Source organism: Grus americana, chromosome 1 (assembly GCF_028858705.1).
Source record: "Grus americana isolate bGruAme1 chromosome 1, bGruAme1.mat, whole genome shotgun sequence".
Lineage (NCBI taxonomy): Eukaryota > Metazoa > Chordata > Aves > Gruiformes > Gruidae > Grus > Grus americana.
Window position 1 is genome coordinate 198,067,410 of NC_072852.1, and position 417,718 is coordinate 198,485,127.

Here is a 417,718-nt window from a genome sequence, read left to right on the forward strand (position 1 = left end):
ATTAGCCAAAGATTTTTTTTGCTTTCTTTTATCTTCACCTCTTTGCCGATAAGGAAGCAGTGTGATCTGAGGGATAAAAGGAAAATGCAAAGTAACACTAAAATTAGCTAGTGGTTTTACAATGTAGGTAAAATGTGGCAAGAAATATTCCTTTGGTGATCTTTTGTGTCTCAGAGTAAGAGAAAGAAAGAATAGGTGTTCCTGCCAGAAATGTTGCCCTAAATGTGTAAATTTTGCTATAGATTTGATTGATAAGGATTTGTATATGCAAGTGAGGTGCTGCTTTCTTTAACTCCTGGTCCTGAGGTGAAGACGTCGATCGGTGTCTTGCTTGGGTGATTGATGCACAGGCCGGTGCGGGGGTTTCTATGAAAAGTGATAGGAATTGCTAGATGTCTTGCTTTGGCTTCAGATTTTGAGAAACAAGGATTCTCTCTATTTTGGTTTTCAAGACTTCATGACAGTCATCATTGGGGATAGCAGCAAAATAATAATTTCTGGAACTAAAAGCACAGAAAAGCTAGAACTATAAGATGTATGGGTGATATTTTTTGAAAAAAAATTATACTGTGGAAAACATTTTCTATGTAGCAGAAAGCTTTTGGCCTTCCCATAGCTTGAGCTGAGCCAAATGACTTCCTGACAACCTGGGTCAGTACGTCAGGGCATTGTGGGGGCCAGCGGCTCCCCAGGGTCCAGCAGCAGCGGGGACACCCCAGGGTGGCAGGGCAGGGCCTGGCAGCCAGGGCCTGTGCCACCGCTCCAGCCCAGGGCATGGCACACCTCCGTGGGGAAAGGGCTGGGCCAAGGCTGGACTGGGACATTGGCCTCTTGGTGGGCCTGGCTTGGTGGGGCCCATGGCCGGGCAGGGCAGGGCAGGGCTGTGGGGAGCCGAAGACCAGCCCTGCTGGGGTGTCACTGGGGCAGGGACTGACGGCCCCGGGGGGGCTGAAATGGGGTCCTGAGCTGTGGGCAAGTGGGGTGAGGCCCTGGGGGATACTGGCAGGGCCTATTGGTGCCCTCAGGTTCCCTGACACATTAATGTGAAGCTAAAGGAAGGAACTGTTCATAAACAGCAGCAGTTTTGGGTGGTGTTTGGCATGCTGGTTTTTTTTTAATCATGTTTTTTGTTGAAGCATAGCATCTATTGTTTAGTGTGTAGACATTAACAAAGGCGAGAAGGAGTGCTGATAATGGAGCTCTCCATTAATTAAGTCCATTAATTTAAATACTGGACAAATACCACTGCGTGTTGGTAAGGAGAAGGAGGAGGATGCCTGGCACCCTGTTGTCCCAGCACAGCTGGTGCAGGAATGGAGTCCTGAACATCGGGAGTCGGTGATGTGGTCATCTCTGCAAAACCCAGGGAACAGCAGAGCCCTTAGATAGCAGGAGGAAAACCACGATCTTTTGCTACTTCGTGCAGTGTTGTTTTTTCATTACTTTGAATGATTTTAAGTCCTGTGAAATGTGTTTCAGTAAGAACTTTCCAACAATTTAGGTGTTTAGATGTATTTTGCAATATGAAAATAGGTCAAAAAGGTGGTGTGGGTCTTTTTTGGGGGGATTAACCTACAGTAACATTTCTGTAAAATAATGAACTATAGTCCCATTGTCATTATTCTGACTTCAGTTGTTCAGGTAGAATATTTGTTGTACAAGCAGCAAATACATCACATGTGTTTGTGAGTATATCTATGTTTGGCGACTGAGATTCAAAACCTGCTTTTGATTCAAAAGAAGTTCAACACCACACTGGATACTGAACATTGTATTTTGTTTCTCTTGAAGTCGTCTGGCATGCAATATGTATATACATATATACAGCGACACATACATACAAATACATATCATTACTTAAATTCAGAACCAGTCAACTTCTGCTTTGTCCATACGGTTGAGCCTCTAAAAGGAGGACTACTCCCAGAAACCATGTAAATACCATTGATTTGTTAAGCTGAATGCTGTTCTGTTTGACTGGCTGTATGTTTTACCATCTCTTGACTATCTTTGTTCTTTTCACGCAAACACTGGGAACAGCAGGTCAAGAACTTGTGTATTTAAAATACACAGATATGTAGTCTGTATTACTAATGTGGTATTTGTGCTTCTGCCTGGATGGGATGCTTAGTTTGAGAGACAGGTGGAGAGTAAATGGGATCAAAGAGACTTAAGAGTGTTTAATACATATCTACAGCTATTTGCTTGGCAAAGATGATGACGTTCTGTTGCATGCTAATTCTTTTGCAAAGCCAATAAAAGAGCAGGTTTTTTCTTACAGAAACTGACTTAGAAGTCTAACAATGTAGACTGTTGTGGGGTTTGCTTTTCTTTTTTCTTTTTTTTTTTTTTTAACTGATATCACATAAAACCTAGGTTGCTGTGACCTTATTCTTCTCCAAGTTAAGTGCAGGGGTAGCGAATTTTAAGGACAAGAGGTGAAGGATTACTCAGGAGGGTGCCAGTACAGACGCTTCCATTTGAGAGTATGGTTTGATGAAGAACAGGGTAAAGCAGAGGAAGATGAGCAGTGGTGAGTAATATTTTCTGTACTGACAAAAAGGAGAATTTCCTTGGTGAAGTAAAAATGTCCTGAGAGAGGATATCAGCTTTTGAAATATGTGCTCTGTTTAACTAAGATTGGTTGAAACATGATTTGTCTTCCACTGTAAAGGACTTAAGGAATAAATTAATAACCACAAACTGTTCATATTTAAAACTCGCAAGGCAATTCTGACTTCTGTGAAACTGATTGTAAAACTCCTCTTGACTATGCTGGAAACAAAGATCTTTCAATTTATGTTGAAGAAAACAATGACATTTCCTTCCGGAATCTGGTAGAGAGAACAAAAGAAAGCAGGAATTAAGAGGCCAAATTTATATTTTCTGCAATGATAAACAGGACAGGACAAATTAATCTTTGACTGGGGTTAAGAAATGTGATTAGACATAATGTTGTTGAAATTCTGCTGCTTTACTGAGGACAAGTTTTAGAAAGCCTGTGAGGCAATAATAAAAATTACAATTTGCAGCTATTGCTCACAGGGATTGAGGGTATTCTTGCACAGATATGGTCCTCATAAATGATAAGCCGTACTGTCTCAGAAGTGACAGTAGGCAATGATTTTAATTTACTTATGTCGCAACTTATATTTTGACATTCTGCTTAATCAAACTGCGTTTTATTTAACTTCTTTCTACTGACAACTGACCTGCTTTTTTTTTCTGCCATTCTCCCATAAAAGCAGATGGCTTAATGCACGGATGCTCATGGACAGCAAAGCTCAATTAGCTTTGTCTGATTAAATATTTTCAGAGAAGAATACCTGACTTGTCAGTTACTGCTTAGTATATCAAAGCTGAACAAATTATATGCTTTCTAAATAAGGAATTCAGCAATAACTTTGCAGCCCTTTACTGCTAACTGTGCATATGGTCTCATATAAGCTCATACTCTGTAGCCAGCAACTGTGATGTCAATAATTTGATTCCATTAAGAAAGAGGACAGATGATCAGAGTTGGAAAAAATGAGGTAATTATGATCTAAAATGCATTGTCCAGGAAATAATCACGTTTGCCTGTAAGTTCTTCAAGACAAGGATTATCTTTTTGTTCTGTGTACAGCATCTAGCACAAGGGGAATCTGTGCCATGACTAAATGTCAAAATATTACTGCAATAGAAATAATAATAAACCGTATAGGGCAGGATTGTTTGTGTTTTGGAAAAAAACTATCAGTTAATTGTTCATCTAAATGTATGCAAATTTCCTTACTCTGTTCTCCCTCTTTTTTCTAATAATGTCAAAGTAACTGTGGAAAGACTGCTTGTGAAACTGGCTTGTTAGTGATCATTGAGAATAAGAGTATTTCTTTTAATATGCCCAAAATCAAGCAGTTATTTGATGTGGGAAGCTGGCCAGTTTGTTTGATTTAGTACAGTGATTCATTCCTACTCTCTCAGCAAATCTGGTGCTTGTACTATCCAAAACAATTCCAATGTTTAAATAACTGGCTGTATTTGTGTTGGTATTTTTTTCAGTTAATGGTGCTAAATATTTGATGTTCAGCTAGAGTTTAATAATTAGAAAATATAATGACTGCTAAATTAGCTTTTGCAGCTTTTCGGTCAGTAGACTGACATTTCACAGGCTGCCTGGCTGAAATTACTTTCAGCTAATTGAAGATTTTCTCACTCCATTTAGCTGTTAAACCCTGGCATATGGGCTTCTGATCAGTTTTCTTATTCAAACAGATCCTCAGAGGAAGCTAGCAGTGAAAATAATATTAAAAAAAAAAAAAAGCTGGCTCAAATAAAGTTAAGACACTTTAATGCTCATGTTGGCAATGCTGGAACTGTCCCCCACTCGTCAGGGTTTGATGGAAGTGAGGAATGAGCTTCCCGCACTACCTGGCAATCTGCTGGGAAGGAGCACTTCTCAGAGGCAGAGAACAGCATAGCCACATAATGATAGCTGATTAACTCTTGGATAACCGTCTGTCTGTAGTTGCCAAACTACAATTTAGTAGTATGCTGGTACTCAGTATTTGCTGAAATACTCCTCATGTAACAATTTGGCATGTGGTACTTATAATAACCTGGAGTTTATTTTGAGAGGGTTTGGGTTTGTTTATTTTGAGAGGTTAGGGAGATTAAAATAACATGGGTATCACTAGAGAGATCTCATATGTCAACTACGTTGTTTCCAATTGAGGGAAATCCTTGTACATCCAGCTTCTTAGCTACCTGGTATTAACTTAGGCTAGACTGCTTCTGAAAAGAAATACCCTTCATGTGTTAACACAGTTTTCCTATTAACTAGTGTTACCAAACGGCTCTGCTGATATGGTTGGTGTACCTTGCTCCAGTAGGATTGCAAGACCTGCAGCTGAGTTCTGCTCTGGTTGCTTCTCACAGTAACTTTTTGTGCTGCGGCAAGCTTGTGTCTCATTGTTTTTCACTGGTAACAGCAATGTTTGATTTCTCACTCGTCTGAAATGAGTTTAGTTCTGGGGTGATGTTTTCAGTTTATCAGATCTGGAAACGTATTGCTTTTTAGGTGGAGAACTGCATGAGAATTTCAGTGATTTTTGTGCTTGTTTCTGTTAATGCTGCAGTTAATTAAAAATCTTCAAAAAAAAAAAAAGGTGGAAGGAATTGTAAAAATGAATTGTAGCAGTAGAGACAACTGAAACCTGACCTGACCAGTCTAATTCTCATATTTTCTCTGTTCTCTTTATGTGCCAGGGATGGCAGAACTGTGCTTTGAGCAGACATAGATGCTGCAGGAAACAAGGATGCCTAATATTAGTGACCCTATTATTGGACCGAATTTCATTAGCTTGTATTGTGAATCCTGAATAGAACTGAATATATTTTCATGTGTTCACTATCTTATAGAGAAGATGTATGTCTTGGGGAAATACTTTTAGTTTACTTCAGAGAAAAGCTTTTAAAACAAATTTCTGTCAAGATACTGAAATACTATTGGTGACATAAATATGTCCCATCCTGCATCTTCCCACCCAAGAATAAGATTTTTTTTATGCCAGGTTTTTTGATTGAAATCACACTTTCATTTAAAAAATGTTTAATGAAATGTTTCCTTCTAGTTCAAAGTACAGAGATGCTGAGTGTACCATCTGCTACAATATCTGTATATAAAAATGCCAGTCACTAATTGCACAGTGCCAGTGGGGTGGGGGATGATGTCAGAATAAGATTTAAGAAATTCAGCAAAAGGTACACGTTTCAGATAAGAACAGCTTCAGTATAAGAAACCAGAAACTAGTATGAATAATAGTAATAACAATAATAATAATAATGGTTTTCCCGCATAAAAGGGTGGTCTTTTAGTATTGTCTTAAAGGGATATTTTCAGCAAGCTTGATAATACAAGTCTCCACAGAAGACTGACAGTGTGGGATGTCTCCTGGGCTCCGTAATGGTTTGTGGTGGACCATTCAGGAATGAATATTCATAACGTTTTGTTACCTTCTGGCATATTTTGATACACTGGCCATATAAATCCCAAAACTGGGTTAATCATGTGAAAGGGGTTTAATCATCTGAAAGTTAATTAAGATCTCTGTAGTCATGCATGTGTTGTATGTTTTCACTGGATTTAATTTACTGCTGGCAATAGGCCTATTGGGAAAATTATTAGGATTCTGTAAGGAAAACAGTTATAAGCAACATTTTCATGTTGCAAAAGACTTGTGAAATTGTCCTGCACTGGATGACTTCACAGCTTAAACTCAGGTAACTGTTTTGCTTGGAGAGAAGGAGAAGCATATGGTACATATCCAGCAGCAGATGTGTCAGTGACATGGAGATTTTACCAATAAGAATGTAGACTGCAAGGAAAACTAAGTATCTCAAAGGATAGTAGGAAACAGAGAAAATCTGGTAGGAAATCCTCAGTTGTTTTGAGGATTTGAGCGATGCTCAAAATTTGACCTAATAACCTTAAATCCATAATAGGAAGACAAAACACCCTTACAGAAAGTTTCCTGATTTCTGTGGTAAACTGCTAGAAGTCTTCAGCTTAGGGAAAGAAGATGACTGAGGAGTTGTGTCAGCAGTGTTAGTAAAGTGGAATATGTGAGAGGAGAGGACTCGATCCGGATGCTGGGCTCGGTGTTCCCTTCCGCTGTGTCAGCAATATAGTTCAGGAGCCTGTTGTGCCAAAACCAGGTTGCGTGATCAAAATTTAATCCCTCATTTCCCAACTTTAAAAATGTCTCTCTTTGCTATATGCCTGCCCTTTCAAATAGGAACTCACACATGCACTGGGAATGCATAGATTTCTGGGGTTTTTTGCTAATTTATCCTTTGGAGAGCTACTGATGTTCTGATTGAGTCATCATCGTGGTTGAAACCTCAATACTACCAACATTTACAGCACAGACATCCATCTCTAGAGCTTATAGAGTAAATTATACTGGTAATATGTTGCTACCTCTTGTTGAACGCCCTTTAAAACATGGGATACTTATTAATGTGTAAAACAGTTGTCCCACTGCTAGGAAAACCTATGATCAGCTCTAAGTCCTGTAACTTGGAGTTTTCTAGTAGTTACAGATGCGTTCATCTTGAACTTCTCTCCTTTTTTTCCTGCTTGCTTCTTTCCCTTCTGGGCATACAAGCCTTTTTCTTCTTTAGCTGTTTGGCCCCCTCTGCCACCTTCACCCACTTGCTTTTATTCCATTCCTGTAACTCTCCTTGCTTTTTTTATCACTCCATGCTGAAATCCAGCTTTTTCCAGCTCATCAATAAAGCAAGTTGTGAGAACACAGGAGAGAGTGTCTTCGCTTCTGGTACAATAACAGAAGCCTATGCCTGGGACCAGACAGTTCACTAAAACCACGTTTCAAGTTTATGTCCCAAAGAAACTGCTCCTAGAGATTCTTAACAAGAACTCTTGAGAAGACTGTAATTTTTTGTAATCTCAGTTTGAAAAAAAAACCTTAGCTGTTTTGATTAAAACTTCCCACTAAAAAATTCAGCCAGAGGCAGGTGTCCCATGCGGGAGGTCACTAACTCAGTGGCTGACATCAAGACCTGGAAACAGGCTCCTGCGGTAGGAAGTATCAGATGATATCAGTTCTAGCTGCTAGCTTCACTTCTCTTGCCTATGGTAAAAAGTATTGTTTCAGCTACTCCAGCGGGTGCAGTCAGGTGGAGAGAACTTCTCCAGGGTAAAGGATACTCATGGGAGAACTCCTCTGGCCATTGCTACTCGTACTGAAACCTCTCAGAGCAGTGTTAGTCAGAGAGTGCTTAACTCCAAGCAGTGCTGGAAAGTCTGCAGCTCTGTATGAGCAAAAATCGTTTTGCGGGTTATTATTTAATTTTGCAAAAAGCTGAGACAAAAAGAGGCATTTCTAGGCACCTGATTTAGACAGCTTTGAAATCTAATCTCTCTTAACCTGAACTCTCAGAACTATTAATTCGAGCCAAACTGCCGTGTAATTATGTTGGCTATTCCCTGTGGTGCAACATTGTCTGCAAGAGACACTGATCATGTGAGTATAGCACTTTCAAGCAATTATGACCTGCATAGAAAATTATTGAAGCTTAACTAATTATCTAGGGAAAATTCAAAAGCAGAAAGCTCCTCCTCCAACTCTACATTCCTTTCCTTCCTAGAGAAATTATGGATGCTTGAATTAATGGGAGTTTTGCTACCGATTTCTGCAAATCATGAGTATTTATTGCCTTCCTCCACTTTTCATTTGGCTGATAAATTATATTTTGCAGTGATTCTTGGGTAAGGCAATGAAAACCTTGGTTTCCTTTTCCTCTCCAAGTGCCATGGGAAGTTTTTCTGTGTAAATATTACATATCACAGCATTTGTGAGGTTGATGATGATGCCTTTTTTTGAATTTCAAAGCAGGTGACAAAACTTAATGGTGGCATTTTTGTTCTTCAGATTCCAGGTAGAGTGAAAGTCAGGGGTATTTCCACTCAATGTCTTGCATATTAGAGTCTAACATGTGCATGTTTTTCTTCTCTACACTTGTGTCCATAAAATAAATGTGATTTAGGAATGATCAGGTGGACAAAAAATTGCATTGGAGGTTTTTCTTGCAAAGAAAATTGGGATAATTTTCTTTGAATTCTCTTGGTTTATCATGGGCAGTGACTACACAGTACATTAATTATACATTGAATATTCCTCCTCTCATTTCAGAAAAAAACAAGGCTTCATGTAATCTTTAAACACTCAGCATCAGTGTTTGAGAAAAAATGGAAGATTTTTTTTTTCCATAAATACTTGAAAATAAAATTATTATTTTCATTTGCCTGGTCACAACTCCTTTGCGCTCAACTCTCTGTGCACATATGAAGATTTAAACCTTTTGAACAGACTATTGACCATAAACAATTTTCAAATTGTGTGTTCAGCTGTACTTTTTCTAATTTGAATCTGTATTGAAGAGTTAGGGAAAACAGTTTTACTCTGTAGCATTGAAGTATGAATATCAACTAGCTGAAAGAAATAGTTTATCTGTTTATTACTAATACAGAAGCAGAATTCAAAGTCATCTCAATTATGAATAACTTTTTTAAAAATTCCTTTTATGAATATTTTTAATGGAAAAAAAAAAAAAGAAAGAAAATCAGAGAAATAAAGTTTATTTTACCTGACTAAAATAGGATTTTCCTTTCCTCAAAGGTTTTAAACACCTAAGACAGAGTGGTGCGTGCTGATAGAAGCTATTATTATCTTGTGAAAGAAAACAAAGCCACATTCCCTACTGATACACGCAGGCATTAATCATCTCCAAAGCAGTCAATTCTCAACTGGTCCGAAAAGTGTTTCGATTGCTCTGGTGCTGCCCCAGAAGGATTTTCAGTGCCGTGAGCCCCAGTGAGTGATGCTGGTTCATGCACACAGTTCTCATTGCATTCATGGGCTTTTCCTCTGTTTAGTTTTTGTATAATCCACCGGTGTTGCCCTGGGTGGAGGCCTTATATCTGTTATACCTATACCTGCCGTATTGCATACCACAGAGATATGCTGCAGCACTAGAGATTTCTAATCCAGTCCCTAGCATCTTGACTAATTTGGAATAGAAAATTGGCATGCAATAATAGACTTTAGCTATAATAGAATTTACAATTAGTTTAACAAAATTAATTTAGATTAGAAGACACCCATTCAGAGCTTTTAATGTTTAAAAAACTCTATACGAACTACTCTGCCACAGTGGATTCTGCTAAGTTTCAGGTTTCCCACAGGTGCAGGGATGAGCAGTGGGGTGTCGAGCTCATCTCCAGAGCCAGCACCCCGCCAGTGCACAGGCAGGGGTGATGGGACGATGGCTGCGGAGGCAGAAGCCTGGCTGCCCACTGACCTGGCTCCTGCGAAGCCGAGAACCCACGGCCTTCTCACCCTGGCCTCTGGAGGGGACGTGGCAGGTCTCTGCGCCTGGTCCCTCAGGGAAAGACAGCAGGTTCCTCCTCCAGGGAGGAGCTGGGAGTGTTGTGGGCATCCTGGAAAACAGCTTGTCTTTTAAAAGGTGTACCTTGCTATGTGTTAGCTTGGGAAATATGCCTAGTGGTGCAATGCACTTGGTGATTTACTGCGCCAGAAAAGTCCTGGTGTGCTTATTTAACACATTTCTCAGTCGGGGACTGCCTGCTCAGCTTGTTACATAAATGTTCTCTTGCATGCAGAGAGCATCAAGGTTGATTGAGGTCATATAAGCAGTTTGATGTGAGTAAATGTGACCAGAACTCATATGACATTTGTTGCTGGGCCCCTGCCTCTTCTCTGCCCACTTCAACACGTAGCAGAACAGATACTGCTTTCAAAAGGAAGATCCATGGCAGCAATGGGAACATGCAGTGTCTCTGTCGTATTACCTAGATATGCCACACCTGATGTCGATAAAGAAACCTATAGGATATAATGCTGGTAGTCAGAATTTCTTGCCTCTAGAAATTTTGATTTTATAAAAAAGAACACACAAAGGGGGATGGTGGTGATCTTTCTGCAGCACATGTGCCTCGTACACCACAGACAAATGTAAGTTGGTAAAGGCTGGAGCGAAAGATACGGCGATTCACAGACCTAATCCTCTTAGCATTTTAAATCAACCTGCTTATTTTGTATAGAGAGTGTGCTTTTAAATAGCATTCTTTAAACTTGTTAGCATTTTTCTATCTATCTCCTTTCTTGTGACTAAAGTACTTTTCGTATCAGAAAAGCTCGCAAGAGTGTTACGTTCAACTTCTTTAAAGGCTAACAAGGCAAATGCTTGGATCTGGCGCCTGTCAGGTCAGCTTCTGCACTACGAGCGGAATAGCTTAGCATTGCTACAGTGACCGTAACTAAGTCTTCCAGCTCATTGGTAGCTGATTAGGTATGGTGTGTATAAAAAAAAATTACCTCCTCCTTACTCCAGTAAGAAATCTGAATCTGGGATCATTAGAAAATACTATGTACAGACTTACTGTAGCTTAAAATTTCTCTCCTCCCACATTTTATTGACTGCATCTACACTGGCATCCCATCTTACTGTAAGCCAACACTCTGTCTTGGAAGAAGATCATAGCCCTGCAATAGAACTTCCCACCACCTCTCTTCCCAGCCTTGGATGTATGGATCTTATGTCCAAGCATGTGATGATGTACTTTATCCAGAGTGCCAAATGAAGATTGTAGGAATGAAATGAAACAAGCACTAAGCAGCAGAATTAATTCACACAGATAATTGTTTAAAAAAACAAAACCAAAAAAAACCCCAAACCTAACAGAAATCCCCAGCAAAAAGTAAGAAAATGTATTTCACAAAAGCCACAGTCTGATCTTTCAGTCTTGATCCTTAAGGGAGGGATGAAAAATGCCTCCGGAAATTAGCCTGGGAACTAAAATCCACAACTTTAGTGCATACTAAAAATCATGGAGTCAATAGAAAAACTGGTTGGCAGTGTTTCCTCCACTCAGATCCTCTATTAAGAGCTCACTGTTCTGTAGGCAGTAATTACTGATTTCTGGTCCCACAGTGCCTAAAATATTATCACCTCTGTTTCTGCTAACATTCTCTTCTGCTCCCTTGGTACCAACTGTCCTTTTCCTTGAAAAGGACTAATTCAATTAAATTAAAATCAGAACAATGATTCATGCTCTTGCTTTAGCTTGGAGATTTAGAACTGAAAAAGGGCTTATATGCTTGATAGCTTGTATTTTTTTTCCAGCTCTATCAATCAAAGTTGCCTTTATAAACATTGTCATGTTTATATCCTTGGAGCCTTGCAAGCTGCAACAACATTGCATTACAAATACAAAACATCACTGGTGGTTTAAAAAAAAAAAGGTGTATGCAATCTGAAATTACTGAGAACCCACTTCTGCTCTGAGTCTTGTTTCAGTAGCTTTATTTTTACTTAAAAACCAGAAAGTAGCTTGTATTTGGACCTGATAATGGCAGCTGGGAGGTTGCACAGAGGATGGCAGCATGTCTGACTCGTGGTGAATTAGCCTTAATTATTCAAACTCATGAGTGGCTTAACAAAACCCAATCATTGCTTTCTCTCTTCCTCCTCCCGCCCTCCCTTGGCTTTGCTGGCTCCATTGTTTATTGGCATCTGTGGCTGTCAACGCCTGCCCGTGACTGGTACAGATAAGTTGGGCTGCTGGATCACAGGCAGGGAGCCACAGATAGGGGGTGAAGAACAGGTCTGCTATTGTCCATTTACTAGAAATTAATTATTGTGATATAAAAGAATAAAACCTGCTCAGCAGCTTCATTGGACAGTAATCTATATGATAGCTTTAATCTAGAGAAGATTCAGCAGTTACAGTGAAATAATAATTTCTGATTGACATAATCTGTATTTATAATTCTAAACCTTGAGTGAGGTCTGCCAAGTCTTTAATGGCAAAGAAATATGATGTTCATGTCAAAATTATTGAAACTGCAAAAACAAAGTGGCAGACTAGCTAAGATCCTACACTGTATTCATTGAGCTTTTCCCTGAACTGCGGAAGCTGCATTTAGATGTTGTTCTGAAACCAGGACGGATGTGTCAGATGATTTTCATGCTTTCTCCATTAAAGCTCCAAGGTGTATTCCATATTCTTAGGTTATTTTCATAATTTTTACTTTGTGGGGAGAAAAAAGAATGTTAATTTGGTTAGTGCTCAGTTAAAGCCTGGATATAAAAATCCTGTTGTGGGTCATTAAGGGATTATTTTAGTTAGTAGGTGTGTTGCAGTAAAGCTGAGAGGTGTGGTTCATAGCTCGGCCTTTATTGGTCTGATGGCAACATCTGTACTAGTGAGTGAAACGGGACAAGACTCACTGGCTGGGCAAATAGTATGGCTCAGCTTGCATTCCTGCAGCTAAGCTCTCTAGACCCCTGTCCAAAACTGGGCGCCTTCATCCACAGTGCTTATTGAGCATTATTCCTCTGCTATCTCCACCTTGGTGTGGTGTATGAAAGTAGTAGCTGGCTTAGGCCAAAATCATGCCACACAGCGTGTAAATGAACAGCACACTTACAGGGTCATCATGGGCTGACCTCAAACCTGTGCCTTGGCCTTATATAGCCCACAGATGTAGGTGTAGCCCACTGTGCTAGGTGTTACACAAATGCAGAACAAAACGATGAACCTGAAGAACTTATCGCTAAGATATAAAAGAAGCAACAGACAGAAACAGGCCAAAACAGCTATACAGGGAGCCACTGAAGCAGTTCTGGACAGTAAAATCAAGTTTTAGCAGGCAGAGGGTAGGTCCATCTAAGAAACTGAGACACCCGCAATGCGAATGATTACATCTGTATGGATAACTCTGAGCTCTTGTTGTTATGAATGAAGAGATAAAGACACTTCTTGGTCCTGTAAAGGCAACCCAAGTGACTCCTGGGCTTCATGGCCTGCAGAAACTGATAGAAGCCATTTTATTGTGTTAGACGTTAAGTCTGCAAACTCTTTTGATGGAAATTATTTTCTCTAAATACAGTTCTAATCAGGGCAATCATTGGCAGATCTTACTCTCAGAACAGTATGTACATGTAGGAGAGCAAGAGAAAGTATGATGGGATTTTTAGCTTCACACTCTAAACACATTCAGTATAAGCAATGAAAACATAGAATCATAGGAAAAATTAGGTTGGAAAAGACCTCTGGAGGTGTCCTGTCCAACCATCTGTTCAAAGCAAAGCCAGTTTCCAAGTTCGATCAGGTTTCTCACTGCCTTCTCCAGTCAAGTTTTTAAAAACTTCAAAGGTGGAGATTGCTTGACATTTCTGTCCCCCCTGTGCCAGTGTAGGACCACTCTCATAGTCTTAAGTTTTCTTCCTAACACATAATAGGGATTTGCCTTTCTGTTCTCTCGGCCTCTTGTCTCTATTCCCTGACCATCTGTGTGCCCCTGCTCTGGATACATTCCAGTTTTTCAACATCTCTCTTTTACGGAGGAGTCTAAAACTGGACGTGGTATCCCAGATGTGGCTTCAAGAGTGATGAGGAGTAAGGAGCAATCATGTCCCTTAACTTGCTGGTTATGTGCATGCTAATGCAGTGCTCTGTGTAATTACCGTAGGAATAGGTAACACAGATTTTCAAAGTCATTTTAATCAGAGAGTTAAAATGTAAGCCTCCTGCATAGAAGAGGCGGAAGAAGAAAATGATAAATGTAAATATTTTAGCTGATTTTCTGTGTGGGGAAAATGCAGTCATGTAAATGCATTTGTATATTCTAATAATAAATGCCAGCATTTTTATTTATTATCAGATACAGCAAAGTGGATGTCAGTGTAGTGAACAGCTACACAGTACCAAATGTTATTCATTCAGTCATTATTTAATTCTTGATACCTCTGTGAGTAGGTTAAATAGCATACTGGAAGTTAAACAGAGAGCAGGTAATGTCATTGTTTTGCAAAAATCCACTTAAATGCACCTTTTTTCCTTTTTCGTTTCCTTTTCTGCTTCCCATGAGCACCAAAAAAAAGCAAGTCGTCCCATGTAAATGGATAGTCTAAAACAGTTGAGTGAATGACTTGACTAAGTTCACACCTCGAAGACATCATTATTAAAAACAGCCTAGATAATTTGGCATCTTTATTTTTTAAGAACCTGACCTAACACAAATTGTATCTCAGGTCCAGGAAAACTAGGGTGCAATAGCTGGAACTTCAAGTGTGTAACATTTGTCTAATCCATAATCAAAATGTCTGAAACAGATCTCACCAATATTTTTTTACCCATTATGTGCTGACTTCAGCATTCCAATATGGTATCTGTTGAGGCATTGAGGTTTACAGACTTTATTTCATTGATTTTCAAGCCTCCTATTCTTCAGCAAAATGTTCTCAAAATGTGAAATAATCTTCCTGGGCAAGTAATAAATAATCTGATTTCTTGGGTCTTCTAAAGCAAACCATAACAAAAAGACAAATCTCTCACTGGCAGCAGATGGGACGGTATGTCTAATATATCTCTGCTTTCTCTTTTTTCTGTGATTAAGTTGTATGCAGACATCTTGAATATACAGTTTTCCATATAAAAAGCTGCTATTAAGGCCATGAAGAGATTTTCAGGGATTAGCAAGTGCTGTCTGGGACTTTCTGCATTACTTAATATACTGTCTCCCTATTTCAGTGCATTGACTAGTTTCTTTTGTCTCTTTCCAGAGTTCCTCCATTAAAGCCATCAGTGCTCCTGACTTGGTAAGAACAGTCATTTTTTCCCCATGTGATACTTATCCTATTGATTTTAACAGAAACACACTTTTACTGCACTTGCAGATATGCAGAATGTGTCTCAAGAGCAGTGAATTTGCTCAGTCTTGGCATCTTCATTTTTAAGAGCCTTTTCAAAATGTAAATTAGAGACCAAGCCTACAGAATCAGAAATTTTAGAGCACATGCTAATTGCAGAAATCTGAGATGGTTCCTCTGAATGGTAGATTGTCAGTCAGGCTTGCATTAATGTGAGCTCTGAGGATTTGTATTGCTAGCTTAGAGTAGCTCAAGAGGAATCGTGAATCTTTTCTCTCACAGGGACTGCAGAGCTAACTCCCAACTCTATCCTCTTGCCCCTGAAGCTCTTTTAATTATTGTGATCTTGTTAGCATAATTCAACAACTTTAAAAATTAATTCAATGCAGATCAGTTGGTCAGGAAGTGAAATAGTGTTTCTTACATTGCAAAATTATAATGTTACACAGTGATCTAAATTGCCAGAAAGCTGTGGGGCAATCCAAAGGCTTTTAGGCTTTTTCAGATAACAGTATTTCTGAATCATTAAATTTCCATAAAAACACCTCAAGTGCTCAGTGTTTGCTTTTCAAGCTCCAGGTTTATAAATGCATATACTTATATGGAGGTGGTTTTTTTACTGAACTAGCAATAACTCTTCAGTTAAAATTAATCATTTAGGGGAAATTAAATATGTTCAGCGGGTCACATTTGAAAAGGTAATTTTTAGAGTTCAGTAGAAATGAAAACATGATCGGAGAGAAGAGCAAATGAGTTGAGAGACATGGTGCTGTAGTCAACACTTGCAACAGCCACAGAAGTGTCATATTCCTGTCCTACAAAAGGACCGTTTGAGGGGTGGTTTGTCCATCCTGCAGGTGGAGGTGGCCAGAGTGGTGATGATCCTTCAGGCTTGGCTCTCGCTGAGGCAGTTCTGCATTCTCACAGGCCACTTCACAAGTCAAGCTCACAGCCTCGCTTACAAGTTTTCAAGGCTGACTTGTGGTCTCAACTACATTGCTTTGTTACCATGACAAGGAGGTTTCCGGAACTGTCTATTGAGATAAAGACAAACAGGCCATTCTTACCAGCTGATGGCAGAGTGAGGAGTTGTGCAACTGTTTCGGCTTTGCAAAGAAATAGAGGTGTGAAAATTTCTGGGAAAATTACAGTAGTGGGCAACAGCAGGGAAAATTCCAGGCCTGATTCAAAGCAGACGACAGACCGCCAAACTGCTCTCAGCACCCTTGCCCTGATCTTTTAGGAAATACATAACTAGGAACAAGATAAATCAGTCTGATTTAAATCATGCAGAGAAAGCATCAAGCTGAGAAGCAGGTTTGGGGGTTCTGTTCTCTGGCTCTGTAGGATTATAATAAACATTTCTACTAAATTTTCTTCTTAAGCCTGCCTCCTGTAAAGAAGACAAAGAGCACAGTGCTTGGTAGCACAACAGACATCGTGTGTTTGGAATGATGACATAAACAAGCTCTGGGAAACAACAGTACAAAACGTCTAGTGATGGAGGGAAGAAGGGGAGGTCTCTCGCATTCTGCAGATGTACAAAATAGTTTCACTGTCTTGTGCCAGAAGCAATTGTACCAGGAATGTCTTCACAGAGTTAGATCCTGCAACAGGAATTCTTTCCTTCACCAGCTCAGTAACTTTCTTCACATAAGAGGGCAGAGTAAGGTCCTTCAGAACTAATTTGGCTAAACAGTAAGCCATATAAGTTGTACCTTTATTGCGTCTAACCCTGCCTGAGACCTCTGAGTACCAGCATGTGAGCTTCCTTCATCATAGCGGTGGTACATATGAGATTATGTGCCCTGGAATGAGAGCTGGGGAAGGTACTAATGTGTGTGGAATTATGCAATACAGGAGAGAGATGTCTAGATAAGACATCTGCCATGCAGTGTAGGTGACAGCAAATGTAAACAGTAGCAGACAGTATCAGAGGATCTTAAATGTTGTGAGTGTATTTATGTTTCTGCCTTGTGAGACTGTCAGTGCCAGCTGAGCTGCACAGTGGGGATGAGAACAGCACATGTATGTACGTATGGTGCAGCTGTATTTGGGACATCATCTTTAAGTCAAACTCTATCTTCTTTCATCTCGTGAGAGTAGTTATGCAACCACTGCAGCAATGGCAAGAGGCGCAAGAGAGCAAATGCCTTCTGATGAGGATAAAAGTTGAAGTGAGCTGGCAGACAGGAGCTCTTCTGGCTCATAAGAATAGCGGAAGAGGAGATCTTTTCAGCATCAGCATGAAGAATGTGTGCAGGAAGGGGAAATGGGAAGTTGGAAGAAGCAGACAGCAGAACAGGGAGAAGGATGAGACCCAAGGCAAATTAGATGGGGATATAAATTAAGCCTGGAAAGATGGCCCAGTTTACATTAGCAAAAGAATAGCACAGGAAAGGTGAATCAGGATGGAAGAAATCTGTTTTGGACTGAGCTGAGAAACGAGTAGGAAATTAGAAATAAGATTTAACGTGGCTTGCATGTTGCTCTGTGTATGTGAGTCTCTGGGCAGTGAACTCTTCCAGGATCTTATACACAGCAATAAATGCTGTCACACCTACAGGTTTTCTATCTGTTGCTAATACAGAGGACACTGTGTGCATACGTTTGACCAAAAGCTCTTGCTTTTTTTTTTTTTTTTTTTACCACAGTTCTCCATTTCCAAGCATTGATTATCTGGTGAGGGTGGTAAAGTTGAAACTATAATGATTAGGTTTTTTATTCCCAAACTTTGTAGTTTTTTGGGGGGAGGGGGGAATGTTGGGGGTTTTTTGTGTGCAATGTGCATTGTTGTATCTTCTGAATTCTTTGTATTAGTAGTGGGTTAGGCAATGGGCCTAGCAGTTACAGCATGTCTCACAGAACCCTCTCTCCAGGGAGGGAACTGTGGCAGTGGAGGGTTTGTTATAGATTTTTGTAATAAAACATTACTGGTTTCTATAGAACAGGGCAAGACTAAAGAGAATCATTGTCCTTTTCGGGTTTGTGAGGCTCTGAATTTCCCGGGGAAGTTTATCCTTCCATTCTTGGACCAAGATCTGAAAGTTGTATTTGCTACACAAGTCTCCTTTTTGTATAAAATTCCTGTGTGTTAGAAGACTAAAAGCCTTGCTTGTTCTGTCTGATGTCTAATCACAGCTGGTACTGCAGGGATTACTGGCACTTCAGCATTTCCAGCAACCTGGTGCCACTCCAGGGATGGGCAATAACTTATTATCAGAACCATCTACTCTTGCATCCCTGTCTGAAGATCTGTAGTAGTTAAGGGACTGATGCAGCCACTCAGGTTCTTTTATTCAGCCTGTAAGTAAAATGCAACTCTCTTTTGCTGATCAAATTGCTCCCAGGGGTGTCTGGACAACCATCAGACAGATTTCTTCCCTGTGTGTGGAGTTACTCCTGTGTAAATATTTAAGCAGTTCTTCATTTACCTGATCACATATGTTTGTTGTACATTTTTAGCTGGCATTTTATTTTATCCATGTACTAACCATACACCCAAACTCTAATCACTGTCAGCACAGTGAGTTCACATTCGGATGTTTTCTGTTATCCTTATCGTACTCACACTTTAATGAATGAGATAAGCCACACTAAAGATATCTTGTGTAAACTTCTGATAGTTCTTTGATGGTCTACAGACATCTTGATCATTAGTCCATTACCTATCCGCTTATCCGTTAACAATCTCAACCCATTCCGTTGCACAGCTTTGATAATTGTAAATACAAGCTTCCTGTGCTTTGGGTTTACTTCGCAGTACTGTAACAAGCAGTTGTAAACCCCAGTCTTCATCCTTGAGCTGGGACCAAGCCACAGAGAGTCCTAAAGATGAAGACAGACATTTCATCCGTGTTTGGGAAGTGGGACAGGGTGAGTGAAAGACCGATTCTGTCTGTTCATGTCAGAAACTTGGTCAAGGAGATAAGCTGAAGGTACCAACTGGATTTCCAAAATGCATGCATGCATTAATCCTGTAATCTAGATGAACTCTGAAGAAGGCATGAGCTACAGAGGCAGTTTCATTGCTTACTGGGCTGGAAGAGAATTTTATAGCTGACTGGGATGGTAGCAAGTGTAATATGTGGTGCTGCTGTGTGAAAAGCTGCATTAGCTGTGATTAGCTGTGGTAGCAGGAGTTCTCTGATGACACACTGAAATGACCAGTTGTGGATGCAAGTGTGAATTGCAACCAAACAAACTGAAACTATTTTGCACATTTTTTAAAAATATTTTTCTTTACCTGCATCACCCCCATCCTTCCTCAATTTCAGCTTCAATATGAAGATCTTGCTGTTATGATCTGAACTGGGCAGTAGGTCATGTGAAAGGCAGGAATATAGTCATATGCCAGGGCCAGTACATCTGAAGATGCTAGTGTGATAGACTGTGTTTTTCTTTGTCAATTTAGACGCTAAGAAGTGGTGCATCTGGAGTGGCTTACTTTAGCTTATTTTGTGCATGCAGGAGGAAGACAAAATTTCCTTTTCAAACAAGGCACTGAGTCTTGGAAGCATAGAGAATGCCATTTGCTTAAATCTCTCTTCCACAAGCCAGGAAAAGCACAGATCACAATCCTAAGTCCAGTATAAAAGAAGTCCTTTAAGAACTTGTTGATGAATGATTTCTGGAAATGTAGATTGTTGATTATCCAAGAGTCCAGGTTGGTTTGGAGATTTGTTTGTTGTTTTTTGCCCACATGTATAATTTTTTCAATAAAGTTCAATAATTCTTTTTCTGGTGCCTTATGTTGCTATAGGCTTTGGGTACTTATCACTGATTTTAAGCACTCTGCAAATTTCTTAGAATATAATTCATCAGCTGTAGTAACCTTCTTGCTAGCTTGTCAAGTAGCCCAGTCTGAATCGCAAAAAAAAAATCAGCCCTTATAATGCATTTTAAATGTTATCAGGTTTTAACAACTATAGAAAAATGATTGGGTTTATTTCTTTATTAAAGGAATCTAGAACACTTAATATTTTTTGGCTGAAAAGTATGTTCCCAGAGACCCTTTCCTACCAGTGAGAGTGGAAAAGGGAAAGTTAGAGCAAGCAGGATAAAATTTTTTTTCCAGAGAAGTAATAGAAATTATTTGCTCAAATAAGAGTTAAAATTTCTGATGATTATTGTTCAGCTGATATGAAATAAATATGCTTTGACATACTAATTCTCCACAGGGTCACAGTCATCTTTCTAACACATACATTGTCATTTACTTAAACTCAGTTCAGCTGCTAGTGGCACTACTAACCTTCTAGAAACATTACACCAGATGTCTGGTATCAGACTAGAGATGTTTTGACACACGGGTTCCCTCTCGCACATACTGTGGAGGGAAGAAATAAAGCCTTGCAGGCAAGGAACTGAGCTGAGCTATGGAAGGTGTCTGGGTTCACCTCCTGTAGCTGCTACAGGCTTCCTCTATGGTCACAGGCAAGCTGTTCTGTCAAAAAGCACAAGTCTACACCTCACAATCCCTTTTTTCCCCCAGTGGGTGTCTCTGCCTTCAGTGACATGACAACATAGCTCATGGATCTTCTTTTGGATGTGCACAAGCAGGAGACTTTCTGCTCAGCCTGTAGAAGCTCATGGCCTTGGGTTAATCCTCATAGCACCTCAACGGTGAAACATCGTACAAGAAAAAATCCTCACCTTTAAAGAGGTTTCAGAAAGGAGTGGGAGGAAAGCAGAGCTGCCAAGTGACTTATTTTAGCTCATCTACCAGGTCAGCATCAGGGAGAGGAGCAAAACTCTAGTCTGCGACGTGTGCTGTTACTGATCTTGCTACAACAGCCTTTCAGTTAATGCATGCCTTGTTCCCTCCCATTTGTATTGTCATATACACATTTGGGTTTTATGTAGATGACTGGTTTTATATGTTCTCCTTAAACAGAATTTTACTTTTTGCAGCTGCTCAGTGGTATGCAATGGGTAGACACACAAATAAATGCAGTATAGGAGACGAGCCGAGGCAGCTTTATAGTAGGAAATCAAACTTCAGACACATAGCAGGGTACTGGACTCACTGAGTGTACGAAAAAGAATGATTTGGTTAGTTCAGCATACTTGATTTCCAAAAATCTTTTGATATGTTCCTGCATTACCAGAGGCTCTTTAAGGAACAAGGCAGTTAAATAACTGATTAAAAGGCAGGAATCAAAGAGCTATGAATAAATGGTCAATTTTCATGATAGAGAGGTGACAATAGTGTGGTTTTATTACCTGCTGGCTCAGGCAATGATTGTGTCAGTCACACCAATTACAAATTTCTCAAAAACAAATCAAAAGGAGCAGGGCATCCCACTGGGCACCATGAGCCCATTGATCTCAGGCTTGGTCACTGCTCCTGGGATAGTTTGGAGAGAGCAAATGATATCTCACCTTATCAAAGAAATGGCCTACTGAATGGCCCTTTAGAGCATAGTTGGCTAGAGAAATATCTCTATGAGGAAAATGAGTTCAACTCATTTTTCTCTTCAGGCTGGAAAAGAAAAAAACAGAGTGAGGGTGTTACAGAGGTCTATGGAGTTATGAATGTCACGTGGAGGTGAAATAGACAACCATGATTTAATGGCCAATGTAATTACCAGGTATCAAGACACAAAACTAAGTAAGACTGAATACTTTATTATACAGTCTCATAATTCAATTATAGAACTAGTCATCACACAGGTGCTGTAGCAGCCACAAATGTAAATGGCTTTAGAGAGTAAGTAGACAAAGTCCATCAAATATTACTAAATACAAAGACACTTAAATAACTTTGGCTTTGGAAGTCCCTAAATAAAGATTGCTGAAAGCTGGAGTGATCTGTGAAAAAACTATGGAAAATTTGCTGTGATCTTTACTTTTTCCTAAATTCCCAGCAGTGGCTACTCTAGGAGTCTAGAGGCTGGCTAGGCAGACCTTTGGTTTGAAGCTCTGTGCCTGTTTCTGCACTCTTATGGTTGGTTTTGGGTTTATGTTTGTATCCATTGAAGGCTGCTGGAGACAGAGATTTCTCTTGCTCTGTAGATGTACAGTCTCTAATGGAATGGGATGGGCCCCTGGTTGCTCCCTGGGCTTCCTATGCTACTTTCATACACATTGTAATGAATGGTTAGGTAAAAGCCAATTGAAAATGTGCGCAGTAAACACAGTATCTAGTTTGACACGCTAATCCCACAGGTGAACCCTGCTGTTATTTGCATGGGAACCTGCCACGTTTTTTCCTTTCTCTAACTCTTTCACCTTTGAGGCTCTCAGAGCCTCACGGTTCTTCATTGCCCGCAGAAGTAAGTACTGACTAGCACAAGGCACCCTGACGGCAAGCTTCTGCTTTCAAAACCTCTCTCAGAGCATGTTTCTTCCAGTGCCCCAGAGATACAAGATTCACACATGCTATTCAGGAAGGGAGAACATCCTTCCTGGCACAGAACCATTCCCTGGCTCTCCCAGAGGTGCATTCTGTTTATTTCTTGCTAGCTCCCCCAGTTCAGGAACATCCATGCTGCTTTCTTGTATAATGTGGAGAACCCTTTATAAAAAAAAAAAAAAAGAAAAAAAAAAGAAAAAAGTAATTAATAATAGCTAATAGCTGAATGCCAGAAAAAGATTGAATCACTTGGTAGCACAGCACTTGATAGCACAGCATCAGCAGTAAACCACAAACCGATTTTTCCCCAGTATTCTGAATAGGCTCCAGACCAAATACCAGCATCAAGTTAAAAAATAATCACTTTTTAATGTGTGAGATTAGGTTTCCTTTGGTACCTCAGTGACGGTACCAGGCAGGCCATATTCTAAAATTCAGACTGACATCAATGAGGGCTGTTGACAGGAAAGTTATGTAGATTACAAAAACTAAACTATTGTTTAGATTCTGATTTGGGGGTTTTTTTTGCTCTTAGTACTGTTTTTGTAAATATATATTTTTGGGGCAAAAATAGATTGATTTCACTTTAGTTTATACTCTATTGACTTTCAACAAAATCCAGATTGTAAATATTTTCAGTGAAGTTGTATTTAGAAAGATACATGGTCTGTATTTCAAAGTCTGTCTTATTCATTAGTTCCATAAAATCTTGGGTTTTGCCAAGCAAAAAGTCTGGTGATAGTGTGGGCAGACCATGACTCAGTTATAATTTTAAAAAATGTTCCTCTTTTTTATTTAATTTGAAAGTCTATTCAGTGCTTCACTTAAGCAGAATCTTAGGCAACAGAGGTCCAGCTGAGTGGAGTTATCACACATGTCGTGCCGGAGGTGGGACATGAAAGAGCCCTCTGGCGCTCTCTGACAGCAACCATGAATGCCTCACCAGATAAGTCTTAAAAGGACCATCAGATAGGAAATATGTTTGTAGGCCCCTGACAGTGAATTTTGTTTATTAAAAACAATGCATCATTTAGAAACAAGGCTAGGGACTACTGCTTATAACTCCCAAAGCACTGTTTTGTTTGGATAGCTGGGGAATGATGTAATATTACTGAGATTGGCTAGGACAGAATGCATTCCTTGTAAATGTCCTGTGGTTCTTACTCTTTAAAAGGTGAGCTTAAAAGAGGATGGTATCTGTCTTAACACTGCGCAAGCTGAGGATAAAAAGAAAAAACAGAAGCTCTTGGACATCTCAAGGCCTGTTGATCAGAGATTTTGCAATGTAACCTTCTTCCTCCTTGAAGGTGGTGTCCTTGAGCCTGACCAAAGCATATTCCTACTACTAGAGGATGTCCCTCTGTCTTCAGCAAGGTTTGGATCAAATTCCTCTCTTATAAGTTGATCATTCCTTCAAAATCAGAACCACTAGCTCTGAGATGTGCCTTGCCAAATACTTCATTAAGGACTTCTCTTAAATTTGCTGGGCCAGTAGCCCAGAATGTGTGATTTCTGCCACTTTTCATCCCATCACCTTACTTCATGTTTCCTTAGTTATCACACAGAAGAAAATTCACAGCAATATTGTGGTGGAATGAGAGGAAAGGAGGATTCTCTAGAAACCTTATCTCCTTTATGACAGTAATGTAGAATATAGTTTGCATGGCATATTTGTTGAATCATAACTTTAATGTTTGCTTTACTCATGGAATAACTTCTAGCTGTTGCTGATACATATGATTACTGAATGAATTGTGCATTAATGCTGCATTACTGTGAGCTGACCATAACGAGGCATTTTCTTTCAGACCACCAGAAGGAGCTATTGAATTCAAAAACTCTTTCCTTCAAAGCAGGAATTCCTTGTACAGCCGGGCAAGCAGTAGAATAATGGAGCAGGCACGCTGTCTTCCTTGCAAAGTCCAGCTCTGAGACGCAGAGCAAATTCTCATTTAGAGTCTTCATCTTTTTCCAATTCACTATCTTGTAGTAATCAAAACTGACTTTACAGGGTTTAAAATGCTTCAAGGAGTGATTTCAGGCATCATTCCTTAAACATATACTAACAAACAAATACTAACCAAATCCACAGAAATGGGAAATTCATTGAGGCAGTTTTAACCATATATCTCTAAAGCACAGGGAGTGTGGAAGCTGCCATTTGCCATTAGTTCAGCTGGGAGATGTTAGGCTAACAGACCTGCAAAACACTTGAGAAAGCTAATGGCAATGTCCGTAAGGATATATGAAACCTGGAATTCTACTCACCCAAGCTGACTGGCAATCAAAATGCACCAGTCACCTGTTACGTGTTTTCTGAGGTGATATGAAGACATGCAATTATTTGTTGTTAGCCCAATACAGGTGTCTCATCATCAGTTTCATAAAATGAGGTATTGGGATTTATAAATAGCCTTTCCTCTATGAGCTTTGCCCTTTATATTTGACCAAAAAACCTTACACCAGTGGAAGGCATACTATGTTGCTTCTGCCTGTCTTCCATTTACACGTTCTTTCATCTCACAGCAGCCTGAAAATTTGTGATGGTGGTTTGCAGGTGGCACATTCTCTGTGTGTGTGTGTGTCTGTAGCTTTGGATCAATGTTTGGGATGAGATCTTAATTAAGTCTGTGTGCTGCTATTCACAGCTTCCTTTGCCATTATAGCATTGGCTCTGTGGGACAGTCACACTGCTTGTCTGTAAGACCCTATCAAGATGCAATCTTACATATATTTCATAGAATAAACCCCACATCTGTCTGTGGGAGGAGCAGGTACCAGCACAAAGCATTAGTGTCTCAATTAACCTTAGTTGTATGCTAAGACTGATAGGAACTCTGGCTCTCTGGATGGATGTCAAGAACTATGCCTACAATTGGTGCTGTGTTGCAACGTTCTTCTGGATCTGCTCATTTCTTCATGAAGGAAGTAAAGTGTGAGGTGTCAGGGAAGAACAGGATGCATGCTGACACGTATGGGTTGTAGGCAAAGGAAAGGGAAGTAATGATCAATATTGGTTATTTCTGAGTATGCCATAAACCAGCATTAGTCACTAAACTCCCAGTTGTAATGTCCTATGCAATTTGCTAAGTCAGTATATTCAGCATATTAAAAGAAAAATTGGTTTAAACATATGCATTATGCATGGCTTTGGATTAACAGGAGGATAAAAGGTGCCTGAGGAATAACTTTTCTAAATACTTTTAGGTAGTAGTTCAGGCTGGCTGATCTCAGCACTGGCTTTTCTTAATGTTGAGTTTCTTAATTTATAATGCATTTGCGCTCAAGAGACTCTGCTAGTACTCAGGCATAACTTTGGGGCTGTACGTAGAATAAATCAAATGTTGCCCTGAGGAGCTTAGAGTGCAAATGGTAACAAGATATAAATCACAAAGTAGGAGAAAACAAAGAGGCAGGGAGAAGCTGAAGGATAATGCAGATAGGAGGAAAAGGTACATAGTGTTGGCTGAACATGTACTTCGGAGGTTTCATACGTTGGGCTCTTTTCTTATTTTTCTTACCAAGACAATGTCCAGTAGCTCTTGTCAGAGTTGAGGATCTTGTGCTAGGTGCTTTGCTTTGCAAAGACGGAAATTGAAGGTGATCCCTGCCTCAGATTTAATCTGTATGATTGAGACCCAGGGTACAACAGTTGGAAAATGATTACAAAGAACAGGTGCTATAGGCAAAGAGTTATCTGTCAAAGACACTTTCTAAATTGAGCAGTTCCAGAATAAAATATATTTGTTATTTTATTATGACTCAAATCCTATTTATTTATGCAGCTAGACTACTCCCAGAAGTAATTTGTGCATAAGATTATATAAATGTAAATGCTTCTATTTGTTCTTTGTAGCAGTATCTCACAGAGATAAAAACAATTTAACATGCCCTGTGCTCATTGTCTTAGGAAGTGGGAATTAGTTACAACATTACACCTGTAATGACCTTGAACCTTGATTATTGTCATTTTCTGGAGCCATGAGACTGTTGCTTTGATTAAAAATAGAAACAACCACCAATCTCTGTCCTCAGCAGCACAGGTGGCACTAAGACCATATCAGGTTAAAACTCACTTGTCACTTGTCTTCATGCTACAGATTTTCATCCCCAGAGCTTGCTCTATCAGCGTGGCACAAACTACCAGAGGACCTGTCTCCACCTGAGCCTGACTTCTTGTGACAGCTGCATCTTATAGGAACAACAGCACTGTTGGCACTTGGAAGATAGTTTACAGGGAAACCATCTTGGAAATACATCTTTTCTCACAAAGGAAACTTTCTACCTCAGATTCGCAGTAAACCTGCTTTTCAAAGAAAAGAAAAACCATAGCCTTTATAAATCTAAAGCAAGAAGATACTTTGCCTCCACTTCACCAACTGGTGCTTGAATAGTCCTAAAAGAATCTAAATAGACAAATAAATGAAAGCAGACTATAGGAAGTCAGTTGTGGAAAGGAAAGAAACACCTTTCACTGTGCACAAGTCTCTTCAGAAATATCTAAGTATGTTACTAACAATATATTATTTACAGGGAACTGAATCTTATTTTCTCTTTCTGAAAAATAACAAAGCCCACTTAAGACCTAATCCCAGCAAACAGATGATTTCGGTCTGCTCAGTCAGTCCTGGCCTACGTGACAGCACATATCATTTTGTCCTTTAAAGGTGTGCATCAGATCTGTATGGCTGTGGTCAGAGTGAGCTTCCTACAAAATTCTCTTTTTTCATCTTATTCAGATTGAAGGTAATTGGACACTGGCTGGTTGGTTTGTTGACCTTCTCAGGATGGCCCCTGCTACTGGGAGTTGAGGTCTTAGGTTGCTTTGTTAGGATGCCACATAATGGTTTTGTGATGGGTCTTTTGTGCCCTTTAAACACCGTGGGCTTCAGTTCTGCCAGTGCAGGCACTAAGGTACGGGAATCCAGCCATATGCTGTCATCAAGAGGTTTGGGGCATTCCTTCGCTTTTACATGGTGCATGGCTTCTTCTGGGCCACAAGAATTAGATTATTAGAATAAAGTAATTCTTACAGAGTCAGATTGTCAATGTACTCCCCTTGTTGAGTTGTTGCATGTCTAATCTGTCCAATGTCAGCACAACTTTTGTATGAGTAGGTATTCATTAGCAAGAATAACTCATTAGCAAGAGTTTTGGCCCCTTCCAGTCTGGCCCCTTTCAAACATTGCAAATGTGTTACTCATGGTACAGTTACTGATTAGTAGAATTAAACATACTCAGGATGTTTTGACAGCCTCCTCATTTGGTAGCAAACATCTGTCTAGAGTCACAGACCAGATCCACACAGAGTAAGCAGGAGAAAGTCATGCATATCTTTGAACTCGGTCTTAACACTCAATAGAAGTTTTCAAGGGAGGTATTAATCTCACTCAAGTCACATCAGCTTTCTGAATGTCAGTACGCAGGCTCCCTCTCTTTAGCCAGTGGTGAAAAAGAGGCAGTTTCAAAGGGCAGTTGATCCCACTTATCTTTCTCCATTGGCAGGGGAGGAAATTAGGTGACTAACAAACTAGAGACCTGTTTTTGGAAAGATAAATATAGATGAGAGACAAGTTACCCAAACTAAGTCTGTTCTTTGCATGTTGGTACTATTACATGATGGTATCGATCAGAGCTGACTGCTTCTGCTGTGTTCATGAGGGAAGTGTCTCCCACATGCAGCACCTCCCGCATCATGTGGCACAGACCATGCATCCAGTCAGGCACTGTTAATGGTGGCTATTGTACTACTTGATTTCCCATTTTTCTTTCTTCTTTTGAACTTTTTTTCCCATGAGGGTAAATCTGCCTCAGTCAGTAACAGAGATGGAAAAAGTACTCTGAAGGAGACTGAGGACCATGAAGTAGTACCTTTCCTGTCCTGCTGACCCTTTTGCCCTAATGTCCAGATTTGGCCATCTGTGAATCTTGTTATCTAGTGCTGTGCAGAGCAGATCGGGTGACTGATCTCTTGGCACAGCCAGTGTGTTGCTTTGGCGGGTAGTGTGGGATGAAAAAAGCACAATACATGCCTTTTCTGTCTGAGACTTGTTTATCCGCATGACATCCAGGCCGCTCTGGGAGAGCTCTCCTCTTGGTGATCACTGGCAACCAAAAACGAATCAAATCAAGGCAAAGTTAGAGAAATTCTCCTATACAAAGAGCTGCTCTGAAACAAAGCCGCGTTTTTGCAATGCATTGTCCTGGCTCTGTGTGAGTCCTGTAAAGAGACAAAGGCGAGCAGGAAGGAAATCTCAGCTGCTTAGTAAATGCCCTAATTTGATTTATTTACTGCTCCCTTCCCCCACCCAAACTGTTCTGCTAACCTGTTAGTCCCAACTCAGACAAGTAAAACCAGCTAATCTGATTAGTTCTGACACACAGGAGCAAGGCTGCTGGGAAAAGCTGGACCCTTACAGCTGTTTCAGGCTTCAGCTTCGATCATAACGTTATGGGTTTGCCGAATGTATAGCGCAGCGTGACAGGAGCCTAGCAGCATGTCCACAAGTGAGCAGTGTGACCGTCACTGAAGATTTCTACCCTGGGTCTGAGGCCACTGGAATACAAACCATGTTTCGTGTCACCTTCAATGTAGTGACAGAGAAAGTTACCTTCACCTTGGCAGCCTGCCCCTCCGTCACGTGGAAGGTAAGCTCAGATATGCATCATGTAAAAAGGCTGATGGCACAGGAAAATGAGTATCTAAACTGCTTTCCCAACCGTAGGCCGTGTTTACAAAATTTTAAGGGGAGTAATAATGTTTTACGGGAACTGCACTGCAAAGTGGCATGTGCACAACTCGGAGTTAGACAGACTAAATGGATCTGGTTCTAGAGAGCAGCTTATTTGTTGCCTTTTAAAGCTTTTATCATTTGACATTTAAAAATAGCCAAATGCCTAGTCACTTTCTTCATCCTGATCTGGAAATGCCACTGGATTTATATTAACAGCATATCCAGAGAGGTATATGAACACAACCTACTTATGTGTGTAAGGAAGGGACACTGTTTGGGGAAAGCTTTCAAGCTTCCTAGATCATTTAGGGATTGCAAGGATTTGTGAACTGTACCAAGGTAAGATAAATTAGAAAAATTTGCATCCCTCTGATAAAGGACTTGAAGCAAAAAAACCCCCTAGATGCATAATTTACTTGGCATGGGGTTGTGATAAAATTTGGCAGAAGCCAGAGATGCTTTGTGCATCAGCTCCTTCTCCCATTCAGAGATTGAGCTCAGATCTTCATTTCCTTGAGACAAATGTTCCCACCTCGAAGAAAGCAGCATTGTCAGAATGAGATGGGACCAGGTTCATTGCATTGCCTTTCTCTGTTAGTGAGTCTGTGCTTTCACTGTAGTGCAGTTTGTGAGGACAGCCACCATCTTCTGAAGTGTTGCTTTAAAAACTTCATTTTAGAGTCCATTACTTACAGAGCAGTTACTGGAGAAACCTCACCTCTGTCTGTTGTTCTGCCTTTTGGATGTGAGACAATTATGAATAACTAGACACAGTGGTAGAGCAGGGTAACTGCTCTTGCTTCCGCTGTGCATGATTCATTATGCTGCATAAAGTGTTGTCATATATCTTTGCTGTATCGTTTTCTCAGTCTTGGACCTGTCTTTTCTCTTGACTTCTGAAGTAGACACTGCCCAGAAGCTGTTATTAGAAGGTCTGTACAGGGCCTGGTACAGTGTGGCCCCAGCCCAGATCTCTGCTATTTGTAGCATCATATGCTAAATAAAAAACCTTCTACTGGAGCAAATTGTTTTTGGAGAAAAATTCACATGAAATGAATTTTACTGGATGCCCTCCCTCTGTGGGAGAGTTTAGGATGATATTGCTTCAGTTTCCCTATTTGTTAGGAAAACTTACCTTCCCAAACCTGCGTATGCACTAAATGGTAATGAAAAGAACATTTCAACACAACATAAAATGGCCTTACGTATGCTTGCTAATGGTGCGTTAAAGATTTTTCTGCCTTCATATCAGGGTTGTAAGGACTTACAACTCACTGCCTTCATGCTGCAAGGCACTTAGAAGAGGGGATTGAAATGGAAAACGATACTGGTTCTTACCATGCTGTGGTGTTCCTACCTGATCCTGGCTCATGAGCTCTTGACAGAGCAAACATGGATGCAAATATAACCCAGCTGGGTGCTGCATTTCAGTGCTCATTTATTATGTTTCTGAGGGCTGTTAGACATAAGTGCATTGTAGTAAATCCCTTTGGAACAAACTGGCAAGTACTGAAAAGTGCATCCTGGCACACTTTTCCAGTTCTTCAGCTCTTCTATTATTTGTATAATTTAAAATATTTGATATGTGCAAACATGAGCAAATGCTTAAAAGTAAAAGCTAAAAGAAACTATGGTACAGTAGAACTTCCTGAAATGTAGTACATTTATTGATGAACTAAGTAAAAGATACGTGAGACAGTGGGCACAATTACATGGAAAAACAAGATGGGATGCCAAGCCAGCAGAAGAAATGGCTTTGGAGTAGAGCTTGGGTAAGTAATGCTAAGTTAATGCAAGGAAAGCTTTGTGGAGGGAGGTAATATTTTTTATTGACCAACTCTTACAGTTGGAAAAATCCAACAAGGTTTCAGGCACACAAGCCTTCCATTTTGACAGTAGGGGGCTAATGAAAGGTACTGTTTCCCTACAACCTCACCTTGCTTATGTCCTTATGTCAGCTAGAACAGCACTGGTACTGCAAATTAATTTAAATCCTTTGAAGCTGAAAGAGGTCACATCGCTGCTGGAGGAGGCAGGACAGAGACATCTACTTTCAGACTGCTAAGTCTTTTTCTTCCAGGAGTGGGTGGCCCAGCCTGCAGATAATAGCGAGATGTTCTGCTTTTCCGTATACCCGTGGCATGACCAACAGATGAGTCTTGTGCAGTGTGGTGGGGCCAGGAGGATGTGGCAGCTCTGTAGCAGATGTCCTGGGGCCAGGAGGAATGGTGCAAGTTCTGTCCCAAATTGTTATCTTTCTGCCCTATCATATGCAGTTTTCATTCTCTTAGAAATTAATTTCTCATTAGAAATATTGGTGAAAAATATTCTGGCCAAAGCCTACTCTAATTATATGTAAAATATTCATTTATATGACATTTTAGTGTAACAAAAACAGGGCTCCTGTTCCAGACATTTCACACTCTGTAGGGCATAAACCGCACTGCTTTTGTCAAAACATTGTTTTATAAAAACTAATTTAATAAGAAGTGGAGGAGGGTATGGATACAGGACGACTAGAGGGAAGTGACAGCTGAGCAGGCTGTTGGCAAGTGCGAAGGTCTCAGAGTTGAACATGCCTTTTCACATAGGCACCGATGCTTGAAAACCAAAGCAAAAAGCATCTTTATTATAAACCATAAGCATCTTTACCATAAAGGCTGGAGAGGGGACTGGGCTGCCCTTTCTCCCCTCTCTGTGTCAGTTTGCCTCCACTCATTTGCCTGCTCCTTAGAGAACAGGCTGCTGCTACCTCTCATCTGTCAACAGGCATGGAGCTGGTCGGCTGGGTACCCTCAGATATGCGTGGGTTACACAAATCAGGCTGTGGCCAGTATCAGCTCAGCCAGAGTCCCTCTTCAAAGGCCTTTTCAGGTTCCCCTCACATAAATTACTGTTGCATTTTCAATCAGTTGTGGCTAACGTTCAGGGAGTCTCATGTTGTGCCTCTTTGTGTCATATACCTGGCTTTCAGAGCAGATAACAAGATCGTGCAGCTATTGATATACCAACAAACTCCTACCACTCGTTTCCTAACCTGTGAATAGATGACATGCTGCTTAGATTATTGCAATTCAAATTCGCAGGGTACAAGCAGATTTCGTTACAGAATGTACTCGCTCATTGAGGATTAGCTACGCTTGAATCCTATTGATTTTCTCTTACTGTTGATGGTTCGGTTTTGTTGAATCCTGTACAGGGGAGAAACAGCAACAACTGCTGGTTTGTGGCTTTCTATTCAAGACCAGGAAATTCACTTGATGGGGATCAACCTAACTCGGAGCTTTCTTGCCAATTGATGCTGTGCTTTATCTCCCTGACACGGATAGATAAATGAGCTGGGGGTGGCTTTGCCGGCAGTTGGAGCCCGACCCAAGCGTGCTGTTGCCAACTTTCAAAAGCTGCACAATGGCTCGCTGTCCCTGGCAGTTACAGCCGTTGGGTCAGGGACCTGTTGTCTGAAATGCTGTTAAGAAATAATGATGTAAACTCCTCCCTAAGGATGTGGGAACAATGTTTGAATCCTGCAAAGGGAGCAATATCTGTGATAAGGAAACCAGAAAAAATCGGGAGCTTAGTGTTCGTTTTCTTTCTGCAGCAGGTCGAATACAACGCTTCTGCTTGCGAAGGGCTGGTGGGGAGGCAGGACGGGAGGTGTGGGAAGCAGGCGGCAGCTCGCAGCTTTTCTGGCTCAGAATAACCTTCCCTGCTGCTGTTTTAGAAACCTCAGTTAGACTTACATAGAGCTACGGTCTGCCCTGTTCAGCAAGAGTAAGTGCACGTTACTGAACAGTTTGGTTTTACTTTGTTGTGGTAGTGCCTAAATGTCCCCCAGTATCCCAGACTGCAGTGGTAAATACGGTACAAACAGAAAGAGGCCCTGCCAGAAAAGTTCACAATCAAAACCTATGGATTTAGTGCATCCCAGCAAAGGACCAGACTGTGAGCAGAAGGACAGCGTGTTGATGACGAGTGTCATCCTCATGTGGTGGCACCTGGGAGAGGAGTGCAGAAGGAGGGCAGTGTGACTGTGGCACACGCTGCAATGAATTACTCTAGGGCTGAATCCAGGAGAGTCTTGCATTAGCTCAAGGAGCTGCTTTGTTCCCCAGATCCTGTTAAAGCTGGGGAGGTGATGGAGATGATGGTTCTCAGCACCTGTGGGGAAGAACTTCAGCTTGTTCTTTACTTGGACATTGTTTTCAGCTTACAGAACAGTGCATTTGTCCTTGAACAGCAACCACTTCATTTCTAACTGTTAAATACAGAGCTGCTAGACACTTCCCAGTGTGAATTCCCTGAAAAAAACATGCAGAAAGAGCTATTGCTCTCAGTCTTCATTTGAAATACCTTTTTTCACTTTGCTTTTAAAGAGCTCCTCAGTATATACACCAGATATTTCTACATCAGCTTCTATGAACGTTATTCAAGGCTTACAAACATGTGTGAGACATCTCTTTTTCCTCCTGTTCATGAGTGCAGATGCACCCCATCTTGTGTACTTGTTTGTTGATTTTGTCGCTTTTTGATGCACCCAAAGAGAGATTGACAAATTCCCTTCACTCTTCACAATATTCACAGTCCAGTTATAGTCTATGACCCCAAATACTTGTCTCAGCAACTCTGAATGCCACTGCACACTGCCACAACCACATTTGGGATTATGATGTTTGATTTGGGAGCTATTGTCATGGAAGCAAGTACTTTTTGAGGTGATTACACTAATTCTAGCAACAATCTTAGATCTTTTTTACTTTGAGCCATGATGATAGACCAAATTTTTCCTCCTGTCATTATGTTTCTGGGAGTTCTGTAGCTCCCGCGTGCCTCCGCAAAGGTCTTGCTATCAGAGATTTGCTCATCTGTAGAGGACTGAAATCCCTTTCTCCATGTCTCCTTGATTATTTGCTTACAGTATAACACACTCACCTTTATCTGGTTCTTGCCACACAACCGTATTTTCTTAGCCTTGCACCAAACCCTTAAATGAATGTGATTCAAAAGGGTCAACAGGTTCTTGCTGAGAGGTCAGGTGCAGAAAATCAGGTCTGTGATGCTCGTTGTGATCAGGCCTGTGATGCTGTGATCCCCGACTCCAGTTCACCAGCAGATGGTAGCAGACATCGCCTTCTCCTGTGAGCTTCAGCTGGGGTTGTCTGCATGGGAAAGGGCTGGAGTGCCTCACTGGAGTCATTTGTTTCCAGCGAGAAGAAACAAGCTGTAAACAAAGTAATTGTGCAACTCGGAACAAGGGAGAAGAACCACGGAAACCAGGGAAATATTGCTGCAATCGGGACAGAAGAATTAAGTAGAGGCCGGAACAGAATCACTGCAGTGACTTGCACTGAATGGCATGAGAAGCATTTTGGTGTCACTGTTATTGTTCTTGTGGTGACAAAAAGGGACCATTATTTGCAATGTAGCAAATGAACAACATTCAGAGCAGCACGATAAAATCGAAACTGCTCTGGGTCAGCTCTGCCCATGTCTGTTGACCTTTTGTCTTTGCACTGAAGAAGTGGAAAGTTCAGGATGGGTATACTTACTAGAGGCTGTTTCTAGTCATTTATTTGATTTTCTTCTGAGCTGTACCAGCTCCAGTTCTTTTATATTTGATATGGGCTGTCGATTACCACTTTCTCTCACTCTCTTCTGAATGCTACTCGTTTAAATGGCTTGTTGTGACAACACTTCTCAGCTTCTTTTTCCTGATAGCAGCTAAACTGAGAGACGGGAAGAGAGAGGGGGAGAGGATAAAGTGAAAGCTGTTATACTGTGGTGTAATTCCCATAAGGAAATGTCTCTTCACTTATAAGACAGTACTGGTTAGAGCTGAGCAAACTATTTGTGGCAAATCACTGGATAAATTTTGCCATTAATGTTTTCAGGTGTATCACCTCTGCTTTTAGCTACCTTACTGGAGATTTTGAAATTTTTGGACTCCTGCACACAAACACTGTTCATTTTTGTAAGCAGTTTCTGGGAAGCATGCCCTTTGTGCTCATTTCTCCATCAGTGAGAGGTTGGTGACCAAAATCCTAAGAGTTGGTTGACCGGACACTGAAACTGATACCTATGCTTATTTGCTGGAAATGAAAAAAAGGTCATTTAAATATCATTTAAAACAAGACAATGGCTTTTTATGGGTATAAAAATGTATTCCTTCTCCAGTGCATGCCATATTCTGAGTCAGAACATATTTCTTGGTTAAAGTTTCAGAATGGAAAGAGAAAGGAAGGAAATCAGTTACTGTATTGTGCTGCTCCTTTTGCAGGGTGGCTTGCTCTGGAAAGCAGTGCAGAATGCACGCAAGACTGGCTATACATCTGTCAGTGCTTATGTCACGTAGCTGAAGATTTCAGCTGAAGTTGTCAGGATTCTCCTTTGGCTTTAAACCTTTCTAATTTCTCACAATTATTAGACATACCTAAATACCTTCTGTGCCTTTGGCAGATACAGCTGGTCTGAGTCCTTTCAGCTTCATTGGAATCAGTTTGTGGTGTTAGTGTTCATGTATGTTGTGTTGAACTACATGGGCAGGGGATAAAGTCCTCCCAGTGTGACAATACTTGTCTCTACAGCTGCGCACTTGGCAGAGGTGATGATCAACCAGTTCCAGGGACAACCCAAAATTTTGCTTGGGAGTTTTTGGTCCATATCCTTTGGCAGGGAGATATGCTGGGAAAAGCCTGGACATTAGTGGATCTAATGAATCTAATGACGTAATTTGACAGCTAGAACCGGAAGAGGGCATGTGTCAGTGGCTTGAACATCATGGTTTGGCAGTATGGTAAATCTGCCTGTAGGGATCATAGAATCATAGAATAGTTTGGGTTGGGAAGGGACCTTTAAAGGTCATCTAGTCCAACCCCCCTGCAATAAGCAGGGACATCTTCAACTAGATCAGGTTGCTCAGAGCCCCATCCAACCTGGCATTGAATGTTTCCAGGGATGGGGCATCTACCACCTCTACGGGCAACCTGTTCCAGTGTTTCACCACCCTCATCATAAAAAATTTCTTCCTTGTATCTAGTCTAAATCTACCCTCTTTTATTTTAAAACCACTACCCCTTGACCTATCGCTACAGACCCAACTAAAAAGTCTGTCCCCAGTCCTCATGTTTCATCAGAAATGCCATGGCCATCGGAAGCCAAGCTTTGATTTAACATAAATTCATGGCTGATTCAAATTTGTTCAAAACCACTGACGGATCTATTTTGTACTGTTGGGCTTTATGACCAATCAGGTATAATCTATCTGCACATTTCCATTTTTATGCTAGATCAAGGAACATCTGCCCTCCCACAGCCAGCATAAAGCCTTCACAATAGCATGAAATGGTTACACAGCTTAAACTCTCTCCTGTATAGTGTGTTTAACACGTCTGAATTACAGACATGTTCTTGTGTCTGACTGGTTCCATTCTATACAAGATCCATATGTTGGTGGTGCTTAGATAAGCCATCATGGAATCTCAGCCTAAATGCATAAGTGCAGCCATACAATAAGCTGATGTCATATGCAAACTGTGAAATTAAACCTCTGGTTGATCACATTTGCTTTCCCAAGTGGACAAGTGCTAATTTTTCCTCCAAATAGTTTAGAATTTAAGTAGGTAAGTAATGTGCAGGAGATCTGTTAAGAGGGATGCAAAAAATACAGCTGCAGAGACATACAGATGGGTGCAAGCTATTTCAAATATTAAACTAAAAATCTGTACAGTTACATGTTAACATCAGCTCTACCTTTAGTCATGCCTTCCTGGCCTGATAAGATATTAGGAAAGGAGAACAGAGGTGATAGCCTTGCAAGATGAATCTAGATATGAAATAGTAGAGGAAGAGCAAATACATGGGAACAGAATGCTGTCATTTGAAAAGAATGCCTAGAAACCCAGTAAATTGCAAGTAGGAATTGCAAGGTCTTTGTTGAAAATAAAGAAGTGTTGACTTGAGTAGTACAGAGACTGGAAAAGATGATGGCACAGCAAGAAAACAAAGAGGTGTGTGTGCGGGGGAAGTTTAGGAGTTGTCTTGTGAAAGTGAAATTTTGGATTCTGACCAAAAAGAATAAACCTGCTGTATGTGAAACACTGATTTTGAGGACAATGCATTATGAAATGGTAGAGCAGCTATATATTTTGCCCATGGGATTCAGTTTCTGTTCCAGTGCAGATGTTTAGTGCTTTGTAATCATGGTAGAACTTGGGTGTTATAACTCACTTAGACACTTCATGCCTTGTTTAACAGTATCTGAAGTTCTTCCTACTATTATTTTTATATATATATATATATATATAATAAAAGGAGCAGTCACAAACTTAGGGCAGTGTGTAGAAATCTCCTTCCATGGCAGTGATAATTCATTCCTCTGTATACAATATCCATTGTCTTAGTGCAGCTAAAAGCATCCTAGGTGCTTTACAAAATATAAAAAGACATGGTCCCTGGCCTAAAGTGCTTTCTGCTTTAGTTCATACACGACACAAGACGTGAGAAATGAGAGATGGTGCAGGGATGAGTGAGACCCAGAGTTCCTCTAAAGACAGCACTCTGGTGTGATGTTTATACATCCTGAGCATTAAACTGTGTCCAGACCCCCGCTCCTTTTTGAAGTTAGCCTAATTTTTTGCAGAAGCAAGGGTTGTATGACATTAACTGGCATTGAAAGAGTTCTGATTGATGACAGTTTCATTTTTTACTTTTGATAATAGGTCTTGAGAATCACATCACAACCTGGGGCAAAAAAGAAATATGTGTCAATTTATCTTAATATGCCATACTGTAAATCACAATGATTTACCTGCTGCTTTAGAACTTCAGCAAACCCTGCAGCAGGGACAGGGACCTCCAAGTGCTGGGGGGGTGGGCAGTTGAGAAAATGTACATTACATACATCATTAACTCCAAATGCGTCCAGAAAATGTGGTAGAAATATTTCCTGAGCTATACCCTACCCAAGTTTCTTATAAGGCCAGCAACTTTTAATCAGATGGGAATCTCAGTGGGTCTTTGCAAAACTGGTCTCAGCAGCAGGGAATGTTTAGCAGTGTCTTTGAGTGTTACATTGAAGCTCATGGTTCTTTTCACAAAAAATGGTCCCAGGCAACACCTCCTTCCTGACCACCAGGCGGACAAGTATAGTTTAAAAATCTTTATTTACAACTGGAGAAAAATAATCCTTTGCCTTAGTGGGCTTCGGGGAGTTTTTGAGGCTCCACAGTGCAACAGTCACCTGTTTCCCAAGGAAACTGGCCAGTTTATCCAAATGATCACGGGCCGGAATACACTGGCTCCACTGCTGTTACTGATCCTGAGGGTCAGGAAAGACAGGATGCTGCATGGGGTTCCTCAGGTCTTAATACCTTCAGTCTGAGATGGAAATGTGTCCCTCCTACTGGCCCTGGGGTAGAGGAGGGGTAGAACAGCTTCCTTCGGTAGGCATTTTGGGTTCAGGGACAAGCGACAGACAGGCACATAACTCTCTGGAAAGACCATATCATTTACATCCTTTTGTGCTTTTAGGCATCCCTCCCTCTGTCCTCTGTAACAAGGCAACCCTATCTGTCTCTTTAGATGTGATCCTAACACCTAGCACTTTCCAAGGGAGGATTTCAGAGGACCATATTGATGATGGCAGCGGGTATTTTCTTAATGTTCATGAAGAGAGGTGTACATCCTACAGTGCTCAGCAAGTAGCTCTCCAAGGATGTTACACCCTAACACTCTGGTCACTACACCTGATTTCCAGCACCCAGGCTGAATGAAGAGCCAAGGCAGAGGGCCCAACATATCTCTCAAAATACACTCAAAGTTCCGTTGGTTGACTCCATACAGAATTTCACAAATTAGTGCCTTTAAACATTATCCAGCAACACACAGGAATCAGATGTGAACTGTACCAGCTGTTCGAACCTCAGCCTCCACTGGCCAGCCCTGGGCTTGGCTTGTGCCGGGCTTTGCAGGCTCTGTCCCTCACACCCGGATGGTGGCAGGGGGCTGCAGGCAGAGCTGAACTTGGATACAAATGAGGAGGAATTTTTAGCAAGTCTTCTCCAATATAAACTAGTTTGCCCTTGTTTTCCTTATTTCCCAGTCTTAAAGCAGGGTGTTTCACCTCTCCTTTGTTATCTGTTGGCTCATTTCCAGGCTGGACAAAGCTAAGAGGGGCTGTACACCTTCCACTAGTGCTGCCTGGGAAGTTCATAAATCACTAGATAAACCTAATCAAACAGTGAGCTGTTCAGATAGCCCAGGGTATAGAGTATGTGGTACGACAGATTTCTGGTTATATCTTCTCTAACTGTCTTGTCACCCTTCAGGTGATAATATAACCAAGCTCTGGATGAACACTATAACTCCAGGTAAGCCCAAAGATAAGTTGAGAGGCTTTCATCATTTAAAACTCTAATGCATTAACAGGAGATTTACATAGACCAAAAGTTATAAAAACAACCATTTATGAAAACATTCTCTTTCATTTGGGTGCCAAAATTTGACTTCTCTCTGAAAGCAAAGGTGTTACATTGGCATTTAACACTATGTCTGCCACTTCCTTCCCCTGGTGACAGCACGGTCAGCTCCTGCAAGCACAGAGCCCTGAAGTTGTGTTTTGGGAGAGATCGGTAACGTGCCTGTGTGTAGCCTGTAGACTTTGCTTTGTTAAAGAGTATTAAAGTATATGGGGTTTAATACTTTCTTTGGTTCAACATTATACCAGGCATTTCTTCACTTTAAAAAGCTGCCATTTTGACCTTTATCACTGTATTAGAAAGCAATGACAGGTTCAGCTGTTTGCAGGAGTTGTTTGCCTTCTACAAACTCAGATTAGCTATTCCAGTAACACACTATTATTGTACGCTATTATAACCATTAACCAGTGACTCCTCAACACAATGAATCTCTGTACTCTGAAGAAACTAGAGCACTCAGTGGGTCCAGTACCCATTACCTCAAAGGGTTTTGGACCAGAGTTTGCCCCTGAATTACAGAGAACATTAACCATCCTGAAACTCATGCATCATTCCCTTCAGTTACAGAGTCCTTGGAATATCTACTGATTTTTTGACAAGATATAAAATTTCTTTGCAATTTTCTCCTAGTATTTTTCAGGAGAACAGCTTTGAACTACACAGCTACAGGCTGGGTGGGGAATGGATTGAAAGCAGCCCTGAGGAGAAGGACTTGGGGGTATTGATTGATGAGAAGTTCAACATGACCCAGCAATGTGTGCTTGCAGCCCAAAAAGCCAACCGTGTCCTGGGCTGCATCAAAAGAAGCGTGACCAGCAGGTCGAGGGAGGTGATCCTGCCCCTCTACTCCGCTCTTGTGAGACCCCACCTGGAGTACTGGATCCACCTCTGGGGTCCACAGTACAAGAGAGACATGGAGCTGTTGGAGCGAGTCCAGAGGAGGCCACGAAGCTGATCAGAGGGCTGGAACACCTCTCCTGTGAGGACAGGCTGAGAGAGTTGGGGTTGTTCAGCCTGGAGAAGAGAAGGCTCTGGGGAGATCTAATTGCGGCTTTCCAGTATCTGAAGGGGGCCTACAGGAAAGATGGTGAGGGACTGTTTACAAGGGCATGGAGCGATAGGACAAGAGGTAAAGGATTTAAACTGAAGGAGGGTAGATTTACATAAGATGTTAGAAAGAAATTCTTTACTGTGAGGGTGGTGAGGCAGTGGAACAGGTTGCCCAGAGAGGTTGTGGATGCCTCCTCCCTGGAAGTGTTCAAGGCCAGGTTGGATGGGGCTTTGGGCAAGCTGGTCTAGTGGAGGGTGTCCCTGCCCATGGCAGGGGGGTTGGAACTAGATGATCTTTGAGGTCCCTTCCAACTCAAACCATTCGAGGATTCTATGAAGTGGTCACTGATTGCAGACTGTAATGACTGAAAGGTCTTATTAAGGGAGATCAGTAAGGACCAAGTTTCTGGGTTAGGAAGTATGAGATATTTCCACTTCTGGAGGAAGGCTAGGGAGGCCTGTGTGTGTACTTAGCCCTCTCTTAATACACATTCATTGCTCTTTCCAAACTGTGGGCTTGGCATGCTCTACGGGTGTCCCCAAAAACCTGGTTCTTCATTCATCTTTATAGGGAGGCATGTTGGACTGTGCAGTGGATCCCACCTACTCATATTGTTCTAGTGGAAGTAGCGTGATAGTTCAGGGCCTGGAGGGGCGATGGTATACATTTGAGTCTTATCTAAACAAACATTCAGTACTCAGCCAGAGGATGGACATTGATGCAAGAGGAGGGAAATATTCCCAGATCCCAGGTTAGATATTGTCAAATATCAGATTTATAAAGCAGAAGGAGAATAACATTTCTACCTGTGAGCAATGCACAGTTCATTTGTCAAGTCACTGAAGGACTGGTTGTCTAAGCTGATGGATAATCTGAGCTGCTGTGTTTCTGAGCTTAAAAATGTTACTAATGAACATTAGTCATGATGGTGACTAATGTTCTTGTTTGTGCCAGTCTGAAAAGATGTAGGTTTAGTAAATGATCTCCAGACTTTGAGATTCTGCCCATTTCTACATCCAAAGCTCACCAGCAAGAGGGAATCATTTATACCACATTGAAGTACAGAAACAACAGAGTAAAACCATTAAAGCAACAGGACAAAGGCCAAGGTACAGAAAGTACTCAGCAGCTTTTGAAAGCTGCCATTGCCGCCTCCTCTCAGTTGCACTGCATACATTGCGAGATAACTCCTGCTTTAAATGGTGGGGACCATTTATAACTTACTGAATCCATAACTTAGAAAAATTGAGACATAAAGCATTGTGTACAGCTCAAGTAACATGACCTGAATCACTTGGAATAGTGTAATTGCCTTCTTTCAGCTGTAAAACTCGGAGTCCAAGATTGCAACCTGAACTCTTCTGAGGAATTAATTTTGTCCAATTAGAGATCTCATTGCTGTCCTTGTCTTGTGAGCAGCTCAATTTGTTCCATTCACTGTTCTTTCCAGTTTTGTCAGCAGGACAATTTACTGCAGTCTGTCAGTGTGTAGTGAATCCATAATGAATTATGGAAATTTGCTGTGAAAGCCTGACCTTTTCCAGTGTTTGTATTAGGATTTCCCAGTACCTCTGTTCTCATGCATTTTAATGCTCTAAGCAGAAAGTAGTCATTTCAAATATTGCTGAAGAAATTAACTTTCAAGTCTACCCAGACACATGAAAACTCATCCTTAGAAAAAATTATTTCCTGCAGCCAAGAGTAATGCAAATGTAATTAACTGAGAGAAACTCTTGGAGGACATAACAGGCTCCTCATTAGGTTTCCACCAAAGCAAGCAGAGTTATTACAAACACAAAAACAACCTAAAGTTGTCTGTTGGTCAGGTATACACTGCACAGCATGTGATCACCATTAATGCAGGTTTCAAAAAGCTCAGAAATGTGGCTGAGTTTTCTCCCTCATCCAGAAAAGTGGATATTTATCTGAACAGTTGTATTAGCCAGATGCATTTGCAAAGTATTGTAGTATCTTGTCCCAGCCAGGGATAGTGCAAAACTCGAGCAAGAATGAAACAATTTATCCAAGTTTTCCAAATACTACCTGATGTATTAGTTGGACGCCCATGTGGTTTGTAGCTCTTCCAGTACCTTGCAGCTTTTCCATTCTCAAATCCATGTGCTTTATACAATAAAGAGCAGGTTCCAAGAAATATACTGAGCTCATTGCATTCAAACTCACACTGCTACTCTACTGTTATGTGACTTTGGAAAGCAGAGTGACAGTGACTGGGAGTCAGAATGAGTATAACCCAGCAAAAGAGAATTCCAGCTTCAGGTAATTTTCATCATTTTTAATTCCTTTAAAATGGCCAAAGCACAAAGTGAGGGAAAGTTTGATTCTGAACTGGCCAGTTAACCTGGGAAAAGCACCCTCCGACAGTCATTGACTTGTATGGCCCCAGGTGGGCACAGGGTTGAATATCTCAGCTGGTGAAAGGATACAGTGCTCTGGACACGTGGGGTCTAATCTAAAGCCTTATAAATCCAGGGAGAAGCTTTCCAGGCTTTGGATCACTCTTTTGAGATCTAATTCAATGTCAAGTCAAGCTGGATCTGTTTCCCAAACAAAAACACAGATGCAGGCAGATAACAAAGGAGCTGCTGTATTCTTTTAGGCAAGCAGAAAGGGAGATCTATTTCAGAAGCCTTGAGATAATGGCTACTCCAAAGAATCAGAATGTGTGTGCAGATATATCATCTTAAAATTATTACAACCACAGCATTCCTTGATTTACTGGCAGTACAGTCAGACAAGCAGCTCAGATCCAGCCTGTTAAGTTACTATGTAACAGCAATGCAATTTAAAATCTTTTGCACTGAAGCTGGTTTAAGCACACATACTTACAAGGCTTCATAAGGGATTAGAAATGTATCCCTTGGCCACTTTTTTCTTCCAGATAAAGGGATGGCCTTCTTCAGTTTTAGGATGCCATTCTTGGACCATTTCTGCTTCTGACCCTGAGTGTCATGGGACATTTAAAAAGCTGTGAATTCAGAACTTAAATAGAAGCAGAAGTTACAGAGCTGGTAATGGGACAGGAAGATGTAGAAACCTACAGCACCATCTGCACTGAAGACCTTTGTTGTTTTTAATGGAGCTATGTCCATGCAACCCTTTGAGGTCAATGGACCGTTCCCTGGTGCCGTTGTAGCTCCAGTAACCTACAAGAGCAGTTTGCAGCACTGCAAGTCTTGGTTTGCCCCCTGGTGAAATACATCTCTGTATGAATCTTGTGTTAATGGCAGTTTCACAAGTAGGCAGGGATGGTGCAGTTTTGGTATTTGGGCTGGGTCATCTCCTATGTCATCTCCCTGTCTGTAGAACACATTTTGTGTTTTAAATTTAGAACAATTACCTGCTGAATACGGGACAAGAAAGCAAATGGGAACTCACCTAGTCCACTTCCAGCATTACTCATTTTGCAGTCTAAACAAGATAAAACTTGAATATTACAATATTACAATGAAATATACCTATCAAATTGGGCAAGACATGTACACTTGTGTAGGTAGAGGGATGGATACCCCACTGCACCTCCCTCTCACTTCAGAGCTGCAGACTGAGTTCTGATGAACCATAGCAACACCGATAACAGGGGGAAACAATGTTTGGACCAAAATGCTGACCTTGATAGCACATCCTGCTTTCTGACATATTATGCATAAAGATCTGTTTTCATATTTAGCTACCATTTTAGTGTGTTTTACAGCCACAGAATATGTTCATAATGGAGCTGCATTCTATAAGATGTTGTCCATGCGGATGTAAAGATTTCTGCCCCAGAGGATTTGTAAATCAATAATTCTAGTTCAGTTTAAGCAGAAGTTATTTACCAAGCAAAGCCTTTAGAAGTCTGTTTCCTACTTGTTCTATAACAACTTCTATATTTTTTTACATGCTGGGAAAGGAATTGGCTGAACTAAAATGAGGCTTGATCTGAACAAGCTACCGATCTGCTTGTCTGATAGCTGTTGGATATATTTAGTTCCTGGTGACCAAGATCTGTTTCACTTGGAACTGGAAGTTCAGGGGCTTGCAAGGCTGGTGCCTGTGTTCCCATCAGCAGAGTGCTGCTAGCTCACAAAGAGAGCTCTTGTGAAAGTCAGGCTGCATCACCAAGTTCCACCCTTGCTATCCAAGCCACCATCAAATTCATTTAGTTTAAAGACAAGAAAGATCTTGCCTACGGTGAGGAGTGGGAGATTGTTCTCTGTGTAATTTTAAATGGGCTTAGTGATGGGGATTTTTCTTTTTTTTCCTTTTAAGAAACTATCCCATGGTCTTTGTTTTTAGGAAATTTCCTTTGTTATTTGATCTAATTTTTCCTTTATTGAGCTTCATCATAACACCTGTATGTGAAATGATGGTAAAGCACCTTTTCTGCAGTTTATTTTCAAATAGACTACTTGAAAAATAGATTTGGAACCTACATGCAATCGACTTAGCAGATTTTTTTATTGAAATCTTAAAACTATTAAAATCAGTAGCAACTCCTCATGGCTTTAACAGGTCCAGAATTTTATCTTCATAAGGAAGATATTAGTGGGGTTTTTCCCTCTATGATCTTTAGAACTAGCTGACACTTAAATAATGCAATTGCAGCCCAGATCATGTAGAAAAATGTGGAGAACATTAGTAAAGATCAAGGGACAGCTTACTCGACTTCTGGTAAGAAGACATTTTGCTACCAGATGTGTTCATAGTCTTTGTAAATGGACTTTGAGAGCGTACTGAATATCGCTTGCTTTAGAATGATCTAGTACTATGTTTTAGAAACTCTTGAAACACAGATTTCCTTTAACAAGACTTAGGGTCTGTTTCAGGAGAGGTGTAGTGGTCTCTATGACCTTCTATGAACTTATGACATGTGAGCTTCCCACCAAAGTGGGGATGGCTCAGCTCCTGTCACAGAAATACAGTCTGGCATATAAAGGTAAGCTGGCTCTGATTTCATCTGTCCTTAATATAGCAGGCTATACGATATTTTGGTTCAGTATTTGTGAACTGGACCGCTGAACTATCACTGTAGTGTGGGTGATTTGGATGCATCGGGGTGGGAATTGCTGCAGCCCAGTGGTGCTGCAGAATCCTTAAACATTGCGACTCTTTTGCCTCTACTGGGCAGCAAGGAATATGACTACAGAAGCACCAAACTACTAACAGCAATAATCTTAAAAAAAGTTTTGCTATGGCTAGGACTGTAGGAGCTAATGGCTTATCATAGCCTCTCTGGAATATTTCCCCTCAGGAATTGTTTTGGACACTTTTTGTGAAAAGGTGCTCTGCAGAAATTTTGTTTCCAATGTTAAGAATAAGCACACATTTTATTTTTGAGATGTTTTGATGTTTCTGTATTTAATTTTTAGTGAAAGCCAGAAAGTATGGAGGAAACTGGAGATTAAACAGACATAGTATATAAACCTTTCTCTCTCACAACACCATAAAAAAAGCTCTTTCAAATCAAGTTACAAATGATCCTTTAAGACAGATTATTAATTCGAATGTGCTCTCTCAACCCTATTAAACTGTCATCCAGAGTGGGGATAGGCACAAATCAAATGCACAGATCAGAATGACCCTGGTCATCGTGTGGGAGTCGAAAACTCATTTGATTGAGCGTTTGTGAACGACCTTTCGCTTTGTGCCAGGCTGCATCAAACTCTCCAGTCAAATACCCACTCAATTCCTCAGCGTCCTTAATCTAGTGCAGGTGAAGTAGTTGTTTACATGCAAAATGCTAAACATATGTGCAAACCTGAATTCCCAGGCTATTGCTAACCGTGCTCTGACAAAGCCTTGGGCTGCAATTAGCTGGTGCATCGCTAGAGGTCGTGGGGAGGTAGAGTGGGATATCCAGAAAATGTTCTTTTTGTTTTTCTCCTGTCTTTGGCTCCTCAGTTAGCTCTGTATGCGTTACACTGATAATGTGAAACTTGGATTTGTTTCAGAACCTCTGAAATATTTTTTTCCTGACATTAACAGTATAAATAAATTCTTCATGAAGTTCTTCTCATGTTTAGCTTTTCAAAGAACAGCCGATGAGTCACACGTTTCTGAAGCATCTTGTTCCCGGCATTATACTTCTCAGACATTAATTAGAAAACATCAGAACAATAACAACATTCCCCCTGCTGTTTTTGGAAGAAAACAAAACATGAATTCAATTAGTTTTAATAATTCTGGTATTGAATGATTATATTGGTCACAGGTTTTATTTTCTCCTTGATGCTGCATTTTGTAAAGTCAAGTCAAGTTGAAACAATAGGAAGAGGGAAGGAAGAAAGGAGCGTGATATCCTGTGAACACCAGCGGTATCATTGTCTTCTCTTTGTTTTCAGAAATAACCTAATGAAAAGGCTCCTTCAAAAGCTAAATGCCTTTGTTGAATCCTTTCTCTTCTCCCGAAGCTATTTACCAGCACAAAAGGCTTCAGCCTAAGAATCAACACAAAACCCTGAAGAAGAACAAGGATCAATGGAACAAATGTTCTGCCAATCTAGTGCTGTAACCCAGCATAACTGTTAATTTCTGCATAGCCATGGGCTGAGTTTTTTCTGTTCCTAAAGGTCAGGATTTTGGTAGTTTCTGAAGTTCTGAAGACCTTTTTCTGATCCCTTTATTTAATACATACCAGGAAGTGATAAATCTGTATAATTGGCTTTAGAAGTACTAGTACACTTTTAAAGCACTCTAAAAATATTTAGCTTCTCAGCAAATTAACTGAATGACGTTTCTACTTCTCTTTGTGAAATTGTTTTGTGCAATTAAAGGACTGTATTTATTTTAGATGACCTCTCTACAGAATTTGCACTTTTGTTGCTTTTAGACAACCTCTTAAGACAACAGTAGCCTGAACCTTACATTTTCCATCAAACTTCTGACTACACTGTGAAAATACAAATTTCTGCTAATGCTGACTGTAGGATCCATGCGCATTTTTCAGGTGGCAATATTAACAGTCCCTGTAGAGGTGACATTGCAAATTGAAAGCCAGATTTTAAAATTCTGCTGTTGTACCTATACTGTCTGCCTTATTTGTTCTTCTTTCACCCTAATCCACAGTGATGGTGAACAGATGCAATATGCTTCTTGTGATCAGTGATTTCCTGTCCTCAAACGACCTTGTGAAATTGCCTCTGTTTCCCATTTCCAGATGCTCATTCAGAAGTTCAATTGAATTAGCTTTCAAAAACATTGTCTAAACATTATCTCATTCTGTTCCTTGTGATTATGTTTTTCTTACCTTTATGAGAAGGGCTTGCAATGTCTGCTCGCAGCCCAGAAAGCCAACCATATCCTGGGCTGCATCAAAAGAAGTGTGACCAGCAGGTCAAGGGAGGTGATCCTGCCCCTCTACTCTGCTCTTGTGAGACCCCACCTGGAGTACTGCGTCCAGCTCTGGGGGCCCCAGTACAGGAGAGACATGGAGCTGTTGGAGAGAGTCCAGAGGAGGGCCACGAAGCTGATCAGAGGGCTGGAGCACCTCTCCTGTGAAGAAAGGCCAAAAGGGTTGGGGTTGTTCAGCCTGGAGAAGAGAAGGCTCTGGGGAGACCTTAGAGCAGCCTTCCAGTACCTGAAGGAGCCTACAGGAAAGCCGGAGAGGGACTGTTTCCAAGGGCATGGAGTGATGGTTTTAAACTGAAAGAGGGTATATTTAAATTAGATATTAAGAAGAAAATTTTTACTGTGAGGGTGGTGAGGCGCTGGAACAGGTTGCCCAGAGAGGTAGTAGATGCCTCCCATCCCTGGAAACATTCAATGCCAGTTGGACAGGGCTCTGAGCAACCTGATCTAGTTGAAGATGACTTTTAAAGGTCCCTTCCAACCCAAACTATTCTATGGTTCTGATTCATCTGAGCACAGGCCATTATTGCCTGGGACTGGGACAGCACCACATCCAACTTGTCCCTGAAATCTACCCAATATTTTTGCAGCCAAATTGGTCATAAGTGATCTAGAAATGTAGAATTTATGAGTGTCTTTTTGCTTCAGGCAAATTTACCTTACCATATCTCTCAGGGTCTTCAGTTCTTCCTGTCACAATCTAATGGATATCTGTGTGCTGAAGCTTTGGTGTCATCTTAGTAGCAGTAGATCTAAGACATATACATCTGGGTTTGTCAAGTGGTTTGTTTTGCACAGTGACTTGGAGAAAGTGCATCAGCAGCACCCAATGGATTGTCCACTAGTAAGAATGCCATCAGCTATCAGATTTCTAAGTTTCTTGTCCACAGAGTTTTCCAGTTTTCCAGAGAAAGTTTGAAATGTGGGTCACAAGAATTATCTTTTTTGACAGGCCTCCTCTTGATGTTCTTCAAATGTGGAGAAGCACAGAGGTGTCTGTTTCTCAAAATATTTCCATGGAGCATGTTCTGATTAAAAATGTATGCATCTTATTATATGCATGAGCTGCCTCCCCTGAGATGTGAAACTTGTGACCTACTTTGAAAACAGCACTAGTGCGAAGTTTCCCAACTTCTGCTGGACACTCTTTCTCGTTATTTGCACCAATTTCCTGCACTGTGTTAGAGTCTGCTTTGGATGTGACCTGCTGCCCACAATAACTCCTGCTGTCCTCCATCTTTATGCTGGCAAGCTTCCATTTTATGCCAGCACTCCTGCAAGAACAATTGAAGAACAACACTGAGTCATGTCAAGTCAGTGTAACTCTTTCTCAGTTAAAGAGATTTATTTTGATAACCTGGGGCTCGGGACTCTGTGGAGCATCTGGATGACTGGACCCCTGTTCCTCTGGCCTTTGGTAGCTGGCAGCAGATAATTTCACGAATTTGATACAAAGTTGACCTCGTATATCTTACTCTTCCTTGTGTTCAAGGTTTGAATTGCTCTGTGCTACTTTACAGTCCCATTAAAATCTCTCCATTTTTCTGTCATGTGCAAACTGTCAGAGTACTTCTGGAGATAGCACGATGCTGGCTCCTACTGCCCTTGTTATAACAATGTGTGTAGTAAAAGAGGTGTCTATCTCCCTTCTCTTAAAAGGAGTGGCGTCTGCCTGCCTACGTGCTTAAGTGACTGGATGGGTATTTCTGTAGGTGCAAATAAACCATATTGGGGATATAGAAGAGTGTGAATGGGGTAAGAGGAAGCCTGGGGAAAGGTTTAACAGAATACAGGGAGACTAGAGAAAGAGGGGATGTGAGGAGTTAGGAGTGGACCAAGGATGAGCAAGCAGAGAGCCCTGAGGTGTGGTGTAGGAATATAATCAAAGTGAGAGAGAAGGATGAGGAGCTACTCTGAAATGGAGAGATTTTTTTGGTGAAAAAGAGGGCTGGAAGCAGGTGCAAATCAGCAGAAGTAAGGGAAAGGATGGCTCTGTAGAGCATGATGAGGTACTGGAATCACCAAACTACATGGGCAGAAGGAAGAAGATCCCCTCTGTTTCTAACCTCTCCCTGGACAGCACTGCAGTCCCTGTCACCTCAGCCAGGTGGAGGAGGAAAAGTGCCCTTGTGTGCATGTGCTATCTGCATGTCTAGACCTAAAACTTGACTATGATATGATCTCACAGTGGGGAAGTGGGGAGCCTTCCATTTTAAAAGTTTACTGTTAAAACATGATGCGATGTGATGATTTTGCTTTCATCAGAAATTGGCAGCCGCAGTCTAGTTTACTTCACAGTTCTTGCAACTTCTTGATTAGTGTCTGCAGGAGAAAGACATTTTGCACCTATGTACCCTTTATGAGTCTACTTTAAATTAAATTCATTAGGCTCTCCATAGCTGATTAGTGAGAATCTTCCATGCTGTCACGGTTTAACCCAGCAGGCAGCTAAAACAACCACGCAGCCATTTGCTCGCTCCCCACCCCACAGTGGCTGAAAAACCCACAAAACTCAAGGGTTCAGATAAAAACAGTTTAATAGGACTGAAAAGGAAGATGATGATGATGATGATGATGATAACAACAATAATAATATACATAACAAGTGATGCACAGCACAATTGCTTACCAACCACTGACTGATGTCCAGCTAGTACCTGAGCTGTGGTGCTCCCCACCCAATTTCCCCTGGCTTATATACTGAGCATGACATCATGTGGTATGGAATATCCCTTTGGCGAGTTTGGGTCAGCTGTCCTGGCTGTGTCCCCTCCCAGCTTCTTGTGCACCTCCTGCAGAAGGCTCATGCCTCCTCACTGGCAGGGCCTGGGAAGCTGAAAAGCCTTTGACTTAATTGTAAACACTGCTTGGCCACAGCTATACATCAGTGTCTTATCAGTATCATTTTCATACTAAATTTGAAACATGGCACTATACCTGCTACTGGAAAGAAAATTAACTCTATCCCAGTCAAAACCAGGACACATGGTTAACAGGGCCCCCTGTTATTTGAAGTTTTAGCCACAGTAAAACATTGTTCAAATATCCTGCTAGAAAAGAATTAGTCTTTTTTTCTAATTTTTCTTACATATGCTTATAAATTGTATATGTAAGGAAAAATTATGGAAATCTATTGTTTCCATTAGCCATGCCATAAAATGTTTTGCATCTCATCACCTGGACTTTATGAAAGGTGTCATTTTCTGTCCAGAAAATGGGTGATTTGCAGTATAGCAATGAATAAATCCAAACTTAATGTATCTCCTAACATATATAGTTATGATGGTTGTAAATTCACCTTTTAAATTCATGGTTGATAATTTGTTTCAGGAAATAGAGTGTTAAATATTAGAGATATTGTGTCTACAGACACAGCAGGTCAAGGGAGGTGATTCTGCCCCTCTACTCTGCTCTTGTGAGACCCCACCTGCAGTACTGCATCCAGCTCTGGGGGCCCCAGTACAGGAGAGACATGGAGCTGTTGGAGTGAGTCCAGAGGAGGGCCACAAAGCTGATCAGAGGGCTGGAGCACCTCTCCTATGAGGACAGGCTGAGAGAGCTGGGGTTGTTCAGCCTGGAGAAGAGAAGGCTCCAGGGAGACCTTAGAGCAGCCTTCCCTGAAGGGGCCTACAGGAAAGATGGTGAGAGACTGTTTACAAGGGCATGGAGCGATGGGACAAGGGGTAATGGCCTTAACCTGAAAAAGGGTCGATTTAGATTAGCTATTAAGAAGAAATTCTTCCCTGTTAGAGTGGTGAGGCACTGGAACAGGTTGCCCAGAGAGGTTGTGGATGCCCCCTCCCTGGAAGTGTTCAAGGCCAGGTTGGATGGGGCTTTGGGCAACCTGGTCTAGTGGAGGGTGTCCCTGCCCATGGCAGGGGGGTTGGAACTAGATGATCTTTGAGGTCCCTTCCAACCCAAACCATTCCTTGATTCTATGATTCTATATGGGACCATAGTTTTTTGAGTTTTCTTCAATGATGAAATCCTTATGGGTAGGGAACTGACTTCTTGGCTCTCAAATCAAATGAGAAACTTGGGAAACTGTGCTTCTGCTACTTCTTCAAAGTATAATTTAATTTACAAAACAACAGTTCAGTTGACATCAAATTAAAGAAGTCATATTTGGGTTGCTTTTGCCTCTTTAAAATTTAAACATAAATAGAGTTCTAAAGAAAAATGATACTGAAAAGAGAAACATAAACAAAACTTTTGAAAGTTTCTACATCAAATGGTTCAAGCTTGTTTGCTTTCACAGGTTAAAAATCAGACAATTTTAGAAGACTTTACCAATAAAGATGCATTTGTTCATACGGGAAAATAATGTTATTCTGCTTATTAGAGAAGAATCACCTGTACAGAGTAGTTCAGGTTTGGATTTGAAATGAATAAGTGTTTGCATGTGTGTGAATCTATAGTTCTTTTAGATGCCCCAAATAAGTTTTAATGTTATCTCTAGCCCAAAATTGACGCCACTGAACTCCAGCTCATATGGCTCCTGAGTGAATGGGATGTTAAAGCACTAAACTAAGAGATTGAAGCAGTAAAATCTACTTGTGAACATCATCATTGTCACATACATTTATCCCTAAATAACAGGATTCTATGTAGTGCTGCAGCATGAACGTGCTGTTCCTTCACTGGGTAACCGATTACCGTTACTATCTCTGCCGTATGCTTTCAGTCACATTTTGCAACTATTAACGCTGCCGGTTTGCCACAGCTCCCTGTCACGGCATCCCTCCAAGCATGCTGCACAGCTTCAGAAGACTAACAGCGTACATGTGGGGACAACACAGCGAATGGGTCAGCAGAGGGAAATTTGAGGAATGTTTGGTAAATCACTGCCAGAAAGCAGACATTTCTAGGAGACAGACTTCAGATGTATAGGTATTCAAAATTTTATCACAATCTGTGCTACCTACTAGTCCTATAAATTGTTCGGGATATTATATAGATGTTCTAGGCCATAGATGAACTGGTTTTGGCATTTCCTAGAAATCAGAGGCATTTTATTGTTGCTGAAAGAGAGTCACTGAAACTGTGTGCCTTACACAGGACAAAGTTTGCTTGTAGATAGTACAGAAAATGAAATTTGCTACCAGTACTGTAGACAACGAACTCTCTGCTTCATCCCGTAGACCCATGCCACTGCCAGCATTAGTCCTTTGCTTCTTTCTTGGTTCTTACATGGAAGAGAGTGAGGGAAAGAGCTATTTGCCCACTGTCATCTGAACAAAACCCAACAAGCCAGACCCTGCTTCCCCAGGTGAGACTTAGCAAAAAGCCTGTGGCTGTGGCACAAAGTTTACTCATTAAAGGCTTCTGCCCAAGTAGCCGAGCTGACAGGCCAGGGAGCAAGGTGTTAGGAAAGAGAAGTGCTGCTGTGTTGATCCATTCAGTCTGAGTGACCTAAAGGTGCAGGACAAGTGACCCAAAGAGGTGCAGGACAAGCTTGTGAAGACACGCTACACCTGACTGCACAGCAGTAGTACTAGAGCAGTATTCAATATTGGAAAGAAAAAAGATGAGGCATTTTTCCAGCACAGCACATGGTCGGACGGGACTGTGGCCTTTCACCCTGACATTCTCAGCAAAAGTTGCACTTTGTGTAAGTGGCTCATAAGACATGCCAGCTTCAGTAGTTAGGAAACGTGGCTGTGCCCTCTGGCATCGTTAGAAACCAATAACCACAGCAGTAAACAGACTACAGATTTTTGGCATTTGGGGTAAAGTTGCTTTTAAAATGTTCTTCTGTGTTTGAAAGGAGGACATGACTCAGTTAGTGGAGTTATAAATGCTGGCTCGAACATGTCCCATAATAGCTCTTTTCATTGCAGGCTGTCCGCTCGCAGGGGCTAGGAAGAGTACACCCTGCCACTCAGACCTGTTGTCCTTTTTTCCCTTGCTGAAGCAATGCTTTGATGCTGGCATACAGACAGCTGCAAACTTAGTGTGGCTAAACACCAGTTCTCTCTGATCAGATTCTTTGCCAGGGTCTTTCCTATCAGCTCTCAAAACACCCACAGGAAAAGGTCTCTGCAAAAACACGAGTTATTAGTACAGGTTGCCTGTTATTAGTGACAGTTACACTGTTACTGTCACTTCAGAGCAGACTAATGAGTTTGCCAAGGATGGAGAGAAGTAACTTTTTTTGTTGTTGTTGTTATTCAGTAATCACATAAAAATATAACTTAAAGCTATAAAAATCCACAGGAGCAAAATGAAGCTCTTTAATGAGAACCCTTTGGTGGCCAGTTTCTGACCTAGTACAGTTTTGAGCTCCTATCTACGTACCTGTGTTGCTACCGACTGCAAACTCCTCTGGCTTTTCATGTGGAGGAGTGAAACTCATCTCCACTTTGCTTTACCAATATATTTAGAGGCTTAGATTTAGAGAAGCCGGCCCTAAATTGCAGTCAGTGGTCTTCACATTTGCATGACATTTTCCTGCTCTGAAAACCTATTCTTTTAAATTGTCTTTGAATTGTCAGATGACTTTTTCTCATGAGGAAAATGGTTCTGAAAATGACCTTCAGTGACAAGACTAGAGATTGCGGTAGAAAGCAATGGGCAAAACAACCACAAAGAAGGATCAATATTACCAGGCATTTGAGGTGAAGATTGCTAGGATCTGGAATTGAAACACATGCTATCTACTGCAAATCAATAGTTATATTAGAGATACCACAAAGAACAGAGCTGAGACAGTTTTCTGTATAAAAGGTAAATCCAATACAGTTAGCAAAGTTAAATTTGCCTATTTCAAGTATTTGCCAATACTTAATAGAAGCAACAAATTATTTCAGAAAGCGCACAAAAATATATGTGTGTAATGTAACTGGAGAACCTAATGAGATAAACAAAAAAGCACTAATCATAAATGATTAGCAATATGTCAACATTATGAATTAATTTTGAATCACTTGGGCAAAACTTCCTGAGCAAAATTTCTTACGTAAGATTTGTATTCCCAAAGCATGATCATTTCTAACCAGATGCACAATGTTATTGATGATGATATGAATAACTAGTAAGCCCTTTGAGGGAATGTGGGAATAATACAGTTAAGAAGAAAGGAATGATTTACATTCTGTACAAATATGAAATTTTGGGGGTTTTCTCTTCAACTCTGATCTTAAGGCCAGCTAGAGGTTTTGGTGAAGGTTCAGATATCACCAAACTGATGTAACTGTTCCCACTGAGATTCAATATTAAAGAGAAAGGCTGAATGTAATTTCTGATCTTTTGTTGCCTATGTTCAGAACAGCTTTACTGATAATCACACAGCATTGCTGCTTGTAATGTTGTAGCAGTAAGAAAATTAGGAAAATATTTGGGATGCAAATATTTTAAAAGCATGTCTCCCCTTGTCGGACCTACCTTGGAGATAGGCATTATGGAAATCTTTGGTTTAATGTGAGCGGCATTCAGGCAAGGGCTTGAAAAAATTTCGGTACCAGAGACCACACTTGTTTGCATGAACAACCACCTTATTTTAAAGGGAATATCATAGATATATTGATATTTTCCATTGGCTGTTTGGCTGCAGAATCAACTTCTTTCTGTGAGTCCCAATCAAAGAGAGATCAGGTCTGCAGGTCTTTGAGGCGTACTGCAGGACAGCTTGAGCAACTGTAGAGTATGGAACCTGGGTAGGAGCTGTACAAATGCAGGAGGCTTCAGAAAGTGTCTGATGAGACTACTCCAAGAGGGTTTGAGTTGCCTCAGTTCTTACAGGGTTATCTTCTGTTGGGTTCCTTTTCCCTGTGCCTGATGCAGTTCTAGAGATAAAATATTTTTAATTTTGAAGTGAATCTCTTTCTCGTATAGCATCTAAATGCGTGCTATACTGAGTTGTGTGAGGCATCTGTAGTATATTAAGAATCTGGGTAAAGGTGAAAACTCGGCTTATATAAATATATCATCTTTAGTGATTTTCTATATGAAACTGATGAAAAATCCCAAAGTGCCCAAATCTGGTTTTGGATCTTGAATAAAACCTTGAAATGAAAATACTGCAAGAAATTTCAAAGTTAGGCACAAAAATAGAATATTTCTAGAATATGTACAGAGTTTTGTTGGCTATTTGATTTACCAAATGAAATGTCTGCTTATACTGTTGTTCTTTGGCGTAGTCAATATGCACCATTACAAAATATCTACAGCTGAATGTCCTTTTTTATAAAAAAACCCCCACATTTTATATTTCACTCAACTCAATTTATATTTCACTCTCATTAAGCTGAAACAACATACACCTCTCTCTCCCAAAGATATAAATCCAAAGAGTGAATTGCAAATTTTGATAAAATATATAAAATACCGAGGGGGAAAACAGTCTATAAAGAAGGAAGTATTGAAAAGTGTATAATCAATTCATATAACGTAGTTGAAAACTCAGTTCTCTAGCATTAGATTCTTGTTTGCCCTTGGTTTTCTAGTGGTATTTTGGTTACAAAGACTGACATACAGCCTAATGGAAATCAAAATCTTAATTTACTCAAGACTCTCCAGTGAAAATCATATTGGTACAATTAAATGAAAACATGGTCTAAAATGTTGCTTGAAAACAAGTAAGACTGGATAAAACTTCTCTCCCTTCTCTGGAGAAAGATTGCTCAATTAGGATATGTGTTGAGTAATACCAAGTATGTTGTGGCTGTTCAGAAAAAGTCATTGATTCCAGCTGAGGTTCATTCTGAGCTTCTGGCTTGCTTTGAATGCTGATCTCAAAGTGAAACTCAGAGACCTCATACCATGGTGAAGCCAAAACAAGAAATCTGTTTGCTCAGACCTAGAAGAAGTGAAACTATTAGTTCTCACACAGCTGCTTCACCAGTCTTTCTGAGTTAGTGGTTTTGATAAGCAAAGATGGGAACTGATTCTCTTTGGTCACTGTCTGTTTTCTCATCCATCCCAAATAATTTCTCTCTGCTGATTTGCACATTTTCCTCATGTTTTCATTTAGCAACGTGTGCAGTAATCAGGCAGGGAAAAGGACGATGTACGGGGCAGGGTACTGGATCAGCTGGGAGCTAACCTGTTGTTGAGTGATCAGGGACAACATGCTGCCTGCTGGCACCGCTCCGCAGCCTGGGGCTGGGGCTGCTCAGGAGAGTGGTGAAAGTCATTCTAGTTTGGCCCCAGCCAAGTGGAAGATTTTGACATTTAGTGTGTCACCCGCCACAAGACTACTTGTTTTGCCAACAGCTGTTGAAAAGGAAACACAGATCCTCTAAACTAATTTCTTGGTCAGCAAAGGGTAAGATAGTTATGACCGACTTTATTTTCAAGGGTAGTTAGCTAGGCATTCACACACTGCTGTTTTGGACATTAAAAAGCTCCACAGTGTTCTGCCATTTCATTTAGCCTTGCTGGTAATACATTTTATTGTCCTTTCTGACTCGCTCCATGTTTACTGGAGGCATGAACTCTGCCTTATGAACTTGTCCTTAAAGCCCTCCAGAAGGTAGTGTGGGCAGAGAACATCGGAACTGGAGCATTCTGTATCATTGGAGACTGACCGTAGCTTCACTATATATCAGCTCTTGTCTTGCTGCCTCTTATTTTGAAAGTGGGAACGCAGTAGCTGTCTGTCAGGAAAATGCTGCAGCTTATGATAGGAATTAATAAAACAGTGAATACTGTGCTGGAGGCACTGAGTGTCATCTAGCTAACGCATCTGTCAGAGAAATCTTCTTTTGTTTCACATCTAGAGGAGTTATATATGAAGTGGCAAACTTGTTTCTCTGTAGATTAAAAAATAATTTTATGACCAGGGAACTGCATGAAAATCAAGTGAATGGTGACTTGTGCTTGTTAATGAAGTTGCAGCACTTGGAATAACAGGAAGGATTATTAGCTTTGACCTAGCAAAATGCCAGTTTACACACCTGCTTTTCTTTTTAGGGAAGTTATTAAATATCTTGCTAAAAACTGTTGCCTACTGCTACCGAAAGTATGCCCTTTTTCACTCCCCAAAATGTTGCATTTCATTGGGACAATAATATTCCAATATATGCCTTCATTCATAGTTTTCATCTAGATATTGCTGATAGCACATTATAAAGCTAAACTGATATGAAAACTGTAAGGAAGATCCATCCCCACAAGTAACATATACGCTTTAGAGGTTCAGTCCCACAAAAGCTAAGAAATTTGCACCATTTTGCAGTAGGAAACAAGGAAAAACGATTCCATATTAAGCCATTATAAAAAATGCCAAAACTCATTGTTAAAAGTGGTCTCCTGCAATTAAGGTGACAGTTTGCTAATTAGTATTCACAAGATTCACAGGTTGCCCAGAGAGGTTGTGGATGCTCCCTCCCTGGAAGTGTTCAAGGCCAGGTTGGATGGGGCTTTGGGCAACCTGGTCTAGTGGAGGGTGTCCCTGCCCATGGCAGAGGGGTTTAACTAGATGATCTTCAAAGGTCTCTTCCAACTCGAAGCATTCTATGATTAAAGGAAAGTCCTCTTCTTCCCATTTGATTCCTCTAATGGTGAAGAATATATGAAACAGAAACAACTATCACCACCAAAACTAGTCTCCCTGAGGAAGTGCTGAGCTGGCCGTGCCTTCCCGTGCCATCATGTTTCTGTAAGTAAAGGTCAGAAACAGCAAGATGTCTTTGAGATTGCATGCTGAATTGAGCTATAAAAACATTTTGTGGTTGCTTAGCCATGAACTCTGTATTGTAAACAGAGTTAAGCTGTCTCAACTCTTGGCAGCAAGGCTGCATTTGTGCTCCAATATGAGCTGGTGACAACCGTATCACTAGGGGATCTCTCAGTACTGGGTGAGCAGGGAGCGTGGTTTAGGTGTGCAGTTCTGACTGCAGAGCAGCCTTACCTGTGTCGTGGTATGGTATTGCTCTTGTATAGCCCTGTGGGTTCATGTCTGGAAGTATCCTTCACACTTCCTTGGTCACCAAGCAGATTTAAGAGTCTTCCTGGCATGCAGATCAACTGTGGGAAAAGGTAGTGAGAAACAACTCCAAACTCTCAACCACCCACCAAGCCTTAAACAAAGCCAAAAAAATCCTTTTAAATTGTCTGAGAAGGTCCTGTGGACACTGGCATTATTTGCACATGCTTTTCTTGTTAATGGCTCAGATGAAAAGCAAACACCTGGGTTTGGTGGTGGTGGGGTGTGTGTGTGTGTGTGGTGAGAATGAGAGCATTTGCTTCTGGAGCTTCTTAGTATCAGTCTGAAGCTGTCCAAGATAGCCTTGCAAAACCCCCCCCCTCCTTACTGTGATTGTGTTTGTTCAGGTATTTTTACCATGCACATGGAGATTTTGCAAACAGGATACTGCTTAAGAGTATCAGTTAATTATTTACTGGCCAGCTAGTCATCAGTCAAGTGGGAAGAGTTGGCCTGTACTGCTGCTTGGAACTGGCTGGTCCTTGCTGTTGCTGAGTTGCCGTCTGCCAGTGCTCTGCTTTCTTTCCTCAGGGTTTTATATTGGTTCACTATCTTTCCTCTCAAATACTTGAGTTGCTAACTATTACCAATTATTATTCCACAATTGCATCTCTACCTGTTCTTTCATCTTGGGTTTTGGTTTTTGGGCGGTTTTTTTATTCTTTAGCTCATGTACTTTTTAAAACCTTAACCACCATTTTGCCAATAAAATAAAACTAAACTGAGGTCATACAGCCTGGCTGCATCAAGCTATACCTGGGATAATAGATGGCTGAACCCTATGGCCTCAGGTTTCAGCTGCAGCAAGCTCTTTGCGGTCCTTGCAGAGCTGTCTGCACAGCAATATCTGATGAATAATTTTATAGTCTTCTCTATGATTTCATGTTTTACCTGAACAAGGTGCTTATCGGAACCTATCGATTTTTGATCTGGAGAGATCTACAGCATAGAGTTATCCTTTGGGTCTGGTATGCTTAGCATTGGTTATATACTTTCAGAATGAAGATGTTCTATAGCTTTTAGCTTTACAGTGATCCATATAAAAAGCATCAAAACCAAAGCAGTGTGGTGTTTATTCTGCTGAAGATAACCTTCCATCTTCAGAAGCTGTTCTTGAGTTAGAGTCAAAAAGATGAAGGAGAGTGGTATGCTCATGGCTCTGTGATAGTTACACTGATAATATTAAAAAGGACAAGGAAGTGCTCTTGGGGTGAAAGAGAACAAAGTGCCAGAGAATCAAAGAAAGTTTAATCCCTGGACACTGCAGCAGTAACTGATGAAGCTTGTCTTGCCCTTCTAGAAGAGACCAGAAAGCTACCAACCGGTGATACAAAGCATAACGGTCATAGTGGTAGCAATGCAGATGGAAGGCAGGTGATGATGGTGCTATGCAATTCTGCAAAATTGAAATTCAAATTGACATATTTGATATCTTAATATTTATAAAGCTGACACTACTGAGTCAGCAGCAGGCCATTCCAGCAATGATGGTTAAATACGTGCTGAACCTCTATTAACAGAACTGTGGCCAGTAGATTGAGAGATGTGATCATTCCCCTCTATTCAGTGCTCGTGAGGCTACTATATGGAGTATGGTGTCTGATTTTGGGGTGTCCAGTACAGAAGGGATGTCAAGAAACTGTAGAGAGTCTGCAGTAGGGCCACTCAGATGGTCAGGGAGCTGGTGCATATGGCATAGAAGGGGTTGCTGAATAAAATGAGTTTTCCTAGCATGGACATGAGAAGGGCAAGGGGGGTCTAGTTGCTGCCTCCCACTACCTAGAGGGGAGGGATGGAGAAGGCAGAGACAGGCTTCTCTTACAGGTACACAATGAAAGGACAAGATGCCATGGCAGAAAACTGTAGCAAGGTAAATTTTGCCTGATATACAGAAAAAAGAGATTTGAAGGGCTGTAATAGGTTGTGAAGAGAGACTTTGGAATTTTCCTCCTTAGAGCTTTTCAGAATTTGACTGGACAAAACCCCGAGGAAACCTATTTACTACTTGAGTTAATTCAGTTTTGAGTAAGAAGTTGGAAGAGAGATTTACACAGATCCCTCCCAACTTAAATTTTTCCTATGATTCTCTGCTTGTAGATTGCATATCTTACCTCAGTGTCATTTTTGCCCTAACTTTGATTTAAATCTTTAAACTTTAAAACATCTTCCTTGACTAGCAATGCTACCACTCCCATTGTAAAGCCGGGCACGTCTCAGAAGATTTTCAGTAGTTGCTTTGAAAAAAATGTTCCCCGTGTGCACGTTCACCAGTGTGTTTTTCTATACCTATGTAGATTAAATTTATTTTTCCCACTCTACTAAACTGACATTTTGTGGTGCAGATTTGACTGACAGGCCATTTGACTGGCAGGACTTGTCTCAATCTGGAGTGAGGCAAATGCACCGGGGTTCCAGGACAGGCTGTTAATGCGCGTGGAGGGTTACTGGATGTGCCCGAGCACCAGGCCAAGCTCTTTACTGCCTTTAGAAGAGTCTGATGCTCTTTGTTAATCCTTTTCTAATCGCTGCCTCAACTGTTTAAATTAATAGAGATTAATATTTATGTGTTGGCATCTCAAAGAGACCATAATTACGACAACTTTATTTTTTCCTATTTTATGTGAGCAAATTGAATATAAGAACTCTTACAACATTTTTAAATAATGTAATCTTGATGTTGCCAATGATATCAAGCTTATGGTTGTCACCTCTTTTCACATCATCCTGTTTTCTATTTAGGATACCTAGCCTAATTTGCAGCTGTGATTTTAGTGTATGTTGTGAGAAAGGTACTAACTAGAGCGAACCAGTCTTTGTTACATGAATATAAAGGTAACGTTACTGCAGACTATGTGTTTTGCACCAGTTATCAACAGTGAATTGTTTTGAAACTAGCGATAATTGCACATTGATTCTCTGGAAGTCCATGCTTTAAAGGTGAGAGTAAGATTTTAGCTGTTCTGATGGTTTCTATTAGATGTTCTAGAGCCCAGGGAAAATTAACACTGACTTAACTGGACTTTGTATTACACTCAGTGGGAGGGATCTCCCCCAAATGTAGAGCTCTGAAATGAGTTAGGCACATAGTATAAGCTGATCATCTAGGTCCTCTTTCTAACCAGTATGAAGAGAAATGCACCTCCAGAAGCAGATTCAGACACATGGTTTATATCTGTTTATGGGGAGAAATCATCACACTAGCTGAACACCTTCTCCTTGTGTATAAAGAACTGTACTTTTTCTTATCTGAACAAGATCTACATTATCCTTTCATTTGGGCATCTGGTTTTGTTTTCATCTTTATCAGCATCACTTCAGAGAGAGAGGGAGATAAGTTTGCACCGCTATAAACTAATGACAAATTTTGTCCAAACCCTGATCTATTCAGTAGCGGTAGCGCATGCCCAGACAGACTGCCTGCTCAGTCCCTTCACCGCACTGAATAGCAGGCCCAACCAGCCATGATACTGCCACACTTTACCTACTAGTTCTATGTTCTTCTATGAGTTTAAATCCTTATAAGCATATTTTCCATGTTTTTTTGTAGATTTTCTAGGAGGACACAGGTTGTACTCCAGTACCTACCTTCACTTCCTTCCTGAAAGTCCCTCCTGCGTTTTTATTTGATGTGGGCTGGTGTCTGTCCCCGCCAGGAAACATTTGCACTGTCTGCATTAACCTCCTCTATTTAACGTGTACAGAAGGCTCTGGATGTGCAGAGCACTGTGGAAGAGCAGCCTGTGCAGGAGTCCTCACCACAGACCCCTCTCTGGATCCAGCTCCTGGCACCACTGCAATGTTCCTATACGGTCGTGTACTAATAATATAGCAGCGTTAAAAGCTCATTCATAAGCCTTGTGGTTTGCCCCACAGTCTAAGAATGCACTGTGTGGAAAAGAGCAACCAAGCCCACGTAAGGACATAAACTAAATAGTATTGGGAGCCCTGAGGCAGTCGTGCTAAACTCAGAAAACCAAGAGGGTAATGAGTGGAAAGTAAACCCAGAGGAAGGAATTCATTATGAACAGCGGCTGATATGTTATCTTTGCTGGTCATCCAGACTCACCAGCATGCTGAGTCTGTCTAAATAACTTCGGATGTGTTCGACTTGCCTTATGCCTACAATCAGTCTCTCCAAAAGCGTTCTCAGCCAGTGTGAGAAAAGCGTGACCTGACTCACGCAGAGCACGGCTACTCCCAGGAAACTTGAGTGCTCCAAAATCCTACCCTAGCTGGGAGCACTGCTATTGTCTTGGAGCTGAGCTGGGGGGTGCCAGGAGGACCTGGAGCAATCTAGTGAGGAGTTAATTAAAAGAAAACAAGTTACAGTTTCATCTCTTTTGCTGAAGAAGATGGTTAACTCTTTGTTGTAGCAGGCTGCCAGTGATTTGCTGGGCTGGGATGACAGCCCATCCTCTTCAATCACTCCCCAGCAGAGCAAAATTACCGGTGTCAGGAAAACTCGTTTTGTGGCATTAATCAGAATGGATTAAAATGGAACGGTTTCTGAGCTGCCCTGTGAGAATAGCTGTGGGACATCAAAGAGAGCCCGTGATCCACAAAACCAAAAGACTGTGTCCTCTGCTGTAAAATATTGTAGTCAGCCAGACATTTATCGGAATTACGTGTTAACTGCATTGTGTTTAAAAGCACTTTGGTGTTTAATCACTTGTGTCCCATCTCCTCCACTGAAATATAATCAGGTTAGTAATCAACTGGTGTGTTTAGGTGCTTTTGTTGGAGTTTGAAGATCCATTTAAAATCTTGGACTGCTTCTTGATTTTAAGTGTTTGGTAATGATGGGTAATGGACTACCACGGAGTCCACTCAATCCATTAGGAACAAATCCATCGCTATATATGTTACAGCTGCATGCAGTCCTTTTAAACAAGAATGTTTCCCTGGCTGCTTTGGAAAGTATTTTTCTTCTTCTAAAGAAAGAAAAAACAGACTTTGCGTAGAATTGTCATATTTTATAACAAAAAAATTTCTTGCCTTGAAAATCTGTTTTAGATAATGTATTTGAATTTGTTACATAGCAACATGTTTGAAAAGAGGAAAAAGGCTTTCTTGTAAAACCAGAAATCCAGATTATCTGTGAAACTTGGAAAAAGTACATGAACTAGCTTTTCAAAATGTCTCATGCTATTTTTGTGTTTTAAGAAAAATAAAGTATGTACAAGCTGCCATATACAGTAGATATATGTGATATGATTTTTAAAGGCAAAGTGAGATGAATACTTGTCTGTTCAGATTCTTCTCCACTTTACATACCAACCCACATGTACTATAGTCATGTATATGTCATTGCTGAGTGGAAAGTATTCATTTGTACTTGAGAGACCCACAGAAACCCTGGAACATCCAGCACCTCACTGTGGTCACTACTATATAGTCATGACAAAAATGTATATCTTGCCAAGTTCTTGGGCCTGTAGTATGTAGCTCTGTGGAAATGTCAGTTTGATGCTCAGTACCAATAAAAATAAAATAAAATAAATGAAATAAAATGCTAAGAATTGTTAAGAATGGAATAAAAAGAACAAGACATTGTGATGCCATTGCATAAACAAAGGCATGCGTCACCCGCACCTAGAGTACTGTGCAGCAGTCTGCTCTCCCCGGCTCAAGGATATACAGTGCCATTGGAAAAGATCCAGAGGCAGGTCACAAGAATGATCAAAATTATGCAGTGGCTTCCATGCAAGGAGCAAATAAGTTAGGATTCTTCAGTTTGCAAAAACAGATAAGTGAAGGGAAAATACAACAGAAATCTATAAACTAATAAGTGCCATGAAGAGAATGGATAGGAACCTCTTGCTTATATGATAGGTTTAGAATAAAGAAGAGGAGGTGGCTCGTCACCCAACACGAATTTTAACTGTAGAGTAGTTCTGCAATAGGATGTTCTGGATGTTTCAAGTTTACCAAAATTCAAGAGCAATTGATGAAGAGCTATTACATTTGAGGACACAACTTCTGGCTCACAAAGCCCCTAAAGGCTGGAAAGCGTTCTGATGAATTACCACCATGTGCTTGCTTGGGGTTTTTTTTTATACTGTTTGCTAGACATTCACTTTTGGCCAGAGACAAGATATTGAACTAAATAAATCTTCCTCTTGCCCCAGTACAGCTATTCTTATATAACCTGCACTAAATCGCAGTTTAAAAACACGGGAGCTTCATTATGGAGAACACTTGGGAAGGGGAAATGGGACAGCACAGCTAGGTGGGTATGGCACGTGTCATTGGGAAGGCTGGAGCATCCTCAGGTCTTCTGGCAAGTTCACACTCATGTAAAAGGCATTTTTTTCACCAGAGTCAATTATTTATGCCAGTAGAACTAAGACTCTGTAAAGTCTTCCTTCATTTACATAAATGGCAGAAACTAACATAGCTATTGATTACTGAATTACTTTTTTAAATTTTGTAATAAATAATGCACACTTTAAACTCGATTGAAAAACTTGTTTACTTCTTTGTTTTGCCATGTCTTCTTTGATTGCAGCATTGCATCCAAAGATAGAATTTGACTTACATATTCTGATTTCCAAGGAAATGTCTAATCTGTGTTTGGTACTTAAGAGACACAGGAAACATGTTTTCGGACTTTCACTCCAGCGATAATGTCTCACAGAGTTCAGCATAATACCGGAAAGATGTTTTTGAACTCAACAAGATTTCATGGTTTGTTTGGTTTTATTGCCTCCATCCAAGTAGGATGTGCACATGGTATGAAGGGTTATATCACGTGGGAGGCAAGGAAAAGGATCTTAAACAACCCTACTCAGGGTGATGAAAAAGTTCTTTCCTTTGAACCAGGCCTGAACTTCTAGCTGAGATAAATTCAAGCATCAAGTTTCAGGAATGACAAACTATGTATCTCTACTACTGACTATTGCATTTAGAAATAGCCTCTACCTTGCCCTTGTCAGAGTCCCTGGAAGACTTCTGTTTACACTAGAACATTTTAGTACATCAGAAGTTAATTTACGGTCCAATTCTGTCACATTAATTCACCCTGATCTGTATCTTTCCCTGTAAGTGGGTGGTGCAAGCAAGGTGGCTGGCAGACTTTGGCCCTGAGATTTTTTTATTCAAACCAACCTAACTTCAGGGCTAGACTGTGGTATGTCCTCATGGGAAGGAAGGAGAGTGACTCCCTGGACCATTTCCTAACAACTGGGCTGTGCTGCATCTCTAAATCTAAAAAATATTTCCAAAGTGCCAAGCAGGGTGGGTGAGTCAGATCCCTTCTGGAATTGTTTCTCTGGAAAATTGTCACAGTGCTTCGAGACTCATTCAGCTGAGGTGCCCCATATGCATATGTTATGCCTTTCAAATCACTGCAGAAAAATCAGCCTTTAATATCAAGATTAACACCTGTCCTCTGTAGCTGACTCTACAAGCTGTGTCTTTATGGTGCTGTTTTGCATCAGAATACAGAATCAGTGACCCAATGTCTGCATGTAGGAATTGCATGAATAAAACAGTGGGAGAGCTCCCAGCTTCATCTGGACCAGATTATATATCTAATCAAGTCATATTTAGCTGCAAGCTATCACTTGATTACTGAAACCCCTTTCCAGTGTGATGCTAGCAGCTCAATTTATACAGAAAAGCTGATTACTTTAGTTGCCAGGACGTTCAGTGAGATCCTTCTTCTGCACATTTATCAATAGTTCAAGAAAAAAAATTCAGTCTGTTTTTGTGGGAGTGGACTCTCCATCTTATCAGGAAAAAAAAAATGCATTTTAGCAGGCACGTTTCACACTTCCCCTGCTCTGAGTCAGAATCATCCAAGGAAAGGGTGACTCAGAAAGCCAAAACGATCTTTGAAGAGATGACTGCATCTTAAGAGGGATGACTCGTTAATGTAACCCTCATGCTCCGAGGTGGCTCCCCGCAGAGGGGTATGGAAGGGATGAATACCACCCACTGCCTTTGGACAGTGTCAACCCCTCAATGTACATATACATTGCGGTGGCTGCTGTGACCGTAACTTGTGGCAATGGCCCGGACCCCAAAGCAACACAAAGAGCGAGCTCGCTTGCTGCTGCTGGGGTTGCTGTGCCAGCAAAGCGCTCAGCCAGAAGCTGCCGCCTTGCTTAGGGTGGGCTTTGTAGCCTGCACTGAACTCTGAACCAGCACAGTCCTATGGCTGCCAACATCCAAGGCAGTCTGGTTTAGGCGCGTTCCTGCCAGGCTCTGCATCCCAGTGAAGCAGCACAGCGTTTTGTACAGAGCCTGGCTGTAAGGCCGTTGCTCCAAGAACGCCGTGGCAAGTGGCACTGAGTGCTGAGTAGACAGGCGTCCTTAGGAGTTAACGCTTTTCTGACAGTGCTGCATGCTGTAGGGGACTGCCTTCCTCTTCTATGTTACGTTTTTTGAAAGAGAATCCATTTTTTGATCCTAGAGGAGCCCAGGGGATTGTCCATAAACTAAGAAATCCTCCTACTTCACAACAATATTAACTATGCCGGGCACACATGAACAAATTTATTAGTAGACGGGACCGTTCACTGAAGCCTGAAGCATAGTCCTAGGTGAGGAAGGATGTCCGAGTGACTCTGGAGCTCTCTGAGACAAGAAAAGAAAGATTTATTTCTCTGCTCTGTTGCAATATTTTGTGCACGTGCCACAGAAATAATTTGGGCTGGGATTTGTGGCTGCCCAAGGACGCAGAGTGCCGACTACCATCCATGCCGAGTACCTTGATGGCTGGTAGAAGGAAATTCGGTACAGGCAGCTGTGGCCGGTGGGAGTGGGGACAAGGGACCATCGAATACATGGGAGAACTCTGCTAGCTTCTGCCTCACTCACGTGTACACTGAAGGTCCACCATGGATTAGTTCACCTAGCCTAGCGCTCCTCTAGCCCAGAGGGGGTCACAGGGGGGAGAGGAGGAACAGAGACAGGTAGCATGGATACTTCCCAGAACAGTCTCCCAACTGGCACTGATTCATGGCTCAGAGGCTATCAGAAAGTTCAACGCTTGGTGAAATGCCAAACATCCCACCACAGCCTCAGGTTTGCAGGAATCTTACCCATGCCTTTTATTATTTCAGAGTGTTACCCACAATGTCTATGTTAAAAATTTTTCTGCACTTGTAGAAATAAGCAAAATAGACGTGCAGCATCCTGCCAGCCTGTGCCTGGGAAGCTGATTAAAACTAAAGGAGTTTTTACGTAGTCATACAGTGATCTCCCAAGTACTGCTTATGAAAAGTGAGGACTTAATTGGGATGATTTCTATGTTTTCTAGTAAAAATATATTAGGGTTTACTGGTGGTGCTGAAAGGATGAAGCGCACCTGAATAAAGGAGCTTGGTCAGTGCATTGCACTGGTAAATGAGTGACCAGCATAGCTCTGGTGCCTTTTAATAAATAAACCATTTGCCTAGAAGAAAAATGACACTGAAACACACTTAATCACGGCACTTTCAGGACTGTTGCATGCCTTCTTCAGAAATCTTTTATCCACCTCTTGTTTCTGTTATTTTTTCACAAAAAAAGAGAGCAGTAAATATTTTGGTCTCTTCAAATCTGAAAAGAGATTTCTATATTTGCCATGTGCTAGCTCAGGTTTTTGCCGCGTGTCACTCATGCCAGTTGCACAAGCTGAGAGACTGAAGAGGGTATTTCATGTTTACCTCCCTGGAAACACAAATACAGAGTTTGAAAAAGCCCTGGCACTCGAGTGTAGGGCTCCCAATTTTACCCCACAAACAAAACACTCCACAGCTGCTTGGATTGCAAATCGTGAGGAAATGCAGCGTGTGACAGCCTGGTATATCTACCTCAACAAGTGTTTTGTCAAGCCTGCTAGAAACGATGGCTCCCATGCAAGGGATGGGCGTAAGAGCTTGTCACAGCTCATGGGATACAGATAAGCAGAGCTGAGGAGCTCCATGAGTCACTTGCCTGATGAGTGGGGTGTGACATCTCCTCTGACCTCAGTCACGAGCAGGGACTTGGACCGGACTGACCTGGCACCAGGCAACCAGCTCCTTTGCACCAGAACTGCTGCCCAGGATTTTAAAATCTTCCCATTTGGGGCTTTCACTGAAGCAAATGTGAAGCCTTTCAGCTTTTTTTGCAAAATGCACTTTTCAGGAGAAAAATCTGCTTAATAATTTTTTCCCTCTGTTCACGTGCTCTCTTTTGCAGACAGGACTTCAGGCTTCAACCTGAAGAAAGCTGGAGGCAGGAGCAGCAATGGCTGCATTACGGTGGGGCCAGCACACGGCTGACGCAGAGCCTGGGCTGCTGTAGATCCCTTTTTGGACACTGTGCATGTTTGTGCATGCACAACCACACAACCATCCCTAGCTGGGAGGGAAAGTAGCCTGTTTCTCACTTTAGTGGGTATGAAGACCTACCTTAAAAGGACAAGAAAGTGTAATTTAGCGCAGAGACCTTGCTTTCTCTGTAACCTGAATTTTTCAGAGGAGAGCTCTCAAATGGGCACACTCCCTTCTCTCATTTCTATCACAAAATGAAATGTAGAAACAACGGCAAGATGTGCAAATTTTGAACTGAAATTATTCCTCTGATGGGAAGCTCTCATAGTCTAAAATGTACACTACAGAGACACTGGGCTTGCTTTAATAGTAGAAAATTAAGCTTTCTCAAATTACTTGCAGATTAAGAGAATTTGCAGAGCCAGACTTAGAAAAAGACGAAGGCTGTGTGATTGATCTTGTTGACCAAAGATAATTGGTAAATGCTATTTGCAGAAGTGCCTGTACTGAACAAAGTCAGACAAATGATTGCTGAGGAAAAACAAAAGAAATTACATTTTCCCCTTACTGTTGAATTGTCTGTGAATTTATTGTATTTCTTCTCCGTCCAAAATTTATTTGCTTAGTGATTTCTGAAGATAATCTTTCTTTTTATGCTTTGTTACTAAGAATTCATTGCATCCGTGGTTTCCAGGCTCTTCTGGGTGAGTCTCCCACCCACAGCCTGATCTTCTTCCCTGCCCCCTCCATTCCCAGCAGCACTGTAGGTCTGGGACATCAAAGAAGGGGGAGGTCTGTACCATAAACCAGCTGGCAGTCCTTCTTTCTGTTGTCTTGTGTCACTCCCTTCCCCTCTGCTATTACGTGGGATGCAGGAGGGAGGCTGGCAGCAGTGCCGGGGCCTCTGTGCCTCCCATGCTCAGGTGCACAGCACCGCGGGGGCAGGCAGTGCATGGCTCACGCTCCCGGCTTCGCCCTCCCCGCACCCAGCTCTCGCCCAGGGCTTCAGTGCTGAGGACTCAGCGTGGTTGTATATGGAGGGACAGAGGGAATACGGAGTATATTTCTGGTTTACAGTGCTACCTCTCCTGTGCCGGAGCTCGCAGCTCAGCAGGGAGGTGAGACGCTGTCTCTGCAGCAGAGGTGTGGTGCAGGGAAGCGCAGCTGATGCTGCGTGACCGGCGTTAACGCGCCAGGGCTCAACTGTGGGGAGAAGTTGTACAGCACATGCACGATTTTTGCCACTCAGGAGAATTATATTCTATTCCTTAATTCCTGATCGTAACTCTCAAAACTGGGATTCCTATGAAGCACAGTCTGAAATGTGCTTTCTGCAAAGTCCATATTACTCACTTCAACATCATTTTTTGGACTAATTCCATGGCTGCATAAGCAGCTTTTGATTTCAGCGCTGGACTAGGACCTGAACATTGGGATGGATTTTGTTTGCGACTGGCAGGGAAGTTATTTCTTGTTCTTTAAAGTTGGGTACTCATGAGCATTGTGCTTCCTCTCTGCTTCCCTTTGCCTGGCACATCTCCTTGGCTTGTAAACTTTTTATGGTTCAGGGACTCTCTTCCCTTCGCTTTGTTTACTAACACCACTGAGCCCAATCTGCATAAGAATTTCTAAGTGCAATCATACTTCAAGTATTAGAGTAATGGTCACAGCAAACTAGTTTGCTACCAGAGCTGTAGAAACAGAACATAAGAAGAAAACACAGCTTTAATCTGTTTATGTGTAAGTAAAAATGGTTGAGTAGCTTTTTGCAGGGTTTGTGCAAGTTGAACTCAGATATTACATTTCAGATAGACTATGGAGTGAATCAGATAATAGTTGGGGAGGGTATGACACTGTACTAATGAATTATGCTGTTGGGTGGTTATATAGAAAGGAATTACCAACCTCATGAATTTTATACAGTGTGATTGATTGCCTGACAATTTAATGTGGATTGAAGTCACTGAATAGTCAGCCTCCCAGATGTTTTTTCTCTCCTCTTACATCTCTATTTAGATATCCTTTATCTCTTTCATTTTATATGACTTTTTCCATTTATGTTTTCTTCAGCAAAGAATCCTTTCCTCCTCCTAACTCCTTTTAATTCATTCCCAAGTTTAAATGACAAATAAAAAATGTTAGATTTGAAAACTCTGGCAACTGCAAGAGGACTGACAAAAACCAAAGCGCACGATGTCTTCACACACTGTGAGCTGCTTATAATCTGCCATCAGTTTAAAAGATCCACATAGGCCATAATCCTAAAAATTTTTATGCCTCTACATGAGCTTATTTGCCTGGGTAATTCCAGTGAAGCAAATTAAAGTATACACAGAAGTAAAGTACCTCAGAGTAAACTTACACACTGTCTATGTCTCTATTAGACTTAGCAGGGAGAGGCCATGGCTCACGTTCAGGGTCACAGTTGTCTTTCTTGCCAGCTTGCTAGGATGGTCCCCAGTGTGGGTCAGGCGCAGACCAGCCAGCGCTTGCCCTCACCCAGGCAGTGTGGACGAAGCCGCTTGTGGGAAGCAAGGAAAGGTTAATAATGTGGATACGGTCAAACCGTGCCACTTGCCTTCATGGCAGGAGACCAAACTCTGCTGCTGTTTGCTGTACGAGAACAAATGTATCCTTAGAGGCCACTATTCTATAACGGGAAGCTCAAAGAGCACAAGTTCTGTGTCCACAGTTGGGTCAGATGTCTGTGACAGTTTTCATAGCTCTTGAGTAGTTGGAATTATGTTCTACTTCGGTACATTTTTCAAATGTGACTTTATTTTTTCTGAGATTTCTGAAGCTTCTTGAAGTTGTCCTGCTCTCTGTCATCGTCCTTTCCTGCACATGGGCTTCATGAGGTCCAGAAGTCCCAGCTAGTTCCCTGAGCGTGGCTTCCTCTGTTGATTTTCCAGCACAAATATAGAGAGCAAGCAGGCAGCTCGGTACAGCGTGGCTTTTCAGATACATTTTGTGACGCAAGGCAGCTGGGCTGAGCTGTAGGGATTAGGTTAGCAATGACAATTCCACCCCACTTCTCAGGAGAAGAATGGACAAACTGTTCTCTTTGCTGAAACTATTTATGAACTAATGTCTGTTTACAGAAAATGGACCTTTTCTTGTTCTGTTCCACCTTTCCTGGAAATGTCGTAGAGAGTCATATTCATTAATGCTCTTCAATAAATACAAAAAATTAATTCAAGCTTCTTACTACAGGAAAAAGTGTGTTATGCTTGTAGAGTCACAGGATTTATTAATTACCTTCCTGTAAGGCATTAAATCCTTACCAGTTTGGAAAATGCAGTGCTCATGTCAGATACTGCTGAAGTACCATTAAGATTAGGAGTTTTTATAAAGTAAGAAAGACATTTGCAGAAGTAGAGCCTGGAACTGCTCTTCTGAATTAATAAAGAGCAAAATTAGGTTCTTGACCTGGCTCAATATTTGTAGCATCTCAGTTGCTTAGTGATTGAAAAGTATTTGTCTGCAATACTTGTTAAACTTGTTGCCAAGCAGTCTCAAAACCCACAGTTTGCTTCTGATATATGCTTTGGAATGAGGCTGTAGCCCCAAAGGACATCAGCTCATTTCCAGGTCCTTTGGAGGATCTCTGACAGCTGCTCTGGCTGCATAAACCGAGGAAAAGTCTGAACCTTTTTGAATTATTCTCTGAAGAGAGAGAGCGTGAGCCATCAGCCTGGTTTTACTCCTTTGTTAGTGAATGGGCTTATTGTCCCGTTAAAAGGCCAACGCAGGCAGAAGTGTTATGAGGAGGTTATGTATCCTCTCACGACTATTCATGTGACGAGCTGGAAAACGAACTGTGACACTAAGAAAGATGGTCTGTGCTGCTTTGCAGAGAATTTCAATCCAAACCCATGAAGAGTCAATGCTGGGGGCTAAGGTAATTTTTACTGAGGTTGTTCGCTTTTATTAATTAGTACTTTCATACTGTTCATTGCTATTTTCTTTTCTTTATTCCTTTTCTCAGTGTCACATCAGATGACGTGGACAGAGTGATGAAGAAGATTTGCTTGTAATACAGTGCGCCCATAGTAGTCTCTCAGCTTTATTGTGGTACTTTTCAGGCAGTGTATGTAAAAACACAAACCAAAAGGTGATAGTAAACTAAAATGATACAGGGAACTTTTAAAGAAGGAGCGAGTGAAACCTGATATATTATTTTTGTTCCCTTTTTATATCAACAGGGGTAAAGGAGTCTTCCTAGTAAAAAGGTTATGGGACTATGACTGCATGAATATCTAAGAAGGAAATTAAAATAAGGGAGAAATGGATACTACAATTGGCAAGGATATTTCTGAGAAGTGGTAATATAAAGGAAGAGGTGGTAATTTATCAGAGCATGTCATAGGATAAAAAAGAACAATGATTTGAAATAAATTACTTTGGTCTAAGAAGGACGTCTTAACTACAATTTTGTTCTATTTTATATAATTTGCACTACTTCCTACAGAAAGGATAGCATTTGCATATCTTTTAGTGGTGTCTTTGACATGACTGACATATTTCATATATGGGGTCTTTTTCCTTTCATTCTCTTCCCTGATAATCAGTCAATGGTGGCAAAGACACTGTCATTGCTATTTTTTTAATGGAACTGTCACATAAAATACAATAGAGGAAATCTAACTTGGTGCAGGAAAATCCATATTCTTTGAAAGCTCAGAACTCCGTTTTTTTACAGAAGACAAGCTCTTTAATACTTGGGCTGTTAGCACGTACCCAGTTCACAAAGCATGAATTTACTGATACACAACATACATGGAAGTTTCCTTTCATAGTGCAGACAGTCCTAAACAAGCAAACACATTTCACACCAAAGATCAGTGTTAGTTTCCTCTAAATTTAATTCAGAGTGTAAAAATGCTTTTATAAAACAGTGAAAACAACATAGTGAAATGAGAGGAGCACATTCGAGAACAGAATATGTTAATGTTAGCCCCAGGAAAACACAATTCCAGATTACCAGATTTGAATGACACCCGATTTTCATTCAAAAATTATTTACTGATCTGATTTTTATGAAACCTTAAGTTAAAAGAATCCAAAAACTGTGAAGCACCATTTGCAAGAAATTCTAGGTAATTTTTATATATGTTTGAAGCCATAAGACTAGGTGATGGAGGCCATATAGCTTAAAACTCTCTTTCTGTGGGAGAAAAAAAAAAAAAAATCATCCAATTCATGCCAGAACATAAAGAGAAATATATGTCCTAGAATATGTCCTCTCCTATGAGGACAGGCTGAGAGAGTTGGGGTTGTTCAGCCTGGAGAAGAGAAGGCTCTGGGGAGATCTAATTGCGGCCTTCCAGTACCTGAAGGGGCCTACAGGAAAGATGGTGAGGAGCTGTTTATGAGGGAGTGTAGTGACAGGACAAGGGGGAATGGGTTTAGGCTGAAAGAGGGTAGATTTAGATTAGATGTTAGAAAGAAATTCTTTACTGTGAGGGTGGTGAGGCACTGGAACAGGTTGCCCAGAGAGGTTGCGGATGCCCCCTCCCTGGAAGTGTTCAAGGCCAGGCTGGATGAGGCTTTGGGCAATGTGGTCTAGTGGAGGGTGTCCCTGTCCATGGCAGGGGGGTTGGAACTAGATGATCTTTAAGGTCCCTTCCAACCCAAACCATTCTATGATTCTATGATTCTATGGGGTTTCAAGATGTTAGTCCATCAAAGGACACTAATCACTCTCCCAAAGGCAGCTCTGCCTGAGAAGCTTCCTAGGCTTTCAAAAGAAACACTCATTAGTGATGGGGTTGGATTCCTCATGAAGGCACTTCCCCCGCCCCCCTCCTAATTGCTAATGGACTGATATAAATCCCATTTGAATCCCCTGAATTTCTGAAAAAACTGAGAATAGATAGAGAATAGCTTGGAGAAGAGAGTCAATATTACAAGATGCACTCAGTGCTACTAGCCCGCAAATAAGGGTGAGGGACCTTGTAATTAGGTGAATCAATTACATTTTCTGTTATGCTCCCACCAATGCAACTTGTATCCTGGAGCTCCCATCCTGCTTAATTTGCAGAACATTCCTGCAGAGGTATTTACTGTTGGCCATGCGGGTCTCGCTGACAACAACGCGAGGGGCAAGCACGGGGGGCAGGCACAGTGCCTGCCTACAGACTAGGAAAGCGGGCACAAGAAAGGCTGTCGGGGCTTTGGGTGTAAATAGATCAGGATAGGGATAATAAAAATTCCTGGATAGAGACAATGCTGGCCATTAAAGATAAAAACATTTACAAGTATTACTTCAGGTTTAGTACTTGAGATTGTAGACAAGTGCTCTTCCTAGAACATCTCTACTGGCTAAAGAGACTTCCACCTCCACCAGCTTGTTGTTGCTTGTGTGATCACTCCCTAGCCCATTTCCAGTAACATGATTAAATAGTTTAAGTAATTCAGCTCATTCTGATGGAGACAGGTCAGGGAGTGATCATATAAAGGTGTCTGCTAACAGCTATGTTGCGGGGTAACCTCTGGCAGGAGGCCACCGGTGCCTTGGGCATGGGCTGGAAGGGGCAGCACACAGGTTAGAAGAGGGCTTATGGCCACAGCTCCACATGCCATGACAATTACTTTTCCTAATTTTTCTGGACAACAGTGATATCTCCTCAGGCATTGCTGCATTGTAACTGTCAGAAATTTGGATGTCTATAGCAGGCACGGGAGGTGAAAGAAGACCGGTTTGCAGCACATCTGTTAAAGATTGCTGAGAGTGGATGGGAATGGGTTTACACCAGATATCAAAACTTTCAAACTGAGGAAATATTTTAATTTTCCTGTTGTCTGTCTCCCAGTTCTAAGTTCTTCATTCCACTAACATCTCATGTCCACTGTGACTTCTTCTGGATATTCTGGTTGACTTTTCTTATCGAGTGAATTCACTGGGGTAAGGATATTATCAAGAACTCTGTCTTTATGTATTAGTGACTTTGATAAAGCAACTTTATAACTGGTCCTTTGTAGTTTAAAAGTGCCTAGAAAAGCACCCAGCACTTCAAACAGGATGTTTGAAATCCCACCACATGCAAAATTACCCACTATGTTCCTACGCAAAGAGAGAAAAAACACATGACCCTGAGAGAGCAAAGTATTTTGGCATGCATCTAACTCTAAACATGTGAATAACCCCATTCCATGCTATAGATTTACTTTTTCAAGGATATGCTCATATGCCTGTTATGACAGGATAGAATAATAGGCCATGCCACCATACATTGAAGAGGATACCAGTACTGCAGTAAATACATATAATCAGGATGATTCGCAGAAGACCCCACTATGAAGCAGCTCCTCAGCCTGTCTCAGAACTAAACCTAGACAGTCAAGGATCATTTATAATAGAAACATGGGATTTCTTGCCTTATCTATGAAAGGTTTGTTGGAAAACTTTGATCTTTCATGCAATTGCTTGAGGTTTTGGTGTGTTATACCTTCATTCTGCATGAGTTGGAAGAGCAGGACAGGATCTACATATGAGTTTCTCACAGGGATACCTGGATTGTAAAGAAACGCTAAGCAATGCTGCAGACAAAATAACGGTCTAGTGTTGACTAGAGATGAAAAAGTACTTCTGTGACTACAAAAGGAACTTGCAATTTGGTAAGCTATTACTCTGTCTGCCTTAGACTGTTCCCTTATTGAATATTCCAGATATTACAAGTGGTCCACTGGCAGTTTAATTACTATATGTGGTATAAAAGCAGGTTAGAAAGCACAATATTCACAGAGACATTTCCTAGAGTTGCATGGTCCACTTCACCTTTTCATCATTGCCAGTGTTGGTGAAGATATACTGGGAAACTGGTACCTTAGCAGTACATAAAAAAGTAGATAAACTTACATGTTTTGTTTCCCGGGCTGTGAAAAGAAGTGGCTAAAATTTCTATTGCCCAAGTAAGAGTGGATAAATTCTGTTCACCTTCAACTGTGCAATTGCTTTTGGCAGGAACTCTGGAAAGTTTTAATGGAAAAAGGCTAGCATAGCTGCAGGATCAAGAGGTGAACGTCTATCTGTTCTTTCTGCAGATAACTGAAAACATGTCCTCAAGATGACAGACTTGTCTTGAGTATTGTTATTATAGCTTGCTTAAGTGGAAAAGTAAAATAATGGCCATTAACATACACTGGCTATATATTGTAGGGAAACAGACCCCTGCCTCTTCAAAATTAATATTCCACAGATGTGAGACAGTGACTTTCACCAGGAAGTGAACTCAGTCATAATCTTAAGATACAGTTAACCTTGTTTTTTAAATAAGTTTCCATGGAAAAACATAGATTTTGAAAATGTTAAAAAAGAAAAGAAAACAAAATGAGATTTTGGGGACCAAACTACATGGAAGAAAATTAGTTTTAATGAAGTTAGTTAATTTAATTAGTTTTAATGACTCATAAAATCAGAGGTTGTTTTCAATTTAGAAACAGGGATGAAAGGCTATTCAAGGACTTACAGGTGATTATACCACTCTCACCTGCTATTAAACTTGTAAGCAACCTTTTCATAGTTCCAGCCGGGGCACTAAAATATGATTATAATACATTATAATGCAGATGAGAGTTTCTTTGGGCATGTTATAGCAGCAGTGCAGAGAAAACACAAATATCTCACTTCCACTCAAAAAGTGCCATAATATCTGAGCTCTAGGAGTTTTGTTTTGAGCTCTGCTTTTCATTCGGTTTTATGGTGAAGGTTTCATCCATCAGGGAGCTATAGTTCAATCGTTAATCACATGCATTTTAATCATCCTAATTCATTTGAATTTGCATATATGGATCGTAATCAACAACAGGAAAACATCAAGACTGTAAATAAAGTTTTGAAATGTGTTTTGGAAGAATATTCAGAGATTAAGCTATGGTTCTTCTTATGCAGTTGTATTTTGGAGAGGCCATCCCAACCTTTTGAGCCCCGCCTGCTGCTAATAGACACCGCGGTGGAGTATTTTGCTCTCAAGGCCCAGAACTTCTGGTTTTTTTCTCAGTGCTTTTAGGCCATTAAAGCTCTTGCCCTTGACAGTCCTTGAGTGAACATAATCCAAGACATACCAGACTTTCTGACAGCCTCTTTTAACAGGCATTCCAATGCATTTTTCATACTTCATCCTTCATGGAGCCTTAATCATGTTCCCTTAAAAGAGAAACGGTACTGCTCACCTACGGTATTTCTAAGTATACACTTCTTCATTTAAGTTCTGACTTTTTTAGATTGACAAGGAATTCCTAATGAGGTAATTGAGTTCTACTTATGTAAGTTTTTAGGAGGTTGGGTTTGGGGTTTTTTTTGGAGTTTTGCAGTTACATAATTTTTATATTTTTTAGGAGTTTTGGTTTTACTTTTGTGGGAATTTTGCAGGCTATCTGCCAGTTCTGCTTGCAATTACAGTTATATAGAGTTACAAAAAGTACCCTAACAATGTTTTTGAAAGCTACACAAAATCAATCAATTCTGTTTATAAAATGAGTCAATGCAGTGTTTCATAAGGACTCAGCATCAGAAATGATGTTATAAAAATTTGCCTGGTATTCACTAAGCTTTAGTCTCATTGTTGTATCGGATGGAACGCTACTCAGATGTGCAGCATTCACATACCCCGTTGTTCTCACAGCACTAGTACCACGCAGGAATTTAAATATACAGTTTCTTTACAGTGCCGACTCTTTGGGCTTTGCACTGTCGTTCCAAGAGCACTTTGAAGTATCAAAACCTGTCACTGCCTGATGAAAGAAGTGGTCCCTTCCTGCCTCCCCGGCTGCTCGTTTCTGCTCCGGGGTTGCCTAACCACTGAGCTAGCACAGGTCTCTCTGGCCTTACAGGCAACTGGACTGGTGAAGCGCTCCAGGTAAAATTAACCTGTCCAAAAAGCTCCGGTGAATTGGGTGAATTAAGTGAATAATCTCATTTGACTCACTAATCTCATTAAGCACAGTAGATATGGTCATTTCTAGAGGAGCTCTTTCAGCTCTGATAACTGAATCTTGACATTATGGAAGGGCTAATGCAAAAGCACAGCCCTTGGCCCCTGTTACAGCTGTGCACCAGGGCCGTAACAGGAGGGAAGGGGACCAGGGGATCCATCTCCTGAGCAAGTGCCCCTGGAAACACTGTTCATTGATGCTGACGCCCACGTGATGCTACCAGCGTGCCGAGCAGTACTGCTCAATGAACAGCACTTGCCACACTGGTTCAACAAGGGTAAGTTCTCTTTACTTTTATTCAAGTGCTGTTAAGCTGCACAGGAGCAGCTTAAGGAGGAGCCAGACTTTGGCTTTGCTCTGTTCCAGCATAATCACACGGAGTCCTGCAGCCATCCTGAGGTGTGGCGAGCCCGCTGCCTTCCATGCCACCGGCACACCGATGGCGACGTGCCACCGGAGCTGGTTCTGCCAGGGCAGGGACGGGGCTCGGTTCACACATGCTTCCTCAGACACATCTGTTATGATGGCCTAATGCATTCCTCCAGGGGTTCTGCCAACACTCGTTCCTTCCTAGCTACAGCTCGACCTGCAGTTCAGGGAATAGGCAATACATATGGTTAAATTTGCTTCTCTTTATTTCCTGAGAACTGAGCTTCTCTCCCTTCCAGCAGTGTTCCCTGCTAGAAGAGGTGCCAGCTGAAATTGCAAATGTCTTCCCTATGGCTGAAAAAGTAAAAGAAATCATTGTGTCTCGGTATTGTCTTTCTGCTCCTTAGGAACATGAGAACTTTTCAGGGCTGGCAGATCACTAAGGCTAAGCCTTATGGCATCCCAGCACATGCATCTGCATGAACTGAATCCCTCAGTCAGAGTTTTGTTTGTGCGTGTGTGTGTGTTTGTCCTGTAAACCTGCCTGCCCTCTCACCCATACTGTTTTGAGGAAAGCCTGCCCTTTTGCCTGAGTGCACTGGCTTCAGGTGAAGCAGTCCTCCTGCTTGGTCATGGGCTGGACCCACATCCCAGACAACTCTTGCAGGGCATCTTCCCGTGGACAACCATGGCTTTGTGGGGTGGGAAGGGACCGTAGCCCTTCCCATCACAACCACACGGGGAGGCATGAGCACCCAGCTCTGAGCCCACAGCGTCCCTCTCCCTTCTCCATAGCTGTGTGTTCTGGCAAAGCAGGGCTTAGACAGCCTTATCACATCCACCGAGTTCAGAGGTAGTGACCAACATCTTGCTTCATATTGAATATGATTTCTTTCCACCAGGTTTGTAACTTGGTGCTGCTGTGAATTTCAGAAACCTTACATTACTCCCCTGGAATAAATAATAAAACCAATCAGTCTCCATTAACATACAGCACTTCAACATCCTGACATTTATGAGCTCACCAGTAGGAGTTTAATTAATTAAGGATGATTCTGCATTCTTCACAAGGAGGATTGGCTTTTTTGTTTACATTATCATAAATAGTCTTGTATGTTGGAACACTTTGGAGAATACCAAGGAAATATGCTTCCCTCCCACTTTGAAAATATTCTCCTTCAGCATTTTTGTGTGTTGTTCTTATTATCTTTGCCTCCAGTAAAAACCCTAAGATAGGCAAGATTTTCAAGGAGAAGGCTTCTGTACAAACAGCCTTCAGTGCATGTTAACAGATTTAACAAAAGATTAAAGAGAAGAACAAGATTAATAAGAAGTATGAAAATAAGACGTAAGGCTAAATCAATCCTGCCAATATTCTTATGTCCAAGTTTTTGCTTCCCTCACGATAAAAGTATATGTCCCAATGTGTTGCACCCTGGCAGATAACTTTGGTTTTAAAAAGTATTCCAGTGTAAAAAAAAAAAAATATCCTGTTCAATATAAAGCATTACTGCCTTTGAGATTCTCTTTTAAAAAGAGAGAGTGACAATGAAAAGTATGTATCGCAGTCGCGATCAGCTCTGTAGGAGTGTGAGCAGGACAAAAATCTCTGGTGACGGAAGAGAAAGAACAGGGAAATGCAGCAAGAATTCAGATTCCTGTCAGCATCATATAGCACTGGAGCGGAGCAGGAGCAAGGACTGTGGGATTCTTCCCAAAGCCCGGACAGCCTTCCCAGATCCAGCCTGATGAACAAAGCCTCTTCTCTTCCCACTCAGTGTAGCAGAGAGAAACTCTCCAGGCAAACGCAGCGAAGCTGCAGAGCCCTGTTGGGTGGCATTTTCCATCTACCTGCCTTTGCTTGTAACGTGCGTAACTCTTGCAGGCAGCGCCTGATTAATCTAGCATTTTAAGGGAAAGTGCTAGGCAGTGAAGTGCAGAATGCTATTGATTTTCAAGAAATTTAGAAAAAAAAACCCTGGAAACTGCAAGCGCAGCTTCCAGTTTTTCAGCAGAATCACAACTTCATCCATATTTGTGGGTGTATAGAAATCAGAGAAATAAGAAGCACCATCTTCTAGCAGAACAAGTCTACCTCCTGCCCTATGTCTCTGTCTACTCTCCCAATAGAGATTAAGAGCTTGATCCTTGGAAAGATGCAAGGCTGGCACAGAGGGGTCTTGGAGGAGTGCATGGAACATCTTCTATGTGCAAGGAGCACAACCGAGGAGCTGAGTGTGTCTCAGCAAGATAAATGAGCATGCCCTGAGCACTGTGCTGGCAGGACGGCTGCTACCAGTACCTGCATGAGCACATTTTAAGCTGGCTTAGACGTGTCCCAGCAGCTTTATAGTCAGTGCAACTGCACTGTTACCGGTGTTAAGCTGAGGCATGCAGCATTAGTCTTACAGGCCCAAAATTTCTTTTTGATAGGAAATTCTGATAGTGCAGCACCTATGTGCCCCTGAGCCCTGGGGTCAGGAGGAGAGTGAACGAGGAGGAGCGTGACTTGGCAGCCCAGTAGCTACAGCACTTACCTCAGGAAGGGCTTTTGGGTTCAAGGTTATTTGTGGTTTTATTCCTTGAGCATCCAAAGCAAGTCATAGCCCATCCCAAGTGAGGGACCCAGGCTTCTGGCATCCCCCTGAGTGGCCAGCCTTGAGGCTGCACGAGGAGACACCCTCAGGCCTGTTCTCCTCCAGGTCTTATGGCTCCTGAGGTCCTGGCACAGCAGCCCAGCTGCTTTAGGAGGATCCTGCTACCTCCCTCCCTCTTCTGTAGCCTCATGGTTATGAGGCTTGTATAGGAGATACAAGATGTTAATGTGAATTCTGCTTGGCCAGGGGATGCAATTAGCTCTCTTGGACAATTAAGGTGCAAATGGTTTCAGGAGACGGGTTACCTGATGTAACAGATGAACACCGCTGAGAGGCAGAAGATCACCTGCTTCCACTACTGACTGTATGCCAAACCCAGCAATCATTGGGAAGCCTGTGAACCTGTAAACTCACTAATCCTTGAGAGAAGATGAGACACCCCAGATAAATCCCTGCTGGATAAATTAATTAAATTGTCTGGCAGACAAGTCTGAGAAATGCAATCGGTGGAAAGGACCACCATGCATCTGGGAAGAGGGTGAAGACCTTCTCTTTCAGCAACAGTGGGTCACTGCATTAGCCCCACAGCTAAGTCTCACATTTCTGAGGCATCCAGTAGCCACAGATGAGCCACCACTGGCATCTGGAAAACTTTCAGGCTGAGCAGGAAGCTTACTGTGGAACTGCTAAAGAAGATGCAGAAGCTTTGGGTTTTTGGCCTTACACAATTAAATTGTGCCTGCATCCCATTTTAAGACATCAAAATAGGCCTTATTTCTGCATTTGCCTAGTCTCAGCTTTGAGACATTCTGATGCTTCTGCTGCTAAATTAAAGACTCCCCCAGTTCATGTATAACTACTTTTTGATAAACTAAATATGTTGATCCCTTTAAGTCTCTTACTGTAAGGCATTTTCTCCAATTCTTTTGAGGCTCTTTTTTGTGGCTTTTCCAATTCATTATAATTTTCATCCTAAGTCTGCTCAGGACAATTGCAAATTACTTTTTTGTTCATTAAAAATTCAGCAAAAACCCAGTGCATCCCTGGAGCAACTTGTTATTCTGTGACTGACAAGGCACTAGTCTGAATCAACAATATTTGCCTATTAAACGTATGCACAGTCTTCCTGTCCCCATACCCCAGCACATATGAGTAAGCCCGAAGTAAAATAGCAGCCTGGAAACATTTTTGCTTCACAGAGAGGGTCTGATAGAAGTTCATATGCATAGTGATTTACCAAGTGTTGCCTGGAAGCTGCTTTTAAATATATTTTTGGGAGAGGCATTGCTTTGTGGCAAATTAGTATAGTTAGACAAAATGATACATATGCTGCCAGGATTAATAGCTGTGTGGAAATTAGCATTTTACCTTTTATTGCTTATTCTTGATAAGACCAAATTATTGTTCACAAAGTCTTTTCTATTTGATAATAAAAATACTGCTATTAAAGAAAATGAAAAATGACACCATCATGACAGCATATGGATATTTGTTCAAGCTAGTGACTCATATATTTACATACGAATGTCTGTATTCAGATAAAAACTGAAAGCATAGCGCAAAGCCTTGCAGCACAGACGGGATCCCGTTGCCAGAAGATGCTGACAGTGTCTTGGCATTCCAGGAGCAAAACCCATAAAGTAAAATTGATTGTTCTTATCCTTACGCGTTAAGGAGAGGGACTGGTTGCTTTTACTCCCTTCGTTGCTGCTCCTTGATATTTTCTTCCATTACAAGCACTACGCAATATGGTCTCACTATCTAAACAATGTTGAACCTTTTTGTCATGCCCTCCTGGTGCTCTGCGTTTCAAGACGATATGCTGGGGCTTACAAAAGTCTCCAGACACATTGCATTGCCATCAGTAGAGCTGGAAGCGGCTGCTCAGCTGCAACAGAATTTCCCAGCTCCCCTGGGGTGGAGATGATGATGGCAATTAGGTATAATGCAGCTTTGGGAGAGCTTAGCTTCTGCAAAAAAACTCCAGGAGATCTGAACTGCAAGCTGACTTCCTGATTGTGGCTGTATATCTGGAATGAAATGAAACTTCACTGGATCTGCTTATGTTTCCCTGCCTGCCAGCAGCGCCTCTGGTCTTGTTCCGCTTAGCTTTGACTTACTGTCAAGCATGACTTACACTGTGTACATGTAATCTATATAACCTCCATGCCAATAAAAGCCAGAGATAAGTGCCCTCTCTGCTGCCTGGCACATACCAGGCTGCAGCACTGCCTGCTGTGGCACTTTCCTAATGCAATTACGACATAGGTTTGATTGTGAATGTAGACAGATTGTTATATGTGCATTATCCCCGAGTCACCTAAAATCCACACATATGTCCAAATCCACATCAAGCCCTGCATAGTTGTCTCCACGCTAAATCTTAGCCATGTTTTTGCCAGGTGAGAGGGACACATGCTGGAATCTCTTTAACTTGGTTGGTTTTGGTATGGTGTGAGACCTGATTTAGACTTGTACCTACTAAATTGAGGCACTTTAAACTGGGAGTGTTTATGTGCTGAAAAGCCAAACCAGACACTTTTAGATGGAAGGCTTACTAACTGGCAAAAATTAAGCTAGGCTGATCCCGTCACCTGGTCCTGTGTTCATTACAGGTCTTTCCTAGACCTAGCTGCATCTCATTTGGCCACACATCTGGCTACACACAGTGTGACCCTTCTTTACATCCTTTACAGCTAGCCCCACAAATGAGAAATTCTGGCTCTATCTCAGATATTCATCAGACCAGCAAGCCTCCAAAACCAGCTCTGCAAGCCAGCCAGCCATCTGGAACAAGCAAAGTTCATTTCCAAAGTGTAGCGACAGAGCAGCCTCCGTGCATCCTCTCTGGAGCGCTGGCTCATAGCCAACAATAACTTTTCTATGTAATGTATTGCAAAATATTTGCTATTCCGTACTGACATTTCCTTTTATTCTTTTTTTCTAAAGTCCTCGTCAGCTGTCTCCTTGGTTGGTGAGGATTTAGCCCAGCTCTGTAGAACATTATTTACATGCCATAAAATGCTTATCTGGGTTGCTTATCTGATACTGCTTGTCTTTTTACAAGATGAGGCCACTAGTGATCTATATCAACTGATTTACTGTCTGAAACAAATGTGCAGAATCAAGCAATTAAAATACTGAATGATTCTACTGTTCAGCACTACCAGAAGGAGTAAAATTGCAGCCAAGATTAATTTTGTTCAGTATTTCTCTTGGTACATTTGCTGTTTTTTCTACAGAGACTTGAAATATTAGCACCAAATTGTCTGAAGCATTTATCTCTTGCCAATAACACTATCTGTTCAGACCTAGTAAAACATGTCCAAGCTTTTCCAACATAAGCACTATGTACTTTATGAAGTCTAAATTAGGTTCTTTATGAAATCAGCATTAGTTATATAACCACCGTGCAGTTTCATTAAATATGGATTATTATCAAGAACATTCTTTTTGGAGAATTTTGCAGGCTCCTTTCCAAGGATAGCAGAGAAAGTCTTTCAATCTGACACACTGGAAGGAAGGAAATAATTGTTGATTTTTTCAGATTTAAATGCAGTGCATTTCTGCTTGGGTCACATTTCTTTTGAACCTATCTGTCTTCAGAGGATGTTTAAAGAGGATACTTTGGGATAAGTTCATCCGAATATCCCATAAATGCATTTCTGGGCAGCTTTTTAAAAGATTGGAACTCTCCAATACATCTGAATATTTTATAGCTCTTTCTTAAGTTTCTGGGTAAAGTTTGTATAGCTTGGTCTCAGGCCTGTTCCCTGCAGTCCCAAAGGCTGCTGTGCTCCAGGCTCACACGTAAGCTCTGTGTGCAAAACCATTAACATTTTCTAGTAAATAATGTAGCAAGCTTTTTTTCCTCCAAATCACTCCCTAAACTTTTATAGGCTGACAATTCACACCCCGAATAGGCAGTGACTTGTCTTCCTATTCTTTTCAATCTTCTGCTTGGTGGGTTTGGATTTATTTTTTAATTATTATTTATTTATTTATGTATTTGATTTTCTATGGCTGGATCCCTTATGCCATCTTCCTGAGACAGGTGATGCTGGTTTTATGATGCATTGGAGCGGCAATGTATTTCTCCCATCCTACTCTTTACTGTCTTTCTTCCTTTTCTCACAGTGGAGCAGGGAAGTGCTCAGCTGGCTCCAGTGCTTGGGGGCTGGATGGATTCACGCATTAGAAGACTGTGTAGACTAAGGTAGCAAAGTTTGTTAGATAATGTAGGTAATGCAAAACAGGAATCCACTGGAAAAAATGAGCTTATTTTCTCCTCCCCCAGCTCAGATCAATTCAGCATGTGGTATTTTTTGTAGAAATTAAATTTTAAAAAGCTATTTATTTTAAATATATGAGATAAAAAAGGATCAGCAAATCATTTCTGGAAGTAAACAATATGATACTTTAGTGCCAAACTTCCTGCCACTGCTTTGAAATGCATTTGTAAAACAATAGTCCTTGAATATTTATGGCCCATATGGACTAACGGCCTCTATAAAAAGATGTTTACAAAGGATACAGGGAGCAGGGATATTGGGCTTTTTGGTGTATAAGCTGTGCATCACTGAGGTATTTTGCTTTTGCTTCTAAGAGAATTCCCACCTGATGGAGAAAGCCATTTTTCTTAGAAGTTTCACTTCTGCCAAGGTCCAGCCTCACAGCAATAACAAGTTTTTAATATTGACTCTCCTGCTCTTAAAAGCCATCTTCTGCACAACGATGCAATGGTAGGAGTGCTGCCATAGGCTGTTCGAAGGATTCCCAGCAGACTTGGTTTTGTAGGTCAAGACATGGCTATCATAAATCCAGGTAGGTCACAACAAGGATGGGTGAGAACAAGGGTAGCAATGGTTTACATGGTTATGACATCGTAATGTCACTGAAGAGCTCACGGAGCTCAGCTCAACATACAGAAGGGGAAAGAAAAGGGAGAAGGAAGATGACCAAGGAAAAGAGGAGCTGCAACCTGAATTATAAAAGCTCACAGATTGTCCACAGGCACAGAATAATATTATATTTACCAGTATCAGAAGTACTGGATTTAATAGTTGTTCCCTATTTAAACCTTCTTTTCATGAGTAACTGACTTGTTATGGCTACAGTAATGCTCAAGTAGAAGCACTTAGTCTGAGCACACTTCAGGTGCCATTTCATAGCAAACAGCTAAAACTACTTTTATTATGTTGCATTAATCCTATGACCCGCAAGAAATGGCAGCAGCAAGGTATCAGTTCCAGAAATATATAAGACCTACCCACATAAGTCATATCAAATTTTTAGCATATACCAGCATGTCTGGTATACGTATGCAGTTCACAGTGGTGTTTTTCAGAATGTAAGCTTTTAGTTGGGACAGGAAGAGGGCAGAGTAAATTTCTAATGATTATTTTTAAAGTATCTCAAATAAACATATAATCCAGTGTAGGACAACCACTCTGCCTGTCATAAATGTATTATCTCCACAGATATCTACTGGTGAACCTAAAGGGTCAGATTTTTTAAAAAGCAAGATGGCAAGGATGAAGAAAAAAGTAGTTACCTACATACATAAGTTTGTTATAACAAGTTATAAGAGATGAAAAACATAAGTGAAATACTATACAACTACTGGATCGTCAGTGGGACACAAATAGCTCTAAACCAAGTAAAAATTCCTACACATGCCCTGTATATACTCTCTACTATGTGACGTGGTAGTCACTCTTAGTTATATTAACCTGAAAACAGGCTATCACATAACAGCCTGTATTCTGCGACACAGGGGGAGATCTGCTGTGGGCCGAGTATAACACAGGACCGTAATTTTATACTTCTTAAGTCCAAAGAGAATATAGCCTGGTCTTCTCCAGAAAGTGAGTTTGCAAGAGATGTCATTTAGAAATGGATGGAGAGACAGCAAGAGCTCATAATTGCTTATAGAAAAGACTTTTTACGTTGCTTTAGCAATGTAGAGGGTCTTTAAGCAGTTCTAATGGCAATGAAAGGCAGTCTGGAAGCTGGCATAAGTTATGGTGCAAAAAACTCTTCCTGTAAATGACAATTACGACCTGTGTGTTTTCAACAGTGTTGAATCAGTGCTTCCAGGACTTCCATGGGGTATGACACTGCCATATTGTGTAAGAACAACATGGTTTGAAATGAAAGATCAAATGAAAATTTCAGAGATGAGGGGTACCCCTAATAGGAACATGTTAAAGGGCAAAAAAGTGAGAGGTCGGCCAGTTTGGAGAACAAAGTGAGAGGTTTGTGCTGTGTGGGAGGAAAGAGAGGCCCACTGGACTTCTCACCAGTGCCTTTGCGCTGTAACCCTGACTTTCCCATGTTTGATCCTTTCTCCCTGTGCAGATTTAAATCTGTGGCAAGGTTGGTAACAAACGCATCTCTTATTCAGCCATGCAGAACATTTCTGTCATATAGCATTACAGGGACCCAAATTCAGCATAAAACAGAGAAATCAAAGCAAAGGATGATCAACTCCATTCTAAACCTCTTTGTCTATATGAAAACCAGATGCAGCTCAACCCCCGTCAACCTTAGCCTAGCCTGGAGGTCACTTGAGTGGCAAATGAGCTTTTTAGTTTTCACCCAAACCACTGTTGTTTTCCTATGGGTACAAAAGGAGGCTCAAGAGCTTGAAATTTGCTGGAAGTGAAAAGCTCTTATTGACTGAGAAACTAAACCCCCTCCAAAGAGGGCCTATATTCCCCAAAAATCCTCTGCGCACGTGGGTGAGCATTTCCACCCATCTCTCCGATGCACGTGCACAAATGCCCAAGATTTAAGAGTTCAGAAGTGAAAGTTTGGGTCTCAAACAAATGTATATTTTCAGACTCCTATTTCAAGTATTCACAATTTGCATTGTATTAGGAGAATTAATCCTTCAGAGATTTCATTACAAAATAATAATTTGACATTTTCTCTATCCACTATGCTGCTGGATGCAGACTTCTAATACTTAAACCAAGGCCTTGCAAAGTCTTAGAACTAGTTTGTTTGCCTTTTGGTCTATATTCCCTCTTTGAATGCTTACAATAAATTTTGTGAAGGGTGGGGAGGTTACATTTGGGCCTATGACACCATCACGTGTTCTTTGCTGGGTACACAATGTGATATGTGCTGTTTGCTGATCTGGGATAAGACTTACTGGCAGAATGATTGCTCTTTCAGGCTTTCGAGTCTCTTCTGTGCTTTCGGTTTCTGCAGTGCTAGATTGCTTTGGAAAATATTGCTGCTGAGAATTGAGCATCTAATCTTGCAAAGTAAAGGTGCACCACCAAGGAAATGCTGAGACCTAGTGACTTTTGTGGCAGTCAAAGGCATATTTTGCATTTTTGAGGTTTTGTAGTAAAATTACTATAGTAATAACATATTAGTTATACTCCTTCTCTTCATTTTCTTAATTTTTTTAATACTACAGACTTCCTGAGACAAGAGAAGGCTTGGTATAAAGGGGTTTCAAGCTCTTTTGCCTTGAGGAACCTCAATGTTTTCCACTGACAGTGCAGAGCCTTCTTTAGGGAACATATACGCCTGTTGACAGTAGCATGGGTGCAATTTCACATTAATTACATCTAACCTTTAGTAACTACGGACTTTCTTAAAACAGTCTAACCTCCTCCCGTCTTTCTTTCTCTTTTGCTCCACTTCCTACTGGGTTTGGTTTTTTTTTTGAGTCGGACCTAGGAGTTGTTTCCGTCAGAAAGTGACGTGACCTGCCCTACAAGCTCCCCCGTCGCCTGTCTGCTCCTGGCACCAGAAAGGCAGTGGAGCTGGTGGCGGGGACAGTCGGGCAGCCTGTTGTGGTGATGGCCTTGGGATTGCCTTGGTTGTGTGTAATATGAGCTGCTCCCACAGCTGTCCTTTCCGAATTCTTTAGAAGTAGTCTCTTGATCCTCAGGGATCTGTAAACCACAGAGGAAACCCACTGCTTAACTAATCGGATTATCAGCTAGCTCACTTGCATGTAATACATATCTAAACACTGCTTAATTTGAGGTATTAATTACAGCCTGCACTGAAAGAACATGCATAAGTCTTTAATTACATGGGAAGATGTTAGAGCTTCAAATTTGTGGCTGGAACTCTTGTTCCGAGGGTTTAAGAAGCTGGTAATTGCTTGTGATAACCATTTTAGTCTGTAAATTGGCTTTGGCCATGTACTGGCAAAGTACTGGCTGCTCAGAGTTATGTTGCCAAATGCCACCCAGACCGAACCCAAAACAGACTAGAATTTTGTAAATTTGATATTTTCTCATAAAGCTTCAACATTGTCCCAGTTGTTTGTTGTCTTACATATCTGATTGACTGTGAGTAAGCTCAGGCTTAAGGGTTTTTTTACTCTAAATTGTCTTTATTGTAATGTCATGTTGTGCACCCTATAATGTGAATCCCTTTATGTTCTGGGCTTAATGAACAAGGGACTGTGCACAGAAAATGCTAGCATGCTTAGTGCATAGAAAATAAATATTTTATGTCTCATGACCGTCTTCTTATCAAAACCACACTGACACTGATTTATTTACTAATCCCATTTGTAACCCTATTATCTGTTTATGAATGATAATATAATTCTGGTGCATGAAAGTGCATTATTTTTGGAACAAATAGTGACAGTTTTTGGGGAATCTCTGAAATGGTTCCTTTGCTAGCTCCCAAATTCATTTGTCACATGGAGAGCTTGCACATTTAGCAAAGCTGGAAAGAAGGGTAGGGATGGAGATATCTTTTTATAATTCAGTTTTCTGTGCAGGATTGATCCCACTTTGAAGATCCTTAGATAAATCCTTAGAAGTTATTAAAAAAATATTATTTGAAGGGTGAGAAACTGTGAAAATTTCGCTTGGCACGAAATAATTCAAACAAGATTAAATCTTGCCTCTCAGCCTTCCTGAAGACTTTTTTGGCAGTTTGTTATATTAATTTGAAGAAAAAAAATTAAATATCCTTAAAACTACTTAGAACTTCCTTGGAGCAAAATTTTGATACAGAGCCAATGAGAAGCACACAAAAACACAGAGCAGAGAGACAATCGCAACCCTGAGTAAGGTTGTGCCTGGAGTCTGAAACCCTTAGCAGGATGCATATTCTAAAATGAATCCAGTGAACCTCATGGTGAAGGGAGAGTGCCTACATAATTGCATTTTTTACATAGCTTTTCACAAAAGCTTTGCAGGAGGGACTTTTGTTGCAGGTTTCTTCACAAAAGAAGGTCATTCTGAAGTATATCTGATGCATTGGTGATAGCTTCCCTATGGAGTTTATTCAATTCTGTAAGTTTGTTCATGGAAGTAGTATTGAGTATCTGTACTAAATATAATGAAATTTTGCTCTCAGTTGTTTTCTAGTTAAAAAGACCAGACTATTTTGCTTCCAAATTTGTGAATCTTCTAATTTCATTAGTATGTTGGATGAATTCGATATTAATTCATGAAACTAATTAAAAAAATCATGAATCTGATAATCAATAATAAATTTGATTAAAAATTGATGTCACACAGTCTGCAGGTGTAAGAAAAATTGCAGTGCTCACAGAATATCAATCTACTTTTTATGGCTGCCTGCAATTGTCCAACCTTCATCAATTTAGTTCATCTAGATTATTATAAACATTTCACTGTTTACTGCTGTACTTCACTGGACTGCCCCAATATGCAACAAACTTCTCTCAGTTGAGGAAAATCCTACTGTAAGTGTCATACAAGTGACATTAAGACTTCTGGTTTATATCTAATACCTAGACAATATGAAAGTCCTAGTGAAAAGAAGGAAAGAATGTCCAATTTAAATTACATACCTAAACATCTGACATAAAAAACTGCCTAAACACAAACAAAGCTATTATAGGGAAAATCTAATTAATTTATATGAACACATTTCTTGAGACATCTGCCTGCAACTGTACACTGAAGCTCTTATCTCAGTCCTGCTCCAGCCAAACCTTGCCCCATGCTGCTTTACTGGCAGAAACCTCTTCCGCCCATCAGCAGCCTGGCCACAGATGCTGGTCCTCTGCCACGTTATCTGTTCCACATCCTGCTACACTGATGTACTGTGCTGATCCTGCACCACCATCAATACGCTACCCCCCTCTTTTTAAAATTCGGTAATAAACCAACAAATGTGCTGTGTCAATCTTTGCTACAGATGGGATTTTCAAAATTGTTTAGTTTTGCCATTGAAGTTAGTAGCAACATTACATTAGAAATCAATGTAAATAAAGCAGGACAGAATGGTTTACCCTCAGAAATCTGATTGTGCTTGTTATTTGAAGGAAACACACTTAATTAGTAAGAAGAGCTAGAAAGAACCCTACACGGAATAATTCTTCATTGCTACCCTCTCCAATTTTTACTTTAATATTCGTCAGTAAAGAAACGCAAGCACTGTTAGGACTGTAAAGTGGTGATACCTGCCTGCTTAACTCCTGACAGCAGTACGCTCACAGAGATCGATCTCTGGTGGCATCTAAGAAGCAGTGAGCTCCTGAAATTATCAGGTAGCCTTCCACGAGGCCAGAAGTGGCAAGCTCAGCAGAGGAGGCAGAATAAAACAGTATTCTAGCAATGATCACAGAAAATTTTCAGCCAATTCAAAATCTACAGAGAACTGGTTTTCTCTGAGGCAAGAAAGAATTAGTTTCAGCCTTGTCATAAATACAGCACCTTTTCAAAAAGCAGGAGACCTTAAACCGACAAGTCTACAAGTTCTACATTTACCACTAAGCCTTTTATCGGTAATGTGTGGTCATTTTAAAGTAGTTGACTTCACACTGTAAACCACTCTGTATTGGTGTAGTTTGTACTTGCTGCCAGAAGGGAAACAAAGAGGCCCCAGCTGAACCACAGCTTTTAAAAAGAAGGAATGGAAATTAGTGGGTGTTACAGTACCGCAATTAAATGGTTTCCAGTATCTGGTATGGTTTCTGAGTAATGCAGATATTCCCACAGCCCCTGGAACTTCTCACTGAGAGTCTTCTGGGAAGCTTTCCTCCTGTAGGGATTATCTGAACTGGTTTATTTCTATAGAATATAGGCTGGAAGGGAGGTCTGTAGTCCAACCTTCCTGTTCAAAGCACCTCCCGTGAGAGCAGGTTGCTCAGGGTCTTGTCCTGTCAACTTTTGAATGTCTCCAAAGATGGAGATTCTGCCACCTCTCTGTGCAACCCACATCCTCAATGTAAAAAACATTTTCTCTACATTGAGTCAGAATTTCTCCTGTTACACCTTGTATCCATTGCTTCTTGTCCTTCTACTGTGCGCCTTTGAGAAGAATTTGGCTCTGTCTTCTCTACAGTCCCTCATTAGGTAGTTGAAGACAGCACTAAGTACTCTTCTTAGCTGTGCTACACAAAGAAACAGCACCTTCTCTTTTGGACCTCAAGAACCTTTAAGTCATCAAGGAAGGGATGCCCAGGTCAGCCTGAAGGTATTCAAACCCACAGCTTAGCATCCTAGGATGTGGCCTGAGATAGGAATGGGAATTACTCTTCAGAACTTCTGCCCAGTGTTGAAGCCGTTGTGCGGAAAAGACTGAAGACTTCAGAAACCCAGAGAAAGGGAAGAAACAACAGGAAGCCTGGCTTTGTGACTCTTTTCCATTCTGTTTTTTGCAGCAGGATCAGATTATGCATTTTTACATGGAAGAATCATTGTGTAAAATGCATTAGTCCTGGGAGCAGATACTTGCAAGCTATGCAGTTGTTAAGATGTTAGTCAGGCTCCTTCCTTTTGCTCTCTCTATCTGTGGCCCCAGGAATCTTTTCAACACTTCATCTCTTTGCAATGGCCCCACTAGCAAGAAAGGTAGCTAACCGCCATCAGGATTACTTGGTTAAAGTGTTTGCAAAAATGCTTTGGGGAAAAAAAAAAAAAAAGAGGAGGTCTAGTTAATGTTTTACACACTGTTGTGTAACAGAAATGTGTTATTAATTATGTTTATTGTGAGATTGATGAAACAGTAACCTTGAAGGATTGTCGTTGTGCTAGGCACTGTACAAACTGAGAATGGCAGACAGCTCTGCTCAGCCTCATGGGTTTAGAACAGGAATAGACATTAAAGATAGGACTCATCTGGCCAAAGGCAGATAGATGACTGCTAGACATCATTAAAATTAACTTCCTCCCCAAAATGTCCTTTTCTCACCAGTGACAGGGGACCTTAGATATTGGCATCTGAAATGAAGCTCACGCCATGAGAAAGAGAGGCAGTACTAAAGGGTAGAGCTCACAATGAGTTTGCAGCAAAAACCATCCATGTTGCCTGACTTAGGGGGGTGAAATAGCTAGAAAGGTAAGCGAAAGAAGGAATAACATAGAGGGGGCCAGTACAGAGGAGAGAGAAGCTCTTGGAGGTGTAAAGAGAGGGAGGCTCTGATGGTGGGATGAGAGAGGAGAACCAGAAAGAGACTAGCTGGTCAATGAAAGATGTACAGAGCTCCCTGAATGTCCAAAGATTTCTGCTTTGGGATCTTTGGAGGCTGTCCCTTGAGCTTTGAACACAAAGCTTCCCAGCAGGGTATAAGCGTGGCTGGAGGGCATCGCCCCAGCTCCCAGTGTCCCCCAGCGGGCCCCTCTCCCTGCATAGCTCTTGGCCATGTGGCAGTATCTCTGGCTGGCTCCATTCCTTTTCCCTGCTGCTTCGGTTGCTCCCGTAGCCGCCTCTGCCAGCTGCTACATTATGCTCCTGTTTAGCACCTGTGAATCCACCAGATACCAGGTATCAGGTTTTTTCCTTCCACTGTGTTTTGATAATAGCCTGCCTTCTGTGTGAAAAGGACAGGGAGATGTCTCTTCAGGTTTAGATGTTGCTCCCCACGTCTAGGTGCTGTAGTGCTGGCAGCATGTGGGATTTCTCCCCTTACATCTTTTTTATCTCCAGCCAGGTAGACACCAGACAGGGATATCTAGTTCACCCAGTACTGAGGTATCATTAAATGACTCCTTGTTCAATGCACATATGACTTGAGGCGATAGGATGTTTTGCTTCAAGACAAAATAGCAATTACTTTGAGCTGCGTGGAGGTACACACCATTTCCAAACATTTCAATCTTACCCAAGGAGGGAATTTAAAACCACATGTCAGTGCTCTATATTTTAAATGAATGCCTATGAAAGAAGCACTTGAAATACAGAGCTGAGTACCTAACCTCTGATACGTCAGACTCACAATGCCTCAGTAAACCAGAAAATTGTTCTAAGACACAAGGAAAGAAGCTGATGGTCGATCCTGAATAAATGTAGTTGGTAGGCAAGGAGTAGGGGAGTAAATGGCTGTGCCACAGGTGGAATGGGGCATCACTGCCCAGTCTTCCGTCACTGCAGATGATGGAGAACCAAGGTTCACCAGGGTTGGAATAGCTGCTGGTTAGCCCTGAAGCAGGAGAGCATCGTGGTTGCTTTAGAGCTCCTTGGCCCTCTGAGCTCTTGAAATATCCCGGGGTAAAGGTAGCACAGCTGTGTATGATACTGGGTTCATATCGTTTAGATTCCAAGAGTCCCAAAGAGAGATCTGGGCTGCCTGTTCTGCACTGTCTAATCCCTAGGGGATCTCTTCAGGGTCTCATAAAAGATTGTAAGTCCATAAAGTTAGTCTGGAGAATTCAAACTGAATACACTGAATGTATATATTGTCTTAAAAGAACAAAGTCAACTTTTCCTGTGGAAAAATGTGCACTTTGTTTGTTTGTTTTTTTAGAACAGTGGATTTGACAATGCTAGATTTCACGTTTTTCTCCAAGTCTTTGACAGTTCACTGTAAGCTTTGAAGTCTGCTTTACATAACCACAAGATGACTCAATAAATGTCAGCTAATTTCAGAATTAAAGATTCACTTAAGGGCCTCAAGGGCCAGAGTTTAACAACCAAAGCAGCAGTCCATCACAGACCTTCACAGTCGGACTTTTAACACTTTTTCCTTGACTTTTGTGCCACGGTTTATGTTTTTCACAGATGGACAGACTGTACTTGCTCTTTGCATTGGTGTACAGGGAGGTGGGTTCCTCTTCCAGATTAGTATTATCCCCCTCCTCCTCATGTGTGCACCTTTTGGAGTTGCAGTCCTGATCTCTTGGTATGTTCTGCATCAGTCAGTTTGCATAACACATTTTTTCTGTTGTGCCTTTTATTATGAAATTACAGGACTGTAAACCACCTCAGAGGATTTGCTGAATCAAATGTGCTAAATGTGAGGCTTACGTAACTGTCTCTGGTTTCCTGCTCTGCTGCATCTATGCATTTGTAGCTCCACCGCAGCCTCTCCTGTCCTGTGGTCCTGCATGCCAGATGCAGATGATCTGCGGTCCAGCAACCTGCTGCCTCTTGCCTAAGGGGCACCGAGCAGCAGAGAGGCTGCCGAGCTCCACCACGCTTTGGGATCTGCTCCTTAGCAGGGTGCCGTGGTTAAGGGACTGGAGCTCAGAGGCACAATCTGCAGGCTCTGGGCTGCTGTGTGAGCAGCCTCCCACGCTCCCACCTTCACAGCTTTAGCAGGCACCTAACACTGAGGTGTTCTGGCTCTCTTAGGCCATAATATTTTTTTCCACTCACTTGAGAAACAGAAAAAGACAAATAACATTGGTGAGGCTGAGCAACAGTAAGATACAAGTTTTAGAAGATTTATTTGCCATTTTGTTTTCTTTTGTAATTATAGTAATTATATTGTCCGTGTCACACTGCCGTCTCAGAGACAGTTCAGAAGCCCGGAACTGCAGAGCTGTCTGCATTTGAAGTACTGCTGCATGTGGAATAGACCATCTCCTGGAAGGAACTTCCAATTATATTGCTACTTATGCATGGTCCGTAAAGGGAAGATGTGTGCAGGACGCTAATCTCTCCTCCCTCCCAGCTTGTTCTGAGCAGAGCTATAGCACAGGGGTGCGAAGCGCTTGTTATTGTCGATTACCTAATGCTAAGCAGGCAAGTGGGCAATCTGTTCCTCTGTAACCAAGATCAGATGAAAAGCTCCCCGACTTGCAGATGTCTGAAAAAACAGCTTGTTCTCATTCCACACTGTACCTTGCAGGTGGTTGTAATGATTTGCCCAGAAGTCTACTGCTGCGCTGTGTATAATCAGGTAACTTCACTGAACTTGAATTAGACATTTAGAATATCATTCACCCTAAGCAGAGGCAAGAAGATCTTTATTACTTTTAATAGCTGGGTTACTATGTCTAACCAAAATATCTTTAATTGATTACTTAATTTAAGTCATCTTCAGAGTATGAAAACCAGCTCTCCATATGTTAGCTTTCTACAATCCCTGTAGGACTTTGATGTTGCATTTCTTTGTAGCCACTTTCCCTCTAGAAATGCAGGATGTAACATAAAGTGTTTTAAGAGGAAGAAAGTATATTTGTGTTTTCTCAATTCCTTCACATCTCACAGATGCAGCAGTTCTGGACTGAAGCGGTTACGGAGAGCCAAAATGGTTCTGGAGGGCCACAAATAGCCGTGGTACATTATCATTAGGTGTCAATATTATGTCATATCATGATTTGCCAGTAGATGTGAGGAATGAAAGTATTTTTGGCTCTTGGCTACTGAGAAGAGGAGATGCTTGGCTGGTATCTATCCCTGGAAGGGCCATTCCTCATGTGATTGCCTTCTGCCTGGTTTGATGTGACGCTGGTCTGTGCAGCTGGGGCTCTCAGTCCCCTCCGGCAGCTCCCGGTTCACATCTAGGGCCAGAGTGCAGCTCGCTCTGCCTGAGACATTGCAGGTGTTCCTCAAAATTTGCAGCTCCAGGGGCTGAGAATCAGACAGACTCTGTTACAGAGTCCGTGTGCCCTTTCCTCAGGATTTCCTACATCAGTGGGAGTAATAAGACCATAAAATCTAAAAGAATGCACAAAGAGCTGGATAATTAAAATAATGCAGCGTTACAGGACTGGATGTCTCAAGCCACCACTTTGGATGAAGCCAGCACTCTCAGGAACAGCCTTTTTCATACCTTTGCCTGGCTCCAGGGCAAAGGAAAAGACAAGGGAATGCCTTTCAGTCCTTCCCTTTAATTTTTTCCAGTTGCTGCTGGATTTTGCATTTGCTTGAGATGACGCACGGTGAGTGTCACATCCCTGGGATGTAGGCCTGCTGTATGCAATGAAGAACTGCACTTCAGCAGATGAGGTGCAAATGTCATTGGTCACTGCAGAAAGATGTCCACTCATCAGAGTGACAGGCCAGTGATGGTATCAGCATGTCATCCCAGCATCACTGAGCTTAGAGGTGACCTTTCCAAGCCTGGCTGCCACTCCTGGGCAGCAGGGCTCTACATGAGCTGCCACTACTGGTATCATCTTTGCTTTCTAGATAAGATAAATAGAGAATTTGACTCCCTGGCACAGTTAAGTCTGATACTTCTCACAAGTGCTAAATTCATTCATTATTTATTGTTGTTGCTTATTATTTGTGAAGAGCTGGTTTCATGCTCAGCATTTTAATGCATTCTGACTCTATCGAGTCTTTCAGAAATGTGACAAAATGGAAAGCAAGGTTTTTTGTTAGTGAGGATTAAAAGGTGTTGTGAAGCAAAGATGAAAGGACTGTTTTCACCCACCATTTCCATTTAAAACATGCAGTGTTTGGATTTAAAATGTGATGCCAAAGAAGTGTTTCCATTAGTATGAATACTCATTTGGGGGCAGTACTGACTATGCTACCTGGTAAGAAGGACCTAGTCAGGCAGTCATAAGTGATTTGGAAATTTCCGATCGCCTGACTATCTCAGGGTGACAGATGAATTTTGAGGGGAAAACACCATACAGCCCATTTCTCAAGTTGTCAGTAGGGGTCTGTTTCCCATTTATCCTACTCACTATTTTTCATTTCTTGATTCTTAGAGGTGCCCATTCTGGAAATACAGGTCAATGAGGAGTGCAGACTCCAGGGGCATGAGACCAACCTGATGGTTGCCCGTGACATTGCTTGTTCCTTTCCAATGAATCTGTGTTCATGACAAAAGGCTTTCCTGTGAATGTAGCATCAGTGTCACTTACCTTCCTCAGCAGCCGTGTTGCATCTCCTGCCTTTCTTGGCTTATTACCTCTCTCTCTGCCATTTTTGAAAGTATGACCATTTTGCCCACAAATAACACAAATATATGAAGAGAGAAGATGCTATAGTGGCACATTCGCTTCGGCTCTATTCATGTCTTGTGGAATAGAAAATAACATGGAAATTGCCAATGAGGTACTAATTAACTATCTACACTTATTTTACTAAGGCTGAGACTAGTTTCTGCCTAGCTCCAGACTGTGGAGAAGATAGCAAGGCGATTGTGGGAACCCAGGTGGTTTCCAGCCCTCTTTTGAGTCAGCCATGGTCTTTCAGCACATCACCATCTAGATGCACATTTGGCATCTTTAAATCCTGTAAGCATGATTAGGCAGGCCTAGATTCACCAGAAATGCCAAAGAGATGTTAATACCCACCCACTTGCCCCTGCCCCTTCTGACTCCCCTCCCAGACCCCCACACCAGGGGCACAAGTGACACCCAGGTGGGAACGGGTGGGATCTGAGAGTTCATGAGGAAGCCCAAAGCCTCCCCTCATGGCTAAGGCAGTCTTGAGCAGCTCTTCTATCTCCGGGACCGTAGCACAAACTAGAAACCATAGACCCAAAGACAAGTGAGGTGTTTCTCCTCCCTGTGCTGGGAATGGCTCAATGCCCTGTGGTTTGGGATTTTGCTGGATTGCAAAGGAAAACTGGGATTCAGCTAACGGAGTCCTTGTCACGTCCAAGTCTTGAACGTGCCTTGTCCCCATCATAGTATCTAGCAGATTCAGGGCTGCATCTGACACCCCTCATTGACCTGCCTGCTTTTCCTTTGTCTTCAGTAGATTTTTAGGTTCTGCCTCATTACACATTAAAAGACCTATAAACTCCTTTCACTGACCCAGGCTTGCCCTCATTTGTCCAGGGGCCCTTTCCAAGAGTTTGGGGAAGGAAACCTGTGCTTGGGAGTTGATGTCTCCTTGTGGCTGAGGGCAGCATTGGCGTATGTGTCTGTCCATGCCAAGCCTTATTTGTCTTTCATATTGTTTTCTTTCTCTTCAGCTAAGTTCATGGTGTATTCATGAAGATTTTGAGGATACTTTTTGCCTAAAGGCATACACATGTAAGGAAGGGAAAGAGAGCAAACACAGCTGTCCTCTGGACCCAACTGCTCCCTTGCTCCGTGTGCAAATGCTGCCTGCTGCGCTGATGGGGGTGGAGAAGCTGTGACTTCTGCTCCTTGCAAGTGTCCCCCTCTCTGCTTGCAGCACTACAGAAGGAATGCACTGAGGAAAGCATGGATAAGGTTAGGGTAGGTAGAAAGAACCAGATTTCGGCATGCTTTTCCTGTCACTTCCTAGGGAACAGCATGCTGCTGAAGCCCAGTCTCCAGAGAGGTAGCGGTGCTTGCAAAAGTGTCTTCCAATGTATGTCACTGCATTGCTGCCATGTGAATGACTGTACTTGTTGGCGTATCTAACCAGAACTGAAATGTAGATCTATGCACTGATGTAAAAAAGTGAGGAACAGTCTTATACTAAATTATTTGCAAAAGGAAATAGCTCCTGACTGCCCTTCCTTTGAGTCGCTGTACGTCCCCTGTTTTGACCAAATAAACTGGCCTGTGAGTAGGGGTTGGAGGGGAAGAAGCACATTTCAAGAATGGGTTACTCTGTGCCCAAGAAATGTTTTGCAGGGGTTTGAAAGGGAGGCATTGTCAGGAATCCTTCATCCCATGGAAAGACCTAGAGGTCCAGCCGAGCTCAGAGGTTTGGGTTTTGTACAGTTAGCTGGCGAACCCCACACCCTTTCCTTTTCTAGGTAGAACCAAGTGTCATGTTTTCTGAAATCAACAAATATCAGCAAGAAATTCAGGCTATTTATGTCCAAAGTAATAAAATTTTATTTTGAAATGTGCCATTTGGCCTAGTTCAAAAGAAGGAGGGGTATTTCTATTTTAAAAATGAATACATTAACTTTATTCTAGTTGTTTAATTTAGAGCCTATGGAGTCTCAGAGGGTGATAATTCAGTCCTTTTAAAGTGGCATTTTTAAAGTCTCACAGGAATGCTGAGCATATATAATGTTTGCTATATATAACAGATCTGTGTACTTTTACCGGAGTCATCATCCTCCTATTTGTATTGCTATTTGTTTACTTAAAACCAAAACACAAGTCTCTGGGGAAACCATTGCTGTAAGCAAACTATGGGTGGTTTGATCTACATCATGGTCACTTCTCCGAGGGGCCTGAGCAGTGTAAATCCTCATCCCCACTGGTAAACACCCCAGGGTGTGCCGAGAAATCCAAAGTAAATGGCACTAAGTTTAGGGTTTAAAAAAAAAAATCTTTTAAAACAAAGATGCTTTTTCTCCTTCTGTTGGTAACATGCTTCTCTACAAAAACATTGTTTTCTGTGCAGTTTCCTGTGAGTTTATATAAAGCATGTGCTGAGCTCTTTGTTCAGAAAACTGCCCTTCTACTAACGGAGAAAATGATGCTTTTAGGAGGCCGAAGTCCTGTGTCAGCTGACATTTGGCTGCTGGTTGTAGCACCAGCTTGATTATAATCCAACAGCCACTGTACTTGACTCACCGACAAGTAAACGTGCGGCCTGACGTGACCGCCTCCAGGAGCCGTGACTGCTACTCAGCAAAACAGGGTGAAAATGTCACTGGGACCCCTGCGGCTCAGAGAACGACTCAGGCAAAAATCTGGAGTGAGCTTTGCGAAGGCTGAGCTGTGCCATGGTTTTTGTGAGCTGGGATAAGCAGAGAGGCAGGCAGTGTCAGCCGCTCGCAGAGGGGCAGAAGATAAAACCCTGATGGGATACGCTCCAGAGATCACAAGTAGGAGGATGCGCTGGCTTTGCTGACCTTATGGAGCTACGGAGGGCGAGCTCCCAGAGGACCAGCAGGACAACAGTGCTGTCTTCACGTTGGTGATGTTACCAAACTCTGCAGGGGTCATCCCCTCTACTAAACTTTTATGATCTGTAAGTGGTTCTGCTTCACCTTCCTTAATAGACTAACATTTCCACAGCACTCAACAAAGTAATCAAGTACCTCCACGTAGGAGTAAATGCCTTCTAAATAACACAGTCGGTTTAATTTGATTTTGGACTTGCTGAGTGCACTCACACAGCGGGATGTCAGTACAGGTACGAATGTAAATACAACACCCACAGTGTGTCACCAGTGTCAGAGTAAACAGGTTTCTGTCCTGAACAAGAGACCACTTTGTTCCCCACACTCCCTCCTGCCCTCAAGTGCCAGCAGCCGAGTTGCGGCCCTACTCTGGGCTATCTGGCCACCAATGACGTTTCCTTGCCAGGCTCCCGGGGCAGACATCTTGGGAGGCCAGCTCCTCACCCTAAACTGACGGCTGAGGATGGAAAGGAAAATGTGACAGAGCCTGTGCAGTAAACTCCAAAATAGCCATCAGTGAGCAAGCTATGTTCAGAATAATATGGTCCTGGCAATCCAGAAAAAAACCAAAAATCTCTGCTGGTTTTCTTTGCATCCTGGTAGTGCGGTGGATGGAGCGGATGGCTGCAGTACATCACTGTTGTCCTGAAGTTGTCCTGCAGCTCTGAGGTTCAAAGACTGCTCAGGGAAGGTCTAGACCACCCTTCTCCTTTGGTCCCAATAGGCCTCCAACCATCTGGGCTGCAGATCAGCCTATGAAGTACCACGCAAAAAGCTCTGTGTTTCTTGCCCTGGCAAACAGATAAGAGCACAGGTTGACAAACTCACATTCAGCTGAAGTAAGGTAGACCGAATTCCAGCGCCGAGGGCTCTCCTCTTGGTGCCCCGGCTCCAGCTGCCAGGCATTTAAACCCACAGGCTGTGAGCAAGAGATGGCATGTAAAATATGAGAAGTGGCCAAGTTTATTTAATATGTTGGCTTTTCCACTGCTCTTAGCACTGTTATCACAACACTTAATTTAGTTACATGGAGCAACGTGGAAAAACACTGGTGAGCATAAAATAAAGAAACTGCTTCCAAGTAGCTTCCAAATTAACTCTTAGTCCCTCTGCATTGCTGGAGATCTAATAAGGCACTGATTGCATATAGGACTGATGAGTTTTAAAATATGCTCAGCTTCAGCTTTTATATACATATTGCTCAAAAAGCCTTGGGGCAGGAAAATACAAAGTCATCTTGTCAGGACCTCGGTGCTGATACCACTAGATCTTTTGAGCTGGCTGCTCCAAGGCTTTCCCTCCATTCCCACATGGCAGCAGAGAAATGGCCAACTCTGTGTGCTCAGGGGCCATTTTTCTCAGTCATTCTTTTGGGATGGGACCACTGTAGCTGGAAGATGAGCTAATCAGCCCTCCAGTATGGGATATCCCAGCTAATGGGAAATCCCAAGTAAGGCAGGTCACGTTGAAAGCCCTGGGGAGTGTGACAGCAGCCACTGGCCGGGGTCTGTAAAGCTCACCAGGGCTGCAGGCTCTGTGAGGGTTTGCTCTCCTGACTGGTGTTCCCAGGGGCCTGGGGAACTCAGCTTGTCCATGTGCCTTGCCAAAGAGCAAGGTTTGCTGTGTAGAGGAGAGGGCTTATTTAATGGGGACTTAGACAATGAGATATGCTTCCCACAGCCACACACCACCCTCTCCTCCTGTTGCCTGAACAGTCACTGCAGCATGACTGGAGAGCACTGGGCACCTGTGAGCTCATGCCAAAACAGCCTAGAACCTGAGAGTGGGCAATGGTCAACTCTTTGCTCCCATGTTGGCTTGAACTTGTATATAACCAGGATGGGAAAACAGCTGCTCACCAGGGGTGTCTCAGGCCATAGCATCCCATAGAGATGCAGACACAGCATGATTTGCTACCTTCATTCTATCTGTAGCTGTTAAACCCTTTGTGCCTTGCCCTGCATTCTTGCCCTCTATTAGGCTGAATTTTTGCATTCATGTTTGAGCATTGCCGAAAGAGTGAAATCCAGCTTCTTCACCCACTTTTCCTCTTCCCACCCACTTCTCTTCACCATGTATCCTTGCTGCTTGCCTTGTTGCCAGCTCTGGCACTGCTCCAGTTACAGAATAAGCTGATTCAACTCACTAGAATGGCAGAGAATTAAGCCAGGAAAACAAGTTAATAGCGAGAGAGAGGAACGTGCAGCTGGAAATGGGGGTGGGAGGGAAGGGGATTTGAAGAGGAGGAGAGCAAAGACCTTCTTTCTGTGGCAGCCAGATTTTTAACTTGGTTCAGCAGTCACGTGAAATCACAACTTCCCCCCTGAGCAGCAGCAACAGCAGTAATGTCAGACTTTTTTTTTAGAGGACTCTCCAGCATGGGTAAACCTAGCAGATTCTGGCACAATTTTTTCTGGAGGCTACTGGTGGAGTTGATATCAAAGCTTGGACTACATGCAGATATATCACATGTTTAAAGAACAATGTTCTGGTTCCGAGTGATTGACCGATGCTGTGTCACAAGAAGGGTAAGCTTGGCAAAGTATCCAGCTTGCAAGCCATTCCTTTCTGAATTCTTTTCATCCAGAAGATTCATGGCTGGAGGAGGAAATTCAAAACTATCAGGCAAGGCAGCATGCAAACTGGTCTTTCAACTTGCTGGGCCAGCTGAGCAAGAGAGTTGAACACTAGTATTTGAAGACCTTTGAAAGGATTTTTCTCTTTAGAAGGTGAACTACCTACCTCAAAAGATTATTCCTCCCTGTAAGAAGGACATTTAGGAAGTAATTTGAAATCACTTCCACAAGTGTTCATCCCTCTTTGAAGCATGACCAGCTACAGCAACCTGTGCAGTGCAAAAGCCAGCAAGGGAGGAGGCAGAATGTCAGCCTACAAGTATTTGCTACAAAAATGTAAGAGAAAAAGAACTGGCATTCCCAAAATGCTTCTGAAGCAAAGCCAGGGGTGACTGCACCAGCCTGCTGTGGTATGCTGGCACTGAGACTGATGTTTGACACTCCCTGAGTTTCCTTCCTCCTCTGTGCAGGAATCATCAGCGTGTGAGTGCCACTGGGGAGGAGGAAGATGATGTCAGCGTACCAGGGCTGGGGTGGGAGCTGGTGTAGGCTTGCAAGCAAAGCAGTCAAGAATCACAAGGTGACTGGGTAAATCAGAAGGCAGAATTTAATCTTCTGCTGTTTTTTCCTAATTTTTCTCCTACCAGAGTCCTCTCATAGTGTGTCTAGGTATGAGCATTGCATCATCAGAATGGACTTACTGGTGGCTCAAAGCTCCCAGGGCCCTGAAGGGCAAAGGAGCTGCACAGGAGCTTTAAACAAATTAACACTTTCATGGGAGTTGTTCCTGTCTGTGTCAAGAAAGAGCTTTTCTTTGAGAGGAGATGAAAGGTCTCCAGCATTGTGCAAACCATCCATCTGTACTCACCACGGCTTGTAAAGTATGTGCCGGGACAGATCTCAGGCTCAGCTAGGAAATAGCAATAACTGCTATTGTTAACGTGAGGCTGCAGCTGACCCATGTTAAGATGCTATTGTTCACTGAGCACTTCTTCCCCTTTTTTCCCATCAGGATTCACCCCAACCCAAGCACGGTCCTGGTTCATGACTGCATGTTGTGAATGCTCTGTCACTCCTGCGTGAGCTGATTCATCTCACAGGCTGTAGAAAATTAAACAGAAAAAAAAAAAAGTACCATTTACTGTCATTTGAGCAAGCTGAATTGTCACATCAAATTTTCAGAGGAACAGCAGAACTGGCATTAGGTGGAGGTGAAGTCCACTGCCCAGAAGGGAGAGAGGAGACTCGCTGCCCAGTTTCAGTGGTAGCAAGCCATTAACTAAGGCACGCACCTTGTGAAACCTCACCCTCTGATGCAGTGATATAATTGCTTATTTCGTCACTCTCTGGCACAGTTCTGTGAAAATGATCTGTATTAGCCTCAGTAATTTTCATAGGAGATTTTTTCCAGATTGTTCTGAGACTGAGGAGAGGGGCGACAAAACGTGCCACCCCATCGGCAAACCTAGCTGGTAATCTTCAGGGAAATGTGGGATGTATAAAGAAATAAAATAACCTCTTAACTCTGTTCATATGTGGCCTGGACAACATCTCTGGCTGTGGCCTAAGGGTAGAGCCAGGCAGTATATTTAAGCTGGGCTAAAAGATAACTACTGACAAAATGTGCCAGACAGCCCCTCTCCCCCTCCCGCTTGGGTGCCCTCCTGCCATTTCCCTTGGAGCAGCACTGATGCTTGTCTTGATTCTGTGGCGAGCAGGTCAGGGAGTTAATACAGGGAGAATTTCTCCCAACAGGGAGAAAATGAAGATTCTTCTGCTCAGTGAGTAAGATAAATCAACTAATGGTGGAGTGAGACAAACGCCAGCTCGAGCATAAAGAGACGGGCAGAGGACAGCCCTTTCAACGAGGGCTGCTGTTAGAGTGGCACAGCTTCATCGTCAAGAGCAGAGACATTGCACTTGTGCTCCCGCTTGAATACACAGCACCTGCCTCTTCAGGCATGGTGTATCTATTTGCTGTAGCTGATATATCCACCACTGTGTGTTTAGGGCCCAGATTCAATAACGTTCAATGAGGTGATGGCAAGGTACTTTCCAGAACACCGTACTGAACAGGGGTACATGTACAAAGTTTAGAAAGCTTGAGCAAGTGAAAGAGTCACAAAATGAACTCGGTTCATTGATCTGGTTTGGGTAAGGGGTATCCCTTCAAAGTGAACAGGGTGAGAGTGACCCACAAACCTTGTACTGTTTGCTGTGTGCTTTTATTCTGGGTTTTGCCTTTTAAGTTTGCCCCAGAATTTTGTGGCCTTTTGTGGAGAAGACCTTGTGGATCAGAAGGAAATGATTCTGTAAAATCTAATTTCTGGTTGGAGCGCCCAAGAGAACAGTCCTGAAATGGAGAGGACTTCTCACCCCAGCTCTGACAGTCTGCTATTCCCTCCAGACACTTGAAATTATATTTGAGAATCCCATTGCATGATGTAAGTCAGTATTACATTCTATAGGATAGTTCAAGGACGTCTATAGAAAGTTCAGGATTTGCATTACGGACTCTGTAGCTTCCTGTGTTCTCCCTGCTTTGTTTTGTTCCCTATGGCTAAGGCAGCACCCAAACTTCCCCAGCCCCTACCAAATAGGTCCTTGGGCACATAGCAATGTAAATAGATGCCGAATACGTGGCCTGAATAATTCAACTTTAAAAATCTGGCTGAAAAATCCATTGTCACGCAAAATGGACCATACAGATAAGAGGCAGGTAATCGAGAACAGTCTTTTACTGTCTGCACTTAACCATAAATGCTGGCCAGAATTCAGGAAGGATTAGGTGTTTCTACAGGAACCAGGGCATTTGCAAACATAGCACTAAGCAGCTGCTAATGCTTTGTGCTTGCAGCTCTGGGCCAGAGCCCAGTTCTTGTGTTTCTTCCCTCCTTTGCTTTCTAAAACACCATTACAAAAGGACACAAAACTTTTCTGCCATCTCATCAGTATAGTGGTTCATCTTCAATAGCAGTCCTAGTCACTGTGCTTGTGTAACTTTCTGTTATCTCATGAAATCCTGTGGATTAAGTTGCCCAATTGCTACAATTCTAAGTTATCTATGTATGATAAAACAGTCTAATTATAATATAATTTCTGAGGAAAAACTCCCGGCAGGGTATTATCTCTATTTGGTCAAAAACAGATTCAAAAAAACAAAGCTAACCAATCTTAGTACAAGCTATGTTGTGTATATTTATCAGGAAAGGTATTTCTAGAATCCTGCTAAAAATAACTTACCGGATATATACCACTGTTGTTGCTTTGGAGTTTTGTTTTGTTATTCCGGTTAATACCTTATTTAATGGAAACTGGGCTCAATTTCCAAAGAGCTGAGCGACTTTAGTCTGTATATTCTTCCTAATAGCAGAGTATTTGTTTGGTAGATACAGTGTACCGCAATAAATCTGGTTTACTTCTTGGATATTTTATCATATTTTACTAGATGATTATATGTTATTCAAAGTTGGGTTTTTGAATATCAGATGACTGATTTTATGTACCATGTGTGGAGGACCACGGGCACTTCAGTCACCTCCTGAAACAGCCTTCCTGAGCTCAGCCAACTGATATTCCTCAGGTACCTGAATGGCTGCAACGCAATAGCATTTCAGGGCTTCCAGTCTGTAGGGTAAGAGAAGAGCATTGTCCCATCTGACTGAGAGAACACAGGCACAAAAAGACTTAGAAGGAAATTGAATATTATGTACAATTCAGTGTAACTGGGGGCTGCAGTGCCACTGCACTGCCCACCCCTCTGCCTGCACTCCCTGACTCTGCATCCAGCCGTTGCACAGCTGGAGCTCGGTCAGCTTAAGGAGTTGATGAAATGGAAAATTATGGCTTTTGGGTTAGTTGGTTTTTGAGTGGATCAGCTTGCTGAAATGGCTTCCCCGGTGGCCCCGGCAGAGGTACGGTGCAAGGCAAACACAGATTGCAGCGGGGCGTACAGGGAAAAGATGAGGGTGACATCATCTTCAGCCTGGAGCTCACAGTTACCAGCTGGTCAGGTGCAGTGTCAGACTGAGCTCAATGGCAAGTCCAAAGAAGACCTGGCCACAAGTGGAGCTCCCACGCACCACCTCGGTGCCACCAGAACTACAAACACATTTCATTTGTTCCATGGGATTCACTGAATTATTCAGGGAGCCAGAGCAGGGGGCTAGCAGTCCACCCTTTTGGGGTTGCTTTAAAATATTTTAAAAACTTAACCAAACTTTGTCTAATGAAAATGCTTTGTCTTCATAAATAACCATAAATTGCACAGCAGTTTGTGCCACAGCTTTGTAAGCTTCATAATACCCACTGGTTTCTTAAAACATTTGCAACATTTAAAATAACATTTGTGTATTTGGTATTGGGTCAGGATATCAGCTGATGATAGTTTGAGAAATATGTACTGATGCTGGAACAATATTTCAGAATCAATCCTTTAAAAAGTTTAATGAAACATCACCAAAGAGATAAGACTTCCAAAATCACAAGTTTTGAATGCACATTTAGACATTGTCTTTTCCTTCTCTCTTCTCTTCCCAAGAATTTTCCCATTTAAATGACAGTTCAGGAAATGACAAATGATTCTCAGCTACACTCCAGCTGTTGGTGGCAAAGAAAAAGATATGGATAGAGAACTTTTTTTTTTGGGGGGGGGGGGCAGAGAGGGAGTATGTTGTGAGGAAGACGATGCTTGGGTGTTGGGATGAAGGTTATGGTTACTCTTAATGAATCTCAAGGTTGGAGGAAAAGAGGTTAGAGCTTCCAAAATGCTAAACTTTTTACTCTTTATGCTGCTCTGCTCTTTCCAAGCTTAAGAACATATTTAACCCTGCTCAAAGACAAGTTTTCCATAGTAAATACTACACAATGAGGCCCTTAACGAGATTAGTAAATATGGCAGTTTTTATAGGGCAAGATTGAGTTAAAACACTGAAATGTTGCTTGTAAAGCTCTTTTCAACTCCAGGTATCAAGGTTCGGGTTCTGTTACTTTACGCCTCACCTCCATCCGTTTGCAGCCGGGCTCAGCAAAGCCCTGCAAGGCAGCATGGTTTTGTACATGCTGCCACTCCGCTCCCATAGCCTACATTACCAGCAAAAGGACTCGAAATCTGAACGCAGATCTGTGTAGGGCGGCAGGGGTTTGGATGAGGGGATGCATTAAAACCCATTAAACCCCATGTGATCCCTGCAGCACAATTGTCTTTTATCTCTCTCCTCTCCACTGCCAGAGGCTAAAGAGCTCCTCTCCATAGGGCTCATCTCCATAGGATTGGGGAAGCAGAGTCTTCCACAGCCTTTACTTGTTTCTGACCCTCTGCTAATTGTCCCAGTATCTGTTGTGGCTTTATAAACTTTATTGGGAACTTTTAAGATGTTTTGAGCATCTTTCGAGGAATCTGATAAATATATGTGAATAAGAGGAAAATACAAACCATTTTGGGACCTCCTTAAAAGTTTCTAAAGTTTTAGTTCACTTGCGCATTAGAAATGAGCTGTTTATCTGAATAATGGATTTTTTCCTTTTACTTGGAAATACACTTCCTTCAAAGGGTTGTGGAAGTCCTTAATATTAACTGCTGTAATGAAACAACCCCTTGGTCTGGGTGTGAAGTCGCTAGTGTATAAACAGTCACTCTCTTTTATTTCTTCCTTAGACAAATAAAACCCACATAAACCAGCCCGCTGCAGGCTGGATAAATCTTTCTCGTAATGAATTGTTTTATGCAAATAGCTTCTGAGGGGGGCAAAAACTTAAATGTGGTTACTATGTCAACAAACGACAGGATTTAGGCATTTTTCTCAAGGACCTATGCCTGCAGAAGGCTGAGGGAAAATTTATGGAGCGTGTTGTGCTGACACTCTTCCAGCTGTTCCTCCCCCGGAGCGCAGGGGAGGCACAGGGACGGCTCCGGGGTGCAGCGGCTCCTTCCGAGACCCCCAAGCGCTCGGAGGAGCTGGGGAGGGCTGGGGCTGCTCACAGAGGGTAACCTGGGCTGCGCAGAGGGGGCTTGGGGCGTTTTGGGGGAGAACAAGAGCACCCCTGCTTTTTTTTTGTGCTGAGCTGAGATCTTTATCTGGTTTTGGGGGAAGATTTGTACATGCAAGCGTCTGCTGTGCTTTCTGAGGAGTCTGCAGAGAGGTAAGACAGATATTTTCTCTAACGAGTTTCATTTCTTGCTCTTTGCCCCTTCGCATCCTAAGTTATGAGCCTTCACCAGCATCCTGGTCCTGGTACATCCCCAGGCCTTTGAGCGTGCCTGTGATTGCCGCTGCTGTGTCCCAAGGGGGGCTGCCCGTGGGGCACCCCGGCCAGAGAGGGGCTCAGTGGGCAGGCAGGCTTGCCCTCCCAAATTTGAAGCTCACCTGCAGTGCCAGGCTTGCTCAACTCTGGAGTCCTGTGTGACTACAGCCCTCGGAAAACGGAAAGATAATCCACGGTCGAGTGATGCTATCCCCAGTTGGGGGTCATGAGCGCTTGTGGGTTTTGTTATTGCATGAGACAGGTCTTGTATCTACATGAGGTTATTCCTGGTCACGTCTGATCTGGTAAATTAGTTAGGATGAGTGAGGAATGGTAGAAGTTGCTGAGGGGAATTCAGTGCTGTCTGGGACATGAGGAGATGTGCTGGGAGCTGCCCATGTGTTGCCGGAGTTGTTCTGTGCAGATGCTCCACCGCCCTTCTCCTGTGCAGCTGCCCAGGTCTCACCCCTCCTTTTCCAGCACAGGTCTGTCGCAATTCTCCCACTCCATCCTCATGTATCACAGCTAGTCTCGTTCGGGCTAGTTTGTTCACGGGATTTTGGAATTCATCGCACAAGCACATTTTTTTACAGTGAAAGTAAAGCCAGTGTGTAGCCTTTTCTGCTTCCTTTACACCCACAAACTCCGAGTCTTAAAAAGCTGCTGCCTCCTCGACTCCTGTTACTGGCATCAACAAACCCACTTTAACAGAGACGCACGGGGCCTCATGTATCGGACCACAGAAAATCCATCTCGGTGCTCCTGCAGGAAAAGAACAGCTGTGTGGAAAGATCAATAAACACGACCAGTTGCTCCAAGAGTCATAAAATGGAAAGACTCCACAAAATAAAACGTGTGGCAGGGGACCCTGGCTCCAGACACTGCAGGAGAAGTCCTGGGAAACACAGTAATTAATAGGAAGCCTCAGACTTGTTTTCTTTCAGTGGTTCCACACATAAAAATATTTGTTCTAGGAGAGGAAATAACAGGGGTAGGAAGAAATACTTACCTATGCAAAAGAAAAGCTTGTTTACGCTTAATACATTGGAAAAATTGTTCATGAATGGTTTATCTATCTGAAAATAAAACACTCGCAGTGCTGCCAAGGCCAGAGAGACCTCAGGTGAGCTGCGTAATTGCTGGCTCGCTCTCTGGGGTTAAAGTGTCTGGGGCTGCTTTGGTTTTATTCACTCTTTATATACAGGAAAAAAAACAAACAGTGAAAAACTTTATGAAACTTGCTGTTTCAGTGAAATTTTCTTCTTTCTACCTACCTTCTCCACATTACTCTAGCTCTTTGCTCCTTTGTTTAATCTGCGTATTTCCCTAAGTTTTCCCTTAGTGCCGAGGAGAGAGGAATCCCTTGGGAACGCACAGGTCCCCTTCGCTGGCTCCCTCTCGCCTCTCCATCACTACCCAGAGGTCCCTCTGCCCTCTTGGCAGCTCTCTCCTCCCACCCCCTCGCTCTCCCCAGCCTCTTCTGGTGTGGTGGTCCATCCCCATCGCTCTCACATCTCCCCCAGCCTGGTCCACTCCTGCTCTCCTACCCATATCCCGCTGCTGCTTTCGTGCGTGCTCCCGCTCACCAGCCTGCACCACCCCACCTCCTTGCTCTGCCACCACTTGGGGACCGTTGTTTCCCCGGAACCTTCCCTGCGTGCACCCTGTCACGACAAGTTTCCCCAGGAATGCCTCAGGCTCCACAGGGATGTCATCTGAAGGGAAAAGAGCTGCCTGGGGTTGCATCTTTGCTCCAGGGCAGGATATGCAGGATTCGTGCAAAGCTCTGAGCGCATTTCCTCCACGCAGGCAGCTGTGCAAGTGGCCAGCGGTTCCCCTGCCTGTACAAAGCCTGACGTAAGGCGGGTTGCTTTTTTCTCCTTCCTTTTGACATTTCTTCGTGGAGCTTTTTGACAGCTGTGTGCCCATGAACTCAGACCTTGAGGTGTGATTGATGAACTCATTAAGCTTTCTAAATGGTTATAAAGCTAAATCCTAAAATTAGAATAATTTGTGTTGTGTAGGGGTTTGTATACATATGAAAACTTATCGGTAAAACTATGGCAGTAATTTATACTTCTTCAACTCGAGCAGGGATTTGCAAGGCAGTGGGTGGGAGCCTAGAGCCCGCCGGTGCAGCCCACGCTCTGTGCCGCGTGCCAGGGCCATCGGTCCCTCCGTCCGCTTCCACCCCCAGCTGAGTGTCTGCGTTCAGGCCTGTAACTCCTCACATGGAAACCCGCAGTCCGGCAAAGACGCCCACGTAATGTGTTGTGTCACTACAACTGTATCCGCAGTAGAATGATCCTGGGTAACTTTCCTATACAGGCAAAGGCCAGTGGTCTGCTTTGAGTCTCACTTCTGCAGCCTTTTGCTCGTATGGGATCTCCTCCAAAGCCCACTGAACTCCCTTTCATCTCGGTGGGCTTCCACTGTGCCTCATTGCAGCTAATCTCACAGATAAGAACTCCAGGATCAGGTTCTTTGATTCTGCCTCAAATGAGTATTAAATTCCCCTAAGATAAACCTTACTGCTAGGCAGTATCTTCACTGTTAGATTCATTTTGGGGCTGAGCCGACCTTGGATACGTGCCTTCACAATTAGATTCTTTCCCTTCTGCACTAAGACTGTCCCATGTCACAACAGGCGTGTTGCAGTGACACGCTGCAGGGCACCGTATCGGTGTATGGGCTTGACTGCATCAAAGCTCTTTTATGCCTGTGGGCTGCAAACTGCCTGTCTTCCTACAAGGTGGTCAAATGGGCAATGTTATCTGAGCCCTGTGTGCTTTGACCCCCAAAAGTCTCCTTCCAGCAACACTTTGCACTATACTCACACACGTGGTCTCCTAAGAGACTGGTCCAGCCCTGTCTGGCTTAGAGAGCAGCATTTCTGTTCCCCGTTTGTATTAGATTTCCTCTGCCATAGCCTAGATGCAGAGCAATCACACGAAGTCGTTGATTAAGAATTGCTGCCACTGATGTCATTCATGGATGAAGACTCTGGTTTTGTGTTTAATCAAATGCGGTTAGAAACACCGTAGGAACGGTCACTTTCAGTTGCAAATTGTTTTAAATTTTCTAAAGGGATTAGAGAGACCATGTTGCTATTCAAAAGGGATTTGCAGCCACTGCACAAGGCCTCCTACTCTGAGCATAGATGTGGCAGTTTGTGAATCTGGGGTGAAGCAGAAGCGAATTCAGTACACAAATTAGTTTCTAAGTCCTCAGACTCCAAGATTCCTGCTGCATTTGGGAATGATTTTGAAACTACTCAGGATCAGTTCTGTAAAACCCCACAGGTAGACCCAAAATGAGACTCAAGAGCCAAAATTCTCTCTCTGATTCAAAGAAACAAAGTGTTATTGAAAAAAGTCCATAACATGACCTACATGGACTGAATTTACCCTTTATTTGCTCCTTTTTTTGAAATGGGACTAGCTTCACTTGTCAGCCACAGATAGAGCCATTGCCTTCCTTCCATGGAGAACGAAATTACACTCTTCTCTTCTGATACACAGAAGGACTCTTCTGACGTCAAACCTGGGGGAGGCAGGCAAATCTGAGGCCAGGGTATCTGATGTTAAATTGAGAATTTGACAATGGTCTTCTCAGAGCCAGCTTTTAATAAGATGAAGAGATGAAGGTACTGATTTTCAGATGGGGCCACAACTGTATTTTAATTAATTGACTGATACGTAATTACAAAGCATCAGGCTGTCATTTCACAAAAACAGGGACGTGTCTGTGTAGCACGTGAACTAAAGGTGGCATTTTTTGACACTGGCCTATAGAACCCAGAACAGTGATGGAGACACCCAGACCTAACTGGAAAGATCATAGTCATAAAACAATGGTTGCACTGCGTGGTGCAGCCACTTGTCACACTCCGGTCTGATTTCCTGGTTGGAGACGCAGGAATCCTGGGGAGGTGTAGGAGAGCCATACAATCCTGCCTGTGGACAGGGATTTTGTCTCATGTACACGATGGGCTGTGGTCCCTAAAACCCGGGACTTGCTTTGTGTCCATAACGCACCACAGCCCGTGTGCAGGATGCGCACATGCATGGCAGCACCGTGCCTGAGGGTCTTGTTGGCTCGTTGCCCTGGTGGGCTCAGTTGCTTGTCATCTAGAAATTCTTGGCAAATGGTCAAAATCCTCCTTTTCCAATCAAACTACATTTCCGGATGGAAAAATACACTATTTGAGCAGGTAGGGCTAGTAAGGGAACTTAAACCCATGTTAGTGTTTCCTTGTCCTCCTCTTTCATGCCCTTAGGTGAAGCATATTGGTGGGCATAATTTCTGAAGGCAGAGTGCATCAGTTAGATGCCCAGCTGCTCAGGGTGAGCTGGATACCAAGATTTCCTTGTAGCCTTTGTAAATCTCTTCCAAAGCCTTTTGCCTTTCAGTGGATTAGTACAACCTGCAAACAAATCTCAAATGAATGAAGAGCAATCAAACATGCCAAAGTCGTGAGTGACTAACTGGTACTTGTCACCATTCTTCCGATTTGCAGTATCATTCATGATAGTAGCATTGAGTGTCATCTGTTCTCAGAGGGGCTACAAATCTTGTTGGAGAATCTCGTATTTAATGACATGATTTTGTTTCTCCTCTCATAAGAATACTATCATGTTGTCCTACGAGGTTTGAAAAGAACATCGCCAATTCACTGTATCTGTTAGCAATCCCTGTTTCTTGTGCATTTTTGTCATCTAAATATAACTGCCCTTTAGATTCCAACACACAAGAAACAGTATGATTTTCCAGCCCTTGATGCCACTCTCTCTCTCTCTCCATATTCCATTTCCAGAGCCCCAGAAGGACATGAGCAGAACTCATTTCCAAGCGTTTACAAAGCAATTCTGATAAACCAAGTCTGTTACTCAGATAAAATGTTGGTACCTGTTGTTGAGTTGGATGAATAGTTTTTGGGTGGAATACTTAAAGGGAAGGGAATAAGGCAAAATTATTTATACTTCTTAGCACCATTTCATGTGACTATATCAGAAATACATATATTTTGTGAGTCTTTTAAAATCATTACTGTAAGCAAATGAGGATGCATTATTTTTATCTGTTCCCTGTTCAATTAATGATTCCAAATCTTGGAATTTCTACTTCCCCCCCCCCCCCCAAGAAAATAATAGTGATGCAATTGTGGATCAGCAGAAAGGTAATCTAAAAGTTTTATATTTCATGAAATAGTGTCATTGTAGTCTATTCAAAGCAAAAATAAGCGTCAAAGACATAAGTATTTGTGGGAAGATGAAGCCTCTAGGAGCTTTTCCTGTCTGCTGCTATACAGAAGACTGTCACACCTATATGTGTCCCAGCTGAGGGGAAAAGGTCAAGGTTTGTGAGATGGACTTGAATAAGACCATAAAGGTTTTTAATTAGAGGATTTTAACAAGCTTCCCAACTAGATGAGAATTACAGCTGTGGGTGAGCTCCTGCGGCAGAATAGGGCAGCAGCAGTTATCTTCATATGCTCCGTGGAGCATGGACAGCTTTTGAATGGCAGTTGTGGAATGAATCGATTTAGCAGGGCCAGGCTCAAGACCCTTTTCTGCAACTTGCAAAAGGAACCCCATTTTCAAGGAAATTAGCGTCTACGTTGCACTGTTGGGGCAGCAGACACATAGTCTGCCCATAAAGAGGCATCCAGTTTTATAAGGCAGCATATTCAAAGCTTAGCCGAGACCATGTAAATCCTCAGTGTGCAAAACTAGTAGTCCAAATTGCACAACCTGAACCATTAAAATGTTATTTTAAATCTTCTCAGTCTGATTTAGATTTAAGCAAAATACCTGACACAATTGACCAATTAGTAAAGTGAAGTTAAAAGAAAAATCACATGAGTTCTAATCTGCTGATACGGCTATTTTGTTTCTAGATGTGACAGGTTTATCACTCTGTATAGAGTTTTAGTTGCTGGCACCACTTATTAAAACAATATAGATTTTTTTTTTCCTGCAGAAAATTGAAAGAGAGTTCTCCCCTAGAATATTGTTGAATTGCAAAATACTGAGACAAGCATGGAGTCAAGGAGTGAGCCTCGTTCATGTCATGCATGTTTAGGTCTTACACTAAAATAATCTAAGAATGCTGTGATGGATAGTTATATACACACAAGTGTATATATGATTTTAATTACGATCACCAGGTAGATGTACTAGGTAGGTAATGAGAATGTGAAGGGTATTATGGTATACTGGTTGTAAGTCTTCGTTACATGAATTCCCCAAGGGCAGAGTTTTAATAGCTCCTATGCGTTGAGTCCTGTGTGTGTGACTATAGATCTCAGGGCATTAAGAGCGCCCAGTTGAGCGGCTCTGTGCTGGGCAAGGCAGAGGCTGGAACAGCAGACGCTTTATTGGCTTTTGGGGTGTATTTGCAACTTTTGTCCATGAACTTTGGGGAAAAAGACTGGCCGAACTTATTCTTTGGACCATCGGAAAAAGAATCCACGAGGAAGAAAAACCTCAAAAATTTTGGCTCCCCCCCTTGCAAAGAAAAAAACTAAAAAAAAAAACCCCACAAAAAACAAACCCTAAAAAAAAAAAAGAATCAGAGGGAAATCCATTAGCTTTGGTGATCTCACCTGAGATGAAAATGCCAGGCTGAGAAGCTATAATGCAGAGGATAATTAAAAGTCTCTTCTCTGAAGAAGAGGTATCTGGTGGTGATGAACAACTAGGTATTACCTAGGGGAAAAAGTCCACAGAGGAAAAAAACAGTGAAAGATGCTGAGTTCCCCCAGCAGGGAATGGTCTGTATAAGGAAGGAGCAGGGAGATAAACTGTGTGTGACTCCAAACTCATCATCTCTACAATGCTTTTTTCTATATACAAAAAATGTTACTCTACAATAACTGTGTTTTCTGTCACTGACTCCTGGTCTGTAGCTCCTTACAGGACAGAACTCTTAAACTATGAGACAGGGAGAAGGACTGTGGTGGGTTATCCCAGGCTGGAGGCCAGGTGCCCGCAAAGCTGCTCTATCACTGTCCATCCTCAGCTGGGCAGGGGAGAGAAAATACGATGAAAGACTCTTGGGTCGAGATGAGGACAGAGAGAGATTGTTCACCAGTTACCATCACGGGTAAAACAGGCTCAACTTGGGAAAATTAATTTAATTGATTACCAATCAAATCAGAGCAGGATAATGAGAAATAAAACCAAATCTTAAAACCCCTTCCCCCCCACCCCTCCTTTCTTCCCAGGCTCAACTTCACTCCTGATTTCTCTCCCTCCTCTGCTCCAGCAGCACAGGGGGACGAGGAATGGGGGTTGTGGTCAGTTCATCACACGGTGTCTCTGCCGCTCCTTCCTCCTCAGGGGGAAGACTCCTCACACTCTGCCCCTGCTCCAGCCTGGGGTCCCTCCCACAGGAGACAGTCCTCCACCAACTTCTCCAACATGAGTCCTTCCCAAGGGCTACAGTTCTTCATGAACTGCTCCAGCGTGGGTCCCTCCCACAGGGTGCAGACCTTCAGGACCAGACTGCTCCAGCTTGGGTCCCCCACGGGGTCACAAGTCCTGCCACCAAACCTGCTCCAGCCTGGGCTCCTGTCTCCATGGGGCCACAGGTCCTGCCAGGAGCCTGCTCCAGCACGGGCTTCCCATGGGGTCACAGCCTCCTTTGGGCATCCACCTGCTCCAGCAGGGGGTCCTCCCTGGGCTGCAGGGGGACAGCCTGCCTCACCATGGTCTTCTCCATGCAGGGCGATCTCTGCTCCAGTGCCTGGAGCACCTCCTGCCCCTCCTTCTTCACTGACCTGGGTGTCTGCAGCGTTGTTTCTCTCATGTATTCTCACTGACTGCAATTGCTCTTGGTGTTTCCCCCTCCCCCCCCACCCGCCCTTCTTAACTCTGTTACCCCAGAGGCACTACCACCATCGCTGATGGGCTCGGCTTTGGCCAGCGGTGGGTACATCTTGGAGCCGGCTGGCATTGGCTCTGTCGGACATGGGGGAAGCTTCTAGCAGCTTCTCACAGAAGCCACCCCTGTAGCCCCACCGCTACCAAACCTTGCCATGCAAACCCAATACAAGGGGTCACCGGCACTCAGGACAGTAGCACAATGCCCCTCAAAGACAAAGGGCTGTGTAATTACATGTACAGCGAGTGACCTCCTCGGGCCTCAATGGTATCTGCAGTTCCTTCTACATTTATAAAGACCATCACATCATTTTTCCCTCCTCCTGGATCCCTGGTTGATACCTCAAATTGCATTACCTTCCCCTTCTCACAGTGCAGAGCTACCCCTCCTGTCTCACATCATCTATGGCACATGATTCCTCTTGACTTGGGGCAGAGCTCCCCAGCTTTCTCTCAGCCAATCTTGCCTTTGGATTTGACTGTAAAATCTTATCAAGTTCAGAATCAGACTAAAGAGTCAGCTCATTGCCCAGGCAACCCTCCCTCTCTTTTTTAAATATAATCATCTCATTTTCTATTCTTCAGTCACACGCTATCAGTCTATATTTGAAACACTCATTAATCATCCTTGCTAATGCACGTGAAATGTCTCATTTTGGTTAATACTGTGTTCTGGGAGAGAGACGGTCCTTTGTGTTATTTAATCTTTTGAGAATTTGGGTTTGCTGTTGTTCTCAAAGTGTTAACACTGTGTGTATGTATGTGGTACTGGAGGAGTTTTTCCACTCGTACTAACTGGATTATTGTAAAGAGAAGGAAAATGGTTTATGGGACTGGACCTCCAATCCATATCAGTCAAATACAACAGTGGTTCAATACGAACACAAAACATGACTTACTTTTGCTCCCCAGATTGTCATGGCACAAAGCCATGGTAACAGATAATAATACACATTTTTCTGATAAGAACAGTTACTTGTCACACCATTTTAAGCCAGCTCCAAGAGATACTGGAATGCAAATTTCAACAGCCAGTCTGTTGAACAAACAAAGTCTCCTAATTCTGTATGTACTTATACTGCTGGCACATAGTGCCAAATTAACAAGGAAAACGCCTACATCATTAGAAAGAATTATGTCTGAGATGTTACAACATTTAAAATTCCCCTGTCTCTTTCCCTTCTTTGTCTCCCTGGTGGGAAACTGGAAGGGAAGAAGAATGTTATGCCTCTTGCTAACGAAAAAAATCAAAAAGTTTCTGAAAATTCAGCTTTGTCTAAGATGTCCATTCAGGATACTTAATCTTTGAACCAGTGAAGATTCTCAGTATTGCTCTCACCACAGGTTCCTTAGCAACCTTTGATTTTGAATTGGAATAAATTTAGAATATATTTTATGAGAATATTTTGAATCTAAGTAGGGTGACCATAAATTGAGACACAACTGTACTGATGAGCTTGGTTTGATTAGTCATTGGGTCTAACAATCCTATGTTTGAAGGCAATGGAAAGTATTTCCATCAATCTACTGTCAGTGGGAATCCAGAGTATGTTTTGTTTTCTATGCGGACCACACTGCACTGTTCAGAGGATGGCAGCAAGACACAACTTTCCAGCAGAGTGGGATATGTGAAGGCCAAGTTTGGCAAGATAAATGAAAAGTTCTAGAAGACAATGAAATCCCAGGAAGGGAAAGGACACGACTATTGAGAGCTAGCTGGATAGGCTGCAAATGGAAACTGTCCAAAAATCACAAGTGATATGACAGAGAAAAGCTGAGCTTTTATACTCTCCTGGAAGGTATTTCCACATCTTCAAGTTCTCAAACCTGCTTTATCAAGACACAGTGACATAGTGTGTTTAATGCTCTCTATGATTTACAGAGAAATAATTATTAAGTCATTAGTTAAATTAGACCCAGAATGCAGAGAGTTACTAATAAAAAACAGATTAAACAAAGTATTTTTTTTTCTTCCCTTAAAGACACATTCATGTCAAACTATCATTAAACAGAAAACCATTTTTTGCACAGCGTTAAAGAATTCACCAGAGAACTGGAGACTATATTACTAGACAATCGGAGACTATACCACTCTCATAAGTATGCACAGAAATTTGCATTTGGGAAGTAGAAAGTGAATTGAACAGTGAGAACGCACAGATTTACTCACATGCTTGACAGATATTTGGTATATTATGGCATTGATCTTGCAAGAAGTTGGTCCTTATACACAGTCTCTTGCAAATCTATGTTCTAACAGTCTTTATAGAAACTGATAAGTCAATGACATTCATCACAAATACATTTGTTTCATATATTTTGCCAAACATATTTAATGTTACCTGCTTATAATATGCTTCCCAACAGATCTGCATAGCTTTTCTAGTACAGTTTGCTGAAGCAGTTGAGTCTGAGGTTCCGATGAAGAGATGAGGGGTACTCAGCACATGAGAACTGCAGGGAAAGGCTGGTATCTACAGTGCCAGCAGCTCATTGATCCTGGGTCCCACCAGGAGCAAATTCTGCTAATACGTAGAGTTCCCTCCAAGCTGCCTCTTGGCTCTGAGCAGGAGGAGGTGAGAGACATTAACACTCAGACAGTATCATTTGTGTCTGAGATGTCTGTCTCTGTGTTACACCCTTCCTCCATATCCGAGAGTCAGTTGGAAAGTGTCTGACCTGTGGTTGTAACGGAGTCTGTGGGACCGCTGCCTTCAAGGCAAGACTCTTTGATCTCATCCTGGATTTTTGATAGACAGCCAGAATGTCATATTTGGCATTTCTATATTTTTTTTCATATTTCTTTGTGTTATGCAAATGCTTCATGCTCCCTGAAAACATACTGAATTTGATTAACTATGGTAAACAAATTCAAGAGCAGTTTAACTACACTGTAGCCTGGCTTTGCTTCTACACAGGGCTCACCTTACATATATTCCTGGCAACCAGCGTTGCTTTTTGGAGACCAACTTTCCCACTGCTGTGTGCACAGGTAACATCAAGTAAGAGTTAATTTGGTGTGCAAGAATCAGCTGCCTCATATAAAGCCAACTCATTTCTTTCATTCACCCAAACCACCACCCTACTGGACTAGGCCACTGAAGTCCAGCTAAAAGTGACCTTGATTTGCCTACTAGGCATCAGCTGCATCCAGTTAGATTTAATAAGAAATTAATTCTTTATCTTGGTCAGCTTTCTTCATTTGTTTTCCTGATTAAATTAGGGAGTAGAGATTTTCATAAATTAATCATCACAGCGGTTTCTGGTTTACTTGTATTCTACAGCTCTAGATTAAATGTCCCAGCACTGCTTACATATTCTGAAGTTCTTCTCTTTCATATGTCCTCCATTTCCTAGGATGAGAAGATAAAAGGCTTTTATGTACATGGGGCTTTAGAAAATAAGAGTCTGTTGTAATGGTCAAAGTTCAGATGTTCAGCAGCTCACCCAACTACCCACTTGAGGTAGGACAGATGCACTGCAGCAGCTGCTGAGCTTAACCTACATATTTCATCAGATGTTTCCTTCTTTTTAATGAAGGAAACTTCTCTACAAAAGGTCCCAGATTAATTTTTGCCACGCTTAGCATTTCCATGATGAGGAGTGTACTTCCTTATTCTTTTGTATTTTTGACTAGCTCTTAATTATGGTAATTTCACATTCTACTTGCATATGGAAGAACTGAAGCAAAGAGCTTCAAGTAAAGCCAGGATCTGTACCTGCATTAATACTGTTGCAAAGACTGAATTACAACCAGAATGCTTTTTCTGAGAAGTAGATAACACTGTCTCTGGGGAAACCATGTGAGTAAAATGTTTCGGCTAGTTAACAGACTAAATAAACCAGATTCAAACAATAATAATAATAATGATGGTGATGATAGGTTAGGTTGCACCAACAAGAAAAATAAAATCAATGCAAAAGTTTTAAAGACAAATATTATACAGAAACCTTGTTTAAAATTAAGTTCATGTCTGATACTATCAATTTGGGAATTGGATGACTAATGGGAAGAGTTTGGCTGTTTATAATACTACAAAATTAATGTTTGAAAGTTGGCTTTTATAGATTACTGGGTTTCTGCAAAGTCTGTCATAGGACTTCAGATTCACTCAGAGCCAAAACAATTTTCTTCTTGTCTTCATCATTTGTCCTTGCTTATGACAAGGGTCAGCATTTTTAAGTACGATGACTTGGAACTGTTTGAAGTAAGCTATTGCCTTGTTCCAGTGTGTTAATCAGGACCTTGTAATTAAAAGAAGTAACCTCCCAACTATGAACCAAGGGCTCCGTGGCTCCTTGGCATGCTATGTGGGTTTTTGCTGTGTTGTTAAAACATTTCTATGTTGCTGATGGAACAGCTTAGCTATCCAGGAAGAAAATAGCTAAATTGGCTAAATACCTTGCTGTTACATACTTGCGTAATGCGCTAGAGAAAAGGTTAACGTGGAACATGATACTTCCTGGTGCACTGGCCACTGAGAGAGGAACGATGGATTTTGGGGAATTGGTGGCATTCATCAGTAGGGTTCTGGCTTTCCAGCTTCTAAAAGTTGAGTGAGTTAAATATGTTAAAACCTGAATGACAGCATAAAATATAAGTAGCATGTGGAGAAGCTAGGAAAAAAAATCAAGTACAGCATACTTTAAAGGAATGAATTATTTATTTATGATTTATGTATTACAGTCATTGAGATTGTACCATTAGGAGGAGATTCCTGGTTTTTAACAAGAAGCAAGTATGACCATTGTTTAAATATTTGGGCAATAGTCCAGAAACCTAACTTGCGTATCTGCCTATACGTCCTCTTGCCAAATGTGCTCCCCTTTCTTACTCTCTCCTGGAAACCCATCCTTCCTGTTTGTTACTTCACCTCTTTCAACACCCATGTCTGCAGGGCTGGAGGCACCCAGCTCTCCGCCCCTTCTGGCAGGACTAGGTTTTCAAACAGGCACAGCATCACCTGGGCAGGAGATTAAAATCAAACCAAAGGGAATACATTTCAAACGGGGTACCAATTAATGATGGGAATTCAGTGAAATATGAGGATACAGAAGCCAAAGTATTAGTGAAAATAGAGGCAAGAAAATTCATGGGAGAGTGGCCCAACAGGACAAGAAAACAGTGTATTCTGCGTGCAGCCTCTGATTTAGGAAGATCCTAAACTTTAGATTGCCAAAAGATGGGTGAGTAAAATAGAGGCAAATTTCTTCTATATTTGTCTTGTTTCTTGTTCCTCCTTAAGCCACTTGGAGACAAGAGAGTTGGTTAGATGGCTTTTTGGTTCAATCTAATGCAGCAGGTCCTACCTAACACTGTTTATTTCCAGTGTATCTGGTTATATTTTAAATATTGACATCTCATCTGGTATCTTTTAAAATAGATATATTTCTCGTATTTTATCAGCTGCACTTTAACCTCAGTGTTAGAAACTCCCTTACCACTGATAGTACTAAAGAGATAATAGCCTTGATGAAGGTTTTACAGTCTTCCTTATGAAATAGACTCTTATTATCGAAGACTGCACATTAACAGGTTTTGCTTTTAGAGATGTAATCTGTGCGTGTTTTCTGCATGATGGCATGAGAAAGAGGGAGAGAGAAAATTGTAGGAACTTTTTAATCTTGTTGGAAAGTAATCAGACTTTCAGGGCAAAGGACAGTGGTGTTTTCTGTGTACTGACATTAGCAGTATCATTCCCAAGTCCTACAGAGAATATTCCTGTGCTGAGGACTCAATTAGTACATCTGTTTACCTCAGCAGCAGCGAGGTACTTGGCTCTTGGGCTGCGGAATTAATCTTCTCAAAGGCTTTAAAATATCGTTAAAAATAAACCAGGATCACTTAAAACATCTTTTCAGGTGGTGGTTGTTAATCTGTTCCTCTCTGTATCTAACGTCCAGGCCTAATTGCCTTGTATGACCTGGTGATGAATTGGTCTTATGAATGGTGCTGTGCCTGGATTACTTTGCAATTGCTAGCCTAAATATTTGCAGGGAGGATTTCCCTTCTTACAGGGCCTGCTTTGTATTGTGTGGACTTGTTAAGATTGAGATGCCTTTCACAGCAACATGCAGACGTGCCTACTTTTTTCTTCTTGTTTCAATTTCTTTCCTTCTTTGTTTTCCTGTGTTCTGATTATCATAAAATATTTGGCATGAACTGATGGTAAGTGAACTGTTATTCCATTTTTCTATATTTTCAATTTAATTTTGAGCTAATGAAAAGTAGTGGATGAACATCCCTGAAAACCAACTCTTATTTACAGAAGATATACAGCATGGGAAACATGAGCAAGTGTTCCTTGCATTGTTTTATTAATATGCTTAAACTCAGATCACCAGTATGAATATATTACTCCTAGCAGTGTGTTTAGAGTCTAAACCTTCTTAAGCCTTCTTTGCTTTGGTTGAGACTGCTGACAGTGGTTGAAAGAAGTAATAGTAGTTTCCAGAGAGGGAATGGTCCTCTGAAAACTAACAGATTTCCAACTAGTAGCAATCAAGGGCAGAAATTCTGCAGCCATCATGAATTTTACCAGATGCTAAACCATCACATGACTGAAATCCTGGTTGCCATGGGGAACTTAAACCATTCCCTTACTGGCCAGAGGGACAACACAGCAGAGCACAAGCAATCCAGGAGTTTTCTGGAGTGCCTTGAGGGTAACTTCCTAACACTGTGACTGAGAAGCCAATGGGGAAAGGCACTCTGCTGGAGGTCCTTACCCTTACAAACAAGAAAGACCTGGTTGAGGACGTGAAGGCTGAGAACAGCTTTGGCTGCAGTGACCAATAGTGATGGAGTACAAGATCCTGAGAGGAGGAAATGGGACAAATACCAGGATCACAGCCCTGGGCTTCAAGAGAGCAGACTTTGGCTTCTTCAAGAATCTGCTTGGAAGAATCCCATGGAAGAACATCCTGGAGAGAAGAGAGATGGTTGACTATTAAGAATCACCTCTTCCTCCAAGCTCAAGAATGGTCCAGTCCAACAAGGCGGAAAACAAGCAAAGATGGCAGGAGGCCTGTGTGGATGAACAAGGAGCTCCTGACAGAGCACAAACATCAAATGGAAGTATACAAGAGTGTATAGGGTTTACATGGCAGGGTTTTGGCAGTGGGGAGCTGCAGGGTGGCCTCTGTGAGGAGAGGCTGGGGCTGTCCCATGCCAGACAGGGACGATTCCAGATGGCTCCACAATGGACCCACTGCAGGACACAGCTGAGCCCATCAGGGAACCTGGTGGTGTCCCTGGGAAAACATATTTATGAAAGGGGCAAAACACTTCACAGTGAGGAGCAAAGAAAAAAGTGTGAGAAACAGTCCCATGAGCACCAAGGTCAGAGAAGGAGAGGGAGGTGGTGCTGCAGGTGCCAGGGTAGATGTTCCCCTGCAGCCCATGGACAGACCATGGTGGAGCAGGTATCCACACTGCAGGCCCTGGAGATGACCACCCTGGAGCAAGTGGATATTTCCTGGAGGAACTGCAGCCCTTTGAGAGAAGGAGGCTGGTTCTCCCAACAGGAACTTGGGCCCATGAAGGAACCAAGCTGGAGCAGGTTTATCCTGAAGAAGTGAAGCCCATGGAGAGGACCCATACTGGAACAGTTCTTGAAGGACTGCAGCCCTGGAGAGGGCTCATGCTGGAGCAGAGGAAAAGTGTGAGGAGGAAGAAGAAGCAGCAGAGATGAACTGCAGTGGACTGACCAGAAGTGACCACAATCCCCCATTCACCTGTGCCACTTGGGCAGGGTGGGGGAGAAGAGTGGGGAATGAAGTTGAGGCTGGAAAAAGGGGACGGATGGGGGGGGGGAAGGTGTTATATTAATTTGTCTTTTTCTCACTATCCAAACCTATTTTAATTGGAATAAATTTAATTAATTTTCCCCAAGTGGAGTCTGTTTTGCCCATGACAGTAATTGGTAGATGATCTCCCTGTCTTTATCTTGACCTACAAGCTTTTCCACCTTATTTTCTCCCCCTGTCCTGTTAAGGAGAGGTAGGGAGAGAGTGGCTGGGTGGGCATCTGGCAGCCAGCCAAGCTCAACCCACCACCAAGAGGTAGAAGGCCAGTCATGATGATCTTTGAAAGATTGTGGTGACTGGGGGAGGCTTCTGAGGACTGGAAGAAGGTAAATGTTACCCTTGTCTTCAAGAAGGGCAGCAAGGAGGATCTAGGGAAGTACAGGCTAATCAGCCTCAGCTCAGTCCCAGGAAGGAGGTGGATCAAATCTTCCTGGAAGCTATTTCCAAACATATGAAGGACGAGAAAGTGATTGTGAGTAGTCAACATGGATGTATGAAGGGGAAATCATGCCTGATCAACTTGATAGCCTTCTACAACAAAATTACCAGCTCAGTGGACAAGGGGAGAGCAGTGGATTTTAGCAAGGCTTTTGACAGTGTCTCTGATAACATGCTTATAGACAAACTGATGAAGTATGGATGAGGTAAGTGGATAGTCAGGTGGATTTAAAACTGGCTGAACTGCTGGGTTGTAAGACTTGTGATCAATGGCATGAAGTCCATCTGGAAGCCAGTCACTAGAAGTGTACCTCAGATGTCAGTACGGGGCCCAAGACTGTCTAACATCTTCATTAATGACCTGGATGATGGGACAGAGTGCATCCTCAGCGAGTCTGTGGAGGATACAAAACTGGGAGGAGTACCTGATACACCAACTAGAGCATCTGACATATGAAGAGAGGCTGAGAGTTGGGACTGTTCATCCTGGAGAAGAGAATGCTCAAGGGGATCTTATTAGTGTGTATAAACACCTGATGGGAGTGAAGGGGGAAAAGAGAACAGAGCCAGATTCTTCTCCGTGGTATCCAGCAAAAAGACAAGAGGTAATGGGCACAAACTGAAATACAGGAATTTTCATTTAAGCTGAAGAAGAAATGTTTTTTGTGGTGAGAGTGGTGAAACACTGGAACAGGCTGCCCAGAGTCTCCATCCTTGGAGACTCCAAAAAACTCTATTTAAAACCTGATAGGACACAGCTCTGAGCAGCCTGCTCTAGCTGACCCTGCTTTGAGCAGGATAGTTGGACTAGATGATCTCCAGAGGTGCCTTCCAACCTCAACCCTTCTGTGATGCTAAGAATAGCAGATATTCACATCTAACATACAACTCTGGTAGACTCCACCCAGCTGGACATTTGTTCGGTTTCTGTGCTTAGATCTCAATAATCCAGTTATTTATATTTCTGTTGGTCATGATTTGAAACTTTTGTCACAATTTCAGACAATAATAATTGTTTTGGGATAGGGAAGTTATTTTCCATTGAGGTGTATTTGCTCTATTTCTGCTTTGGCTTGAGTAGGTAACGTATGCCCCTGAATCCCACTGATTTTGAAAAAAAAGTGCTTTCATAGTTTATAGTACAAACCTGGAAACAGTAGAATAGAGTAGACGTAGTACAGTGCAGTACTGCACTTCTACGAATGAGGTAATTAAGCCTGGACAGTTCTGATTTCCTGGTAATTTTAAACCAGGTTATTCCATCTGGTTGATTACTGGACTTCTGTAGGTTCCTCATGCTGTTTTGGTTGCTTCTATCTTAATCGACTCTTGAGATTTGCATTAAATATTTTTTTTTATGCAAGTTTGCTCTGTTGGTTGTTCTTTGTTCTCCACAATATTCTTCACCAAAAACTGAGCACTGCTTTTGTACTTTGCCTACTTAACGTTTTGGATGTCAGCATCTCAAATCACCAGCTCAAAATCTGAAATGCTCAAAATTTAAAGGAAATTTCTGAAAAACATTGTAAATGTTGTAACAGACATAACACGCTTCATACACACCAAAGGTTTAACTTACTCAAGTGTGTAAAGCACTTTCAGATTCTGAGATTGCAGCGACAGTTCAGGTACAAATATAATGACCTATTGTTCTCTAAGCAGGAACCTCATCAAGATATTTCATTCACAGAGCTGCTAAAACTGGACTGGACTTTGGTGCTGGTCTTGCCAGAAAGTTAAGTGTCATATAGCTCCCTAAACTTTGGTCTGGCTTCCACAACAGCATTTGATATCCTAAGCATAAGCAAGGTTTCATGGGCAGGAATACCAGAAACTGCAAGAAAAGACATTTATCATTTCATTCTTTTTATTTTTCCTGTGAGATCTGAATTCTGATCCTTCTCTTTGCACTTGTGCAGTGCCTGCACATCAACTTGTGCCATGTAGCATTATTGGCATTTCAGTTTCTCCTAAAACTTCAAACCACAAAGGAAGATGTGGTATTTTATTCTTTTATTCACTTCCTCCCTATCCCCAGGACCATGAACAAAATCAGTACTCATGGCAACATCCTAGATGAACACCCTAGTGAACGGTTTCAGACTAAGAAAATTACTTGGACTTAGCCTTTATGACAATCTTATACTTAAAGCTTGACAGAAGCAGAGGAAAGTCCCCTTAACTTTAGAGGACCTTGTATCAGACTCAGAAGGCTTAAAGTGGTAAAAACCTAGCCTTGCATGAGAAGAGTATGGCAGTGAGGAGCTTGCTTTCTCCTTTTCACCGAAGGCTTTGAGTGTAAAAGTCAAACATTGTGGAGTTGTATTTCTGTCTTTACACTCTCATCTAGTTAATTTTCTTGACGCTGAAATTCCAGCAGAGCTTTCAGCTAAAATGAGTGTAACTAATAATTGGGAATTCAATAATATCTGAATTTCAAATTATTGCATGAGACGTATATGGAGCCTCATACATCATTACAAATTATTAATTAGGTTTTGAAAAGTATCTTGGATATGTAAATCTATTATTAAATAAATGTGTTGGCATGTCTACTTTTAATAAATGAATGTAATAGAGCCATTAGAAATTCTCCTTGTGATTATTCACAGAGTAACTCCAAGAAATATAAGACAGAAATTAATTTCTCTTTGAATTAGTGTTCTCTTGCATTTAGGATTGCAGTTATTCTCCACGTCCTGCTAACTCTAATTCAGAAAAAATTGCAGTTGGAAATTGCTGTTTTTTTCTGGGGAGGAAAAGAGAAGATCAAATCACATTCTAGCAGATCTTCTGTTATATATTACTTTGTCTTCTGTATAGGGTTATATAGGAGGGAGCTGTACAGGTCCTTCTGCTGCAGAGCACAGAGCTGGGGACATTCTATGTTTTTGTATGTGATGCCAGGTTCTCAGGATAAATGTGGGTCTCTAGGAGAGTGTAGTTTCTCCCTCTGTACACCAGGCAGCAAAATCAGGGAAGCGCAGGTCCCATCTTCCGGCAGGGGTGGATCTGGTTTTCCGCACCGTGTTGTTCAGCCGCTGGGATAACTCAGCTCCACGCCTGCGGTGCCTTCTGCACGCCCGGTTACTTTCCCGTGGTGCTCTGCAGGTCTCAAAGACATAATTATACCTTTGATTTCTGCCTCTTTCATTTGTTACAGTCAATGACCAGGTAATGATTTTGGCGTTTGGTTCTGCTGCTGACACCTGCAAATACTAGAACCGGGTGGTAAAGTTTTGAGGTTAGTTGTTATTTTCATTTTTGCAGATGTGTATTTAGCATGTGCCATTCTGGGTCATCCATTTTGTCCACGCTGTCAGGTGCAGCTTGCTCACGGTAGAATCCAGCTGATAATATCCAACTCACAGTTTGCACATAGTTAACTTAGAAGTCTTTGGTTGCAACTTTAGGTTATTTCTTCCTTGACTTCCTTTTACTTTCACCAGAACACTCCCCAAACCTTTGCTTTCATATGGTAAATATGTAGGAATGCTGCATATGAGACTATTCAGCACAAAGATTTTAATGAAACGCTCCTGTAAATATGCTTGCTTCTCTCTTGTTACAGTTAAGTGTATATTTAACTTGCTGATTTCACACACTGCTGTGCAGCCCTGTGTTATATATTAACTTAAGACTCAATCCCGCAAGGTACTGACTGCTACTGGATCATGCCGAGTCCCGGCGGCGTTTAAGGGCTTACAGGGTGCTCAGCACCCCGCAGGACTGAGCCCTCAATCTGGGCAACAACAGGCTCTTTCGAAAGCCAAACAGGTTTTCTGGAACAAGGTTCATACTGTAACTGGGCAATATTTTGTGCAATGGATTTTCATACATTTAGATTAAATCTTATCCAGAACAACAGATCTCGTAGTTAATGGCTGCTGGAAGACATAAACATTTGGGTATGTATGGTGGTAATTAATTACATTTTACAATTACGGTTTTATTAGTTGTAGCAGTTAAGTGCAAAAACATGACTGAGACTAATATTTAATCTTTTGTGTGTTGGCTGCAGTGTGCTTTGCCCCTCTGTTAAACTGTACATGGCTTTTAGAGCAGCAGATAATCTGTGCAGTTCATCTAGCAAAGCCATAGGGCATTATTCATCGCTGCGCTCACGCACCGTGCAACGGGGCGCTTTGTGCACTGCGACTTCAAGGGGATCCCACTGGCAGCGGCATCGGGGGGGCAGATTCCCTGGCATCACCCTGGGTTTCTGGAGCCCCTCTGGGCAGAAGCCCACCCAGCCATAGAGCCGAGCCCCGGCGCTGCCCGCGTCAGTGCGCTGTCACCGATGGCGCTGGGCTGGAGCGCTGTCCTCCACTGAGAATCAGACATTTCGAAAGGTAGGCTTTGCTAAAGCTGATCTGTGCTTACATTTTGGGAAGCCAGGATTAATATTTAGTGGCCAAATGTATCTTAATGAGACCAAGACGTGGTGTAGCCTGTGCAAACCACAGTATTAATCATTACTTTTGCTCTGAAACTTGTTTCGGGAGAAGAGCGTGGCGTTGGTCGGTGTTGTAAATTCAGATATATTTGGCACAGAACAAGTGCTGTAACATACTGTTTCTAAAAGGTAACTCTTGCTGATTTATATGCAGATGAAGACCATAATCTTCCACTGTTTGCAAGGAAAAAGACAGGACCTGAAACCTTTAAGTAATGGGGTTTGATTCCATCTACGAGCAAGGAAAATGACTTCCAAAAAGGCAGCCCTTGCCTTCCCTGTTCAACACCCAGCCGTGCTAGGCAAGCAAGGAGACGCTCCTTGATTTTGGTCCTGGTAACACCTGCAAATAATGGTCATTAGGAGCTAAAAACTAAACCTGAATTTTGCTTTCAGACTTATACTTAAGGTTGCCCAAAAACCAAGGCACAGTTCTGTTCTAGGGACCGTTGGAGGAATCTCACTTTAATTCAAATACACCTGTGTGTTAATAACCGTATCTTTTCAAAATAACCAATCACACTGTTGGCCTTTACCCTCACTCCTACAAGTTAACTACCAGTTGCGCACAGATTTATGTGTGGATTATCTCTTGAGAGCGGTGTGATTTTCAGCATGCAGTAGCAAAGAATCACATACATTAAATGTTTGTGAGGTCACAGCTCCGGCGATGTACTCGAACTGAAATCAGGGTATGAAATTGGAACGTAAGTAGGCTGCGGGTTAAGCAACTTGCTGACTGCCGCTTTTCTCGGAGTAATGACCGTCAAGTTGGCTGCTGTGCTTTTCTGGGAAATAAGCAAAATACCCAAACAAAATGGAGGTTTTAGGAGTCTTTAGTAAATTAGAGAGGTTTCTGTGTAACTTTAAGCACAATTAGCTAAGCTAGCGACACTAAGAAGTTGAGAGTTGTTTACCCATTAAAAGAAAGTGGGGAAATAGGTAGAAGTTTATGGGAACAAAAGTGGACTGCTGATGCCAATGAAGTATTTTCCAAAACTTTCAGCGTAGGATGAAGGCACCACATGATCCCATGTAAGAATATTGCAGCAGAAAGTAGTCACAAGTACTCAATATCCTCCCTGGGAAACGAGCCCCTGGTTTAGGGGGAATGAGGCTGGGGTTGGTTGTATGCTAATTCCCTTTCATTACTATGTGTTAGCAAAGCTGTTTAATACTTGCTGTAAAGCCTGGATTTCACTCTCCTCTCATTTAATACCGAGTTAAATCTGGAATAATAAGCTCTCGAAAGCTTAGAGGTTCCAGTAAAATGAGATTTGGGTAAAAATTATATGTTGGTTTCTACTAGTAACAGTGTGTAGCTTTGGTGCCCTAAGCAATCAGAGAAGCAAGACTGGTGAGAGAAGAGAATATACTTTATTAGAATATTGAATGATTTGGTGGAATTGTTACCTCTTATTGCAAATCTTAGGAAGGGTTTCTTTCTCCGGAGACCGTGAACTCCCTCCATCCCCCTTTTCTTAAGACTTCAGAACAATGGAAAATGTAATAGTCAATTTTGAGTAATTTCCAGGTGTTTGTATGACGTATTTTGCTTAAGTGTTGGAAAATCAAGACGTAGAATATTGTGCATGGAGCAGGATGGCTGTTACTTCATTGTCTCTCAGGCAGCAAGAGCTGTGACTCTGAGGGCTGAACGCTGAACGGGAGCTGTTTATCAGCTGCACGATAGCAGGATTTCTGATAAATTAAGTATCTTCTCATGGCCCGGTACGGTGAAGTCTAAAGTTGATACTACGGTTGGCTGAAACTGGCTTGTTATAAAGGTGCACCTCTGACTCTTTGGTTAAAACAATTATTCTGGAATGTATTTGTCTGTGGCTGTTCAGGACTTTCAGAGTTAAAGCTTTCATGTAAATCTTGTCCCTGATAGGAAAATTACCAGATGCTGACAGGGGGTGTCACCAGCGGCTCAGCTGAACATACGCTGCGTATGGCTCGGCTGCGAGCGCCGGACAGGGAGGCCCTGTCCCCTGCTGCTGCGGAGACTGGTGAAAACAGGTTTTAAACCCACTGATTCCAGCATAATACTAAAGGCTAGCCTCTACGCAGTGTTCACCCTACCAATAAGACTGAATAACTACTCAAGCATAGGTTGCCCTACCAAAATTTTCTCTGCATCAAAACAGAGTGAGATGGCATCTCTACTGAATTCTTTTACAAATGCTATTTTTTTGAGGTACACAGCAATCCCAACGTCCTTGCACTGAGATTACTTTCGCATTATTTTTGTGGTGAGGCTGGAATTGAAACTGAATCAGAGATTGAATGTAAAGCAGACTAAAATCTGTTTACCTTAATGATTGATTTTAATCTCTGAATTTGACGCAATAGCACACCATAAAAAAAATCCATTAACCATTTTCTGGAAAAGTATTTTCCTTCTTTTCCAGACAACATACTTACAAATATTTCCTCTTTGGGATGCTGCCACAGAATTTTGCATTTCTTTGTGTCTCTCTTGCAGACCCCCACCCGCACACCCTCCTCACACCCACACAACCTGGCACCCTACGGCTTTGAAACGCAACACACGGGGAATAAACTGAGGGCACTTCCACCTTCTCCCAGCCCTTCCAATTCACAGCACTCCTGGGCAGCTCCTGAGACAAATTTCGAGCCTGGAGCCATTTCAGGAGTCCTGTTGCTTGCGGAAGGAGGAGTTTCCACTCGCCTTCCCGCACTTTCCTCCCTGCCCTTGGACGCTTACTTCCACCTCCTGCCTGCGACAGCTCGGGTGCAGCCGGGGGAGCTGCTTCAACTCACAGCCTGGCAGGAAAAAGCAGACAGCATGTCCAGCATCTCTCCCTTTAGGTGGTGGCATTCCCTCGGATTGGCTGGAGCCATCACTTCTACCTTCATCCATAGAGACCAGGTAGATGGAAGGAGATGATGTGAAGAGGAGCAGGTGGTCTATGGGGAGCGACAGCATCTCTGGGTCAGCGTGTGGTAACAGGAGAGAGCAAAGCAGCCGTTCCGTCCTGGCACAGAAACAGAAAGTTTGCTGAAATATGTCATGAAAAGCGAGAGGTGGGAAGAGATCTGACTCAGCTATTTAGTATTGCCTAGGCAAAATACAGTCCTGCCTAGGACAGAATTGATGCAAACTGCCTCTCTTTTCTTACTGCAGCTAGAAATACAGCTCACACCTCCAGCTTGGTATTTTAATTATTACTCCAACATGTTGAGAGAATGGCTGCTAAGGTTTTTCTCATTAGATTTTCTTAACTTGAAGTTTAACAAGGCCTTTTTTAAAAAGGGCAGCATGACTGACAGAAACTGAAGTGTCCATTTTGCTGTTTGCAATGTTTAGGTAAAGACAGCTCACCAACATAATTTAACTTCTGTAGTAAGAAAATGTGTAATCTTTCAGGTTCAGAGCTATCCTGTGCTCTAACAAGACATAAATTAATTATTAGCCAGAGCTGCAAACTCCAGTTTAGAAGATTAATGGGCCATCATCAAAACAGGCAATTGAGTCTTGAAACAGACACTTTAGTCTGAACTCCTTTCAAAAAACTGGACTTCAGGGTCTATCCTCTGCATGGGTAGATAATGGATTATTTTCTTTGTGTGTACACTTATAGCTCTCATCACCGTAAGCATCAATGTGCCAGAGAAGCATTGATGGATTTGTCCTTGCAGGGCCATAGGTTATAAGGTACTACTCCTATCATCGCTTTTCTTACACATATGGCACTTAAGCTGAGAAAAGTATGCTGAACTGCCAAGGTCAGAGAGAAACAAAATCCAGAATCCCTCTTCCCCAGCCTCAGTCATAAAGACATCTTTCCTGCCTTAAATGGGGTTTCATTTTTTTCACATAATTTACCATTACTTTCAGGGCTGGTAGAATCCAGAGTTGTTTAACTTCTACTCATATGAATATTGGGTATATGAACCATAAAGGTCTCTTTGGGCACTGGTTCCAGTCCCCCCCGTTTGAGACAATTATGCCATTTGGTACCTTAGATCTACATAACTAACTCTATCTCAGGCTAATTCAGCTAGGAAGACAGTTGCCTGATTCCAATGTTGTGACCTTTAAAAACCTTTTTCTGATTTCCCACCAAAATCTTTATGAAACATGCATGGAGGTATACTGGTAATATGGAGGAGTATAAACCAGAAAGCGCAAGAAATCTTTTCCTTCCTTTGCAGACAGCTTGTCAGCTTTGCCACTTTGAAATAGTTAAAAAAAAAACAAAACAAACCCAAAAAAAACCCCTAAAAAACCCCCCAAAACCCAAACCAGCCAGAAATCTAACAGAAATATAGACATATGCCAGCCAGTGGAAACCTCTGCTAGCCCAAATGAGCATACAATCACTAGTCTTTAGGGTCTCCAGTAGCATGAGTGAGCTGTCCCAACCCTCCCTAATGCCCTCGACTTACACCTTTTGTGTATCTAAATAATTTGTGCAGCTGCAATATCTTATAGAGGCAGTCAGTATGTGTTATTTGTGCTGATTCCTAGAAACAATTATAATATTACAAATAACGTCAGGCTGCAAGAGATTTCCTTGACTATCCTGCTGATAAAAGATCTAATTTAGTATGTATGGCTGTTTTTAAAGGACCAGTAAGCTAGCCCAAAATTTATAAATGTGTATGTTTCTGACTCCATGTCCAGACAAATGAGTTTTCAAGTGAGCAGCATTGTCTTTTCTGCATCTTTAAAATCAGGTAACTTCTCTTCCTGCCAAAATAAACAGTTTTCTTAAACCTGATCATCCATGCTTTAAAAAAATACGCTTGATTTTAGTGTTAATAAAGAAGAAGGTAGGTAGTTAGTACAACACCAGCGAAAGAGAGGGATGACTATTAGTTAAAGGCTTATCATTGCTTTGAAGTTTCCAGGCAGGCTGAATTCAGAGCACGTATTTTATTGAAAAGGCCCAGCACGTAAATGTTGTAGCACTTCATTGGTATGCACTCTGTTCAAATTGTTTTTTTTTCTAGCTTTTCCATTCCACAGGATTCTTGATAGAGTAAATTGAAAGGAAAAGTAGAAATTTTACTGACAAACTAGAGGTAGAATTAGCAAGAAGATTTCTTTTTTTTTTTTTTTCTGAAAAAGAAAGAGAAACATGATGGAGATGGTAATTCAATCTTCTGGCACAAGAAATGTGCCCATGAATGTTAATTTAATTCAGACTGTAACAAAGACAGCAAGTTTGTCATTGTAAAAGGAGGCTAAACAAAGAAAAGTATTGATACTAATTGAAAGAAAAACCCTGTGTGGTTCTTGAAGCACATGAATCACGTTCACGTAGAAGCCTCAACTGATTACAACAAACCCCGATGCTTTCCCCCAAATGCTACCTGTTTCTCCTTTTATAATTTAGTGAGATATTTGCTGTTCTGACCTCATACAGGTATCAAAAGCTGTAATTGTTCAGGGCTTTTTGCCCTGGCCAGCACAGAGTTAACTAAGGTGCGCGGCTGCGCTGTCACCAGTTGGGTATGTCTGTTGCATCATGCTGGGCCAATTATTCTACTGAAACCTGTTATTTTATTATAATAAGCATCAGAAGTAAGATGATCTTATATAACTTCGCATAATTTCTACTGATGTGGCATCAGTCCTAATGAAGTCCACTACCTGCCTCACTTTTCAAAGGTTTCCGTCTTTTCTAATACCCGACAGCCTCTGTACCTCTGCGGTTTTGCTGCATCCCTGCTCCCTTCAGCACAGCTGACTGATTTAAGCAAGGGTTGGGTGCTGCTTGTGCTTCCTCCTGGAGCCCAGGGACAAGCACCATCACTCAGAAATCAAAGAAACCCACGCGCAGCCCCTCGCTGCGGCTCACATGCAAAAATGATCCTCGCTGTCACTCCAGCCCCTGGCCTGAGCGGTGCAAACACCCGCTGCAGGTGGCCCTCAGCCCTCAAACTCCTTAAGGCCCTTTCTCTATGTATGAATTCTTACATCGATTTATTTTGGCCTCCTGGTTGCATAACAAGGCACCTTCATATCCTCAGGTAATTTTGGAAGGACAGTTTTGAATAGAGAGGATGGGGTGACAGGGTAATTAAGTGGGTGGGGAAGAAGGCTGATAAAGAGCTCTTAATAGTCACTTTTACATGCCATTATTTTGAGCAAGGAAAATAAATACAGAAGGGCTGTAGGGCCATCAGACGCCACAGCGAGGGGTGTAAGGTAGGAAAGGAGGGCAGGTAGAGCAGAGAAGGATGAGAAAATAAATGGCTGCAGAGCGAGACAATCCCAGCTCTCTTTCTGAGATGGCACCCTTTCCTCCCAGCTAGCCCACGTCACTTTGATGGACATCCATCTAACAGATAATCTAACTTTTTTTCAAGGAAAAAAAAAAGAAAAATACATGGTATAGGAAAAAAAAAAATTAGAGTAATCTCTCTTCCTTCCTAATTCTGTTTACTTCACGTCTCCATGGTCCTTTTCCTTCCTACATCTTACACTTTGTGAGACACAAAATAAAGGTGGAATTCTGCCTTCCTAATTGGTAACGGGAAGTCTTCTTTATGTTTAAACACAATGATCTGTTTATTGGAAACTGCTTTTCTGTAGTACCAGCCATCTCTTCGTGTCATGCTGTCTGAATAATGCCTCTTGAGGACGGGGAGAAAGAATAGCATCGCAGTTGGACCCCGTGGGGTTATAAATAACATTCTAGCAGCCTGAAAAGCTGGAGCCATCATTAAGTTGCATGCAGCTGTAGTGGTGTAGGTGGGTGAGTAAGAGCAACTCGGAGATGGGATAATGGTAACCTGGTACACAAGGGTCATTTTTCATTGATGGCGTCACTCCATCGGGCTATTGTGTTCTCTCTAAATTAGGTCTCTGTGTTTAACAGCTGAGCAAGCTCAGCCGAACAAGGCAAAACACATTTAAAAGAAGATTAGAGGGAAAACCAGTTTGTTGTGTGTTGTGATTTAGACCAAATTGTGATAAACTTTTCTCACTTTGGTCAGTAATTGCCTTTATCAGCAGCAAAGTAAATGCAATAGGAACAGGCCTTGCGGAAGTAGCATACCAGCTTCCTGCATAAAAGCAATGATGACTTTCACTGGGCAAATTAAGAAGTTAATACAGCAATTTAACCCAAGCTGTCCTTTGAGTGTTTTCCTTAGCAACACGATTCATTTTCTGGAATGGATTTTTTCAGTGCCATGACAACAAAAGTCTTGAATTTGGAAAATTCCTTTCAATTTATTATTATTAATTTGGTCGCAGAGATACACAAATGGAAAATTCCTACATTAATTTCACATAGTTTATATATAAACCAGATGAAAATAATTAGCAGCCTATGTTAGTATGGGTTTGCATACACAAACATACTACTCTTCCCTCATTTCTAAGCTGAATAAATTGAGTTCTTGATCCTGCTCCCAGTGAAGTTGGTGGGGGAGTTGCCTTTAACTTCAATACATACGTGACTCAGCTTAATTCCCCCTGTGGGACCTGTCAATGTGTACAGATTCCTTGGAGGTTAATTGCTTGCAGGAGAGTCTTTGCCTGGGATGTAAAAGGAAGGTGCAAATTTCAGAACCGGCGTGTTGGCTATGTACTGCGGCCTGGAAAAGACACTGTAATTTAAAGCAAAGGGATCTCTTATTTCAGTAATCCTGCATCTTAATAATTAAATTTTGTCACTCATTAATTTAAGGTGTGTTTTAGAGAGTCATTTCATTTGCCATCTTGCCCAATAGCTGTTGAAGTAGGACAAATGCTTTTATGTTTTCCTGAAATTATTCCTTTTGGCTCTTTTTTTGTACTCTCTTTTAAGAACACCTTTTTAAAAAAATCACTACTTTAAAATAGACTTTTAGAAAGTATTTCTGAAAGAACCATGACAGAAATAATAGAGTTGTGGGAGTGGAAGAGAGGATTTCTAAACTGACTAGAAAGAATCGTTCTCATTTAGATTTTTCAGTTTTTAGTGAGTGACTTTATTATATAAATGTGCCCTTTGCTATTCCGAGAAAGCTAAGAGACGTATTGCTACCTCTTAAAAGTTTGGGGGGTGGGTTGTTCCTTCATCATTAAAAATCGATATTCTTTCTCCCATGTCACATTTTTTGTAATCCTTTCCCACCTGTATTACACTTGGAATAATCCTTCTCATTCCTTGTCACATGCGCATTAAACCTCTTTTAAATTACAGACTTAGAGCTTCTAAAACAAGCATTTCTTTTTTGTTTCGGTAAGTGTGGTGACCATTGTCAAATCACTATTAAAAACTCATGCATATACCAATCTGGAATTTATTCTTGGAGTTCTTCTCTTCACAAATTACTGTACTTGGTCAACCATAACCGTAATGCTGGCACTGCCTCTCTGTTCACTGCAGCCTTTGTTACTCATCTGGAGACAAACTATTAGCCTGTAAATAACACAGAGTATAGCTCAGTTTTTCAGAAATACCTATGAAAGTGCTATGAATTTGTTCTTATTTACACCTTTTCAAGTATTCTCAGTAGCAAATAGTATTAATCCTCTCAAGAAACAAAAAAGCTGGAAAAACAGCCAGGAATGCCACTTCAAAAGCACTTTTTTTTAATTGGAAATTTGGATGACATTTTGCTTTTTTAGGATTGTAGAAGAACATTTATATATAAAGGACTAATTTACTGAAACTTTGGTGTGTAACTTTGACAAAACACTATGGCTTCTTTTTCTTCAAATATTGTAAGAAACAACTGGAAAGCGTTCGAGTTTATAGACAGAAGAATGATTTGCCTTCTTTCTCATGGCAGTCCTGTTGATAAATTTTGCTTTGCGTCATTTTATTAAACCTTGGTGTAAAACCACCTGAATACTATATACACTTCCCAGCTTTAAAAAAAAAAAAAAATCAGATTAAGAAAATATTTGGATGATTATTAGTCTCCAGTACAGGAAGTTAATCCTGTTCTCAGACACACTCTTTAGTGTGCTGCGTCCATGCTTCGCTAAATAGTACGTGGATGTGGAAGGACAGACTCTGACTCAAAGAAACTGCAAGAGTTTGAAGAGGGTTTTAGCATACTACCATTAGAAAATCTATGGCAAACAAGTCCCTGGAAGTGTTTAAGACCAGGTTGGATGGGGCTTTGGGCAATGTGGTCTAGTGGAGGGTGTCCCTGCCCATGGCAGGGGGGTTGGAACTAGATGGTCTTTGAGGTCCCTTCCAACCCAAACCATTCTATTTACTTTCAGAAACTTGATGAATGTCTCATTGACTAAATACTGTTATCTCTGTAATTGCAATTTTCTAGATATTGCCTTTATTAAATGTAATGACATTTAGGAAATATGACATACAATTATATTCTTACCTAATTATCCGAAGTGATCTTTTTAGTGTGGTTTTCTAAGGAAATTAAGTTCTTGTGAGCACGTTGTTAGTCTGTCAATACCTTCTTGTGTCATTTCTGTCTCCTCAAGCAGTTTTTAACCTGCTGATCAGCTTCAAATGTATTTAAAAGAAGGGTTCAGATCTCAAAGTGATCAGAATTTCTTAAGTTTCAGAAACACTATTGGCTGGATAAAGGGAAGACCCAAATTAACGGCTCAGTTCAGCTCAATAGATTTTTCTGATTTGTCTTTTTGTCCAGCTGGTAGATGGAGGACACAGAAGGAACTGGGGGTTCCCTTCTATGAGGGGGCCTGTGGATTAAAAAGGATATTCAAAATCAATGTGATGGATATAGCCGGGATATTTAAGGAAAGGAACGTGCAGGATCATAGGAAAAGAAATCCATTGAAATTCAGGTTTGAATAGTGCTGTTAAAAGTTTTTAAGTGACCAGCACAGACCCGTAGAGAGGCTCTGATACAAGTTTACAAGACCTGTTGAAAGTGGGTTTAAAGTTAACTTCTGATACACTTCTTGTCTCATATAAATGAAACAATATTTCCCTTAATGGTGCTGCTAACGTCATTCTCTTGGCCATTTCAGCGCCTTCACTGAGTCCCCCTTCAGAAATTTCCTTTTCCCACGGTCTGAAGCAGATAATTCTTGTCTGCACTGACTGGAGAACTTCCCCCAGGTAGTCCCAAGCTAACATAGATCACCAGTGATGGTCCACATGGACCCTCTCCACACTGTGTCAGCATTTCCAGTCCTAATCTCCATTTCCTCTTTGCTTCCCATGTCCAACACTGTAAAGCAAACGCTTTACCCTCTCATTTGAGTCATTCTTCAAAACTTGCTCCTTCCACGGGGTGTACCATAAAGCTGAGGTCAGCAAGACCTGGACTGGTGGCAGACTGTGCCTGCTGTGGCTGACTGCCGGAGACCTGTGGTCACTCCCAGAGTTATTTGCTACCTCATTTGACCTACATCCCTTATGCCCATTTGTTTGTCTCATCCCCTAACTACACCTTGCCTTTGAGAGCATGCCTGCTCTGCTCTCCAGAGAAGTAATTACAGCGTGTACAGTCACACCAGTCTCAGAGGAGAGCCAGTGGGCTGATGGCCTTTGCTGCTTCTTTAGGGTGTCTGTTCTGCCATGCACATTTGTTGTCCCATTTTCATTTTGCCTCCTACCTGAGGTACATTAAAATGTCTGCAGTCCAAGTGTATGTTTTTAGACAATAAACTATTTGAGCACGGATTACCAGTTGTTATGGGTCTTTGTCAGGAGTCATGACCATGGGGCTGTAAGACATTGTCTCTCAAAATTCTCCTTGCAGTACATAAACCCTGTTCAGATTGTGCGTAACATGTCGTTCTTGCTGTTAACTCTGAGGAACAGTGGCAAACCAAAAGGTTGTCGAGATTTGGGGCTGGAAGACAGCCTGGGAACCAAGCATGACTATCTGAAAGAGCTTGCTGATGGCAAGAACTTCTTTTTCAGCATTTATGTCTTCAAGCTGAATAAAGCCAACCACACTCAGGAAAATATGCTGATTTGTTCTCCAGTAAGAAATTTGCGTTTGGCACCACAAACACAATGGGACTCCGGTCCAATTTAAATACTAAATGAAAATATATTTCTATGTTGCAGATTGTTTTGTTATAAAATATACAACTAGCTCCTAAATATACTTTGCTGGCGTGACAGATGTGACAGTGACAGATGATCTGAGGCTTTTTTCAGTGACTTTGGGTTTACTAGGAGGATCATTTATATCGTGTAAAGAAGTGGACTGTTTAAGCTGCAGATGACAGCTGGGAAAATAAATTCGTGTTTGCAAAGGGGTGAGAGCTGGCACCTGTGTTGGCCGATCGGCCCTGCTACGCGGCAGGACAGCGCAAGGCCTGCGCCCACGACAAAAACCGAGGGTGAGCGGGGTGGGCAGAGCACACGTACCTAGAAAGGCAGAGTGAGTGGTGAGGCTGGGACAGCGCGCATGACGTTTTGAAGGTACTAAACATCATCATCCTTTCTTCTGGGGCATCGCCGCCGCGCACGGCAAATGGAAGGGAGGCTCCTTCAGCCCGCGGCAGCGCTGGGGACCCGGCGGGAGCCACTTCGGGGCGGGCGGAGCAGAGCAGACCCTGCCAGGGGGAGGGTACGGCCGAGGCCGAGGGCCGCCGGCAGGCTCAGCGCGGGGGCGGCCGGAGGAGTCGGGGGTTCCCGCTCCGCCCCGCTCCGCTCCGCCCCGCCGGGCCACCGCCCCCGGCCGGCGCTGCCCCTGTGCGCGGCTGTCCCCGCCCGCCCCTCTCCGCCCCGCTGCGGCGGCCGCTGCCATAGCGATGCGGGAGCGGGCGGCGGCGGGGACGGGCTGCGGCGGCGGGGTCCCCCGGCTCCCCCCAGGTAAGGGCGCTGCTCCGCGAGTCGCGGGCGGGCAGCATCGCGGGGAAGTTGCAGACTCCGCGCTGTGAGCCGATTTTTTTAATTTAATTTCACTGTATTTGTTCTCCTGCCTCTCTCCCGCTCCCTTTCTGCCTGCTCAGGTGCAGTTTCTTCCCAAAGCCGCTTTCTCTGGGAACTTCTCTTCCGAGAGCAGCGTCTTGTTCTCGTTATTGTTATATATATACTCTTTGTTTTTCTGCGTGGAAATTTGCGAGCGGTACGACAGCACAAGGGCAGGCTGAAGTTTCGGTGCCCGGCGGGCTTTTGTCCGGCCCCGGGTGCCGCGGCGGCGGGGGCAGGCTCGGCTGGGCTCGGCTCGGCTCGGCTGGGCTCGGCTCGGCTGGGCTCGGCTCTGCCTTGCAGCCCGGCGGGCTCCCGCCGCGACCCCTGTGAATGAAGGGGATTAAAGACAGCGGCGAGGGAGATTTCAGGCGTCTCGCTGAAACACAAGAAAATCCTTTTATCCCCAGAGGGACAGAGGCTCGCAAAACTCCTTTTAAAGTGCTCGCAGGAGGGAGCAGCTTTAAAAACAGTGGATACGATCACCAAAAGCTCCCGCGTTTCACGGGGTGGTTGGGTTTGCCTGTGCGGGATCTGCTGCTGCTCCCCGGGCCCGCTCGCTGCAGCCTTACTGCCATGAAGGACCCCGACGGGCTTTCGCATCTCCTGCAGGGGCTCTGCCGCCGGGCCCCCGCCTCGCCCGGCCCTCGCCGCTTGCCAGGGGCCACCCCGCCCCCATCCCCGCTGGCCCGCGGAGCCCCCGCGGCCACTTGGGCGGACAGGAGACAAAGAAGGGGCCGGGGCTACCTCTCCCTCAAGCACAGCTGTACATTTTCCCTCCTTGGTTGGTTTTTTTTTTTGGGGGGGGTGGGGGGGAATCCCCCTCCAGGCAGTGGCAAGTTTATGATGATCCCGCTGGCCCTTGCAGAGAGAACCATGCCATGACCTTTGTTTTTAAGGTGGTGCCAGCTTCGGACTGAGCATCCCAGTGGTTTCTGGGCATTGTATAGTGTGGTGGTGCAACCACCTGCCTGCCTGGCAAAGACCCCTGGCCGGGGCAGGGGAGGCATGGCCGGGGGTCCCCACGCAGCTTTCCCAGGCACTGGAGTGTGGTTTGGGCTGCTGCATCTCCCACGCTCCGCTCAGCAGGAGATCCCTTATGCAGCACGTCCCAGTCACAGAGACTCCGGTCACTTCCAAATTCAAGGTGTTCTCCTGCTGTCATGACAGCACAGGCCGGCTTCTGGCTTTATGAGATTTTTCTGAATCTTGTTTTCTTTGGCTAGGGAAACATACTTTGCTGTGCACGCACTTGATGTAACTCTTGGGTTTACCTGCTAGGGGACAGACAAGACAGTCAAGTGTCACGCAGTCTTCTGACAGCAGCAAGTGTATGGAAAAAATATCTATGTTTTCCTCTTCTTTACCTACTGTTTGAGGATTAGGTGGTACTTGATGGATGTGCTTGTTTTCTTAGATGAAAGCTTCTCATGTGTCTTGGTGCTGAGCGCTGTGAGGAGGAAGACTGTGTTGCTGTTGTTGGGGGTTTCTCTCTCTAAGTGTGTATATCTGGATTATATTTAGTGTTGTAAGGTAGGTGTGGTAGTCATACTGAATTTATTAGCTTATTAAGCATTATAGAAACAAGAACATATTGAAATTATCCTGGTCACTTTAATTGCTAATGAATGCAATTATACTTTGAGGGAGTTATTAATGTCTTCTCCTCACCACTGCAGCACACCTTTGTTCGGCGAAAAAGAACTCCTTCATTTTGTGCATGCCTTTATTTCCTACACCGGGGCTCTGTTAGTTGGGGACTTTGTAAGGAAATTTCTCTAACGGTTGCTTTTGTTTTCCTGGTGCAGGCAGTGCAGCCTGAGGAGCTCAGCTCACCTAGTGGATGTGAAAGCAAGACAAACCAAGGTGCAACAGATGCAGGAGAGACAGCGAGGTCAGCTGGTGGAGACAGCAATGTCACTTTGAGCTACCCCAGCCTCCATCTCCATGCGTACAGCATCGAGAGCATGACAACGTTTCCCAATGGCTGTGGAAATGGCACCACCGTTACCTGCATAGTTATGGATAATAAAGAGCCCCAAAACCAGACTACCTGTGTCAGTCATAACGGGGGTTACAGCACCAGCAACAGTCATGAAGAGGAAATTCAAGAGGATAAGCTCAGCCCTTCCAAAATCATGCGCTTTTTCACCACCCCTCGGAAACGGGCTAATTCCAGTTCCGACAGGCCTCGTTCTCTGGTTTTGATGGGCAACTCGACCACATGGAATGCTTTGTCTTCCATCAGAAAAATGGGATCTTTCAAGAAGTTGAAATCTTCAGTTCTCCAAGGAATTCAAACAAGGGAATGCTCGGACGTCTTAAATGAGAACGGCGTAGGCAAACATGGTTCAAACGGGGCAGTGGTGAGAGTTCAGACTAACAGATATTCCTATTCGGGGCCTCTCCATGATTTCCAGAACGCAGTGGATGGTTTAGCTTCTGACTGCTCTGATGCGGAGGAGAGCGATGAGTCTTTCCTGAGGAATACTCATCGCTCACGCAGCATCAGGCGGGCTTATGGTGCTGGCCGCATAAACTTGCTAGACGCGGATAAAGTTCAGAGTCATCACAACTGTACTAGGCCAACATCACCTGTCATTGCAGAGCCAAAGATCTGTGAAATTTTGGTGAAAGACTCTGAAAACAACAGGATCATTTATCGGAGAAGCAAAAGTTCGGATAATTTGAACTTTCTGAAAAAAAGCTCGTTCAAACGGAAGTCCACCTCAAACCTCACCGACCTCAAGGTTGCAAATGAAAAACAAATGCCAACAAGGTCTGTGAGTGTTACTTCTGCTGACTCGGACAAAACCGGTGGGAACCCCGAGAGGAGATCCAAGCGATGGAAGAGCCCTATCAGGGCAAAGGATTTTGACCGAGTTTTGAAGCTTGTCAGTAACGTTACAGATGTTGCATGGAAGAAGGATGACCCCAAGACCACCGCTCCTTCTCCCACTGAGCAGTCCCAGAGAACAAGGTCAAACAGCAGACTGCACGATGACTACTCCCGCAGGGTTTCCAGCAGCACAGACCATGACAGAAAGAGATGCACCTCCCCAGTATCTACTCCAGACTCTTCCTTGCCGGGAACACCTTGTCTGCAAAGCCCCACAGTTGCTCAGGATAAAGAGGCTGAAATGAATGTAGCTGTTGCTGAAGACAAAAGCCTCAGGATGTCATCGGGTATCCCAGACTCTGATAGCTTATCACCCACGCTGAATGACATTAGTCCATTTCCCAATGAAGTGTTTTATTCAGACTCAGATGAACCAAAAGCTACACAGCAGTTTACACATGAAGCTGAAAACCCTCACATTCCGGTCAGGCCGACTACTCCAAAGCCTCAAAGTCCCACTGCAGAGAAGGTCAAGTGCAATATGAATTTCCAGTGCCCAAACCATCACAGCACGTGTTCACTGAGCTCATCAGAGAGCGAGGAGAGAGCCGAGGTACCAGGTCTGAAGCTGGGCAGGAATCCTGTTTGCTTCCAGGACTCGGTGCAAACTGTGTACTATGATGATGGCAATGAAGACAGTGGCATAAGCAGTCACTCTCAGCTGAGCCTCAATTTAGCCTCTGGTGCTGAAGAGAAAAAGGAAGAGGTAAGAAAGCAAGCAAAATCCTTTAGAAGCTCTGTGTGTGTGTGTGTGTGTATATATATATATATATGTCAAGTTTTATATTTATTAATGCAAAACAATGCAAACTAACCTGAATACTAATGGCTACTGCAGCTTGTTATTGCTAAAATATGCTGACAGCAATTATTTCCTTTAATATATTCTCTTTGGATGTTAACATCGAATTATTTTTTCTTTGTGCATTAATATCAAAGAAAGTTTTGGCAGCAAAGCTATTCATGTACGTTTTCAAGGGCAGCTTATTGCACCCTGCAGATACACCACCTTGTCATGTGGTCTTGTCAGATTTTACCAGCCTAAGCAGGGTCTGGCTGTGTTTCCTTCCAAGCTGGAAAGGTCTCTAAAGACTCTGTATATTTTAAAGTAGCGTTGATTCAGTGTAAAACACTTTGCCTGTGGAAGCCTTGCAGAATGTGGTGGTACTTGTAGAGCAGTGTGGCGTGAAAGATACAGTACTGAGGTTTAAGCATTCAGTTGTATCCAGTGTTTTCACTGTGCAACGATGGCCATGCTGAGGGTAAATTATCTGGGTATTTATTTGCCTCCAAATTTCAAACAGCAGTACTTTACATGCTGGACTGAGTATGTTGCTACTAACATTTTGGTGAAGACACCAGTGTTTCACCACACGTAATGCATGATTTCATACCCCTACTAGATGGGTAGATGTGCTGCAGCACCTGTGAGGTAAGTTCACGTAATAACCCTGTGCTTGTACGTAAAACACTGTATGAGCTGGCACTGGACCAGTTGCAATGATTTGGCAGTGTTGGTGCAGAGCTGTCATACGTGTCCTGCACCCATTTGAGATGGTGTGGCCCCCCTCAGCCCCAGAAACGTACACTAATGTGGTTTTGAGCTACTCGGGGTGAGGCAGCAGAGAAAGGTTTGCTACTCATTGGGAAAAATACACTGGGGCAAAAATCCCTCTGGATCTGTACGAATATGGAAGCCATTTACTGAATAAAGCTGACATATTTTCTAAGCCACTTCAGTTTGACTAAAAGTATCTTATACCTCAGGTATGAGATAGACAAAGGCAATTGTTGCAGCTGCACAAGCTTCAGCCTTTCATGTTGTAAAGTCTTAGAATGTCTGTCAAGCCATCTTTTGAAAGCCTGGCATGGTTTTTGCAAACTAACTGTAAATGGTTACAGAGCTTCTCAATATTGTCCTTCTGCTGGAGAAAAGGGAGTTTGTTTACTGTAGTGCTTGCAGCTATGGTAAGATTGGAAAAATAGACCCAATGTGTATAAATGTTGAGGCGCTGAGGTTATTCCTCTTCTGGAGTCCCAGAGTTGCCACAGCCATCCATCTTTTCCAAAACTCTCACTTAAGAGCGTACGTGAGGAGATGCGTTCATGCTGCCAGAAGAGGAGAGAGCCCTAGTGTGGACATACATCCGTTGTATTTCTTGGGAATAAAATGGAAGTAGAATTAATGCTACTCATCTACCATCTAGTGGTGATCTGTGATCACAACCCAAGAGAGGTTCAGCTTCAGCTTGTCCCTCCCCTTGGCTCCGACAAACCAGTACAGTTTTTAAATGAATGTGTACATTGGGCGGATAAAAGTTACTGCAGTTTTAGTTTTAACACCACATTCTGTTATTATCTAGCATGCAATTTAAACTTTCTCTTTATACTATAACATATTTTAGGTTAATTGTGAGTGCCTTTTGGTGCTCGCTTCAGTTGTCTAAAGTACGGAGCGTGCACTGGTGGCAGCTCTGGGTTTGTGTAGCAGGCAGGCGGCCGGTGCAGGATGGAGCCCTGCAGGAGATGAAGGAAATGGTGGCCGGGGGGTGGGCTCCTTGGCTGCGAGGGCAGCAGCCAGGGATTGTAGCCCTCTCCCTCTGCTGTGGGTGCCTCTGTATGGCAGAACAACGGCGGCCACCCAAATGGTGCAGCTCCATCCAGACCCTCTCTTCTGATCCAAAAAAGCAAAGTTTTTGGAGGCAGGAGCTGTGGATTGGAAGCAGGAGCTGTGCAGGACAGGGTTTATTTTTGTCTTACTATGCAAGGGGTGTAAACTCTGTCCTCTCTTTTTTCCATGCCTGCTCCTCGTGCCATACATAACCCTAAACCTGTGGCACTCAGAGTGACTACAAAACAGGGAGAGTGGTATGGTTTCTCCCTGCCATTTCTTTGGAGGGTTTCATTGCTCATTTCTTCCTCCTTTACAGCATACGTCCCTCAGCGTGGAGGTAACTTGGTATGAAAGATACTTATGCCAGGTTATTTTTTAATTGGAGTTTATTCAGCCTGCAGGCACTTTTATGAGTGCCGCATGCTCACACAATGAGGTCATTGGGGTTTGAACTTTTGACTACAATTCATTTTTAACTCTACCTTATACCTCCGTGTTTTAGAACTGTACCCACCCAGCAAGTTCTTCCTGTGACAGTCAAGCGTTTGGTTCATTCTCAACTATCAGCTGAGATGTAATGCTGAGCCATGCAAATCCCAAATTTCATGTAAAAGCCAGTGTGTATTCCAGTACAGCCACTAAAATCTCTGTGGCTTGGAGACATATTTCAGTACGAAGCTTACAAGGTGCTAAGCAGGTCAGGTTCAAACGGCTTCTTTCAGGACTGGCTGCTGTAGCTGGAAGCAAATCTACTTTATTCCCTTACTCACTCATCTAGTAGATTAGTTGGCAAATGAAGTCTGTGGAACTTGGTCCATCTCTGTATTTTCCCAAATGTGGAAATGAAATATTTCTACCTTGCGTTTCCCCAACGCTATAAAGCTGATTTTGCAGTATTCACACAAGGGTGTCTATCCATTTACCTGAATTGATGTTTTGGGGATTTTTTTTCTATGTGATTCAGTCTTGAGAACCTGCAGCTTCTGTCACTTTGTTGGTTTCACCAAAATGCAAGATTTGGACTGGAGCAGGAGAAGTGTTTGGCCTTCTCGGCTGTTGGCCCTGCCAGAGGTTGCTTCCCAGGGAAGAGCTATTTACGTGCAGCCTGCATCCATGCCTCAGCACTTCTTAAGCTGCAGCGGCGGGAGTCACCAAAGCTTGTCGGTGACAGCCCGTGCTTTCCCAGTCTCTGCTTTATACCACTGCCACTTATATTCAATATGTTGCTTTCAAATAGCATCAGGAGATGATTAAGTACAAGGCTGCATTTGGGCTGTTTTGTATAGTCTTTACTTTCCTGAAGAGCCCCATGTCACTGTAAATAAGAAAAACTGAAACCCCTTGCTTTGGACTGGCACCTGTCAGCCACTAAGGCTGCCTAAACAAAACACTGTTCTGAATTAGTTACAAAAAAGACAAATCAAGTTATTTGACATTTTACCTAGTCTTTCACAAGCTCGTAGAGCACTTGGTGGCCTCTGCCTTTACAGCACGAGACATTTTATTACTGAAATACCTTATCTGCATGACTATAAGTGAATGATAAATTATAGTAAAGAGGTAACTCTGATGTAAGTAGGGTTGAGTCACATTTTGTTTGCAGACTGTATGTCAGGTGCTCTAAGACCCGTCTGTTGACTCATTTATGTTTGTGCCATGCAAAAGTCGGTGGCCCCAACTGATCCACATTGTGCAGTCCCCAGCGCTCAGCTCTTGGCAGAGTTGAGCTGATCTTTCCCGTCTCTGGGCTCTGAACATTGAGCACAGATGGCTTAACCTGGGGGACAGCTTATGGAGGAGAAGAGGAAGAAGAGCTCTATGGGTGGGAATACAGAGAGGATTCAGCTCTGTCCTCACTGTTCATCCTCCTGATTTCTTGCTGCTTCAAAATGTATCTTCACAGCGAAGGACCAAAGGGTGGTGGCTGGACGTGGTTGCGCTCAATACCCACAGGGAGCATGCAGCAGCCAGGAGCTGAGGATGGGCATCCTTGGTACCTACCGCAAGCTCCAAGGATGGGCATCCTTGGTACCTACCGCAAGCTCCTGAGCACTGTGGGGCTGGGTATGAGTACACCTGCTGGGAGTTAGCTGGTTTCAGCCCTCTGAACTTTTCTTTTTGGTTTTACTCACCTCTGGTTCATCCACATGCAATTTAGAGTGTGGCTTAATCAGCTTAATCTGTGTAACTGAGAATGTGTTAAACTGTGAAGGATGATTAGATAAAGTAAATAAACGTGGGAACTTTTAAAACTAGATTTACTTCTATGGGGCCTGTAATTTGGAGCGAGGACCCATAGTCTAGTGGCACTCTGGTCTTGCTGGCCACAGGGCCTGGGGACAGAGCAGCAGAGCACTGTCAGGCTCTCAGCATCTCTGACAGCAAAATGAGGTTTTGATTAGACCGAGTGACACCGTATTTACATTTAACTCTCTGAGCTGCTCTGCATGAGTCAGGATATGTTCACACAACATCTCCACCCTTCACAGTTGCTCAAAAAGCAACTTCCAAGACTGCTTGCCCAGAGCTAAACCAGAAACCACTGTGCATTGCTACAAACCCAAATTGCAGAACTGATCACTGAAATGATGCAGAGGGGAGCCCTCAAAGGACACACGTATCTTCCCATCACAGCAAAAACTTTTCCAACTCACTGCAGCAGAGCTGCCTGCCGTTCAGTACAGCCTGTAATCATTGGTTGCTGCATTCTCTACTAGGAAGAAGAAAAACAAGGCACTGCTGACAGTAGTCTGAATTCTGGTTCAGGTTAATTTTTAAACTGAGTAACTGCAGTGCTGAATAAAATTGGCCGTTCCTGAAACGTCCCCGTTCCAGGGGTTATCGTCATCCCTGAAAAAGGGTCTGTAGATGCTGAAAGGGGAGTTCAAACGGACTCCACTGCAGTTAGGCTGGGGCAAGCTGCTCCCTTTCCATATTGCATATGTGCTCCTCTGCCTTTCCACAGCGTCTGCTATTTAGTCTGCTGTAGCTCTCCTCTGACACCTCAGTAATACCCAGGCACTGCTCACCCTGGGATCAGGAGTAATGGTACCCCCGCGAGCGGACCGTCGCTTCTGGCCATGTAATTCAGTTTTTACATCAAGCATGGCGTTGAGTTGTCAGCATTGAAAATCCATCTCGATGCTAGGAGGTCGCGATGTTCAAATTGAGCACAGGCAGCTGCAGAGTTTCCTCTGAGCCACCTGCGTTTCCCCTTTCTGGCATCCGGAGGCTGCCGTGCTGCTCGTGGTACCGGCATGCTGAGCAGGATGCTGTGGCAGGGTGGGAGACCGGCCGAGCGCTGGAAGAGACCGAGCACAGCAGCCTCGACTCTTCCTACTCCGAGCTCAACCACAGCAGCCTCGCCCTTACTCCGCACTCGAGGAAGTAATAGTTTGCAGACGTAGAGTTGTCCAAGGCAGCTCCACGCCACGCAAGCTGGAGTTTGTGACTGCTGCTGGGGCTGGCTGGTGGCTGGGCTTGGGCAGGGACGATGAGGCTTTGCTCTGGAAGGGTGGAGAGAGGGCGAACCAGAGGACCTCCGCCTGGAGAGACACTGAAGAGACACGAGGGTCTATGGCTTTTTATGTTTTGCTTTGTTAGCATAAAGTTCCACTTTCAACCTGTAGTTACCATTTGGCTTTTGAGGTTCGCCAGCGGATGTTAGAAAGGCAGCCTGGAAAAAGTTTCTTGTTTTGCCAAATAAAAGGAAAATGTATTTTTTTAGTTCTGTTACTTGATCAGGGGTGTTCTGAGTCAATTTAGAAATTACTTAGAGATTTATTTAGGGATTATTAATGCCTGTGCATGTTCTAAAAAGTAGTGGAGGATGTGAATACTCCTTTACTATATGCTACATGCTTGCTGTTCCAGTTCAGATACTGAAGTAAAGAAGGAACAGCATTAGAGCATCACCCAGCCATCCCCAAATATCAGTCACTGGAAAACTAGCGGAAACAGTTTTCTGGTTTTCGCACGCTTGCATTTTTATATGACTGATGAGATTATTTCTGCAAAGCAAATACATTTCCCTGCAAACTCCCCTAAGCCAGTCAGAAATATTAGCTGATTTGGTTTTGGAAATGAGTTAGAGGAGAGGACGAAGGAAATCCTTGAGGCTGAAGAACAGATTTGAGAGTCATGAGATCCACTTGTCATTTCCAGTTCAGCCCTATGCTTCCTCTGTGACTTACATGACTTAACTGCTTTGTGTCTGCTCCTTATCTGTGAAATGTGGATATTACGAAGGTGAACTTGCTAATCTTGGTAAGGCATGTTGCTGAGAGGGAAAGCATTATGCTTGTTGATTACGATAAGCAGGCTTTCAAGGATCAGGTTAAATGAAGCAAACCTGCATTAACAATGCCTTAGAAAGACATGGCCAAATTTTGTTGTTGGTTGTATCTGTATGGCCTGACCTTTTAGTGTGGTTTTATAGGTGTATTTGTTAGTTAAAACACCACGATTGCTTTAGTGTCAGCAAATCCCAAGAGTAGAATTATACAATTTTTTTCCAATTTCTAAAATTTCCAAAATGAGTGTTTTACCACAGTAGTTTGTGTTGCTAATGGGGATTGATTTTACCGTATTACAAGGCCCAGTAATGTAATTTTACTTTATGACAATGTATGGTTTTTCCTGGACCCATTCTAAGAGCTTATACTAGTATAGTTCACTGGTGTTCCTTTAGGGGCTCCCCCTTTGAAGCATGTTCTTCCAATTTTTACACTGTGGCTCCACCCAGTTTTGGGGGGAGAGGAGGGAAGAAAAGGCAGATTATCTTGCTATAATGTTTGTAACTTCTAAGCAGCTAAAACTTATATTAATTTTTTAATACGGTTGCATGACTTTGATTTCTTCTGCTTTGCTTGTTTGTGTAGATGTAAATGCATATGTTCTTAAACAGCTTTTTTGCAGTTGTTTCACTGATAGTATCCTCCTGTCTTGCAGACCACAGGGCGAATAGCACTGTGCATTCTAGGGAGAGATAATCAATGCATTTATTTGGGGTCTTCTCAAAGGCTAATTAAAAAGAAAAGGTGCTAGTGGCAGAGGAGGCACAGGCATGTAAAGAAAAAGGATATAGTGCAATTTGCATTTAGTTAGAAAGGAATAGATGAAAATTTTCTTCCTGTAGGTGAATTGGACTGGTTTAATACTTCTGTTCATTTGCGAGATGCAAACGCGGGCTGAATGGGTGCATCTTCTACAGTAAAAGCAATCATTTCCATGGTAACTATTGCTGTGATGGTATCACTGTTGGAAACTGTCAGCCTGTTGGATCAACAGGGAATCACTGGGATCTCATAACACTTCAGGATCTTTTTATAAGATCTGGACAGAAAGCAATAAATATATTTTCTCTGGGAAGCTGTATTGTGTCCAGAGTCTCATAATCTCTGTCTTTGTCACAACAGTTTGCAAATAAAAATATTGATCATGTCCATGAACCATAAAACAAGCTTTTGACCTCAGTTAGTAGTGATGATAAATGAACTTCAACTAATGCTCCCCCACTGCTATTTAGCAACAAGAAAAAGTGCAAAGGTTGCCCTTTATCATGTACCTGGATGAAGAGACACGTTGTCTGGACTTTCACTCTGTTAAGTGAAGATGATAAAATAATTTATGACAACTGGGTCATGATCACTTGGTCCGTTATTGTTTTGCTAGCTTATATGAATTGAAAAATGAATTCTAATATTACTAGTGAGTTCCTAGCACTTGGCAGTTAATGTGTTATACAGAAATATCAGCTAATTAATACTAACCAATTATAATACTGGCATATAGCTGTCATTGCAAGCATAAGAAGTTTGTACATTTTTATACAGACTTCAAAACGCACACAGAAAAGTGTACTCGTGATCAAAACAGAGAGATATCTACGTGAAATAGTACAAATGCTGTGATTTTTCCCTATAAATATTCCAGTTTTAAGCCTTGTCATTTACAAAATACATGACTGATTATCCATCACAAGTTTTCACTCAAAATATGGAGTAATCATATTCTGACACTACTCAGGTTTTCTTTGTAATTTATTCTCAGCCAGAAATATTATCTGTTTCATTTATCACCGCTTTTTATAAATTGCATTTGAAAATGAATATGCATTTCTTGCAAAGACATGATTAGATTTTGATTATCTCCTTTCTCCTTAGAAAAAGGCACCTCTAGTTAGCAAGGTTGCATTTCAGCCAGGCAGCTCAAAAATACAGAGATACCCCAACAAGAAGCAATACAACTTACTGTGGAGCTAAATAATAGTAGTAATAATAATAATAATAATGGCAGAAGGAGGCCAGTTGCTTTAGTGAAAAACAGGTTATGAAATTCCCTTGAGCATCAGCTTCCCCGGGGTTCATGGGCAGCAGCAGCGGGTCTGTGTGGCCCTGTGGCGCAGCTGCTGCTTTGGCAGAGGGCAGGGGGGAGGGTGTTCGTTCCCCTGCAGACCAGCAAGGCTGGAGGTCCTTGTCCTTGCACCTACCTGTGACTTCCCAGCAGCTTGCCAGGTAGAGAAAAAACTTTGGGGAGATTTAAGTGTCCCCTTATGCTGCCATGCTTATCTGTTTATATACATTATGAAGCATTAATTGTGTCACTACATTTAGAACATACAAATAAAATTTAAAAAATCCAAATAGGTAATGGTAGGGGTGGAAATGCAGGTTAGCAAGCAGGGAGCCTCAGCAATGTACACAGGCATTAACATGTTTATAGAGCAGTGATTTTATTTTCTTTAGGGAGTTTATTGGCATAAACACATCAACAAAAAATCAGCCAGGGATTGTTTTTTCTTTGCCATCATGATGGCAGCTGTATGTCAGCCCTCACGAGCGTACCAACAGCAGCAGGCTGACGAGCAACAGGCCGTGTTGGGTCAGACTTGTAATTTGGGCTTCTTCTGCAGTGGAGAGTGTGGTCAGGTACAGGATGAAGGGTTATTCATGGTTGTTATACCTCTGCCAGAAAAAGTCCTGCCATGCAATGTCAGGTACCGGCAATTTTTTACCATTTCACTGATAAAAGTTGCATCCATATAAGCAACAATTTATCAATACTCTACAGATCAGATCTCATGCTCCTTGGGCAGCGCTCCCTCTGAAGACAGTTTTGGCTGCTGAATTTATCAAATATACACTGTAACCTGACTAATAGTTGCAGAACCTGGCTCTTGTCTGGCTATAAAGGCTAAGCTAAGATTTCAGTGGTTAACCACCTGATGCTGAGGTTGCTTACATTGGTATTAATGAATAACAGGGAATGCCAGCAGCACTCATGTGCCGTTAAATGCAACAGGGTTGTATCAGCGCGAGGTGGAGTTCAGTGAGATCATGATCAAGTCCCTGAAGCTGCTGTGCCTGGACTGGGAAATCAGTCTGGGCCCAGGCAAAGGAGAGATTTGGTCTGGCTGAGCTCAGGTCTACCTGGGAGCAGCCTGGGGAAGCTCCAGCCGTAGCCTGGTTGGTGCGGTCAGGGAGCCCTGGGGAGCACACCCTGAACAGCACACCTGAAAGTGGTACCTGCAGCTGACCTGAGTTACCTAAAAATAGCCATCAAGTGCAATGACGGGCAGGTATCCACCACAGCTGCGCACAGCTGGGAAGCACCTTGCAGGGAAGCTGCATCTTGCTGGAGCAGGAGGTGGGGATCAAGCAGGGTTCTCCACAGCGTTGGGGAACATGGTTGTAGTGCCATTTGCTTCTACCTGCAATCAGGTTTGGCACTTGATTCCTGCCCGTGGTCCTCTGTAGGCTTGGCTGGCACTCTTGTTTGAGGGCTCAACTCAATTGCCTGAACACGAGCACCCGGCGCTGCTGGAGGTGCCCTGACTGGTTCCTCCCGCCATCTCCAGGCGCTGCTTCTGGATGGACAATGCCTCCTGTAGGTGCTGTGTCATACCTGCATGATGCATGGTATGTGGAGATACTTTAGATCCCTTAAGACATTTGAAATGGCCCTGGGTGCTTATGTTCAGGCAGCAAAATCTCACCCTAGATTTCTACAGGCTACGATGGCAACTTTAACATCTAGATAACATACAGACACCTCCATTGCAGACATCAAAATTTAGATGTTGGAATCTGGAGCTGAAGTGACATATTACATGGGAACAATAGCAAATAAAACTGTAGCCTGGATCAAAGTAAATGTTTATTTTAAATGGTTGTATTTGTAGATATACTGCTATCAGAAAAAAAAAAAGGAAAATGATCGAAATACAGCAATTTACCTAATGCGCTGTTGTAGGAATTTAGCTGTCCAGATAAAATTAATTCATTTATATCAGTATAAATAAGTAGAGCTGTTAGTTTGCAGTCTCAGAAGAAAACTAACCTAGGATGCAGCCTAAAAACCAAGATCAATAATCTTGCTTGCTAGCATTGGTGATCCTGTGCTGTTGCTATACTAGCAGGTGTGAATTTCAGAAAATCTAATGTGGATTCAGCTTAGACCTTTACCTCAGAAATCTTGAAATTCCTTGAAATGTTTGACCAACACTTACAATGCATGAGTCATGCACTGTATGTGTGCCGTGTATATCTCTACTCATGTCTATAGATGTTACCGATAATAATTGTAGAACATAAACCTGATTTCACTTATAAAGGATTAATCAAGAGAAGGTCATTTGAGGTCAGTGGTGCTGCACCAGTATAAAGCCAATGAGAAGTGGAACAAAATTGTTTATTCAGAATTTTTTCATTGATGTCAAGAATCACACTTATGCTTAAGTGACCGCAACACTGGAGCCTATGAGTTGTGTGCTGGATATTTTATTCCTACTAGTAAGTGGTCACTTGATCAGGTCCTGCTTGAGTAGGTCACTTAGAGGAATGTGAGGTTATCCATCTGGTTTCCTCTGATTTTTGCTATGAGAGGATTACATGTTCTGTTTTATTAGTATTCTTCAATGCAGTTTATAAATGTAAGCCTAAAAATACACGTCCTTCAGCATTGTTTATTGCACAGCAGAGACTAATCTTGCTGTCATTTGGATCACTACTGTAGGTGGAGTGCTGCAGAAGGAGAGCAGTCCTTTCTTTGCAAATGTTATTGCTCAAGATAAGGGTGTAAAAAGCAGATTAGGAGATGACATGTGACGTGTCCTTCCCTCAGTCTAAAAGTACAGGATCATGGGATGAACTTCGCCTGACTAGTTATGCAGAGAGTGTGTTCGCATTTGTAGCTCTTACAGTCAAGACTGCAAAACAAAAACATAAAATGACTCTCATGAGCTCCTTTCTCAGTCACTGCATATGTGGAGACCCTTTACCTGTGTCTGATTCTGAGGTAAGAACCTTATTTAACCTGTGATTTTGCTGCTCTGACCTTGGAGGAGCCAGTTTAAGGGACAGCTTTGCTGAAACTGTGTTGGTGCTGATTCTGATTCTCTACTGAATCGCTTATACTATTAAAACTGGTCCTGAGCTAAAATCTGCAGAGAAGCTGAAGCATGCTTGAGCGACAGGTGTGACACCATAGAAATCAGAATTTATGCAAGTGCTTTATTTAGAACAAATTTCATGCTGTAAGTGAAATAATTGAATGTAGAGCAAGGTATGACATTGATCATTTTTCATACCTTAATTGCAGTAATCATGTTAAAATGTTGACTGTTTAATAACTGCCTACTAGCTGAAGTGGTTTCATACAGGGAAACTGGTCTTAAGCTGTCTTTCAAATAAAAAGCGAAATCTGCCTAATGTTTCAGGTGGCCTTCTAAAAAAGGCTCACTGGAGTTGTACTGGCCTGGTTAGAAACATTAGGTGGAGAAGAAGGTGACAGAAGATAAGTCCTCTTTCACAGGCATCATTGTAAAAGATGAACAAAACCTAGCCAGAGACAGACAACATGATGCCTCTTCTTTTTTTGGAATACTTATTAGCTTTGAACATCATCAGAAATGCACTTGGGTAGTGTAAAGATACCCTAATAAAGAAGTAGGCTGATTTTTTTACTTAAAAAAAAAAAAAGGTCAGAATTAGTTCATAATTTCTACGAGAACTTGGGGCAGGGTTCGCTTGCTCAGCAGTGCTTTGGAGTTTGCCATTCTCTCCATCAGGCATTCATGCAAACTGCCACCCAGCCCAGAAACACCAGTTTTCCTCCCTCTGTTTCTTTTCTGTTCTTTATTGAGGAGCAAGGAAAAGCTAAGGAAATGCTGAGAATTTGGAAATTTGAGAGAAAAGTGAATATAAATTTTTAAGTGCAGTGTTTTTTCTCAAAATAAAAACTGCAGGGGGGTTGCTAGAAACGTTTATGGCAGTATTACTCCAAATGCATTGAAATCCTTAGAAATGTTCCCTCTAACAAGTATTTCAGTTGAGGTTATTTTATTTCCAAACTTGCAGTACCAAGTGCAATTATGATACCTGTAGGCACTAAGCTCCGTGAGTCAGGTGTGCTGTTACATAGGAACAACACACTCATTTTCCAAGCTTCCTTTTTCCTTTATTTGTGTTATAATGTATCTCTGATCCTACTCCATACAACTATAACCTCCCTGAGTGTATAGAAAATTAGCTTCTCACTTCCAAACTGGATGAGCTCACTCACCCAGTTCTGCGCAATCTCTAGATCTGACCCAAGTGAGAGTGTGGGAGCGAGTAGTAGGAGCAGGCGCGACTGCCCCTTTTGGTATCGGCTTGCAGTTACGTGGGATCGGCAAGCAGCCACACTGCAGCCTTACAGTTTATTGCCCAAAGCCCCATCCAACCTGGCCTTGAACACTTCCAGGGAGGGGGCATCCACAGCTTCTCTGGGCAACCTGTTCCAGTGCCTCACCACATTCATTGTAAAGAATTGTATCTGATCTAAATCTACCCTCTGTCAGTTTGAAACCATTGCCCCTTGTCCTGTCAGTACAGGTTTTGGTAGAAGGTCCAGAAACAGAGTGTGCTGGTTGAATTATTTTTACTGGTGTAACCTGTAGCATCCTACTTGTGCACAGGAGCAAGCCCTGTGAGTGCCAGAGCTCTCTTTCCAAGACATCATTCAGCATGTTCAGTGTTTATGATAGGGCCTGTCTGTACTGCTGAGGTGATAGGTGAGGGTTTAGTGTTATTATTCATGTTTGCCTAAGAGGTGCTGATGGTTGGGTGTTAACCTTACTCAGTACAACCATCATAACGTCTTTCCTTTGCAAAGTTACTCTCTTCCTGAATTGTCAATTGCATTTATTGTATTTACTATGGTAATGCTTTCTTTTTAGCAATGTTAAGTTGATCTGCCGTATGAAAAATTCGTATGAAAAATTCACAAATGATTAAGTGTCAGAAAATTCTGTGGCTTATTTGACTTGTTCACATTTAAAAAGGTTGTTTCTGATGACCACTGGAAGAGATCCCCATCCCAGGATGAAGACAAGACAGACACACAAAAGGTCACACCCAGGAGATGGGGCTCTGGAAAAAGATCTCGTCCCAGACCTCTCTCAGACTATGGCCAAATGTCGATCAGAAGTTTCTCTATACCAGAAGATGCAGTTGCGGTGGAGTCTCAGAGGACAGACTGCACGGATGGAGAAAATCAGCCAGGACTGGCTTCCATCGGGTCTGTGATCCAAAGCAATACAGTAGGCTACCACAGAGGGCGAAAAAGAAGACCCATCTCCGTAATAGGTGGGGTCAATTTCTATGGAAGCGGTCCAGCGGAAGAGATAGAAGGTCTGCTGACACAAGTAAGATAAGAGATGTGCTCTCTGCAAACTGCAAAAGACCCTTTCACTTCCTTGTCTGTATCTTCAACCTAGAAAATAGAATGGATGCTTCCTTCTCTTCCTTCCCTTTTGTCAAGCTGACATCGTGTACTTACAATTCTGCTTTCCTGGTCACTAATTACTTTGTCTTGTTGTTCAAAACCAAAACAGCATGGAATAAAACTGATACTGACTTTGGGATAATCTTTTTCATATTGTAAATTAACCTTATTTCTTTCTTGGAATGGTTGTTATGTCTCTTATTGGTGTATAAGAGCTGCTTTGCGTGTAATAGAGCTGTGTGTTTAGTCACCTTATGGGGTGTAGGGCCTGAGGAACAGGGGAGTACAAATGATGTGATAGTAACACATTATTTACTGATCATTTCAAATTCTCCAAAAGCAGGCCTGTTCAAAACCTGTGGCATTAGCTGTGGTGTTCAAAATCTCGGTATTGTCATAGCAATGATACTTAAAGCTAATAAGGAAGTAGCTTTTGAAACTTGGTAATAAATTAAGGGATTAATGAAATAAAGAAAGAGTCTAAGAAAACTGTGAATATGAAAAAAACTCCTACCCTGTTTACTACTAAATTGACCTGATGGAATGTAGGAAGCCTGGAAGAAAATAGCGAGTGGTTTAGTGCTTGAGCAGCACCTGTATACTTATTTGCCATCTCTGTTGGCTTCGGTAAGAGACTGAGAAATAAAAAACTTCTGAAAGATAAAAATAGCACCTTTTTTTCCTGGAGGTAGTCCTGAGCAGGTACGACATGTAGAGGAACTTACTGTTCTGATGGTAGTGGTGGCCCCATCTTGTAGCTGGTTACACAAAGCTTCAGGCTCACAGGCTTTTGTAATACTGCACTGATCGGGTGTTTTCCACTTTCCAGAAAAGCTGGAGGACTCGTACCTAAAGCAATTGTTATGCTGATAAAGCAACAGAAAAAAGAAATAGTATTTACATTGTCAAAAAATGTGATTCCAGTGGTTATTAATGGAATTTGAATCTTCTTATTCTTTCTCATGCTACTTGATCTCCTGCTGGGAAGTTCAATGCAGTATCATTCATGGGTACGGTACTCCCCAAACTGAAATCAAATGCTGAAACAATGGCAGAATTTTCAGTCTCCTGTGAAGAGCAATTTTTAACATGAACATTGTTATTGTATATTACACATTTTTTCTTTATAATTCCCTGATGAAAAAATGTATCTTGAAGCAAAACTCCAACTGAAGCCAATGAACCTTTTACCCAGGCAAAGGCCATAATTTCAAACCCTACATAACTGGGATATTTTAAAATTAATTTTATCACTACTTAGCTTGGAGGAAAAAAGAGGAAAATTATTGTTACAAATTCTAGGCCATCTTAGTCAAGAACAGTAGATGGATTTCAAGGGATAGTAAGTATCGGCAACCCAAACAATCCTCGCTGTACCATGGAAGTGGTTTAACATTCTCCAAGCCCTTCATTTACTGCTGAAAACAAAATTGATCTCTCTTCACACCTTGCTCGCATCAGTTTATTATGGAGGGAACATGCATCAGGGCAGCTGTTTGAGTTGACTCTTTCCATGCTACGACGCTGCCATGAGGGCTGGCTGGGGTTAAACGAGCACGTGGCTGGATCACTGTGGTCGAGACCAAAACTATGGAGCATTCCAAACGGGAACACATTATTGACCCAAACAATGGCCTGTCACTGAGTGACAGAACATCCTTGTCTGCCTGGGGAAGGGATCTGGACTGGAGCCTTACAAGAAAATTTTAGTTGCCCAGAAATAAATAGCTTTGTTGCTTAATCAGCCAGTTACTTGCATATAGGAATTGCTATCACCTCTATTAGCTATTTAATGCAATGTATCAGACTTAGTCTTTGTGGTATTAGTGATAGGATCCTGATATATTGCTAAAGCACTGAAGAAAGGAGGTTTAGAGATGAGGTTGTAGTTATATTCAACACACACAGGGTTTTGGCAGTCATATTAGAAAGCAAATTTGTAGCTGGAATGTAAGAAAGGACTAATGAAGCAGGAATACATGTGCTACAAGTATTTGATGTGGGGCTTTCAAAGACTGATCTTCACCTTGCTGATTTTTTTTCTTAAAGGCTTTGAAAACCTCTGGGAATATTTGAAAAGTGTAATGGTAATTCCTTCTTTGTTGTGCTTTGTTTTGGTCTGACAGCTTAGGTGTGAGAAAATGTTTTCAAATAACACTAAATCATTGGTTTCATGATAAAGTGTCAAGAGATCATAAAAAACGCAACCTGATCTTTCAGATTACTTGAGACAAGGGCCTATGAACAGTAACAACTGAAAGCTAAGATGTAAAGACAAGTTTCTCTGAAGTTTGTGTGCTGGGATCTGGCATTTTAATGTTGAATGTTTATGGAAGGTCATTCAGCCTGGCTAATGTGGAGTTGTTCAGGGACAACATAAAATTAGACTCAGTTTGCAAATAAAACAGGGGTAGGTTCTCTAATCATAATTAAACAGATGAATGATTTAACTAAAGAAAAGGGCTTCTGGATAAAGTTACAGGTAAACTTAATATTACCTCTTTTTAATGAGACTCCTGGGAACTTCAGAGCAGAGGATCATTTAGACAATTGTTTTTGTCTTGTAAAATATGTTTATTTTACTTAAAAGCAATACATTTATTTGAAGAAAGCAAGTGTCCCAGGAAATGAACACAACTTACTGCCGTAACATTTCTGGTCATTCTTTCGCTTTGGGTTTCCCTTCAGATGCGTGTTTCCAACGCCAGCCGGCGTCGCGCAGGCTGTTCCCACAGCAGTTAGATCCCAGAGCGTTTGGGCACAGAGTGTTACAAGATGAAAATTATAGAGTATGTCTGATCTTAACAGAAGGCCAAGGAGTTTTTAATGTAACAGAGAACTGTATCATAATAAAATATTTTCTGCGATGCTGGTGGATATGGTATGCAGTGTTTAAGCAATGTCACTTCAAAGTAGGGGATTTTACTGCCCCTGTAATTAGCTGGACTATCTGAAGAAACCTTACTTCATACCTGAGTTTTGCTCAGTTGGACTTGCTGGTAGCTTTACTAATACTGGATTTTCCTGTTTTCTCTGTAGCCTGTAACACGGCCACCAATTCCAGCGCACCAGGTCCCCCCTTACAAAGCTGTTTCAGCCAGGTTCCGGCCGCTCACCTTTTCACAAAGTACTCCCATCGGCCTGGACCGGGTTGGACGAAGGCGGCAGATGAGAACATCTAATGGTAAGATGGACAAGTCTTTTTAACTTTCTAGATCTCAACTTCATAGCTCAGCTCGGTCAGGAGGTAGGTTATAGTGTGGAACACAAAAGGGTGCAAACCTACTTGGTGACAATGTATTACCCAGCTAAGCTGCTTTGTTTTGTGAGTTTCTCATTAGTAGCTGCTGTGTTCATGTAAAACTTGTTTTTCACATCTACTGTTTGCCATTACTATGGTTTATTCTTCTGTATTAATTGCACTCCTGTATTTTCCACTCTATTCGCATACTTGCCTGAAGATAGTAACAGAATATGAAGGAAGTAAGGTCTAATATGCCTGAGTTCACACCCAAACCATAGCCACACCACACATGTATTTTTAATTTTCTGTTTGCCATGCATTCAGCTTAACTACTTAGATAAGCAAGCCTTAAATAATTGAGCAGCTTGTTTCAGAGAACTGTATGCAGTTGCAGTTGCTTACTCCGTGGTGAGTGTAGCCCAGCCAGGGTTCTGGAACATGATGGGTGGATTTGTGGAAAAGATTGCCTTTTTGGAAGCAGTACCCCTTATCAGACTCTCTGATGTGCTCTGTGTATTTTTTTCTGTAATTGTTTACTATTAGCATGCAATGCTACATTGAGTTAATACGAAGTCCTGTCTAGTATTAGTGCAATGTTTCTTGGCAGGTGAGCCCAGAAGTGGGTTTATACTATTTGTGTTCTTTCAGACCACCATGAGTGTAATCTAAACAGTTATCCATGTTTTGCTGGCAAGGGTTGGACATAAAAGCAAAATTTTCACTTTATATTCTTCACTGTTAATAGCGAACAAAACTCTACTGGGAACCTTCACTCTGCTCTTCTGTGGAGAGAATAAGTAAAGGTGTCTGGATCAGGGCTTGCCGTGACTGAAGTAGGAAAGTTAACAAATAGCATTTTCAGTGTTTCTTTATTAAAATTACACATATGTTTACTAGTCAGTACTTGGCATTTATGGTTCTAAGCTAAGTGTTAGCTGCAGTGATATCCAAATTCTGCTCAAAAAATCCCTCAACTACAAAGTAATTTATATAAGAACATTTTAAAACTGCATTTTCCAGTCTTCAGTAGAGCATGACAGTTTTCTTCAGAACATGCTCTCCAAGGAACAGAGTTGAGAATTTCTAACTATAACAATGAGATACATTATATATTAGTAGTCTCCTTTTAATTTATATTGTAATAAAATATTGGGAACTACTTTAAAACCCATGTCTGGAGTGTGTCCATGCTGTACGTATCTCAGTATACTTAATGATCCAGATTAGACATCGATGTAAATTTGACATCTAATGCTACAACCCTTGTTGAGATTACGTGGTATCTCAGTCCCTGATTCCAGAAGGACCACTCCCAGAATAACAGGTTTGCCGTGAGCTAGTTTTGAAAAAAAGAGACTCTATGCATCACAGAGTAGGGATTCCTTTTTTATTTTTAAATATCCTTTCCATTTCACGTTTGGAAACCACATGAAATGATATCAGTTACCTAGACAACTGCCTGAGAGCAGTGTCTTTCCAGGTATTTAGCTTTCGAATAACTGGTCTCCTAAACATAACCAACAGGATGACAAATACACAAAGCAAGGTTTCTGCCACTTCTCAAGACAATGAAGCCAAAGCAATGTTGATTATGCCAGATGTGACTTTTGTGACTCATTTCAATAAACATAGCAGTTGGGCAGGAAAAGCTTCTGAAATCAAAGCCCTGAAGGCAAGTGGGTAATATCATGGGCTTCACAGTTCGAGAGCAGTTGCAAAGATCTGTTAAGTAGCACCAGCTGAAAATAATGAAGTGACTGGTGTCACACATTCTGATCTCTTTCCTTTTTCTCTTAAATTCACAAGGCATTTCCTTGTCTTTGAACATGTGAGAGTTTTTTGTTTGCTCATGTACAGTGAAATTCGATAGCACAAAAGCCCTTTATTATAGAAAGAAATTCTAAACCCAAGCACTGAAGACCAGTGGTATCTTATTTTAGTTACTTGCTAAAGCCTAATACATTGCATGTCTACTTCTATAACAACGGGAGATAGAATTGGAGATGTAAATTTTTAGAAAAACAGCTGTTACAAGACAGTAAATCATCATACTGTAGGAGACAAAATAACAACCAGCCAACTCGTAAGGGAAACTTCCCTTGAGACTTATATTGCTACTCTTGTGCTTAAAGGGTTACAAGTTTTAAATTATATTAAGGAGGTTACCTATTTATCACAGTAGAGCAATTTTTATAAGTATCTTAAAAACTAACGCATCTTTTTTGCATATTGTGGTGTGGGACTTGAATTTGGCTAATTAATTGGTGAACTCCTTTAGATAGGCTTAGCTCTGAGTAGGTAGGATGGGATTCAGCTGAAGTTTAATTCACCTAAATTTAATCTAAATGTAGGTACCTACATAAGAGTTAAACATTTGAACACCCATTAGAGGCAGCGGAGGTCTAGGGCTTGGTTCAGTTACCCACCCCAGGGTCCAGGTACGTGTGAGATACCTGAGCACCTGCCTGCAGCTGGCGGATACGACAGAGGACCTATGGCAGACCTATTCCTGTCTTCAGTTGGCAGCTGGAGGCCAGCAGGATATCCAAAATACTTTAAACGGCGCTAAGTACGTTTAAACAACTGATCGGAGGCCCTAGCCATTGCATTCAATGAAGGTTAGAGTAGGAACTGCCTTTGGATGAGGTGGATTGCTCTCTCAGCTGTTTTAATTGTGACCAATACCTGCTGATTTAGATGGTTCGTTCAAATGTGGATTTTTGCATTTAGATTAATAAATGTAAATGTCTTTAATTCAAGTAGTATACTGTCCTGGATGTTTGCCTGCAATGTTAAAGTACTGTCAAGCTTTTCCCAGTTCATCAAGGTTGGGTAACTGAGTAGGTTTTAGCCTGTGTGGAGCACAGCTCAGGAACTGGGGTGCAAACAAACTGGCTGTTGGGGAGAGGAGATTTTCGGATTCACCATCCCTATCACCAATCAAATAAACAAACCCCACCCCAAACAGGTTATTGGCCATGGAAGTGAACAAATAGAAGTTTTTAATCACTCTTCAAGAAAAAACAGTTCCCTGCTTGCTAGCATTTCCTTGCCACCCTGTCTTTCCTCCCCCGCCCCAAAAGAGTGAGGATGCAAGTAGGACAATATGCGGGAAACGCAAATTCCCGGTTACTACACTGAGTGCTGTATTTGTGATTACCAGGAGGTGGGCGGAATATGTCTGATGTTGCAAGCAGCTCCATGGTGGTTGCTGTATTCTGTGGCCAAAGTGGCTGAAAAGTTCAGGGAGGCAGAAAGACTCATGGACAGGACCTGAAGGGGCATCATGAAACCCACTACCGCAGGCTAAGCAGTCCCCAGTGTTGCCGGGGACAGAGAAGCATCTGGACCAGAGGACGATGGCTATGCGGTACTTTGAAGGATGGGACTCTTAACTGATGTGAAAAGATAGAAACTATGCCGGTGGGTAATGGGATTGTTAGTTGCACAGGTAGCTGGGCTTGATGATGCAAACAGGACCTAGCAGTGTGTTGGGAGCAGCTGGTGCATCGGGTGAAGCACCTAGGCAGTCCTCAGGACTCCAGAGGGGAGGTGATACCTGTGAGGCAAGTGAGTACCAGGGGGAGTGTGATGGACAGGAGGAAAGCACTGGAGGCAAAATTGAAGCTGTCAGGTAGAAGCGAAAAGACCAGGAACCCCATGGTAAAATTGTCTGAAGTGCTGCCATTGCCACGCTCAGTGTCAGAAGGACCTTTTTACCTCCAGGCACCTTCATGCAGAAAGTTGTAATAAAAAGAGGGAGATTTAGATTATTTATGAATCGAGGAACATTTGAAATAAAAAAGATCCTTTGTTTTCTAAACCAAAATAAAAGCAGCCTGCTGACATGCAAATCAAGAGATTAGGGAGTAGTTTCTAAACAAAGAATTAGGGGAAAGTTGGCAAGGTGAAATAATACACAGTATAGGACAGCACATCCTTTACAGGCGATGTCAATGATCACTGCATCCTCAAATGACGGATGGGGCAGAAGCTGACAAAACTCAAGCAAGAAATAGTCAGGAACAGTTGGACAAATGTTGTTTAAAGAGAATTTAGAAAAACAGACAACCCTGCTGGTAATAGTAAAAGTTTACAAAGATGGAGAAAGAAACGTATTTTTAAAGAAGCTAGATGGCATATGTCAGAAACTTGGTCAAAGGGAAAGAACCAGTGGAGCATAACCAGCATATCACCATTGTGCAAGCTGTATAGGAATAACAGAAAAGATTGTACCAGTGAAAGAGAGTCTTTAATGTATTAAAGAAAAACTAGGAGCCAAATCAGATAAACAAATTGACTGTATCGTCACGTGTCACAGGATCTATGGACTGGAATGCCATGCCTAAACCAGAAAAAGTATAGTGACAGGATTAAATCACGAACAGGATTAAATCATGAGATCACCAGGGTTGTGACAGTAAATGTGACAAACCGAGGAAAGCAGAGAAGTTTCAAGGGTGGCAAGCACAGTCATAGAAGGAGACTTAAATTGCTGTCCTATGGGTTAAGCGTTGTAATGGGGCACAGTGCCACGTTTTTAGGTGTACCATAAATAACTCCTCGGTGCAGCTAATCAGTAGACCTACAGGAAGGGAAACAATTCTTGAACTGTACCTGAGGTGTGTGCAGGATCACATATAAGAGCCACTCCGTAAGGGTGGGATGTGTCTCATCTGACTCTATAGACTTCTAAGCTAAGCTCGGTGACCTTGACTGGAAGAAACAGGTCATTTAGGGTGCTGTTCATTGACCAAATACAGACAGATAATGAATCTTGCCCTCTGTGTCCATAATGAGCCAATATCCTTGCAGGGATGAGAAGAGTAAAAAAATCCAATACAGTATGTGTTTTAATTTAAAAGAGGGAAAGTAAATAAAAGTGAGAAGTCATTAATGTAACAAAGGAATTTAAAGGAGCAGAAAAAGGTGCTGAATGCTTGCCAGCAGCACGGAGAGTGTTCAAGGACAGCATATTAGATGCTTAGAGCAAATTCATGTCACCTGTCAAAACCGAATTTGGAAACACCAGAAAAGGGTTCTGTCATTAAACACAGGGGAAAACAATCTATCAGAAAAAAAAAAAAAAGCATCCTTCAGATTGTTGAATTGTATCCAAACAGGAAAAAACCCAAACCTCTAGCAATTTTGATGTGAAGCTACAGGAACGTAGAAACAATTTGCTAAAGATATAAAAACTACGTCCTTTTTAGAAAATATGAGAACCTGGTAGGCTACCAGACAGTTTGCAGGCCATGTATGTGACTAAGAAATAAAACCTGAGCTCAAATTAAGTAAGGATCTGTCTCAAAATGTCAGTAAAAGTTTTAGAGTAACTAAATAAATAGTAACAAATTGCCAGAACCAAGATTTCTAAAGGGATTCAAGAACGAAATTGCTGAGCTGCTGCCTCCGCATGGAATTCATTCCTCAAAAATTGCCTCGATAGAAGGAAGAAGGCAGCAATGGGATAACCATTTATAAAGAAGTATCAGGAGGGATCCAGTGAGCAGTAGACTAGTCAGTTGGACATAATAGTACATAGACTATATAAAGAATGTATTTAGGACTTAGAAACTGTAACATGGAGTAACATGAACAGACTAGTGAACCCTTATGATGAAGAGTGCAGGTGCCCTACGTAGAGGAAAGCTGTGCCCCAGAAATGGATTAGGTTTTCTGAAGAAAATCACCAAGGCTGTGACCAAGGGGATTCAGTAGGTATAGGCTACTTGGATCTCCAAAAGGCCTCTGACAAGTTCTCTTACAAGTGTCTCTTAATAGATGCCTGGGATAAGAGGGAAGAGCCTCCCATGCTTTAACAAGTGAGTAAGCACTAAGTAATGGAGAGGAGGAAGGTGGTTGGTTTTCTTAAGGAGAGAGCTCATGAGTGGAATCAGATGTCCTGTGTCTTCACAAATAATGTGGGAAGGGATATAGAGAATGAAATTATAATTCCTGCTTGCATGCTAAATTATTGATGGTAGTAAAAGCACAAGCTGCTTGGACAGACTTGCGGAAGAATTTCACAACACTGAGACACAACATGCTGCACTGGTGGCAGGTGAACTCCGTGTTGGTAAAGGCAAGGTAGAGCACATGGAGGAACATGAGCCTGGTATGCTTGCAGAAGAATGGACTTTGAGCTGGATATTGCCATTCAGGAAGAGCTCTTGCAATCCTAACAGATAATTAAAGTGTCAGTTCAGTGCATAGTAACAGTCAAAACAGTAAATAAAATGGCAGGAATTTGTAGGAAGGGAATAGAGAACAAAACAAAAAGGCCAATTGTGCCACTGGTGTGGCATGTGGGGGCCATCTCCCTGTTCCTTTCAACCTCAAAAGGCATTTTTTACAGGGACAATACAGAGAAAGGCAAAAGGACAAGAAAACTTACTCAGTGTCTCTGTGCGAGGAATGATTAACGCGGCTAGGGCTCGGCAACTTGGAAAAAAGGACAATAGGGGAATTGAGCAACCTGGTCTAGTGGAGGGTGTCCCTGCCCATGGCAGGGGGGTTGGAATTAGATGATCTTCAAGGTCCCTTCCAACCTAAACTATTCAGTGATTCTATGATTCTATAGAAGTCTGATTGGCACAGGAAAAAAGAACAGATAATACTTATTGCTTCCAATAATGTAAGAACTAAAGGACACCAAATGAAATCATCAGATAGCAAGTTCAAAATATAACATAATTTTCACACTCTGTAAAATTAAACTATGAGACTGTTTTCTACACATGATATTTCACATCCCAAAAGTTTACAGAAATTCAGAAAGTGATTTGAAAAATTCAGTTCATTAAACACAAAGATATCACATCTGCCCCAGGAGGGATCTGACTCTGATCTGCAGATAGCTGGAATTTAGGAAAGTACATCAGAAAAATGCCATTACATGCCTCATCTATTTTTATGTTCTTCCCTGGGCATCTGCTACTGGCTGCTGTCAGAGTGGTGGGCTGGGGGGAACTTTGGTCTGCCCCAGGGTGGAGAACCGGATTTTTGTGAGGCGGATGAACTAGCTTTTCGTTTTAGTATTTTAGTATGTGTTACCCACAGCCTTTGCAGAGTGCCCTGAGCATCGGGTAAGACAGCTCGGCACGCGTTTGGAGAGGGTCACTGTGGACTGCCACTACAAAGAACAGCCTGTGCCCCCTCCTGTCCCTGGCTGATCCTGCGAGAAAACAAACCCACCGGCAGCTCACCCCAAAGGAGTACTTTTGTGGTGGTTCAGTTTGTGGCTGCACAGTTGCAGATGTGCCCATGCAGAGGAGGGAGAACAGATCCCCTCCCGCCCCCGGCAGCATCCCACGTGTGGCACTGGGTTAGTCATCAGGCAAAAGCACACAGTCTTTTCCAGTCCGCAAAAATCAAACCAAATGACTGTTTTTCAGAGATCATTTTTAATGTATCTTCTAGAAGAGCTGTGTGGGGTTTGATCTCGTTTTGCTTTGGCAGTTGAGCTGTTTTTCCCCTGTGGGTAGGGGTTTGACATGGCAGAGAGCTTGTGCTCTGGCTGATTAAAAGCACGAAGCCTTCGCTTGCAGGTCCCAGGATCATCAGCGCTTCAGTGTTGCTTCTGATTGCTGGGTTGTTGGGGTTTTTTTAATGATTTGTGCTGAGAAAAATGTGTGGGGCTGTGTATAAATCTAATATGTAGTAGCTTGTTTTTACTGTGCTATCCAACAAGTGTCCTTGCAACAAGAAATAATAGGGAAGGAAGTTTGGGGATTCATAAGAGAATTCCTGTCAGTCTCCTGTGCAGTGCAGCACAGTCTGGATTTTTGTAGAAAGATGGCATTAATATTGCAGGGCAATGTTTGGCCTTTCCTTCTCCATCTGAAGCAGTGCTAGGGGAAACCATGTGATTTCAGTGGGTGTTGAGAGGTCGCTGTGTGCAGAAATGCCTCCACACACGTCCCTGGTGGAGGCAGTCCCCAGTTAAAGGAGAGGCTCAGCTGAGCAATGCAGTTTGCAGGTAAAGAATGAGCCATAAAGATTATGGAGCTTTCCAAACCATAAATGTAGTGCTGTGTACAAGCGCACACTGCAGCAGGCTTTGCACTCTGCTGATGGGAGCAGCTCCTGCCTTTGCTTCTAGTGCGTGAACTGATCCAGCTTCGCTGCAGAACGATGCAGATGTAAAGGTGGTAAATGCTGGCCCATGGCTAATGAACGAGGTTGTGCCCTGGCTGGGTCAGCCCCAGTGAAAGCTGGACTATCTGGGTGCTTTCCTGCTTCATTCCCTATTTTCTGGAGCAGCTGAATTAAGTTTGTAGTTTGAGTGAGAAAATGTCTCCGTCCTTCCCTCTTTTCCTGGGAGCAGCCTGCTGTAGCCTTAACACTTCGGCTGCTTGTGCCCTAAATAACGATACAGCATTTGTCTGTGAAGCAAGAGAAGTTTTAATAGCCATGCAAAAAATGCCTTCATTGTTTACTTCTACTGGAATTTTAACTGGTATAATATGACAAAGATAGACCGATACTCCGAACAGTGTTGTAATACAAGGAACTCCCAGCTCCCATCCAAATAGTCTTTCCCTTTGAATCCCAGTCATTTGAATATAGATTGAAATCACATTAAGCTGCTTTAATGAAAAACAAATGTACTCTTTGGCTTGCTGCGTGCGAGACGTTCAGGCACTTTGGGAGCAGTCTGGGTGGCGCAGGCGGCTGTGGGCACAGCCCGGCCGGGGCCAGGCAGCCAGGTTTTTGTTTCTTTTCTGGAACTTCCTCCCTAAGGGCACCCCATGATGTCAGCAAGCTGTGAGCTCGCTGCGGCCAGGCTGAGCGCGCGCCGCTGGCAGTTCCCTGCTGGGCTCAGCCTCGGAGGCACAACCAGGAGCTGAAGGCAGCGAACAGGCTGTTTCTCCGTGCTGTGGGTAGCTCAGAGCCTTTTGTGATCGTCCGCCAGCCCTTCAGGACCGAGCATCACCTGTCAGAGGTCAGATCCTTGCCCTGAGGTCAGGTCTGACGGCAGCATGGTAGCCAGGGGGGGCATGGCACGATTTTGGAGTCTGGAGAGCCTTCAGATGGGTACGTGTGAGTAGAACATGCTCTGTCTCGCGCTATTTTTTATGGTGTTTTTTAGATTGAACCGATAAACTGTGGCAGTCTGGGCCTGATCCTGATTGTGCTTATACCGCGTCATCCACGGGAACCTGCAGCCTTACACCGGTGACAAAGCTGCTGGAGATCAGAATCAGTCCCAGGCTGTCTTTTAAGTTTTTGCATCCCATTGGAGCGATCGGGAAAGCCTACCCCTACCTCCGATATTTCTGTCTGTAAACAATAGAGGAATAGATGCAGAATGCAAGCGACTGATTTTCATTTGAGTCTAACTACAAAGACAATGTAAGCTTGTTGATTTGGTACAGAATAATGAACAGTTATCGGTCCCAAAATAGCAGTCATTTTTCTTCTCAAGCCAAATGAATTAGATTGTTTTGATGTGCTGTTGTTACTGGAACAACCAGCAGGCAGTACTGATAGTACAGTGGACATGTATAAAGGATCACTGGGAATAATGTTTTTGGTGGTGTTTTATAAGGTAAAAATTATTTTAATGGAATATTTATTTGCAGATTATTTTTAATAAAGCAGTTTCAGTAAGTTTCACAAGATGTATTTTAAAAGTTTATCAGTGCTCAGATTTATGAGTCTGTAGGGAAAAAATGTTGTTTTTTTAAATATGGATTCTGCATCCTCCCTGGTTATGCAGATTATACCATTAATGTGAGTGTATATTTGAAATGCTGGGGAGTAGAACGGAACAGTTGAATAGCCATGCTGTGTTACATCATGGCTATGACAGATTTTTCCACTTTTAAAGAAAATAAAAATTTTCCAAATTTTTTAGTTAAATCTGTGCAGTAATCAGCTTTGATCTCTCTTGCAAATTAACACCCAAATGACCACAGATGCTAGCAATGGTATGATCACCCATAAGGAGAGGGTTAAAGCGTTTCTCCCTGTAAAGTAAATAGCAGATAGGCGACAGTGTGCCTGCCAGTTGTGTCGGTGCATGCAGTAAAGCCGGGAGTCATCTCTTTGCGACTCGCCCGCCCGGAGCCCGGTGCTGGGCAGGCCTGTGGTACCCAGGCTGGGAGCAGGGCAGAGAAGAGGCAGGGTCCGGGCCCTGCTCGCTGGGTTAGGAGCGGCAGGTTCGGTAACTCTGCTTAAGGGTCCCTTCCCAGGCACTGGGGAGTGAGAGATGCTCTGCAGGCTGTGGGGCAACTTATCTGGGACACAGTAACCATTAAAAAAAGGCATTCAGTGCTAGCAGCCCATTCCCAATTTTATTTTTTATTGGATTCTTGAGCACTGTATGAGCTTCAGACTCTCTAGTTATTCTCAGCTCGGCCCTGCCGTAGGAATAAATCTTTAGGGATAAATTAACAAGGACCAGAGAGTGCAGTCAAGGGCCACTGGTCATGAATGCTTCTTGATTACTAGCTCATCCCCTGATCTGTTTTGGAGACTACGGTTGTTGGCGTTCAAAGGCAAACCTAGTCTAAAAGGGTCTAGCACTGAGCAGTGTGGAGGAGAGTCAGTCAGAATTACTTGGTCCTGAGATCAGTTCCCAGTCCTCTTCATCTGCCAGTACGGTGATGATCGCTGAAAGGATCTACCACCCGGTGATGTACCCCAAATGGATTTTACAGTTTTATACAGTAGCGGCAGATTTACATGTGCAATACTGACAGTCACTTACCTGATGTTTCTCTTGGTTTATGTGGCTGTGTAATAAGATGAAACCCATCTTAGCTCTGGCCTCTGTTTCTTTACAAAGCTGCCTCTTTGGTCAGAAAATGTGCAATCGTCAAAGCAAGAATTTTTTTGTGATTTGGGGCAATTAGAACAAGTTTTTCCTCAGGCAGTGACACCATGCTCAGTCCGGGCTCCCTGCCCTGGTAGGCTTCCCCATGGGTACCTTGGTGCTGCCAGAGCCTTCCCCGGCGCCTGGGAGAGGTGTCGGCAGCCGGCTCAGAGCTGGGGCTGTGGCGTGGGCTGCCCACCCCTCTCACGGGTGGGTGGGCATGGAGGTGTCTGGTCGTTACGTCCCTGCAGGGGATGTGACGATGTGATGGCAGCCAGCCTGGGACTGACAGTGGCCCCCTCTGACTGCCGGGGCCTGCTGGAGTTCTTTCGCCTGCGATGTGGGAGGTGGCACTGAGACTGCCCTTCTGGTTCAGGTCATTCAAGATTTTCTCTGAGTAAAAAATACATAAATAATGGTGCTAGGTCTGGTTTTCACACACAAAAAGGAGAATTTCTCAGTTCTGTCAGCTGCTAAGTGAGAAAATTCTGAAGAAGAGTAAGAAGTATTTCATGGCGGAAAAGCAATTTTCCTGAGAGCTCTGCTGCCCTTCACTTCTGCTGTTATCATTATATTCGTGATAACAAAGGCAACTTCTCAGCGATTCCTCTTGCATTGTTTTTTTTTGGGGGGGGAATCATAAAAGTGATGAAACAAACAGCTGTTGCACCTTTGTTTTAGTTGCTGCAGATGGTGGGACTGAATCTTCGGCCTTAGTGGACGACAATGGCAGTGAGGAAGACTACAGTTACGAGGAGCTCTGCCAAGCCACTCCCAGGTACCTGCAGCCCGGAGGGGAACAGCTAGCAATTAATGAGGTAACGTCCTGGGCTTTGCATTGCTGTAATGACGGGGGTGTGTGTTTTCCACAGCTCTGAGGTTTCATATTAATGAAAAAGTGCAGTGGCAGTAGCCAGCATAGTGAAGAATCAAGCGGCCATGGTGCACTGCAGGGCCCACAAGCAGATGCCAAGGGAAGAGCACAGGGACCAATACTTCACTCATTAGCCTACGTAACTGCTTTGGAGTAGGGCTCTTAATTGTTCGCACTAACAAATATATGCAGAGATGTCTGAAAATCTGAAACTTTAGTTTTATCCTGTAATAGGAGTAGTCATGGGTACTCTATTGCAGTATATTGATCTTTTTAGTAATGTATAAGTAGTTAATTGTTTATTCTTTGTCCTTCACAACCTCATTTTCTTCCCATCTCAGCTGATAAGCGATGGCAGCATTGTCTATGCAGAAGCTCTCTGGGACCATGTGACTATGGACGATCAAGAGCTGGGCTTCAAAGCTGGAGACGTCATTAGAGTCCTAGAAGCTTCCAACAAAGACTGGTGGTGGGGAAGAAATGAGGACAAGGAAGCCTGGTTTCCAGCTAGCTTTGTCAGGGTGAGTAACGCTTGCTTTAGCACCATTGTCACATGAGATTCCTAGCAGAGTGCAACAGAGCAATGGTCATGGCATTAGATTTAAGTGCATCTTCAGATCTGACCATCAGTGGTGTAACTCCTAATGACTTCACAAGGCAGAAAGCAATAGAGAATCACACCCCAAGATCCCTTAGCTCCTCTGAGACCTTTTAGTCTAGCTTCTTCCATTGTGTGGTCCTTTTGTAACCAAAGGAATTTCTCAAGCAGAAATGAGGGCAGCAGAAAGCTCAACCAGGAGCGGTCAGTGTAGATGGAGGGGATGCAGTAGTTTTCATGAGGGAGTGGGGAAAGCTATGCTGCAGGGATTTCTTGGTAAAATAGGGCCTAATTTATTATCACAGCATTGTGTAGGAATCTGGTTCACAGTCTGAACTCCCCAGTCAGAACTCAGCCAGATTATCATGACAGTATAACTCTCAGATGGTATAACATTGAACTACATTTTAGAAATTAATCTGAAGTATGTCATGAGAGCTTGTAATGAAGCTTGGGCCGCACTGAAGTACTACACAAAGTGCAAGAGGTGGTTCCTGCCTTTGCCCTTCCTACATCTCCTGCCAATACGGGCAATCAGACAAAAGTCAAAAAAGGAGGTGCTGTTACCCACATCATGCAGATGGGGAACTGTGGCAGAAAGAAACTATTTAAAAGTGTTTGATTTGACTAGTTTTGTAATTTTTACCCATGTGCTGGCTTGGCCAAAATAACAAACTATTAGTAAGGGTCAGAAATAAGCTTAAGTCTGAAAAATACACAGGCAACACAACATGGTATCTCTCAGATATTGTGAGCAGAAAGCCATGTATTTAAACAGACAGAAATCTTAACACTTTATTTGAATATGCAGTGGGTACAATGAGATAAATCCTATTGTGAAATCCTCTCTATAAGATAAGAATGGGAACATTTCAGTAGCAAGTCCTCTCTTAATTGTAAGAAGCTTGTAACAGTTTTACCATGTTTTGTAAAAGTTTGCTGCTTTACTGTAGATTGCTTTGTTTGTTCCGGCTGCAGCTGCGAGTTAATCAGGAAGAAGTGCCAGAAAATTGTAGTAGTATCCAGGATGAAGAACAAGATGCAGATATTAGCAAGCATCGTCAGAAAATAGCTGAAAACAAGGATCAGATGAGAACCAACGTTATACAGGAAATTATGAACACAGAACGAGTCTATATCAAGCATCTCAAGGACATCTGTGAGGTACATGCTTTAACCTGAGGGCTTTCTGCTGAGCTAATGTGAACAAAACATCCCATACAAGTTGAGAACCAGAGTGGTTTCTCATATCAAAATATTCCTGATTGCACTTCTGAGGCTGTCAGTCAAAACCTTCTCGTGTCCTCTTATGGCTTTCCTCTCTGCCACAAGGCACCACTTCCTTTTAAAAAAACCGAAAACATTCCACTTTTGACATGGAAGAAGTGCTTTGTTTATCTGACTGCTATTTCCATAATAATGAGGGAAGGAAATCCAGTTTACTTAGAACCTTTTACCACTTGTTTTAGATAGAAAACTTTCAGTAACTTTAATAAAATCAATTACACTTCAGAGAAAAAAATTTTTTTTTTAAAGTAACTTGCAAAGAGAATGTTTGCTGGGTGAGATTTTTTTTTTGTTTTCTCTAACAAAGAGATTTTTGGTGGATGCTTAGTAGCTATGAAGAAGTCTTTAAAGGTGTTTTAGAACTACCTTGCTTGTTTGAACTATAAAATGTGAGAGGGGTGGTTCTGCTTTTTGTTCAAATTTTTTTGGAGGCCCACACTTGGACAAGAAGGTTCTTAATACTTTTCACTGAAGTTTGCCTCTTCTGACATGGACTGTGACGCATTTGGCCTGTATTTGACTTGCATTTGTGGTTAGCATCTGCAAAGGTGCTAAGCGACTTACGAAAATATTCTTTGTACCCTTCATTTGCTAGGTCTCTCTGTATTTGTCATGTTGTCATCCTTTAGTCCACCATTCACCATTAGACTCTTTCATGGACAGCAAAGTAGACAAGACAGCAGTGGGATTTTTGGATTTTTTTTTTTGATCAGGCCTTTTTATGCATTTTGAAGAAAGAAAAAAGGGAAAACAAAAAGACAAAAATTGGTTGCTAATTGGCTAATTTTAAAACCTTAAATGTAAGCTTTGTCATGTAGATTCACTATTTATTTATGCTAGCAAGTTTGACTGTGTGCCTAAAAGATCAAGGAGGAATTTGTACACACAGCTGTGTTGCTGCCATGTTTAGCTGAGTTCTAGGACATGACTTTCATTTTTTACTGACCTATTAATTCTTAGACCGATATCAATAATTAATTTTCTCCAATACATATATTCTATACCTCTTTTTTAAAATCTGACATGCCTCTAAGTTAGTACAAGAGAACAAACACGCATTTTCCAAGTAGAGAAGTGATGCTCCATATTCAACATGTGGGGTAGAGATGGTCTGCTTTCCTCAAAGTGAATCCGCAGGGCGGTGCAAGCAGGACATAAGGCTGAAAATACACTCAAGTAAGACTAAGCCAGAAAAGCTACTACAGATAATAATCCAAATTTGCAAGCCCTGCACAAGAATGAATCACTAGGGCTGGTGCAGTCAGGATTGTGAAGCTGGAGTATACCCAGAAAAACATTTTACATTTAGGAAGTGTCTGCAGTCCACATTACAGGAGCTGCACAGGAATTAATTTTCCTTGTCGGAGTTATCCTCCTAACAGTAGTAAACCTGGTAGCTGGCTTGCAGCAGAGCCACTGCACAGCTCTCAGAGCAGATGGCTGTGGAGGAGACAGGAATATTCATAACAGTGCCAGCAATATTCAGAGTTGCTTCCTGGTAAACCTCACCGGAGCAACGGCAAGGCTTTTTACAGCTGTCTGTTCCCAAAGCGATTTAGGGGAAACCTGCCTGAAAGCAGCCAAATGGAGAAGCCTGGCAGATAACCCCTCTCACACCAGTTAACTTTCACACTCATCTGTACCCCGGCACCATAACTGATAGGAGAGTATGAGCACAGCAGCTATTCCTGGATATTCAGCCCCTGCACTATATCCTCCTCATAAAAAAAACCTGGAAAAGCGATCGTATGTGCAGTCTTGCCAATACTATTACCTCCTGCCATTAGTATATAGTTTTTACCAAATCGCAGCATTCTGAATGCTTCTTTGGCCTATGCCCTACTTACCTATTGGTCAAGGAGCCAGTACTTTAGCCCTGGTAGAAATTGTCTTAGGATTTGTTCTTATCTGCATAGAGAACTGTAATGGCATAGAGAAACTGCTGTGGAAAAGCGTAGCAGCTAAAGTAGTAGCATGCATGGGGCCTGACACCCAGCTTGGCGGGTAGTTGTAACAAGAAGATGCGATTGGGCTTTACTCACTGGTTCCCCGATTCATTTATGGTACTGTGAGACAGAAGTTGAGCTGCAAGAACCGATGCGTAAACATTTCTGATGCAAATCTGAAATTGCATGTCTCTGTGTGTGTGTGCATGCCTGGGAAACCACTCACCTGCCCGTAGATCACCAGGGTTTTGCCAGCTCATATGGGCTTGTTCAGGGTAGAACCTGTTTCCATGCCTTCAAACTAAAGAGGTTTTTTAATTCAATTTCCAGGGTTATATTCGGCAGTGTCGCAAACATACAGGAATGTTCACCCCAGCTCAGTTAAGCACCATTTTTGGAAATATTGAAGATATTTACAAGTTCCAAAGGAAGTTTCTGAAGGATCTTGAGAAACAGTACAACAAAGAGGAACCTCATCTAAGTGAAATAGGGTCATGTTTTCTTCAACATGTATGTGGCAAAAGCTGATTTTATGTATGAAATTAACAAAATAAGAAAATGCTAAGTTACCATGTTAGGAGGGGCTTTTAGTAACAAGTGCTTATCAAATACTAAACTATGTATAGATAGCATTTTAGAAAGAAAAAAAATTACAATTAAAGAATTATTTAAATGTTTTAGATTTCCCCTCATCTTTAGCAAGCATGTACACAATTTTAAGTTTCTTTCTTGAAACTAATGATCACAGATGAGCTGGACTATTTGCAGTGATCTCATATTGGGCATGCAAAACCTTCCTAAAGAAAATAAGAGAAGAAGGTGGTGGGGAAAGAGACTGTGAGTTCATGATAGACACTTGGTAAGCCTATACCTGTCTTCCACAAAGAAAAGTACGTCTTAAAGTGGGTTTGATTATCCTGATTCAATGGAGGCCTCTATTTCTGTGTTCTTACAAAAAAAGGTACATAGTTTTGACAGTTACAAAGCAGATTTCTGCATAGTTTCAAGGCTGATCAGCCTGGAAACAATATAGGAAATGGATTAATGAATCTAATTAGATATAATACATGTTACAAAAATATCTTTTCTCCTTTATAGATACATACTTTAGTTAAAGCTTTGACTTTTTTTTTTTTTTTTTTTTTGTAGCAAGAAGGCTTTGCTATTTATTCAGAGTATTGTAACAATCATCCCAGTGCCTGCATTGAACTTTCCAAACTAATGAAACAGGGCAAATACCGTCACTTCTTTGAGGCCTGTCGCTTGCTTCAGCAGATGATTGACATTGCCATTGATGGTTTTCTTCTCACACCCGTTCAGAAAATCTGCAAATACCCTCTGCAGCTTGCAGAACTGCTCAAATACACCACTCAGGAGCACAGGTGAGAGAAGGAAAAAGACAAATCTTATAATAGCAATAAGACCTAATTGCTCAAGCTTTCTGGGTGACACAGCACTGAGGCTTTTGAGATCAGGAACAAAACTCTCAGTGACTACTATAGACGAGAGCTGCTTACTAGATGGGCAACTTAGAAAAACAGTATCTGAATAGTAGCACAGGGGACTGACAGGATGCAAGATAGAACGAGGAAAAAGTGAAAGAGGGAGAAGGAAAGGAAAAAGGTGCTGAAATGGGATGCAGGGAGGTATGTGTAAATCAGAGTGAAAAAAAGCCAAAGTGTCAAAGAAATGAAGGAAAAGGAAATCCACAGAAGATAGGGGAAGCTGCATGAATATTGTGGACACAAGAAAAGGTAAAGAGGGCCTTAGAAAAACACCACAATCTGAGCAAGTTTGAAAGTAATTTTTTTTTTTAGAAATTTATTAGTTATAAACATTGCCTTTGTTTGCAGTGAAGTCCAGGCATTAAATTTTCAGCTGGGATAAGTAAGAATTGAAGTTGCAAGTTATTAGCCTTTCTACTGGTATACCACTGAGTTGATTAACTCCTTGACTAAATTAAGATTTTATCTTTAAATGTCTGCCTTTTTACCTTGTACAATTGCAAGAAAAATGTTCTGTTGTGACCCCTGTGCTCAAAGTCCAAACACAGCCTGAGGCAATGCTTCCTCCCAAAGTCTGTGCTTCTTTAACCTTGACGAAACTCCCCTTGGAGATGAAGGGAGTTTTGCCAGGGGATGTGAAGTACTGACATTCAGGTGCAAAACGCCTCCATTCAGTTCTGTGGTTCCCTGGGAAGACCTGCAATAACAATTCCTAACGTGAGCTAAAACTGTAGATGAAGTGACAGCAAGGTCTTGCCACCTTCTACCCGTAGTACTCATTTTTCTCTTCTGTGGCACAGCATCCAGAGATGCCTGCAAACACAGTCAGGCACCCGGTGTACAGAGAGATGTTCACAAACAGGCAGGCCCGCACCCACATAGAACCTTGGTAAAGCTCCAGCCAACTTTTTTTTTCTTTTTGGTAGCTTTTTGTTTTGTTTTCATTAAAAGTTTGAAGATCCGATGTGCACAGCCTGACATGAAGGCCACAGGTTATACAGCAAGTGAGGAATAATGTGCACACCAACAGAGAAAGAAGGAACCAAGATAAGGAAGGGCAAGAGTAGTAGCTTGGATATCATGCAGTCACCCTGTGGGACATCTCCCTGACATTAGTAGGATCCTGTTATTGTTAATCTCACTTTTTGTATACAGCGTGGCAGAAAAGAGTTTCCAAAGGTATAAATAGAGAGAGGAGAGTAATGCACAGATTTAGAAGGGAAGCACATCCATCAGCAGTAGCCGATGAAAATAGGAACTGAGACAGAAGCAGATAAAAAGGAAAGCGAGGCTGACCCCTTTCCAGGATTTATTTCTGGTTCATGCTGTTTTCTACCTCTGGCTCCCTTTTCTGCAAGAGGTGTTCTGATAAAGGAGGAAAGGCAGCTGCTCTGCTGGGACTCTAAGGCAAGAAATACATCTCTTTCCTTCCCTTTTCTCAAAGACTCAATTTGAAGAAGATGAAGGAGTGATGGATGCTATACAAAGGGGAACCAAAATCTGCTTATGGATTGGGAAGACTCATAAGCATGCGGGATGCTCAGCTAAGGAGGAGGGGAGCAGAGCAATGGAAGAAGGACAGGAGGCTTGCATTTCACCTGGAGCAAGCAGGGGAAAGTCGCACTCTTGGCTCTCACACACTTGTTCCATGAAAACAGGCCATTTTGTCAGCATAGACTTCTTTAATTCTCTTAGGTACACATGTTCTTGGGTCCTTCGCTCACCCTGTTTGAGGTTGCTTTCGGTATTTTTTCTACCCACATAGCATTCTCTGCTTGTGTTCATTGACACAGCCATTGGGAAGAAGGAGAAAATACAGTTGTTAAACACAATTAAAGGAATGCCCTTCACAATAAAATCCCACTAAAATCTTGCTTAAAAACAAATTCCTTTGGTGAAGTGTAGGTATCAGTGAGGTCAATGGGACTTCTACCATTGTTTTCAGTAGAGACAGTATTGCAATTCATTCATCTGCCTCCTCTGCGTCCTTCCACCAGTTTAATAATTTGCTCTGGAACAAAGCTTAGCAGTACAGCAGCACTGAATTGTACAGACTACTATGTGACATTCAGGAAAGCTGAGAATCAGGTTTCTCTTACTTGGGTACCCTGAGTAGAGGGATAAATGGGTTATGCAGGCTAATACTTAGAGCACTGTATCATAGTTTGTGATTGCATCATGTCCATTGCATAAGTGATCTTTGAAATGTGCCTGCATTTCACAGTGATTATAACAACATAAAAGCTGCATATGAGGCTATGAAGAATGTAGCGTGCCTGATCAATGAGCGAAAACGAAGACTAGAAAGCATAGACAAGATTGCACGTTGGCAAGTCTCTATCGTAGACTGGGAGGTGAGTGTCAGCCTGCCCATTTCCTGAGCAAAGGTACTGTGTACAGTACCTCATGTCCTCTACAGGATCTGTCTTTCTGTGTAGTAGGTAGTTTATGGTGTCTGCTTTTCAACTGGTCGTTGCTCAGTTAAAAGTCCAGTTGCTTCATTTGCAGTGAATCTGTTACTGATTACCTTGTTTATTACTCAGGAAGAGCAGCATGTATTAATGTGGACACTTGTCTTTGAGGTGACACTGGACTGAGGTGACAAAATGGATTTTTTTTAAATGCTAGACCTATAGAATCTCCTTTAGATTTTTGGTAGCCCTATCAGAACTTGAACCTGCTTCACTGACTTTCTCCTGATTTATGCAGAAATAAAGTAGAGCAGAACCATATTAATTGAGTTTGCCTGTATGAGATTAGCTACATTCTATGACATTTTCAAATCTAATAATGAAAATACAAGAAAAATGAATGAACTTAAGACTTGTAAAATGAGACTGGTTAGGCACACAAGATTTTAAAATATTATTTACTTACTACATATATATGTCTTCTTAGGGACCAGATGTGTTAGCCAGAAGCTCAGAACTGATCCACTCAGGAGAACTGACCAAAATATCAAAGCAAGGCAAAAGCCAGCAGAGGACTTTCTTCCTTTTTGACCATCAGCTTGTATTCTGTAAGAAGGACTTACTGAGAAGGGACATCTTGTATTATAAGGATCGTATTGACATGGATGAGATGGAAATTGTGGACACTGAAGATGGCAGAGACAAAGACTTTAACATTAATGTCAAGAATGCTTTTAAGATAGTAAACAGAGCAACAGAAGAGATTCACTTGTTCTGTGCAAAAAAACAGGAGGATAAAAAGAGATGGATGGAGGCATGCGAAAGTGAGAGGAGAAGAGTTCAGGAAGACAAGGAAATGGGTGAGTGGAAGGATTTCCTCTCTAAAAGGTGTTAAAAACAAAGGGGAATGTTCTTGCCTTTACACTTTACGTTTTGTGCACATGTGCACTCTGCCTTCTGGAACTGATGTCTCTTTCTTACCCAACATGACCTTTAGCTGTGTAAGTGGAGCCTATTCAGGGGTGTTTGCCCTGTCATTGTGGGCCAAAGGTCCAGGGCAGCTGGTCCATGACAGGACACACTTCACAAAGACCACTCAATGTCAAAAATCCATACAAAATTCCAGCACTTTGTATGAATCATTGGGCCAAAACATCTGTTCTTAAATGACACTTTTATTATAAAGTCAAGCAGCAATAATTCTAGATTTTTACTATCTGTGTTGTATAATGGCACCTCCTGTGTCCAGGAGACCTGTGCAGTCGCATGGTATCATTAGTTGCAGACCCAAGAATCATCATCAACATTGAAGCATAATAGAATGGTTTGGGTTGGAAGGGACCTTAAAGATCATCTAGTTCCAAACCCCCTGCCATGGGCAGGGACACCCTCCACTAGACCAGGTTGCCCAAAGCCCCATCCAGCCTGGCCTTGAACACTTCCAGGGATGGGGCATCCACCACTTCTCTGGGCAGCCTGCTCCAGTCCATCACCACCCTCACAATCGTTAAGAATTTCTTCCTAACATCTAATCTAAATCTACCTTCCTTCAGCTTAAGGCCATTACCCCTTGTCCTATCGCTCCATGCCCTTGTAAACAGTCCCTCTCCAGCTTTCCTGTGGGCCCTTTCAGGTAATGGAAGGCTGCAATTAGATCTCCCTGGAGCCTTCTCTTCTCCAGGCTGAACAACCCCAACTCTCTCAGCCTGTCTTCACAGGAGAGGTGCTCCAGCCCTCTCATCATCTTTGTGGCCCTCCCATGGACTCACTCCAACAGCTCCAAGTCTTTCTTGTACTGAGGACCCCAGAGCTGGATGCAGTACTCCAGGTGGGGTCTTACGAGAGTGGAGTAGAGGGGCAGGATCACCTCCCTCAACCTGCTGGTCACACCTCTTTTGATGCAGCCCAGAGTACGGTTGGCTTTCTGCACCACTGGGCAGTTTACAGAGAAATGACGCCTAACCTTGAGTTTCCTTGAGGGAAAAAGGTAGGACCTTGCAAATCCTAGGATCAACTTTAGACCCAGAGCCTGTGGGACAGTCTAAGGACAGTGCCTTCTGTGTGAATGTACCTTTAGGATTGTTATTTAATTTTTTTTTTTTGCATAGTTTTATGCTTCCTTTAAGATCAGTGACAAAAGCTCCAGCAAAATTTCATTGGCAAAACATACACAAAGAAGAACAGCAACACTAAGAAGTAAAATAAAACTCTCTTTAATATTTCTAAAGAAATAATAGAAGTACTAGTGCATCTGAGTGTGTGGACTGCATGAGAATTTCTCCTTTTTATAACACTCTTCAGGCATTTGATGACAGCAGATAAAAATTGGAAGTGCAGTGAAGTGGATGATATAACTCAGAAATTATTAAAATTTAAGTAAGATGCCAAATCTTATATTCCATGTTCACTTAAAACATCTGGTGAGAAGAATAGGAAGAGAGGAATAACACTTAGATTACAAATGTAAACCTTTTGGTCTTAGTCCCTTTTTCTTGTTTGATACTGTTGTAAAGATGGCAAAAACAAGGCCTCCTCCAAACGTCTTATAGATAGTCCATAAGCTAAAGAAAATACTTTGAAGTTTACCAATTCATACTAGTTTTAAAACTACTGGTTTTTCTAAAACATACTGGTTTTTCAAACCAGTTTTAACTCTTCCCCATTGCACCAACAGTTGCAATTAACACCAATCTTCTCGAGTCCAGAGTAAACAATGAAACAGCCACTGCTAAACTTCCTCAAGCTTTCCTTAAACTTTCCAAACTTTTCAAAACCAACTCTTCTGTTCTGAACATTACGATGTGACATTATGATCCTGTTGAGCACAACACTGATGGTTTTCACAAGTTCCTCTGTGTAGAGCTTGTTCAGTCACCTTGTGCTCATGGGTGTCAGTGGTGGCTGCCTTTCCTAATTCAGCTAAACAGAACTCTAAAATAAAGTGGATATTGCAAAAGGGTGAAGGTGATTGCAAGGTAATAAAACAATGCAGAGGATGTGATGATGAGGATCAAAACAATCCCTCTTGTAACAAAGTTACCGAAAGCCTCTACTCCAGCATATGATGAGAAGAGTAGTACAGTCATATGGAAGGATGACATTGAGTAAATCACAGCCTGTGCACTTTTGTGAACAGGGCTGAGGAAAAGAAGAGAAAATGTAAGCATTTTCCATTCCCATCATTTCTGAGCTCTTTGAATCTGTATCTACACCTCCTCCTGCAGTGGCTGCTTTATGGAGCACTGGGAGAGTATGTTGAGCAAGCTAAATGTTGTATGTTAAGATGTTTCTGAGGCTCACGCTAGTGCTTGCTATGAGCAGCAGTAGGTCTGTCTTGTGCAGCCAGTGGGGTGTTACCGTTCCTTGTAGGTGATGCTGCTCCAGACAGCTCCAAGCATGGGGAAACTGCCAAGCTGTAGCAGCTACAGCCCTACATGTCATTACTCTACTGGGACCTCATGAAAATCAACATCTGACACTCAAAAGGGTAACCAGTCAACAGTGGTGGCAGTGGCAGTGATAACGATGAGATTTGTCGTAATAGCACTAAGCCTTATTTAGGGCTGGGTCACAAAGTCCCATGGTGCTGAGCGCAAGGGTTGCAAGGGACGGTGCATTGTGTTTGCTGCTCTTAAAGCACTGTGCAATATAGTGAAGAAAATTCAGTATCATGAGAAGGTGTATTTTTTGATAATGGCACATAGGCACATGCAGCCTTTTCTGCCCATGTAACATCTAGCCTTCTGGAAACTTGTTCTGCAAATGTTGTGACTCATTATTCAGATTTAGTGGTACCTGTTTTGGCATAGGTATCATGAACCAGAGGAAAGACAGTTGAGTCGTAGTAGCTAATGTCCATCTGGTCTTGTGAGTCACAGTGGCTTGGATGTTTTCTCCATTACCCAGAAGACTGCTTCTTCTCTAAAATTTCATTTTTGTGCATAATTGAACATTTCCTTTAGCCAAAACCAGTGGAAAGGCGCCAGTATTCTCAACCTCAGGTTTAAATTTATCTTGTTGATTTTGTAAGCTATCTTGCTGGACTTCACACAAAGCCTCTAATCTGACCACTCAGAGAACAAATACATACTCTTCCAATTCAGAACTGCAAATGGCATTTTACTTCTATTTTCAAAGACACTTTGGTGCGAGTCGCTGTCTCCCAAACCATATCTAGCTTTTCTTAGCTTTTATGAATATATGGGAAGAAAAGGCCACAGCCAGAAAATTCTTCTCTAAACCACTAATAGTAACCCTAAGAAAGTGGTCTGATCTCTGTTGATGAAATGGCTTTCTTTTTTTTTTTATATTTGTTTCCCTGTTTCTATAAAGGAAAAAAACCCCTGCAGAACAAAATCAACTTCTGCTACCCCAAAATTGTGGCTCACTGCTGTTGTATTGTAAGTTAATAGGCTGATTTGTAACAACTTCTTCATAAGTTCAGGCTAAAAAAATAAAGGGACTTTTAAAAGTATGGTGGGAAGATGCAAAATGGAACCAAACCAGACGCTTCATTCTGACTTTCAGTCGAAACTTCTGTGCTGTTTATGCGCATATGAGTGAAATGAGTGACAGCATGTGCACTCTGTTGTCTCCTTGTGCTAACGTATGTACCGTATCCATGTATCTCAACTGCTTTGTACACATGGAGAGACAACTAGAGTGCTGGTGCGTGGGCCCCAAACGACACCAGTCACCGGTGTCACCTTTCATAGCTGATGTCTGGCATCTCTGTTCTCAGCACAGATCAGTCATACGCCTATCACATGAGAGTAAATAGCTTAGGGGTGACCACATACTATAGGATCAGGGAAGTCGTACAAGTGTGTGAGCAAGTACATGAGAAACCCGAGTGAGTGATCCAGCCCCATTCTGATGTAGCCTTAACCACATCACAGCCTGCTTTGGTGTCTGGCAGATTATGTGATGCTGTCTCCTCCGAGTGGAGGGAAAGATACCCAAATTTGTACTGGTGCAATACCAGTGACTTAAATTTGTTACCCCAAGTTAGCTCAGAGTGAGTGAAAAAAGAAACAGATTCTGCATTTGTGATCTATTACTTGGTGGCTTGTAACTTTCAGAAGTGTAATTTACATTTCTTTTTAATCTCTTGTTATTTGGACTTATCTATAAAAAGAACTTTTTGTGTGGTTAGTTCCTCAGTGATTGCCATTTGCAGGAACTGGAAAGCAGCTTTTCCCAGTAATCTACAAGCAAATTAATGTTCCTATTGTTATCCAAGTGAAAAACTATCTTTAAATTTATATGACAAAGTAAAATATACTTCTTTAAACATCAAGTGTATTACTATTAAGATTTACTAAAAATAGTTTAAAATATAGTTTACTTATTTGTTTTAATTTATTGTAATCAATTATTAGATACAGTATTTTTATACCAGTGCCCTAATTTACACTTTGACATAGGAATGGAAATCTCAGAAAACCAGAAGAAACAAGCCATGCAGAATGCCCGTAAGTCAAGGCATGGAAAAATTAAAGGTGGGTGTTCAGAATTGCTCTACATACTTACTGTGTTCCAGTGTTCTTTATGTTAGGAAGTAGCACGATCTGGCTATAGTTGAATTCTTCAATCTTTTAAAAAAAATTCATGGTTTACGTGGAGTTGAAATAATTTCCATAAACCTGTATTTTAATATCAAATTCCAATGCCTTTGTAAACTGTCTACTAAATCAGCTCCCAAGTCTCCTTCAGACAGGCAAGTCAGTATTGTCTTTACTAAATAAGAAACTCAAGAGGTAAGGCAAGCGGTTTGTGTAAGGATGTAAGAAAGCGCATGCAGAGATTAAATTAGAAATGAGGGTTACTGATTCCTTCCTTTGCTTTTACTCAAACAGCTTGCTCTTCTTTAGCAATTCTGTGCTTTGTTTAAAATATCCTCAAGTTCTTTTTGCAAGCCACGTGTTTCTGTATTTATGATAACACACTCAACATGGCTTCCTTCTGTCCTAGACTAGAAGGAAGGATGGCCTAGAAACATAATTATCTGGAAACAGCTTTTTTATTCATTTTCTCTTTCAGAAAATGTGATTTTGTCCTTTTCCATCTTGAAGTCAAATTTGGTTTAATCTCTAGTGTGTTGAGAAAATAAATTGAGGAAGTGGGACCAGATTAAGTCTGAATTTAGGAGTAAAGGAGTTGATGTTAGGTAGTCCTCTGCTCTCTGAAGTTAATATTATTAAAGCATTTTCTCTTTATCAATCTCTAGATACCTATAAAACCTGTCCGGATTTTCAGGGGAGTGGCTGAAAATCATGATCAGTGCACAAAGGTCAAAGTCTGAGAACATTAGCCAAATTGAAAAAATAACATTTTTGTTGGTAGCAATATTTTACCCAGCCTTGTTCTGAGAGTTGACTAAAATACGAGTATCTACTGTGTTAAGTCATTCCTTTGAAATACCAGAATTTACTTGTGCAAACAATATAGCCAAGCTATGTGAAAGTGTTGCTTATTTTGGGTAATTCTGTAATATTATTTTTACTGGTATTATCTTCGTAAGCCAAATCAATGCAGTAATTAAAAAATCTAACATCAGAAAAGGTAACCTTTTGTAGTGCTTCCATTTAAGATCATGGCAAAATTCATACTGGCGTTATTGATCATTGAATTTGTCCCATGATCCTGTGCTTGAATTTTCCCAGTATTGGTTGCTCTGCTAACTGACTCATATGCTTTCTTAAACTGTTCCTTTTGCAGGTGTAAGCTACAACGGGTGTCCTGTGCCGCCTCCACACCAAAGCCTGCATCCTATTCATCAGCGCCACATCACTGTGCCTACCAGCATCCCGCAGCAGCAGGTTTTTGCCCTGGCAGAACCCAAGCGGAAGCCATCCCTCTTCTGGCATACCTTCAACAAACTCACCCCCTTCAAAAAGTGAGAGGCCAAGGACTTGGGAAGGGCATCAGCATGGAGGGAGACTTACTCCATCCAGAGAAGGACCTTGGAGACACAGTTAAGCTTATTTGAGCTCGGTGATTCTCCAATTTTGGAGGGAAAACCTTGGGCTCCCTTGAGCCAGAAACACCACCTTTGTCCAGAAGAAGAATGAAGTTCCTCAACTCTGCTCTGAAGTTAATGTTGCCAGGTGTCAGCGTTGCTGATGAAGAGCAATTTCCCTTCTGACAAAGACAGCTTGCCATTACTCTGAAGCAGCAGTATTTGGTCTCTGTTTCTTAGTTTTGTTGTAGTAATGATGGAATCATGCAGGTCATTGTAACATTTCATTTTTCTTAATCTTATACTGATGGCCAAATTTAGGATAGGGAGGAGTTTTTCCTTAAGGGTAGGTGTATCAGCAAGGAATCTTAGGAGAGTTTTCTCCTTCCTTTTGGAGCACTGAGCAGAAACCGCCCAGGTTTCTCAGGTGGAGAAATCCCACGTGATTAACCTGCTGTTGCAGAATTTGGTGGACCCTAATCCTTCCTGTCTTTTTCTATTAAATTGCCAAATGGCAGGAGAATGTCCCACAAGGCCTTACCATATTCCAGATTGGAACAGGGAAATTTTATTCTGTCATATAGAAATGTGAACAGAGTGCAAAATGGACTATAAGGATATGTGCATTTGTTGCGCACAAGTGGAAACAAGAGGAGCCCAGGGCATCTCAGACTGATTACTTTCAGTCGCAGCAATATATTGCATGCATGTATGCTCTTCAGTGTAGAGCTTTTATATCACTTTTTGCGCACTACTTAGCCTGGGAGACACTTCTTTTTATTTCCAATATGCTTATTTCTCTGTGTAAAAAGTATTTTTTTATTTTTTAACAGAGATAATGTGAATGTACAAAGTCAGAGTTGAGACAGTATGTGCTGACTGCTGGCTATGTTACATAGTTCTCACACTTTGTATTCATATAGCTTGACTTAGAAAATGGATGAATGGTAATGTAAATATATCAAAGTGGTCTGAATCCATGCTTCTTATACACAGTCAATTGACAATGGGTTTTGACCAATTATTTCTTCACAAAGAAAGAGAAATCCTTACCGGAAGAGACACAGAAATTGTGTGGACCAGAGCTGGATTTTTGTCTCTGAGTCATCAGTCTGTATTGGAAGAGAAAGAACTTGACGCCAGCATATGCAATACGTGATTTGCATTGCTGCAATTTGCCTATGACATGAAGCTGATTTGGGAGAATTAACTTTTAAAAAACCACCAGGAAGAAACAGGATCTTGATATTTGCAGCACTGATCATTTCTGCTTGATAACTCTCACTAAGGATGATGAGACTTGGTAATATGGAAGGAAATAAAGACTCCATATGTTTCAGAACTGATTTATTATGAATGTCTTTACAATACTTTATCCTATGCTGCTGATTAGGGGCATTATCTGATGATAAGGATAGATCCAAGAGTATTCTTTGGCAATGGACACAATCAGCTTTGTCATGAATCTGTAATATATGAAGAACAAACAAGGGGCTAGAGGCCAGGCATCTTAACAACAATGTAAAAAAGCCTTATTTTAAACATTTGTTCCTACTACTATTGTTACCTCTATATTTTTATTTATCGTCTGTGTTGTGAAGCCCAGTAGTCACTAGATTTTGTGATTTGATAACTTTGTGGCAACTTCTGCAAAGCCCAGGTTTGTAGTTTTGATTTTAAATTACATCTTTTGAGAACTGTACATTTCAAATGCCTTGTGTATATAGCTCAGCAATAATGCAAAGTCTGGTGATGCTCAGCCGAATTGTTCACTGCACAGTGAACTTCATTGCTTGTGTTTTCCCATAGCGATAGAAGATGACCTGAAACAGTTAAGAACTGGAAATACACACTGACATTTTCAATGATCCAGCTTAAAGAAAATGCACGGGAAAGTTAGTGAAAAAAAACTGTCTGGGTTGTATTTTTCTTTTGATGTTTAAAACAAGCCATCTCTTTTCAGATTTTTTTAAAGATAATTCTAAATGCTCAATTTAAACACAAGGAGCAGACTTCCAAATGCAGGCATGGATGCATGCCCTTCCCCTTTAATGAGCAACCCTTTTGTGTTTCTTACCCATTTTCGTGGATACTTGCCATGGTCAGGCCTGCAAACCGAAGCGGTGCATGTACTGTGGAAGTGGAGATGATTTTTTCATAATCACATTTTGAAAGACTTGTTCTAGATGCAAAAAAATGTCTGAAGTTGGATTGCAGTGCTCACCCAGAAACTTTCCCAGCTGGACCTGAAGACATTATGAGATACACACTTAACTTACACATTTGTCTTTGCTAAAACCTACTTCCATCCAGGGCTCAGTTCTGTGCAGTGCTGGAGAAAAAAGGAGATTTTGGGATGTATCTTCTGACATGTCAGTGCCCATGAAGGCTCTTCCCTCATAGCAGTGCTGGTGCCTTAGCCCTAAAAATGAACAGAAATGTTTGTATATGGTTTTGGATGCAGCAGGGTTTTTTCCTCAAGTAGTGAATTTCAGAGAGGTGAAAAGCAAATGTTTCATGGTGCAGATTACTCAGGACAATTTTACATGTAGTACCCTACATATAGACATGGTTGTTTTGTAATATTCTCTGTGTCTTTCTTTGCAATCTGACCTTGCAACAGATTAAGATAAAATGTAACACGACAGGCCATAATCTTTTAAACAAATTACATTTAAATGAAAACACACAATTTCATTATCCAACAATTAAGACAAATATTTACTTGGGGTTCAGCCTGACTTGAGAATCTGTGGGCAAAAGAGTTGCAACTAAAATGTTCAAGTTTGTATTCTAGCAAGTCTGGCCCTGATCCTCCTCCTGATGACAAAACTTACAGATGACCAGAAAGGTGTGATGGCAACATCTGTTCTTTTCCTCTCACTTCCGCATGCTTTAAGTTACTAGAAAAAGTTCTAGGGCAACTACTAAGCACATCTGTGCCTCATTTAGTTAAAAGCACAGCCAGAGCCTTCCCAATGGCCTGCTGAGCAGATAACCTCAGACTTTATGCATGAGATGCAGTAAAATATAATTGTCCTCAAATGTGTTCCCACTGAGTTAGGGTAATGCCAAACCATAATTGCATCTAACTCGGAGCATTTGATGTATAAAATAATAAGATTGTTTTACAAGTGGCTTTTGCCATGCTAAATTTCACATTGAGTTTTAGTGGTCAGTGTAATAAAGGAGTTCAAAGACAGACTACTCAAATGTTCCACATTTTAGTTGTCTTTTGAAAATAATTATAACAGAGTTTTGGAACCAAAGGTCTTTAGCCATAACTAACGCAGTATCTTTCTTTGACTGCCTTTCTGCTTTTTTTCTATATGTGTGGCATTTGTATGTAGGAGATGCCTTCTGAACGATCTCTAATTTAAAACTATTTGTTGTAAATAGTAGGGATGACTTGCATATATATTTTATTTTGACAAGCGTTTTGTAACATTTTATCTTACGTACATTACTTTGTGCATCTTACCATCCGTGTGCTGTTACACATGTTGTGAATGAAGTATCCTGGCTACAGAGCAGATGAATTGGCTGTTGACGGCTGAAGTACAATGTATAGGACTGCAGTAGCTTGATGTGCATTTGTTCTGAAGTAATTGCATTGCAAGGTTTATTTACTCTTGGAACATTGTTTGTGAAATGAATCTATTTTCTGGAAATCAGTACAAACTTACATTCCCGTTATTTTTCTCTTACTGTATATGTTTGAATTAAATAATGTACGAAGCTGAAGTTCCTCAGCTGTGTCTTATAAAACTTTATTGTGCAGTTTTAAAATTGTTGTGGGTTTTTTTTAGTTGTCTACAAAATATCCTCTGTGATGCAAAAATGTATCAACTGTCATATTTATTTTATTATTTTAATGCATAAAAGGTCACACCCTCGTCTCTCGCTTTTCCAGTAACAGCTACAGTACTTCCCAGCCCAAGTTCATTTTAACAACTACTAAAACTGATTCTGGGATTGAAGTCTTCATCATTCAGGCAAAACCCATCCATGTTACTGTCCCAGCCACGTGCAGCTGCGATCGCCGTGCTTTACCTTGTCCTGGCAGACAGCTCCCCCAGTACCCCTTGGAAGTAAATGCAAATGCAGCTTTGGTATTAATAAAGCTCCTGCTAACAGAGAATGGTGACTTAAGTACTGTAGTTTAGGTAAGGAGGATGAAATTTTATTTTCTTTGGAACAAAAGCAGAACCTTTTGAAAGGGTTCACCCAAAAGGCATGTTCTGGCGATGTGTGTGAACAGGCCTCCCCGCCTGCTTGTTAGAGCAATGGGCAACGCTGCTGGAGGTTCAACTTACTGCTCTGATTCAGGGAAGTGTTTTCGTTTCTCGTTATTCAGACAGAGCGGGGGACCACATCTGAAAGGCGAGCGTGTGTCCTTCCTGCTCAAGGCCATGTCAAAAATTATCTTTCACTGAGACACATTAGCTTTAACAAAATAACATACTTTGCTGAAATCTTTTCATCAAAAATGCTTTGGCAAGTTTAAATGCTGGCAGGATAGTTGGGTTTGCCAATTCTTTCCCCCTCCTTCCAATGTCAAAGCTCTTACCTCTATTTCTTGGTTCACCTGAAAGCTGAGAGTTTCCCAGGCCTCCCCAGTGCTGCTGCTGCAGCGGGATGTGTGCCGAGCGCTCGGGTATCAAAGTGAAAGGCACAGTCTGAGCACCTAGTGAGGTAGATCGGATGACTGAAAAACATACCTTGAGCAAACACTGGAGTACGGCGTTGTGATCAACAGGCTTTCTAAGGAAATTCATCTGGCCATGGTGAGCTCATTTGTGCATTTTATTTCATGCTTTGGCACTCAGGCCCAATCCTGCAGATCATTCCATACCATCAGGTTTTAAGTTCTTTGAGAGCTTATCTATCAGGTGGAGCTTTTAGTTAGTGCAGAAACAGAAATATTGCTTGTCTTTTTTTTTTTTTTTTTTTTTTCCCCGTTTTGGTGGTTTTTTTAGAGGCTACATGATGATCTGTGCATGGTACCAAAGAGAAGGATTGAGGCTTTTTTTATGTTACAGTATCAAAGTAGAAATGAAAATGTCAGCAATGGAAAACTGCGTATTGCGTGGTCTGTAAGGAAAGTACACAAATATTTAGTGTGTTTCTGAATATTTGTCAAAATTAGGTTATTCTAACTAGCTGGAGAACATGTCATTATGAGAATGTGTTGAAACTGTATGAACTGTCAGCACAACTGTTTGGAGCTTTTTAAATCTTAGGTCTGTGTTAGGTTTAGTTCACTGCAGTCAGGACTGACTTCTGGTTGTCCAGGTGAGTACCTAGGGATGGGAACTTGCATACTGCTACTATTAGGTGTTTAGGCTCTGGTTTAAAAAAATGAGATGTGTGTGACTCTGTGTGTGTGTGTGTTTGTATACATATTTACATCCCCTCCACACCCTCCTCTTATAGACTCCATATAGCATCCCCACATAATGTTTCTGCTGGCACCTACGGCGGGTTGCATCAGACAAGTGATCCACGTCCATCACACCCTCCCTCTGTTTATTTACATCTTATATTTCTGTTGTGCATTTTGGCAAGGCGGATGGACGACACCTGGGCAAGGTTTTACCGGAATCATTTTAATATTTTAAGCATTCAGAGTGGGCCACCACAATGACAGACAAACCACTCTGCAGACAAACGAAGGTTGGAAGGTGTCCACATCACTGGAATCTGGTGTTAGCAAAGTTCAGAAGGGCAAATCTGAGGGGGCAGAGATTAGCAGAGCAATGAGTACCACTGCCCTTCAAGGGCTGAGTTTCACGCAGAAAAGAAACACAAGATTTATTGACCGTTTCTCCTAGTGATTTTTTGGAAAGCTGAAACTGCTTCAGGGGGATGGAGGAGCTCCAGGTACTCTTGAGGGACTTTGCTGGCAGAACCAGGCACATAGGAAATAAGGCAGAAGGCCCAATATATACACTGAAGTGAACTGTCAGTAGGGAAATCTGCTAGGCAGAGTTAACCTTGGTCTCTATCTATAAGCATACCGCAGACTTCGGAGATACCAACTCATGAAGGACTGAAAAAGTGTCTAGAGGGTGCTATGCTAATAAGGTTGGGCATACCTTCTTCTATTAACCATCCATCTCATGGTCGTTACCACCGTATTCATATTAGCACAGCAATCAATCTGAAAAACCCTTGGATCTCCTGCCATTCAGGTGTAATGAGCAAATGATGAACTTATGCTACTGTGTAATTATTTCCAAGGCGTTATTCTGTGACAAGACAAGGCATACTAGAAAGCAGCTGATGGTAATGTTTGTCTTCAAGGCCATTCCTACAGCAGTTTTCTTGGTTCTCTGCTAAGAAAGCATCAAACCAGAGCGACTGCAGAGTCCATCAAGGTAGATGTAACTAATGAATTACATCATTCTCAGCTCAGGATTGGGATAGACAGTGACTGTTGCCATTGCCAAATTCGCAGCCTCTTTCGGGCCAGTGTAAGGGTCCTGCCGCCCTGGGAGTCCCCACCACCAGTGCCGTGTCCCCAGGAGCCCCCGCTGCCCCCAGTGCTGTCCTCACCCCACAGCCAGGAAGGTTTGTCAATAAATCCAGGTTTTCTGCATGGCAGGACGGATCACTGAGGGCACAGCACTAAGCTGGCAGGATGGGCTATTTTTTTAATGACTCAAACTTTTGAAGTGTGAGAGGAGGCCGAGGCTAAGCAACCTTAGAAAATTTCAGATGGTGCCTAATGGGCAAAGACAACAGGATTATTTGTCATGGCTGTCATTTCTTCTTCTCAATTAGCACAGCAGTAAGGCTAATTTGGCACCAAAAGTTCGTTCAAGTAGAGCAGTTAACTGCTGCACGTTGTCCTTCCTTTTTCTCAGAGCATGGTAGATAAAATATCCCAGATGCAAACCAGGGCACCGTAACGCTTGCAATATTTTCTTATTACCACAGGGTGGTGGTGAAGACCTTAGCGAAAACCATTCATTGCTCAGCTGTGCGGAGGAGACGTTATTTGATACACAGCCCACACATGTCACATCTTTGCAGTGTGGGCCCCCCCCTCAGACACGGTGTTCTCAGTCACTTGCACCAACAGGGGTGAATTAAGGCCACTTCCGATAACACATTAACTCCTGTTACTATTGGCTTTATCCTTCACTGTTTGCAATCCGCACTCAAGGAGTTGATGATACGCTCCGTTGCTTTACTTCCACTAGTCCTTAGACAGCAGCAGCTTCAGTAGTTTCAAGAAGACACAGTTAAGTATCATTATGGCTTCTTTAAATTTAGTTACCAATAATATATAATTTAGTAGCACAACAGCTTTGACTGATGCTTGAATGGCTAGATGGGGAACCTGCTAATTACACATGAAAAGCTGTCTTTGTCATTCAATTTATTTACTTTAATTCAAACTCGTTACTTCTTTTCCATAATCACCTAACATTTGTAATGTCGCGTTCACAGCAGTTATTTTTAATTCCTATAGTCTTTTTGTCCCCCATTCCATTGTAAATTGCTTGATACAGAAACTAACTTTATTACCTGTTTTTGCAGCACAATAATGGTATGACATGCCTTCCATTCTACATACCAACCCAGCTGTCAAAGGCTAGCATTTGTGTAATGTATTTGTATAGTGGAACCGGCAAATCAAAGAATTACTAATCCATTTTAACAATTTTCTTTCATGTAACAGTGGTAAAAGCCAAAGTAGAGAGCGCTTCAGCTTAATATTGGAATAAATAGGAAGATTCCAGTTTAAACCTCTGTTTTAATAATTGAACAGCTCTCAAAATTAAATCACTGACCTTTGAGAATTTAGTGACCAAACAAGTGCTTGTCCTCAAGGCACGTATTGAAGCAAGCATTCCTTTACATGAAGCTTTTATACTCTGGTTAACGATGCCCAAGAACACTGCAAGTACAAAGTGAATGAGGTAAGACCAAAGATCCTATATATGATGATGGTGGTGATGATGATGATATTGATGTCGTCATCTTGTGGAGAGGAATGCATGTACAGGGACCAAACTGTCTATTCCTTAGGCGAGAAACACTGCCTTAGACAACTGGGAATGGGGTTTTCTATGGACAAGGACTGTCAGACTTCTCCATGGGGTGCATCATATCCTAACAGTGTCATACAAGAGCACTTCTGCTTTTTGCACTCCTCTGGAGTCCTTTAACTAAGGCAGCAAATGTTTATTTACGTAGCAAAAGTTTAATCTATTTTCAACTTTCTTTAGTGCCAACTAGCAGCAGCAGACGTGGGATTTTGCTGGTGGGTGATCAAATATCTCCCTGTAGACCATTGGCAAAGGCACCATAAATTGCATTTCCAATAATTGTTGCAAAATGGGGAACTTTTCTGAAGACAGAATGAAAAGATTAAGGAATATGTCCCAAAATTAAGTTTGTCTTCTATAAATTAAGTTAAAAGAATATTTAGATTGAATATTGCTAATAGGGTGTATTTATTCTTATCGAGAACATACTAGTCTCTACATGGTATTTGTGTGCATTGTTTCATAAGACTGAGAAATGGTGGTGAAGAGATTAAACAGAAGACATCATTTTTTTAGTCAATGCTAGTTAATATTTCAAAAGGAATACTGATCTGAGTATTAAGTTCTCATTAACGAAAGAATCAATTCAAGAGCTAATTATGTAAAATTCACTCATTCTGACTATCGCTTTTACATGTATAAGTATTTAATCTATACAGACCAAGCTTCTATGCATTAGACATTTATGAATATTAATTGCCAATAAAATGCACATTAATTTTGTTGCTATTTGATTTTCATTCCTCAGTCTAATCTCTTCCCATTAATTGTCCTTACACTCACTTAAACCAGTTGTGTACAGAATTAAGTATTAATGTATTTTGGTGGGCCTGTATTAAAAGATGTTATATAGGAAGGACACTCTACTGAAAGGAAAAATATAAGCTGGACTTTAAGTAGCATAGTTACACAAGGGGGGAGAACCAGACTAAAGATTTCATTTTGCCAAAAAACTCTCTTACTTGCTCCCTCACATCTTTGCCCTCATCTCGCTCTGCCCCAGCTCTGACCCCCTCTGAGGTCATTCAACTTATTAACCCAGTAGACAACTAAAGCCAATGAAAACAAACAAAAAAAAAAGAAATGAAAAAGACGTTTGCGTTGTGCTGAATTAGGGGATTGAATTGCCCTAGCTCACCTCCTGTGGCACCAGAGCCAGCTCCTGGGGGACAAGAGGTACTACTGCGCAATCACAAGTAGATGCAGGGAGAAGTGGGCAATAAGACCTCTGCTTCTTCTTGGTTATGAGCTGTTCGACTGGCTCAATTATATTATTTTTCTGTTAAGAAATTGTTAGATAGATACTGGGTAATTAATGGCCAACATTTCTGATAAAAGATTGGAGATCAGAGAGAAGAAGGGTTTCCTTACAGACTTCAAATGCATGAGGTGCCATTTGGTAGGAAGTCTTTGAAATAGGAAAGAGGAAGCTGGAAGACGTAGACAGGTTTCTGCATGGCTCTGAAAGGCAGCAACGGCCATGAAATAGCTGCTCTTTGGCCACTGTTCTGGCTAGAGGAGTTTACAAAGAGACTTCTGAACAAGGGGAATGCCTGTGTGTTATGTAAGCAAAACCACAGCTCAGAGAAACAGAACATTGTATGAATCTTTGTGAATAAATGCAGGATCACTGGTCCTACCTCAATCACTCCCCAAGACTTGAAATTTTGACTGTCCATTTGGGCTTAGAACAGCAACAACGTTATTATCAGCACAATGCCTTGTAGACTTGCTGGACATTGAGGTTTCAGGATTTTGGTTCGAGTAAGACAAGTCACTGGAAGTTCTTCAGCATACAGCTGCTGCAACTGTACATTCCTTGCTGCAATTGTTGGCGAGGGGGGAATAATCACTTTTGCCTGAGTTGCCTTTTTATTATGATCTTGAAATTTGGGTTAAGTTCAGCCAAATCCATGAAATCTGGGCTTTGCCAATGCACTCATGGTTTAAATAGAACAGAGTGAAATTCTGTGGGATGCACTGAGCTGTTTTCTTGTTAGTTGGCTAGATCCTGAGGACATCAAGGGTAGCTCTAAACCTCCTCAGAGCTTTGGTGATTTTCAGCTGCTTGCCATCTACCTGCATCAAAATCTCCCTTTGCAGAATCACTGATTTCCACAAGTCCTACTGCATAAGAAAACATGAAACAGAACCTGATGCTCCAAATCACAGGGAATTAAGGAATATTTTAAATTGTGTAAAGCTGAGTTAATGTTTCAAATGTATAATGATGCTATGGCTGATATTCCCATTAAATTACTATTTGAAATAGCACTCAGTAGTCTCTGGGGCTGAACTTAATGCTATATAGACACCTATAAAAAACCCAAATCAATAGACATGCTGAAACTCCATTTCCTTTTTTTCCTCCCTCCCCCACCCTGCATCCCCTTCTAAAGTAGACTTAGGCAGATGTACTTTTGCTTTCTTAAATCTTTCAGCCAAAATCATATAACCTATCTAAAGAATGAAAAGCTGGATTATACTGCTGGCTATTGTAGTCAGCAGAGCAGAAACACAAAAACAAGATGCTTGCACCCAAGGCTATCCTGGCATCCCTGGCAATCCCGGGCACAATGGCATACCTGGCCGTGATGGACGTGACGGTTCAAAAGGCGACAAGGGAGATACAGGTACTATGTTCAGAATAAATGATTTCCTGTTTCCAATGCAATGCCATTAGCTCCCAAAGTTGTCTGTAGTCACTCTGCATGAATGAGATTATTCTGCTTAGCCTTCAGAAAACCTTTCAGACATTTGTCATTTACTTGTTTGAAGAAGGAAATATAAAGAAAGACCTAATAATGAAAGCAAGATAGCTAATACTATGGAGACGTCAGGTCCATGGGATTAAAAACAAAAGAAGAATGACCTCACATTCTATTTTAGGAATATTTTCATATCTATTTGAAAATTTTAAAGCCTGTAAACCTCCTCCTCCATCTCTAAGATAGCAACTATATTTCCATACAGAGCTTCAAGCCCAGTAAAAAGAATCACAACTGATACCTTGTTTAGTGTAATAAGAAGTGTGTAGTGGTAAGAAGATTTCTCTTTCTTATCTAAATTTTACATTTGTAGCACTTGCTTCTGAGTGTGCCTACTTGCTGTAACTCAAGAGCCACTAGAGGGAAGTTCTGGAATGGAGACTATTGAAAAACAGTGTAGGATTCATGTCTGGTCTAACAGCCTAGAACAGAGATTTGTCTGCGATACTGAAGACAGAGGTAATCTTCTCAGCATCCTAAAGCTAATAATTCCCACAGCACTTTAAGCCTCAGGATAACAACGGCCTTTGCATCCATGCTGGAATGTCAAGGCCAGGCTTGTGCAAGGTGATAAATCTGTGGGTATGTGGACATATAGTACTTCATCTGAAGTGTCACGACCCCAGAATGAAAAGCACAGGACAAGTGCAAATCCACTGCTTCACATTTGTTCACAAAATTTGGTGGGGGGATGACTTTTCCCCAACCGGCTTTATGTTAGGTCAAGTACTGAGTGGCATCATGCAGGTGACATTACGGCTTAATGCACAAACCTATCACAAACACTGTTATTGTGGGCCTGGCTAACTCACCCGCGCAAATCAATCTGGATCAAACTTGTACTTATCAGATAAAGCCTTCTACCGAGTGCGGATCTCAAGGATTGTGAATCACAGCTCTTTTCAGTGGAGTATATAATCTAGTACATAAACCAAACTGAGATCAATGATCTAAAAGAAATTAACTTATAATGTGCTAAAATGTTTTTCTATGTCTTTCAAGCTAGTAGAAATGCCTGCCTTTTACAGACTGAGTTGCTAAGCTAATGAATCACCCACTCCGCCAGAAAAGCATATGCCTCCGCAGGCAGCGTATGCTGCGGAATCGGTGTGGACGGTGTAGTCTGATGTGCGTTTTTTTGACGGCTGTACTGGCACAGGCAGGATCCTCTACCAGATCCTTTTCCTACTACTTGACTCTTCTCTTATATCCACCACAACTGTTGTGTGGCCATACAGAAAACTAGATCAGCTGAAAAATAATGAGCATTTATAATTTGGGCAATGGAGAGTTATTCACTGCTTATGGCCTGCCCTGGACTACTGAAAGACAAGTCTACCCACTTACGTATTTACCTCAGTGATTGCCAGAGTTATTTTGAACCAACTTGTTTAAAAATGATTTAGAGTTCTCTGTCAAGCAACCACTTATATGCTCCTTCTGCTTTCAGTGCCCTAGCCTGGCTAAACCCAAACCCTTTTAAAATCTAGAAACAAACAAACAAAAATTTCCATTAGCTTCTTAATAGGCACTGTGGTGGGTTGACCCTGGCTGGAGGCCAGGTGCCCACCAGAGCCGCTCTCTCACTCCCCTCATTCACCAGACAGGGGAGAAAAGGCATAACGAAATGCTTGTAGGTCGAGATAAGGGCAGGGAGAGATCACTCACTAATTGTTGTCACGAGCAAAACAGACCAAACTTAGAGAGGGAATTCATCTAATTTATTACTAGGCAAAACAGAGTAGAGGAATGAGAAAATAAAATCAACTCTTAAAACACCTCCCCCCACCCCTCCCATCTTCCCGGGCTCAACTTCACTCCCGGCTTCAACCTTCCCCCCCCTCAGCGGCACAGGGGGACGGGGAATGGGGGTTACGGTCAGTTCATCTCATGGTGTTTCTGCTGCTTCTTCATCCTCAGGGGGAGGACTCCTCTCATCGTTCCCCTGCTCCAGCATGGAGTCCCTCTCACGGGGTGCAGACCTTCAGGAGCAAACTGCTCCAGCGTGGGGTCCCCCACGGGGTCACAAGTCCTGCCACCAAACCTGCCCTGGCGTGGGCTCCCCTCTTCACGGGTCCACCGGTCCAGCCAGGAACTTGCTCCAGCGTGGGCTTCCCACAGGCCACAGCCTCCTTCAGGTGCCTCCACCTGCTCCAGCGTGGGGTCCTCCATGGGCTGCAGGTGGAATCTCTACACCCCCTCATCCTTCGTCCATGGGCTGCAGGGGGACAGCCTGCTTCACCATGGTCTTCACCACGGGCTGCAGGGGGATCTCTGCTCCGGCGCCTGGAGCTCCTCCTCCCCCTCCATCTGCACTGACCTTGGTGTGTGCAGAGTTTCGTACATCTTCTCACTCCTCTCTCCGGCTGCAAAAGCTCTCCCTAGCTTGGTTTTTTCCCTTCTTAAATATGTTATCACAGAGGCGCTGATTGGCTTGGCCTTGGCTAGCGGCGGGTCTGTCTTGGAGCCGGCTGGCATTGGCTCTATCAGACACAGGGGAAGCTTCTAGCAACTTCTCACAGAAGCCACCCCTGTAGCCCCCCGCTACCAAAACCTTGCCACGCAAACCCAACACAGGCACATACAATTAACTGCCTTCTTTTTCTATATGCAGGGGTCCAGGAAAGTCTGAAAAATGGAAAATCTAGAGCCTACTTACTTTCATTTATCTTATAAAGGTCCTCACTTTCCTCCAGTGAGTCATCACATGACATCATTGGTTTCTGACAAAAAGTCCCCAACTTTTTTTCCTAAATTAAGCTATTATGATGACTGTACTAACTATTCTTTGTTTGAACAAATTGGGGTGACTGTACCTTTCTTTATATTGTATGTTTATATTGTATATACATACACCTTTGCAGTTAAATGCATGAGACTTTGTTTTGTTCCCTACCAAGTCAATGAGATTTCAGCAGATGCTGGACTGTGCCCATTGTGCAGAAAACTGTTAAAGAACTCCTCTCCAGTCCGCATGGCCAGAGAGCTGCTCTTGGAATATGGTTACATCCAAATTGCCAACTCTTTTTTCTTCTGTTGTGTTCTGGATGCAAATCCAGGTATTTGATCACATACCTCCTGGTCACCTGTGATGTTGCTACAAAAATGACTTCTATAATTGCTCTCTTTAGAGCAGTGTAAAGTCTATGTCATGCTACATACAGGGATCAAGTGTGTGAATGCCTTCTTCAGTTCTACAGGCAATATTACTCCACGCTAAAGTTTCGTTACCATTGGCCAAACCCCTGCAGATCTCTCTTCTTGAGAGGGGAATTTAACATTGTTTCACTACTAGGCTTCCTGTCCCTGCAAAACTACTTGCTGAATGTGATTCCTCACTCCTTTTCCTGCTGGTATCTTCCATGGATGGAGGCAACAACAGGACAAGAGGTTTTCACATTAGTGGTCCTGACTGAGGTGTAGCTCCTCTACATATCTCAGTAACCCACCTCTTTATGCCAAGGATTCCCTGCCTCAAAAAAAGCACTGTCTTCAAGCAGAGTTTCTGTGTTCTCTGTCAATCTCTCCGTAAGATAAAAGTACCAGCAGTGGCACCCACTACAAGTCAGAAATAAGACCACATTACTGTCTAATCAGGCTTGTTGAAGAGGAAGTATTGGAGAAGGATTCATCCCAAGTTTTCTGATAATTTAATGAAAATCTGTTTTTCTTCTTCTGTACTAGGTGAAACAGGACTTCCTGGCAGTCCAGGAAAAGATGGTGCAAATGGAGAGAAAGGCGAACAAGGTCAGAGAAGAAGTGTTTCGATTTATTATTTGTCTATCAACTGCTGCCCTTGGAAAAAAACTTTTTCCAGAAGTTGCAGAGGCTGCACACATATGCTGGCAGTACGGGAGGAATTTGCCATCTCTAATTATCCTGCTGCCTCTGCTGCCCTGCAACTTGTTCCCTCAGCCTGTTATCCTGCCTTTCCCAGCTCTGATCTTTTTGTCAGCTGCTGAGGAAGACACCACATCTGCAGCTACCTCAGGAAAGTGAGGCTCACGTAGTTATGTATGCAACTTCAGAGAAAGGAACTTTAAAAAGAAATTGTAGAAAACACAAGTTATACACCTAAAATACAGTAGATCCTGTATACCTCACCTCTTTAGCCAACCTACGCATATGCAGCATGTCCCTGTGTCAGATGGATGTACATGTGCAGAGAGACGTGTGCATAAAAGCAGGGAGTCAACCATTGTGCAAGTGGCATCACATCTTTCTGCACAAATTCAGTAACTCTTGAGATGCTGGACTTGTGCATCCACAGGGTAATTGTACACAGAGCATGTATATATCCAAAAGCACGGAAGTCTGCCAAAGACAGTGTCCAGGTTCCTCAAAATCCTGAAGTTGACCCTGAGAAATAACATATGGTATATGCATTGCATAGGAGTAATTACAAGCTGCTTTACATCCGTCAGACTTTTCTCCAGTCTATTAGAAACAATCCAGTCCCAGAAGAAGCATGAGACATAAGGCCACAAATGTTTAAAATTACCAAAGCTACCTTCTTTTCCTGCGTCCTTGTCCTGATGGACCCGCGCTGCTTTTCCCAGAGGTTCACCATACAATCTCACCTGTTTTCAGTTCATTGCTGCTGTTAAATACTTTCAACTGTAAATTGAGAACAGTAAATGCAGCATTATTGCTAACATCAGAAGCCAGAGGCTCTTATGCAGAAATTATCAGCTTCTTTTCCTGATTGATAGAGTATACGATCATTATGGTATCTTTTGCCTATCAGCTGCTAACATGCCCTTCACATCATGAGACCTTCACCTTCAAACCCTTGTGCAGCAATCAGAGGATTTTCAAAGGCTGTGAGCTTCAGTCCAAGAGTGGATGAAGGATAAATGGAGCAGGTAGTAGCAAATAACAAGGACAAAAAGCCTTTTGCTTCAACAGCAATCTAGGTAACCTAAGCAAAGTTCCATCATGTAGAAATTATAGAAACACATGGCAAGCAAGTTCTCATTGTTGTCCAAATAGAACCTTCCTCTGATGAAATTGTGAACCATTTCCCCCATTTTGTATAACAAAGGCTGAAAACAAGTGTCTGGACAGATGCTGTTTGTGCCTGAGATGATGAGCTCTCAGTGCTACCATCAACCTGGAAACAAATCACACCTTCCTTCCTTTGAACTTATTTTTGCTGTTCTCAGCCAGGGCACCTGTTTTCTAACACAATAGCAGGTACTTCAGATGTTATGCTTATCCTGCACATAAATGTATGAGAAATTGTGACTACAGTATGTACAGTGGTGACACACACCTTTACATATATGTCTGTGCTGAAACTCATGTTGTGCCCCACTAATCCAGTGGAAGATCACAAGAAAGTGTCTTTTTTTTTTTTTTTTCCTTTTCATTTAGGAGCCAATGGGACTGTTGAAGAGAAGGGGAACAAAGGAGATAAAGGAGAAAGAGGACAACCTGGGAAACTAGGACCAAAAGGAATTATAGGGGCAGTGGGTTACAAAGGTCAGAAGGGAGAGCTGGGCCTGCAAGGACGAAAGGGTTTAAAAGGAGACATTGGGCCCATAGGTCCAAAAGGGACAAAGGGTGAAATTGGCCATCCTGGAAGACTTGGTTTCCCAGGGCCAATTGGCCTGACTGGTAATCCAGGTCCTAAAGGTAATACTGGAGATCTGGGGCCACAGGGTAATCCAGGAGTTCAGGGGGAAAGGGGCTTGAAAGGAGACAGAGGAGATAAGGGGAATGTAGGTGCCCCAGCAGTCCTGCCAAGGAGTGCTTTCAGTGTCGGCCTTACAACCGCCACCAAATTTCCCCCCCCAAATCGCCCAATCAAGTTTGACAAGGTGCTGTATAATAGTTTAAATGACTACAACTCGGTTACTGGCAAATTCACCTGCAAATACCCCGGTGTTTACTATTTCACCTACCACATCACTGTCTACTCAAGGAACGTCCGAGTAGCTCTAGTTAAAAATGGCATCAAGATGCTGCACACCGTGGACAGGTACCAGAGTGGAGAGGACCAGGCCTCGGGAGCCACCATCCTCGAGCTACAAAAAGGAGATGAGGTGTGGCTGCAGGCTCACCAAGGAGAGACTTTCAACGGGCTGTTTGCAGACGATGATGATGATACCACCTTCTCTGGGTTCCTCCTGTTCAGCACCTCTGACACGCTGGAGCCGCTGCCATCGCCCACCATGTAACTCCACGTTAGCCGTGAATCCTGTATGTCTGTGTCCTTCAACCCTCCTTAATAAAGTTGTTGTCCACTGGCCAATTTCGACTGGATTCAACAGGGAAGTATGCCAAGGGCTGAAAGGGAGATGTAGGACTGCAGGGCGGGTTGGGACCAGCTAGGTATCTCCCTAAAAGTTGAGTAATTTTTTTTTTTTTTTTAACTGAAGTCATCACAGTGGGAAGGTGTAGGATCACGCTACGTGTTCCTGTAGGAAACCAGGCCTCATTATGCATATAACTGCTAATTACACAACTTACTGTGCTGAGGTTTTCATGACCAGCTGCTAAAACACAGCTCAAGGCTTCAGAGCCATGCTCAGAAGAATTTGAATTAAACGCCCTCTTGTCCCAGTCACAAGGTACCAGGTGTTTATTAAACTGTCCTAATCTACTGTTGTCAGCTTTGTTTTTTAAAACTCAAAGTAAAAATAAAATTCCCAATGTGAATAAACTGTTTTTATGGCTGCAGTTGCAGGACAGTTGGTTTCAGGAACGGCTTCTGCACAAGAGAGAACGTACAGTGCTGAGCTTGACACGTTACTGGTTTGGTGATTTACTGTAGTTATAAAGGAGTACACACACCAGTTCTGAAGGACAAATGTTTTAAAAGAAGGTGGGACAAAATAGGAGATAAAATTTCAAGTTCTGGAATTATGACATGTGGGTCCCTGCCATCTTGTAGAAACATTAAGCAGCAGTTACTTCCAAGCCAGTTTATATCTTTCTAGGTGGCATGTGTAGATGGACTTGAAACTTGGCTAGTTTGCCTCCAACCATTTCAAAATAATCTTTAAACTTGGAATTAATGTAGTTTGATACCTCCACAGGGGCTGCTTGCTCTGTGTCACAGTTTGCTACCTCCACGGGGGCTGCTTCCGCTGTGGCACAACTGAGTTTTGCTGCAGCTGGGCAGATTTTACAGCTTTTTAATATGGTTCTTTGCTCTCTGTGTAGCCAACGGTCTGAAATAGAGCAAAATAGAGTGAAAGGAGGGAGTGTCATGTGGTTCCTCTGATGTGGGCAGATATTTAATGCTGGTGCAAAAATAAAGCATAATGCTGCTGTACTTCAGAATTAGCTGGTGCAGAACAAATTCTGCCAAATGAAACATAATCTTTAGTCAATGCTGAAGCAGACATGCTGGAGAACTGATCGAGATATTTCCTGTGCCATAAAACTTTAATTTCTGTGAATTTTCTCCAAATTTTTTTTCTTTTTTCCCTTTTCCCCTAAAACTCAAAAATGTAACAGAACATGCTGGTAAGTCTCACTCCCTCCTCTTAAAAAAAGAATAAAGCAGAGACACCAGTTGACACAGGTCAGCATCATGAAATTCAACACAAATGCAACATAGGAGCATGAGGCCTGGCGTCCCACCACCCCTAACGCTGCCGGGGCGGCGAGGAAAGGTGGGCTCATCCCCACTGTTGTTGAACCCGAGTATGGATCACAGACCCAAACTGAACACAGCCAGGTGGGTTTCTCCAGGAAAAATGGCTGCACTTCTCATGTCAGCTGAATTAGTGAGGAAGATACTGCGACACCAAGACAAAGGGTTATGTGAATTTTTCAGTAAGAGGTTTTTTCCCTGTAAGCCACAGGCTCTAAGTTTGTGTCGCAGAAGCATCTAGACAAAAACAAACAAACAAACAAAAAAACCCAACCAAACCCCACCAAAAAAAAATCCCGAACCCAAAAAACCAAAACCAAAACCAAAACCAAACCCGCCTTAATGTGGACTTAGGTTTAACTGGAAAACATGTAAGAGAAAATTCAGCCGGCAGAGGCCCCTCCTCTCACCGCGGCCCCGGTCTCCCGCCAGGCCCCGCAGCCCCGCCGCAGCGCCCTGCCAGTCCGCCGGGCCCTCCCCGTCCCAGCAGCGCCGGGCCGAGCCATAGCCGCTCGCAGAGGGCGCCTCCGCCCCGCGGGAGCCCGGCAGGCGGGCTGAGAGGCGTCGGGGGACAGGGAGCTCCGCCTCCCTCCGCGCTGTGCCCGCCGGCGCTGCTGCTCCTCCTTCTCCTTCTCCTCCCCGTCTTGGCCCGGACGCGGGGAGCTGGCGGCCGAGCTTGTAGTTGGGAGCGCCTGGGCCTGCTGCCGTGGCCTGCTGCCGGGGCCCGCTCCGTTCCGCCATGCTGGCCGGCTGCCGGCGGGCGCTGCCGGCGGCGCTGGGCCGGGCGCTGCGGGTCCGGGCGGCGGGTCCGGGGTGCCGGGCCGTCAGCACCAGCTGGTGCCCGGTGGGCGCCGCCTTCGATGCGAAGCAGCAGCAGCAGCAGCAGCTGCGGGGCAGCGCGGCGGGCAGGGAGACGGTGAGCGGCGGGAGGGGAGGGGCCTGGCTGCCGGTAGCCTTGCGCTTTGCTTTTCTTGGGTGTCATTTTTTATTTTAAAACTTGTAAATCGCGGTGGCGGGGACAGCCGGGCTGTTACCAGAGGGTTAGGCGGTTACGTCTTTGTAAGGGTTTGTTTTGGTTCTCATGAAACATTCAGTCTTCTGGATACACAAGAGTTTGAAAATCAGGGCCTTGTTTATTGAAACATTTGCTTAGACCCTCAGTGGAGACCGTGTGTGTGTGTATGTGTGTGTATGTGTGTGTATGTACATTACCACTTCCACTCCCAGCTCTTACCTGGCTGTGTCTTTTTTAATCTGTCAGTGACATGCCAGTGCGCTTTGGCAGTGCTTCCAAATCAGTTAGACTGCTGACATCCTCCTGCATGGATATAGTTCTTGACATTCAGTTGCTCCTGGCAAAAAAGCATTTATTTGCTCAGTTGGTGACACTCGGGCTTTTTGATTTATTTCTTTTTAGGGTGAGTCAGGTAGGTTTGTTAAGGAGAGTCCTGGGAATCTAAACAAAGTTCCTGGACAGCATTAAGGTGTGCACTTTCAATGGCACACTGCGTGCAGATATGCAGACTACTTAACACGTGTAAAATCCAGCTGTTAGTCTGCTGACTCAGCTATTCCTGCTGCGGTGTGCAGGCTGGGGAAGCTGTTGAACTCTGGGACTAAGGGATTCAGTGAGGATAAATCTCACCTCTGTTTATAACCCTGCACTTGTTTGGGAAACTTTTCTTCTGGCTCTCCTGCCTCTCTGAGTACAATGATGTAAGTCTTGCTCCAGGAAATAATCCAGTTAAATAATCCAGTTTAATATTGTGCATTTCCTTGATCTGCATCTACTAGGATGTAGAGTTCTTTGGGAAGAGATGCATGTTTCAGGCTTGCAAAGTGGCTGTGACAGGTAGGGTGTAAATGCTGAGGCCAGACAAAGAGAAAAATGCTGCAACCATGCAGCCACCGTTAAAGAACAGAGAGACCTGCAGCAGCCTTCATTTTTTTTTTAATAATTTTCTAATTTTTCTGTCAAACTCAGTGTCATATGGAAGAGAAGCTCCATGGCTAATTTCTCTCTAAGAGAAGATACCTCCTGTTCCCAGAAGACTACATGCACGGGAGGAACTCACTTGGGAGGGTGAATGGTGATGTAAGGCAGTAGGAAGCCCAGGAGCTCTCTGGGACATTGCAGAACATGGCATCAGGTGGCTGAGGATCTGAGTGAAGGAGCAGTCCTGAGTCCCTTATACAGCAAGCATTATTGAAGGGTGGTGTGATGTATGTATATTTCTGTTTGTGTGCATGTGTTTATATAAATGTGTATATATGTATAAGAATATATTTTTCAGTGTTCATTTCAGTGTTCACAAATAATAAATTAAAACACAGGAAGTGTGAGGAAAGGGTTTCTGTCTTAGGGTGGCCAGCTTATAGTAAGCATTAGGAAAAAAAAGGCAGTTTTAGTAACAGCGGCAGAAAGAAAATAGGAAAAAGCAACTTGGAATGTCCCAAATACTTCCTTTAGGTGATGCTTTTGCTTCAGAGTATATACTTTTATATACAAGCTGTCAATTTGCAGCTTTTCATTTTATTTGGATAAATACTTGTAAGGTACATGCAAACTTGCAACTGACTGCTATAACACAAAGAGTTTGCGGAAGGTGCATTGTCAAGTGACTGGCCTGTAGCTTTTCAAATCCAGGAAGATTTGTGAAGGGATGGATGTTGAGTGAAAACACGTACCTTGTACTGTTAGATGCTGTCGTTAGGAGGTAAGGAGATGCTCATGTTGCAGTTGGGCAGTTGCAAAGGGAGTGTATTGCTTGCAGAGATGCTGTTTTACCTTAAATGATTTTTTTTTTAATTGTTGTAGGTTATATCGTGGAATTTCTCTAGCAGGTAGTGCTAGCAATTTTGTTTGATCTGTAGTAGGACTTCTTTAACTCTCTTCCACAAATGCGGAACATAACTGCTGTCTGTGTCTACCCTGCCCAAGTCAGTGTGTTTACCCTACCCCGTTGGACAGGGCCAGGCTTGGTAAGAACTTCAGGAATAAAACTGTTCGTACCATAACATTTTTGAGTTGTTCTTGATCATTCCTTTGAGATCTGGTTCCAGTACTTGGGGCTTCTTTAGTGAGCCTGAGACCGTTGTCCTATTGCCTGCAATCTGTTGATATCTAGGGCTGCTGGCCAACTCATTCACTCTTTTGACACTCCTGCTTAGTCCTCACATTCCTTGATAAGTCCCTTTTGCTTCAGAGGGATGATGTGCCCTCCTTTCAGAAGGTAAATGGATTTCCTATGATTTGTCTGGTGCCTGTACTTTGGAAATGAGATTAAAAATGCTTTGAGAAAAGGATGGTGTAGGAGGTTATGGGGTGGAAGAGAATTTGTGAGAATTTGGTGCCAACTCTTAAGGTTTGCTGAGAACAGTCCTGGCTAAAAGAACCTCAGTGAGGTTTTGCTCTGGGAAATGAAGATGTTTTCCTATGATACCAGTGCCTTTGACTGATTTTCTGACTAATCTCTCTGCAAAGACACTCAGCTGGGAACGTTTTAATGAAGTGCCACAATATGCTAGCTAGGGTCATTCTGGTAAAACTTTGTGGTGATAATTCCATCCTGAACCAAAGGGGCAGAAATCGAGGGGGCTAACAGTGATTTGTTTTCATTGTGTTCTACACTGCAGGGTCTGTTTGGTGTTCCAGAACTGAGCTGTCCAGAAGGATTTCAAGAAGCACAGGACAAAGCATTGCAAGAATCAGAACAGCTAGTCCAGAAGGCCTGTTCAACACCTCCTGGAGCAGAGACAGTGATGATCTTTGATCAGCTTTCAGATGCCTTATGCAGAGTAGCCGACTTGGTAAGATACTTTTTTCGTTATTACTTGAAGCAATTTGTTTTGAATTGACTGACTTAATAAGCTTACACCATGTTGTTCCATTTTATGGTTTTCTGCACTGCAGTAAATAGTGAAATGTGAAATTTTCTGTTAAGACAGAAAATTAAATTGTTTGAAAGTTAATTACAAAGGCTTTTACTGAATGACAGGTAACTACAAATCCTGTCAAACTGTCCATTTAATTTTAAGATGGATGTAAAAATAGTATAAAGGCCACAACAAGAAAAAAATAACAGTGAAATCAGAATTGTATTTCTGCTGTAATATTAATACATAAGCTTTCCAGCATCGCTTACATTCTGGAAAACAGAGGATTGCTCTCAAAGTTAAAGGTGGGGTTGCAGTACACATGTTTTTAAGTTATGAAAGTCTATGGATGAAGGTCCGTAGAGAACTTACAGATTACAAGAAGCAGATGAAACTAAACAGTATTGCCTTTTATTAGCCCAAGAAGAAATGCAGGTATTTCCTACATTGCAATTTCTATGGTCCACAGAATAAGAATACTTTGTCTGATATTCGGTATCACCAAATTAAAGTTTAATGGAGCACTTTGTATTGCTCTCTAGAAACTGTTTGCCCAAAGTATATCTTTTATCAAAGCATCGTTCTTCATTTGAAGGAAACAGACCCAACCTTCATACTGAAATCAGTTCCTAATAAATAGATCACTGAATTCTTTTACTTTGGTTTTCACATTGGAATTTCTCTGCATGTTTTGAATTTTCCAGTCTTGTTTCTTACTCTTTTCTAGATTCAAGACATCTTTTGTGCCAGGCACTTTCTCCTTTTGAAAGTACTTACATGCTCTGTCGAGTCACTAATTCTCCTTTTGTCTGTTATATTTTATAGATTATGCCTAATTCCTCTTAATCAATCAATATCTAACTAAAACACTAGTACCAGAATTCAGTGGTCATAGTTTTCTATCAGTTTACTGAGTTAAAATTACCTCTGTACTACTCTTCAGGTTTGCATGTTCAAAGATGCAGAGCTTGCAGAGCTCTGTCTATAAGCAATTTGGTGATTGTTATCTGTTGGCAGGAATTTTGAGATCTGCCATCCAGCAGCTATTCTGTCAATATTCGACAGGATTTTAAACAGGTTTTTCAAGAAGTAAAAATCTTAAGTGTATAAGATTTGTAAGGTTGCCTTTTCAATCAAACTGCAATCATACTGTTAAAGTCAAGCTTGTTTCACGTTCTTTCTGTAAAATCATGCTGAATGTCTTCAATGTATTCCTAATCTTTAATTAAATATATTCCTAATCTTTAATTCTCTATCATTTCAATGCCAGAACCTCCCTGAATTCATGTCAGCAGTCATGGAAGCCCCTAGCTCCTCAGCCCCTTTTTATCATCCTCCTAGCCTTATGTATTTGGAGACTTACGAAAAATTAGTAAGTCAAATAAAAACCCTGTTCTGAATCCAAAAAGACTTTGGGGTTTTCTGTTTAAACATATTTCTTCCTACTAGGTAATGGTGTCAAAGCATAACTTGATGGTCTATGTACAAGAGTAAAACCGGTTTGAAAACAAACCCTATACACACATTTGGTGCTGTGCTTTCTTCTTAACTGCGAGTTTTAGTTTTACAAATCTTTTGTAATAATATTTAAATACATTGGAGTATCTCTATGTTGTAAGTATTGTAAGATACACACCGTACTAAAAATGTTTTTAAGAAGTATATGGATTAAAGATGTTTTTGGAAAGACACATTCACTGTCTGGTTTAATAGTTGTCAGTACAGTTTTCCAATAAGCTTTATTTTTTAGAAAAACATGCACATTCTGCAAATAGATTGCACAGAACTCTAGAAATAAATGTTAATGTCAATGGAACTACTTAGGTGCAACTTTGTTTGTAATTCAAGATTTTTTTAATTTGTGCCTCACTGTTTTCTTCTTCTACTATGTCAGGCTGATTTTGTGAAAATTGCCCATCCTGACTTTGCATTCAGAGAGGCTGCTGAAGAAGCTTGCAGGAACATTGGTACCATGGTAGAGAAGTATGTTTTCTTCTTTTTTTTCTTCTTTTTTTTTCTGTTTCTATATGCAACTTTCAAAATCACTGTATGATCATCTACGAAAAGAGCAATCAAGAAAAAAATATGTAGGAAGGGTTTGCACGTGAGAATAAAGTGTCAGTCTTGCTGTTACAGATATTTAAGGATTTAGCTTTGTTGCAGTGTCTCATGAAAGGTTATTCTATTTAGCTTCAATTTATGTTCTGAACAGTTTTTAAGTTATCAACTGACTCCATGCCACTGAGCTCAGCTCAAGCTACATTTTTCTTGGACTTGTGACAGTTAACTAGCTGTTGTAAACCATATGTACAAAATGCTAATTTGTTTTTAAGATTTAAGCTGTTACATTTTACAACACTTTTTCTCCTGGTTTGCTGACCCCTTGAATTCCAGCCAGTGAGTGGGATATGTGAAAGAGGAAAGGACAGTCTCCCGTTAAAATGGATGTTTGAGGATGTGTCTGTCTAGGGCTGTGCTATATGCTTGGTCTACCCTGGCATGCTTGTGCTTTATTTAAAACCTCATTTCATAGAACATGTTCTTAAAGGCTTCTGTTTCTGAAGTTTGGGTCTTCTTTGGGTCCTTTTTTTTTTTAAAAATGCCTTAAAACCTCAGTCCTGAAGGTTACCTCTGTGGTCCTTGACTATAGTGAATTCATTTGCTTCTCTTCTGCTATTGCTGCTGAGAAGGTGGAAAGGGATGATCTTTAATCATAGAATCCTAGAGTGCTTTGGGTTGGAAGGGACCTTAAAGATCATCCAGTTCCAACCCCTCTGCTGCGGGCAGGGACACGCTCCACTAGACCACATTGCCCAAATCCCCATCCAACCTGGCCTTGAACACTTCCAGGGAGGGGGCATCCTCAACTCTGGGCAACCTGCTCCAGTGCCTCACCACCCTCATTGTGAACAACTTCTTCCTAATCTAAATCTACCCTCTTTCAGTTTAAAGCCATTCGCCCTTGTCCTATCACTCCATGCCCTTGCAAGCAGTCTCTCTCCAGCTTTCCTGCAGGCCCCCTTTAGGTACTGGAAGGCTGCTATAAGGTCTCCCTGGGGCATTCTCTTCTCCAGGCTGAGTGAATCTCCAAATACAGTGTCCTTTCAGTGTCTTCTCTTCCTGTGGCATTCAGGAGTAGCCTTGTTAAGTGAAAGCTTTACCAAGCAGTACTGTGAAGGTGACCCAGAGTCTGCTGCTTCCCTCAGGATTCCTAATAATGGTGGAGGCACTGACTGGATGACCTGGTGTCCCACAGTAAGTTGCGGAGGCAGTGAAGACTTTTGTACTCTGGGGAGGACAGCAGTGCATCAGTTTGTTTAGTAAGCCTTGTGAGCAACATGGCTGGCTAAAAAGAGAAGTGTAAGATTAAATTCAGCAGAAACTGTTTCTTTGGTCTTGCCAGTGTGTTTGGTAAATCTTTCACTTGAAACTGAATTTTTCAAGACTTAGATCGAGCACACAGTCTATAACAGTATGACTCTAATACTTGAAAAACACTTCAGATTTGAAATTTGTAGAAAGAAGAAAGTATGCACAAATTAACCTGAGAGGTTCATAAACTATTGTAAATGCTCAAAACTAGCTGTTGTTGAATGTTTGTGTTCAGGGGCAAATGGTATCCCTCAGAAACTACTAACAATATGTATCTGCTTTTAGCCACTTTTTGACAGAGTGCTGGGCTTCTTACTTAGCACCTTCTGTACAGAGCCTTTTCTGAAGTACAATCATGATGCACTGTCTTCTTCTGTCTCTGAATTGGATGTTAGTAATTATTAAGTTCATTTTACAAATGGGACTGCAGAGGCTTCCTTCACCTCAACTGATTTAAGAAGTTAGTGCTAAAAATTGCCAGACTGGGGGCTGCTGCCCACCACAGCTATGCTGATGTATACACATGTGTTTCATTCCCCACTGTGATTCCCACCCAATAATTCTGGTCAACGTACATACTTGTAGTTAACATGCCAGCAAACCTGATGGATATAGTATTGTCTAGCACAGGGACAGCAATGAGCATCTGGAAATGTTCTGGGGATATTAAGCTCTTAGTCTAATTCAGTGGCAGCCAGCAGCATGTTTATCTGATGGCAAACTTGAGCACAGATTTTCCTTTAATGGAGTCCTTTCAAAATAAGGATTAGAAAACAGTTCTCCCACCTTTATGCTCTTACCATGATTATTTTTGTCCACTGTCAGTCTGAGACTTGCTTGTATTTGCCACAAAATGCCATCCAGAAGTATTTCCTATTGGATGCGCAAGACCTGTTTCCATGCCAGTTTGTCCACACATCCTCTGCATACAAATTTTGCAATTTTTCAGCATGGTTGTGAACCAGAAAGCATTTTGAAAATGCAGTCCTTGGTTTTTAATGTTGTTTCAGTGAATATTCAGCTCTGCCTTTGAATAAGTAATACCAAGAGATTAGTGTTTGTTGCGTGATTCTTTTACTCTGTATCTTTCCAGATTAAATACAGATGTTGAACTGTGTCAGAGTTTGAGACGTCTGCTAGCTGATGAAGTTGTTATGAGTTCTCTAGATCCAGAAACCAGGTACTTATTAATGCCTATAGGTTTAGATTTTTAGATAGTATATATCATTCCTTATTTCGCTTATATTTTGTGTTCTGTTAAATTAATTAACACAACTGGAAAACATACCACATCTCTGTTAACTAATTTGTTAGTCACTACTAAATTACCTGCACAGAAGTTAGGAAGTTTGTAGTTCTGTAGTCTTCGAGGATGTCTCTGTGACTAGAGCACAAGATATATTTAAGATTAATAACTTAGATGTGCAAAAACAAAAAAAATGAGAACTTCAGATTTTTTTTCAATAACTATTTTGATTAAAATGATGTGCTGTACTGTGGTGTATATGTCAGTGCTTTTAGCAATGAAAGTAGGAAACAGACTATATAAGTTAATTTCAGTTTGTAGAAATGTGTGTCTTTCAAAATCATCAGTATATTTATTTAAAGCTTACTTTATGATTGCTGTAAAATGTTTTATTAGCTGCTTATTCAGTTATAGTTTAGGATTATTTCTTCACTGACATGGGTAGACAAGCTTAATGTTTGAGTAAAGTTACTTCGTTTTTCCTTCTTTCCCCACAATCAAGGATTGTTAGATTTGAAGAGGTCTTTTTCTGATCTGTTAGAATAAATGAAGTGTCAAATTAAAATAGTAACCTGCACAAATTGGTTAAACATCTAGATTAAGGTAGTGGAAATATTTTCAAGGACATTTTCAATGCAGATGACTAAAATAAATAAACAGGAAAAATCCTATTTCAGTGAGTAAACTGTTAAGGACCTAAAACATAGGAAGTTTGTGTCCATAATAGCAATACTAATTTAACTGTGTTGTTATTGTCTATGAAAGACATCTAACCTAAGTAACTACTATGGGCGAAATCTGTTAAGAAATTATGCTTGCTATCAAATGAGGCTGTTTTAACGGGGATTTACTGTATTTTTAGGCGAGTGGCAGAACTTTTTATGTTTGATTTTGAGATCAGTGGCATTCATTTGGATGAAGAAAAGGTAATTTTTGGCTACAATATGCGAATAGAAATTTGCCTGACTACCAAATGATAATGAAATGTGGGATATGAATCACATGATTCTGGGCCAGTTTGTTCTCCAAGATTCCCAATGTCCTCTGTGGAATTTTGTCTTTTCAGAAGTGGTTAATTTTGTCCATTTTAAATCACTTCGAAAGTGTGGGTTTTAATGTTGTTTTAGATATTAGTTGGCTGTTCTTCCCAGTTTAGCCCTCATCATTCCTTTATCTGTTCTGAAGAGTTATAAGCAAGACCTGTCATCCTGCTTCCTTTGATTAATGTCCGCATCAGATATTTAAAATAAGTGCTTAGCTGTCTGAACAACTTATTTACAGAGCAGGAAAAGCAGCACCCCCTGCACTGTGATAGCGGGTTAATCGAGTAGAGTGTTTTAGAAGGAATCAGGTGTGTGTCCAGGCTCTCCTCCTTTGCTCACATAGCCAGAAATTGTAAATTTTGTGCACAGCTGAATGTCTGGGCATGATCTGATTACATCTCTTTGAGCATTTACATGCTTTTGCAGTTTGTTATGGATTTGCTAAAACCATCAGCTTTCATCATGCTTTCTGGTATGGATGCTCTGTTGGATGTCTGTTCATAGCTCACATCCCTGTATAAAGTTAATACCTTGTTTATTTGAGTCATCCCCTCCAAAAAGATCTATATAGAGGCTCTTTTACCAGATTTATGTGGTAAAATTACTCTGAAGATCATGGTTGTGATGGTGTGTTGTGACCTGCAAAATGCTTCTAGAATATATTTTTACAATTACTTTGTACAAAGAACAACTCTGAAACTTGGACTCTGGGTTATATTTCTGATTTGACTATTGCTTCTACAGTGCTTTATCCTCTTTCAGTTACAATTTCACTTGCCCCTTATTTTTGCACATTTTCCTCTTCCTCCCCTACCTATTCCACTTCTATTACTTGCTGCTCAAATGTTTCTTTTTAATTCTCATTTCAGACTTTAGAAATCCTTCACTATTGTAAGCTGAAATTTACTTCTGCTACAAAGAATTTCTGCTTTTTAAAATAAAACTCAAAAGATGTGTTTTAAAGAGTAAAGGTGGAATGGAGGGCAGAGATCTGCAGGTTTTGTCACTGTTTCGACTTTATGAGTATGTGGTATCTGTAGCCTCAGCCTTTTCTTTTGAGCTATGAACACACAGGCAATAGAGAGCATACTCTCAAATTCACTGAAGCAAATCTTACAGTAAGGTTAAATGTGTGATGGTGATAAATCCTTACATCATAAACTCCTCAGGGAAAGGTTGAAATACCATAAATGCCTGGTGGTCTCCAGAAAATAGTGCAAAACAAACAGTAACAAGAGAACTGTAATTCTGTATCTATTTCAGGATACTAGTAGAATTATCCATCTCAGTGATGCTTCTTTTTTTCTCTCCTTTGTGTTTTACATAGTAATCACATTAGGCATAGTTTTATAAATGCTTTCCAAGAAGCTAGCTAAGCTTATGTAAATTCTGCCTAAACTCCACTGTACATTTTCTTACTGCAGAAACATAAAGATTTTGTTGATGCTGTTGGTCTAATCTTAAATGTTGTGTTTTCTGCTTAATTTCTGGAAGATTCCTTTAGGTTTTAGTGACTTTGAGTTCTGCTTGTACTATATCTGAAGATACTATGTATTTTGTACTTTATTTTTCTTACAGCGTAAAAAGGCAGTCAACCTCAACGTCAGAATATTGGATTTATGTAATGAATTTCTGACAGGAACTCACCTTCCCAACAAGATTGACAAACACATTTTGCCAGAGCATATTCGGTATAATTTTACAGCTGAAGGCAATTACTTACAAGTTGCTGGTCTGCATGCTGATTGTCCTGATGATCTGGTGTGTATTCCCTGAGTTTGCTTTGGCATATTCTAGCAAAAGTGCATATCAGTTATTTTAATTATTATTGAGGCAAATGCATGTAGTTTATTATTATGATCTAATGACTAACAAGGAAGAACTGGTTTAGAACATAATAATGTCAGCATTGGCTATAGCAGCTATGAAATAATGGAGGTGAAGATCTTGAATGGAATGAGGAAGAAGAGAGGCAGAATACAGACCTTGGATTTCAAGCAAGCAGACTTCAGTTTATTCAGTAAACTGGGAGGTGGGACCATGCGATGCAGCTCTGAAGGATAAATGAGCTCAAGGAAGCTGGCAGTTCTTTAAAGATAGTATCCTCTAGGCACATGAGGATACTAAGATACTCGGTAGTGGCGCATTCTGGTACTTAGAAAGCCAAGCAGTCGTGATCAGGAGCCAGGCTTGGCAAGCAAGGAACTCATGACAAAGCTTCATCTTCCAGAAGCTAGTGGACAGGAGGTGGAAGCAGGTACAAGGGAGGAATTTAGAAATATTGCCTGTACATGTAGGGATGATGTCAGGAAGGCCAAAGATCAACTGCAGTTGAGACTTGCAAAGGATACCAAAGGCAACAGGAAGCTGCTGCGTTAGTACTAAAAGGCTGGACAGGGAAAAGGTGGGCTCAGTGCTGAGTAAGGTGGGTGACTTAGTGGCAGCAGACACAAATAAGGCTGAGATCTTTATTGCTTTCTTTGCCTCATTGTTCACCAATGAGTTGTCCCAGCCCACTGTGCTTAGTGAAGGGGTTCAAAGAGAAGAACAACCAGCAGCAGATGAGGATCCAGTTTGGGATTACTTGAGAGAACTTAACCTGTACAAGTCCTTGGGACCAGATGGGCTGCATCCAAGGGTCCAGCGAGAACTGGGTATTGTTCTTGAAAGACTTGCTGTCTTTGGTAGGCTGTGAAGATCAGGGAAGAACCGCAATGACTGGTGGAAATAATATGTTCCACCCACCTTCAGAAAGGCCAAAAAATGCCAAATTAGGGAACTACAGGTAACTTAGTTTCACTTTGTTCCCAAGGAAGATTAATGGAACAATCCAAATTAGGGGATTACAGTCTGGACTGGCAGACAACCATATAGGTAAAACACCTCATTTCATGATCAGACTCAGAGAGTAGCGATTGAAGTGTTGTACTCTACTGGAAGGCTGGTAATGGGAGAAGTGTTGCAGGGGTCTGTCCTGGGACCTCTCCTGTTTAGCATCTTTATCAATGACCTAGAGGAGGTAACAGAGTGCTTGCCTACCAGATTTGCAGTTGATACCGAATTGGGAGGAACAGTTGATACACTGAAGGGCAGGGCTGACGTCCAGAGTGGCCTAGAAGCTGAGGGAATGGTCCAGTGGGAACCTTATATAATTCAGGGAGGACAAATGCGAAGTCCTGCACCTGGAAAGGGAGAATTCCTGGCAATAGTACAGGGCTGGGACTGCCTGGCTGGGTCTGATCTGTGGAAAAGGCCCAGAAGGTTGGTGGGCAGCAAGCTGTGCATGAGCCAGCAGTGACCCTGGCGGCAAAGGCAGCCAACAGCATCCTGAACTGCATGAACAGGGGCAGAGCCAGAGACTGAAGGAAGAGATTATAGCCTTTTACTCATAATTCTTTAGGAGTGACTTCAATGTAGGCCACCAAGATGGCCAGGAACTGGAGTGCTCACACTGTGAGGAGAGACTGATGGATCCGGGCTTGTTTACCCCGTAGCAGAGGTGGCTTTGGGGGACCCTGACAGCAGTCTGCCAGTACCTACAAGGATATCGTGGAGAAGATAGAGCCAGGCTCTTCACAGTGGTGCATGACAGGAGGACAAGTGGCAACAGGCACAAGTTGAAGTGAGAAATGCCAGTTGGAGTTTTTCCTGGTGAGGATACCCAAGCAGTGTAACAGAGAGGTCACACTGTCTCTCCATCTGTATGGGGTTTCAGGACCTGACAAAATGCTTTGTGCAACTTGGTTTTACCTCATAGCTGACGCTGCTTTGTGCAGGAGGTTGGATTAGAGACCTCCTGAGATCCCACCCAACCTGAATTATCCTGAATGATCTTATTTTAGTTATTGCTGATGATGCTTTTCTAAAAAGAATTAATTTAGAGGTTTTTTATAAATTGAAAATTAGACTCTTTGAAATGTGACAGTGGTTCCTTAGTCTTTTAGATACGACTCAAGTGTATTACAACACTCAAGTGTTCTGTTTTCACTTACTATATAGTTAAATAATTGAGGTGACTCTGAAATCTTGTTTGTCACAAAAAAGAGAAAAGCTTACCATGGTAGAACCCAAGCTGTAATGTTTATTTTTTGTAAGAAATGAAAAATTAATTAAATTATGGCAGTGATAGGATGTAAATAAAGGAATAATACTCATTGCATGTCATCTATATACTCTTGTCCTGAAAACAGCGGGATCTGTAGAATTGCTACTGAAGCTATGAGTAATATATCAATTAAAGAATGCAGTTCTCCGAGTCAGATCTTTGGAGACGTTCTCTGGAAATCATATAATTTAGTTTGGAACGGCCCTCTGGACCTTGTCAGTTTGAGTCTGATCCTGTGCAGAACAGGATCAAGTAGATCATATTTCTCAGTGACATGTCCAGTTGAGTTTTGAACACTTTGCAAGGATGGAGATTCCATTATAGGGCAGCCTGTTTGACCACCCTCACTATTATTTGTATTTCCTGATACCAAACTGCAATTTTTCATCTTCCAGCTTGTGCCCATTACATCTCCTCCTCTTGCTCTGCACCTCCCAAGAAGAGTCTGGCTGCATGTTCTCTGTGCCCTATTGCTAAGTAGATACAGATTCAGATCTCCTTTGAGCTTTTTCTTCTTTAGGCTGGACAAATCCAGCTCTTTTAGCCTCCATTCTGTGTTGTGTGCTCCAGCTCCCAAACATCTTGGTGGCCCTATGCTGAACCCACTTCAGTATGTCAGTGTCTTTCTTGTCCTGGGGAATCCAAATCCGGACATGGTGCTCCAGTACATGCGTTCTGGACAGCACCAAGTAGAGGGAAGCAATCGCATCCATAGACCTGATGGCTGTACTCTCTAACAGGGCTCAGTATGCTGTTGGCCTTTGCTGGAAAGACACACTGCTGAACTATGTTAAAGGAAGGGGAATTGTTTCACTTATTTTATTTGCTTTTTTTAAAAATGAAAGCTTGAATGAAACAGGTACGAAATGACTTGTGAATTATTATAGTTACATTTTTTATAAACTCAGGACCTGCATTCTTACTGAATATATGCTCTAAGAGGGAAGATTATTTCAAATGAAGACAAGCATAAGTTGTTGCTGGATTTCTTAAGCCTGTTCCATATGTACAAAATATTGTCTTCAATTGGTTTGTGAAACATAAAAAGCATTTTACCAAATTTTCCAAGACTTGAGGTGATTTTTTTTTCTGGAGAGTTATAAAAAAACCCAAACAAACTAGAAATAGGAGAAAGACTGATTGTCTGTGGGCAGATGGGCAGACTAATAGCTTGCTACTTCAAAAGAAATAAGAATAAGGCTTTTCTCTTCCTCTTTTTTTCTTCCCTGACCTTGTCTCTGGTTCTTATCAGATCCTTCCATAAGCCAGTTTAACTGATGTGCAGAGAACAATTTGGCTTTCTTTTGGGTTTATTTTCAGAAGTTTTAGTGAGTTAAGACAGCCCACAGAGTGGTCTGAGAAGCACAGATGTTGGCAGAAGGAAGGAGGCAATGAGCAGAGGGGATTGTCGACACAAGTAGAGAACAGGACCCCTTTTGGCAGTCTTGATCTGTTAGGTCGTCTCATCGCATTTCCTCATTCCATCTTTAATGGATAAGAAAGCAGTAATTGTCAGGCAGTCGTAATTACTATTGTTAAAAGGCTTCAGGCCTTTTCCCCAACAATATCAGTGAAATACTGCTGTAATGCCAGATCTTCAATCGCATCACTTGTTTCCCTTAAAAATTGCACTGTAGTAATGTGACTTTTTTTTTTTTTATTAGGTGCGAGAAGCTGCTTACAAGATTTTTCTTTATCCAAATGCTGAGCAGTTTAGCCGTTTAGAAGAACTGCTTGCTAGCCGAAACAGTCTGGCACAGCTGGTTGGGTATGACACCTTTGCCCACAGGGCTCTCCAGGGAACAATGGCCAAAAATCCAGGTATAAGGCATGTGTGGAAGGACATAATGAGAAATCAAATGCATTGTGTTAGATATGAGGTCAAAACTTGTTAGTTTCTTTTGTTTGCACGTATTTCTTCCAGTGAAGTATTACTGCAGTTACCTTTTACTGTATGCAATACTTGTGCTTTCTATAAATGGCAATACTCACTGAGTAGTAACCAGTGTTTTTGTTCAGAATCAACGCTCACTCCTTAGATTGTGAAGTTGCCATTATCCCAGCATGTAACAAAGTAAATGTGGTACTAAATTCTCTTGAAATGATGACACAGTGCTCAACGGAGTAGTTTGTTGTTCTAAGAAGAACTTTGTTCTAAGGGAGCCTGTTTTGTTTGGAATGTTTTCATGTAAACTTAAAATCTTTTCAGGGAAGAAACCACTTAATTTTTTTCCCCCTATTTTACTTATAGAGACGGTAACACAGTTTCTGGAGAAGCTTTCTGACCAGTTGTCTAAAAGGTATGTCTCCTTCACTAAGTTATTTTTCTAACCATACTCTTTATTTCAAGAATAGAGGGACTTTTGCACTAATAAGTCAGTCAGTGCTGCTTATTACGTGCTCTGATGAAACAAAAAGCAAGACTTTCTCAGAGTTTTGAGGGGAGCTATTGGCTTAGAATGAATTCTGTGTCTATGATCAGAGAACACCCAGGACTGAATTCAACAAGTGATGTGCCAAGAAATGCAGGCAACAGCAAACAAGAAGACCAAGTTTAAGTGTTGAAGAACACCTCTCCTGGTCTTCTCTCCATACACACAACTCCATATTTTGTACATCTATAAGCAAATACCCCTGTTTCTCCTTCTTACCTCCAAGAGCACAAACCAGTTTCATCTCCATGTATAAATGGGGTATATTGTAAGAAAGAAAATGCTTTGGAGGTGTACAACCAGAGTAAGAGGGACTTGATTGGAAGGTACCTGAATGACACAAAGCAGAATGGAAAAGTGCTTTTACCATGGTATATGGGACTGCCATTTTATACAGTACTATCAATCTCTGATGAAGGGCATTTTGTTAGGATGGAGTGTTATTGTATACTGTATTCCACTGCTCAAAAATCTTTCATTAACACTTCCATCATAAAAATATTTTTCAGAACTCAAAAAGATTTTGAAATGATGACAAAGATGAAAATGAAGCTCAACCCCCAGAATTCAGTAAGTTAGATTTTCATGAGGCATTTCCTGATTTGTTTCTTTTTTAAAATACAGTATAAGCTAACCTTGTTCTACACAAAAAAATAACTCTTTTAGTGTACAACATATAATTAAAACAGGAACTTTCTCTCTTCTGGCTTCAAATGCTTTTTGACTGCTTAGCTGCTATTTGTATTAAAACCAAGCACTGAGTGCGAGATTGCTGTTGGTTTATACAAAATGATACTGAGATAACCAAAATATAAAGTGGCAAAAGTGAATATTACTTTATTTTTAATAGTTTCATAGACTCATTTGAAAAATAAAGGCTTCATTTTAGGTTAGATCATCATCATAGAATCCTAGAATGGCTTGGGTTAGAAGGGACCTTAAAGGTCATCTAGTTCCAACCCCCCTGCCATGGGCAGGGCCACCCTCCACTAGATGAGGTTTCCCAAAGCCCCATCCAACCTGGCCTTGAACACTTCCAGGGAGGGGGCATCCACAGCTTCTCTGGGCAACCTGTTCCAGTGCCTCACCACCATCACAGTGAAAAATTTCTTAATACCTAATCTAAATCTACCCTCTTTCAGCTTAAGCCCATTACCTCTTGTCCTGTCACTACACTCCCTGATAAACAGTCCCTCTCCAGCTTTCTTGTAGGGCCCCTTTAGGTACTGGAAGGCTGCAATTAGATCTTTCTGGAGCCTCCTCTTCTCCAGGCTGAACAACCCCAACTCTCTCAGCCTGTCCTCATAGGAGAGGTGCTCCAGCCCTCTGATCAGCTTCATGGCCCTCCTCTGGACTCTCTCCAACAGCTCCATGTCTTTCTTGTACTGGGGACCCCAGAGCTGGACACAGAACTCCAGGTGGGGTCTCATGAGGATCCCCTCCCTCGACCTGCTGGTCATGCTTCTTTTGATGCAGCCCAGGACACGGTTGGCTTTTTGAGCTGCAAGCGCACATTGCCGGCTCATGTTGAGCTTGTTGTCCACCAACACCCCCAAGTCCTTCTCCTCAGGGCTGCTTTCAATCCATTCTCCACCCAGCCTGTATTTGTGCTTGGGATTGCCCCGACCCACGTGCTGGACCTTGCACTTGGCCTTGTTGAACGTGGTGCAGTTCGCACGGGCCCACCTCTCCAGCCTGTCAAGGTCCCTCTGGATGGCATCCCTTCCCTCCAGCATGTTGACTGCACCACACAGCTTGGTGTTGTGGGCAAACTTGCTGAGGGTGCACTCGATCCCACTGTCCATGTTGCCAACAAAGATGTTAAACAGCGCCGGTCCCAGTACCGACCCCTGAGGAACACCACTTGTCACTGTTCTCCACTTGGACATTGAGCCGTTGATCACAACTCTTTGAGTGCGACCATCCAGCCAATTCCTTATCCACAGAGTATTCCCTCCATCGAATCCGTGTCTCTCCAATTTAGAGACAAGGATATCTTGCTGGACAGTTTCAAATGCTTTGCACAAGTCCAGGTAGATGACATCAGTTGCTCTTCCCTTATCCACCATCGCTGTAACCTTGTTGTAGAAGGCCACCAAATTTGTCAGGCAGGATTTGCCCTTAGTGAAGCCATGCTGGCTGTCACCAATCACCTCCTTATTTTCCATGTGCCTGAGCATAGTTTCCAGGAGGATCTGCTCCATGATTTTGTTGGGCAGAGGTGAGACTGACCTGCCTGTAGTTCCCCAGGTCTTCTTTTTTTTTTTTCCTTTTTAAAAATGGGGGTTTATGTTTCCCCTTTTCCAGTCAGTGGGAACTTCACCAGACTTTCACGATTTCTCAAATGTGATGGATAGTGCCTATGTGTGTTCTTCATTCTTCCAGCTACTGACTTTACCTTCTTTGACTTGGGCGGTGTGGCTTGAGCACTTGCCAGTGAAGACTGAGGCAAAAAAAGTTAAGTACCTCAGCCTTCTCCAGATCCTGGGTAACCAGGTCTCCTGTTTCCTTCCAGAGAAGGCCCACATTTTCCCTATCTTTTATCACTGACATATCTATACAAGCTTTTCTTGTTGCCCTTAACGTCCCTGGCCAAATTTAATTCTATCAGGACTGTAGCTTTTGTAGGCCAAAATCTGCTCTCCTGAAGCCCAGGGTAGTGAGCTTGCTGTGCACCTTTCTCACTGCCCTCAGGATCTTGAATTCCACCATTTCATGGTCACGGCAGCAAAGGCTGCCACGGAGCTTCACTTTCCTCACCAGCCCCTCCTTGTTGGTGAGAACAAGGTCCAGCATGGCACCTCTCCTCATTGCCTCCTCTATCACTTGGAGATGGAAGTTATCATCAGGAACCTCCTGGATTGCTTATGCCCTGCTGTGCTGTCCCTCCAACAGATACATGGGTGATTTATGTCCCCCATGAGGACCAGAGCTTGTGAACATGAGACTGCTCCTGTATATAGATGCATGTCCAGTTTGCATACTGTATTGTATGTATCCTAAGTCTCTACATAACTAAGCTATATTTTTATTTTAATTGCATATATTTCTTGAAATCTGGTATGAAATCTCATTATATATTTGAATAAGAAGCACCATCTTCAAGCAAATGTTAAAAAAGGTTTTAAGTTATGATACATGATGCTATTTCTGATATTTTTTTTAGCACTGAATGTTTCCCACTATGTTTTAAAGTTCTGTGACTTGTCAAAACTGAAAAAATATTCAAAGGAAACAAAACTTTTACTTTCGGTTCACTTGTTCATTATTGTAATTATAAGCTGGAATTCTCTTTCAGAAGCTGATGCCGTGGGATCACCCTTACTACAGTGGCGTTCTTCGTGCTGAGAGGTAAGCTCCTTATGTTCATGATTGTAATGTAAATGAGTGTCTTTATTTCATTCCTTGCAATAAGAATAAAGAAAGTCCTCAATGTAAACAGGATTTCCTTCTTTGAAGATGTACTTCAATATAAAAAAATAAAGAGTATCTGTTGGGGCAGTTGTTTGTAGCATTTCGTAGTTACCGCTGGAATGCCTGTAGAAGTTTTTGACTCCTCTGTTATTTTATGGGGAAGTATTGGCCCTCTTTGAAGATACAAGAGGATGAAATGGTTTCAGAACAGCTAGAAAATCCTTGTTCTTGTTTTGCTTTTAACTCTTAGCTGAGCTGCAGTAATGTTTAAAAATACTGAATACAATCCAACTCCTCGTTATATTTTAACTGTATTGTACTTCTTACTGAACAGGCACCTATCATCCCCTTCTACAGACTTGAAATAGCAACTTCTTGAGCAGATTTTCACTGTCTATCGATAGAATTCATTCTCATCTGTCCTGCAAAGACTGGGAGGTAAATCCTCTGCACAGACTTAAATAATGCACAAGACCTTTGCACATAATGAGGTGCCAGCTCCGAAAGATGTGAGCCCTGCATGTTGCCTTTATTAGACCAGCAGCGGTGACCTTTTAGGTTTGTGTTGGAAAAGATAAATTTAAGTTGTACTTCTCTCATGAGAGGGAGTGGAAGAATCTTCCTTTACTGCAGATTTGTTGTTTTTTGTTTTTTAAACAAACTTAGACTGATGTATCTGATTAAAGTGGATCAGAAATCTATGGTAGTATAGATGTGCCATGGGAGGATTGCCAGCAGTTGGCCTGGCTGTTCTGCTGCTTGCTTAGGCGTTGTTACTGAGGCAGTAGTTTTATGAGCAGCAGCTCTAATGTTGGCCTTGTCTTAAGCTACTGCCTGCTCAGATGGGAACTGAGCTGTGTGTATGCAGCAACGTTCATGTCTTGGGTGTGCAGAACCTGCCGTGCAGGGGAGCGAGAGGGATGTCCAGCTGCTCTGTCTGCTCCCGGTTGCCGATGCCGGAGCACATAGCAGTGTGCAGTGTATGCATGGGTTGCTTGTTTGTGGCACGGCCTGGGAGTGGCTGCTTTTGTTTTAAACTGGATAGGTAGCAGACACGGTTCTGTAAAACTGCGAATGAACTAGTGGTTATACTGGAGGAGAGTCAAGGTCTGTCTAGCTCCAAATCCCATCTTAGCAGTGGTTGATAGTAGTCTGTGGAAGAGCCCTGTCACACTCGTTCAAGATACTGTCTTGTAGCTTATACATCTCCTTTACCTTGCCTGTATAGTGTCTTCAAGACAGCAAGAATACATTCTGATACATAGTGCTTAATGTTACTGTCAAATGTTAATGAAATTTATCATCTATGGGTCCTATTTATTTTCTACATTTCCTATAGTGTCTGCTTTCCCTGTTTTCAGAATTAATGTGCTCCATAAGGGTTAGAGTGGTAGGTGTAGAAGGTTCTGTGTTTCTTTCTCCTCCTGGAGGAGTGTCTTCTGATACTGTTTTCTTGTCCTTCTTAGATCATCTCATGAAGCTACCATATTGTAATTGAGTTGCTGATGATCACAAATAAATGATTCTGCTCATTTTGGCATTAGGAAAAAAATATTTCCTTTTCTTGTGGGGCTTTGTAAAAAAAAAAAGTTACTTTAAGAATTGCATGATAGCTTTATGAAGGGAGAGCTGCAGGTACAGACCAAGATATTGGCAGTGTATCTTTCGTATTTTTTATTTATTCAGGTATCAAGTCTGGCAGCTGGATCAGTGTGAAGCATCTTCTGAATCCGGGCCTCCCTGATTACAGTGCAGGATTGGGGCCCAACCTTTTTCTCCCTCCAGGTTGGGCAAGAGTATTTTTTTTTTCTGGCAGGTATACCAGCATCTACAAGACAGTGAAGGAAAAGTAGTTTTCCTCTCCATCATGTGCAGCAGTGTTTCACTAAAAAACAAGGCCTTAGGTCTTTCACTGCCCTGTTTTTTGTGTAGTGGTCTGTCTTTGGGAAAAGTTTTTGATCTGGCAGTGTCTTAAAAATGCTTTACATTCATTCTGCACATATTGTAGGTAATTAGCAGGGTACTGGGTAATGGGTACCTGAAAAGTAAAACTCACTTCTCCACTGCAAAGTATCAGTGGCTGTGCTTTGTGACTGAAACTAGGCAGGAGTCAGAGAGTGTTCATACACCAGCCAGAGGACAGAAAGAGACCTTGTCATGTCTGTGCCCTAAGTGTGTTCTGTTTGCTACTTAACATCTAGGTAAATAGATATTTATCTTTCAACTCTCTCCTTTATCTTGTATTTGTACTTACCTCTGACCACATCCTTTCTTGAATGCCCCTTGGATGCTATGGCATGTTCAGTTCAATGCTTCTGTAGTTGGAAGATGGGAACCGTAACTGTCACAAAGCTTCATGCTGGTGGGAGTTTGACTTTTGGCAATTTGTTATTGCTCTCTTTCTGAGACAATTATCTTGAAGTAGTAAATTATGTCTCTAAGGGAAAATAATTTATACTTTTTTTTAATTGTATTGTGGTTAATGTTATTTATAAGATAAATAATTTAATTTTTACTTACTGTATCCTATTTTATTTTGTGTTTTTGCATCATGGAATGACAAAATACGTTTTCAAACAAGATATCTTTACCTTTATTGTATTTCTCCCATTCTTAGTATTCTTTGTTTAGTAGATTAATTATTTTGTACCTCAAGGATTTCTCTTTTTTGGAAGAAATTTACTTTTAGCTTTATGTCTTTTACAGAAATACCATGGTCATATTTGAAATAGTGCTGTGTGCAGCGCATGGCTTACATTTTTGTCTGTCGTGTTTTGGGACTCAGTAGTAGTTTGTGTGGTGGATTTCTGTATTGTTAGGAATTTCTTTTTTTTCTGCTTTTTTTTTTTGTTGAAAGGGAAGCAAATGTGTGCTTTTGAGTATTTCTTTTGGACTACTGCTGTCACTGTGGCTCCAGCTGATGTACAGGACTGTAGTTGCCTAGATATTGTGAGGTACATAAGATGCAGATTATCTTTACAAACCTAGTTATAAAGCGAGAGACTGCAGGGTTTAGTTCTTGATTAAGTAACTTAGCAATGTTCTACTATGTCACACATGCACCACTAAGGGATGCAAGAAATATTAGATGGGACTGTGTCTATGTCTGTTGAAAAAGGTTTCCTGTTCCCTGGTTTGGTCTATGTGACCATATTTGCAAACAGCAATGTTGTGAGCAAACATTAGACAATGTGGCGCTGATGTGATCTTTTATTTCCTCTTTAGTTCTCCAGGTTTTGTCTGGCTACATCAGTTTGTCTCAAATGACACTGAAACTCATGACATATTTTTAATGTGTCTGTTTTATATCTGTATGTTGTATTTTTAAAATGTATTCATATACTTTATATTGTAAATATATGTTTATTCTATATTAGAACAGGATTAAGGAAATAAATCCTTTGTTAGATTCCTCATAATTAGTTTTAAGAGCTGGATATTTACTTCTGAAGAATGTAGGATATTCACATGCATTTGGACTATTGAATTTTAGTGACATTTGCTGTCATATCAGGTTGCCTTTATTTTCATTTTTTGCTTCTACAGTTACTGACCATTTCTGCTGTTTTGTAAGTTGAACAGCAGGAGGAGCTCCAGACTTAATTCACAGAGTACTTTTTTCTTTCTGTAAACCTAGCCACAATAATTTTGTTTCTGTCAGCTTTCATCAAGTCTTTTCCCTGGAAACTTGATCCTACTTCAAAAGTGTAAGTCTTCCATTGATGGTAACATGATAATTTACTTTCTTTTATTTTAAAAAAAATATTAAGTAGCCTTTCTGGCTTTAAACCCACACTTATGACAGTGTAATGTTTTTGTAGCTGTAGTTTAAATGGCAGAGAAAGTAGATGTCAGTATAAATGTACATTTAAGAAAAATTGGAGACAAAAGTCTGAAATTCATGGTAGTAGTATCTTAAAAGAAGATAGAGTAATTAGGAGAACCTCAAGAATTTTGGCAGGCTAAGGGTAATAAACCAGTGAATGCTAGAACATGCTTCAGCCTCTAACAAGTAAGAAGATGCCTATTATGTATATTGTAAAAATAATAGTGTTGGGTTAGTGCAGGCAAGTACCATAGTATTAATTAAATTCCATTACTTCTCAGTAAGTGCAGCTGCAGTTACAAATAATTCTCAAGGCCCTGATCTTGCAAAGATGTAGTAGCCTTGCTGACTTCTTCCAGGTCATAAAAAAAAAAAAAAACAAAACAAGCCAAACCAACAACCAGATGCTGGAACAGACCTTTGGAGGTCAACTATTTGCCTTGAAGGTGGGATTGACTGTGCTTAAGCCGCTCCTGACAGAGGCACAGAACTGTTCTTGAGAACTGTCAGAGGTGAGCTTAGTGTATTTGGTGTTCACTCCTGTTTCCCTAACTTTTGGTGTTTGCCAGGCTGGGCTGACTTCGCTGGCTATAATTCACTGTTGGGATTTTTGCCAAAATGTCAAAGATTTTATTCAACTTGCAACTGGGATGTGCTTGCAAGGTATTGCACTCTGTTCTGGTCCGTTGCTTTGGGACTGCAGCAATAAATAAGTCTGGCCTTGGGGATGAACAAATCAATGCCAAAATAAGCCAGTTTCCTGCTGTGTAGGAAAGAGAAGCCACCACAGTAACTGAAGGCGTTTTGGATCTTGGGGTGACCAGCTGAGCAGAAATTAGGAATAACTCATCTCGTTTCTTGTTGGGACTGTACATAGGCTGCTGGCTTCAGGGGGGAGTGGGCAGCACTTCTGTTTTTTCAGAGGGGTAGGGACAATACCAAGGTACCTAAACATGACTTTGGATGTTTCTGAAGATGCTAAAAGCTGCAGCTAATGTTGAGGTTTGCAAGTCACTTGTAAACAAACTTGTTTATGGCTGCTTTTTGTTAAATTATTTTTAGTTTTACAAAAGAGTGTTCTCTGTTGGAAACACCATGTGGAAAAATAGCCCAGACCCTTTGTGGAATATGTGAGAAAACTGTCACTCTGTTCAAATTGAAAGCTGAAGTGGAAAAATAATGAAAAAAAAAACCCCAACGAATCTTTCAATAAAAGTGCTCATAGAGAAGGAAGACTTTCTGTAACTATCTGCTTATAAGCAAGGGAAGGCATGCCTTCTATTAAGTCAATTAATGTAGGTGCAAAAAGTTTGTTTAATTTACGAGTCACTAAGCTAGTGGAATAAGCTTTTTGGAGGAACACCGGAAAGTTATTGCAAAGGCTTGCTGTGAAGCAGAATTCAAGTTTCAAGAATTATTTCTTTATTGAAAACGTTGTGGAAGGACAAAGAAATTAGATTTGACTTTGTTTCCAAATCAACAACAAAAGTTGTGTACAGTGTCGATACCAAACCGATACTCCAAATTACCCCCGACCTCCTCCAAAATATTCTAGGAAGTACAATTAACAGAAGGAAAAAAGGAACGTGAGATACAGGTGCTAGTTTATGGTTGATGAGAGTACAAAGGCTTTCTATTATTATAATTATTATTATTTTTAAGAAATCTAGAGTCTTCTATAAATCATAGTTAAGAGTCTCCCTTCAGGTAAAGAATTAAATTTCATAGTCTGGCATGTAATGAAAATTGAAAGGGGTTTTCCTTGTCTTGATCTCTTTAAGTTAACCTGAGGGGTTCATCTCACTTTTATCTTCCACTAACAAGATTTTTTCAAGTTTCTTTGAAAGTTTTGAGAGAATCTGTTTTTTTAGAGATAGTTAACTTAGTGTTCTATACTTTCATGGATGTCAACAGAATAATAATTTTCTCAAATTAAAAGAAATCAGGATATATCAGGGACTACATTTAATAGCCACTGATAAGAATTCTTGCCATGCAGCTAATTTGCAATTGTTAAAGAGTCTGAATGCTCATGTTCTGAGGAACAGTGATCCTTACTCAAATATCCCTGGTCCAAATTTATAAAAATCCAAATTTAATATAAAATAAATATAAATATAAAAATCCAAATTTATAAAAAGCATTCTTAATAGCATAGATGAAAGTCACGCTACACAAAACAGTTTCCTTCCAGATATGCAGCTTAAATTAAAGTGATTTGAGAAGTCTGCATTTTATTTAGACTCAGTGAAGTCATACAAGCTTAGAAATAATTATTTATAATGACAAACTACATCTTTGTTCTTCACAGGGACACAGCCTTTTTATTTGAAGCCTGCTGTTCTTGAAGAAAAACCAAACCTCATTGTGTCAGTTAACTTCTTTTTAAAATTGGTTTTTAAATTGGTTTGGCTACATCTTTTAAAAATATTGCTGGGCTGCAAACTGTAAAAGTAAGGTGTCTGGATTTTTTAACATAGTGTATCCTTTAATATAAAGCAGGAATTTACATCAAAGAAACTACTGTTTTCTTTGATATTTCTACTTTCTTTAGGAAGATACTGAGATTTCTCTTTGTAAAGTTTCTGAGCTCACATTCTGACATAAAGTACATAAAGAAATTTTTCATTCTTTCCTGAGCTTTGTTATAAATACAAATGCTTTGGTGTTTGTAATCAGAAATTCAGAGTGAATTAAGTTGTTGGAGTATGTTTTAAGAAAAAATTAAAGCAGCATGAACTTCTTTTGTTCATTTTTGTACTTCTCAGTTTTTCACAGTTTTCAACATTTAAGGATATGAGATATGCAGTTCTACAGGAACAACAAAATAATTTAAGGTTCATTGTTACAATAAAAGGGACTACTTTTAATTACTGATTTTTTTTTTTAAGTCAAAATACTTAACTGAAAGTTTGGCATGGAGAAAAATAGTCTCTTCCACTGTACATGAGTTCATGTATATATTTGTTGATGCTGCTTCTGATCTGTTCAGAGTGAAATTTATATACTGGTGCCCTTTATGATTTACATAAATGTAATATGGTATTTCCTACATTTAAACTAAAAGCAAATCATTTTCTTTTTTAATATCTAGTAATGTAAAAATGCCTTCTTGATTTCAGGAAGTCATCTTTTAGATTAATAATTGTGTTTTCTGGTGTGTATGTCTGTAACGGATAGAAATGTTGGGATTTCCTTTTCCTGCTCTTCCAGAAGTGCATTCAGATCCTTTAAGTTTCACATAAGGGCTTAAGAAAATTTATGTGCTGAAGTTCAAGGGTAGCTAGGAAAACTTTTTGTAGCACTGCAAGTATCAAAAATCAATACATAGCTATTTTTTTGACCTCAGATAACCTAGAAGAAAAGTTCTGGGGTAAGAACTCTTTCTGACTGGAGTAGGTAGGTCTCTGCAATGTTCTGCTGCGATTCATCAGACCACCATTCTTCCATATCCTTTGCCTGCATTTTCAAAGGCATCTTCCCATAGAAAGGCTGTGCTGTTCATCCTTTGGGGATTTGGCTATACAACATGCGGTCCAGTCAGGGAAGTCTAAGTTCAAGAGAGGAGCAAGAGCACATAACTGAGCTCAAGACTTCTGCTCGTTAGCTCTAGCTGTACCTTGCTAAGCCTGAGAGTGGTGTTATATTTGTGTCTGCCATTTACTGGTGACATAGGCATTGTAGGTACCTATTTGAAGCACTCTGAATCACCTTGCTGGGGCCCAGAACTCGCATTTTTAGGTGAAAGGGTATCCAGACAGGATGTTTGATTCTTGCCCTGGTTTGTTTAGCTGACCTGAATCCTTTTTCTTCCTTAGGAAGTGCTGTAACCATGTTTCCATGTATTTGCCAGCTTTGGAGACAGCAGTACAATGTTCAGCTAGTGACATTAGTATGCCATGTGCAGCATCCTCCCCATTGAATTCTGCCTGTCTGCTCAGATGGTGCAGCAAGCAAGCTGCACATTACAGCATACAAGAAAATCTGTCTTCAGGCACTTCTCTGCAGTTGTTGTCGCCAAATGGAGCTCCACTTGGTTTCCAATGCAGATTTTAGCTGTCTGTCTCCAGAACATTAACCTTTCTTGCTAGTAGCAGTAACCCTTAGCAGAAATTTTACTGGTAGCAGAATCCCTGTTAGTGTAGTTCAGTATGGGTCGTAGTAACTTCCTTTCTGATTTCTTTTCCCAAAAATACTTGAATGCATTTCCTATTGGAGATAAAAATTGTGACTTGGCTGAATAAATATAAAGGCAGCTTGCCAAAGAGTGACCAGAGAGAGTATGCTCATATTAAAGCAGCTGCTTCTTGCAGTTTTATTTGAAGTCTTTACTATTTGCTTTAAATAGAAGGAAAAAAGCTAGATAACTATCTAAGCCCACAGCTTGCTAACAGCTTGAAAAACATGCATAAAGTGATTCTTAGAATGGCTGCTACTTTAACATGTAATATAATAAAAATAATTATATGCACAGCAGGGTCATCAACAGTTATTAACGTGTAGATTATGAAGATTGCTTTGCTCTGACCAGTGAGTAGTTCAGGGGCAGGTTAAGCTGTAGCACTTAGGAAAGTTCCTTTTCATATAGAGTCAGTCACTATCAGTTAATTCATTAACTAAAGTTTTTGTCCTTTCATTCCATCAATAGAGAAGTAACGTGCAGTGGAGTGCTCTGGTTTGGTCGGGTTTTGTTGGGAGCTTTTGTGTGCTTTTTCAAATATACTTGGTTTCCCATTTGAAAAAAATGATCAAAGAAACACCATACACCTGGGATAGAAGATGGTGAACTTTGAGTTTCCCCTGTAGCTTCAGGAGAAATTCATTTAACAGTCTTGGATCAGCCCTCAAAAAGGCTCTGCATCCTACACAGACAAGCTCTATCTTTGTTACAGGGCAGTTTAAAGTGCTAAAGTCTTTGTTTTGGAGTTTTATGTGGTCTTTTAGATAATCCAGCCCAGGTCAGAGAGTGTTTTGAAGATACAACCTGAGACCCTTGAGCAGCATTAGAAATTTCATTCAAAGGGCTGAGGGAAGAGAAGTTTGGCTTGCTGTCACAATCACAGTCCCCATTGCTGCCAAGAATTTGTGCTACGGTGTTTTAGATTAGCGTGGATTTGAACACTGAAATACTGTGCCTGGGAAATGTTGTGTTCTTGCAGTTTCACTAAGGTGATGAAGCTGTGAATAACTGAGGTTGGGTAATCATTTGCTAGCAAACAGATGCTTTTTTCCTGTCATCTGGAAATGATGAAGTTGCTAATGGCTGCTACTGTTTTGAGTGCCTGGAATCAAGGAAGAATCTTCAATAAGGGAGCATGTATTTTGTCAGTAAACGCTTCCAAATACTTTTCCACCCACACCCTCCAGCCAGACTTCAGTTTTACGAATCTAGGAGAGATTGTAGGATTTCCTGTTCTGCTCATTGAATATTCTTTTTTTGGGAAAGATTCAAGTCATTTAAATTAATTTCTTCCCTTTTTCCCATTGTCCTCTACTGTTATCTAGTGCTACACCTTTCATTCTGCAGTGAGTAGCATTAAATCTTGAAGGTAGGGGCTCAGAAAAGAGTCAGTCATATGCTTGCTCTTGCCACTGAAAGGCAAGATCATCTGTTAATGATTCCAGGAACTGAGTTTTTTGGTTGTAGGACAAATCTTCAGATAGCTGAGGTTTTGGCTAATTTCTATTCCTAAATAAGCCCAAAGAGAAAGTTTTCCTGGAATCAGTGCAAGTTTGGGGTTAGGCTTTCTTCAATGACAGTTGGTCTTACTTGATTTGTGAAAAGAGAGTTCATGTATGAGGTAGGACCAAATTCAAAACTTGTGAATTAAATGTGTGCTTTGGTGTCTGGAATGATTACTGCTTAGTGGGTATAGACTGGTATTAGAGGAAGATTTTTCAGGATGATCCACTTTTAAAGAAGATCCACTTGCTGGAACAGTAGCTTTTTTTCAGTACCTGATATGTATTTTGAAGTATGTTAATAATTATTATCATCTGATTGTGAAAATTGCTTTGTATTATCATATTTTGACCACTTTCTTTCTAAGTTCTATGACATTGCCATGGCTAGCAAACAAACTATGGATGCCAGATAAGTTAAAGTACAATAATCACCACTGACTCCTGTCAGGATTGTCCAAAAGTAATTTAAGTATCAGTCTTGCGTCATAAGACACCAGTGCTATTTGAGGATTTTTCAGTATCTTTGTCTTTTCAATATCTTCAATATGTTTGCCTACTACACACTAGTGTAGTAGACAAGGCAGAAATAGAGAAATAAGTGAGATCAGAAGTAGAAACTTGGTTTTTTGGCATTTTGTATTAAAAAAAATTGTTTTTCAAAACTTTTTTGCAATTGTCCCTTGGCAAGATGAGTATTAACACACTTCATTCATTAAATGTGGGAGAGATTTGATCCTGACAATGTTCTACCAGAAGTAACTGACATGAACTTTGTGTAGTTATTATTAAAGCAGTTGTTTAATCAGGACCTCATTGTACTCAAAATGTCAGATTGTGACATCCTCAAACATTAGCCAGGGTAGGGGACTAGGTCCCCTGGGGAGCCTGCCTTGAGCCAGTATAGTCTGTTACTGCTCTTCTCATGCGTGGGTGGATAAGTGCCATGCTTTTCCAAAAGACAAAACTGTTACAGATTTGCCCCCACACACACTTTGAATAGTGACAGTATATTATAAAATAACTATCAGAAAGCCTTCTCCCCATCCTCTTCATCATGGGCTAAGTTCATGGGGACAATGCACGTGTTGAAGGAGTGCTGAGAATGAGGAAGAAATAGGTACTTATCTTCTCCCTGTAATATGTTAATGTCAGCTCTCCTGCCCACGAAGAAATATCACTGCTTTCTCCTGCTAGTATGTATCTGTGTTTTTGACAGAAACAAAATGACACATAAAGTAGTTTCAGAGTTCTTCCCCTCTGCCCCCCAGCAAACACGTTAATCCAGTATTTCAACTGAGCGTGGTAATCCTTTGCAGTTAGCATGAAATGTTGTCCCACTCTGATGAAGCTGGAATCTATCCCATACTGCAGCTGTGTGGTCTTAGTCCTAGGCTCCATATGACCTCTTCACAGAATGGTTGAGGTTGGAAAGGATCTTTGGAGGTCATCTGGTCAAACAGGGCCACCGACAGCTGGTTGCCCAGGACCGTGCCCAGACAGCTTTTAGATTTCTCCAAGGATGGAGACTCCACAACCTTATTCGGCAGCCTGTGCCAGTGCTCAGTCACCCTGACAGGGAAAAAGTGTTTCTGGATGTTCAGAAGGAGCCTCCTGTATTTCAGTTTGTGCCCATTGCCTCTGGTCCACTTAGAAGAGCCCGTCTCCGTCCTCCTAAGCCTTTTGATCATAGGCCTTAACATACCATCGTTCTCATCTTTGGTGTTCAGCTATTGTAGTCCGGCTGATGCGTGTTTAAATTTTAGTGACTAGTTACCATGTCATTAAGAAGCAAAAGTGCAAGAGCATGAAAGAAGAGATGGACTGTGATTCTCTAGCATTAAACAGTCTTTGCTCTGAATCCCCACAAAATGGTATAAATAACTTAACACTTGGACTTTGTATATAAAATGAGGGAACAAGAACATTTTTGCCAAAATATCTGAAAATCATAGTTGTCATCTGCTGGATTTGGTATCCAAATTCGAATATAAGAAAAATGGAGTTGCTGTGAAACACTGTGCCATAACTATTCAGTGACTTAGTTTCACTATTTGAAATATAAAGCCAAATATGCTTAATAAGGGCCTTGTGAGCCTTATCTGGTGTATGTTGTCACATCCTATGACTTGGTGATGAAGACCACAGTTTATGTAGCAAAACTAACTATTTTGTGATGCTTATATTTCTGTAGGTACAACATTGATCCTGGCTTGTACTGTCCATTTTTCTCTCTTGGGGCGTGCATGGAAGGTTTGAACTCTTTGTTCAGTCAGCTCCTAGGAATCTCCCTGTATGCTGAACAGACACAGAGAGGAGAGGTTTGGTCTGAAGATGTTCGAAAATTGGTAAGTATTCTTGTTCCCAGCATCTGAAATGACAGAGGGAAGTTAGACAAGATGGTGTGTTCCTATGAGCCATGAATCAGATTTTAAATTATTTAGGTACCTATCAGAAGCACAGACTAGTTGTCTAATTTTAGTTGAAGTTAGACCTCAAGGACATCATACTCTTTCTAAGTGCCCTTTGTGTCCTTGGTCTTTAATGGCCTTTATAATATGTCTCTGTGTGAAGGGTGCCTGAATCAGAATCAGTTTCTCTGTTTGGAGATTATTGTTGTACCTTTCAAGCCATCCTTCTCAATAAGCCCGGCTAGTTTTGTTTAGTTTCAATTTGTAGATGACCGTAGACGACTAGAATTCTGTAAGTGCATATTCTAGCAGTCAAGTGTCTTTTTCTCGTATTTTTTTTTTTATTCTGTATGTCATCTTTACTTTGAGGTTGTTTTTTATGTCTTTATTTTTCTGCCCTCTTTTTAGAGGAGGGTGGAAATAAAAACTTGGGCAATAATGTACTCACCAGGTTCCCAGGTTCCTCTGTTGTCTTCCCTCCATGTATTCACTGCCAGATGTTCTTCACTGCTCTTCCACCTCCAGCCTCCAGCAAGAGTTGCTGTTCTTTATATCCTGTGGGTCAATTTATAATTACTCCTTACTCTTCCCGCTTTTTTCCATGGTAAATCAACTTCTGTTACTGTTGACTTCTCAGAAGTCATTCAGGGGCTACAGACAGTGCTACTTTTAATAGTAATCTCTGACTAATTAGTTTTGAGTGAAATGCAGAAATAGCTGCAGTTTGAGGGACAAGCTCTGAATCTTGTATATATATGTTTTTCAACTAAAATTACCAACAGATTTTACATTAATTGTTCCCAGTTTATTTGTCATTTATTCCTTATAAATCTTTAGATTAGAATACTATGTCTTCAATTTACCCATCTTATCGGTGCTTTGACTGGGGAAATTATACTTTTTTTTCTTCAGGCTGTTGTTCATGAAACTGAAGGTTTGCTAGGATACATCTATTGTGACTTCTTTCAGCGACCTGATAAACCACACCAGGTAATATTTATGATCTGATTCCAGCATGGTTTTTATTTGAGTAGTGACTGTAGTGTTAGGGCCATTTGCGTTCAATGTAAGTTTAGTAAAAGATAGCTTGATTTAAAATAAATTAAATTTTAGCAGGGAAAGTCTGTAACTTCAAATGCGGTTTTAAGTAAAATATTTTTATCAGTAACCTTTCATTTAAAAAAGCTACCTGGTAGGCTGAACTCAGACTCTTTATTCTGCAGAATGACAGGTGCTATGAAATATAGAACTTTGATTAGAGAACTATTTATTATTTACAAATTAAAACAATCTGAAACTTTAATACCCTCTGAAGGTGAAAGCTCATAATGGCAGCTAATTTTTATTCAAAATTCTACTTAAAACTGTAGATGGTTCCAACTGTTGTGGCTCACTCACTCATGCTATCTAGTGCCAGTATAGAAACTATACGATGCAGCACAATAGACACTTCACTCTGTAGAAACATCTGCAAGTTACCACCTTTAGTGAGGTGGTAAGTGGACAAACTTTAAATCTGCATTAGTATAATATATTACTCTGTTTTGCTAATATTTCACAATATACTAGGAGTGCTGTGCAGTGTATGTTATAAAGAAGTTACTGATGAAGAATGAGGAGAGAACTTTATGTGTAAATTATGGATTTGGCACATGAGTAAATTACTTTGAGCTTGTGGTACTTTTTAGAAAAATTGAGAGTTTTTGATAATTGTAAAACAAACTATTTTCTAAAAGCAACACAATTTTCTTTATGGAATAAGGTAGTTTCCTTATGAATATGAAGCAAATAATAAAGATGGAAAATCAGCGTGCTTGTATTGACCAACACAGTTGATTGAATTCAACTTGGGTAACTGAGTATACGTTTAGGTTTGATTTAATAGTTTAAGTTTCATTTAATAATTTAATCATTGTTTTAATATCATTGATATAATGACATTGGCTGTCCATATGTTTGCTTTTATCTGGAAAAGGATTGTCACTTTACAGTTCGTGGAGGCAGGCTAAGGGAAAATGGAGAGTACCAGCTGCCTGTGGTTGTTCTTATGCTTAGCCTGCCCCGTTCAACAAGGGGTGCACCAACGCTACTAAGTCCTGGCATGATGGAGAATCTCTTCCATGAAATGGGACATGCTATGCATTCTATGCTGGGAAGAACTCGATACCAACATGTCACTGGTAAGAAATTTAGAATAGTGATTTGTTTGTTTTAGTTAAATATTTAATTTCTAGAAGAAGGGAGTAGATTAAAAAATAGAAAAAAAAAAGAAAGAAGAGGATGAACCAGAAATGGTTGAGTCATGTTGATACTTCTGCAACTTTGATGAGTTGAAAATACAATATCAGATCCCCAGATATTATCTAAAACCCAACCAAACAACACTTTAATATTCTTCTTCTCCTAAGAAGAATTAGGCATTTGTATCTGTCCTTTCTGTACTACTGATCTTTATTCTAGTGGTGGTATCCACCCTTGCAAGTTTGCCCTATGTGGAGTTTATAATAATGGAATAGTTGGAGGATTGAAAATGAATTGAGCTAAACTTATACCTAGTGTAAAAGCACAATGAATCCTGGGTTGGAAATGATTTAGGAAATTGAATTAAGGAAAATTAGTAAATTAGTTCTCGCAAAGAGCATACACTGGTAATATGGAAAATCTGTAAAGCCGGGCCTTTTCTAGTTGATTCTGATCAAAGTGAAGTTGATAAATTAGAAATGTATTGTATTTGCAAGCGTGATTAACTGGTAGGCCTTTTTATCGTACGTAAATGAACATGAATGAATATGCAATCACAGCTTAGTGAATGCACACAAGAGGAATATTGCCTTTTCTCATTTAGTCCCTCTTTTCAAGCCGTGGCAGTGAGTGCATTGGCTGGTGGCTCGTAGGCTGCCGTGGCCTTCTGCAGTTGTGGCAAATGGGTCAAAGACATGTTCTGGCTAAAGCTGGCGGGCACACTACTTTTCTTATCTGCGGACAGCTTGGTATATACTCTTCTATAATAGTGTGCTGGAAATCCTGTTTACGGTAGACATTTACTTATTAAAAAAAAACACCACAAGCAAACAGGTGAAATTGTCTGAAGGATTTTTTTAGTGTTGTACTATTTTTGTGTTATGCTAATGATACGAAAGGGAGTTCATGGTAGGGTTACGTGTTATCAACAGATACTTTGTACCCAGTAACAAAATAGCTTTCTTATGTTTTCCACTTCAAACTAAAATAGGCTGAGCTGTTTGTAAGTATGTCACTACTGGACATTGTTAAAACAAATGAACACTGTATATGCTCTTTCAGTATAAGGTCTGTATACTCCTTGGGACTGTTCACTCCTCTCCCACATTCCTTCCACTCATATGGCCTCATTCTTCTTGACCTCCAGGGGTACTTATATGTCCAAAGTAGCTGCTTTGGTGGGGTTCACCTGTTGTGGTGGTGAATCGTATTCATCTACATGTCAGAAAGTCTTGAAGGGGCAGGAAATAGCTAATTTTGAGTCTCAGACTTTCCATGAGCTGCTGTATATGGTTTCAGTGTTGCCTTAGCTCCAGGCAGTCCTGCGTCCCAGGGGATTTCACTCCAGATCTAGCGTTGCAAAAGCAGCGTTGGAGGTCAGTTGTGTTGTTTCTGCAGAGAATCTTTTTTTTTTTTTTCTTAGGGTTTGGAATGTGACAATCAAATGGCTCATCCCCAGGGACGCTGTTAGGAGCCATCTGCTCTCATGAGACACTAGGGTGGCAAAGTGTGGAAACAAGATCATTACAGGCTATTGTGAGAACAAAAAGTTTGACATTCTGCTTGAGATGCACTGACTATTTGCCTTTTCTGATTAACAATCCCAAATATTCAGGAACCCATTCTGCTGCTAATGGGCTCAAAACTTGGATAGCACTATACTTTTTTGACTTAAGTTGTACTTCTTTTTAAGTTAATCTGTTTTTACTGTATGCATTTATTGCTTGTTTAATGCATGTGTGTGTGCATAAGAATTTTTTAAACCCTAGCTTGTATTCCATTTTAGTTTATCGTGCAGTAGAGAATACCTACATTTGTTTTACAAGAGGACAGACTTATCCAGATAGCTGCGCCACCTTTTACCTTTCTGACTTTCAGATAATGTAATTTTACAAGTCTCTTTAATGGTTATTAAAAGAATTCTGTCACTTTATTAAGGAGCACTGAGAAAGCAGAACTGGCTAGGGGAACATCAGTGTAGTTCTGCAGGCATTTGTCTTTGGACCTGCCTTGTTTTAGGCTTTTTAAAAATGATTTTCAAACAACAAAAAACCCAACTCTAGTAATGAAAGGTCATAGCACAAAAGAAGGATTTGGGGTATAAGAACTGAATGACTGGATACTGCAGCGTTAGAAGTGAAATGCAATTCAGAACTACACAGTGCAGATCATGCATTTAAAGAGTACAAAGAGAATTTATGCGATCAAATGGATATTTCAACAGTGGTGGAGGAACAGAAGAACAGTTTTATGTGTTAATGCGGAACTACAAATAGCTAATGTGTCTGTGAAAGGGGCGAATGTGAAATTACATCAGAGGTGTATCTAACAGCAATAAATATTAGAATGATAAAGACAGAGACTAGTGAAACCTCATGCAATGCTTGAGCATGGTTTTGTCTGTTGTCTGAAGGTGAATTCAAACTGAAGCAGTTGTAGAGAAGAACTACAATGGATACTCTTTTAGACTGTATCTTGCCTTCAGATAATGTTGGCTGAGAAAGAATATAGTCTCAATTTAGGAGGTAAAAAACAGTGTGGGGAATGCTATTTATACTAAAGAGCAGTATTGGTCTGAAAACATTGAGTATAAATTATGAATTCAGATTAAAAATTAAAGAAAGATTTGTAAAGATCAAAGGAGTGATTTTAAAAAATAGTCTTCAAGAAAGAATAGTGGAAGCAAAAACTGTACTTATATATAAGACTAGTTTTGAATGTTGACATTTTCTCTAGCAGACAGGGATAGAGGTGATGACCCAGTGGGTCTGTTATTAAAGCAACAGCTTTGTACATCCCTAACTTTGATACAGAAATTAGAAATGCAGCTTTGACTTGGTGATGTGTTGTAATTCTTCACTTCCATTGTGTAAGGTGCTGATAAAGATTAGAGAAAATAAAGTTTTTGGGAAAATACTTTCTGAAAATACTAACTGCTAAGATATTACCTCATTGCACTTATTTAGAACATGTCTTCAATCTGCAAGAGTGTTCCTTGGATGAATGATTAGGTATTATAAAGTGAGGTTAATATAAAGCATAAGTAAGCTCAACAAACAGATGGAAGCTAAAAATTGTAACTGCAAATGGGATTAAGACAGAGTTTTATTTACATTGTAGTTTGATTTAGGTTTAGGACACTTAAATAGATTTGGTGTTTCATGTAGGGCCAGTTTGGCTGCAGTCTGGTTTAGTTTAAAAAGGGTGTGATCCAGAGCTTTATAAGGTGCCTCACCCAGCTGTTCAAATATTTTGTTTTACTTTGCGATTTATAGTAAAATGTGTAGGATTATAATGAAGCTTTTCTGGCAATATGTGCAATAATGCTATGGAAATAAAATATTGACTTAATGAATGAAAGAACATTAAAGTTCGCCAAAAGTCCAAACTGAAAGTTGCAAAACCTTTTGGGAAGAGTTAACTCTTTGTGTTAATGAAAACTGTAAATGCTAATGTGTACAATTATTCTACCTCTAGGAACCAGATGTGCTACTGATTTTGCTGAAGTTCCCTCAATTCTGATGGAGTACTTTGCAAATGACTATCGAGTGGTTAACCGGTTTGCAAAACATTATAAAACAGGACAGGTAGGGAAAATTAATATGTAAAATACTGAAAATAGGAATAAATGTATTCAGGAAAAGAATCATATTTTCACGTGTTATTTGTTAATAACATTTAAAGTAGAAACAAACAATGGATATAAATTATTTTAAAATTATAATTCTAATTTTTCAGAAAAAACATTAATATTCTCATTGCAGAACAGATAAATGTAATCTATAAAAGAACACCAGATCCTTATATCCAGGGTTCCAATTGCGTATTTAAAACTTTCAACCCTTTTTTCCTGCAAAGGTTGTGTAGTTTCTACACTACACAAACTTAGTGTAGTAGGTGAACAACTTCTGTGTGACTCAAGTTATGTGGAATGTTTTAATTTAATTACAGGTAAGCTATAACAAAAATATTAATTCATCATCAAGCTGTCTAAAGTCTGTCTTAAAGCTCAGGTAGCAAATCATAGAAATAAATGGAAATGATCTGCAGTGTTTAAAAACTCCCATTTTTAGCAAAGTGCGATTGAAATATTTTGTGATGAAAAGTGTACTGCTTTATTTAGGATTAGATTAAGATTAGGATTATTTAGATTCTGGCAGTCATGAATCTCTGCATTAAAACTCTGATCCCTTTTTTTTATAAAGCTATTTTATGCCAGTCTAATGCAATGGGAATTTTTATGGGAAATTTAGAAAACAGCGCTCTTTGGAACAAGGTGACTTTTGGTGGTTGCGTTAATGCATGGCAGCAGAACATGATTTATGTGTGTACAGCCATTTCAGAAATACAAACCAGTAAACAATAACCAAATATCTTTTTCTAGTTCTTTTGATTGCGGCAAGTTTCAGTGTACTCAGATGTGATGACTGAAGAATAGACTACCCTTCAACACAAAACCAAGAAAGCCTCAAGTTTTGTAGTGTTACACTTCATTGAAGCTTTTTATCCAATACTAAGCATTCAGTATGTCTCAGTATTATGAAAGTGGAATTATGTTTGCCTCCATTGAACAGTAAGAAAAATAAGACGTTACTTCACTTCTATTTTACTAGATACTGCCTGAGAAATTTGCTCTGTAAATCTACCTCTCCCGCCCCTCCCCACCGCAGAATTGATTGCACTAAGAAAGTCTCCTTGAAACTTGGGAGTTAAAAGTACTCAGGAGCGTACATCATTTGTATGTTTGAGTCCACATACCAAAATCTTGCTTTCTAGTGTTCTCTCTAAAGTTCATGTAGTGTTTAAACATTGTGGAGTTAGTATGATTGCATATGAGTTCAGAGAATGAGCTTGACTAAAACATCTGAAAGAGATTTGTGGAACATTATTTATGGCTTTGTATTTTCAAAATGGCTTAACAAATCTAAACCATGTTTAGTTGCATGGCAAAAGCTGAGAACCAGGCACTGTGTCCCATTTGGCATTTCTAAAACCTTCTGTTTATTGGTGGTGAAATCTTGCCCTTTCAGAGAGCAATTGAGAGAGGTTTAACGTAGAAATTCAGTCTTCAAGGGGACAAGAATGGATTGTGCTGGAAGATGAGAAAAAGAACCTGAAACTGCTGTGTGGCTTTGAGGGCTTTAGACTGTTTCCTTTTAATGTTGGTTTTTTGGTTTTGGGGGGGGGGTTTTGTTGGTGTTTTTTTTTTAAATTTAGAATGTATTTTTAAGCCATTATCCAACATATATAAATCTGCTTTTGCTTACGGTGGTTCATCTAAGCTAGTTTTAAGGATCTGATATCAGATTTCTGTATTTGTCATTTAAACACAAATAGACTGAAATCATCTTTTCTGTTCTTGAAATTCAGTGATTGTTACAGAAATTACTTTTATCTGTTGCATATATGTTAAAAGTACTTTGAGTAGAAAAGCCCAACTCTCTTACGTTTACAACTTCACAAAAATCTTTTTGGGGATTATATATTCTGTGCTTGTTCCCCAACTATTTTTTTTTTGGTGTGCAAATGGAAATTTGAATCAACATTTTCTTCTCTATTTTTTTCTCTTGAAAGAAAAATGAGTCCACCCTACCCCCTTTTCAAGAGGGAGTAAAGAAGGTGGGTGAAACAGTTAAAATGTGAAATTTGTAAAACCATTTCATCCAAATGTTGTTCCATATGAGAACTTCCATTAAATTTCTTCTTATGAATAAAGAGACCAAGCTTTTCTGCTTGGTCTCCTAAAGAGAAGGATCTTTCCTGTAATGAATGTACCAGCATAGTTCTGTTGGATGTTGACAGAGGGACGGTTTTTTACTGACCTAGCGTTTTGAGGAGGCATTGCAGAAAATTTGAAAAAGCATCCTTCTTTCAGCATTGATGCTTCTACGCCGTAGTTTTTGCATGTAAATTTTAGGTGGTGTCATTTTTAACACTCCTACCGAATATAATTGCGTCAGAAAAACTTGGTAGCGTAGTCTGAGCTTATGATTGCCTCTCATAAAAGCCACTTGTAGAAGGACTGGTCCTGAGGATCCTCTCTTAGGATCAGTGCTTATGCTTATGGAAAGAGGAGGGGAAAGAGGTATTCTTTTGATTATTAAAACATACGAACTGTTTGAAACTGGGGTTTAGTAGCAATGCAGAAAAAAGTTTTGGTGGGCAGGCTTTCAAAGACGAGAATGCGTTATGCATATAGATGTGGATCATGAGGATGTCGTCCAAAGTATCTTGAAGTTTATAGAAAGGCTGTCTCTGCTTTCTGTGCATTTTGGATGGTTTTGCTGTTGAGTACTGAGGAGTGAAAAAGCTTGCAAGCTCTTCTGGCAAAAGGAGTAAGTCTTGTGAATTTAGTTCAAAAAGCTGGCCAGCACAAAAATATTTGTTCCAGGAAAGTAGCAAGCCTAGTTTTCCTTTCATCTTAAAGATAACTCAAAACAGAAAATCCTTGAGGAAAAAAAAAAAAGAGAGGACTGTGTTAATTAGTTACTCAAGTTGAATTACTCAGGTAAGCTCACAAAGTCAAGCCATACCAAAATGAGGTCGTAACAATGCTTAAGCAGACAATCTGGTGCATGTCTACCATTCTGTATCACTGTGTGTGTTTGTTTAATTTTGTTTGTTAAGTGCACAGATATGTGGTAGGTCTGTCGAGCGAAATAATTTTAAGCTTGTGTGTCTTTGGAGGCTCCCTTAAACAAAGGCCAGTATTTCAACTGTTCAAATTTGAAATGACTTCATTTTTCACAGAGATGGAATTACAAAGGCAGTATTGTATTAGCATGATTACAAGAATAAGCCCACAGATAGTAAACAGTCGTAATATGTCACAGTTACTACACAGCAGTAAGGACTTAAGCGTGCTTCAGGACACAGAGAATTCTGTTCTTTTAGCCACCATGGCAAACATGCTGAAATGTTCATGCCAAGATCTTAAACTTACTTAATATAGAAGGATGGAAAAGTAGACCCTGAAGTAAAGCATGTAGTGTTTAAACTTAAAAACTGGAATGGTTATTCAATTAAAATAGTTTTAGCCAAAGCTCTGTGAAGTCTTTCTTTTAGAAAGAGGATGACAATTTGATTCTGTTTTTATCAGAGAGCTCATCTTTCAGGATAAGTAAAATAATCCTGTTGATGCATTTTTTCTTCACCCAGCTGCTTATTAAGGGGCTGTGTGAGATTGTAATGGAGCAAGGAAAAAGAGTTTCTATTGCCTGAAACAGTACATCTTCCTCAGTACATTCAAGGTCTCAGCATATCTGTATGCCTGACATTCACAGAAATAAACTTTGGCGAGGAGTGGTGATCTTTGAAAAAGCCTTTGAGGTCTAATTTTAGTTCCCTGAAATCTTAAATTTTAAAATCTCAGAGATGCTTTGGGAAAAATAAGTGATCTCCTTTTTATCATTCTTTCAATTTAATCTAATTTTGACAATGTTTTTCTGGTGCCAAATTCTGCTTGGCTTGTGAATTATGATCACAACACAGTCTCTGAGCCAGATCAGTAGCACTGATAGATTTCAACAAAAGAACATTCGTGTCTTTCTCCTGTGCCTTTTTGTCAATAGGTGTTGTCATAAGAATGATTTGTAATTTCCTGATTACTTGATTTTTTTAAGCTCAAACAGTAGAGCTTGATCTTCAGGGCAGAGTAGATCTACATTGTTTGTTTGATATTCATATGGCTGCAAAAAAGATAAAATTATTTTCTTGGAGGCTCATGGTATTACCTACATTTTACTTGGTCTCTAGCAGGTGGTGCTAAGCCATCTCCTATGCAAAGAGATTTCAGTATATTATTAATGAACATTCTGTGTCTCCCCTCAGGAGTTTGATTTAGAACAGGATAGGTGCTTGTAGCAGAACATAAGGAAGAAATGGGTGAATACAGAGGTTGTCTTTTCAGCAGCGCTCTGCAGCTTGAGGTCAGCTATTTGCAGTACAGTCAAAAGAAAGCAAGACTTTCTTGAGTGGAGAGTCTGTGAGAAGTGCATAGCTCTGAACTGAGAATTAGACCTGGTTTGGTAGTTTCTTGAGCAGGGCTGGATGTGACCCAAGGAGTGTACAAAGTCTGTCCACATCACTAAACCTTGCTGCTCTGTGCCCTAGTGAACTGCAAACTTGGATTTCCCAATTCAGTTGAGGATATGTGGGACTGTGGTTTACCAAAATGCCAATTAGAAAAGTCTTAATGCCTTTTGTTCTATTTATTTTGTATACCAGCTGAATGCCTGTGCACTTCCTCTTACCATCATTTAATATAGCTGAAATATAAAATTGAAAATCCATTATGTTGAAAGAGCTGGTTTGACCTTACTGGTAGGAGTGCTTTTGGCTTTAACACTCTTAAATTATAACTGTGTAAAACACACATATTTACTGTTGCCAAGCTTTTGGACGTACAGGTTTTTTAACACTGACAAATTACAATTTAAGAATTCCCATCCAGTTTTCTTATACTTTACTGTAACCAAAATACAGGTGCCCCTAGAAGAAATCACTTTTGTTTAATTGCATACTGCACTACTTCACTAGGAAGTAAAGCCTCCAAAAAGCTGCCAAAACTTGCTGATAGGTTTGGTGCTTAATAACAAAATCTGTTCAAAATTCAATAGGTTTCCTTACACAAGGGTTTCTTCCATAACAACTGAAACTGTGTTATTGCAATCCCACATGTGCTTTAGTTCCAGGATGAAAAGTCATTGAAGTGCATACCTCACTCTGTGTAAGAGGATGAGATAAGAGATGTTTGTAGAGCCAGGAGAAAAATTGTCCAACCAAAATACATTTTACCATTTGTAATTTTTTCTGCTTTGCTTCTTGCCTTAATAACTTTTCTACGTAATTAAGTAGTATTTTGAACAATGCTAAATCCAATATGGAACCTCAAGGTAGTGAGCTACTAACGTCTTTATTGCTATGGATAACTGCCCGTTTACTCTTACTCTAGTCGTCCAAAATCGTCATGTAATTTGAAACAGAATTTTTGTATTTGGGAAGGGTAGATACTGACCTAGCAAGGACAGACTGTAGGACAGGCTTCGTGTTCATTGGTTCATTTTTCTGTGTTGAAATTTAACAGCTGTGCGCATTTATGACAGGCAAAATAGTGGGTGTTGTTCTATCCTGTTCTTGACCCAGCTAACATTTGTCTTGGAGAAGAGGTTACAAGCCTTGGCAAGCTACTGCATAAACCAGCTGTGCAACCTGAGAGTTTTTCTTATCTGCTTTAACTTCCAGATTCCACAGAGTTAATTGATAACATTTTCCTCACTTATGTGTAACTTCTCTGGAGCTGGGTTTTTATTCTGTGAACATTAACATTGTTTGTCTTGAAGTCATATCGTTTGCACAGAACCTAAACATATGGCTCAGCCATCAGGATCTGTAGACTTTCATGTATTATTTCTTAAACACTTCAACACACTATAAAAGTGTAGGTATGTTTTTAGAGTTCAGTGTAATACCAAACATCTGTATTACATTGTACAACTTGTAGTAACTTTCTTAATATTTTAGCAAGAACCCAGTTATTTTAACCATATTTAATATGTTCGATTAATAAAACTGCTAGCAAAAAGGAGAATATGCTTACTAGGAAAAACATCTATTGAAAAGGTTCAGGAAGCAGTGGAAGAAGTGTAAGGTCAAGCATTCATATACAAATATTCTTAAAGATCCAGCATTAAAAAATCTTCTGGATAGAAAGTCAAAATGAATTTGCTTAATGACTTGAAAAATGTCTCTGACTTTCAGCCTATGGTGGCACGAATAATTTAATTGCCACAGATGTGGAATAAATTCCATTTTGTTATTAATTTCAAAGAGTAGGTATTTACTGTTCAGTATGACCAAATGTTTTTTTATGTGGGTTAGGGTGGAAGGTCTGATGCTGTCCCAGTTGAAGTTATGAAAACCCCGCCAGCTCAATGGGAGTTATGTGGGCAGGAGAATCTCTTACAGTATCTGCTTTTGAAGATCAGTTATGATGACCTGGGAGGACTTTAACTGCACCACCTGTTCTTTATCTCTAAAGATAGTCATAATATTTTTAACAGGCATATAAGGGAACATAGAATCAATTTATAGAAAAACAAATATTGAGACACAGTGATTTCTTGATTGCTATGTAAATTACTTCTGATATCATAATTGCCTATTTAATGTTTTGTTTAGCAAATGAGCTTTCCTTCCTTATTGTTAGTTCCTCAATGCATAGCACTTCAAATATGTTTTTATTACCATGAGTCTTTTTTTTTTTTTGCATCTGCAGCCTTTTCTAGTAGTAAGCGTACTATTTACGAATATACTGCAATTCTAAATGTGTCTGACTTGTTCTTTTTTTCTTCAAGCCACTACCAAAAAACATGGTGTCAAGACTATGTGAATCCAAAAAGGTGTGTGCTGCAGCTGATATGCAACTCCAGGTATGTTCTTTGCATTCTAGTCTCTACTTTCTGTCAAGAGCTTACAGAATTTATTTTAACTCTTGTAATTTTATCAGATTTGTATTTTAATGTAGACAAATTATATAGCTATTTGAAAATTAGTGAAAATTAATTTATTTTTATATTAATTTTCATGTTTATTTTTGTGAACATATTCTGCTGTCTGCTTAATGCTAAATGTCTAAATCTGTAGCAAAATATCTTGAAAACCAGAGCTTTGGAAAATTGTTGGATTATCAGAATTCCCAAATGTGGTTTAAGATTCAGTTCTTAAATTAATGAAATCATTTAAGGAGAACTTGCAGTACAGGAAGTATTGTGTAACTTTGGATCATTAAAGTTACTGACATAAAGCAGGACTGATACTGGCCACCGTAGTAAAATCAAACCATGGAATCATAGAATGGTTCTAGTCCAACCCCCGTGCCATGGGCAGGGACACCCTCCACTAGACCAGGTTGCCCAAAGCCCCATCCAACCTGATCTTGAACACTTCTAGGGAGGGGACATCCTCAACTTCTCTGGGCAACCTGTTCCAGTACCTCACCACCCTCACAGGGAAGAATTTCTTCTTAATACCTAATCTAAATCTACCCTCTTTCAGCTTAAGCCCATTACCCCTTGCCTTATCACCCCATGCCTCCATTGTAAACAGTCCCTCTCCAGCTTTCTTGTAGGGCCCCTTTAGGTACTGGAAGGCTGCTATAAGATATCTCCGGAGCCTCCGCTTCTCCAGGCTGAACACTCCCAACTCTCTCAGCCTGTCCTCATAGGAGAGGTACTCCAGCCCTCTGATTATCTTCGTGGCCCTCCTCTGGACTCTCTCCAACAGCTCCATGTCTCTCTTGTTCTGGGGCCCCCAGAGCTGGACGCAGTACTCCAGGTGGGGTCTCACAAGAGCAGAGTAGAGGGGCAGGATCACCTCCCTCGACCTGCTGGTCACGCCTCTTTTGATGCAGCCCAGGACATGGTTGGCTTTTTGAGCTGCAAGCGCACATTGCCGGCTCATGTTGAGCTTGTTGTCCACCAACACCCCCAAGTCCTCCTCCTCAGGGCTGCTCTCAATCCCTTCTCCACCCAGCCTGTATTTGTGCTTGGGATTGCCCTTACCCATGTGCAGGACCTTGCATTTGCCCTTGTTGAACTTGGTGCAGTTCGCACAGGCCCACCTGTCCAGCCTGTCAAGGTCCCTCCTGATGGCATCCCTTCCCTCCAGCATGTCGACCACACTACACAGCTTGGTGTTGTGGGCAAACTTGCTGAGGGTGCACTCGATCCCATTGTCCATGTTGCCAACAAAGATGTTAAACAGTGCCGGTGCCAGTACCGACCCCTGAGGAACACCACTTGTCAATGTTCTCCACTTGGACATTGAGCCATTGACCACAAGTCTTTGAGTGTGACCATCCAGCCAATTCCTTATCCACCGAGTGGTCCCTCCATCGAATCCATGTCTCTCCAATTTAGAGACAAGGATATCTTGCTGGACAGTGTCAAATGCTTTGCACAAGTCCAGGTAGATGACATCAGTTGCTCTTCCCTTATCCACCATCACTGTAACCTTGTTGTAGAAAGCCACCAAATTTGTGAGGCAGGATTTGCCCTTAGTGAAGCCATGTTGGCTGTCACCAATCACCTCCTTATTTTCCATGTGCCTGAGCATAGTTTCCAGGAGGATCTGCTCCATGATTTTGTTGGGCAGAGGTGAGACTGACCTGCCTGTAGTTCCCCAGGTCTTCTTTTTTTTTTCCTTTTTAAAAATGGGGGGTTATGTTTCCCCTTTTCCAGTCAGTGGGAACTTCACCAGACTTCCACGACTTCTCAAGTATGATGGATAGTGGCTTGGCCACTTCATCTGCCAGTTCCCTCAGGACCCGTGGACGCATCTCATGAGGTCTCATGGACTTGTGCACCTTCAGGTTCCTTAGATGGTCTTGAACCTTATCTTCTCCTAGTGGTGGTTCTTCATTCTCCCAGTCCCTGACTTTATCTTCTGCAACTTGGGCGGTGTGGCTAGAGCCCTTGCCAGTGAAGACTGAGACTTTTTCCCTAGTCTTCCTTTTATCACTGATGTACCTATAGAAGCTTTTCTTGTTGCCTTTGACATCCCTGGTCAAATTTAATTCTAGCAGGACTTTGGCTTACCTAACCTGATCCCTGACTGCTTGGACAACTTCTCTGTATTCCTCCCAGGCTTCCTGCCCTTGCTTCCACCCTCCTTGCTTCCCTCAGGATCTTGAACTCCACCACTGCATGGTCATGGCAGTAAAGGCTGCCCTTGAGCTTCACTTTCCTCACCAGCCTCTCCTTGTTGGTGAGAACAAGGTCCAGCATGGCACCTCTCCTCGTTGGCTTCTTTATCCCTTGGAGAAGGAAGTTATCATCAGCATATTCCAGGAACCTCCTGGATTGCTTATGCCCTGCTGTGTTTATTTACTAGAATATGATTTGAGCTCCTTGTCTTCTGCAGTTGCTGTAATAAAGTGGCAACTTGTTATTGCCATCAAAATTGGTGGCTGAGCTATAAAGCTGTACAACTTCTCTCTCATAGTGTTAGGAGCAGTAATTAAATTCATAAACCTTTATTTTCTGTGGGTAGATGTGATTAATCGGTCATTTCCATAAACAATCAATGTTGCTTTTCTTCAAAGGGATTCTGTTTAAAATGCATATTTAGGGGTTTTGAGTCCTGCAGCAGCAGTTCTCACATTTGAACAGTAGCATTAGCACCCAGCCAAGTTTTTTTACAGTGAGAATTTGACTGCGCTTTAGTATGCTACAAGCTTCTGCTGTGCGATTTTTGTCATTTCATTTTCTTCTTTGTTTTGCCTTAAGCCGTATAATTTTTCTTTTTACATTTGACCTAGCATTTAGGTGAGATAACTCTGCTAGTACCTTAATAACGGGTAGTCATTATCTTCGAGATGTAGACAGAAACAAATTTAAAGACCAGATCTTCGTAATTCTTCACTTTGAAAAGTGCCCAAATGATTGCAGCTCTGTCTAGAAAAATGAGTGGTGCTGGTTAACTGAAGTTGATTTTAGAAAAAACAACTTAAATATTTGCAGTTTGCTCTGTGCAGTTATTTAAAGTGATTTCAAACTAATCAGAATACTGGAGTGTGGACCTGTAAATGTCTAAGTGTCAGTTACACTAATCAAAACCAGACAACACTGTTTTCAGTGTAAGATATATTTTTTGTTGGTTATATTGCATGGATTTTTGAATTATGCTTTCAGTGCAGCACTGACTGTCAGCGTTGGCTGTGCAGGAGGTGTGAACAAGGAGGTTTCTACCTGTGGCTATACCTCTGTGACATGAAAATAACTGCACCCTTAGTGCAGGTCTGATTTTGAAACGCACGCTTCTGACTCTGAATGGTTCTCATATAGAGATAGCTGAGAAACCAGAAAAGAATGTGGGCAAGAATATAATTAATTCATATTAGAGGGTTTTTTTGGGAAAAAAACCAATTCTGGATTAAAATAAAATTTATACTGAGAATGCTCAGTGGTGGATCTCTATTCATGAAGTCTACCAACACAGAATAATTTGCCAATGTACAGACTAGGAACCACCAAAGTGATGATCAAGGGCTTTCACATGCACCTATTCTTTTCTGCTGTGTCCATACCAGCTATATATAGATCTGACAGATTTCCTTTCTACTTTGCATATGTACTTGCTATAATCCTGTCAAGGATTGAGATCAAATTGACAATGTGGGGGCTAAATGGGCTTGAATACCAAGAACACTTTAAGTCACTGGTGTATTAACAAGTGACACAGCCTCCCTGTCCTGTGTCAGGGGAGACAGTGTGCTCCAGAAGTAAGTCAAGGAGGAGTCATTGCATTGGTCCCGTGGGATGGGCTGTGCAATTTCCCCTGCTGCTGCTGGCCCTCAGCTGCTCCTGGGGTCTCTGTAGGGTCTGTCCTGGAGTGACTGCAGACCCCAAAGCTTTAAAACTGGGGAGAGAACACCCACTTCTGGTGGGCTCAAATTCCTGTGGGTGCCTAATGATTGACTGGTGCTGGCAGTGATGCAGCGATTAAGCAAGCTGCTTGCCCTCAAATTACTCTTGTGTAACTAAAGTTCAACCAGTTTCAACCCATGCCAAATGACCACAATGCCATGCTGAATAATATTATTCATTTCCTACTTTCAGCACCATGTTTTTGGAGATTCCAGTTGCAATGCCCGCAGAAGTATGCACTCAGTTCAGAGACTGGCTGGCAGAGCCATTCAGTTTATTACTTCAGAAAAAATGTCCCAGAGAAGTTGATTACATGGCAAATACAAAGTTCCTTTGTAGAAGTGTGTATTGTTGCTCATGCAGATTTAAAAGTATAATAATTCACTGAAGAAAAATATACATTTCAATCTGCAGGTGCCAAAGTATATATGTACTATTAATGTATATACCTGAAAAAAACTGTGAATGATGACTCCAATACCTTTCCTTCAGACTTTGCAAAGAGTATATTCTGTATTGGTGACTAAATGCTATGAAAGCTGTATTTGATCTTTAAAAAAGAAAGAAAAATTTTTAAAAATTTTCCAGCAGTGGGGAAGATGCCTAAGGTTCTCTTTTTGATCTGTTCAGAAAATAAGTCTATCAGCATGTGAAAATACGAAACGATGCTGTTTTTTCATCGTAACTATAATACCTCTGCATTTTCCTCCAGCTCATCTAATCAGTTACTCAGGAGGAAAGATAGGAGAATCCATACATCTTCTCATAAGGCTTTTGCCATGCAGATTAAGTCCCAGAGTCTTTCAGTCAGTAGTAACTTCATTGGAAAATGTGTAACTGTTTACTTATTAATACTATTAAGCAGACAAAGAGCTAGAAAGAACTGGAATCAAGTGAAACTAGTAAACACCAATGTCAGTGTGAAATAGAGAGACAGTATAAAGATAGATAACTTCGGCCTTTTTATATTTTTAGGTCTTTTGGGAAATGTGTTTTACTGACATTAGAAATCATCTTCTAGCTACTGCTTTAATATTAAGTGTTAGCATGCTTCTCAGCAGTATCACCTAAAATCCCGTGGTCCTGGGATGTGTCTCCTTTTCCCATTTCAAAGGTCTGTGTAAACACACAGAACTGTGGTTTGTAGATGGGAATGCTTATGGATATAAAGTTCATTCAAGTTTATTTTCAGGGATGGATTTTTTTTAACTATGCTGTCCAGGTGGCCTGGCTCATAGCTTTCTTCCCACGCTTCACATATGCCAGGATCGGGGGAAAGCTCATAGCTGGCTTCGGTGACTCATTTCTCTATCACCACATCGTTCTTTAGGCATTCCCTTTCACTGGCCTTCAGCTCCTGTTTCCTCACTGCCTGGCTGTGAGTTGAGCTTTTGCTCCAGCTCTCTGACCACAAACTGCTTGACTCCAAGTTTTACTTTAGAGAAGGTCCACTGCAGTGCGGTCTACTCCATCTTGTGAAGAACACAGAAGAGCAACTGCAAACAGCTCCTAACAAAGCTGGGAGATAGAAAATAAGAGGATCAAGGCTGAGCTGAAGCAGGATGCTGAAGTTCCTGATCTTTGGTTTGGGTGTTTTGGAAAGGAGAGGAAAGTTGGTGTGAAATGACTCCTGCAGAGTCACGAAAGCCTAGGGTGACAGAGGAAAGTGAGTTTTCTAGGACTATTACTTCAGGTAATTTCCAGATCTATTCATGGTACTTACTGTTGGTCATATTCTCAGTCACCATTGCTACCATAAATGCTGTAGCTTTTGTTAAACTTTGTTTAAAAAAAAGAACTGGGATTCTAGAGACCAGCTCTGATGATGAAAAGAACAAGCAAAGGCTTCTTTCTCTTCTAAGATAAGAGTAAAAAATATTGTAGTTTATACAATCTAGTATAGGGGCTGTTTTAGATTTTTAGTTTTTCATGTTATCAATATAATGATGGAAAAATTTAAATACCTCTGCAAAGTTTGGTTTGAAAAAATAAAGTACTCATTATTGTTTGCCATTTGGTGCAGTGTTTTCATGGAGTTATCCTCTGAACAGATACTTGCTTCCTGCTCTGAGTTTGTAGATGGGCGATGTTAAGTGCTTGCATCTCTTGTTCAATATTGCTATCTGAGACACAAAACTTGCAATGTCATTAATGGCTGATTCTGCAAGTGTAGGCCTTATTGACCTATTTTCATCTCATTGCCATGTAGGAAGCAAGCAGGAAATTCAGGAGCAGTTCCTGCAAGTCGTGGCTTCTTAACCCCTCTCCTTATAACCCTCAGGTTTTCTTGAAAAAAAATCAGTTGTCACATTTATCATTCGTGAAAACACCACCAAAGGATTTATCAAGATTCTGTATGTTAGAAGGCAGCTTATTCAAACAGAAGGAATATGGTCCTTTAGAAACAGACACATTTTTAGTGTATGTGTTGTATCCAGCCTCCTCCCCCCGCTCCCAATGTTGAATTGTAGTAAATAATTAGAGAGTTAAAAATGTTTCTGTACCCAAATTTCATAATGACTCTTTTCACACGTTGAGGGGATTGTGTTTTTCAGATTGCATAAAACATCCATTCTCCATGGGTAGAGAATGCCTCCAAATGGCCTTTTCTCCATAAAATTTCTGCATTTTGTGGTTATAATTCCTAAAACACTGTGTTTATCTCATTGGGAATGGTATTGCAGTATCCCTGGGAGTATGACTGGGCCTGAATCTCTAGCCAAATTATTTGCTTCATCTCTTGCACAAAAGTTTTTCTGAGGCTCCCCACCATTCAATTTTCCTAGGAAATGTGCCTACTGCAGGATAGCCTGACATGAACTCTTTGGCTTAAATGTCTGGATCCACCAAACTTCTCAAAAATATCTTGTGTTGCACAGCAATGGGTGTCATCTTCTATCTTCCCTGGACTTCCACAGAATAGGAAATCTTCATATTATAATACATATCTGTGTTCTGATGTAGTTCACAGCACAAAAATTGCCTCTGAACCAGCTCTTACCTCTGTGGTAAAGCACCCTCCTGGTGTAGTGTGATCTCAGGCTAAGCTTGCACTGCAGCAGTTTACTGCTCTGATTGTGAGAGCTAAACCAAAGGAAGCATCTGCCTTAGAACTACACCGTTCGAGTGCTCTAGCAGAAACTCAGGAGCATCAGCACCTCCATGTGCAGCTTCTTATGTTCATTACCTGGGCCATAGCTTGCTCTGCAGGTTGATGTGTTCTCATGGCTGCATGAACATGTCTTGGAATAGCTTATTTTTCTGTGTCCACTCAACTCTAAGTCTTTTTATTAAATCTATTTTAAAATATTCTTTTTGAAAAGGGGAATCACTGGAGGGCTTTAGGGACAGGTCTTAATTTTATTTTAAAACGCAAGCGATTTAGTACTGCATTTAGTGTTCTTGGTGATCTAAACACGGATTTATGGTGGGTCTTGATGGTAGTGATTGGTGTACTCCAAGAACCTCTTCCTCTCCTTGTATGTTATACTACAAAGACAAAATTTACAAAACTGTATGTATTTAAACTCTTCCCTCTCCCTGTTCTCTCTCTCTCCTGTTCTTTTCTATTTGTCTTTTTAGATTATCAAATGCCAACACTATGTGCCAAAGACATGCATGTATTTTTTTGTTTTTAGGTATTTTATGCTGCCTTGGACCAAATCTACCATGGGAAACATCCTCTAAAAAAGTCAACCACTGAAATTTTAAAGGAAACACAGGAGAAAGTTTACGGATTGCCATATGTACCTAATACAGTGAGTAGAACCATACTGACCATATAAGCTAGACCTTTTATTTGATAGCATATTAATACCACTACTTCAACCCACCCATACACACACAAACTGGCGCGCTTATTGTTATATTGTTATGTTGAAACAGCTTGCTTTCTTTCAGCCACTTTATCAGGAGAGGAGTGTGTTGGAAATTTTCAGCTGAAAATCAAAATTTAATTAATGTACCTGGTTTTGTATAGGTATAGTCTTGTGCTGAACTTAGTTACTTTTTCTTTTATATTCTTATCAAGAAACAATACTTTGGAAAGAGGGTTTATTTTAGCTTTGAAAAGGACTGCTTCTAAAAGGCAGCAAAGCACTGTGCTGCATGTTGGTGTTTGCATACCGTAAATGTCAGCATGTGAGAGCAAGTCAATGTGAAGTAGGACTTGGGAGTGAGTTGTTCCCACTGTACTGCTGTGACTTCTGGCACATCGCTTGTTTATCCTTTCATGTTGTATCTGTAACATGGTCTGAAAGAATAGAACTCAATACTTTAACAGAGCTGCATAATTTTGATCTTCATCATGACTAATTGTGCATTTGTTCTGTACTTCATGTTACATCCGAAGGTGCAGTTTGCTTAGATAATAGATATTTCCTGGTCTGTCTGGAGATGAATTCCCAGCCAGAGCATAGCCCGAATCACTGTTTGACACTTTGGTCAGAATACCCAGATCCTTCCTCTGCTTTCTGCTTCTCAGGAAATGTACTGTTCTCCTTGTCAACAATGTGAGACTCGTTCTCTGAGAAGCGTATTAGCAGAATCATGCTCATCAAAACTCTACTGCATCTGCTGGCCTGGCAAAGCCAGAGAAGTGGAAGCAAGATGTCTTCAGAGTACCATGTCTGACTTCTTAGCATGTTTATAAGTGATGTTTTACATCATTCTTCCACAGGTATTAGTTACCCAGTGAATGGAACGGTTCCCTGCTTTGAAAGTTAGTCTGCGTTTTTTGTTCCAGCTGAACAGTTTTTATTTAACTGTTACTTTCAAAAGAGTAACATTTTATAATGAATGTAGCCTCAATATGAAGAAAGACAGCAAGTTTTGGTCTGGAACTTTATCCCAGCAAAATGTACTGTGAACTTTTGAATTGTCAGAAAGTCTATGTTCTTTACATTTATTGAATGTAGAATTGGTGTGTCTAGTCAAGAACTGTAATGCAATTTAAATTTCAGTAAAACTTAGTGGAAAATTACATTAGAAGAACATCAGCGCTCTGTGGAGTAATTCATGTCTGTAATTTGGCTTGCTGTCCTTTGCTGCTCTTTTTCCTGAACTTAAGATACATTTTCAGTTTAATTTGTAGTCCAGATAAAAAGAAAAGTAAAAGCTTTTTTTATTTTTTTTAAATGAAGAGAATATGTTCCTTCTGTTCATTTAATTTCAGAAGTAGATGTTGAAATATTTGTAAGAGTGACGAGCTCTTATTTTCATCTGTCATTTGTCTAGGTACATATATGGCTGGCAGAGAAAATGAAGTATTTTAATTATTTGACTTTTAACTGCTTTCTATTGGTTTAGATTCAGTTATGAATTGTTGTGTTAGTCTTGTATATTTTAAGTTAGTGGTGTTGAGTAGAAGTAATTCTTCCTTAGTGAAGATTTTACGGCATTAATATGGTTTTCTGTAGTAGCATTGTCCGTCAGGGCTGCACAAGCACCCATTATTATCTCTTCCTGATAAACCTTAATTCCCTCTTACTGCTCTTGAAGGGCAAGTAAACTTAGTAAATATCCTTCGAATGCACTTGGGCTTCAATCTCATGTGCAGACTCATTTTCTGAAATAGAGCTGCAGCAGATATCTTCAGCAGATGAATTTCTGTCTTTCTGAGGCACAGCTCAGAGAACAGGACAATTTGTATGCATCTTTTTGTTATAGTAATTTCACAATGAGGAGCATAAACTGCCCCTAATAAATAAATGCGGCTATACCTATGTAGTGATACCTCTTTTAAGGTATACCAAAGCATCATCCTCAGCAAATATCCTGTCTCATGTTCCAACAGTAGGAGGGGTAATGGGAAGAAAACCCTGTCAAAGTCTGTATTTGCCATCCAGATGATAGGTTTTACGCGCATTGGGGCAGTTGGCACCACATGCAGTAGTATTTGCATTGGGTGCGTTGACACAGGTGGTCGCAGAAACCAGAGCTGTATGCAAGCCAGAAAGGAAGGATGGAGCAGAAACTGTAGACAGATGGAAGCACAGAGAAACAGCAGTCCACAAGACTTTGTTTTTCTGAAGAATGCAAATCTCAATTTCTGACTGGCCATTGCTTATCTATTCAAAAGTACACAGGGTTTGCTGCTGGCTGCTGGAGAATGAAATTCTACTGGGATTTCTTTGCTCTGTTACCAAATCCAGAAGCTGATGGCTGCCAGGCAGGGGGCAAGGAAATGTATCTGCCTGTTTTTGTAGTGTCTGGATGTTTTGTTGCCAGAGGAGATCTGTGTTACTGTGTTTGGAAAATGAATAGAATTTTTGCACAGGCTGGATTCTTGAGTCCTTGTGATGCCTTTAAAAAGCAATCAGTCTTCCTTTTGACTCTTCTAAGAAAGCAAGATAAACCAAATAATAATAACAACAACACATTTTCCTGCCATTTCTTCCGGACTGTACTTGTCAAAATCTCTGCACTGTGGGGAATTCAGTATTTTGCTTTTACTCCAAACTTTTCTTCAAATCATAGCTTATTTCTTATGTCTGGTGAAGCCAGTTTCCGTTTACTGTGACCTGTCTTGCAATTGATTACACTATCTGCTTTTAGAGTGTATCTCCTGGTCTCTTCTACCTTTGTCTCCAGGATGCCCAGAGAGACTTTTAAAAAAGTATCAGGTGACCCTTTGATCCACGTGAGATGTGATCAAAGTCCCCATGATCTGTTGCTTAGTCCCCTGCCTGTCCCCCAAGTTCAGACTTGAAAACTACTTTTCTTTGAGACAGTCATCAAAACTTAATGATATGCCATTGTTAGTCATGCGCCAAGCATAATAATTCCTATCTCCTGCTGTGGTTTTCGGTTCAGTATGGAAACAAAAAATGAGACACAGGGTAAACAGTTTCTACATTGATAGTGGAGATTGCAACCTCCTGCAGTTACAGGAAAGAACTCCCAATAATGAAGTGGTTTTACAGTAAGCACCAGCTGCCTGAATCATCATACCTGAATTTTCTTTGTGAAAAATTGAATTAGCTTGAATTACCGATTCTTATTTTCAAAAAATTATTATGGACTTACATATTAATTGTCTGTCCATCATAGTAACTTTCCTTCATTCTAATCTGGAATTTTGGTGGGAGATGCTGGTTTGACTTGTGACTGTGAGGAAAAATGGTTTTGAAGAGTGAGGCAGTGAATCTCGGTTCTCTTTTAGATCGCTGCCAAATAGTCCATTCTGCATTTTTTAAAATTACGTGGCCTTCTGGTAAGCTTTTCTTCCAGAAACAAAAGAATTTCTTGAATACAAAGTGTTGGAATTAACCCACACACATCATTATAATTACATTTGATAGGAGTGAACATGTTGCTATGTAGGGAGCCTTTTGATATTTTTTGGAACACTAAATAATTTGCTATGTCCCTTTTTGCCCTTTTTGTGTGTTAAGTACATATTAGTTCAGAAGGACCACCTCTACTGGTGACCTAAAATTTAAAACAGGTTATAGGTTAATTATGCTTATATACTTTTGTCCTGAGTGCAGGTTTCTTTGGCTGTATCAGAACTTCTTAATGGCCTATGGTTGCTAGTGATTAGAGAGACCAAATATGTTAGCCAGCCAAGTTTGCCAACAGAAAACAAGACAGGTATTGTTATAGATATCCTAGAGGGAAGATGTGTATGAAAAAAGGTGTATCACCAATGCGGTGGTTAGTCTTTCTTCTTCCTGCAGCTGGGGGAACTCTGCCCAGACAGGGATCCTGACCTTGGAAGACTCCATCTAGGTCCTTGTCTTAACTTGCTGGGATTTTGTCTGTCATGTTCCTGAGAAAGGAAATCAATGGATGAGAAGCAACCTAACATTTGGAGTGCTTGCTCAGAGAAGCTGTCAGGCACTGCAGGAAGACGTGGCTTGCCATGGGTGCTGAGAACACAAGGATTTAATTAACAGGATGCATATAAAGGCATCTGGGAGACTGGTCAGCTAAAGAGGAGTTGGTGTCACTAGAAAGAAAGAACCAGCTTCTTTGCAGAGAAGAAATAGTTTCTGCACTGCACATTGTCACCATGTACCCAAGTCCCCTTTTAATTTTGTTGAAGAACACCAGAGAGCAAAAAAGCAGCTCAGCTGTATGCCTCTTTTTCCTTCTTAGGACCCTTTTCTTAGGAGTTTGAAGGTGACCTGACCTCATGCTTAGTTTTGTTAGGTAAGCCAGAGGCCAAGGCCAAAAATGGAGACAGTGTGGTTTCTGAAGTTCTGTACTGCAGTCTTGTATTGATCATGATCACTCTCAATAGTGGTGCCGCAGCGAAGAGGAGAGTACTGTTGTTAACAGGCTCATTCCTCAGCCTGCTGAGGGCTGGCTGGCAGTTTGAGTGAAGTGTCTTGTTATTGAATCTGCCGTCCATGTCATTGTGGCATCTGTTGTCTTAGAATTTCTTGTTAGGTCTTTGGAGTGACTAATAAAGTGGAGTTATAACTGCAGTCTTGTATAACATTTCATGTGAATATCAGTAACACTGTATAAAGAGAATAAATAGTCAGACTGGAAAAGCAATGAGGCAGCTGTCTTAAAATAAGTAAGTGATAACCCTTAACCTCTGAAGGTAAAAGTGGTTTTGATTTCTGAAAACTTGACTCAAAGTGGTGAATATGAATCTTGAAATTATTGGTAAGGAAGGCTCAGTAGTGCTGCCTATTACATTTTAAACTGTGATTTCACTTCATACTTATTTTATCTAAAATCTTCCCAAATTTGTCTTAGGTTTATTAAGTTAAACTAATGTAATCATAGAGCCTAAGCAGAACTGAAAGCTTGATGAAAGGAAATTAAAAAGAACAGCTAAGTACGATGATTCAAAAGACTCTATGTAGTTATCAAAGAGACTGAACTGAAGACACTAACTATCCTCTTGCAAAGAAGATTTGGGAATAAGGAACCAAGCCATTTAAAGACCTTACTAAGATAATAAAAAATAGAGATCATTATATGACTGGATATAATTACTAAAAGAATATTAAAAGAATTCCGAAGAAAGAAGGCTAGAAATGCTGAGTTGCAAAATGCAAGTAGTAAAGACAAATACAGTTCCATAACTGCTGAAGAAATAAGAGGAGAGCATGGATTCAGTGGGGGAGAGAACAACAAATGTCAGAGAAAGCAGAAATATTCCCTGTCTCTGCCTTATTTTTAAAAAAATAAGTGAATTTTGTTTAGGTAGGTGCTACATATAATTTTTGAGAGGGATAGAAACATAACTGAGATTAAGGAATGAAAACTTAGGAAATAATGAGATTAGATGTAGTCAGGTTGTCAGAATATTTAAGTTTGTCAAAGCAGTCACTGACCTGGAGGAATTATCACTCACAAACTACGAAAAAGTGCTAGTGCTATTATGATAGCTACTTTTATGGTGGGAGGAGATCTTGGGAACTGTAAACAAATCATTCAGACTTTGTCACTCAAGAAGTAGCAGAACCAGTTATTAAGCAGTTCATAAGTACCTTGAGAACAATCAAATGAACAAAATCACCATGGTTTTGTTAAGAACCATCTGAGATGCAAAAAATCCACTTCTTAAGAAATTGTTTGACCTTGGGAATAGGAAGGAAGCGGTTGATAGCATAACTCTAGACTTAGCAAGCTTTCTGACACTTGCAAATGGTAATTCTACAGCAAACTGTGGAGTTATGGCTGAGGTGACATGTAGAAAACATGCTGAAGGAGCAGGTTAAAGCTTAGTTTCAAGCTGGGACATTTCTGGTGACTTCCAGACAGAGGTCTGTCCAGGAATTACTGCGGTTCTGTGTTTTTGTTAATGATTTGGATGCGAATTTGTCTATATTTATAGAAGATCCTTCAGTTGACAAAGATTGCAGAAATCATGGAAAGCAGAATTTAAATGATCCAGAGAATTTGGATACAAAGTAGTTTGTATTAGGAAAGCAATTAAATACAGAAGTAAAGAACATGGGATGCTGTTAAAGAAACTCATATCTGCTTTTTAAAAATATATTTTAATATTTGGCATTGGGGACTTAGCAGTGGGTAGCGTTGCGTCCTGTAGTAGGTGTCTACCTCTGAAAAGGATGTAGAAAAACTGAAAGAAATACAGAGAAGCAGTTTTGGAAAGATAATGGGTTTGGAAATGTGACCTATGAGGAAAGTTGAGGAAATGGAGTTTATTTGGCTAGCAAAGAGAAAATTATGTGGGCACACATGACTATGTATGTTCTGGTATTAAAAACCTCTTATGAAAAAAAAATAAAAATGGAATTGAGACTGTGATCATTTGTTTCTTATGAGTGAGCAGACAGTAGGAAGGAAGAACCGGTTTCATTTACAGCAAATGTGATTATGGTTAGTACCTAATATTTTAAAATCTTGTTAGTCTTTTCCCTACCCAGTAGGTTGAGGATCTCCCTTATAGGGGATTTCAAAGAAGGCACTGCTGTAGATCAGAGACACACGGATTTCAGAGCAGAGTCCGAGAGCCTTCACAGAAGATTGCTTTTCCACTTTTCCTCTCTCTTCAGTTACTTGAAGAGGCACTGATGTTGCTCATATTCCACTTTTTGGAGTGTTTTGAAGAGAGAGAAGTCGTGTCATTACTCAACCTCTTGAAGTTTGTGTAACCCCTTCAAAGTAATTTTTTACCTTGCCATGTTGGAAACCAAAGTTGTTTACACAAAGTGCAAATCCCTGGATTAGTTTTCATATAAGCCTTCTTAAAAGTATACTATAAAATCAAGTTGAAGAGTCTGGGTCTGAGGGAAAGATTAGTAAAGGAGTGCGCAGTGAACTCTGGGGAAGTGATAGTTCTATAAATAATTAATAGCTAAAAGCCATTTCAAAAAGATTGGTGCCCTTCTGAGGTCGGTATTAAAGTAGACGCTGGGACTTTCAAAAGCTCTTAAAGTCACCCTTCAAGGTTTGTTTAGGTTTCTGTCTTTCTGGAGTTGAGTTCATTTTATGATAAAGAAAATGCTGATAGCAAATAATTGTGAAGATTTGTTTTCTGGTGGTAATATGACACTATTCACTGGGCAACTATCTACAGCAGCAGAGTGTTTACAGATATCATGAGATATGAAGCACTTTTAAGGAAATTCTTTTTGCAAGTGTTAGCCCCATGAAACTCAAACATACTTTAGCGATAATATTTACATGTAGCAGAGCATTTTAAGCAACAGTGCAGGAAGTAGTTGAATACATCTCTTGGTAGCTATATGTGCTATATATATATGTATACACACACATACACACACATATATATGTAAATGGAAATTGCTTTGTTTAGTTTTACATATTTCTGTTCTCACATTTCACATTTCCTTTTTTTTTCCAGGATTGCGGTACTGGAGCTATATTTGATAGTGATAGATATAACTGAATATGTTGTTGCTGTACATACAAGCTAGAGAGCCTGAAATGAAATGCTTTTCAAATGTAGTGGGAGATTGTCCTTTCTATGAAAACCTTGCAGTCAAAACAGAAAAGAAGGAGAGAGAGGAAGTATTATCATCCTCACTTAACAGGAGGTGGCATTTAGACTGAGAGGGGGGAAAAAAGTAGTTTCTTCAAGTTCATTCTGCAGTTTGTGGCAGATTCAGGGTTAGAATCATTGTCCCCTAAATCCCTGTCTGGAATGGCTCTGGGAAAAGGTAGTGAATGAGCATTATTATAAAATAGTAGCTATTTCACCTTCCAGTGTAGGTACAGATAATTTACATGATTGAGTTGTACTGGCAAATGTATTTTACCAGTTACGGCTTTGCTTAAAATATTTCATGGTTTTCGTAAGAGCTTATCTTAAGCAGCATTCATGATGTTTGTTTTAAAATAATAGGTCAATATGTGAAATTTGGTTTAATTGGTAAAGTAGAATGAAAACATTGGGCTTCAGCGTAAGTTTGTACCCAAAGGAAACGGTGATGATATGTTTCTAGTTATCTTGGGCTTATGAATCTTTAAAGCTTAGGCAGTAATAGAAATGATTAATCGGTAATAGAATGGGGGGAGGGGTGTTGCATGTGTATGTATATGTGTGTAGAATTACGTGTTACAACATGAAGGACTTGTTTGGAAATTGTCTGATTGCGTATTTCTTATATTTCACTTTAAAGACTACTTACAAAGTTTACAAGTGACACTTGTCCGAATAAGGTCAGTCAAAGGACACTATAGAATCAATTTTCATATCTCTGTGTCTTTTAATCCAAGTTTTAAGGCTTGTGGAGCAACGCAGATCATAGATATAGCTTTTTGTTGTTGGTTTTCTTTGTTATCTCCCATGTCCCCCTTCCCCCAGTCCCTTTGTGGGGAGAAGAGGTTGAAGAGTAAATAGTTTTAAATGATTTTGCTATAAACAGATCAAATGCATTAATAGTTTATAAGTAAAAATGAAATATTTTAAGTAATTCAAAGACCATATGGTACATATCTAGAATCACCTAAGTGGTTAATTGCATGTTAAATTCCTTTCCTCTTCGCTAGTGTAAACAACTGCAAAAATATTTACATTCCCTGCCTTGCTAGATTTATTTATCATTTTATAATAAAAACACAGAAGTGTTATAAATTGAAATCTTAATCTCTTGCTTGACTCGCTTTCTAAAATGTCAGCGATGTCTCTGGGTTGGTTTACTTTGTGCGCTCTCCCACTCCTAACACAGAAATGCTCGACACTGAAAAAACTGAAGAGTATTGATGTTAAGCAAGTTAGGGGCGCAGCATAAGATGTGGTTTCTTGAAATTAGCTTTCTGTTATTCTAAACAAGATTAGAAACTGCAGCAAAGGAAGTGGCTTTAAAGCTCTTTATTGGATTTTTTTATTACTGTGAAACTCCAGAATGACGATGATGTAATTCTATAAAACTTAGAGGGGCTCAGGCCAAAAATACAGAAAGTAAGTTGACCGAGCAAGCCGCTGCATACCTACGGAGAGAGTTGTTCCTGTCAGTTGGTGAGTGCTCTAGCTTTTCCGCAGAGGTAGCTACTGGCACAAACAGTTTGCAAACTCTGCACTCCAAAACTCATTAAACTGTTTCTTCAAGTGAGAAAGTATTGAGGACTTCTTCAAAGCACGCTGGAAACTTATGTAACAAAGTAATACAATAAGGAAAAAAATTCTGTGATTTGTTTCAGAGCAAAAGAGTGAATTCTTTATGCTGCAAAGTGTATGCGAAAATCCTTTTCTCGTTTTGTAAAGTAAGTGGTAGTTTAAACAGAAAAGTGGGAGAATAAATTCTATTATGTGACAATTTGGCCTCCCTAAAATAAGTGCACCCAGTGGCAGAGCTTGAGCTTTGGAGCCTGACAGCCACAGCCTGGGCTTCTGCTAAGCAGTGCTGGGCTGCTCGCTCCTGTTATTGTGTGTGGGCAAGAAAAAAAGAGGAGCCTTACCAGGAAGCTTCTCAGCTTGTCTAACGACAGGCTCAGTTATTTTGGGAAAGGGGGCATGGAAGAGGTTCAGAGAAGGGCATTTAATTCAGGTAGATCAGCACACTAATTCTGGGACAGAATCTGGGTGTGAAGAGCATGAAAATGCAAAGTGGAGTCAAAGGAAAAAAGTAAGACCAGATCTCCTGGTTGTCAGATAATACTTTTTTTTTCTTTTGCTAAAAGCACTTTTTCCCTCTGATATTTTAAAATGATGCCTGCACAGCTAGTACATCACAATGAGACACTGTCTAAGCTAAATGTGGAGCATCCCTCCAATGTGCACCCCACAGTAAATTCACCATTTTTCTGTGCTGAAAAGTGACATCATAGTTCTTGACCTGTAACCTGCAGCTCTTTAGGTTCCACTTCCAGCTCCTGCTGTGTGACACTGTTGTACAGCTGACACAGTGCCAAGAAAACATTGCCTGTGCTAACTTTCAGCATGCTTATTTGTATGCCAGAGTGGTGTTGTCCTGGAGTTCCACTAGCCCTGATAAACCTTGGTCTCGGCAGAGGGAAATAGCCTGTACTGATTTCCATGCTAATTGCTGTTCTCTTCTGGCTCCCAAGAAGCCTGGAGCTTCATGACTCTCAGGAGTTTTCCACCAGTGCTGATAGCTACATTCAAGGGCATTAGGAGCAATAATACCAAGTTAGTGCCAGACCCAGGGGTTCTCCACCCAGTAGACCCTGAAGGAGATAACTTGGCTGCTCCTCTGTTGGGTTTCCTGCCAGAGTAAGAATTTAATTAAGAAGGGGGAGAGGGAGGGCACCAAATATCATCTCCATCAAATGTTGTTTCTCGTGGAAACTATTCAACAACTTGCTCATTGATGTAATTACTGTAGCACTCATTTTGTAATTAGAAGACTTAAATGACAGAAACACTTCTCTTAATTTAGTGTTGGATCTATTCAGGTTCTCACTTGCGTTTTTTTGTCTTAAGATGCAAAGCAAAATGGATTTAAATATACTTTGAAGTAACTGAAGTCACAGCAGAAACTGTTGGAAGAGCATTTTGAAATGTCCAAGCACTAGTCAAGAATTTCTTTAGGTTTTGTTTTTTTCGTTTTTTGTTTTTTTCTTTCCAACAGTTGTAGTAGGATTCTGTAGCACTGATTACATGTCATTAGTGTAGCTCTATGGAACAATGATTACCCACGCTCAAACAAAAGCTAGGTTAGTATATATTAAGTTACCTGTTGTTTTTTTCTTTCCTTTCTGTCTTTTTAGAATCACATCTAAATTTTTTTTATCATATTATTTTTGTGATAATCTTAACACTTCTAAATTTAGAATTCAAATAATTGAATCCTAAATTAGTTTATGTAGTCTTCAAAGCAGTTGATCCTACCATATTGTTAAAATGAATGAAGTGGCTTAACTTTTAACTAGAAGATAGAAGTTGTAGTAAATTATTCAAATTTCTCCTAGAGCAGTAGTCTATCCTCTCCAAAGATAACAGGATAAATACTTCTGTCCTCTGACTACAAAGGAAGCCTACATGACTAGTTTGGGCAAGACGCCTAGTTTGAGGTAGCTAAAGTAAAACGAACTGAATCTTACCCTAAGAATGTATCCTACAAGGACTTTTTTTAAAATATCCTGATAAGGTGTGAGAATACAAAAGTATCAGTGAGGTATTTTTGTTTGTTACAAGATGAGATGGAAAGCCATTGCACGTAGAATTTTGGAAATATTTCAGCCATGGTTATAAGAGAAGATTGCTAATGTTGGTGGGAAAAAGGCCCCTTTAATAACTGCAGTGGATCAGTCTCACACCTTTATTTCAGTCTGTTGTGTTTGATAAAAAGCAGGCATGAACATGACCTGTGGATGGCATATTATCATAACCCATGGGCTATGCTGTAAAATGCACTGTTTTATAAACTCCTGGAATGGCTTCATGGAACTTTTTGAAGTAAGTGATTATTCAGAGTCTTCATTAACTTTCTAGCTGCTTACCAGAAATATCACATTTAACAAGGAGAGTGCCCTAGTTCTACATGTCTAGCCTTTACCCTTTCCAAAAGGGAAAATGATATTTTTGGGGGGTTTTTGTTGGTTTGTTTGGGTTTTTGTTCAAATACGTAGAAATCATTCAGCATTGAAAATAGCACATCAAATCATTTTTGCATCTATAGCTAGTTTTATTAAAATGGAGTTTTATGTAAAAAGGTGAACCATTTAGTTTTAAATACCTTTACAATGAAATGTTTATTTTTTATTGATCATAGAACTTTTTAAAGGAGTATTAGCCTATATAGTCTTTGGCTTTTGAAAGTTTTACTACCTACATCATAATCTCATCTGTATAAAGTAGGAAGAGTTTTTTAATGCAGGCAGGTAGCTCCTTAGGGTAGAGGATGTGTCTTAATGTTTAAATATTTGTTTAGAGGTAGCAAAGTCCAGTTTTGGAAAGTTAATTGCTAGAACAGCATAGAATCAGAAAATGTACTTGAGTAATGTAATAGGTACTGGGTAATGGTGAAATATTGAAGACTGGGACTTCCTGATCAGAAACTTTGGGTGAGGACGGAGAAAAAAATGGTGACAGGGAATGATGACATGCTAGAGTTAGTCATACTTTAGAGTGGGGAAAATCTGTACTGGTTAAAAAAAAAAAAAAGAAATCAAATATAGGCTTCAAACTTCACTTGGGAATAGCAGTGTTTATAATCAGATTTCCTTGACTGCTGTTTGTAATTTGAAAGCAACCTTAGCTGCAGTATGCCTTTGAGGGATGGTAGTCATCTTGTATAACTTGAGCTATCTAAAAGTATGTTCCTTATGTATTCCAGTGAGGGAAAAAAAGAGTCATCTATATCTCATCTGTCTTAGGCATCTATCTTAGATGGATTGACTCATCTTCTATTTTTGTTTCCTTTTTTGGATACTGTCCTGTTGCCAATGAATTTTTGAATTCTCAACTTCATCATATTTGAGAGCCTCCCCAAATGCAGGGAGAGAAATGAGCAGTGTCTTTCCTTGGTCTTTATATATATATCCTTTCCTTTTCTCTTTTGAAAGGAAGCAATGTGAATTTTCTTACTTAAGTATATTGACAAAGACAAGGTCAAACAAAATGTCTTATATTTGAACAGAGGGTACTGAGGCCTGTTTCAGGTGCAGACTCTTACACAAGCTTTTGGGTTTGGTCAGGTTGCTGAGAAGATGTTCTTTGCTCCTTGCTCACTTGTGATAGAGAGTTTCAACAAACCTGATGAGTGGAATAGTTGATCTTCCTGGAAGTGCAGGCAAGCTGGTTTAGGTGCAGACCATTAAATGCAAGAGCATTTCATAGAATCATGGAATCATAGAATGGTTTGGGTTGGAAGGGACCTCAAAGATCATCTAGTTCCAACCCCCCTGCTGCAGGCAGGGACACCCTCCACTAGACCACTTTGCCCAAAGCCTCATCCAACCTGGAAATTTGATCATTTGATGTGAACAATGTAATCTGAGCTGTTGAGGAAGACATACTGTCCTAGTTACAGCTTATATGATGCATTAAAATAATTCCTTTCTAGTGGGAGAGGTAGAAATATTATTCCCTATGTCAAGCTCATAGAAAGTACTTTTGTTTGTAGCAGAAAAAGGAGCTTGGATTTTTCACTGAAATTATCTATTTGGAAATTATTTAAATTTCTGAGTATGTGAAACCAATTCATCAGTAAAGCTTTCCACATTCCTGAGAGTTGTACTTTCAAGTTGAAACTTTTAATTCTAACTTTGAAAACTTACTATACAATAAAGTAAAAACTGACATGTTTCCCTGCTCAGTCTTCTAAAAGTGTAGGCTCTCTGATCTGTTTAAAAATGTGCTTTTAGTTTAGTCATTATGGTTATAATTAAGGGACTAGTAAGAAAAACTGTAGCTATAAAGTATAAACACAGCAACCACAATACTTTTCAGAGCAAACTGGAGAATCTGTATCCAAGCTGATTGTTTTTGCGTTCTTGCATTACAATGAGATATGGTACAGTTGGCGTTTACTTAAAAGAAAAAAAAAAGTTAATCATTCTTAAGAATTTGCATCATGCATCCAGACTTCCAGGAAAATTGAAGTCTGGAGACATTTTTTCATCTTCTCTAACTTTGCTGCTCCTACTTTAAACTAGTTGTGTAGGCTATCAGTGGAGGCTCACCTGTGGCAAATTCCATCTGTTTTGGACACCATCTGTCTTAGGGTGGAGATAACCAGCTTGTTAAAAGTATCTTTTGAATAGCTGAGTGACAGCTAACTTTGAGAACTTTATTTATAGGTGTTGGTCAGAAAAGGGAGCTAACAACTTTGTTTCTCATCAGCTGTTCACAATGGTCTAGATTATAGACCACTGTTTGCTATCTTTTTTAAGGTAAAAAGACTGATTAAAAGCCAAATACTTTCTTCTTCTACCCTCTCGGTCTTTTTTTTTAACATACACATATATCTTTGACTTGGCTAATGGAGAATAAGATGATGATCAGCACTTTCTGGAATAAAGAAACATAGTTTATTTCAGCTGTCAGAAATCAGGAGATTGTTACTTACAGTGTGATAAAGAATTACAGTCAAAGATAAATAGTTCTGGAAAATTGCTAATGCCCCCTCACTTTTCTGTTTGGCTGCCTCAGAATTTCAGCCATTGACTGTAGGATAAGAATAAGCATCTGACAGCCCATGGATTTAAATTTAAAACATCTGTTGTGCTACTTTCTTGTTTATCTTCTAGTTCCTCTTTAAAACTCTGGTTTTTATAGTACCTACAAAAATGTTGACAACAGTCATATCACAAGAATGTTAAGAGCTTCAACTTTGGATAGGAGGACAAATAAGATATGGGACTTGTCTCCTCTTTGGTTTCCTCAGAGAGCTGAAAGGGCAGAGTAAGTTTCTCACTCCTTCAACAATACATTCATCCATCTTCAGTTCAAAAAATATGCTCAAATCTGTTGGGAAACAATGTCTTTTCAGCTTGGACCTGCTTATCTTTCCGCATTGCACCAGAGGGGTGATGAAATCTTCCTCCTTGGAGATACTGAAATAGAGCCCTGAGAAACCTCATCAAAGTTGTCTCTGCTTTGAGCAAGGGTTGGACCAGCTGACCTTTGGAATTCTCTCCCAATTTAAATTCCTCTGTTACAGTCAGGGAAAGAAAAAAAAAAAAGTATTTTTATTTCTGTGGAAGTAAGGCTGATACTTCTGATTTTCTCTGCTAAGAAAATATAAGTAAACAGTCAACAACAAACAGCATTAAAAAAGGAGTCCACCATTACTGGAATGAGTCATAAAGCCAAGTAACAATACATAAATGAATAACAATATAATTATGGATGATAATCTGTTATATACCTGCATTTAAAAATGTGCAAACAAATCTGTGAACAATGACATTGCATGTTGGATGTAATTTGTCTACCTCTGAGGTTTTTCGCATATGAGAAGCTGTAATTTTTACAGTATTAAAGGCAAGGCCTTATAATAATTTGTTTGTGGCAAAAGTTTATAGATTGAACTTTTCCAAGTGTGACACTGCACTTACCCACATAGAAAATGGTAAAATGTTGTGTTACTTTTGTTATAAGGTAATTGTGGTTTCCTTTCAAGACCAGTAGAACAACACAGCTATTACCAAATATGAATACTTTTTTTACTGCTTGGTTTTCTCTCCCTCTGACTTTATTTATGTCTAATTTCAATTGTGATGATCAGTATATTGGATATACAGTATTTAGGTTGAGAAATGCTTCTTGTAATAAAGGATGTGTTCATTCTGAGATTTCTGGTGGCTGTTGGTTTTTTTCTTTTTTCTTTTTTTTTCACTGTTTGTCATTAATAGTATCAGATTTCCTCCATCATACTTCACAAAATGCTGAACAGTATAAAGGATTTAAAAGATTACTTCTGTTCTGATTTTCGTTTGTTTTCTCCTTACAGGCCTGGCAGCTGCGATTCAGTCATCTTGTGGGCTACGGTGCCAAATATTACTCCTATCTCATGTCTAGGGCTGTTGCCTCCATGGTGTGGAAACAGTGTTTTGCTCAGGACCCGTTCGATAGGTAAAACCAGAAAATACTAAGTAGAATGAAGTGTTATGCTACTTGGTTTTGGAAAACATGAAACAAATGGGGTCACGTAGGTTGATGGGCTTTTTTAATGACACTTAGTTTTTCACCTTTTTCTTGATTTTAAGAGGATTACAAACCAGGAAATAACCACAAGTATAAAGTGTACTTTGGGACATGTTCATTGGTGCAAAGAAATTCACGTTGATGTTTTAAAATACAGGTGTGCCAGTTGGGAGGCACTGAAATCCGCATTTAGATGTAATTAGAGAGCTTGATTTTCGTAGATGCCTAATTACTTGTAATTTTCTATTGAAATCAAAGCAACTGTGGGTATTAAACAAGCTTCATGTCACCAACTTCAAAGCTAAGTGTAGCTATCCTACTCATTTTGCTTTGTGAAATTAAAAAGTAAATTGTGAGATCACAAATTGTAAGTGCTCTTATACCTTAGGTGAATGTTCAGAGCATTGTAACAGAGCAACTTTTCCCTTTTGAGCAATGAAGGCTGAAATATTGTTCTCAAATTAACTTCTGTAAACACCAACACATATTCATATGTATAAAATTTGTTTAGTTCAGTTACTCGTAGTATAATTTTAAATGTAATTTGAATTTGAGGAGTCAACATGGAATCAAGGCAGTCATTGTTTCAGGGTGGAAAATTTCATTTGATCTCTGTCTCTGAGTTCTGTAGAGATCCTAGAAGCAAATCTGACTGAAAGCTGAACAGGTTGTGTTTGCAGATGGCTCTAACATCTGTGTTTCTCCAGGGCAATGGGTGAACGTTATCGTCGAGAGATGCTGGCACACGGCGGTGGAAAAGAGCCCATACTTATGGTTCAAGGTAGAAAAAAATTAGAACCGTTTTATTCCCTTGCTCAAGGAAGAAATAATTTACTTGCATTTCCCAATTTGGTCTGTTTAATTATGATTTTCACTGGATTTATGAAAGAAAACTTATTTATTTGTTTAGTTAAGTGGACTGGTCGTCAACTTTGTGTCATGGTCAATAGAACTCCTTGTGATACACAGAATAAAAAACACACAGAGAGATGGGTTGAAGTGTTGGGAGGGGGTTGTATTACAAGGTTGTCCAAAGAGTTCAGAATAAGAGGATCACATACATGAAGGAAGATAGTTGACACCATTTTTGGACACAAAAAATGAGTAACTTTAACATACATGCAATTCATAATAGATCTGGTTATTTTGTATTTAAGAATTTGAACTTGTTTTGGCCACGCCATTTTAGCATCATCAAAATAACTTTGGTTGTATCAGTACTTTGAGTATACATTCTCATGAAATGGAAGTCTGAATAGTGTAATAAAGAAACATGGTTCATTATTCCTCTTAATACCATGTTTGCCTTTTGAATCTGGAAAATAACTTTTAAAAATCATTCACAGTGATAGCAAAAATATTATATTTCATATAATAAACAAATAATGTCAGGAGAATGAAACAAGTTTGAGAAACAGCTGACTTTATCTCAAATCTATCAGTGAGATCAGGATAAAAACTTTCCTCTGTAATGTTACAGTATTCAAACCAAACATTTTTGCATTAGTGTTGCTGTTCCTGATACGAGTGCTTGGTAAGTATGTCATCTAATGGGGCATCTTTTGATTCGCTCTGAAATTCTTAATATTAAGGATGAATATTAATTAATTGGCCTCTGTTCACTCCAGTTTGGTAGACTGGAAGTTGTGGGTTTTTTTCCTACAGATAAGGAAGACAGTGGTAACGTGTCTGTATTTCATCATGAGACTGGCACAGTTTTGTAACTAGAATGTTTAAGTTCTTTAAACCATCTGTTTATATTTGCAGCCATAACCTCTGCTCTCCTTAGACTCATCATATATTAAGCAACTATATATTCTCTAATTAGTCTATATTTCTGATCTACAGGGTTACTTTTCATTCAGCATGGCTTTGCAGACTCGCCTTTCTTTACTGTTCTTGAAGAGTCTGTGTTTGTAACCTCAAAAAACTGTAGCCCAAAATTGTGGATTAAGTAGTTGCAGGACAGGAACATACATCTTTATAAGCAAATCCAATTATTATATTGTAAGTCATATGGTAGAGAAAGAAAGAATGTTTTTAAACACCTGCTTATCATCTCTCCTATTTCTGGGATGTAGTTTTAATTTTACTGAGCATGGAACCTACCTGGAATGTCCTAGAGGCTATGTTGAAGTTGCTGGCAGTGTGCTCCCTTGAATCAAATATTACCTGAATGTAGTTTGCAAAATTCATCTGTGCGTGGACTTACATAAAATCTATGGAATTACAACTGTCTTTCCCCCTTGCATGTGAGAGAACACAGTGGAACATGGTACAATCAGTTTGGGGTTGAGAGTATGCATCAGTTATTTTGCATAAAACTTGCTACTGAAATTAATCTGAAAAAGTGACATCATAGTCCAGGAAAATCCAAGTTTATTTTAAGTTTAAAGGATATCAAAATATGATGAAGTCTGGCAAGGTATAGTGAAAGCACACAAACAAGTTTAGCTCTTGTAATGCAGTAGTTAGATGGTTTAGGCATTTCAATATTCATAGTCCTCAGGCGTATAGTCCTCAATTCATTTAGTGCAGATAGTTCATCATTGAGTCGTCAGGACTAATGGTGAATGATGAAAAGGCGATAGCTGTGCAGCCTGGGGTTTGAAGAGAGCAAGCTATGTTTAAGGAATAGTTGTGCATGCTGCAGGGCAGTGAATTTTTATGTTAATGGTAGAATAATGGGATCTTTTACGATGTGACCAAAAAATCTATGTATAAAAGATAAGCAGTTTGATTTTTTTTTTTTCTTTAAATCTGTAAATCCATAAACCACTAAACAGAACTGTGTGTCACTTTAAGGTCAGTAGCTATAATGCACCTGCTGGTGTGTTCGGTCACGTGTAATAGGAGAACCAGACAGCAGTACCTCCTCTGTGTCAGCATTAGCATGAGTGATACTGGTGATAAGAGCACAGACTATGATTTACAAAAAAGATGTTTTCACAAAACTACAGAATCATAGAATAGTTGAGGTTGGAAGGGACCTCTGGAGGTCATCTAGTCCACCAGGACCCCCAGGTGCTTTTCTGCAAGCTGCTTTCTTGCTGGGAGGCCCCCAGCATATACTGGTTCCTGCAGGACTTTGTACTTCTCTTTGTTGAACTCTGCCCCATCATCTAGATCATTAATGAAGATGTTAAACAGGACTGGACCCAGTGTTGACCCCTGGGGTACAACCACTAGTCACTGGCCTCCAGCTAGACACTGTGGCACTGATCACCTCCCTGATTTTTTTGGTGTTGTTGATGGGCCTGGAAATAGTTTCCAGGATTAGCTGCTCCACCACCTTCCTAGGGATTGAGGTGAGACTGACAAGCCATAGTTCCCTGGTTTCTCCTTCTTGCTCTTCTTGAAGATAGGAGTGATATTTGCTTTTTTCAAGTCTTTTAGCACTTCTCCCAGTGGCCATGATTGATCAAAGATTACTAAGAGTCACCTTGCAATGCCATGTGCCAGCTCCCTCACACCTCATGGGTGCATCCCATCAGGACCTGTGGGTTTACGTATGTCCAGTTGGCTTAAGTATTCCATGATCTGATCCTCTTCCATCAAGGGTGCATCTTCCTTGCTGCAGATTATCTCCCTGGCCACTTTTGTATTCTGAATTTCGCTTTTATACTACATATTTCTTTAATATTACTTTAAACAGAAATTTGAAAAGATATTAAAGATCATAAAAATATCCAGAATTCATCAGCAGATTCCTTGCCTCTGCATATTTCGATGTTCGTTTTTAGACAGTGCAAAGCTTAAACAAGCATGCTTGAATGACTCCTTGAAAAATGAAATTGATGTGACTCAGGTCTTTTGACAAATTGGTAATTTGATTTCTTGTTTGGGATTATTTGAGCTTAAATCATAAAACACACGTGATGGAAAAAGCTTATTATATGTTTATAATTAATTGCTCTGTATTTATTACAAAAATTGAGAGTTTAAGGAGAAAAGTAAGAACAGTTATTTGCTCTTTAATTTGTTTAGGTTCAATCAGCTTCTGACTCCTTTTACTGCATTTTTTCCTTGTCATTACAATGTTCCAGAATACTTGATTACCATCTTTTGTTGGTTTTCATCAGTTGTAAAACTGCCCTCCCATAGCAGTTGACCAAACAGATTACTGATTAAAGACAGATTCCACCAAACTTAAAAGCTTGTTGATTTTACTCTTCTTCAGGGAAGTAGTCCAGTTTCTGTGCTCACTAGTGCCATATTTCAAAAACCTTAAGTTCCATAGGCTGTTATTTCAGGCATTTCTTTTATTTTTTTTTTTATATATATATATATATAAAGAAATGCGCTTGTACAAGTCTGACTTCTGGATGCATGTATGTAGCCTCACCCTTGAAGTGCTTCCATATCTCATTGTGAAGTTAGCCATATTCATTGACTGCTTGATAACAGATAACTTCACAATCGCATTTCATTTATACAGTTTCTTTGTTATGATTTTCTTCTCAGAAGCTATCTATTGTCTTTCTTTTCTGTTTGGATATGACCCTAGCTTTTCATCTTTCTCCCATACGATTCCATAGATGTACTGATTAGAGAAGATAAAGAATCTGACCTGCCATCCAGTGGAGTTACTGACAAGATTCCTGTTCGGACTAGTCTTTAATTAGAAAATACAATATACTTTTTTTTATTATTATTCTCTTGGCATTTGTTTCCATTAAAAAAAAAACAAACAAAAAACAAACACCACACAAAGGCTTTATGAAACCTTTTTTAACATTTTCTGAAGTGACCCCTTTTATCTTACCCCTTTGATAATCTACAAAATACAGAAATAGTCACAAATATGGATAGCAGGAGCAATTAAAAAATGAGTGAGCAATGCTTTGTCCAGGAGGCTTGCTTTTTTTTTTTTTTTCCCTCCTTAGAGAGGAAATACAGTTCGAGAAAAATTTGATTCCTCCGTCATTGTGGGTCGGCCACATGGCTCTTGCAGACCCTCTCCTTCCCAGAACTACATGGGATTAGGGATTCCAAATTCCTTTAAAGATATGTAACCCAGGTGTCCCTTCCAGGTCCAGTTGTGTGCTGGTTGCAGGTCTGAACAAGATTCAGGTGTGCACCATCCCTCCCTCGCTCCCTTGGCACTCCCTGACGGGAAAGAAACCCAGGTGCACAGGCAGAAAGTGAATTGCGGTGTGAAAAGTGCTGGGCTGGGTGATCTGGGAACTGAGAGCATGGAAGATATCCTGGGGTGTGGGGCATGGAACATATCCTGGAGTGTGATGCTCCTGCTGTTTTGATGCAATCACATTGCCCTTTGGGTCTCTGAAGGAGTCCTCATGCAAAATACACGTGAAGTTGTGTTCTTGATTTGTTAATGCTGTATTACAGTGTGGACAGATTTACTCAGCTGTGTGCATATGTGGTAATCAAACCAACTGACTCTGTAAATAAACATGCATTTGCTCCAATGCAGTTTGAATTTTTTTTTTTCCATGCCTCAAATTGTACTTCGTGGAATAATTATGATTTGAAGAGGCTGTAAAAATCTTCAGATAATGATTGTATGCCTCTTTTGAAAGTATAAGAGATGTGCATAAATCCTAAAAGGTGATGTGAATGGCAACATGTGCTAGCTCAAACTACACGGACACAAAATAATTAGTGTTCCAAAGGGGCAGAGGCCAAATTTTGCCACAGGCTTTATTCTTCTCCCAGTTTTCAGTGATTGTAGGTTATAGCTAACCATCTCTCAAAAGGGTGTGGTTAACCGCAGTGCTGTAATGTGAAAGAAAACTTCAAAGCAGAGAAGATAAGCTATGCAGTTGCCTTAGGCTTGGGAGAGACTGAGCTGAAATAGGAGTTGGGCTGAACGTATAAAATACACTCCTAGATTTTAAAACTGCAACCATCAGACCTTGTGGACATCTTACTAAATCATTTAGACTGAAGTGCTGAGTACTTACAATATATCAAAGCTGATCTTGCTTTGATATATTTTAATGGAGTTTAAAGGGAGACATAACCATTCTTAACACATCTGTGTAGAGTACAAGGTTGAAACACGGAAATACCATCAGTGTCTGTTTCTTTTGGAGATGTCTGCTCTAAAATCTGTAGTTATTTATTTCATAAGGGCATGATCATTTTACTACAGTAGGAGTTCTTCAGCAATGACCTCAGTTACTCTTCATCCTTCCCTTGCAAAAACAAATTCTGGTAGTGTCTGCTTTTGATATCAATGATGGGAAAATAGCAATGCAGTAGACCACTAATGCAAGAAATCTGAAATCTGTTTGTATTATCAAAAGTTGGAACTACTGGGTAGGAGGTCATTTGACATCACTATTGCCAGAACGAGTTTGAATTCTCCTACATATTTAAAACAAACCAACCATGTGGAGTCTAAATGAATGCAATTTTATAACAAGTTTTGAGTGAGATTTGGTAAGACTGTATTCAGCTGCACTGAAATACATCCAAGTGTACTGTAGTTAATTATGTTTCTTTTACTCATTTTGTAATGTCCAGGATTGGAATGTTTTTGTTATGATTTGCCATTTTTATGTAAGAGGGAAATTAAATTTGCTTGAAGATAATCCCAGCATCAGTCTCTTTTCTTCCCCCTAGTTATTACACTGTTAGCTTCTCTTCTTTTGCAACATACTGATAATCACAGTTTTAAGAATTGTCCACAGCAGAATAAATTTTAGTGTGTCGAAAGAATTGGCTAAACATCATCTGAGCTGGCTGGTTTTTATAAAGTCAGTATTGAAAGGGGGGTTTTGTATTTTGGGACTTGGGGAGTAGTGGTTATGTCTATTATGGCCACCTTTATATATAGCCTATGCAGCATTACAGTCATCCCTCCATAGTGATATCTGATAGAAAAAAGGCATATTTTTCTATAGAAAAATGGTTCTTTTATAGAGCCACATCTTAAAAATTGGAAGGAAGGAATAATTTCACCAAGTTGAGATTTGTATACCTGAGCTAGTCATCCAGGTTTCCTTTCTGGAATACAGAGAAAGTTCTTCATAGGCACAACTCAGCATCATCATTAAGTAGACCTTTGAAAAAGGTCAGATGAGTGGCACCCATGAAGGTCTTCCTACTGTTCAGTCTCTAGAAATAGAGCCAGTTAGTTCAGATGTAAATGTCTGAGGCAAAATGAGGCCAAGAAAAGGCAAAACAAATTGCACTGTTGGGACTGGACTGCTCCAACTGAGTTTGAGATGAAGCTCCAGTAGTCATGCATGACAGGACATGTTCCAGTGGGCTGCCATCCCTGTCACCTTCTTAAGGCCTTCTCTCCACTGCTGAGAAAACTGCAGGAAAATAATATGAGTTTAAAATGGAATTTTTCCAAGGCCTTTAGGGAACAAATATGCATGTCCCCCAGCCAGCCCACGCAGGAGCCTGAGAGAGGGGGTCTGCAAGAGGCCATGGCTCTCCGGGGAGGTGAGATTAGTACCTGGTGTCTGGACGCATTTGTTTCTCAGCCCAGCATATAGCAAGCCATTCTTCATTGTGAACTCAAAGTAATTCCACAGCAATTTTACTAACATTTGAGTAGATGACAAGTTTACCAAGTATTTGGAAATATTAATTCTGTTCTCTTTCATTTCAAAAATAGCTTGATGCAAACTTCATTTAACAGCATTTCAGTCAACCTATATATAGTATGAGATTTGTTTTCCTTTTAGTGCTCAGTATTAATCTGCTGGGTCATGGCAGTTTGTGTTGACACTTGCAACGTGTTTAAATCAGATTGAAATGGGATTCTGTGAGTTCTTAGCAAGAAAATTCTTTTTGGTTGCTCACACAAAATTACCTCGAGCTGGTCTGTTTCCTGGTGGGTTTTGAATCATTGTGTTACAATAAAGGATTATGGTCTTTTAGCAGCATGCAATTATAATTTCCACTGAAAGCAAATATTGTTGAGGATGTGAAAGAATATAAAATTATGTTCGGTAGGTACACCGATCAGAAAGGGTAGAACAAGGTTATATTTACATTGGCAGTTGTCAGAAAGAACAGATCACTTCAAAGAAGTATGAAGATTAAGTTTTACATTATTTGGCAGCTGTACTATTTTTTTTCTGGTACAAGTAATGCAATAAATTTCCATATATAATCTTGAAAATGTTAATAACAGTGAAAAAACCAATGTTAATGTAATGTAAAGTACAAAGAAACATCTGAAAATAATTACAGGATATATTCTTATGCTTTCTAAAAACTGGGATTCTAGGAAGGAAAGTGTGAGATTTTTAGCTGGTCTGCTTATAGAATTACCTGACAAAGTACTTGAGCATGATTCTTCGTTATGCTAATTTCCCTGTTATTCTGTAGCCATATGGTACAGCTAACATATGCACTAATTAAAATTCTTAATAAAAGGTAGGTCCTGGTACTCTAAAAAAGACAAACTAAAACTGCGGTGCACTGAAAATGCATTTGTTTCAGTATTTTTCATGTCTTGTGATACATTTCAGAGACATTTGTACTTTAAATACTAAATTAAATGCTTTTAAGGTGTGTAAACACTTTGAGGAAAATATGTTGTTTTTTCTGGCTCTCTCAGACCTGAGACTCAGCAGATAACGAGTTAGATACTCGCTCAATTACTGGTTTATTCCGTTCATTTGGAAATGACTGAGCCTATGGTTATATTGCTTTAAAAATGGATATAATTCCCTGCTTAAGCAAGATTGTAATGATAAAAATCAGTTAACAATCTTGAAACTTGTCAGTTCTGTGATAACGAATAACAAGTAGCTTGAAGAAATTAAATAACCTCTATATACTATCATTGCATTTATTTCTTGACAAAGAAACATGATAGTCATTTCTGTCGTATTGTGGCATTAAAAGTTAATTAGCAATAAGCGTTATTTTTGACAAAGCTTTCAAGGTCATAATATTCTCGCTAAGAGCCTGTTGTCTTGGTTTTGTAGGTATGCTTCAGAAATCACCTTCAGTTGAAGATTTTGTGGATGCCCTTGTTTCAGACTTAGACCAGGACTTCGAAACGTTTATCATGGACTCCTAAAAATGTTCAACAGAACTGAATTCTTTTATGGAAGATTGCAGACATCTTCATAATTGTGGATAAAATATTGTTGTGATGAGTTTTGCTGCTTGGTGAATGCTTGTAAAAGTTTGAATATTCATGTTGGTGGAACAGTAATAAATAATTTCATTGGATAACCTGGTTTCATTTATGAAGATGATGGCTTTCCGTTGCATAGGAGCTGAAGCATGGAATTTGAGAGAACAAATCCTCTAGCATGTACTGTTAGAATATTTGATCGTATTGGGACAGCTGGCTAAATGGGAATTGAACTCATCTTCAGGGGGAGTGGAGTGGTATGAAAGGTCTTTTGGTGCGCACATTGGATTCAGTAATAGGATGTACCTCTTGAGTGTCATGACCCAGAACTGTTTGCATGGGTCTTTCTCACATGCTCATGGATATTCTTTAAACTTGTTTAACCCTGTTCCTTGCAGGAGTTCTGCATTGGGGAAAAGCAAATTGTGTCTGCAATGGAGAGGAGAAAGAAAGATGAAGTGGAAAACTAGGAACTGTATTTGAGATAAGGAATAAAAAGTTGGGAGAAGAAAAACTGTAGTCATACAGGTATGTGGTGGAAAATTGTAGGGTGTGGAGGAAAGAGATATCTTGCAACACAAAGAGAGACAAAAGGGTAAAATAGGGGTAAATATGAGGTTTAACAAGGCCAAGTGCCGGGTCCTGCACTTCGGTCACAACAACCCTGTGCAACGCTCCAGGCTCGGGGAAGAGTGGCTGGAAAGCTGCCTGGAGGAAAAGGACCTCGGGGTGCTGGTTGACAACCGGCTGAACATGAGCCAGCAGTGTGCCCAGGTGGCCAAGAAGGCCAACAGCATCCTGGCTTGTATCGTGAATAGTGTGGCTAGCAGAACTAGGGAAGTGATTGTGCCCCTGTACTCAGCACTGGTGAGGCCGCACCTCAAGTACTGTGTTCAGTTTTGGGCCACTCAGTACAAGAAGGACATGGAGGTGCTGGAGCATGTCCAGAGAAGGGCAACGAAGCTGGTGAAGGGTCTGGAGCACAAGTCTTATGAGGAGCGGCTGAGGGAACTGGGATTGTTTCATCTGGAGAACAGGAGGCTGAGGGGAAACCTTATCGCTCTCCACAACTACCTGAAAGGAGGTTGTAGCCAGGTGGGTGTTGGTCTCTTCTCCCAAGTAACTAGCGATAGGACGAGAGAAAATGGCTTCCAGTTGCATCAGGGGAGGTTTAGGTTGGATATTAGGAAAAATTTTTTCACCAAAAGAGTGGTCAAGCACTCGAACAGGCTGCCCAGAGAGGTGGTGGAGTCACCATCCCTGGAGGTGTTCAAAAAACGTGTAGACGTGGCACTTCAGGACATGGTTTAGTAGGCATGGTGGTGGTGGGTTGACGGTTGGACTTGATGATCTTAGAGGTCTTTTCCAACCTTAATGATTCTACAATTCTATGAATAGGTACCCCACAAATGTTTCCCAGTGGAGGATAACATGGAAGGTAGCCATGCTTTTGTAGCTGCAGAGATCCAATGGGTATATGTGTGGCCATGTTTGTAAGTAAAACCAGTATCTTTTGTTACAGGAAGCCATTGAGCAGATTTTCTTCAGGTTTGGGACAGAGCAGCAAACTTTAAAGCTTAATACAAAAGATGGACCATTCATTGTATCGGGTGCATAAAATGGTTGGGAAGAGGAATGGAATTTACAAAGTACCATGAAACTGGTCTTGCTGTTGAATTAGCAGTTTTTAAAATATCCAACAGAGTTAGAATTTTAGATCCTAGGCTTATCTTTTGCAAATCTTTCACTGAGTTTCAGCATTCATGGGTCAGCGGTTGTTTTTCTGAGTATTCTGCCATTAACTGTGTCCTTTTGTCCTTTTATCTGTTATCTGGGGGTGTTTGTTTTATTGTGTAGTGGTGGTTTAGTTTTGCCCATGTTACTTTAAGGGCTCTGGTGGGTGAAGTCCATCGTGTTTCGGTGAATACGGCTTTGAAGGCATTTGGATGAGAACTACTATGGAAATAACGTTGGCAACGTTGCTGCATAGGCACGGCCGGAATCTGGTCTCTGCGTGTTTGTTTACATGGAGTTTCCTTTTAATGGTGAGTGGACGAGTGTTGGGGCACTTTGGGAGGGGACAAAATAGTTCAAAACAAAGATGTTTTTCCAGGAGAGGCTGGAGCAGTTTAAGGCTGCACATTATATTGTGGGTGATGAACAAAGGAAATAGTATCAGTGGGGTTTTGTTTTTCTCTTGAAGTCAATTATGAAATGGTATTTGAGTGCCTATTTAAAAAAAAAAAAAAAAGATGATTTTTTCTCTAGAACTGGCCTTGTCTTTTAGAGGTCCTCTGTAGGTTGTTACAAAAAGTGTCCTGCTCAGCAGAAATGCAGTGAAAGAGGCAAAAGAGGAGGAGAACCGAGGCTGAGAGATGAGGACAAATAGCTGGGAGAGAGACAAGTGAAGAATTAAGATAAAAAAGCTTAACCAGAAAAAGTGGATGTTTGGGAAGGGATAAATAAGAGTAAGAGCTGGTTGGATGATTGGGCCCTGTTTTTTAACAAAATTTGTGCTATTGGATATTGTTTGATATATATTACCATATTTTTTTACTTTATTTTTACGTGGCGGGAATTTGTCTTGTATGACTAGCACTGCCATTCTACTAGAACTGGCTTTAGACATTTTTAGATATGAAATGTTTTATTAAACAACAGCAGGCATATTTTCAGACGTGCCGCAAGAAGGCTTCTGTGTCGTACATCTGACTGACTACATTCTGTATCTGCAGTTGGTCCCTACGAGGAAAGAATGAATGGTTTCACTTACCAAACTAGGTGGGTATTTTGCTGTAAGTTAAGTGATTTAAAAAAAAACCCACAGAAACTAAACAAATTTAAATTTAGATGTCGGTACAAACACCTTTTGAAGATGGGAAGTTCTCAAAAGGATACAATAGCTCGTGAACGTAAATTTAACAACCCTTCGTAGAGTATTTAATGGCAGTATGTTTTAAGGGAATTCACGGGTGTTGCTAAGGGAGCTTTGTGTTGGTTATTGCCTGGTTTTTGTGCTGGAGCAAGCTACCAATAATGGTTATCTGGAGTTGGCACATGTTGAAAGATTCATTGTGACAAAAAGAACTTAGCAAAAGGAAATCCTGGTGCTGGCACGGCCCTGGGAGCGCTACAGTAAAGAAAATAAAGCATTGTAATTGGCAGAATAAGCAGAGGATTTAAAATTAAGAGATTGCCCCTAGATTTGCATTTGTAAGACATTCAAGTGATGTTGGTTCTAGAGGGGAGATACTTTATCAAAATATATGTAGTAGCCACACTGTTTTATGCCCATGGCTGCTACTACTTCCTTAATTCACTGTCTCATTTGATCCTTCTGTAAACAACAGTCCTTTCAAGTTCTTATCAGAGTGGTATCAAACAACATCTTCCTAATACTGAAATCAGATATAGACAAAGAAAGGAAGAAAATCGTGTCTTTTGCCAGACCACAGTGGACTTTAGCTTATTGTCGCAGATTCACAGCTCTTGGGGCATTTGACAAAGATGGGAGCTGGTAGAAAAATAAATATAATGCGGAACGACAGCTTCTTTTTTTGTTGTTGTTGTGAAGAAACTCTGTTGACTCTGCTAATTTTTGTTTTATGAAATAACCTTTGAGGATTGAACGGTAGATGTGATTAAGCCTCTTGAGAACGTATTATATCACCACTATGATGCTTACTACAGAAAGGGAAATATTATTCTAAATTATTTTTTTCTCTTTTTTGGTAGTTTCTAAAAATGCTTCCAGCTGTTCAAATGTCTGATGCTTTTTCCTTTCTTTTTTCTTTTTTTTTTTTTTTGAGAGACTTTTATTTTCCAGCAAATATGTGTACTTTCAGTAATGTGAGACCTCTCTTGTGACCAGCAGTGTAACTCTTCTTAAATGTAAAAACCACTGTAATCCTTTTCCAGCATTCCAGATTTTCCCACTGGGGCTGCTGAACCAGCTATCCAAAAATTGGTTTTATAATAGTGTAACTCAGCGTCATGCTTTTAATCTGAAATTGTACTATGTTTTGGATTTTAGCTGCTATAGAAAATAAGTAGTGAACATCTTCAGAAGAAATTATACCCTTATGCAATCCTGAAATAATAACACATAATTAAGACACATCAGAAAAACACACGTGGATTATGTTTGATAGCCTGAGTTGTCAGCTCTGCTTTTTTTTTTCATGTTTGATGTGTTTATTTTTCTGATTCATTTAAGATAGACTGAAATATTGCTTAATAATTGCTTTCTGGTGACATAAATGCAGCTGCATGGAGTTCTCTGAATGCCTTACCAACAAAGTGAACAGGAGGAGAGAGCAGCAGTTAAGTGAAGAAGGCAGGGAAGAGAAGGGAAATACGGCAAGGAAGAACTGAATACACATTAGAAACCAGGCATGAAAAAGGGTTGATATGGAAGCAAAATGAGCTCTGAGTTAAAAACTTGGGGAGAGTAAAAAAGAGTTTTCTTTCCAAAGCAGTAAGTCTAAAATGGAAATTATGACACTGTCAGAAAAGGCAGAGGTGTTCAAAAATGTTTCTGCTTTGTCTTCAGTGGAAAGCCAGATGGAAGAATTAATATCTTATGTTGATAAAATACTTTCTACAGATGTTAAATAGCAGCTTGTACAGTGGGTCAAATCAGTGTGCAAAAATTAAAATGAATCTATAATAGTAATGGAGCTTAGTATCATAGATGATACTAAGACGGCAATTAAGAGAATAGATCGTTGTAACACAGCAGTATTGATGGCTCAGAAAATGTGCGTTTCAGTTCATCGGATTAAAATATCTTAATTGTGATATGGAAGCAGAAATTTGAAAGGTTGAACACTGGTCTGAAAACAAGTGTTTAACAAGAGCCGGCAGCTGAAAGGTGAAATGAGACAAATTTGCCCCTAACTTTTACTTTTTTTGACAGTAGGGATAACTGAGCACTGGAACACATGTGAAGGATGGTGCTGGGGTTGACTGATCAGCACTAGAAGTGTACATCAAAACCGGACAATTTTCTCAAAAATATTCCCTAGTTCAGATTATCAGAGAAGCCCCGTAGCCTTAGTTACGCTAGGGGACAGCCGTCTTTTCTGGTCCTATGAGCTATGAATGAAGGGTGTCTTTGGAAGGAGGTTTTGCCACGAGGGCAGCAAGTCCACACTCGCTGGGTCACTGTCCTGCTGATGGCTTCATGGCTAGGGAGGAATTCATGAGTGGAGAGCTGGAAAAGCGGTGTGAGAGCCAAAATGCCTCCTCTGCTTGTAGTTAAGTGGGAGGCACTGTGCAAATGCTGTTTCAGGCTGCTTCTGGGCAAAGTATCGGAGATTTTCTGTTCCCAGAGCCAGGGATTTATTTACGTGGTGTTGGGAACAAGTTCAAGTGAGTGCTTTACCCTGGCAGCTTTGCAGTATACCAAAAGGGGAAGATTACATTAAAATTGGAAGACTTAAAGAACTTGAGAATTGAAAATGCACGATTGCAGAAAGCAAGCGCGCGGATTTCCCTGGGAGAAGGACCGTGGGAGAACAGCTAGTGTGCTCGGGGAGGAGAGGGAAGGAGATAAAAGATAAGGAAGTATAAATCATCGCCAGCAGGACTGCCTGTCGGCCCTTCTGATCTTCCCCAGGCTGAGATTTGTTTACCTTTTAAGTCCTCTGCGGCTGCTCTTCAACAGATGGCTCTTTAAACGGAGCGCCGCGGCACGCCGGAGCTGCGCAGTTGTAGGAAATCGTTACGGCTTGTTGTTCAGAGGAAGTATCAAAAAAATCTGTTAAAATACTTAAACCAGAAGCAAAGTGCCGATAAAGATCTGACAGGATGACTGGTTGGTGCTCTGCTGGCGTGTAGATTTAAAAATGCGGAGGAAAGGGGGTGGGATGTCTCTTGCCAAGCAGTTGCCCGTGAGCCTGTAACCTCGAAGGCAACTTGTAGATGGCTAAAGCTTGCCATTCCGGCTGCCTTTGCACTTGATGAAAAGGAACTGGTGCCTTCAAACTGGGACATATCCTACCTGTCTTAGGGTGGGATGAACCAGCTCTTGCATGTGCCTTTCCTTGCTCCAGTAGCTACAGAGAGAGCACTGATGGCTGGAGGAGAAGCATCAAGAGCCCTGTTTTAAATTCAGAACACCTCAAAACACCAAACTTACTCTTTTTTTTGGCGTTACCATTTTTCAATAGTCAAATGCCACCATCATTGACTTTTTCTGACTGTCATATATGACTGAGTTTATACATTAATGACGGTATCATGTAGCACAATATTAAAAGAGTTGCAGAAGATGCTTTTAATTAATCTCCAGAACATCTGGGGTTTAGAAAGTGGCTTTTGGCAGTTGTCCCTCTGACTCCTTACAGCCCCCTCACTTTACTCCTTAGACACCTCCAAATGCCCCCGTCTCCCTCTGCTCTTACCACTGCAGTGGGCCATAACCCGAGGGGGCAGGAGGAGGCGAGGGGTGATGTGGGCTGTGACTCTGACCTGGCGGTTGTGGTCATGTCAGAGGAAAGGCAAAATGGCAGCACCTAAGTTCTTCCCACCCTGCCCACAGCTGCTGCTGGCGCGTGCCCATATAGCCTGAAGCATATCTCATGCCTGAACAGCATTTCTCACCCGCTTTCCCCGCGTTGCAGGAGACGAGTGTTGGGAGAGCTGGGCCATGGGGAAATGCCCCGAACGTGACCCGCTGAGAAGGCGAAGCATCGCCAAGCCAGGGCGAGTCAGGGTGGACGAGCCCCTTTAGGTTGCACGCCACGGGACAGCAGCTCTCAATACGCTGCAGGCAGCGGCGCCTCATGAATAACAGTAATTTATCAAGTAAGTGTTTGACTATTGGCTTGTCCCTTGAGCACGGACAGAAGTCTGTGTTTGGCTGATGTTGGCAGCGTCCCTTGATGTAAAGGTTGGGCAAGTTCATCGAGCTGCTCTAGAATACTCACAGTGGGTTAGCAGGGCAGTTGTTAAAGTCTGTTTATTAACGGTACCCTTCAGAAGTTGTCACAAGGGCTCGATCACAGCCTATTTTCAGTGTTCAAAATACATGTGAAAGAAAAAATGTTTATAAAGTCAGAAAATGTTGCTGGCGTCACGTAGCACACACTCCTACCAGCCCCACTCTTCTTCCTCACTAAGGTGGAATCCAGTTACCTCACTTTGCAGCCCTCTGTACGGAGCCAAATCATCATCCAGGATCAATTTCCATAGCTCAGATGAAGTTATTAAAGACCTGTTGAGCATTTCCCCCAAGGTCATTGACAGGCACCCCAGCTCCTGGTAGCTGAGCTGCAGCATCTGCACGGCGGCAGCTTATCGATGGCCTGGGAGGGAACGAGTATCTTCAGCTTTGAACGGCTGATAATGCTGGGGTCTAGAAGCGATCGCATTTCTTCAGATGGATTTTAGAAATGAAAAAGGCAGCAAAATTGCCTTGAATGTCTTGGCTTACAATGCTTCTCTTGACATACAGATGTGCTCAGTTGTCTACGCTTTAGTTCCCAGAAGAATACAGTTGTAACAAAATCATTTTATAAGAGAGCCCTGGGGGAATCCAAGTGATACAGCAACTTTTATAACATACTAAAACTTCTATAAAACTAATTATATGTGTTATCAAAATGATTCATGCTAGCCATAGTAAATCCCATTCGCTACAAATGAGAGTTGAAATTACAGCTCACTCTCTCTCAACACGCGCTGTCGTGGTGGGGCTGGAAAAGGAATTCCCTGAGAACTGGAGATGTAACCGCGTGCTGCAAGAGAGAGGCAGTGCTACTAGGATCTGTAACCCAACTCAGAGGCCAGGTAAGTTCTGCTCAGACCTGATTCCTCACCATCCTGGCAAATTTTCTTCTTCTTTTCCTGTAAGTTTAACTGCCCCGACGCCTGCCCAACAAAACGTGTCCTTCCTGCACTGAGAAGTGCCATGTGTCTGTAGGTATTGCTCTTGCTGAAACTATTTAACATCGAAGGCCTTTTGCAAAACAGTGCTGAATTTCTGGCACTGGTTTTTTCCCTAAATAGGGATTTAGATAACTTGTTCTACTTAATCAAATTAGTTATCTTTGATTCAATCTGGTGTTTAAGCCAAATTCCCAAGACAAGGTGGTTTTAGTAGTTTGTTCGGTTTGTAATCTCTCTCTTCCAAGGAAATCTACTTTTATTTTTTTCTTTCTTTGGTTTCTGATGGTCTCAAATGTGTGTGAAAAACCGCTGTAGGCTGGCTGAGTGTAGGGAAGTAGCTAATTAGACATTCAATTTCTTACTTTGTGAGTTACTCTGTTTTCCACACCTTTCTCTTGGTCTGTCAGAAGTATCTGTTTAGCTGGTCTGAAGCCTGTGCCTCACTGCCTTTACGCTGATTTTTCTTCTTCCCTGCTTCATGTTTATTCCCCATCTCATTTTGCATCTCTAGCTTTATCCGTTTCATTTGGCAAAAAGGGCGTTTCACAAACTAAAATGGTCAGTAGAAGCTAAATTCTTTTTATAACTCATTCTCTGTGTGTCAGGACCCTTTGTGCCAACTGAAAACACTTCAAACCGCCGTCACCGCACCCTACGTAACAGGTCACCTCAGCATAACCCATTCAGAAGTGCAGGGCTTGTTTAAATAAACCAAACCCTTGAGCTTTTCTCTTACTTCTTCATGATTCACCTAAGGTTTTTAAGTGGGATAGATGAGGCTGTGCACCTCATACCGATGTCAGGGGTGGGGAAGGTCACCGTCTGAGCTCACGTTATCCTCTGCCAGAGGCCCCTTTGGTCCTCCAGCTCTGGGTAGAAGATCCATCAGTGCTCTCAGTCAACCAAGGGACACACACGTGTATGTTTTATTAGCCCCGATCCTCTGAAAAAGTGTTTAAGGGCCAAAGTTAGTGCAGTGCTTCTGCCACGTCTTGAGAGGCTTTGTTAAACGTGACAGCTGCCCGGATAGCTTATTTATTTATCAAGCCCTGAAACAACAGTCGCAGTATGTACGTGGAAATGGGAGACATAACGAAGATGGAGCTGGTAGTTTGGCTGACATCCCAGAATTTTATTTTATCTCCCCCTAAATGTTGGGGCAAATGATGGGGTGAGTGAAAAGTTTTGGTTTTCTGCATATTGGAGAAAAGTCCTCGTTATGCCAAATCATCTGAGCCAGCTTTGGGCCCTCCTTGTTATACTGCTGCTGCTTCTCACCACCCTCCACTGACATGAAACCTGTATTTTCTTGATCTTTTAGTTTAGGTTCAAATGTGTTTTCTTTGTTTTCTTTGTTTTCTTTCGGAATGCATTCAGAGAAGGATTTGAGTTCTTCCTGCCTGGGAATTACCTAGTTGCAGGAAATCCCCCAGATAAATTAATCCCGTTTACACTGACTTACCCTGCAGAGGAATCCCATCGGGATTTGGGGTGCTGCTCTCCCTCAGACAAATGCTGGCTTCGAGGGCAACTCATTCTTCCACCTTTTATTTGCCTTTTTCTACCTACGCCATAAATCCTGCAGCCTTCACTGTGTTGCTATGTGTACAAACACTAATAGAAATGTAGGCAAGCATCTGGCAGGGCCAATGCGCATCTGTCTGTTATCCCTCTCTTCGTTAGTACTGCCCTAATGCTGTAAACACTATTTAAAAAATTAAACAGGCAATGTACAGAATATCAAAGAGATTTTAACCAGTAATCTGATTTCCAGAAATGCTGGGGACATTCAGTTCAGAAGTACAGCAGAAAACTAGGAGGCTGGTGTCTTAGGTGTTGTAATGGGGCTTCAGAGCGCCATGGCTTTCCACCTGAAAACGTCTGGATTTTAACAGTGAGGACTGGGATTGGTACTGGGACCAGCGCTGTTCAACATCTTTGTTGGCGACATGGACAGGGGGATCGAGTGCACCCTCAGCAAGTTTGCCAACGACACCAAGCTGCGTGGTGTGGTCGACATGCTGGAGGGAGGGGATGCCATCCAGAGGGACCTTGACAGGCTGGAGAGGTGGGCCCGTGTGAACCGCATGAAGTTCAACAAGGCCAAGTGCCAGGTCCTGCACATGGGTCGGCGCAATCCCAAGCACAACTACAGGCTGGGTGGAGAAGGGATTGAGAGCAGCCCTGAGGAGGACTTGAGGGTGTTGGTGGATGAGAAGCTCAACATGAGCCGGCAATGTGCGCTTGCAGCCCAGAAAGCCAACCATGTCCTGGGCTGCATCAAAAGAAGTGTGACCAGCAGGTCGAGGGAGGTGATCCTGCCCCTCTGCTCTCGTGAGACCCCACCTGGAGTACTGCGTCCACCTCTGGGGGCCCCAGTACAAGAAGGACATGGAGCTGTTGGAGAGAGTCCAGAGGAGGCCACGAAGCTGATCGGAGGGCTGGAGCACCTCTCCTATGAGGACAGGCTGAGAGAGCTGGGGTTGTTCAGCCTGGAGAAGAGAAGGCTCCAGGGAGACCTTAGTGCAGCCTTCCAGTACCTGAAGGGGCCTACAGGAAAGATGGGGAGGGACTGTTTACAAGGGCATGGAGTGACAGGACAAGGGGGAATGGCCTTACGCTGAAAGAAGGCAGATTTAGATTAGATGTTCGGAAGAAATTATTCACTGTGATGGCGGTGAGGCACCGGAACAGGTTGCCCAGAGAAGCTGTGGATGCCCCCTCCCTGGAAGTGTTCAAGGCCAGGTTGGATGGGGCTTTGGGCAACGTGGTCTAGTGGAGGGTGTCCCTGCCCATGGCAGGGGGGTTGGAACTAGATGATCTTTGAAGTCCATTCTAACCCAAACCATTCTGTGATTCTATGATATTGTATTGATACTTGAGCGTGAGGATATTGTTGATGCTGTTATATGACAACTATTTGATTTGTATTAAAGTCAGTGCTTGATGGATTCAAGATAAAGCCCTATTTTCATGAAAATGTGCTCATGAAGCATTTGCAGCCAAAAACTGTGAGGATGGGTGGTATTCATTGGAATTATTTCTATCTGGGTAATGAAAAAGGTACTGTAATATCAGTATTCATACTTCAGTAAAATATGAAGTTTTCTTAAAATTAAATTTTTAATAACTCTTTTTGTAAAAATGATAGATCAGCTGATTCTTTTTTCTTTTCTTTTCTTTTTTTCCCCCTAAAATGTATCCTCTTTTTTGGCATTTAACATTTTCTGCAGATTTCCTGCTGCAGCTGAATCCCACCCAAAGCTACAGAAAGCAAAACTCAGCAGCATTACGGTGACCGAGCTGCTCCATATCTGCCTGCTGCAGGGCTAGACGATAGGCTACACCTGCCGATGGCTTGCTTATGTGAGCAGACATTCCCGAGTCCCAGCAGCAAGGCGCAATGGACCAGGTGAAGGTGCGCTAGAAGCCACACTTGTCCTGCAGGCTGTGTGGCCTCTTTGGAGGTGCTACATCTCTCCTGCTGCATCGCTGTCATGGTTTAACCCCATCCGACAACGAAGCTGCCGCAGCGTTTCTGTAGCGTTCGTTACCAGCCCTGGGAGCTCACTCAAGCAGCTGCCAGAGAACGGGGATAACTGAGCCGCAGGATTTTAACTCACTCCAGGTTTCTTCCTCATGGAGAGTCATTTATTTGAGCACACACCTCGAGAGGAGTCCCTTCTTACCCTACACTCAGGAGTCCTCCAGTGACTTGGGAGCCTGAAGAGCTGCTGATGCCCAAGTCAGTTCTGCAGGTGGGACTTTGAAAAATGTTACCCGAGGTGATGAGCTCAAGTACAGCTTTAGTGGTCAAAGTATATAACCATTTCCTCCTTGGGACAGAACCATTGCAGCTACAGCTGCCATCACACCCTCATTATTTTAGCTGCTCCCGTAGCACCTCCCTGTGACTTGTTGACAGTCCCAAGGGATCCCTGAACTCAAAACTTGTCTTGATATTTGCTTGCCTTTCCCATGCTTTGCCTGGCTGTTGTGTACACGTGAATCTCCTAAATATAGAAAAGAATGCAAAGGATCAGAGTCGCAGACACACTTTGCAGATGCACCCTAGGTGAGCAGCTCGGCTGGCCGCAGCACGCTGCAAGCATGCTGTGGTTCACATGGAACCATCCCAGAACAGCTGGGGGGGTAGGATATGTCCCATCTGTTAGACAACACACACAGCAGATGAGTACGAATGTGTCTAGTAGGAGTATTTCCATAGTGGCAACATACTCAGGCAATGAAATGAGGTTGCTGATCCAAGTTTCTCCTTCCGGAATCCCCATTTTGCATCCTGCATTTTGCTGCAGACCTACATCGCTTGTCCAAGGGCTGGCTGCCAGCGCGCTGCCAACGGGCTGCTGGCGCCTGCCAGCAGGATTGAGAAGATGTGGTTACAGCTGCAGAGGCAGGAAACAAATTACTGTCCGTAGATGAATCTCTGAGCAATTGAAACGTGAATAAACCAGCTTGGAGTGGAAGGAGGCACTGGATCCTGGCAGTGACCACTGTTTGGAAAAGAGTAGGTGTTAATATGCCCAGAGGTCATTTGGGGCAATTAGTAGTCCCGTAACATCCCTTGGCAGGGCACGTGGCAGCCAAACTGGTATTTTCTTACTGTTCAGGAGCACTGGGGTGTTTGGCAGCAGCTGTGGCCTCCACATCTTGCTCCACTTTCATGGTTATCACCAGTGGGGCTGCTGAAATGCCATCCCTCCCGCAGGGGCTGGAAGGTGTTTGTAAGAAGCTGGGCATTGGCAACACGGAGGGGATGAAGCCGTCAATAGCCGTTGGCTTTTCTAGGAGAGGGTTGGCTCGGCTCCTGCGTGGCGGAGGCTGGAGCTGCTCTCACCACTCAGCAGCGCAGCCATAGCGTTAATGCCCCAGGTGCGTACACGTCTTCCATGGCTTTTCCCGTTGGCCTGAATCTGGTCTGCCTCTTCTCTGTCCCCCAAAACCCACGCATAGGTCCCACGGGAGGGATGCCTGGCGCAGGACCTCCTGACCTCCTGTGTCCTGACCCGCGGCATCGGGCAGTCCTCCAAAACAGCCCTTCCCCGATCCTGTTTTCAGGGCGTGCACAGACGCTTTCGGTGGTCGCGTTGCTTGTCAATCCAACGTGACAGAAACCCAGGGGAGGAAATGGTGAGAGTCAGGAGTGGAAAACCAGCTGCCAGGGAGGCAGAGGGAAAGCGGCTGGAGCAGCACCGTGCCGAAAGCCCTGGGCATGGCGGGGTGAGGGAAGAGAAGAACTAAAATGCACAGATGTTTTAGGACCAAATGGGCTAAATTAGGATGAGGGATTGCCTTTGCAGATGCCGGGTTCAAAAGTTTCAAGCTGGTGTGGGAGGGAGGGGGGCATGTGGGTTGGAGTACGGACAGAAAAGGGAGAAGGGTACGTGAAATGCTTCTGTCATGACATGGCCTTGAAACAAGAGCTAGAAAAGTGGGGCAAGTGTTGGAAACAAAACTAAGAACTGAGGGCAGGAGATCTGCAGGAGTTCCCAGAACCAGTAGGGACTTCTGGAAATTACCCTCGCAGGAGGAAAGGAGAATTACAGTCCTGCGCCCCCGCTCCCACTTGCTGGCAGGCCCCCATCTTTTAATGTTTTAATGTTGCGTGTGAAATCTTCTGTACAGGGCAGTGTCCAACAAAATGTATACGTTTAAAGATAGCTTCTTTTCTTCTGGATAAAGCACAGTTTAGGTGGCTCAAGGGCCAAAGAACAACTGTCCAGGGTCAGGTAAGACCCATCTAGGAAAGTCCCCATCCCAGCTTTTTCTTTGAGTGTGTCATATCACAGCTTCATTAGCTTCAAGGTAAATCTGCAAAATGTTCTGTGAAGCCCCTTGCAAAGTCCAGTGTACCTTTAAATTATATGGCTATGGCTGGCTGTTGGAAATCTGGGTTAATTCACTACGAGTAGTGTGTCTTTGGGGTTTTTTTTTCCTAGTTTCTGGATATGCTCTTGAGCTGGTCAAAGGTGTAGGGAAGGAATTCAAATATTTCTTGTAGGAGAGATAATAAATGAAATTGATTTATAAATTTATTATAGAGTCAAATAAAAATATATCTGGCTAGTGCAAAAAAGCATAGTGAAAATGGTTCAAGATTCTGAAGCAAGCATCCTTCTTCACAGTACCTATGACATGCCAAATGATAAATGTTGTTGGCTTGCTCAGCTGGAGGTTTACAGTATTTAAATTATAACTACAAGTCTGAACTGTTTGCTACAGGCTGGTAGTGGGATCAGCCAGCAAAGGAGTAGGTAATTAAAGATCCATTAAAGCAAGCTGGTCCCAGTGGAGACATAGTGGTCATCACCCAGTGAATTCAGGGATCGCGGAGTGTGCTCTTAGGAATCGGTTTGAACTAAAATGTATTTGGCACAGCTGTGTTCATTCAAAAAAAGAAAAGTATCTTAAGCTCTGAGGAGGGGATTAAACCTTGCTGAGGCCAGCCAAGAAAATGTTGAAAAACATGCAAATCACCTGCACATTTATTCAAAAACTGCTTTCAGAAGCATCTTTACAGAGAGAGCCTGCTGTCACTGTCCCCATACATTCCCAGCTGGCATGATGCACATTTTACTCTCTTCTAGGATCTGTTCACCCTCTTTAGCTGATCTCTGTGTGGTTTTGTACATTCTGCATTGCATCTTGGCTTCTCCTCCCCTTTGGCCTTGCTGATGCATCTGTTTCACCTTCCCACAGCTTCCACTCCTTGGTGCTGCGCCGAGTTGGCCGCCAGCTCCCAGGCTGCACCAGCCGAGCTTTCCCTGCTCTCTGCTCTGCTGGGAATCCCCACGCCTCGTTCAGATCTGCCTGAGACTTCCCTTTTGCTTAATTAAAGCAGAAGATTAGCATAGTTGTAACATGCTGGTGTCAAGGGACCAAACCCCCTCCCCAATATCTGCTTTTCTGCATCACTGTGGCCGCTGGTGCAGGGCAATTCTAGTAGCCTCCCAAATGCAGAGCGGCACCTCCTGCCACAAGCTGCCTGGGGTGCCCGAAGCTGCCGGGCTGAGCCATGGCACAACGCCTGGTGGGCTAATTCAGCCTGTGAGCAAATGCCGTAGAGCTGTGTGGGGAAAAGGGGATCAGGTCTGGGACAGCAGCTGCACTCTTCTGGCCTGGAGCACCTCTCCTATGGAGACAGGCTGAGAGAGTTGGGGTTGTTCAGCCTGGAGAAGAGAAGGCTCCGGGGAGACCTTAGAGCAGCCTTCCAGCACCTGAAGGGGCCTACAGGAAAGTTGGAGAGGGACTGTTCACAAGGGCATGGAGTGACAGGACAAGGGGGAATGGGTTTAAACTGAAGGAGGGTCGATTTAGATTAGATATTAGGAGGAAATTCTTCCCTGTGAGAGTGGTGAGGCACTGGAACAGGTTGCCCAGAGAAGCTGTGGATGTCCCCTCCCTGGAAGTGTTCAAGGCCAGGTTGGATGAGGCTTTGGGCAACCTGGTCTAGTGGAGGGTGTCCCTGTCCATGGCAGGGGGGTTGGAACTAGATGATCTTTGAGGTCCCTTCCAACCCAAACCATTCTGTGATCTGTGACCCTGCACCCAGCGGGGCTGTGGCACACGTGGTGGGTGGCTGCTGCCCACCCCATGCTGCCCACGTCTGTCTGCAGCCCCCATCAACTGCGGTGTGAAACGGAGAGGGGCTGCGTTTTTCCCTAGAGGATGAAATTAAAAAAAAATATCATCTTCCGTCTCCACTGGCGGATGTACCCAGTGTGCTCTACACGCTGTGACCCTCGCAAGGTCTGCCATGTACCCAGCAAGGTCATTGGTGCTGGCATTGCTGGATGGGTACAGAGCCGAGGAGTGTGATTTCTAACTGGACGTGCTGTGCTAAAGGTTGCTTCTCTCAGAGCGCTGGTTTTGCTGCTGAAGCCATGTGTGTGACGAAACAGAAGGGCGGGCAGCCTTTGGCCTTGGGTTTCACGCACAGTGATGCCCACGCAGGGCTGTGCCTGTGCGGGTGGGAGGTAAGGCTGTACTTTGCACGCAGACATTCACGTAGAAAAAAAAAATGTAGAGAGGACTGAGGCATGTGGGTCTGCAGATCGCACCCAGGATGCATGTTGCAGTCAGTGAGGCTGCAGAATACTTCTTTCTGCCAGGGGAGGTTAAGGGGTAGGTAGCACAGTTTCATTTCACAGTTCAGCGTATTTTGATTGCCCTATGTGCTCCTCCTCAGCCTTCGATGATGCCTTGGTTAGAAAAGTGCCCACTGTCCTGCCAATTAGTGCTCCCTGTGCTCACAAATATTAAAAAGGAAAAGGAAGATGACAGATCTCTAGTGAAGTCCCAGGGCTGGTTCTAGCAAAAGCCGGATCTAGGTTCTGACCTGCTGTTGTTGCAGCCCTCGCAGGCCAAGCACGCTGTGCAGCACGGGCTGCTCGCTGCAGCGAGGTGTCACCCCTTTTTGTTCTGTAGCTCTGCTGAAACCAGATGGCAAATGAGAATCACAGAATGGTTTGGGTTGGAAGGGACCTTAAAGATCATCTAGTTCCAACCCCCCTGCCACGGGCAGGAACACCCTCCACTAGACCAGCTTGCCCAAAGCCCCATCCAACCTGGCCTTGAACACTTCCAGGGATGGGGCATCCACAGCTTCTCTGGGCAACCTGTTCCAGTGCCTCACCACCCTCACAGTAAAGAATTTCTTTCTAACATCTAATCTAAATCGACCCTCCTTCAGCTTAAACCCGTTATTACCCCTTGTCCTGTCACTACACTCCCTGATAAACAGTCCCTCACCATCTTTCCTGTAGGCCCCTTCAGGTACTGGAAGGCTGCTATAAGATCTCCCCAGAGCCTTCTCTTCTCCAGGCTGAACAACCCCAGCTCTCTCAGCCAGTTAGACCCCAGGTGTTGCACCACATTCAGGGGTGAAGCTAAGCTCATGTAATTTATACATTTTCCTGGACTCCTTAAAGTAAAAATCATTCTGGTTACACCAATTTTTACACCCACACTTGCTCTATCCACAGCTTTGCCCATCCTTCACTCATCACCTCTGAATCTGGCCCTCAAGCTAAAGGAGAAAATGGGGTTTACAAGCCCAGTCCCAGCTTCATACAGAAACTTCTCCCCTTGGGTCTCTTCCCGGTGTACTCTTCTGATTTTCCTCCCAGCAGTGTACTAGCAGGACTTCTTTCACCTGGCTTGAACTTGGGGCTCCACACAGAGCTGTCTCGGCCAGCGGGAGCGTGTCAGTGCCGGCTTTGCGGACATTACAAATAGATGATGGGTCCTCAGCTGGAATCCCCCAACAAAATGCTGTTACAAAGAAATCCCCATCCAGAATGGTATTGCAAGAGCTTGTAGCATGGCAATGGTTTTTGGCTGTTTCTGAATCTGGGTTTTCACATACTGTAAAGTGATGAATTAATTGCAGCCAGGAATAATTAATCACAGCCAGGAATATATCCTACAGCTGCTATGAACAGTGCTAAGGAAAAAGCTCACTCGTTGAAACCAGTTTGTAGTCTCCCACAGACCAAGTGTGAATACTCCCTTATGGCCAAATATCGTAATACAGCAGTACGTTGTAACGTAGTCTGTTTCCTGTGTAAAATCCTTTCTCCCACTGGAAGACTTTGAGCAATCATCAACAAAATACTTAGCAAAAAAAAAAAGGTGTGTGGGGGGGGCAGATGTCAATATAATACAATATTGCTTCTGCTGCAGGAAAAGATGGAGGAGCTGCTGCGTGCTATGGCCATGGCATCGCTCTTGCCTTTGGCTGGACGCAGGTGAGGAGCGTCACACCGGTGCAGAGCTGTAGGGGCTCCTGAAAGCCCCTTGTAGGGGCAGCAATAGCTGGCAAGGTTCGGGAGGAGAGGGTTCGAGAGGGGAGCGGCGGTGCTGTCAGCAAGCCTCTGGGGAGCGGGTGGGCGTACCACCTCCCGGCATCCCTGCCTGCCGCCCACGGGGACCGTTGCCTGTTTCGGATCAAATCGTATAGGACTCTTCATTCCACCTCTTCCATCTTGCTGTTTGTAAGTTTCAAAAAAACCAGCTCTTAAATTAATTTCTGTTGAACCAAATATAAACAAATAACTTGTATGTGATGGGGCTAATTTATAATTTAGCAGTTCTAAGCCGGAGCGCAAGTCTGATTGCGTCGTCCTGTTGGCAGAAACTCCTTTGCCATGTTGATGCTGTTTTTCACCAACCACGAAGCGCACAGCAGGGAATGCCCGTGTGTGTCAACTGACAGGTCAGCCCAACCTGCTTTGACTCAGCCATTCAGGAAACTAAAAGTCGAACAGCAGGTCAGGAGTGTGCAAAATAGATCTGATATGAATGATTGTTTTGCTGTATTAATTTGTGGTAAGATTATCTCGGGGAAGAGAAAATGACTGTTCCAGACAAAAAAAGAAGGCAGGTTTTTGTTTCCAGTCAATTTAAACCATCACAATTCCCAAATGTCCTGTCTATATTCTTTTCAAATAGATAATTTTTTTGCAGCACATTATCAGCAATTTTTAAATACTGTCATGGACGGCTCTGTCTCACCTGCTGCTGTGACCAATGCCTTGTCTTTAGTTCTCCTGAGGGTTCTTGGAGAAAAATCCTAATCAGGGCATGCGCTTAAAAAGCACTGTTTTAAGCACTCAACCATTACCATCCATTTCAGAAGCAGCTGTGCACAGATAGGAATCCAACCAAATAAATTCCTGGGTAGGCCGGCTTTGAATTTGAGTTCACTGTTTTTTTGAAAGTAAGCTTTACGCGGCGTCACACAGGTCAGCATTTCCTATAGTTGGGTAGCTTTGTTTGCCTCTCTCTAATTTCCTTTGTTTTTACGTAAGAACAGAGGAAAGCCTTGCGTATGTTGTGTTCCATCTTCCAGGTTCATGAAATTAAATCCACGTTCTGCTTTCACATGGCGATGGAGGAGCCGACCAGTGGAGGCAAGAGAATGGGAAACACCGGCCTGGAGGAAAGAAGGCAAAGAAATACCCCAAAATTGCAACAGTGATAAATAAGGCAGAACGGTAGGGGAGAGCCGTGAAACAGGATGAGAGTAAGAGAGAGAGAGACGTTCCTTTCCTGATGGGAAAGAGCCTTCAGTGCCGGTCGTGTGTTGCTATTTCTGACACTGGGCAGGCGATGGGGAGGGCAAACCCTTCTGCATTGAGAACAAGGGGCAAGCGCTGCATGTCTACTTCACAAAATCCAGTTTTTATGAGGACTAAGAAGATAAAATGCATGGTATGCTCAAGGGGCAGGGCGATGGCAAAGATCAGAAGAGTTTTCCTTCCTACTTCTCTTCCTATGCGGCCCAAGGTTATTTAGCTAAGCTTTTAATACACAAATGGGAATTTTGCTGAATGACTCTCCAATATAATTCTTTATGCAGTATTTTTTTCTTCTGTCTTGTCTTTTGTTTGTTTGTTTGATCTACCCATAAGCTGTGATTCAATAGCACATTTTTAAAGAATGACTTGCTGGTGTGGGTTGGGGTTGCTCTGGTCAAAGAGGTGGTTTGATTTTTTTCTGGCCTGCTTCCTGGGCTGGGGGGTGGAGCACCAGAGACAGACACCGGTTACAGCATGAATCAGCATCTGACTCCTGGGTCGTCTTCTGGGTGGCATATCTGCATTTCTTTTCCATGAGACAATTAAATCAGAGTCGTCTTATGGGCAGCTTCTGAGTAATGCAACTTAAGCAAAATTTGATTAGAGAATCTTTTTTTTTTTTGGTCCAAAAAATGAGGTAATGAGGAAAAGAACGGAGACTGTCAGGCATTTAACCCCTCCTTCAGCTCTTGCAGCACGAAGTGTAACAAGGACAGACTGAAAAGTAATTTCTGCTCTCTAAGATCAGGTAAGAATTGCAAGAGCATCCTCAGAGCTGCAGCAGCTGTAGACCTTTAACTAGATGCAAGGTGTGCAAGCCAACCTTAGAAAGCAGATCCAAGAGGGCCTTGAGCCCAAAATCTTAAGGTGACTTTTTTGGGTTCCGTGTTCCCCCCAAAACTAACAGAAGATACTTATTTCTTTTTACTTAAAGCTTTCAGCTGCTGCAGTTACAACACTGATACTTCTGCAGAAGGTGCAGTATTGCATCTTTGGGGCTATGAAAGCCTCTGAGCACAGTTAGAGCTGATCTCTGCACAGCTGGGAGCCTTGCAGAGGGATCAGCTGTAACAAACAGGCTGCAGCGTGTGCTGGACGTATCAGCGAGGCACTCTGCTCTTCTGCAGGCATCGCTGCTTCCCTCTGCCCCCAGTCCACCCACTGCAGAAAGGCAACAAAAAGACTTCTTCTCTAGGAGAAGAAAGCATCTGGCTGTAAATGCAACAAGACCTCCTCAATGAAATTCTGTGTATTAGGAAACATCATCTGGCAGACAGATATGTTCAGGAATCCCTGTTACAGCACTTGCCAACACCTTGAGCAAACTCCAGTGCTATCTATTTGCTGTTGAAAGCCACAGGAGATGTAATTTATGACATTCTTCAGCTCTTCCCTGCAGATCCCATAGCCTCAGAGAGAGGGCTGAACCCACACGGCTTGCTTCTTTTAACCCATCAATAAAGTATTTTATCATCTAAAGGACTGAGAGTTTCTTCTCCCTGAATCCATCTGTCCTGCTAGTTAAAATCTTTGAAGCGGTTCTTGCCCACACAAATGGATTAGTCCTCCTTGAGTAAAAAAACTAATCCTCCAAAGTTTAAAATATATTTAAAGATACAACTTTAATATCGAGGGTTTCAATTTATCAGAGGTATAACATTGAGGGCAACTGCACGAACCCTCCTCGAGAAAAATACTCTTATGTGAGATTTTACAGCATTTTGTCATCGTGTGAATTTTTTTTTCAAGAAAAGGGTATTTTCCATTCATATTATCAAAATGTGTAGATGTGGCACTTAGGAACATGGTTTAGTGGTGGAGTTAGCAGTGTTAGGTTTACGGTTGGCCTCTGATCTTAAAAGTTTTTTGCAACATAAACAATTCTATGATTCTATGCAAATATCAAAAAACATGATGAATTTTGACAAAATGTACTGCAAGTCTTACTTGGTGGCACATTATGGATCTGTTTTGGTATTTCAGTAAGAAAGATATTCTTGCTCTTGAACAAATGTGGAGTCCCCTTAACTTTTATTGTTGAACATCTTTAAGAATAAGGTTTAATAAAGCTGAAGCTATGAGTTACTAATGGTAAATGAGTTACTAAAGATCTTTAAGGTCCCTTCCAACCCAAACCACTCTATGATTTTATGATTCTGTAATTCTATGGTAAAGGAACACAGCTATTTTGGGGTCTAACAACATAAAATGGCATCAGGTTGGTCAACAACTTTCTTTTTGAAAGTGTGAACCAAATGGCCAAACTGATCCTGATGGTTGAATTTCCAAAGGTTAAGCTCAGCTACCATGTGTAGGAGGAGCCAACATAAACCTACCAGAAAGGACATTTGCAATGTATGAACAAAATTGGTGCAGTTAATGCTGTTATTCTGCTGATTCCAGACCTTCCTCATTTTGCTTTGGCCAGGGGCAGAGTTTACGAGGTGAACATGAGTTTAGAGAAGTTGGGTGGCTATAGAGTAGATCTTCACTTTGGCTTTTAAAATAAGATTACTTTGCAACATAATGGCCAGTTTTGCTCCTTTTTAGTGTACTAACAGCTGGATGTCCTTTTCTCACGATTATTTTTATTTTCATAACAAATAACCTCGCCTGTTCCTCTTTTGTTCAGTATTGTTCTCTTAAATGTCCATTGTATGCAAGCGCGTGCGCACACGCACATGCACAGAGCGTCCCTGTAACACAATGTCCTGCGGCCATCCCCACCAGCTGACAAGCGTTAGAGCTGCCGCTGTGCTCTCAGCTCCGCTGGTGGGGCCAGCCAGGGCCTTCAGATGCTGCCGGCCCCGGCGGAGAAATTGCATTCACTGACTGAATATTCCAGTATGTTGCTAACAAAGAGCAAGAAATTGCAGCTCTAAAATTCCTGGAAGGGAGCCATAGAGTCCTGGCTGTAGCTCCTAAATATTTTATTTTGTTGTTTATAGTAATTTATTTTTTTTTCCTAAGGCTCCCATATTGACCTCTGAACCGTCTAGGGCACTTGGATTTCTGGACTGAAAGGCATTTAAAAAAAATTGAAATAGAGCCTTTCCTATTTTTTTTTTTTTAAAAGTTCTCAATTCATTTTGCAACCTCTGCCACATGCAGAATGCACGCTTGTGTGGTGTGAAGGTCGCATCTGAACTGGTCCATAGTGTTCTGTAATTTCCTCGTGTGTGAGGACGTAGCAATAAAAGTAACTGGCCTGGACAATGCCCTGCCTCAGATCACATGCAAGATGATTTTATTTTGTTTTTAATTATTTTATTCTACTGTAGAATATATCTTTATGTACACATATACATTCTGTATTTATATTTATATTTTTATATATATATAAAATATATAATTTTTATACTTTATCATTATATTCCAGTGAACCATCTGATACAGATCTTGGGCAAAGCAAGGTGAGTTCTTGAATTCCAGTGGTTTAATTTTTTGACGCTTTAAATCAGCACTCTCCCTTCAACTGTTGATTACAGACTAGATTTTGGTATAGTATATCTCCTATACTGAGGAGAATTTTTGCATGCTGAATAGCACATGAATTGTCCATCCACAAACTGAAGCTGGGACCTGGGCAGAAGAAATAGAAAACTTCACAAAGACTGAGGCTCAGAGAAAGCGTTTTCTAAAAGCTGCATTCTTTTTTGTGTGCTTTTCCACCAGTGCATTAGAAAAATGTCATTTATAACGTTTTGAACAAGCCAAATCTCCCTTTGTCAGGCCAATGAAGAAAAAAATCCAACTGTGGTAAGGAAGGCTTTAGAAAATCAAATGATGGGAAAAATATCTCCATCTTACTCAACTGACCCTGCTGTTGAAGCTGCGGTGCTTGCTAGAAGCCTCAGTGTGCCCTCAATCAGCCCCCCTTTCTGCCAGTATGCTATTAGAAAACATTTCCACTAATCCCACCATTCACTGCTGTTGTGGAAACCAGCAGGCTCACGAGCAAATCCACCCGCTAGTATTTTTATCCTATTGAAAGCACTACCTTATCGGACATAATTGAAACGGCTCATGTGCAATGCGAAGAGCAAGTGGGTTTTTACCAACGCTTATGCCAAAACTAAATACGGATTAAATTGCCCCCTGCCAGCACAAAGTGTGCATTGTGTGGCTTTGCTCGGCAGAACCCAACCTCAGCTTGCTCTGTGCCCAATACAATACTACACGCTCCCTTCAATACCCTTTTTTTAAAAGGGCAAAACAAAGCAGCAGTGTCTGCACTGGAATGTGCTGCAGGTAGCTATCTGAACCTCCATCACCGAAGTCAAGGAGAGGATTAATTGAATGCACGAAGGTTGTTGCTTGGCGGGACTTCACAGGAACGCAAACCAAAGGCCCTCAAAGAGCCCACAACAAAGGGAACAGCCATACGATCTCACACTCACGGGAGGATGACGAGTGTCGGATTAAGAGCTTGGCCTACCTTGGAGAAAAGGCAGGAAACGCTGTTGTACGGAAAGCAATGCAAGCAGGGAAAAGATTTTGGGGTGAGTTTTTTTGTTTTTTCTACAGACCTCTGTTAGAAAGATAGTTGACTAGAAAATTGCAGCCTTGCTAATGACATTTATATAGTATCTGATATGATCAATGTCTATGCAAGTTTTATGATCACATATGTCGTGTTTTGAGTTGTATTTGGTTTCCAGATAGAATAGAAACCTGTTCATAAATTCCTGGTTTTGCCTTGTTTGTTTTTTTAAATTTTTATTTTTGGCAGGGGCACACCATTGCGATCCTAGCAGTGCTGAACATCACCGAGCTCAACACAAAGTGGTCATGTGTTACTTTGCCAACTTGCAAGCATTTAAATGAACTACAAGGATGCTTAGGTGGGCCAGGGATGTGGGCTGCTGCCATTTTTGACTGCCTGGGCAGAAGACCAGTAGAAGACCACTCAAGAGTGCAGCACATGGGCACGATCACATCAGGACACCTTGCTATTCTGGGAAGGTGTTCCTGAGTAAGCTCTGAATCGTGCACTTAAAAGACTGGAGAAGTAACAGCAATATACAGACAAGAACCAATGTGAAATTTGCTACACTAAACTAGAGAGGGGGGCAGAGCAGCTTTCAATTTCTCAAACTTTCCCAAAAAAACCCCAGTAGTGCTACAAATTCTTCACCACAGCCAACCTGACTTTATGTTACCTACCATCCTTAACTGGAGCCAGTTTCCAGTCACTGCTTCTTACGTCTTTACTGTAAGAAGTCATGTAATTATCTGCAATTATCAAATTACTTGTTCGTCTCAGTCCTCTACTCTTGTCAGTCAAACCATGCTGCCACCCCTTCCTTAATCATTTAAATTCCCATTTGAGTAACATTTTCCTGAATCTTTTCAATATATAAATCTTCCAGACAAGGTTTGAAAAATGGCCTACGTAATCACGGGTATTTACTCTTCTCTATTGATATTCTCTAATTCCCTCTTTCTTCTTTCTTCAATCAAGGTTTGAAACCACTCTTGGCTGCTGCAGTGCAACACAAGTGCAAGCTGTGGTGGTGCTAATCAGGGGCCATCCTTAGGACATCCTCTCATTATTTACATATCTGTCTTGGCTGAAACAGTCTACTGTGTGGAGCGCTTGGTTTTCTTTTTGAAGACATTGTACAGATAGCAATCTATGGTGCTTACCAGCTTTTTTTTTTTCCTTTCTTGAGAAACAAAATTTTGAAAAGATTTTGAAGCACTATGATCTTAAGGATGGATCTTAACTTACTGCTTCTTCAAGGTCCTCCAGCTTGAGGAATGATGCTACTGTTAAACAGCAAGCATCTCAAGACAAAAATGTACCAAATTACACCATAATTTTAAGACAATTAAACCATTCCATTAAACCATGGAATTCTAACAATAATAAAAGATTTGATCACTAATTTTGTATAGAATGCTATTGTTAATTTAAGACCAACAAACAAAGACTGGTTCACGTAACATTTTATTCACAAGTAGAAAAAGTATTACAAAATGATTTGTACAAGATTTTAATTTACATTCCTTAAAGGAGTATTTAAAAGAGCACTATAAGTCCCTAGGTGTGATATGTGGGCAGTCCAAATGCAGTGGTAGCGTATGTTTTCTATTGGCATGTACAACATTGCTTGCCACAGGCAATATAAAAAAGACCAATTTGGTTAAATTAAGGAAAAAAGTATATACACAATATACACATATATTTAAAAAGCGCTCTCTTCATTTTTTTCTTCCCAATTTGCTCTCAAGCTATCTGTCACTCATTTAAAGAAATGAGTATTTTTCTCTAGAGTTGCCGGACAAAAACAATTATACAAAGTGTAAATTCCAATGGGAAAACATACTTACTGTGGCAAATGCTGGCAAAACTTTTGAACATAGCATTTTAAAGAACTGTTATTAGTGAAAAGTTAAATCTCCCTATGTTCTAAAAATATCTTGCCATATACTGAAATGCACATTGGATTTTTTCTATTTACAAAGTATATACAAAGAAGCACACATCTCTTCATGCACAGGTAGTGAAAAAATAACATTTTGTCATGTCTTAAATGGATGAAAGTATCCAAAGAAATTACTCAAAACTATTTTTATTTTAATATATGAAGTATTTAGCTGAGTACTTGTACTCCCTGTGTAACTGCATATTATTCTGTGAGTGACCAAATGGTGGTATTCACTTCTTAAAAAAAAAATAATAAAATCACTTACATAATTTCTTCACTTACTTTGGTTTCAATTTGACAACTGTTATTCATGACTTTTGCACACAGGAATAATCGTACTGCTTTTCAGCTGAAGCATCTTCCTGCCTTGGCTTCCTCTACTGGCTTTAGCTGTTCTTGTGCAGGTTCAACCTTCTATTGGGTGCTTCCAAGCAGAAATCTTTTTCCATTATGGAATATGAATACTGTCTCAACATTTCCATTGCCACACAAACCATGTGTGGAAAGATGAGTAATATTTATTGCAAATTTGCATTTGTTTTGCTGATTGCTTTGCTTTTGTCAAGGCACATTGGGTACTTTAAAGAATAATTGCTGGAGTTCATTACTGACAAGTTTGAGCCTGTTGAATATAATGAATCAGTAGAGGTTACTGGGATTACTCACAGAAGTGAAAACTATTTTAGGGATAAAAATGGCTGTAGAACAAATGGTATTATGGGATGTGGTGCGATGAACTGCAGTAAAAAAAATCTTAAAGAACAGCAATGAGGGCAGAGAGTTGATAAATTACTAGGCATGCATGCAACTTTGAGGGTTCAATTCAGAGGGTGGTTTTTTTTTTAAATTTTATGAATTTTTATATTTTGTGTGGAAAAATTGGATTTACACAACACTACAGTGAGAATGACAGAGTGACATGAATGAAAAAGCCTGCTAAATGAACGAATTAGGTCACCATGAAGCTTGACCCTTGGAAATAATGCATTGCTAAAAAAACCCAACTGGTAATAGTCTCATTGTATGAATACTTTCATGGCACACCTGCTGTAGTTTGACATTTTGATGTGACAGTCGATTACATTTATTTCAACATCCAAAAATTACATGCTATAACAATAAGTGCTGTATTCCAATACTGTGACTACCAACAACTTCCCTATCTATACGGCTGACTTTGATTAAACTAAATCTAATTTAAAGCTAATCTCCTGCTACATTTAACAAAACAATGCCCCCACCTACAAATGTAATAACTGGATGGAGGGGTCTTCAACCATACATATTGTAACATGCAAATTCTTTAACTCCCCAAACTAGCTTATTGACTATAATGTAATATATAATAAAAGCTTCAGTTTATCAATAGGTGATCCTTGCATAAATAGAAATGTTTATTTTTTTAAGTCCTTCAACAGCAGGAAACTCAGTTAAAATTAGAAACAGCCAAAAAAAAATCCTAATGCATGCATAAATCTGCAAGCAGAATAACTGGCAAAGTCTTGTCCCACGCCTTCTGACATCTGTAGCTGTATTTAAGATACCCACCTAAACACACTGAAGTATTTATATTTCTTGCTGTATTTACACATACATTTAAACTCACTCCATTAGACTTTTTGAGAATCTGAGGGAATAGAAGATTCTTTTTTTAAAAGAGATGCAAAAGGTCATAAATCTGCTCTTGGTTCTCCCAGGATGCTCCTTGAAGTTTCACTTTACAGCTGTTACGGCTCAGATGCAACTGCTCAGAAGGTGTGAAATGCCATTTTTTTCCAGCTGATTTGAAACCATGCAATACTGAAGACCAGGCTATGATGACAATCAGCAGAGGAGCATTAGGGAAGCATTCAGCTTAAGTGCTGACAGAAATAGCTTGGCTTCCTAAAAGAGACAGAATAGTGGTTATATAAACTCATAAAAACCCTGTATATACTTCTATACTTGACTAAATAATAAAAAATACAGCTATACTTAGAGCTTGCTGTAAAAATTCACCTAAACCTGAAGACTGAACCTGTATTGAAATACCCATTTAAAAATTTATATTTATGTGCACAGAAATAAAAATATGAGATCTTCTGATTTTATTATTTATTTTTAATATAATAAATAAAAGTATGGCCCTACACAAGACTAATGCATCCACATGTACTAAAAGACCATCTTTCCCTCCAAATATTTCAAAAAGACAAGAAAGATGAAGGGCAAATTGAAGAAAACGAGGTAGACTGAGATGAAATAATTTTTTTGGAGTTGTATAGTTGCTGAGAGTTAAGTCTGAAAACATATCTCAGGTAAGCCTAGTCCTGATCCTGTCCCTCAAATACTACTTAAATTTCTCCATCAAAGATGCATACATAATGATGCTGTACAGAGTATGAATATGTAGAAATTGTACAAAATGACTCAGTAAAGTCTATTAAAGGAAAAAAATGAAGAAAAACCTAATCCACCAAAACTGTCCTGCTTATTCAGAATTATACACAAATCTCAAGAGTAATACATAATAATAAAAAACTATCGAATACAGGATTTTGAAATGTCAGAAAAGATTTCTTCACACACACATGAATCAGTAAGACAATTTACAATATATATATTGTAACAAACATGGTGAAATGCAAGTTAATTTTTATAGTGATATTTTGAAATTCTGCGGTTCCTCTCATCTAGAAAAACTCTAAATAATATGAATCACATATCTTTTAAGTTGATACTGATTTTAGTGGCCAAAAACCCCCACAAATGAGTTTCTGATTTTTTAAAATCTTGTTAATATGGAAATATATTCCCTTAAAAATTTGAGAGAGCATTCAAGTTCCACTGATAACCATTGAAAAACTGGGAACTAGCAGCATCGAGATTTGCAGTCATAGTCATGTCATTGTCCCTTCCTATATATACCTAAACATTACAACTATCACCTAATGGTACTTGGCATATACCAAAATGAAACTATGCCAATTGCTATCTGGGCAGTTAGTGCCAGCCATTAATGACTATTCATATTCCAGTGTTACAGACAAACCTATATATTGTAAATAATATTGAGAAAAATCTGTGTGACCTAGGTAAGGTTGATATTTCTAGTGACAGCAGTAGATTTTCAGGCTGATATACAAGCTCCATTGAAGTCAACGGCAAAAAAATTCTTGACTTAGCAGTCTGTTTACCTCCCTTTCTCCTCTTGAAAATATCACCTAAAGAATTATGGCTTGATTTACAAAGAATTAACTATCACACTTACATGTTTTCAGAATATGCATATTTTTTTGTTAAATACTAATTACTTTCTACTTCTTATTTGAGAACAATATGAAAGTGGCATGCAAACCAAATGGAAGAGGATCAAAGGAAGGCAGTTTTATTTCTGCAGATGGCCCAACATTTTCATAATTACAGATAGCATAATTTTCTTAATTACGTTTGGTGGATTATTAATACTAGTGGCAACTGCTTCTGTTCCTGCCTCTGTATACATATACAAGAGACTATTTCAGCTTTCCAGCCACAGCCTGCATAATCCTTGAGTAACACCAAAACTACATATGCCACACTTTGGGATCCTTTCACAGATGAGCTACTTGTTGCTCGATTGGAGAAAATGCCATTTTAAAAATACAGAGCACAGCCAATATTCAAGAAGATATAATGATGAAGCAGTAGCAGAGTGACTTGTTGTGATGGTTACATTGTTATGCAGTAGGGACGATTGTTTATTACCTCTTCTTATTTTGACCTCAGACCTGTGAATTAGAACACTTGAGCTTTCATAGATTAAATTATATTTTATGGACAAACTTATGGAATGTTTCATCTGATGACATGGGAATATGAATGGCATTAAAAAGCATTTGAGATTCTCTCTTCTGTTTCTGCTACTGCTGTAATAACTTCACAGAGAAGGCTTTGTAAGTATTTTTTTGATGAACACTTGCATGTCTTTTATGCTCTGTTTACAATGAGCAAAGACAAGTCCTCAGTTCTTCCCTCATAAACAAGGACTAGCCTCACATAATAGTTTGGTCATAAGGTTATTAAACTGATTTTTTCACCCTGAAATTTAATGCGAAAAAAAAATCTGATAAAAAGCTGACTGGTGTACAGACTTAACCCTGTATTCTAGTTCACATTATCTCAACATTACAGTTTGGGTAATTGCACCTTTCAAATTCAGTCAATGATTTAAAAATGTGAAACTGTTGGATCTCTTGTAGAGTTTTAATTTATTGCAGCAATAGCTAGGTGTAACCTGTGGAGAAACACAACCCTACAACTTTTTACAATTCTATTTTATCTAGCTCTACGTGCCTTGAGTACTCATTCTCACTCCTTTGTAGTTACATTTTTTACCTCTTTATCAGTCTGTAGAGTCATTTGCTGTTCCATTACACTTTGTCTTTGGCTGGGTTTCAGCAACCACTGAGTTCTGAAGTGATGAAACTTCTACGGATGTTGTATGTTTGGAGATTTCAAAGGACTTTGCAATGTTTCCATCAAGAGACTTAGCCGAAATAAGTACTTCACTTAGATCCTGGTTATTATCCGACTCAACAGTGGCTGCATTTTCAGTCTCAGGACTGCAGGATTTTGCAGATCCTCCAGCCAGTTCTGAATATGATTCACAGAAAGAAATGCTGTCACAACAAGCTGAATTTTGCATAAGAGGCCAAGCATCTGAAATGTCTCCACAGGTAGAGTGTGAAAGAGAACCTAGGAAGGTAGGAATCATTTCTCCAACAGAATCAGAAGCCCTGCAAAAGGATAAAAGACACATGGTTGCGAAAGCACTCCAGAAAATATTACCAGTATTGTAATTATTGTTGATAATAATGATAGGTATTTCAAGGTTTAACAGGGTTATATTAAGTTAATATTCTAGAGGCATCCTGTACAAATTCTTTTTGAAAAGGAATACAGTTTGTTCCTCACCTGGAAACAAAGCAAGCTCTGGAAAACACTACTAAAGGTAAAGAGGATGCCTAGAGGATGCCTTCACACTCTGAATTCAGGGTTTTAGAAAACATGAACTACAGTTGGGGTTGTTTACAGTCTAAAAAACAGAAATACAATAAAAAAGTACTATAGTACTGTTCAGATACAAAGACTGCTTCAAAAAGGAAGGAACTTATTTGTTCTCAATGCACTGGGGGGGGTGCTTGTGTTAAGATGTAACAAGCTTGAATTGCAGCAAGAAAGATGTTTGGGAAGACTGTGGAATCTCCAACACTAGGGTTTTTTCAAAAAAAACCCCCAAACCAGGCTAGACAAATATGCAGGGGAAGTAAAAGAAGTGGTTCAGACTGAGAGAAGGGAATAGACAACAAGACTGCTTGAAACTCCTTCTATCTGTGTGATTTCATATTGAACATGCATTCACTTTAGATTTTTCAGTTTCTTCTGTCTAGTCTTCATAACATGAAAAGAAAAGTTTTTCACCTATTCTCGTTCATGTGGAAAGGACATGAATGAAGGGCAAGGATTTTTAATTCTCACAAGGATTATTTTTATTTTATGGAAAATGGAAGAAAGTGGAAGTAGAAACTCAGCAGGATGTTTCTCAAGTGTATTTAAGGTGCATGATGATACTGACAAGTCTGAGTGCACTATACGTGCTTATCTCTGTTGAAAGCCCAGTAATGTTTTTTACTATAGTATACCAAAATAAATATTAACAAAACCAAAAAGATATACCAATATGTTTTATTTCCAAAAACTGTCTACAGATTTATAAAACTGTAAAGGCTATATTAAGTCTGATATATAGCAATAATTTGTGTGACAAAACTCATCCCACATTAATGTTGCCTATAAAAAAGTTTAAGTAGTTTTACTCATTTTTAAAACACGATGCTTTAATAGCTTTGATATACACACAAAGCATTTTTATAGACGAGGCCAAAAGTCAGGACATTGCACCACAATTGAAGGAAATACATTATTTTGGCAAAGGAAATTGGAGCAAACTCCATTTCTACTGGAAGGAACCACGGGATCTTTGATGTCCGCACAGCATGGATATGAAATTTATTTTTAAAGCCTTAACCAAAAGATCCCTCACAAAGTACACAACTTTCAGTTTGTCAGCCTTGGTGGTATAAAAGGATGACTCAACCTTGCTGGTATTTAAACAAGTTGTTATAGAAAATTTAGGTATTTTGTATCTTGTACTTAGGTCACTAAGTCACCTTGAATAAACAATACATATGAAGAAGCTGCCTCTACATTTTTAGTTACATTTGGCCATAAGAACAAAACAGCTGGAGACCAATTTAAACCTTATATGGAAAACGACTGTAGCTAAAAGAAATAAATGCATCCTGTGTTAAAATCTGTAACCAGGAAACTCTGAATGACACCATAAATTTTATATATTTAGCTTATGGCACTGCTGTAGAAATAACTACTCTATTACTGTATTTATATGCAGCTGATCAGGAGAAAATAATGGCTACAATCTGGTAGAAATTCAGAAATACTAGATATTTAAAATCTCACAGTCATTAAGAGTTTCTGAAAAAAGAAAATCTTCATGACACTTCTACACTGTACCTTAATCCCCCCAGATTCACAGATTTATGCAGCATCGTGCTAACTCATAGCAGAAAAGGGGGTCGCCAAAGCCTCTAAGGTACCACAGAGTAAGAGGAAGACTATCTGCTTGTAAGAGAAGTCACTTCCTCTTCAGAGAAACTGATATATCAAGTCAACATTTATTAAGTACTACTTAAAATCGATTTTTCACGATAAACCTGTTTTTGCACAAAGCGGAAGGATACAGTTCATCAAAATCCCTCATTCCACTCCAAATGGCTGTTGTATCTGTATAAATATAAATCTGACTGAATAAAAAATATTCAATGTTTAACAGACACTTATAAAACTAAGTTACCTTTCATTAAGCGTAGTCTGTGAGTGGAAAGCACAACTGTGACTGCTATGTTCCATGCTACAGGTTTCCTCACAGCACAGTGATGGAATCAAGTGAACTGGTCCTAAGGAATGAAAATTAATTTAATAATGTTAAAAGTGTTAAAGCTCTATATAAACTTAAGACATTTTTTTATTGCAAAAAATTGGATTGAGAGCAGCCCTGAGGAGAAGGACTTGGGGGTGTTGGTGGATGAGAAGCTCAACATGAGCTGGCAGTGTGCGCTTGCAGCCCAGAAAGCCAACCGCATCCTGCATCAAAAGAAGTGTGACCAGCAGGTCAAGGGAGGTGAGTCTCCCCCTCTACTCCACTCTTGTGAGACCCCACCTGGAGTACTGCATCCAGCTCTGGGGGCCCCAGTACAAGACAGACATGGAGCTGTTGGAGAGAGTCCAGAGGAGGGCCATGAAGACGATGAGAGGGCTGGAGCACCTCTCCTATGAGGACAGGCTGAGAGAGCTGGGGTTGTTCAGCCTGGAGAAGAGAAGGCTCTGGGGAGATCTTTTAGCAGTCTTCCAGTACCTGAAGGGGCCTACAGGAAAGATGGGGAAGGACTGTTTACAAGGGCATGGAGTGACAGGACAAGGGGTAATGGTGTTAAGCTGAAGGAGGGTCGATTTAGATTAGATATTAGGAGGAAATTCTTCCCTGTGAGGGTGGTGAGGTACTGGAACAGGTTGCCCAGAGAAGCTGTGGATGCCCCCTCCCTGGAAGTGTTCAAGGCCAGGTTGGATGGGGCTTTGGGCAACGTGGTCTAGTGGAGGGTGTCCCTGCCCATGGCAGGGGTGTTGGAACTAGATGATTTCTGAGGTCCATTCCAACCCAAACCATTCTATGATAAAAAATGGGTTCTTTAATTTATTACTTCAAAATTAAATTACTTCTAAAAGTCAAGCCCTTTCTCCAGGAGTAATATAAATGCCAGTCATGAGCATCTACTTTCAAAATCAATTTGCTTTTCAATTAGATATGTATGAGAGAAAGTACCACAGTCTGAGTTAACATATTTGGATGATATTTAAGCCTGTGCTCATGTTAAATTATCCATTTGTTAATGTCATAAATGCATGTGTTTTGAAAGGACTTCACAAAATCTTAATGATTTGAATTGTTCAGGTTGTTAATGTCCTTTAGCGTTCATATCACATTCTTAGATACTGTCCAGTAAATCCTTCACACTAATTTAAGTCTCAAAGCCAGACACAGTGCTGTTTTTATCAGAAAGGAGATAGACATTAAAAGCTATTTTTTTTAAGTGAAGGATCATTGGAATGAAAACAGGAAAAAAAATCATAACCAAATAGCTACTGAAAAATTCTATCTGCTTATTGAGAAATTAGCCTAGGACAAAAGGTAAATTGACAATGTTAGCTCTATAGTTAAAGTTAAATGTCACAACTCAAGTGTCTGATAAATGTTAGATAAATGTTCATCATGCCATAAAGTCAGCTTTAAGTAGACCTAACATACCACATGTCTGTGACGTGCTTCTCTGGCACTGGCAACATGTTCTGTGGTCATATTCATTTAGCCGTGGTCTATCAAAACATGACAATTCAGAACCATTGTAGTGAATGTCTTGTGATCTCAGAGACCCTTTGGACAAAATGAATAAAAATATATATTAGTAAATGATACCCCTTTTCCTGCTCAGAGCCTCCTATCTTCATAGAATGCTTAGATATCATACTATACAGTATTTCCATACATTTTCCAACTGAAAGATCCACAATCATCATGTGGTTTCATATAACACAAACCACAGATTTTGCAACAAACCCTAGAACAGCTGGTTCAACTACAGCCTCTTCTAGGAAGACATCTGCTCTTACTTTGATGATTTGAGAGTGTATCGTATTCACTGTTACATTTTCTCAGTGTTTAATGATTCTCAGTGATTCCCATCTGAAATTTTCCACATTCAGCTTTCAGCCACTGGGATGTTGTTTATGTTATCTTAAAAAGCAGACTTCCTTTAATCTGTCCAATTGTACGCCAAGGCAAACGAGTTACTAAACTTCACTAACTGAAGTTTGAATTCACTGTGTCTGAATTTCTCAAAACTTACATTGTAAAGCATCTTCTAGGTTAGGAAAAATTCTTTCAATGCCTCTCTCAATCTTATTATTTTTGCTTGTGCTGTAAGCAATGATAACATCAATTCTTCCTAGATATTATTCTTGCTTGATATCCAGGGTTCATTAGATGCTATATTTTAATAAAAGGTTTATTAAATTATAAATGGGAACGAGAATGCTTTTCACTTTTTCTTAAATTAAGGGGCAGAAAATGTTTATTATAAACAAACTGAATTACATTGATTAGCTGTTATGTTTTGTTTTGTTTTTTTTAATTTACTAATTTAACTTAGGCATTTAATTTATCTTGAATATGCCCATAAAACCAAAATTGTTAATGACAAATCTGCTATCTACACTGGCCACGTTCATTATCTTGATGAGCTGATCTGTGTTTCACAATAGCATGTGATGCACAGATCGTGCAAAGCTGGTATTTCCTCATTGGCATTGCAACTCTATAATGATGTCCCAGCTTGGATCCCAAATGGTACAAATATATCTGTGCAGCATCTAACATAGTATGGCACAGAATTAATGCAATTGGACTATTTCTGGACACCTGCGCAACATTTTCTCAGTACAAGCTGGAACATCCACACTGAGCTGGCAAACTTGTATGGAGTCTTGGGCTTCTGCTACCTTGTTCATCTCAATGCTAAACTTGCTTGAATGCTGTAGACGTTTCATTTATTTACCTACAGAGAGATCTGCCAAACTAATACCAGTATATATATATATTACAAAGAAACAGTAATAATTGGAAACTCACAGCTTGGTTTCTTCTCCATAAACTGCCTCTTACAATAGATAACACAAAGAATAAGAAGAGCTAAGAGCACTGTTGCAAGTGCGCTGCATATAACAGCTGCTAGAGCAGTGTCTCGAGGGCTGGAAGCAGTTGAAGGGATCTTCACAAGATTTACCTTGGTGGTACCTGAAATATAATTGAATAATAATTAAGGCAAACTGTAAACATTTCAGGAATATAGTCATGTAAATGAAAGTCTTGGAAATAGAAGAGGTTTGCAACACAGGAAAAAAGGATGTTCCATCTGCTAATGTACAAACATTAGTCGCACATATAAAGAGATATCATTATCAGCAATGAGATTACGAAAAAAATCTTTAAAAAAATGTATTGCAAAATGAGTGATAATGGAGTGGAGATGCTCACAAACACATTCTGACTGTACATCACAATGGAATCAGACCTTGACCATGAAAACAAAGACCTCTCAGTTTTTAATGTCAGATGATTTAATACGGAGAACATTTCCTAGTGATTAGTTGAGAAAGGTATCCACTAGAGGGAGTCACAAATACATGAACTTCCCTTAATAAGGAAACTTTCTGAGAACTGAGACACCCACAGAAGTTCAAATGCTGTCAAAGGTATCATTTTGCTTGGTTGCCTATGTGATGACACCATGGTCATTTCTAACTGTGCTAACTTTTTTTATTCAGTGATAGTTTTTAAATATAATACCTCTAGTAGAAGTTCAACAGATTGACTTTATATCCATAAAGTCCACAGTGAAGACTTAAGCAATGTTTCTAGCTTTCACAAACATTGTTACTTTTAGGTGGAAAGTGAAAATGATTTTAAAAGTATCAAAACTTTAACTACAACTATTGAAACTATCTTAAATTACAAATGGTCTTTTAAAATTAAATTCTTTTTTGACAACTTATGAATTTTGATAGCTCATCTATTTAAAGCCACCTTTAAAGTCCACATCAATTCACTAACACTTTATGAGAAAAAGGAACAAAATATCATTTCTCTGACAGCAAATTTTTAAAAAACCACAAACCATATTTTTTAATTTATAAAAGTAAGTTAAATGTGCCTATTTACCCCAGAAAATCTTTGGTTAAAACCTGAAGACTATAATTTCCTAAGAAATGGTCCATGCAGTCATAAGTTTAAATTAGGAGATAAATGTCTGCCAGAGTATATTAAAATCACTAATCAAATTGTACATACATACAATCGTTTGCTATCTTAACTGCAATATAATAATAGGAGGAGAGAACTTACTAGCTTAGTTAGTGCAATCCATGGGATTGTATTACTAAGGAATAATTTTCTGAAATAATTATGGTGTTTTCTCTACACACATCACATGTGGGCACCAAAGCATTTACAACACCATATTGCTTTGTTATAATGGCCAGATTGCCAAAAAGCTAGGTATTTTGAAAATCAACTTCATTCCATCCAATTCTGAGTCTTCAGACCACTTAAGAAAAGAAAATATTCACTTTTAGGACATAAAGAATCCAAAATTAAAAAAAAGACACCTAATATATTAAATAAAAACAATTTATGTGGATTATAGTATCATGTAGTTGCTGTAAGTGAGGGAATATAAAAAAGTGGGGAGGTCAGATCATGGCTATTAATCAGAAGAAAGAATGTTTAGTTCTTAATTTCCTGATTTCAATGTGAAGAGAAACAAGTGTTACCGTATTTACATCTGCTCAAATATTTGTATTTACCTATGATTTGTACTATTATGTTCCACTGCCACATCAAAAGTGTGAAGAGCAAATTTATAGCAGATCTTTTTTATATCCTTTTAACTTGCCAAATTGGACAGAGTGGAGCTACTTGAGAGAGTCCAATGAAGGGCCACAAAAATGATTGAGGAACTGGAGCCTCTCATCTATGAGGAAAGGCTTGAGAGAGCTGGGACTGGTCAGCCTGGAGAAGAGAAGGCTCAGGGGAATCTCATCAATATGTATAAATCCTTGAAGGGAGGGTGCAAAGAAGACAAAGCCAGGCTCTTTTCAGTGGACCAGAGGCAACGGGCACAAACTGAAACATGGAGGTTCCCTCTGAACATCAGGAAACACGTTTTTAACTGTGACCGTGACCGAGCACTGGCACAGATTGACCTCCTTCTTTGGAGATGCTTAGAAGCCATCTGGACATGGTCCTGGGCAACCAGCTCTAGGTGACCCTGCTTGAGCAGAGGGGTTGAACCAGATGATCTCCATAGGTCCCTTCCTACCGCAATCACTCTGTGATTCTGAGTTATTAAAATACAGCAGATCTCAAAACTCAAGTCAATAAAGAGGCTGAAGTCTCTCTCCTACATGCACTAGCAATACATTTTGAAACTCTTGTCCTCGTACCAAAATGTTATCTTTTTCATTATCATAACAGATGGTCTATTATATGTGTTCCACATAACAGAATAAAACTCTAATTCAGGATCTCAGGTACTTTTCCTCTTAAATAATTATCACCTGTCCTTATGTTCTTCTGTAATTCCCATTACTCACAGAGCTAAGTTCTATGACCTCTTTTGCAAATCTTCGTTGTTATTTAGAAGAAAAAGCAACCAATGTCATAATCTTTTTGTCATAACTTGAATCCTCTTGGCAGGAACATTGCAATCTTCCACAGAGAAAACTTTTCACTCAGTTTCTAGGATTCTTACAGCTGTAGTTTTAAGTTTATAGTTTTAACAGACTGCAGAAATTTCTGCATGGTATGTAAAGTTCCAGGATATAATTTTGTAGGAAGCAGTAAAACTATATAAAAAAATAAATGTCCATACAGCAGTGTGTGCTGGCTTTGGCATGAAAATCAACGACTGTGCTTTGATATCAGGTTTTCAATTTTAGTCTGATCTAGTCTTTAGAAGATTAAAGACAGCCTCGACAAGTATTTAAAAACAAAACAATAAAAACCTGATCAGAACATCTTCAGATATTTTTCATATCAATATACCTACTTGTATCAATGTACCTACCTAAAAGCACTAAACAGTTCTTAGAAATTAGGCCTTCATAATTAGTAGAAAAAAGAATTGTTAATTTTGAAAGCAAAACCAGAACAAAAGCACTGGAGGTGGAGGTGCTATATTTTTGTCTCTCTCCATTTGCTCACAAAATATATCTATTTGCAAGTATAATTACATATTACATATTCTGGGAAATTATAAATGATATATATTTCTTTAGTGCCCATCAGCAATATCCAAACTGGAAATACAGTGATTCTATTTTAAATAGGAATGGCAAGACTTTAAATTTATTTCAGCCATCTAGTTATTTAACATTTATTTTATTTGGTTGATTTTTTTTTTTTAAACTTGAGAAAGCAATTTTCTATTACTGAGAATGCCTACCACTCATCTTCACCTTCAAAGAACTTTTTGGAATAGCTAGTGTGAGCAGTCCATTGTAGTGTAGCTCTAATTATAACGATAGTGATCTTCCCTGCAGAGACCAACATTTCAGAAGTGGATTGCTATTGTAGAAGTGGCCCGTTGGGCATTGCTGAACTCTGCTTTCAGTGTTACTCAGATATGTATGTATTTTCATAAACTCTCTCTTTCTTTTCAGGCTCACAGACTTAATGGTCCCATTTCAGTAAAGCAAGGAGGTGCATTTTAAACTTTAAACTTGTACTTACATCTATTAACTGATTACATTATTACATTTAAATATGTAATTAAATAAACACTTTGTGAATTGGACATGATACATCAAGAAAGGATGGAGGAGGTTCACAATGTTTTATGATTCTGGAAAGCATGTGCATATTATGCATCACAAAAATAAAACAAAAAATATATTTTATTTAAGAAATAGATTTCCTTTTCTGAGTTCCAACATATTCTGGAAAAGTGCTAGTGCCAAAGAAAAATTACCCAAAATACCAAGCTGTCTCCTGCATAATTTTGAGCAGTAAGCCTAAATACACATTCTTCCCTTAATTAACAAATAGTACATGGTAAGGTCAGTATATGCAAAGGTGTGGTTCTTAAAAGCAAGTCAAGTTTCTGTTAATCTAAATTGGTCAAATAGCAGTAACTCAGCTAATATGGAACATATGAATCCCAGCTGTATCACTGTAACTTCTGCCAATAAACAGAATAGTTGAATTTTCAGCCTATTATACCAAATAACCAGAGACAGGACAAAATGTAAAAAGACTTCCTCTATCACTTATTTCATGTTTATTTTCTCAGATTTTTTTTTTCAGAACCATGATTAGTTACAGTCACTACTGGAATCAGCATACCTTAAAAAAAAGCTGTCTGTGGTAGATTAACCATGTGAAAACAGAACGTGCAACATTTTACATTTTTTGCATGGAAATAATAATAATAGTAATAAATAACAACAGCAGCAGCAACAACAACAATAATAATCATCATCATCAAAATTGAGGGGGATAAAATGTGGAATATTATGTTTGGTTTTCTTTCTTACCATGTCAAGTCAATGCTAACCCAAAGAGGCTTTACTCAATGAAACAAAGCTAATCAAAACTCCACTTAGATAGAACTAACATGGTAACATTGGACTGAGTGCCATCTTTTATAATTAGGATCGAAAATAAGATACAAAAGTAAATTAAAATGTTGTTAATTCCCAGAATATGGGTATTTCTGATCAAGAGAGAGGAAAGTTGCATTTGCCTATTATAAAAAGTGTTTGCCCATTACCTTTATATTGATTGGCCCAAGTCAGTGGTATCAACCTTAATTTGACAAGAATTAAGGGCTCAGACATACTCTCAAGTTACAATAATTTAACGAGATACTGCCTGCCAGCTGAATTGCAGTGTGCTCTTCATCTATGGAAAATGCAAGGCAATGTGACTTATCTTGAAACGACTTCATTTTGAAAAAAAGATTAAAAGATGTTTATGTTCATTTAAAAGTAAAAAGGCAGCACCTCTACCTAGTCCATATATTATATATGTGTGTAAATATATATATATAAAGTACATGTGTAAATATACTAATGAGTGTTAATATCAATGGAAAGTAAGTTGTCCTGAGTATATTTCTGAGTCTTTACAAAGCAGCAGATTGCCTCCCTTCTCCTGATCTTTCAAGTAGGAGGTAAGAAACTTTATTAAACATTACTGCTGGAGACTGTGGTAAGCACTGGAGAGAGAGTCTCCCAACATCTGTAAAAGGACAGCCATTTGCGTGCATGGCCTACACCCAAAAGTTCATCACGTCAAACCACATTTTTCAAATGTACTCCAAGTGCTGACTTTAAAGCCTTTATTTTCCAAGTGCCCTACAACTTTTTTGGTTTATTTTGCTGGTTTTGTTATTTTTTTAATAGATGTACCAAAAAGCCCTAAGGGAGAAAATGACTATTCAAGTATTTACCCATTGTTTGGAAATCCTGAGAAATGTGCTTATAAATTAAAATCTTTGGAATTTGATTTATTCATTTCCAAGACCATTTCTCTTGCACTGCGTATTTTCACAAACTCCAAATGCTGACAGCCTTTTATGTTTAAAATGGTAGAACAATTACACCGTGTATATGAATTTAATATATATATGAACTCCACAGTACTGGATACACACCACCATGTCTGTAAGGCATAATCAACCTCTGCAATATGTTTTTCTTTCGGTAATTAAGAGATGTTAATTCTTGGTACAACTGTGGTCATCTAAATTGAACTGATATATGGGCACAAAACTTTCACCTTTGAGAACTGTCTAGCCATTTAAAAATACTACTACATGAGAATAAAGCCTCAAATCACTGTTATCTTCAAATAACTGGAAAAAACCCTAAGAATAAGCAAAAAATTAGAGGAAGTGGGATAAAACCCGAATCACTGCTGAACTACATATTCTCCCCTCTGCAACATAACATAACCAGTTATCAATGTGAAAAGACAGTATGTGTCTCCTCCATAAATCGGAAATACTTAGCATGATCTGGTGGTACAAAGTATATATTGTTGTTAATATGACTGTGGTGTTGTCAGCAATTACCTTTCCAACTTTTGCTTCTAGCAGCTCACTCTGCACCCCTGACAGTTGAGGGTGTCTAATATCTATTTTGCAGAAAATGCAATTTCTTTCTCAGGTGTTTTCATGTGTTAAATCAGTAGCACATAAAGTTTGTGTCACAACATATGAGAGTGCTAGGTACAGCAAAAAACTTATTTCCCTACTTCACTTCTAACTTGTACTTTTAACCAAATTCTTTTCCAGACATGTTCTGGGAAGAAGAACACAATATTTTAGGATATTCTCCTGTTCAAATCCAACTATAGAATGCATCCATCCCACCCAGGCTATGAAAGTTGCTTTGTCTTTTCAACAGAAGATGAAAGTAGAAAGTATCTCTTTTGTATTCTGTATGTGCAGTCCCATTTCATCTTTGGGACTAACTAGTTATAGAATAAAAAAAAACTGGTGCAGTATTTGAGTCAATTAAGTCAGTTTTTGACAGTTGTTGCTTGTATACACACTCTACCACTCTCAGTTCCAAAATGCTTACACAAGGCATTACCCACATAAGCAGAAGAAGAGTTTGCATTGCCTGAACGTACACCATTTTCAGGTGGGTAACTACTGCCATTAACTGTTTTCTAAAAAAGGAGAGGAAGACCATATACCCTTTAGAATCTAATTGTATATTCCCTAGTTAAATAACAATGGCATGTATCTAAATACACGAATAAGTATGTCTGAAGGTTGTTTCTTTAGCCAACAGAGAGTAACCCACTTTCATTAATCAAAAGTGTAACAGAACACTGTGAATCCAATGCATATTGGGATCTGTTCTAAAAGGTTCAAACACGATCCCACAGTCGTTGTGTGATAAGCCTGTAGATTGATGCATGATTGGTTTTCGGTATAGATTGAAACAAGAGAGTATGGAAGCTCCATCCTATAACCATGACCAGAGAGGCAGGACTGAGGGCTGGTGGGGTAGCTGTGGCACTTTATGCCCTCACCCGGGCAGGGAACATACATGTTCCTTCAGCTACACACTGCTGGCACACTGTATATATTCCCAGTGTTATTGTCATATACACCCACAATCACTGAAATTAATGCAGTACTACATATATATTTGTATAAATCCCAGTAAAGCAAGAAGTGAACTGTAAATCAGTCATAAAAGAGTTTTTGCCTCCCTCTGATTCAATGAGAAGTAATTTCTAACACTTCACTTTCTACCCTAGTTATTTCCCTCTTTGTCCTGGTTCAGTGCTATGATAAAACCCAGGAGTAGACCAAAAGTTTGCATGATGATTGCAAGCCTGTATCCTAAATTTGTTAATACAAACTTTGATGAACATCACTAATAGTCTATGCAGTAGATTTTCAAGAGCTGTTTTTTTCTTGCTTCAAAAATGTTTCGTAAGGATAGTAACAGTACTCACCTACCTCACTTGTGTCTGCAGACTGGATACTGTTTTGTCATCAGAATCACAGGGTATAATTCTCAGTCACAAAGTTTTTATAGCTTTAGACAACATGGATTGTATATTCAAATAAAAAATTATATAAATGAATGATACATTACAAAACCTACTATATTTCAATATCAAATTATGTGCAGGATCATTTGCTTAAATTGCTTAAAAAGGATGTTTTTGAATTGGCCAAATAACTTATCTCATCCAGAGAGCTAGATGTTCCAGCAGCAACAAAAAATTCAATAAAATTTTAGTACCCTTCCCTTGTTGCTTCCTGGCCTACAATTAAAATACAAAATAACTGAGTAAGGAAAATGAAATCCTGATGGTGATACACATCTCTGCTCTTCAAAATATCTGTCATGTACTAACATTTTTTGTTACTGAATGTGAAAAAACATAAATGTTAAGGAAATTCTTCCAGCTATTAGAAATTCCATGCAGAGAGCGCCTACTTCTAAGATGTGACTAATAAAATATCAGTACTGAAAGAGACCTGGATATACAAGTGTGTGTGTGCACGTGCATTCAACACTGGAAGAATTTATTACATTAAATTTTGAAAAGGTTATTTCTGAATTGAGACATAAATGAAATGAGAAATAAAACACAAAAGTCCCACAACTTTCAGATAATAATCTAATCACAACTTTCAAATAATCTAAAAATCAATGAACATGTAAAATTGATGACACTTTATTTTGGTATCCATTTTGAAGAGTGACAAAGGACTTGATTTTTTGGCACAGGTCTTAAGTATGTTACATACTTAAGCCCTAAAATACGTAATTTTTAAATCCAAGGTCTCTATCTGGGAAACTAGAGGCCTGGATTAGATTACATACTTCAGATTCTATTCCATGTTTAACTTTTTCTTTGCACTGTATAGGAAGTATCTGCCACACTGAGTAACACTGTGCCTAAAGTCACCATATAGATGTACAAATCTGGAGAAGGATACTAATCTTTGTTCTTCCTGTAAATTAGAGTGGCAGAGAGGGGCTTCCACCCTCTCTTAAAAGACTCCTGACAACAAAAACCTATGATCTTATTTTAAAACTAAGTTGAAGGAGGAGAAATCACGAGCATGGCTTATAACACCTTCCAGATGCAACTCTTGAAAGAGGAGGTAGTGATGGGGTATCTGCCCTCTGTAAAAGCTTAAGAACCGTTTGCCAAGAAGCACGAGATAGAGGTTCAATTGCCTCCTCTGACACCTCCATGGAGGTTGTTTTAGCTACTAGGTTATAAGCCGAGCTGGGTAAAAGCTTGTTTCTTTTCTTCAGATGAATGTGCCCAGTTGTAAAGATTCAGCAGAAGTAGTAAAGATCCCTCTTCCCATAGCCAATAGTCACGTGAAATGTAGAATGCAGCAAAATTAAATAAACAACACTCAGGCTTCCCCATCACTTACTTTTTTCCTGTTTATAATTATGTTAAAATATCACTAATTTTGGTTAAATTCTCCAGGCAAGGCACATACTTCTGAATGTGGGGTGGGTGTGGTGGGTTGTTGTTTTGGGGTTGGTTTTTTTTTTTTGGGGGGGGGGAAGGGGGGACTGTTGGGGGTTTTTTGGTGTTTTTTTTAAACATAACTGTTAGCCATTTCCACATATTGTGGGGGGAGAGGGGGGTGCAGAAATAAATCTGTGCTGTGGAAAACACAGAGTGTGTTTATGTAATTAAGATTGTTTCATAATACTTACACACAACTGGGCTGAATTACAATTCTGAATTAAGGTGCCAGTTAGACTTGCATAACCAACCCTACCAGTATTTTCTAACCTTTTAATGTTCAACTTTGCAACCTCAGCATCTTTTAAAAACACTTTTTTGGGTAAGTAAACTGAAATACATGGGATTAAATATAAATTTTCATAATTTTATAACATATAGCCTTAACACCTTTAGAAGCTGGACATTTATCACCAGCTTATTGTAATACTGCAAATATCAAAGTAAATGTCATTATTTACTATAAAGTTACCTACTGTGCCCTAGTAAGCATGCACATGAAAACTATACTACAGATGAAAAAGCTGTAGCTTTGAAGTCAGAAATAATAATAACTTGTAAAAAGCAGTTTTGCAGTTTTTAATTCATGACTTAAAGCTTTGGGGATAAAGTCAAGTCGTACAGAACAAAAGGCTGCTGCATACAAGATCCTTGCTTTGTTATATTACCTAATCTGAAACATAACATCTCCCCTCTTTAACAGAAGTCAATAGGAATTAGTCATGGAATACAGAAGACACTCTGCAAGGTTATCTTTGAAAAGTCAAGCTCTATTGTGAGATTCATCTGACCAAAGCAAACATCTGCTTCTGAGGGAGTCACCTGAACTTTCTCTACACAGTGGTGGTGGTGGTGGGGAGAAGAGCTCATTTAGGGTGCAATTAATCTGATTTGTTTTAAACACCTCCCTTGATCATTTCGCTCCACTGACTACAGAGCGAGCCTAAGGTGACCAGCTTATAGACGTAGCCATTCTAGATAGATATCCGCAGTCAAGAAAGAGGCACCCTACTCTGGGTTTGTCAAGTAAGGACATGGGGTTGTGGACGGCTTTGACTAGTTTGACTTTAAGTTCTCTGTTTCAGTTCATTAACTGTATAACAGACATTACACATTTTACGTCACTTCTATTGTAAAGATGAAAGTCAGTAACAACTGCAAAATTTGTAACAACTGCTTTACAGTGGCAGAACCACAGAAAAGCCCAGTGGTAATTAGTAACTCACATTCTGCATGGAATATAAAATAGTGTGTAGCAAATAAGGCCAGACATAAAATTACAGGTTTTGCCTATCCTGTGCTTTAAACAAACAAAGGCCCAGTGGGCAATAACATATGCAGCAATGTAAATAAAACCTGTATCAGAGTGACTATGTACAAAGGAATCTAATTATGGTTGCAGGCCTCAATTCTGGCACACTCTAACTTTGGCAAGTTTTCTTAGAATGGGGGCTTCAGTTTGTAAGAAACATTTTATCAAAGAATAAGAAAAGTATTTTTATTCATTTTTAACTTACATTTTTATTTCTTTATCAGGAGTGAAAAAATAAAAATAATTTATACTCTAAAACTTCAGTTTTCCTCCTTAAAATTAATTAAAAAGGTAAGAGGAAGATCAGGTTTTAGGAAGATAGATACAATCATTCAATGTTCAATTTGCAGTTTTCATCTAACCCGATACTGGCATCTAGATGAAACTCTTACTTCAGAAGTCTGAAGGTCTAAAGACAAAGTCAGAGCTACTGACCTTAGGCTCTCTTTCTAAAACAGAGCCAGAAATAGAAATCTCCAGAGAAGTAATTAATCTGAAATGGCTTGAAAGACTGCTTAGTGTTAGTCATTGACGCTTACCTTATCTGGCTTGCCTGAACTCTTGAGGTATCTAATTCTCTCCACTGATTATCAGTAGGAGTTTGGGCTGACAACTTCAGTGTTAAGCATTAACTTTTACATGCCTAAATTAGGGTGCATTAATTCCAGCCCACATTTCCACATCGAGATACAGTAACTATAAATTACATTCAGTAGTATGCACATACAATTATACCACTGGACTTAAATGAAACTATTAAAACTGGTGGATACAACCCTTTATTTAAGAAAGCTATAACAAAGAGCTAATCTTTTTAAGAAACGGTCACAGCCTATACCTCAAAGGCACATGTCACTGCCCAAAATAATACGTGAGATCACTCTATGATCTTTGTAAAAGAGGAGGTTGGCAGCGCACTCCTTTAGCACAAGTGAACCAGTAAGAGTGAGAATGTGTGAGGCCTACCACCCAAAAAATTGAAGGCGAGCAAAGTAGAGGACAGCAACTGGAAGGATACAAGCTATCAGTGGAAACATTAGGTCCTTCTTCTCTTAGGTTGTTTCCAGCTCATGAGACGTTAGTTTATAATGAATCATTACTTCTAAGGCCCTTAGTGCACAACTCCTGTTTTAAGGCTATTGCATCTTACTCTATTTCGAATACATTCCAGTCCTCTGGAGTGATATTTCAGGCTTCTTTCACTTGACAATGATTTCCTTAATAGAGAGTTGGCAGCATGGAAAATTTCAGCCTAGAAGGATTCCCTGTTTTCTACTGTATTTTTTTTAAACAAGAAATTTATCAGAAACATAGCGTTAAGTATTTTGTAGCTAACCAACATAGCCAATAGTATCTACTAGCAAAAGTAGAATAAAAAAACCCAACACACTGCTGTACGTTTGCTTAGCAGTGTTTTATACTGTCACAACTTGGACTCTCTGTCCCCAAAAGCCATAGCAGTCAGCATGTATTTATACCGTAGGCACCAAAACTCAGTGCTGTTAAAGTGGTGTTAATGCAGCTATTCCCAGAATTAGCTGGGTCATTGAATGACATAAATTTAACTAATATTTTCAGTCTGAACACAAAGTAAAAGCATGTTAATAAGTGCGTATTTTTAAAACAGTCATATGGTTTTGTAATTAGAAAATGTCTAAAAAACAGTAATAAAAAATTACTGCAAAGCTGTAACTACTACTCATTTTTTCAGATTATCCTCAAACACAATAAAGTAAAAGTTAACTGAAAAAATGTTTTGCAGCTAAAGCTGCAATGTATGCAATACTGGAATAATTTTGATCAACCTGATGTCCAAGTTAAATAAGAACTTTGCAAACCCACTCCATACAACGAACAGATAATTACTTATAGCCACTGTGAGATTGGGCTAAAGGGCTAGCCACATTAGTAAGCGCATATAAGAAAAAAAAACATAGGAAATAGTACTTATTCAGTATAGGTCAACGATTAGCCCCTTCTCTGTAACTCAGGAATTTCAAGTTCACTTTAATCTAGTGTAATTGAGCTAACCAGCTCTTACATTAAAAAGTAATGATTAAGTTAAATTTCTTGCAGACATTCTGTACCTAAAACAAACATGCAGTATGCCTCTGGCAAAGAAGGATACTAATTATAGGATTGACTCATAAGATGAAAGGTTGCACAAGTTACTACTAGAAACAAAAGTATGGTAAACTGGTTTGAAAAAACATATTGAAATTCTCATACTCTGCAGTTGAGAATTTCATTTTCTAACTGTACTTAACAGTGTCAAGAAACAAAACTAAATATGCTTGCAAACTGCTTGATCATATTTTAGATGAACAAACTAGAAGTGAATACTGCAATGACAAACTTCATCGTTGTATACACTAAGGAATTTTTTAACCTAATAATGAAGCAAGGTCTCTACAGTGAATTTTTACTACACAAAACCATGCAAAACCAGTATTTTGGTCACTCTCAACCTTCTTTTCTTATATAAAACATGCTCTTAAAATGGATATTTAAGGATTCATTGCCTGACAATGCAATGAATCCCTAACTTCACTCTTACTGCCACAATTCATTCCCTGATTTAAAAGGAATGATAAAAGAAACACATCACCAAGGCTCCAGACGTCTGTGGGGAAGCATATGCAAGTTCAAAAGTAGTTTTGTATTTCAAACTGAAGCTTTCACTAGGATTAGCAGATAGGGTTGCCAGCTGTGAGTTACAACAAAGATACGAAATCTGCCCTATACATTACCGTGTACTGATTTGATATAACCTTCTGAATGCCAGATGGGCACCATTTGTGTAAACTCCTATTAACACTTGCATAAGCCTGTGATGTGAATTCATGAAATAAATGAAATTTGATTAAATTTATTTTAAAATATCACAAGTTGACATTTTCATTTGCAGCTATACATTTTTCATTAGATTGTAGTAAGCAACGATGAATGTATTTTCAAAGAGATTTACACTGGAATATTGTGTTCTCTCTGAAAAACATGAATACATGCTTTAGTAGATAAAAGTAGATTACACACAATTAGTGCAATTCTCATGCTGAAACTAGAAAGCCAATGCCTTTCAGTGCAATTCAGCTTGGTCAAATATCACTTCAGCTTCATATCACCTACTTAAAACTCTACTGGATTATGATCATATGTATTTCATATATTAAATTTTCACAGATTATAAACACATAGTGTTGAAAAACAACATTTCCATTCCTAATTTATTCTATGATTTCTGTTTGTATGATGGAAGCCATTTACATTACCTCTGCTTGCTCTAAAAATCATTTAGTATTTATATTGCTAACAGCTTTCTAAGTAGGGACTGCTAATAGTAAACTTCTGGATTTTCTATTAAAGTAGGTGAATTTTTAAATTTCAAACTTCTAGTATTCAAATTTTCCTGTTCCTCACCCAATAATAATAAATGTGCACCTTCAAGAGGTCCAGAAATTACCATTTGTTTTACACCATTTTCCTTTCTGTTGATTTTCTGCTGTTGACAAACATGGTAGGAGCTTACGCTACAACCTTCTCAGTAAGCACACTAATGTAACTCCCGGTTCACTACTAGATCACTTTTTTTCATAGAATCAGAAAATTCCTTGTCTGAGGTATCTGTTACTCTGTCAGCATGGACGGAAATTAGTCATGAGGGTCAAAAGGATTTAAGTATAATAAATGACAACAGTATTGTATATACTGTGTTGACTTAGGAAACCAAACTGAAGAAGATGCAATTCTAATCTTGTCATGTTTCTTAAAAAGTTTGATGTTTAAAATATTATGAGGTTTGCAATAACACTTGAATTTACAATTCTGAAATTATTTTTAGCAGCCAGAGATGACAAGTCTCACACCTTTGGCCACTGACAACATACAGCATGCTTCAAATATGGAATAGTTAAAAAAAATTGAAGACAAATTCTCTGTTCTCAGAAACCTGGCCTTCAGTGGCCAGGAAGGAAAAAGGAGTTTCCCCCCAAAGAATGCTAAGCTGCCAAGAAGGAAAATTCTTTCACAGATCCAGAGACCAGTATGACGCAGGCATTAAAGAAATGATTCACGTGCTCAACGATAACCACCAAACACTCTGACAGGTGTTCAGCCAACAAGCCCAATTGAGCTCAATCCAGATAAATCTAGAACTTAAACAATATGGAAGTAGAATGATAGGAAACGTTTGCCTGTCAGTAAGAAAGCATCTTGAGAACCTCTAACAACCTCATGCACGCCTGTGAGGGTCAATCAGCACAAGGGTGGAACACACCATACTGATTCTGGAAGAGGAAACATTATAGCAGCATCCTATCTGTGTTACATCACAAGCTTCCACAAAGTAACAGCAGGAAAGAACTAGAAAGGGTTGGTTTGGTATTTTTGCTCTGTTGGAAGAGCTACAGCATTCCTTCATTTTTCAGCTAGCAATAGAAGCAGTGATCTTCATGGGTCTTTACCATCAGAGACAGTAAACTGTGAATCCTTAAAAAAGTACAAATGTCTTAATTGGCATGTTAAGGTAAAATGAGTGTTCTACCTCCTTATTTATCACTTAATAGCATCAACAGTATTTTTCATAAAATGTATAGATATATGACTGTCCCCCCGATCAAAGGAAAAAGTATTCTTTTCAGAGCCACATAAAAAGCCTAGTCTTTAGTTTTGCCAAGACAGAGTGAGGTTACAATATTGTTTATTTACTCAAAGACAGATGTTTTTCACTATGTATCAGTTTGGGCTTCCTTCTGCCATTATGTACCACCTCAATCAGACAAATTTTGCATACATAAAACTCTTCACTATGAAACTTTCTATCTACATTTTGACCCAAACTTTCACAATTCATCTGACACAGCCTTAATTATGGCAACATGCGTAAAATCAATCCAACAAACCATGTTTTGCCGAAAGAAACATCACATACTATAATTACCATATATAATAAAAGGAAAGGTTTAACAATTTTCTTGAAAAATGACACAAAAGGGGGAGTCAAAGCATATTCTTCTATAGAGCCTCCAGAAAGAAATACCTCCAAGAAGTATGCATTAAATCCAACTTCTGTTTGGCTTTGCACTGCTACTGTAAAGCTTATGTTAGTAAAGCATACCTTGATCTAGCATATGCCACAGAAATATTTATTTGTATGTCAGGGATATTTTGTGTTTATAAAGCTGCTCAGAAAATATTTTCATTAAAGAAGTACAAATACAACCAAGGAAAGACAATACTTTTCTGAATGAAAAGGTACAAAACCCACACCAGTTCATATAGCAGAAACATCTTTTCACGATTCTTTTGTGCAGATTCATTCCCTAATGTCCAAGATTACTCACTATAGTGCATTATGTAGTGCATTAAACTTTTTCGGTTCAATAAATTGTATTTTAGAATGTATTCCTGTCCTGGTTTCATCTGAGGTAGAGTTAATTCTCCTTCTAGTAGCTGGTATAGTCTTGTGGTTTGGATTTAGGATGAGAATAACATTGATAACACACTGATGTTTTCAGTTGTTGCTAGGTAGTTGTAGTGCCAACACCAAGTCAAAGACTTTTCAGCTTCCCATGTCCTGCCAGGTGCAGAAGGAGCTGGGAGAGCACAGCCAGGACAGCTGACCCAGACTGGCCAAAGGGATATTCCCTACCATACAACATCATGCTCCATATAGAAATGGGGAAGCTAGCCGCAAGGCGGGATCACTGCTCGGAAACAGACTGGGCATTGGGCTTTGTTTTTTGCCTCCCACATGTGGTGAGCAATTGCATTTGTGCATCACTTGGTTTCCATATTATTATTAGTTATTACAATCATTAGTCTCTTCCTTTGTTATTCTATTAAACTGTCTTTATCTCACCCCATGAGTTTTTTCCCATTCTCCTGCTCATCCCCTTGAGCAGCAGGGGGGTACAGGTCAGCAAGTGGCTGCGTGGTGCTTAGTTACCAGCTGGGGTTAAACCATGACAATTCCTGATGCTTGAATTTACAATTACCAAGTTTCATCCCATTACTTATAAACCAGTTTCTTGAAAACTGTCACATACTTCCCTTCCTGTTGATCACACTTTTTATTTGGGGGAGGGAAAAGGAAAAAAAAAAAAAAAAAAAAAGAGAAAAAAAGGATCAGAGGTAAAGCTTTTCCCTGTTTTTATTTTTCTTCCTTTTTTTGATATGCATTGATTTTTGCTAAACTTTGCAGAGCCATTACAGAGCCACATTCAGCTTCTTAAATTTCCACTGGATGTTATCAGCAGACCTCCTCTATAATTTGCTGGTCAATCTTAACACATCTAGTAATACAAAGGTAGCAAGAAGCAAAACAGAGGACTGCCCATTAAAGATTAAAGAGCAGAATAATCAAAATAGAAAGTCTGACCTAGTCACCTGTACTTCACACAAACACATAAAGCAGGAATTAGGGAGGAAAGTTTGGTTGATTAGTCAGATAATCATTTAAACAGAAATTCACTAATTTACAGCTTAATCTTTACTTCAAAAATACAACTCAAATTCTTAACTATTTGAAAAAAATTCCATTCAATAAAAGAATAGTCTTGCTGGTATACTTTCATCAGCATATCCAATCAGCAAAGATAGCAGATATGCTTCTACCTTCTTTTTGAAAAGCTGTATTAAATTGGAATTTATTTTTTAACCATCACCTGTGGTTGCAGTCAGAACAGGAGAATTATGAACAGTGTCATTATCTTAAGAAGGTAATGTAAAGCTGCAATGTGTCCAAGCCACCTGGACCCAGAATGAGTGAAATACTCCTGCAGACCATAGTCTATGAACGGTTGTAGGTCCCTTGGACTTTTAAGCATTTGCACAGTTCGGTAGCTGTTGAGCAGAACAGTTGGTGATGCAATTTTGGAGTCAAGATCCTAGGTCTATTTGGCTATTTAAGCCTTAAGTACTTCTAAAAACCTGAGAAGGCTAACACTGAAGTACAGACAACAGGAGTTAGTGAAAGCAAATTGGAAATGTTTATGTAAAAAAAGGGCTATTCTCCGATCTAGACAAGGAAAAATTTTGGAACATGATTAAACTATGCAATGAATCTAAATTTCCTTTCCATTAAGCAACATTTCAGAACTATCATAACTGACCTTAGTGGTATATTCAGTGATTAAAGGAAGGAAAAAATCTGCCCCCTCTTTGTTTGCAACTTTTTGTTTTAGGAGGGGAGCCCAGCATGTAAAGTGAATTCAGAACATGAAGAAAAGGAGCTGTTTGACTCTAAGTCATACATGAATCTCTCCCCAATGGGTCAGAAGCATCACAATTACCAAGGACAAGGAATTGAAAACATTTATGTTTTCTAGGTTAACTCTCTTTGCTCTATGATGAACGAAAGCAATAAAACTTTATAAGACATGAATAGCAATTCTCGTATCTCTGAAACACCTAGTCAAATTTCTTTCAAACTTCCTGAAGACAAGTTACTCTACCATCAGGTCACATATGGAAAATATCAGACTGACTTATTGCATTTTTACAAAAGTGTACATCTCAGTTATGAGACAATGGAAAGCTAATGTCTCTGTAATAAAACAGTACTGAAATTTATAAGCTAGTGATGCTATTAGCTGTACTTAAATTAGCTGTCATTCCTTATGACTTTTGAGAAAGGTTTATACAATATTCCAGCTGCTTTCTAGCACAGTGTCCAACATGTCAAAAAGGATTATGAGAGATGCTGTGAGGTAAGTCTAAATCAGAAAAAATACTGAAGCAAGATGGACATATATGTTGGAATAGAACCAAATAATTAAGACTGGTTTCACTTGTGACATACTTTCAGCTGTCAGTTGCCTCATATGCACATAGGCAGCCTACCTTCAAAGGCTGCTTTGCTTTAGTAATACAAAGTTTACTGTATAAAGCAACCAAATAAAAATTACAGAAAAACTTAATAGCTAGAAAAACTTTATCTGGAGTCTGATGGCTTTCAAATCACAAAATTCTGCAAACAGAATGAAGAAAGTTATACAAGTAAATTAAAATTCCACTATGTAAACAGAGGAGCTAATGTGGAATTGAATGTCATCCAAAAATTACTCTCAAGTTAAAATGCTGTATTTATGTTTAATGAAATAATGTAAAAAAACTCCAGCAAAGCTGAGACAGTGGGAATTTTTCTCTTTTACCACTAGTGAAAGTATCTTACAGAATATATACATAGCCAGCAAGCTTCCAGCTTCCACCCCTTTTAATCATGTGTTTTGTCACCCTACAATATTCCCTTGTTGACTGTAGTACTCAGCTTTTTATCTTCTTTGTTCTGAAGTATAGTCCTTGCATACTCCAAGGATCCATTACACTCACATGAAAGTTTACAAAATCACAGATCCTAATCTTGTGCATTTAAATAAGCAGATTTATACCAAATTTTACTGTTCCTATACTAGCTACTTTTAACACCAGGAAGAAGGAAATACCACCAGATTTTATCCCTTAAACAGCACCTTTGATTAGTGAAACAACATATCTTGTAGATTTAGAGTGAGACTCAGCTGCAGTTTAGGACACATATTTAATTCTCAGAAAAACAATTCTGTAAATATACAGAAGCAAACTAATAAAAAAGAAATATCTACAGAAGAAAACTGTAAAGGGAGCTTTGCGATTAATCTTAGTGGAGGTAGACAAAGTGTTGTAGAAGTCCCTTAAAGAAACAAAAATGAAAGGAGATAAGATATGGATGCCTCACATGAAAATGTAACGTTTTCACTATGATCTGCTATATGTATTTTGTCTCAACAAGCCATAGTCTATACTTCTATTCTTCGTCTTCATAAAAACTACTTATTTTCTAGTTCAAGATATTCTTTCTATTTGAAACCACTATCACTGAAATGAGTATTTCAAAACATGGCTCATGCCAAAAAAAGTAGCAATTTTAAACCGAAGTGCAGGTTTATTTCAAACGCACATGATGTTACAATCAAACTGTAGATATTTCCACTGCTGTGACTTATTCAACAAAACATTTCTGCTTCATTGAAGCAAAGAATGCGTTTATTTCCTGGAACATGTAAAGGCTAGTTTCCCAAGCTCCACACGGAATGGTATCCTGCCCCTGTCCTGACTCCCCCCAGCTTCCCATGCTCCTTGCTTTATGTCATGAAGACAAGCAGAAGTAATCCTGGAGAAGGAAAAATGAGTTTGGCTGGACATACTGTGCTATTATTATTATATTTTAAATATAATAGTGCAGTTAATTACAAAAAAAAAAGACAAAGCTGTTCCTTTGGTGGTGGTTTGGCTGTAAAATGCTCTTGGCGCCTATATGTTCATTTCCTCTCTTCCTTGACTCCCACAATTTATTCCAATTTAACTGTTTGTACAGCCAAATTCTAGACTGAATTTGCACATAACAGGGAAACACCACTGACTGCAGGTTGGTCCAGAAAGGAACAGCAATGTGGAAGTACTAGGAACTACTTTTTTAATACAGCTCGAAAAAGTTCAATGTCACAGGTCACAACAATACAACAGGAACCACTTGTAGGAACAGTTGACATAGCCAAGCTGATAAAAATTAAGCAATAGAATTATTTTATCTGCCATCTTATGACCAAAAGAAGATAAGGAATATGGTTTCTAATGGTTTTTTGTTTATTTGCTAAGACAGACTAGCTGAAAACATAATGCTTGCTCAAAGAAAGCAGTATTATCATTTGGAAAATCTTCTGCTCCTTACCCCAGCCTTTCCCACATCTCTCCACTTGTGCCACCACGAGCATTTTGGGGTTAACGAACTCATTAGATTTAAAAATAACCTTAAGAAGGGAGTTATTTTAATTCATTTTATATCATGGATAGATTCACAACGTTGCTTACTGAAGAGTGTCATTAACAGTTTTAGCACAACCATTGGGGCAGCACCACACTGGCCTGAGCAGACAGGAGAGTGAACTCTGCAAGCCTAAAGTGGTGCTGAGAAAAAAGAATCATTGAACTGTATTTATGTCACTCTTTCTCTGCTGAACAGATACCAGTTTGGGATAGTCTATGCTACCTTCCATTTCAGAAATTACATCTTTGATTAATTCGGTTTTCACTCTAGTTCCCAGTTCAAAGGACTCCTGTCATTCAGTTGAGGAAAAAACGTCTTTGCGTGAGAAAAAATATCTTCAGTTTAGACAGTGAACATAAATAGTAATTTTAAAAACATGCTTTCATTTCTAATTTAATATTTAGATGCCAACCCTATATATAGGATTGGTATTTACAGTTTATTTACCTGAACTAAGCAAATTAAAATGTAACTATATCATTGTGTATTTAATTTTCTGACATCCTAAAAAACACACATAAGTCATTGTGTCCCTTTTAAAGTTTACACAAAGGTGATAGCAATTCTCCCGGCCTCTAATACTCTCTTTACTTGTTCATTATAGAATCCTTTCAACTTTGCCTCTAGCAATTCACAAACTCATTTTCTCATGAGTAAATATTTAAACCAGATCTGTTTTAAAATGTCTACAGAAAGAAAGAAGATAAAAGCAAGTATTTAGATTTATAGCTAACCGGGTAATAATCAACTGCTACTAGTGCTGAAAGAACTTCATCCATGTCTCAGCTTTAGCATGAGCCTTTAGTCCAGGTAGGGGGCTGTGAGCCTTTGCGCCCTTATGGTAACGTTCTTAAGCAAACAAAAGATTGCTACACACCTCACAGGACAATTAATTCATTGAAACAGGACATTTAAACTTTTCCTTTTCATCTGTAATATAAGAGTTAGCTGCACTAATATTTGACTTTCTGTTTCACAGTGGAAAGAAAGGATAAGGCAGGCAGAGAATTAGAACTTAGTCCTCTGATCTTTGAGAACTTGCCCCATACACCTAATGGTCTGTCTCCATTTAACTTCAAGTAATGCAGTCTTAACCATCTTAACTATCAAAATATATTCATTACTAAAATAAACGGCAAACATTTTCAGCATTAGGTGGAAAAAGCTTGCTTTCACACACCAGTTATACTTCCTTGTAGCATCATGTTTGGACTTAGTCTTAAAACTGAGATATTTTCACCTATCTGATGTTAAGTAAAACTCAAACAGATTTCAGTTCATTTACCTACTATTGTAGGAATAACTTCCTAGGCTGCTCTGAGGAAGGCATATAGCTCTCCTAAACTGAGACAGCTTATGTTAGAGACCTGAAGAAGCAATATACAAATTTGAACAAAAGCCTTCTGAAAACCAGTGACATACGGTAATTGTACTTCATGGTAGGATTTCCGTTATTTAAGATTTCAATAGCTGGTTAGAATGTAAATAAAGAACATTTTAATGATGTCAAAGTTTTTATTATTGCTTCTGTAAAAGCTGGAAATAATTCCCAATTATCACAACTTGCCACCAGAAATATGAAAAATAAGCAATTGTTAACGCTTCTTCTTTTTCATATTAGAAAGTTGACATGAATAAACATAGCAAGAATAACTCACTCCTTTTATTGACTTAAAAACTTGATGGGATGTAGACCATCAGTAGTCTTGGAAGAAGTAGCAAAAAGGTTTCTGTTGCATAATAAAGAGGTTCTCTCCTTTTAAAGAGATTCTAATCCTCGCATTGGCCAAAGACAAATAGAGAAAGTGATTACTAATTTTCTTCTTAATGTATATAGTACTGTAAAGATATTTATCTATACTGTTCTCTCTCACTGTAACAGTACAATAGTTATTTTTAAAGGTATCAAAAAATTACCCCTTTTGGGTGTTGGGAGAGAATTCATACTCACTGAGGCCTACCTGACAGTAGGCAGAGGGTCTAGGAAGACTGTCTTTCTTTTGGCATTAACACAAACCAGAAATTAAAATTAATATGACAACATCAGAAGTAGCCTCAAGATTCCCTAATCATGTGGTATGACAGGAATGTTTATCCTCAAGTGACTGGTCATATGAGGGAACTTTGCAATGATAGTGCTGGACCTGCTGAAATATACTAACAAAATCACTTAGTAACAAGAAAACAAGCCTTTAAAAGAATTCTTCATACCTATGACTATCATTTTTTGCCAAGCTTTCAAGTTAAAACAGAAAACATCCTAAAGCAAAAAAGTGAATCTTTCTCCAGTAGGGGGAAAAGACCACTTACAGTGAGGTTCATAGGGAGGAGGAGGATCACCACAAGGAACGCACTCCATGTCTTGAAAGCCTCCAAGCTTAGTCTTTCTATAAAATCTAGAAGATAAAGGAATGAAAAAACAAGTCTAAATTAGTTATTTCTCCCTCACAAAATTAATCAGGTGTTTTAACAAAATCATCGAACTACAAACTTTTGTCAGTCTATGTCCCAATGCAAACTATCAGAAAATAGAAGAAAATAAAAGTAAACAAATGTACAATAGATATTAATTAATAGTACAGCGGTTGATCTAAAGTAAATTGAGGAAAAATTCTAAATCTGTTAGTCCAAATGCATAGTCACTATAATCATATATTCACATAAGAAATAAATAACTCTGGAGATTTCAAACAGAGATTAATATCCTGTTTTCCACATAGATCACGACATACGAGGAAAGTATGATGAGCTTACACTATGCAAGCTTATTTACACATTTAAAAAATAAAAGGGAACTGATTAATCTACATAACTCTCTTAAAAGAAATAAGATATTACAAGGTAATTATCACCACTAATGGTATACAATGGACCAGATGTCAATGTTTTCTGGTTAAAATCCCTAAGATATCCTCTAGTTCAGAGAAGGAAAAATCACTCATAAATTGGTTCATTTATGTACTTGTACAGAATGGCATCCACACCCCCCAAAAATTTTTTTTAACATGGTGTGTGACAAAATCTTCAGGAAACAAGATTATTCTGATTGTTTCATAGAACAGCAAAACAATAAGAATGGCTTTTCAAAACTGTATTTTAACAAACCAACAATCCCTCTCAGACTTTTCCTTCTCCTCCAGGAAGATCTTCACCTCCAACCAAAATCACAACGTGCATGGACTGTGAATGCAAATTAATGGAGTGACTACACGAGTCCCAGTGTACAAGATCCAATTCTCTACATTGTTTTCATATTCACACTTAAATGTATACTTTAAAAACTCTAGATAGCAAGCATTCCAAGGTATGAAAAAATGGATATTGCAAACAGAAGTATCAGTCAGATGTTTTAGGTAAGTAATAGCAATAAGAGACCACAAGCAGTAACAAGTGAATAATAAAACAAAACTCTAAAGCAAACTGAACAGCTAGCTACTCATTCCTAAAGAAATTCATGCAAAAACATTAAAAAAAAAAAAAAAGGCAGGCTGTTGTACCCAAAGAGACATTTTTTTCCTAACAACATTTCAAGAACTTTACCATTGAGTTTATGTTTGAAGAGCTGACTGACTACAGTGACAGGCAGAAGCCTGCATTCCTAAACCAAGGAACAAGAGTAGCACCAAATGAAAAACCAGAATTTTAGAGTGTTATATTTCAAATTTGTATGAGACTATGGCATCCTCTAAAGAACTTATCTATAACAGCTCCCTAATCAAGTAGGTCAGACTGTCTGTCTTACAACCAGTCATTAGTACTACGCTAGAATCAACACCTGTGGTCTGCTGAAGATGAGTTATGTGAATTAAGTGTTTTCTGCAGTAGTAGTGGCACATTAAAGAAAAGGTACTAACTCTACTGATGTTAAATTGCTAACACTGCAAATGCCATTAAAGCATGAAGACTGTATCAGCTAAAGCAAACAGCTTTCCAACTGCTCAAGAAACTCATGCTTTAACAATGTGAACAGAAACAGATTCATAGGCTGTAAGACTGAAGGGGCCACTGTGATCATTTACTCTGACTGAAATGTGTTAATATTTGTTTTTAGCTGACATGCTTACTGTAGTGTTTTGAAGCTGAACAATAGGGAATGGCACATTGGAAACCCATGCAAAACAGAAATAAATATGAGTGCTGAGAGGTAAAACATTAGCTAAACCATTTGGTTTGGCTAGTTATATTCACAGATTGGTAGGGGTTTGAAGGGACCTCTGGAGATCACCTAGTCCAACCCCACTCCTAGAGCAGGATCACCCAGAGCAGGTTGCACAGGATTGCGTCCAGGCGGGGTTTGAATATCTCCAGAGAAGGAGACTCCACAACCTCTCTGGGCAGCCTGTCCCAGTGCTCTGCCACTCTCAGAGTAAAGAACTTTTTTCTCATGTTCAGATGGAACTTCCTGTGTTCCAGTTTGTGCCCATTGCACCTTGTCCTGTCACTGGGCACCATTGAGAAGAGTCTAGCCTGTTCCTCTAGACATCCAAGCTTTAGCTATTTATAAGCATTGATGAGATCCCCTCTCAGTCTTCTCTCCTCCAGACTAAACAGACCCAGCTCTCCCAGCCTTTCCTCATAAGAGAGATGCTCTAGTCCCCTCATCATCCTCGTAGCCCTGATACCCTCCATTTGCTTAGGCAGCATCTAAACTGATGGACAGGTATAAGTGGGTGGCGTGTTCTACAGTTCTGTTCCCCAAAACGTCCAGACCAGATGACCTGTGACTTCCCTACCCATGACTCCCTCTCTCCTCATGTTTCAGCTTTGCTGCCAATAAAACAGGTTGTGGAAACAGCTCTCATTTTAACATGTATTCAACATATGTATCTAGAATGCATTCTAGACCAGAATACCAAGAAGCATTCCTAGGTCCCCCAGTTTAGATTTACCCTTAATTCATGTTTTATTCTGGCTTCTTTTTTGTCCCTTTCTCATGTTCCAAAATCTAGCTTATAATGTTTACACCACAAGAAGAAAAATTTCTCTCTGCTGACAGCCAAATAAGCCCTACAATACATATATATTAATATGTAATAACAGCATAAATCAATCCACTACGTGACTGCAGGTAGTATCAAAAGCAGTTGTGAGTAACATCCAACACCTGGGGCTGCACCTGCTTATAACTGTGACTTTAATATTAGTTACCAAAGCTTCAGGAAGTTTTTTTTAAATTAAAAGACCTCACTTCTGGCTTGAGAGGAATAACTGTAGGAGCTTAAACAGTCTTCAGGTATTTGATAGCTGGTTTACAAAAAAAAAAAAAAAAGGTATATAAAAATAAAAAAGGCTGAGATACATAAAAATAACAAATGTATAAACTTTGAGGCATCTCTGAAATATATACCCTGAAAATACAAAGGCTGATACAATTGCAAATCAGTTTTCATAAACTAGTACTATCAATTAAACTACCAATCCACAGTTCAAAAAAGCACCAGAAATGTCTTTTAACAAATTCATGGCAGGTATTTGTAATAGTGGAACATGGCAATGTAAAGAATAGCCTTTTAGAGATCTTAATACTTAATACTACAAACACAGAAGATTAGCAACAGAGACCTGGGGTGACTGGACAAGAAACTAAGCACAGGTCTTGATTTACAACGGCAGTTTCAGTGAGTCTCCACACTGTTATGATTAGTTCTAAAACAATTCTTTCAGATCCATTTATGACTTTCAGCCAGGATCATGCTCTGTGAATTTACCAACATGGTGAAGGAAATTCAGGAGCATAAACCACAGCCACTACTTTTGACCTAAAATTACATGTGTATGAGAATTATTACATATTTGACCTAAGGAGGGGGAGAAAAAGCAGGCAAATGATGTGATCAGTCTTCAGGAAGGTAACTGTGTATGTTTCCAAATGTTCAATTCTTTATAACAATGAAGTAAGTCACCCGTAACAATATTTTGAAGTATTTTGCTCAGGTGCTGTATAGGCAATACTCTCATAGATCAGGTAGGTAATTATCAAATCATTTTTATATATGAGATAATTAAGACTGCAATTCTGAAATTATGTGCTTAGATCACACTGTAAATTGTTGGCAAGGCCAGGATTAGAACCTAGGACCTTCATACATACATAAAGGACACAAACATTTATCTGGGAAAAAACGAACAAGCAAATGTTAATGCAAATTAGTTTTGATTTTGTTCAAGTCTCATCTTCAGAAATGGACTTACCCTGGTAAACAGTCTCCACATAGTGCATTGCTGGTGGCAGAACAGTTGGCCTTCTGAAACCGGTTAACTAATGCACAATCCAGACAAGGCTTGCACTTCTGAAAGCCCCAGTCTTCCTTGAATCTGTTTGGCCTGCATGTCATGCACTGTGCATCCTCCCCATATCCAAAGCCGCATTCCTGCAGGGATTAACAAGCAATAGCAAGCTATTCAGTCACTGAAAGTGTGAACAAGAAGAGAATGCTGGGATAAAATGAAGACCTAGTGTAATTATTACTGAGAGTAGGTCTTTCTAGAGACAAAAGCCATCCTTTCAGCAAGTTCAAATGTGTCTTCCACTGCTAATAATCTCCCTTACTTCTATAAGTAATACTTAGTCATCCACTTTATTCATGAAACCAATGGGTATTTGAATGATAAAGGGCTTCAAGGACTCCCACAGTTTCATTATTACTAGCTTATGGTAGAATTATTGAGCTGTCTGTTTTTTAATTAGGTCAGTCATGTGAAAGTGCAGAAACTGGGACAAGTGAAGTATAAAGGCACTTACTCAGTTACAAAACCAGCAAAGAAGCACTTTGATATTAAGGTTCATAGCTAAGGTGAACAAAGTTAATTGCCAAAGAGAGCACACTGATCTTCAAAGGCTTAGAATTTCTGTTACCAAATAAAACAGAGCTGGTTAATGACCATCAGCTAGGCATGAAACGTTGCTTAGCCACTAAAAATTTCAGAAACTCAATCCACTCCAGTTCTAACAGTTCTTAAACTGTTGGAAAAGTTTAATAGCTCTGTGGATCACAGGGAGGCATGGTATTTTACTATACAAGGAATATCATTATTGTTGGTTATGTATCCCAAATTTAGCTGTTTAAAGAAATTATTTCCTTTCATTTGCAAAAGGACACCTAATACAACTAACAGGCTGCAGAGAGAAACACTTCACCCAACAATATGTAATAGTTTTGGGATGGAATTCTATGAACTGATTATCGAGAACTATCAATCTATTTGATTTTTATGTCACTATTTCTTAGGGTTATCAAGTTACTAAGAATTGCTATTCCCTTTTCTCATCTGCATATCATTACTTTTTTTGCAGTGCTTTGGAGTTAGATCTGATGCATTAGTGACATCACAAAACAGCAAGAGGAATACAACAAATTGCTAGAAAGGACTTATTGGGAAGGGGGTAGGAAGGAAAGGCACAGTGTGGGGACCTCCTTCTCTGGCGTGTGGTCTCAGTGCGAGAATAGGACATCTTCCCAGTGGGAAAACTGCAGGAAATCTTCAATTGGGGCAACTTAAGAGAAGGTTTCCACCCGTTTCCTTCACAACACATGCATGTTAGATGCATATAAATAACTTCTTCCAAAGTCACCCACCTAAGCAAATCTGCTGCAGTAAAAAAAGCTTTGAACTTTAGAAACGCACTCAGGTTTCTTCAATGTTTGCATTGGGAAAGCACCTATGGAACAAGCTCTGTGATGGAATTGGCCAATATGTATTTTTATAGTGCCCCTAATTTGCAATGATAAAGTAACAATAAACAACTTCAGATGCATTGTACTGGACATTTTAAGAATTTCCAATTTTCCTTTATGTTAAGAATATCTCTGTTGTCCTCTGAAGAAGAACAAGCACTCAAATACACAGAAAACCAACAATTCTAAGAAAGCAACTACAAATGGACACTAAAAATAGTTGTCTTCCTTTGTCTCTAGGCCCAAGAATTTAAAAAATAAGTTTTAATTTTTTTTAGCCGAAATGTAGTTTCTTACTATTGAGTATTATGCAGATTAATAAGCAGATAGACAAATCATTGCTGTTAGTAAGAACAACAAAAGCATACTACAGTTTCATAGACTGTACAGCATGCTCCTCCTGCAAGATATCAACTGTAATAAAGCTGGTAGGCAAAAGGGGATGAAAATATTTTATTTTTTTTTAAATTTACTTCAGACACAGAGTGTTTGCTACCATTTTATTTCAAACCTACCACTTTCTGCTAGGAATCAATGCCAAAATAATGGAGGTTCCAGCACTTATATTTTATGTCACCTAAAAATATCTTACTGTGTTCAGTTTTACACTCAATTTCATTTACGCACTTGTAAAACTGTATACAAAGCTACATGACTATCACCAGGGACTGGAGCCAGACTAACTTCTGGTAGGAGATTTTGCTCTTCCTAAGTGTGAATAAACTTTTTCATTGAATGTCATTATTCCTTAACACATTCTCTCTAAATACCTACTCTTTACTCCTTCTGTTTAGATCATCCAAATAGTAGTGTTATAGAGTATATTATATAGTTTCACTCTAACCATGTATATTTGTATCTTTTGATAAATCACTTGGCATTAGTCCCTCCCAAGTCCTAGTAAACTTTTAACTATAAGGCTTAAATTAACTTAATTATAAGTTTTCCTTTTCAGACTACCTTTGAAGTTTCTGATTAAAAACAAGCAAACACTAGGAAATAAAGTTAGAACTAAATGCTTTCAATTCACTGGCCCAAACTACCAAAGCCTGAGTAAATTGCTTCTAGCTCTATCGGATCTGCTTTGCTATAGTTGGATGTATGGACACATCTTAGTGGTCCTTTGTACCATGAAATGTTTTACTTGAAAGCTATAAAAATGGTGGATGCAATATAAAGAAATCTTCTGCCCAAGGAATTTACAGTCTCCAGTCTTTTCAAAGATGGCTTATAAGTCCTTGCCAGGAATTCTGCAGATATAATCCATAACAACTACAACTTTATGTATGTGCTTTTTATGTTCACATAATATTTGAGGTAGGTAACTGCCTGGCAGGTGCAAATAAATATTTAAGCTTGTAAACCAGGCAGAACTTCAAACAGATTTGTACTCATAATTAACCACATTTCCAAAACTGAAGGATATGATTTAGACGATGGATTCAAACCCTTTGAAATCTTGGACTTTAGCAGTCCAGCAAAGATACAAACAATCGACTGTTCATCTTTTATCAGTACATGTGCAAAACTGATGTGCACCAGTTTTCTTAGCGCTCTATTTACAAAGCTATCAAATTATATGGCTGATGAGATCTGAATAGTTCCCAACTCCCTTCTCCCCTTCTATCCTCCCACTCAGATTTTAAAAAGAGGGCTCATCTCCTGTGGCAGTTCACCTCAGAACTGCAGAAAAAAGAAATAAAACTTGTAATCTCAATTAGCCAGGTTTAAAAAAAAATTTTTTTTTTTGTGCCAGGAAAAAAAAAAAAAGACCAGGTCAATATACACTATATTTATTTCTTGTATTGTGAAGAACACTTAGCCCACTATTTTCTTTCCACTTCCCCTTTTCAATGCTACCACCAGTGGTACCAGATAACATTAATTAAAAATTTCTCAAATGATACACAGTACAAGCCATGAAAACCCAAACACTAATTTAGAAAACTGCATTAAAATTAGTTTTAAAAATTCCTCAAAATTCAAATGCATTTTTGTTTTCTGGATATTTATATAGCTTTCACTATCACAATATTGTGACTTCTCATTACCTTTAATGTATGTATCCCCAGAACGACTTTGTTCAGAAGTGGGTTTCACTAAGGTATCAAGTGAGATACTATCAAGTGAGATGACTGGTCAAGGCCACCTAGGAATCTGTAGCAAACTACTGAACTAAACTCATAACTTAGTTTCAAGCTAAAAATATTAAAAGCATACAATAATACAGACACTTCTTAAAGCATTACCTTGGCATGTTAACATTTTCTTTCAACTGACTGACTCAGACAGAACGACCAAAAGTATAGCAGACTATAAAGGGTAATGGAGTTAAGTGATATGGTTTTTCCCTAAAAGTTAAATGCAATGCAGCAAGTAAATGAACAGTAAATTAGATTTTAAACATTCTTTCAATTAAAATAACCTCAAATTTCATTTAAAAAATGCTTTTGGGCATTATTAAGATCGTAATCTGCAAGTACATTTTAGAATTTGTTTCTAGTTCCACTGATTATCCACAACCTACGTAAGTCCCTAGACAGTACAGCACACAGCAGTTCCACTTAGGCCATGATGATTACGAGAATATTTGAGTATTCTCAAGAAAAAGCCTTCCAGTCATTAAGACACTTTTAATTGTTGTCAGGTCATATAACAGGTTACAGCACTACACTGGTGCTGGGAAATGAAGTTTTTAGTAATATCTTTGAGTATATGGCCTTGTTAAATAGCATACAGTTTTAGCTTCCAAAAAATTCCTTAGGCTGTGGATCAGCTTCATCTAGAATCCAATAATCAGCTGTATCTATCAGCAGAAGTCTCTGAGCAGGACAGGCTGCAACAGTGTGCTGCAAACATGTCAGATTCAGCTGCTGGGGCAAAGTGCAAAGTCAGAAAAGTTTCGTGCTCAGGGAGTAAGATTTGACATGCCTACAAGCAGCTGCTCTAGCTTCCAGGAGACTGACCCAGAAACACCTTAGCCTCTCCTGAGCTGAGCTACGGCAGGCTTCCTCACAAACAGCTCTCTTGCTTTGAAAAGTTACATTGTGACTGCTAAACATGGTAGCAGCTGCTCAGTAACTTTACTGGGACAACATCAGAGATGGCACACCACCTTTGATGTTCTGTACAAGGACTGTTACATTCAGGAGTAGCTTCAAACAGTACCTTCCTGTTTAACGCACAATTCCTTTTCTGAGCCAACATGCAGGTCTCCTTTTCCTTCATCATATACCTGGTGCAAGGAAGCAACCTATGATACATAGCCCTGCCTTAGCAACCATCAAGCTGCCTCTGTCTGACAGGCTCTCTGTACAGCAACAGTCTCTTGGTGACAGTATTTATCATGACTTATCATTATTTGGTGGCAATGCTGGCTTAAGACACTCTCTCCCTTTCATCTCTGCTTTTTCTTCCTTATCATACATTGTCCTCAACTGTACTGCTACAACTGATTATGAGGCTGAGCTGTAAATCTGATTGTGGGACTGATCCAGGTTAAAAGTGATCAGTTCAGTGATGTGTTCCATAGTACACCCTAAAAATCTACCGTGTCAGCATAACTGCAAGGCAGGGCACTGTGGAAAGAACTTACTGTTGCCAAAGTTGTCATTTCAATGTTTCTGAACTACAACCTCAGATGTGATCTGTTGACAAAACAATCTAGAATTGTAGCTAAAGTTCTGAGCTGCAATATAAGCTTGATGAGGCTGAGATATGGATTGCTTTTTCATATAGAAAATAAAAAAAAACCCACATGGAAGCTATACAGAGTTATAGGTATATATATATATTTTTTAAAAGCAAATTATGGTGAAAGGACTGGAAGGACTCTCATTTCTGTACTGGAACATTTTCAGAAAAAGGCCGAAACCCAAACTATCCCAGTTTATTTTTTCTGCATTAATTACGATTATATAAATTTGAATCATATATAAGGTTTGATTTATACAGAAACACATTACTAGTAAGATAGGACAAAAAAGGCTCTTACTATCACGCCACACCAATGACTATTCAGGCACTGGCAACCTGATGCCACTTAAAGAATGAAAGATATTAAACCACTTGGTTAACGACATGATGCTTTGTTTCCTACTAAAAGGATGAGAAATGAAATAATGCTGAGCCACATGAAGCAAACACTTCCTTCTGAATTGATACAATCATTTTAGTCTCCCACCCCAGAAGAAAGCACTGCTTACAAAAAGAACCAAACACCCCAAACAACAAACCACCCCAAACAAAAACCCTACGCGCTGAAAACCAAGCTATTTCAATGGTTCAAAAGCTTCACAGAAACTACCAAGGACACATGTTTATGAGAAGAAAAGCATATACAAATTTTTTTTTTTTTAAATGAACAAATAGAAGCAAACAAACAGGAGAAGCAGCTTTCACTCCCTTCCCCATCAATGCTAAATTGTTGATACAATAACAAAGCTGGCTTTCTTATGATGGCAATATGTTAAAAGTACTTTATAAAAAAATACAATCAACATAAGCAATCAATGGATTTTAGTTCTTAGTTAATGTAATATCTGCAGTGCTGCTGTTAGATCAGTTGACAGGGAATCAGAAAGGAAAAGCTGATGGTATATTATTTTTTTTTATTTTAAGGAAGAAATAATTACTTTTAAACATTCTTGAAAAAGAGAGTCCCACCAAACTGCGACAGCAAAAGCTGACAAGAATAGTCTAGATTTGGAAATAGTTACATGAAATAAGGCTGGAGGGTTTTTTTGTTTATTTTGTTTGTTTCATGCTATAAAGGGTGTCTGAAGTTGCTTATCTATGCAGACAAGAAGGTCAATCCAATAGATGGAGCACTAGTTTGCAACTAAAATTAAACACTCATCATGGACTCATAGAACAGCCCAGGTCGGAGGGAACCTTGAGAGAACATCTGGTCCAACCTTTCATGGGACAGGGAGCTGAGATTATATGATCAAGCACCCTGTCCAACTGCATCCTAAAAACCTCCAGTGATGGGGACTCTACCACGTTCCTGGGGAGGTTGTTCCAGTGAATGACTGTTCTCACTGTAAAAAATTTTTCTTATACAGAGGTAAAACCTCTCTCCTGGTACAATTTGTACCTGTTGCCCCTTGTCTTATTCATGTGGCACCTTGTGAAGAAAGAGTCTCCATCCTCTTGTTCCACTCTGTGGCCTCTTTCCACTCCGTTCTACCAAAAACTTCCTGCATTACCATGGGCAAGTTGGTTTCTGTGCTAGTGTCTCATGTATCAATTAGGAAAATCCTGTTGCCTTTTCTTAACTTAGAAAAGTATTATGAAATGCTCACATACTAGAGCAACAAAGGTCACATAAATAACTCGAGTTAATAGTTGTAAGAGTAAGTATATATCCACACACATATATAGGTGTATATGTATATGTACGTACCCACTCTGTACAGCTGGTATTTTGCCCTGCACATTTACCCATATGGTTGATGCAAGTCTGGGGTATATCTGAGTGTATCTGGCAACATGGGAACAGACTGGACTGTCACACAGGACCTGATTTGATTAGGCTTTAATCATACCTTACATCACCTGTGCAGCCTGTGTTAAGATTCTTAAGCCTGATCTTCAGGTATTACTGTGTCTTCCCTTAAGTGTAGGGACAGCTAATGACTGTTGACTTAACTGGGTTTTATCCACCATAAAATCCACAATAAAAATCCCATTAAGTTTAAAAAGAAAGTAGATATCATAATTAGGTACCAACATATTAGTTTTGATTTCCATAACATCATGTACTCAGTTTACCAAAGGCAAAAGGAAGAAAGTATAGGCACAAGTGTACTTATGCTCTAAACTGATTGCTGATCAATTCAGTGGCAATGTATTTAAGTCATAGTACCCATATGTACCATGGTATTTATCTTAATTTTTGCTTTGAGAACTCCAGTTTTCCTTTCACAGTGTTTAGCCTACTAACTCTACTTGGTTTTTGAAAGGAACATAGTTCCTATTTTTGTCTAGTCAGTAATAACAAAAAAGAAATCTACCAATTTAGCTTGTAACTAAGATGAAGCAGTTTCTCATAAATAAGTGAAGTGAGGGCTCTACAGTCCTGGCATTGGAACTGTCTGCTTCAGCTTACTCAGCAGTAGAAGTTCTACCTGAACTGAATTTCGAGGGAAGGAAATAGGAATGTGTGTTATATCAACAGTTCACATGGTTCACTGCTGCATGACCCAGTAGCTGGCCTTTTCTATTCAACAATATAGGTTGAGGGGTTTTGTTACTAATATAAAAAAGAAACCTGTCGGTCAATTGCTTAAAACATTTTGGGGAGGGAACCTAACAAAAAACCCCTACTGGTAACATTGTATTTTACTACATATCTAGACATAGTCATGCTCACACATCCAGCAGTGTACCTAGTTCTATCCACAAGCACTAAATATTTGATAGGAAAACAGACACATTATTTGTTATTAAGAAACTGTCATTAAAATACAGCATAATTACATCATTGCTTTCTCACATGTAAAAAAACCCAAGCAAACAAAACTCCCCCTGTGCTGCAAATTACTTCAAGTATATCATTAAATCCCTTTTCCCTTTGTTTTCTGACCTTTGACTTAACATACTTTGTTGCTTCAAGCTGTAGTTCAGCAAGACTACTCTCAACCACATGTCAGTAACAGCCACAGCATCACATCCTTCGCTACGATTCACAGAAAATTGTACTTCTATTTATAAAGGAAATTATGCTTCCACTCACATTTAGGTTTGAGCAAAACCTGTTTAGCTATTTCAGTTCTAGTGTACCAAAACATAGAATTTGAAAGCCAATTTATGTCTGGGAGAAGTAATTGCTTACACGCTGAAATTAATTAAGCATTCATATTTTCAGAAAAAGTAGTCCTAAGAATCAGGACTACCAGATTGTAAATAAAAATAGTTCAAGTAAAACCACAACTTGAACAGTGTACTATGGTAAACTATAACCTTCCTATTTTAGTTTAGCATTTCTTTATTAAATTGACAGAAAAGCATAATTACTGAGGGTATTAGGTTTTATGCTTTTGGGTTTTATTTGCCAAGTAGATAAGTAAGCTACGTCAATGCATGTAATACTGCTTTAGTAGGATCACTGTTATAAAGTGCCATATTTACAAATGCCTTTATAAATTAAAACACCCCCCAGAACCTTTCAGTCCTCAAACTTAAGGACAATATGAAAAAACCCAAAACATCCAAACAAAACCACATCCCTTCAAATCTGTACTTCAAGAGCATTTTTTGCATGACTAAACCTTAACTAATACTGCCTAACATAGAAAACAATCCTCACTAAAGTGTGAAACTAAGTATTTCTGTTAATGCACTGAACACTAGCTACAGGAGTGAAGAGATAGAGAAAATGTGTCACTCAATTTCAGTAAATCTCTTCAAACCACCCACAAACCACAATACTTAACTCGTGCTTTTTTCCAGAGCTGAATATAGTAAGAAATACAAAGCCACAAACTGAAAGCTTCTTTTCCCCTGTTGTTTAAACACACACACACACACACCAGACTTAGTAATGTTTCATGCTAAAAAAATTTCAAAAATAAAATTTCAAATTCCCCCTTGGATCTACATAACATACTTGCCTACAAAAGCAACCCTGAAAATTAAATTTCACACCTCCTAAATAATACTCTAAATTCTACCTCTATCATACTTTTTACACTATCTGTAAGAGTACAAAACAGAGTTTGCACTTCTATATGCAAAGGCACTGGGCAGGGCAGCTACTTCTGTCTTGCTTTATGGCCCCACCTATCAGGTATCCATCAGACTGCACTGTTACGTCTGGGTCACAGTTTTACACTCTAACAATGGGCAAGATGTAGGTGGACACTGAAGAGTCTTATGCTTATGCATGAGACTTGACAAGTCTGCTCACCCTTCATGATACCAGCTTGCACCCTCTTTTTTGCCTGACCATCTTCATATCTCTAGCATGACACACCTGCTCCCCCCAAAACATCCAATCTCCCCATGACTCCTAACTCATTCTGTTATCTCTCTCACCTCCGGTGATCGAGTTAGTGAATTCCACCATATCACTCCCTCCCTCTCCTTTCAGCTATATCTTCCTTTATACACAGCTCATACATAGCACCTACTTTCTCTGTGCTGAAAACAACTAAGACCCCCTCATGACTTGCATTCAGACTTGGAATTTTGGCCAAGTTAGCTTTCTAGTTCTACTGAATCCCAGTCCACAACCTCAGTCACCACTCATCTCATTGATTCATTTCTGCGCTTCTAAAAACCCTGCTAATTCCAAAACTTTTATGGGGATTTTCTTTTGGAAGAGATGCAGCTGTTGTAAAAGAAAAAACCTTTACACGAGACTCACAATAACAATCTTTCCTTCTCTACGATATTAACAAGGACTTCTTATGTGTATACATATTACCATGTATTTTTCTGGCCTCAACCTTCTCAGTTACTTTACAAAGCATAAAGATATGGATTAGGTTATAGAATTTTTAGTAAATTGTAAAACAAAGAAATTGAGTTGCACTTGAATCTAGCTTTCCAACAAAGTGCTTCAACCACTAAGCTAGTGAAAACAGAACAATCACCTATCTCCCAGCTGTTCTAAGGAAATATAGCAAATATCTTAGTTCTCACTTGAATCCTATTCTGTATTTATGTGTTTATGCCCTTATTTTCATTATAAACCATTCTGTTAAGACAAGTTGTTGTATAGAAAATATTTAAGCATTGTCTATAGTAGCAATTTTCCTAAAATCCAGAACTGATTCTGAAAGTTGTCATTGTACAGTGGTCTGTACCAATTTCTGTGGTCTGTACCTATCACTAGTTTGAAATTCATTTTTCGTACTCTCCTCTGCACAGTGAGGTTATTCAGTCTTAATTCCCTGTAGGTTTTCTTCCCCCTTTGTAGCACTAACTTACCTTTCAAAAAAGTAATTTTGAGAGCCCATACCCAGCTCCTCTAATGGTACTGCCTACTTTATTAATGGCATCATCATTTTCTGAACTGAGCATTTTATATAGGGAAAACCAGAAAACACAGTACTTGAAAAAACTGTAAGAGGTTCAAACGCCAAAATTATAAAAAAATATTTCCACATAAATACAGATATCTATTATTTTAACCACATACAGAAATGCATTTATCGTAAACAAGTAAATTCAAGAAAGCATGATTTGTTTACCTTTGAGAGTTCCATTCCAGGTCCACATTGTTTGCAGAGGATACAGTTTCCAGCATGGTCTCTAAATTCTTGCTCTCTGCAATCCCCAGTCTCACAAATTACCCTACTTAGCTTAAAGAAAAAAAAAAGTCAACTCACTAAAATATAATTAATCTGTGATTAACATATAATTTATATAAACTCTAAATCTGAGAAATAAATTCATGTTTTAATGCAGAAAGTTATTTTTAGGATAATCAAACACTTTAGATATGACAATGAAAATTAATTATCTAACTCCAAATATGGATAAGCAACCTGAATTTTAAAAGTTCTCAGTACTAGTGACTTGCAATTATTTTACAATTTTTAGAAGACCTGCTTGATATTTGGCACTTGTGTAATGTGAAAACACTTAATTGGTTGAACGTGAGTTTAAGTTCCTCACCTTACTCAACATTATGAAAAATGCACATGATCATTTACTAAAGCTACAATTTTCATGACAGTAAGCTACGTCACATTACATTATATTGCCATGTTTCATTTATTGGTGATTTTTTTTTTAAACGATGCTATTACAATTGACTAAATAAACTAAAATCTGTTCCTTTAAACATAAATATTTTGAGATTTTAAAAGGTCACTGAAACCTTTTGGAAACTTAAAAACCACCCCAAACCTCTATTAATAGTATTTATTCTAAATTTCACTGTCACTTTGTATTTAATGGGCCCAATGAGAAAGAATCCAATTTCTGTATTTAAGTACATTATCTGACCAAACCAGAAACCAAGGTTATGAGAAATACCATAAGCAGTAATGTCAGCCATGCAAAGTCTCAGCATAATCACTGGAATCCTACCTAGGAACATCAGCAAACTCTGTGAGCTCCCTCAATAGAATTTTAAATTAAATGCCTACATACAGGCTTCCATCACAGAAAGTGCTCTCCACAACTGCTACTGAATTCTTACTTTGTATATTAGTCTTTTCAGAAAGACCAAAGCCTTTCTGATAGCTATGAAGCATTATTTACCCTTAGTTTTAGAGCCTGTCTCTGCAAGCCAGAGTTGAAGCATGCTTAGTAGGCAATGTAATTGTGTGCCATGCTATGTTCCGTGGATAAACTGAATACTCCAAACTCCTAAACTATATATATAAGCATACTGTACTAAGAGATGGCCACTGCAAATTGCCTAGAATTCCTTCCATCTCTTGGAAGTGAAGGAGTGTCACCTTCACAGCATTATATTCACTTATATTTTCTGTCCTAGTCCAGTCCTCCTTCCATGAGGAGGCTCACAAGGTAAAAGTTTTTAATTGTATATGAGGAGTAGTAAGAAATTATACAAATCACTTCGCCAAGCTTGCTTTTAAATTGATAAAAAGCATATGTAATTGTCTGCATATGTGTGTTTAAGACTTTTAGTGTTAGCAGTAATGTGTAAAACAAAAGACAGCATTCCTGTGTCCAATACAATTTTTTCAACATTCATTCTTGGAGAAAATAAATATTAATTTTTAACTTACCAAATATGCTAGTAAAATGATGACAATCTTCAGTTTATCTTCTCCTTGTAATCCTTTAGTGTCCATTTCTTACAATTAAACCTTTCTCCATGGCGGGGGGGGGGGGGGGGGGGAAGAAAAACACCATTATATTTTACAATGTTGTTTAAATTGCAAAAGTCATATGTCCATAGTACTTCATGTCATTCAGCATGTCAAAATATGTATCTGTTAATGCCATTAAAATATTTCAGATGAATTCCTAGAAGCGAAACAACAAACATATGCTTTAAAAGTTATGCTCTTTAGAAGAAGAGGCAATATACACAATGTTTCTACAGGCTTAACTCTCAAAAAAAGGAAGTATACTTCAGTGGCACTATTGATATCTTTTAAGATAAATTGTATTTTGAAGTGTAAAGAGAGCTAAAGTCTGCTAGGAAGAACAGAACAAGCGAAGAGGTGTGTCAGGCAGCACTCTACAGGAAAGCTAAGATTATATCTTTATGGTTATTTCTCATGTAGTGATGGTAATGGTCTATGGATCAATGACAATTATCAGATCATACGCATGTCAACATGGGTAAAAAAGAAGACATACCATCAAGCGATACCAATACATACAGATATAGTATTTGACGTAGGTTGCTTTTTTAAGTCTCAGGAAAAGAAAATAAGCAGAGAAGCAGGAAATGGGAAAATCTCAGAATGAATTCTGGATGACCCAAATACAATTAGATATAAAAAGTACTGCAGAACAAATGGAAAAATGGAAAAGGAGAGTCAACAAATTTTAAAATTTATTAAGTGCACAAGATTAGTGTCATAAGCTGACAGTGCTAATGCTGGGAAAAAAATTAGGTCTGTAAGAACAAAACAATTCCTAGTAAAAGTAAAGACCAAACAGTGGATAGACACAGTAAAAACACTGTTAAGGGAACTCAGAAGTTTCAAGAAATGTTTCTCATCTATGTTTGGAAGCAAACAAGATGGATAAAACCACACATCATATATCTTCTGGCTGAATAGTAACTGAAGATCTGCTAAGTAAAAACACATTAGACACAAGACAAATTGTGAGACTCAGCACCTCAGTAACCTTGAAAAAAGTATCAGGAAAGACTTAAGCTTGCTGCTGTTCAATTTTTATACAGTTTGGAATGCTACAGAAGTTCAAGAGTGGTAATGTTATGAAAAGATTAAAAAATAACTAAGAATAGTAATACAATAAACAACTGTACACAATATCACAGAAAAGCAGACCTGCAAAACAAGCTTGACTTCACTTGATTCAGAGAAGACAATAAAGCTAAAAGTCTAAAAGCTAAATGATATAAACTGATTAATTATTAATTCGAAGAATCATGTTGAAACAAAAGGGATTTGGCAGAAAAATCGCCACTGACTTCTTGATTTCATATAATGCTACTCAGTGGAAGAAATTAAATACTTTATATGCTTTCTTAATTGCTATAGGAGGCAAAAACTTTACATAAGTATACAAGTGAAATAAAGCTGTAAATGTAACTGAGTTGCTTAGAACTGAATGTCGAGTGATGATTCCAAGTCATAAGAACTTATAGTCATTATTAATAATATTATTGTTAAATAAATAAAACATAGCACAGTTCTAATATAATTACGACCATCTATACAATACTACAAAATTTTAAAAATAGGATTCTTTATAATGTTAAAAGTATGTTTTAATTTAAATTTTAATATTTACTTTTGCTTCTGAAAATAGATGCATGACATTTCAAAAAAGAAATTGAGTATCATAATAATTGTAAATTTTTATGTCATTTCTTGTAGAATTATCAATACAAACAATATTGGTGAGCTGTACTAAGCCTAATGATCTAAAATATGGACCTGTGGCATAACCTGAAATGTCTGTATTTCTTCTGAGCAGGTTACCAGAAGCATGGAAAAATAAAGAAAATTAAGAACAGCCTGATTAACCAGCCAGCAGATTCAGTACTTGCCATATTATTGCAATAAAACTTTATTAGCTTTATGTAATGAAGCCACATTCATCCTATTCATTTTTTCCAATATGCAATAACCTGAAGATTTAATATTGTAAAAAAGTTATCATATAAACGATTTATTAAAATCAGTATTGAAGCAAAGCTAGTGATGTATTTTTATGTTTGTAATATTCTGGAGTCACAACTGGATTAAAAAAACAAATACCAGTTCTTAACAGAAGGTAGTACAGAATAACAAGCAGTGTTGTTATATTATTATAAGTTGCTGGTCATGTTGACAGCTCGTATTTCAGTTTTGGAGTTGCCATGTCTGATATAAGATGATCTTCTTATAGCATGTACATCAAAGACTTTTAGAACATGGAAAGCACATGGAGAATTCACATGCTGTACTAACATACATTTTGTTGACTTAGGTGTGGAAATTTTATTGTACCTGTGAAATATTTTCTATTTGGAAGAAAATCTACTGGCTTTATAACACTTGTCAAATCCAACACCTTCAAACATCAGGAGTTCCAAAACCCAGAGTAAATTTCCAAAACCAAGTGTTTTAGAACTGGCATCAAACTATCACAGACTTCTCCAACTCATCTACACATTTTACTGAGCTTCAAATATGTTGACTGATCATTACACGTACAAAGCAATCTCATAGCTTTAGGTCTATGATATAATATGAGATAACCTCTAAATAATTTGTCTTTTATAATCATCAAATCTTCCAAAATAAGCTTGCAAGTTGATGGGATGGGCCTTAAACTTCAGTGCACTTCAGTAGGTTTAGTAGCACTGAAACACGTTCAAATCATTTCAGTAAACATGTATGAATGCCTGTGGTACTGTATCATGCAATCATTGTGCTTATTGCCCCAGTTCCTACCAAAAAAAACCCCAAAGATGATATACCAGCTATAACATGTAAGAAAGAAATTAACTGGTGTACAATAAAAGAACCCACTGTTAAGAGCACAGAAAATTAAAATGTTTCTTTTCACGACAACATTTTGATAAAAATAATGCAAATGGTTAAGGTACATTAATAACTCATTGTTTTGAAAGCAAGTCCTGAAGGAGACATAACTGTGCCAGCTGCTTGTTTCCTATTTCTGTCTCCAGTTTGGTTAAAAGCCCCACTTAAAAAGCGGACACTGCAGCACTTACTAGGATGCCATTGGGCAAATTTGTTCTCTCTTGATATATCAAGTGGCATTACACTGATGTCTGTTGGAAACAACCCATTCACCTCATATGCATTCAAATAAGAAGTAACTACAAGTTTTTGCCTCCAAAATACGTGCGACCAAATAGAAGTTCACTACATTTAAAGAATATTTGTTCTTGTCCAGATACTGATATTTACAATGCTGAGTTCAGTTATCCTCAATTTTATTAAATGAAAGGAAACTGTGGACACAGTGTTTTGAGGTCAGTAAATCATTCCAAATGCATCTTTTTAGGGTTAAAGTAATATGCTTGCCTGAAATACTCTGGGAAAAGCAATCATCATTGGTAACGTACTGAACTCAAGATATAGAACTTCCATTAAGGAATGCAGTTGCAGAGTTTTAAGGTTGTGTGGGACCTACTATGCATATGCGTAAAGAGGTCAATATCAAACAATAAATTAGGAACATGTAATAAACGTATTGTAGAAGTAAGAACTTCCAACCTCCAGGGTCCTAGAATCCACTGTTGTTCAAAATTTAGCCCTACATTTACTTGCTTGCCTGAGCAGTAGTCATCATTCTATTTCAAAGTCAATCTGTCAGAAAAATATTTCTTCCTTCTCTCAAAAAACATAAAGTTTCACCATGAAAGACACATAACCTTAAGACTCGTGGCAGCATGATTAAATTATGGCCTACTAGCAGGTTTCTCATACATGTAAGCATCAAAACTTTGAGGTTAACATAATCCATCTTCTAAGGAAAACTTTAGAAGGGGTGAAGGGTCCTAACTTTGAATTCACTTAACTTTCCTAGATCTTCTAAGTTTCCGCTCACATACTCAACAACCTTCATACTCAACAACTCCGCTTCATATTCAATAACCACTTTTCATGGTCTCTGTAACACCGGCAAAGAGTACTCTGAGAAGTTCTGGATGAGAAAGAGGGATGAAAATATGATCATCTTATCTTGCCAACAGAGGTCTCTGGTATCCAATGAATAGGATCTCAGCTCCCTTCTAACCACCCTGTCTCCCACCTGCAGCTGTCAACTGCATGCAATAAAATGACAAGGAGTGGCAGATGGCTTTAGCAGAGCCAGCGCCCCACGGGCAAGAAACAAGAGAAGGGAAAGTACTTATGCTGCTGCAATGATAAAGACAAAGGGAACAAGTTAGGGACAAGAACTTCCACTATAGAACTACACATTGTTATTCTGTTTCATACTCCTAGAACACCTTCCCTTTACACCCTGCCCACAACCCTTGTGCTCTTCCCATTTGTGAAGTAAATGAGGTCTTGTCCGACTACATTTTCTCCAACTGCTCTGACAAGGCCCATGTGGGGAAAAAAGAAAAATATATTGTCAGCTAGGTATCATTCATCACATTAAATATTGTGTTGAATAAATCTGTATTTTTCAGAAGCTGCCAGACATGAAATTGTACAAGATTAGGCAGCTGTGAATTTATTTCTAGTTTTGTAAAGACAGAGATGTTGGAACATCACTGGCGATAGAAAACATTTATATCTATTTTAGGGGCCAAGGGAGGAGAGAAAGGAGGTTTACACATAGCCAGGAAATATTTGTGCTCCTTCTGAGTACCATATGCTTTGAGTTACATTAGCTTAAGTACCTGACTTTACAGGAATAATGATGATGACAATTTAACACCCCAAATAAGCATCTCTACAGTGTCTTTGCTACCATATACGGCATTTACAGAATGCATTACATCCTGGTGTCTCAGAAAGGGTGTAATCAGCAAAACTTGAGGATGAACTACATAAACTCATCCCTGGTTTCGCTACTAACAAATGATGTTCCAAATCCATGTTGTTAAAATTATGTAAAATAGTTTATCATCCATGTTCTTCAACATATCCAGACTATCATTAATTAGAAATTTGAGTAAAATACCGTACCAAAGCTGCAATGTGGTGATATTTTTCCTAAACAAAGCTTTTTAGATGACCAGAACCTGTGATTCACACAAGAACTCCTAATCCCATTGAAGCTGATGACACTACTCATACAAATAATGAGCAATTTTGTGCTTCAACATCAAAACTGTGGTAAAAAAATGCTACCTCTTCTGTTTAATACATCTCGCTCATCTCAACTTCTAGGAGACACTAGTTTGCTAGATGAAACATCAGCATAGAGCTGCATTTGTACATATTTGTACTTGCATATGTGAATAAGTAATACAATAAAATGAGAATGCCAATATTATATTTCATTTATACCAAAGTATACTAATAGTTCTTTCTCAAAGTAATTTTTAAGAATCATAAATTATAAAGCATTGGGCTGGTTAATACAGTAACTATTGCAATGGTGCAATGTCAAGGCATTACATTAACCCAGCCACCCTTTAGCAGTTTTGGATAGCATGCCATGTCTTAAAAAAGACAGAGAGGAGTTACTTCCATTCTCGGCATTCTCTTTTATTAGGATTGCAACTGCAAGTTGTGGAAATTAAGAAAAAGTAATTTGTTGCCTCCTTAACTGACAATTTAAATATCTTATTACTGAACTAATAAAGAAGTTTACTTCTATTTCTAAAAAAAAAAAATCCCTTGGCTTATATGGTAAAAAGTTTCCAGCTAATATACCTAACTTGTTTTGCATATGATGGTGAAGGTGTGCTTGAAAGAGATTATACAGTAGCTGACAAACCGACCTACAGCTTGAATCAATTTGGCACTTTCGTTCCTATTAAATGCTACTGGATCCCTTTGTTGATTTGATAAAAGCATTCATTTAAAGTAGTTTTAAGTATAAAGGCAGTAAATAGGTATTAAGTATCAAGATTTTTCATGAATATCAGGTAAAGCTTTCAGTCCCAAGGTCAGATTAATGGAGACAGACATCAGGAAAGGAAGTCAAACAATCAAAGGCTTTCAACAGAACCATAATTGTGGCTTTTCAACCTCTTACCAGCCAAGAGAGAAAGTTACTAGCTCCTGCTCCTTCAACTCCAGCTCCAAAATTGTTTGAAGCAAACAGCAACTTATTCATGCAGAAGACACGAGAAAAGCTTGTGAACAAGAAAGCCCGGCGTTCAAGGACTTTTTGTTCGCTGCACTCCAGAGTGTGGAGGAGTTACTCTAGGGCTGTCGAGATCTGAAAAACCCAGCAACATCAGCTGCGACTCTTTGGCTCCGCGGTGCCCTTCATACCCACTCTGGGACGCCTCAGGGCGGAGGGGCCGGTTAGAGAGCGGCAGCGCTGGAGCCATCTCGGAGAGGAAGGGATCCAGCGGAGCCCTCCTCTCCACCTCCCCTCCTCCCCCGCAGCCTGCGCTTTCCGCGGAGGGTCATTCCCATCATCTCCCCCCGCCGCACCCAGCGGGCCCTACGCGCAATCGGAAGGCGGAGCGGGTCGGTGCCAGGCGCACGGCGGGGCTGGGGGCGCATGGCACTCTCGGGTCAGCACCCAGCCACGCCAGTGCCCCGGGGGGGTGGCGGGAGGAAGCTGCGCGGAGCCCCGAGGAGCAGGGGGAGCGCCGCTGCTTACCCCCCGCGGTCGCCCCGTTCCGCGCAACCTCGTCTCGGAGCCTCCCCCGCTGCCCGCGGAAGGGGGCGAGGGGACGCCCCTCTGAGGGAGAGAGGCTGAGGGGATCGGGCCCGCTCGGATCTCCCACGTACCCACCTGCCACGCCGCGGCCTCCTGGCCGCCCCGGCCGCTGCGGCGGGTGCCGGCCGGCCGCCACCGAGGAGCTCTCGCCCCGCTCCCGCTCCCTCCTTCACCACCCCTCGCTCCGGCTCGCCCCGTCACCCCGGCAACGCCGCGCCGCTCCCCTCCCTCCTTCGCCGGAGGGGCCGGGCTCAGGTGACCGGAGGCAGCCAATCAGCAGCCCCCCGGCCCACGTGCCCCGTGGCGAGGAGGCGCGCGCTCGCGGAGGCAGCCGCGAGAAGGAGGGGTTGCCTGGCCGAGGCGGTAGCGGTTGGGTGTCGCGCGGCCCCGCGGTGGGAGAGGCCGTTAGCGGCTGTTAGCGGCCGCCGCCTCAGGGGGCGGGAGGGGCCTCGCTCCCGCCTCGTCTTCTGTGGGGCGCTGCCTGCCTCCCCCTCAGGTCTCCTTGCCGCCGGGAGATACGTGCCTGGTGATCAGTGGCGGGCTGTCTTGTACTAGTGTTGCAAAGCCAGGGTGAACCAGCGTTCCTGCGCTCGGGTCCCTTTTATCCTGCCAGGAGGATGGCGGAGGCTTGCTGTGCACACCTAGGTGGTTCATTGCAGGCTGCGGCTGCCACCCTCCCTCCAGAGCAAGCCTGGGCTTTGGGCGCTGCAGCCTTGGTATTGCTGATCTCCCTCAGGAGAAGCCCTGGCTTAGAAGTGCTTCTGGCTGCCTATCCCTGGACTGCTGGACTGTTACTAAATGAACTGAGCAAAATCCTTTGCAGCCCTTCAGAAGGGGAGTGTAGAAGGAGTCCTTGTAATTCACTGAAGTCCTTTCTGCCTGTCCCACCCAAAGAGCAGGATGGAGGCCCTCTGACAATACACTGCAAAGTTCTCTCCTTTCCAAAGTACTTGAGTAGCTTTTCTCCCTGCCATCTCAGAACCTGAAATATTTTTCCATTCTGCAGGTAACAAGTTACCCAGCTATGAGAGTTGTGTCAATACCAAATGCAAGTTCAGAAATCAAGCCTTTCACAGAGAATAAATTGTTCACAGTCACTAGAAAGGGGTGTACTTCACTGCTACTTACCGTGATGTAAGTTAGGAGCTTTCCTGAAGTTTGTGATGCTACAACACTGGTGAAATCAATCTTGGAGACTTTGGTGAAAGAACTGTTACTGCAGGGATTTCAGGTAATTTGTTCTACTTCTATTGAAAAGGTTAATGATATGATGACAGTCTACACAATTGTATGGATACACTGGGAACTGAGGCTCTGAAGAGAGAGAACTATGGATATACTTGGTAGTAAAACATTTTCAAATAAACAGAATTTTTGGGAGCTTCTCACAGAGATAAAATTTTGGAGTTTGCCAGCCACATGGACTTCTATAAAAACAAGTAGTGCTTATTGAAATACAGCAAGTTGTTTTCAAAGAGATAAATGATTGCTGCAAAATGAGTTGTTTTCAATTAAAAAAACCCCCCTAACTCGGAATTTACAGGGGTTTTCCTTTAATTATCTTAAAAAGGGCCTGCAAAGAAGAGTTTTGCTTCAGGACCCTTGCCAGAAGGAGCTGTGCAAGAGGCTGGAATTTCAGTGAGGAATGGCATGCTACGGTGCAACGGCGGCGCATCTGTTGTGAATGGCAGCTGCTGCACAGCACTGAGCAGGCTACATCCTCTCGCTATTTACAGACAACTGTTTTAAATGTTATCTGTTTTGTGTAGACACCAGTGAAATACAGTGCATGAGTTTTTCTTAGAACAGTTATCATGTGTGTTTCAGATACTGATTTTAAAGTAGTATAGTTAAACAAGTGTATTAAAACATTCCAGAGTTCTTAAAGTGTTGACTAAACACCAAGGATTACCATATAAAGAAACATTTCTCATCACACAGGGGTTACTATGCTAATGAATTAAGAGCAACGAGTAGTCTGTAACACTGAAACTTAAACATTAAGTCCCTGTTGTAGCATGTAAAATATTTCCTCTAAATGTAAAGTGGATGAGTTAATTCCATTCATCATTGAGAGATGTTGAAAATTGCAGGGTTTCTTTTGTTTTAAATCATGGTGTTTCTTCTAAGGAAATGGAAGAAGTGAACTGTTAGAGCAACTAGTGCAGATGCAAGTATAGAGATTCTCACTGCAGTAGAGAAAGCAGAAAAATTTGGAAAGTAGTTTCAGCTGACCCCTTTGATAAGACTAAGTTGCATGGCATATCTGATGTGGAAGCAGAAATTGTACAGCAATAGGAAGTTGTTATCTCCGTATCTCAAATGCTAACACAGTTCCCCCAGTCAACTGTGAGATAGATCTACTCTTGTTATGACAGCTGCTGGAAACTGATGTCAGTATAACTGTGCAATGTCTTTTGATAGTCTTAACTATTACAAACCTTAAAATATGTTTATGATGTTATCTAAGACACACTGTTTGGAAATGGCTCTATTTATAATCAGAAATTGCTCAAGATATTTTAATAAATAAATTATATACTTGTGAGTTTCCTGGTCAGATTTGCTTGGAAAAGCATTTTGAACTTTTTCTTTCTGAAGACTTAAGCCTGAGGATTAATTAATGTTTATACAGCACTTTGTAAAAGCAGTCGCAAGTGCCAAGAATTATTATTATTTAATCTTTAAAAGTCAGATCAATGAAAGACTAAACTGTCAGAGAACTGCTATTTAAAATAACAAAAATGCTGAAAATCCTCCCCCCCCCCCACTTAAATATGTCCAACTGTGCTTTCATTTCAGTCTCACTTACATACAGACAAGCAAAGATATTTTTCAGTGTAAATGGGTTAACACCCATCTGTGCTTAAAGAGTGGGAAGGGACTAGTCCTAGGGACTTTATACAAAATGAAAAAAAAAATCTTTGTTTCTGAAATGTATTTCTAGGGCCTGAATATTGCAAATATTTATATATGTAAGTCCCACTCATCAGTGTAATCTACCTGATTAACCAGTGTTACTTCTGTGCACAACTTTACCCATTGCTGTGACGAGTCAGATGCTTACAGCTTAATTGTGTTAGACTCACATAGCTGTTTTGACTTCTGAGGAAAAAGGATCCTTCCACAATTTGTTTTTAGTTTGCTTCTCTTTCTACTTTACAGCAGAGGTATGGTTTAGAAACGATTTTCCTCAGAAAGTAAATGTACATGTTAGAAAACTAGCAACAAGCAAAAGAAGACTGGAAAGGTAGAGAAGCTCATCAGTGAAGTATAGAATTAATAAATAAACCCATCTTTTCCTGGTTACAGAAACATGTTTTAGTACATCATTGTCATTTAAGGATAAATACTAAATTTTGCTTTGGCTATGCCTTAAACAATAGTCTTCCTTGACAGCTATATGCACATTATTCATGCAGTGCTAATTACTTTCCTTATAATGTAATTGACTTGTTAAGTCAGAATATGAATTAATTGGTGGTATAGAAAGCTAAATGATACCAAGTCAGGCCTAGTTAATCTGTGTCTGGCATATTATCTCTTGATATTCAGTAAATTTAAAATTTATATATACAAATATACTTTTAATTAGAAGAAACAAAGTTTGCAGACTGACTAGTGAAAGCTGACTACATTTATCTGGAAGTGTTGATAACTTAATCTTATTCAGATGCAAGCAGACTTAAAATTTAGGTAGCGCATACTGAAATATGAACATCTTGAGGGTCCTATGGACTGATAAACCTCTTAAAGAATAGTTTTCAAACAATGCTTAACAGCTATCAGTTATGCTGACTTTTAGTTGCAATTTGTTAATAAACAGATGTACTTAAGGTTTATATACACTTACATTTAGATTTGAGAATATATATCTAAAGTCAGTATTTCAGAAGAACGCACTATCCGCCATAAAGACTAGATTTTCAAAGAGCTCAGTGTCAGGAATGTTGAACTTTCTTTGCAAGTCTGGCCCCAATTATGGGTTCTAAGTTCTTCTGAAAATCTAAATTATATTTAAATACCTACAGAAGAAGCTTGAGTCTTATTTTAACAGACTGGCTCCAGCTGCAGGCACAGAACACTCACAGATTTGGCCCAAACTCACCCCAAAATCTGGCCCTTTAAAACTGCAAATGTATAGTGAATAATCCTAAATCTTCTAATGATTGTTCCTTTATAATGAATTTCTGGAGTAGATGTCTTAAGTTTTCTTAAGCACAGTATGTGTTCATAAACGTGAATTTGAGGAACAGAAAACAAAATACTGTGAATGGAAATTGCTTCACTGAAATAGGAGCAAAACTTCCATGAAGTTCAGCAAAATCAGGTGTTTGCTTGAGATAAGCTTAAGATTTCTTTAATACCTTCATTAAAATGCCTTAAAGGAAACTGGTATCGTCAGGTTAAAACGTTACTTTTATTATCAGGATTGCATTTCGCATGGCATAGTTGAACTATCATCTCTTCAATCTTGAAATAAAACCATTTCCCTTTTATATAAGGATGCTACATTTATAAATTTAGTTCTAATAACTTGTGGAAGAGGACTCTTTTTTCATCTCAAGTATGGAACTATTAGGATTAAAAGTGGTGATTGAAGAAGTCATGGTTTAATAAATGCAGTGAGAGCAAATAAAGCGTACACAGTGTGTAGGAAATATGGTTGGTCTTTTCTTAGAAAATAAATACTCCCCTAAATCATTTAATACTTATATGAGAATATAATTTTACAAAACTATAGACAGTAGGAATGAGCAGTGCACACCAAAATCTTATGCACCCCCAAAATATTGAACAAAATTTGATTTTGCTTCAGTTTTCAATTGTTTATGTATTCTAGTTAGTCTATTCTCAATATAATTCTGCCTAAGAGTTGCAAAATAAGTTCTGCATAAATCATATATAATCTTTTGGAATCTGTACACACAATGATGTGTAGTATTACTGTTTATGCAAACTTTATAATTTCTTAAAATCTTGCAATACAAAACTGCAAAAAAATACAAAATCCAGTACCTGTTATCTGATGAAGTCTTCCAGTGCCCAGGCTTTCTGCAGCTTAATTTCACACTGCCAGAGCTTCTGTATTAAATGCTTTTACCTCCTTAAAAAAAAAAGAAAAAAAAAAGAAAAAAAAAAAGTATGTCAGCACAAGCCCAGACGAAACTCCAAATCCGGGAAAATAAAATTAACCATGCAGATCAAAGGCAGACGAGCACTGAGACCAAATGCCTGTAATCTGATCAGTGATCAGTTGCCATACATCAAAGGCAATGCTTTGGAGAGGGAAAAAACTCCTTTTCCAGCAGGTAGTTGCACTCTGAAATTCTGCCTTTCAGTACTCTAGCTCTTTTGTTAAAAATCGATCACTAGCTTTTTTTTTTCCTCCTTTCCTTGCTTGTGCTGGGAGAACGCACACGATTCTGAAATGCTTGGAGTTGAGTGGCTGGATCTGTAGCCTTTGAGTTCCCAAGCTGTGTTGTGGATTGTGTGTTGGAAGCTTTCCCCAGTGCCAGCGGGTTCCGCTTTATCCCTTTCATCTCACTGAGCTGCAGATCCCATGACATCATTCAATGCTGTGGGACTGGTTAGAGAGCTATAATACAGCCTGTGGGGGAATACAGCTAACGAGCAACAAGAGTTTGCATGATTTCTAATCAGGTTAGTCCATTGTAACAAACCCAAGGCTCACTTCAAAGTTTTCGTTACATTAAAGTTTCCTCCCAAGAAGGGGGAATAGTGTAGCTATAAGGTTTTCTTAAAAAGATGCTTTATGATTTTGTCTGCAACAGGAAGTTACAATTTTCCATGAAGTTCTGGGATACAGACATGCAGGTCAGTTTGCTAGGCAGCTGTAATACATGACAGAAAACTACTTTTGTTTGTCTCTTCGTTGAGGTTTGGAGAAGAGGAAACGGTGTATTTTGTGCACTGGAATTGGTTTTTTGCACTGCCAAAATCAAGCACAATAGAGCATGCTCTTAGTCCCTGGTTCATGTCCTCCCTGCTACTTACTGTGTGGCCTTCTGCAAATCATTTTATTTGAGCCTGATTCATCTGTGGCTCATGATTCCTTTACGTAAATGAGCTGTAAAGCTGCCATAAGTAACTCTCAGGAGCTTTCTAGTGTAAAGGCATTTTTTAGCTGGGGTTGATTCTAAGTGGTCACCACTGCGCTGTCAGCGGAGGGAAGCTTTTGGGGGAGTAAAAGTTTATTGACAGACATTCTTCGTGCTGCTGCAGTTCACAGACCCAAGAATTGTTGGAGGATCTTGTGCAGCCTTGGGCAGCAGGGGAATTCTCAATGCTGCTGTGACTTGCACTGTTTCGGTACAGAGGAAACGCAGAAGAAATGTACAACTGAATTTCATTTTCTCAGATCTCAGGCAAGGTTAGCTTTTGGCACTGAGATTAATTCAGCCCTCTGTACTTCAGCTATTAATAAAACATACAAATATCAAGCAGGACGGCTTTTAGGATAATCAGCCATATTGAAGATATCACTGAAGTTCTCACAAATGTATACCCCATACTTTGGGTATACCACATGCGCAGATGAAAGGGATATGAGCATGTCAACCGGTAGCCATTGGTAGACTCCTGCAAATATTTACACACTGAGTAACCGAGAATTCATTTAAAAGGCAAAAGTAAAAAGAGGAATATGCTAGTCATGGTTGCCTTGAGCATTAAAAACAAAAGTAAACAATCAGCAGATAATGGGTACTGGATATTCGAGTGCGAGAGCGATAAAGTGTCTTGTTAGGATTCTACTCTCCCTTTGCAGGCTGCAGCCTCCTCCCTCTCGCCGCTGCCCCCCGCCAGCCCCCGGCCGTGCCGGTCCGATTCCTGCTCTGTGCCCTCGCTGCAGACCCGGCTTCAGGCGGCTGCTGCTGCCCGCCGCCCCCCGCGCCCCTCCGCCCGGGCCGCTCGGCCCCCGGCTGCTCATGAGGTGGGAGCTCTTGCTGCACTCGGTAGCTTAGGGAGCCTTCTGCTGGTTGGATGATGTACTGTGGACAAGCACCAGGCCGGTAATGAGCACTGCGCTTCATAGTGATGGTAATTAACACTTCCAGAAAGCTTTGAGGTCCTTATAAGGGATGCTGTATAATGTTGTTGCTAGTTGGACATAGTTTAAATATTGTTTTGGATCATCTATCCAGGCAGGCCTTTGGGGGATGTTCTGGTAATTGAGATGGAGGAGAGGTGTTGCAGGTACAAAGGAATATCGTGCAGGAAATGAATCCGACTTTCAGGAATACACTGCTGGAAAAAATATGTAAACAAACCATAAATTTCTCTCTTTCTCTAATTTCCACTTCCATCTATTATAAATAAAAGACAATTATCCAGGCTGCTTACTTCCATTTTAACATTAATTTGCACTCTTCTGGCATACAACTTCCCTCTGCTCACCGGAAGATTTTTTGATAACAGTCCATTTGTTGCTTTCATGGTAAAACTGGAAATGCTTATGCTGAAATAAAATTTACAGGTGAGTTGTATAGGACTGAAATAACCCTTTTCTGTTAATTTCAAAGGTGTTTCTCTTTAAGAACAATACTGTTCACAGAAAGCACCTTTTAGTTCTCTGGATTTTAAGCAAAAGCAAGTCCTGAAGGTCTATTAGAGGTCTTTGATCTTTCTTTTGTACATATGAAAAGGAGAAGTAAGGTTAATTATTACCAATTTAACCTTCTAAATCTTAAACACTGCATTTTGTCTTTATGACACTATTTTTCGCTGTGGAGGCTGGAAGCCTGAACAATCTGCTATTTCCTATTCTACAGCTTCCTCAAAATTTGATCAGCAGTGTGTAATAATAACCACAGTTATCTATATAAATCAGTATTTTTCCAAAGGTTGGTAATAATATTTTTTCTTATATAAAATCAGGATAATACATATATATTGTGATTTATATAAGGCACAGAACAAATACCAGAGCCAGAAATAGAGCCTATGTAACATGACACTTCACTTACACCTCCTGATCATCAGCTCATGCTTCCTCTTGTAGTCACTAATCCAGCAAAGCATTCAAGCACAAGTGGTCTGATTAAAATCCATTAGACTACTCACTAGATGTTTGATTCTAATAACTGAAATTACTGGGGTAAGGTGTGACCTGAAATTACTGGAATTGGGTATCCAGGTTATATTCACCGTTTAGGTATCTAGAAGTACTTTCTGTAAGTACTTGTGTTTCCTGTGTGAAACCAGAAAGGTGTCTCTGAAGTCCTGCAGAGGGAGATGCTGTCTTCCTAATTCATTGCTTAAACTTTTCTGAACATAGAAAGAATCTTCCCTGAGAAATATTTGGTGGGTTAACCATTCTCTTTTTACTATGTGAGGACCTCAGGCTCATAAGGAGGTTGCTTCATTTTCCCCCTAAAGGTTAGGCAGGAATTAGAGAAGGTTTTTAAGTTAGGCAGGTTAGATCCCATTTTGGGAATTTTTAGGGAAACAGAACAAAGCTCTGGGCTGCTGCTATTCATGCCCAAAGTGCTTCATTGGGTCAAAGCCATAAAAGATAGTCAGCTGATAGAAATGAGAACATTCTGGAGATGTTTCTTAGAATAAACAATCAAACCTATCAAACAATTGACAGTGGTTATACAAACCCCTGCCCCACGCTTAACAAGGATCTTCTAGTATTCATGCTGTGCCTAACATACCTGTATCATATACATCAAACGATTTACCATGTTGCTTTACATACATGCTATCTGCACCACTTCACTGTACCTCTTCTGTCACATTTCCTCTACTTCAGTCCATAGGAGCTCCAATGAAGGTTCAGAAAAGAATTCAGGAGTCATCATAGGAAATGCAGTGCCATGATTATAGCCCACTCACTGGCCATGCAACCATTGTTTGCGTTCACCACAGCCTTTTTAAGTGTGGCGTAGATACTGGATATCCAATTAAAAATGTCACACCAGCAACATCAGTGCAGTTGCAAGCTTTCATCATGCACATGTACTGGGACAGCTGTGTCCTGGTGATCATGGGCTGCTGATTTATAGAGGTGGAAGACAATTTTCAGAGCCTTTTGTGGCAGGCCAGCACTGGCTCTGAAGCAGTAGTTGTCAGTCTAGGCCTCAGTTGTAGTCAGAAGTGCTGATCATCACCCTTCTAAAGAATCAGGGGGATATTGATCCATGAGACCGGTCAGTCCTGTGGTCAGGAGAGATGCTTTAGAATACCCAAATCCGTCCTCCTGCATAATCTGCATTGCCATCCCGATAAAAGCTAACACGCTGTTTCTGCCTTATCATATAGGTGTCATTCGTCCAGGTATTGCTGATACCTACTCCCACTCTCTGCTACAGTGCTTACAATCTCCTTGACAGTCATAATGTTCATAAGAACTTCAACTACAGCCCCTTTAGACAAAAAAATCAAGACCCTTTGGCATTTCCTGAAAGTCTGGCTCACTGTTATCACAGAATATGTCATCAGACTTACCATAATCTGCAACACTCTGCACAGTCATTGCAGAGCAACTTGTTCTAGTTAACACTAGCTTTGAATGTAGCCCCAGCAGTTTTTGACTTTCAGGGAAAAAGCCCTGTCTGACATTTATACGTGCTGCAATGGTAGGTCTTTGACCTCATAACTTACGAGGAGAAAACAGCTTGGTTTGCCTCTCTTTGGTCCTGATTTTTTGCTGTTTGTCTGTGTTTTTTCACCCCCGTGGATTTTTGTAGGACCCAGCTTTGACTGGTTCCCTTATAGGTACCCTAAGATCTAAGCAAAATGGAGATTTTTGGTTCTTGGCTCACCAGGTGAATCACTCTAAGGGAAGCCCCAAGGGCATTCCCACATCTAGATAATGCGGAAGGTTGGGAATTTGGCTTTGAGGTTGTCCTCAAGGATAATGTAGATGCACCCTGTAGGAAGTATTATTTAATTCACCTGAGATTGGGAGTCAGAGGTTGTGGTTTTATTCCTGGTTCCATCGCATGGGTATGACTGGAGGCAAGTTACTTTTTCTCGCTGGGTTAGATCCTCAGTTGTGTGAGTTATAGCTGAAATCAAAGGAGCAATGGCAGTTTATGCCATATGGCCATCCAGTCCCCCTCAGTATGTTTTCATGTCTCTTTAAAAATAATGTAAAGATAATTATTTGTAATACTGTATTTGAGATAATGCAAAACAATTCTGTATGAATTCCAAACCAAGATAACCTGGTTCTGAAACTTCAAAAGTTTCTGTATGTAAAGTGTTTTTGAAGAATAATAAGAATAATAAGCATCCCTAGGGCACTAGTATGCTTCTTTCCTTACTGTGCACTGAAGTTTCACAGCCCTTAGCTGTCCTCACAGACATCAGCAAAGTGAATCAACAGCGTAAGAGTTGTGTCTTTCTTCCTTATTGTTTCATTAAATGAAAATATAAAGTTTCTTCCCTCTTTTACATCGAGTTTTCACTTGTACTGAAATGGTCCACTGTGATTTTCTACCTGTTAGGGTGGCTGAAGCTCTGCACCAGCATGCAAACTTTAATAACATGGCATTCTTTCCAGAGGTGCTGGTTGAGTTGTGTCAATGAACTGACTTCCCCCAAGGCTGTTGGAGCTTGATCAGCAATATTGTTCAGGAAGACATGGGTCGATAGACCCATGGTTTTGTAATTTGTATTTCAGAAGCCAACAGATGTTTTTGAGGCACTGTATTTTCAGCCTACTTCTAAAAAAATTACATACGTAGTAGCATGCCCTTCTCTTCAGAACACTTTATTATCTAACCTTTTATCTTAAAGTATGCTAAGGTCTCAACCAAGTTATACCATGTTTTGCTAGATGTTGCGAAAAACATTATAAAGCCCCCCAATTCTCCAAACCCAAATCTAACTGGTCCATAGAAGAGGCAAAGAAACTAAGTGGGAAGAAAGGGAATGGAGAAACAAATCTGATATGTGCAATTAACTGATCAGGAGTAGAGATCATAGCTGGCTACCTGCCTAGTTGTTATCAAAACACATGTTTGGAAGTATTCCCTTAAGGCAACTCCAGCAAAACAATTTCTAAAAGATCACGAAGTTAGTTTCAACTAAAAAGAATGTTCTTATTTTAGACAAAATGATGTTTATAAATACTTATGTCTGGTCATAGAGAGACTGCAGTCACATGACCACAAGTCCATCTTCAAACATTTGCTCAGTTTTGTCCCTTATTTTCACTTTGTAGTTCAGAATTTCCCCCATTTAAAAAAAACACCCTCAATCTGTCTCAGAGATCTTAGACCACTCTCCCTTCCTTTTCCCTTTTTTCTGTCAATCTTAACCAGAACTAGCTCTCTTTCCCAAACTCTTTTTTACCTGCAAGTAATCAAGAACAAACTAAGAACAAGTTTACATACCTTTTTAAATCAGTGCTTCATTTTAAATTGTTTTCTAAAATGCTGTTTTATACCAGAGCTTTGATTCAGTGGCCTATTTAGTTAAGGTATAAACTCATAGAAACGTAGTAGTCAAGATCCTCAGCTAATACTTGTAGTTTCATGTGAGTTGTATCAGTACAGAGCTGCTAATGATACAATTCTGCTTTCCCTGGTTTGTGATTACTTTGGCATCTGGGAGTTCATTTCAACAGTTCAAATGTAAAATCCCAAACTGTCTATATCCAATCCTATACTCCAAAGTAGAAGTACTGCAAACACAAATCCAAGTTTCTGTGCTGAGCAATTTCAGTTCCTTATGGACTGTGGTGGGTTAACCCAGGCTGGGGCCCAGGTGTCCACCAAAGCTGCTCTGTCACTGCCCTCCTCAGCTGGACAGGGGAGAGAAAATATAACGAAAGGCCCCTGGGTTGAGATAAGGACAGGGAGAGATTGTTCACCGTGGGCAAAACAGACTCAACTTGGGAAAATTAATTTAATTTATTGCCAATCAAATCAGAGCAGGATAATGAGAAATAAAACCAAATCTTAAAACCCCTTCCCCCCCCTCCTTCCTTCTTCCTGGGCTCAAATTCACTCCCCATTTCTCTCCCTCCTCCCCTCCAGCGGCACAGGGGGACGAGGAATGGGGGTTGTGGTCAGTTCATCACACGTTGTCTCTGCCGCTCCTTCCTCCTCAGTGGGAGGACTCCTCACACTCTGCCCCTGCTCCAGCCTGGGGTCCCTCCCACAGGAGACAGTCCTCCACCAACTTCTCCAATGTGAGTCCTTCCCAAGGGCTGCAGTTCTTCATGAACTGCTCCAGCATGGGTCCCTCCCACAGGGTGCAGACCTTCAGGACCAGACTGCTCCAGCTTGGGTCCCCCATGGGGTCACAAGTCCTGCCACCAGACCTGCTCCAGCGTGGACTCCTCTGTCCACGGGGCCACAGGTCCTGCCAGGAGTCTGCTCCAGCGCAGGCTTCCCATGGGGTCACAGCCTCCTTCAGGCGTCTCCACCTGCTCTGGCGTGGGGTCCTCCATGGGCTGCAGATGGATATCTGCTCCACCATCATCCTCCATGGGCTGCAGGGGGACAGCCTGCCTCACCATGGTCTTCTCCATGGGCTGCAGGGGGATCTCTGCTCCCGAGCCTGGAGCACCTCCTGCCCCTCCTCCCGCACTGGCCTTGGTGTCTGCAGAGTCATTCCTCTCACATCTTCCTAACTCTGTTATCCCAGAGGCACTACCACTGTTGCTGATGGGCTTGGCCTTGGCCAGTGGTGGGTCCATCTTGGAGCTGGCTGGCATTGGCTGTGTCAGACATAGGGGAAGCTTCTAGAAGGTTCTCACAGAAGCCACCCCTGTAGCCCCACCACTGCCAAAACCTTGCCATGCAAACCCAAAACATGGAATGACTGCGAACTGTGGGGACTTATTCCCTCTGCAGTTAAGATCCTAAGAGCCTGAACTTAGTCACTTGAAAGTTGGTAATTATGTTTAAAAGTGCAAAAGGGGTAGAGAGTCGAGGTTTCTTTAATTCCATCCTTACAGCAAAGTGCTTGTATGTCCATATCTTTAAGCAGGAGACAGTCAATAGGACTTAAGTATATGCATATTTCTGAACTGGTGCCTAGCCCGCATGTTATTTTTGGAGATTCAGGCATAAAGAGCCTTTCCTCACGTGATGATATAGTAACTGACTTGTAGAGCAGCATTACTGTAATTTTTGGATGAGTTTCGCCTCTCATAGAAAAGTAGGTTTATTCAAAGAAATTAAAGACAAGATGTACAGATTGTCACCACTCTTAAATAGGCAGCTTTGATAAATAGCGCTATCATTAAGAAGACATCTGAACAGTATCAATGCCTCAGAAGAAATAGTAACTAGATCTAATCCCTAAGCAATTTTGTGCAGCCCCAGTTGCAATACATCATTTTTTCACATATTCTACTTTGAAAGAGTTGACAGATTTGATTATTTTTCTTTTCTTTTTTATTCCTGGTTAGAGATGATAAACTCTATTTTCCCTATATGATATGATAGCAGCTGCATCCTACTGTCTATAAGACATCTTCCATATTAGCTACAGCCATAAAAATGCCAAAAGAATAAGGAAAAAGATAAACAAAAGAGTATCCGTTATGAAAAGGATCAGGCTCAGCTGATACTTGCTGCCAGTTTTTTGAAAGCAGATGTTGTTCTTCTGACATTCATCTGGTTTTACTCTGGAGTTCTGTATCTAGTTTGACACACATTTCCTAGCTCATGATTTGTAAAGCTTTCATATATTTTCCGTAGATACATTGCTGCACTTTTCCTCACCTTAAAACTCAATACGTTCTTCTAAAAAACAGAGCTCTGAAAAAAAATACTTTTAAACAACCTAAACCCCAAAGACAATAAAGACTAAATGAAGATGACTGAGGAAAAGCAATCATGGGTTTTAATAATATCTTCAAAGTAATATTATAAATGATGAGAGAACAGCTTTAAGATTTGGTTGGAAACAGTTACAATAGATTTTTTTTAATCAGGAAAATACTTTGACAGCAGTTTATCTTAGGAAAGGTAACAAAAATATCATAGTCAAGACTGGTGATTATCACATAATGCACGTTAATTCCTTACTGAAATTCCACAGAAAAATCACTTCTTAGGATGCTGTTTATTCTGTGGAACATGACCTTGCATGACGGAGTGTTTTATTTCTTGATTTATTTTTGTGTGATGTGCTTGCTCTCTCTCAAAATGTTGAGCTACAGAAATATGGCTCCATTATTTATATGATATATTCCAGCTTCTGACCTATTCTATGTACTTTGGTGTTAAACACATACTTTTATCAAGGAATGAACTGAACTTTACAGAATGGCCAAAACCATCAGAAACATGATAATGTCCCTATTGTTCAGCAACTTAACATCATGCTGTATGAAGCAATTCCTCTTTTTGTTTATTCTGGACCTGGTGACTTATTTCATTTGATACCCACAAGTTCTCGTAATAAAATAAACAGGGAATATTTGTTCCGTACCAACATTTGAGATTTTATTTCAAGTTTTCAATAATCTTTGCTTTTGCACCCTAGAAAATACTGTTATGAAACTACTGTTTCGTTTGGCACTTAGTATTAACACCTAGCAATGGACGGGTTCCGCGGTCTATGAGACATTGGATCCCTGGTGTGTTCCAGAAGATCAGAGCAAATGCCTGGACTAAGCCTTACACCCTGTTGGACTCCTGCCCAATTGCATTTTCATGCAGCAGTGTTGATCTGAAAGAAAATCATCTGGAAGCAACAAACACAGGTAGGTGTAAAAAACCGGAGGTATCAAAGGGATCAGGTTCAGAGGGATCAGAAGCCTGTGTGGGAAGTGTCAGTGGGTCAAAGGTAACAGCCTGGCAGCCTTCTGCAAAGGGAAGAACAGTTATTTGGGGGGCTGGAGATTTTGTAAGCAGGAACTGTGTGGAGAGGCAGTCTACAAGAGGCTGCAGAATGGGGACAGATCTGTAGGGTGATGATTGGTTATATTTTGAGATCACCATAATATCTCAGTAGCAAGGGTTTTCAGAAATTTTAGGCGCCACTGCTATGACAGCGTAACAGTTTGCAGCGATCACAATACAGATCTTGTGTTCGGCTCCTCTTGAGTCTGCAGCATCTGGCCCTACGCTGCCCCAGCCTTTCTCCTGCAACCCAGAACAGATGTTATTTGCACAACTTTCCTCCTCCAGCAGAAATAGGAGCAGAGGCTAGAAGCTCTCTGTGTTCTCATGTCCTTTTCTCTGTCCTTTGAAACATTGGAGTATTCAGTAGGGAATCTATATGTCCTAGAAAGGGAGAGGATGATGAAATAAGGTGCTGTGGGACAGGAGAGCCAAAGGAGGAAAACATAGAGGAGATCTAAGTGCTCTGAGAACCAGCCTGCTTTGCAGCATCCACTGTCGGAAGTTATTTTGAAGGAGAGGACCTGGTTCCTCCATGAGACCAAAGTGACTGCTCTGGAATGGCACTGACCATTTGTGCAAAAGATTTAGTAAGACTGAAATGCTTGTGATTTCATGATAACTATTTGGTATTGCTATCACTGAAAGACTCAAAAAGTATCACTCATCATTACTGCAGGAAAAACATGTATAAAGGGATCTCTGAGAATGCTTTCCTCTTATTTCTTACTGATCTTTGCTATATGTATTTACTTAAAGTGAAGAAAGCCTGTTATTTCATCAGCTTCTATATGTCTATCCCTAATATAGTGTTTGTTCAGATAAGGAAAACTAAATCAGTCAAACCAGCTATAAGTAATTGCTCTGCACAGCTGCGCTGTACTCATGTCCTGGTACTACATGGACTTCTGCAGCCCTGGTTAGGCACTAGGCTTCCTACAGCCATATCTTTTGGTCTGAATTGCCAATCAAAATTGTGCCACTATTCAAAATCCTTCACTGAGTTTTATGGAAGAACCTGTTTGACCTTCCCTTTCATATGCTGGAAATTTTTTGTAACGTGCCAACATCTTAAATTAAATAAAGCACGTAAGGCTTACTTGACTCCATGACCTGAGTTACAGCCAGTGCTGAAGAGCAGCACTTTCTTGAAGCATCTGTTTCAGCAGGAGGCAGGAGGGCCAGAAACCATGGCAAGAGTTTTGGGTTCCTCTGTGGAGGATGCCGTGAGTGACTGATGGGAGAACATGCAGATTGTGTATGAACTTGGCATTGTATCAACACCAGGTGCTGATTTTAATAGCCATACTAAATACTATATACTGTACTAAACAGTAATCGGAAGCAGGTTTGCTGATACCCAGTTGTCAGACTACATGCAGGTGGCCATCAGTTCTGTCTTGCAGAACAGGGCTGTCAAGGACTACGTGGAGATGTCGTGGTTGGAGAAGGAAAATCTGTGTTGCTGGGCATCTGTGAGGCAATTGTTCCTGTGATTTGTCCAACCTGCATGAGCACTGCTGATCTATAAACACCTGACTGGGACAAGGGAACAGCTAGAACAATCAATTTTATATATATGCTCTTTGTTGCCCTTCCTAGCTCTACTTGGAAATAATTCAAAAAGAAATAATGGGTGTTCTTTCATTTTATACCTCTTCATCAGCCACAGAAAACAATGAATGAACACTGGTAAGGATGCAATGATAGGACATCTGATATCTCTGAGACTCATCTATCTGAGAACAAGGAGGGGATTTTGCTACCTCCAGATAAACGTACAGGACAACTGTTCATTGTTAATTCAGAGAGCCCAACCTATTTTCTAGTGCCCTGCCTCACAAAGCTGTATGCTGTACCGGGAGGAAGATCTAATTACTCAAAGACTAGTTGCTTGACGGTATTAGAATTTTGGCTGACTAAACCAAAAACGTTTTGTTCTGTAAAGCCATCTGAATGGTGATGTGTACGTTTCATGCTATTCATGCTGTTGGGAAAGAGCTTTAACTAGAAGTGGGTTCAAGATAGTACCTGACAACAGGTGTGGCTTCAGGAACCCTCAGGATGCCACTACTACCTGGAGGAGTGGAAGGTACTTTCTGTGAAGAAATAGTGGGGGACATGGGATGGATGTATCAAGTACTAGTAATCTGAGGCATTTTTGTATGATTTCAAATAAACTCTTATTTCCTAGACTCTTTATGTTGATGTAAGTGTGCAGAAACAGGCCAAAAGGAAAAAAGGAAGACCCGGGAAACTACAGGCCGGTCAGTCTCACCTCTGTGCCAGGCAAGATCACGGAGCAGATCCTCCTGGAAACTATGCTCAGACACATGGAAAATAAGGAGGTGACTGGTGACAGCCAGCATGGCTTCACTAAGGGCAAATCCTGCCTCACAAATTTGGTGGCCTTCTACAAGGGGGTTACAGCATTGGTGGATAAAGGAAGAGTAACTGATGTCATCTACCTGGACTTGTGCAAAGCATTTGACACTGTCCTGCATGACATCCTTGTCTTTAAATTGGAGAGACATGGATTCGATGGATGGACCACCCGATGGATAAGGAATTGGCTGGGTGGTCACACTCAAAGAGTTGTGGTCAATGGCTCAATGTCCAAGTGGAGAACAGTGACGAGTGGTGTTCCTCAGTAGTCAGTGGGACCAGCACTCTTCAACATCTTTGTCGGCAACATGGACAGTGGGATTGAGTGCACCCTCAGCAAGTTTGCCGACAACACCAAGCTGTGTGGTGCAGTCAACATGCTGGAGGGAAGGGATGCCATCCAGAGGGACCTTGACAGGCTGGAGAGGTGGGCCCGTGCGAACCGCATGAAGTTCAACAAGGCCAAGTGCCAGGTCCTGCACATGGGTCGAGGCAATCCCAAGCACAACTACAGGCTGGGCGGAGAATGGATTGAGGGCAGCCCTGAGGAGAAGGACTTGGGGGTGTTGGTGGATGAGAAGCTCAACATGAGCCGGCAGTGTGTGCTTGCAGCCCAGAAAGCCAACCATGTCCTGGGCTGCATCAAAAGAGGCGTGACCAGCAGGTTGAGGGAGGGGATTCTCCTCCTCTGCTCTCATGAGACCCCACCTGGAGTACTGCGTCCACCTCTGGGGGCCCCAGTACAAGAAGGACATGGAGCTGTTGGAGCGAGTCCAGAGGAGGGCCATGAAGCTGATCAGAGGGCTGGAGCACCTCTCCTATGAAGACAGGCTGAGAGAGTTGGGGTTGTTCAGCCTGCAGAAGAGAAGGCTCCAGGGAGACCTTAGTGCAGCCTTCCAGTACCTGAAGGGGCCTACAGGAAAGATGGAGAGGGACTGTTTACAAGGGCATGGAGTGATAGGACAAGGGGTAATGAGCTTAAGCTGAAGGAGGGTAGATTTAGATTAGATATAAGGAAGAAATTCTTCCCTGTGAGGGTGATGAGGCACTGGAACAGGTTGCCCAGTGAAATTGTGATTATTCTATGATTCTAAGAAAAGCCATTACGTAGAAAGTTTAGTTTCAAGTACGCTATCTTTTCCTGATGATAGTCCTCCTATTATTTTAAGAACGAATGCCAGTTGAAGATGTTAAATCGCTGGAGAAGACCTCTAGCACAGAGGAAGTCAGTGGGCAGAATGGCAGGTGAACACAAATGAACGTGTGTTGAAATGTGCGTGAAGATGTTGATATCCTGCAGTTAAGAGGTATACTGAGGTATTTATGAAAATGCACAGAGGTTTACAAATTAGTGCTACATTCTAATGCAAAATTTGAAGCAGAGCAACCTTGAAAAGTATCTATAAGACCTTGTACAATGTTACAGTTATTCAAAGTGAGAATTACAAATAATAACTGCTATAATAAATACTCTATCTTTTGCAACATTAAATGAAAGCTTCTGATGTTTCAAGAATCCCTCAAGATCCCTAGCGCTGTAAATAGCAGTGTATGTTATTGGTATTGTGATCTACTCAAGCTTTTTCACACTGTGCTAAATGCTTATATTTTAAGCAGCTATGGAAAAGTGACTTAATTTTCAGCAGTTCTGGGCTGTACTACCATGGCATGTAGATTAACTGCACATCTGCTCTTCCTTCGGCCCTGCTAGTTCAGCCCCAGTCAAAGCTCTCTGTTGCCTGGCCAGGACCACACTGGACATTTTGTGTGGGTGCTGGCTCCTTTGCCAGGGAACAGATTGCCTGCATGTCATGCTCAGCAGGAAGGTCTTCATCCTTCCACCCCAAGCCACAACCTGTGCAGACTCCCTGAGCTCCTGCCCGGCTGTGCTGGTGTTGCCCCCTGAGTCGCTGGGTCAGCGAGCGTTGGCTGGCTTTGGATTGGGCTGTCTGGTGGGCCAGTGGTCCCCGCTGACTCCAAGAGCAGATGCTGCCTTTCATCCTGTAAAAGGACGTTATGCAGCATATTATGTGCTGCTTGGTTCTTTCTGCATACAACACAGGTAGTGGCATGGTACAGCACTGGGGGCACCACTTTGACTTGGGCTGAATCAGTATAAATAATTGTACTATTTACTGAGTCTTTAATTATTTGAAAATCATGCAACACTGTACGTGACTTGCTATTTTGATATTCACAGCTTTGATGTGCCTCTTCCTCAGCATACATACTTTGAAAGTAGAAATGCATGTTGGAATAAGACTGTATAGAAGAAGGACAGTATAAGCTTAACATTTTGGGAACCGGTAATCTCTCTGGTTTAAAAGGCTTTGAAAGCTACCTTTTAATTAAGGATCCGCAAACAGCAATTTTCATCCCTATTTCACAAGAAATATAGTTCTGTTCAAAGCTGCCCTTTTATGGCATGATATGATCACCCCAACTACTCTGTACAGCTAGGCTCTTCTTGCTGAAACAATGCAGATACTTATTTTGAAAGAAAAGGTATTGTGGATCTGATTTACATTTGCCTGTTGTTATGTCCATTTCATCTTCCTCGTTCGTGGATAGTATTTTGTATTTCCAATAAGTGATTTAACTTAACCACTGCCTTCTGCAGAAGTGCAGAATTAAACTCTAAATGTTATTTACTTCCCTTTAATTATAGAAATACATCAGGTTACTTTGTAATTAAAGATAATGATAACGTTGTTTGATACCTTGTGGGAAGAAGTTTAAATATTCCATGACCAAGGAGCTGTAGAAAGGAAGGTAGCAAAGATAGCAGAAGTTTCTTTTTTTTCTCCCTTTCCTGGAATGGAGAACAATGACAATAACTGCCCGCTGCCCCCCGCCCCCCCCGCCCAGCAAACTCGGTATGTAAACCAAACGCAGGAAGATGGTAGCAGTTGTAGATCCACCTTGGATAAAAGAGAAGGAGCACTGAAAAGCAGAGAGATGGGCTCGTGTAGGTTTGGAGACCCACCCCTACCTAACTGCTTGTGTCCTCCCAATGGAGACAGCAGAAAAGGGGCATCAGGGGCTTCAGGCCAGATCCGCCAATTTAGGCTGCATGTACAAATGGGTTACGTGAAGATGCCAGACTTGGCTCAAAGTGGCCAAGGCTTTGTTGCAGGTCCCCTTGAAGGACTCTTCTATGCAGGAACTTCTTTCAAAGAGGTGGAAGAGACCGTTGGAGCTCCTAATTTTGTTAAGCCACCACAGCAATATACAGAAGTGCCTTGTCAGGACTCTTGAGAAGAAAAGGCCACTGTTGAATGACATTTTTGCATCCTCACGAGTGAAGTTAATATTAGTATAGGCAAACGTGTAAATGTGAGGAGGATTGTTAATAAATTGGAGGTTTGTGAAGCTTGAATATCTCTTGAAGAGACTGTTTTATGTCTGATACTCAAGTATAACGAGCTTTTCTGTATCTTTGCTAATTATGTCTTCTCAGAAGGGGAGGGAATGAAGCGACTGAGGGCCACTATAGTACAACTCATTCACAGCTGATTATCACTGTATTGAAAAGTCAATATATCCCCCTACCATCTAAGTGAAAAATGTACCTCAGACATTCCTGATGTTTCAAACCATGAATACTCAGCAATGTAGTTGGCTTGTATATCCCTCAGGAGGTTTTAAATTCCAGCCCGTGAAACGCTGTGCATGGGGATGACTTTCCTTCCCTACCTAGTTACAGGAGGATAAACCTGAACTGGCATTTTGAAGTTTGCTGCTATTTCATCTCCTTTCTGCTTCGTCTGTGTATGCATTAGCAATAATTTCATGCAGGAGTTAATCCATCTTGATGGAGTTCATTTTACATTTGAAGTATGTTGACATATGTGGGAGACAACACAAGAATGAGAGAAAAGAAGGTCTTTACACAGCTGTAAAGAAAGAATGAAAATCAGTTAGTTCTGGCTATGTGGGTTAAGTATGTAATTTACCAAACTTGAGGGATATACCGAAGACTGGATAACTTTTGTTGAGTTTGAAAGACTTGATTATTTATTTTGTAAAAATATTGCTTTATGAGACATTGCAAATCTGTAAAAAATCTGTTACAGCATTGTTTTATCTACAGATGTTAGCTATTTTAGAAGCAATACAGTTTACAGCTGAGATCACATTTAACCTCATATTTGTAATGTTCTCTGCCTTGATTTTTAAACATTTTTGACAGATGTGTCTGTTCCTTTGTGAATGCTTTCAGGTAGGGGAAGTGGGGCCATTAGTCATAATTACCTACATTCTTTCAGTTCCCTGAATACAAAGAACAAGAAAAGTACAATTGCACTCTGACTCTAAAGAGATTGGAGGAGGCAAAGCAACTCAAATAACACCTTATCTGAGAAGGTCAGATCCTCTCCTTTGATGTCGGTTTGCCCCAGCAGAAATGCTTTTTGGGATTCCTGTGAGGTTACACCATAGCTCTGCCATCCTCAGTACAGGAAAACTGCATATTAAGTAATAACAGCCCATGGACAGTCCCTTTACAAAATAAAAGGGTCTTTAATAATGTAAGAAGTGAGGTTATGCAGATGTTGCCATTGGGAGGTGTGGCTGCAGTATGCGTGGGCATCCTGACATAAATTTCATCTAGCTAACAGCAAACTCAGCTCTGTCAGTGAGTCTTTAGTGGCACTGGCTTTACACCAGGCTATATGAAGATACCTGAGTACTTACTTGGTTTTATAGATTTTGCTGAAGTCAGTGCTGCCACACCTTTACTGATGCTGCTCCCCAAACTGGAGAAATTAAAGCTACCTGGGCTCTGCTTACGTAGGCTAGATTTGCACCTTGCTGCAGTGGAAGAATACCTAACTAAGACTGCAAAAAGTAGCAAATTGAAGTTCTGAAAAGGAGGGAAGAAAATAATCTGAAATCTGTGTGTAGAAAACACCTTTTAATGTCTGTATTGGCCTTAGACAATGCTATTATTTAGTGTTATCTGGCAGAAGACTTAAGCACAGACCCACCTCTTCTCTTTCTGGTAGCTGCAAAGAACCTTATGTGTATCTCAGTGAATTGCTTTAATGGACAGAAATGCCCTGAGAAATTTAGAAGGCACAGCTCACAAAGGCTTTCCATATATTTCCAGCTGAACCATTTCCACCAATAGAGTGGAAACTGCTGTGAGCATTGCAGAAACCCATTTCCTCTTTACACCATGCCAAGGGTAGGGCCAGCTTTAATTGCCACAGGGTCTCCTGCGTAGAGGGACAGTATTTATATGTAATGTTTGTGGTGTGTCCTCCAAGTAATTACAAATCCCTTTGCAATTGTTAATTACATTTAATGTGTCAAATTGCTGCTGCTGCTCCAATTTTATATCTTAGAATCATAGAATCACAGAATGGTTTGGGTTGGAAGGGACCTCAAAGATCATCTAGTTCCAACCCCCCTGCTGCGGGCAGGGACAGCCTCCACTAGACCACGTTGCCCAAAGCCCCATCCAGCCTGGCCTTGAACACTTCCAGGGAGGGGGCATCCACAACCTCTCTGGGCAACCTGTTCCGGTGCCTCACCACTCTCACAGGGAAGAATTTCTTTCTAACATCTAATCTAAATCCACCCTGCTTCAGCTTAAGGTCATCCCCCCCGGCCCTTGTCTTATCACTACACACCCTTGTAAACCACCCCTCTTCAGATTTCTTGTAGGTCCCCTTCATGTGTTGGAAAGTTGCTAAAGGGGGCCTACAAATACCTGTAGGTACTTTAGGTACTGGCTGCTCTAAGGTCTCCCCGGAGCCTTCTCTTCTCCAGGCTGAACAACCCCAACTCTCTCAGCCTGTCCTCATAGGAGAGGTGCTCCAGCCCTCTCATCATCTTTGTGGCCCTCCTCTGGACTCTCTCCAATGGCTCCATGTCTGTCTTGTACTGGGGCCCCCAGAGTACTCCAGGTGGGGTCTCATGAGAGCAGAGGGGCAGGATCACCTCCCTTGACCTGCTGGTCACACTTCTTTTGATGCAGCCCAGGACATGGTTGGCTTTCTGGGCTGCAAGCGCACACATTGCTGGGTTGTGCTGAACTTCTCATCAGCCAGCACCCCCAAGTCCTTCTCCTCAGGGCTGCTCTCAATCCAATTTAACAGGAACAGCTATAGTAACTGTAATGGGTTAAGTGTATTTGAAGCCAGTGGCTTAGACATTTCAACTTATTACATTAACAGTTGAAACAGAATAATTTCCACTGTGCATTCTCCTGGATTATAGCATGATGACATCCTTTGACTTTTACATTATTTTGTTTTGTTGAAGTTTGCATTTACAACGGGCATGAGCAGCTACCACAGCTTAGCTGAGACACAGCAACTTCTCCCATCTCTCAGCCCCAAATCCTCACAGCAGTTCCTGAAAGCCACAAGCTCACTTGTGCTTGACATCCTAACAGCTTTATAATTCATAGATAAAACAGTGAATTCTGTCTAATGTAGAAGCTCCACATATTTTCATTAAATGCAGGGATTATGTCTGGAGGCTTCTTTTGTAAAAATGCACTTGTTCAAACGAAAGCTACACTATGTTGTAAATTCTGACTTAATTTTGATCCCTGAGTTTAATTTTTCTTCTTTTTTTTTCCCCACAAGATGTAATAAAAGTAGAAATTCTTACTTGGATTAAATGCTTGTCTTCATAAATGAGAGCCAGTGAAGGACATAGACTGAAAACAAAACAAAATGAAGATCCTTATGTTTATTACTCAGGTGACAAAATGTTAATACTGAACAAGCAACACAGATGTTGGAAAATAAAATATATAAGTGTTTTAAATTTAATAACTTGAGACATTTTAAAGTATTTAAGTAATAAAAGGTAGAAAAGATAGGGAAATTTTAATTTCCATGTTTTTGTTGCCACATATGCTGGTTGAAGTAAGTAGAACTATTCACATTCCTGGTAGGAAACTTTTTATTTCTCTGCTTTAAATTGTAGATTTCCTGATGTAAATTTTAACTTCAAAGTATTATGTGCGCAGTGTACTGAAACACGTTTTCACTTGTTTCCCAGTAAGTAACTGCTCCTCTTGGTAGGAGGGCAAGATAGAAGATACCGTGAGCAGAATTAGAGGGCTCTTCAGTGAGTATGATCAATCAGGCCCATTCCCAGATTTTGAGTCTTGTACTTCCTGATGAATTTCAAAGTCTGTTTTGTTCTGCCCACCCATAGTGTAACTTGAGCTCTTACTAGTTAGAATTTCTGAATATTACAATTGATTTGTGTGATTTATGTTCTCTAAGTGCTGCTGCCTGTTAGCTGTCATTTGTCTGGCAGGAATTCGTAGCCACCTGTCATGGCATAAATACAGTTTTCTACAGTATCTTATGCTATACAGCCTTATCTAAGCTGAAGATGGGTCATGGTTCCATGTTTTATCTTTATATTTTAATTTACTATTCCAAGTCTCGTGCCAAAATCATTTCCTGGAACTTGTGTCTATCTTGATGCAGACAATTGTAGTTCTCTCTCTTACATGTAGCCTCCCTCATTTGCATGCATATATGATTTCATAGAAGGTGGAAGTGCGTATGATCTGATGTAGTTGTTCCATGCATACACCTACCTTTTAAGAATATTTTATATGCACACACAGATGCCCTGAGCTCAGAAGTCTTAAGCTGGTTTTTCCGGGTTATCAAAATGCCTTAGGTTTCTCCTTCCCGTGGTAAAACTTACGTGAGATATTCTTGGTTAGGACATGTGTGTGAAAATCTAAAAAAGTCTGTGAAGGCGAATAATACTTTTTTTTGCCCTTCTCTTAGCTCAGAGACTCCCTCTCAAGCTGGGCAGATGTCCCATCTCCTCCCTGGTTCATTGGGAATCACTTCAGTCCCTGCCATTTGTGTTTATTCTGGGGTCCAACCAGGTGCCGACCCCACTGTAAGTGCAGAAACGTGCCAGCTAGCTCAGGTACTACCAAGTCTGAATGTGCAGCCTGGTGCAGGGAGCAGGACGGATTAGCCTGGACTGAGCACCGTGCTGTCATCCTGTGTTGCTATCGGGGTCCAGAGAAGTTACCTGGAAGCAAGACAGGTTATCTTTATTTTACACGGCAGTCTGCAGTGCCGGTGTACCACTATCCGCTGAGACGTAAGGGCATCCTGGCTCTGTGCAAAGGAGAATGACCTGCAGCTCTACTGCATCTTTTTGGGGGATGCTTCTTGGCCTGTGGAGGAAGCCCAGGGTGCTCCCTTAGTCCTGACTCTTGCTGTGTCAGCCCTGCCTTCTGCCACCTGCAACACGTTCTCCTGGGAGTGCCTGAGAGAGGGGATAGTGGCAGAGATGCCCCCAAATGTCTCTTTTCCAGAGGCGGCAGTGAACACTTTGGAGTGACGACGGCCACATGTGAGGAGTTCCCTGAAGGCACTGAGGTGGGCCAATAGTTTAAGCATTGTAGGAAATCATATTCATTTAATGAGATCTTGGCTAGTTTGATATTCGTAGTGGTTTCATTTCTCTTGCCCTTTCCCACCCTACCAAGGAGTAGTGATTAAAAACTATTTTTTGGTTGATTGCTTCTTAATTTTGCTGTTTTAAGTGGTGAAACTGGCTAAGATATACGAAATGCATTATACTGCTTGCACTTGATGCCTACTCAGCTCTCTAGAGTTGCACTGAAGCCGAAAGGATCCGGATGAAAAATGACATCTGCCCTTTGAAACCAGATTTATTTAAACACTTCCATGTATCTTGTAGCCTGGGGTGAGAAAGCTTGTAGCCTTTCAGCTGCGACTTACAAGCAATTCAGATGCGGTTCCCATGCCAAGACTGTAGCACACAGCTGCCAGCAGCGCTGTCCTGGCATGGGACGGCTGGACAACGTGGCCTCTGGCTGCAGGAGGAGCCGATCAAGCGGGAGATGGGCAGACCCAACATCAGCAGGAAACGTAAGAGCAAGCTCCGTGCTCCGCACTCCCCCAGGTTACAGCAGGGTAGATGAATTCCCATTGAGCTGTTATCACCTTCATCCTCTGAACTATCCCTGGAGCTTCCCCTGCTCTGCAGATCTCAGTGTATGTAGTACGTGTCATATGGCCTTTGATCCTGTGAAGATTTTAAATGCTTACAGGAAAAGGATAGCCACCCTGGTGGCAAGTCCTTAAAATAATTTTACATAAAGGAATAAAAAGCTATCTCATTGTATCTTCTTTAAATGCACTACCAACACTTTTTTCTTTTCATCATATTTTGATAACACCATGTTTCACTTGTTTCACTGCGCTAAGTCATCCCCCGTGTAAATGATTTTCGTTTGGTCCAGTGGCTGACTGAAATATCAAGTCTGGTCAAAGGAAAATATTCTTGAGACATTGTGTGCCTGCACAGCTTGCTTGAAACTAGCATTTGTGACTCTGGGGTGCTAAAATGTCAAAATTGCCAGTGTATACACTGGCACATACACACGTGCACATACAGACATGTGCCCACTTGCAGACAAAAATACCATGTGGCAGAATATTACTGTCATTTATTTTGCTGCATACTTGTCACATTGTTCTGTTTATATATGTTTATGCCAATTTCAGAAAGAAAAAAAGTTGTGTCTGATTTTTTTTTTAATTAATCTTCTGAAGAGTCTTAGAAAAACATCAAGAATGAGAGCAGAAATTAATGTGATGATAGGTGAGCACATTGGGTGTGGGATGCAACCAGTTAACAGAAGACAGCTAAACTATTTCCAAAGTAACAGAAGTGCAGAAAAGTAAAATAATTATCATAGAACAAGAGCACACATCCCTATTGATATAAAAATAGCAAAGAGAGCCAATTTGTTCTTACTGGCATGCAAACAGCAAATAGAATTTCCCAATTAAATATAAGAGTAATTATGATAATAATGCTTTGAATTGGCCAACCTTTTTAGGTGAGGATTCTCAGGTAGTTTTACAAAGAAACATGCCAGAATTATTATCGTAAGAACAACAAAGGAAGACAAAACCCCTCGTATCAAAAAAATCCATTCAAAATCTGTTGGCAGGTACTAAAAATGAGACCAGATGTGTAGATGTAGAGGAATTGCTATATCCTTGCTGGGGTGGCAATTTGTGGAGAGGATTTGTTGTGGAATTCACCCCGTGCTGCAGAATTGTTGTCTCCATTCCGAGGGTGTGTCCACACTTGTGAAGCTACTGGAATTTATTGAAATAATTATTCCAAAATGATTTGGTAAATTTCCAGAGAAGCTCCCAGCCCTAATTTTAAAATGTTTCTGGCCCTGATGTTTGAGAAAATATGTGGTTTTATTTGTATGGTTGTATGGAAATAGAGTTGTCTTCCTGAGGTTACAGAGAAAGCCAGAAATAATAAAGTTGAGAGATGAGATCTGCCCTGTACCAGGCATGTTTAAACTTAAAAAGGCAAGTCCACAGTGTAGTAAAGATGAAATGTAGACTGAAGGATGAAATAAAAACAATTCACTATCAGATAGCACAGAAGCAGCATTGCTGAATGTATACTTCATCTTCATATCAAAACAGTTACCTGAATTTTAAGGCTCCACAAAGTTGTAGATTTCTGGCAATTTACACTTATGTACTGTAAAATTTGGGGTCCTTCCTTAAAACAATAACACCCAGCTTTCTGCAGAGCAGATGAAGGCTCCAAGAGAAGCAACACATTATGAGTTGTACTTCTTGAGGCCTCAGCAGGAAGATTATCTTACTGGATAAAACTACACATGCTTTCAAATCCAAACTGCTATAGCTCTGTATAAGAAACTTATACCCTACAAACACTCACATGCGAATAACTCTTGATAAAGGTGACATATGCATGCGGGGTCAGTTGGGTATGAGGAGAAACACTGGTCAGTTCAACAGAGCTCCTCAGGATGTAGAATTTGCATTATATTGGCATCACACAGTCTCCAGAAATATTAATACTTTCTCTTCCACTTTAGTGAAGTAAATTGTTTGATTTTAAACATGTGCACACATGGGAGAAATTATAAAAAAAAAGCTTAGTGTATTGAGGTGGGCAATAGCCATTTACTAGTAGAATCGATTCTGATCTGTGAGATGGGGAATCTGCGCTCTGTAAGAAGAGTATCCATCTCCTCTTTCTCACACCGTGTTTTCTTTTATGAACTCTCTCATGTTCACTTTACTTGATTCTTTTTTTAAAAATAAGTCTTAATTATTATAACACTCTTGATTTAGAACTTTTAATGCTGTCTCTAGATTCATTCTTTTCTCCTTGCCCTATATCTTTTTTTAGGTAGATAAGTAAAATATAATCCATCCCTCAAATACTACCTGTACCACTGCTTTATCTAGGGGCATTTCGTTCTTTAAAAATCAGCTCTAGAATCTCTTAGTGTGTTTGATTTCTTCTATATATTGCGTACATATTGATCTCAAATGTGTCCAGCACTGTCATGAAAACCTTTCTGTGCAAAGTTGAAATTAAAGTCACATTGAAATATATGAACATTCAAAAAGTGTTTTTGCCTAAAGGACGTTAGCTTGTACATACCTGCAGGAATGGCATTTGCTCTCCTGTGGCCAATTGTCTACCTTCAGATAGCTCCTCTTGAATGTTGGGGTAATCAGTTCTCGTTGGCAGGATTCACCTCACCTAACTTCAGCTAGCCAAAAGCTGGAGGCTGAAACAGTTATTTACACTTCCTTAGTAACCTGAGGAGACAAATATGGGCTTTCAGGGAGGGTTTCATCCTGCCCCAGAGAGGTGGGGTGATTCAGCCTCCAGTGGTACTGATCTTTGGGGTGCAGGGATGACCAGCATCGACACCTAAGGCACCAAACTCCCAGACACCTTTGATGAGGCGAAATGAATATGTCCTGAGTCTAAACCGGCCTGACGAGCCGTGTGTGTGCCTGCAACACCCTCAACTGCACAGGCCTTAGTGCAGGACAGCGGGATCCTGCCTGCTGAAAATGATCTTTTCACTTTTTCTTTTTCTTTTGGCATTTGTTTTCTGCAAATGTATGTTCATGTGTCTTTTTTTTAATTATTTTTATTTTAATGGTAATGATACCTACCTCAGACACCTTTCACGCCTTTGAAAGTACTGGTACTTGAAAATAAGTCCTAGATAACCCAAACCCAATCCACTATAAGTCAGAAACAGGGAGAAAGGAATCACATGTCTGAAGGATATCACCAGGAAAAATACTCACTCTGGAGTAAATTCTGCAAATACTGCTACTCTGCTTACAGAGAACCTAGCCATAAACATACAGTAGATATTTAACTATTTAGCCCCTTTTAATAACCTCTTATGTCAAATTTGAATGCTTCTATTCTACTTGTTCTGTTCTAAAGAGTTCAGTGAGATCATGGGCCACTATTTGTTTATTTACTAATTCATTTTCAGAGGAGCAGTTCTGATTAGTTATCCCAATTTCATGGGAATTTTTAAATTCTCATGAAGGAAATACTATTTTTTAAATCATAGCTGCTAAGTAAACTTTTTGGCCTCTATTTGCCGAGCTCAGTTGTTCTGGGCTTGGTTTTTTGTTGGGGTTTTTTGTTTGGTTGGTTTTTTTGTTCGGTTGGTTTTTTTAACTAACAACTTTTGATCATCAGGCAAAACAGCTAGTTTGTACAACATTGAATTATTTGTTCATTCATTTTAAATTCCTTAAAAACCCATGAATGAAGCAATCCAGTCCTAGTTTTAAGGGATTGACTCACAGACATTGAAGTAAGGGGTAGTCCTTTTGCTGATTTCAGTAGACTATGTTTGAGGATCTAAGTGATTAGTGTGTCTTAACTTGTTCCTGTCTAAAGTGTTTAAAATTCATGGAAGTAGCAGACAGTTTCTGCTGGGGATATTTATGTTCTTGTTTCTAAATTTAAAATTACTTTGATGTACGCATATAAAAGAATACAATCTAAAATATTCTACAGACTGTGTTATGAACCAGTGATATTCTTCAGTTCAGAAACCCATGATACACTATTTAAAAACAGTTTTGATATATTTCAAATGTCAAAGTTTTTAGAAGTTCCAAGGAGTTGTAGAGAAATGGGATTTTTTTACACCCATGATTATTTTAATAGAGGAACATGAAAGATTAAACACCTGTAATAGAGTCAGAAATACGTAAAGCTTACTTCAACTTTTTTGGGGGGAAGGAAGAATATTTAAAATAAAAAAATATCTCTAAATACTGAAACAATAGTATATTTGTTTATGCTGTTGTTAGGCATATTTGAGTATTTAGCATCAGGATGGTCTGTGTGAAAGATAATGTAAAAATGATTCTCAGCACTCTTATATGAAACTTTGTTCTGATATTGAGATGCCTGGGGAAGAAGTAAGATACAAGGAAAAATTCCTTTAGATATAAGGAAAAAATTCTTCCCTGTGAGGGTGGTGAGGCACTGGAACAGGTTGCCCAGAGAAGCTGTGGATGCCCCCTCCCTGGAAGTGTTCAAGGCCAGGTTGGATGGGGCTTTGGGCAACGTGGTCTAGTGGAGGGTGTCCCTGTCCGCAGCAGGGGGGTTGGAACTAGATGATCTTTGAGGTCCCTTCCAACCCAAACCATTCTGTGATTCTATGATGACCAATTGTGCATGCAGGATCATTTGAATAATTTGGGAAATTTACTGTAAAGAAATGTTTGGGCCCACTGAAATGTCCATATGCTGAAAGGAATATTCAGGCCATAATTATAGGTGAGGGACCTGGGAAGGAGAGACTCTGGAGAAGGCTTGAGCACCATGACGGGGTGCCATGAACATCTCCCAGGTGAGCTTGTGTGGATTGGCTTCACGGGCCCTCTGCGTGTGGATGCTGAAATAGTGACCTGAAAACAGCAGGCTGAAGAAAGAAAAATTACATGCTGAGAAGTGGCGTGTGAAAGTCTGTCAGGAGCTGACAAGCTCTGGACACTCCTGGTCCTGATGAATCCATAGGAACAGATAAACTCAGGCCACAAAGAGCCTGTGGAAGACTATCTGTGCATGCTGACACCTGCAAAGGTTGTACAACTCAGACCATATTGAGGAAGGTGGTGATTGCTGCATGCAGCCAGATGAAGCACAGGACCATGAGGGACTTGCTGAGCACCCACCTGAAGCCCCCAGAGCTTCAGCATGACCCTCCACTTCTGAGTAAACCACCAGGACTGGCCTCCCACCAGCTGCTCCAGCCCAGCAGCAAGGAGTGATCACGAACATGTGTCTGAATACTTGAATGTACCAATATCTGCTATTAATTAGTAATAACAGCTTGATGTTACTAGTAGGAACAGTTAAATTGATAAATGGTGACCTGATAGATGTTGGTTGTGACACGTGTCTCCCTGTCTCGGTCCCCTATGCAGGAAATTTTCAAGAGGATTTTCATCTGAAAATGATGCTTTGGTGAAAAAGACAATTTCCATCTTCGGATGTGTGAATAGGGGAATATAGACTGAAAGTTTAGACTGAAATATTGACTGTGGCTCCAGATAGTCGTGGAACTCAGCGGAAAAAAAAAAAGTGCCAGGGTCTCATGTCAGGAAGGTGAAGGGCTGTAGGAATGACCGGAGTCCTCGAAAACTTGCCTCAGGGTGAGAGAGGCAATGAACGTGTAAGTACCTATATCAAAGCCAGAAACTTGCTATGAAAAGGCTTTTTGAACTCCAAAACAAACTAGGCTTTAATAACATCCAGTTGGTGCAAGATGAAGCAGATAAATGTAAACTACAAATAAAGCACACATTTTTAATAGAGATGTTAATTAAACTCTGGAACAGTTCATCATGGGTTGTGGTAGATTTACCATCACTGGAATAATTTAAATCAAGTTCATATGTGTTTCTAGAGGTCTCTTCCAGTTGAAAGGGGAGTTAATTCAAGGCAGTCCTATGGCCATTATTATTCAGAGAGTTAGGTTAGATGATCTCAGTAGTTTCTGGCCTGGTTAAATATTAATCTAACAAAAACCACTTTGTCTATGTGAATGAGAAGAATTAGCTATAATCAGAAACAAATAATTCATCACAGACTATTTCAAACAAAAGGTAGCCTCAGAGAGGGAGCAGGGGCTGGACAAGTGGCTGGGCATCTTGCAAGACATACAGTTAAAGATGTAAAAGTAACCAGGGGTGTAAATTACCCAATTAAATAGCACGAAAATGGACAGCAGTAAAAACATTTATCTTCTGGGGAAAAAATCCATCATTTTTGATATGCTTATAGGGAACGATTGGAGGGAAGAGGATAAATGTACATACAAGACACATGAAGACAGCATGGTCAGAGATTATTTATAGTGTGTGGCAATGGGGAAAAAATCAGTATATTAATCTCCAAAATCACACTCCCTCTGTCTGAGTAAAGTGAAAATTAGTTGCACTAGTGTTGAAATACATAGAGGACTAAATGATATATATTTGAGTGGCAACAGTCTTTTGCTCAGCACAAGTCACTGATTTCTATAAACTACTGCAAGTGATATTTACAGAGGACTAACAGATAACAGTAACATGTTTTTAAAAGCTGATAAAATTCCTGAACGGTTCCTTAGCTGACCAGCATACATAAGACTTTTTAGTGCATATGTACTTGGTTAGATTGCAAGGTTATGCAACTCTTGATTTATCTTGTGTGCCATCCTTTTATTTTTAATGATGCATTTTCCTAGGAATATGTTTTAATACATTTTCTTGTATCCACCTATATTTGTTAGGTGTAGATTGTAATGGTTTTATTCTAATTTGGCAGGTTGCTTCCTAGTGATTGCCATTAATGTAACAGTTACCAGTCACAAGGATACACAGAGCTCATTTAGCAATGAAATAAGGCAGCCTAATTGGTTTTTAAAGTGTCTGTAACCAAAGGGACTGCAAAAATATCCCAAAACAATACTCCAAAGTAGCACAAAGAAACAAGTTTTCTATACACTTGGTTAATTGCAGTATTCTGTAAAAGTGCTGCTTAGGACCCTGGGCTATATTTGACACTCATGGATGGGTGGGATTAGCCCATCTCCCTGGCACCAGGCGTGTGTACGGGAATCCCTGGTTGCAGCGTGGTCGTGGCTCCGTGCTGTCCATCGGACCCCGCTTCTTCTGCGGGGAGGGGGATTCACTTGGGGAAATAGTTTTCAGTCTGTGTCCTGGGACATACCTGAGGTGTCCCAAGGTACAACGTGGATGGGGATATACTGTATCTGGAGGCTGCAAAGGGATCCTGCTCCAAACCAAGCTTCTGTGAAAGGCGGTCACAGCAATGCAGCTGTGGAGCTTGGAAATTCTCTAAGATAATTGTTGGGGCTTTAAACTAATTTATAGGAAAGTTTTAAATGTAGCACCGCTTAGCAAATCTTCAAAGTTGGATTTTAATCCAGGCCCTGGATCAAAGGCACTTCAGCTTTGCAAAGGAGAGCAAATTATGTCTCTGCATGACAGGCAGACTGGTAGGTCGCACCCCGCCGTGGCAGGAAACGTAGCCCCAGGAGATGACCAGCTTGCCTGTTAACTAAGGATGGGTAGCTTTCTTTTTTGCCATGAGACTCCCATGCAGCAGCAAGGACTCGGTGTTTGAGAGCGGTCTGCGGCTCCTGCAGCTGCATCACCTCTGCGGGGAGGTGGCAGCCAGGGAGGGCTGTGGCTGGTTGTCACTGCCTCTGCCCTCTTCACGCCCCAGCTGTGCTCTGCCTCGAAACACGTGCAGTGTCTTTCTCCTAAAGAAATCAGATGGGAGTGTAAGTCATTGTTGTGGTTTAACTCCAGCCGGCAACTAAGCCCCACGCAGCTGCTCGCTCACTCCCCCCTGGTGGGATGGGGGAGAGAATCGAAAGAGTGAAAGTGAGAAAACTCGTGGGTTGAGATAAAGACAGTTTAATAGGTAAAACAAAAGCCGTGCACGCAAGCAAAGCAAGACAAGGAATTCATTCCCCACTTCCCATGGGCAGGCAGGTGTTCAGCCATCCCCAGGAAAACAGGGCTCCATTATGCATGGCAAACACTATCACTCCAAACACCCCCATCCCCCCTTCCTTCTTCTTCCCCCAGCTGTATATGCTGAGCATGACGTCATATGGTATGGAATATCCCTTTGGTCAGTTGGGGTCAGCTGTCCCGCCTGTGTCCCCTCCCAACTCCTTGTGCACCCCCAGCCCACTCGCTGGTGGGGTGGTGTGAGGAGCAGAAAAGGCCTTGGCTCTGTGTAAGCACTGCTCAGCAGTAACAAAAACATCCCTGTGTCATCAACACTGTTTTCAGCACAAATCCAAAGCACAGCCCCATACTAGCTATGATGAAGAAAATTAACTCTATCATCTCAGCTGAAACCAGCACAGTGATGTAAGCCCAAATCAGGGTTAATTCCTTTGGTCTTTACTTCAGCCTTTGTGGGTTAGCAGGTAGCACGTAGTGCTCAAAAAAGAGCTACCTGGGGAGCTCCGTAGCTTAAATAAGTGCGTACCCCCTGGGGCAGGCGTCCGAAGGACACGGGACACCTTGAGTGGCACCTGGCCTTGTGGTTTTGCTCTAACTCCGTAGAGTTAGACTTGCTCACATGTGATACTGAGGGTTCATTTGGCCACCAAGAAGCCTGGGATAAAGGGACTGGAAAAGTAGCTGATACTCGTTTTCTACACCCATGTCTCCTCTGTACCAATGTGACCATTGTACAGCCCAGTTTTATACACTTACTCGGCATCTCAGGATTGTACTTCAGCAAATGTTATGGACAAACCCCTGTTTTGGTTGGGGTTTTTTTTGGTTTTTTGTTTTTGTTTTTTGTTTTTTTTTTATAGGGCCCAGTTGTTCCTGCAGGCAATATCTCACTAATTTACTGTTTCCCAAAGACTGTATTTTTGGACACAGGAGTGCCAGTGACTCAGTGGTCATAACTTCTCTCAGTTATTCTTCTGCGACAGCAGCATCATTAGCAGCAAAACACATGCAAAATGAGAGCACAGAGCTTTCTCTTGGTGGCCAGCTGAGGAGAGGAGAATGTATTTATCCCAAAAGCATATCCTGGGAGGCAAGTAAGGCAAGTGCACAAAAAATGTTGATTCCTTTTAAAATTGTAGATTAAAGTTGACATTCAAAGGGTTAAGTATCATACAGCTGGTTAACTATTGCACTATTGCAGCTGGTTGTGTAAAAGCTTGTCAGAGAAAAAAAAAAGTAATAAATGTTCATTTAAAAACCTGTTTTCTTTATCCTTTGCCTTTGTGCTAATTTTCAGGGCATAATGAAGATATCCTTTAAAGTCTGAGGTTTTAAAATTAAGTCATTTTAAAAATTATATATACAAAAAGTCAGGCACTTTAAAACATGTGAAACCAGATGACATTTTTATTTGCATCACACTCAGTTTGATGGTTTTTCATCAGATGGGGCTGGGAAAAAAATCCTTAAAGACCTTTTCTGCATTTTGGCAACAAACAAGGAAAAAAGAGACTGTGTGGTGGTGGGTGCAGGGGAAAGGATGGCTGAAAGAAAAAGAGAAAACTGAAAAGTTGAAAGAGGGAAACCTCATTTCAGTGTGAACTTTGATTCTGCAAATGTTGATGCAGATGCCAAGTTTCTTCTAATTCAGGGCTTCAGGACTGGGTCTTTTATAGATGCATTGCTAAGCTCTTAAGGAGGATTATTTTTTCCTACCTGAACTGCAGAAATGAAATTAACATTCATTAAATTTTTCATTACACCTTATATTTTTCTCATTACGCTTCACGGACTCTTTATTAATTCCATCTTTCCTTTTGTTATAGATTTTTATACATGGTGACAGGACTTGCATCTGCAGTAGTTGACTAAGACATACCAAATCTACCTTCTTCAGTCACTGACATGATATAAATCTGAGCACTGAATAGCATAGTTTGGATCAGTTTCCCAAAAGGAAGATGAAATAGTAGGAGACCTTGATCTAAGAAGATGTAACAGTAAGTTACAAAAACATAAACAAAAAATGTGAAGGAATCTGGGAAATCCAAACTTCCGTTCTTTGTCCCACCATGGTCCAGATGTGGGACTCCTCTGGTGCATGGAGGAGCCACCTCAGTGGCGTTGTCCCTGTGGCTGGAGCTGGTTTCTTCTGCTCCCTGCAGAAAGCTCCCTCTGTACCAAGAGGAAAGAGAGGAGCATGTGGAAATGGTCTGTAAAGCTTGGAGAACAGGCTTCGTCAAGAAAAGGTGAAAATGGAGTGCTTTATGCACCACAGTCTGCTGCAGATGACCCACTTTCTGCAGAAAGAAATCTGTGAGGGTTATAAAAACCGTAACTGGATTTCCCTTCAGAAACTAAGCAATGCACGTTCTCGAGGAGAAATCTGTGTCAAGTCCACAGTAGTTTATTCTTCCCTGGCCTGAGCTTTCTCTAGCTCTCACTGAGTTTGTCCTACAATATTCTCTCAATTATAATAATAATACCTATGAAATTATCAAGAAATCTGTGGCATATTTCTCGGTGCTGTCAATTGTCAGCCTAATTTGGGTTAAAATGAGTTATGCATGAATTTTGCACCACGTTCTGGCAAATGAACTTCTTTCCATATGTCAAAGGCGGCTATTTTGCCCCACTATTTAATGTGTCTTTAAAATGATCAAGATACTAATCTTTATTAAAACATGTAACTACCATTCTGGGAAAATATTCAGCTCCCTTTCACCACCTTGTTAACAAGTTATAAATGGTTTTGAGTGATAGCAGTACATGACAGGTTGGAGAGTGTCATATAACATAGAGAAATAGCCATGTATCCGAGATGGAGATTGAATTCAGCGCTCAGGAATTTTTGCTGCAGTTTCTGTTCCAGTTCAAAACAGTGAAATAAGAGGCTAAAGGCTAAAATTTGTCTTCACAGTGTTTGTGCTTGGTACTGTTTATCTTCTGTGTCCTAAAGCCTGTGAGATGCTTTGTAGTTCGAAGTACGTCTCATGTTGGAGTGGCACCTGAGTCCTCAAATGCATAAACGGCAGCTTTATTTCTGTATCCTTTCATCCCACTCTTGACTGGCACCTGGTGGTGCAACCATAACATGAGTAATATGGGAAAAAAGAAAAATGTGGAGAAAACAAACAAACAAAAAGTTATCTCAGCATATTTTCTAGGTTTAGCTCCTATTGCTTCTTGTGAGGCATGCATTGTCTCCATTCTCGAACAGTTTAAAAGCACATCTTTTAAGGTCTGCAACACGGAAATCATGTGAAGATATCTGAGCTAGCTCATTACATTCAGTTTATGTTTTTTCCTGCCCTAAAAGTAGAAGAAAGATCCTTTCCCTGCTTCACCTCTGCTGACCCATGAGATCGAAATTACACCTACTTGTGCCAGCACGGGCCAAGTGAGCCCTGGAGGGATTCACCTGAGTGCTCCTACTGCCTTCCCACCTTCGAAATTTCTGGATGAGTGGAGCAGCAGTATTCGGTGAAAACTCCTTAACATCCCTCCACTGAATAAAGAGTGAGGAAAGGGCTAAGCTTCTTGCTTTCCAGCCACCCCACTTACGCCCTCGTCACAGCCAGCCCTGCCATTGCAGAAGATCTCACAAGAGATGGTTGTTCTCAGCAAAGGCGAGCCGGTCTCCAGGCCTCCCTAAGAAGGGTAAATTTAGGCAGAGAATCAGAGAGCTGTAACGAGTTTCCCAAAGTCTCCTGCTTGCTTCACTGATGGTAGGTGAAGCAACGAGTCTGGCCCAGTATACCCATTCCAGCTTTTAACCCTGTTGATTGAAAGATGGGATAATGTAATCCAACATTCTCATGAAATTAATTTTTTTTAATTATATTTTTTTAATAAAAGGGCATCCATATACATTTTTGGTACTGATCATAGGAACACCGCGTTCACTAGATGTGTAGTCTGGGGGTGAGGCTTTTCCTGTGAGATGAGTGTGTTCAATGCCCTGGCACTGGTGGACACTTGGAAAGATGTGTCTCACGCCTCCTGGGGAGTGCATCAGTAATTTTATTACATGATACAAAACTGTATGAAAGGGACATAATAGCAGCATTTACATAAAGGATAAACACATAAATACATAACAGCTTTATTTTACAAAAGCTGTGTATCATCACCTATGGGTTTTGGGGTGGTTTTTTTGCTAAAGTCGTTAGTCTGTGGGACACTTGGGTATTGCTCTTCAGCAGAGGTGTACACTTTACTCCAAATTTCTGGGACAGTGCTATGGGGTGAGGGACATACTTAAATAATACCAGACTGAAAAAAAGAATCAAAAAGCTCTCATACTTCTTGGAGGTGTGCTTTGGTGCCCTGTTACTGTGCAGAAGGCTTCGTTTGGTGGATTCCTTTGAGGTTTTTGCAGTGGTTTTGAGATGGAACATCAAGGAGAGGTTTAAGGCTGTGCTGGCTGGGTCTGAGTGGAGCTGGCTGTGAGCAGATCCAGCAGCAGGGTGCTGCACCCTCAGGTCCCCAGGGAAGACACTGGGACCTGCCCTTCTCTCCGCATTTCCTGCTGGTTTGTGTATGCGGCTACACAGTCAGTGCGCTGCTGTGTAAAGATGCCATTTGTAGATGCTTCATACTCCACCGGCTAGTGTGGACATTTCAACATCTGATTTTGGGCTATGAATTTTGATTTGTGCCCCAGTACCTAAATGTTTGTGTGGCATTGCTCCCCAGCAGCGCTCCGAACATTTCACTTTTCTGTGGAGTTTGACTCTGACGGGTATTAAAATGACATAGTCATGACAGAAACACCGAACATCCTAATGCAGTGTCATGTAAACAGTCCCGCATAGCGGAGTTAACGTCCTTGCCAATATGATTTTTCAGTTCAGTCTATTATTAATATTGCTTCTTGTTACGCTGGGCAAATTTTCTTCTCACAATTGTGGGCTCTTTTTACCTCAAGCACAGGGGCTGTATATTAATCACAGTAATAAAACCATAAACTGAGAAGCCTAATACTGTCATTAGAGATACCATATTTGATTTTAGATTTTATTTTTCAAAGGAACCATATTTACAATTTTTAAAGCCTGGGGGCTGAATCACAGTATAGAGTATCTAGTTTCATATACCAGATAAGTGCTTAGAAAAGATTAAAATCAATTATGCTATTGTAAAGTTTTAAAGTTCAAAGGGTTTGAGATCTGTAAAAAAATGTTTAGATGTAATCTTAAGGCAAAGAATTAGGCACTAATGGCTTCACTTGGAAATGTGTTCCACAACCCCGAGTTATCTCATTCTATCAGTCTGTTCTTGGGACCCAGAACTGTAGTGTGTTAACAAGGAGAAATGGCCTGGCGTTAGTGTGTGGGGTTGTCTAAAAGGGATTTGATAAACCTCCTTAGCGCCAGACCCTCATGGTTGAAGTGGCATTGCAGCTAACACCCTTTTGACTTCCATTCAGTAAGCTTAATCCGTGTAGAGATCGACATATTATGTCATAAAAGCCCCCGATAACTGGGTTTGCGCCTTGCAGTCTTCCACTCCTGTGCGCGGTGTTACTGAAGTCCGAGGGACAAGGTGTCGGGAAGCACATAGATCGCACGCATTCCTGCAGCAATATTAGAGGCACAGCATGGAGAACTTAGGAGAGAGCAGCCTGCGGTCTAGCGTTTGCAGGCTCAGACCTTCACGTCTGCTGCTCCAGTCTGCCAGGCAAGCTGCGTAGCTGCGGGGAGCCCTGGCTCCACAGAAACGCGCACCCCAAAGGTCGCTGCTTGGGCCTGCAGCGCGGTGCAGCAAGCTAAGCGGTGGAGCTGGGACCTTTCTAGTGAGTCTGTGAGCTGTTTTGAACACAAGATCCTGCAGCCCCTCTTCCTGCAATCTTTTCATCTGCTACAGGATGATATATACAACCGTCTGTGCCAGAACTGAATTTCATCCATAAAAACTAGAGCAAGAAATAATGGTTTGCAGGTTTATATCCATATTCATCATGAGAGAATTTGTTTTAATGAAAAAGAGAAAGGCTAAGGCTTTATCTTAGAGCTAGCTATGTTAAATTCATTGGAAAAATAGTTCTGAGAGACTGAGAAGGAATGTATCTACATATAGATGGAGAATGAAAAAATACAGGCCTTTATGCTGTCTCTATATGGGTAAACGTGGGCACTTGAATCTCTGAACTTGCAATACGAGGGCCAGCTCAGGACTAATAACATCCATGCAAACATGCTAGTCTAGTACGAGCTGCTTAATACTGCTTCCCAGCAAAATTTATTTCCTTAAACTCAGAGCTCTGTTAATACAGCTTCATGGTTTGCCGGGCTTGGGCAGTGGGTACAGCAGATGTGCAACCGTTGGTACCAAAGTACGTAGACACACTCAAAAGCCTCTGTACAGCTGTAAGGAAGAGTGGTGGACTCAGCTTCTTTTCAAATTTTTCATGGCTACATTCTTTTATTATTATTATTATTATTATTATTTCATCCCTTTTATTATTATGTCTCTATTCCTAGACCAGCGTGCATCTTCAGAGGATGCTCCAGGCCTGTGAGCGCCGGGAAGCACGGTGTCGAGGCAGAGCGAGCCTCGAGCAGCCAGACAGCCAGGTCGCATGCATGGCTTGGGAGAGCTCAGAGCAGAGGTGCCTATGGCTATCACAGCGTGTGCTGCGAAGCCCTGCACCCTTTTATCTTTCCTTCCCCAGAACCAGCTGGAGGGAAGTCATAAGGAATACAGTTTATCCTGGGAACGAAGGCAAAATTACAAAAAAAGTACAAATGAAACAGTAAACTTTGTTTTTTCTTTTACAACCATTCTTAAAACCTGTTTGTTATAGCAGCCTTCCTCCCAGTATTTTTAATCTCCACTCTTCTTTCCCACAGCAGTTGCCTGGTTTCTTGTCTTGCTTGTATTTTCTGATGTGGGGCATAAGAGCTCATGCTGTTCTCTTTCTGAGGCTCCCAGTCTTAGATGGCAAACTTGTTGGGGCATACTCATACGTTGCTCATTTCATGTGAGTACGCTTTGCTCCTGTGCTTGCAAAGTAGCACTTAAGAGAGTTTATTATTAATAACCGTAAATTATTCTGCATTTTCTTATCAGATAATATGAGATCAAGTAGCTGTCAGGACATGTTGGGCAGATATCTACGAAAACAATGATATCTAAAGATCCACAACAAAAAGGAAAAATTTGGAAGGTCTTCAGTCAGCTCCTAGCAGCTGCAAATTTTGCTTTGGATGAAATAATGAACCCGTCTAAGGGTCTCTGAAATCAGTCTCACTGAGTTATACTTGCCAGAAGTTGCATTTGGCTTCTCACTTTGATATATTCCCTAAAAAGGAATTGGAACAAGCACTTAGAACTGGGTAAGTCAGCAAGATATCTAGGTGAGATGAGGGTGCATAAATAATAGAAAAATAGTGGCCTTATATGCAGCTGATTTGCAAAAATAAGACACTTGAGAGGCTGCTGAAGTTGCTTTGGTATTACTTACCTAATTCTCTCTCTCATTATTTATATTCAAATTTTACACTATATAATATGATGTGCAAGATAAACCCCCAATCTAAAATCAGCCAGTGCCCTTAAGGCCTTGATACAAGTGCTTCTATTTGTATAGTATTTGATTAACTATTATATTCCTCTTGTTTCGTAGTTTAGATTTCTGTAATGAAAATGAGTGGCTGTACTGGCAATTAACAATACAAAAACTAGTGAGGAAAAAAGGGATTAGTGTAGTTGCAAACACAGTGAAACAGAGGCAACTTATTAGTACAGAATATTTTATATTTGCCATTTGGATTCCTGTTGCTTTTTGTTTATTTGAGGATATTTTTGTGCATGAACAGAATTAATGTTTTCTGCACAAATGCAGCTATTGAAGGAAATACATTTTTAATTGCATAAAGATGGATTTGCCTTAATTATTGTTTTCATTTTTAGTTTTGGAGACAATTGTGTCATCATCTGTGACAATGATTTTTTACTTGAAAGTTGTAACCCTCTGTTGAAAAAAATTGTGATATAGCATTAAGGATATTCTAGTCCTCCACTGTTGCTTTAAGGATGTGATTTATTGTACTTTTGGGCAAAACTGATATTAATTTTGCTAGTATTTTAATTATATGTGTATTCACTTATTTTTGCCAGAGGTACTGGTTGAAGGCGTATTCATCAGCCATAAATTAGGGACATCAGCATAATATAGATGCTGCATGTTAGCTGAAGGAAATAACTATGGGCCGCTCATATAGTGAAAGACGAAAAATTGTCACACGCCTTTATGCGTGTACCTGTGTGTGTGTGCACTCGCGTGTACACGTGTGGTAACATGGTACCAGCTCTTTGCATTTCTTTTATATGTGCATTCTTGCTTCAGTTGTAATAAAGAATGAATGCAGAGCCAAATGGCCTTTATTAGGGGAGCCAAAAAGGTCGATTCCCAAAGTTAAAAACTCTAATGCTGTATTTTGTATATATTCCAAATCTTCATTGATCATCGTGAAAGGAGCTCGTGCCCTGCGCACATACAGTAAGCGATCAGGGAGGTCTCATCCGGCCCTGACGGCACGCAGTTCAGTTCTCGCTTGCTTGCTGAGAAAACAAGTGACACACTGAGTCAATGATACAAGAGCCACCAAGTCAGAGAATTTGCAGGTAGAAAAGACTTTCTACTTTAGGTGGCCACAGAGTTCTCCTATTTACAGCACCAAACCCCACCGTGTTTTGTCCTTTTTCTTTCTGGCCCAGTAAGTATTGAGCTTTGAAAACAATATCCCCGTATTAACTGCTGATTCAGAGAGTCAAGGTTCCTATATTCAAAAGGGTGCCGAGATGTGTTGTCTAAATGAATAAACATCATTTTGCATTGTGGAATGGGTGGCAGGCTGAGTTAATCAATAATTTAATTACCAGTGACCCATTTTGCTTACTTCTACTTGAAAGGGAATTTCTGCATTCTTGCATAAGTTATCATTTATTCAACTTCTTACAGATGGATTCAGATGATCCTTTTCCTGCCTTGAGGATGAGATGAACTTAATCCAATATTATAAATGAAAAACAGGTGTCTAGATACACATTCTTTTCCTCATAGCTTGCATTGCATTTATTTACCTCCATAAGTCCTAACTCAAAATTTGCTGCCAAAAGTTTGGCTTACCTTCATTTAAGGTGAGTGTGGCTGTGGATGCGATTGCTGCAGCAGCAGAAAATGACTGTTAGCAATGTTTTTTTGAAGTTGCAAGCCCTTGTGAGAAGGCCAATGTTCACATGTTGTAGCTATTATTATTATTCATTTTTATTGGGAAGGCAGCTGGCTGGAGCTCCAGAAATAGAACAGGTTTAAAGCGAAGCAGAAATTCTCATTTGTCTCTAAAAATAGGTCATCTTCCAGTACGGAATTTGAAACTGCCAGATTTTTTCGCTTTTGAATTCCCAAAGTTATTCCTGTTGGATTTCTCTTCATACAATTTTAATATGAACCCTTTGAAATTGGATGCTGGCTGAAGTGTTTCTTTGGCTTGAAAGTCTGCATTTCACTTGCAGTTGTTTTAGTTAAAAAAAGAAAAGAAGCTGGATGAGAACAGGTGGTGCAACATACATTTTTTCATAAGAATTCTGGATTTATGTGGTGTGTGCCATCGTAGTCATCACCACAGTCAGGTGTGTAGCAGAGAAGCATGCATTACATATCCTTGAGAGATTAAACTTCTATTTTATCTGCTCTTTTGATTTCTGACAGTATGATATGCCCTATATAGATGCCCTAACACTTTGCAACAAATTATTACGCAGGTATTAATTACAATGTTGGCTAGAGATCTGAATAGAAATCAGGATCTTCATGTCTTAACTCTCAACAAGGAAGTCAGGACACCCTTCTTACTCCAAACTGATAGCAAGCAACGTGGACAGCATCAATACCTCCACTATGCAGATGAGAAACCTATGTGCAGGAAAACGTAAATTATTGTCCCAGAAGCACTAAGCCTATGTCTAGACACCATAACCTGGGAAACATCTGAGTTTCTGACTCAGGATGTGCACAAAGGTCATGTCTGGATCACATTTTGGGGTGAAACCCATATGCGTGCCAGCCATCCTCCCCAGAGCCCTGGTTTCCATAGGAAGGACACCTGGGGGTGTGAATCAGGCTGGAGCTACAGCAAACCCCAAGAGATGCCCAGCCTGGCTGGTCAGGGAGCTGGATTCAGACGATGGAGCACTTTGGCAGTTAGGTGTGCTTCAGGCAGAGCCACAAAAAATTTAAAAATCCAACTTTTACAACACTAACACTAATTCCAATGCTTAGGTGCAAATCTGTCCTCTGTGGGCCCAAACACTTAGCAGGATTAAAATGTTCAAATGGTTCTCAGTGCATGGGAACAGTTTTTAATAGGGTGATGGGGAAATGGTTGGAATAGTTCCACTATTGTCCAGAGCCATTTGCTGGATCCTAGGAACAGCACTTTTGTGCAGCCCCCCTTTTCAATATGCAGAGGCACGGAGGAGATTCATTAGGCATTTTGGAATGCATGATGTTTATTTTAAAAAATAAAATGTCTACTACATCATGGGTGGGTTACTGGTGAACTGCTAGATGTTTTAAAACTTTCTGAGCGTATTAGAGAAGAAAATGAAGGGACACTTCAAACCGAGAACGCTGCCTGTGAGCAGTGTCTTCCTTTAGTGCTACCGTAGCGGTGACCATTTAAGGACATAAGATAAAGTTTATAAATAGAGGTAATATGGTCTATATTATCCAAATAAGGTCTTTACTACCTCTTCCTACAAACAGTATCTTTATGTATTTATTTCTGATCTGTACTGCTTTTGGCATAATGGTCTTTAGCTTTTCCTAAAAGTTTTTATGATAAAGTTGCTGCCCAATGTAGCATATTTTATGAAAAGTCTCATGAGCATTTGAAGCCAAAGCTTTACTGTTATTTGCACCTCAGACTTCAATATAGCTGCAGGATTTATGTCTACTCAACTAATCACATCTTCAGAGAGCACATTACTTTCATTTAAAAATGCACCTCAAAATGTGTGAATTCACAGATGTTAATGATTACGCACATGTTTTCCCTTATTGCTTCAAAGCCAGCAAAGGCCAAATTCTGCTGTAATTTGTACTGCAGCAATGAGATTTGGATTAATATCAATGAAATGAAAAAAACGTATTCAGGTACTTGCGCTTTTTTGCAGATAATGGGGCATTTCTGGACACGTCTGTTTTGGAGAAGGAAGTCCCACACTTTAGGTGGTGAGGCAGCAGGAGAGTCACTCCCAAATGTGAAGTCAAAGGTGTGCAGAGTGTCAGGGTGAAGAGAGAGGACAGAAGACACTTTCTGTACCCCACGGTAGGACCTGGCTGTTGGAACCACTGTTTCAGAAAAGAAGGAAAAAAAGAGCAAATAAAGTGATGGGTAAAAACCACATTGATATCCAAACGCAACAGCAGGGATGTTTGTGTGCTGCACCCATTCTGCTACCGAGACTTCAGCCGTGCCCTCCATATCTATATACATTGTTTCATGTGCTTCCATGCATGAATTTTTGCTGATATATATGTTTTAAACAATATAGTTTCCCCATTTCCGTAGTAATTCTGGTAGCAACTATCGTAAGGTAAGACAGTGAAATTTGCATAAATATGAAATAGCCCCTCTGTACAAATACGTATGATCATAAACAGTCTAATAACTTGTAGAAATGTGTGCCCTATGAAGAAAGTTTTCACATGCTTTTCTTTCTTCGAAGCTGATGCAAACATATGGGTTTGTTCAAGTTCTTTCTACACGTTTGCTAAGATTTTTAGAAAAGGCTAGGCTTCAAAACCCCAGTTTGTGTTTGTATATCAGCCTTCTGTTGCATTTTCCATTCACATTACAAAGACCCACTAGACACTAACGATTTTCAACACTTTAAAGTAAGTGTTTAAGTACAAAGCAGCCAGACTCAAGGCACCTGCTTCTGAAATTTTTGCTCTAATCTCTGCAATAGCTCTTTTTAAAGGGCAGTTTCTATTTTCTGTGAGTGGAATTTAATATGTGTACGAATACACATGCACAAAAGTATTTTTCCTGTCTCTTTGATACCAGAACAAAAAGCCGGTGTCATGGTTAAAGGCATCACTGCAAGGCATCAGGCTGGCACTTCATACGGTTATAACTCACTGCGTGACTGAGCTCCAGCACGAGTCCCTGCAGCCGGCGTGCTGTCGCCCTTTGGGAAGGGCACTCCTCACCCACTCCTCCGCGGTGACAGTTACACGACGAATGTGACTCCTGGCTCACCACACGATGGTTTTGCAGCGATGGCTGCGGTCCAAATGCCTGATATACTTAGCATCAGAGTGTAATTCAAATTCTTTTAGTTCATGTCTTTGGTCTGGAAATTTATTTCCCTCTTCAGTCACTCTTTAATGACAGGATAACATTTTTCCCTTCTAATCAGCCACTTACAAGGTTACTTCATTTCCCCCCTAGGTCATCTAGCGCTAAAGCATAAGTGTTTATGACTAGCTGCATGCAAATACACGCACTCTGCTTTGTGTGTTGCAGTACATCGCTGAGGTATGTTACTGAGGCATCGTTCTGAGGTACATCCATATTCAGGCTAAGTCAGCAGTTTCACTTGGTAACAACGCTGTATACTTCGAGAATATTTTCCAGCTGGGAATTAAGCAAGATTATTAGGAAGCTTAGGAAAACAAATATTTAATTCTACTGGACTGAATTCTTACAGTGTCCTAATCAGAAGCCACTTACAGAATTTTGGAGGCTGTAAGTAAACAGGGCATTTTGTCACGACACAGCACTGCATACGTTTTGTGCATACTAAAGCTGTTCTCCTGATGCAGCAGTGACCATGAATTACCAGGCTGAAGCTGTTTTTCCATAGTTTGAGACTCAGTTTGATGGGGAAAGAATGCAACAGGAGCCCGGATTCAACGCTGCGGTTGGTGCAAGCAGGCTTTAAGAGGCTTGGGCTATGGAGACTCTCTACGGCTTTGACATCTGCCTAAGTGGAGGTCATGGCAGGACTGGGCCCAAAATGACCTGCTTCTCACGTTATGCAGCATGACTGCAGGCAAAGGAAGCTGAGGAACCAGATTTTCAGACACTACAAAGGGCACTGTTGTGTGAACACTCTGAGGGTATCGGAGGGAGAGGTCCAACCCTGTACGGCATTTTTACAGGTGCTTAATTTCAAACATGAGAATAACCATACTGATGTCAATGAATCACTTATGAACTTAAAATTAAACACATGCTTTGCTGGATTAAGGCTAGGGCACAGTCTTGCCAAATTTAGCCTCTGGTTCTTTCTAACTGTACAACTAGGCCAACCTGTTCCTCACCATTCCCTTCTACAATGGTGATTAATGTGCAACGAGTTGGTCTCTCACATGACTTTAAAAATTAAAAAAAAAAAAAAAAAAGACATGTGACAACTGTTGAGGTGCAGCACTGACCAAAACTAACAGGGTGGCTATTACGCTGCCACCTGCACCGGCCTTTCACATTGATGAATATTGCACAGATACGTGTCGCTTTCACTACCGCAAATCATTAGTCATATTAACAATTCGGCTGGAGTACACCCATGCCTGAAGTCATCTGGATGCCTACCAAAATGCACCTCAGAATATGCTTCAGTGAAAGCATATGGCAAGCGCTGCCTGCAAAGAAGGTACAAAGCACATCTGTTTGCTCAGGGCTCCCACTGGCACCCAGAAATTTGCACTTCCATTTTTATTTTAAAAGTTACTTTGAAGGGAAGTGACAGTGACTGGGTTTATTTGAGGTCTCATCGGAGAGAGAATATTTTTCTGAATTATTCTGAATATTTGGTCAATGCTATTTTTTCTAGTTTTAGTTTTGTTTCTTTTTTAAACTTAACTGTTAAGAGAACAACATGTGTAAGTTCAGTCTTTGAAACGCAGGGACATTGAACTGCAAACATGAGAAGAGGCAGAAATTCGCAAATACCATTATTTTAAATACCCTCTCATCTAAAGGAACTCCAAACACAATTACAGACTTTGGTGGACAAGCTACGAGCAGACTCTGCTCTCTGCTGGATGTTATCCTGCAGCCTGTTCTTATTCCCAATGAGAATGCATTCATTCAGGGTGGGAAAATTTAAAAAAAAAAAAAAAATTAAAAACCCCGAAGTCTTATAGTTAGGTGCTCAATTTTAGACACCCAAGTTTGACTAAGTGGCTTGCTCATGGTCGCACAGGCGGCTGTGACTGAGGTCTTGGCAGACCCAAGAGCAGCCCTGTCTTGCCTTGTGCGGGTGCGAGCCCCGGTACGGCGCGACGGTCCCAGCGTACGGGGCTGGGGGGACCTCTCGTGGTGGAAATGGAGGGAGCAGCTCCCGGTCCTCCCTGACACGTACAGCAATAGCTCTGCCCGCTGGTGAAGCCGAGTGGAAACGAAAAAGTGAATACAAGTGCGGATTAACAAGAAGAAACTAAAGAATGCCGTGACTACTACTTGATGTCACTTCTGGTTTAAACGTGGGTACCTGGATGGATTTTAAAAACATTGCATGAAAATGCATGCTTTTCTGAGTAATTGGTGCCTGTATTTATTGTATGTAATTTTCAGTCCTTTCAGTGACACACGGTCCCAACAGAAGATATTTTCCATCCCATTTTGAGGGACATTCTCTTTCATCCTTCCTCAAGCAGTAATGCTGCAATTTTTTATCTCTTCCTGTAACATCAGTTTTGTGGAGTTAAAAAAAAAAAGTGAGTTTATGCTTATATAATTTAATATTTCTCATTTTCTTCACTGCATTCTGGATTTTTTCCCCTCAAAAATACCTAAACTATGAGTTTTAAGAACAACCCTTGAAGTAGTTAGAATAGAATAGTTCAGTTGGAAGGGACCTACAGTGATCATCTAGTCCAACTCAACTACTTGATTCTAGCTTTTAAAAAAATTATGAACAATGCATTTAGTCTGGGAATAAAACTCTTTAGCCATGCCCAGAACTATCCTTGAGTCAATCTGAGAACAATATCACATATAAATGTACACTCACATACTATGCATAGAGCTTTTATTATCTTCTAGGATATCTTGTGGAAACGCATCTACACGTGGGTCTTCAAGGCAGCTAGCCCAGACTCTCATTTGGGCTGCCCAATGGAGAGATAAAGGGGGTCTCATGATTCTTTTTTACCTGTTTATGTGAAAGTAAGATAAAGGTGCAGTGGTTTGGGTATTTTTTTCTCATTTTTGTTTTTTAATGGACTGGAAAGACACATTTTCAAGAGGATGGACATGGAGGATCATGGGATCACAGGACTGCAGGATAACTTAGGCTGGAGGGGACCACAGGAGGCCTCTGGTCAGCTCTGAGGTCAGACCAGGCTGATCAGGGTTTCATCCAGTCAGGGCTTGAAAAACCTCCCAAGACAGAAAGTGCATCACCTCTCTGGGCAACCTTGCTTCTGCTTGGGTGTCTTCATGGGGAAAAAACTTCTATCCAGGTGTCATGGTTTAACCTTGGCTGGCAACCAAGCACCACACAGTTGCTTCCTTGCTCCCCTCCAGTGGGGTGGGGGGAAGAATCTGAAGGGTAAAACTGAGAAAGAAACTCGTGGGTTGAGATTAAAAAAAAAAAATTAAAATAATTTTAAAAAAAAATCATAAGGAGAAAAACCCTATCACAACAACAAAGAGAGAGGAAAATAAAACCCAAGGGAAAAAAAAGTGATGCAAATGAAAACAATTGCTCACCACCAACTGACTGATGCCCAGCGAGACCACAAGCAGCGGCCTCCCCACCAACCTCCATCCCCAATTTTATTGCTGAGCACAACGCCATACGGTATGGAATATCCCTGTGGTCAGTTGGGGTCAGCTGTCCCACCTGTGTCCCCTCCCAACTCCTTGTGCACCCCCACCCTACTCCCTGGTGGGTGGTGTGAGGGGCAGAAAAGGCCTTGGCTCTGTGTAAGCACTGCTCAGTGGTATCTAAAACATCCCTGTGTTATCAACACTGTTTTCAGCACAAATCCAAAACACAGCACTGTACGAGCTACGATGAAGAAATTTAACTCTATCCCAGCCAAAACCAGTACACCAGTTTTAACTTCTCTTCTTTCAACTTATACCAGATGTCTCTCATCTTCTTGTCCTGTGCTGCTGTGAAGAGCCTGGCTCCTTCTGCTCACTGACCTCCCTGTCAGCACTGGGAGCTGCTGTCAGGTCCCCTGAAGCCATCTCCACCCTGGCTGAACCAGCCCACTCCCCCAGCCTCTCCTCATAGGGCCAGTACTCCAGCCCCCACCATCTTGGTGGCCTCTGCTGAACTCAATCCAGTTAGGCAATGTTTCTCCTGTATTTGGAGCCCCAAATTTGGATGCAGTAATCTATATATGGTCTAATGAGTGCTGAATAGAAAGGGATAATCACTTCCCTTGGTCTCTGGCTCTGCCCCTGCCAAGGACGCTGTTGGCTTTTGTTGCTGCCAGGGTCACTGCTGGCTCATGCTCAGCTGGCTGCCCACCAACCTCCAGGGCTTTCTCCATAAATTTGCCCCAGCCAGGTAGTCCCAGCCGATGCTGGTACCAGGGGCTCTACCTTTCCATGAGCAGGACTTTGCCTTTGTCCTTGAATTTCTAAGGTTGGACCATTCCTGTAGTCTGTCTAGGTCCCTTTGAACGGCCTGTTCTCAAGTGTATTCACTAATTCCCCCTGTCTGGTGTCATCTGCGAAACAGAATTAGAAATAGATCCATGCATGCAAGCAATGGATATGGCTACATGACTTTTTGCAGACCAACATGAGCTCACTCTTTCCCTGCTCCAAGTGTTTATGTGGCATCCAGCCTAAACTAATATACTTTGCCTCTCAGCAGAGCTTAATAGCTTGGGATCAGGATTGTGCTAATCACAGCTAAATAGCTCTTGGTTCAGAGCACAGGAAAATTGAGCTGTGTCTGCTCCAATGGCCTCCTCCACCAAAATGCATGTTCCATTAGCTCTGGTGGAGCTCCTGAATGAGGACCTGGCAAGCCTGAAAGATGCAATGTTGTGATAAAGTGGATCCAAACTCAGTGATGGCAAGAAAACTGAAAGTGAGAATATTAATTAATCTGAAATCCCTTACAAGAATGCTGAAAAGAAATAATTATCACCAAAACTGAGGACATGTTATCCGACTTGTCTGATAGAACAGCATTGCTTTTTGTGATTTTCAGCGTGATTTCTGGCATATTGAATAAGGTACCTCCCAGCCATCCAGCAACAGCTTCCCTAGCTTTTGGCAGGCTTTGGGTTGTGTGAGCGCTTATGGGCATCGGCAGAGCTGTGCACAAAAGAGGTTCCAAGTGTGCTGGCGTTGCAGCTGATGGCAGCTTTGCTTCAGGAAGGAATACGCCAAGGAAAGGCACGTCAGGGTCCTGATACCAGCCTGTGATAACCTAAACAGATGTTGGAAGTGCAATGTTGGGAGTCAGATGTTGCTCAGAATGGAGAGAGGCTGAGGCTTAGGTGAATTGATACCCTCTGAAGAGATAGATGCCTGTTGGCTTCCAGAGGACTCCAGTTAGACTCAGAAAAGTAGGGTGACTAACAAAATGCACAGACATTAAGGGAATACTTATATTTATAGGGATGACTTGGTTAAATATATAACTTATGTTCATCCTTACCTTGCAACCTCTGCAGTTTATAATAAAGAGTGGGCATTATCAAAAAGTCAGTAGCTTATGTTGTAGAGACAAAAATCTAAACAAATAAAGT

The 417,718-nt window shown here is 40.7% G+C and overlaps 4 protein-coding genes and 1 long non-coding RNA gene across 18 annotated transcripts; 4 read left to right on the plus strand and 1 right to left on the minus strand.

Moving 5' to 3' along the window:
- Nucleotides 1-28,999: 28,999 nt before the first annotated feature.
- Nucleotides 29,000-194,180, plus strand: SPATA13 (spermatogenesis associated 13). 8 transcript variants are annotated; one of them, XM_054828577.1, is made up of 13 exons: nucleotides 29,000-29,245; nucleotides 145,273-147,069; nucleotides 160,301-160,663; nucleotides 163,783-163,927; nucleotides 175,491-175,627; nucleotides 176,025-176,204; nucleotides 177,260-177,445; nucleotides 179,845-180,024; nucleotides 180,664-180,896; nucleotides 183,244-183,373; nucleotides 183,918-184,290; nucleotides 188,857-188,931; nucleotides 190,151-194,180. In XM_054828577.1, exons 1-13 carry the CDS (start codon nucleotides 29,168-29,170, stop codon nucleotides 190,330-190,332), a joined length of 4,059 nt encoding a protein of 1,352 aa, XP_054684552.1. In that variant the 5' UTR covers nucleotides 29,000-29,167; the 3' UTR covers nucleotides 190,333-194,180. The 8 variants fall into 8 exon arrangements, with proteins under 8 accessions (XP_054684552.1, XP_054684561.1, XP_054684593.1 ...); XM_054828603.1 differs by lacking the exon at nucleotides 29,000-29,245 and adding an exon at nucleotides 130,871-131,067; XM_054828611.1 differs by lacking the exon at nucleotides 29,000-29,245 and adding an exon at nucleotides 131,290-131,511.
- LOC129207552 (uncharacterized) lies at nucleotides 73,132-73,766 on the plus strand. The gene is made up of 3 exons (XR_008577475.1): nucleotides 73,132-73,273; nucleotides 73,361-73,486; nucleotides 73,578-73,766. It is a non-coding gene; the product is annotated as an uncharacterized LOC129207552 (long non-coding RNA).
- Nucleotides 194,181-197,559: 3,379 nt separating the features above from the next.
- Nucleotides 197,560-207,859, plus strand: LOC129212658 (complement C1q and tumor necrosis factor-related protein 9A-like). Of its 5 annotated transcripts, none has more exons than XM_054841556.1 (5): nucleotides 197,560-197,640; nucleotides 198,082-198,322; nucleotides 200,893-201,084; nucleotides 204,904-204,966; nucleotides 206,596-207,859. In XM_054841556.1, the coding sequence occupies exons 3-5, from the start codon at nucleotides 200,919-200,921 to the stop codon at nucleotides 207,399-207,401; spliced, it is 1,035 nt and encodes a 344-aa protein (XP_054697531.1). In that variant the 5' UTR covers nucleotides 197,560-197,640; nucleotides 198,082-198,322; nucleotides 200,893-200,918; the 3' UTR covers nucleotides 207,402-207,859. The 5 variants fall into 5 exon arrangements, with proteins under 5 accessions (XP_054697531.1, XP_054697560.1, XP_054697540.1 ...); XM_054841565.1 differs by having other exon boundaries at nucleotides 197,580-197,640; nucleotides 198,172-198,322; XM_054841575.1 differs by having other exon boundaries at nucleotides 197,602-197,640; nucleotides 198,234-198,322.
- A 1,529-nt stretch (nucleotides 207,860-209,388) lies between these two features.
- MIPEP (mitochondrial intermediate peptidase) lies at nucleotides 209,389-285,577 on the plus strand. The gene is made up of 19 exons (XM_054844644.1): nucleotides 209,389-209,741; nucleotides 212,462-212,635; nucleotides 214,596-214,684; nucleotides 217,167-217,253; nucleotides 218,182-218,245; nucleotides 219,941-220,123; nucleotides 224,132-224,288; nucleotides 224,719-224,767; nucleotides 225,409-225,469; nucleotides 228,198-228,250; nucleotides 240,016-240,169; nucleotides 241,145-241,222; nucleotides 242,208-242,412; nucleotides 245,951-246,060; nucleotides 252,829-252,903; nucleotides 260,538-260,657; nucleotides 276,213-276,334; nucleotides 277,114-277,187; nucleotides 285,328-285,577. The coding sequence occupies exons 1-19, from the start codon at nucleotides 209,565-209,567 to the stop codon at nucleotides 285,420-285,422; spliced, it is 2,127 nt and encodes a 708-aa protein (XP_054700619.1). The 5' UTR covers nucleotides 209,389-209,564; the 3' UTR covers nucleotides 285,423-285,577.
- Nucleotides 285,578-310,414: 24,837 nt separating this feature from the next.
- Nucleotides 310,415-371,365, minus strand: TNFRSF19 (TNF receptor superfamily member 19). 3 transcript variants are annotated; one of them, XM_054809086.1, is made up of 11 exons: nucleotides 365,961-366,041; nucleotides 365,247-365,432; nucleotides 359,159-359,239; nucleotides 357,647-357,757; nucleotides 346,963-347,141; nucleotides 343,081-343,166; nucleotides 320,696-320,860; nucleotides 319,316-319,441; nucleotides 317,807-317,909; nucleotides 315,268-315,668; nucleotides 310,415-312,795 (listed from the first exon to the last, which is right to left on the minus strand). In XM_054809086.1, exons 3-10 carry the CDS (start codon nucleotides 359,222-359,224, stop codon nucleotides 315,275-315,277), a joined length of 1,230 nt encoding a protein of 409 aa, XP_054665061.1. In that variant the 5' UTR covers nucleotides 359,225-359,239; nucleotides 365,247-365,432; nucleotides 365,961-366,041; the 3' UTR covers nucleotides 310,415-312,795; nucleotides 315,268-315,274. The 3 variants fall into 3 exon arrangements, with proteins under 3 accessions (XP_054665061.1, XP_054665052.1, XP_054665042.1); XM_054809077.1 differs by lacking the exons at nucleotides 365,247-365,432; nucleotides 365,961-366,041 and adding an exon at nucleotides 370,905-371,365; XM_054809067.1 differs by lacking the exon at nucleotides 365,247-365,432 and having other exon boundaries at nucleotides 365,961-366,078.
- Nucleotides 371,366-417,718: the final 46,353 nt, after the last annotated feature.

What these genes read in the sequence shown, in the direction of transcription:
- SPATA13 (XM_054828577.1), top strand. Translation starts at nt 29,168, where the DNA reads ATGTTTCGTGTCACCTTCAATGTAGTGACAGAGAAAGTTACCTTCACC. An exon ending in TAGAAGGTCTGCTGACACAA is followed by an intron (nt 160,664 to 163,782) that starts GTAAGATAAGAG and finishes TTTTCTCTGTAG; the next exon opens with CCTGTAACACGGCCACCAAT. An exon ending in TTCCAGCTAGCTTTGTCAGG is followed by an intron (nt 176,205 to 177,259) that starts GTGAGTAACGCT and finishes TTCCGGCTGCAG; the next exon opens with CTGCGAGTTAATCAGGAAGA.
- LOC129212658 (XM_054841556.1), top strand. Translation starts at nt 200,919, where the DNA reads ATGAAAAGCTGGATTATACTGCTGGCTATTGTAGTCAGCAGAGCAGAA. An exon ending in AGGCGACAAGGGAGATACAG is followed by an intron (nt 201,085 to 204,903) that starts GTACTATGTTCA and finishes CTTCTGTACTAG; the next exon opens with GTGAAACAGGACTTCCTGGC. An exon ending in TGGAGAGAAAGGCGAACAAG is followed by an intron (nt 204,967 to 206,595) that starts GTCAGAGAAGAA and finishes CTTTTCATTTAG; the next exon opens with GAGCCAATGGGACTGTTGAA.
- MIPEP (XM_054844644.1), top strand. Translation starts at nt 209,565, where the DNA reads ATGCTGGCCGGCTGCCGGCGGGCGCTGCCGGCGGCGCTGGGCCGGGCG. An exon ending in AACAATGGCCAAAAATCCAG is followed by an intron (nt 224,289 to 224,718) that starts GTATAAGGCATG and finishes TTTTACTTATAG; the next exon opens with AGACGGTAACACAGTTTCTG. An exon ending in AACATTATAAAACAGGACAG is followed by an intron (nt 246,061 to 252,828) that starts GTAGGGAAAATT and finishes TTTTTCTTCAAG; the next exon opens with CCACTACCAAAAAACATGGT.
- TNFRSF19 (XM_054809077.1), bottom strand. Translation starts at nt 359,224, where the DNA reads ATGGACACTAAAGGATTACAAGGAGAAGATAAACTGAAGATTGTCATC. An exon ending in TGTGGAGACTGTTTACCAGG is followed by an intron (nt 343,167 to 346,962) that starts GTAAGTCCATTT and finishes TTTATCTTCTAG; the next exon opens with ATTTTATAGAAAGACTAAGC. An exon ending in TATGGAGAAGAAACCAAGCT is followed by an intron (nt 319,442 to 320,695) that starts GTGAGTTTCCAA and finishes TTTTGTCCAAAG; the next exon opens with GGTCTCTGAGATCACAAGAC.